The 482522-nt window shown below is 43.0% G+C and overlaps 1 protein-coding gene across 1 annotated transcript; it reads left to right on the top strand.

Annotated features, from left to right (window-relative positions):
• The first annotated feature begins 65413 nt into the window (after positions 1-65413).
• pdgfc (platelet derived growth factor c) lies at positions 65414-385409 on the top strand. The gene is made up of 6 exons (XM_063045025.1): positions 65414-66053; positions 214932-215127; positions 250665-250845; positions 348159-348360; positions 381905-382119; positions 383764-385409. The coding sequence occupies exons 1-6, from the start codon at positions 65945-65947 to the stop codon at positions 383878-383880; spliced, it is 1020 nt and encodes a 339-aa protein (XP_062901095.1). The 5' UTR covers positions 65414-65944; the 3' UTR covers positions 383881-385409.
• Positions 385410-482522: the final 97113 nt, after the last annotated feature.

Genomic DNA, 482522 nt, shown 5'->3' with positions numbered 1-482522 from the left:
TGGGTTTCTCTTTTCCTCACCATGGTTGCATTTTATATGAAAACTTGGCAAAGATGCAGCTGCAACCCATTTTTGTGCAGCTACTGAAGGGAACAGCACAAATCCTGCTCTAGCACAATGCTCAGCGTACCATTTTAATCACTGGTGAACTTTGTGATTTTTTTCTCTGAAGGAACCCAATTACAGTACAAGTTATTGTTACGTGCTAAATTTTCAAAGTTCAAAGTGAATTTTATTATCAAAGTACACATATGGCACTATATACAGCCCTGAGATTCATTTTCCTGCGGGCATACTCAGCAAATCGATAGAATAGTAACTATAACAATGAAAGATCAACCAGAGCGCAGAAGACAACAAACTGTGCAAATGCAAGTATAAATAAATAGCGATAAATAGTGTGGACATGAAATAATGAGTTAAGGAGTCCTTAAGCATGAGATCACTGATTGTAGGAACAGCTCAATGATGGGGCAAGTGATTGTACTTATCCCCCTTTATTCAAGAGCCTAATGGTTGAGGGATAGTAACTGTTCCTGAACCTAGTGGTGTGAATCCTGAGGCTCTTGTACCTTCTGTTTAGTGAGCACTTGTCGTGGCTGTAATGGAAGAGCTTACTGAGAGAGCAGGAGCAGGTCTTCACTGCTACAGCATGTATATTGACTGTAGCTGTGGCCTCTGTCACATGCAGTCACTTCCGGCAGACGGTATCATATCAACATTAGTATATAAAAAGTAGAAAGGTGAGTAGGCCATTCAGTCTTTTAGGCCTGCAGTGCCTTTCAATAAGATTATGGCTGATCCTTTACCCATACCATCTGTAAATTTATTAACGATCTATTGTTCTGAGTAAAGATACTCAGTGACAAAGTCTTCACAGCCCCGAGAGCTACTGAATTTCAAAGATTCACCACTCTTCACAGAAGTTTATTCTTATCTCTATTCATAAGTTCACCTTCTGGTTTTCTGAATTCAAGATCTATGTAATTGTAACAAGATATTTCCACATTCATATACAAATAAAGGCCAAGATACTATTTGTATTTCTAATTGCCTGTTTAAACTGCATATTAACTTTCCTGATTTATAAGGTCCAAATCTTTCAATTACTCACTATTTAAACAATCTGTTGCTTTTCTATTTTATTTCTTCTAAAAGGGGCTACATCAGCCTTTTATTCTGTTCATTATTTTCCATTTGCTCTATTTGCTCCTATTCATTGAAGACTGGCATCAGTGATAATGGAGGTCCCTGGGGGAGGCTGATCCACGCGGTACATTTAGCTGGAAGTGATTAGCAATGCTTTGGCCTTGTCTCTTCTACTTCTCGTGACTTCACATGGCCAAGTGGTTAAGGCATTCGTCTAGTGATCTGCAGCTCGCTAGTTCGAGCCTCAGCTGTAGTATCGTGTTTGTGTCCTTGAGCAAGGCACTTAACCACATATTGCTCTAGTGTCTGTGTGAGGAGTGGCGCCCCACACAGACTTCCAACCTGCGCCTTGTAAGGCAGGAAAATGCCGAACGCAGGCCTCTCATGGTCTGAGTCGACATTCCCTCCCCCTCCCCTCCCCTCCCTCCCACCTTCAATTGTTAATCGTTCATCAATATTTGTTACAGGATGTAGCAGAACTGCAGACATTTGAAAGGGCTCACTTACCGTATTAACATGGTACTCTACATTGACACACTGTTTTTATCGTTTCTCATAAAAATAGTTCTTTGTTATGGGGATGGTTTTCAAATGGAACAGAAAGCACAGAATTTGGGACATCACAAGAAACTGATCGTTTAGAGTCTGTCACTTCTATAAAGCCACACATTTCTATATGACCTAGTTAAATGGAAAGGAAAACCAATAAAGATGTATAATAAATACCAAATCCAATGAGACAATTGATGTCCTTATAAAAGCTAAAAGTTACCCACTCTTTCTGTGGTCTTGATTTATAAAATGAAAATTCTTCATACAAATTTCCTGAAGTCAACCAAAACGGATAAATTGGTATTCATTAGATACTTATTGGTGGATTCAATGAAAAAGAATATTATCTGAGCTGTAAAATAGAACGATTAGAAACCTTAGAAACAGAATATTAACAACTTATGGCAAAGAAGGAGAACATTCTGTGATGGGTTGAATGTCCCATCTGTGCTAAAAGTTTATATAAATCTGTTTCTGTCTTCGTCATCCTTTTATGTAATAAGTTCAAGCTCCCTCTCTCTCGTTAACAAATGTGCATATATACTACACACACACACACACACACACACACACACACCCATGTTGATATTTTGAAAATAACTTTACCGTTTGTCTCTTAGGAAAAAATTGCTTATGATAAGCACCTATAGCAACAAACTGGGTGTGTGTTGGAAGCATCAACCCCAACAGAGAAAATAGCTTTCCTCGGTAGTGTCACGGTTAGCACAACACCATTACAGTTCTGGGCATTGGAGTTCAGAGTTCAATTCCAACATCATCTGTAAGGAGTTTGTACGTCCACCGGTGAGGACATGGGATTCCCCTGGTTGCTCTGCTTTCCTCCCAGTCTAAAGACATAACGGTTAGTAAGTTAATTGGTCATTGTAAATTGTCCCGTGATGAGGCTAGAATTAAATCAGTGGGTTGCTGGCAGTCATGGCTCATTCGGTCTGAAGGTCCTATTCTCCATGGTATGTATCTCTAATTAAAATAAAGTAAAAGTAAATAGAGATCAGCATTTAGCCAAAATTGAAAATCTGACAAGTATCCAAATAGGTAAGCAACTTCTGAAATTTTACCACGCATTAATGTGCTATCTTAATCTGGCAATATGGTTGACAAAATGCCTTCTGAAAAGAATTGATATGTCAATTAATAACCATATCTTAAAAAAGAATAAAAATAAGGCTGGAAAGATAACAGAGGAATAGCGAGGTAGTGAACAGTCCATGAACTCATGAATACTATTACACTATCCCTCTTTTATACAGCTTATTAATTTTTTATTTTATTTTGTTAGAGTAATTTGTTATGGCTGAACTGTACTGTTGGAATGGTAGTTTAGTGGTTAACACAAAGCTTTACAGTATAGGTCACCTGGGTTCAATTCCTACTGCTGCCTGTAAGGAGTTTGTATGTTCTTCCCATGACTGCATGGGTTTCCTCCAGATGCTCCAGTTTCCTCCCACAGTCCAAACACATACATTTGGTATGTTAATTGGTCATTGAAAATTGTCCCAGGATAAGGCTTGGGTTAAATCAATGGTTGCTGGGAGGCATGGCTCGAAGGGCCAGAAACACTGTACCTACACTGTAAGTCAATAAATAAATAAATAAACAACAAATTTCCAGCCTTATGTCAGTGACAATAAATCTAGTTCTGATTCTGATTCCAAAAGGTTATCATAAGTTCTGGCATGGTACAAATAAATCCAGTCCATTTTCCTTTGAAAAACCCTCCTCAAAAGCAACTTGGGATGTTGTCTAAATTGGGAAACCATTCCACTGCTTAGTCAAGCAATAGCATTGCCTAGTTGTACACATAGTATCATATCTCCCTACAGACATCGTTCGAGACTTCCCCAATGACATAGAATGGATATGCTCCATTCCACCTGCAGGGCAGACCCAAAGGAGATGATACCATAGAAGTAAAAGTCAGGATGAATTTGTCCTAGGCATCTTCAGCATTGATTCTGAATCCCATGTAGTTTCATGACATTAGGAAGGCATGGATAAAAATACCTCTTCCTAACTATCACCTACTGTCCTCTCTCAGATGATAAATCAATGCTGCTAATATTCAGCAGATCTTGGAGGAAGCAGTTAAAAGTGTTAAAAAATACAAGAATGTATTCTTTGAGGGACTTCAATGTCCATCATCAAAAGTGACTTGCATAGCACCACTGCTAACTGAGCTTGCAAGTCCTGGTGGATATTGCTGCTAGGCTGCACTGGCAGAAAGTAAGTAGTGATTGCTGCAATATGAGTAGTAAAAACCTCTTGGATCTCACCCTCACCAACTTACATGTTACAAATGCATTTTTTCAATTTTGGTAAGTGACCATGCACAATTCCATGAAGGCAAAGCCACTTTCACAGTGAGAATATCATGCTTTCCGTAAGTAACATAACACTCAGAACAGATCCAACAGCTCAAAATCCAAACTAAAGCTTTCCTCCTGTTGGTGCTTGCTACTTAGTCTGAAGGGCAGAGTTTGGGTCAGGGTGGTTTTAAACATAGTTATAAGTCCTCAGATATTATAGTAAAGTACTTAGGAAACAAATAAACTTAATATAGCTTTGTAGAAGGGATTTCTTGAAGAATCAGCATGGGCTGTGCATGGATGGTAACCGGTGAGTTTACTATAATTACCTGTACTGTGGCAGCATTTAAGGTGCCACATCAAATGATATTGCTGAAAATAACAGCTCATGGTATGGATCACATTCTAGTCTGGGTGAAAGATGGACTGACTAACAGGACACAGAACAGAGATATAAATGGATCTTTTTATAGTAGGATGATTAGTCTGTCTGGGACCTCAAATGCAAAGGATTAGGAACTAGTCATAGTCATAGTCATAGTCATACTTTATTGATCCCGGGGGAAATTGGATTTCGTTACAGTTGCACCATAAATAATACATAGTAATAGAACCATAAATAGTTAAATAGTAATATGTAAGTTATACCAGTAAATTATGAGTAAGTCCAGGACCAGCCTATTGGCTCAGGGTGTCTGACCCTCCAAGGGAGGAGTTGTAAAGTCTGATGGCCACAGGCAGGAATGACTTCCTATGACGCTCTGTGCTGCATCTCAGTGGAATGAGTCTCTGGCTGAATGTACTCTTGTGCCCACCCAGTACATTATGTAGTGGATGGGAGACATTGACCAAGATGGCATGCAACTTAGACAGCATCTTCTTTTCAGACACCACCGTCAGAGAGTCCAGTTCCATCCCCACAACATCACTGGCCTTACCAATGAGTTTGTTGATTCTGTTGGTGTCTGCTACCCTCAGCCTACTGCCCCAGCACACAACAGCAAACATGATAGCACCGGCCACCACAGACTCGTAGAACATCCTCAGCATCGTCCGGCTGATGTTAAAGGACCTCGGTCTCCTCAGGAAATAGAAACAGCTCTGACCCTTCTTGTAGACAGCCTCAGTGTTCTTTGACCAGTCCAGTTTATTGTCAATTCATATCCCCAGGTATTTGTAATCCTCCACCATGTCCACACTGACCCCCTGGATGGAAACAGGGGTCACCGGTACCTTAGCTCTCCTCAGGTCTACCACCAGCTCCTTAGCCTTTTTCACATTAAGTTGCAGATAATTCTGCTCACACCATGTGACAAAATTTCCTACCGTAGCCCTGTACTCAGCCTCATCTCCCTTGCTGATGCATCCAACTATGGCAGAGTCATCCGAATACTTCTGAAGATGACAAGACTCTGTGCAATAGTTGAAGTCTGAGGTGTAAATGGTGAAGAGAAAGGGAGCCAATCGAGTCCCCTGTGGAGCCCCAGTGCTGCTGATCACTCTGTCGGACACACAGTGTTGCAAACACACGTACTGTGGTCTGCCAGTCAGGTAATCAAGAATCCATGTTATCAGGGAAGCATCCACCTGCATCGCTGTCAGCTTCTCCCCCAGCAGAGCAGGGCGGATGGTGTTGAACACACTGGAGAAGTCAAAAACATGACCCTCACAGTGCTCACTGGCTTGTCCAGGTGGGCGTAGACACAGTTCAGCAGGTAGATGATGGTATCCTCAACTCCTAGTCGGGGCTGGTAGGCGAACTGGAGGGGATCTAAGTGTGGCCTGACCATAGGCCGGAGCAGCTCCAGAACAAGTCTCTCCAGGGTCTTCATGATGTGGGAGGTCAATGCCACCGGTCTGTAGTCATTGAGGCCGCTGGGGCACGGCGTCTTCGGCACAGGGACGAGGCAGGACATCTTCCACAGTACAGGAACCCTCCGGAGCCTCAGGCTCAGGTTGAATACATGGTGAAGTACTCCACATAGCTGACGGGCACAGGCTTTGAGCACCCAGGTACTGACACCATCCGGTCCTGCAGCCTTGCTTGGTTTGGGTTGGGTTGAACCTAAACCCCATGGAATTCCACTGGCAACAACTTAACATTCGCTAGGAACCCATTGTCATTGAGTTTTGGCATTGCACTAGTTTTGGACACAATTTGCCACTTTCCATTGGATTCTATTTTATTTTTTTGACCAGTTTGTCATATAAGAACTTGTCAAAAGCCCAGTTAAAACTTATGTAGACTGCATTAATCTCACTGATTTCATTGATCGTCCATGTGGCCCCTTCAAAAAGTTTAACAAAATTGGCTATACACCAGCTTCCTTTAATGTCTGTCTTGACTGTCCTGGTTAATCTGTGTCTTCTCAAACGAAGTTTTCTGCTATCTCTCGCAAATGATTTCAGAAATGTCATAGTTTCCAAAGTTAAATGGATCGACTTGAAGTTACTAAATGTATCCCTTCCTTCCTTCATAAACAGTGATTCAAGATTAGCAGATATCCAGTCATCTGACATCACCCCATGTGCCCAAGAAAGTGAAAAATGATGTTGAGGCTCTGCAATTTCCTTGTTTACCTTATTTTAACAGTATTGTCAATAGGCTTACTTACAAAGATGCTTAACCTCTTAATTCTTTCTTTTCTGCTCTCCTTATCCTACACAAAATTTCACATTTTTCTTCCTTAAAAACAATTCCAGCGTTATCTTATTTTGTGAAAGCAGCCTAAAAGTATTCCTCCTTCTCTAAATCCTCTGCTTTCTCAAATGGGTTATGTTTTCAGTCCAGAGTATCTCCTACACTTTCTTTATTGTCCTGTTCTTTGTGTATTTATGAACATCTTGGAATATTCTATGTTGGTACGTATTGTTGGATCTAAATGGTTAAGTGTTACTTTCTTTGCAGTTTAGCAACTAATTGTCTGCTTGTATTTTATGCAAATTTAATATGTCTCTAGTGGCTATACAAAATATAATTAGGAAAGCTCTGGATGCTTCTTTGTTCTGAATTAAGTCAATGAGCATTTTCTTATTGGTTAACTTGCTACTGCAGTAATGAATAAGTATTTTCTAATTGGTTAATTTTTTCCAGACATTTGAATGGAATTTTATATATCTTGGAGTATGAAAATAGCTGTTTTGTGCTAGGCGCCATTATCTGATTTAATCATAGCTTTCCCTGTCACTGTCTGGTCAGTACTAATGGACTAGTCAGAAAAAATTTCAAATCCAGAACTTGTGGCAATTGTCCTGACAAAGTAGTATATTCAGTGCCTGAACAAAGGAAGTAAGAACTTCCTCTTAATGCTCCAATTTGTCTGAGAGAAAACTTCTGGCTTCTACATCATCGGATGGGAGTCAGGAGTGAGAAACTGCTATGTTGCTATTTTAAAAATAAGATCTGTAAAAAAGAAACACAAACCAGTAGAGCCACGTGCAAAACCGGGAGAGCACAGACTAAGTCCACAAGCCAATAAGAATTAAATTCATACAAGCAGTGAGCAAGGATAAAATGTTACATTCGTATGAGCTAGTGCAGTGCTTGAGAAAACTTAGAGTAAATATGTATAAGCTAGTGTAGCCCCCCTGGCCAGCCTTAGGGTCGCTCAGCTCGTTGTCGTCTAGGGAAACAGCCCTTGGCCCTGCCAAACTGGGTAATAGTTTGTGTGGATGCTGTGTGATGTACCCCACCCGGCCCAAATAACAGACAATACACCAGATACGATTAAATGACTTACAGTTTATAGATATTACCGGAACCATATAATTAATAGAGAATAAAATATAAAAGGAAAATAAAAGGCGCCACTCTTATCTAAGCTCAATCTCTTCGTGCACAAATAGTTGGAGCTAAGGATCCTCCTCCTTCACCCTGCGATCCCCTCGGAACACCTCGACCTGCCGCCTGTGACCAACAAAAGTGGTCGACCAGATGCTCCACACAAGTCTGTCTCCATCTCCTCGCTGAACACCCTGGACCTCGGACTCCTGCTCGGGGTCCAACCCCGTTGGCGGACTCACAGCACCTGGTTCGTCTTCTGTCTCTCTCTCCCGCCTTCTCCCTAAAATCCCGCGCATCACACTAACTTACAGACACACAGAAGGAATAACATCTATCCTAATTGGTTTATTCACCCTTTTATCAGTAACATGATCCAAACAAACTGCTAGCGGGAGGACTTTCTCAGCAGTTAACATAACAAAGAAGCCATTTTAATTAGACTACACAGTAACATAAAAGAAGAAACCTCTTACACTCTCCCCCCACCAAATAAAGTCATGTCCTCATGACTTCTAAATAACTTGCCAACCAGTCCTACAGACACAAAAGCCCATCCAGATACACACAGTGACATTGCTCCCCAAACAGTGGACCTTCCGCCCATCCATGGGTGCTACATAGGCCAACCTATCTGGGAGCTTCCGAATCCTCCGAGATCTCCATACCCCTCACCTAAACCCTAAAGGTTCGGACACTACTAGGGATACCTTGGGTCTGCTTGCCAACTCCTCTATCACTCGTGCCTCCACCAGAACTCGGAGCCCCCTGTCCCGTGTCCGGGGCCCCGCTTCTTTTCCTTCCCGGTCCTGCTGTAACCCAGGCTGCCCACAGCTAGCCCTCCCCACTACACCCGACTCAATGGAAGAAGAGCCAAAGGTCTCTTCCTCAATCACGGGGTAGTTAGCGAAAGGCAGCATGTACCACATGTCCAGCACATCATCCTTCAAACCAGTGTCCTTCCTCATTCCCTCGTTCGGTAGTCGACTGTACCTCTTCCTAGAGATGCTGCCTGGCCTACTGCATTCACCAGCAACTTTGATGTGAGCTGCTGTTTGAGTTCCTTCAAACTGAAGCATTTAGCTGGAGCTACCCCTTCAGCCTCCTGCAGTCGATACGTCAGCTTCTTTGGGGACTCCTTCAACTCTTGCCACAGCCTCAGCAGTTCTGACTCCCGCTTCTTGGCCATCTCAATCTGGGACGCAATTACCCCACCATCTTCTTCCAGGTCAACTTTCAGTTTTTCCACTTCACTTAAACTGTCGATAGTCACCTTCAGATTCCTTTCAAGCGTCCGCCTCCCTTCTCCGAGATCTGTCCTCCATTGCTTCACCTCCTCGGGAGTGTAGTCAAACTCCCCTCCCCGGGCTCTTGGTTTTCTGTTGGCCTTAGTCAGAACACTTCCTTGTTCTTCCCCAACCTGTAAGTCTTCCAATCTTTTCTGGATTACTTCATCAGTACATGACCGCAGAGTCGGCTCAGAATTCTGTTCCTCCTTCTCCACGTTGACGAGCGTGAATTCCAAGTCTGCAATGGTCGTCCCACAAGTGCGACACTCTGTCTCCGGCCTGCATTTCTGAGCACTCAGTTCAGTGGGGCAAATCCCCTCTCTCCCCTATGTCTCATTCTAATTGACGACCTGGGTTTCCATCCCCAGGTCCACCACCGTCTGTTCCAACACCAGGAAGTTCAACTGGTATGTCGGGCCATTTTTCTCACATTGCACCAAACTCCTCCGACCAAAAACTCCTCCACATTTGACACTTCGCTTCTGTTTGGCATCTTTTCGGAAATCCTCAGATCCAGCACATTAAACCACGTTGCATAATCCACACACACGCTGCCTACGTCTTCCACGGCACCAGTGTCCAGTCGCCGCGACCTCTCTCTCACTGAGGTGTCTTCAACGGTCAACTCCCCTCCCTCGCGGTAGTTCGGAGCGTCTACTAAGAGGGTCTCACCCTCAGCTACTTCCCCCAGGCCGTACCACAGCTGGGTCTCGTTTAAATTCGGTACCGGCTCAAGGCTGCTACACACGTCCTTAGAAGCAACTCGACACGCTGGTTGCCCAGTCAATTTCCCCATGAACTCCAGGGTCATTAACCAATCATCATCTTCTGGCTAATTACTGGCACTGGTACCCAAAGTCTCCGGTGCCCTTGCAGTTGTCAAGGATAAAAGCTTCAGACAGCGGTTGTAAAACAAACTGTATAACAACTTGACCTGTGCACCAGGGTCGAGGATAGTTTTAGCATTGCTTCCCTCTATCCATAACGACACCCTGGGGCATGGTCCCTCTAAGCCTTCAGGAATAGGGTCTTCTTCTTTCGGAAGTCCATTGGTACATTGCTGGGAACGTACTCCCCCAAAGACCCCAAGCCGTTCCCCCACTGGGCCTCCACTAAGTTTCCCAACACCTCTCTGATCAGCTGAACAACTGAAGGAGGGGCTGATCCCCTGAAATGATCCCCCTGGCACTGCAAGCAATTTAGCTGCCCTCCTAGCCAGAGAAGACACACTGAAAACTTTCCCCCCTCTTTCAAATAACTGACAGCTGTCACTACGATGTAAGTGAACCTGACAGCTCTCACTCCATCACCAGCCTGCCTACTTAAACTTTCAACCAATTCCTGTCACTTTCCCTCAACAGAGCACTGCCACTCATCTAACAACTGAGAGATCCGCTCCACCCACGTCTCGCACGCCTCCGCCTCTCTTGGGGTGGACACTATCACAAACGCCAGGTGGAGCCTGCCAGAGCTAGAACATTAATTCGCAGACACTTCTTCCGAATCAGACCACTCTTTCCTTTCTCTCCCAACAACATGGACAGCCCCGAGTCCCACCCCCAACTCATCAATGCTAGTCTGAACTTGAACAAAGACCTCACCCACCATGCATGCAGAAATAACCAGCAAATAACCCACTGAGACACCGATTACTGATTTAAACAGGGCAACCACACAGCATACCACTAGATCCAATCCCAGACAAGCCCCCAAATGTAGCACCCCAGCCAGCCTCAGCATCGCTCAGCTCGCTGTCATCTAGGGAAACAGCCCTTGGCCCTGTCAAACTGGGTAACAGTTTGTGTGGATGCTGTGTGATGTACCCCACCCTGCCCAAATAACAGACAATACACCAGATACGATTAAATGATTTACAGTTTATAGATATTACTGGAACCATATAATTAATAGACAATAAAATATAAAAGGAAAATAAAAGGCGCCACACTTATCAAAGTTCAATCTCTTGCTGCACAAACAGTTGGAGCTCAGGACCCTACTTCTTCACCCTGTGATCCCCTCAGACCACCTTGACCTGCCGCCTGGGACCAACAAAGGTGGTCGACCAGATGCTCCACACGAGTCCATCTCCATCTCCTCTCCTTGCCGACCACCCTGGATCTCAGACTCCTGCTTGTGGTCTGACCCCACTAGCTGACTCACAGCACCTGGTCCATCCTCTGTCTCTCTCCCTCTGCTTCTCCCTAAAAACCCGTGCATCACTCTAATTTACAGACACACAGAAGGAATAACATCTATCCTAATTGGTTTATTCATCCTCTTATCAGTAACATGGTCCAAACAAACTGCTAGCGGGAGGACGTTCTCAGCAGTTAACATAACAAAGAAGCCATTTCAATTAGACTACGCAGTAACATAAAAGAAGAAACATCTTACACTAGCAGAGCATGGGGAAAAAAGACTAAGTTAGGATTGCAGTACAGCCTAATAAAATTTCAGTTGCAAATCATTAAATTTAGAGATCACGGTCAAAGTAATAGAAGGTAAGTATGAATTAATATCGAATCAAAACAATGCTCAAAGTCATGAAACCTCCATCCTCCAAGGGTCACAAAGCGAATCTAGACAAGGCACAATTACAACAAGAGGAAGCAAGAGGAAGAAAAACTAAAAGAAGATATGAGGTCGCCTTGGCAAGTAAGGTGAAAATAAATCCCAAGGGTTTCTACCATTATATTAATAGAAAAAGGATAGTGAGGGATAAAATTGGTCCCTTAGAGAATCAGAGTGGATAGCTATGTGTGGAGCCAAAAGAGATGGGGGAGATTCTGAACAATTTCTTTTCTTCGGTATTCACTAAGGAGAAGGATATTGAATTGTGTAAGATAAGGGAACAGGTAGGGAAGTTATGGAAACTATGATGATTAAAGAAGAGGAAGTACTGGAGCTTTTAAGGAATATAAGAGTGGATAAGTCTCTGGGTCCTGACAGGATATTCCCTAGGACCTTGAGGGAAGTTAGTGTGGAAATAGCAGAGGCTCTGACAGAAATATTTCAAATGTCATTAGAAACGGGGATGGTGCCGGAGGATTGGCGTATTGCTCATGTTGTTCCATTGTTTAAAAAGGGTTCTAAGAGTAAACCTAGCAATTATCGGCCTGTGGGTTTGATGTCAGTTGTGGATAAATTGATGGAAAGTATTCTTAGAAATGGTATATATAATTATCTGGATAGACAGGGTCTGATCAGGAACAGTCAACATGGATTTGTGCATGGAAGGTCATGTTTGTCAAATCTTATTGCATTTTTTGAAGAGGTTACTAGGAAAGTTGACGAGGGTAAGGCGGTGGATGTTCTCTATATGGACTTCAGTAAGGCTTTTGACAAGGTCCCACACAGAAGGTTGGTTAGGAAGGTTCAATCATTAGGTATTAATATTGAAGTAGTAAAATGGATTCAGCAGTGGCTGGATGGGAGACGCCAGAGAGTGGTGGTGGATAACTGTTTGTCAAGATTGGAGGCCGGTGACTAGTGGTGTGCCTCAGGGATCTGTACTGGGTCCAATGTTATTTGTCATATACATTAATGATCTGGATGATGGGGTGGTAAATTGGATGAGTAAGTATGCAGATGATACTCAGATAGGTGGAGTTGTGGGTAATGAAATAGGTTTTAAAAGCTTGCAGAGAGATTTAGGCCAGTTAGAAGAGTGGGCTGAAAGATGGCAGATGGAGTTTAATGCTGATAAATGTGAGGTGTTACATTTTGGAAGGACTAATCAAAATAGGACATACATGGTAAATGGTAGGGCATGGAAGAATGCAGTAGAACAGAGGAATCTAGGAATAATGGTGCATAGTTCCCTGAAGGTGGAATCTCATGTGGATAGGGTGGTGAAGAAAGCTTTTGGTATGCTGGCTTTTATAAATCAGAGCATTGAGTATAGGAGTTGGGATGTAATGTTGAAATTGTACAAGGCATTGGCGAGGCCAAATTTGGAGTATTGTGTACAGTTTTGGTCACCGAATTATAGGAAAGATGTCAACAAAATAGAGAGAGTACAGAGAAGATTTACTAGAATGTTACCTGGGTTCATCACCTAAGTTACAGAGAAAGGCTGAACAAGTTGGGTCTTTATTCTTTGGAATATAGAAGGTTGAGGGGGGACTTGATAGAGGTATTTAAAATTATGAGGGGGATAGATAGAGTTGACGTGGATAGGCTTTTTCCATTGAGAGTGGGGGAGATTCAAACAAGAGGACATGAGCTGAGAGTTAAAGGGCAAAAGTTTAGGGGTAACATGAGAGGGAACTTCTTTACTCAGAGAGTGGTAGATGTGTGGAACGAGCTTCCAGCAGAAGTGGTTGAGGCAGGTTCAATGTTGTTGTTTAAAGTTAAATTGGACAGCTATATGGACAGGAAAGGAATGGAGGGTTATGGGCTGAGTGCAGGTCCATGAAACTAGGTGAGAGTAAGAGTTCGGCACGGACTAGAAGGGCCGAGATGGCCTGTTTCCATGCTGTAATTGTTATACGGTTATATGGTTAATTTACTTGGGACGAAACAAAATCCCCAAAATAAATGGGAAATCACTGAGGATTGTGTAAAAGCCATTAAGTCAGCAAAGCTTTATACAACAGTTCAGTAACTCCAGTTATTATGGGGATTGTACAATTGCCCAACCACTCAACAGTCTGCTGAAAGGCAGTAAGTGCTCAGATGGTCCTGTGACTCTTAATGAAGAACAGCTGGAAGTATTTCAATCTTTTAAGGTGGCATTGTGTATTGCACCTGTATTAGAAATTCGATACAGGTAAACCATTTACCCTGTAATTTGATGAGAAACATTGCTACATGATGGCAGTCTTAACTCAAGAAGATGGAGACTTACAACGTCCTGCTGGTTATTACTCTACCAAATTGGATAATGTAGCATTAGGATGGGATCCCTGTTTATATGCAGTGCTGGCAACCTATCTGGCAGGCATGGCTGTTTCTATCATCGTGCTTGATCAGACTTTAAACTTTGGATGGCTACACTCAGTACACAATTTACTGACTATGAATAAGGCCTCTCAAGTAACAACTGCTTAGTGGTCCAAGTGTATACTGTTCTGGAGGCACCTAATATCATTCAACAAGCGAGCTCGGTGAATGCAGCTACACATTTCCGTTGGACATGGAAGACTCTGATGACCATGACTGTGCAAGGACAATAGTATGCCATGAAGATGCAAATTATTACGGAGAACTGCCTTTATCAAATACAGATCTGACTCTCTATAGCAATGGCTCCTCAACGACAGAGAGAGGAATTTGAACAGCTTGATGGGCTGTTGTTTCTGAAACTGAAGTGCTGCCATCAGGAAACAGGGCTCCTGGTATCTCTTTGCAACAAGCAGAACTGAAAGCTTTGACTGAAGCCTGTAAGTTGGCAGGAGGAAGATCAGCTAATTTCTACACAGAATCTCAATATGCTTTTGGAGTTGTTTGTGATTTTGGAAACTTATGGAGACAAAGAGGATTTCTTACAGCTGTAGGAACCCCAATCATAGACTGGTAGCTCTAATTATGTTGCTTCCTTATTGGCACAGCAGATACACTCCCTGGGACAAATTGGAGTGGAAAAAATGATCAACAGATTCTCCCAGTGGTAGTGGAATCGAAAGTTCAGTACAGAAGTTCAACAAATATTTGAAAGATGCATGACATGCCAGAAAATAAATCCTGGAACAATGGAAACTTTTCTACAATCAAGTGCTTCTGCCCCACCTGGTCCATTTTTATACTTATGAGTGGACTCCATTTCTTTACAAAAGTGTCAGGGATACTCAGATGTACTGGTAATAGTGGATAAGTTTTCAGAATGGGTGGAAGCAATTCCAGCAAGGAAAGCCACTGCCACACACGCAGGCAAAACTCTGATCAAGGACTATATTCCCAGATGTGGATTGCCACATCACATTGACTCTGACCAAGGAACACAATCAACTGGGAATGTTTGCCAGGAATTATGTCGACTGATGAACATTGAATGGTCTTTTCATTGTTCACATCACCCAGAGTCATCAGGACAAGTCAAACGAATGAATGGGACCATCAAGCAATGACTAACTAAGTATTGCGGTAAAGACATACTGTACTATGGCCTACAGCTCTTCCTATGTCTTATGTTGCATCAGTGAAACCCCAAACAAGTAAACTAAGCTAAGTCCATTCAAGTTAATAACAAAGTGATCTATGTCACTGCCAGGATTCCTGGACCTCTGAGATGCTGATATACACGTTATGGCAGACAGTTTCGTTAACTATTGTGTGAAATTAACCCAGGCTGTCCAGTCTGCTTCTCAACAGGTTTCTGCCACTTGGAGTGATACAACAGAAGGAGGACACGCCCTGATTCCCAGTGAGTGGGTCCTGAATAAGAAACCGCATCAGGAAGCACTGGGAGCTGGATAGGAAGGTCCTTATCAAGTGTTGTTAATTACCAACTCGGCTGTGAAAGTAGAAGGTTAAAGTAAGTGGATGCTTGCCAGCCACTGCAAGCAAACTAAAGTGGCACCAATAAGCTCAACAAGCACTGTGTTAACGTCTTAGTAACCCCTGACCCAGTGCCTGCATTGCTGGGTTACAGTGAGCAAATCACCAACCAGCCAGAAGACTTCAAGCAAGTCGGACAATTACTGGACTTTATGAAGTTTATTTTAATATTATTTGTTGTTGTTATATTTTTGCCAATTTTCCCTAGTCATAATGTATACTTGCCAGTATCACACGAATTTGCTGATGCTGTTAATTACGCTAGCTGTTCGGTATGCCATTACACAGCCCTGTGCGAAAGTCTTAGGCACATATATTTATGATAGATAGCTAGAATACCTAAGACTTTTGCACAGTGCTGTTTTTGTCAACGTGGAGTGGAGAGTAAGCTCGTAAATCTGGCAGGAACAAAAGATACTGGGAATGGTGAGAGTAGAGCTCCATGGGAATGGTGTGGGACAGGTGGCAAAGAAGAAATGCTGGGGCAAAGGGTGGTGTGGATGCAGACACAACCTGCCCTGAGGCACCGAGTAAGGTAATTGACAATTTATAGATCATTACAGAATGTCTCTCTGGTCACCACTCATATGTGTCATGAAATTTTGTTTTTTTTGTGGCAGCAGTACAGTGCATTATATAAAAATACTACAGTACTGTGTGAAGGTCTTAGGCACCCTAGTTATACTGTATATATGTTCATAAGACTTTTGCAGTACTGTATACCACAAAGTTCAAAATATTCACCAATGCTAGGCATTCCTGCAGATCCAGAACAAACATGTGCCCTCTTTATTCAACATTCCATTGACATTATATCTATGATTCCTTACTCTCAATGGAGTCATAAATATTCGATGGTCATGCCCCCCAACGTATCATCTTAAAATAGATCATTTATGTAAATACAATCAGCATGATTTAGGTACTGACCATATTCATCTCAATATCTACATCTAATGTTCATGACAAAGCTACTAAATCTTCACACATGTTCATTGTAAAAGCTACCTTTTGCTTAAGTTCAGAAGGTACCATTCCAGTAGATCATAGTTTATGCAATTACACTTCACATTGTCCAAAATGGGGTAATGACTCTGGAATTTTCAATGACAATCTGAAAATTATTACAACTCAATGAATCTCCTGTCAAGTAATAAGAAGTGGTCTAAGTTCGTGGAACATTATGTATTTTAAGTGTGGAAAAGGAGTCTACACCTCCCTTCCATGCAATTAGTTAGATCTTGTTATTTAGAGTATGTTTTCCTGCCATGGGACATACACACACCTTACCTTTACCTCCTGAGTCCAGAAATAAACGAGACATTTCAGAAGGAGATTGCTTTGCATCAATTTTGTTCCCATTTTATAATGTTGAAAGGAATATAAGGGAGATTAAAAATGTTGCTGTGGCCTCAGAAAGAGTAAGCGATGGCACTTGGTCGATGTTGCACCACACCCTTCCTGAAGTCAATGTCCTGCTCTTTTGTTTTGCTGACATTGTGGAAAAAGGTATTGTCATGACCCCATGTTACTAAGCTCTCTAACCCCTGCCTGATACATTGTTATTTGAGGTATAACCCACTATGGTGATATCATCTGCAATCTAGTAGATAGAGTTAAAGCAGAATTTAGCCACACAGCTGTGAGTGTACAGGAAGTAGAGCAGGATGCAATATTGTGGATAACCAGTGTTTAGGGTAATCAGAGCAGAGATGTTGCTGACTGTCCTTACAGATCGTGGTCTGCTGGGCAGGAAGTCAAGGATCCAATTGCAGAGGGATGTGTTGACTCCTAGGGTCTGAAGTTTGGAGATCTTTGCTGGGAATTATAGTATTGAAGGCAGAGCTGTGGTCAATGTTGTAGTGTGGATGAAATCACTGGAGAGACAGAGTCACTGGTAGATACAAAGCAGCTTCTTTATTCCACACAACAAAGTACAGCAGGCATCATATGGACGGAGACACTTTCCGTAGAAAGGTCTGCTAGCTCAATGTGGGCTCGATATTTATATGCTAAACACAAAGGCGATCGCTAGTTTAAAAGTTATAGACAATGCATAGACAATGCTTCTTATTGGAGCTACATACAAAATATCACACCATCCTTTCATTCCAACACCAACATGTCTGGGTTGGTATCCACAGCCTTTAGGAATGTAAGTTAAGTCTACGATACATTTATATGGCATTTTACATGCTAACATAGAAGACAATTAATATTTATAAAGTATAGATAATACTGTCTTCGAAACTACAGCATCAGGTCAAACTACGGCACCAGAAGCATCTGGTATTCACACCATTTTAGGAAGTGCATTGTTGTGGACTCAATCCACAGTACTTTGTCAAACAGAAATCTGGTGGCCAAAGTCATTTAAGTGTAAACAAATCATCTACCCAAAAAAATTCACTCTAACAGTCAATAAACAGACAGCTGACTTAGTGCCTTTACTATCTAGATTCTCCATCGATGAGTGTAAGTACAAGAAGATGGCATTCACTGTTGACCTGTTTCAGTGGTGTCAAGCTGCAGTGGGCCGAGGTTATCTGGAAAGCTGGAGTTCATGCGTGCCATGACCAGTCTCTCAAAGTACTTCATGAAGGTTAATGTCAGAGCCACTGGGTGGTAGATGTTAAGGCACGTTATATTGCCTTTTTTAGGTACCAGAATGACAGTGGTCTTCTTAACATAGGTGGGAACCACAGGTTGATCCAGGGAAGGGTTAAGAGTGTCTACAAATATCCCTGCTAGTTGATCTGTGCAGGATTTAAGGACACATGGGACACCATCCAAGCCAGGTATTTTCTGTGGGTTCACTATGTGGGGGACTGATCTTACTTCTGCAAAGATGACACTGGATTCAGGTGCACTACAGGCTGTTGAGTTGGGTGTTGACATCTCAATTCCCCTCTGCTCAAAATGTGCATAGAATGCATTAAGCTCTTCGGGAAGGGATGTGCTGTTGTTGGCAATGTTGCCCAACTTTGCTTTGTAGACCTTTATAGCCCTGTGATAGCTGATGTCTCAGGGGACTTGGCATTGGACTAGTACAATCTCTTAGGATCTCTGAGACCTTTGTGAAGGTCATACCTTGATTCCCTGTGAAAGTCAAGCTCCTGATTTGAATGCAATGTGGTAACCACAGACTTTTCTACAGTGGAAATTACATCCTCAATGCTCCTTTGAGAGATCATGAATGAAAGATTCCTGTTAGTCACTGGAAATGTTACAAGCTGTCAAGGAGGCTTTCAGTAAATTCTTGAATCTTTTCCTCTGTCGACTAGTAATCTCTTCCTGTAACAGAACTTAGAGTAAAGTGTCAGTTTTGGGAATCTAACAAAAAGCATTCACGTAACATGGTCCACCTAACAGAGCCAAACAAGTATAGTTAGGGCTTAATTCTGATGATATTGGCCAATAAAAGACAGGTGTTGGTAACTTTCCAATGACTTGACATACCTTTAGGTCTTCAAAGGATATAGGAGGATGGGGATCACTGCTGCATGATTGGTCATGAGCTTTATGTCATGTCTAAGGTCTTAATCATAATATATCCTTTTTCTTAATTGACCAAAAACATTAATGACAGATTTAGAATCAGATTCAGTTATTTATCACAAGGATATTGAAGCATACAGTAAAATATGTTGTTTGTGTTAATAACCATCACAGCCATCACCACACATTCCAGCAGCAACATAGCATGGACGCAATGTTCAGCAGATTAACACAATCAAGAACAGCAAAGCAATCCCCTTTCCTCCCCTCCATTCCCCTACCCACTCACACACACTAGTAGTCCCCCAACCCCAGAACAGGCTGCCTCTGGACTGCCAGAATCGAGTGGACATGCAGACTTATAGGCATTAGGAGTCCAACATCCCTGGTGGATTTGCAGACTCTTAGTGCCAGGCTTTCTCCATCAAGCCTCAATTTCTGAATTTACAATTGACTTCAATCTTTGAGTGTCCACCCAAGGACTTATGGATGACAGAATGTTGAACTCCAGATTTGTTGGCTTGCTTACCCAGGGGATCACTGGCCCTTATGCCCCCTGCCCGCATGGTCCTCACTCCCAGGATCCAGCAGCCTGGAGGGAACTCGCTAACCTGGGCGGGGGGTGATGGTGCCACCAGCCTTCATTTCATTGGTCTTCACCCACAGTACTTGTTACTCACCATTCATCCACAGAAATCCTTTGTCACACATCCATGTCGCCAGCCTTCAACTGTGGAGCATGGACTGGAGGCATGGGGTGCGGCCTGACCTCTAACTCCCCTTCATTCCTGTCTCTAAACCCTAACCTAACTCAGATCGACCTTTCCCGTGCTTAAAACCACCCCAATAAACCTAAAAAAAATCAAGTACGAGCCATGACCCCAACAGAGACCACTGCTCAGCGCCATCTTGAATTGGAATGTTATTGCATTTTCCCTCAATCTTTCTTGCACTTCACATTCAACAAGTTTCCCCCAAGAGTTGACTGAAACATGCGTTCACTGAGAGATAGCTTCCAAGATATGAGAAATGGTCCTAATTTCTAAAGTCTCACCATGAACTATGACTGCCAGAGACTAGAGTTGTGCACTGCAATGTGGTTGCAGGGAGCAGCACCAATAGCCTCTCTCAGCTTACTGAAACCTTTGGTTCAAAACCTTTAAGAGGGACTGTGAAATAATTGCCTTTAATTACCTGACCATGGGATCTTTTCACCATTTTAACATTTGCTTCATGACAGCATTGAAACCATGACCAAACCAATAGCTCTACAATAACTTTAATGGAGACCAGGCTGTGCTACTGCCCTGACATTTTCTTTATCATTCTTGTGGAAATATTCCACCCTCACATTCCCAGTGGAAAAATAGCTAAGAATGTCTACACTACAGAACCCCAGTAGTTGAGCTACAATATGAAGACAATGCTTTTGTTGGCAGCTAAGCTCCAAACCACTACTGACTCATTTATTGACTCATTCACCGACTATATGAAAGTAATGGCCTCATAATCCAAATAGGAATGTTGCTCATACAAGTTCATTGAATAAAGCAATCTCGTGCTTCATTGGTCTCTCAAATAACCACATTCTTTTAGATTCAAGGCTACGCCCTGTCTAGCCAAAATGCAAAAACACTCCCCACTTTCTTTGGTGAATCCCCCTCACCTTCTAGCTTATACTCCTACCTCTTCTCCTACCTCCTAATTCAGCCTTCCTCCTCCTTCCTTTTCAGTCCTGATGAAGGTCTTGGCTTGAAATGTCAACTCTTTATTCATTTCCATTGATGCTGCCTGACCTGCTGATTTCCTCCAGCATTTTGTCTGCCAAATGACTTTGCTTTCCTCCTTTTGGCCCTTGTTTCCCTACTAATCCTATCACGTTCAAACGCTTTTTCATCTGAAATTACTATCTGATTCACATTTCCTACCAAGCTTGTTTAAACCTTCATGATTATAAACCTCCCTATAAGGATATCAGTCCTATTTCATTTGGACGCAACTCACACTTGTAAAAGGGAACCACAATTGATCCCAAAGGCCCATGAATCTGAATCTTTCTTTCCTATACTTCATCTTCAAAAATACATTCATTTTTATTTCCTACGTCTCCAAATATTGGCTTTAGCACCATTAGTAACCCTTAGATTGCATCTGTTAAGATGCAACTTTTAATCTCTAACTCTCAATATTCTGCCTGGAGTACTTCATTATCCTTTCTGCCTTTGTCATTGATAGTACTGTGACCAATATCATCAGGCTGTTCATCCTCCCTTGCTAAAATGGTTTGGCATTCTCTTATATCCTAGGATCAATGATCGGAGATCAAGGTCAATTTAATAAATTTTATTTGTGATATACATTCATTTGTATTAGGACTTCGATGTGATGTGTTGCCACGACATGCAACAAAAACAACAACATTCAACAACAGGTGGAGGAACAACAGCGTATATTCTGTCTGGGTAGCCTCAAACCTGATGGCATGAGTATTTCTCCTTCCAGTAAAAGAAAATTCCATCCCTCTCCCTTCTTCTTTAATTCCACCCTCTGGCCTTTTACCTTTTCTCACCTGCCTATCACGTATCTTATCACTTATCACTCACCTGCCTCTTCCCTTTCTCCAGTGGTCCATTCTCCTGTGCTATCCAATGACTTCTTCTCCAGCACTTTGCCTTTCCCACCCACCTGGCTTCCACTATCACCTACTAGCTATCCTCCTTCCCCTTCCTCCACATTTTTATTCTGGCATCTTCCCTCTTTTTTTTCAGTCCTGAAGAAGGGTCTCGGTCCAAAACATTAATTGTTTATTCTTTTCCATAGACGCTGCCTGACTTGCTGAGTTCCTCCAAAATGTTGAGTGGGTGTTGCTTTGGATTTCCAGCATCTGCAGACCTTTTTCCTGGTTAACATTCAACAATGATAAGAATAAAGAATTACACGAATAACTGGAGGACCACAATCTCTGTGGATTGGTGATAATATCTCCTCCTCACTGGCTATCAACACTGGTGCACCTCAGGGGTGTGTGCTTAGCCCACTGCTCTGCTCTCTCTATACTGTGTGGTTAGGTATCTGTAAATCTGCTGATGATACAACCATTGTTAGTAGAATTTCAGATGGAGATGAGAGGGCGTACAGGAGTGAGATATGTGAACTAGTGGAGTGGTGTCGCAGCAACAACCTGGCACTCAACGTCAGTAAGACGAAAGAGCTGATTGTGGACTTCAGGAAGGGTAAGACGAAGGAACACATACCAATCTTCATAGAGGGATCAGAAATGGAGAGAGGGAGCAATTTCTAGTCCCTGGATATCAAGATCTCTGAGGACCTAACCTGGTCCCAACATATTGATGCAGATTTAAAGAAGGCAAGACAGCTACTACACTTCATTAGGAGTTTGAAGAGATTTGGTATGTCAACAAATACACTTAAGAACTTCTGCAGTCGTACCGTGGAGAGCATTCTGACAGGCTACATCACTGTCTGGTATAGAGGGGCTACTGCACAGGAATGAAAGAAGCTGCAGAGGGTTGTAAATTTAGTCGTCTCCATCTTGGGTACTAGCCTACAAAGTACCCAGATGATCTTCAAGGAGCGGGTCTCAGAAAGGCAGTGTTCATTATTAAGGACCTCCAGAAACGATCAAATTTTAGGCCACATGCCAGTGATAAAAACCTAATTCTGATTGTGTATTTACAATGTACAGACCATTATAAAAATGGTTTAAATTGTTTATAGTGCAACGTAGTGACTGAGGTAATAGTTAGAGGGGTGGGGTGGCTAGTTAGAATGGTTGATTGAATTACTTAACTGCGGGAAGAAACTCTTAAGAGGGCTTGAATTTTTTTTTGTTTTAAATAGCCCTAAGCTTTTTCCAGAAAGGAACTTCTGGGAAAAGCAATTTGCTGGGTGGATAATTTTTTTTTCCCAATTTCTTTGTCCTGGACACATATGAATCCTACAGTGATGGAAGCCTCCAGCCAATAACCTTTTCAGCTGAACTGACAGTTTGTTGTAGTTTTTGTATATTGTGAGAAGATACTGCACCAAACCAGAGAGTAATGGCTGATGCGAGGTGGCTCTCTATGCTGTCAGTGTCGAATTGCAACAGTACGTTCTGCGGAAGGTGTAATTTTACCAACATCTGCAGGAAGTACATTTTCTGCTGAGCCTTTTTGTTAATGAAGGAGATATGGTTCTCCCATCTGAGATCCCAGAAAATAGTGATGCCAGGAACCTGAATATTGAAACGGTAGTTTTTGTTGATGAGTGGGTGGAGAGGAGGTACATGTCTCCAGAAGTTGATATGCATCTCCACAGTTTTGAGTGTATTCAGATTCAAGGTACTGTGAGTACACCAGGATACCAACTTGTTTACTTCCTTGTGGTACTTGGAGTCGTCACTTTTGTTGCATCCTGGAATCTCTTTGGGGGCTGCAGAAATATCTGTTTACTGAATCCTTCTTTGCAGCAGCTTTCCTCTCTTTCCTACCCCTACCTGACACTAACAGTGCTGTAGATTTGGCCCTGGCCGTTCTTCACTGTGTAATCCATTATTCAGAGGTGAACACTGGGTAGACAGCATGACATTGGGTAGAGTTCAGGAGACTTAACACTATCAGCCTGACACTCTAGTCTGTCTAGTGGTCACCCACTCCTCCTCTCTGCTTAAGACTTGGGATGATCACCACATCACCCTTTGGCTGTGAATGCTGTGTAGCAATACCAAATTCTTCTCACATTAAACAATCCAGAAATCTTGAGCATTTCTTGTCAACTTTTGAAGAATGTGTGTTTGTTTATGATGCATGAAGCAACTAGATTTTCCTCCCCACTCCAATGTATACATATGCCATATCTCTCATCATCATCATCATCATCAGGTGCCATGCCCAGTTTGAGCTTTGACTGCCATGGCCCACACACTCCTGTTTCGGGTCAAGTGGATCAATTCATTGGTATTCATTTCCAGTCCTCTGGCTGCTGTCTCCATCATCATTTGTTTTTGCCTTCCTTTTGATTTCTTCCCTTCAATCTTTCCCGTAATTACCGTGCATTCTAACTCCTCTTTCCTAATCACATGTCCAATGAAGTTACTTTGCCTTTTCATGATCTCGTACGTCATTTCTCTTTTTGTGCTTGCTCTGTTCATGACATCCTCGTTAGATATTCGTTTCGTCCATGATATTCTTTTCATCCTCCTCAAAAACCACATCTTTCATAAAATAAAAATTAAAAACAACATTTGCCAAGGCCATCCATTTTTAATACTATCTGGTAATCCAATGTATTAAATTAAGTAATTTACTCATATTTATATATATATTAGTTATTAATGTAAAACGAAGAGTATAACTACTCACACATGATATTTAATACCATAGCTCAGTTTACCACCATCAGCATATTGAAGGTTACTAATGGTCAGAATTAGTCAGAACCAGAACTGGATCAGCAATGTAAATACTGTGGCTAAAAATGCAGCTCAGAGACAAGGAGCCCTGCAGTGAGTGGCTCAGCTCCTAAAACCCTAAAGCTTTACCATTGCTCACAAGCTATAGTCAGGGTTTGATGGGATGCTGATCGCTTTCCCTGATGGAGTGTAATTCCTTTAACACTTAAACAACTCAACACCGTCCACGTGATGTAACCCTTTTGATTGACATCTCATCACTATCTTCCCATCTTTTCTAACACTAGTGTACAGAAAGTTCATCTAACATTGATTAGTCACATCAAGAGCAGCTCACAAACAAGCAACCACTATCACCAAGTATCACAAGAAACCCACCATCTTCTAATCCCCCTCAAAGCCTAAGTTCAAGTTCAAAGTAATCACCATATACGACCCTGAGGTTCATTTTCCTGTTGGCATACTCAGCAAATCTGAATAGTAATTGTAACAGGATCAATGAAAGATCAACCAGTGTGCAAAAGACAACAAACTGTGCAAATACAAATATAAATAAATAGCAATAAATAATGAGAACATGAGATAATGAGATAAAGAATCCCTAACGTGAGACCATTGTTTGTGGGAACATTTCAATGATGGGGCAAATGAGCGTAGTTATCCCCTTTTGTTCAAGAACCTGATGGTTGTGGGGTAGTAACTGTTCTTGAACCTGGTGGTGTGAGTCCTAAAGATCTTATACCTTCTTCCTATTGTCCACGTCGAGAAGAGAGTATGATCTGGGCTGTGATGATGGATGCTGCCTTCCTACAACAGCATCTCATGTGATGTGCTCAGTGGTTGGAAGGGCTTTGCTCATGATGTATGGGGCCAAATCCACTACCTTTTGTAAGATATTCCTACAAACATCCTGATGAGCAACATCGTAATGTGGAAATTTGTTGCTACTCATTTTTGTTGCTGGATCGCTTTTGTTGGAAGTTCCCTATCCAATAATATTGTGGGCAGACCTTTGCAAGAAAATCTGCAGCAATGGAAGTAGCCAGGCTGCCACCATCAATGGATGAACAATGAGTAATGGCTTTGCCATTGATGGCCATCTCCTATAGACAAACTTTACAAAAGTAATAGCTGTCATCCTTTCTGTGTTTACTTACTTTAATCCACAGCCCCAACTCAGAAAACCAAAGAAGAATCTATGATACCCATTCAAAAATCAAGTTCCTGCTGATCTTTCACGCTAGCCCTTGATGTTTTTTAATAGTCTAAAAGCATAATGCAGATGCACTCAGGAAGGTCAGTGAGGTGTTCAGGCTGCGGGCTTTATCTCTGTATTCTACCACCTCTAATTTACCCCTGCCTTTTGCTGTTATATTCAGATAAATCAATATAAGCCTTGGTTTCTCTAGCTTTAGTGCTTCCAGATACTCCGCAGATGCATTTCCACTGTTACACTCAGTTTCCTAAATTATTTAGAAAAACAAAAAGCCATGGGAATCAATTGAAAGTTGGTTTTGGTTTAAAACTGGTTCATTGGGAAAGCGTAAGTTATTGCAAGTTATAATGATTGTCATGGTATGTATGTGTAGTGTGATTCCACGGGGCTGGTACTTCTTTCCTTGCTTTATGATAGATGATTTGTGCTGTACTAATAACTTAGAAGCCATGTTTAAGAAGTTTGCTGATGAAGTGATACTTGGCAATGTAGTTGATAGGAAGATATCAGTGGAAAGGCTGGATGAGCAGAAAAGAGAGAAGTTTAATTTATCCTGAAGTAGTGTAAGGTGATGTTTTTGAGGGATACTTTATATTTTATACTTCATTGTCGCCAAACAATTGATACTAGAACATACAATCATCACAGCGATATTTGATTCTGCGCTTCCTGCTCTCTGGATTACAAATATTAAATATTAAAAATAGTAAAAATTAGTAAATATTAAAATTTTAAATTATAAATCATAAATAGAAACTAGAAAAATGGAAAGTAAGGTAGTGCAAAAAAAACGAGAGTCAGGTCCAGATATTTGGAAGGCACGGCCCAGATCTGGGTCAGGATCCGTTCAGTAGTCTTATCACAGTTGGAAAGAAGCTGTTTCCAAATCTGGCTGTACGAGTCTTCAAGCTCCTGAGCCTTCTCCCGGAGGGAAGAGGGACGAAAAGTGTGTTGGCTGGGTGGGTCGGGTCCTTAATTATCCTGGCAGCACTACTCCGACAACGTGCGGTGTAAAGTGACTCCAAGGACGGAAGATTGGTTTGTGTGATGTGCTGCGCTGTGTTCACGATCTTCTGCAGCTTCTTTTGGTCTCGGACAGAACAACTTCCATACCAGGTTGTGATGCACCCTAGAAGAATGCTTTCTACGATGCATCTATAAAAATTAGTGAGGGTTTTAGGGGACAGGCCAAATTTCTTTAGTTTCCTCAGGAGGTAAGGGTGCTGGTGGGCCTTCTTGGCAGTGAACTCTGCTTGGTTGGACCAAGTCAGGTCATTTGTGATATTGACTCCGAGGAACTTAAAGCTTTTGACCTGTTCCACTTGTGCACCACCGATGTAAATTGGGTCGTGCGGTCCGCTACTCCTTCTGAAGTCAACAACCAATTCCTTTGTCTTGCTGACATTGAAGGATAGGTTATTGTCTTCGCACTATGCCACCAGGTTCTTAATTTCCTCTCTGTACTCAAACTCATCATTACCTGAGATACGGCTTACAATGTTGTGCCATCAGCAAACTTATATATTGAGTTCGATGGAAACTTGGCTGCACAATCATGGGTGTACAGTGAGTACAGCAGGGGGCTGAGTACACAGCCTTGTGGGGCACCGGTGCTCAGAGTGATTGTAGAGGAGAGCTTGCTCCCTATTTTTACAGCCTGGGTCATGTCTGTGAGGAAGTTGAAGATCCAGCTGCAGATCTGAGTGCTAAGGCCCAGGTTCCGGAGCTTAGGAATCAGTTTATTTGGAATGATGGTATTAAAGGCAGAGCTGTAGTGAATAAAAAGGAGCCTTATGTATGTGTCTTTATTCTCCAGGTGTTCTAAGTTGGAATGTAGGGCCAGAGAGATGGCATCTGCCATTGACCTGTTGCTCTGGTAGGCGAATTGCAAAGCATCGAGGTTGACCGGTAGGCTGTGGTTGATGTGTGCCATAACCAATCTCTCGAAGCACTTCATAGCAATTGATGTCAGAGCCACAGGTCGATAGTCATTCAGGCATGCCACCTTGCTCTTCTTCGGCACTGGGATTATCGTTGCCTTCTTAAAACACGAGGGGATCTTAGACTGAAGCAAGGAGCAGGTGAAGATGTCAGCAAACACTCCAGCTAGCTCGCTTGCGCAGGCCCGGAGAACCCGTCCTGGAACGCCATCTGGGCCTGTCGCCTTCCTAGGATTTATCTTCAGGAAGGCCCTTCTAACGTCCTCCTCGGTGACGATGAATCTCGATGCCACCAGGTCCAGTTCATCCGGAGGGTGTGGGACGCTCCTCCTCTGTTCGAATCTTGCATGGAATATGTTAAGTTCGTCAGGACGAGAAGCGCCACAGTTATTGATATTCCCAGCCTTTTCTTTGCGCCCAGTGATCTCATTTTGACCCTGCCATAGACTACTGGCATCCCTTTGGTTAGCCTGGGCTTCCAACCTGGCTCGATATTGACTCTTGGCACCCTTAATGGCTTTCCAGAGTTCACGCCTGGATTCCGTGTAGCGACTGGTATCCCCGGACTTAAAAGCCACAGCTCTACCCTTTAAAAGGGACTTGACCTCATAATTCATCCAAGGTTTCCGGTTAGGGAATACCTGGATCATCTTGTGAGACACTCAGTCCTCCGTGCATTTCCAAATAAAGTCTGTGACAGCTGAGGCATACTCATCAGGGTTAGCTGCCGTGTCCTTGAATACTAACCAGTCAACCGATTCAATGTAGTCACGGAGGACCTCATCCGTTTCCTCCATCCAACGCGACACTACTTTTAACACCGTGACCTCCCACTTCAGTTTCAGTTTGTAAGCCGGGAGGAGGAGTACGGCCTGATGGTCCGATTTTCCGAAGTGAGGTCGTGGGATGGAACGGTAGGCATCCTTGACTGCTGTGTAGCAGTGGTCAAGTATATTCGGGCCTCTAGTGGGGCAGGAGACATGTTGGTATAATTTTGGCAGCACCTTTCTGAGGTTGGCCTGGTTAAAGTCCCCGGCTGTAATGAGCAAAGCCTCCGGATACCTGGTCTCAAGTTCACTGATGTTGGCATACAGTATGTTCAGAGCACACTCCACGTCCGCCTGGGGGGAAATGTAGACTGCTGTCAGTATGACCAAGGTGAATTCCTGTGGCAGATAGTAGGGACGACACTTCATCGTCAGGTGTTCCAGGTCCGGGCTGCAGGAGCTTGTCAGTGCCACTGTGTCCGAGCACCACGCTGTGTTGATCAGTAGGCAGACACCACCTCCCCTCGTCTTGCCCGAAGATGCCGTGCAGTCCATCCGATGGATCGAAAATCCCTCCGGTCGGATGGCACAGTCAGGGGTGGCAAGGGAGAGCCAGGTTTCGGTGAAACAGAATACACAGCAGTTCTGCATCTCCCTGCAGTAGGTGAGTCTCCCTTTAAGATCATCCAGCTTGTTCTCTATGGCTTGCACATTGTGGGCATAGGGACCCTGAAGCCCCTCAGCTTCAATCTGAGCAGCAGCCAAGCTCTTTTCCCACGCTTCCTCGGTAAATAGTGCATCTTTCCAGATTTCCATCGATGCAGTGTGTTGTTGTCAGCTCTTTGAGGTTGGTGGACTCATCCCGTGGGGATCGATCGGCGAGTCGCGTCGTCGGGTGCTCCGGGTCGGGCCAAGTGATGGGTGAAGCTCCGTTGCCACTTCCAGCTGCCGGGGGCCGGGGCTGTCGATTGGGTCAGGCCCCGAAGCCAACACTTAATCCCAGATGGCCAGGCTCCTGGCTGAAACAAGTCCGTGAGCTGAGTCATGGTTGCGGAGGCCTCCGCTCCAGCTGAGCCTCGGGCTCAATTTCTGAGGTCGGTGGCGGAGGCCTCACTTCTGGCAGCTGTGAATGGCCACCAACAGGGCTTTATGGTGGTCGCTCCAGAGAAGCGTCTGGGGCACCTTGAGTTCTTCGCCGTCACTTCTGTGTGGTCGTCTGCTCCGGCGAGGTGCTGGTTGGAATGGGCCATTTCTCCAAGCGCTCCGGCATGGTAGAGACCGCGGGTCTCCGGGAACAAGGTGGGCCTCACGGGTCGGGTCCAGGTGCGGTCCGGAGTTTAAGAAGCAATTCTGGTGCAGTGGTCTCCAGCTGGGTCAGTAGCTTCGCCAGGATGTTGTTGATCTTGCTAAATGTAGCAGATTGGAGGGTTAGAAGGGTTTCTCGGGTATAGGATAGTGGAGAGGGCAGTTTACATGTAGACTACGCAGGTCCAATTGGATGGTCACATTCTGTTGGTAGTCATAGGTGTGCATTCTAAATGGATTGAGTTAAAAGCGGTGAAGACTTCATCAAGCCGGACGATGATAAACATTTTCTGCACATTATTTTGTACGCATGGAATTCCTGATTCTGTGGGTTGTGATAATGGTCCCGTATTTACAAGTGAGGAATTCAAACTATTTTAAAAAAGCAACGGAGTTCAATTGCAACATACACTCCCTTATCACCCATCATCAAACGGTATTACTGAAAGCTGTTCAGACTGTCAAGTAAATTTGAATGGGGACATACACAGGAGGATCAAATGTTTTTTGTTCGGATACCGAATAACCCCACAAACTATCACAGGTTTCCCTCCATCTGAGTTCTTAATGGGCTGCAGATTGCATTTCCAATTAGATTTATTGTGCCCAAAGCTGGAAGACCAAGTAAGAAACAGACAACAGATAATGAAAGTGCAATATGATTCAAATACGGAACATGGAAACGTTGAGGCGGGAGATCTAGTTTATGTTTGCCCTGAACCCTGAGAACTGAAGGTGGATGAAAGGAGAAGTTCTGGTGAAAGAGAGCCAACAAGTTACTTCAGCACTTGAGGATGGTAGTGTACGCTGTCAACATCTAGACCACATCAGGACATGGCCAAGTGAATCCCTCATTCCAGAATGAGCTGGTGGACAAGAGAGGCAACTCTTCGAAGCAGAATACCCAGTTGGAAGCACAGGATCTGTACCAATTCTCACTCAACTCTGGTGTTTCTGGATTGCACCTATTAGAACAGACCGAAAAACCAGTGGAATATTATCAAGCTGGTTTCACCTAAAAACTTACAGGTGGAGAGATGTCCTATCCACCGTGTGACTGTTTATCGGTCTGTCATGTGATATCACATGATTGGTCGATTTTGCAGGCTTGTCCATCTATGAATTAACATTTGACCTACGAATCCAGTGTGAACGTGTACACTGTGTTCAGGTGACTACCAATCAAGCAGACCTATTCGGCTGCACTGTACACAATAAACATTCTGCTCCAGCCTCTGAGTTTTTCCTTCATCGTAACAGGCATGACAATAGAATTTTGAATGATATGCACTGCAGTTGCAGATGATCTGTATGGTGGAGACGTAAGCAGAGGAGCTGAATGAAGGAGAAAGAGAAAAATAACTGCTTGAACAATAAAATACGGAAACTGTAGTTACTAGAAAACTGAAATAAAGTAGGTTGCTGGAAAAACCTAGCTGGTCTGTGGATAAAGTAAAACACGTTTAACATTTTGGCTTAATGATCATTCATCAGAACTAACCAGTTCCGATACAACTGGAAACATTGGTTATCTGAAATGTGTCTAGCTGGAAGATGGGATGATGTTCCTCAAACTCACATGGGGCTTTGTCAGGACATTTTAAGACACCAAAGCACAGAGGTCTGAGCATGAATGAAGAATTAAAGTAACAGGCAACTGCAAACTTCACATCACCTTTATGGACTGAACAAGGTGCAAGGTGGTCATCAAATCTGCATTTGGTTTCTCCGGTGCAGAGGAAACCATCATATGGGTACATAATGCAGAGCTGAAAGCTATGATTTCACTCAATCATTTATTTCAGAAACCAGAAATGTCTTTTTTTGTAAGTTAAACATAACCCCAAGAACGCCAGTTCAGAAAATAAGAAATATTTGAATAGACTTTAAAAAAATCAAATAATTTCAAAAGTCTGATATTGTAACTTTCATCTCCAGAACATTAGAAAGCACTTTACTGCCAAAGAAATATCCTTTTTTATGCAATAAGTTCAAAGTTCAAACTTCAAAGTAATTTTATCACCAAAGTACATACATGTCACCATATACTGTTTCACTCTGAGATTCTTTTTCCTGCGGGTTTTCACAGTGAATACAAAGAAACACTGTAGAATCAATGAAAAAAAACTGCACATAAACAGAATTGAGAAACAACCAATGTGCAAAAGACAACAAATTGTGTTATTACAAAAAGAAAAAAATGAATAGCAATAACAAATAAATAATAAATGTTGAGAACGTGAGCTGTAGAGTCCTTGAAAGTGAGTCTATAGGTTGTGGAACCTATTCTATGTTGGGGTGAGTGAAGTTATCCCCTTTGGTTTAAGAATCTGATGATTGAGGGGTAACAATTGTTCCTAAACCTGATGGCATTGGACCTAAGGCTCCTGTACCGCCTTCCTGATGGCAGCAGCGAGAAGAGAGCATGGCCTGGATGATGGGGGTCTTTGATGATGGATTTTGCTTTCCTGCAACAGTGCTCATTACAGACATGCTCACTGGTGGGAAGGGCTTTGCCAGTGATGGATTTGGCTGTATCCATTACTTCTTGTAGGCTTTTCTGTTCAAGGACATTGGTGTTTCCATATCAGGCTGTGATGCAACCAGTCAGTATACTCACCACCATGCATCTGTAGAAGTTTGTCAAAGTTTTGGGTGACATGTCGAAAATGTGTAAGATTCTGAGAAAGTAGAGACACTTCCATACCTTCTTTGTAAGTCACTTCTGTATATTCTTTGTCATGGCACTTACATTGCTGGTCCCAGGACAGATCCTTTGAAATGATAATGCCGAGGAATTTAAAGTAACTGATCCTCTCCACCTCCAATCCCCTAATGAGGATGGCTTATGGACCTCCAGTTTCCTCCTCCTGTAGCCAATAATCAGCTTTTTGGATTTGCTTGACACTGTCTCTGGACTTTCAGAAATCCTTTGATAAGGTCCCACATAGGAGGTTAGTGGGCAAAATTAGAGCACATGGTATTGGGGGTAGGGTACTGACATGGATAGGAAAAGAGCAGGGATTAACGGGTCCTTTTCAGAATGGCAGCCGGTGTCTAGTGGGGTACCGCAAGGCCCGGTGCTGGGACCACAGCTATTTACAATATACATTAATGATTTAGATGAAGGGATTAAAAGTAACATTAGCAAATTTGCAGATGACACAAAGCTGGGTGGCAGTGTGAAATGTGAGGAGGATATTATGAGAATGCAGGGTGACTTGGATAAGTTGGGTGAGTGGGCAGATGCATGGCAGATGCAGTTTAATGTGGATAAATGTGAGGTTATCCACTTTGGTGGCAAGAACAGGAAGGTAGATTACTATCTGAATCGTGCCAAGTTAGGAAAAGGGGAAGTACAACGAGATCTGGGTGTCCTTGTTCATCAGTCACTGAAAGTAAGCATACAAGTACAGCAGGCAGTGAAGAAAGCTAATGGCATGTTGGCCTTCATAACAAGGGGAGTTGAGTATAGGAGCAAAGAGGTCCTTCTACAGTTGTACAAGGCCTTGATGAGACCCCACCTGGAGTATTGTGTACAGTTTTGGTCTCCAAATTTGAGGAAGGACATTCTTGTTATGGAGTGAGTGCAGCATAGGTTCACTGGGTTAATTCTAGGGATGGCGGGAATGTCATATGTTGAAAGATTGGAGCAACTGGGCTTGTATGCACTGGAATTTAGAAGGCTGAGAGGGGATCTGATTGAAACATATAAGATTATTAAGGGCGCAAACAACTGGAATTCTGCAGATGCTGGAAATTCAAGCAACACACGTCAAAGTTGCTGGTGAACGCAGCAGGCCAGGCAGCATCTCTAGGAAGAGGTGCAGTCGACGTTTCAGGCCGAGACCCTTCGTCAGGACTAACTGAAGGAAGAGTGAGTAAGGGATTTGAAAGTTGGAGGGGAAGGGGGAGATCCAAAATGATAGGAGAAGACAGGAGGGAGAGGGATAGAGCCAAGAGCTGGACAGGTGATTGGCAAAAGGGATACGAGAGGATCATGGGACAGGAGGTCCGGGAAGAAAGACAAGCGGGGGGACCCAGAGGATGGGCAAGGGGTATATTCAGAGGGACAGAGGTAGAAAAAGGAGAGTGAGAGAAAGAATGTGTGTATAAAAATAAGTAACAAATGGGATACGGGGGGAGGTGGGGCATTAGCGGAAGTTAGAGAAGTCGATGTTCATGCCATCAGGTTGGAGGCTACCCAGACGGAATATAAGGTGTTGTTCTTCCAACCTGAGTGTGGCTTCACCTTTACAGTAGAGGAGGCCGTGGATAGACATGTCAGAATGAGAATGGGATGTGGAATTAAAATGTGTGGCCACTGGGAGATCCTGATTTCTCTGGCAGACAGAGCGTAGGTGTTCAGCAATACGGTCTCCCAGTCTGCGTTGGGTCTCGCCAATATATAAAAGGCCACATCAGGAGCACCGAACGCAGTATATCACCCCAGCCAACTCACAGGTGAAGTGTCGCCTCACCCGGAAGGACTGTCTGGGGTCCTGAATGGTGGTGAGGGAGGAGGTGTAAGGGCATGTGTAGCACTTGTTCCGCTTACACGGATAAGTGCCAGGAGGGAGATCAGTGGGGAGGGATGGGGGGGACGAATGGACAAGGGAGTCGCGTAGGGAGCGATCCCTGCGGTATGCAGAGAGAGGGGGAGAGGGAAAGATGTGCTTAGTGGTGGGATCCCGTTGGAGGTGGCGGAAGTTACGGAGAATAATATGTTGGACCTGGAGGCTGGTGGGGTGGTAGGTGAGGACCAGGGGAACCCTATTCCTAGTGGGGTGGCGGGAGGATGGAGTGAGAGCAGATGTGCGTGAAATGAGGGAGATGCGTTTAAGAGCAGAGTTGATAGTGGAGGAAGGGAAGCCCCTTTCTTTAAAAAAGGAAGACATCTTCCTCATCCTAGAATGAAAAGCCTCATCCTGAGAGCAGATGCAGCGGAGACGGAGGAATTGCGAGAAGGGGATGGCGTTTTTGCAAGAGACAGGATAAGAAGAGGAATAGTTCAGATAGCTGTGAGAGTCAGTCGGCTTATAGTAGACATCAGTGGATAAGCTGTCTCCCGAGACAGAGACAGAAAGATCTAGAAAGGGGAGAGAGGTGTCGGAAATGAACCAGGTAAACTTGAGGGCAGGGTGAAAGTTGGAGGCAAAGTTAATAAAGTCAACGAGCTCTGCATGCGTGCAGGAAGCAGCGCCAATGCGGTCGTCGATGTAGCGAAGGAAAAGTGGAGGACAGATACCAGAATAGGCACGGAACATAGATTGTTCCACAAAGGAAACAAAAAGGCAGGCATAGCTATGGGTCCTAGGAGGTTGGAGGTAACATCAGATGCACGACATTTCTGGCAGGGTTTGCAAGACATTACTTCCTACAAAGCAAAACTCAATAGCATGAATGGCAGCTATGCTTCACTACCAGAGGAACACAACGCCTTCTATGCCTGCTTTGAAAGGGAGAACACAACTACAGCTGTGAAGATCCCTGCTGCACCTGATGACCCTGTGATCTCCGTCTCAGAGACTAATGTTACACACACTCAGGTTGAAGTCACACTCAGGTTGGAGGAACAACACCTTATATTCCGTCTGGGTAGCCTCCAACCTGATGGCATGAACATCGACTTCTCTAACTTCCGCTAATGCCCCACCTCCCCCCGTACCCCATCTGTTACTTATTTTTATACACACATTCTTTCTCTCACTCTCCTTTTTCTACCTCTGTCCCTCTGAATATACCCCTTGCCCATCCTCTGGGTCCCCCCACCCTCCTTGTCTTTCTTCCCGGACCTCCTGTCCCATGATCCTCTCGTATCCCTTTTGCCAATCACCTGTCCAGCTCTTGGTTCCATCCCTCCCCCTCCTGTCTTCTCCTATCTTTTTGGATCTCCCCCTCCCCCTCCAACTTTCAAATCCCTTACTCACTCTTCCTTCAGTTAGTCCTGACGAAGGGTCTCGGCCTGAAACGTCGACTGCACCTCTTCCTAGAGATGCTGCCTGGCCTGCTGCGTTCACCAGCAACTTTGATGTGTGTTGCTAAGATTATTAAGGGATTGGACACGCTAGAGGCAGGATACGTGTTCCCGATGTTGGGGGAGTCCAGAACCAGAGGCCACAGTTTAAGAATAAGGGGTAGACCATTTGGAACGGAGTTGAGGAAAAACTTGTACACACAGAGGGTTGTGGATCTGTGGAATGCTCTGCCTCAGAAGGCAGTGGAGGCCAATTCTCTGGATTCTTTCAAGCAAGAGTTAGATAGAGCTCTCAAAGATAGTGGAGTCAAGGGATATGGGGAGAAGGCAGGAAAAGGGTACTGATTGTAGATGATCAGCCATGATCACAGTGAATGGTGGTGTTGGTTCAAAGGGCCAAATGGCCTACTCCTGCACCTATTGTCTATTGTCTCAGGGCCTCTGGATTCCTCCTCGTGTCGACAATAAATAGCTCCTTGGCATTGTAATATAGGGAAGCAAAGCAGCCAATTTGTAAAGAGCAAGATTGCACAAATAACAGGACCCTTGGCTATAGCACCATATTAGTTAAATTTGATGCTGGATTTTCACCTCAACCAATGTTGCCCACTTATATGTTGAAATGTGATCTGAGAATCTAATCAAACTTAACAGGATAAACATTTGGGATGTGATTAAAATATTCTGAAACACATGAAGCTAAATTTTACAACTTCTGAAAGTGGATGTGCCAATTGCGTGGCACAAATAACCTGTACCTGTTGTTTCAGAAGCAGTCTCAACCTACTTTCTGTTATCTGTAATTACTTGAGTGCTGCAAGGGGCCAGAGCTAATCATGCTGTTCATTGATTTAATGCTTTAGCAGGGGGCCTGGTTTCAAGTGCTTTACACGGTACCTGAAGCCAGTCTGTGCTTCATTCAGGAGAGTACGTTGCAGTTGCAGCACTAGTTGAGCCACTCAACAAATAAGCCTGTCTGGAATAACAGGATGTGGGAGAGATCTGGATCCATGGTTTTCCAAAGCTGCAGGTGAGAGAGATGTAGAAGGGTAGAGATATCCTGTTTCATTAGAGTCCAGAATATTCTCTAGATACAGTCAAAAGGAAAATGTTAGAGATGGCAGTGAATGCCAAAGTCAGGACTCAATACCCAACTTGAAAGCAATGAAATTAAAAGTAAAGGGATCTGATTTCTATGGTGAAGGTCACTGAATGCATCTTATGATGACACATTCTACAATGGCACCATCTGCCTCTGGGGCTGCTCACTGCACTTGCCACCATTTATCACTCACATCTAACTTCAGTGCTCCGTTGAACCTTCACACATACACAGCACTGATGCAAGATCACACTTTCTCCTCACAGCTTCTTCACAGAAACAATGCCGGCATGGGTGCTCTTTCACATAGCAGGAGATCCACTAATGTGGCAATGTCAACCAATCTCCCACTAACTAACCTCTGAACTCTTCTTCTTCTTAGAGAGTCACTTGCATAAGAGCATGCTGAGCTCGTTGACTTTATTAACTTTGCCTTCAACTTTCACCCTGCCCTCAAGTTTACCTGGTCCATTTCCGACCTCCCTCCCCTTTCTAGATCTTTCTGTCTTTGTCTCTGGACACAGCTTATCCACTGATGTCTACTATAAGCCGACTGACTCTCACAGCTATCTGGACTATTCCCCTTCTCACCATGTCTCTTGCAAAAATGCCATCCCCTTCTCGCAATTCCTCCGTCTCCGCCGCATCTACTCTCAGGATGAGGCTTTTCATTCTAGGATGAGGGAGATGTCCTCCTTTCTTAAAGAAAGGGGCTTCCCTTCCTCCACTATCAACTCTGCTCTTAAACGCATCTCCCCCATTTCACGTACATCTGCTCTCACTCCATCCTCCCACCACCCCACTAGGAATAGGGTTCCTCTGGTCCTCACTTTCCACCCCACCAGCCTCCGGGTCCAACATATTATTCTCCGTAACTTCCGCCACCTCCAACGGGATCCCACCAGTAAGCACATCTTTCCCTCCCCCCCCCCGCATTCCGCAGGGATTGCTCCCTACGCAACTCCCTTGTCCATTCGTACCCCCCATCCCTCCCCACTGATCTCCCTCCTGGCACTTATCCGTGTAAGCGGAACAAGTGCTACACATGCCCTTACACTTCCTCCCTTACCACAATTCAGGGCCCCAAGCAGTCCTTCCAGGTAAGGCAACACTTCACCTGTGAGTCGGCTGGGGTGATATACTGCATCCGGTGCTCCCGATGTGGCCTTTTATATATTGGCGAGACCCGACGCAGACAGGGAGACCGCTTTGCTGAACACCTACGCTCTGTCCGCCAGAGAAAGCAGGATCTCCCAGTGGCCACACATTTTAATTGCACATCCCATTCCCATTCTGACATGTCTATCCACGGCCTCCTCTACTGTAAAGATGAAGCCACACTCAGGTTGGAGGAACAACACCTTATATTCCGTCTGGGTAGCCTCCAACCTGATGGCATGAACATCGACTTCTCTAACTTCCGCTAATGCCCCACCTCCCCCTCGTACCCCATCTGTTACTTATTTTTATACACACATTCTTTCTCTCACTCTCCTTTTTCTCCCTCTGTCCCTCTGAATATACCCCTTGCCCATCCTCTGGGTCCCCCCCCCCTCGTCTTTCTTCCCGGACCTCCTGTCCCATGATCTTCTCGTATCTCTTTTGCCTATCACCTGTCCAGCTCTTGGCTCCATCCCTCCCCCTCCTGTCTTCTCCTATCATTTTAGATCTCCCCCCTCCCCCTCCAGCTTTCAAATCTCTTACTATCATTTCTTTCACCTAGTCCTGACGAAGGGTCTCAGCCTGAAACGTCGACTGCACCTCTTCCTAGAGATGCTGCCTGGCCTGCTGCGTTCACCAGCAACTTTTATGTGTGTTGCTTGAATTTCCAGCATCTGCAGAATTCCTGTCGTTTGCATAAGAGATTGATTTACTTTAACGAAGGTTCTATGGGTTCTGAAATGGTTGATGAGACCAAATTCAAAGTCAACGTAATTTAATTGTCAAACTACATTTATGTTACCATATACTTCTCTGAGATTCAATTTCTTGCAGGCAGCAAGAAAATAAAGAAATATAATAGAATTTATGAGAAACTATGCATAATCCAAGACTGGCTACCAAAATGCAAAATAAGGCAAATTGTACAATTAAAATTTAAATAATACTGAGAACATGAGTTGTCCTTGAATGTGAGTCTGTAGGCTGCAGAATCAGTTTAGAGTGTGGTTGGTGAAATTCTCCTCACTGGTTCAGGAGCCTGATAGTAGTGGGTTAATATCTGTGGTGAGGACTGGTGAAATTAGGAGTCAATTAATGTGCAATTACATAGAAGGCACATCAGCGGCTATATTTCATACGGAGTTTGAGGAGATTTGGTACATATGTCACCAAAGACTAGCAAATTTCTACATATATACTGCAGACAGCATTCTAACTGGTTACATCACTGTGTGATATGGACGGTCACTGCACAAGATCGCAAAATACTGCAGAGGGTTGCAGATGCAACCAGCTCCATATGGGTGCTAGCCTCCCCAGCATCAAGGACATCAGAGTCAAAACCAGAATTAGAAACAGGTTTAATATCAATAGCATACTGTATGTCATGAAATATGTTCTTTTGCAGCAGCAGTACATTGAAATACATAATATAAAAAAACCTATAAATGACAGTAAGAAATACATATATAAATTAAATAAGTTGTGCATATAGAGTACAAAAAAAGGAAAAAAGTAGGTAGTATACATGGGCTCATTGTCCATTCAGAAATCTGATGGTGAAGGGGAAGAAACTGTTCTTAAAATGTTGAATATGTGTCTTCCATCTCCTGTACCTCTTCAGAGAAGTGACAGTTCTCTGAGTTCCACTGAAGCTTCAGACTGGGGACAGTATAACCCTAAGGTCTGCAAGAGCTGTGCTTTGTTTGCCATTAAGAAGGCAAAGCATGAGTACACGTAGAAAATTCACAGACACCTTTGTGACACCAGAACACACGGCGCACGTGGCAAGGTATACAAATCATAACTGATTTCAAGTCCTTCCTGCACATCAACAACTGCAGTGCCTCCTTTCCTGATAGGCTGAATGCCTTCTAGGCACAATTTGATGCATTGAATGATGTGATGCGAGGCATTGACTTCAACAATCATGAAGTGCTTCAAGCAGTTCGTAACAGATCACATAAAATCCCACCTTCCAGCTACATTGGACCCTCTTGCAGTTTGCCTCTGCTCAAATTGGTGCAGTGATGATGTCATAGGCTCAGCCCTTCACTCCATCCTGACCTACCTAGAAAAAGGTAGTTATTCAGGATGTTATTCATTGACTTCAGTTCAGTGTTTAACACAATTATCCCTCAAAGGGAGGTGGGTAAACCGTCCTCGTTCGGACTCAACACTCTTCTCTGTAACTAGTACCTGGGCTTCTTGATGGAAAGAGCCCAATCAGTCCCGGTCGGCAGCCACATCTCAAGCTCCATCACACTGAACACTGTGCCCCCCAGGGTTGTGTGCTCAGCCCATGGCTGCTGACGCCACTGATTCATGACAGCGCTGCCAGATTCAGCTCAAATTGCATCATTAGGTTCACTGATGTTACAACATTGTTTGGCCTCATAAACAACAATGATGAGTCGGCATACAGAGAGGAGGTAGAGAGGTTTGTCAAATGGTGCGAGAACAACAACAAGGGTCTCGATGTGGACAAGACAAAAAAGATTATCATGGACTTCAGGAAGGCACAGGTCAAACACTCGCCATTGCACATCAAGGGTTCTGCTGTAGAGAGAGTGAAGAGCTCGAAGTTTCTTAGTGTGTATATAACAGACAATCTAACCTGGACCTACAACACCTCCTTATGAGTCAAGAAAGCACAACAGCACCTGCACCTTTTGAGGAGATTGAGGTGTGCAGGGCTCCCTGCCCCCATTCTAACAACTTTCTACAGGAGCACCATTGAGAGTGTCCTGTCTGGCTGCATCATTGTGTGATACAGAAGCTGTAAGGTATCAGACCATAAGACCCTACAGAGGACAATAAACCCACCAAGAGGATCACTGGGGTCTTTCCCCCCCACCCGCTTGCTGCGTCCAGCGGGAGAATTGCAGACGAAGGGCCCAAAGCATTATTGTGGATCCCTGCCACCCATTCCACAATTTCTTTGAGCCACTGCTGTCAGGAAGGAGGTACAGAAGCATCAGGACTAGGACTTCCAGACTGAGCAACAACCTCTTCCCTTAGGCTGTGAAACTAATGAATACCCTGTCATCACCGAGGTCATGTTAATTGAACAGCAAGCTGTTTGCTGTTTACTGTTTACCTAGGCTGTGCGCTACCTGCATCTTGAATTATGTTTTCTTAACTTATTTGTGGTAATATTTTGGGTTATGTGCTGTGTGTGATTTGTGGGTGCACCGTGGTCCAAAGGAACGTTGTTTCCTTTGGTTGTATATATATACAAACAGGTGACAATAAACCTGAACTTGAACTTGCTATGACATTGATCTTCTTGCAGCAGCTCTCCCATTGAAGCTGAAGTTTTGGAGACATGTTGATGAAGGTAATAGAGCCAATTAGATGGCAGTCATCAGAGGTGTAGTTGATATACTCATCTTCGCTGACCTTCACTCAAAGCTTGGTGCTCATGCATTCCAATATAGATTAGTAGACAGCAACTCACACTGCAGCACAAACAGAGGCCACCTAATAGTTGGATAATGTAATGGAAGATCAGACATCTGTTGTGCTTCCTCAGCCAGGTTCCATGCAAGCTCAATATGCTGTCAATATCACTTTGTATGTTTCTTCTCAAAGAGACTTAAATGGTGTTTGGTCCCTCAAGCCGTCTTCGAAGTCTGCTGAACTGCTACCCGAGCAGAAGCATTAACTTTGCTGAGAATGATTCTCCTGCCTTCTTTCAGATTGCTGGAGGTCAATGTAAGTGAAAATAAGTCCTTTGGTTTCTTCACTTCATTTTCATTACTATTAATATTTGTATTCAATTTATAAGTTGTATGTGCTTTTAAATGATTTTACTATTTTTCATTTTAAAAAATTGTGAGCTTTAACTTTCATTAATCATGGAGCTGTCAGCATAAGCTAGACAACATCCTTCCAATGCCACTGGCTGTTATTCACAACTTAGTGGGGCAGGTGCAGTAGTGAGGCAGTGGGGATATTTTCATCTGCTCAGTATCAAAAGGTAAGTGCACGGTAGGCACCTAAGAAAAGGTAAAAGTGAGGCCCAAGTCAGTTCACATGCATTTTGGTCACTTCTATATCTGCCGAGCCACTATTGGTGACTACAGTGTCTGCCACAGACTGCAGTGGAGTCCAGGTCCGGGGGCATATTTCAGGCAGAAGTTGTCTGTTTCCTGATCGGTCGGGGCATCAAAGGATATGGCGAGAAGGCAGGTGTATGGGGTTGAATGGCATCTGGGATCAGCCATGATGGAATGGTGGGATAGACTTGATGGGCTGAATGGCCTAATTCTGCTCCAATATCTTATGGTCTTATGGTCTTATGGAGCTATAGACATGCACTCATCTGACAATTCATCTACATCTGTCAGTATCTGCACTGTTGTGCCTTGCTTGGCAGTCCCCTCATGTATAACCATACCTCCTGGTCTGAATTCCTCTTCCAGTTTTCTAATCATCTACTGATATCTCTGTGATTGCATCCACATTAAATGTAATTTTTGTATCATCAACAAATGTCTTAGACATGCTGCTTGCAATAAGTTTAGATTATGAGGACACTCAGTCCTCGTTTACTGTCATTTAGAAATGCATGCATTAAAAAATGATACAACATTCCTCCAGAATGATGTCACAAGAAAACACAGAACAAACCAAGACTGACAAAACCACATAATTATAACATATAGTTATGACAGTGCAAAGCAATACCATAACCCGATAAAGAGCAGACCATGGGCGCAGTAAAAAAAGTCTCAAAGTCCCAATGGACTCATCATCTCACGCAGGCGGCAGAAGGGAACTCTCCCTGCCACGAACCCCAAACGCCGCAAACCCACCGATGCAGCACCATTGGAAGCACCCGACTGCAGCGGACTCTGAGTCTGTCCGAAAACTTCGAGCCTCCGACTAACCCCTCCAACACAGCCTCTCCAAGCACCATCCTCTGCCGAGCGCTTCGACCCCACCCTGGCCACCGAGTAACAAGCAAAGCCGAGGACTCAGGGCCTTCTCCTCTGGAGATTCTTGATCACACAGTAGCAGCAGCAGCGAAGCAGGCATTTCAGAAGTTTCACCAGATGTTCCTCTGTGCTCTGACATCCGTCTCCATCAAATCAGGATTGTGCACGGCACCCTACTTGACAAATAACAGACACCACCACCGGAGTGGCCGCTGCGAGCTGTGTCACATCACCATCTTCTCCATCAAAATTCTTATCAAAATTCTTTAAAGCAAAATTCTTAATCATGTATATTCAGACCTGCCCTGCTGAGCACCACTGGGTTGCTCCAAGACAGACAATAGAATCACTCCCCATTCCTTTACCCTCCAACACCCCACTCCTCCTCCTACAGGCATTCACAACACCATAACCCAAGTAAGCTGTTTTTCACATTCCATGTGACAATGACCCAGACGGAATAGATTGCACTCTAATGCCAAGAGTCCTGTCAAAAGCAGCTAACCCTGTGAATTAGCAGTGATTAGTGCCCCAGTTGGTGGATTGGAGCACAGTGACTGCATCTTAACTGCTTCCAGAATAAAGCAGCTTGTGTATGATCACATTTTCAAACAAATTTTTTAAGCAGCTGCTCAAATGAAGTCGTCAGTACCTGGCACAACGTTGCCTGTAGACTTTACCATAAAAAAATGCATAGAAAACATCGCAGCAATACCCTTTGGAATACAATTATTTTAAAATTGTGCTTGACAATCTCGTTAACAGCAATGTGTATGTGCATGTGTTTATGTGTCTGTGTCTGGTGTTTGCTGGGACAAATCAGGTAGTGGAGGGGGGTTATTCTTATCTTCTGCAGAACATATACTCAGTGGTACAGGATTAAGATATGGTGTGTTACTTGGAGCATAAACGGTGTGAAGTATCAATTTAACAAGATCACAAGCAGATTAACCAGCCTGCACTATATCCTGACAGCAAGTGCAGGAAGCAAGTTGCCAGCACCCTTCCCAATATGGTGGCTGGCTCAGTTGATGTGAAATATAAACAATCACTTTTAGCATATTTTTTGCAACTCAAAACAAGTGTAATTGCCAAACTGTAGAAGAGTTAAGATGGTAAGATAAGTTCAACATTCGATCAGTTAGGTGAAGAAAACATATACACTCAGAGGCCTAGATGCCCCTATACAGCTGCTTGTTAATGCTAATATCTAATCAGCCAATCACGTGGCAGCAATTCAACACATAAAAGCACACAGAAGTGGTCAAGCAGTTCAGTTGTTGTTCAGACCAAACATTGAAATGGGGAAGAAATTAGATATAAGTGGCAAACAACAGGAATTCTGCAGGTGCTGGAAATTCAAGCAACACACGTCAAAGTTGCTGGTGAACGCAGCAGGCCAGGCAGCATCTATAGGAAGAGGCGCAGTCAACGTTTCAGGCCGAGACCCTTCGTCAGGACTAACTGAAGGAAGAGTGAGTAAGGGATTTGAAAGCTGGAGGGGGAGGGGGAGATGCAAAATGATAGGAGAAGACAGGAGGGGAAGGGATAGAGCCGAGAGCTGGACAGGTGATAGGTAAAAGGGGATACGAGAGGATCATGGGACAGGAGGTCCGGGAAGAAAGACGGGGGGGGTGGGGGTGACCCAGAGGATGGGCAAGAGGTATATTCAGAGGGACAGAGGTAGAAAAAGGAGAGTGAGAGAAAGAATGTGTGCATAAAAATGAGTAACAGCTGGGATACGAGGGGGAGGTGGGGCCTAGCGGAAGTTAGAGAAGTCAATGTTCATGCCATCAGGTTGGAGGCTACCCAGACGGAATATAAGGTGTTGTTCCTCCAACCTGAGTGTGGCTTCATCTTTACAGTAGAGGAGGCCGTGGATAGACATGTCAGAATGGGAATGGGATGTAGAATTAAAATGTGTGGCCACTGGGAGATCCTGCTTTCTCTGGCGGACAGAGCGTAGATGTTCAGCAAAGCGGTCTCCCAGTCTGCGTCGGGTCTCACCAATATATAAAAGGCCACATCGGGAGCACCGGACGCAGTATATCACCCCAGTCGACTCACAGGTGAAGTGATGCCTCACCTGGAAGGACTGTTTGGGGCCCTGAATGATGGTAAGGGAGGAAGTGTAAGGGCATGTGTAACACTTGTTCAGCTTACACGGATAAGTGCCAGGAGGGAGATCAGTGGGGAGGGATGGGGGGGACGAATGGACAAGGGAGTTGTGTAGGGAGCGATCCCTGCGGAATGCAGAGAGAGGGGGGGAGGGAAAGATGTGCTTAGTGGTGGGATCCCGTTGGAGGTGGCGGAAGTTACGGAGAATAATATGTTGGACCCGGAGGCTGGTGGGGTGGTAGGTGAGGACCAGGGGAGCCCTATTCCTAGTGGGGTGGTGGGAGGATGGAGTGAGAGCAGATGTACGTGAAATGGGGGCGATGTGTTTAAGAGCAGAGTTGATAGTGGAGGAAGGGAAGCCCCTTTCTTTAAAAAATGAAGACATCTCCCTCGTCCTAGAATGAAAAGCCTCATCCTGAGAGCAGATGCGGCGGAGACGGAGGAATTGCGAGAAGGGGATGGCGTTTTTGCAAGAGACAGGGTGAGAAGAGGAATAGCCCAGATAGCTGTGAGAGTCAGTAGGCTTATAGTAGACATCAGTGGATAAGCTGTCTCCAGAGACAGAGACAGAAAGATCTAGAAAGGGGAGGGAGGTGTCGGAAATGGACCAGGTAAACTTGAGGGCAGGGTGAAAGTTGGAGGCAAAGTTAATAAAGTCAACGAGTTCTGCATGCGTGCAGGCGCATCTGCTCTCAGGATGAGGCTTTTTATTCTAGGACGAGGGAGATGTCTTCATTTTTTAAAGAAAGGGGCTTCCCTTCCTCCACCATCAACTCTGCTCTTAAACGCATCTCCCCCATTTCACGTACATCTGCTCTCACTCCATCCTCCCACCACCCCACTAGGAATAGGGTTCCCCTGGTCCTCACCTACCACCCCACCAGCCTCCGGGTCCAACATATTATTCTCCGTAACTTCCGCCACCTCCAACGGGATCCCACCACTAAGCACATCTTTCCCTCCCCCCCTCTCTCTGCATTCCGCAGGGATCGCTCTCTACACAACTCCCTTGTCCATTCGTCCCCCCCATCCCTCCCCACTGATCTCCCTCCTGGCACTTATCCGTGTAAGCGGAACAAGTGCTACACATGCCCTTACACTTCCTCCCTTACCACCATTCAGGGCCCCAAACAGTCCTTCCAGGTGAGGCATCACTTCACCTGTGAGTCGACTGGGGTGATATACTGCGTCCGGTGCTCCCGATGTGGCCTTTTATATATTGGTGAGACCCGACGCAGACTGGGAGACCGCTTTGCTGAACATCTACGCTCTGTCCGCCAGAGAAAGCCGGATCTCCCAGTGGCCACACATTTTAATTCCACATCCCATTCCCATTCTGACATGTCTATCCACGGCCTCCTCTACTGTAAAGATGAAGCCACACTCAGGTTGGAGGAACAACACCTTATATTCCGTCTGGGTAGCCTCCAACCTGATGGCATGAACATTGACTTCTCTAACTTCCGCTAGGCCCCACCTCCCCCTCGTACCCCAGCTGTTACTCATTTTTATGCACACATTCTTTCTCTCACTCTCCTTTTTCTCCCTCTGTCCCTCTGAATATACCTCTTGCCCATCCTCTGGGTCACCCCCACCCCCCCCGTCTTTCTTCCCGGACCTCCTGTCCCATGATCCTCTCGTATCCCCTTTTGCCTATCACCTGTCCAGCTCTCGGCTCTATCCCTCCCCCTCCTGTCTTCTCCTATCATTTTGGATCTCCCCCTCCCCCTCCAGCTTTCAAATCCCTTACTCACTCTTCCTTCAGTTAGTCCTGACGAAGGGTCTCGGCCTGAAACGTTGACTGCGCCTCTTCCTATAGATGCTGCCTGGCCTGCTGCGTTCACCAGCAACTTTGATGTGTGTTGCAGATATAAGTGGCTTTGATCGTGGAATGATTGTTGATGCTAAATGTACTGGTTTAAGTATCGCGAACACTGTTGATCTCCTGGGATTTTCATGGACAAAAATCTATGGAGTTTACAGTGAATGGTGCAAGAAACAAAAAACATTCAGTGCAATTGGGTGGCTGAAAATGCCTTGTTAGTGACAGAGGTCAGAGGAGAATAGCCGAAATGGTACAAGCTGATAGGAAGGGGACAGTAACTCAAATAATCACATGTTACAACAGTGGTATGCAGAAGAGCATCTCAGAATGCACAACGCATCGAACCTTGAAGTGGATGGGCTACAGCTGCAAAAGACCATGAACATATACCCAGTGGCCATGTTATTACCCACAAGAGGTACCTAATGAAGTGGACACAGTGTCGAAACAAAAAGAAAGATTAGATTGTAAGGGAAGGGGAGAGAGAACTGATATAAATGGAAGCATTATTTGATTCAAATCTCAGTTTTTAATTTTTCTTTTTCTTTTCTTCATACATAATTTTCATTCCCTCCTTTTTCTTCTAGTCTATATCTGGTGTTTTGTTGAATTCATCTAATTTAAATCCACCCCAATTTGTGCAGCAAAACTTGGTGCTGTAGTGAATTTTTTTGGCTTCTATGAGTGTTGGAGGAATGAGATTCCAGTCATAATTTGGATTAATAAGTGTGCATTATTGCCATGCTGTTAGTCTTCTGGTATTTATTCCGCAATTTATTTTTTTTATTAAATATATTTTTATTGAAGGAATGACACAATACAGAATACATAATGGATTACATTTTCCTCCATTTTGCTTTTATATCTTGCCCCTAAACAAAGCTCCCTCACCCGCCCTCCCCGAACATACCATGGCAGCTAATGTATTTACAATACAACACTTCACAAATACAAGTACGGACATCTCACAGCCATACCCCCACACTACTTCAAGACGAAGGCCCACACACATCCACGACATGTCAGATGATCCAAAATACACTCATATTACAATTCATCAACCACCCCGTGAGGTAAACCATAAGCATGTTAAATGGGAGGCAACTTCCCAAATACAATCAAATGCCCTCATCTAGTAGGTAATTCCTTAAGACTCCCAAAATATGGACAAGAAAGGTCCCCATTTTGAATAGAACTTTTTCACAGACCCCCTCAAAAGTGAATTTAATCTTTTCTAATTTCAGAAAAAGCATTACGTCCTCTAACCAAGCAGCAGCAGATGGGGGAGTGGCAGATTTCCAGACCAGCAAGATTCTCCTACGGGCCAAAAGCAATGTAAATGCAATGATATCCGACTGGTTTGCATTGAAACCCAAAGCATCATCTGCCACACCAAATACAGCTATAAGCGGGCAAGGTCTCCAAAATCTCACTGATAATTTTAAAAACCAGTGCCCAATAGCCATCACGCCAAGGGCAAGACCAAAATGCATGTACTAAACCAGCCGGAGAGAAGGAACACCTGTCACAGCCAGCGTCTGTCCCAGGGTATATGTCAGCAAGCCTGGCTTTACTTAAATGTACCCTGTGTAAAACTTTAAATTGTATGAGCCCCAGTCTAGCACATGATGACGAAAAATGAACCCTATTCAATGCTTTTGCCCAATATTCCTCAGCCAGATCCATACCAAGGTCATCCTTCAACCTAGTCTTAGTTTTGTCTAGATCTTGAACTTTCTGCAATTTATTCTGTCCCGTTTTCCCACTAACTCCGCTTGCTCATACTTCGGGTAGTCTATAGTTGCCAAATAATTAGCAACATTTCTTTGGGAGGTAGGAGTACCTGAGGCAACGAGTAGACTCCACATAGACAGTACTCGAGGTCAAGATCAAACCTGGGTTGCTGGTGCTGTGAGATGCCACCATCATGTTGCCCAATGCATGTCAATAGCAAAGCAAACATTGAATCCACCAGAAGATCCTGCACTTTTGCACCTAAATACAAAATATCATTAGTGCAACTGAGATATTACAACCAAATATGTCTCAGAAATAAGGACCAGAAAATATGATGTTTAGTAATGTCTGTTAAAGGCAGCAATTGGCCTTAAAACTTTTCCTATTGGATGTTGAATTATGTCATGTGATCTTTTAGGACGTAAAATCAACTAAAAATTATAATACAGCCTTCTTTTGTCCTGCATTAAAAGACTAGTCTTTTTTTTTACACAGTCATATGTCGAGTATAAGACTTGAAACTACAACTCTGGCTTAAAGTTATAGATGTTGACACTGAGTTCAAGCTGACACCCAGTAAACTTGAGAAGCAAAATTCGGGACGGCTGTCTTGTGGTTTTCGTGGGAAATGGGTAGAGATGCATTAATGCCTTATGACCCCCCAGAGGCTAGTATGAAGTCTAGCTTGCAATACATGTTAATAAAAATTGATTTGATTTATTTGAACAGCATAAAGATCTGACTATAAAATCATCTATGAAAGAAGTGAAAGTGCTATACTGGAACATTTTTGGCTAGGATTGGAACACACTGGTGAAAAAGCCAAGGAGCACGAATTTAACCTAACCTTGAAATGCATATGCTTATTACAGAAACATAGAAACATAGAAAATAGGTGCAGGAGTAGGCCCTTCGGCCCTTCGAGCCTGCACTGCCATTTATTATGATCATGGCTGATCATCCAACTCAGAACCCCGCCCCAGCCTTCCCTCCATACCCCCTGATCCCCGTAGCCACAAGGGCCATATCTAACTCCCTCTTAAATATAGCCAATGAACTGGCCTCAACTGTTTCTTGTGGCAGAGAATTCCACAGATTCACCACTCTCTGTGTGAAGAAGTTTTTCCTAATCTCGGTCCTATAAGGCTTCACCTTTATCCTCAAACTATGGCCCCTCGTTCTGGACTTCCCCAACATCGGGAACAATCTTCCTGCATCTAGCCTGTCCAATCCCTTTAGGATCTTATACGTTTCAATCAGATCCCCCCTCAATCTTCTAAATTCCAACGAGTACAAGCCCAGATCATCCAGTCTTTCTTCATATGAAAGTCCTGCCATCCCAGGAATCAATCTGGTGAACCTTCTTTGTACTCCCTCTATGGCAAGGATGTCTTTCCTCAGATTAGGGGACCAAAACTGCACACAATACTCCGGGTGTGGTCTCACCAAGGCCTTGTACAACTGCAGTAGTACCTCCCTGCTCCTGTACTCGAATCCTCTCGCTATAAATGCCAGCATACCATTCGCCTTTTTCACCGCCTGCTGTACCTGCATGCCCACTTTCAATGACTGGTGTATAATGACACCCAGGTTTCGTTGCACCTCCCCTTTTCCTAATCGGCCACCATTCAGATAATAATCTGTTTTCCTATTTTTGCCACCAAAGTGGATAACTTCACATTTATCCACATTAAATTGCGCTGCCATGAATTTGCCCACTCACCCAACCTATCCAAGTCACCCTGCATCCTCTTAGCATCCTCCTCACTGCTAACACTGCCACCCAGCTTCGTGTCATCCATAAACTTGGAGATGCTGCATTTAATTCCCTCATCCAAGTCATTAATATATATTGTAAACAACTGGGGTCCCAGCACTGAGCCTTGCGGTACCCCACTAGTCACCGCCTGCCATTCTGAAAAGGTCCCGTTTATTCCCACTCTTTGCTTCCTGTCTGCTAACCAATTCTCCACCCACACCAATACCTTACTCCCAATACCGTGTGCTTTGTTTGCACACTAATCTCCTGTGTGGGACCTTGTCAAAAGCCTTTTGAAAATCCAAATATACCACATCCACTGGTTCTCCCCTATCCACTCTACTAGTTACATCCTCAAAAAATTCTATCAGATTCGTCAGACATGATTTTCCTTTCACAAATCCATGCTGACTTTGTCCGATCATTTCACCGCTTTCCAATTAAGAACTTAAGACATAGAAACTGAATTAGGCCATTCAGCCCATTGAATGCTCCACCATTCGATCATGGCATATTTATTTGTCATCTCAACCCCATTCTTCTGTGTCCTCCCCATATCCTTTGATGCCTTTATAAATCAAGAGCCTATTGATTTCCACTTTAAATATACCCAGTGACTTGGTCTCCACAGCTGTCGGTGGCAATGAATTACACAGATGCACCACCCTCTGGCTAAAAAATTTCCTCCTCATCTCGGTTCTAAATGGGCATCCTTGAATTATGGGGCTGCACCCTCCGGTACTAGACTCCCCACTACTGGAAACATCTCCATATCCATTCTATCCAGACCTTTCAGTGGTCAAATTTCAATGAGATTCCCCTCATTCTTTAAAATTTCAGCTAGAATAGGCCCAGAACCATCAAAGGTACTCGTACAGTAAACTCACAAACACGAGGAAATCTGCAGATGCTGGAATTTCAAGCAACAGACATAAAAGTTGCTGGTGAACGCAGCAGGCCAGGCAGCATCTCTAGGAAGAGGTACAGTCGATGTTTCGGGCCGAGACCCTTCGTCAGGACTAACTGAAAGAAGAGTTAGTAAGAGATTTGAAAGTGGGAGGGGGAGGAGGAGAACCAAAATGATAGGAGCAGACAGGAGGGGGCGGGATGGAGCCAGGAGCTGGATAGTTGATTGGCAAAAGGAACATGAGAGGGTCATGGGACTGGAGACCTAGGGAGAAAGAAAGGGGGAGGGGGGAATCCCAGAGGATGGGCAATAACAGGTGGGGTATGAGGGAGAGGTGGGGCATTAACGGAAGTTAGAGAAGTCAATGTTCATGTCATCAGGTTGGAGGCTACCCAGATGGAATATAAGGTGTTGTTCCTCCAACCTGAGTGTGGCTTCATCTTTACAGTAGGGAAGATCAAGGATAGACATATCAGGATGGGAATGGGATGTGGAATTAAAATGTGTGGCCACTGGGAGATCCTGCTTTCTCTGGCGGACAGAGCGTAGGTGTTCGGTGAAGGGGTCTCTCAGTCTGCGTCAGGTCTCGCCAATATATAGAAGGCCGCATCGGGAGCACCAGACGCAGTATATCACCCCAGTCGACTCACAGGTAAAGTGTCGCCTCACCTGGAAGGACTGTTTGGGGCCCTGAATGGTAGTGAGGGAGGAATTGTAAGGGCATGTGTAGCACTTGTTCTTCTTACAAGGATAAGTGCTGGGAGGGAGATCGGTGGGGAGGGTTGGGGGGGAGGGAACGAATGGACAAGGGAGTCATGTAGGGAGAGATATTTCTTAGATATGAGGCCCAAAACTGCTCACGATACTCCAGATGTGATCTGACCATTGCTTTATAAACTCAGCACTGAATCCTTGCTTTTATATTCTAGTCCTCCAAATTACTCTGAGAAACTTTTGCTATTACTGCTGTACTGCCAGCCTGCTAGCATCCCCTTCCAAACAACCTTGGCCAACTCCTCTCTAATGCCTCTGTAATTTCCTTTCCTCAATTGTAATACTGATATCTCCAATTTTAGCTTCCCCCTCTCAAACTGTGGAGTGATTTGTATCATATTATGATCACTGTCTCTTCAGGGTTCCTTTACCTTAAGCTCCCTAACCAAATCTGATTCAATACACAGCACTCAATCCAAAATTGCCTTTTACCCAATGGGCTCAACCACAAGTTGCACTAAAAACCCACTTCATAGGCATTCCTTCTCTTAGATTCCAGCATCAACCTGATTTTATGATCTTAACTGCACACTGAAATCCCCCATCACCATTGTAACATTGCCATGTTTAAATCCCTTTTTTACCTCCCATTATAATTTGTACTCCACCTCCTGGCTACTGTATGAAGGCCTGTAAGTAACTCCCATCATGGTCTTTTTATCCTTGCAGTTTTGTAACTGTACTCACAAGGATTCTCCATCTCGTGATCCAATGACAGATCTTTTTCAAAGGTTCAAAGTTTCAAAGGTCCAATTTAATGTCAGAGAAATGTATACAATATACATCCTGAAATGCTTTTTCTTCACAAACGTCCACAGAAACAGAGAAGTGCACCAAAGAATGAATGACAGCTAAACGTGAGATCCCCAAATTCCTCCCCAACTCAGTGAGCAACAATCCCCCCTCCCCCCACTGTCAAGCTTGAGCAAGGCAATAGCAAAGACACAGACTTGCAGTTACCCCAAAGACTTGTCGTTTCATCCAGCATTCGACATACCACAGGTTCTCTCTCTCCCTAATAAGTGAGAGGGGGGTGACTCCATTTTCACAGCAAGCGGGAAGGCATAACAAACAGCTTGCTGTTTACAATGTTAAAAGTCCATTATATTGCTTTTTTCAAGTTCTGTGCCCAAAGATCACAAAGATTTCGGGTCTTTGGGCCCACAGCAGTAGATTTTCCAAATCCCATGACGACACACGGGTCTCCTACCTTGACACCGACCCTCGATCCACCCATCTTTAGAGCCCTGAGATCTTAGGCTTCAAAATCCGAGCTGGAGTCTCAGACTGAACCCTTGGCGTGAAGTCTTGAAACCCTGAGAACGGGTCCCAGTCCAGCTGTGGTCTTCTTTCAAGCACAACTCTGTGATGCCCACAACATTAAACCAGCCAAATTCTAACTGTGCTACAAGATCACCTGCCATATTTTGTACACTGTACACATTCAAATATAACACCTTCAGTCCTGTATTCACTATCCTTCTTTTCAATTTTGTCTCCATGCTGTCTGAAGTTAAATCTTATTCCTTTCTAAACTTTTAGTCTTTGTCTTTCTGCTGGGTTCTGCAATAACCTCTCCTGTACTTCCCTTCCCTTTTACTTTATTCAAACTTTTCCAAGCTGTTGAACACCACCCCCCACCCCCACAACACATACTAGTTAGTTGAAAGCTGTATCCATAGCCCTTGCTATGCAATTCACCAGTGTCCAGGTCCTGGCTTGGTTCAGGCATATTGGAACAGCTCCCTCCTTTCCCAGTACTGATGCCAGTGTCCCACAAATTCAAACCCACACCAATCTTTGAGGCATGCATTTAGTTGTCCAAATTTATCAACCCTAGACTAATTTGTAAGTAGCACAGGAAACAATCCAGAGATTACTACCTTTTGGTTCTGCATTTTAATTTAGTTCGTATCTGCTCAAATTCCCACAGCAGAGCCTCTTTCCATGTTCTTTCTATGTTGTTGATGCACACATGGATCATGACAACTGAATCACTCCCCTTCCCACTCCAAATTTCTCTGCAAGTCAGATGAGATGTCCCATATCTGGGCACCAGGCAGACAACACAGCTTTCAGGACTCCTGATCCTTGCAACAGAGAATTGTGTCTATTCCCCTGACTATACTATCCCCAAATGCAACTACATTCCTTTGTCCCCCTCTTGAATGCTCCCTGAAATCACAGTGCCACAATTCAGTTGCTCATCTTTCTTATAGACCCCACTCTCATCCTCGCAGGGAGCAGCAACCTCAGATCTGTTGGGAAAGCTCAAGGACGGAGGCTTCTCCAGCACAACCCCTATCTGCCTCACTCGCAGTCACACCTTTTCGTCCCTCACCACAGATAAAACTTGATGTAGTTAATCTAATTAACTAATCTGTAGTGGAGCATGTATCAAGCTTCAATTTCCTTGGTGCCCATATTTCCAAGGATCTCACCTGGTCCCTGAACTCCTCCATCCTGATCAAAAAGGCACAACAGCGCCTTTATTTCTTGCAGAGCATACCTGTGTCCCAGGATACTGACAGACTTTTACCGCTGTACCATTGAGAGCATACTCACCAATTGCATCTCAGTGTGGTATGGCAATTGTCCCGTATCGGACTGCAAAGCACTCCAGCGTGTGGTGAAAACTGCCCAGCGGATTATCGGCACCCAATTGCCCACCATTGAGAACATCTACCATAAACGCTGCCTGGGAAGGGCAAAAAGCATTATCAGGGATGCATCTCACCCTAACCATGGACTTTTTACTCTCCTCCCATCCGGTAGGCGCTACAGGAGCCTTCCCGCTCCAGCAGGCACAGGAAGAGCTTCTTCCCTGAGGCTGTGACACTGCTGAACCTCTCATCACAGCGCTAAGCAGTATTGCATCTGTATTGTACTGTCTCAGTACTTTTATATTTGTGTGCTGTAGCACTTTTTTTATTCACAGTTATTTTGTAAATAACACCATCCTTTGCATTTCTGGTCAGATACTAAATGCATTTTATTAGCTTTGTATCTGTACTCAGCACAATGAGAAAAAAGTTGAATCCAATCTAATCTAATTGGTGATACTGCCTCCTGATTCAAAGTATCTAAGTACTGTAACTCTCCCCGTCTGGTGCTTGAAGCTGAGATTCCAGGTCATCAGCTTTGAGCCTGAGTTCCTCAAGCAGCAAACACTTGCTTCAGATGTGGTCACCAGGAACACAATGGGGTGCATCAGCTCCCACATCTTGCAGCTACAACACATCACCCAGTCCTGCATTCCTACTTTATTTAATTAGATGTCATTTGGTCTATTTTTAGTTAACGACTACAAAAAAATCCTTATCTGATTTTACCTGCTCCTTACCTGTGCCTCCTTGCCGAAGCCTTAAAGCCAAAATCTCAGACTCCTACTCTACATTAGCTGTAGATTGTAAAGAAAAGCGATAGCTGTTGTGCAGGGTTATTCTTTATCAGGGAAGATATATTCAGGGCAATCAACCTTTACCGTCCTCATTGTGGTTAAAATATTTTTTTCTCTTTAACATCCCTTTCATTTTCTCTATTTTGATGTAATGAAGACATGTCTTTTCTCTTAAAATGTGTTTTCCCAACATTTGTATTTTAAAGATTTTCTTTATTCTATTTTGTGTTCATTTATAATCAGATTGAAGATGAATTTGAATGGTCGAAGATATGGCTAGTGCTTTGCTGAATAACGGCTCTGCAATCTTGAGAGTCCCATGACCGAATAGGTTAAGCAGTAAACTAGTGTGGGTGTGTAAATTGCCAAAATGTTTTTGTATTCTACATTGTGCAACCCAATCAATTGCACAAATTGTACTTCTAAAAGTAAGTATTCCCATGTACATTTCTGTAATCTCAAACGCTCATAGTTCAAATGTTGAGTTAAAAACAGTATGGTCAGTAATAATTCCATGCATTTTTTAATTGTTTATAGATTCTAAACCTAATCAAGACTGCTTGATTCTGACATTGTATTACTTCTGATCACAAAATATTCATCAAATTGCAATGAAACTGATTTCCATGTTTTATTTTGTACTTGCACCCTGATACATATGTAGTCATTCATAGCTTGTCACATTAGACAGCCAGCCACTCTAGTGTTGTTTGGTTGATGTTGAGCAGGTCAGTGTCAGCTAAATCAGGTGAGAGTGGGCAGTTGCGCAGAACGTGTTCAATGTTCTGCACCCTTTCGCCACACTCACAGGATTCGCTGATCTTTAAACCCCACTTCACCATATTGTCTCCCATCCTACAAACTCCCGCTCACGCTCTGTTGAGAGTTCACCACTTCCATCTGTCAAGCAGTTCCCCGTCTGGTAACATTTCTGTGGGGTCCTGCACTGTATTGTTTTGTAGGGTTCTGGGTTTGTTGCCAGAGGTCAATCCTGTATGTTTGGGGGGATGTTCCGTGCAATAGTTCCTCCACTGTAGCAAAGCTTTTCCTCGATTTTAGGCGGTTGGAAACTGGCACATGATGATGTAGCAGGTGCCGTGGATCCGAGTTCTATTCTGTGTAAAAGGATAAAAGAATATATGTAGTGTACTAGGTTTAATGGTCATGAAACTTCATACGTTATTGAATATCAGGCCTGCTTGACCAGCTGAGTATCCCTGGCATCTTCTGTTTGTGTTTCAATTTCCAGCACCCACAGATTGTGAGTATGTTTCAAATGAGCTTCAACTGCTGCAGTAGAAATATTTCTTGTGATAAGAGAATCAGAAAAGAGGGCTTGATCTTAAAATTTGAACTTGGCTGCTTGGTGCTGGTGGACCAAATGAACTTCTCCCCTGCCCAGGCTGCTGAAAATGAGAGAACTAAGACTAATGCTTTTTCTTTCTTTCTTTTTAAATCTTTTTATTGAATTAGTACACAAAAGGTAAACCATATAGGCACTAATACACTGTTACAATATAACTTAACAGGAAATATTAATACAGGAAAATTAGTACAAACAATGTAGTTTAAATATAAAATAACAAGGTAGTATAATAGTATACTAATTTTTATATATATCAATAAGGAAAGGAAAAAAAAACCCAAAAAACCACCGTGCAACTAATCTAAAAACCAAAGCAAAGCAATGGGCTAAATAGGAATCAAGTAGAGTTAAACAACTTAAAACAATCACGTCCTCAAACCCAACCTCCATTAAAAACAGTTAAAAAGCAAGAAGGGAATGTAAATATGGACCGAGAGAGAAAAAAAATTACATTAAATGAAAATGTTGAATAAAAGATCTCCAGGTCTGTTCAAATTTAGCTGAAGAATCATAAAGATTACTTCTAATTAGACTAATGTTTTTCAAAAAAAAAATTTTATAATGCTGCTATATCAAAAGTTAGAGAGTAAAGGTATCCAAATGGATTAAAATACTAAACATGCATTAATTCATGAATGTTATAAGTTTGAAGGGTTGACACTTAAACTGCTGCTTGCATTGTTTTCTTAGTTTTTAATTACAACTTATAGAGTACATTTTAAAAAAACATAGTCCTCACTGAAAACTGTAATTCATTTTCTGTTTTTCTTATCCATTCTCAAAATCACTCTTAAAATTGCAGGTTCTTAATCGTAAAGTTACTGAGGTGGAAGAGCGAACAATAAGTTAAAATTTAAATTAGAATGTTATTAAAACAAAAGTACAGGTGTGTGTTCATAATTTTCTGAGGTTTCAATTTTTTATGCTGAATTATGCCTATAATTACATCAGGAACATCAGGAAAATTCAAGTAATATTTTTGGTTCCAACTTGCTTAACACTAAAAAAAGGAAAAAAAATTGCCTCTGTAGTTTTTAGTGTCTTGGATATCACAATACAATTTGCAACAAATGAGGCCAGGTCTCCCAATGATGTACTTTTATTGCGGAATGTAAAAAGGACTCAGAAAATCTAACAAACTCAGGTTGGACACATCATATTCTGTCTGGGTAGATTCTAACCTGATGGCATGAACATCAATTTCTTTGACTTCTAGAAATTTCTCTCTCTTCCCACTTCTCTCTTTTTCAATTCCCCATTCTGGCTCCCCTCTTGCTCCTTCTCTTGAACTGCCTATCAGCTCCCCCCAGTGCCCCTACTTCTTTCTTTCTCCCATGGTCCTCTCTCCTCTCCTACCAGGTTCCTTCTTCTTCAGCCCTTTACCTTTTCCACCTATTACCTCCCAACTTCTCATTTCATCCCCTTCCCCCACCCACCTACCTTCCCTCTCACCTGGCTTTGCTTATCACTTTCTGGTTTGTACTCCTTTCGCTTCCTCACCTTATTCTCGCTTCTTATCCATTCCTTTCCAATCCTGATGAAGGGTCTCGGCCTGAGACATTGACTGTTCATTCCTTTCCATAGATGCTGCCTGACCTGCTTAGTTCCTCCAACATTGTGTGTGTGTGTGTGTTACTCAAGAAACTACCTGGTCATTATATAGTTTGACTTTTACCAACTTGTGTGAGACCAACCCTGTGAGGAATTCACAAAATCACAAAGTAATCACAGATTAGTTCAGTTACCCAAATTTTGTTCATCCATTAAGAAAGACACAAATATAATGGCAGAATATAGTATTCATGGTAAGACACTTAGCAGTGTGGAGGATCAGAGGGATCTTGGGGTCCGAGTCCATAGGACACTCAAAGCAGCTTGACTCTGTGGTTAAGAAGGCATACAGTGTATTGGACTTCATCAATCGTGTAGTTGAATTTAGGAGCCGAGAGGTAATGTTGCAGCTATATAGGACCCTGGTCAAACCCCACTTGGAGAACTGTGCTCAGTTCTAGTCGCCTCACTACAGAAGGATTTGGAAACCATAGAAAGGGTGCAGAGGAGATTTACAAGGATGTTGCCTGGATTGGGGAGCATGCCTTATGAGAATAGGTTGAGTGAACTCAGCCTTTTCTCCTTGGAGCGATGGAGGATGAGAGGTGACCTGATAGATGTGTATAAGATGATGAGAGGTATTGATCATGTGGATAGTCAGAGGCTTTTTCCCAGGGCTGAAATGGCTGCCACAAGAGGACACAGGTTTAAGGTGCTGGGGCGTAGGTACAGAGGAGATGTCAGGGTTAAGTTTTTTATGCAGAAAGTGGTGAGTGCGTAGAATGGGCTGCTGGCAACGGTGGTGGAGGTGGATACAACAGGGTTTTTTAAGAGACTTTTAGATAGGTACATGGAGCTGAGTAAAATAGAGGGCTATAGGTAAGCCTAGTAATTTCTAAGGTAGGGACATATTCGGCACAACTCTGTAGACTGAAGGGCCTGTATTGTGCTGTAGGTTTTCTATGTTTCTAGGTTTCTATGTTTCAAAGTCTACCCAATCCTATGGCATCTTCTCATTATTTCATAAATAATTACATTGTTTTTACTCTCTTTCTAAAGGTTAATCCTTTGTGTTATTGCTTCTTTGCTTGCAAATAACTAATACTGGAAACACAAAGCAGGTCAGGTAGCATCTGCAGAAGGAGAAACAGAGTTAATGCTTCAGGTCTGAGACCGTTTGTCAGGGTTCTTCTTTGCAAAGAAGTCAGAGAGTTGCTATCCAGATTTGAGGGCGGCCTGTGATCACTGAAGTGTCACAGGGATCAGTGCTGGGCCAACTGTTGCTTGTCTTCTACAAGAACAATATGAATGACAGTGCTGTTGAATTGGGTAGTAAGTTTGCAGGTGACATCAAAATTGATGATGTAGTGGACAATGGAGAATGTAATGTAAGATTATAACAGGATCTAGATAAACTGGGGAAGTGGACCAAGGAATGGCAGATTGGAGTTAACTCAGACAAGTGTGAACTGTTGCATTTTGGTAAGTTAACTGAGAGCGGGATGTCCACAGTAATTTGTAGTGTCCTGGAGAGTGTTGTAGAATGGAGAGATCTTAGGGGTACAGGAACATAGTTTCCTGAAAGCAACAACACTCAGTTCTAGAAACACAGCTACAAGAAGGATGTTACTACACTGGAAAAGGTGCAGAAAAGAATCATAATAATTTTACTGGGACTGGAGAGCTTCAGTTATAAAAAGAGGTTGAAAAGCCTGGGACTTTTTTCCCTGGGGTATTGGGGGTTAAGAGTATATAGAATCATTAGAGATATAGATTTAAGGTGAGAAGGGAAAGATTTAAAAGGGATCTGAGGGGCAACTTTTTCACATTGAGGGTTGTGGATGTGTGAAACAAGCTCCCAAAGGAAGCAGTAGAGGTGGGTCCAATTTCAATGTTTAAAAGACATTTGGACAGCTACATCGATAGAAAATGTTTAAAGGAAATGACCAAATGCTGGCAAAAGAGACCATCTTAGACATTTTGTTGGGTGTGAACAAATTGGGTAGAAGGGCCAGTTTCTATGCTGTGTAGCTCTAGATCTCTATCACCTGAAACACTCCCTGTCTCTCTCTCCATGACTTGCTGAGTATTTCCTGTACTTTCTGTATTCTTTTCAGATTTCCAGCATCAGCAGTTCTATTACAGTTTTCATTTACTCTTGCCCTACACTTGTATATCGATTTCTGTGTTTCCCTCTGCCAGGCTATTCTTTCTGGGTGAAAAGTCCAAATATGATTCATCATAATTCATAGTTTTGACCATAAAAATTAGCCCTTGAACATTTCTCTGCACTATTGGTGATTGCCTTTGGGTTTGCAGTGCAACACAAGTTTCTCAGGATGAAGTCTGACCAATTGATTATTCCTTTATTTTATTTTTCAAGTAATTCAGTTTAGTGGGTATTTGCTTTAGTCGGTTCTGCACTGTATTACAAGCAGAAAATCTGCAGATGCTGGAAATCCAAAGCAACACACACACAAAATGCTGGAGGAACTCAGCAGGCCGGGCAACACCCATGGAAAAGAGTAAACAATCGATTTTTCGAACTGAGACCCTTCATCAGGACGAATTCAACATTTATACTTCAGCCCGATGAAGGGTCCCAGCCCAAAACGTCAAACTAGACTCAATGTAGATTGGGAGACCGCTTGGCCGAGCATCTACACTCCGTCCGCTAGAACAAGCGGGATCTCCCAGTGGCCACCCATTCCTCTTCCCATTCCGATATGTCTATCCATGGCCTCTTCCACTGTCGGGATAAGGCCACACTTAGGTTGGGTAGCCTCCAACCTGATGGCATGAACATCGATTTCTCAAACTTCCAGTAATGCCTCCCTCCCCTCACCATTTCCCATCCACTTGTCCTCTCTCATGTTATCTCTTTGCCCACCCATTGCCTCCCTCCGGTGCTCCTCCTCACCCCCATCTTTTTTTCTTTCTCCCATAGCCTTTTGTCTCTTTCAATAATCAACTGCTCAGCTCTTTGCTTCATCCCTCCCCCCTCCAAGTTTCACCTCTTGCCTGGTGCTTCTCTCTCCCCTCCCCCCACCTTTCAAATCTACTCCTGGTCTTTCTTTCTCCGGTCCTGTTTAAAGGTTTTGTCCTGAAACGTTGACTGTACCTGTTTCTATAGATGCTGCCTGGCCTGCTGAGCTCCCCCAGCGTTTTGGGTGTCTTGCTCGGATTTCCAGCATCTGCAGATTTTCTCTTGTTTGTGTTTTGTGTGTGTTGTCCTGCACTGTGTTAGATGGGCATAGTGGGTAGTAAGTCAGCAAAGATCTCAGGAACGTAATTCTTCACTACAATATAATTCAATTAAATTCACAGAGTCAAAAAGATATTCAGAAATATACCCGTCCTGCCCTTGCTGACCATCAACTATCTAGCCATATTAATCTCATTTACCAGTACCTGGTCCACAACATCTGTGCATTTGTGATTTTAGTACTCATTCAGATACTCCCATAAATATTGTGAGAGTACCTGCCTATACCACCCACTCAGGCACCATCGTCCAGATTCCAACGAGCCTCAGTGAGTCATCATGTAGTCATCAGTGAAGCATCAGGTGGAAGGTACAAGAGCCGCAGGATTTGCACCACCAGGTTTAAGAAGAGTTACTACCCCTCAACCATCAGGCTATTGAATAAAATGGGATAACTACACTCACCTTCATTTACCCCATCATTGAAATGTTATGACAGCCAATAATCTCACTTTCAAGGGCTCTTTATCTAATTTTCTCATGTTCTCGTTATTTATTACTACTTATTTATATTTGCATTTGCAGAATTTCTTGTCTTCTGCGCTCTGGTTGACCTTTCATTGATCCTGTCATAGTTACTATTCTATAGATTTACTGAGTAAGCCCACAAGAAAATGAATCTCAGGGTTGTATATGGTGACAGGAATGCACTTTGATAATAAAATTTATTTTGAACCTTGAACCTTGAAAAAGCCTTCTTCAGATTTTCTCTAAACCTTTCACCCGTTTCTCTAGACTTTTGACCCCTTACCCTAAATGTAAGTGCTACACCTGTCCCTACACCTCCTCTCTTGCCACCATTCAGGGCCCCAAACAGTCCTTCCAGGTGAGGCAACACTTCACTTGTGAGTCTGTTGGGGTCATCTATTGCATCTGGTGCTCCCGGTGTGGCCTCCTCTACATCGGTGAAACCCGACGCAGATTGGGGGACCGCTTCGTCGAGCACCTCCACTCCGTCCGCCACAACAGACAGGATCTCCCACTAGCCACCCACTTCAACTCTGCTTCCCATTCCCATTCAGATATGTCCACACATGGCCTCCTCTACTGCCATGATGAGGCTAAACTCAGGTTGGAGGAACAACACCTCATATACCGTCTAGGTAGTCTCCAGCCCCTTGGTATGAACATAGAATTCTCCAGCTTCTGGTAATTCACTCCCCCTCCCTTCCTCTATCTCTATTTCACTTTGCCCCCTCCCCCAGCTGCCTATCACCTCCCTCATGTTTCCGCCTCCTTCTACTACCCATCGTTTTCCTGCCTATCACCTCCCTGCTTCCCCTCCCCCACCGCTTTATCTTTCCCCTTACTGATTTTTCACCTGGAACCTACCAGCCTTCTCCTTCCCACCCTCCCCCCACCTTCTTTATAGGGCCTCTGCCCCTTCCCCCTTCAGTCCTGACGAAGAGTTCCAGCCCGAAACGTCGACTCATCATTTGCACGGATGTTGCCCGACCTGCTGAGTTCCTCCAGTGTGTTGTGAGTGTTGCTTTGATCCCAGCATCTGCAGATTATTTTGTGTTTACCCTAAATCTATGTCTCCTCTTACATATTTACCATCAACTTCACTTCCTTTATTTACATTAGATTTTATTTGCTGATAATTTGCTGATTCAGACTTTGTCCAGCACATTCTGTAATTTGCCTGCTACTTGCTAGCAATTTTGACATTGCTAACATTTGTTGGAGGAGCAACACCTCATATTCTGTTTGTGTAGCTTCCAACATGACGGCATGGACATCGATTTCTCTGACGTCTGGTCATTTCTGTGCCTCCCCCTTCTCTATGTTCCAAACCCCATTCTGGCTTCCCTCTTTCTCTTTCACCTCGCTTTGGTGCCCACCTCCTTCCCCTTTTCCCGTGCTCCACTTCCCTGCTCCATCTGATTCCTTCTGCTTCTGCACTGTACATCTTCCACCGATCACCTCCTACATCTTAATTCATTCCAACCCACCCACCTTCTCACTCGCTTGGTTTCACCAATCACCTCAGTTGCACTCCTTCCCCTACCCTTACCTTCTTATTCCGGTTTCTTCCCCCTTCCTTTCCAATCCTGTTGAAGGGTCTCGGCATGAAATGTCGACTCTTTATTCCCCTCCAGAGACGCTGCCTGACCTGCTGAGCTCCTCCGGCTTTTTGTATGTGTTCCTCAAGATTTCCAGCATCTGCAGAACCTCTTGGGTTTACAATTTTGACATCGTTGCATCTTTTTTTCTCTTGGTGTAACCTACTGATAGAATTTAATCAGATAACAGTATAGCAATCTCTGAGAGCTTTATTCAGTACTGATTTACCTTTTTTATCCACATAACTTATCTAATCAGTATTATTCGTGTTTAAACCTTTGCCCAATTTCTTATCTTCAATCAGGAATTATCCTGATGTATTTTGATTTAAATTTGGTCACCATCAAATCTAATCGTATGAGAGTTGTAATTCAGAGAGTCCGTATTTTTATTTGCTTGAAGTACAGTACAATTACGTACACTATCGCTTTGCATTTGAAACGTATTTCGAAAAACGCTGGCCTTGCATGGTCCATCAGAACAAACCAGTTAGCAGCGAACCATTTAGCAGAAGGAAAGACATTCATCAATTGATTCTGTGGTGCTACTATGCCCTCAAGTGCCTCTTATTCATAGCACGCTGGAGGAACTCAGCAGGTCGGGCAGCATCCGTGGAAACGTTGACTGATGGTTTCCACGGACGCTGCCCGACCTGCTGAGTTCCTCCAGCGTGTTGTGAGTGTTGCTTTGACCCCAGCATCTGCAGATTATTTTGTGCCTCTTATTCATTATAGGTTGGTTTTATTCACATATATCTTTTATTTCAGAATAGAACTAATGAACACCATCCAGCAAATTGATCATCAGCTTCTAAATATCTTCGGACAAAAAGAAGCTATTAGCCATTAAGATAAATCTTCCCTCCCTCTCTCTTTCCCTCTCACCAGAAAGATTAAATCTCCCTCCCTCTCCCTCCCTCCCGTGCTTTCAACTCCATCTATTGTAAATTCACATGAGCTTCACTAACGCATGGGTTGTTTTATATCACAACTTTTCAAACCTGACTTTTTTTTAAATGGACAGTTTGAATTAACAATGGGAGTCCCTGACGATCAGTTAAAACAAGTTCTGACACATGAATTAGGCATAATGTACAGACAATGGCCACATCTTTGATTGTGAAGCCGGCACGAGGTACCGGCGCAGTTTCCCGTTCACTTTTGCGGCGAACACTTGTATGAATTGCGAATGAAACAGTTGAATTCCAGCGGATGGGAACTGAATACTGTCGTTATCCACGATGGTCCCCGAAATGGGTGCGGACGAAACCCTAAAAAGTAGTAGAAGTTTTTATTCGGCGTTTCCATTTTTATATGGATATAGGGTTTCCCCAGATATCTCAAAATAGTTTATAAACAATCCGAAGTTTCGATTTGTAAACTGCACTGGGGGATTAAGGCTGCTATGTAAAATCTGATGTGCGAAGTTTTTTTTTGTCTCTGGAGAGGTTTGCAGCCAGCAATGCTACACCACCTGTCGTGTCGCCAGTTGGCAGTCTTGCTCACCCGAGAGGCGAGTCCACCCAGCGTGTCTGAAGGGAGCAGCCCGTGGGTTTTGTGTATGCGTGTTTGGTGTGTGTGTGTGGGGGGGGGGGGGTGGACGTAAAATGTGCAAAGGCGTAATCTTTCCTTTCGTACGGTAACAGGCAGCACTTTGCAGGATTTGTTTTTGTCTTTAGCTGACGTCAAGTGAGCAAAAAAAACTTAAATCAGCCCTTAAAAAAACTCCACTTGAAAGTACCCTGGAATAATGGAATCCAGCTGTTCGCTGGTAAACTACCTTTTAAAGTAATTTTTTACTAAAAGTTTGTCCAGACAGAAAAGTTTGGCTCTGGCAGCTGATGATAGGGAAAAAAAAGCAAAGAGAAGAAAAAAATCACAAAGATCGTGGACTTTATATAGAAGACAGTCTTAAAATCCAGAAGTTTATAAAAGTTGACAGGTGTGCGTAAGGACTTGGCTGCGTCTTTAAAAAAAAACTTGGTTTCTGGCATAAGCGTCTGTCATTTTTTTTCCGCCTTACATTAGCCATTGAGTTGATAAGTGAGATCGTTGGGTCGGGGCACGGAGGAGAGAGAAGAGAGCGCTTTGGATCGGAATGTGGAAGCCACTGTGTGATTATCTGGTGAAAATGCTGGCACATCAGGGTCCCCGCACTGCGTGGTAGACGGCAGCTGCGACCGAGTCAGCGCAGAGAAGCCCAGTGCGTGTCTTGTCTGCTCGCCCCGACAGCGCTCACACACGGTGCCCCTCAAATGTCCCTGTCATTAGCACTCCTGCTAATATCGGCTCTCAACTTCCGCCATCATGGATCGGAAGCCCAAATCAACAAGTTCCAGCCCTCAAGTAACAAGGAACCGAACGGTAAGTCTATCTCTATCCCCACCCCCCTCCGGTTGCCCTTTGATGTGGTGAAATTGGCTTTGCCCCTATATTGTTTGCCGCACTCACTTGCCGGTGTGGCGAGTGGCTGATCCTTACAGGTATGAGTTTCAGCAGGCTGCCAAACTACTTCGCAGTTGAGGGAATCTTGCCCCTCGCCCTCGCCAGTCGTGTGTGTGCAAGATTTTGCCCGTAGGGAATGTCGATTTATTTCCCCAGCGCCAGAATGCAAACGTCTCTTATGGATACCATTTCTGCAAAACACTGCTCCAGAACTTTCGGATTATGCATGCAATCTCATCGCGACTACTTTCCAGCGCTGTGAAATAATAATGCATAAAAATATCTTGAGAGAGAATTTAAAGTTTTCTACTTTCTGCTTCTGAAGTAAAGTTGGCGTGTTTTATATATATATTTAAACAGAGCCACGCCGCTTGTAAATGCGATGACATCTGGCACCTGCAGGCAGCTAGGGCGGTGATCAAAGAGCAAGCACTAACAAAGCTGGCCTCACAGTAAGAGAACTTGGAAGAGCCAGTGAAAGCGATCAAAAGAGTCAGTCAGCAAATGAGCTGCACACTGACAGACAGCCGCCAGGTCTTCCAAAACCTCCACATCACATCTTGAGAGCTGTGTATACATAAGCGCGCTTATTGGTAGCTTAGTTTAGCACAGAAGCGGGCCATTCAGCCCGTCGTGTCCATAGCATTGATTTCTGCACTGCTGACATTATGTATCCTTATCTGTTATAATATTTAAAGCAACCTTTATTTACTTGTGGAATCAAGTATCACTCACACATTTCAGAATTACGTAGTGTTTATTTCATAAAGATAGATAAAAGCCAGTTTCAAGAACATGTAATGCAGCCGATTTTGATTTTTACCTTTTTTAAAATCGCAATGGACAATGGAAAGGTGCTGTCTAGCTGTGGTATGTCCTGCTGGCGAAACTAAGATTGGTAGGTTAAAATGCACTCTCCCCATTCATTACCACCTAATTATATAGCTTTGGGACATGACAGTTTTAGATTACAACCTAGTCTAGGTAATAATAAGGGATGGAAAACATAAGATTCCTGTGTTTTTCTTTAAAGATACCCACCCCGAATAAGAAATGGATGGAATAAACCAGCATGGGCTCGGACTAAAGTAAAAATTTGAGATTAGTTGTACGGCAGCGCTTTTATACACTTATTAAACTGGATTTATGGACATCACATTCTGTTTAACAATTTGCAGCTGAGATCATAGGAGCCATCAAAGGATTTCTTGCTTTAAAAAGACAGAAGTAAAGCTGTGAAAAAAATGCTTAGTTATTCTATTCTCTGTCTTGATCACTAATGAAGGAGATTTTCCTTATATGTGTGATATAGTGCCATGTTAACTGTGGTCCAGCTATGTGATGGTTGGTCAGTGATGTGATGGTCCAGCTATGTGATGATTGGTCAGTGCACAGCAACGCCTCAAAATAGTCTTAGTTGAAGATGCTTTGTACCTAGATTCCATGCTGGGTCTTTGTGACTCAGACTGAGCAAGTTGTTAAAGTTGTTACTTACTTGAATAAGTGCTTTGAACATTACAAAGTAGATTCAAACATTCCCTCTAAATACTTCTGTTGTACTTCTTTAGAGTAATACTTCTGTTTACAGGGTGTGGAGCCATATTCATTCAATAAGGGGCCAAATTGAGCTTTCCTGCTTTCAGCCTTTTGATATTTACAACATTTTGGATTCCAGGTGTATATATTAAAGATGAAAGTCAGATAATGGTGGAACAAGCCCTCCTCTCTGCTGCTGGGATCATCACTGTGTTGGAGCACTGATTAGAGTCAAGAGAGGCATTTGATGCATTTCACATTTGGTCTTTCAGTTCAACTAATCTAATAGAAAATAAAGGAAGTGCTGGAGCCATTTTACCTTGGGTGTCTTTTTAATTCTCATATAACTAAAATACCTCTTGAACAGCTTTCAAACATTTCTTTCATCAAAGAATTAAAAACTATTCAGAAGCAGCGAGCAGCTGATTGAAAGCCAAAGGCATCATGGTGTTCCTAAATCACCACAAGTCCTTTTACATTTCACTATTTGCCTTTGGGATGAAGAGGTAGAGGACCATTGCATTCATAATAGGCATGTGGAGAGTGTGGGGCCAAACACTGGCAGCTCGAGGTGGAGTATGATTCCACCTGCTATATTTAAAATACTAAAATACTGTAAATATACACAAAAATATTAAAATTACCAAGCTGGTCTGTCAGCATTGCTAAAGAAAAAGAGAAAAGTTAACAGCTTGGAATGGTGATACATTCTAGCAAATAAACTATGAACAAAGTCAAAATATTGACAGATGATAGATTCTTTTCCAAGAGATAGAATCTTTTTTTCTAAATGTTTTCCAAATGTATATGCCTACAATTCACAAATGACATGTATTTACATGTTGCCTTTAACAGAGTAACATTGTACCAAGTGCTTTACAAAACCATTTATCAGAAAAAGATTGACGTTAAGTCAAATAAAATATCACAAGAAAGGTAATCAAAACATTGCCAGAAGAACAAAGTTATAATAAGCAATTTGGAGAGGGAGAGGGAGAAGGCTGGAGCATTTTTGAGAAACAGGGATTAAACACAAGATGATTTGGGAGTTCTTATGCATGAAACACAGAAAGTCAGCACACATACAGTGGGTACAGTATTAAGAAAGGTTATAATGGAGTGTTGGCCTTATTTCAAGATGCTTGGGAAATAAAAGTAGGGGTCTTACTTCACAAAAAGAATTCACAAGACTGAAGTAGAAAGAGGTTAACATGGTCAAAATAGGGGGGAGGCAAAATTATCAAAGTACTCCAGGATTGCATAAGTTCACACACATAGGAAGTGGTGAACCTATGAAAGTAACACGTACAAAATGCTGGAGGAACTCAGCAGGTCAGTTAGTATCTATGGAAATGAACAAGCAGTCAGCGTTTCGGGCCGAGATCCTTCTTCAGGACTGAAATGAAAAAGAGGAAGGCAGCTGAATAAAAAGGTGGGGGGGGGGGGAAAGGAGGCTAACTGGAAGGTGATAGGTGAAACCAGGTAAGTGGGAAAGGTAAAGGGCTGGAGAAGAAGGAATCTGGTAGGAGTGGAGGGTGAACCGTGGGAGAAAGGGAAGGAGGAGGGGGCCCTGGGGGAAGTGATAGGCACGTGAGAAGAGGAAAAAGATCAGATTTGTGAATGGAGGAAGGGGGGTTTTTTTTTACCAGAAGGAGAAATCGATACTCATGCCATCAGGTGTTGTTCCTCCACCCTGAGTGTGGCCTCATCTTGGTATGAGAAGTGGCCATGGACTGACATGTCAGAATGGGAACAGGAAACACAAATATATATTTTTGGCTACCGGGAAGTTCCGATTATTCGGATGCAGTGGAGGTGGTTGACGAAGCTATCCCCCAATTTATGACGGGTCTCATCAATATAGAGGAGACCACCAAGATTTGGATTAATATATGCATCAGAAGCATAATCAAGCACAGGCTGTTGACCACTGGGATGCAAAGTTCCACCTCAGCTCAAATCTGCTGTAGTTGAAACTTTCCTTTTTTTTAACCACCATCTGGACTTAACAATTCTAATCTTTCCTGGCTGACCCACTGTCTTCCACCTGCTTAAATTCAAGCTGATGAGAAACTCTGCCACCTACATTTTAATATCCCCTGCCATTCTTTTGTGGGAACATTCATTAGTTTCTTTTTTTGTGTGTATTTCTCATCTTGATTCTCCAGTAAGATCAGAGGATATTTCTGCAAGTACATTGGATACCATTTCTTTGAGCAATGGTCAACAAATAGGCCTGAGGTGATCAAGCTATCCAGTTTTAGCATTTTATATAACCTGGCCAGAAGTTAAATAATGCTGCTTGATAAAAAGAAATCCGATTCTGAATGTGTTTTTAAAAATGTAGTGAGTTCAGGTGCCCATTTCCAATACTGTTTCTCTTACAGGTTTTCTAATACAGTTTTCATCTCAGTTCCACGCTTTTATCTTTACATCACTTTCAGACCTTCAATAGTCTATTGTATACCTCAGATCCCTTTATTTCACCTCCCCATCTCTATTGATGACAGAGTCCTTAGTAGTCTTAGGTTTAGTCTCTGAGTTTTCTGTTTACCAAATTCTTACTATATTTACACAGTTTTGCTGCCATATTTCATGCCTATTCCTTTACTTTTCTTCATAATTTGTTTTTATTTTCTCTGTGAACACCATTTTAAATAAAACACCTTCATGCCATCTGACCTGAGTATCTCTGGCAAATTTTATTTTATTTTAAATTCAGATTTTCAGTATCTGCTGTTTTTGCTTTTGATTATTGTATTAAAAAGCTGTTGTTATTGTAGTCAACAGTAGAAAGGCTGCTTTAGTATAAGAAAGACTGCTTCCTTGCAGTTGAAAGGGTTGTTTGAAATGATTGTGAGGTAATTTTACAATTCTGAAAAGGTGCCATATATAATTCCTTCATCCTTTAGTCAATGGAAAACCTTTAAGGAAAATCACAAAGTACTTTGGTTAACTGTACAGCTTCTTAACTACCGGGTGTAAAATTAAGCAATCTTCAGTCTGAATCTAAGAAAGTTTTTTGGAATATATTACAACTCATGCAAATTGGTTCGAGTGCTTTCCTGACTTTGTTAAGAAAGGCATTCGCAGTTGCTATCCTTTTTATTTTGTTGGAAATAAAGTGACTAAATAAGTGAACACACAAAGGGAAAGTCACTAATGCATAGGCAGCTGTAACAGTGACATTTAACATTCTTACAGAAAAATTAGTCTCTATGAAGTAATCACACATGTCGTATTCTCTGTGCAGCCATTCTGGCAGGATTAGACATCTCGCTGAATCTGCACTGCAATAACAGAAAGAAAATCTTTCTTACTGTAACTTCTATTTTTCTGTACATTTTCTATAATGAGATTATATTACAATATTAACGTCCAAACAATTACATTTACCATTTCTTCATGACACTCCATTAATCAGTACTTTTATCAATGAGAAAGCCGTGTAGCTTATTAACAGTTCAGGAATCCTCTTTGCAATAATATGGTCCTTTGTGAATTTAAATGTCAGCTTATTGGTTTTCTACAGTTGAGCTGGTTCTTCCATTGAAAAGAACTGCAAATGCATTGGCTTAAAAGAAGAAAGAAGGTGGATTTATTAGTTGCCTATCACATCCTTGAGGGTGTAACACTTTACAGCTAACAAAGTATGTTTAAAGTGTAAAATCTTCTGAACCTAACATTTAATTGATTGAATCTGGATATATCAAAGCAATCACATTGCTTCTATTGACTGTGTGCTTGGGTAACTGTGCTGATAATGAATTGTGCAAACATACATAGGGAAATACTGTTGTATTAGCACTAATTGCAAGGAAGGGATTGTAAGCTGAATGTGTTAGTATGTCACAGTGGGAGAAAAAGCTAAATAGGTGTAGAATCCATTCCAAACAATTGAATACAACAGCAACATGTCAATACTAAATGATACAAAGACTTTCTATGTTTACTCTGAGGGAACAATATGGTTTTAAAATTTTATTCTTAACACATCTAAAATTTCATTGTTTTTCTCCTTTGACACTTTATACATCCTGAATATTTCTTTCGGTTAAGAATAAAGACTGGCATCATGATTATAGACGCCATCCTACAGCTGCTGTGTGTGAACATTCCCAAGTGACTTTACCTCTGATTTTTCGCTTGCTTCCCTGTGGAAAAATTCAAGGTTTCCACTCCTTGATTATTCATCACAGCGTGACGAAAGGCAGCACCACGTTACCTGTGGGAAAATTCAGCTCAGATGTTGTGTCTATCATTGTGAGGCATGTTGAATTTCCAGTGTAAAAACCTATACTACTTGAATTCTGCTTTGAAACCCAATATTTCAAATTACATTTTTAACATCGCTCACAAAAAAATCAACTTAAAAAAACAGTCACAGGATGTGGACTTTGCAGGCAAAGCCTGTTTTACTACCCAATACTAATTGCCCTTGAGAAGGCAACAGTGATCACCTCTCTGAATCTGTTGCTTTTCATGTGCTGTGGTACACTTTGTTGGGTAGTAAGTTCCAGGATTTGGACCTAGCAGTGATGAAGGAATAGGAAATCATTTCCATGTCTGTCTGCTGTGTGGATCCTAGCAAAATTAGAGGATGTGGTTTTGTGATGTTCCTGCTGTACTTGCCCTTCACAGGGTGGTTGGCTGGGGCTTTTATTGAAGAAACCTGGCCAGTTGCTGCAGTGCACACTGTCGTTGGTACCATACTACACTGTGTAGGTGGTAGTGAATGTGTAAGGTGATTGATGGTGTGCTATTCACTTTGGCTTCTTTGTTCAAAGTAAATTTATTATCAAAGTATATATACGTCAACATATACATCTCTGAGATTCATTTTCTTGTGGGCATACTCAGTAAATCCAATAAATATAATAGAATCAATGAAAGACAAACAACCAATTTGCAAAAGACAACAAACTGAGCAAGAAAATAAATAAATAAGCAATAAATATCAAGAACATAAGATAAAGAGTCCTTGAAAGTTAGCCTATAGGTAGTGGAGTGAAGTTCAGCTGGTGAAGTTATCCCTCAATGGTTCAAGAGCCTGTTGCTTGAAGGGTAAGATTTGTTCCTAAACCTGGTGGTGTGGGTGCTGATGTTCCTAAACTTTCATTCTGATGGCAGCAGTGAGAAAAGAGCCTGGCCTAGGTGATGGGTGTCCTTGATGTTGGATGCTGCCTTCCTACGACAGTGCTCTGTGTAGATGTGCTCAGTGGTGGGGATTGCTTTACCTGTGATGGACTGGGCCATATCCACTACTTATAGGATTTTCCATTCAAGGGCATCAGTGTTTCCATGATGTAACCAGTCAATATACTCCTCACCACACATCTATAGAAGTTTGTAAAAGTCTTAGATGTCATGCTGAATCTACACAGACACCTAAGGAGCTGCGATACTTTCTTTGTAGTGGCACTCACGTGCTGACACAGAGCTTCTGAAATGATAACACTGAACAATTTAAAGTTGTTGACACTTTCTACCTCTGATTTCCCCCTCTCCCCCCCCCAAAGGGGACTAGCTCGTGAACCACTGGATTCCTCCTCCTAGAGACAACAAAGAGCTCTTTGGAGTTGCTGACATTGGGTGAGAGGTTGTTGTTGTGGTGCCTTTCAATTTCTCTCCTATTTGCTGATTCATCTCCACCTTTGATTCAGCCAATCACAGTGGTGTCATCAGCAAATTTAAATCTGGCATTAGAGCCTCACAGTCATAACTATAAAGTGAGTAGAGCTAGGGGCTAAATACACAGCCTTGTGCTGATGGAGATTGTGGAGGAGATGTAATTCACATCCAGACTGAATATGGTCTGCAAGTGAGGAAATTGAAGATCCAATTGCACAAGAAGATATTGAGGCCAAGGTCTTGATGTTTATTGCTTAGTTCTGAGGGGATGATGGTATTGAATGCCGAGCTGTAGTCAATGAAGAACATCCTGATGTTTGCATTCTTGCTATCCAGATGTTCCAGGGTTGAGTGGAGAGCCAATGAAATGGCACCTGCTGTGGACCTTTTGTGCCGGTAGACAGGATTGGGACAAATCCAGTCACTTCTCAGGGAGGAGTTGATATGCATCATTACCAACCTCTCAAAGTACTTCATCACTTTGGATGTAAGTGCTACTGGACAATAGTCGTTGAGGCAGGTCACCACACTCTCTTTAGGTACAGGTATAATTGTAGTCTGCTTGAAGTTGCTGGGTACCTCAGACTGCTGAAGTGAGAGGTTAAAGATATTGGTAAACACACCCACCAGTTGATCAGCACTGGTCTTTCATACTCGACACATACCCCACCTGGGCTGGATGCTTTCTGTAGCTTCACCCACCTGAATGATGCTCTCACATCGGCCTCAGAGACTGAACGCACAGGGTCGTTGGGGGCTGTGGGAGTTCGTGAAGGTTTCTCAGTCAAAGTGTACATAAAAGGCATTGAGCTCATCTGGGAGAGAAGCCTCGTTGTCATCGATGTTGCTTTGTTTCACTTTGCTTGAGGTAATAGCATTCAGGTCCCGCCACAGCTGTTGAGCATCCTTCAGTGACTCAAGTTTGGACCAGAATTACCAATTTGTACTTGTTCTAAATGGTGCCAAGGATCTTTAAATGTTGTTTGATCTCCACTCATCGAGGCAAGTGGAGAGTATTGCATCTTGCCCTTGACCTGTGCTTTTCAGGTGGTGGAAAGGCTTTGGGGAATCAGGAGATGTGCACCTTGTTGCAGAGAGCCCAGCTTCTGATGTGTTCTTTCGACCACAATACTTACATAACAGGCTGTGTCAAGTTACTTACCAGTGGTGACATAATATTTATTTTGATAGTAATTGAGAATCTATTTTGATAGTAACACTATTGATGTTAGAGATTAGATATTTTTTGTCATTATAAATGGATATTGCTTGACCAATTTATATAATATAAATCACAACACGTTAGAGGAACTCAGCAGGTCAGGCAGCATCCATGGGAAAGATCGGTCGATGTTCCGGCCCGAATTGTCGACCGATCTTTTCCACGGATGCTGCCTGACCTGCTGAAGTCCTCCGGCATGTTGTGAGTGTTGCTTTGACCCCAGCATCTGCCGATTATTTTGTATATAGTATAAATGTTATTTGTCAGATGAGCTTCAATAATATCCAAGTCATGCTGCCTAGAAAGTTATTTTTCATAACCTAAAGAGTTGCAAATTGTTTTTAATATTCGCAAATCATCATTGAACTCTACACTTCTGACATTATGATCAAGTGGAAGTCATTGATATAACAGCTAAAGGTGGTTGTGCTGAGAACGCTATCCCAGAAGACATCACAAACAATTACTATGGTCAAATTTGCCTCCAATAACCACAGACATTTCACATTCTGCAAGTTATGAATCTAGTCAGTGAAGAGTTTGCTTCCTGATTCTCATTGACATACATTTTGGCAGTTCTACTCAGATTCTGTCACTTAATCTTTGGAACTTAATTCCTTTGTGAAAGCTTGGACAAATACTTCATTGAGTTCTGGAGGTGTGTGGTCGTGGTGGCACCATACACCTATGATACCATATACTACAGGAAATACGCATTTTGAATCTACATATTTATGAATCTATGCCTTACCACATATTTTTTTAATCACATCCCCATTTTACCAAAATTAGTTCTTTGTTGATTTTTGTGTTGCATAAATTGGGGGTCTATAATTTTAAAAATATCTTAAATCGCCTGAGAAGATATGCATAACCATAATGTAAGGCAAGTGAAGTTCCCATGAAAAAATTCATGATGCAATTTTTAATGAGATAGTAACAAAAAAGTTAACTATCTTGTTGCATTTCTTAAATTTAACATTTTAAATTTTATGATCAAATACTTCTGCTCAGTTAAGTTTGATTTAGTATCATTTCCTAGACATTAGAGAAGCAGCATTAGAAGAAAACTTTTGAAAAATGTATTATCTAAATTGTATCAAGAAGAAGATCCAGGAAGCAAAATGATTAATTGTTCTGCTAATTTGCTTTCTTTTCATGATGGCTTGAGTATTTAAATTTCTCTAAGGACCCCCACCACTCTGGATATTCCCTCTTCTCATTGTTACCATCAGGTAGAAGGTGCAGAAACCTAAAGGCACACAGTCAGCAATTCAGGGACAGCTTTTTCTCTTCTGCCATCTGATTTCTGAATGGGGATTGAACCCATGAACACTACCTCACTGTTTTTTTTATATTTCTGTTTTTGCATTACCTATATTAATTGAACTATTTAACAAGCATATACATACTTTCTATAATTCTGTTGTTTTCTATATTTCAAGACATATGGCGATGATATTAAACCCAATTCTGATTCTGATTCTGTCTATGAAATAGGGAGTATCATCCCAAGTCAGTATGGGTGTCTATTTTAAATTATCCATTTTAAACTTTCATTATATGGTAGTTTAACGAAGGGTTGTGATGAATTTGTGTATTTTTTTCCACTTATAACATTTTTTAGTTGTTTCTCATGTTATATATGGGGTCAATGCATTCTCTGCATTGCCATGTGGAATTGTTAACAGCATGTCAGAAAGGCATAGTGTGGTAGATTTTAAATTACACGTGGTCCAGAAAAATCAGAGGTTCAATGGAAACTTCAGTGAGGTGTTCACAGAGTGTTTTCATGACACTTTCATGTTATGGAGCCAACCAAAAATGAGGCCGTGGAAGACATGTTCAAAGAGAGAGGATTAGTTACTGATTTATGTTGAAGGCATCTCTCGGTAGCAGTGATCATATTACTGAATTTACATTCAATTTGTGGGAGAAAAGAATGGGTCCAGGACAAGTATTCTGTATTTAAATATGGGCAATTATTAGGGCATAGAAACAAAGTGAGTAAAAGTAAACTTTTAAGTTAGGTTAGGGGATCAATCAAGCGAGTTACAGTGGTGGATATTTAACGGGATCTTTCTAATTCATGAGCATGAAAACAGAGAAAAATGTGAAAGCATATCATGGTGGAAAGAAGTTTTGGAGGTCAGAAGATTGAACAGAGTATATAAAAAATTACAACCAAAAACATCAATGTCAGCATAAATGCAATATGCCAAAGGGCCTCTTTCTCTGCTTTACATGTTAAGACTCGAATGATAAACAATAATTATGTAAAATTTTGAGTGTACGGTAAACCTAACTTAAAAGCAAATAGCAAGAATGTTTTAATTTAAATATAAAATATTAACTATTTTAACTGAGTGTAATCCTAAAGAAAGTGCATTAGGGAGTTAATAATAGTAAGCAAGTGGGTGGCAAATGGTTTGAAGGGTATTTTACGTTAGACTTCACTATATGTATGCAATTACATCAAGGAAATATCTGTAAATCTGAAACTGGAAGGGAACATAAGAATTCAGGTAAATTACAATGACCAAAGAAGTGGTACTGAGCAAATTGTTGGAGCTATGGGTTGACAAGATCTCAATTCGTATTGGATTTTATTCTGTGACTTGAAGAACAGGGGTCAGTGCATTGGTATTAACTTTTCAAAATCCTCCATATTCCAGAAGGTTCCATTAGATTAGAATGAGAAGATTAAAACAGACAATTATGGACCAATTAACTCAATATATGACATTGGGAAAATCAAAGAATCCACTATTAAAGATATTACTGCTGGTCAATTAGAAATATTTGAGATAATCAGTTGAAGTCAACATTGTATTATGAAAGGGGAATTGTGTGACCAATTTTTCTGGAGTCTTTTGAAAACATAACATGGGTTAATATGAAACTAGTAGTTGTACTTGGATTTCTAGAAAACATTCGGTAAGGTGACATAGCAGAGGTTATAGTTAAAAATGAAAGCTAATGATGTAGGAAGTAACCTATTCATATGGATAGAAGATTGGCTGGCTAACATGAAACAGAGATGCACCTTTTTCTATAGGATGGTGGTAAATATTGATAGCTTCAGTTGAGATGTTTGATGTTGTGGTGTTCGCCGAGCTTGGCAGTTAGTTTGCAGACGTTTCATCACCAGTCGAGGAGACATCCTCATTCCACAGCTGTCGGTGTTTTTCTCTGACAGTGTTCATGTCTATATGGACCCCTGTTCACTTGCATTGGTCCTGATTGTCTACCCCTTCAGTTGACCTTTGAATTCTATCGGCTTGTGTTTCTTTGACTCTTAGCGGTTCGTAGATGGTGTCGATTTCGATATGTTTGTTTACAGACAAGTTTACAATGGAAAGAGAAAGTAGCAACTGACTTACATTCCTGGATGTAGTTGTTGTGAGAAGGACAGATGGTACATTAGAAACGTCTATCTACAAGAAGGGTACACATACAGACCAAGTGTTGAACTAGCAAAGCAACCACCTAGCCTGCCACAAGAAAGGCCCCATTTGCACCTTATTTAAGAGAGCACAGACACACTGCACCACCACTGAACTTCAGGCCGGGGAAGAGAAGCACTTATTCAAAGTGCCCCAGAACAACGGCGATGCTGACTAATGAGATAAAGTCACGTAGACTTTACTCAGTATGCATTGAAAGGCATGACCTTGCCCTATTTCAAGAATATCTTAGAAATGACAGCTCAACTGCTCGAACCTCATAGCATCACAATTGCTCACAAACCAACGGAGACTTTTGGGAAGCTTGTCTCAAGAACCAAAGTACCAGTAAAGAACAACAGACAAAAGCAATGTGGTGTATAGGGATCACCTGTGGAGACTGCAACAAGAACTCTCAATTCACTTACAAACTGACGTCTAGATACATGATACACTGTCTCTGATCTTGGTTAATGAAGACTGAGGAGGGCACCACTTTAACTGGGCCACTGTGGAGGCTCCAGAGCAGGCTAACACGAAGCAGGCATGAGAAAATTTAGAAGCATGGCTGTCTTCTGATAACTCCATAAACAAACATATCAAAATAGACCCTATGAACCCCTAAAAGCAAAGAAATGTAAGCCAATAGAATTCAAAGGTCAACTGAAGGGGTAGCCAACCAGGACCAAAGCAAGCAAACGGGGGCCTATATAAACGTGAGCACTCCCAGAGAGAAACACCGACAACTATGCATTGTGGATCTCACACCTTGACTGGTGATGAAAAGTCTGCAAGATCTTTCTCTGTGACAGGATATGCAATACAAAGACATGATTTGATTGAAGGCATGATATTTGGTGATGACACAAAAACAAGAGCAAAGGTAAGTTGTGAAGAGGACATAAGGTGAGCATAAAGGGAAATGGATAGGTTAAGTGAGTGAGTTTTAAACAAATGAGAAAATGTAAAATTGTCCTAAATAAAAAATCCTAAATGATGAGATTATAATGCTCTGATAGATCTGAGGGTTCTAGGTGTTCTAGTGCAAGTTCATTTGTCATAAGCTTACATACGTTGGCTTTAAATTACATGAAAATTAGCTTTTTACAGCTACAGCACAGTACATAACAAAACAAGGGCAAACATAAGGTAACACAAACTTAAATGAACATATTATACATAATTTCCGCTTGTGCAAGGTATAGAGGAAAGGAAGTGGTAAGACTATACAGATACAACAAGTAGTTGGGAAAGCTAACAGAATATTACCACTTGTTATGAGGGGAACTTTACAATTAGGGAGGTTTTACTTATGTCGAGTTACAGCATGTTGACAGCCCTTTCTGGCCCAACAGGTCTGTGCCACCCAGTTATACCCATGTGACAAACTGACCTACTAACCTGTACATCTTCAGAATGTGGGGGACGCTTCCTACAACGGGGTGCCCTGAACTGAATGGATCGAGATTATTGCATTCAGTTCTGATTGCCCCTCTATAGGAAGCATTTGAAAGCTTTGTACAGGGTGCAGATGAGATTAACTAGGTTGCTGCCTGGATTAGAGGGCAGGAACTATAAGGAGAGGTTAGACATACTTGGGTACGCCCCAATTGCAGCATTGTGGCCTGTGACTGGTAACAGTGTCTCCCATTGGGAGACTGGTTCTCTTATATTTCAGTTATTTAGGTCTTTGGTGAGAAAACAGGTGGAGTACTATGAAGAAGTTAAAGTCAGCATGGTTTCCTTAGGGGGAAATCTTGCCTGACAAATCCATTGGAATTCCTTGAGGATATAACAGGCAGGATCGACGAAGGAGAGTGAGTGGATATTATTTACTTGGATTTTCAGAAGGCGCTTGACAAGGTGCCGTGCGTGATTCTGCTGAACAAGAGCTCATTTTATTATGAGAAAGATAATAACAAGACTAAAAGATTGGCTGACTGGCAGGAGGCAAAGAGGGAGAATAAAGGGAGCCTTTCTTCGCTGACAGTCAGGGACCAGTGGTGTTCTACAGGGGTAGGTGTGATCAACCTTTCTTTTCACGTTATATGTCAATGAAATGGATGGCAGAATTGATGTCTTTGTGGTCTATTTTGCAGACAATATAAAGGTTGATGGAGGGGCAGGTAGTGGTGAGGAAGTAGGGGTTTACAGAAGGACATAGACAGATTAGGAGAATGGGCAAAGAAGTGACAGACGGAATATTGTGTAGGGAAGTGCATGGTTATGCTCTTCAGCAGAAGGAATAAAGCTATAGATACATTTTCTAAACTATGTGGAGAAAATTCAGAAATCAGAGGTGCGGAGGTTCTTGGGAGTCCTCGTACAAATTTCCCTAAAGATTAACTTGCAGGTTGAGTCAATGGTAGGGAAGGCAAATGCAATGCTCACGTTCATTTTGAGAGGATTAGAATATAAAAACAAAGATGTAATGCTGAAGCTTTATAAAGCATTGTTCAGACCACACAGAGTACAGTGAGCAGTTTTGGGCCCTTTATTTAAGAAAGGATGTGCTGTCATTGGAGAGGGTCCAGAGGAGTACACAATAATGATTCTGGGAACGAAAGGAGGAGTGTTTGACGGCTCTGGGCCTGTGCCTGCTAGAGTTTAGAAAAATAAGGGGAGGATCTCATTGAAACCTATTGAATATTGAAAGGCCTAGACAGAATGGACATGAAGAAGATGTCTCTTATAGTGGGGGAGTCTAGGATCAGGGGGCATAGCCTCAGAATATAGGGATGTCCTTTTAGAACAGAGGTCAGTGATGAGGAGGAATTTCTTTAGCCAGATGATGGTGGTGACTCTGTGGAATTCATTGCCACAGATGGCTGAGGAGAGCAAGTCATTGGGTATATTTAAAATGGAGGTTGATAGGTTCTTGGTTAGTGAGGGTATTGAAGCTTACAGGAAGAAGGCAGGAGAATGGGGTTGAAAGGAATAATAGAACAGCCATGATTGAATGACAAAGCAGACTTAAGGGCCAAATGGCTTAATTCTGCTCCTATGTCTTATGGTCTTATGCAATTATGGTATTCATAACTTTTTCCTCAAAAATTTAATATCAATGTTATTTAATGCTGGCAGGATGGGAGCAAGGGATCAGGATGGAATTGGAATTGGTTCATTATTGTCACATTTGTCAAGATACAGTGAAAACCTTGGTATGCCATCCATATGGATCATTTTAGAGAGTAAATGCATCATGTAGTGCAAGGGAAAACGATAACAGAATGTAGTGTTACTGTTACAGTTTAGAGATAGTACAGGTGGACAATAAGGTCCAAGGACCATGACAAAATCAATTCTGAGGTCAAGACTATGTTAACATACAAAAGGTCTAGTCATGAGCCTTATAACAGCAGGATAGAAAATGTCTTTGAGCCTCACGGTATTTTCAGGTTTTTCTATCTTCTGCCTGATGGAATGGAGAGGAAGAGAGAATGTCTGGGGTAGAGGGTACTTGATTATATTGCCTGCTTTTCTGGGGCAGTGGCAAATGCAGACAGAGCCCATGGTGGGGATGCTAGTTATTATGATGGGCTGAGCTGTGTCCACAACTTTCTGCAATTTCTTGCGGCCTTGGGCAGAGCATTTACAATACTATGCTATAATGTATCCAAATATGATGCTTTCTATGGTGCAACTGTGTTGGCGCGTGGCCAAGTGGTTAAGGCGTTCGCCTAGTGATCTGAAGGTCGCAAGTTCTAGCCTTGGCTGAGGCAGTGTGTTGTGTCCTTGAGCAAGGCACTTAACCACACATTGCTCTGTGACAACACTGGTGCCAAGTTGTATGGGTCCTAATGCCCTTCCCTTGGACAACATCGGTGGTGTGAAGAGGGGAGACTTGCAGCATGGGCAACAGCCAGTCTTCCATACAACTTTGCCCAGGCCTGCGCCCTGGAAACCTTCCAAGGCACAAATCTATGGTCTCACAAGACTAACAGATGCCTGTATGGTGCAACTATAAAAATTGATAGGGGTCAAAAGGGACTTGGTGAATTTCCTTAGCCTTCTGATGAAGCAGAGACATTGGTGTGCTTGACTGTTGAAGTTGGTTAACTGGTCTTGGCTGCTATTATTGTCATACAGGACTTTCACAATTTTGTTTTTCTACTAGACAACTAGAACTTATTCCCTGACTCTACCTCACGGTTCAATGCAATCATTGATAAACTTGAGGTGGAAGAAGTTGTTTGAATTCACATTGAATGCATAAAATAAAGCAGGACATACAGTTAGCTTCTTGGGATTTGGAATTCAGAAGGAGCTAGGTTCTATGTTCTGCAGCTGATGTTGGCCTCACAGTCATGATAAGATGGGTCAGGTGTTACTGCAAGGAAGTGTCTTCCTTCAGCTGCTAGCCAAATGTTGTATATGGTGAGATTCTCATCCTCCAACCACAAATCCCTTCAATGTTAGCAGTAGATCCCCAAACCAAGTACCTCAATGACATGAGCAACACACACAAAATGTTGGAGGAACTCAGAAAGTCAGGCAGCATCTACAGAGGTGAACAAACAGTTGACACTTTGGGCCAAGACACTTCATCAGGACTCAAAAGGAGCAGAAGCCAGAATAAGAAGGTGGGGATGGGGAAGGAATGCCAGCTAGAAGGTGATTGGTAAGTCCAGATAAGGGGGAAGTTGGTTGGTGGGAGAGGGGGGGTAAAGCAATAAGCTGGGAGGAAATAGGTGGAAAAAGTAAAGGGCTGAAGGAGGGATCAAATAGGAGAGAACAGTGGATCATGGAAGAAAGGGAAGGAGGAATCAGAGGACGATAAGTAGGTGAGGAGAAGAGAAGCGGTCAGAGGGTAACCAGAATGAGGAATGAAGAAAGAGAAGGAAGGAGGGGGAGAAATTACCAGAAGTTAGAGAAATTCATGTTCATGCCATCAGTTTGGAGGCTACCCAAATGGAATATGTGGTGTTGCTCCTCCCATCTGAGTTTAACTTCCTCACGGCGGTAAGGAGGCCATAAATGGAAATTTCAGAATGGGAATTTGTTACAACATGCAGCCGACCACACCAGCCTCCGGGGTTTAGACGCTCTAACTCTCCGGAGTACAGATAGCTAGCACAGCCCCTTTAAGGGATCAGGACTGTCCCACTAACTGGCGGACGTGTTTTGGGCACCAAGAATTGAATATTTAAAGAGCACCTGAAGAGAGGTTTGGTTCAATTGTAAGCCCTATAGTGATTATACCTAGCGTTGTTTTGTGCTCAGCTCTCGATCCAGTTTGATAATAAGTCTCGATCCTTGCTTTACATACTCCAGCATTTTGCTCTAAACCATCCTTGTCAAGGTCTCTCATCACAGTATGATTGAGCCAGTATGGACGCAGCAGGGTATCAGAGTCTTTCGTTGGCTGTGGCCAACCACAGTGAGAGAACTTCCAGACACGACCTCCAGGTAGCCGTGCGTCAGCTTTCACGAGAGGGGAGTCAGGGTAGCTTGGGAGAGCCATTTGGTCGCTCTGCGGAGCCAGTACATCTTCCAATCCCAGAGAGGTTCGACGGTGAGGTGACCCGGGTAGTTCCACTGCCCTGATCTCAGACCATGACTAGCCTGTCTCCTGCTCAGGATGCTGTTGAATCCAGGCAAATCAGCCACATAAGAATCTCCACTGATGAGAGGTTCTGGCATCGGAGTCGAGGTTGCTGCTATTATGCAGGAAAGTGGGTCACCTGTGGGCCGAATGTCTAAAGCTGCTGTTGTCAGGAGGACTGTTAAGACTGTCCAGTGCCAGGAGGACTGTGATGGTAGCAGCCACCACCCCAAACCTCACAGATGTGGTGTCACACTGAGGGCAGAGATTTCCTGGGGTATGAACCGACAAGGGGTGAATGCTTTTTCGGACTCTGGGGCAGCGGGGAATTTCCTGAACTTGGGGACCGCCCGTCGGCTCAACACTCCAGTGCAGGAGCTAAGCCAGCCCATGCCCACAACTGTCTTGGACAGCCGTCCACTTGGTCCTGGGCAGACCTGGCAGCAGACTTTGGTCTTGCGGAACAGGATAGAGGATCATGTGGAGGACTTTATTTTCGATATCACTGAGTCTCCTCACATACTCCTGATCCTCAGGCACCCTTGCTGTCCCAGCATAACCCTTCCGTGAACTAGAAGGAAGGGAGGATCATTGCACAGTCCAGTCATTGTAAGAAGGTATGTTTTCGGCTTGGTGTTCCAACCCCCAGGCTCCCCTGAAACCAGCAGCTGATGAGGAGGAAGACTTCTGTTCAGGTAATCTGGAGCATTCAGGAAACCCAAGCTGGCTCCAGCCAATAGGCGCGTGGAAGTCCCGACCCAGTCCAGTCAGGGATGTGCTGCACCTAGATCTCTGGTTTCAGGAGCAAACCAAGGGAGTGTCCAAGCAGTCTGAAACTCTAGCAGCTCAGCCGAAGGACTCCGGTTGGCAGATCTTGTTGAAGGGAAAGGCTCCAAAACAGAAACCCTTGGAGCCTAGTCTCAGGGGCTCAGGGACCATTTGTTGCTCCTCGCTGCCAATGTCTGAGGATTTGGCCTCTGTTTGCACTGAAGGTTCTTGTGATCCTATGGAGGAGACTCTGGAGACTGTCGTATCACCCCACTACCTCAGGAGTCATCTTCAGAGGAAGGTTCAGTGGTAATTGCAGCACCCAAGCCTCTTGAAATCCCTTCTGTCTACAAGGATTTGGAAGAGGTCTTCAGCAAGGGAAGGGTCCCAGTTCTTCCACCGTACCAACCCTACAGCTGTGCAATAGATCTACTGCCTGGTACTTGTCCTCCGCAGGGTCAATTATACACACTCTCAGGTTCGGAGAGAAGTGCTATGGAGGAGTATATAAAAGAGGCTCTTTGGGAATTCATTCGGCCCTCCACTCTCCAGCCAGTGCTGGCTTCTTCTTCGTACAGAAAAAGGAAGGGAGCCTGTGGCCATGCATTGATTATTGAGGGCTGAATTTCATAACGGTCAAGCATCATTACCTCCTTCCACTCATGAACACTGCCTTCAAGATTCTCCAAAGTGCAAGAGTATTCTTGAAGCTAGACTTGTGGAGTGCGTACAATCTGGTTCACCTAAAGGAGGGTGACAAGTGGAAGACTGCATTCAACACACCGATAGGGCACTATGACTACCTGGTCATACATTTCAGCCTTGTGAACGCACCAGCTATTTTCCAGGCCTTTATAAATAATATGCTCTGGGATGCTTTCCATAAGTAAGCCTTCATCTACTTGGACAACATCCTAATTTCACTTTTTTTTAGACAGATTATATTCATGCACTTCACATCCAGGCTCCAACCTGTTCCTGTCCCTGGTGTTCCCCATCTTTTACCCACAGTCCTAACAATGCTGAATGACTGAGATCTTACTGAAGAAACAATTGTCAAAATATATCACACACAAAATGGTACCTAGAGAAGGGTGTGAATCGGGTGGCTGACTTGTATATCTTAATTTGTGAGTTTTCAAAATAGCCATCGTTGATGGGCAACTCCAGAAATGTACGTCTCACGGTGAAACTAGAATTCAGATGACATTACTCTGAAAAGAGTGCATCCCTGAAATTATGGTGATAGTGATGCTGGAGTTTTAGTAGCAGTGTGAATATTTCTTATGAGGAAGGTAGATGGGGCACACTATAGCCACCTGTTCCATTAAAATTGTGTTGATGTTTGGTAAAGAGAATGACAACTGTTTTGTGAAGATCTTCATCTGATGTTCTCAATATTTATTACTATTGTTATTATTATTATTTTTTCTTTTTCTATTTGCAGTTTGTTGTCTTCTGCACTCTGGTTGAACACCTTAGCTGGGCAGTCTTTCATTGATTCTGTTATGGTTATAATTCTATAGATTTATTGAGCATGCCCACAAGAAAATGTATATAGTGACATATGTTGTATATAGTGACATATACCGTATGTAGTTTGAAAATAAAATTTACTTTGACCTTTGAACTAAAGCAAGCTCATCTGGACCATTTACAGTTTTATTGCCTACTGAGCTAATGATGCTATAATCCCCTCAGAAATTAGATTATTAGATTATTAGTTTAGATTATGAGGACACTCAGTCCTCGTTTATTGTCATTTAGAAATGCATTCATGCATTAAGAAATGATACAGTGTTCCTCCGGAGTGATATTTAGATTGGATTAGATTAGATTATAATGACAAGCAGTCCTCTTTTATTGTCATTTAGTAATGCATGCATTAAGAAATGATACAATGTTTTTCCAGTATGATATCACAGAAACAAGACTATAAAAACTGACAAAAACCACATAATTATAACATATAGTTACAACAGTGCAAAGCAATAACATAATTTGATAAAGAACAGACCATGGGCACGGTAAAAAAAAAGTCTCCAAGATTCTCTAGGATGAGGACCATCATTGGGTTCCGGCAAACTAGCAACAGAGGAGCTGAAGGCAGTGTGGACAGGGCCAATGAACTTAACCCGTTCTTTAACAGATTTGACATTGTGGCCCCTGCCCATCCCCCACATGAGTCATCTGTTGTTGGCCCCCAACCAACACATATTCCACTCTCCCCTCCTACGCCTCCTCACAGTCCCCCACCTTGCTCTCATGACTATACCCCTTCCCCACACGAAACCACCATGGTGGGCTTCGCAGCTGAACAGGTGAGAAGACAGCTGAAACATCTCAACCCAAGCAAGGCTGCAGGACCAGATGGTGTCAGTACCAGGGTGTTCAAAGCCTGTGCCCCTCAGCTATGTGGAGTACTTCACCATGTCTTCAACCTGAGCCTGAGGCTCCAGAGGGTTCCTGTGCTGTGGAAGACGTCCTGCCTCGTCCCTGTGCCGAAGACGCTGCGCCCCAGCGGCCTCAATGACTACAGACCGGTGGCATTGACCTCCCACATCATGAAGACCCTGGAGAGACTTGTTCTGGAGCTGCTCCGGCCTATGGTCAGGCCACACTTAGATCCCCTCCAGTTCGCCGACCAGCCCCGACTACGAGTTGAGGATGCCATCGTCTACCTGCTGAACTGTGTCTACGCCCACCTGGACAAGCCAGCGAGCACTGTGAGGGTCATGTTTTTTGACTTCTCCAGTGCGTTCAACACCATCCGCCTTCCTGTGCTGGGAGAGAAGCTGACAGCGATGCGGGTGGATGCTTCCCTGGTGTCATGGATTCTTGATTACCTGACTGGCAGACCACAGTACATGTGCTTGCAACACTGTGTGTCCAACAGAGTGATCAGCAGCACTGGGGCTCCACAGGGGACTGTCTTGTCTCCCTTTCTCTTCACCATTTACACCTCAGACTTCAACTACTGCACAGAGTCTTGTCATCTTCAGAAGTTTTCTGATGACTCTGCCATAGTTGGATCCATCAGCAAGGGAGATGAGGCTGAGTACAGGGCTACGGTAGGAAACTTTGTCACATGGTCTGAGCAGAATTATCTGCAGCTTAATGTGAAAAAGACTAAGGAGCTGGTGGTAGACCTGAGGAGAGCTAAGGTACCGGTGACCCCTGCTTCCATCCAGGGGGTCAGTGTGGGCATGGTGGAGGATTACAAATACCTGGGGATACGAATTGACAATAAACTGGACTGGTCAAAGAACACTGAGGCTGTCTACAAGAAGGGTCAGAGCCGTCTCTATTTTCTGAGGAGACTGAGGTCCTTTAACATCTGCTGGATGATGCTGAGGATGTTCTATGAGTCTGTGGTGGCCAGTGCTATCGTGTTTGCTCTTGTGTGCTGGGGCAGCAGGCTGAGGGTAGCAGACACCAACAGAATCAACAAACTCATTCGTAAGGTCAGTGACATTGTGGGGATGGAACTGAACTCTCTGACGGTGGTACCTGAAAAGAGGATGCTGTCCAAGTTGCATGCCATCTTGGACAACGTCTCCCATCCACTACATAATGTACTGGTTGGGCACAGGAGTACATTCAGCCAGAGACTCATTCCACCGAGATGCAACACAGAGTGTCATAGGAAGTCATTCCTGCCTGTGGCCATCAAACTTTACAACTCCTCCCTTGGAGGGTCAGACATCCTGAGCCAATAGGCTGGTCCTGGACTTATTTCCTGGCATAATTTACATATTACTATTTAACTATCTATGGTTTTATTACTATTTATTATTTATGGTGCAACTGTAACGAAAACCAATTTCCCCCGGGATCAATAAAGTATGACTATGACTATGTCTAAAGTCCCATCATCTCACGCAGATGGTAGAAGGAAGAAAAAAACTCTCCCTGCCATGTACCTCCAGCGCCTCAAACTTGCCGATGCAGCACCCTGGAAGCACCTGACCACAGCTGACTCTTGAGTCCGTCCGAAAACATCGAGCCTCTGACCAGCCCTCCGACACCGAGCATCGAGCATCATCTCTGCCGAACGCTTCGACCCCGGCCCTGGCAACAGGCAATAGGCAAAGCCAAGGATTTGGAGCCTTCCCCTTCGGAGATTCTCGATCGCACATTAGCAGCGGCAGCAAAGTGGGCATTTCAGAAGTTTCTCCAGATGTTCCTCCGTGCTTCTCACCTCTGTCTCCATCAGATCAGGATAGTGCATGGTACCTACTTAACAAATACAATATCATTTCAGAGCGGCTGCGTGCACTGCGTCGCACCGTCATCTTCTCCTCCCCTCCTATATCACAAAAAAACATGACAAACCAAAGACTAACACTGACAAGACTGCATAATTATAACATATAGTTACAGCAGTGCAAAGCAATACCATAATTTGATAAAAAGCAGACCATGGGAATGGTAAAAAAAGTCTCAAAGTTCTGATCGACTCCCAATAGTCCCGATAGCAGGCGGCAGAAGGGAGAAACTCTCCCTGCCATAAACCTTCAGGCACCGACAACTGTCGATGAATTGGAAGCACCCGACCACAGCCGACTCTGAGTCTGTCCAAAAACTACGAGAGATTATGAGAGAAAGGAAAATTCCTCTCATGTCAATCTATCTTTGTAAATTAATGATGTCATTATGTCTTTTCATTTGAGTTTACTAAGCTTGTCAGACCTGGATGTCAAAATTGTCACCAACTAAAATGTGTTAATTAATTAAAATAATGGTCCTTTGTAGATCATGTTAATTTGGAGAAAAAGCACGTTTTGGTGCAGCAGAATAGACATGATTCTAAAGTATTTTTAATCAGTTAGATTGAGGCAAAATGCAATATATAGTTTGTGCCAGGCTGTGGAATCTCTCTCCTATGTTCCAAATTGGTATTTTTTTTTAAGCTGCTCATTGGTGATAATTACCATTTCCACAAATGGTGTAATATTTCATGTTCATGAAGCATGGTACTGGACCTAAATACAAGGAATTCCTTGGTGGGATGATGTTGTCATCTAAATGTCATTGGGGGCAAAAATATCTTGCTTTGGAAAGCTTTTTTGGTAGTTCTTGATCTGGCATTTAAATCTTGTGTAAAATCTTAAATTCCATAGTGTTTGTGTGAAGCTTGCCCATTTTCCCTATGACTGTGTAAGTTTCCGCCTTCATACCAAAAAAATGTGGGCTTGTAAGTTAATTGACATCTGTAAATTACCCTGAGAGGAAATGAATTTGGGAGTGGTGACAGGAATTTGTCAAAAATGGGTGCTTGATAGCATAGATCCAGGGGGTTGAAGGGCCTCTGTCCATGCTATTTTTTATGTAACTGTAATATTATGACTCCTTTAGTCCACATTTTAAAAAATAATTCTATAATATTACGACTCCTTCCAGTGTTAGTTGCACAGTCCTGTTTCCATACACCTCACAGTAGAGAAATACTATTTTTTTAAACCCCTCGTAGTTGGCAAACGGAAGAGGATGAACTCATTCCAAGTGGCTGGGAGATTTCATGCTGTCATGCAGATGTCTGAAGTTCTAGTTTGCCATCACTTTGTTTATGTTCATCTTTGAGTGTATCAGTATGAAAGGTGAAATCTATTAGAAAAGTAACATAGCATTGAAATTTAGTTAGCTGGGTCATGCTACCAAAACAGCAAAAATAACCAGATGAGGGAAAAAAGATTTAGCTATTCCTGATACAGAACCTTATCACTGTCTCTACTAGGAAGGCTGGAAAACTGAAGGCTGTTTCGCAGCTACCACTGTATCAAACATCACAGTGCTACTACTGGCAGTTCCTGCATGAAAATACGCCAGGAGAAGGTTAAGCCTACAATCTTAGTGGAAATTGAGACGTGAAAAGAATGCCGCTGAGAATAGAACCATCAGCGATTTGAATGACCCAAAAGATCCAGACACATTTTACCAATTTCCATGAAAAATCCCAGCAATTTTTCCCAAATTCTACAGCAGGACCAAAATATCTGTAACAGAAAATCTTGAATTTTGCAATCAAAAATAATCATGACTTAAAATGTGGTTTTAATCACATTGTTCAACAATTAAGGGGTCACAATACGTTTCTTAAGTAGACATAGTTTAACAGTTTTCATGGAAAATCTCAGCAAACTTTCACAAATTCTACAGCAGGACCAGAATTTTTGTTACAGAGAACCATGAATTTTGCCATCGAGACTGGACTGTGGTTTTAAAGTGGCAAGAAGAATCAGAGGGTAATTGGACAAGTCGGAGTCACAGCAATATGCTGGAGGAGCAATGGGAGACATGACAGTTGAGGATTGGTTGTTGGAGATGGGTTTGGCAGTAAATTGGAGGGTAGCAGTGAGAAACAGCAAGCATCAGCGGGAACTGGATGAATGGTTGCTGAAGTTGGATGTGACGGTGGGAGTCGGGGAACAGCAGTGGGAGTCAGAAGGTGAATGGTGGGAGATGGGTGGCTGCATATTGAAGCTGATGGCACTGAGTGTTGAGCAGTTTTGGTGGTGAGTGTTGGCTGGTTTGCAGTGGGAATTGAGTGGTCATGCTGGGAGTTGATTGGGTATATTGGTGGGTGTTAGGTAGGTGCTGTGGAGTTGGGTGGGTGGGTATGAGTTGGGAACCAATGTGGGTGCAGCAGTGGGAATGAGGAGACTGTGGTAGGGGTTGGGGACATTGGTAAGAGCTGGGGCAGGAGTTGAAGGTGTGTGGAGATGGGAAAGAGTTGGGCGAGTGCCAGAGGAGATCGGCTTGCAACAGTATAACTGGTAGGTTATTTCTACTGAGAGTTGAGGCCCAGAGAAGATAATGTGTGAGTCACGGGAGATGTGCAGTTTTGGAGGGGTGAAGGCAAAGAAGCAAGGGTGCGGATGACCACAAGAGTTGAAAGAAGTGATGATGAGAATTGTTGCAATGCTGGGAGTCTAGTCAAGTAGCAGTTGGAATCACTGGTTAATCATGGGAGAAATTGTTAGGAGTTGGAGCTAGGGTCAAAGTAGGTTAAAAGTACAATCTGCAGGGTGCAGTGGGAGTTAAGGGAGTGGACAGTGGGAGTCGGTGGTAGCTGGCATAAGAGAGGGGTGACGCTGATGCTAATCGAGGGCAGCACAAGTGAAGGTAAGAGGTAAGGGCTACAGCAATGGTCAATGACAGCAGGGGTAACTGGGTGGCTCTGGTGAGTTGCTTGGGATAATAGTGGAACATGGAGGTGGCTGCAATAAGAGTCAGGAGAAGAGTTGAGATCAGCAGAATATAGGGTGGTGTCAGGAGAAATTGGTAGACGATTTTTGGAGCTGGGGAATATCGGCAACCATTGTACTGAGCTACATTTAGCTTGTGGAATTTCAATAATTCTGTGATCCAGGGTGAATTCTGCAACATTATATGTTTTTTTTTTCATTGGGATCAATGTTAATTTATTTGTGAAAGTAAGCTTGTCGTTATCTGTTGAAGTTTCTTCCCTGACAACGGCCTCAAAACGCATGATCTAGTTGAACTGTATAGTGCAATACTGGGTAAGCCTTCTATTGTTGGAAGTGCCATTGTTTGGAATGGATGCTGGACTGAGATCGCTGCCTTGTAGACTGATGTAAAATAAATAATGTCAGTATCTGATCAAAACGGAAGTTCTGCTGGAATCCTAGACATATTCCTTTTCTAAAGAACACCATTAAAATGGAAAATGTGGCCAGCAATCTCTTGTGTTGGATATGAGATTGATAGTTTGCAAGTTAGTTAGTCATAGAAAAGTACAGCACTAAACAGGTTCTTTGGCCCATCTAGTTCTTGCCAAGCCATTTAAACTGCCTACTCCTATTGACCTGCACTGGGGGTTATCTCCATACCCCTAACATCCATGTACCTATCCAAACTTCTCTTAAACAATGAAATTGAGCTCGCATCCCCCACTTGTACCAGCAGCTCCTTCCACACTCTCACGGCCCTCTGAGTGAAAAAGTTTCCCCTCAGGTTCCTATTAAACTTTTCACCATTCACTCTTAACCAACCTCTGTGGAAAAAGCCTGCTTGCCTTTACCCTATCTATACCCCTCATAATTTTGTAGACCTCTATCAATTCTTCTCTCAATCTTCTATGTTCCAATCTTCCCTTATAATCCTTCAATCTTTCCTTATAACTCAGGTCCTCCAGACCTGGCAACATCCTTGTAACATTCTTCTATACCCTTTCAACCTTCTTTACATCTTTCCTGCACACAATACTCCGAAGTAGGCCTCACCAATGTCTTACACTTGCACCATAACATCCTATCTCCTGTACTCAGTACTTTGATTTATGAAGCCCAATGTATCAAAAGCTTTCTTTATGACCCTACCTACCTGTGCCACCACTTTCAGCAAATTATGGACCTGTATTCCCAGATCCCTTTGTTCTACCACACTCTTCAGTGCCCTACCGTTCACTGTTAAGACCTAGCCTGGTTGGTCCTACTGAAGTGCAACAGCTCTCACTTGTCTGCATTATATTCCATGTCAGCACATGCCAGTTGTCATACTAGAACACAAATTAGCAAGAATTTTACTTCAAATGTAATCAGTTGAGAAGTGGTGAAAAGATGCCATAGAAATACTTATTTTTCTTTACTACCCTTATTGTGTTCTGGCCAGTACTGGTACATGTGTGCATTGCAAAGTATCATTCATCACTGATTAAAAGCATCCAAGGGTTAGTGAAGAGCACAGTCACTGGAACTCAAGGGAGAGGAGAGTTACTGCATTTTGCAGAACTAACAATCGGTAAATGCAATCAGATGTTCCCCTGTTTTGTAGTGGTCAGATTTTTGGAGACAAAGCGCATGGAAATTATGGATGCAGAAGATGTTTGATTGCTATGTCTCTGGAAAAATTTAAGTTCAACAAAATTGCCCTCAGATTCCATCTGTGCATGCCTGCCTTTTATGTCTTATTGCCTGCAAGTCTATAAAAAACATTATGCTCAAACCACTGATCTTATGAGGTAAGATGCACAATAGTGTTGATGTAGAGTGGAACCTCACCACAACAGAGAAAATTTCACCACAGTAGGTTGCAGGAGACTGATTAAATTTGAACTCATAATGATGTAGATATTACAGATTTTGTTCAAGAGCATTTTGCTGCAGATGAACTTGTATTAGCATTTGTAGAGAAGGAAAATACACATCTGATGTGCTGTTTCTGTATCACTCAAAATTTACTATAATGTATTATTTTGCTGTAACATCAAACTCTCCTTGCCTCACTATTATCAAATACTTTAGGCATCTACCATTTTTGGTCAAAAATAATTAGCTATCTGTAAAATTTACTAATAGAATAGAGCCAAGTAATGGAGGTTCAGAATGAAAACACCATCTTCAGTCCCACTTGAGATTTTAGTCTGAGGGCTCAAATCTAGCCTTTGGAATTCCAAGATATAAACAAAAAATGTGTAAATTGACTAATTATGAATGCACTAAGAGGTACAGCATTGAATGGAATAATGTACTTGTTAAAGTACAATGAATTGAATAGTTACATTTTGTAATAAAAGGTAGAAAATCTAAGCAGTATACAAAGAGCAAGCAGGAGCCTAAGGAGAGAGATGGGCTGGATTTCTACTGCTTTATAGACCATGTGTGAAGGCAACATTTGTGGGTAAGTTTTTAGTGAATATTTTGTGGTTAAAATGGATAACTCATCAGGATGGGATGATATATATTCCAGGCTGTACAAAGAGACAAAGGAGCCAAGTAGCCGATAGGTGGTGTCATACCCCACTCCCTCTGTTCATGGATGGGTTTTCCAGTTTGACAAAGATTGCTTCTTTTAACGCTTCTTTCAAACCACCTGCCCCCATCATCCTGTCTAAAATGTGCACATTGTTATCATCAAAGGGGTGTCCCTTGCCCTTTAGGTTTAGATATACACCCTAGTCTTGACCTGAGGTGTTATCCCTCCTGTGTTGGGCCATCCATTTGTGAAGTGGTTGTTTTGTCTTGCCGATACACAGATCTGTGTACTCATTGCATTGAATAGCATAAACAATATTGCTCTGTTTATGTTTGGGTGTAGGATCCTTGACCTCCCATTGAGTTTCTGTCTGAGTGTGTTTATAGGTTTGAAAAACACAGGGGTTTGTTGTTTGTTGAAAATCCTTCTGAGTTTCTCTGAAACTCCAGCTACATATGGGATGACTGTGTTTTTGCCTCTGCTTTGCTCCTTACCTCTGGCTGTTGGGCTGATGTCCCTGCTGGTTTTTGTTGCTTTCTTGATGAAGGTCCAGTCAGGGTAGTAAACACAAAATACCCTGCAGATGCTGGGGTCAAAGCAACACTCACAACACGCTGGAGGAACTCAGCAGGTCGGGCAGCATCCGTGGAAACCATCAGTCAACGTTCCGGCCGGAAAAGTTAACTGATCGTTTCCACGGATGCTGCCTGACCTGCTGATTTCCTCCAGCCTGTTGTGAGTGCTCCCATTCAGGGTAGAACTGAAGAAGCCTTTCGGATGAGTGGTGAAACGTCTTCTAGACAACACAGCAAGTCCAGTTGCCTTGACTTGCTACTGCTTGATATCCAGTGACCTGGATGACTAAGTACCTTCATAGACATACTGAATACAATATTGTTTAAAAAGGGAAGAAAAGAAAATGACAAATTTGATCCAAATTTAGTTCCGTGCCAAAATACCAAAATAATGATTAAAGAGTGTTTTTGAGAATTATAGCCTGTTAACATTGAGTTTCCACAGGCACAGTGCTTGATGCCTTGCTTTTGTAATATCTATTAGTGATGTAAACTAAAAATAGTGGACGCAATAATGATTGCAGGTGATGCAGCGAGGAGAAGATTGTTAACTGAAGGATATGGATAGTCTGGTCATGTGCCATCCAGAATGTTGCACCTCTGCTTGGTGTGGTCATGGGCCAGAGACTGTTGAGAGTCAACAGGGATGTTGCACTTTCTTGAGCAGGCTTAAGGATGCCATTGGATCCTTTACTTATTCTGCCTGGATTTTTCTTCCTATGATGGAGCTCAGAATGGCCTGTCTCTTTTCAGTGTCTGGTATTGGCCATGTGAATGAGATAAACTGTCTAACGGAGATGGCTATGTGTAATTAGAGCCTCAGTGCTTGTGCTGCAGGCTGGAAGAGGACGCTCATGTTAGTCCCTTGTTCTTCAAGTGGACTTTGAGTTTGCGGAAACAGCAGTGTTGGTATATCTTCAATGCCTTGAGATGCCTGTCGTAGGCTATTCAAGTCTCAGAAGCATTCAGGATAGTGGGGGTTCACTTCACCTGCGAATCTACTGGGGTCATCTACTGTGTTCAGTGTACCTGATGTGGCCTCCTCTACATTGGTGAAAGCCATCGTTACCTGGGAGACTGCTTTGGCGAGCACCTCTGCTCCATCTGCCATACATAAAACTTCCCAGTAGCCAAATATTTTAATTTCAATTCCCATTCCCATTTCGGCATGTCGGTCCATGGCATCCTCTTGTGCCACAATGAGGCTGCCCTCAGAGAGGAGGAGCAGCACCTTCTCTTCCATTTGGGTAGCCTCCAACCTGATGGCATGAATATCAATTTCTCCTTCCGGTAAAATAAAATTCTCTTCCCCTTCCCTATTCTTCTATTCCTCATTCTAGCCTCTTACCTCTTCTTACGTGCCTGTTGCCTTCCATTGGGTCCCCTCCTCCACAATCCTCTCCCATCAGATTCCTTCTTCTCTAGCCCTTTACCTTTCCCACCCACCTGGCTTCACCTATCACTTTCTAGCTATCCTTCTTCCCCACCCCCTACTTTTTTATTCTGGGATCTTCCCCTTTCCTTTCCAGTCCTGAAGAAGACTCTTGGCCCGAAATGTCAACTATTCATTCACAAGACACCAGAATGAAAAAAGGTTTGGGGGGGCGGGGTGGGAGGAAGGAGGCTATCTGGAAGGTGATAGGTGAAGCCAGGTGAATGGGAAAGTGCTGGGGAGGAAGAGGTTCAGAGTAGGACCCTTGGAAATGTGGCACATTTCCCATCGTTCGGGACCCACCTTTCAGAGAAGGTAGACATCAATGGAGAAAATCCTGATGCCCTCAGCGGGCTCTGTTCACCACACTTCAGGCGAGCTGTGATTGCACTGGAGAGAACGCTGAGGACTGTGAAATTGTAGCTTGGAGGATAGTTTAGATAAGCTAAAGTTATTTTCATTGAAACAATGAAGGCTGAGTGGAAGGTTAATTGAGCTGTATAAAATTATGGGGGATCTGGATAGAGAAAATACCGATTTCCCTTAGTGGAGTGATCAGTGGGATTAAAGGGAGATGTGGAAAATCCTTCACCTGGAAGTTGTTAAGGCCTGGAACTCAATTCTGCAGTAGGTGGGGGAGACAGAAGCCCTTGTCTCATGTAAACTGTGTACTTGAAGAGCTATCACCAACTGGGTTAAAATTTAGTGCTGAAAGTTAGAATTAGGCAGAGATGCATTAGGCAGAATGGTCTCTCCTTTCTTTGTAAGTTTGTTGTAACTTTTTAAAGATTTTATTGTTTGTTTACAGGAAGTGATGTGATTCATGACTTTGCAACATTGAAGCATTTTTTCCCCCAGTTCTAAAGTTTTCTGGTTAATCCACCAAGAAATAGAAGTCTCAGGCAGAGAAAGTAATGACTGCGAAAGTATTTAGCTAAATGCCAAAGTATTTAGATCTTCCATTGTGCTGTACACCTGTTGAAATCAATCTTGCTGAGACCATAAAAACCAATGATGGGATTTCTTCACAAAAAAACCTTGAAAGCATTTTTTAGGATGGAGGGTTACTGTGCAGGCTTCTATGTTCTATGGGCCTCCTCTGAAACAGCCAGTGCAACAATTCAAAATACTGTACCTGAAATCATGACTTTGTTCTCTTTCAAAGAGGGTATTAGAGGCCTATGAACCATTTCAGCAGTTTCAAACATTAGTCAAATATGACATAGAAAATGCTGTCACGACAGCAGCCCACCCACTGAAGGATTGTGGCTGATCAGTTTTTCAAAAGCAAAATAGCTGGAGCTTAATATTAATGGACATTTTGTGCAGTTGAAGCATACTTCACATAAAATGTAATGCTAACTATAAAGCAAATTAGGTAGAAGAAGGGGTTTGACTTGTTAATCGACATTTGAAGCAGTTCATCAGACGTCTGGTCTAAGATTCACATTAAATCAGGACTATCACCTATGAAATACTAAAGTAAAACAGAATTTTCCAGCAGTAACAAGATTATCCCACAATTGTGCTTTTGGGTTCTTAAAGGCAATCTTTTAACTGTGAGAGGTGGCATTATTCTTCCCTTAAATTAGATTATTTTGGGTGAGTTAAAAAAAAAGTGCAGTACACTGTGAAAAAGTTTGAATTGCGCTGTGTCCATTCAGCTAAACATTAACTGGTGTAAAACAGTTAGAGGTTTTCATACCTTATCAGTAAAAGGAAAAATGGATTGACAATGCTTTATTGTTTTTTTTTCCCATCGTAATAATTTATACAGTACCTATTCACACCCTGGTTAAGATTTTCCAAGTAATAGGAAAGTATTAGGATGATGAAGATACAAGCAAAGTATTCCCTGTCAGTCTGTCCGAACTTACAGAACAGGAACAAAGGATTTCTCTAACCATGCCTTTCTCACAGCACATGAGGGCAACATTTTTGATTGTGTAATAGAATTGTGGCTTTGTGTTACTGACCATACTGACAATATTTAAAACTGAATCAGAGAAACTGTATCAGTACAAGCTCAGAAATCAAATTAGTCAACAAGTTCCGGAAGACTGAGCTCACATCACATCCAATTTTTTATCAATAGCTATCGGTAATCCATGGTACTAATCATAAAATGAAACTTGTTAATGTACATGGAAAGAAGAAAATGTTACGGTTCATGTGCCTTGTTATTGAAGTCACTTATCTCTGTAAATCAGTTTTAAGTGGCCAATGCATTTTTTAATTGTAGAGAAATACGGGTACACAATCTGTAACAAGAATCTTAGCTATGATCATTGCCTTTTGATTTCTGCCCTTTGGATATGGCTTAGTGTTTTCATGTAACCCAGCAGCCAAGACTCAGCTGACCCACCCTCACTCACCAGGTCATCTGCTCCCTGATTGCCTCTAACTTCAATCTTGTACATGAAGCACTTTCTGTCATTGATTAAAATTTCCCCCACACCCTTATTTCATTTACTCAAAGTAAGTATGTTTTCCACAGTAACAAAAATATCTCTCAAAATAAGCAGGGCTCACAATTTAGTCTTGGAAATTTGTTTGCTGTTTCATCATTGGTAGTGCATCTTCATTTGCTAAAGCCACGAACTCATATATTTAAAAAACACAACCACGAGGAAATCTGCAGATGCTGGAAATTCACTCACAAAATGCTGGTGAACACAGCAGGCCAGGCAGCATCTCTAGGAAGCGGTACAGTTGACGTTTCAGGCTGAGACCCTTCGTCAGGACTAACTGAAAGAAGAGGTAATAAGAGATTTGAAAGTGGGGGGGGGAAGGGGGAGATCCGAAATGATAGGAGAAGACAGGAGGGGGAGGGATGGAGCTAAGATCTGGAAAGTTGATTGGCAAAAGGGATACAAGGCTGGAAAAGGGAGAGGATCATGGGATGGGAGGCCTAGGGGGAAAGAAAGGGGGAGGGGAACACCAGAGGAAGAAATAGTGAGAGGGACAGAGGGAGAAAAAAGAGAGAAAGAAAGGGGGGAAATAAATAAATAAATAAGGGATGGGGTACGAAGGGGAGGAGGGGCATTAATGGAAGTTAGAGAAGTCAATGTTCATGTCATCAGGTTAGAGGCTACCCAGACGGAATATAAGGTGTTGTTCCTCCAACCTGAGAGTGGCTTCATCTTGACAGTAGAGGAGGCCGTGGATAGACATATCAGAATGGGAATGGGACTGGGACGTGGAATTAAAATGTGTGGCCACTGGGAGATCCTGCTTTCTCTGGCGGACAGAGCGTAGGTGTTCAGCAAAATGGTCTCCCAGTCTGCGTCGGGTCTCGCCAATATATAGAAGGCCACATCGGGAGCACCGGATGCAGTATATCACCCCAGCTGACTCACAGGTGAAGTGTCCCCTCACCTGGAAGGACTGCCTGGGGCCCTGAATGGTGGTGAGAGAGGAAGTGTAAGGACATGTGTAGTACTTGTTCTGCTTACAAGGATAAGTGCCGGAAGGGAGATCTTTGGGAAGGGATGGGGGGGATGAATGGACAAGGGAGTTGCGTAGGGAGCGATCCCTGCAGAAACCAGAAAGAGGGGAGGGAAAGATGTGCTTAGTGGTGGGATCCCGTTAGAGGTGGTGGAAGTTACGGAGAATTATATGTTGGACCCGGAGGCTGGTGGGTTGGTAGGTGAGGACAAGGGGAACCCTATCCGTAGTAGGGTGGCGGGAGGATGGGGTGAGAGCAGATGTGCGTGAAATGGGAGAGGTGCATTTGAGAGCAGAGTTGATGGTGGAGGAAGGGAAGCCCCTTTCTTTAAAAAAGGAAGACATCTCCTTCGTCCTGAAATGAAAAGCCTCATCTTGAGAACAGATGTGGTGGAGACGGAGGAATTGCGAGAAGGGGATGGCATTTTTGCAAGAGATAGGATGGGAAGAGGTATAGTCCAAGGTAGCTGTGAGAGTCCGTAGGCTTAAAGTAGACATCAGTAGATAAGCTGTCTACAGAGATAGAGACAGAAAGATCAAGAAAGGGAAAGGATGTGTCGGAAATGGACCAGGTAAATTTGAGGGGAGGGTGAAAGTTGGAAGCAAAGTTAATGAAGTCAACGAGCTCAGCATGCGTGCAGGAAGCAGTGACAATGCAGTCATCGATGTAGCGAAGGAAAAATGGGGGACAGATACCAGTATAGGCTTGGAACATGAATTGTTCCACAAAGTCAACAAAAAGACAGGCATAGCTGGGACCCATACAGGTGCCCATGGCTACACCTTTAGTTTGGAGGAAGTGGGAGGAGCCAAAGGAAAAATTATTAAGGGTAAGGACTAATTCCACTATTATATATTCTGCTAACTCATATATTCCCTCTCTAAATCCCTTCAGCTTTCCATTTGGCTTTTGCCTTTTTAGTTTTTAAAAACTCACTTCCTCAAGCCAGTGTTTAGTTATCTGATATTTCAATGTGGGTCCAGGTGTAAAATGTAGTTTGGTAATGTTCTAGTGAAGTGCCTTGGAAAGATTTTCTATGTAAAAGAAATTACATAAATGAAAATTTGTATGATGCGCAAATTTCATTCTGTTGCCACCAACTCAAAAACAAATCAGAGGCTATCTGAAATTTGAAACAGAATGCCTTTCAATACCATCATCCCCTCAAAACTAATTAATAAGCTTAATGACCTTGGCCTCAATACCTCCTTTTGCAATTGAAAATTAATCTCACAGTAGCATATGATGACTTTGAACTTTGCACTTTTGAACTTACAACTTCTTCACTCACTGAGCTCCAGACTTTGACATTTGACTTTGCCCTCTGGATTTTGATAACCTCTGGGTATTGAACCCTGGACTCTCTGATCAAGGGTCTGAGCTTTTGGCTTTGTATTCAGGACACAGGAGAATTCACTGAGATCTTTAACTTCTCACTTAGGCAGTCTGAGGTACTCACTTACTTCAAGCAGACTTCAATTATATCGATGCCCAAGAAGAACGTGGCAATGACTATCATCCAGTTTGAGAGGTTGTGGTGAGGAAACATATCAACTCCCACCTGAGAAGCAACTTAGATCCACTACAATTTGCCTGCCGGAGCAACAGGTCCACAGCAGATGCCATCTCACTGGCTCATCACTCAACTGTGGAACATCTGGACAGCAAAGGTGCATACATCGGGATTGCCTTTACTGACTACAGCTTGGCACTCAGTACTATCGTCCCCACAAAGCTAATCAATAAGCTTCAAGACCTTGGCCTTAATTCCTCCTTGTGCAATTGGATCCAAGTGGGGTCCTCACTTGCAGAGCCCAGTCAGTTCAGGTTGGCAACAACATCTCCTCCACAATCTCCATCAGCACAGGTGCACCACAAGGCTGTGAGCTTAGCCCCCTGCTCTAGTCACTTTATACTTATGACTGTGAGCTAAGCAGAGCTCCAATGCCACATTTAAATTTGCTGATAACACCTCTGTCATTGGCTGAATCAATATATCACCTAATGTCAGCAAGTCCAAGGAGTTGGTTATTGATGGAGATCCATGAGCCAGCACTCATCAGAGGATCAGAAGTGGAGATGGTCAGCAGCTTTAAATTCCTCAGTGTTATCATTTCTGAGGATCTGTTCTGGACCCAGCAATTATGAGGAAAGCAAGGCAATGCCTCTGCTTCCTCAGACATTTGTGAGGATTAGACAGGACACATAAAATTCAACAGACTATAGAATATGTTGACTGGTAGCATCATGATCTGGTATGGAAACATCAATGCCCTTGAATGGAAAAGCCTACAAAAAGTAATGGATACAGCCCAGTCTCTCATGGGTAGAGCCCTCCCCACCACTATGCACATCTACACAGAGCCTTGTCACAGGAAACCAGCATCCATCATCAAGGACCCCCACCACCCAGGCCATGCTCTCTTCTCACTGCTGCCATCAGGAAGAAGGTACAGGAGTATCAGGACTCACACCATCAGGTTAATGAACAATTCTTAACCCTCAACTATCAGGTTCTTGAATCAGAGGGGATATCTTCTCTCACCTGTTCCCATAACCTATGGACTCACTTTCAAAGACTCTGCATCTTATGTTCTTGATACTTATTGCTTACTTATTTATTCTTCTTATTCCTTTTTTTTATTTGTACTGTTTATTTGGCAGCATTTGTAGAAACAGAAACAGGTAATGTTTCTTTCTGATGAAGGGCTTTGTAACCTGAAAAGATAACACAATTTCTCCTTCCACAGATACTGTTTGATTTTTTCCAAGATTTTGTTTTTATTTGAGATTTTTGATTTTCATGAAGTTTTGTCTTAATAATTTATTCTTCTTCCTCATGGTGGTTACATGGAGCTACAATACTAACAGACTCTCAATTCCTAACAGTCTAAGCTAATATCTTTGACTGATTCCACCCTATTAGCCTTTTTCAGTTCAGATCTCTCTATCTGATCATCTGATTCTCCTTTCTTGTATCAATGAAATTACCTCAAGATGAAGTGCAAGCTTTTGAACGGAACTAAACATTTCTTTAAGCAGAGGTGTATTTTTTTCAAATTTTCTTCATCATAGTGGATGTGTAGTCATTGATAGATTTTTTGGGTACTGAGGAGAATCAGAGGATAGGGGAATTAGGCAGTTAACTGGAACTAAAGCCACAAGGGGTTTGTGTATAAGATAGTTTTTATATAACTCTTGGCAATCTACATTTCATTCATTAGGAACCAGTGATTAAGGTTCAATGCTGGTACTGCAACTCTACAAGATCTATATTAATAACTCAGATGAAGGGGCCATCTTTACCGCAACCAGATTTTTAAAAGTTCAGTTTTAGAAGCTGGGTATTCCCTGCAAGGCTAACATTGCTCATTGTTAGCTGTTCTTCTGCAGGGAGGGTGAATCACCTTCTTGACCCTCTCACAGGCCGTCTGATGAAGGTACTCTCACAGTGTTGCTAAGCAAGGTGTTCCAGAAGTTATACTCAGCTCTGTATGTCTACTAGTTGAGAAGGTGCATGTCATAGAGTGAATCCAATGGTGGTGGTGTCACCATGACCTTGCTGCCTTTTTCCTTCGCAGTGATAGATGCTGCAAATATTGTACCTCTATTTAAGAAGGGAACAAGGGAAAACCCAGGGAACTGTAGATCAGTGAGTCTCACATCAGTGATAGGGAAATTGCTGGAGAAAATTCTTAGGGATAGGATATATGAGCATTTGGAAAGCCATTGCCTAATTAGCCATGCATGGCTTTGTGCGTGGCAGATAGTGTCTTACCAATTTGACAAGGTGATGAGAGAGATTGATGGAGGCAGGGCAGTGGATGTTATCTGCATGGATTTTAGGAAGGTGTTTGACAAAGTCCCTTTGGGGAATTAATCCAGAAGATTAAGATGTGTGGGGTTCACGGTGAATTGGCTGCTTGGATTCAGAGCTGGCTTGCACACGGAAGACAGAGGGTAGAGGCTGAAGGGAGTTTGAGCTAGAGGTCTGTAATTAGTGGAGTTCCACATGGATTTGTGCTGGGACCTCTGCTGTTTATCATGTATATAAGTGACCTGAATGAAAATGTAGATGGGTGGGTTAGTAAATTTGTCGATGCTACAAGATAGGTTTAGTTGTGGATAAAGTAGATGACTGGCAAAGAAGACTTCATGATATAGATGAGTTGCAGATGTGGACTGAGAAATGTCAGAGGGACTTTAACCCAGATAAATGAGGTGTTGCACCTCAGAAGGGCAAATGCAAGGAGACTGTAAACTGTTAGGGCAAGGTCCTTAACAATGTTGCTGACCAGAGAGATCTTGGGATCTAAGTTCATAGGTCCTTGAAAGTGGCTACACAGGTTGACAAGATGGTTAAGAAGGAGAGGATGCAGAAGAGGTTTACCAGGATGAGAAGCATGTGCTGTCACAAGAGGCTGGATAAACGGGTTGTTTCCTCTGGAGCGTCGAAGGCTGAGGAGAGATCTGATTGAGGGTTACAAGATTGAGAAGCATAGACAAGAGTGGACAGAGTATCTGTTTCCCAGGGTTGAAATGTCTAATACAAGAGGGCCTGCATTGAAGGTAAGAGGGTGTAGGTTCAAGGGGGATGTGAGGGGTAAGTTTTTACTCAGAGTGGTGGACGTCTGGAATGCACTGCCTGGTATGGTGGTGGAGGCAAATACATTAGAGGCTTGTTAGAGACAATTGGATAGGCACATGGAGGTAAGGAGGATGGAGGGATATAGACATTGTGCTGGTAGGAGAGATTAGTGTTTGGGCTGGTTTGATTTGCTTTTTAGCTTGTTCAGCACAACATTTATGTTTGTGAGTTATAGAGCAGCCTGGCTAAATAACTGCAGTGCAGTCTGTAGGTGGTGCACACTGTAGCCACCGTGCTCCAGTGCTGGACAGAATCAATGTTTAGAGAGATTGATGGGATGCAGGTGAAAATGAGCTACATTGGCCTGGATTGTGTTGAGCTTGAGATTTCTTTGATGCAATAACTCATCCGGGCAAGTGAAGAGTGGCCCATCATTGGTTACTTGTACCTTGTAAATAGTGGAAGAGCTTTGGGTATCAGGAGGTGAGCCATTTGCTGTAGGATACCAAGCCTTTGACCTGTTCTTAAAGCCACAATATTAATGTGGCTGGTCTATGTGAGTTTATGGTCAATAGTGGCCTCTAGGATATCAACAGTAGGGAACCAGGCAATGATAATGCTATTGAATGTAAAGGGGAGGTGGTCAGCATCTCTCTAATTTGGCAATGTCTGATGCTTCTGTGGCCTGACTGTTACATTCAGCCCACGTCGGAATTTTGTTCAGGTCTTGCTGCATGTGAACGTGGTCAGCTTCGTTTGCTGAGGCGTTGCAGATGAGATTGAGCATTGAACATCCCCACCCTTGATATTATGATGGAAGGAGAACATTCATCAAATAGCTGAAGATGGTTGGCCCAGGACACTGCCATGAGGAACTCAGAGGGGATATCCTGGAGCTGGAATGATTGACCTTCTACAACCATAACCACGTCCTTGGTGTTACCAATGACTCAAACCATTAGAGTACTTTCTTTTAATTTGCATTGTCTTCAGTTTTACCAAGTGCTTTGATACCACACTTGAACAAATGCTGTTTTAATGTCAAAGGCAGTAGCTCACCTTACCGCTGGAATTTAGTGTTTTGGTTCAGATTGAGACCAAGGAGGTGATGAGGTCTGTTGCTGAGGGGTCTGCACAAAACCAAATCTGATTACACAGGACAACATTTTTTTCTGAATGTGTTGCTTCCTCAGAATTTTTTTTTGTTTCTGATAAACTGTTTGAAGCTGAACACAAATATAATATCAGACTACTTAAATCATGTAGTAGTTTGGAGAAACAAGAAAATAACTTTTGTTGAATATAATGTGTTTAATTGCATAACAGTGCTGGCACTTTGCAATAGTTTAACAAAGCTAAAAATGTTTTAGAAACATAGAAAACCTACAGCACAATTTCAGACCTTTTGGCCCACAAAGCTGTGCGGAACATGTCCTTACCTTAGAAATTACCTAGGGTTACCCATAGCTCCCTATTTTTCTAAGCTCCATGTACCTATCCAGGAGTCTCTTAAAAGACCCTATCGTATCCGCCTCCACCACCGTTGCTGGCAGCCCATTATACGCACTCACCACTCTCTGCGTAAAATCTTACCCCTGACATCTCCTCTGTACTTACTTCCAAGCACCTTAAAACTGTGCCCTCTCGTGCTAGCCATTTCAGCCCTGGGAAAAAGCCTCTGACTATCCACATGATCAATGCCTCTCATCATCTTATACACCTCTATCAGGTCACATCTCACCCTTTGTCGCACCAAGGAGAAAAGGCCAAGTTCACTCAATCTATTCTTATAAGGCATGCTCCTCAATCCAGGCAACGTCCTTGTAAATCTCTCTGCACCCTTTCTATGGTTTCCACATCCTTCCTGCAGTGAGGTGACCAGAAATGAGCACAGTACTCCAAGTGGGGTCTGAGCAGTGTCCTATATAGATGCAACATTACCTCTCAGCTCCTAATCTCAATCCCACGATTGATGAAGGCCAATGCACCATATGCTTTCTGAACCACAGAGTCAACCTGCGCAGCAGCTTTGAGTGTCCTATGGACTCAGACCCCAAGATCCCTCTGATCCTCCACACTACCAAGGGTCTTACCATTAATACTATGTTCTGCCATCATATTTGACCTACCAAAATAAACCACCTCACATTTATCTGGGTTGAACGCCATCTGCCACTTCTCAGGCCAGTTTTGCATCCTATCAATGTCCCTCTGTAACCTCTGACAGAACCTCCACACTATCCACAACACCCCCAACCTTTGTGTCATCAGCGAATTTACTAACCCATCCCTCCACTTCCTCATCCAGGTCATTTATAAAAATCACAAAGAGTAGGGGTCCCAAAACAGATCTCTGAGGCACACCATTGGTCACCGACTCCCATGTAGAATATGACCCGTCTACAACCACTCTTTGCTTTCTGTGGACAAGCCAGTTCTGGATCCACAAAGCAATGTCCCCTTGGATCCCATTCCTCCTTACTTTCTCAATAAGCCTTGCATGGGGTACCTTGTCAAATGCCTTGCTGAAATCCATATACACTACATCTACTGCTCTACCTTCATCAATGTGTTTAGTCACATCCTCAAAAAATTCAATCAGGCTCGTAAGGTACAATCTGCCTTTGACAAAGCCATGCTGACTATTCCTAATCATATTATGCCTCTCCAAATGTTCATAAATCCTGCCTGTCTGGATCTTCACCATCAACTTACCAACCACTGAAGTAAGACTCACTGGTCTATAATTTCCTAGGCTATCTCTATTTCGTTTCTTGAATAAGGGAACAACATCTGCAACCCTCCAATCCTCCGGAACCTCTCCCGTCCCCATTGATGATGCAAAGATCATCGCCAGAGGCTCAGCAATCTCCTCCCTCGCCTCCCACAGTAGCCTGGGGTACATCTTTTCCAGTCCTGGTGACTTATCCAACTTGATGCTTTCCAAAAGCTCCGGCACATCCTGTTTCTTAATATCTACATGGTCAAGCTTTTCCATATGCTGTAAGTCATCCCTACAATTGCCAAGATCCTTTTCTGTAGTGAATACTGAAGCAAAGTACTCATTAAGTACCTCTGCTATCTCCTCCGGTTCCATACACACTTTTCCACTGTGACACTTGATTGGTCCTATTCTCTCACGTCTTATCCTCTTGCTCTTCACATACTTGTAGAAGGCCTTGGAGTTTTCCTTAATCCTGTCTGCCAAGGCCTTCTCATGGCCCCTTCTGGCTCTTCTAATTTCATTCTTAATCTCCTTCCTGCTAGCCTTAAAATTTTCTAGATCTCTATCCTTACCTAGTTTTTTGAAGCTTTCGTAAGTTCTTCTTTTCTTCTTGACTAGATTTACGATAGTCTTTGTACAACACAGTTCCTGTCCCCTACCATCCTTCCCCTGTCTCATTGGAATGTGCCTATGCAGAACTCCACACAAATATCCCCTGAACATTCTTCTTGATGATTTTCATTTGCACTCAGTGTCTGAGGCTTCTCGCTTAAGTGTCCAACAATATTCAGGCAGCATTGATGGTTTCCAGTTGCCGTGATACCAATTCTCCATGACTGCAATGTCCTGGAGAAACCTTTCACCATGCTCGTCACTAACAGTGCCAAGATTTGTAAGGAAGAGGTCTACATGGAATGCAGAAAAAAAAATCTTTAGTGACTGTTGCACTTAATGGTTTTGTATGCTTGAAGCATGTTGTCAACCAGCTGCACATAGTCAGATGATTTGTAGTTACTAAAAAAATTTTCAACAACATCCTTGAATGGCTTCCATGCAGTTTTCTCCGGTCCCACTAGAAGTTCTTTGAATTGCCTGTCATTGATGACCTGTTTGATTTGTGGACCAACAAAAATGCCTTCCTTAATCTTGGCATTAATTATTTTGACTTGAGTTATGAATTGAAATGACAAACCTAGGGGACTTCAAAATGGTGCATGACAGGGAAATGTCAGTGTGATATTCAGAATCAGCAGCCCAAAATCCATAAGGTACACCGAAAAGAATTCAGGAAGCAAAATCCGGTGCAATAGTGAATAGGCGTTGCTTGAAAGTTCTGTTGATAATGGCTTTTGTCACTTTGTTGATATTTGACAGTAGAATTATTGGGTGCTAATTAGCCAGCTTGGATTTGTCCTGCAAATTTGTGAAACTCAAATGGAAATTACAATTGATATATAATTATCACATCTAATGTGATACAGTGAAGAATTTAGTTGTGCGTGCAATTTCAAAATATAAAGTAGTACAAAGGAAAAACAATAACAGAATACAGTTATACAGTTACAGAGAAAGTGCAGGGGGGCAGGTAGAAAATAAGGCACAAGGCCACTTTGACATAGATTACAAGTCAAGAATTCACCTTTAACAGATAAGAGGTCTTTTCCAGAGTCTTATAACAGAGCAGGATTGAAACTGTTCTTGTGTCTGGTGGTGCATGTTTTAAAGCTTGTGTATCTTCTGCCAGGTGGAAGTCAGAGAACAGCAATTGTCTAGAGTGTGAAGAGTCTTTGATTATGTTGTCTGATTTTCCAAGATGAGAGGTATAGACAGAGTCCATGGTTTTTGTGATGGACTAATCTATGTCCACAACTCTCTGCAATATTGTGCTATGTTGTGGGATCAGTTGCCATACCAAATTGTGATACGTCCAGATGGGATGCTTTGATTAAAAGTTGAGGGGTGGAGGGACGTGACAAATTTCTTTAGCCTCCTGAGGGAGTAGAGGTGCTGTAGTACTTTCTCAGTTGTGACATATAGGTAGTTGGCCCAGGACAGGCTATCGTCGATGCTCACTTCTGAAAACTTGAAGCTTTCATCCCTCTCAACCTCAGAACCACATGTACAGCCTGCAGTCGATGGTCAGCTCTTTTGTTTTGCTGACATTGAGGGAAAGGTTGCTGTTATGACGCCATGTCACTAGACTCTCTGTCTCCTTCCTGTACTCCAAATCATCACTATTTGAGATACAGGCCACTATGATGGTATCATCTGCAAACATCTAGATGGAGGCCGATCAGAATCTGGCCACACAGTTGTGAGTGTATAGGGAGTAGAAGAGGGGCTGAGGACACAGCCCTATGGGGCACCGGTGTTAAAGATAATCGTGGTGTAAGTAATGCTGCCTATCCTTACTCACTGGGGGCTATTGGTCTGCATTCAAACCCAGTATCCCCATTTTCCTTGAAGATGGAGAATGTTGTGGAGACTGTCCTCTTGAAAACATTAATTTTCCACCAACATTCATGACTCAGTGTAATCTTTGCTTGATATCCCTTGGTTATGACATTGCTTAGCTCTGCACAGTGCCCACTGTTTTCTGTTGCTGAGCATGCAAGTTGCCCTGTACGAGGCAGGTCCTGATCATTTTTAGCATTCACTGATAAACCAAGTTAGGTGGAGTCATAGGTTGCAAGAGGGATGTGAGGGCCGTTAATAGGGTGAGAGTGGGCAGTAAACTGGAAATGGTGAGCAATTTGTGTACGCCGAGTGAGACTACAAAATATTCATGAAATCAAAGTTTAGCATGCTGGTACCACAGGGAATCAAGTAAGGTTAATTTGATGTGGTTCTGTAATGCAAATGGTTTGAAATTTAAAAATAGGGAACTTTATTTTTAAATTTCAAACCATTTGCAATTTTACAGGGCACCAGCGAGCTCACAGCTGTAGAACTGTTAAGTTTTGCTTTCCATTTTTAAAGAATGATATAGTAGCATTGGAAGCTCTGTGGGGGTGGTTTACAGAACTGATTCCTGGAATAACAGGGTCAATATCTGAAGAAAAGTTGAGGAGATTATGCCTCAAGTCATTAATACTCAGGAGAATGACAAGTGATCTTACTTGTGAGCACTACAAGTGGGCACTAGCCTACAAAGTACCCAGGACATCTTCAGGCAGCGGTGTCTCAGAAAGGCAGCGTCCATTAGTAAAGACCTCCAGCACCCAGGGCATGTCCTTTTCTCACTGTTACCATCAGGTAGGAGGTACAAAAGCCTGAAGGCACACACTCAGTGATTCAGGAACAGCTTCTTCCCCTCTGCCATCCAATTCCTAAATGGACTTTGAAGCTTTGGACATTACCTCACTTTTTTAAATATACAGTATTTCTGTTTTTGCACATTTTTTAAATAATCTATTCAATACACGTAATTGATTTGTTTATTTATTATGATGTTTTTATTTATTTATTCTTTCTCTCTGTGCTAGATTATGTATTGCATTGAACTGCTGCAAAGTTAACAAATTTCACCTCACATGCCAATGATAATAAACCTGACTCTGATTCTGAAACATTTAAGTTAGTAAGGTGGATTGACAGAGTGGAAGCTAAAATGTTTCCACCAGAGAGGTAATGTAGAACTAATGTGTTAGAGGAAGAGTCAACCAGTTAAGGTGAGAATGAGGAAGAATTAATTCTCTCAGGGGGTGTAAATAACTGGAATTCTGTGCCCCAGTGACAGTCTTTCAATATTTTCAGCATAGAGATAGACTGGAGTTTGAGATGCAAAGGAGTCAAGAAGAGAGGGTGTCAGCCAGAAGATAGAAGCCCAGAGATCGAAGTCCCCAGGTTGGCTTGTCTGGGGTTGGAGGCCCGATGACTGAGTCTGGGCAAGGGACTGGAGTTTGGAGGCCCGACGTCTGAGAGTTTGGGGCCAAGAACTGGAGGCCCTGAGGTGGCCTGTTCTGAGGCTGGAGCACTGCCTCTATGTGTAGGTGGGAAAAGGGCCTGTTTTGCTGTTTTTGTTTTATTTTGTTGTTGTTGTTGTTGTGTGTGTGTGTGTGCGTGTGTGCGTGTGTGTGAGAGAGAGAGAGAGAGAGAGAGCAGGTGAGTGTGTGTGAGTTCATTCTTTTTGAATGGTTGAGAAGTTGATGACTTCTGCTCCTGATCAAGTTCAGATTTATTGTCATCTGACTGTGTATCCCCCAAATATATATCACACATGGAACATAAAACAAAATATTACCACAAAAAAGTTAATAGCATATAAAATATAATTCAACATGCATGTAGTGTATAGCACAGGTAAACAGCTCGCTTTTCTAGTGGTGGTGGCAAGGTATTCATTAGTCTCACAGCCTGAGGAAAGAAGCTGTACCCAGACTGGCAGTCCTGGTCTTGAAGCTCCTGTACCTCCTCCCTGATGGTAGTGGGTCAAAGCGATTGTGAGGTGGGTGGTAGAGATCCTCAGCAATGTTTCATGTACTCTTTGTATACACTGCTCCCAGAAAATGCCATAACTGGGGGAGGGAGTGAATCTCAGTGACCCTGTCAGTGGCTTTTACTATCTTCTGCCTTGTGATATGACGCCTTGCAGCTTCCTACCACACAATGATGCAGCCAGACAGAACACTCTCGATGGTGCTTTTTGCATAAAATTGTTAGAATGGGGGCAGAGCGCCTTACGTGGCTCAATACTCTCAGAAAGTGTAAATGCTCTTGTGCCATCTTGACTAATGAGGAAGTGCCATGGGTCCAGGTTAGGTCCCTTATATGCACACCAAGGAACTTCATGCTCTTCACTCTCTCCTCAGCAGAGCCATTGATGTGTGATGGAAAGTGGTCAACCTGTACATTCCTGAAGACCAAAATAATCCATTTTGTCTTGTTCACGTTGAGACTCGGGTTGTTGTTCTCACACCATTTGACAAGCCTCTCTCCCTCCCCTCTGAGGGATGATTCATCTTTGTTGCTGATGAGGCTAACTACTATTGTATTCTCGGCTATTCCTTATGAAAGGGGCTTCAGCTGAATTTCTCATTGGATTTATTGCTGATCATCTTGATTTGTAGTTTCTATCCACCACGGCCAAAAACTTTTCAATGTCACTCTTCTTGGGAAAAGCTCCTCAGGCTTCCAAGCAAGATGGTGCCGAGCTGCGATGTCCATTGATGACGTGGCCCAGACTTGGTCGTTTCTAGTTTCATAGCGATAAATCTGGGGACAGCGCAGTGAGTTAGGTGTCAGGTTAGGGTTTAGTAACAGGGATGAGGGAGAGTTGGAGGTCAGATGAGGTAAATGAAGAGTCAGTATATCCAGGAGTCGTGTATGCAGGTGCTGAGGAAACCAGTGATCCCCAGGTCGATCACCTCTAAGACCCCAGGTATCCAGGTCCCAGATCAGAGGTTAACATGCACGTCAGCATATACAACCCTGAGATTCATTTTCTTGTGGGCATACTCAATAAATCCATAACAGAATAATAGCCGTAACAGAATCAGTGAAAGACTGCACCAACAAGGGCATTTAACCAGTATGCAAAAGACAACAAACTGTGTAAATACAATAAGAAAGAAAGAATAATAATAATACATAGACAATAAAATATCAAGAACATGAGATGAAGAGTCCGTGACAGTGAGTCCATAGGTTGTGGGAGCTTTTCAATGATGGGATAAGTGAAGTTGAGTGAAGTTATCCCCTTTAGTTCAAGAATCTGATGGGTGAGGGATAATAACTGTTCCTGAACCTGGTGGTGCGAGTTCTGAGGCTCCTGTACCTTCTTCCTGATGACAGCAGTGAAAAGAGATCATATCCTGGGTGGTGGGGGACCCTGATGATAATGCTGCTTTTCTATGGCAATGTTTCATGTAGATATGCTCAATGGTGGGGAAGGCTTCAATATTCATTACTTTTTGTAGATTTTCCTTTCGAAGACATTGGTGCTTCCATACCAGGTTGTGATGCAGCCAGTCAATATACTCTCCATCACACATATATAGAAATTTGTCAAAGTTTTAGATATCAAGCCAAATCTTTGCAAATTTCTGAGGAAATAAAGGTGCTGTGTGTTTTTCTCACAATTGTACTAACATGCTGGGTCCAGTACAGGTCCTCCAAAATGATGACACTGAGGAATTTAAAGTTGCTGACCGTCTCCACTTCTGATCCTCCAGTGAAGACCAGTTCATGGATCTCCGGTTTTCTCCTCCTGAAGTCAACGATCAGCTCCTTTGTCTTGCTGACATTGAGTGAGATGTTGTATGGCACTGCTGAACCAGATTTTCAGTCTCTCTCTTGTATGCTGATTCATCACCACCTTTGATTCGGCCAATGACAGTGGTGTCATCAGCAAACTTAAAAATGGCATCGGAGCTGTGCTTAGCCACACAGTCAAAAGTGTAAAGTAAATAGAGCAGGGGGCTAAGCACACTTCGTTGTGGTGCACGTGTGCTGATGGAGATTGTGGAGGAGATGTGAGGAATGTAAAGCTGCTGACCATCTCCACTTCTGATCCTCTGATGAGTGCTGGCTCATGGATCTCCATCAACAGCCAACTCCTTGGACTTGCTGACATTGAGTGATACATTGATTCAACCAATGACAGAAGTGACATCAGCAAATTTAAATATGGCATTGGAGCTCTGCTTAGCTCGCAGTCATAAGTATAAAGCGAATAGAGCAGGGGGCTAAGCTCACAGCCTTGTGGTGCACCTATGCTGATGGAGATTGCGGAGGAGATGTTGTTGCCAATCTGAACTGACTAGGGTCTGCAAGTGAGGAGATCGAGGATCCAATTGCATGAGGAGGTATTGAAGCCAAGGTCTTGAAGCTTATTGATGAGTTTTGTGGGGATGATGGTATTGAGTGCCGAGCTGCAGTCAATAAAGGTCATCCTGATGCATGCACCTTTGCTGTCCAGATGTTCCACAGCTGAGTGATGAGCCAGTGAGATGGCATCTGTTGTGGACCTGTTGCGCCGGCAGGCAAACTGTAGTGGATCCAAGTTGCTTCTCAGGCAGAAGTTGATATGTTTCATCATCAGAACCTCTCAGAACACTTCATCATAGCGGATATAAGTGGATGATAGTCATTGAGGCAGGTTACCATGTTCTTTTTGGGAACCAGTATAATTGAAGTCTGCTTGAAGTAGGTGGGTACCTCAGACTGCCAAAGTGAGAAGTTAGAGATCTCAGTGAATTCTTCTGTGTGTCCTGAATTCAAGGCCCAAAAGTCAAACCCTTGACCAGAGAGTCCAGGGTTCAATACCCAGAAATTAGCAAAGTCCGAAAAGTAAAGTCAAATGTCAAGATTCAGAGCTCAGTGAGTGAAGAATTTATAAGTTCAAAAGTACAAAATTCAAAGTAATCATATACAAACGTGAGATTCATTTTCTTATGGGCATTCACAATAAAACAAAGAAATACAATAGAATCAATGAAACACTACACACAAACATAGAATGACAAATAAACAATGTGCAAAAGTAGACAAGCTGTGCAAATACAAAGAAAAGTAAATAAATAATATTGAAACATAAATTGTAGAGTCTTTGAAAGTGAGTCAGCTCAGTATAGAGACGGGTGAAGTTAAGAGATGAGTGAAGTTATCCATACTGGTGCAGGAGCTTGATGGTTGAAGAACAGAAGCTGTTCCCGAATCTTCTTTTATGGGTCCTACTGCTCCTGTTCCTCCTTCCTGATGGTAGCAGCAAGAAGAGACTGGATGGCAGGGAGTCCTTGAGGATGAATGCTGCTTTCTTGTGCCAGTGCTTCTTGTAGATGTGCTCAATGGTGGGGAGGCTTTTCCTATGATGGACGGGCTGTATCCACTACTTTTTGTAGGCTTTTCTGTGCACTGGCGTTTCCATGCCAAGCCATGATACAACTAGTCAGGGTACTCCCCACTGAATCTATAGACACCTTTCAAAGTTTTCGATGACATGCTGAATCTGCACAAATTACGAATAAAGTAGAGGCGCTGCCATGTGGAATGGCACTTATTGCTCACTGATTCATCACCAGTCAGTGTGGTGTTGTCAGCAAACTTAAATATATCATTGGATCTGTATTTAGTCTCACCTTCATAAGTATAGAGCAGGGGCTAAGCATACAGCCTTGTGGTACACTTGTGCTGTTGGTAATTGTTGAGATGTTGTTGCTAATCCAAACTGACTGGGGTCTGTTAGTAAGAAAATTGAGGATCCATTGCACAAAGAAGTATTGAGGCCTGGGTCTTGGAGCTTATTGATTAGTTTTGAGGGGATGATAACATTGAATATTGAGCTGTAATCAATGAAGAACATCTTGATGTATGTATCTTCACTGTCCAGGTGCTCCAGGACTGAGTGAAGAGTCAATAAATTGGTATCTGGTATTTTCCTTTGTGACGTAGGCAAATGGGAGTAGATCCAAGTCATTCCTCAGGCAGGAATTGATATGTTGCATGACCAACCTCTCAACGCACTTCATCTCTGTGGATGTAAATGCTACTGGATGAGGCAGGTTACCATGTTCTTCTTGGTCACTGGTATGATTGAACTCCACTTGAAGCAATTGGTATCTCAGACTGCCAAAGCGAGAAGTTAAAAATGTCAGCAAACACGCCAGCCAGTTGATTAGAGAGGTCTTCAATACCCAGCCAGGTGCTTTCTGTGGGAAGATGCTTTCACATCAGTCTCAAGGACTAAGACCACAGGATCATTGGGGGCTATGGGAGTCCGTGAAGGTGCCTCCATGTTCTGTTGGTCAAAGCAATTGTAAAAGGCATCAGGCTTACCTGGGAGCGAAACCTTGTTGTCACATATTAGAACTAGAATTAGCATTAGAATTTTATTTCTTACATCCATCTCACATCATGAGAGTGTAAGAATCTTTATGTTGCGTCTCCATCGCTATGTACCAGCAAAAAGGAAGGGAAGTGTGGGAGGATATTGCCCAAACACTAAGATTGTATACATAATTGATTTGTATCCATGTATGGACAGTCAGATATGCAATCAGATCACTGTGTATTGATAAATCTGATGGCCTGGTGAAAGCCTGTTAGTCCTGGCCTTAATGCTGTGGTACCGTTTGCCAGAAGGAAGCAGCTGAAACATTTTGTGATTGGGGTGACTGGAGTCCCTGATGATCCTCTGGGCCCTTTTTATGCACCTGCTGCTGTAAATGTCCTGAACAGAGGAAAGTTCATGTTCACAGATGCGCTGGGCTGTCCGCACCACTCTCTGCAGTGCCCTGTGATTGAGCGTAGTACAGCTTCTGTGCCAAGCTGTGGCACAGCCAGTTAATGATGTCCTTGTCGAAAGTCCTGAGGATCTGCGGACTCATGCCAAACTTCTTCAGCCATCTGAGATGGAATAGGCACTGTTGTGCTTTTCTCACCACACAGTCAGTACGTACAGTCCAGGTGAGATCCTTGGTGATGTGTATACTGAGGAAATTGAAACTACTCACTTTCTCAGCTACAGTCTCATTGATGTCAATAGGGGGTAGCATGTCTCCGTTCCTCCTGTAATCCACAATCAACTCTTTCATGTTTTTTCAACATTGTGGGAGAGGTTCTTTCCTTGGTACCACTGTGTCAGGTTGTTGACCTCCTCTGTAGGTCGTCTCATTATTGTTGGATGTTGTGTCATCTGCAAATTTCATCAGCAGATAGGAGCTGAGTGTGCTCACACAGTCATGGGTGTATAGGGAGTAGAGGAGGGGACTCAGGACACAGTCCTGGGGGCTCCTGTGTTGAGGGTCAGAGGGGCAGAGGTGGGGGTGCCCATCCTCACTACCAACAAGAAGTCCAGGATCCAGCTGCACAAGGGGGGCGTACAGGCTGGGGTCTTTCAACGTCTTGTCAAGCCTAGAGGTAATTGTGGTGTTGAATGCTGAACTGTAGTCCAAGAACAGCATCCTAACATAAGCATCCTTCTTCTCCAGGTGAGTGAGGATGGTGTGTAGTGCTGTGGCCATGGTATCATCTGTTAATCAGTTGTGTCTGTAGACGAATTGTAGGGGGCCCAATGGGGGTGGTAGCATGCTGCAGGTGTAGTCTTTAACCAGGCTCTCAAAACACTTGCTTATGATTGAGTTGGGTGCGACAGGACGATGATTGTTCAGACGGATGTCACTTGATTTTGCTTTGTAGGAGGAGATGGCTTTCAAACCCTGCCATATTTATCGAGCATCCTTCTGTTATTCCAGTTTGGTGCAGAATTCCCACCTCATAGGTGAGATGGCTTTCTGGAGGTCACACCCAGACCTGAACATCACAATCAGCCCTTAGCTGATTGTGGTTCTCTTGGTTCATACAGGTCTTCTGGTTGGGGAAGACTCCAAATGTGTTTGTGGGGACACACTTATACACAAGTGTCTTCATAAAGTCAGTGACAACCGTGACGTGTTCATTCAGGTCCCCTGATGGATCCTTGAAGATAGCCCCGTCCACCTACTTAAGGCAATCCTGTAGCCGCTCAGAAGCACATTTCTTAAAGGAAAATTAAAGATGGAAGGCCAAAGGTCGAAGTCGGAAGTTGTCTAGAGGTACAGGCCCAAAGGTTGAAGCCTGTAGGACAGCTTGTTTGGAGGTCAGAGGTGCGATGACTGAGAGTCCTGACCAGGGACTGGAGGTTGGACACCTGATCTCTGAAAGTCCGGGGCCATGGGCTGGAGACCCAAAGGCATTCTGTCCTGGGTTAGAAGCTTGACTGTTTGAGAGTGTGTGAGTGGAAAAGGGACTTGTTTTACTGTTGTTATCTTGTTGTTGTTGATGCTGCTTGCATTGTTCTGCTGACCATTGTGGGCATAGTATATTGGTGCTGGAATATGTAGCGAAATTTGTGACCTGCCCAAAGCACACCCTTGCATGTGTTGGTGGTTGATGCAAATGATGCATTTCACTGTATGCAGTGGATTCCATTTAATTGGGACACATCGGGGCCGGTTTATTTTGGCTCAATTAAGCAGCTGCACTAAGTAGCCAAAATTTCATCACGATAGTTAAAAATGTATAAAAAAGACAAACTACTGGTTAACTGAATACATATTATGTATTTAAATGAATTATAAAACAAATTAGAACACTAACAATACGGCTGCAGTACTAAAAAACTGTAGTTCTTTATAGGGTTTAATGGCCACACAAGTACATATGACTGACACTAGTTAGAAGCTTTGGCAACAGTCTTCTGTCCCAATTAAGCTGCATAGTGTTCCAAATAAACAAAGGGAATCCCAGCTATTTTCTCAATGAAGTTTTGTTCTTTAAGAGTTGTCCCAAATAAACAGCTGTACCGATTGACCAATGGTCTAATTAACCTGAATCCACTGTATTTTGATGTACAGTGGGGTGGCACGTTAGCATAGTCCAAAGACATGCTGGTTGGTAGGTTAATTGGTCATTGTAACTGGTCCCATGATTAGGCTCGGGTTAAATTCAGGTATTGCTGGGTGATGTGGCCAGAAGGGCCTATTCCCCATGGCAAGGCTTTGCTAATCAGTGTAACCTTTCAGTTTTAGTTTCATCCATGCAAATCTTTTCTCCCTTCTGTGATATTTTTGTATGATATGGAGACTATTTCAATTCCACCTTTGTGAAAATATATCCTAGTATTTTATTGGTTTTTAACCAATGTTCCGATTTCAAGTGAAAGGTCTTTGAACCGAATCATTACTTCTGTTCTATCTTTCCACAGATGCTTCATGACCTGTTAACTACTTCCAGCATTTTCAACATGCTGATATTCTTGATTTGTGTGTCCTTTTCCTCCACATCCTTTTGCTTCCCTTACAACCAACATGTGGTTTTGTTATTCTTGCTGCCAAAGTACACCATCTCACTCTCAGCTAGATTGAAATTCATTTGCCTGTTACTTTTGAAAGGAAATCAACCGACAAAGATAAAAAGAAACATTAATGTATTTCTTTGTTGAATTTTTCATTTGTAGGATAACTTTTGGAACAGCACTATAGGCACCCTGCCTGCCTCAGTGCCCAGCTAATAACATGTCGAACAGAGTATGAGGCATAAGTGACTGTTTATGACTTCCAGACTTAATATAACAAGTATGGCTCTCACTTCTGATTAATAGCAGCAGATTTGTAAACATTTATCTCTGAGCCATAAATAATTTACAAACACAAGATGTGCTAATGAAAACATTTCTGATGTTGGGATGCAATTAATAGTTTTGTTGTATCGGACAAAGTGAGACACTTGTTACAGAAGTTCTTCAGTGTGTAACATTCTGCTGGGAACTTACTGGCCCTTTGGTACAACAGATGTTGTAATAGAACCATAGAACCATAGAAACTACAGCACAGAAACAGGCCTTTTGGCCCTTCTTGGCTGTGCCGAACCATTTTCTGCCTAGTCCCACTGACCTGCACATGGACCATATCCCTTCATACACCTCCCATCCATGTATCTGTCCAATTTATTCTTAAATGTTAAAAAAGAACCCGCATTTACCACCTCGTCTGGCAGCTCATTCCATACTCCCACCACTCTCTGTGTGAAGAAGCCCCGCCTAATGTTCCCTTTAAACTTTTCCCCCCTCACCCTTAACCCATGTCCTCTGGTTTTTTTTCTCCCCTTGCCTCAGTGGAAAAAGCCTGATTGCATTCACTCTATCTATACCCATCATAATTTTATATACCTCTATCAAATCTCCCCTCATTCTTCTACGCTCCAGGGAATAAAGTCCTAATCTATTCAACCTTCCTCTGTAACTGAGTTTCTCAAGTCCCGGCAACATCCTTGTAAACCTTCTCTGCACTCTTTCAACCTTATTTATATCCTTCCTGTAATTTGGTGACCAAAACTGAACACAATACTCCAGATTCAGCCTCACCAATGCCTTATACAACCTCATCATAACATTCCAGCTCTTATACTCAATACTTTGATTAATAAAGGCCAATGTACCAAAAGCTCTCTTTATGACCCTATCTACCTGTGACGACACTTTTAGGGAATTTTGTATCTGTGTTCCCAGATCCCTCTGTTCCACTGCACTCCTCAGTGCCTTACCATTAACCCTGTATGTTCTACGTTGGTTTGTCCTTCTAACGTGCAATACTTCACACTTGTCAGTATTAAACACCATCTGCCATTTTTTAGCCCATTTTTCCAGCTGGTCCAAGTCCCTCTGCAGGCTCTGAAAACCTTCCTCACTGTCTACTACACCTCCAATCTTTGTATCATCAGCAAACTTGCTGATCCAATTTACCACATTATCATCCAGATCATTGATATAGATGACAAATAACAATGGACCCAGCACTGATCCCTGTGGCACACTGCTAGTCACAGGCCTCCACTCAGAGAAGCAATTCTCTACCACCACTCTCTCTCTGGCTTCTTCCATCGAGCCAATGTCTAATCCAATTTACCACCTCTCCATGTATACCTAGCGACTGAATTTTCCTAGCTAACCTCCCATGCGGGACCTTGTCAAAGGCCTTACTGAAGTCCATGTAGACAATATCCACTGCCTTCCCTTCATCCACTTTCCTGGTAACCTCCTCGAAAAACTCCAACAGATTGGTCAAACATGACCTACCACGCACAAAGCCATGTTGACTCTCCCTAATAAGCCCCTGTCTATCCAAATGCTTGTAGATTCTTTTTTTGGGCAATCCCTCTGGACTGAGGATCTCTGGTTTTGTGGACTATAAGGTAACTGATGAGGCTGATGTTGGCTATTCTGCTGATGGAGCAGGAGGTGGCTAATGGTGCAGGCAGCTGGATACTTTGTGAGGTGGTGCGCAGCTTCTCTCTGTTACATATGTCTTCTGTGTGTTCCAGATACATGGATTTGCGATCCTCAATACCATCCCAAATGCTCCTTCTCCATTTTGAGTCCATATTGGCCAGCAATTCCACCAAAATTATTGGGGACATTACAACTTTTTTCAGGGAAGTTTTAAACACAGTCTTCCTGTTCCCATCTTCCTGCGAAGAGCGTCTGTTTCAGGAGTCCTTGTGTGTTCAGTGTGTAACTGGGACCTAAAAAGCTTAGGCCGGTGGAGGACACGGACTTTGGTATCATGTTCTTCCAGTAGATTTGGAGAGATTTTCAGAAACATCATTGATGGTAATTCTTCAGCATCCAGAGGCACCTTCTGTAGATTGTCTAGGTTGCAGAAGCACCTAAGAGACAAGGGATCATAGCTGCGCAGTAGACCATCAGCTTTGTGACAGATCTGAGGTCCTAGTCATTTGTCCTTTAATGACAAATGGCTGAATTGGGGTACTGAAGATAGTGGTGAACTTACCAATAAATGCCCTGTACCTGCACTGTTATCATTGTGATCACAGGGCAATATCTATCATCACATTCACCCAATTTGTTGTACTGACAGCAAGGCCCCTCTTTTTGATATTGTACACGTGTAGTTTGGATAACACTATCGATAGAATCATATTTTTACAAAGTCTGGGCCACATGAGTCTCCAGGACACCTATAATACTGTGTCTTTTAAAGGGTCTCGGAAATGTCCAAGCAAGCTATTCAGTTGTACTGGAAAAGTAAGGAAAAAATAAAACAGGGCATACCATCAGTCATCGGCCTAGGAATTGAATTTTGTCAAGGGTTGAGCTTGCGAAGTCCTCTTCACAGGCTTCTGGGAACTGGTGTCTACTTTGTGGAAAGTGTCCCACAGACTAGTCATGGAACAACCTGGCATGGCTGAGCTCACAAAATCGTACTTCTAGACAATCTGATAGACTCCTCCCTGGCAGTTCCTAGGTGAATAATGGCCACTAGCAGGACAGTTCCAGCAAGTGTTGTAGCAGAATAGGAGACCTTAATGCCCTCAACACTGGCTCTAGAGACTATGGCGTGGCTCAGTAGTGCACCAATTAGTCCTGCTGTCCCACGATTTGACCCTTTTGAGCAGAGTTTTCGTGTACTCTGCGTGACCATGTGAGATACCTTTTGGTTTCTTCCCATGTCCTCCCAGTGTAAGTGACCCCACAGTGTAAATTGGTGGCAAAAGGATTGAGAAGGAAGTTGATGAACACGTGTGAGAGAGAACAAGCAGCAGGAACACATGTCAATAAGGAGGGTGGGAATGGGACCAATGGGATTGCTCCCCATGGGCCTGATCAGTTAAAGGCATTCTTGCATGTATAAGGTAAACAGACCAGCAGGTCAAACATGAGCGAGAATTACCACTTAGCATCCTTCCTAAACCGATAACAAGTGCACCTTAATACTGAGCTTGGAAGAAGACTTAAAATAGCAGTTTCAGAGAATGTATTCCTATGTTTGGGGGAGAATCCGTGGGAACCATGTCCATCACTAGACTGGCGTGGTATCTCCTGTCCAGCCTGGGCTGGTGGGCTGAGCTCTGCAGGGCTGGGCTGCCAGACAGGGTGTGTGGTACTGAACCAACAGGGCCTCAGGCAGTCCTCACCAATCTACTTGTGGCAGCTGCATCTTTGTATGACAGGCCGGTGGAAGTGAATCTCTTCTGCACTCTCTCTAATGCTCTTATATCCTCCTTGTACAGTCCCTGTGGATATTAAATCTCATTTTCATAGTAAGGATACCCTGCCTTCTGTTGAGTGGCACAAAAAAACTATGCTGATTGGGATAGACAGACAAAATCAGGCAGCTCGGAAAGGATCTCCATGAGGTGCTAATCTATAACATGATAGTGCAGTTTATGCCTCATTCTGTTGTTACCACCATACCAGTGATTGAATCTTGATTCAGGGAGGAGTGCAGAGTAACACCAATCGCACATCAAAGTGATGAGGTGGTAGCCTAGTGAACCTGCAGCTTGGGATGATGTATAGTCTAAAGAGGCTGCAGTGGGTAGAGCAAAGTAATCTGAAAAAACGGTCAGACTGAAGCTTTGCTCTCTGTCAGGATTAGATTAGATCACACTGACCCATCGATGAAATGTACATGGAAACGCACAGCAAAATGCGTCATTTATGACAACCAGAACAATCTGAGAATGCACTGGGGGTAGCCTGCAAGTGCATCCCGGCACCCATGTAGCATGCCCAGAGAGCACCGCTCTCTGCTCAATTATCAATGAGCAACAGCAGCAAAACAAGTCCCTTTCCCACCTCCTCCCCCCACCCTCATAGACAGACGGACCTCCAACCCAAGGGCAGGTCACCAACCTCCTGACTCACAGATATGAGGTCAGATGGTACAAAGGAAGATGGGTAACATCACTGCAGGAGTTCAGGACAGCTTCCCTGGTCCAGCCATCTTTAGCTCCTTCATCAATGGCCTTCCTTCCATCCAAAGTAGGGATGCTGTCTGATAACAGTTCAATTCCTAATCCATTTGCAGTACTACAGCAACTGAAGTGCTCTGTGCTTGTACGCAGCTAGACATAGACTTGGACTATTGTGTATCATTTTGGTTGCCCTGTTACAGGAAAGACATCATTAAGCTGTAAGGAATGCGGAGATGCTGACTGAACTCAGGGGACTGAGCTGTTGGGGTACAATAACAACATTTAAAAGACATTCAGATAAGTCCATGGATAGAGGGGTTTGGAGGGATATGGACCAAATGCCAGAACGTAGGATTAGCTTGGTTGGCACACTGGTTGGCATGGATGAGTTGGGTCAAAGGCCTGTTTCCATGCTATATTACTCTGTGACTCTAGACAACATTCAACCATGGACTGGTAAGAGAAGTTTCAGTTAATATTCATCCCCGAGAAGACAGAAATGAAACACTCACCCTCGATAATCAATGGCATTACCAATGCTGAATTCCTTTCTATCAGCATCCTGGAGGTCACTGTTGATTAGAAAGAAAATGAGACCAACAACTTAAATAGCACAGCAACAAGAGCAGGTCAGGGTTTGGTTATATCTGGTGAATGACTTGCCTTCTGTCACACAAACCCTTCCCACTATCTACAAGTCAGTAGCGTTATGAAAAACTCTCCACTAACTTGAATGAGTGCAGTTCCAACAACCCTCAAGAAACTCTGCACCATCCAGGACAAAGCAGCCTGTTTGTTCGATGCTCTACACTCAAGAGATGAGTCACTCGCCCCATGTACCTGGCCTCTGACGTACTTTTCCACATTCACTTCCTCTACCATTGCCACGTAGTTGCTGCAGCTACTCCCAAACTGTGGCATCTGCTGACATGGCAGGTGATGTATGGAAAGACCTTCACCTGCAGATTCCCAACTATGGGCAGAGCATCCCAATTTGTTTTGTTTTGCTAGACCATCATCAACGCTAGATCTAAATCATGGACCTCACTGTTCCAAAAGCACTCTGAATGTGCCTTTATCGGAGGACTACAATCATTCTAAAATTTAGAACAATTGCTGCAACACCCTTTGAAATGAACAATAGAGTTGAACCTTTCAACAAAGCCCAGATCCTGAAAAATGAGTGAATGAAAATAGACAATCATTGTCCATCCTATATTAGAAATCTGATTGTGTTCTGCGCATTGAACCATTGCAGTCTTTCTGGTGATGTGATTCCCAACTATGGTGCAGAGCATCATAGTGCTTTTTGGGTTTGAAGATCCAGGGCTTTAAACAAGGAACAATGACAGTACATTTACAGTATGTGCCAAGGCAGAATGGCATGTGACTTGCAAAGGAATCTACAAGTACTGGTTCCAGTGCTGGAGGCAATAGGACTGTGAATGTGCCTTCATCAGAGGATTACAGTCAATCTAGAAGGCAGAACTGCATTGATGGCAGATGTCACAGTTTTGTGAGGTTCAGTTGAACTAATTAGTGAAAAACTGCAGTGCATTTTGTTGCTGACTCACACTGAGGAACCAGTGCACTAGTGCTGGACGACATGAAAGTTTAATTGGTTATAGGTCTATTATCGTTACATGTATTGAAGTACAGTAAAAAAAAACATTGTTTTCCATGACACAATATGCCAGATATCCTTGGCCTCTTCAGAAGTGCTGATGCACTTTCCTGGCCATAATGTCTATACAGTATCATTAGACCAGGATAAGTTATTGGTGATGTTTACACCTACGATCTTGAAGTTCTCAATAATCTCCAGCTCAGCACCATTGATGTAAACAAGCGCATGTGCTGCACTTCATTTTCTGAAGTCAACAACCAGCTCTTTTGTTTTGCTGTCATTGAGGGGAAATTTAGGGTGATGGATTTGGGGTAAAACAAGACTGGCTACTTTGCCCCAGATGGTGTTGTCTGAATTGCATAAATCCAGAGAAATGAAGCATCTCCAAACATCGCTTCTTCATTGTACATAAGAATGTGAGAAAGTAAGAGCAAGGTCAGGCCACTCAGCCCCTCAAGCTTGTTAGGGTTGTGGGACATCTTTGGGAAGTCAGAAGATGAATGAATCACTGTAGTATACTCAACCTCTGACCTTCTTTTCTGGACATGGTATTTAAATGGCTGGTCCAGTTAATTTTCTGACCACTGGTGATGGGGGGTGTGGTGGGGGTTGTTCCTCAGGTGATAATGCTGTTGAGTGCCAAGGGTAAATATTAAGTTGTCTGGTACTTGATTGGTCTGAATGCGACAACTTATAAGCCCTTATCTGAATGCTATCTTGTCTGTTTAAATGTCAGTTCCTTGATTTTCTGAGGAACTTTGAATGGAACTGAACATCCTCACTTTCTGATGGAGGTCACAGATGAAACAGTTGAATGTGGTTTTTAAGGAGCACTGTGTTGAGGTACTTCCACAGTGATGTCGTAGGGCTAATGAGTAATCTGCAATGACCACAATTATTTCTTTTGGTGAGGCATGAATCAAGTTACTGAAATGTTGTTTTCCTTTGATACTTGTTGACTTTCATTCTACCACAATTAGCTAATAGCAAACTCAAATGATCTCTTGTTGTTAATGGCCACATCTTGGACCTCAGCTCTTTTTGTCCATATTTGGATGAAGGGTGTACTGAGATCTGGAGTCCAGTGGTGCTACAGAAATTCAAGCAGAATTCATTGAGCAGTTTATTGATGAGTAATTGTTGCTTGGTAGTAATGTTAATGGCTCCTTCCATGACTTTGACTAACAGTAGTCAGATGGCCTGATGGAATGTATTCTGTTCAGCACGTTCATACTTTCCAGCACCCCAAAAATGTAAAAACATATCTACCATATCCTAACATGAGAAAAATGATTCTAATTTAATTTTTTATTTGTCTTTAAACCTAGTTTACAGAGTTCCTGTGCACTCTGATATCAATGTGATCCTTGAGCTTGATAGTTTTTAGCAAGAGTTGAAATATCTGGTTCAAGTTGTGAGAGAAACCCCGTAAGTCCCACGCTCAACAGTGTCTATGTGGTTTCTGTTTTTTGTGAATATGTAGTTCACTGCACTGAAACCTCTTTCAATAAGCTAGGAGGATGGAAATGCAATGAAGAGCAGTTGGCTCTTCTCCAAAGACCAGGAAACTTCATTTGAAAGTGTAGCCACATACCACAAAAGCTGTCATTTTTGAGTCTTCATCATTCTGAATTTCGATAATTTCTTCTTGCAAACTCTGTTCCTGTTCTTCCACCTTGCAAAGAAATGGTTACTTACCCTGTCCGTTATTTCCAGTTCATTCAAATCCTTAACTGATTCTGAAAATCCTTCTTCCGTGACTTCAGGTGTAAACAGTACTCTTACAAATTACTGTCCGTGCATGAGTGCCATACTTCCCATTCAAGGGAAACTGAGGACATTCTTCTCCCAGTGTTTTGTTTATATATTTCCAATTTTCCAGTAAAAGTGACTACTGTACTTTTTGCCTGGATTAAATTGAAATTTTCACCCTGCAATTTCATATTTAGAATGTTCATTCCGTCATACAGATCAGCAAGGTATGCCACATCTCCACGTAGAAGTTCAATCTTGTTTTCCAAGCTCTTGTCGACTTTGAGCCAAAAATTTAACCACTGTGTCAAAAAGATTAAAGAAATGTTTTAAGCAGCAACCTTTTGACAACCAACACACTTCAGTGTGAAGAAGGAGGCAGTCAAACTCTTCATCATTATATTGGCATAACTGGCAAAATATACTGCTATTTAATGGATGAGTTTTGATTTTGTTGATAGCAAATAATACAAGAGTCATGCTTGAAAAAAGTCACTAGCTAAGGCTTTTGGCTGTGAGATGCTGATGATGAATTACACAATCAATTGTAAACAGACTTGGAATTTCTTTTTTCATAAATGCCATTAAACTAGCACGGTGACCAGCCATATATGGTGCTCCATCTGTTGCACAAGAAATCATGCTCCTAATGGAAATAATTTTATCATCAATATACATTTTGAGCTTGTTGTATATTGATTCTCCATTAATTCTTTTTAACTTCATAAACAATTTTCCATTTTTGATAAACCGTACATATGCAATTAGCAATGCCTCATTGCCTTGCACAGCTGAATCATCCAGTTGTATCCCATAGAAACATAAAAACCTATAGCACAATACAGCCCCTTTGGCCCACAAAGGTGTGCTAAACATGTTCTTACCTTAGAAATTACCTAAGGTTACACATAGCCCTCTGTTTTTCTAAGCTCTATGTACCTGACCAGGAGTCTCTTAAAAGACCCTATCGTATCTGCCTCCAACTCCATCACCGGCAGCCCATTCCACGCACTTAGCACTCTTTGCATAAAAAACTTATCCCTGACAACTCCTCTGTACATTCTTCCAAGCACCTTAAAACTGTGCCCTCTCATGCTAGCCATTTCAGCCCTGGGAAAAAGCCTCTGACTATCTACACGATCAATGCCTCTCATCACCTTATACACCTCTATCAGGTCACCTCTCATCCTCCATCTCTCCAAGAAAAAAAGGCCGAGTTCACTCAACCTATTCTCATAAGGCATGCTCCTCAATCCAGACAACATCCTTGTAAATCTCCTCTTCACCCTTTCTATGGTTTCCACATTCTTCCTGTAGTGAGGTGACCAGACTTGAGCACAGTACTCAAAGTGGGGTCTGACCAGGGCCCTATATAGCTGCAACATTACCCCTCAGCTCCTAAACTCAATCCCACGATTGATGAAGGCCAACGCATCATTTGCCTTCTTAACCACACAGTCAACCTGCGCAGCAGCTTTGAGTGTCCTATGGACTCGAACCCCAAGATCCCTCTGTTAAATTGCATGAACTTGTTCCATGCCATGATTCAAGGAGAACTGTTGGGCACCCTGGTTGCTAATTTATGCATCCTCAGTAATGTCTGTTTGGTTGGTGAGGTCGGATGAAGTTGTCGATTTTCAGACGCGTTGTGACGACGAGTTCTCACTGCCTGCAGAGCGATGGCTCTTCCTGTGTTTCAGTGCCTCATCCTTTTTGAGAGTGCCTGCTCTACTAATGGTCAGTCAGGTCTCGTCCCTCAAGTTAGGGTGCCGCTAACCGCAACACCCCCCCCCGCAAGGATCTTGAACACCCCCGATGACTTCTATTTCCCCTAATGCCCCCTTAGGACATGTAACTGCCCCCTTGGGGAGGCGGTACTGCCTCCAATGGGAATCACTGTGCTAAGGGGTGCAAAACAATGGAATAAAAATGGCTCTTCTGAAAAACCTATCACTTTTATAGAGAAGATGAAGAAATTCCTTAGTTAGAGATAAATTAGATAATAGGCTACATAATGAAAACAATAACATTAAAGGTTTAAAGGCTCAAAGGCCCAACTTAATGTCAGAGAAATGTAGACAATATACATCCTGAAATGCTTTTTCTTCACAAACATTCATGAAAGCAGAGAAGTGCCCCAAAGAATGAATGACAAATAAACGTAAGAACCCCCAAAGTCCCCCGTCCCAGCTGCCCTCCCTCTGCTGACGTAAGTGACAGCGAGCAACGAGCCCCCCTCCCCTCACTGGCAAAAAAGAGCATCAGCACCAACCATCAAGCACTCAAGCGTGTGCAAAGCAATAGCAAAGACACAGACTTGCAGTTACCCCAAGGACTTCGCATTTCACCCAGCATTCGACATACCGCAGATTCGCTCTCTCCCTAATAGGGGAGAAAAAAGGTGTCGCCATTTTCCCAGCAAACGGGGAGACATAACAAACAACTTACTGGTTTATGATGTTAAAAAGTCTGTTATGTCGCTTTTTTGAGTTCGGTGCCCGAAGATTGCAAAGATCCCGGGTCTTCAGGCCTACAGCATATGTCCTGACTCCCCCGATGACACACAGGCCTCCTGTCGTGACACCGATCCTCAATCTGCCCGTCTCCAGAGCCCCGAGATTTTAGGCTTCTGTATTCAAGCCAGACTCTCAGGCCGAACTGTTGGCGTGCCAAGCAACTGCCAGTCCTGAAACCCTGAGAACGGGTCCCATTCCCGCAAAGAACCAAAAGTGTACCAGCATGTAACTCCAGGTCAGGGTCTTCAAAAGAACCCTGAAAGGGAAAAATAGAGATATTAAAGATGGAAATAGAGTTGTTTCCGAAGATGCAAGCAGAGGAGTTGCCGTTTAGTGCCATCTTAACTTCACTCCACCTCCTCTATGTGGGTAATGTACTGATACTTAGCGAATGAAAAATGAGAAAGTGATAAACCGTTTGTTTAGCTGCTTACCACTTTCTGCCAGTGAGTGTGAAAAATACACGAGTTGTTTAAAAGGTACAAATCTTATAAGAAGTATTAGTCAACAACTGTAATAGGTTATCCAGGATGTTGTCTGTTCCATCAACTTGCTGCTACCAGTCTTCACAGCTGTTTCTTGATATCTCACGGATCAAAACAAATTGGCTGAACTGTACCTTTTGCCATAATGGAAACCTCAAGAGGAAACTGAAAAAGATCATCAATTCAGCAATTCAAATGAAAAATATCTTGCGATTCAGCCTGTCATTAGCACTTGCATGCTGTACCTACTGTTCTTAAGGATGGGAACATTTTCTTGGTGTCTCCTCCATTTCGTTATCAATCTCTTTTCCTGACTAGATGTAACGGGACTGCAAAACTTTCATCTGACCTGTTGTGAGTTTGCTGCCTATTGCATTCCACTTTTGTGGTTTATGCACGCATAATCCTATGTTGTATTATTGGTAGAATGGTTTCTTCTGTTTTGGTGAGTCTGGTGTTGCTGTCAACAGACACATTTGCATTCATTATTGCCTTGGGTTAGACCCCTGATTTGATAGTAATGGTAGACTACAGGATATGCTCAGCCAAGAAGTAATAGGGTATAAAGAAGCTCTTGGCTGCCTAGAGCCCACCACTCATCACAGGTTTCTGATTCTGAGTCACCTGGTCTGTTCCAAATCCAAATTTATTTTATTATCAAAGTTTACAACTCTGAAATTCTTCACTTCTCCAGGCAGTCATGAAACCAAGAAAGAAAAGAAAGGCAGCACGAACATCAACTCCCCCAAATCCCACCTCCCTGCAAAAAATACTAACAAAAATGGATCAGTCACATTGACCTCCAAATCCCCCTCCCGCACAAAAACCAAGCAAAATGTTCAGGCACATCAACCTCCAAATCCCCCTCCCTGCATAAACAAATTGAGAAGATCAGGTGAAAAAAACATAAAAATTATAAGACTGAAAAAAAGATTTTATAGTCCAAGGCCACATCCAAAATGCAGAAAAAACCTGAGCAACACTCTCTGCAGTGGCGGGCTCTCCCTCTCTGGTAGTGTAGCAGAGCGATCAAAAGACAGGCAGCTGGCCCTCACCCACCTCACATGCTTCGATGCTTCAATTGCCCTTGTCATTTCAGTTAGCGAACAATGGAAGCTTTAATCAGAGTAATGGAGCCAAACACTGACTTGTGTGTCATCCTGCAGGCCTCTCGCCACAAAGTTCGGTCACACTGTCTCTGCATCACAGGTTCTCGAAGCCAGCAGAGTGCTGAAGTACCCAGTTGAACTCTAAACAGTAACACACAGTCTCCAACAATTCCAAAACTACTTCCAAGCATAAAAGAAGTGAAAAAGATGAGTTCCATGATCTATTCAGGAGATGTCGACAAATGAAGCGCTGTACGCCATCTTGACCAGAAGTTTAGTATAAGAAATTATCGTAAAACATGATGAAGATTGATCTCAATGTTCTGCTTTTGAAGGATTGGTTCCAAAACGATGTCAATTAATATTGTTTTATTGTTAAAAAAAACTGGAAATGGTAAGGAAAAAGATTGAATTAGCAAAAGGCTTCTATTGTTTTGTAGAGAAGAAGGATATTTTTAATGTATCATTTGCCTAAAAGATTAATAACAGAGGAAGGTAAACTGCCAATGGGAATTCATGTTAGTTATTACTGTCATTGTTCACTGGTCGCAAGACACTCAGTAAAATAGAAAACCGCATATGGGATAGTCATGCAAGATTGAACCTGGATGCAAAGCTCTCTTTACAGAAAAGAGAGCAATATCTGAAATGTACAAAAATGAATGAACAGCCACATTAAATACAAAAGGGGAACAGTGTGAATAAGTATTCTGATCACTGCTAATTGAGGGAGAGGATTCTTTAAGGGGTAATGGCAGCTGCTTTAAAGAATTTTTTTCTAAGAGTTTTCATGACATTAGTTAAAATTAGCTGAATTGGTATCGCCACTGACTCCAACTAAGTTTTTATAATCTGGCTATTAAATCCTTAAAGTGCCAGAGGATACTGTGCATAACAACAGGTTGCTTATTTTTATGTAGAGCCAGAAAGCATACTTCCACTCGAATTACCTACACTTTTAGAGTGCAGAAGTTGGCAGCACACACTCATCACATGTTTTAAATTCATCCTTGTATCAAGATTGCTCAATTTCAATGCTGACCAGATTTGGGATGCCCTGTTAGCAGCTGCATCTTACTGGAGTTAGTGGTGAGCCAAGATGAGTATAGACTTATCCTTGGCCTCCCTGAATGAATGCTTCATAAATCTCCCCATTGAGGACCTTATAAAATTATCTGCAATATTGCATTTGAAAAGTATGTCCAATGAACGGAGAGAATAATTTAGCACATCATCTTTGAACATTGTGCCACCATTTATTTATAATATTACATATGATTAGAGATGATGAAATCTGTTTGGTATTTTGCACTAAACTCTTACATTTGCCTCCTCCTTCTTCCTGGAATTCTAGTTACCTCATTCTTCTCAGTTTTTCTGAACAAAAAGAAAGTTTATATGTCTAAAGTACTTCACTCCTGATTGGCTGTGGTATTCACTATCAAAAAGATGACATTTTAAAAAAATGAACTGGGAATGGGATTTTTTTATATGTATAGAGAACATTACTTAAGCACCTGAGGTAGCACAGATGTACTCGGGAATAACACTGGCAGAAGCTTTGAATTTTTTTGGGCAATTGAAAGTATTAAAAGTCTTTCAGCAAGTATTGAGTTCATTATATTGAGATCAATTTATCAGTGTAAGCTTTTGGTCAATGTATGCCAAGAATACTCGGTAAGACTTACCTTGGGATGGTGTAGACTGGTGACTCAGCTCGTCACTCATTGTATTTGGTGCATGGCTCCCTAAAGGCTGAAAAAGTCATGATGATTCCTCTGGGCACAAGAACACCAAATTTCTTTGAGTATAGGGACACCAGTAAACATGATGTAAAAGCATTTTAATTTACATAGAATTAAATACTGTACCCAAGTTTAAAGCTATTTTCAAAAATTTTATGAGCAGAAAATGTTAGCCATTCAGTAAGTCATGCAGAAATATGGAAAGGGAAACAAAGCTAATGTTTCTAGCAGAATATTCTTTATCAGAACTAGTAGAGTGAGAATACAATTTAATTCTGAATTATGGATAGCATGGGGAGGAGAAATAGATAGATAAATGAAATAGCCATAACAGGGTTGGCCTGAGCTGCTCTGGTAATTACAGTGTTAATGGAGCTAACTTATTAGCAGATTAATAAAGTGTGTGTGTGTGAGTGTGTGTGTGTGTGTGTGTGTGTGTGTGTGTGTGTGTGTTGGGAAATGCAAGTCTGAACTGTTACTGAAACCAGAGACCAAAAGGAAAACCCTGCAAGCACCAAACAGCTCAGACAGTGACAATGGAGAGAGAAAATGGAGCGCTAATATAACTGCTTTGTGGAACACGTTCATTCAGACTAAAGATGTGATTTTAAAATTCCAGTTGCTTGTCATCTTAATTCTTCATCCTGCCCCCATCTTGAACAGTCTGTGGCTTCCTGACCTGATCCAATTAGGGGCATTAGAAGTTTAAGGAACAACATTTCACCCTCAGACTAGGCACAGTGCGTCCTTCTAAACAATTTCAAATAAATCACTTATTCTTTTTGCAGTGGAACCGGCCAATTCTCTTACCAGGTTATGTAGCCATAGTATTGGCTTCCCAAATTATAGAAATGCTGGAAATCCAAGCAACACACACAAAATGCTGGAGGAACTCAGCTGGCCAGGCAGCACTATGGAAAAGAATAAACAATCATCATTTCAGGCTGAGACCCTTGGTCCTGATGAAAGGCCTCAGCTTTAAACATCAACTGCTTATTCTGCTGCCTGGCTGCCTGAGTTCCTCCAGCATTATGTACTGTATGTGTTACCTGTAATATTGGATTGTTGAGTCTCTCCATATGGATACTTTCCCATTTACTGGCATTGTTAGTAATCTTAATTTGATTCAGGTTTTAAAAGCAGAGCTGATTTGTATTTTGTTGCTTTTAATTCTTCTTTTTTCTCTAATTTGCTTATTGAACAAAAATCCTTATTAGTTTGATTTTCTTATTAATCGGAGGATTCTGCAATATTAGGCATACCTGGGCAGAATGATCTCTTCCTATTGGATCTATTCCTGTTGTCATATCCATCCCTCTTCACCCTCTCTGCAACTTCAAACTAGCTTGTTTTCTTACATTCTCAGTTCCACTGAAGGGTCTCTGACCAAAAATGTAACTTGGTTTCTCTTCTGACGGATATTACAGTTTTCTGCAGTATTAATTAAACTCCATCAAGACACCACTCCTGATTATTACATGATAAGCTTTGTAAAGCAAAGTCTTACTAAAAATTCTGTTTGTAGAAGCTATCCAATCCAATTTTGCCAGTTTATTGTAGATTTTGTGTTCAACGACATGCGAAGGAATCTGAGCAGAAAATTAAGGTTAGAGAAAGTAGTTCTAGGGTGTAATTTGTACCCCGAGTGGAAACCCTATCCCTCAAGTGCATGGGTAAATTAACACAACAGCTTTCTTGTTCACCTTGAATGTTCCAGAATTTTGATGGGGGGTGGGAGAGAACAGAATGGTGCAAACTGTGATTAAGCAAAAACTTGTCTTCTTTTGTGACTCTGTCTGGCAGTGTGTGTCAGCTATATCTTAAAAGACCATAGTGCTCTTTATTATTGAAGTCTGCAGCTGTGAGGAAAATTACTTTGTAATTTCTGAAAACCTGTAGCTTGTCTGTCAATAGCTGGCTGGCAGCCAGGCCGTGTGTGTGCAAATTATGTTTCAGTTTTCTGGTGAGAAAACTCGATATAGTGCAAACCAGGGCAGACTACAATGCATACATGCGAAGATGTTAACAATGCAACGTACTACTAAAGAAAATATTTAAGCTTAATGTTTTTTAAACAATTAATTAGATGAACAGATTAAGGAAAAGGGATAAAAGAAGATGGAAAGCACAGTGTGCATATGCGGTTAGAAATATTTATCGTAGGGATGGTACACACCGATTTGAATTACAGTGGATTCTGTTTAACTGGGCCATCGGTTAATTGGGGCAGACGCTTATTTGGGACAACTCCTAAAGAACAAAAATTCATTGAGAAAAGAGCTGGGATTCTTTTCATTTACTTGGAATACTATGCTGCTTTATTGGGGCAGGAGACTGTTGTGAAGTCGTGTGCACTTGTGTGGCTGTTAAACACTACGCCATAGTTAGAGTGAACAGTTTTTAAACACCACCAGCTGTGTGTTTTTGTGTTCAAAACACAGTGACTTTTGTCACTGATTATTGGTGAGAAATAAGCAGAGTCAATTTGGAACTGTTTTGCTGACAGCGGTTTCAAGCATTCTGTCCAGAAATTGCCATGAGTAAAAAAGAAACTATTTCGCTACTTCAACAAATTAGGTACTATGAAGAATTTGAAGGTATCAACAATCATCTTGAATGTTTCAACGTAAATGAAGATTTAGAGCATACAATCATCGAAAGCATTGTATGAAGGCAGTACATTATCTGCATGAGGTTTCTGTGCTGAATTTGTCCATTTACAGTTAACAAAAAGTACATGGCAGCATATACTGCATGAATTCCTCCTTTGATAACTAATAGGAACTACAGTTTTATATTACTGTAGTAGTATTGTTAGTGTTATGATTTGTTTTGTATTTCATTTAAATACATAGTTTGTTACTCAGTTAAACATTAGTTTGTCTTTTTTATACATTTTAACCTATTTCCATGAAACTTTGGCTAATTGAGGCGTCCTGGTCCTGGTCCTGATATGTCCTAATTAACCAGAATCCGCTGTAAGCTACTGTTGTATTTTCAAAGTAATTATATGAGAAAGGTAAATCTATCATACTGCCGTTTGATGGTTTTGTTTATAGCCAAATACTTCCATTCTGTATCCTGGAGGCACGTTATAACTACTCTTCCTGGATGGAAATAACTTCAGTCAAATTGAAACCCATTCACTTGATTCTCCATGATGAATAACAGCATTGAAATTTCTTTAGCATTTTGTTCACGAGTGAAGAACTTCACAAATACATGTTTTAAAACCAGAATAAAACTGAAAATGTTGATAACATTTAGATGAAGATTGGTTGCTATCCTTTAACATCCTTGGACATAGGAATTTTCTTTCAGTTCATAAGACTTCATGTGCTCTGCAGGTGAACAAGTCTTTTTCTTATTGAACAAAAATTATAAAATGGTTGTTTATTTATTTTTAACCAGTAGATTCATGGAGGACTAATAAACAATTTGTTTGAAAGGTCGCTGCTGGGAAATCCGGTAGCACGGAAAGCCTTAGCGAGCCTTGCGTACTTTGTGCTATTTCATTGTGCAAAGCAAATCCGCTGAGTTTGAAGCTGGGGCAAGCGTGGTAGTCTGTAAACCAAGTATCAGAAGTTGAGACAGTGACTCAGGGCCAGCCATCTGGTAGGCAAGTCATACCATCTAATCTGGTAAATGACCAGGCTAGAGAGTGAATAAGCAGTCATGGTGTGATTAATAAATGTTCAGAGTGGGTGTCAATCTTGGTGATGGGGAGACATAGGACTTGGAGACAAGGGAGGGCAGTGGATGGTTGGTGTTCAGGAGGGGGATTCATGATAGGGATGGTCAAGCTTATAACTGGGGGTTCAGTTGTCACAGGACTGGCAGCACCAGTGGTTGTGGTGGTCAGGTTGGCAGTTAGAGTAAAGAACTGCAAACCTGACGCAAAGATGGAGAATACTGGAAGTGCTGAGCATGTCAGGTAGCATCAGTGGGGAGAAAACAGAGTTGTTCTTTTAGGCCAAGGACCCTCAACCAGAATTAGAAAGCACTTGTGTATGGATGATGTCAAACACACTGTTGTTATTGACCCTTGTTACATCCTCAAGAAATTCAATTAAATTATTCAGACACATTATTCTCTTGATAAATCATGGTAAATTTCTTTAACTTCAAAATGAAGGTGCATGTTATCCCTCAGAATGAATTTCAGTAATTTCCCACTGCAGAAGATATGCTAGTTCACCTCTAACTAAGAAGCAAAAAAAAAATTGAAGGTGCCAAAAATCTGAAATAGAACAAAAAATTAATGGTTCAGAGTGGTTCAGAGGTTAGGCAACATTTGTGGAAAGAGAAACTTGGCTGATATTCCATCAGAAAAATGAAGACCTCTTGGAAGCATGGCTGCAGAAAGTGTTATCATTGGATCTGTTATAATGGAGCCAGAGAAACTGAGACAATTGCTTAAGCATGCCGCACAAAATGCTGGAGGATCTAAGCAAGTCAACAGGTTAATTGCTTGAAACTGCTGAGCAACAGCTTGGGGACACTCTAAATTTGTAATAAAAAATAACATGGCTCAGAGGGAAACAGTCAACATTTAAGACCTATGACCTCTCTTCAAATCTGGAAATAAAAAGGAGTGAAGACTAACATGCAGAACACAACAGTTACTGGAAATCTAAAATGAAAGAGAATCCTAGAAAAAACCCAGGACATCAAAATGAACAGGAAAAGAAATCTGAGCTAATGTTACAGGCCAATGATCCTGACCTGGGGCAGGAAGGCCAAAAAAACTGACCATGCTGGAATACTGAAATAAAAATTATTCTTCCTATGAGTGGTTGTCAGTCTACACACCACTGGTTTTGCCTTTTTCTCTGTGGATGTTGCTCATCTTGCTGAGTACCTCCAGCATGTTCAGATTTCCAGCTCAGTGTTTTCGGCATTGATATAGTGCTGGAACTTAGAGTAGAAGCTGAAAGTTGCATCAGTGTTGAAGAATACCTGTGTAAGCTGGTTTCAGAGGTTCATTCTAGGTTGGATCTGTTACAAAGTTAGATGCAGAAGATCCAGAACCTGCAACCTGGAGTTCAGGAGAATGAGGAGAGATCTTATTGAGGTATACAAACTTTTGAGGGGCATAAATTGGTTGAGTATAGAAGTTTTTCATGAATTTAGTGAGTGGAAATGTTCCTCATCATCACAAATACAGTGGAATTCACTGACGGCCTAAAAAAGCCATAGGCTGGCCTTGTTACTCTGTTCCACCTATTAGCTCATGGAATGTCTTCAAATAATTGGTTTCTTCATCACTTCAAAGGATTGGTCACATTATCAATGTTTCTTTTTGCGACGAGTGATAAACCTGAAGATCAAGTGTTTAGGTTGATGATGAACAATGCCATGGACTCAAAGCAGTTACGGTATTCATACCCTGTCATCTACTATGTACTCTGGAAGTGAAGGTTGATGCTCCAGTTTTCCGGGCTAGTGCTATGTGCCCATGTGCTTTGCTTAGTGGACATGTTGAAGCAAAGAAAACAAAAAACATCAGGGTCCATCTATGGGAATAGGAACCAAACTTAAGACTCAGTACCGATGGGCAAGATAGTACTGGATTGTGATAAAAATCCATCTGCTTTGCTCATGTCCTAAGGAAGAAGAATTTGCCTTCCATATCTGACCCAGAGTAGAGTGTTCATTTTGAACTGCCCTCTGAAATGCTTAACAAGGCACTCTGTTGCATAATGATCTCTGCAGTAAAGCAGCAATAGATAAAACCAGGTGGAACACCCAACACTGAATTAAGCGTCAAATGTGAACAGAGCAAAATTTGTCATTCTCGTCACAATCATCAGGGACCTGGTGTCTAAACTGGAAAAGCAACCGCTTGACATTGAGTCATGGATTCTTACGGGCAATTCAGCTCTTGTCCCCATCCAGATCATCGTAACTAATCCTACTTGACAGCACTCAGTTTGTAGCCTTCTGTGCTTGTCTGTTTCAAATGCTGATCTAAACATTGAGGGGTATCTGTCCCAGCAGCATTCAAGCAGTGCAGTCTAGGTTTCAATCATCCACTGGGTGATAATATTCTCCCTTAAATCCTCTTCTACTTTTACTTTAAAATCTATACCCTCGACAAAGAGAAAAGGTTTCTCAATGTCTACTCTATTTATGTTCCCCGTAATGTGGTACAGATCAGTCAGGAAATCCCTCAGACTTCTCTGCTCTAAAGAAAACAAGCTTGGCAGAGCATGATACACAACAGACCATGTGCCATATTCCTGCAACACAATACCTGGCTACAATTTGTCCCATCACTAGAAAGAACTCATGTGAGGGGGCAGCAAGTAGTCTGAAGGTGGAGGAGACCACCCTGGGATCGTCAGGGTTGACTGTAGACATTCATGGCATTAAATCAAAGACAAAAAGGGGGCCTTCTCCTGATTATCATTTACTGTTCTCGTTAATAACAGTTAAAAGAAGCACAGACAATAACAAGTGCACAAAATGTGGAGGACGGCTAGAACATAGAGCAGTACAGCAGAGGATGGACACTTCGGCCCATGACATTGTGCCAAGCTAATTAAACACAGGACTCTCAATAAATGTAATCCCTCTTCCCTGCACATTAACCATATCCCTCCCTTCTCTGGATATTCTCTAGTACCTTACTCTTCTCTGGAGAGTCAGGTACTAGAGAATACCCCTGTGGCTGTACCCTTGACAGTACTCCTGACTGTACTCCTGTTTGAGTACTGTTGGTGGCGGTGGGGGGGGGGGGGAACAGCCTACATGGGGGAAGCAACAGTGGCTCAGAAGGGTAGGGAAAGGAAGAGGAAGGCAGTAGTGATTGGGGACTCTATAGTTAGAGGGTCAGACAGGCGATTCTGTGGATGCAGGAAAAAAACTCGGATGGTAGTTTGCCTCCCAGGTGGCAGGGTCCAGGATGTTTCAGATTGCACCAAGATATCCTGTAGTGGGAGGGAGAACAGCCAGAGGTCGTGGTACATATTGGTACCAATGATATAAGTAGGAAAAGGGAAGAGGTCCTGAAAAAAGACTACAGGGAGTTAGGAAGGAAGTTGAGAAGCAGGACCGCAAAGGTAGTAATCTCGGGATTACTGCCTGTGCCACGTGACAGTCAGTATAGGAATAGACTGAGGTGGAGGATAGATGCGTGGCTGAGAGATTGGAGCAGGAGGCAGGGGTTCAGATTTCTGGATCATTGGGACCTCTTTTGGGGCAGGTGTGACCTGTACTAAAAGGACGGGTTGCACTTGAATCCCAGGGGGACCAATATCCTGGCGGGGAGGTTTGCTAAGGCTACTGGGGAAAGTTTAAACTAAAATTGTTGCGGGGTGGGAACCAAACTGAAGAGACTGGGGAAGAGGTGGTTGGCTCATAAATAGAGAAGGCTTGGAGTCAGTGTGTGAGGGAGGATAGGCTGGTGATAGAGAAGGGACGTGCTCAGACCGACGGTTTGAGATATGTCTATTTTAACGCAAGGAGCATTGTGAACAAAGCGGATGAGCTTAGAGCATGGATTAGTACTTGGAGTTATGATGTGGTGGCCATTACAGAGACTTGGATGGCTCAGGGACAGGAATGGTTACTTCAAGTGCCGGGTTTTAGATTTTTCAGAAAGGACAGGAAGGGAGGCAAAAGAGGTGGGGCATGGCACTGTTGATCAGAGATGATGTCACGACTGTAGAGAAGGTGGACGTCATGAAGGGATTGTCTACGGAGTCTCTGTGGGTGGAGGTTAGGAACAGGAAGGGGTCACTAACTCTACTGGGTGTTTTTTATAGGCTGCCCAATAGTAACAGGGATATCAAGGAGCAGATAGGGAAACAGATCCTGGAAAGGTGTAATAATAAAAGAGTTGTCATGATGGGAGATTTTAATTTCCCAAATATCGATTGGCATCTCCCTAGAACAAGGGGTTTAGATGGGGTGGAGTTTGTTAGGTATGTTAAGAAGGTTTCTTGACACAATCTGTAGATAAGCCTACAAGAGGAGAGACTGTACTTGATTCAGATCTCTCAGTGGGAGAGCATTTTGGAGATAGTGATCATAATTCTATCTCCTTTACAATAGCATTGGAGAGAGATAGGAACAGATAAGTTAGAAAAGTGTTTAACTGGAGTAAGGGGAATTATGAGGCTATCAGGCAGGTAATTGGAAGCTTAAATTGGGAACAGATGTTTTCAAGGAAAAGTCGGGAAGAAATGTGGCAAATTTTCACGGGATATTTGTGTGGAGTTCTGCATAGGTACGTTCCAATGAGAAAGGGAAGTTATGGTAGGGTACAGGAACCGTGATGTACAAAGACTGTAATAAATCTAGTCAAGAAGAAAAGAAAAACTTATAGAAGGTTTCAGAGAGCTAGATAATGTTAGAGATCTAGAAGATTATAAGGCTAATGGGAACGAGCTTAAAAAAGAAATTAGGAGAGCCAGAAGGGGTCATGGGAAGGCCTTGGCACGCAAGATTATGGAAACCCAAGGCATTCTACAGGTACGTGAAGAGCAAGAGGATAGGACATGAAAGAATAGGACCTATACAATGTGATAGTGGAAAAGTGTGTATGGAACCGGAGGAAATAGCAGAGATATTTAATGAATACTTTACTTCAGTATTCACTATGGAAAAGGATCTTGGTGATTGTAGTGCTGGCATGCAGCAGACTGAAAAGCTTGAGCATGTAGTTATTAAGAAAAAGGATATGCTGCAACTTTTGGAAAGCATCAAATTGGATATGTCACCGGGACCGGATGAGATGTACCCCAGGCTACTGTGGGAGGTGAGGGAGGAGATTGCTGAGCCACTGGCAATGACTTTTGAATCATTAATGGGGACGGGAGAGGTTCCGTAGGATTGGAGGGTTGCAGATGTTGTTCCTGTATTCAAGAAAGGGAGTAGCGATAGCAAAGGAAATTATAGACCAGTGAGTCTTACTTCAGTGGTTGGTAAATTGATGGAGAAGATCCTGAGAGGCAGGATTTATGAACATTTGGAGAGGTATAATATGATTAGAAATAGTCAGAATGGCTTTGTCAAGGGCAGGTCGTGCCCTACGAGCTTGATTGAACTTTTTGAGGATGTGACTAAACACATTGATGAAGATAGAGCTGTAGATGTAGTATATATGGATTTCAGCAAGGCATTTGATAAGGTACACCATGCAAGGCTTATTGAGGAAGTAAGGAGGCATGGGATCCAAGGGGACATTGCTTTGTAGATCCAGAACTGACTTGCCCACAGAAGGCAAAGAGTGGTTGTAGACGGGTCATATTCTGCATGGAGGTCGGTGACCAGTGGTGTGCCTCAGGGATCTGTTCTGGGACCCCTACTCTTTGTGATTTTTATAAATGACCTGGATGAGGAAGTGGAGGAATGGGTGAGTAAGTTTGCTGATGAGACAAAGGTTGGAGGTGTTGTGGATAGTGTGGAGGTTTGTCAGAGGTTACAGCGGGACATTAACAGGATGCAAAACTGGGCTGAGAAGTGGCAGATGGAGTTCAACCCAGGTGAGTGTGAAGTGGTTCACTTTGGTAGGTCAAATATGATGGCAGAATATAGCATTAATGGTAAGATTCTTGGCAGTGTGGAGGATCAGAGAGATCTTTGGGTCCGAGTCCATAGGACGCTCAAAGCAGCTGCGCAGGTTGACTCTGTGGTTAAGAAGGCATACGGTGTATTGGTCTTCATTAATCGTGGAATCGAATTTAGGAGCAAAGAGGTAATGTTGCAGCTATATAGGACCCTGGTCAGACCCCACTTGGGGTACTGTGCTCATTTCTGGTCGCCTCACTACAGGAAAGATGTGGAAGCCATAGAAAGGGTGCAGAGGAGATTTACAAGGATGTTTCCTGGATTAGGGAGCATGCCTTATGAAAACAGGTTGAGTGAACTCAGACTTTTCTTCTTGGAACGACGGAGGATGAGAGGTGACCTCATAGAGGTGTATAAGATGATGAGAGGCCTTGATCGTGTGGATAGTCAGAGGCTTTTTCCCAGGGCTGAAATGGCTGCCACAAGAGGACACAGGTTTAAGGTGCTGGGGAGTAGGTACAGAGAAGATGTCAGGGGTAAGTTTTTTAATGCAGAGAGTGGTGAGTGCATGGAATGGGCTGCCAGCAACAGTGGTGGATGCGGATACGATAGAATCTTTTAAGAGACTTTTGGATAGGTACATTGAGCTTAGAAAAATAGAGGGCTATGGGTAAGCTAGTAATTTCTAAGGTAGAGACGTGTTCAGCACAACTTTGAGGGCCAAAGGGCCTGTGTTGTGCTGTAGGTTTCTATGTTTCTATATTCATGTGCAAATCTAACAGTCTCTTAAATGCTGCCTCTACCACCAACCTTGACAGTGAATTCTAGACCCCATCACTTTCTGTCAGAAAGAAAACTTATCTCCCACAACTCTTGTATATTTTCCCCTTCTCACCTTAAAAACAGTACAACACATTTTAATCATGGAAAAAGGGTACTAGCTGTTAAGCTATGCCTTGAATATTTTATAATTTCTGCTCTGCTCTGCTTCTCCAGAGAAAACAGCCCCAGACTGCCCAACCTCTCCTCATGTCCTGCAAACCAGACAGCATCCTGGTCTTCTGCACCCTCTCTAAAGCTTCCACATCCTTCTTATAACGAGGCATCCAGAATTGAACACAATACTCTAAATATGGCCTAATCAGAGTTTTGTGAAGCTTGGATTTGTTCACCGGAAGGAGAAATCGATATTCATGTCATCAGGTTGGTGTGTACCTAGATGGAATATAAGGTGTTGTTCCTCCACCCTGAAAGTTGCTACAACTTGACACAAGAGGAACCATGGATTGACAGGCCGGAACAGAAGTGGAAAGTGGGAATTGGAATTAAAATGTTTGTCCACTGGGAAACCCTGTTTGCAGTGGACGGCGCAGAAGTGCTTGATGAAGTGGTCCCCCAGTTTACAAAGGGTCTCACTAATGTTGAGGAGGCCGCATCAGGAGCACCGGAAACAATAGACGGCCCCAGCAGGTTCTCACGTAAAGCGTTTAATCACCTGAAAGGACTATTTGAGGCCCTGAATGGAGGCGAGGGAGGAGATGTATGGGCAGGTGTAGCACTTAGGCTGTTTGCAGGGATAAGTGCCTGGAGGGAGGTTAGTGGGGAAAGATTGGAGATTGCAGAAGTTTCAGAGGGTAATGTTTTGGGTGCGGAGGCTGAGGGGATGGTAGATAGAGACAATAGGGACTTTATCACTGTAATGGTGGTGGGATGATGGGGTGAATGCAGATGTATGGGAAATGGAGGAGATGTGGGTGAGGAACAACACCTTATATTCCATCTGGGCACCCTCCAATCCGGTGGCATGAATATAGATTTCACCTTTTGGTGAACTCAGATGTCCTACGATGGAAAGCCACATCTTGGGAAAATACATGGTGCAAGTGAAGAAACTGAGAAAAGGGAATAGCATTTTAATAGGAGATCGGGTGAGAAGAGCAATAGTCGAGATAACCATGGGAATCAGTAGGTTTATAAAAGATGTTGGTTGACAGTTTGTCTCCAGAGATGGAGATAGAGAAATCAAAAAGGGGGACGAAGATGTCAGAGATGGACCATGTGAATTTAAGGGCAGGGTAGAAGTTAGAGACAAAATTGATAAAATTGACGAGCTCAGCGTGGGTCCATAAAGCAGCACCAATGCAGTCGTCAATGTAGCACAGGAAGAGTTGCGGGGTATAACCGGGGACGGCTTAGAACATAGATTGTTCGACATTGCTGACAAAGAGGCAGGCATAGTTAGGATCCATGTGAGTGCCCATGCTACCCCGCAGGTGTGGAGAAAGTGTGATGAGCTGAAAGAAATGTTGTTCTGCCAGACAGGAGGGTGGTGGTGGAGGGGCATTGGTTGGTTCTTTTGTCAAGGAAGAAGCAGCGGGCTTTGAGGCCTTCCTGATGTGGGATAGAAGTGTACAGGGACTGAACATCCAAGGTGAAGATGAGTGGCCAAGGCCAGTGAATTGAAAGTTACTGAGAAGATCGAGGGCATGAAGAATGCCGCGGATGTAGAGGTGATGGGACTGAACCAAGGGGGATGGAATGGAATCGAGATATAAGTTCAGTAGGGCAGGAGTAGGCAGAGACAATTGGCCTATCAGGACCATCCGATTTGTGGATCTTGGGTAGGAGGTAGGTGGAACTCTGAGTTTGGTGGCGATGGATGGGAGTTCTCCAGAGCAGATATGGTCAGTGATGGTGTTGGAGACAGTTTTCTGATGGTGTGGAGTAGGGTTCTCCTTGAGGGGTAGGTATGAGGAGTTGTCTGAGACTTGCTGCCTGGCCTCAGCAAGTTAGAGGTCAGTGCACCACACTACAACAGCACCCCCTTTGTAAGCAAGTTTGAAGGTAAGGTTGAGATGGTTGCAGAGAGAGTGGAGGGCAGTGTGTTCAGAAGGGGTCATGTTGGAGGAGGAGAGAGGAGTGTGAAATCAAGACAGATGATGTCTTGTCAGTAATTAGAGATGAAAAGATCCAAAGGGGGAAGAGAACCATAGTGGGGTGTCCAAGAAGAAGAGGAGGATTGGAGTTGGGAGAAAGGATCATTAGAGTCAGGTGTTGAATCCTTGTTAAAGAAGTTGGCTAAGAAAGAGTTTGACTTCGTGGCAGGTGTGTAACTCATTAAGGTACGAACAAAAGGGGACAAAGGTGAAGCCCGTACTGAGGACGGAATGCTCTGCCTGAGAGAGGAGAAGATCAGAGGGAACCGTGAAGAACCAATATGGATGAGAGCTGAGATCAGGGGGGGAAGAGGGCTGGTGGTATCAGAGGAGAGAGGAGGGCTGGAGTGTTTAGGGAAGGTTGGGTAGGTAGGGTGAGGGAGGCTCCAAAGACCCAAGAGCTGATGGTGGGGCCTGAGAAACATGGGATTGAGGAATGGTGCTGGGGGAAAGGGAGATTGGAGGTCCACTGGCAGTGCATAAAGCCCTAGCCTGGAGATGCCAGCAGGTGCATATCATACACCTTCTTTCCCACCCTACGCAAGGGAGCATGCACCCGGACTCCAAGATCCCTCTGCTTATCAATGTTGTTAAATTTCCTGCCATTAAATTTGGCTTTGTCAAAGGCAGGTCATGCCTTACAAGCCTGACTGAATTTTTTGAGGATGTGACTAAACACATTGATGCAGGAAGAGCAGCAGATGGAGTGTATATGGATTTCAGCAAGGCATTTGATAAGGTACCCCATGCAAGGCTATTGAGAAAGTAAGGAGGCATGGGATCCAATGGGACCTTGCTTTGTGGATCCAGAACTGGCTTACCCACGGAAGGCAAAGAGTGTTAGAGACGGGTCATATTCTGCATGGAGGTTGGTGACCAGTGGTGTGCCTCAGGGATCTGTTCTGGGACCCCTGCTCTTCATGAATTTTATAAGTGACCTGGATGAGGAAGTGGAGGGATGGGTTAGTAAATTTGCTGATGACACAAAGGTTGGGCGTGTTGTGGATAGTGTGGGGGGCCGTCAGACGTTACAGCGGGACATTGAAAGAATGCAAAACTGGGCTGAGATGTGGTACATGGAGTTCAATCCAGGTAAGTGTGAAGTGGTTTATTTTGATAGGTCAAATATGATGGCAGAATATAGTATTAATGGTAAGACTCTTGGCAGTGTGGAGGATCAGAGGGATCTTGGGGTCTGAGTCCATAGGACACTCAAAGCTGCTGCGCAGGTTGACTCTGTGGTTAAGAAGGCATATGGCGCATTGGCCTTCATCAATCATGGGATTGAGTTTAGGAGCTGAGAGGTAATGTTGCAGCTGTATAGGACCCTGGTCAGACCCCACTTGGGGTACTATGCTTAGTTCTGGTCACCTCAGCACAGGAAAGATGTGGAAACCATAGAAAGAGTTTAGAGGAGATTTACAAGGATGTTGCCTGGATTGGGAAACATCCCTTATGAGAACAGGTTGAGTGAACTCAGCCTTTTCTCCTTGGAGTGAAGGAGGATGACAGGTTACCTGATAGAGGTGTACAAGATGATGACAGGCATTGATTCTGTGGATAGTCAGAGGCTTTTTCCCAGGGCTGAAATGGCTAGCACAGGAGAGCACAGTTTTAAGGTGCTTGAAAATAGGTACAGGGGAGATGTCAGGGGTAAGTATTTTACGCAGAGAGTGGTGAATGCGTAGAATGGGCTGCCAGTGACAATGGTGGAGGCGGAAACGATAGGGCCTTTTAAAAGACTCCTGGATAGGTACATGGAGCTTAGAAAAATAGAGGGTTATGGGTAACCCTAGGTAATTTCTAAGGTAGGGGCATGTTTGGCACAGCTTTGTGGGCCGAAAGGCCTGTATTGTGCTGTAGGTTTTCTATGTCTCTAAATGTGTACTCCCCCTTTATGTTGGAACTCCCAAAGTGTAGCATTTCACATTTGACTGGATTAACATCCATCTGCCACTCTCTGCCCATGTCTGCAGCTGATCTATATCCTGCTGTATCCTTTGGCAATCTTTGAAGTAATTCACAATGCCATCAATTTGTGTTGTTCTGCAGACTTATATACCCAACCTAGTATATTTTCATCCAAATTGTTGAAATGTACTTGTATATATATTAGCCAGAAATTATGTGCACTGCGCAATACCATCCTGAGTGTTCTTATTTAGGCCACACTCCAGACCTCCCTAATTAGACCCTCCAATTGCTCATAAATTCTATTTCTAAGAATTCAATTAGTTTCCCTACCACTAATATGAGACTTGCCAATCTGTAATACCTTCTCGAAAACAGCTACACATCAGTCCTCCGGCACCACACCTGTGTCTGACGAAGATACAAAGATCTTGGTCAAGGACCCTCAATCTCATCTCTTGCCCAAATCAATAACCTGGTGTATATCTCATCAGGCCTTGGGGACTTATCCGCCTTGATGAATTTCAAGAGACCTAATACTACCACTATCCCAATCTCAACGTGCCTTAGATTTTACTATGCTCTGTTATGTTTAGTAACCCCAGAAGCTGATCTAAAGAAAAAGACAGGAGCTGGGAGATGCGTGTCTATCAATTTTACTTTCCCTTTCTTTAGTGAGGTGCTCACAGTTGATGTGGTGGCCTAATGACTTATGCCATTCATGTACTTTTACATATAACCTGTAATGAATTAATTTAAATGACAAAGAATGCTTAATCAAACAATCTGTTTACAATATTACTGAAATATTAAATACAGAACACTCATCCCTGCATGATTATAAACTCCATTTCAATATAGATGCATCTTAACTCAAATATGCAATGTATGGCTCTCTAGCCATATTATATATTATTGTGTGTATAATCACAGTACACTATATAATACTGCTACTATAGAGCCATCCACAACATAGTAAATTTTAAATTGTCCCATTCAAATTTATAATCACAGTGAAGGAATTCTTACTCTTGCGGGATAACGTATTTCTTGACAGTGGGGGGGTGGGGTCACTCTGCTTGGCAGGTGAAACTTGTGGCTGTGAAACAATCTCAGATTCTGGCGCCTCCTCTGGTGGTTGTAGGAGTTGATTCTGGGACTGCGGGACGTGATTCTGTCAGCTCTGGACACCTTTTTGGTAAGTGGAACAGTGCATGGTGAGCTGCTTGATCTACTGGTCTATCCCAGTGACCAGACAAAACTTCAAGCTAATGCTTTCATTTTGATCACACCTAGATGGTCATCATATAGCTCCACCAACACTTTAGCTTGCAACTTGGATGGTACAACAATTCTCAATCACCACGTAAGTTACCATTGCTTCTCCAAAATAAGCCTATTATAGTGATAAAGGTTTTTGTGAGTGTTTATGGTGAGAAAAGCTTTGGAATCTTTTTCCATCTCCATCTGTCGGTAAGCCTCAGCTAAATCCACTTTACTGAAATGTTTCCCTGCAGAAAGATTTGCAAGGTATGCTGTACCGTAGGCAGAGGGTATTGATATAATTTCTGTACTGGGTTGGTGACCTTAAAGTCACCACAGATCCTGAAAGACTCATTCTTCTTGGCAACAGAGGGACCACTGGCTCCAATCAAGCTTGGAAAGAATTATTTTGGTCTCCATGCAAAAGAGCTCACTGGCTACTTTATCAATGATGGTATAAGGACCAGGACGGGCTTTGTAAAACTTGGGTGTGGAATTTTCATCTAACACTATTTTACCCCTGATATGTTTGAGTTTTCCAATAACATGCTTGAACACTGCTATGGCATCATCCAGTATCTTTCTTAATTTGCTTTCAGTTGACTCCATTGCAGGGGATGTGACATGGATGGCTAGATCTCCAATCTAGTTGTAGTTGGCTCTGCCACTCATGGGCCCACAACACTGGCACTCCTGTTTTTATGATATGCAAACCCAATGTGGCTTTTTGGTTGTTGTATTTCACTGTTTTGAATGTCATTCTCACAGGAATGATGTTTTTTCCAGTATAAGTTCTTAATTGGATATCTAAGGGCTTCAATTCAGTATTTTTGCAATGTCATTCAAACTCATTTTGTGTAATGACTGAAACAGCAGAGCTGGTATGCAATTCTATTTTAATTATTTTGCCATTCACTTCTGGTGTAAGCCGTATTGCTCGTCTCCTGTTAGTTTTCATATAGTAAATATCAAGGCTACCCGGTCCTGTGTCTCTCTCATCATGATCAGATTTTTCATCAGCAGCACGTAGATTAGTGCTCTTTTTGAAACTGCAACATGATTTATTTTTATCTTTTTCTCCAACCTCTGCAGTCCATTTATTTTTGTCTGCTGGACATGCTCTTTGTATGTGTTCTACTTTGTTGCATTTTCTGCAAGTCTCACCTTTAAACCTGCATTGGTCTGGTATATGTAAACTCCTGCTGCAATGCTAACACAATTTGTTTGGCCGTGCGGGTTTCTGTTTAGACAATGCAATTTTGTTCACGCTCACTTTCATTCCTGACTCCAACTCAATTGAATCTTTGGCTGCTGTTTCCACTGACACAGCGATTTCAGTTGGCTCCTTTAAATGTAGGTTGTGCTTCAGTCAGGAGCTGTTTTTGAATACTTACTTGTAAGATTCCACAAACTAGTGATATCTCAGTACATCATTAAGCCCATCACTGAACTGACAATATTTGGACGTTTTCTTCAATTCAGTCCATAAGCTGAAATGGACTCCCCTTCCTTTAGATTCCACTTATGAAGCCTAATATGTTCTGCAATCAACAATGGTTTTGGTTCTACGTGTTCCTGCATTACATTGATAATATCAGCAAAGCTCATTTCAACTGGTTTAGTTGTAGCAGTTAAACTTCTAAGCATATTATGTGCTTTTCAAGCTATTGCACTCAATAACACTGGCATTTGCTTTTCATTGGCTATTTCATTTGCTTCAAAATACAGGTCAATTTGTTCAGTATATATAATCCAGTTATCCATTGTGCAAACGAACATCTTTCTCTCCAACGTAGCCAGCCATTTCCACTTGCTTATTTAAAAATACATTGTTATCAGCTGATACTCGCTGTTTATGAACCCATGAACTTCGTCCATTTTCTACCTTTTTTTAACTCAACCAACTCTCTCCCCTTCCAAAGAAACACATGCTGAGCTTTTTCTTTAACTCAACTGTCTCTCTCTTCCTTTGTGAAGAAAAAGACATGCCATGCTTCAACAGTTAGGTAGTCATCTTGGGTTCATTTTAAAATTTCCTCGTCACCACTCAAGAAGTAATTGAAAGAAAAACACAGGAGATGGGAGAAAGTTTTACTTTCCTTTTCTTTAGTGAGGCGCTCACATATGATGTAGTGACATAATAACGTATGCCATTTGTGTGCTTTTACATAAAAACTGTAACGAATTATGTCAACAACAAACAATGCTTAATCAAACAATCTATTTATAAAATCACTCAAATATTACTGAAATGTAAAATCCACAACATACTCCACTCTGATTTCACTATCCTTACATCCCTTCCTTTGGCAAATACCAACAGAAAATACTCAATTGGGATCTCTCCCCCAAAATCTGCCTCCAAGCTCATTTCCTCCTTCATCTTTGAGCAGTCCTACCCTCTTGCTCTTGTTGTATGTGTAGAATGCTATGGAATTCTCTCCAATCCTGATCACTAAGGACCTTTCATGAACCCTTGTAGCTCACCTATGTTCCTTTTCAAGTTCCCTTCTAGCTCCTTTATAGTCTTCAAGAGCCTGTTTAATTCAGTTTTCTTAAACCTTATATATACTTCCTTCTTTTTCGTGACTAAATCAACTACCCCTGTCATCATCCAAGGTTCCCATACCTTGCTTTTCCTGCTTACAGAAACAAACTGGTTCTGGACATGTCCAGCTGGTCTTTCAACAACCTCCAAATATCAGATGTGGATTAACTCTAGATCAACACTCGTTACCTAGTTCCTGTCTAACGACTTCACAATTAACTCCCAATTTAATACTTCCTTCCAAAGTCCACGCTCATCCTTATTCATAACTTTCCTAAAGCTAAAGGAACTGTGATCACCATTTCCCAAGTTTTCATTCAATATCCAACAGATAATTTTAAAATTCTGTCGCTATAGAAGTTGACCTGAAGTGCAGATATGACATACAATTAAATATGCAACAGTATAATGCTACTGATACTGTCATAAATAATGTGTACTGGGTGGTAGCAGGTTGTTCAGAAGCTTCATCATCTAGGGGAAGAAGTTGTTATCCAGTCTTTGTTCTTCTACCATGGTAACTTCTGCTGATGGTAGGAGATAAAAGAGCTTGTAGAATGGATGGAAGCGGTCCTTGGCAATGCTGAGGGCTCTGCAGTTCCCATACCAGACAGTGATACAGCTGGTCAGGACACGCTTGATGGTGCTTTGGTAGAATGGGGTGGAGAGCTGTGCTCACCTCAATCTCCTCAGGAAGTGAAGACACTGCTATGCTTGCTTGACTAAAAAGGTAGTGCTGAGAGACCAGGTGTGATCATCTCTGATGTGCACTCCAAGAAACTTGGTACTCCTGACTCTCTCCACAAAGGAGCTGTTGATATGCAGTAGGAAGTGATGATCTGCACCTTCCTGAAGTCCACAATCATCTCTTTAGTCTGGTCCACATTGAGTCTCAAGTTGTATTTGCACCAGTTCACAAGCCACTCTACCACCTCTCTGAATGGCGATTCATCATAATGGCTGATGAGGACAACCACTGTTATGTCATCAGCCAACTTGATGATGCGGATCAAGCAGAAGAGTCATGGGTCAGCAGTGTGAACAGCAGTGGGCTGAGCACGCAACCCTGAGGGTCTCTCTGTCAATAAATTCAAGGTCCAATTACAGAGGGGAGCATTGAGACCCAACAAGGACAGTTTCACCACAGCTTCTGAGGAATGATCGTAGGAAACACCATTCTCCAAGTGGGATGGGACTGAGTAGATGGCGGAGACTATTGTATCATCAGTGAGCTGATTTGGGCGATATGCAAACTGGTGGGGGTTCAATGTGTGAGAAGGCAGGATTTAATGCACTTTGTGACCAGCTACTCAAAGCACGTCATTACAGTTGAGATCAGTGCCACTAGACAATAGTCATTAAGGTAGGTTTCTGTCGGCCTCCTGGGCACTGGGATGATGGTGATGATCTTGAAGCCAAGCTATCTCTGTTTACACTAGGGATGTATTCTGTTGTAAAATGTTATGGACTGAACTGAACATGTAGGGGCAAAGATAAAGCATAGCCATCTGTATTTCAGTCTTAAATAATCTTCTGTAATTTCACTGTGTGTGCTGGCAGTGCTCAATCAAAACGTCTCGTGGGCAGTCAGATTACTTGGCAGTCATCCACCCCCTGTGCCGTATAGCATCTGACTTAATTTTCACTCAATGAAACACTTTTGATAGCATACCTTGCCATAGAACTGCCTTTCTGTTTTATGGTAAGTTGTGTGGTCCTCCCATAGAGCGGCCTATTGGGACAAAGCACTGTGCAATAAGATTTAAATTTACGCCATATCGCTGGACTGTGAGGCAAAGTTAATGAGACCCATAATGAAATCAGCTTGAAAGAAATCCCAGGACAGATGGTATTAGCTTAGTGCAGGAATTTGTTCCTGATTGAGATATCATCAGTGACTACATTGCCCAGAGAAAGTGGTTATTGTCTTCAGCATCCAGATTTAACATGCAACCTCAATACAGTGGTTAGCATAGATGATACAAGTCACAGGAGACACAAAAGTCTGCAGGTTACGGATCAGCACAGAAGGCACTGGAGGAACTCAATGGGCCAGACAGCATCTGTGGAGGGAAATAGACAGTTGATGTTTCAAAGGTACAACTTAATGTCAGAGAAATGTATACAATATACATCCTGAAATGCTTTTTCTTCACAACCATCCAGGAAAACAGAGGAGTGCCCCAAAGAATGAATGATAGTTAAACGTTAGAACCTCAAAGTCCCCCCCCAGCTCCCTCCTCCCGCGAGTAAGCGGCAGCAAGCAATAATCCCCCCTCCCCCCACCGGCAAATAAAAGCATTGGCACTGCCACCGAGCACTCAAGCATGAGCAAAGCAATAGCAAAGACACAGACTTGCAGTTACCCCAAAGACTTCGTGTTTCACCCGGTTATCATCGTCGTGGCTATCCCTCAAGTTCGAGGATGATGGTCTTCATTCTGAAGTGGCCCACAGAGTGAAGATGCCTGTGTGTGTATTCGTTTAACGTGTACTTGATGTTGCACTCCAAGAAGCACACAACACTTCACAAATCAACCGATTCCAATGGCATGGAAACCACAATGATTGGAGCTGATGGATTTGTTGCAGCCTTCATCCGCCTTCACAGCCGTTGAGTTCAAAGTATCTTCATCCGCCTGTTCCACTGTTGTGGTCTTGGTTGGATTGTTCTTTGCCAAGGACCTCACCCTCGACCTTACCGTCATGGTTGACCCTACCAGGAGCATAGCTCTAGATGGCATTGCTCTCGGGATCACAGGACCACACAAGCTTCTCCACCACGACAAGGTGACAATTCACCCGGTATTCAACATACCGCAGGTTCTCTCTCTCCCTAATAAGGGAGAAAGAGATGTCTCCATTTTCCCAGCGAGCGGGGAGACATAATAAACAACTCGCTGGTTTACGATGTTAAAAGTCCATTACTTCACTTTTTTCGAGCTCTGTTCCTGAAGATTGCAAAGATCCCGGGTCTCCAGGCACACAGCTGTGGATATTTCGACTCCTCCAACGACGTGATACCGACCCTCAATCCACCCGTCTCCAGAGCCCCGAGATCCTAGGCTTCTGAATTCGAGCCGAACTGTTAGGCCTAGCCTTTGGAGTGCCAGTTATGGAACACTGAGAGTGGGTCCCATTCCCGCAAGGAATTGTAGTCAGTGTGTTACTCCAGGTCAGGGTCTTCAAAAGAAAAATAGACAAGTTAAAACAGAAATATTAAAGATGGAAATAGAGCTGTTTCTGAAGAAAGCTCCTAAACTCAGGATCTTTCACCTGCTCTGGAAAATAGAGAGAGATAGCCAGCATAGGAAGGTGTAGGGCAAGGTGGAGCAAAAGCTGAGAGAGTATTCCTGGATCCAGGTGGGGTATGATTGGCAGAATGGAAAGGGGAGAAAGGGAATGCTATCAGAGACTGGCTGATGACAGCTGGAAGTGATGAAGGGGCCAAGAAGATGGAAGCTGATCGGAGAGGAAAGTGGCAATGGAAGTCAGAGGAGTGCACAGGAACTTAAATCTAAGTATTTACAAAGGGACAACTTAATTTTACAAAATGCGTTGGTTGCTCAAAATATGTTATTAACATATTATATGTAATATTTATATGCTTAACGTTAACGAGGGAGTGTAAGCAGTTAGGGGCGGAGCCTGTGATTCAGTTGCCTAGGTCTCTGCCCCTGCACATGCACTAAAACTAGTTCACATTGATACAACTTTTCAAATAAATATTTCTTTGTTACAGTATGATTTGTGTGTCATGATTGTCAGCCAGCAACTGTTATGCAATGCACAACATCTGCATTGCAAACTCAAATAGAGCTATGCATGTGGCAGCTGGTCTGATCTCACATGATTGTTTGGGTGGGATAAATGCCAGGGAACTTAACGAGATGGTTTGCAGTGATTAAAGAAACAAAACTTTGAGTTGCTATGTGGAATTGTGAAGATGCAAAGGCTTCAGTGATATCATGGGTGTTGCATCATCTGCAGCAAACGAGGAATGAAGGTGGGGTGAGATGGCCTCCACTTTTATTCATTTTACAGGTAATGGTTTGCTGAAAGGAAGTTGCACTGTGGGAAAAACTGGAAAACCTGTATAGAGATTCTGTAATATGATTAACCCCTGCTGGCTTGTCCTGGTTCAGGTCACACATAAAATATGTTCTTTCTCCTTATTGTTGTGTTTGCTGATTCAGCCTGCAATAACTATTACTTATTTCAGTATTAAATATATAAATACATACACAAATTGAGCCAATGAGAAAGTGGTGGTGGAGGTTATTTTCAAGATCCAGAAAGATTGGCAGAACAGAACTGAGAACACATAGCTTGATTTTCAGATAGGGCGCTGCATATGTTGGTGGGTAATGTCTTCCAAGTCATGTTAGAATTATTCTCTTGCAATAATGAATTGGGGAGAGTTTGTTCTCTAACCTTTTATTCAGGCATCTTCCCACCTCCTTATCAGACCTGAAGAAGGGCTTAACCACAGATATTGACTATCTATCCATTTCCATAGATGTTGCCTGGCCTGCTGAGTTCCTCCAACATTTTGTGTGTGTTGCTTTGGATTTCCAGCATCTGCAGACTTACTGGTGTTTAGAGGTTGTTCTTGTTATGTTTGCGGCACTGGGAAGCCGGGTGGCCATGAATAACACACACGAGAGACAGAGAGGTGAGGAACAAATATGCCGCTGTTTATTTTGCTGGAAGTCTAGCCAGAATGTCCTCTCACATTACGTTCAGTACATAACACACAGGGAAGCTCGGCAGCAACCCGTAAGGGTCAAAATATATATGAATACATAATATATCCCTCCCCCATTATTTTAAAGGCTATTCCCCTTCCTATTCACAGACCAGCTGCTGAAGTATTAATATTCAATGGAGTAATCATCAAATTTAACCAACAACAAAAAATATATATTTTTTCTAAACTAGGGGAAAAGGGTAGACTGCCTCCATTCCCAGACATAATCTTGGTGGATTAGCTTGCCCCATGTGCTGAGGGTTAGTCACTAAACTACACATTCAATCTGTCTGAGGGCCGCCTGTTCCTGTGAGGGTACCGACAACCTGCGGATGATGCCAAAGTCATTTTCTCTTTTCGTGGTGTATGTATAGATCTTGGCTTGGGCACTGCATTGTCAGCTGGGGGCACCTCAGAAAGCACAGGTGATAGGGAGCACTGGCTGTGTCATTTGATCTTAACGGAGGTCCTGCAGTCAATGTTTCAGAATCCTGTTCCATTTCTTTAACTGGATCTGGATTGGTCAGTTCGTGTTGGTTTTCAGTAGCCTCAGAAGTGACCAACATGCCTTCTCCAGATGTTGTTATGAGTTTCCACTGAGTACAATACAGAACCACTTTGGTGTGGTGGCTGGAGCCATTTTGGTGATGAAGAGAGGAGTGCTGCGATACATCAGCAAGAAAGTGCTAAGGTACTGCTTGAGGGATCCACTCGCAATGAAGTCTTGAGGGCTTGTTTCATTCTTTGTAAGAATAATTTAGCAAGAGCACTAGTGGCTGGATGGTATGGTGCTTACTTGATGTTCAGAAGACCGTTTGCTTCCATAAATGCCTTGAAATCTTCAGTTAGGAGTTGTGGGCTATTGTCACTTACAAGCTGTTGAGGAAACCCAAAATGGCTAAAGATGGAACCTTGCTCCTCAATGCACTTTCCAGATGTAATGCTCTTCATGATGGCAACCTCGGGCCATTTGCTTGTACGTCTGTTACGGCCAAGAACATGCGGCCTTCTACAGATCCTGCAAAATCTACATGAGTCCTTTGGCATGGTTCTTCAGGCCATTCCCATGGATGCAAAATTCAAGTGTTCAAAGCTCAAAGTCCATCATCAAAGTTTGTATACCTTATACAATCTTGAGGCTCATCTATGCACAGGCAGCCACAAAACAAAGAAACTAAAAAAAACACATTAAAAAATAGTCCATCAAACACCCAATGTGCAGAGAGAGCAAGAAAAAAATAAATTGTGCAAACAAAAAATAGCATTCAAAACGAAAGTGGGTCCTCAAACATAGAGTCTGGAGCAGACAGAGCAGGCTACAGCACAGCCTCAGTTCAGTACAGAGCTGAATGAATGTTGTGAGCAGCAAGCAGAACTGGCCTGGCCCTCACCTCTGGTCCCAACACCCTGCCCTTTCAATCCATCTGGCCTAATCGTCCAAACACGGGGTCATTCCTTGCACTAGGACCAGGGCACTGTTGCTGTAGGCCTGGACCCCATTGCCACGTTTTGACCCATAGCTGATCTTTCCAAATCAACCTGGCACTTAGATCGCTCTCAGTTTAGCTGGGCAGGCGTCTGCCTCTGCCTCTCGTCCGCTCTGACTTTGCCCGGCTCACTCACCATGACTTTGCCTGGAACGTGCCTTGACCTTGCCTTGCACTCACACGCTTCAACCCTCGGCTCAGCCCCACCTTTGCTTGCTTCTCCATTGTTTTCAGAGATTGTTGACCATAAATTTAACAAGAAAAAGTGTTATTAGTAAAGTATTTAGTTGTATTCTTCGTTTCGTTTAATGCCAGTAAGTAGTTGCGGGGGTTCACCGGCAGACGAGGAAGCAAAGGAGCGAGTTGATGAACCTTTCCCACCCACTGACAATGTGGATATGCTTTGGCCTTCTCTTCAGTGATTACCTTCAGCCCTCGTCATCAGAAGTAGCTGCATGCAGTTACTTTCATGCGCACTATGCCACAGTGTCCTGCATATATCTCGTCAAGCACTAGCTTTCTGAATGGTGAAGGAATGACAACATGGTAGCCCCATTGTAAACATCCTGCTTGGACTGAGGTCCTTCCATCGAGCCTGGTAAGGTTTCACTTCTATGGTGGGCTCTCCTTTCCATTCGTGAGTGACCATGCCCACCACTTTAGGTAGAACAGGGTCAAAAAAGTTTGTGCTCTGGACATGTGCCGCAGTTATCAGAGCTGTAGGTACTTCCTTGGAGTAAAAGATCCCTTTCAAGAATGGCTCTGGAACTGAAACAGCTAAGGGAAGTCTGGATAGTTCAGCAGCATTCATGTAGTGCTCTGACCTCCTGTACTTTATATCGTACTGGTGTGTAGATAGTAACAGAGCTCAGTGTTGCATTCGACTAGCAGCCAGGGAAGGACTACCCATACTTGGACCAAAAATTGATGTCAAGGGGTGATGATCTGTCTGTAGTGTAAATTGTTGACCAAAGAGGAATCGATGGAATTTCTTAACTCAAAAGACAGTTGTGAGTTCTTTCCTCTCAATCTGGGCATATAGCTTTCTGCCTTGCTTAATGTTCCTGATCTGAAAGTGATTGGATGCTCTTCACCTAACGGTATATTGTGCGAGATAACTGCCCCACACCATGGGGTGATGCATCGCAGGCCAAGTGTATGGACAAAGGTGGGTTGAGGTGTGTGAGTGCTTCAGATTGTGACAAAACTGCTCTGATCTTTTTAAAAGCCTCTTCACAGTGATCCATCCATTGCCAGGGTGTTGATTTATTTAGAAGCTCCATGAAGTGGTTTCAGCATGCTAGCTACGTTAGTAACAAACTTTGTCTAGATGTTAGCAGTCATAAGAAAGACCTTAATTGACATACATTCTGTAGTGATGGAGCCTCCATGATTGCCCTCATCTTTGATGGTGCCTTGTAAAGCCCTGAGCTGTCAATCAGAAGGCCCAAGTCTTCATTCGAAGGTTGAAAGTACTCACACATGTCCTTTTGGACTCTTAGCCCATGTTCATTGAGTCTTTGTCGTGCAGCATCCAAGTTTTGTAGGTGCTTGTGCTCATTTTTCCCAGTAGTAAGTAAGTCATCCAAACTGCATTGTGCCCCTATAAGCCCACTCAGGAGCTGGTTCATTGATCGCTGAAAAGGTGAGTGAGCCGAGGCGATGCCAAACGGCAGTCTTCAGTACCTGAACATTCCTTTGTGAGTCACTATGGTCAACAGTTCCTGTGACTCTGGCTCTGCATGCATCTGCATCTTCTGCTGTGAAAGTGACTCTGGCTCTGCATGCACCTGCATCTTCTGCTGTGAAAGTGACTCTGGCTCTGCATGCACCTGCATCTTCACTGGGGCCCCATTCAAAGCTTCTTCAATCACAGAGTGAAAATCACTTAGTCCTCAGTATGCTCCATCTTGCTCACACATTTCTTTTTGTTTTTCCAAAAGTCATTTTTCTTTATTATAGTGTTTTTGGTTGACAGTGTCTTCTTTTACTTTTACAGGTGTGTTCAATATGTCTCTTTTTGCCAAGCTTTGACAATCTAAATCCTTATACCAGCCTTCTTTTGCTGAATTTCTAGGTTTGTCACAACGGTAACAATGATTGCTAATAGGTGACTTATTTTTAAAGTCAGTAGAAACTTTATGACCTTGGGAAGATGTGCTTAACGGCCGTGCGTCTTTAGCTGCCATCTCCATAGATGTACTAATCTCAATTGCCTCTGTAATATTAATCTGTCTTCTGTAAGCAAACATTTCTGAATTACCTCACTACACAGACCACATCTGAGTCTATCACGTAACGTGTCATTCAGCGACTGCCCAAAATCAGTGTTCAGGTAATTGCTTCAGTACTGTCACAAACTGTGAAATAGACTCACCTTCTTCTTGATTCATTTTGTGAAAGCTTGAACTCTCAGCAATAATCAAAGGATTAGGTGAATAGTGAACCTCTAAGATTTTAACTATGTCTACATAAGGCTTATCGCCAGGCTTAGCAAGTTGCACTATTCTGCGTAATAAATTAAACTTTTTTGCGCCCATCAGAGTCAGAAAAATTGGAACACAAATATCATCTGAAATTTGATTTCCCAGTACAAAATATTCAAATATTTCAGTATGTGAACTCCAATGCTCTGTCATTTCATCATATGGCCCCATGCTTCCAAACATTGGCACCATTTTCAAACAATCCTATTCTAGAAAAGTTAACTAGTCTTATTTGTGTGTGTGTGTGTGTGTGTGTGTGTGTCTCTCTCTCTCTCTCTCCCTCTCTTATTTGTTTTATTTAACCATCCCATTCTCATTCTGTCCCCTTGGATTCTTCACTCACCTCACTTCCAGTGCAAGATATTCAAATCTTTCAGGACATGCTCAGTCGTTTTGTCATACTTCGTTAATTAGTCTTATCTGTCCCTCTCTCTTTCTCACTTTGTCTCTCTCTCCCTCCTTTTTTGTTTTATTTAAGTCCCATTCTCCTTCTTTCCCCTTGGATTCTTTATTCCCCACGCTTCCTGAGGCCATTTTCTCATGGCATGTGGCGTCTTGTTTTTGCTCACCCACATTACAAGTGGTACATTGCACACGGACCTTTCTTGCCGAAGGGAACAGAACAATAAATTTCATGTGAGGACTTGTCACCTTGTCGCCAGTTATTATGTGTGCGGCACTGGGAAGCCGGGTGGCCGTGAGTAACACACACGAGAGACAGAGAGATGAGGATCAGACATGCCACTGTTTATTTTGCTTGTAAATCTTTACCCAAGATGCCCTGTGACATTACGTTCAGTGTGTAGCACATAGGGAGGCTTGGCAGCAACCTGTAACAGTTAAAATATGCACAAATACATAAAGGTTCTTAAAATTAATGATAAGAGAGAAGCATTTCAAAGTTTAATGATGTCCCAAATGTTTAATGATATCATAGACCTGATGAAGATCAGCAAATACAGAAATAAATTCCATCAGTCAGAAGCTGTAGATCTAAACTCACACATTGTTCCATCCTTCAACTAAACTCAATCTTTTTAAATCATAGCACCTTCTGGACACTTAAAAACTATACATTTACCACAAACATACCTCACAGTTTCCATGCTGACCCAGTGTCTCAGTGTCTTGTCAATGGCAGACAAACCACTCAGGCACACTAAAACACAAGTCCTTCGTATTTGCAGGCGGTACCATTAGCAGCATTTTGTTTGGGCCCGAGTCAGTATTTATTGGCTAAGCAGCCTTGGGAAGGAAGTGCAATGTAATCTCTTCAAAGTTACTCGAGTGGAGCAATAATACCACTCATAATACTCTTAATAGCCTTCCCATCCCATGAATTGACCCTTTCCTTTCCAATAGGTAAGATCTCCTGTCTGGCCAGGCAGTGCCATTTTGAGTCACAAAAGCATCAAGAGCAGGATACAACTAGACTCAATTTACATTTGCGGGTGCCAGATCAGATGCAGACTGTAATGGTGCAGTGGAAAGTAGTTTACATGATGTACATGTCATAACTCCCTGCACCTAGGGTAATTGTGACCTTGGTATTAGCTTCACAGAATGCACTGCGCATGTGTTCTGCTCCAATAAATTCAGGTGGAAAACTTATCTAACCGCAGATGAAGTCTGACGGGCACAGACAGCAGGATCAGCAAGCCTGCCTGAAATCTTGTGTCAAATATCTTTGATATAGAAGCTGTATGACATGTAAATTGGCCGTTCGAAGGATGGAGCAGCTCTTTCCTATTGGTTGTCTTGTGTGCCATGGCACCAGTGTCCAGCTTTGGGAAGGTCAGGGATATAGGAATAGCATGTGTGAGAGACTGGCTGGCTTTCCTTTGTCTCCAGGGGCTCACTGAGGTCGTGACCAGTGGGAAAGAGCTGCAGATAAAGGAGAGCCCAAGTGCACTCTTATTTGAGTATTTGTTGAATGCCTAGTTTTGTAGCTGTGTAACTTGGGGAGACTTAATGAGATACCTGTTGAGTTTGAAGTGTTACTGAATGTTTAATGTCATAGTTTTTGATGTTTGGTCAAGTGTTTTCTGTTTGTAAGTAAATGGTTTATGTGCTTATTCATAATCAGTGCCTTCTGTCTCACTGACCAAACCTGTGAACTTGCTTCTGTGTAACAAGGTGGTATACTGATGCATTATGTCAGTGCTGGAGGTGGTGAATAGTCTGGATGATTGAAATCCAGTGGAAGCCTTGAAGCACTAGAGACCAGCATTTAATCCTGACATCGGATACTGCCTGTGTGGACTATCTGGAGTGATCCAGTTACCTCTCCCACCCCAAAGGCATGCAGCTTGGTAGATTAATTGGCCACAGTGAATTGCTGTTGATGTGTAGGTGAGTGGTAAAGTCATGGGGAAGTGGATGAGAATGTGTGGAGAATGAAAAACATGGATAATTTAGGAATACTGAAAATGGGTGTTTGACGGTCAGCACAGACTTGGTAGGATAAAGGGCCTGTTTCTATGCTGTATTTCTCAATAGCTCGATGAGTCTTTGATACAAGAGGATGCCAATCATAGCAATAGTTCTGGCTTGAATAACATGAGGTTACTTGAATGCTGTTGGATAAACAGTCATACAGACAAGTGGAGAATATTCCATCGCAGTGCAACACATGACTTGTAACTATTGAGAGGCTTTGCAGTCAGGAGTTGAATTCCTTGGATTAGAATGCACAGCCTTTCAGTGTGCTTTTCCTCCTAATATAATATGTCTAACTTTGCTGATTATCCATTTTAATGGTATACCAGATGTTGATGATGGTTTCAGGTATCATCACATTGGAAAGGAAAAGCAAATGACTGAACTCTTGAGATAACTAGATTCTAGTACTTGAATGGCAAGAATATTCAAAAAAACAGATAATCACAAATGCAGAAAATCTGAAATAGAAGCAGAAGATGATGGAAATATTTAGCAGGTTTGGCAAATTCTGGGGTGTTGATGACTCTATCATTTTTATAGTTTACAGTGGGTGGCAGTACAGGCAGGAGTATGTGGAGCAGGTTAAGTCCATATTGTCAGGGACGAACCAAGAGTGTGGTTTCCCAGCATTGCTAAGAGCTGTGGCTCTGTGCATGTACAAGTTGTACGAATATAGTGACAGGGAGAGAAAGCACTTCTGTCTTCAATTAGAGGAAATGGCGATACTGAAACCATGTACTTGAACAGAAACCAGGACAGAAGCATTTTTATTTTATTTTAACTTCATACCAGAATGCCTCGCTGTATGAATATTCCATTGTCATTTATCACCACTAAGAGAACGGTTAGATTTACAAAAGTTCCTGGTCTAGATGGTGTACCTGGCCGAACACTGAAGCCCTATGCTAATCAATTGATTGGAGTGTTTACTGACATCTTTAAACTCTCACTTCGGCAGTCTGAGGTACCCACCTGCTTTAAGCAGGCTACAATCATACCAATGCCCAAGAAGTACCCGGTATTCTGACTCAATGGCTATTGTCCAGTAGCATTTATATCCACTGTGATGAAGTGCTTTAAGAAGTTGATCATAACCATGTCAACTCCTGCCTGAGAAACAACTTGGATCCACTCCAGTTTGCCTACTGACACAACAGGTTACAGCAGCTGCTATTTCATTGGCTCTCCACTCAGCTCTGAAACATCTGGCTAGTGAAGGTCCGTACATGAAGATGCTTTTCATTGACTACAACGCTGCATTCAACACTCCCATCTCCTTGAAACTAAGCTCCAAGACCTAGGCCTCAGTATGTCTTTGTGCTGGTCCCACACTCTATGAATTCACTTCCATGAACAAAAGGGACCGTTATCCTAAGTACCATAGGCAGAGCAGTCACAGTAGACACATCTCTGATATGATCAAAAGTGACTGATAGTCGCTCAACAAGAACCTTAATTTCTCTTCTCCCACCATCTGCCTGCTTCTTTGGAGCCAGCTCCACTCTTTCTTGTCACAAGATGGCCATCAAAATTCAGGTTTTTCTTGACCACAGTAACTATGCTCTTCAACGCCAGGGGTGTACTGTATGACTTCAGAATAGGCACATAAAAGAGAATAGTTTATGGGGAAATGAATGAGATTGATGCATTTGCTCCAAGAGCTAGTGCAGACTCTGTGGAGTGAATGGCCTCCTTAAATGTAAATAAAAGTGCTGAAATGACCTCGACATTTGTCCATCCATCAGGATTACTCCTAATCAATGCAGATCTGACTGTCATTGTGGGTCTCTTTAAATAGCATAGGAGTGGATACCGCTAGGCCTCTCATGCATAATTATCAGGAGGTGCCCGATAATTGTAGCTCAATTTCACAGTATAGGCATCAATTCAATATTGCATGCAGATTGACAGCAACAAATAGCCGCTTTGCAATATTCTGGAACCAGAAGAACAAGGGACTTTGCAGTTGCTGGAAATTTGGATCAACGCACACACAAAATGCTGGAGGCACTCAGCAAGTCAGCAGCAACTGTGGAGGGGAGTAGACAGTCAGCGTTTCGGGCTGAGACACTCCATCGGGACTGGAAAGGAAGGAGAAAGAAGCCAGAGTAAGAAGGTGGAGGGAGGGGAAGGGGTACGTACAATCTTGCAGGTGATAGGTGAGGGGGAAGGTAGGTGTGTAGTCTCATTGCCCTTCTTACAGATGTTGATGTTCTGTTTTCCAGAGGCAAGATTCTTGATCAGGAGATGCAAGAGAGTGGAAAGTATGGAAATAAAACTAGTTCATATAATGAACTGCATTTTTTTTAGCAGTCTCAGTGGGTCAGGGGGAGCAAGAAATACTGAGTTCTCACTCCATAACCCCAAATCACTCACTACCTCCAAGAGCTGCAATCTCTTTACCTCCCACTGTTATTGAGATTCGCTGCACTCCAATGTTATTTGTACCTATCGCACCCAAGCTTTTGCAGCCAACCTCTTTAGCTCTCCAAGCTCAAGCCTCCTCATTTCCTTTTTATCCCTGTCTGATCGACGGCCTTCTTTTCATTTGTGGGGTATCCAGTAACCTCAGTGTCTTTAGTCCTGCCCATGTTCCACTGTGACACCCCCCCCCTCCATCCACAGCCTACAATGTCCATGCTGTCTGATAAACCTCTGTGCCTATAATCAGGAGAAAGAATCAAAGGAAACTTGCAGCCCAAAGCAGCGTGGATTTAAAATTAGCTGGAAGAGAGCGCATCAGTGGATGCTTGTTTGGCAATTGATGGGATGTGTTTTAGATTCAGTGTAATTTTCAATAAATTAATAACATAGATTTGGAGACCAAGTGTAGATAGTCAAGTTCACAAAACTCAAACCTGCGTAGATGCATGGAGAAGTACATGAGTGAATTGGATTTGAAGCATGTGTTGACAGATTGAAATCTGGGAAAAGATGCAGGTGGAGTATAAATAACTGGCCCAGATCTTGGGCCAAGTGACCTACTTCTGTGAGGCTTATACATCTATGTAACCCCGTGTATCAGGAGTAAATAGCCTGGATATGTGGAAAGATACATGACTAATTACATTTACACAGCGAAAGTGTGCACTGAAATGATTTGGATGAGGTGCATTGACACAGACAGCACACTTCTGCTAAACTGCTGGAATTCTCTATACTGAGGGCTGCAGAGGCTCAGTTGTTGAGTTAATTCAAAACAGGGATTGATGGATTTCTGAATATGAAGAGAATCAAATGATACGGGGGGAGTGCAGAAACATGGAACAGAGGTAAAGATCAGCTGTGATCTTGAATGGTGAAGCAGGCACGAAGAACCAGATGGCCAACACCTGCTCCAAATTCTTTATGGTCTGATGTTTCAAATGTATTTCATCAACTTTCTTCCCAGACGGATTAACAAGGTTACTGATTGAATGGGAAATCTGCAAGGGCTGCTGTTTAGGGACAGAGTACAGATTAAATGGAAAAGACAGGCTACAGGGCTGACATGTGCTTACTCTCTTGTAGAAGGTCCTTCCTTTCTTCGCCTGCTGGTTTGGGTAAATCTGGGCTTTGATATTTATGAAATATGGCTCAGCACAAGATGTCAAGGAAACCCTTATGGGATTGACTGTGCCTTCATCCCACCAGTTTAGACTGTGAAATCCACTGGAAAGAATACAGAGTCAGGGAATATTCAAGGAGAGAGAGATTGAAGTGACTGAGATTGTATTCTTTAGAGTTGGGAAGATAGTATTGAAGCTAATGAAATCCTCAAACGGCTTGACATACTAAATGCAGGGAGGATGTTTTCCTTGATCAAAGACCATAGGATCAGAGAACACATCAGAGAAAGCCATTAAAGACTGAAATGAGGAGAAATGGCTTCTTGCAAGGGGTGCTGAATCTTTGGAGTTACTTACCCTGGCTGTGGATGATTCTTGACAGTGAGGAAATCCGGTGATATGGTGATAGTGCTGGTTAATGGTGCTCAGGTAAATGAACTTATGAACAACAGCGCAGAACTTATGACCTTCCCTTGATCCTATTGGTCAATGTCTCATGTTCTTATGGCCATTTCCACCCACCTCCCCCAACAGACAACTCATCAAGTACCACCAAGCTCACACTGGTCATGGAGAATATAGACAGCTATGAGATTGTGGAAACTAAATGGCAGACTACTCATAGAAGAAGCAACATAGAAGAAATTGCACATGGTAATGTATGTGCACTTTGATAATAAAATTAACTTTGACTACTGAACTTTGAACAACCCCTATATGAAGAGCATACAGGGCAATTTAATGGCATGATGCTGGTAATTAGGGGCTTCAGTTTTGTGCTTAGGATAGAGAAACTGTGATAGCTCATAATACGAGAGTGAGATAATAGAAATGTATAAAGTTCTTTGGAAGATTTTTTTAAAAGGAGACTGTTTTCAGTGGCAGATGGGACTAGAATCAAAGGTAGTGAGAAAAAAACCAAGAGAATATAAAGAATTTTCCTTGCATGGATGACTGATGAAATGATAAACTAGAGACTTGACAAAAAGACCCAAAGGCATGAGTACAAAACCCATAAAGGCACCTGGTTCATTTCAATTCAATCGGATGAATTAATTAAAACTCAGAATCTGATTGTTCAGAAACCTTGATGTTTTGGCATCTGACTCACTCACTTGGTGTCATGGTGGCGTAGTGGTTAATGCAATCGCTTCGCAGTGCCAGAGATCACTGGTCAGGGTTCGCTGTCTAAAAGGAACTTGTACTTTCTCGCAGCGACTGTTTGGGTTTCCCCAGCTGCTCCGGTCTCTTCCCGCACTCCAACCGCGTACACTTTGGGCGAGGGGGTTGTGGGCCTGTTGTCTTGGCACCGAAAGCATGATGACACTTGCAGGCTTCTCCCAGTACATCGCAAGCGGTGACCTAACAGATGACGCGGTTTGCTGTATGTTTTGATGTTTTGATGTCCATTATGTATGAAGCTAATCTCTGCTTTGGTCTGGAATGTGAGCCGGAGATCTAGAGTGTAACCGGGATGTGTGAAACTAGCTGGGAATCCAGATTACAGCTGGTCAAGCAGCATCCATGGAAAAGAATAAAAGGGAAGGGAGCGCCAGAGGGACGCAATGAGTTGGAGAAACAACGCCTTATATTCTGCCTGGTGGCCTCCAACCTGATGGCACGAACATCGATTTCTCGAAGTTCTGGTAATGCCATCCCTTCACCATTCACTATTTCTAATCCCTCTTATCCCCATCTCCTCCCTGGGGTGCTCCTCCCCTCTTTTCTTTCTTCCATGGTCCTCTGTCCTCTCCTATCAGACAACTCCTTCTCCAGCCCTTTCCAATCAACTTCCCAGATCTTTCTTTCATCCCTCCCCCTCCCCCTCCCCGTTTCACCTACCACCTTGTGTTTCTCTCTCCCCTCCCCCACCTTGAAATCTACTCCTCAGCTTTGTCCCCCCAGTCCTGCAGAAGGGTCTTTACCTGAAGTGCAACTGTACTTTTCTCCATAGATGCTGCCTGGCCTGCTGAGTTCCTCCAGCCTTTTGTGTGTGTTGCTCGGGTTTCCAGCATCTGCAGATTTTCTCTTGTTTGTTCTAAGATGCAGATAAAGAGTAAGAGCAGGAGAGAAAAAGAAGAAACACACAAGAAAGGAAGGAAGGTCAGAAATATTAAATCCAAAAAAGTGAGTAGTGGAAGGTGAAAGAGTGGATTTTGGATAAACATGGAAACAAAGTTTGAAATTTGAAAAAAATGGCAGAACATTTTGAAACTGTTGATTGTCAGAAAGTTTCAAACTTGCTTGCTCCTGTGGGCTATTACATTCTAAATGGAAATTTGAGGTGTTGCTCTTCAAAGTTACATTAGCCGCATTGGAACATTGCAGAAGACTAAGAAAAGAGAGGCGAGGCTGTGAGTAGAAGGGATTGTACAGTATGGCCACGTGAAATAGGAATTGTTATGGGAGGTGAGGGGACTAATGAATTAAAAGTATTGTATATGAATGCACGGAGTATAAGAAATAAAGTGGATGAGCTTGAGGCACAGTTGGAAATTGGTAAGTATGATGTTGTGGGAATAACAGAGACATGGCTTCAAGTGGACAGGGCCTGGGAAATGAATATTCAAGGTATATGTCCTATCGAAAGGACAGACTGATGGGCAGAGGGGGTGGGGTGGCTCTGTTGGTGAGGAATGATATTCAATCCCTTTCGAGGGGGGACATAGGATCAGGAGACGTAGAGTCAGTATGGATAGAACTGAGAAATTCTAAGGGTAGAAAGACCCTAATGGGAGTTATCTACAGGCCCCCAAACAGTAGTCTGGATGTAGGGTGTAAATTGAATCAAGAGTTAAAGTTGGCATGTCGCAAAGGTAATGCTACAGTTGTTATGGGGGACTTCAACATGCAGGTAGACTGGAGGAATCAGGTTAGTACTGGACCCCAAGAAAGGGAGTTTGTGGGGTCCCTCCGAGATGGATCCTTAGAACAGCTTGTACTGGAACCTACCAGAGAGAACGCAATTCTAGATTTTGTGTTGTGCAACGAACCGGATTTGATCAGGGACCTCAAGGTAAAGGAGCCATTAGGAGGTAGTGACCATAATATGATGTTTTAATCTACAATTTGAGAGGAAGAAGGGAAATTCGGAAGTGTCAGTATTACAGTTGAACAAAGGGAACTATGGTGCTATGAGGGAGGAGCTGGCCAAAGTTCAATGGAACAATACCCTAGCAGAGATGACAGTGGAACAGCAATGGCAAGTGTTTCTGGGAATAATGCGGAAGGTGCAGGATCAGTTCATTCCAAAGAGGAAGAAAGATCCGCAGGGGAGTAAGGGGAGGCCGTGGCTGACAAGGGAAGTTATGGACAGTATAAAAGTAAGAGAAGAAGTATAACACAGCAAAGACAAGTGGGAAGCCGGAGGACTGGGAAACTTTTAAAGAGCAACAGAAGGTAACTAAAAAGGAAATACGCGGAGAAAAAATGAGGTACGAAGGTAAACTAGCCAAGAATATAATGGAGGATAGTAAAAGCTTCTTTAGGTATGTGAAAAGGAAAAAAAATAGTTAAGACCAAAATTGGGCCCTTGAAGACAGAAGTGGGTGAATTTATTATGGGGAACAAGGAAATGGCAGACGAGTTGAACAGGTACTTTGGATCTGTCTTCACTAGGGAAGACACAAACAATCTCCCAGATGTAATAGTGGCCAAAGGACCTAGGGTAATGGATGAATTGAAGGAAATTTATAATAGGCAAGAAATGGTGTTGGATAGGCTGTTGGGTCTGAAGGCTGATAAGTCCCTGGGACCTGATGGTCTGCATCCCAGGGTATTTAAGGAGGTGGCTTTAGAAATCGTGGATGCATTGGTAATCATTTTCCAATGTTCTATAGATTCAGGATCAGTTCCTGTGGATTGGAGGGTGGCTAATGTTGTCCCTCTCTTCAAGAGGGAGGAAGAGAGAAAACAGGGAATTATAGACCGGTTAGCTTGACGTCCGTGTTGGGAAAGATGCTGGAGTCAATTATAAAAGATGAAGTTACGACACATCTGGATAATAGTAACAGGATTGGTCCGAGTCAGCATGGATTTACGAAGGGGAAATCGTGCTTGACTAATCTTCTGGAATTTTTTGAGGATGTAACTATGAAAATGGACAAGGGAGAGCCAGTGGATGTAGTGTACCTGGACTTTCAGAAAGCCTTTGATAAAATACCACATAGGAGATTAGTGGGCAAAATTAGGGCACATGGTATTGGGGGCAGAGTACTGACATGGATTGAAAATTGGCTGACTGACAGAAAACAAAGAGTAGCGATTAACGGATCCCTTTCGGAATGGCAGGTGGTGACCAGTGGGGACCGCAGCTGTTTACATATATATTAATGATTTAGATGAGGGAATTAAAAGTAACATTAGCAAATTTGCCAATGACACAAAGCTGGGTGGCAGCGTGAAATGTGAGGAGGATGTTATAAGAATGCAGGGTGGCTTGGACAGGCTGGGTGAGTGGGCAGATGCATGGCAGATGCAGTTTAATGTGGATAAATGTGAGGTTATCCACTTTGGTGGTAAGAACAGGAAGGCAGATTATTATCTAAATGGAGTCAAGTTAGGAAAAGGGGAAGTACAACGAGATCTAGGTGTTCTTGTACATCAGTCACTGAAAGCAAGCATGCAAGTACAGCAAACAACAGGAATTCTGCAGATGCTGGAAATTCAAGCAACACACATCAAAGTTGCTGGTGAACGTAGCAGGCCAGGCAGCATCTCTAGGAAGAGGTACAGTCGACGTTTCAGGCCGAGACCCTTCGTCAGGACTAACTGAAGGAAGAGTTAGTAAGAGATTTGAAAGTGGGAGATCCAAAATGATAGGAGAAGACAGGAGGGGGAGGGATGGAGCCAAGAGCTGGACAGGTGATTGGCAAAGGGGATACGAGAGGATCATGGGACAGGAGGCCTAGGGAGAAAGACAAGGGGGGGGGAACCCAGAGGATGGGCAAGGGGTATAGTCAGAGGGACAGACCTCTGTCCCTCTGACTATACCCCTTGCCCATCCTCTGGGTTCCCCCCTTCCCCTTGTCTTTCTTCCCGGACCTCCTGTCCCATGATCCTCTCGTATCCCCTTTGCCAATCACCTGTCCAGCTCTTGGCTCCATCCCTCCCCCTCCTGTCTTCTCCTATCATTTTGGATCTCCCACTTTCAAATCTCTTACTAACTCTTCCTTCAGTTAGTCCTGACGAAGGGTCTCGGCCTGAAACGTCGACTGTACCTCTTCCTAGAGATGCTGCCTGGCCTGCTACGTTCACCAGCAACTTTGATGTGTGTTGCATGCAAGTACAGCAGGCAGTGAAGAAAGCTAATGGCATGCTGGCCTTCATAACAAGGGGAATTGAGTATAAGAGCAAAGAGGTCCTTCTGCAGCTGTACAAGGCCCTGGTGAGACCACACCTGGAGTACTGTGTGCAGTTTTGGTCTCCAAATTTGAGGAAGGACATTCTTGCTATTGAGGGAGTGCAGCGTAGGTTCACAAGGTTAATTACCGGGATGGCAGGACTGTCATATGTCGAAAGATTGGAGCAACTGGGCTTGTATGCTCTAGAATTTAGAAGGCTGAGAGGGGATCTTATTGAAACATATAAGATTATTAAGGGATTGGACACGCTGCAGGCAGGAAGCATGTTCCCGCTGATGGGTGAGTCCAGAACCAGAGGCCACAGTTTAAGAATTAGGGGTAGGCCATTTAGAATGGAGTTGAGGAAAAACTTTTTCACCCAGAGTGGTGGATACATGGAATGCTGTGCCCCAGAAGGCTGTGGAGGTCAAGTCTCTGGATGCTTTCAAAAAAGAGATGGATAGAGCTCTTAAAGATAGCGGAATCAAAGGTTATGGGGATAAGGCAGGAAATGGATACTGATTGTGGATGATCAGCCATGATCACAGTGAATGGCGGTGCTGGCTCAAAGGGCCAAATGGCCTACTCCTGCACCTATTGTCTATTGTCTATATAGAATAGAGATTTGAAGTGAGAAGCTTAAAGGCATATATGATTTTCAGTGGACCCAAATCAGTAAGTGAATCTTTGTTTGGTCTCTGCAATATAGAGAATGCTACATTGGAGAACTGAATTCAATACATTGAATTGGAAAAATATATCAAGTGAATCACTGCTTCACCTGTAAAGAGTATTTAGATCTACAGATAGTGTTAAGGAAGGAGCAGATGTGGGAGGTCCTATGGCTGCACAGGGAGGTGACATGGAAGGATGAAGATGGAATCCGTAAAAATCTGGCTTAACAGAGAAACTTTTTAGTACATGTTCAAACACGGAAGAATTTCTAATCTTTTTCTCAGTCTAGAAACTTTTAAAAGATGTTTCTTTTGCATTAATGTATCTTTTTTACCGAAGCTATTTCTTTATTTTGTTGTTTTTGGACAAATGCAACAACATTCTGAGGCCAGATCTTGGGTGCCGAGATTTTGATTGCTGCCTCTTGCTTGAACGTGAGGAAGGCCAGTAAATGTAAAACAAACAAAGGGAGAAGTCAAGCAATGATAAAAGGGTGTGAGTGAATGAGAGAAGTGTTTGTGTGATTCCTCCTTTGTACATCTTTATACATCTAGGTGGAAAATATCAAATATCTGGGGTAAAAGGAAAATACTGGTAAATGCAGGCAGAGTTGAATACCAGATAGTACCAGAAGCAACCAACAGACTATTAAGCATAAATACTCACTCATGTATGTACACAAACTTAGTTGAATGTGGTATTTGTCTTACTACTCTTCTCTCCCTTCTCAGAAGTGAATGAGAGATCTTTTCATAATTAAGCTCTCTGCTTTCAGGACTGTGAAATCAATAGACTTTTTTAATATTGAAAAATCTTCCATTGCTTGTTAAGGACAATTAATTCCTCATAAATAATGTTTTCAGGAAAGGATTTGGTAGTTTTTGCTGGGGGCGGAAAATAAGCCTGAAGAGGAATTAACTCACCTGCCGGGCTGAAGTAAATTCAGCAATGAAGCAGCAAAATGCACAGCAGAGTGTGGGTTTTGTTGTGACTATTATAGAAACTTGCCTCTGGCGATGAGCCCCCATGAATCACACAGTCAACTGCTACTGAAGTTTGCAATGTATTTGACTTTGAGTAGTTAAACCGTGTGACCAAGGTGGCACCTCATCACATGTTAAGAATAATACCTCTCTATAATATTTCTCTATTTTAACTGGATAATTTCATTAGCAAAATCTTTGGATTTTAAAGAAATATTCAGGCTTTTATTTTCAGCTGTAGCCAGTCGGCATGTTGTAGGGCTCATAACCCAGCCCATTGGTTTGAACACAAAGGACAAACATACCATTGAATGAGAGACGTGATGGGTTCTACAGAATTCACCTTTTAGACGTGAGATTAAAGGAAGATCCTGTTTATCCCTTCTAATGTAATAGAATCATAAAACCTGGCAATACACCCTTCGGCAATCTACAAAAATACCACTTCTCGGCATTTAGCTCCTAACATTCTATTCTTTAAGTGTTATGATAATACCTGCCTCCACCAGCACCTTAAACTGTGCATTCCAGATTTCAACCACCCTCTGGGTGAAGAAAATTCTCCCTCAAATCCCCTTTAAATCTCCTGCCCCTTATCTTAAGCATATGTCGTCTAGTCCTAAGCACAACTGTTAAAGGAAAGCGGCGACACACACACACACACACACACACACACAAAATGCTGGAGGAACTCGGCAGGTTCGGCAGCATCTACAGAAATGAATAAAGCATTGATCTTTCAGGCCTCAGCACAAAATGTCGACTGTTTATTTATCTTCATAGATGCTGCCTGATCTGCCAAGTTGCACCAGCATTTTGTGTGTATTACTTTGGATTTCCAGCATCTGCAGACTCTCCGGTGTTTCTATTAAAGGAACACGTTTCTTACTATTTACCCTTTTTATGCCCTTCTTCATTTTGCAGAAATCAATCATCACCCCCAACCACTACCCATACCCACACTCCCACTCCCCCTTACCCCCCCCCCACACACCTTCTCAGCTTTCCATAAGTTAAAAGAAACAAACCCTATCACTCTGTGACTCTTAGATAGGCATAGGCATCTTGGTCAGCCTAGGTGAGTTGAGCTAAAGGGTTGTTTCTGTGCTATGCGGTTCCAAGCACAATCTATTCAGACTTTGCTCATGGAGAAGCAGTTTCCTAAAATGGTAGTGATATTATCCCTACTGAACTGACTAATATTTATCCCTCCATTAACTGCACAGAAACAAATTTCCAGATTACTGTCACATCACCGCAGTAGGTGGTATCACAGTAAGCTGTGTACATATTGGATCTGTATTTTCTTCATCACGCTGGCCTAGCATTATATAATTACACATCTGCCCAATTTTTTTTCAAGTTACAGAGAAGTTGTTTTGGGAACCAACTCAAGGATGTGGAGAATCTCCATCATAGACTTGGACATCAATATTAGTCCTGAAAAAGAGTCTTAACCCAAAACATCAACTGTGTACTCATTTCCGTAGATGCTGCCTGACCTGCTGAGTTCCTCCAGCATTTTGTGTGTATTACTTTGGATTTCCAGTATCTGCAGACTTTCTCCTGTTCTTCAATATTAATACTCCTCTAGGTTATTATAGCTGGGGTTGGTAATGGGGGCAAGCTCCCACTACCTATTAAATGCTCCCAGTGCAGTGTGCCTCAAATAGCCTCTGACAACAAAGTCCAGCTCCTGGCCTTTACAAGTGACTTAGCTACTAAGCCCAGCGGAAACATTTCTACTGACAAAAGGGGCAAAAGCGGGCTACTGGCACCTTAAAACCAGTTGTTTCGGCAGACTGGGCTCATCAGCCATGGTTGGCAGCTCATCTAGGAGAAGGAAAACTCTGATCTCAAACCTCCACTGCCTTGCGGCTATACCCAATCATGGGGAAGGCTTTAAGAGTAATACCCAGGGGAAAAATCCAGAGTTCAATGTTGACTGGCAACTCCTGCAATGCTGCTGGTACCAAACTGTATCAGTCTCTGCCGTTCCTTTGGGTTCATCAGATGTGTGGAGAGGGGGAGCTTGCTCTCCATATTGTACTGCCCAGGCTCGCATATCTAGACAGCTAGGATGCAATATCCATGATCAACTCTGACCAGCGGAGGCCTCAGACTCCTTGATGGATGGGGAAGACTCGATGGGAAGAGTATTTGTGGAATAATCATAGGGAAACAATAATAATCCTTCTATTTATGACAGGAGGCTCTGTGGAGTCAGTGTGTCACATTGTACAGAGACAAGAAAGTTAATTAACACAGTAAAGTGAGGTTTGCTCTGGAATGCAGAGTGTGGAAGCCCACTGCAAATTGTACGAAGGAAGGGTACTGACCAAATCAAGACAAGCCCACAGAATTCTGCAACTGGTAGCTGATGAGCACGGTAATTATGGTTATCAGGAGGTAGATGAAGACAAACATGCTTTGTTTCTTAACAAAATTCTGACGCAATCTAAAAAAAACAATGCACAAATCCAGGTGGTTAACATTTGTACTTAGTAATGAGTACCCATATCCCATTATCATTACAGTTTTAGCAAAGATGCATGTTTCTGCTGGATGGAAGTGGCATCCAAAAGAACAAAGCAAAGGATTCTAAGTTACTGTCGTACTTAATCCTCAGGGATCTCATTAGTGGTGCCAGCCTGGATAGTTTTGCCTAATTAATTTGAACCTATGCCTAAGAGTTCTCCAACCACCCCTTTGACCAAAAAGCCATTTTCCATTCCATGTTACTTTTGCTGCAAATTAATAGCATGATTGCTAACCAGGGATATTACATCGCTTGTGGGAGTGTTGCCTAAGCTGGAGTGTGAATGGGGAATTGAATGAGAATTAATTCAAACTGTGAATTGGTAATAGTTTGCTGCTCAGAAATCAGGCTATCTGACAGGCTTGGTTCTCTCTTGGTGGAAATTATTCCAGAGCAGCCCACAGTTGCAAGTAGCTCTGACCCCCACTCTGGGTGGCCTGCTCCAGTAACAAGTTTGTTCGGGAGTTCTGGTGAGGGTTGTTGTGTATTTAATATGTTGCTTGATTAGGCATTCCTTGTTGTTTACATAATGCAAGGTGGGTTATACTGCATGTAAAAGTACATGAATTTCATACGTCATCACGTCACCATGTCATATGTACATGCCTCGCTTAAAGTAAAAATGAAGTACAGTACATGAATTATATTTAGTTTCATGTTTTGGAGTTACAAAAAAATAACGGGTTGCTTATGCACACACAAGATGCTGGGGGAACTCAGCAGGTCAGGCAGTTGACATTTCCAGCCAAGACCCTTCTTCAGAACTGGAAACGAAGTGCAAAGATGCCAGAATAAAAAGATGGGAGCGGGGGGTGGGGGGGAGGAAGGGAAGGAAGATAGCTGGAAGGTGATAGGTGAAGCCAAATGGGTGGGAAAGGTAAGATTGGAGAGGAGGGAAATTGACAGGAGAGGAGAGTGGACTATAGGAGAAAGGGAAGGAGGAAGGGACCCCGGGGGAAGTGATAGGCAAGTGAGAAGAGGTAAGATGCCAGAGTGGAGAATAGAAGAAGAAGGAGAGGGACGGAATTTTTTTACTGAAAGGAGAAATTGAAATTTATGCCATCGGGCAACTTAGGCGGAATATAAGGTGTTGCTTCTCCACCTTGAGAGTGGCCTCAATTTGGCACAGGAGGAGGCCATGGACTGACATGTCAGAATGGGAATGGAAATTGGAATTAAAATGTTTGGCCACCTGGAAGTTCCATTTTTTGGTGGATGGAACGGAGGTGCTCGACGAAGCAGTCCCCCAATTTACGATGGGTCTCACCAGTGTAGAGGAGGCCGCATCAGGAACACTGAACACAAAAGAAGACCCTGGCAGATTCATGGATGAAATGTTGCCTCCCTTGGAAGGACTGTTTGGGGCTCTGAATGGAGGTGAGGGAGGAGATGAATGGGCAGGTGTAGCACTTTGGCCACTTGCAGCAATGAGTACCAGGAGGGAGATTAGTGAAGGGGGACAAGCGGACAAATGAATCACAGAGGGAGTGATCCCTGTGGAAAATAGAGGGGGGGGGAAGAGGTAAAGTATGTTTGGTAATAGGGTCCCTTTGGAGATGGCAGAAGTTGTGGAGGATAATGTGTTGGATGCAGAGGCTGATGGAGTGTAGGTAAGGACAAGAAGAACTCTATCCCTGTTAAAATGGCAGGAAGATCAGGCATGCACAGGTGTTTGCGAAATGGAAGAGATGCTTGTAAGGACAGCATCAATGGTGGTACTGTTGTATGGGGGTAGAAAGGAAATACTTATACTGCAGGCTGTGCATTGATAACATCTTCTGAAGAAACCTGTCTCTGTCTCCCTTTAGCTGCTGAGTTTCCCAAGAAATCTTGGCTAGAAACTTCCCTGTAAAACCTACAGAGCAAATGCAATCTAGGTTGTAGAAGAAAAAAAAATGTAGATGTTGGAATTTCAAAATAAAAACAGAAAATGGTTGTACTCAGAAGGTCAGGGAAAATCTTTACAGAGTCAAAGAAAGTTAATGTTTCAGATAAATTACCTTTCATCAACGGTATGATATTTAAATCGTGACTGCATCTCCAGGTTGCCTGACTCTTTTTCTGCCTCTGTTAATTGTGTATGTGCAAAGGCTTGGTGGTTTTGAAGTTTTAAGGTTTGTAAGATCTGATTCAACCTCAACTCCCCTTATTTTGGTGTCAAATATGTAAAGGTTTTTTTGCAAATTTGTATTATTTATAATATTTCTAATGCCTTTAAGAAAGAGATGGTTTAGGCAGTGTTTAAGCACAGTTCCCACAAGGAGCAAAAGGACAAAGAAATCTAGGATGAAATGTGAGATACAGAGGAAGACACATCAGCAAAAAGGTTCTGATTTTGTTAAATTGTGCAGTTGTAGATAACACCGAGAACCTCAGGCTAATGACAAAATATCACGCAAGTAAAAAGTTAAAATGGAAGTGTGCACAAAAGAGAAATGCTCAGCTGTCAACATAAATGGGAATCCAAAGGTGTTCTTTAGTTTAAAGGGTAAAAGTTCAAAGTGCAAAGTGAGTTTTATTATCAAAGTACATGTATGTCACCATGTAGAACCCCAAGAATCATTTTCCTGTGGGCAGATTCAGCAAATCTACAGAATAGTAACTATAACAGGATCAATGAAAGATCAACCAGAGTGCAAATGTCAACCAACTGCAAATGCAAATATGAATAAATATCAATAAATAATGAAAACATGAGATAACTAGATAAAGAGTCCTTAAAATGAGATCAGTGACTGTGGAAGCATTGCAGTGGATAGGCAAGTGAGTGTAGTTATCCCCTTTGTTCAAAAGCCTGATGGTTAAAGGGTAATAGCTGTTCTTGAACCTGGTAGTGCAAGTCCTGAGGCTCTTGTGCCTTCTACCTGATGGCAGTAGTGAGAAAAGAGCAGGGCCTGGGTGGTGGGGGTCCTTGATGATCGATACTGCTTGAAGTACATGGAGGAATGGAGCTTTCTGAGGAAAAATAAAGAGGAACTTGTACAAAGATAATGAGAGCAGTATTCAGGGGTACTAACTAGGCCTTGACCAGGGAAGAAAGTGCTTCCAAAATAATAATGAATAAGGAGAAAGTTGAAACATTTGCTATGTCAAAAATTGATAGCATGGAGGTACTGGAAAAGATAGCTGAATATAAAGTAGGTAAGTTGCCAGGATTCAATCAGATGTATTCCATTAAGTGAAGTATGGGAGGAAATGGCAGGAGAATTAACCATAATCTTTAAATAGTTAATCATAAGTTGAAACAATTTTATTCATACTGGAAAAAAAATTGTTTAACTACATAACACCTCATAGGCCTGATTTTGTTCTAAGTCAATGAATATGTTGTTTAAAAAAAAGATCACTCCCTACTCTGTACATAGTTTTCTTCTTTCGATTGTTCTTTCTTTCCTCTCCTTTCTATAAATGTATACCTCAGATAAATGTTATGTGGAGATTTGTGACAAATATGATTATATGATATATATGTACAGTATCTGAAATACATCTTGTGGAAATGTTTGTTTGATGATGAAATTCAATTAAATAACTAGTTAGATAGATAGATAGATAGTCAGTCCTTCGATATGGGAGTGATGCTAGAAGACCATAAAAATAAGATCTATTTTCTGTGAGATTAGAAAATGTTACTTCCATGTCCAAAAATAGGAAACAATGATAGGCCAGTTAGTTTCTGTGGAAGGAAAACTTGGAGGAGCATTGATCCAGGACAAGATTAATAATCACCTGGAAGAAAATGGATTAATAAAAGCAATCCAGGACAAAATATTTTTAGAAGGAATCATGTTTAACTAAATTGATAGTGCATTTTGATGAGGTCATAAGACAATGAGACATAGGAGCAGAATTTGGCCATTCAGCCCATCGAATCTGTGTAATGGATATGGAGTGTAATATAGAAAATTATGATGTACATGGGGTGCCAGAAGGTTTTTAATAAGATGTAACTAAAAGTCTTAACAGCACATGGTATGAACGAGATATTAATAGTTAGATTATGAAGTTGGCTGAGTAACAATCAACAGAGGATCAAAATCAAAGTGAATTTATTATCGAAGTACATATATGTCACCATATACGACCCTGAAATTCATTTTATGTGGGCATTCTCAATAAATCTATAATGGAATAATAACCATAATAGAATCAATGAAAGACCCCACACCAACTTGGGTGTTCAACCAATGTGCAATAGACAACAAACTGTGCAAATACAAAACAAAAGAAATAATAGTAATACATAAATAAGTAACAAATATTGAGAACGTGAGATGAAGAGTGCTTGAAAATGAATCCATTGGTTGTGGGAACATTTCAATGATGGGGGAAGTGAAGCTGAGTGAAGTTGGTTCAAAAGCCTGATAGTTGAGCGGTTATAATTGTTCTTGAACCTGGTGGTGTGAGTCCAGAGGCTCCTGTACCTTCTTCCTGATGGCAGCAGTGAGAAGAGAGCATGGCCAGGGTGGTGAGAGTCCCTGATGATCTGGTCAATGTTTAGAGATCTCTTGCAGGATGTTAGGGATAAATTTGTCCCGGTGAGGAAGATAAAGAATGTTAGGGTGAAGGAACCTTGGGTGACAATTGAGGTGGAAAATCTAGTCTGGTGGAAGAAGGCAGCATACATGAGGTTTAGGAAGCAACGATCAGATGGGTCTATTAAGGAATATAGGGAAGCAAGAAAGGAGCTTAAGAAGGAGCCGAGAAGAGCAAGAAGGGGGCATGAGAAGACCTTGGTGAGTAGGATAAAGGAAAACCCCAAGGCATTCTTCAATTATGTGAAGAACAAAAGGATGACAGGAGTGAAGGTAGGACCGATTAGAGATAAAGGTGGGCAGATGTGCCTGGAGGCTGTGGAAGTGAGCGAGGTTCTCAATGAATACTTCTCTTCGGTATTCACCAATGAGAGGGAACTTGATCATGGTGCGGACAATATGAGTGAGGTTGATGTTCTGGAGCATGCTGATATTAAGGGAGAGGAGGTGTTGGAGTTGTTAAAATACATTAGGACAGATAAGTCCTTGGGGCCTGACGGAATATTCCTCAGGCTGTTCCACGAGGTGAGGGAAGAGATTGCTGAGCCTCTGGCTAGGATCTTTATGTCCTCGTTGTCCACGGGAATGGTACCGGAGGATTGGAGGGGGCGAATGTTGTCCCCTTGTTTAAAAAGGTAGTAGGGATAGTCCGGGTAATTGTAGACCAGTGAGCCTTACATCTGTGGTGGAAAGCTGTTGGAAAAGATTCTTAGAGATAGGATCTATGGGCATTTAGAGAAACATGGTCTGATCAGGGACAGTCAGCATGGCTTTGTGAAGGGCAGATGGTGTCTAACAAGCCTGATAGAGTTCTTTGAGGAGGTGACCAGGCATAGAGATGAGGGTAGTGCAGTGGATGTGATCTATATGGATTTTAGTAAGGCATTTGACAAGGTTCCACATGGTGGGCTTATTCAGAAAATCAGAAGGCATGGGATCCAGGGAAGTTTGGCCAGGTAGATTCAGAATTGGCTTGTCTGCAGAAGGCAGAGGGTTGTGGTGGAGGGAGTACATTCAGATTGGAGGATTGTGACTAGTGGTGACCCACAGGGATCTGTTCTGGGACCTCTACTTTTCGTGATTTTTATTCACAACCTGGATGTGGGGGTAGAAGGGTGGGTTGGCAACTTTGCAGATGACACAAAGGTTGGTGGTGTTGTAGACAGTGTAGAGGATTGTTGAAGATTGCAGAGAGACATTGATAGGATGCAGAAGTGGGCTGAAAAGTGGCAGATGGAGTTCAACCCGGAGAAGTGTGAGGTGGTACACTTTGGAAGGACAAACTCCAAGGCAGAGTACAAAGTAAATGGCAGGATACTTGGTAGTGTGGAGGAACAGGGGAATCTGGGGGTACATGTCCACAGATCCCTGAAAGTTGCCTCACAGGTAGATAGGGTAGCTAAGAAAGCTTATGGGGTGTTAGCTTTCATAAGTTGAGGGATAGAATTTAAGAGTCGCGATGTAATGATGCAGCTCTATAAAACTCTGGTTAGGCCACACTCGGAGTACTGTGTCCAGTTCTGGTCGCCTCACTACAGGAAGGATGTGGAAGCATTGGAAAGGGTACAGAGGAGATTTACCAGGATGCTGCCTGGTTTAGAAAGTATGCATTATGATCAGAGATTGAGGGAGCTAGGGCTTTACTCTTTGGAGAGAAGGAGGATGAGAGGAGACATGATAGAGGTGTACAAGATAATAAGAGGAATAGATAGAGTGGATAGCCAGCGCCTCTCCCCCAGGGCACCACTGCTCAATGCAAGAGGACATGGCTTTAAGATAAGGGGTGGGAAGTTCAAGAGGGATATTAGAGGAAGGTTTTTTACTCAGAGAGTGGTTGGTGCATGGAATGCACTGCCTGAGTCAGTGGTGGAGGCAGGTACACTCGTGAAGTTTAAGAGACTACTAGACAGGTATATGGAGGAATTTAAGGTGGGGCGTTATATGGGAGGCAGGGTTTGAGGGTCAGCACAACATTGTGGGCCGAAGGGCCTGTAATGTGCTGTACTATTCTATGTTCTATGTTTTATACTGCTTTCATATGACAATTCATTAGATGTGTTCAGTGTTGGGGAGGGCTTTACCGGTGATGGACTAGGCTATGTCCACTACTTTTTATACGGTTTTTTGTTTAAGGTCATTGGTATTTCCATGCCGGGCTGTGTTGCAGCCAGTCAATATACTCTCCACTATACATCTATCGATGTTTGTCAAAGTTTTAGTTGTCATGCCAGATCTTCACAAACTCCTGAGGAATTTCTTTGTAATTGCATGGTGAATAGTTGCTTTACCAATCGATAACTGGTAATCCCCAATGATTGGAATTGGGGCCAATACTATTTGAAAGCTATACTGATGACATTGACTTGTAATTTCTACATTTGTGGATGACAATGAACTTGACAGTACTGTAAACTGTGAAGAGGATGGTAACAGATTGCAGCCGAAGACAAAAGGTCAGTGAAATGAGTAGATATGTAGCAAATGAAATTAAAATATGGAACAATCTGAAGTGCTGTATTTTGGTAGGAAGAATAAGGAGAGGTAATATAAAGAATACTATTCCGAAAGGAATTCTGCAATAGAGGGATTTGGTTGTGTGTGTGCATCTATCATTGAAAATGCAAGGGAACTTGAGAAGCAATGAATAAGTCAAGTATAACTTTTGGTTTTATCAGTAGAGGCTAGAGTTTAAAAGCAGGGAATTCATCATGAACCTTTCTATGACCTCGGTCCCACTTCATTTCTGGTTGACAAATTATAGGAAGGATGTGAAGGTTTCAGGGAAGCCCTGAAAAAGATTGGTTGGTGAGGTGAAGTACTGCAGTTACAAAGGTTGATTAGAAACTGTCAGACGTTAATATTTAGAAAAAAAAGGTTGAGGGACTTTCATAGAAGTATATGAAATGGCGAAGGAATAGAAGAGTGATAGACACTGGTTGTCCCCTTTGGTGGAGGCACCAAGGACTCAAGGACATCGGTCCCAACTAAAGGGGAAGAGAATTAACAATGACATAAGGATAAATTTTTTTCTACAGTGCATGGCTCTATTCTTGAATGCACTGCCACAGTTGTGATGGAATCAGGTGCCGCTGTAGCCTTCAAGAGGAAATTAGGTAAATATACAGTAAAGACAATTTTTTCAAAATTATTCGTGAAAGGCCAGGAGATAGGAATGGAACTAGTGAGCTGCAGTTATCGAGGGCCGGCATAGACACAATGGGATATGTGTCCTCTTTTGCCTAAACCATTTTGTGATTCTGTAACTTTTCCCGGGGATTATTCAGAAAGGATTTATCTTAATTATGACAGTTGGCCCTATAATGGGGTTTTACAATACAGCAATATACAACGTAGGTGAATGCAAATGCTTGGTATATAATTTTGATATACCATTCCGATCAGATTTGCATAGGTCGGGTAAGAATTGATCGATTAACCTGAAGCTAGTTTTGAAAAGTTGTGGAAAGAGCAAGAACAACGTGAAGTGTGGCCTTTTCTTGGTAACCCTACCAATGCCTTAAAGGGTGTTGCCGGGCCTTAGTAGCAATACTTCAAGTACTATAGGCCTCCTCTCTCTACTGCAGCTGGGTTATTTAATTAGGCACATGTCAGGCAACAGAAGGAAAGATGGCCTGTTTTATATTTCTGTTGCTCCATGAGGAACCCAACGCTGGTGTTGTTGACTCAGGGTATTTCTGGCCCCAAATGAGATCATTTCACTCAGCAGAGCGCTTTCTACCCATCAGTCCACTTTGAAGAGCTCACCTTCCCTTTAACAAAATTCAGACTTCCTTAAGTGGCAGCGAATCTGTGGGATGTGTTGCCTTGCCAAGTGCTGGCTGGCCGCCAAGAAGCAGCACGATTCCCACTGGCAGCTTGCCCTTTTAGCAGAGGCCTGGCTACCAATGTGGATCAACAAACTTCATCAAGCTGGCATCTGCAAAACAGAGCAGCAGATGGAGCCTTTGAACAGAGATGGTTCATTCTGACATGTTTTGGCACTTATGAAATTCACTGGATTGGCCAGAAAATGTCAAATTTATTGATTGTGATTCTTTACAAACATATGAATTAGGAGCAAGAGGCTGCTGGTCAGCTCCTCAAGCCTGTTTTACCTTTTTAATCCAATCAAGTCTCATCTAATCGCAACTTCAATCCTGCATTACCATTTACCTGCACTTACCTTTCACCTGTTTGCTTGCTAACCCCTCCCACTTTGCATTAATATATCACCAAATTGGAATTAGAATTCTTCAGCTAGAATCCTTCAGTCTCATCATCGATTTTAGAAACTATAAACTTCAGTGCTTCCCTTTGTTTTCACCATTTATATTATACTTGGTCCATTCTATTTTGAGATTGATTAACTATCAGCCCCTGACATCGACATTGAGTTCCCAGTCTTGACTGATGACTCCTGCTGCAGTTCAAAAAAAAAGTTCTTGAATGTTTCCACTTCCGAAAATGTTCATAATGGGAGTAAATTGTGCAGGGTGGTGGTGGGAGGGAAAGGGTGTAGCTGCCTGAATTGGGGAGAAGATGGATGCCAGTACAAGCAGGTTGATTTCCATTATGACAGAGGAAAAGATCAGATGTTCATACTGATAGTGGAGAGGAGCAATCTGCCCAGTGGGGACAGGATACATTCCCATCCTGTTAGCAGAAGCTGCTTCAACACTTCAAACTCACGTTCTTGACCCACATCTGAAGTCAATTAAAGGCTTCACTTTTACTAGGGCGAAAGTAACTTCCTTTCGCTTTCTCTCGATATCTCTCAGGCCAAGGTCAAGGAAGGCCTCAGTATTGGATTTCCTTCTGTTGACCAATTTGGATGACCTAGTTTAGGATTGGTGAAGGTTACTTGTGGTGCGCACCCCACAGGTACTACAAGAGAGTCACTTGCAACCATAGAAATATTAGTGTGCGACCATCTGACAGCATAAGAAAATAGCAATGCGGGAAACTTCTGGGAATGCCTCTGAGGAACGCTGACTAATGCTTCAAGCAACAGAGCACTGTGAGGTGTAGGAATCTAATGGCTATAACTTCAGAGGATTCAGTCATTAGTGGTCAGGAGGGGGCAACTGATGCTGATGCGTGCATTGAATTAAGTTACTGTACATACGTCACTTTAATACCCTTATGTTGGCGTAAAAGACAGCAATCAGCGGATGCAGTACAGTTTAATGAAAATAAGTAATCAAGATTTTGTCTATGAAAGAAACAACAAGAAACGAGTAATGTCCTGTATTCCAAGCCTCAGAAGCAGGGCAGAAGTTAGAAACAAAATCTCAAAGCATTCGCTCATTAGGTTGCTTCATGTCTCTTGAGCAAGGACAGGTATAGGAATGGATTAAACATGTTAACACATGACTGAAGCAATGGTATAATATGTTTCTTTAAGACAAGATAGGTGGTACTTAAACCATGCTGGAACAATGAGCTTCAGCCGTGTTGTGGGGTAGAGTAAGTTAGTTAGGAGAAAGGTCTTAGAGAAGAAGTTATACTTAAGAAGAGGTGGATCAGATGAGAAAATGAAAAATAACACAATAACATAATAAGGCAACACACACAAAATGCTGGAGGAACTCAGCAGGTCAGGCAGCAGCTATGGAAATAAATAGATGGTTGATGTTTTGGGCCGAGATCTTCCTGAGGCCTGAGAAGGAAGGATGATGATAATCTAAGATGTGCTGGAAGCAGGATAACTCAGGTTATTGATCTGCAGTTATGAGGTGCCACGAGGCTCGAATGGCCATTACTTACACTTGTTTCTGAAATAGGAGGATGGGGAATTTCATGTTCAAGAAATTTAGAGATTGAAAAATAGGCACTGGCAGTGTTCAAGTAACATAAAAGAGAATTTAAAATATTTTGCAAACATACTCAAAGTAATACTTCCCTTTTTTTGTCTTTGTGAGATGTTAGCAACACTGGCATTTTTTGCCCATTTGTAATTAGCTTTTCTAAGCACAGCAGCAACATAGTGGAAGAGATCTGAATGGCTTACCAGATCATTTTCAATTCGACCGTATTGTGTAAGTCCAAAGTCACATACAGAGCAAATGGTGTCAGGGCAGAAGATCTCCTTCATGGTAGCTGGAGTGGCATTTATGCTCATATCTCAGGATTAGTAACTCTGTAATTCAACCATTGTGCAACCTCCCTACTCTTCTAATCATTCCATTTACTTTATTTACTTATGATAGTGACATGTTAATTTTTCTGTGTTTTTAGTGCAAGGGCATCCAAATCCCTCTGAAAACCAGCAGTTAAGTCTCAGTTCATTTAAATTTCACATTCCTGTTCTGTTCTTTCTACCAAAGTGAATCACCTCACATTTGGCCGATGCCACAAAGTGGTAGGGTACAAAAGTACCAATGGAGCTTTGGTCTCCTTAGTTAAAAGAAAGATATTCTTGCTTTGGAGGTAGTCCAGAGGAAATTCACCAGATTGATTCCAGATGTATCGTGATTCTCTTATGAAGAAATGGTAAGCGGAGTGGGCCTGTAGTCGTCAAGATTCTGGGAGGCTGAGTCATGATCTTATTGAAATATAAGATTTTGAGGAACTTGACAGAGTAGATGCTATAAGCATGTTGGAAATTTATTTTTTTTATTGAGATACAGCGTGGAACAGGCCCTTCCAGCCCTTTGAGCCACACCACCCAGCAACTCCCGACTTAACCCTAGCCTAATCACGGGATAATTTACAATGACCAATTAACCCATCAACTGGTACATCTTTGGACCGTAGTTGGAAACCAGTGGAGCACCCGGAGGAAACCCACGCAGTCACGGGGAGAACTCCTTACATGCAGTGGTGGGAATTGAACCCAGGTCACCTGTACTGTAAAGTGTTGTGCTAACCAATATGCTATCTTGCTGCCCCTTTTGAACTAGGGGCATTGGTTGCAGCACAGTAGATTACAAATATTATTTAACATATATTATACATAAACTACATGACAACATAAGCATTAAGTAAATGTAACAACATTAGTGCATGTAAAGGGAAAGAGGAAAGAAATATTGTCTGAGGTAATATTGAGTTTCATGCTGGTTCAAGAACTTAGTTGCAAGGGGGAACAAGTTGTTGTTGAGCCTTGATGTGTGGTCTTTCAGGCTCCTATATCTCCTGATTGATGGCAACATTGAAAGGAGGGCACAAAGGTATGGATCTTGGGTTCCTTCATGATGGGTGTTGCCTTCCTGAGGCATCACCTGTTGTAGATGTCCTTGGTGCTGGGAGAGCTCTACCCATGATAGAACTGGCTGAAACCTTGTAGCCTCTTGCGCTCCTGTGTATATGATTGAGAGGGCATAGTTAGAATTGAAGGCTGGGATGAGAGTTCTAAAATCGGTCCTTGTTGTACTGAGTCAGTTTAGGTTAGTGAGAATGAGATAATGGGTGAAGGGGATAATGGTGTATGTTAGGTTAATGGATCAATTTTGGACGAGCTTGAGTCACTGAAATGTATAATGCAGGATGATTATAGGGCAATACATTGTGGAAATAGGACCTTTGGCAACCCATCAAGCTCCCATTTACACATCCTACTTCATAACCCCATATTCCACTCACATCTTCTATAGATTCTACCATGCACCTATACACTAGGGGCAAGTTACAGTGGCCAAATATCACCCAAAGTTCAAAGTACATTTATTATCAAAGTATATGTACCTTATACAACTTTGAGATTCGTCTCCTTACAGGCAGCCACGAAACAAAGAACCCCAATATGACCCATTAAAATAAAAGACCATCAAACACCCAATGTGCAGAAAGAGAGAATAAAACAAGTCCTGCAAACAATAAAGCAAGCAAACAGCATTCAGAGCTGAAGTTCAGAACACCGGGCATCACGGCAGCCAATCTAGATGTCCATTATTTGCAGGCCACGGCCTCAGTCCAGCACAGAGTCGAGCAAACCCCGCAAAACATTGAGCCAAAATGGCCGGTCTCTCGCCTCTAACCCTGACACTCTGACCATTTCAATCCGGCCTGGCACTTAAATCATCCAAACCTCAGGTCATTCCTCACCCACGGGCTTGGGCTCCATCGCCTCGACATGGCCCGTACCCAACCTTTCCAATTCGGCTCAGCTCTTAAATCAATCCTCGTCTCGATATCTTTTGTGACTGTCACAAATATTGTTTCCAAGACAGGGGCTACATCCTCCTTCTTGGCCACTGTCTGGAGTCGACCAAGACAGTTCTTAATCTTGTATCCCTATTTAATGGCAGAAACCAGAGAACTCAGATGCCAGCCATGCGGGCATAGGCACAGCATTCAAATGCCACACAGAAAGCACCAAAGGTCAGAATTGTACTCAGACCACTGGTAGAGTGAGGCAGCCGTTCTGCTTGTTGTTCCACTGTGTTGTCACTGCTGTGCAGTGAATTTAAACAGCTGGATTTAAATTTATCAAAGATGTCCATGAGGTTTTCAGAAGGTGAGCTGGGCCATGGGCAGAGGCAGATGAAGTTAAGTGGGATGATTGGAGAAGCCTTGAAGCTGTAAAAGACACATCAGAAGCAGAGCTCCAGATTAAGTAAGGATTATGAAATACCACTGATCAACCTCCTTGGCCAAGGAGAATGACACAGGCCAAAGATGAAGTCGTTGATTTTATTTAACAAGAGCAAGTTTCGACTAATCGATTCATAATAATCAAAGTTTGACTATCACATCTTATTTCAAATTAATTGAAATCTTAACTTCCTGTTGGATTATACAGGGTTCATTCAATGAAGTTCAAATTTAAAAGAATATTTATAATGGTCTGTAGTGGTTTCTGTAACAAGTCAGAAGACTGTAATCCTTTAAAGTACACTTTCAGTAGTCAAATCAATCCACTGAACTTTGCTTCAGTCCAAATATTCATTCTATGTATGGTCTGGCTCAGTCTTAAAATATTTTAATCTGCAAATTGTTTAACAATACAGATGTAATCCAACAAGCCTTAAATGGAAAGGTTTTTTAACATTTTGATTTTTCAGATTCAGTTGTTTAGCATGAGTACTGTGCATAAGTCATATAAAGGGCCAGGGCCTATATTTAATTGTGGTTGTGGTATTTATTTTTCTCCCATGCCTTTTCTGGCACGGGACAAATTTAATTGTAATGGCAGGAAAAATTTCATCTGCTAAGCAGTCGGCAGCACATCTTCCTTACTAATCTTTTCAAATCAGATTTCTTAGAATCTGCTGCTATTTTGGGCTCTGTAAGATCTTCAGTTTTCTGTTCAGCAGAAATGTGAAGTCTGTGTTCTGGTGTTTATAAAAGTATTCCCACTGCACTAATTTTTTTGATTGACATTTTTCACCATTAAGTTGTATGGCAGGTGATTTAGAGTTGCATAATCAGGTATCACATGGTCAGATTTCACACGGTTGGATTATCGTATGATCACGCATCAAGCAATGCCTCCAACAGAGTTGGCAAGACTATTACTAATCCATATCTGTCTAAGACTGTATTGTTTCATCAGTTTTTTAATCCCCAGTTTATTTCTCACATATCTCAAAATCAGAATCAGTTTTCTTAACAGTGCATAAAATTACTATAAATTACAACAATAAATTGCAGTGCAAAAAAAAAATAACGTGCTAGTGTTCATGACTTCATGGACCATTCAGAAATCTGATGGAAGAGGGGAAAAGGCTGTGTTTGAATTGCTGAGTGTGAGTCATTAGATTTCAGGACTTTTCCCTGACTGTAGTAACGAGAAGAGGACGTGTGGATCTTCTTTGTGATGGGTGTCACTTTCTTGAAGCAGCTCTTGATGCAGATGTCCTTGAGGGTGAGGAGGACTGTGCCTGTGGTGGAGCTAGGTACGGCTACAACCATCAGCGGAGTCTTGTGATCTTATGCATTAGAGGGTCCACACCAGCCTTTGATGCAACCAGTCAGAATCATCTCCAACATGCATCCACAAGTATTTGTAAGAGTCTTTCATGAGATTCCAGATCTTTTCAAACTCCTTGCAACGTAGAGATGTTGGCTGTTTGCATTGATGCCATTATTTTTGGTGATCACTATTGTTTGATGTGACCGTGTTGTTCACAGAGATCAGCATTGTTTGCAGAATTTGGAATTGGAATTGGATTATTGTCACATGTACAGTGAAAAGTTTGCCTTGCGTACTGTTCACACGGATCAAATAATTACACAGTGCACTGTGTAGTACAAGGGAAAAGCAATAACAACGCAGAATAACGTGCTACACTTACAAAGAAAGTGCAGTTTAGGCGAAAAATAAGGCCATTACAGGATGAATTTTATGGTCAAGAGCCTATATCATCATACTAGGAAACATTGAATATAACAGCAGGATTAAAAACTGTTCTTGAGCCAGGTGGTACGTGCTTCCAGGCTTTTGTATCTTCTGCCCAATGGGAGAGGGGTGAAGGGAGAATGGGGTGGGTGGGGTGTATGATTATGATGGCTACTTAACTGAAGCAACAAGAAGTATAGGTGCAGGGTCCCTGGAGGGGAGGGAGGCTAGTTTCTGTGATGCACTATTTGTCATGATTACAGTTGATTGTAATGCTGAATGTTTGAAATGATTACAAATGGTTGCAATGGTTACTGTTCTTAGCAAAGATCTCCATCATCTACATACGGTTTGGAAGAATCATACTCGTTCGTAGTGATCATCATAGTTTGATCAGCATAGATTCAAAGTGCATTTATTAACAAAGCATGTATGCAGTATACAACTCTGAGATACGTCTTTCCACAGACAGCCACAAAGCAAAGAAAACCATGGAACCTATCAAGAAAACTACCAAATCCCTCCCAGCACGCGCAAAAAGCATTGCACAAACATCAACCAAAAGAACATAGGATATAAAACACAAAGTTGAAAGAGTAAATATTCAGTTCAGCTCAGTGTGTGTCTTCTTCAGGCTGCACTGATTCAAAATCACCCAAAAATAACAACAAAAAAAGGAGTGACCAGAAATAGAAACCCATCATAACGTAAACTGCAGCACCCAATCCACAAACCGTGTTGATTAAACCAGAGTTTGATCTCAATGATTTACTGTGATAATGCCATTTGAAATTATCTCCATCATTTGCGGTGATCACTGTTGTTTGCATTAATCACATTTATAGTAAATACATTTGTCTCCAGTAGGAAAGAATTGGCATCAATTTCACTCAGTTCAACAATATCTTCTATGATTTGCAATGGTGACTATTTCTTTGCCGAAGTATATATATTTACATGATAATATTTATTTCAAATATTGAAATATTATCTGGGGATCATTCTTTCCTTTATTTGCACTATTTTGTAATTTATAGTAATTTTATGTTTGTTGTCACGTGTCCAGCAACAATGGATATGAAATTGAGTCAGGTTTTAAAAACAAACAACAATATTTATTAACCTCTACTCAAAACATCGAAAAGTAAACGAACGACTAACTTAACCGGAAGTTAACAGTTAGGCGATTATATCGAACAAACGGTCAAACTTATAAACTGTTCTTAAAGAGTTCTCATCCAAGCACAGACTTAAAGTGATAAATTCAAAAGTCCATGCGATTTATGCGGTCATTAAGGAGAGGCTTCCCCGAAACAAAGATTTCTTCAAAGCAATGATGAGTCTGCTAATCTCAGCTGAGAGATGCCTTGTCCAAATGAATCATAAAGAAATAAAGGAACTGACCTTTTGACTGGAGGGTGGTCACTGCACAAACCTTCCCGCCCTGGCAGGGGTTTTACTCAAACGTGCATGCCACAATTTCAGAACGAAGGTTAAAAAAGGTCGATCATTCCCAAGAAGCTGAACGACATTAACTCTATCCAGTCCTTTGCTCGGATAATTCTGATAATGCCTTCACTCTCTGATACTGGACTGTAGAGGAAAACAAAAGTGCAACAAACAAAAACTGGCAGCGATTTTCGAAACTGCTGTCACAACGTTACACTAAAATTAAAATGAGAACTGCAGAACTGCGTCACTGTGGTGGACTTTTTCTTAATACCATGCCATCACGTGACATCACATCATCCCACGGTCATGAGACAATTACATCATGCTCACGGGATATGTAACATTGTACTATTCTGCCACAAAACAACAAATTTCATGCTGTATAAGACAGTGATAATAAATCTGATTCTGATTCTGCCTTGCGAAATAATTGTAAGTTTCATAACCTCTGCCTCAGACTAACACAGATCCGGCATGCTCTGATCATTAGTGCTTTTCCCATTCTGGCAGCTCATGGGCAAGACTAAGGAGGATTTTGATAGGCTGTGACCCAGTTAAAATATGCCAAGCTTCCTGAGACAATTCAGTGCCTGGCCCTGTGTAGATGATTAGTAGAATCTGGACACTTGTTGAGACTCTGAGCGGAATAAAGTGAAATTAGTCTAGAATTAGGGTAAAAATAGGTGCCTCAAGGTTTCAAAGTATATTTGTTATCGAAATCTGTACGCAGTATACAAACCTGAGCTTCATCTTCCCCACAGACAGCCACAAAACAAACACAACCACGGAACCCGTTCAAAGAAAAACATCAACCCCCACCCCGCACGCGCGCACACACACACACACACACACACACACACACACACACACACACACACACAAAAATGACTCAAACAGCAACATAGAAGTGAAAAACAGAGAATGTAAAACACAAAATTGAAGGAGGCCAGGCATATTCATTTGAGCTCAGTGTTCGTTACCTGCAGGCTGCCCTGATTCAAAACCACACAAAATGGCAACAAAAGAAGGAGCAACCAGAAACCAGATACACATCATAATATGAACCTCAGAGTCCAAGCCACAGACTGCATTGATTAAATCTCGCCAAAGACCCAGAACTCCGGCACCATACTCAGACAGAACTGAGAGCATTGGAAAACAGGGGCCTTCCTTTGGGAGCAGTGAGCAAGAGGGAGAGAGAGACCGTCACACACAGACACCGTCCCCTGGCAGCAGCGTGCAAGAGGCTGGTAGATGGCGCTGAATACCTGCCCGCCTTCCGCACTCGCCTCGATGGTGAGAAATGGAATCAGTGTAGATTGGGTGGGCTAAAGAATCTGTTCATGTGCTTTATTTCTCAATGACTCCCTGCCAAATAGTAAAGTTCTTCCATACAAGTTAGTTTGCTTGCAGTAATAACCCTGCTTTAATGTAATTCAGACATTTTCAACTGCTCATAAAGAAATGTGCATACACACACACACACACACACACACACACACACACACACTCATTTCTGACCCAGAATTGAGAATTGAGCAGGTCTCTAACCCGATAGTTAAATATGCTTTGCGCATTTGGTTTCAATTCAGAAAATTTTTTGATCTTAATCAATTCGGGTTAGCGATTCCTATTTTAGGCAACATATTTTTTCCTCCCTCTTTTACGGATCGCGCTTTTCAAACTTGGAAGACTAAGGGTATTTTACGGTTTTTGGATTTATTTTTAGATGGTTCCCTTATGTCTTTTGAACAATTATCTAATAAATATAACTTATCAAGAATACATTTTTTTAGATATTTACAAGTTAGAAATTTCCTAAGTACTATACTTTCTTCCTTTCCAATGCTTCCTCCTATATATATTTTAGATTCGATAATTAACCTTAATCCATGTCAGAAAGGTGCATCGGCTATGATTTATAATATTATTATGAAACTTAGGAAAGCTCCATTTGATAAGATTAGGGTAGATTGGGAACAGGAATTGGGGCTTACCATTTCTGTGGATGATTGGGGGCAGATTTTACAATTAGTTAATACTTCCTCTATTTGTGCTAAACATTCCCTAATTCAATTTAAAGTGGTTCATAGAGCACATATGTCCAAAGATAAGTTAGCGCGTTTTTACTCGCATATTAATCCTTTCTGTGATAGATGTTCGGGGCAGATAGCCTCTTTAACTCATATGTTTTGGTCTTGCCCTACTTTGGAAACTTTTTGGAGAGATATTTTCAATATTATTTCTAAGGTATTAAATATAGATATCTCTCCTCACCCTATTACTGCTATCTTTGGACTACCTAAAATTTCTAGTAATCTTTCCCCTTCAGCCCGTAGAATGATTGCATTTCTTACTTTAATGGCGAAAAGATGTATTTTACAACATTGGAAAGAGCTTAATGCTCCAACTACCTTTTTTTGGTTTTCTCAGACGATTTTATGTTTGAATCTGGAGAAAATTAGAAGTAACCTTTATGATTCTTCATTTAAATTTGAACAGATTTGGGGACCTTTTATTCGATATTTTCATTTAATGTAATATTTACCCTTCTTGTTTTTTTTTCACTGTTTTAATGGAGGTCGGGATTGAGGACGTGATTTTAAGTTTAACTCTGTTTGGTTTCAAGTTAGCCCATTGCTTTGCTTTGCTTTTAGGTAGTTGCACGGTGGGTTTTTTTTTGGGGGGTTTTTTTTTCTTTTTTTTTTCCATTGATATATATAAAATCTAGTATACTATTATGTTATCTTGGTTTCTTATGCTTAAATTACATTGTTTGTAGTATTTTCTTTTTGGTATTGTTATCTTTTGGAATTTTATTGTACTTTAACATTGTATTAATGTTTATATGGCTTACCTTTTTTGTATACTTACTCAATAAAAAGATTTAAAAAGAAAAGAAAGAGAATTGAATTGTGTAAACTCAGGCCCTATCACCCTTAACCAAAACAGCCTCTCCTTTTTTGAAAAGAAAGCTAAGCTGTCTTTCTTTCATCTGTGATCTGATGTGATATAGTACATACAGACGACGGACTTTCACCTCCAGTCACCCAATAAAGAAGCAGTGCAAAGTCTTAGAAATATGAAAGTGCTCTTGCTTAAAATGGGAATCTTTCATCTTAGCAGAGAGGAAAAAAAACACAGCTGGGACTACTGTAAACAAGATAGTAATATTATACTTTGTCTTCAAGAGAGAAGGTGAATGTTTATTCCGGTGCCAAGTGGTGCAGTAGATGAAGGGTGCAGGTTATGGGTCCATTCATTGTTCTAAGACTTCAGATTTCATTGACATGATTACTTACACACAATCATTCTCTGGAGCTATGCGAATTATTTGATGTTGTGGTCCTCGCTGAGCTTGGCAATTAGCTTGCAGGAGTTTCATTCGAGGTAATATCCTTAGTGTGCAGTTGTTAATGTTTCTCTCTGGGAGTGGTCGCATTTATGTAGGCCCCTGTTTGCTTGCCTCAATGCTGATTGGCTACCCCTTCAGTTGACCCTTGTATTTTATTGGCTTATGTTTCTTTGGCTCTTAGGGATTCGTAGATGGCATCTATTTTGATACGTTTGTCTACAGAGCTATCAGAAGAGAACCACGCTTCTAAAAATTCCCTGTTCAAGTTACCTCCCCATTGCCATCAAATTCCTCCAGTTCCTTCTTTCTACAGAGAATCTACTAATTCTGATCCATAATGTTGAGTGCGTCAAAAATATTCTTTTCTTTTGAGGAATAAAATACAAGATGTTGTTTTGGAAAACCTTAGTTAATAATTCTGATATAGGCATCTTCACAGTATAAATAGCCAGTACATGGGCTAGCACTGTCATAAATTTTATGGGTTTGTAGGTATAACCTTGCCTCCCTTAGAATGGAAGAATAAATCTCTTCCATTCATCTCTTCCACACCCTTGTGCCTCACTCTGCCAACCATTGTGAGACTGAAGAATCACTCTATCATGAATTGCTGACATATCTTCTCCACTAGAGCATATTAAATGACCCAAGTCCTATCCAGTGTGTGTTCTCCGTAGGTGAACCAGGACTTCTGCTCCCTACTGAAATGCAGGACTGCAGTGTTTAAATCAGGTGACCCTGACCAGTACAAGAAATTGAGATATGACTTCTGTAAAGCTTTCACGAACGCCAAGAGACAAATACCAGTCCAAATTCAGTCCCTGACTAGCCATCAGTTGTAGCGAGACTTACGTACTGTAATAGGCTACAAAGTGAAATTGGGCAGCATTGCCGACAACACTGCATCCCTTCTTGATGAGCTTATGAATGTCACGACCTGATCCAATGGCCTCCATTGCACCTGGATCCACACCTACCGTTGTAGACATAAGAGCAGATTTCCGGAGCCTGAACCCATGGAAAGCATCTGGCCTGAATGGTATCCCTAGTGGTGTCCTTAGTTCTTGCACAGATCAACTGATGGGGGTATTTACAGACAGATTTAACTTCTCCTTGATTCAATCTGAGGTTCCCACTTGCTTTAAGAAGATCACTATCATCCCAGTAAAGTAAGGCAACAGGCCTAATGACTGTGGATCTGACATCCACCATCATGAAGTGCTTCAAGAGGCTGGTCATGACGTACATTTACTCTAGCCTGCCAGATGATCTCACCCCACTGCACTTTGCCTACCACCGACACAGGTCTATGTAAGAAGTCATCTTCCTGGTCCTATATTTATCTTTGGAGCATTTGGACAGTAAAGACGCCTAACTAGTTTATTGACTATGCGTTTACCTTCAATGTTATAATTCAATTAAATTCATCATCAGACTCCGAGACCTAGGAGTCCACATCTCCTTCTGCTCTGGATTCTCAATTGTCTGACCAACTGACCGCAATCAGTAGATAGAGAGCCTAACGTCGTACTCTCGTGACCACAACCTTTTCCTCATTGTCAACAAAATCAAGATCTGGACATCAACTTCAGGAGGGTTAGTGGTGCACGTTCTCCTGTTTATGTCAATAGAGCAGAGGCTGAGAGAGTTAGGAGCTTCAAGTTCCTAGGAAATAACCTGTGTCGGTCAAACCACATAGATGCCATAGTCAGAAAAGCTCACCAGCCTCTTTGCTTCCTAAGGAGCTAATGAAATTTGGCATGTCCCCTTTGACTGTCACCAATTTTTATCGGTGCACCACATTGATAATTCTATCTGGAAGCATCACAGCATCATTATGGCAACTGCTCTGCCTGACGCTAAGTTGTGTGGACATAACTTAGCACATCATGGAAACTAGCCTCCCCTACATGGACTCTGTCCACACTTCGGACTTCCTTGGTATAGCACCCAAAATAATCAAAGACCCCACTCATCCCTCACATTTTCTGTTTTCCCCACTACCGTCTGGCAGAAGATACAAAGGCCTGAAAGCATATACTGCCAGGCTGAAGAACAGTTTCTACACCACTAAGACTATTGAGTGGTTCCTTGTAAGGTGGACTCTCGATCTCACAATCTACCACATTTTAGACTTGCACTTATTGTCTGCATGCATTGTGCTTTCTTTGTAAGTCTTTATTCTGCATTCTGTTACTACTACCCAATGCACTGTAGTAATGAAATAATCTGAGTATGACGTGCACGCCAAAGTTATTCATTGTGCTTCAGTGTATGTGACAATAAAAAAAAATTATCTCATCCATAGAGCCTTTTAATAATTATCCATAGTAGGTTACTACCAAGACATCCACTATCTCCAGAACCTCCTCTTTTAAACTGTGAAATGTAAATCACTAGGTCCTTGGCATCTATCAGTATTCAAGCTTACCAATTTTTCTGGTGATATATTTTACTGATGCATGACTCCTTTAGCTCCCTAGTCCTACTAAACCCCGATTCTCTCAAAAATTTGGCTGTTTTACGTTTACACCCTTGAAAACTAACACAAAAAATTGCTCAATTCCTCTGCCATCTAATTATTCCCCCTTATAAATTTTCATCTCTGGGTCTCGAAGGGGCTCATATTTGCTGTGGTTAATCCTTTGCTATATGCCTACAAATAAAAACATGTGCAGTCTGCTTCTCACTAGTGTACTCTAGACTGCTTTTCATTAACATTTTATATGCTCTCCTCTGCTGAGTTCTAAAAAACTTCCCAATATTTAGTCCTGCTATTTTGAGCAATGTTATTTGCTCCTTCTTTAGAGCTTTAATTACTTGTCAGACATGGATGACTCACTTTCCCTGTTGGGTTTCATGGCTTAAAGTACTTATATATAAATATATATATATATATATATATATATGGCAGTAATAGAAGAGGGCATGTCCTAGGTTTTAGGGGTCCTTAACGATGGAGCCACCTTTTTGAGTCATTGCTCCCTGAAGATGTCCTGGAAACTATGCAGCCTGACTTTGCATAGTTATATGAATTTAGCTGTGAACAACACTATAGTTTAAGTGCAAAGTGGGATCAAACAAGTTTGTGCCATCACCCCAACTGTGCTCTCAATCTTACTTGCTATAACATTGCACTTTATTACCCAAAAGATATCTGTTGAAATGAGCTAATCTGCCAGATGAGTAGGAATCTGTTCAAACCCCATCCTCTCCACTCCAAAACCAAGGTCACCTTCGGTTCTGCCATTATATGCAAATGACTCAGAGGTCATTGCATCGTCATTATTAATTCATCTACTCAAGTGTGCACGTAAATGGGTCTATGTTAAATATCAGCAAATCACAGTTTGTCATCAATCCATCCCTGCTGGACAATGCCCCCCCCCCCCACTCCTCTGACAATAACCATCCTCAATGTGACCTTGGGAAATATGGACCACTTCCCATCCCTCAGGAACCATATTTCAGTTGAGACATCACCTGAAGCAAGTCAGCGTGGTCTTGACCCACCTGTGGAAAAGTGTTCAATAACAAAACCACAAACCCAGTACAAAGTCATGGTCTGCCAGGCAGCAATGAACTGAGAGACATGAACTAGCTCAAGCAGGTGCCTTTAGGTACTGTTTTTACGTAATAATTTCAGTCCACTGGAAGGACTATCGTCCCTATCCAGGCCAACGTCCTCAGACTTCCATTAGATCAAGCCAGCTCCAAGTGTCAGGCAACAGTGCCTGCCTGCCTGACAGCAGATTCCTCAAACAGACAGTCCAATCTCAGCCTCATCGTAGTAAGAGGTTTCCTGGTAGGTAAACACTCTGAGCCTTCTTAAAAAAAAAATGAAGTATCCTCACTTATGGGAATTTCAGGCTAATAACCCATCATGATGAAGGAGGAGCATCCGGAACAGCACCAAGTACCTTGACCCTCTTTGTAGGATCATGTGTAAGATGCTGGCTAAAGACCCACCTTCCTGCCCCATAAAGCATAACCCGCTTACCAATGGCAGGATCCATGAGTCTCACAATGATTTCATCAACCAGTTCAGAATCTTCAGAAATGGAGTGGAAGCGATTCGTCCTGGATCCTGAATAGATGAAGACTCACCTTAGCAATACGTGCTCTCAGATTCTTAATACACAGTTCCAGAGAGCAGTATGACCTATTTAATTACCCCTTGTACTCTAATGGTCAATATATTTTTGTTGGCTCAAAAAATAAGTTTACATCATGGCAAACGACCTGAATTTATCTTGAGGGTGTAATTGTGATTCAACTTTTCACATGAATCTTCTTGTGCTCATTTATTGAACCTGCCTTTTGCCAGACTAAACAAATCATTGCCAGAGAAGAACTGCCAAAGTCTGTTTAAACTGTTAACATATACATTCTCTGGAAAAGAAGTGGGAGAGGGAGTTTTTATATTCCTGAGAAAATGAGTAGCCTATGTCAAGTGAAAGGTCACATGATCTGAGAAGGTGGGATGCCAGAGATTTGCTAAGAGGTTCGGAGAAGTGTAAATTTGCTTCACACATTCTTAATTGATTGAACAGTGCCAACTTACGGGCAAACAAACAGTGATTGCCTTCAAGAAAGACTGGTTGGACACTCTGACATTTGTCCTAGGTGAGTGAAATTTCATTAGGGCTTGTCACATGATGCCTCAACAATGAGGAATTACAACAGTCTGAGCTTTAAACAGAAACTAATCAGGCTTATTTGCATTTATACTTCTTAGTTGCAGTTTGTCCTGTTTAAACGTGGATATAAGGAATGAAAATCGGCCAATTTTTGTACATTGCCTCATTGGTAGATAGATCCTAACTTGAAATACCAAGATCAGTTGGGAGCAGCATTTTGAGATTAATTCAGATTAATGATTGATTTAACATTTAGAGCACAATTTTATAACTTTGCACGTCAGGCAGAAAGCTCTGTTCAGCGAGCATTGCTGATCTGGCTGGTGCGGTATATGACACTTCCTCTATTAAGTGTCCAATGGTAGTGACATAATGATATATCCATACAAGGCTTCGAGACATCTGCTTTCATGAGTATAAAATTCAAAGGATTTTGATTAAGTCGTTTGAGGAAGAAAATGAATGATCTGTTATTTCAGCACCATTTTCCATTATCGTTGATTCCTTTAAACTTCAGAACTCTATTGATCCATGTCTCAAATGAGTGTAATAAATGAGAACCTCTACTGCCCGTTGTTCCCAAACTCCTCAGCTAGAACAAATACCTTACCCACATCTAACCTAGCAAGCCCTTTGAATTTTGGATTTCAATTAGATCTCCTCTCATTCTTCTAAGCTTCAGGGAATACAGTCCCATCTACTTAATCTTTTCCTTAGTCAGGTGTATTTGTTTACATATTCTATTGATTAAATCTTGAGCAATACATTTCAAAAATGCCTTTGGAAGCCCATTCTTTCTTCATAATAACTTTAATTCAAAGCACTTACAATTTCTTAGGCGCTATTTAACTAGTTAGAGATTGTTGACAATTCCTGGAACAAATTGCTTGTTCTCGCAATTTGAATTAATTTGGTAAATCCTGAGGAAATTTTGTTAGTTGTATTTCTGTGTCTACCAGACCTACCTTTGTCTATATAAAGAAGCCGATTTTGATAAACTGCAACTAGACCTTTCAGTTAATCACCTTCTTTCATTGATTGGATCTTTGGAGGTTCTCTTATCAAAGAGGTGACTGACAAAAATTTTAACCTTGTGTTTACAAGGGGAATTAAATTCTTGAAAGCAGGAACCTTATCCCGAACCGGGTGAGATTACTTTATAGCTGAACCCATTTAGGAATCGTTTAAGTAAACCAATTTCCAAATATGGTTCATTAATTTGCAATTCAAATTTCCCAAGGCTCAGGAAACCTGGTAGCTGAAAGAAGTTGAGGTCCGCCAATTGCCATAGCAGTTATCTTGGACTAGGAAGACCAGGACTGCTGCCCTCCAGTGCTCTACGTTGAACTGCTTACCTTCATATGGTTGACCCACTGCTTCACTCCACTGATCTCCCTGCTATCAGTTCTAAACGGTGCCCTGATTTTGCTCCTTGGTTCCTGGTTTGAGTAATCTACGGTTCAAGATGTTTAAGTTCAAGTTCAGTTTATTGTCATTCAACTGTACACATCCATACTGCCAAACAAAGCAACATTCCTCCAGACCAACGTGCACAACATAGTATATATAACTCACACACATAACCCATAAAGTAACATTATCATGAGTAAATTAACAAATAATAAGGTGCACACACAGCACAAGTTAAAAAGTGAACAGCATAATGCTACTGGTGTTTCATGCGTGATGAGACCTGGGTGGTGGCAGGGAGGTCGGTCGTCTCACAGCCTGTGGGGCTGAAGCTGTTTCTCATCCTAACGGTTCTTGTCCTAATGCTACGGTACCTCCTGCCTGATGGTAGGGGGTTCAAAGAGATTGTTGGATGAATAAGAGGGATTATTGACAATGCTAAAGGCCCTGTGTACACAGCACTCCTCAAGTCAAATCAAGTCAAGTCACTTTTTATTGTCATTTCGACTATAACTGCTGGTACAGTACACAATAAAAATGAGACAACGAGATAAATATAGCTGAAGAGAGACCGTGATAATCCTCTCAGCAGTCTTTGCAATTCTTTTGTGGGGATTTGCTGTCACATGCTTTGGAATTCCCATAACAGACCATGATGCAGATGGTTAGGATGCTCTCGATGGAGCTCCTGTAAAAATTGGTTCGAATGTTTCTCTCACCTCCTTCTCCTCTGGAAGGGGAGTTGCAGCTGTACTTTCATGACCAAAGAGATGGTGCTGAGGGGCCAGGTGAGATTGTCTGTTATGGGCACTCCGAACTAGCTCCTTGCAGCCATGTATGTGCAGTGAGGAGTGGTCAGCCTACACCTTCTGAAAGCCCACTGCCATCTCTTTGGTCTTGTCCACAATGAGACTCAATTTATTGTGTTCGCACCATTAAAGAGCTGCTCTACTTACTCTTTGTACACCGACTCTTCGTTGTTGTTGATGAGGCCAATCACTGTTGTGCCACCAGCGAACCTGATGATTTGGTCTGAACTGGATCTAGCAGTGCTGTCATGTGTCAACAGTGTGAAAAGCAGTGGGCTGGGCATGCAGGCCTGCGGGGCACCGATGCTCTGCGTGATGAAGCTAGCGATGTTCCTGCCAACATGTGGCCTTTTTATCAAGAAGTCCAGCTTCCAGTTACAGAGAGAGGTGTTGAGACCCAACGAGGACAGTTTACCCATCAACTTCTGAGGGATGATTGTATTAAATGCCAAGATGAAATTAATAAACAACATCCTGGTGTATGAGGCATCGTTCTCCAGGTGGAACAGGATGTATTGCTGTTCGGAGACTATGGCTTCATCAGAGGACCATTTTGAGCAATATGCAAACTGGAAAGGGTCCAATGTAGCAGGAAAATGGAATTTAATGCAATCCATAATCAGACACTCAAAGCAATAGTGGAGATTCCCATATAAATGCCAACTATAAGCTGAATCCAGACAGCTGCCAGATAGAAAAAAATAAAACAAGTTCTTCCATCAGTACAGCTGCATTGTCATGTTAACTTTCATTTCAAAGTTTCCTGGGTGCTAAAATATTTCTGCGCTCTTTGCTTTTGCTTGTAGATATTTGCATGTGCCGAAACTTATTCCCTTTTTTAATCTGCTGTTTCAGAAATATGGAAAATCTCATATTCCACAAAAATTATAACTGATACCACAATAACTGATCCACCCCTGATTGAGGGGACACTGAGGGCAGAGAGAGGGATGTTTATGTTGTGGGGGGACAGGGGTGTTCTTTGATATTGAATAGTAGGCCACATATTTTCACCTCATCTGATCTTATATTCTTGATATTATTTCTTATTTATATATCATTATTATTTCTTTCTTTTTGTATTTGCACAGTTTGTTATCTTTTGCACATTGATTGAATGCTCAAGTTGGTGTGGTCTTTCATTGATTATATTATGGTTATTATTCTATTATGGATTGATTATGTCTGCAAGAAAATGAATCTCAGGGTGACATGTATGTACTGTGATAATAAGTTTACTTGGAACTTTGAACTTTGATATCACAAGCCAGCAATCGATGGAGGACAGAAGAGGCTCCCTTTGCTGAAAACTGGAGGAAAAGGCCAATTGCTGGAGGAACTCAGTGAGTCAGGCAGTCTGTGGAGGGAAAGGAATAGTCGATATTTCAGGTTATGACTCTGCATTAGGACTGGGTCAGGGTGCTGAGACACGTTAGCTGTCCCAGGTAGTTTGTTAGCAAAATCAAAAGCAAAAGTGGAATCACTATAATAAGATTCTGCCTGTAGCATCGCACCATAGCAAAAGTGAGAATAGCTGGAAGGGTAGGATATGAAATTGAGATTAGGTGAGGAGTCGTCATGATGGAGGGGAGATTGGTCAGGAGGGATGTAACTGGGTCAGGTAGATCAGGGTAATGATGAATGCTAATGAACATTGGTGACAAAGGCACAGGGAAATGTCTAGTTACAAACCAATGAGTCTACTGTTAGTGGTGGTGAAATTATCGAAAACATGCTTAGAAACAGGATTAATCTGCAGTTTGAATAGCAGGGACTAATTAATGATTGTCAGCATGGTTTTGCTAGGGGGAGATTCTGACTGATTTGACTTAATCTTTTGAAGAAATGACTAAATGTATTGATAAGAACAGTGAGGTTGCTGGATTTCATTAATGCCTTTAACAAGGTGCCATGTCGAAAACATGTTCAAAAGATTTGAGCTCGTGGTATCCAGGGCAAGTTGGCAAATAGATCCGAAATTAGTTTGTTAATAAGGGGCAGATGGTGATGATGGAAGTTTGCCTTTAAAATTGAAAGGTTGTGACCAATGTGCTGGAATTTTTAATGTTACTTATATGGATTGAAAATTTGGGCCTGAATACAGAAGGTCTGACACAATAAAAAATAGTATTTTTGATAGTGACAACAAAGATTTTGCTTCCTGAATACTTGTCAAGGTGTCAAGATCTCTGAGGATCTAACCTGGTCCCAACATATTGATGTAGTCATAAAGAAGGCAAGACAGCAGCTATACTTTATTAGGAGGTTGAAGCGATTTGACATGTCAACAAATACACTCAAAAACTTCTATAGTTGTATCGTGGAGCATATTCTGACAGGCTGCATCACTGTCTGGTATGGAGGGGAGGCAGCTACTGCACTGGACTGAAAGAAGCTGCAGAAGGTTGTAAATCTAGTCAGCTCCATCTTGGGCACTAGCCTACAAAGTACCCAGGACATCTTTAGGGAGCAGTGTCTCAGAAAGGCAGTGTCCATTATTAAGGACATCCAGCACCCAAGGCATGCCCTTTTCTCACTGTTATCATCAGGTAGGAGAGACAGACGCCTGAAGGCACACACTCAGCAATTCAGGAACAGCTTCTTCCCCTCTGCCATCCAATTCCTAAATGGACACTGAAGCTTTGGACACTACCTCACTTTTTTTAATATACAGTATTTCTGTTTTTGCACATTTTTAATAATCTATTCAATACATGTAATTGATTTACTTGTTTATTTATTATTATGTTTTATTTTATCTTTTTTCCTCTCTCTGCTAGATTATGTATTGCATTGAACTGCTGCTGGTAAGTTAACAAATTTTCACATCACATGCCGGTGATAATAAACCTGATTTTGGGCTGCTGATCATGAAAATCGACCATGGAATTTCCCTATCACACGATTTTTTGAAATTGCCTATACTTGTTATTTCAGTTCACCAATTTGTTATTTCAGTAACTGATGCCAAGATTAAGGCAGGCATCTTTGTTGGTCCACAAATCAAACAAGCCATTAATGACAGGCAATTTGAAAAACTTCTGGTGGGACCAAAGAAAAATTGCATGGAAGGTATTCAAGGATGTTGTTGAAAATTTTCTTGGCAACTACAGTACTTGCAGCTGGTTGACAACATGCTTCAAGCACACAAAACCATGAAGTGCAATGTGTCGCTAAAGATTTATTTTCTGCATTCCCACTGAGACTTTGTCCCTGAAAATCTTGGTGCTGTCAATGACAAATATGGAAATGGTGGGCTGACAGGTCTTCCTCTGTGTTCTATGATTCGATGATTAAATTCATTAGGGTCCTAATTACACTCCCTGTCAGACTGCTGGATTGTTGAAAGGACCTATCTAATTTTGTCATCTCCTTCAGGGAAGGAAATTTGTCTGAACCATAATGGGTGTTGAGTCACATAATGTGATTAATTCTTAACTGTGTCTCCTCAGTTCAGGACAGTAAAACAAAGAATAATTTCTGTTGTTGCCAGACACATCCAGATCCTTTGAAGAAATAAATAAAAATGTAACACATTGTGAGTGTTTTCCCAACAGGCTTACAAGGCCAATTACTTTGATATATTGTTCTCCGGTGGCTGCCACCTTGGTAGAGGAAGGTTGTTTTCTTTGAATTGTACTCTGATAGCTGTGATGTCAAACACTATAAGCTTCTGTCCTGGAAGGGCCTGGACAGACACAGGTGAAAGACAGCAGTGGGAGAAAGGGGTTGAGAATCTGAGTCTACAACACCAGTGCAAATCTCCCAGGGCTAGGTAGACAGCCGCCTTTTTATCTGCTGAGACCTATACTCTCCAGGATCTCTAGACTCCAGCCCTCCAGCACTCTCTAAACTATTGCCAACACAAATATTTAATTTTTGCCAGGAGAAGTTTCCTTCCCAATGGGAACAATGCACTCCCAAGTATAGGCTCCGCTCTTGAATGACAGCATTCTAATCGTAAAGGTCAGCAATCTGATCCTGGGTTGATAACAGTGGCCTGAGACTTTCCTGAGGTATTGAGGTTTTGAATAGCCTCTGCGTGCACCAATAACTGCTGAAGAAGGATCCTCTCGTCTCTTTTGACGTGCACTCTGTCATTAAGAATGTGGAGCTCTCTGTGTATCAGCCTCTTCACATGCCAGTATGCTTCCTTTACTTGGCCTCTGCTACTGTAGCCTGCAAATGCTGAGTACCTCTACGAGGGGGTTGGTGTTCTTGTTGCTGTTTGCACAATTTGTTTTTTTTTGTGCATGGGGGGTGGGGGTTGATGTCTTTCTTTGAATGGGTTCCATGGTTTTCTTTGTTTCGTGGCTGTCTGTGGAGAAGATGAATCTCAGGGCTGTATAAAGCATACATACTTTGATAATAAATGTACTTTGAATCCTTTGAAATAAAAAATAATTCTGTGATGTACTCTCTCCATACCTTGCTTTATCAGTATCTGAACTGGTCCTCTGAAGGCTGTTTCTGCTCATTCTCCTGATCTTAAGCAGATTCGTAGCCCTAGAAGGGTAGGTGCTGGGCAAATAGTATTTTTCTGACTCAGCATGGCACTATAACATGGGCTGTCAAGTACATATGCAGATACCGTTAGGAGAAGCATTTATTTCTGTGAAGAAAGGATGCTCAGTAAAAATCCAAAAAAATACTGTGCACCATGGACTTCTGCAGCATCTTCCCTGGGTTCTCTGGTGTGAGTGGTGCCAATGTCTGTCAGGAGATGTACCCTCCTCTCCTGGCTGGTGATCAACTGTGTATAGAAGTTTATAGTGTGTATGTGTATATACTTGTCCATGAAATGACTTCATCCGTCACTCTATGCATCATCTAAGCACTCAACCATGACTGACAGAGCATAAACACAAGAACTGGAAATCCAGAGCAACGCACACAAACTGCTGGAGGAACTCAATAGGTCAGAAATAAACAGTCAACATTTCAGGCCTTCATCTGGATTTACATGGACTTTCCAGAAAAAAGATTCCTCCCCCTCCACTTCTGTTTACCACTGCTCGCCTGCCTAGTACTTTCCCCTGGGTCCCCTCCTCCTTCTCTTTCTCCTATGGCCCGCTCTCCTCTCCTATCAGATTCCTTCTTCTCCAGCTCTTTACCTTTTCCACCCACTTGACTTCACCTATTAGTTTCTACCCCACCCCACCCGCGGCCACCTTTTTATTCTGGCATCTTCTCCCTTCCATCTCAGTCCTGAAGAAGGGTCTTGGCCCGAAACGTTGGCTGTTGATTAATTTCCATAGATACTGACTGACCTATGAGTTCCTGCAGCATTTTGTGTGTGTTACCGGGAGGGCGCAGACCACTTGCCAGTGCTTTTCTGTGTTTCAGCTGAAAACAAGCAAAACTGAACTTCCAGTGCTGTGGTTTCACTGAGAGCACCACTTCAGAGCTGGAGCAGTGGCATTACCTGGTGCAGGGATGGGCCTGCAGGGACGTGAAAAAGAAGTGGTTAATGCTCAGATCTCTGCAACTTTCCTGTCCAGGTAGCTTTAAACCTAGCTAGTGAGTTCACACACTTTCATGAGAATTGCTATCTAATACCACATTAGAGCTGCTCCCACAACAATACAAGCAGATTAAGCTCTTATTCTTGTGTAGATTTCATACTCCGATTTAAAAGTAAACCAATTTCTGGACTCGAACAGCACTGAAAAGGGAACATGCTTCTGTATTGTAAGGGTCCTACGGGGGACCAATTTTCTTTATTTGCCTGGCATTCAAAGTGCTTACATATCACAAAAGCTGAATCTTCTGCACAATTACACACAATAATCGTACATTACTTTCAAGCAGGAATGAAGTGAATACTTAATAGTACAATCGCTTGCCATGGTGAGAGCTATTATTAACAATTTAAAATGATGGATTTCAAGGCTTCAAGCTGTGGGGCTGATTTGGGGGCTACTTTGGTTTTGAGTGCTGGATCACATAAGGCATGAAGGCTGTGTGTGCCTCTGCCAGACATCAAATATAGAACAACAGTACAGGCCCTTTGGTTCATGATTAACCTACTCCAAGATCAATCTAACCCTTCCCTCCCACATAGCCCTCCATTTTTCTTTCATCCGTATTCCTGATGTATCTGCCTGTACCACCACCCCTGGCAGAGTGTTCCATACCCCTAGATTAGATTAGATTAGATTAGATTCAACTTTATTGTCATTGTGCCAAGTACAGATACAAAGCCAATGAAATGCAGTTAGCATCTGACCAGAAATGCAAAGAATAGTGTTATTTACAAAATAACTGCGAATAAAAAGTAAGTGCTACAGCACACAAATATAAAAGTACTGAGGCAGTACAATATGGGTGCAATACTGCTTAGCGCTGTGATGTGAGGTTTAGCAGGGTCACAGCCTCAGGGAGGAAGCTCTTCCTGTGCCTGCTGGTGCGGGAGCAGAGGCTCCTGTAGCACCTATCGGATGGGAGGAGAGTAAAAAGTCCATGGTTAGGGTGAGATGTATCCCTGATTATGCTTTTCGCCCTGCCCAGGCAGCGTTTATGGTAGATGTTGTCAATGGTGGGCAATTGGGTGCCAATAATCTGCTGGGCAGTTTTCACCACACGCTGGAGTGCTTTGTGGTCCGATGTGGGACAATTGCCATACCACACTGAGATGCAGTTGGTGAGTATGCTCTCAATGGTACAGCGGTAAAAGTCCGTCAGTATCCTGGGACAGAGGTGAGCTTTCTTCATGCTCCGCAGGAAATAAAGGTGCTGTTGTGCATTTATTCACTGATCCCTGTGGAACATCACCAGTCACAGACCTTAATCAATATTAACGATGTTGAAGTCACCCATGGCAACAGTCCTGTTCTTTTTGTACCTTTCCAAAATCTGTTCCTCGGTAAATCTGTTGCCATTGAGAGTCTATAAAATACTCCTTATAAAGTGATCGATCCCTGTCTTCTACCCACACTGACTCAGTAGACAACCCCATCATGACGTCCTCCTTTTCTGCAGCTGTGATACTATCCCTAATTAATAATGCCATTCACCCACTTCTTTTTTCTGTCCCCTTTGAAGCATCTAAACACCAAAACATCTAGTAGCTATTCCTGCCCTTGCATCAGCCAGGTTTCTGTAATAGCATAGCTCCAAGTACTGACCCATGCTCTAAGTTCTTCACCCTTGTTACTGATGTTTGTCACATTATAGTAAACACATTATAACCCATCCAACTGATTACAATTATGCCCTGTGCACTTCCTTCCCCTCCTCACAGTCTCTCTACATGCTGCATCTACCTTCACAATGCAATAAATTCTGCAGATGCTGGAAATCCAAAGCAACACACACAAAGTGCTGGTTGAACTCAGCAATCCAGGCAGTATCTATGGAAATGAATAAACAGTCAATGTTTCAGGCTGAGACCCTTCTTCAGGACTGGAAAGGAAGGGGTGGAAAGAAGGTGGGAGGGGAAGAAGTCCAGCTGCAAGGTGATAGGTGAAGCCAGGTGGGTGGGAAAGGTAAAGGACTGAAGGAGAAGGAATCTGATCTTTACAACATCTACTCCATCCTCTGACCTATCACTCTGGTTCCCATTCCCCTGCCATCCAAGTATGAACCCTCCGCAACAGCTCTTGCCGCAAGGACATTGGCCCTCTCAAGTTCAGGTGTAACCTGTCTCTCTTGTGCAGATCATACCTTTCCCAGAAGAGATCCCAGTGATGCTCAGATATGAAACCTTGCCTCCTGCACCATTTCTTTAGCCACACATTCATCGGCCATGTCATCCTATTCTTGCCCTCACTTGTGTGTGGCACAGGCGGCAATTCAGATATTGGGACAAAGCCGCATTTGAGGTGCTCACTGAGGCAAGTATCCATTAAGCCAATCATAGCTGCTCCTTTCTTACCATCCTCCTACAAGAAAAAACAACCTCTAAGTTACAACAAGCTGCATCATAGGAGACACTGAACCCATCGTAAAATATTGTGGAGCATTTCTGATAGCAGTTCAGGCAGGAACACGTCCATTCCTGCACGTTATCTTCCTTTTGAGGCACATACAGTTTATGTGACATGCATACATTCTCACAGAATCATGGTACAGTTTACCCAGTGTCAAAACAGAAGGCCTGAGTAGTTTCAGCAATTGATCTCCAACTTCAAATCTATCATATTGCATGTAAGAACCATGTGCTAAGTGATAGAGTTTCTAGCACAAGATCTCTTGTGGCTAACTTGTTGCTTGCAGCAATGAAGCAACTGTTTTCTATCATGCACTTTTACTCTTGGAGAGCTTTCAACAATCTTTGGCAAACTACAATTTCTATCTCCCTGGCAACATTAAACAGAAGGAGCTTTTGATTTGTGTGAGGCAAGAAGTACTGGCCAATTAGGGCAACAGAAGTCTGCGTTGGTATTTTTCTGATTCCATTTATATTATATGTTTTAAAAAAATATTCCACGGATCACTTTGGTCTCAACATTAAAGGAATTTGTGATATTCTTTGGTTTATTTCTCTCCTTTTTTGGTCCAAAGTGTGTATTTTTACAGGAAGAAAGATTTTCTGTTTATCTGGGATGCAGTTTTCCATTGGTGTTGACAGCAATAAGGTCACAGTTTAACAGAAGCTTTGCATCTGACCAGCAATGCTTTATCTGTAATTCTAACATTTATTGGGAAGGAGAGGGAACACAGTTGAATTTTCCTTTCTGCCAAATTCTCAAAGTGGAATTGTGTGTCCCATCAGCTGACACCAGTAATGTTCAGAGTCATGTGGCCATTGTCTAAACCACTGTCACCTTTGATTGTTTTGTCGTCAGAGGAAGTGTCTTTAACTTGAAGTGGTACCTGTTTCTCTTTCTGCAAATGCTAGCTGCTGAGCTATTGAGGATTTCCAGTACTTTTCCTTTTTGATTTCATTTCAAATAAAATATTGAAATACTCAAAGTATAGTTTTAAAAATTTACGTTAAATTTACAAGTCTGTTATTTAGCATCTAAGAATAAATTGCTCATCGTACCATTTTAATACTGACCCATGTGAAAACTTTGTATTTACTTTATATGGCTAAATGTTTCTGGAACTGTTCAGACAACTTAGAATTGCTTTCAGTTTAGGCTAGTTTTCAGCTCCACTGAACCAGCATTGACTTCTCAGAGCCACATTCAGAATTATATTTCTTTGTAAGATTATTGCCAAGTTACTGTTGTACTATACAGTAGCTTCCTTATCAATGTCAAAGTCGAGTTTATTGTCACATGGATATGTGAGCAAAAGTGCAATAAAAAACTTGCTGCAGTATCTCAGGTGCATAGCATCATATAAGCAACATTCACAAGAAAAAATTAATAAAACTAAAATTAAACATAAATTATGCACAATAGAACATAAAGGAAGTTCATTTTAGTGCAAAGTGATCAAAGTGCTTTGCTAAATTGCAGTATCGAGGTTGTGCTGGTTGGCTCAGAAACCAGCTGGTTGTAGGGAAGGAGCTGTTCAATAACCTGGTGGGGTGGGACATCTGCATTTCCTTCTAATGGAGGCTACGAGAAGATGTCAGAACCCACATGGTGGGGATCTTTAAAAGATGATGCCTGCTTGAGGCTGCATCTGTGGTAGATATTACTGATGGTGAGAAGGGATGTACCTGTGATGCGTGTAGGAATTACATGCATGATGTAATCATGGAAAATTGATCTGTTAACTTGTGCACATCAAAATCTCATGAAACTCAGTGAGATGAATGTGGAGATAATTTGTTGATCGTAATGTTTCCCAAACAGCCTCCAGTGATCTACTTAAGGCTGTTGTCAATCTGCTATCAAAAAGTGAAATGCATATGACCACCTTAAAAGAAAATTTAGCAGCTGGAATATACTTTATACAACTTCTGTCTACCAGCTCCCCCCCCCCAATAAAACAGTGATTGACAAATTTATCACCATCCCTTTTGCCACCTGATATCACAAGTACAATTAATGTGGCTTTTATTTCAAGAGTGGAGAGTGTTATTGCACTCGAAAGGGCGGTACCATAGCGTAGTGGTCAGCACAATGCTTTACAGTTAATTTCCCACCACTGTTTGTAAGAAGTTTGTATATCCTCCCCCTGAGAGTGTGGGTTTCCTCCCAGTGCTCCAGTTTCCTCCCACAGTCCAAAATCCAAAGTCCAAACAGTTCGTAGGTTAGGGGATCATTGCAAGTTGTCCTGTAATTAAGTTAGGGTGAAATTAGGGTTGCTGGGTGGCACAGCTCAAAGGGACAGAAGGGCCTATTCTGAGCAGTATTTCTGTCAGTATCAATAAATAAATAATATGTAATAATATATATACATAATCACATAATTTTATATATATATACATAATCACATGATATATATATATATATAAAAATAAAATCAAGCATGAGCCCACGAATAGTAGTCTGGAAATTAACATCCAATTAATAAATTCTGTCAAAACACTGGAGATGCGCCATGTAGATCAATATTCTGCAATTTTTAGGTATGTTCTGCCCAGAATTTCAATGGCATAATGTTGCTTTTTCTTTCTTGTTATGCAACTGGCCACGAAGTCTTACTTGACTGAAGCACAGAAAGAAGCATCTCCAAGTTGTTTTGAACCATTTGAACCTTCCTGTTGTGAGCCATCCTTGTAACCCTGACATAATTTCTGTGTCAGAGCTGCATGAGACACCTATCCCTCAGCATTAAAACCGCATTCAGCTCCCCTGATTCCAGCAAGTTCTTCTGGCCTTCTAATTTTCAGCACTCCTTGACCCAGTGCTGGCCTTCCAGCTAATCTACCATTCCTTCCTCCACCAGATAACCTATCATCTTCCAGTTAGCTTCCTTCTCCTCCCCCTGCCTTTTTATTCTGGCATCGTGCCCCCCCCCCCATTTCAGTCCTGAAGAAGGGTCTCTGCCCGAAATGCCAACTGTTTGTTCGTTTCCATAGATGCTGCCTGATCTGTTAAGTTCCTCCAGCATTTGGTGTGTGTTGTTTTGGAGTTCCAGTATCTGCAGATTTTCTCTTGTTTACAATATGACAACAACGCTGGTATAAGGATCCCAACCCATGCCTCCCCTTGCCGTCACCCACTCCCAACCCCTGATGCATCTGATATCCCCATCTCTTTTGGCTTTGGGAGCAGATCATATGGCAGATTTTGAAGTGTTTGTTGTGATTGAGGCCTGACTGAAACTTGATGCATGGGTCAACGATCAAAACCCTGTCTGGATTTCAGTTATTTTCATGAACAGTGTGCTGTGGTTGATTACCCGAATATAACGGCATTAAAATGAAATCTGACCTCGCTATCTCTTTACAGCTGCATCATTTCCAGCAATAACCCTCTCACACTAACAGGTAAATTGGGGAAAGTTTTATCCTTTTCACATCTAAGCTGGAGTATTTTGTACCTATCTTCAGCTGTGATGAATTAATTCAGACACATCGAGGTCTAGACATATACTCTTCTGGATATCTATTTCCAAGTTACTCTGTTGTTATGTGAGAGGATGGGTGAAACGTTTCCCATTGAAAAAAAAAACATTCATAAATCATGTGTCATAAGGGTAGTGTAGATTATGTATGTTACTAGATAGTTAATCCAAGCCCATCTCTTCCTTCCCTCTCACCACAGTGCAAAATCATTCATAGTACAGTTGAAGAGTATCAGTGTCCATTATACTGTTGCAGAAATGTAATTCCATATAATCCAAAAAAAATCAAGGCAAAGTGCTCCGACTGAACCCAGAATTCCAAGATATATATATGTATGAAGCATTTTCCTGATAAAAATTTCAAAAGGCTCAGCCTCATACTCAATTGATCCGCAAAAGTACAGAACTAAAGACCAGTCCAAAGGCATTGCCTGGAGATTTTATGCTTTGAATGAAAAAGGGTTAAACCTTAGGCTAAGGGAATCGTAGATGAGCTGAAGAAGGTAGCATTCTGCGGTGTCAGAGAGTCAGATTTATGTAATGCCGTTTATTTGAACGGAGTTACCAATAATGAATCCACATTGGAATCAGAATCAGGTTTACGATCACTGACATATGCCATGCAATTTATTGTTTTGCAACAGCAGTCTTGCGCAATACTTAAAATGCTATAAATGACAATAAGGAACAGATGTAAGGAAATTCAATAATTAGTGCAAAAAGAGAGCACTAATAATGATATACTGTTCACGGTTAGTTTATTGTTCCTGCAGAAATCTGATAGGGGAGGGGCAGGAACTGTTCCAGCACATTAAGTGTGTGTCTTCAGGCTGTTGTACCTCTTCTCTGATGGTAGTAATAGGAAGAGAGAATGTCCTGGGAGATGTCCTGGATGCATACGTTTACTTCTTTTTCCACATTTTACTCTCCCTGTATTAGTTCAATTAATTTCAAGGACATATACTACATATGTATATATATTTATGCTGGTTTTAATTACATGAAATTATTAGAGCCTTTTTAGAATATTAGCAGGGTGTCAAAAGGCATTAGGGTGCTGACGCAGTGAGCACTCAGGATAAGTGGCCAGACTCCCAATCTCCAGTGGCCAATAATGCTTCTCAGAAGGATATTTAACTATGAGGAATCAAAAGTCCCTTTGTATCCAGATCAGGTAAAGTTGTGCAGCAAGTGGGCAGGGTTCATGGACTACTTTACATTTTGATCTCAGATTGCATACAAGTGCCTTGGTGGCAGCAATGTTGAAGCTAATGACACTTAGATAACTCACTGATGATTAAATAATTGAAATACTTCTTTCTCACTTTAATAATCATGAAAATTGAGTATTGCAGATGTATGTGTCAAAATTTCAGTTGCATATTCACCGTTTCATGCATGCTGCGCCCTGTAGAAAGCTTGGAACAAATCGGGCATGTATCGAGTAAGTGTTGGTGTGGAATGAATCCTTCATGGTTCTGAATACAGAGGGTCCAAAAGCCAGAACTGATACTACACTGTACCACAATCAACCAAAACACATCACACTGCTGCCCTGCTGCTCTAGTGATCTAAAATGAATTTTAAATCAAAATACACATCTGTTAATCTCGTGAGACCATGGATTTGTGCCTTGGAAGGTTGTATGAAAGACCAGCAGTTGCCCGCAAGTCTCCCCTTTCCATGCCACCGATGTTGTCCAAGGGAAGGGCACTAGGGTCGATACAGCTTGGCACCGGTGTCGTCGCAGAGCAATGTATGGTTAAGTGCCTTGCTCAAGGACACAACACGCTGCCTCAGCTGAGGCTCGAACTAGCGACCTTCAGATCACTAGACTGACACCTTTACCACTTGGCCACACATCAATTGCTTCAAATCTTGCAGTCATATTAGCACTCCCTTTGAGTTAACAGAACAGAGTGTACAAACAGATACATTGACTTAAAACCACATACAATTAGTTTTTCATTGTCAACCAACTTCTGAAACTACCTTAACGAAAACAAATAGCTTTCACTATTTAAATCCTCCATAATGTCTGGTTCTCAGTGAAGGGAAAGTCTGAAAATCCTAACAGCATGTGTTATTTATTTCTCAAAATTTTGTAACCTGTAGCCAAGTATGTGATGAAAGAACAGGCCTCGTGCCAATCATCTTGAAGGAACTTTTAGCAGATACCTGTTAAAAATGATATGGTATATTGAATGGTTAAATATATTCCAGATTACCAACATTTCATTAGAAAGCCGGTTCTTGTGTTTCACTATTCTTTATAGGATTTTGTTGTGGGATTTATGCTCATAGCAGTTAACTTTTGTAAAGTTTAACGAAATGAAGTGCTTAAAATTAATCAAAGTTGAGAATGAAATCTTCTTATTTTACATGAATAGTTACATTGATTTTCTTCATCATTTAGGAGTGCACGATCATCAGCATGAAAAAATTATTACAATTTCGGAGGATGGATTTGTGCAGAGTCCCCGATTTCCTCAGAGCTACCCTCGGGATGTGGTGCTGGTGTGGAGACTAATAGCAGCTGATGAGAATATGCAAATACAGCTCACCTTCGATGAAAGGTTTGGACTTGAGGAGCCCGAGAACGGATTGTGCAAGTGAGTGCCTCATTCTCGGAACACTAATTCAGCTCTTAACAAAGAAATAGATTGCTATTAGGAGCTGAACGCAGGACTCCTTGACAGAGTCTAAAAGTTTGGGTAGATCTTCCAATAGAACCCCAGAAACATGGACCCTCAGTGCTGCTTTCCTGGCCCACTCACCTATTCCCCACCAACACCTCCTCCAACCTGCAGAGCCTTGAATTAAAGTGCCTTTAGATACCGAAGTTTTCAATGCTGAAGGCATTATAGCATTTGTATATTCCCTGTATTTTATTTATGATGTTTCTATAAACATGTAGTATCTCTCAAGTTTAATGCATAATCTCCAAAATTTGTTCAGCTTCCCAGTATTTCCCTAATACCTTTCCCTCTGCATTCCCAATACTTCATATTAAAGTTTAAACATTTCTATCTCATATTATTAATCCAGGGATCTTTGAAATAAGTTCATTCATCCAATTTAAGGAATCAAAGTAAAATGATCTTTTTTTTGCAACATACATCAAAGTTGCTGGTGAACGCAGCAGGCCAAGCAGCATCTATAGGAAGAGGCGCAGTCGACGTTTCAGGCCGAGACCCTTCGTCAGGACTCTTTTTTTTTTATTGCCAATACTACAAGTTCACATCTTACCCATGATTCCTTGGCACAAATTATTTATAAGATTCTTTTTTGAAGTTGAATACAATTTAAAGTGATGCAATGAACATATGCTATTGTTCTCATGTTTAACACATGAAACTGAGGAAAAATATCAACCTTACTTTTTCTTAATTTCAGTGTTGACACGTACTATGGCTTATCAAACCCTGAATACAGATCTTTGTGAGACACAATTATTCAAATCTTCCCAGTCCAACTTTTTCATTTTAGTCTCTTGTCAAACACTGTATTTCCTAGTGGATTAATAATTTGATTGACATATACACTATGGTTTTAAACTCTGTACATACTTCTTGCTGCCACATTAAAGCTGTCAGTATAATCAAAGACCCCAACTCACCCAGACATTCTCTGTTCTCTACTCTCTCATTGGGTAGAAGATATAAAAGCTTGAAAGCATGTACCATCAAGCTGCAGGACAGCTTCTGTCTTACTGTTATAAGGCTATTGTGTCAGCACCTCCAGTTGAACTCTGTCTTTTTGTGTGTTTCCCCCTAGCTGTCAGTCTGTGGTCTTGTATTGCCATGTGCTCCTGTCCCCGCTCCTGCTCTACTCCAGCCCCTGTATTACTGAGTACTCTGTCTCTCATCTGTTTCTCATTATTACCTGTATTACCGCCACCTGTGTCTCATTGTGCTCCACCTATCGTCTGCCTCTCTGTTTATTGCTCAGTGTAGTTCAGTCCTGTGTTTTCACCTGTTTGTTGCCAGATTGTGCCAATGAATTTTCCTGAGCCTTTCCAGTATTTGTATCTGTACTCTCTCCCCTCCAAGCTGATTGCCAAACTTTGCCAGCTTGGTATCAGCTGATCCCTCTGCAATTGGACCTTGGACTTTCTGACTAACAGACCCCAATCAGCTTAGACAACCTCTTTTCCTCCACTCTCACCCTGAACACCGGCGTGCCTCAAGGCTGTGTGCTGAGCCCTCTTCTGTACTCCCTTTTCACCTATGACTGTGTTCCTGTACATGGTTCTAACTCCATAATCAAGTTCGCAGACAACACCACGGTGGTTGGCCTGATCAGAGGGGATGACGAGACGGCCTACAGGGATGAGGTACAGCACCTGACCGCGTGGTGTGCTGACAACAACCTGGCCCTTAACACCCAGAAGACCAAGGAGATCGTTGTGGACTTCAGGCATGCTAGGAGTCACACTCACGTCCCCATCTACATCAACGGAGCTGTAGTGGAGCGTGTATCAAGCTTCAAATTCCTTGGTGTCCACATTTCCGATGATCTCACCTGGTCCCTGAACTCCTCCATCCTGATCAAAAAGGCACAACAGCACCTTTATTTCCTGCGCAGCATGAAGAAAGCTCACCTCTGTCCCAGGATACTGATGGACTTTTACCACTGTACCATTGAGAGCATACTCACCAACTGCATTTCAGTGTGGTATGGCAATTGTCCCATATCAGACCGCAAAGCACTCCAGCATGTGGTGAAAACTGCCCAGTGGATTATCGGCACCCAATTGCCCACCATTGAGGACATCTACCATGAACACTGCCTGGGCAGGGCGAAAAGCATTATCAAGGATGCATCTCACCCTAACCATGGACTTTTTACTCTCCTCCCATCTGCTAGGTACTACAGGAGCCTCTGCTCCCGCACCAGCAGGCACAGGAAGAGCTTCTTCCCTGAGGCTGTGACCCTGCTGAACCTCACATCACAGCGCTAAGCAGTATTATACCCATATTGGACTGTAGCACTTACCGTTTATTCGCAGTTATTTTGTAAACACTATTCTTTTGCACTTCTGGTCAGATACTAATTGCATTTCATTAGCTTTGTATCTGCACTCAACACAATGACAGTAAAGTTGAATCTAATCTAATCTAATCTGAATATCAACTCTGCCTGTTTCCCGATTCTAGTTTTTGCATTTCTCTAGATGTTTTGATCTTTGCTTGAACTTTTATGCCAACTTTGTTGCACCCCCCCACCCCCCACCGAGCACAGTACTTGGTCTGCAATTGGGTCCCTGCTTCAGTGTCCTGACATATTGAATGGTTCTAGATGGACACTTAAGCTCACTATATATGTTGTTATGATTTTACACCTTGTAGTCTACCTGCACAGCACTTTCTCTGTGCGTTTTGCACTTTTTACCTGATACTATCTCAATGCACTGTATAATGTATTGATTTATGTGAACAGTATGCAAGAGAAGCTTTTCACTGTGCATGTGACAATAATAGACCAATTCCAACTCCAGTTAAGTTCCAATTTTGTGAGCCTATCAGAAACCGCCTGGAGGTCTATATGAAGAGTATCCATAGATACAGTATTTTCTCCTTCACTGTTTTAGTTCCTAGTCAGCTTCACTCAATGATTCAGGAGCATCTTCCTCCCCTCTGCCATCCAGTTCCTGAATGGAGTTTGAACACTACCTCACTACTTCCTTTTTATTTTTGTACTACTATTTAACTATTATGTATGTGTGTATATATATATAGTAGTTCAATTTTTTTCTCTATTATGTGTTGCATTGTACTGCTGCTGAAAAGACAACAAATTTCACAACATATGCCGAGGATATTAAAACTGATTGTTAGGGAATGATCTATGTTTTACAAATCCATGCTGCATCTCAGTGAGCAGCAGAAACTTTCTAAGATATTCAGCAGTCTGTGATTCAAAAGGGAAAGAAGGAATCCACTTGGTTCACACTGGCTCTGAGCACCTGAAACCAATTTAGATCTGCCAAGGACCAAACGGAGAGGGGGAAAATGGGTCATTTTGCAGAGGTCCTGGCCCCTGGAGTATCACTTCCAAAGTACCTGGAGTCTGTCTTCCAAACCAGTGGTTTCAGAGACCTGCCATCTTCTGTAGAGTTCCAACTGCACAGCCCTAGCTGGGTGACTTTGCCTGCAGCAGAGAAGTCCAATGTCACCCAGAACTTTATTTCCAAATTATTTCAAGTGATAGCAGATAATTTATGTAATGTAGTTCTGTTACAGTTTGTAGCTCTTTGTTTCATTGGAAAGCTCAGAGGTGCTTTCTCCTTCCTCTTGAGTTTCCCCTTGAGATCAGCAGGTGTCAGAGGCCACAGGAAATGGTAGACTGCACTTAAGTGCTCACCTTGGCTCTTCATGTGAACTCAAAGTATATTTGGGTTGCAAGGGCGGCTACACACGCTGAATGCGTAGCTTTTCTGCAACCAAAGCATAAGAATCCTCATGGTTAAAAACATATTTCTGTGGAATTTGTTCAGCTCCCTCCTTTTTCAGATTGCTTATGGTGCCTCTCAAATCTTATTAGGTGGGCTGTTTGCAAGAGAAGGGTGTCACCTCACTTCTTCACGATTGAGCTTTACCTGGGGTCCTGAGCACGTTGCTTAATGCTTAATAATCAAGGTCAAAAGAACCCCAGTGAAGAGTGCCATCAGGGTCAGCAAAGTGAGATTTTGGTCCCTTGGATGATCAGAGGAACCTGAAGAATTTTCCACAGTGTCACATTGCATGCTGCCACAAACCATGAGACCATTGTCCTTACCTGATGACCTGTAGGAGCTAGAGGGGAAGGATGAAGAGGGAGATGATGGAGAGGAGGAGGTCAGCACCAGCATGGAAATGACATCCTCTTTGGATGTGTTGTCAGTGCACATCGCCTAATCCTGAAATTCTCCTAACTTACCCCAGGAGATTGAGGCATAATTTAGGCAATACCATTGACATAACAAGGTTTTAGAATTTCCATGGGGAACGTGTGAGGAAGATGGTCCAATGTTTGACATCAGTTCTATTTCATCATCACAGTGTGACAATGCCTCCAATTCTGTTTGCAAATGTTTGACATCAGTTCTATTTCATTATCACAGTGTGACAATGCCTCCAATTCTATTTGCAAATGCCTTAGAGGCACATTTCCATCAGAAATTCTGCCAGCTAGACTTTACTTTCCACTGCCATATTGTGTTTTATTGACAAGTTGACAACGAAAGCTTCACCAATCCATCCCTCCACTGGAGATGTCCAAATTTGGGGTGCATCACAAATCTTCTCCCCTGTCCCAGAATGCAGTTGATGTCTTCAGAGAAGAGATTGGCCACCTTGACTGCAAAAGATTGGCACTATCTTTTTATAACACCAACAAGAAAGGATTATTTCTTTTACGTGGATATCAGCAAACTGAGTAGCTACACTATGAGGCATTATGCAATCACTGGCGTCCATTGTGGTCTAGATTTTCAGGGTCTTCTGGAATATGTATGAGTGGCCTGACCTGGGTTTGGAGGCATGTGTGTGTGAGGGGAGAGGGAGGGTGGGAAAGGGGATTTTGTTTTGCTGGTGTGATCTTGTTTTGTTGCTGTTGCTGCTACCCGTGTTGTTGTGTTGAACATTGTAGGCATGCAATGTTGGCACTGGAATGTGTGACAATACTTGCAAACTGCCCCCAGCACATCCTTAGGTTTGTTGGTTGTAAACGCAAGGTATTTGACTCTATGTTTTGATGTACATGTGATAAATAAATCTGAATCGAACTATGGCGTGGGCACCCCACTAGTATCAGCTTTACAGTGAGTTAATTTGTCAGTGAAGGTGACTTTCACTGTATATCTTCCATGCTGTAATGATCTCCTGTCTGTATGACATTTGCTTTTATATATCCTGATCTTAGAGCCGGGGTTCCCACCCTTTTTTATGCCATGGACCGCTACCATTAATCGAGGGGTCCATGGATCCCAGATTGGGAGCCCCTGCCTTAAAGGCTCATATGGCATTTCCTTCTGCAGAAGTGCCCCTAGTGATGTAGAAAAGCATTGATCAGCAACTGTATGTAAATAACTGTCTGGTACTGCTAAGATCAAATGTATCTACTGAAAATAATCCACACTGTGGTATAGTTTCTAATTAATCTTCTTCCTCCACGGAACAATCAAAAACAAATAGAAACCTAAGTACTTAAAGCCAATTAAGTTAATTGATCACATGACCTCTTTAAGTAACTGTTTCCAAGTTACTTACTTGGCCTACCTCTTCTCCTATGGCTAACAGAAAATTCTGTTTGAGACATTGAAGCAGAACGTGGTCGTGAATGTTGCCCACTGCATCACTGCAGCAGTTTTATTTTAATTTATTGATTTTTTTTTAAAAGGATATGGATGTTAATGGCAAGTGCTCATCCCTGTTTTCCCTTAAGAAAATGGTATTGACCCACCTTCTTGAGCTGCTGCAGATATCCTGATGAAGGTTCTCATACAATGCTGTTGGCAGAGGGCTTTCCAGGATTTAGACCTTGCTGTGGCGAGCAAATAACAATATCTTGTTAAGTCAAGATGGCATACGAGTTAGAGGGGAACATCAGCATATGCTTGCAGCCCTTGTGATGTAAGATAAGGAAGTACTGTGCATTTTATGGGTGGCATTCAGTGCAGCCAGGGTGTGACAAGAGGGCAAAGAATCAAGTGCTTATGTTGGTACAGTTATGGTATGCCAATCAAATAGGCTACTTTCTCGTCAATGTTGACCTTCCTGAGAATTGTTAGAGCTACAGTCATCTAGATAACTAGAAGATCAGGAAGACTGTAGATACATAAACACGATGAAGTCTACAGATGCTGGAAATACAGAGCAACACAAACAATGCCGGAGGAACTCTGTAGGTAAGGCAGCATCTATGGAAATGAATAGATAGCAACACACATCAAAGTTGCTGGTGAACGCGGCAGGCCAGGCAGCATCTCTAGGAAGAGGTACAGTCGACATTTCAGGCTGAGACCCTTCGTCAGGACAGTCTGCAGTATTCCTGTTGTTTGCTTTTCTAAAATGAATAGATAGTCAATGTTTTGGGCCGATACCCTTTTTCAGGACTCAAGAAGAAGGGTCTCGGCCTGAAACGCCATCTATCTATTCATTTCCATTGATGGAGACTATATATACAGTTTTTCTTTTCATAGAAACATAGAAAACCTGCAACACAATACAGGTCCTTTGGCCCTCGATGCTGTACTAAACATGTCCTTACTTTAGAAATTACCTAGGGTTACCCATAGCTCTCTATTTTTCTAAGCTCCATGTACCTATCCAGGAGTCTCTTAAAAGACCCTATCGTATCCACCACTGCCACTGTCACCGGCAGGCCATTCCACACATTCACCACTCTCTGCGTAAAAAAACTTACCCCTGTCATCTCCTCTGTACCTACTTCCAAGCATCCTAAAACTGTGCCCTCTTGTGCTAGCCATTTCAGTCCTGGGAATAAGTTTCTGACTATCCACACGATCAATGCCTCTTGTCATCTTATACACTAACCATCAGGCTCTTTACACGTACACATCTTTTTCATTGGCCTACTGAATGTTTCAAACATTTACTCTTTTACTTCAGTATTCTATAGTACTGTGTGCCTTGCAGACAGTTGAAAGGCTAAGCAATGTCAGGAGATGATTTGCCAGCCATGGAATACCCAGCTTCTGATTTACTCTTGTGGCCACGGTATTTATTTGGCACATCCAGCTGAGTTTCCAATCAGTGATGATGCCTGGTACATTGAGGGTAGAGTCAAGGCAAAGGCAATGCCATTGAGTGTGAAGAGTAGTTAATTGTAAATAGATTCCCTCATGTCAACAGTGCTCATTCTCCAGCACTTCATCAAAACACAAAAATGTTACTACACAGCAGGTGGGTGTTTGACTGTCAAGTCAGTATTCAAAATTCAAAGTTCAAAGTAAATTTATTATCAAAGTACATATATACAATGCTGAGATTCATTTTCTGTATGAAAGTGAATACAAGAAAGTAAACACAAGAAACACAATAGTTATCAATAAAAGACTGCACCCAATGGATGGGCTAAGAACCAATCTGCAAAAGACAACAAACTGTGCAAATATACAAAGGAAACAAATAATAAATAAGTAGGCAATAAATACCGAGAACATGAGATGAAGAGTCTTTGAAAGTGAGTCCATAAATTTGGGAACAGATCATTGATGGGATGAGTGAAGTTGAGTGAAATTATCCCCCCTGGTCGAAGAGCCTGATGGTTGAGGGGTAAAAGCTGTCCCTGAACCTGGTGGTGTGGGTCTAGAGACTTGTTATCTTCTTCTTGATGGCAGCAATGAGAAGAGAGCATGGCCTGGATAGTGGGGTCCTTGATGATGGATGCTGCTATCCTGCCGGAACGCTTCATGTAGATGTGTTCAACGGTGAGGAGGGCTTTACCTGTGATGGACTGATGTGTGTCCACTAAGTTTTGTAGGCTTTTCTGTTCAAGGGCGTTGGTCTTTCTGTACCAGGCCCTGATGCACCCAGAAAATATCCTCTCCACCACATATCTATAGATGTTTAGTGGAGAGGATCTTTAGATGACATACCAAATCTTCACATACTTCTAAGGAAGTAGAGGTGCTTGCCATGCTTTCTTCATAATGGCACTTCCATGCTGGTCCCAGGATAGATCCTCTGAAATGATAACACTGAGGAATTTAAAGTTGATGACTCTCTCCACCTCTGATCCTCTGATGGGGTTGGCACATGGATTTCTGTTTTCCTCCTTCTGAAGTCAACAATTGCTGACATTGAGTGAGATGCTGTTGTGGCACCACCCAACCAGATTTTCAGTTTCCATCCCATATGCTGATTTGTTACCACCTTTGACTTTGCCAATGACAGTGGTGTCATTAGCAAACAGATATGGCATCGGAGCTAGTCTTAGCCTCATAGTCATAAGTTTAAAGCCAACAGAGCAGGGGCTAAGCACGCAGCCTTGTGGTATACTTGTGCTGATGATGTTACCAATCCAGACTGACTGGGGTCTGCAAGTCAGGAAATCAAGGATCCAATTGCACAAGGAGGTATTGAGGGCAAGGTCCTGAAGCTTACTGATTGGTTTCAAGGACATGATAGCATCAAATGTTGAACTGTAGTCAACTAAGAGCATCCTGATGTATGTATTTTTGCTGTTCAGGTGTTCCAGGGTTGAGTGAAGAGCCAGTGAAATGGCATCTGCTGTGGACCTGTTGTTAATGATAGGCAAATTGGAGCTCTATTGCTGTATTGGCTCTATGCAAAAGCAATTCAGCTAACAGTTCTCTCCCTCCTTCTGCCAGAGCCCTGTAAATTCTTTTCTTTCAAGTACTTAACCAGATCAGTTTCAAACAATTGAGTCTGTCTGCATGGCTCCATCTGGCAGTGCATTCCAGATACTAACTACTTGCTGTGTAAAATAAATTCCTTCATGTCACTTTTGGTTCTTTTAGTAATAATCTTGATTCTGACTCCTCCAGGTTTTGATTTTTCTTAAATAGGAACAGTTCCTCTCAACATTGTCTGTCTAGACTCTGCATGAGTTTACCCTTGCAACCTCCACTGTACCAAGGAGAAGAACCTGAGCTCCTTCAGGCACTCAATCCTGGAATCATTCAAATAAATCCAATCTGGACCCTCTCTAAAGCCATTATATCTTCCCTAAGGTATGGTGTCCAGAAACGGGCACTGTGGTTCCAAAAACAACAAACTACTGAAGGAATTCTGTAGATTGAGGAGCATCTGTGAAGGCGAACAAACTGCTGATAATCCAGGTTGAGATCATGAAATTAATGAAGTAGGGAGGCTGAAAGTCGAAAGGACCTGGGCTAGATCAGAAGGAGAAGAGAGAAACCGTTCTTTCTGTGCTTCTCTCTCCCCTTCTCTTTCCCTCTCTCTCCCTCTGTCTCTTTCTCCCTCACTTTCCATCTCATTCTCTCTCTCTCCTTTCCTCTCCCTCTCCCTCCCTTTCTTCCCCCTCCTCTTTTCCCCTCTCCGTCTCCTTCTGACCCACCCCTGCCATCCCCCAATTTTAGTGTCTTTTCAATACACATCCCTCCTCCCTTGCACTGCGCCATCACTCATCTTTGCCTTCTTCCCCTCCCTGGTTCCCTCCATGTAGCGCCCACACACCACACATCATATCCCACCGTCTTCTCATACCATCTGCCCTTCATTTCTCCTTCAAATGGTTCTGATTATCACCGTCTTTCCATCAGATTCCAGCACTATATTGATTGTGTCCCTGTTCATCACCCTCCAGTCACTGTCACTACTTTCACTCTCCCCTCCTCCACCCCCACTTCATTTGTCTGACTTTATTTTCCCTTCTTTGCTTTCCATATCTACCCACCTCCACTCACCTACCTTCGTCTTCCACCTCCACCACCTACCTCCTTTACCCACCTCCACTTCCGTCTCCCAACACTCACCTACCTCCATTTCCTACATCCACCCTCCACTTCTGTCTCCCACCTACCTCTGTCTCCTACCTCCATCTCCATCTCACTTTCATCTCCACCCTCCTCCTCCTCCAGCCCCCACCTACCTCCACCCTCCTTCTCCATCTCCTACCCCACCTTCCATCTCCATCTCCCAACTCCACCCTCCACCTCCATCTCCACCCTCCACCTCCATCTCCCTCCAGCCACCCCCTTCCATCTCCTACCTCCACCTCCAACCTCCAGCCACCTCCCTCCATCTCCCAACTCCAGCTCTGCCTCCCACCTCCACACTCCACTTCCAACTCCCATCTCCACCCTCCACTTCCAACTCCCACCTCCACCTACCTACCTCTGTCCCCTCCCTCCCTCTGCCTCCCACCTCCACACTCCACTTCCAACTCCCACCTCCACCTACCTACCTCTGTCCCCTCCCCACCTCTGTCTCCCACCTCCACCTACTTCTGTCTCCCACCTCAGTTTCCCACCTCCACCTTCCACCTCTGTCACTCACCTCCATCCTCCCCCCATCTCACACCTCCACCCACCTACCTGGATCTCTCCTCTTCACCCTCCGCATCCACCAACTGGCTCCATCTACTCACAATTTCTCACTGCTCCTCAGTTCGCCAATCATCTCTGGACTCCTGTTTTAAGTTCCAAGGTAGTAAGGAGATGAATATGTTGGCTAAAGTGAATATCTCCAATAGGATGAGGCCAGGGTTGCCTTGGCTGTTGATGAAATCATGAGGTTGTTAAATCAGTGAGGTAGTTAGAGAGAGAGCAAAGAATGGAGCAGATAAGGAATGTGGGAGATGACTCACACCGGGCAGAGAGAGGAACATGTGTGAATGTCAGGAATGGATACAAAATGAACACTGTGTCTCATTTCTGCTCAGCCCAGCCGATTCCGTGCAGAGCCTTACTTAGTCCTTCTCATAGAATTGGGTATATTCTACTGCCTTTCTCTAATTCACTGCTAAGAAGTCTCTTCATCATTTGGTGTTGTCCACATATATGACACAATTGATCCAACTTATTAAACTCCATGCTAGTTGGAAGTTCACACTAGGCATGGCGGATATTTGCAGTACTTGGTTGTTGGTATTTGTGCTACATCACTTAATTTCCAATCTATTGCCCATCTAGCATTATTGGAGACGCTTTCATTTTTATGGAACTATTAAATGGAATGTTAAGGAGGTTAGGAGTACCATGGCTCTATAAACTTGACATTTTATAAAAACATTGAATCAGCTGACTTGTCCAGAATATATTTTTGTCCATGACTGAAAACTGAAGCAGCAGAATCTAAGCATGTTGAAAGGACCTTGTCAATGCTGATGTCAGCATTCACCGAGATTTCTAGGACTTAATGTTTTTTAATGAGCAGCCATTCAACTTTATTTCTGGTGATAATGGAAGTGCTGGGTTTTCGCCAGGAGATGTTTGATATAGGGTTTGATCTTCATCACTGAGTCAGATATATACAGCAATGAAACCAGCTCTTTAGCCTAAGGCGCCCATGCCAATCATCCCAAAAAAAACATTCTACCTGGATGCATAATGACTTGATATGGCAACTGCTCTGCACACACTTGCACAAAGTTGCAGGGGGTTGTGGACACAGCTTGGTACATCATGAAGATCAACCTGTCCTCCGTAGACTCTGTATTTCTTGCAGAATGATCAAAGACCCCACCCACCCCGGACATTTGCTCTTCTGCCCTCTCACATCAGGCAGAAGATACAAAAGCCTGAAAGCATGTACCACCAAGCCAGCTTCTATCCTGCTGTTATCAGAGTTGAATGGACCTTTTGTATGATAAGGTGGGGTCTCGACCTCACAATCTACCTCATTATGACCTTGCATGTTGTTGTTTACCTGAGCAGCACTTTATTCTGCATTGTTATTGTTTTACTACCATCTACATCAATGCACTGTGTAATGACACGACCTGTATGAAGGTAAGCTTTTCACTGTTTCCTGGGGCATGTGACAATAATGAATAAGCCAATAAACCAATCATCAGCACCAATTCCATGTACAGCCACTTGGCCTGTACTTTCTGTGCCTCGTGTATAAAGGGTTCAAATGTTTTTGAGAGTACATATCGCGCCATTCCTTCAGGTGTTGCGTTCCAGCTTCCAACCATCTTCTGAGTAAAAACCTCTTTCTCAGCCCCCCCAAAATGTTTATTCCTTTCTTATGTCCTCTAGTTTTAGATATCTCTCCTATAGGGATGTCTCCAACTACTTCCCTTATCTATGTCCCTCTTAACTTTATATATCTCCGTCATGTCCCTCGTGAACATTTCTGCTCCAAAATAAACTATTCTAGTCTATCCAGTCTCGGTCCAGAACTGAAGCACCTCATCTCAGCCAACGTCCCAGTGAATCTCCTCCACTCCCTCTCTATGAAATCGTAGTGCAGAATTGTACTATTCACTTCAGCTGTGGCCTAGCCAAACCTTTATAAAGCTGTGCATAAATTTGTTGCTCCCATATTCCATATTGCTGCTAATGATGCTAAGTATCCGAGATGCCTTATTCCTCACTTGTGCTCCTACCTTCAGGAATCCTCAAATTGTACATCAAGGGCTCTCTGTTCTTCAATACCCCCTCGGTGCCACCATGCATTGTGAATGTCATCCCAGTATTAGCCCTCCTTACATTTAATCAGATTAAATTAATTTTACCAGCAGATCAATATCACATTCATATCCAAATCATTAATCTACAAAGGAATGCTGTACAGTCAAAGGAAGTCAGTAAATGTATCTTGCCATTGTCAGAGAGGTCATCAGGGGCTGCATTATTGATCATTTGCATCGTAGTGTTGAGATTTGCTCTTGGCTTTGATGTTATTGAATTATTTTATTTATTCATCTTGAAATACAGCGAGGAATAGGCCCTTCCGGCCCTTCGAGGCACGACGCGCCAACAACCCCTGATAATCTCGATTTAACCCTAACCTAATCACAGGACAATTTACAACGTCCTGTTAGCCTACCCGGAATGTCTTTGGACTGTGGGAGGAAACTGGAGCACCTGGAGAAAACCAACACATTCCAGAGGGACGAGACTCCTTACAGAGGATGCTAGAATTGAGCACTGAACTCTGAATCCCAAACTGTAATAATGATGCGCTAACCGCTACAGTACCGTGGAGCTAAATTATGTCTTTAGGATGATGCTGAAAGTGGCAGGGATAACTTTTAACTTACGTTATTTGTTGAAGCTGCACCCTTTCTAACATGCTGGTGGAGAGAGTTTTATTTGGGTTTTTAGCGCTGGAAATAGTTACATTCCGACATGTCTCATTAGCGGGGCAGCAGTATGGTCGCATTGTTTATTCCAGGGACCAGCTGATTGCGCTAATGCCGGCCGGTTTAGCGAGCAGAGCGGCGGACACCCCGGCTGAAATCTGGAGGAAAACGCACAGAGGATGCAGAGGGGGATCACAATGGCGAGGAAAGAGGACCGGGTCGAGACAACAGAGACTTATGAAGACGAGGACTTCAGTGGGTGGGCGAGTTGACGGCGCTAGCCAGGAGTCAGAGAACATTCCGGGAGAGCGGTGTTATGTGTTTTACTGAAACGTGGCTGCACATGGACATACCCGACAAAACTTTTCCATGGAGGGCTTCCAGACCATTCGGGCTGACCAGAAGTGCACTGTGAGTGGTAAGCGTAAAGGAGTTGGGGGCTTGCTGTTCTGGTTAACAACGGATGATTCAATCCTGATCATATTACGATCGAGGAAAGTGTTTGTAGCCCGGATATTGAACTTTTTGCTGTTGGACTCCGGCCATATTCCACCAAGATACAACACTGGGCATCACGGGAGGTTGTTCCTGCCTGTGGCCATCGAATTTTGCAGCTCCTCCCGTGGAGGGTCAGGCACCCTGAGCCAATAGGCTGGTCCTGGACTTATTTCCATCTGGCAGAGTTTGCATATTGCTGTTTGATTGTTTGTGGTTTTTGTATTTCTATATTTATGCTCTATTCTTGGTTGGTGCAGCTGTAACGAAACTCAATTTCCATCGGGATCAACAAAGTATGTCTATGTCTATGTTTATGTCTATAAGCACCAACCTCACTTAACTTCCAGATCTACGGGAGATGTACGAGGTGAGTCACCAGACACTGATATCTGGCCTGTTATGATAGTGGCATAGGAGGCTGATTATTTTCTCTCAGCACAAGAGCTTTTCAGAGAGCCACCAGAGAACAAGGTATCCACCAGTCAAGTGTGTTACCGAAACTCAATAAGGACGCCATGGTAGCGGACTGGTTAGCACGATGCTACTGCAGCTTGGGCCATTCCCAAGCTCAGAGTTCAATTGTGGCACTGTTCTGTAAGAGGTCTCTGTGAAGGATGTAAGTAATAAAATCATTCAATTCAATGCATCCTCCCTGTGGAATACGTGGGTTTTCCTCAGGAGCTGCGGTTTCCTCCCACAGTCCATGGACGTTCCATGTGGGTGAATTGGTGATAGTAAGGTGTCCGGTGATTAGGGTAGGGTTAATCGGCATTGTGGGGTTGCTGAAGTGGTGTGGCTCGAAGGACCAGAAGGGTGCTGCATCGCTAAATACATTTAAAGATGTACAGTGTATGGGGGCATACAGATCCTGCCCAGGTTACGAATGCCTGACTAATAAACAATCTGTACGTATAGCCAAGTGTTTGGGAGACCAGCAGGATGGACATGGATGGATTGGCTGGCTGAAGCAGACCATAAGCAATTTCCGCAGGTGGGAAAGGGACATTTCTGTGCTGCATCTCCCAACGACCTTCCACTCGTGCCCCATAACCCGCCCACTTGCCCCCCTCCCCAGCTTCACCGTGCTGCAATAATCAGGAGTGGAATGAGCTGAACAGGGCTTGGAATATTAAGCAGACTCACTGAGTCAGAGAGCCCGGCTTTTGATGCCTGTTGACTCTCCCATCACCATTATTTCTGAAATCCTCTTCCCTTACACTGTTGTTGTTAATTTCTGACATTAGAATAGTTTGTGTTCGGACCAGTTCTCCACCACAGAGCCCTGTTATAACCCAAGGACTGCCAGTTTGTTACGCTACGACTTTCTCTTGTTGGGCCACCATTAGCTAAGCTGTGCTGTGTGGTGAAGGAAGGTTATACTAGGAATCAGGGAACATATCTGCAATAACATGGAGCCTTTTTAGCCATGACATACCAAGGGTCTTAACAGCAGTGGGAGAAGGAAATTGACAAGGTACTTCTTGCAGGGATTTCTGGTTCCTTCTATTCCCAAATTGTTATGATTTTACCATCTTTGTAATTCTCAAATCCTGTGATAAAGCCTCAGCAAAAAAGTAAACCAATCTAAGAAAATGTTCTGATGTGTTAAACCACTGCTTAAACAGTGGTGTTTTTGCCTATTTCAATTTTTCTTTTCCCCACTTGTCACTTGCCCAAGTATTTTTTAAGTCTTCCCTCTAGTTGGTAGTTCTTCTGGCTCATATGTACTGGTCTTTGTTGACTGAGTCTACCACGTAATCATCCGTGCTTGACTCATGAATGAGGACAACTGGAGGATCATCTTCAGATTTTGTTCTGGAAGGGTGTACTAGCTCAGAGATTAATGGGCCACAAGAAACACTTGAGTAGTCTTGGTTGCATCAATTGGAAAGAAGCAATATCGTCAATCATGAGCTTGTGGCATCTCTCCTGGCCACCAGCCCTCCAGGCCGTTCACTCCGCTCCAAACCCCACCAAACTCCCTCAGAGACAGCAAAGTGCCAGGTTGCTCAGTCGGTCCATCCACGTGTAAATTACAGATTCTAATCGCACGTAGCCGAGTAATAGAATCATATCTGAATGAAGAAGAAGTAGTTTCAGGAACTATCTGCCAGACATTGCCCTTGGTCACATTGTTTGCTGGCACCATCTTGAAGTCACACACCTGAGTTTTCATCACTACCCTCTCAAAGCGCTTTATCACTGTGGAGAGAGTTCTATTAGATGGTAATCATTTGGGCAAGTAACCAGGTTCTTCGTAGGCTTCGGTATAATTGAAGCCTGCTTGAAGCATTTGGATATATCAGGCTGCCGGTGTGAGAGGTTAAAGATATCAGCACTGATCTTCAGTACTCAGCCAAGGTACCCCATCTGGGCTGGATTCTTTCTGTATGTTCACCCTCCTGAAAGATGCTCTCGCGCCGTCCTCAGAGGCTGAAATCACAGGGTCACTGAGGGCTGTCGGAGTTTGTAAACGACAAATACAAAATGCTGGAGAAACTCAACAGGCCAGGCAGGTTCTATGGAAAGGAATACAATCGACATTTTGGGCCAAGACCCTTCAGCAGGAGTTTGTGAAGGCAACTCCATGTTTTGACAGTCTAAGCATGCATAAAAGGCATTGAGCTCATCTGGAAGCGAAGCCTTGTTGTCACCTATGTGACTTTCACTTTGTAGGAGGTGATAGTGTTCAAGCCCTGCCACAACTATCGAGCATCCCTCAGTGATTCAAGTTTGCTCCAGAATTGCCACTTTGCACATGAGATGGCTTTCTGAAGATTGTACCTGGACCTGTTGTATTTTAAACACAAAATAATCTGCAGATGCTGTGATCAAAGCAACACTTTCAGTACACTGGATGAACTCAGCAGGTCAGGCAGCATCAGTTAGAAATGATGAGTCGATGTTTCAGACCGGAACCCTTTGTCAGGACTGAAGAATGAAAGGTGGGGACTGATTTGAAGAATGCTTGTTGCTTCAGTTGAAAGACCAGTAATTTGAAAGATAAAGGGGTGGGGGAGGGGAAGCATTGACGCCATAGCCCTGAAAACAATGGGTAGTAGAAGAAGGAGGTGGAACTATGAGGGAGGTGATAGGCAGCTGGGGGAGGGGGCAGAGTGAAATAGGGATAGAGGAAGGGAAGGGGAGGGAATTACTGGAAATTGGATAATTCTATGTTCATACCAAGGGGCTGGAGACTACCTAGATGGTATATGAGGTGTTGCTCCTCCAACCTGAGTTTAGCCTCATCATGGCAGTAGAGGAGGCCATGTGTGGACATATCTGAATGGGAATGGGAAGCAGAATTGAAGTGGGTGGCTACTGGGAGATCCTGTCTGTTGTGGCGGACAGAGTGGAGGGCTCGACGAAGCGGTCCCCCACTCTACGTCGGGTTTCACCGATGTAGAGGAGGCCGCACCGGGAGCACCGGATGCAATAGATGACCCCAACAGACTCACAACTGAAGTGTTGTCTCACCTGGAAGGACTGTTTGGGGCCCTGAATGGTGGCAAGAGATAAGGTGTAGGGACAGGTGTAGCACTTACGCTTACAGGGATAAGTGCCGGGTGAGAGATCAGTGGGGATGGACGTGCGGATAAGGGAGTCGCGGAGGGACCGATCCCTGCGGAAAGCGGAGAGGGGTGGAGAGGGAAAGGTGTGCTTAGCGGTGGGGTCCTGTTGAAGGTGGCGGAAGTTGTGGAGGATAATGTGCTGGATCCGGAGGCTGGTGGGGTGGTAGGTAAGGACAAGGGGAACTCTGTCCCTGTTGTGGTGGCGGGAGGATGGGGTGAGGGCCGGTGCGGGAAATGGAGGAGATGCGAGTGAGGGCATTATTGATGACGGTAGAAGGGAAACCACAATCCTTAAAGAAAGAGGACATTTGAGATGTCCTGGAACGGAAAGCCTCATCCTCGGAGCAGATATGGCAGAGACGGAGGAACTGGGAATAGGGAATGGCATTTTTGCATGTGGTGGGTTGGGAAGAGGTATAGTCGAGGTGGTTATGAGAGTCAGTGGGCTTGTAGAAGATGTCAGTGGACAGTTTGTCTCCAGAGATGGAGACCAAGACATCGAGAAAGGGGAGAGAAGTGTCCAAGATAGAGGAAGTGAATTTGAGGGCTGGGTGGAAGTTTGAAGTAAAGTCAGTGAAATTGACGAGCTAAGCATGGATGCAGGAAGCAGCACCAATGTAGTCGTCAATGTACCGAAGGAAAAGTTGGGGAGCAGTACCAGAATAGGTTTGGAGCACAGACTGTTCCACATAACCAACGAAGAGGCAGGCATAGCTGGGTCCCATGCGAGTTTACATTGGTGCTGCTTCCTGCACCCATCTTCTCCTCCCCTCCTTCCGCTGGTCTCTCCAGCCATCCTCTTTTCCATCTCCGTTGTATAGGCGGGAAGTGTTAGATTGCGAGCCATTCCACACCAGGCTCCACCCCTGTGTAAGCACGAGGCCTGCTCCTCAGCCAACGCTCGCTGTGTCCTGAAAAGACACTGGGGATCGCTGCGTTCCGAAAAGGATGCTTGATCTCAGCCAAAAGGCCGGGAGGGGACCTTTTGAACCACCTGTGTAGATATGTAAGAATCCATAACATCTGCCATGCAGATATTTGTTTCTGGTCGCCAGGTAACCAGAGTTTAAACCCTGTGGTGATGCAGCATCTCATTGTGATGTGTCCCACTCGTGTCACAGTGGCCTTGTGATGTCAGGGTTTGACCTCTCCCTGAGTGGTCACATCTCAACACCTCTGTGTTTAGCAAAAACCTTGGTCATTGACTGGGTTACAATGATGCCACGAGGATGAAAAGAGCAGCTGGTTTTCATGGTGACACTGTGTCCGTGACTTTGGGAATGATAGATGTGGGATTGTTCACTCCAGGATTGGCCTTCAGCAGATTCCCAATCTCATTGTACATCTGGTATTTCTAGTTGGGGAACACCATGAATGATTTTGTGGGTTCACACTGATAAAAACCATGGTGCATTGGTTCAGATCCTATGATGAGTCCTTGATCATAGCCCAGTCCACCAACTCAAGCAATCCCATAGCCGCTCCTCTACCTTCTGCAATGTCCTCTTTATTGTCTTTATCTCTGGAGCCTTGCTCTTTAGCCTCTGCCTGTATGCAGGTAGGAGGAGGACAACCACATGATCAGATTTTCTGAAATGCGTCCTAAGCATAGAATGGTAGGTATACCTAATCGTAATATAGCAGTGGTCGAATGTTTTGGGACCCCTATTTCGTCGGATAAACCTGATTGAAGTCTCAGTCTATGATTTTAAAGGTTTAGACTGTTCCTAAACTGGCACCATTCAATATCTTGAGTGCCTGATTAACTTTGGTTTTTGGCGTTTTGTAGACTGCAGTCAGGGTCACGGTAGTGGTAGTGGTGATCCACTTCATTTTTTCACCATCATCACCCACAAAATCTTCACCAAAAGAGCCATGAACCTGCCCAATGGCTCTCATTTGGTGATTGGAGTGTCAGATCTTACTTGAGGGAGTTCTCCATTGCTTCAGACTGTGTGTCCCAGTAAATGCTGGCTTTAGAAAGGTTTACCTCACATCAACTCTGGCTGATTTCTGACAGTCACCAGGATCACCACATTTAATTATGAAAAAGAACAGAACATGGATGGAAGCTGAGTGTCAGATACTGGTTAATTCAGGCACTATTTGACTTCACGAAGAATCAAACTAGGTAGTTCTAAGGTGAGGAGATGTTCAGCACAGCTTTGTGGGCCAAAGGGCCTGTATTGTGCTGTAGGTTTTCTATGGTTCTAAAAATGGAACTGCTTGTTTTCAGACTGCCATTATACATAATTCCCCACCCCCCACTCCATTGAAATCAGAGTGTTGTGGACACTCTGCTCATCCTTTCTGCCAGAACTCTATCCCAGCCCTTGGTTTGGGTGAAACCCATCCTAATTGTACAGTTTTGGTAAACAAGTCACCCACCTGAAACATTAACTCGTAGACTTAACCCACAAGTCTACTGGAGGCCTGGAAGCTGGAGACAGCCTGCCGAGGGGTCAGAGAACTGTGATGTGCGTGGGTGGGTAGGTGGCTGGAATGAAGGAATGGGTCTCATTTTGCTGTTGTTGCTTTGTCATTTATAGTGTTTTGTGTTGTTCTGTCAAGCATCATGGGCATGCTATGGTCACGCAGGAATTTGTGGGTCTGCCCCCAGCACATCCTTGGGTGTGTAGGTCATTAACACAAGTGACACATTTCAATCTGTGTTTTGATATACATATGACAAATAAATCTGAACCTAACTCTGTTGCCTGACGCCGGAGTCGATGTACTCTGCTCTAACTCTGTTCTTTTCAAAGTTGTTGCCTATCCCATCGAGTAATTGCAATATTTTCTGTAACTATTCCTACAGTTCTAGCCCTTTCTGTTCCATAAATGATGCCTGTCATTTACAAAATGGGATCCTATTTTCTTTGCCATTCCTGGACCTTAACTCTCTGTGACACATCACATGTGACTTGGGAGTTGTCCTAATAGTATAACCTGTGAGGCTTCTGTCAATGTCCGAACAAAATCTCTTGCTTGCTGCTTCCTAGGTTAACCAACATTAATCATTATGTCTGGAACCTACCCACCTTTCTTCAATGTCCTTGCAAGCTAAATCAAACTATTCCACACATCAAATACAAGTAGCCGTCAGACTATGGGAGTTTATGAAGGCCTGTAGTAGCCTGTGTGGCCCTTTGATTTTGAATCCCTTACGATTCATAATATTTTTGTGTGTGTGTGTGTGTGTGTGTGTGTGTATATGATTAAAAAGAGTAGTGCAGAAACAGAAATAACAAAATACAAACTAGAAATAGGTTCAATATCCATTTAGAAATCAAATGGCAGAGGGAAGAAGCTCATTCCTGAATAATTGAGTGAAGACTTCAGGCTTCTGCACCTCCTTCCTGACGAGAAGAGGGCATGCCCTGGGTGTTGGGGGTCCTTAATGATGGACCCTGCTTTCCTGAGGCAATGCTCCTTGAAGACATCTTTGAGGCTAGTACCCATGATGGAGCTGACTAATTTTACAGCTTTCTGTAGCTTCTTTCAATCCTGTGCAGTACCCCCCCCCCCCACACACACCATACCAGACAGTAATACAGCTTGTCAGAATGCTCTCCGTGGTATATCTATGGAAATTTTTGAGTGTTTAGGTGATAAACCAAATCTCCTCAAACTCCTAATGAAATATAGCACTGTCTTGCCTTCTTGATATCTGCATCAATGTATTGGGACCAGGTTAGATCCTCAGACATCTTGACACCCAGGAACTTGAAATTGCTCACTCTCTCCACTCTATTGTTTCCTCTCCTCTTTCCCAGTTAGGGCAGCCTCATTTCTTGGCTGCCTTTTTAATAGGCTTCTTTCTCACAGTCCTTATCCTAGCAACTGCATTGCATCTTTCGGATAATTTTCTGCAGATGCTCTGTGTTCCTCTAAGATTATTGATCATAATCGCTGAGTTCTGATATCTCATCTGCCTACAAGGTGTAGTTAATGTTTGCAACAGAACTAGAAGGTGTAGATAATGTTTGCAACAGATGGTCTTGCGTCTTTTTTTTCTTCGTCAGAGAGTTTCCACAGTAATACACAGTAAATGCTTCTCCTTTCCCATTTCCAAGAACTAAGCTGCCACTGTAATATCAAAAATATCTGGTGCTGACATTCTCTCAAATTAAGCCAACTTGGAAATCTCTATCAAAAGCAAAATACTGCCTGACACCACATCTGCTTTGAGTTATTGTGTAGATAACAGTATACTGAGGCTGGAGTCACACTCAGCTGGCTCATTGTTTATGTGCTTGACACTGGCCTTCCAAACCAGACTTTCTAGTTCAAACTCTGTCACAAGAAGACAGGCATAGGCAAATATTCAAAGTGATTCTCAAAACCTCTTGAATAAATGCACTATCCCCACTGACCCGCAGGAATCTCTCCAGCTGTACTTACTATGGAAAAGCTGAGGTTTTTCTTAGAGTAGAGCAGATAGAGAGGAGATTTGACAAAGTGATCAAGATCATATGTACAATTGATAGAAAATAAAAGGATTTAGTTCTCAGTAGTAGGTGACCTAAAGATCAGATGACACAGGTTTAAGATATAGGACAATGATGCAAAAGGGACTTGAGGAAAAGACGTCTCAATGAGAATGTAGTCAATTCAAGTTGTGTTTGTTGTTCTATGCAGATGTATGCCCAGATGCACTGAAAAACATACTAATGGCAGTATCACAGGCACAGAGCATCATATAAACAACATTCACAGGAAAAAACATAAATTAAGAATAAATTATACAGAATTTTACAAGAAAGAATGCAACTAGAACAAAAACACAACAAAGTCCATTATTGTGCAAAGTGATCAAAGTGATCCCAGTTTTACTAAACTAGTGATTGGAGATTTGCCAGTTGGTGCTAGAACTGAATGACTGAATGTTAGTAGCTGATGGTGTTCAAAATTCAAAGTAAATTTATTACCAAAGTACATATATGTCACCATGTACAACCCTGACATTTGTTTTCTTGCAGACATTCAGAGTAAATACAAAGAAACGCAAGAAATCAATGAAGAACTACACACAGTCAGAATAACAACCAATGTACAAAAGACAACACATTATGCAAATATAAAAATAAAATAATAATAACAAATAAAGCAAGCATTATCATGAACATGAGCTGTAGAATCCTTGAAAGTGAGTCCATTGTTTGTGGAATCAGTTTGGTGTTGAGATGAGTGAAGTAATTCATTCTGGTTCAGGAGCCTCATGGTTGGAGGGATGTTTTTGCCAATCTAAGCTGACTGGGGTCTGTAAGTTGGACAAGCCTGCGAATTATTTTTGGGGACACGCAGATCCATGAGTGTCTTTATAAAGTCTGTGATAACTGTGATGTATTCATTCAGATCCTCTGATGAGTTCTTGAACACACCCCAATCCACTGACTCAAAACAATTCCGTAGCCACTCCCCTGCCTCCTGTGACCAACTCTTCATTGTCCTTACCTCTGATGCTTTGCTCTTTAGTCCTCAGATGGAGGAAGAGAGCCCAATGATCAGTTTTCCTGCAATGAGGTCTAAGGATGCAACGGTAGGCATTCCTGATCATAGTATAATAGGATTCGAGTATGTGGACCCCTGGTGCTGCAGGTGATATGTTAATGATAATGGGGCAAAGATTTCTTTAAACAATCCTGATTGAAGACACCAACAATGATGTGAAAGGCAAGAGGGTAGTCTGTTTCTTGTTTGCTAATCACGACACTTAATGCCTCGAGTGCTTGCTTAACATCTGCCTTTGGTGGGATGTAAACTGCAGCCAAGATCACGAAGGAGAAGTCTCTCAATTAGTAGAAGGGATAGAGCGTAAGCAATCGATGTTTCAGGTCAGGAGAACAAGAGTGCTATAAAGCCGCTACCTCTGAGCACCATGATGAGCCTATCATGAAATACTATTCCCACCTTTTGCTTTCCCCAAATGTTCTGCAGATTAATTCTTTCACTAGATCAAGAACTCCTCAGGCGTGATTACCATATCTGGCATGTCTTGAGTGAGCCATGTCTCAGTGAAACAGAGAATGCATCAATTCTCTGACAAAGCCATCTTGCCCTTAGGCATTCTGAATACCTGAAGAAAGATCTTGGCCTGAAATGTCAACTGTTTACTCTTTTCCATGGATGCTGCCTGGCCTGTTGACTTCCACCAACATGTTGTATGTGTTACTTAGATGTTTTATCTTGTTCTCCAGCATGTACATTAACAAAAAAAATACTGGGTAGAGGATATTTCATACCCCGACACTTTAGTCTAGCTTGAAGTCCTCTCTTCTGGTGGTGTCAACGGACCTCCATCAAGTTTGCCAAGTCCTTCAGGAGATTGTGGAATTGCTAATTTGTTTAGATGATTTAAAGGTATGTTTTCTTAAAGGGAAATTACAGGCTGCAGATTGCAATAACAGAAGTTCAGTAAAAGTATATCTATAATAAATATAGGCAGCTTGGAGTTAATGAGGTACTCGAGGAATATAAAGAATGTGAAAAGAATCTTAAGAAAGAAATTAGAAAAGCTAAAAGAAGATACGAAGCTGCTTTGGCAAGAAAGGTGAAAATAAATCCGAAGGGATTCTACAGTTATGTTAGTGGCAAAAGGATAGTGAGGGATAAATTTGGTCCCTTAGAGAATAGAGTGGACGGCTATGTGCGGAGCCAAAAGAGATGGCGGAGATTTTGAACAATTTCTTTTCTTCGGTATTCACTAAGGAGAAGGATATTGAATTGTGTAAGGTAAAGGAAACAAGTAGGGTAGTTATGGAAAGTATGACAATTAAAGAAGAGGAAGTACTGGCACTTTTAAGGAATATAAAAGTGGATAAGTCTCCGAGTCCAGACAAGATATTCCCTAGGATTTTGAGGGAAGTTAGTGTAGAAAGAGCAGGGGTTCTGACAGAAATATTTCAAATGTCATTAGAAACGGGAATGGTGCCGGAGGATTGGTGTATTGCTCATGAGGTTCCATTGTTTAAGAAGGGTTCCAAGAGTAAACCTGGCAATTATCAGCCTGTGAGTTTGACGTCAGTGGTGGGTAAATTGATGGGAAGTATTCTTAGAGATGGTATATATAATTTTCTTTTTTAGACAGTCTGATTAGGAACAGTCAACATGGATTTATGCGTGGAAGGTCATGTTTGACAAATCTTACTGAATTTTTTAATGAGGTTACTAAGAAAGTTGACGAGGGTAAAACAGTGGATGTTGTCTATATGGACTTCAGTAAGGCCTTTGACAAGGTTCCACATGGAAGGTTAGTTAGGGAGGTTCAATAAGGCATTAATATGGAAGTAGTAAAATGGATTCAGCAGTGGCTGGATGGGAGACGCCAAAGAGTAGTGGTGGATAACTGTGTGTCAGATTGGAGGATGGTGTGTAGCAGTGTGCCTCAGGGATCTGTACTGGGTCCAGTGTTGTTTGTAATATATATTAATGATCTGGATGATGGGGTGGTAAATTGGATTAGTAAGTATGCAGATGATACTAAGATAGGTGGTTTTGTGGATGATGAGGTAGGTTTTCAAAACTTGCAGAGAGATTTAGGCCAGTTAGAAGAGTGGGCTGAAAGATGGCAGATGGAGTTTAATGCTGATAAATGTGAGGTGCTACATTTTGGTAGAACTACTCAAGATAGAACATACATGGTAAATGGTAGGGCATTAAAGAATGCTTTAGAACAGAGGGATCTAGGAATAATGGTGCATACTTCCCTGAAGATGGAAACTCATGTGGATAGGGTGGTGAAGAAAGCTTTCGGTTTGCTGGCCCTTATTAATCAGAGCATTGAGTATAGGAGTTGGGATGTAATGTTGAATTTGTGTAAGGCATTGTTAAGGCCAAATCTGGAGTATTGTGTACAGATCTGGTCACCAAATTATAGGAAAGATGTTAATAAAATAGTCATGGTCATAGTCATACTATATTGATCCCGGGGGAAATTGGTTTTCGTTACAGTTGCACCATAAATAATAAATAGTAATAAAACCATAAATAGTTAAATAGTAATATGTAAATTGTGCCAGGAAATAAGTCCAGGACCAGCCTATTGGCTCAGGGTGTCTGACCCTCCAAGGGAGGAGTTGTAAAGTTTGATGGCCACAGGCAGGAATGACTTCCTATGATGCTCTGTGTTGCATCTTGGAGGAATGAGTCTCTGGCTGAATGTACTCCTGTGCCCACACAGTACATTATGTAAAGGATGGGAGACGTTGTCCAAGATGTCATGCAACTTGGACAGCATCCTCTTTTCAGACACCACCATTAGAGAGTCCAGTTCCATCCCCACAACATCACTGGCCTTACGAATGAGTTTGTTGATTCTGTTGGTGTCTGCTACCCTCAGCCTGCTGCCCCAGCACACAAGAGCAAACATGATAACACTGGCCATCACAGACTCGTAGAACATCCTCAGCATCGTCCGGCAGATGTTAAAGGACCTCAGTCTCCTCAGGAAATAGAGATGGCTCTGACCCTTCTTGTAGACAGCCTCAGTGTTCTTTGACCAGTCCAGTTTATTGTCAATTCGTATCCCCAGGTATTTGTAATCCTCCACCATATCCACACTGACCCTCTGGATGGAAACAGGGATCACCGGTACCTTAGCTCTCCTCAGGTCTACCACCAGCTCCTTAGTCTTTTTCACATTAAGCTGCAGATAATTCTGCTCACACCATGTGACAAAGTTTCCTACCGTAGCCCTGTACTCAGCCTCACCTCTCTTGCTGATGCATCCAACTATGGCAGAGTCATCAGAAAACTTCTGAAGATGACAAGACTCTGTGCAGTAGTTGAAGTCCGAGGTGTAAATGGTGAAGAGAAAGGGAGACAAGACAGTCCCCTGTGGAGCCCCAGTGCTGCTGATCACTCTGTCGGCCACACAGTGTTGTAAGCACATGTACTGTGGTCTGCCAGTCAGGTAATCAAGAATCCATGACACCAGGGAAGCATCCACCCACATCGCTGTCAGCTTCTCCCCCAGCAGAGCAGGGCAGATGGTGTTGAACGCACTGGAGAAGTCAAAAAACATGACCCTCACAGTGCTGGCTGGCTTGTCCAGGTGGGCGTATGCACAGTTCAGCAGGTAGACGATGGTATCCTGAACTCCTAGTCGGGGCTGGTAGGCGAACTGGAGGGGATCTAAGTGTGGCCTGACCATAGGCCGGAGCAGCTCCAGAACAAGTCTCTCCAGGGTCTTCATGATGTGGGAGGTCAATGCCACCAGCCTGTAGTCATTGAGGCCCCTGGGGCGCGGCGTCTTTGGCACAGTGACGAGGCAGGACGTCTTCCACAGTACAAGAACCCTCCAGAGCCTCAGGCTCAGGTTGAATACATGGTGAAGTACTCCACATCGCTGAGGGGCACAGGCTTTGAGCACCCTGGTACTGACACCATCCGGTCCTGCAGCCTTGCTTGGGTTGAGATGTTTCAGCTGTCTTCTCACCTGTTCAGCTGTGAAGCCCACCGTGGTGGTTTCGTGTGGGGAAGGGGTATAGTCATGAGAGCAGGGTGGTGGACTGTGAGGAGGAGTAGGAGGGGAGAGTGGAATATGTGTTGGTTGGGGGCCGACAACAGATGGCTCATGTGGGGGATGGGCAGGGGTCACAATGTCAAATCTGTTAAAGAACAGGTTAAGTTCATTGGCCCTGTGCACACTGCCTTCAGCTCCTCTGTTGCTAGTTTGCCAGAACCCAGTGATGGTCCTCATCCCCCTCCAGACCTCCCTCATGTTGTTCTGCTGGTTTCCACTCAAGCTTCCTCCTGTACCTGTCTTTAGCCTCCCTGATCCTGGCTTGAGAGAGTACAGAGGAGGTTTACTAAAATGTTGCCTGGGTTTCATCTCCTAAGTTACAGAGAGAGGTTTGGAGCGTAGAAGGTTGAGGGGGGACTTGACAGAGGTGTTTAAAATTATGTGGGGAATTGATAGATTTGACATGGTTAGACTTTTTCCATTGAGAGTGGGGAAGAATCAAACAAGAGGACATGGGTTGAAAATTAGAGGACAAAAGTTTAGGAGTAACATGAGGGGGAACTTCTTTACTCAGAGAGTGGTAGCTGTGTGGAAGTAGCTTCCAGCAGAAGTTGTTGAGGCAGGTTCTATGTTGTCATTTAAAGTTAAATTGGATAGATATATGGACAGGAAAGGAATAGAGGGTTATGGGCTGAGTGCAGGTCGGTGGGACTAGGATAGAGTAAGAGTTCGGCACGGACTAGAATGGCCAAGGTGGCCTGTTTCTGTGCTGTAATTGTTATATGGTTATATAAGTTTTGTGAGCTGCCCACAAAATGTCACCGTATATCACCAGCACCATCTTCTATATTGAACTTCAGATTTCTCTATCTCCTACCCAACGGTAGCTGCAAAAAGATGACATTGCTCGAATGGTGGGGAACTTTGATGATGGATGTCGTCTTCTTGAGCATTACCTACTTTAGATACTGCCAATGGAAAGAAGGGATGCACCCATAAGGCCCAATGCTCTTTGCAGCTTCTTTCGTTCCTGTGCATTCAAGTTACCGTACTGAACTATGAAACAACTAGTCAGTAAACTTCTAACAGTACAGCTGTAGAAATTTGTGGAGTGTTTGATGACAAAATGAATCACTTTAACCTCCTAAGAAAGTAAAGACACTGGTGCACTGTCCTTATGATTGCATTTATATGCTGGGCCCAGGACATGCAACCCAGTATGTTAACACTCAGGAATTTAAAGCTGTTGGTGATCTCCACTGCTGATCTCCCAATGTAGACTGGAGCATGTTCACCGTCTTTCCCCTTCCTGACATTAACAATCACTCTTTAGTTTTGCTGACATTAAACAAGTGATTGATTTTGCAGCACCACTCAAACAGGTTTCCTATCTCGCTCGGGACTGCTGACTCATCACCACCTGTGATTCGTCCAACAACAGGAGTGTTGTCAGCAAATTTGAAGATGGCATAGGAGCTTAGCCACACGATCGTGAATGTATAGAAAGGAGAGCAGGGGGTTAAATAATTAGCTTAGAGGTTCACCTGTTTTAATAGTCAGCGAGAAGGAATTAAGGCTGATTTATACTTGTGCGTCAACTTGACACCGTAACCTACGCAAGTTGCCTACGTGTGTTACGAGCATGTATACTTGTGCGCTGGTGTGTCTGCATCGCTCTGCAATTCAGGCACGTTATGCATGCGCATACACCTGCCTGCACAAGGCTTCATGGTCATGGTAGTCTTTCTCGGGGTAAACAAGTTTAAAGCAAGTGTCTTTTTTCGTAAAAGCGAGATGTGTCCTCCATAATTTTGGAGGTCTGTAAAGCTTTATGGAAAGCATTGCAGCCGGAGTCCCTTAAGTCGGCCAATGGGAAGCTATTGCAGCGTAGGAGGAAATGCGATGCTACCAGGCAGACCAATCACAGTTGTTGCGGTCTGCGTTGCTGCGACGCAAAGTTACATTTTGGAGAGGTGCGAATCAGGCTATGGCATAGAGATCTGTGTAGGCACTGCGTCGGGTTCGCGGCGACGCCGCACCTATGGCGTCGAGTTGATGCATAAGTATAAAGCAGCCTTTACCAATGCTCTCTGATTGAAGTTACCTGATGGGGAAATTGAATATCTATTTGCAGAGCAAGGTACAGAGGACCAAGTTATGAAGCTTGATGATGAGTTTGGATGGGATAATTTTGTTGAATGTCAAGCTATAGTCAATGAGCAGCAGTCTTGTGTACAATCTCCTGTTGTCCAGATGGTCCAGAGCAGAACGAGGAGTTGGAGAGATCATTTCTGCTGTTGGGCCAGTAGACAGACTGGAGTGAATCTAGGTCATCTCAGAGGCAGAAGTTGATTTGCACCATATCCAACCTCTGAAAGTACTTAATTATGGCTGATGTAAGCGATAATGGACGGTAGTTATTGAAGCGGGTCACCAGCTTGTCTTGGGCACTGGTACAATAGATTCCTTTTTGAAGCAGCTTGGAACCTCAGGCCACTGAAGTGAAAGATTGAATTTGTCCGTAAATAGACCAGTCAGTTGATCGGCACAGGTCATTAGCACTCGTTCAGGTATGCAGTCTGGACAAGACGCCTTTTGTGGATTCGACCTTTGGAGGACATACGGACTTTAGTCTCATTGTCTGAAATTACAGAGTCATCCGATTCTTGTTAGTATGTTATAGCTCTCCCTATCAAAGCGTGCATAAAAAGCATTCAGCTCATCTGGGTGGTAATCTTATGTTACCTGATCTCACCTTGCAGGAAGTTATATCGTACGAGCCCTGCCACAGCTGTCAAGCGCCTATCTGTGATTCCAGTGTAGTTTGAAATTGCCTCTTTGTACTCACAGTAGCCCTGTGCAGGTTGTACCTAATTTTTTTTTCTATCGCTCTGTTTGCCTGTCCTAAATGGCACTGATCTAGCCCTCAGTAGATTAGAAATGTCCTGACTCACTTAGGGTATTGGTTGGGGAAGACTTAGAATGATTTTGTGGATACATACTTGTCCACGTATATCCTTATGAAGTAGGTGATGACTGCGGCATATTTACTTAGGTTCACTGACGAATCCATTGACTCAAAGCAATCCCAGGTTCACTCATCCACCTCTTCCACCTCTTCCATTCATCTCTTCGTGGTCCCCTTCACTGGTGTCATGCCCATCAGACTTTGGCTGTATGCAGGCAGGGGAAGCACAGCCAGGTGGTCAGATTTACCAAAGAATGAGTGAGGGATGGAGCAGTAAGCTTACTTGATGATGGTAAGGCAGTGGTCGAGTGTGCTAACTTTTCTAGTATTTCATTGATAGTAGTTAGGCAGAGAATTTAATTCACTGCTTATGGGAAGTTATATTGAAGTTGTGTAAGATGTTAATGAGGCCTAATTTGGAGAATTATGTGCAGATTTGGTTGTCTACCTGCAGGAAAGATGTAAATAAGGTTGAAAGAGTACGGAGAAAATTTACAAGGATGTTGCTGATGACTGGAGGATGTGAGTTATAAGGAAAGATTGAATAGGTTAGGATTTTATTCCTTAGAACATAGAAAACTGAGGGGAGATTTGACAGAGAAAATTATGAGGGTATAAATGGGGTAAGTGCAAGCAGGATTTTCCACTGAGGTTGGATGGGACTACAACTAGAGGTCATGGGTTAAGGGTGAAGGGTGAAAAGTTTAAGGGGAACATGAGGGGAAACTTCTTCATTCAGAGAATTGTGAGAACGTGGAACCAAGTGGTGCATGCAAGCTCGGTTTCATTGTTTAAGAACAGTTTGGAAAGGTACATGGCTGGCAGGGGTATGGAGGGCTCTGGTCCGGGTGCAGGTTGATGGGAGTAGGCAGTTTAAATGGTTCAGCATGGACTAGATGGGCTGAAGGGCCTGTTTCTATGCTGTATTTTTCTATGACTCTATAAGAGAGGTGCATAAAGGATCAGTCAGTGCCTTACAACAGCAGAATTGTAAAAGCAGAAAAATGCAGATAGTGAAAATTTGAAGTGAACATAAAAAATGCTGGGGAAACTCAATAGGACAGGCAGCAAATTGTAGAAAAAATAGTTAATGTATCACATCAAAGATGTTTCAAGAACATGGAAAATGAGAAAGCCTTTTGGTTTCAAATTGCGGAGAAAGTGGGGGAAGGAGGAATAAGACTGTAATGATCTGAGGTGACCCGAAGCATCCCTGCCTCAGCTACCCATGTGTGCAGCCGATCATGTTTCAAATGAGAATTAAGTATCAAATCCATAAGGAAAACTTCAATTTGCCTTTAATTTAAATTTATGAGTGGAATATTGGATGTTTTTTTAAGGGCATGCACGCCTCTGTTCCAGCAACAGGAACATTTTGCCCATTATGAACTCACAATTAGAACAATTAATATAAAGGTAAATGCTCAGAAACTGTACTGCAGAGACAGAGCGTTGCTCCAGGAGATAGATAGATAGATAGATATCAGGAGATATCATGTGATATATTGCACTCTGAATTTTATGATCATCAGTGAGTGAAATTCATTTCAGAAATCCAGAGATCTACCCATAACAGCAGCCAATTATTCACTGAATTGTCTTTGTAGCCTTGGTAGCATTTGGCTTTCTTTCATCTCAGGATACCTAAGAGAAAAGTTATCACTGAGTGTTGAGAATTACACTGTCCTTGTTACTTGCAAAGAATCAATAAATCAACACCTGAGCATGCAAATAAAACACTGATACCAATAATAACCTCCAAGGATATAGTGACCTGAATGTACGTTCTAGCTTCTCCAAACAAACTGAACGATGCAGGTATTTTGGATCCTGGCTGCAGTTTCATTCTCATCCTGCACTGCAGACCAACATGACAAATGCCCTCTCTTTTGCAGCTTTTGGGGCCAACTGTGTGAAAATGTAAATTTGTAGACAGTAGGTAGGTGGAGACAAAGTTCATTTTGGTATTATGCTTTGGACATTTGACCTCACCATAACTCCTTAATAAAAACTAGGTATTATAAACAGAATATTCATAAAGGGCTATGTTGACATATCAACTATGTATATATGAATGTATTATCAGGTACACCAATCTCATATGCGGAAAGTAAAATTTGTTGAAGACATGCAGATTTATATGTTGTACCCCTTGTTTTTCAATCCCAACACCCATTATCTTAATGAGCCAAAACTCAAGGTACTGCAGTATCCTGATCAATGGGCTGAAGAAATGAGCGACAAACTCAGTTTATTTGCAACCAGTGCCTTTGGCAACTGAAACCAGAGACCTTTGGTGACCAATAGCTGGGGCCCAGAGCACAGGTGCCCGGAACCTCAGAGGCTGGGGTGTCCAGTACCATCAGGGGGTTAGCAGACAGAGCAGTTCAGAGCCTGGGGATTCTGGTGCCACGTCGTCCAGAAGTGAGGTCTGAAAAGTAAGGGGTCAATACTGAACCAGCATTACAAATGTCACAATCTAGCAACGCATCATGAAATCTTACTTGTTGTGGTGTGCCCAGGTAAGTTGGTCTAGGTTCCTCTGAATTGCCACAAAAGGCATAAGAACATGAGAATGCATATGAAATGGCATCATCCTGTGCACACCGACACAGAAGGCACACCAGACATGCAAGGCTAAATCAGTGTGAGACATCTCCAGTTGAAATTCCTGAGTTGTCCAAAATGAACTGATTAAGTTTCATTTTGTTCTTAAATAATCAATTTTTGTGTAAGTTCTTAGTATGACTAAATGATGAAATGTGAAAAAGGACACTTATTTTTAATAAAGCAAGTCAAGCAAAGCACTTCTGAGATTCAGTATCCAATCTGAATCGCCCCACTTTTAAAGTTAATTATCTATTCATAGCAGAAGGATTATATGGTTCCTTTAACAAAGCAAAAAAAATTCCCAGACGCTTCATAGGAATAACATCAAATGCAAATCTTTGGTGCTGCTCCACAATGAGATGCTGAGCCAGAACTTGAAGGGAAGTGGAGTCCAGAAGCAGAACTTGAACTTGCCCCAAATCCAAGTACTTTTCTAGAGTTATCTGTCTTATCAGTCTGTTCATGGGAACCATAGTATATTGTTTAGTAACCTAGAGGCAGAACCAACAAATATCATTGACTTGTAGAGGAGAAGTTTAAATCCCGCCCTGTCATTTGGGGATTTCAATTTGGTTAGTTAATTAATCTATAATAGGAGGATAATAGTTCCATTGATAGCAACAATCACCTTACTACATTTTCAAAGTATCTGGTTCACAAATATCCTTCAGGGAAGGACACTGCCAAGCTTAGTGGCCTAGCCTGTATGTGATTCCAGGAACTCAACAATATGGTTCATCCTAAACTGCCCTTTGAACTGACCAACAAGACACTTTTTTGTATCATGCTGCTATTGTTAAGCACAGCACAGTAAAACCAGAAGGACCACCTGACCCCAAATCAAGGCATGTCACCTCCAGTCCAATTGACATTCAAAGTCCTTTTCACATGCAGCAAAAGATTGGTGTCCAAAACAAAAGAGCTGTTCCACGGACTAGTCGAGCAATAGTCAGACATTGCCATATTCCCAGAGTCATAGCTTATTGTTGACTTGCTGAAATCCTCCTTCACAATGTACAAGTAGATCCTGTCCTACTGAGAGGATAAATATGTAGCAGCACAGTGGTGTGCATTTGGGATGGAGTGGTCCAGAGAATTATCAGCATTAACTTCAAACCCCATACAGTCTCCTGGCATCATGGTGAACACCTGGAAAGAAACTTCCTCACAATTATCAACCTATAGTCCCTTGACAGATGAGGAATCTGTTTGAGAATAGCAGGAACACAAAAGGACTTCGACATCCATCACATGGTACCACCATCACTGAAGGACAACAAAGTTTACAGTAGGTGGTGGGATAAATCAATGTAATCTCATTCCCACCAAATAATCTGTAGCAGGTGCGTCTGTCCCTGGAAGTATTGATAGCAGTAATCATGCACAGTCTTTTTTGAGACAAAGTCCCAGATTCTCTCTGAGGTCATTCCCCAATCAAATTTCTGGAGGGATGCAAAATGACACAATTAAAATTAATACTGATATTGCATTTCATTGTGACATGGTCTTTCATTTCTCTGGATCAATAACAAATGGAATGGTATTCTACATTATCTGTAACATAGAGAAAGGGTTACTGACACTGTTGTAACCAGGTTGCAGAAAGGCACACCAGAATAACCGCTGTGTGTATTTAATAAAGAGTTGCCATGAAAAAGTCAGACTTGAAAAAGCAATACAAAATTGACAGAGCAAAGCAATACTACAGCCAGCAGATCAGATATTTTTGCTGGCATGTTCATTCGTGTATGGTGGGGACAACCAGTCAGATAGTTTGAAGGAGAGACCTCGAGATCATTCTAGCAGCACCAACAGCAAAGCCCAACGTATGTGCTAAACAGAAGGTTGAAACATTTGTAACAGTGTCAATGGGTGATCCATCGCAATGTCTGCTTGAGTAAGTTTAGCTTCAACATCTCCACCTCACCCCGTACATACTTTATCAAATTGAGGAGTTATATTGATAATTTTCATTCAGTATTGAAACCTATTGAATGTTGAAAGGCCTCAGTAGATTAGATGTGGATGTTTCCTATGCTGGGGGAGTCTAAGACCAGAGAGCGCAGCCTCAGAATAGAGGGATGTCCTTTTTTCTTTAGCCAGAGAGTGGTAAATCTGTGGAATTTGTTGCCATAAAGGGCTGTGGGGACCAATTCATTGGGTGTATTTAAGGCAGAGGTTGATAGATCTTTGATTAGGGCATGAAGTGTTACAGGGAGAAGGCAGGAAATTGGGGCTGAGAGGGAAAATGGATCAGCCATGATGAAATGGCAGAGCAGACTTGATGGGCCAAAGGACCTGATTCTGCTCCTATATCTTATGGTGTTATGGATTTTTAAAGAATGAATCTCACAAGACTCAGAATTACGAATGAGGAACAGCTCCATTTTAGTTCAGCAAGATAAGTTTGGCCAAATAGTCAATTGTTTTCCTTACACCTATATGATCTGCAGCCTTACTAGACTTTTTTTTTCTTCTCTACTCAGCCAAAGTATACACAACATTGATAATGAACAAATCTGTATTACAAAATTGTGAAAGTTAGGAACTGAGATGAATGTTTTATACTTTCTGGAGCTGAGATTTTTTTGTATAATGCTGTTTTGAAGGAGGACATCAGTGATGTTCTGGAAAGGAAAGCCTCATCCTGGAACAGATGCGGCTGAGGGAGAGGAACTGAGAGAACAAAATGGCTCCCCCACTCTCCTACCTTTCACCTCACCTGGTTTCACCTATCACCTTCTAGTTTGTAAAACTTCCCTCCCCCCTCCCCCCACCTTCTTATTCTGGCTTCTTCTCCCTTTCTTTCCATTCCTAATGAAGTGTCTTGGCCCGATATGCCGACTCTTCATTCCTTTCCATAGATGCTGCCTGACTTGTTGAGCTCTTCCAGCATTTTGTGTGTGTCACACATTTGTACATCATCTTGTGGACTTGTGGTTGACAATCAGCTGTTGTTTACTTTGCTGAATTCTTTATTATTTCCTGTATAGACTTTATGTCCTTTATGTACAGACACTCCTCTGCCGAGCGTCACTTTATGGACATATGACCAACCTATGTATATAAGATAACTTATGTACTTATATTTATTGTGCTTTTTATTATTATTATTGTGTTCTTTATATTCTGTTTTTATTTTGCTGCATCAGATCCGAACTAACAATTATTTCATTCTCCTTTACACCTATGCACAGGAAATTACATTAAACAATCTTGAATCTTGAATTTTGAAAGTGTAATTTATTTCCATTTAAATGACTATTATTAAAAGCTATTTCTGTTCTTTAGGTTTGATTTTGTGGAAATTGAAGATTTAAGTGACGGCACCATTATTGGACGGTGGTGTGGTGCCAATGAAGTTCCAGGAATACAAACATCAAAGGCAAACCAAGTCAGGATACGATTTCAATCCGATGAGTATCTGGCATCAAAACCAGGCTTCTGCATTTACTATACACTTTTAGAATCTGTAAGTAACTTAATTCTTTTTTAGAGAATAATCATGTGGACTTAATAGTGCAACTTAAGGAAATAATTGAATGAACTTTCCATATATCTCATAATCACCAAGGCATACTCAAGAATTTGAATCATTAATTCGTTGCAGGAGAAATCTATCATCACCTCACTCATTGAAAATTACCCATTGAAAATTACCCTTAGCCTCTCCATATTTGAAGGATGTAACTGAAGAGGAAGAACCTCACTATATCTGTTGGCCTAGAAGCTAGGAAAAAGGTTGGGTAGTCACTTGCTCATCATTGAGAATGGAATTGTAAAGGAACTTTACGACAGACTTTGAAAAGGGCAGGAAGGAAGGGAGTAGATAGACCAGAGAGCTGTGTGTCTGCTGTTGGGGTTGAAATGTGCTTGGCTTGGGAGAAAAGGAGGACAGCATCTGAGCAACTGACAAGATGGTCTGTTGTAATGACAAAGTAATTTATGATCTTCTCCCATATACTAAATAAGAAGGTCGAGAAGGGAAGTGAGAAATACTTTGTAGGAAGAAATTAAACAGTTTTGCATTCCTAGGGTAACAAACAGTTTTGGTAAGTGAGAAAATGGCATAGTCATGACTTACACAGACTCCAGCCTTATCTACCAGTAAATGTCTGAATTACTTTCCCACAGTATAATTTCCAGCCTTTGTTCCAGTCTATGCCCTTGGGAGATCAAAAAACAGAGCAGACAAGATAAGGCAGTGCGATGGTTTCGATGGGAATTAGAACTTAGGTGTGGAGGTGGGGATGTGTTTAAGCCAATTGGTCACTCCAAAAATCTCATGAGGGTGAAGGGCTGATTGAAGTTTTGAAAATACTTAGTAAATGAATTGAGAACAAATGTTTTGAATGACAGGCACAGAAGCAGATTTAGAAAGGGAAAAAATAAAGAGATCAGCCCTTGTGGAAGCATCAAGAGATGAGAAGAATGCGAGAAAAGCAAAACATTATGGGGGATAGAAAGAATTGAGCACTCTAATGCCTAGGAATTTCATACATGTCGTTATCTCCCTTTCACAAAATGTTCCAAGGACTGGACGCATAGAATTAGATCACTTTTGATGCAACAAGTTATGTCTTTAATGGAATCTCTGACACATTAGGCCACCAGAGATACAAAATTGGTTTATTATTGCCACATGTACCAAGGCAGAGTGAAAAGCTTGTCTTGCATCCTGTTCATACAAATAAATTCATTACAACAGTGCATTGAGGTAGTACAAGGGAAGACAATAACAGAACACAGAATAAGATTCAAGATTCAAAATTGTTTAGTGTCATTTCTGGGACACAAGTGTAAAGAGAACAAAATATTTGTTACTCTGGATCCAATGCAGCCTGAAAAAAACACAGAAAAGTAAAGAACACAATAATAATAAAAGAGCACACTATGAATATAAACACATGAGATAGCTTATATACATAGATTAATTGTATGTCCATAAAGTAGTGCTGGTTTGTACATAAAGTGACTGACAGGAAATAAGAAGGTAATGGTGGAGTTAGTGGGTGGAGGTGTTGATCATCTTCACTGCTTGGGGAAGGTAATCTGATGGTCCTGATGTGGATGCCACATCACCTCCATCCTGACGGGAGTGGGACAAACAGTCCATGAGCACGGTGTTTGGGATCCTTCATGATGTTACCGGCCCTTTCCCAGCATCTTTCTATATATATATGTCCTTGCTTGCAGATAGACTGGTTCCAGTGATGTATTGGGCAGTTTTGACAAGGTGTCGTACAGCCTTCCCTGTCCTCTGCAGTGCAGTTTTCCTACCAAACAGTGATGCAGCTTGTTAGGATGCTCTCTACTGCACATCTGTAAAATTGCTTAAGTATGAATGTGCAAAGTTTAGCTGTCTTTGGCCTCCTCAAAAAGAAGAGGCATTCTGGACTGTGTGGGATGTGTAATGGGACCGTGAGGGGTTGTGTGTGACGTGCACTCCCAGGAGTTTGAAAATGCTTGCAGTTTCCGCTGCTGTGCCACCGATGTAAAGTGGTGTGAGTTCTCCTGAAGTCGATAACTATTTCCTTTGTCCTGTTGGCATTAAGGAAGAAGTTATTTGTCTGGCACCAGGCCTCGGGCTCTTCTACCTCCTCTCTGTAGGCCGTCTCATCATTGTTGGTGATGATCCCCGCCACTGTCGTGTCATCGGCAATCTTGACGATGCAATTGCTTAGGTGTTTGGCCATGCGGTCATGTGTGAGCTTTCTGACTCTCTGAGGCCTGTTCATCAGGAAGTCCAACACCCAGTTGCACAGTGGTGCATTTAGGCCGAGGAGTAGGAGTTTGTTTACCAAAGTCTGTGGGACAATAATGCTGAATGCTGAACTGAAATCCAAGAACAGCATTCTGACATAACTGTCTTTGTTTTCTAGATATGACAGGGCCAGGTGCTTGACAGATGCTATGGTATCTGTTGTATAACGGTTCTGTCTGTGAGCATAACGATGGGTGTCCAGTGTGGCAGGAATGAAGTTTTTGATGTGACCCGTTACCAGCGATTCAAAGCATTTCATCATGATTGGCATCAGTGCCAGCAGGCTGTAGCCAGTTAGTTCTGAAGGTGTGGACAGGGATGATGGAGGCTGATTTGAAGCATGTGGGGACAGCAGCCTGGATGAGTGAAGTGTTGAAGATGTCAGTGAGCTGGTCTGCACACAGCCTGGGATGTTGTCTGGTCCGGCTGCCGTGGGGGGTGGGGGGGGGTGGTGACTCTCTACAGAATCCTTCTCATGTTTGCTGCTGTTACAGACACTGGCTGCTCACCTGGAAGTGGGATAGCTTTCATGGGTGGCATTAAGTTGCATGCCTCAAAGTATGCATAACAGTTGTTACAGTGTCACAGTTACAGAGAAAGTGCAGTGCCTGCAGAAAGTAAATCGCAAGGCCACGCGAAATAGATTGTGAGGTCAGGAGAGTATCTGATTGTATTTAAACGCAAACAACAGGAATTCTGCAGATGCTGGAAATTCAAGCAACATACATCAAAGTTGCTGGTGAACGCAGCAGGCCAGGCAGCATCTATAGGAAGAGGCGCAGTCGACGTTTCAGGCTGAGACCCTTCGTCAGGACTAACTGAAGGAAGAGTGAGTAAGGGATTTGAAAGCTGGAGGGGGAGGGGGAGATGCAAAATGATAGGAGAAGACAGGAGGGGGAGGGATGGAGCCGAGAGCTGGACAGGTGATAGGCAGAAGGGGATACGAGAGGATCATGGGACAGGAGGTCCGGGAAGAAAGACGGGGGGGGGGGTGACCCAGAGGATGGGCAAGAGGTATATTCAGAGGGACAGAGGGAGAAAAAGGAGAGTGAGAGAAAGAATGTGTGCATTAAAAAGAGTAACAGATGGGGTACGAGGGGGAGGTGGGGCCTAGCGGAAGTTAGAGAAGTCAATGTTCATGCCATCAGGTTGGAGGCTACCCAGACGGAATATAAGGTGTTGTTCCTCCAACCTGAGTGTGGCTTCATCTTTACAGTAGAGGAGGCCGTGGATAGACATGTCAGAATGGGAATGGGATGTGGAATTAAAATGTGTGGCCACTGGGAGATCCTGCTTTCTCTGGCGGACAGAGCGTAGATGTTCAGCAAAGCGGTCTCCCAGTCTGCGTCGGGTCTCACCAATATATAAAAGGCCACATCGGGAGCACCGGACGCAGTATATCACCCCAGTCGACTCACAGGTGAAGTGATGCCTCACCTGGAAGGACTGTTTGGGGCCCTGAATGGTGGTAAGGGAGGAAGTGTAAGGGCATGTGTAGCACTTGTTCCGCTTACACGGATAAGTGCCAGGAGGGAGATCAGTGGGGAGGGATGGGAGGGACGAATGGACAAGGGAGTTGTGTAGGGAGCGATCTCTGCGGAATGCAGAGAGAGGCGGGGAGGGAAAGATATGCTTAGTGGTGGGATCCCGTTGGAGGTGGCGGAAGTTACGGAGAATAATATGTTGGACCCGGAGGCTGGTGGGGTGGTAGGTGAGGACCAGGGGAACCCTATTCCTAGTGGGGTGGTGGGAGGATGGAGTGAGAGCAGATGTACGTGAAATGGGGGAGATGCGTTAAAGAGCAGAGTTGATAGTGGAGGAAGGGAAGCCCCTTTCTTTAAAAAATGAAGACATCTCCCTCGTCCTAGAATGAAAAGCCTCATCCTGAGAGCAGATGCGGCGGAGACGGAGGAATTGCGAGAAGGGGATGGTGTTTTTGCAAGAGACAGGGTGAGAAGAGGAATAGTCCAGATAGTTGTGAGAGTCAGTAGGCTTATAGTAGACATCAGTGGATAAGCTGTCTCCAGAGACAGAGACAGAAAGATCTAGAAAGGGGAGGGAGGTGTCAGAAATGGACCAGGTAAACTTGAGGGCAGGGTGAAAGTTGGAGGCAAAGTTAATAAAGTTAACGAGTTCTGCATGCGTGCAGGAAGCAGCGCCAATGCAGTCGTCGATGTAGCGAAGGAAAAGTGGGGGACAGATACCAGAATAGGCACGGAACATAGATTGTTCCACAAACCCAACAAAAAGGCAGGCATAGCTAGGACCCATACGGGTGCCCATAGCTACACCTTTAGTTTGGAGGAAATGGGAGGAGCAAAAGGAGAAATTATTAAGAGTAAGGACTAATTCTGCTAGACGGAGCAGAGTGGTGGTAGAGGGGAACTGATTAGGTCTGGAATCCAAAAAGAAGCGTAGAGCTTTGAGACCTTCCTGATGGGGGATGGAAGTATATAGGGACTGGACATCCAAGGTGAAAATAAAGCGGTGGGGGCCAGGGAACTTAAAATCATCGAAAAGTTTAAGAGCGTGAGAAGTGTCACGAACATAGGTCGGAAGGGATTGAACAAGGGGTGATAAAACAGTGTCGAGGTATGCAGAAACGAGTTCGGTGGGGCAGGAGCAAGCTGAGACAATAGGTCGGCCAGGACAGGCGGGTTTGTGGATCTTGGGTAGGAGGTAGAAACGGGAAGTGCGGGGTGTGGGAACTATAAGGTTGGTAGCAGTGGATGGGAGATCCCCTGAGCGGATAAAGTCGTTGATAGTGTGGGAGACAATGGCCTGGTGCTCCTTAGTGGGGTCACGATCGAGGGGTAAATAAGAGGAGGTATCCGCGAGTTGTCGCTGTGCCTCGGCAAGGTAGAGGTCAGTACGCCAGACTACAACAGCACCCCCCTTATCAGCGGGTTTAATAATAATGTTAGGATTAGTGCGGAGGGAGTGGAGAGCAGAGCGTTCCGAAGGAGTGAGGTTGGAATGGGGACAAGGTGCGGTGAAGTCGAGACGGTTGATGTCCCGTCGGCAGTTGGCAATAAAGAGATCCAGAGCAGGCAGAAGACCAGAGCGGGGTGTCCATGAAGAAGAGGAGGGATGAAGACGGGAGAAGGGGTCATCGGTGGGGGTGGAAGAGTCCTTGCCGAAGAAGTAGGCTCGGAGACGGAGACGGCGGAAGAAAAGTTCCGCATCATGGCGAACACGGAACTCGCTGAGGTGTGGGCGAAGGGGGACAAACGTGAGGCCCTTACTGAGAACAGAGCGTTCTGCCTCCGACAGTTGAAGGTCGGAGGGGATGGTAAAGACCTGGCATGGATGAGAGCTGGGATCAGAGGGGGGAGGGGGGAGGCTGGGGGTGTCAGTGGAGGGGGGAGGGTTGGGGTGAGAGGAAGATGGAGCCTCTGAGGGCCCAGGAGCTGACGGTGGGATCTGAGGAAGACAGGGCTGCGGAGTGGTGGTGGGGGAAGGGGAGACGGGAGTCACAACAGCAGCACATAAAGACCCGGCCTGGAGTTCAAGGCTGGAGTCGCAGTTGGTGGTTGCGCGATCGCTTTGAATGTCTCCATGGTCGTTGCTGGAGTCCGGGTTTTGAATATGTCCTGAGGTGTTGGAGCCGCCGAGACCAACGGCAGGGGCCGCAACCGAAAGTTCATGCCTGCTAGCGTCGGGGCCGGCAGGCTCTGCAGTCCGTAGATGTAAGATCTTTTTAATGCACACATTCTTTCTCTCACTCTCCTTTTTCTCCCTGCGTCCCTCTGAATATACCTCTTGCCCATCCTCTGGGTCACCCCCCCCCGTCTTTCTTCTCGGACCTCCTGTCCCATGATCCTCTCGTATCCCCTTCTGCCTATCACCTGTCCAGCTCTCAGCTCCATCCCTCCCCCTCCTGTCTTCTCCTATCATTTTGCATCTCCCCCTCCCCCTCCAGCTTTCAAATCCCTTACTCACTCTTCCTTCAGTTAGTCCTGACGAAGGGTCTCGGCCTGAAACGTCGACTGCGCCTCTTCCTATAGATGCTGCCTGGCCTGCTGCGTTCACCAGCAACTTTGATGTATGTTATCTGATTGTATTAGTGGACCATTCACTAGTCATATAACATTGAGATAGAGGCAATCCTTGAGCTTGGTGGTGCATGCTTTCTGGTTTTTGTATCCTATGTCCGATGGGAAGGGAGAGAGGAGAGAATGACCAAAGAGGATGGGGCCTTTGATTTTGCTGGCCAATTTTCCAAAGCAGTGAGAAGTATAGAGAGACTACTTTCTGCGATGTGCTAAGCAGTATCCACGATTATGCAGTTTCTTGCAGCCCGGGGCAGAGCAGTTGTGATGCATCCAGATAGGATTCTTTCTATGGTGTATCAATAAAAAAATGGTGAGGGTCAAAGGGGGAATGGCAAATCCTGAGGAAATGGAGGCTTTGGTGAGCTTTCTTGGCTGTGTCATCAACATGGTTAGATAGGCTATTACTGATTTCCACTGCAGTTTTCAATCTCAACCTCAGCACCATTGATGGAAACAGGAACATTACAGGGGATGCACATTGAGCCCAAATAATATACTAAATATACTAATAGAGCACTGAAGGGATTTCTAATAATAAATGCAAACAAAATATAATCAGACAGGGAAAACAAAAGGAGGCGATTAGAAGAGATATGCAATTTAAGTGTAAGAATTATATTTGAATTAAAAAGTCAGTGATTGCTACAGAAACTTTTTAGCCTATTCAATATTATTATTTGTTGCAGTAAACATCAGACTATCAATCAACTAATGTTCAAAACTACATAACCCATTAGCATGTTTTCTGGTGATAAATATCTTCCTTCCAGAAACTGATGCATGGAAATATTGGTTGTTAATCTCTTATTTTGCTGATCTGTAATCATACTATTCTTCATTTATACATGAGATCTCACTGCCCTGCCATTAAGGTGGGAGAGTTCTATTAAATTTGGAGTGTGAAATACCTTCAAATTCCGCACTTCTGTTTTATACCAATTAGAATCAGTGTCAGGTTCATTACCACTGACGTGTGCTGTGAAACCTGTTGCGTTGTGTCAGCCGTATAGTGCAAGACATAAAAATGGGCATGTTACAAACAGAAATAATGCAAAAGAGGAATAGTGAGGTAGTGTTCATGGGCCATTCAGAAATCTGATGGCAGAGGGGAAGAAGCTGGTCATTAAACAATGAGCATAGGCTTCTGTACTCCATCTGAAGTGGGCCTGTACCAGATGGTGAGGCTCCTGAACGATGGATGCCACCTTCTTGAAGCAGCGCCTTCTGAAGATGCCCTCAGTGGAAGGGAGGCTTGCACTCACGATGGAGCTGGCTGAGTCAACAGTCCTCTGAAGCCTTTTTTGCTCCTGCATATTGAAGCCTCGGTACCAGGCAGTGTTGGAACAGTCAGAACTCTCTCCGCGGTACATTTGTAGAAATTTGCAAGTCTTTGGTGACATACCAAATCTCCTCAAACTGCTAATAAAGTCTAGCCATCATAATAATGCATTAAGAAATTTATTACATCATCAGCAGTGATGAGCTTGCCTGGCTATTCTGGCCTTAGCTAGTTTTAACAGATCTTCAGACCTGTTATAATGTTACAGTATCACGGAGCCATGTCTATTCATGGTAGCAAGTCCTTCAGATGTCTGCATCTGCACTAACCATCAAGCAGTTAAAGTGATTCCATTTTTCCATCTGCATCCACATTGCCCACTCCCTGCTCCCCCAACTCTCCAATCGCCCACATGCACTTGGGGCACTTTAATTAATCTACCCATCAATATGTCTTGAGGAAATCAAAGCATCAGAGGGAAACCATTTGGTCACGTGGAGAACATCATTTCACAATAGTGAATGTGTTCTGTTCAAATTTATTGTTGTCATTGGTATAAATGCTTTGAAAATTAGCTTTGTTCAGCAGCAACACGGTACATTACAAAGATGATAAACATAAGTTAGTATAAACTACATCAATGTAAATTATCCATAATAACAGAACAGAATTATCATAACAACATTAGTGCAAATTGAGGGAAAAAGTGTTATCATCCGGGGTAGTATTGATGTACAAACGTAATTCTGATGACAGTGGGGAAGAAGCTGTCATTGAGCCTTGAGGTGTGGCTCTTCAGGCCTGGAGATGTGCAAATGCAAAAGTATCATATCAAGATCTACCCAACTGCAATTTCTAAGGGAACAAAAACAGTGCACCTGAATGGTTCATATAGTATATGTTTAGTAAAAAGAACCAACCAGCAAAGTCATTAATATTGACAGATGTCCTTTCGCTTCCTCAGAATGCTTAAGCAATTATCACTGGCAATTATTTTTCAAGTGATGTAAAAGCTGAAGTATGCCAAACATGCTTTCTTAGACTAAGTAAAGGCAATGGTTAGTCTTGTAAGACCATGGATCTGCGCCTGGAAAGTCTTCACTCAGGCCTGGGCCTGGGCAAGGTTGTATGGAAGACCAGCAGTTGCCCATGTTGCAAGTCTCCCCTCTCCACAACACCAAGGAAAGGGCATTAGGACGCATACAACTTGGTACCAGTGTCGTTGCAGAGCAATGTGTGATTAAGTGCCTTGCTCAAGGACAGAACACGTTGCCTCAGCTGGGGCTCGAACTCACGACCTCAGGTCACTAGTCCAATGCCTTAACCACTTGGCCACATGCCCACACAGACTAGGAGGATTTTAATTAACTCCACAGTTTTAACAACAGTGTAGGAAGGCAGAAGAAATTAAACAAATACAGGAATTCTGGCTTGAGGCTCAGAAGGGAATAATACTCTTCAGTGAAAGGAATAAGAAAGATGCTGACACTTGTAAAGCACAACTATCTTCAAATTAGGGAAGAAGAAAAACCCAGTGTAACAGTTAGTTATATAATTTTATAATAATGAATGTGTGCAGCATTTCAAGTCAATTCTGCCCAACGACTGACAACTTAGATGATATGAGTTAGCTTTTATAAGAAAAACATTAAATATTTTAGAAATAGTGAAGGACTGGCAGTTGAAGTTATTTAGAGACCTGAATGCCGTTTTCTACAAATCACAGTAAGTTAATATGCAGCTACTGCAGGTAATTAGGAAAGCAAATGGTATGTAAGTCTTTATTACAAAATGATTGGAATATAAAAGCAAAGGGCCGTGAAATTGGGCTTTGCAGCTTCAGTTTCTTCAGTGATGTGTAAACTGTTTAGTTTCCAAATTTAATCTCAGATAGAGTGTATATTTTTAACTTGTGTTGCTTCTCAAAATAAAAAAAACTTTGTAGTTCATGTGACACTCCTTCTGCTAATTATTCATAAAGTATTAGGTTGGCTTGTTTGTCCTTGTGCGACGTTGATTTGATACCGTGTTTTACCAAAATGAATTCTCCTAATCCAGCTAATTCAATGTGTTGATGACTCACAAGGAACTCTGCAATTAGCAAAAAAAAAGTTTATTTTAAATGGTGAGCAGTGGGTAATGTTGATATTCAGAGGAACCTAGATGTACTTGTATCCAACGTGTTGTAGCAGGCAATCAGTAAGATGTATGATACGTTTGCCTTTATTGAAAAATGAATACAAGAGTAAGGAAGTCTTACTGCAATTATGCAGTCAGTAGCTACTTTATTAGGTACACCTGCTTATTAATGCAAATATCTAATCAGTCAATCACGTGGCAGAGACTCAATGCATAAAAACGTGCAGACATGGTCAAGAGGTTCATTTGTTGTTCAGACCTATCGTCAGAATGGGGAAGAAATCTAAGTGACTTTGACTGTGGGATGAATGCTGGTGCCAGATGAGGTGGTTTGAGTACCTCAAGAAATGCTGATTTCCTGGGATTTTTATGCACAGCGGTCTATAGAGTTTATAGAGAATGGTGCAAAAAAAACAAAAAAAAAAATCCAGTAAGTGGCAGTTCTGTGGGCAAAAATGCTTTGTTGATGAGAGATATCAGAGGAAAATGGTCAGTCCGGTTCAACCTGACAGGAAGGCAACGGTAACTGAAATAATCCAGCATTACAACAGTCAGGTGCAGAAGAGCATCTCTGAATGCACAACACATCGAACCTAGAAGTGGATGGGCTATAGCAGAAGAAAACCACAAATATACACTTAATGACCACATTATTAGGTATAGAAAGTGCCTAATAAAATGGGCACTGATCGTGTATGGCCTTGATGATACCACATCTGGGGTGGTGCATACAACTTCAGCTCCCAGCCCTAAGAAAGAATGGATATGGGGTTGGCTTTATGATGAGAATTCAGTAGCTTGGGATTGTATTCATTAGAGTTCTGAAAAATGAGAGATATTTTTGAAATTTGCCTTAGGGTGCAGTGAACATTATACCTTTTAATGAACAGAATCCACATTGCGACTCTGAGAAGAGGTTGCTGGAGGTGGGCTCTTGACACAGACAGCAGGGAGATCCTCGCTGTAATCAGCTCAGGGCCAACAACCCTGACTGGTAAAACAAAATTGTTACGGCAGCAGCGATGAAGAATCCTTCTACATCTGACTGTGACGGTCTTCCGAGTCTTTACCAGGATTTGCATGACTGACAGTAGTGGACACCAAGAGGAAGCTATTGACAAGATGAGGGAAGCCCGAACACTGCCAGAAATGGAAGACCTTCGTTGCTACCCTAAATGCCAGTGGCATAATGGGCAGCAAGTCAGTAAGTAAGGGTGTCTTTGGAGTGAGCTTTCTTGTCCACTTACTTGCTAATCTCACCTTTCCAGAAATTTCCAAAGGCTCTTCTTGTAATCACTAATTGGCCATCAATTTCCTGATTTTTTCATTGTCTGTTTTTAATTATGCCATTTGACAGATCAGTTAAGGTCTGTTAAATCTGTATTGATAGGAACATCTCTAAAAGGTCTCCATAATGTAACAATGTCATAACTCTAATCTGCAGGGCATGTATAGGGTGAGCTAAAGCTCTGATTATCTTTTAGGATAGCACTTCAATTTAATGTTGAAAGTAGTTTTGAACTCCAGAAGATTAAACAGTATAATAATTAAACACTAAACCAAATAACAGATCAAAAGCTTGTTTGAATGGGTCCAGTTACTGAGAATGTGTATTTAGAGGCCCTTTAGAAGAGAAAAATGTGGACAATTAGGAGCTGGATTCCTTTTCCATTCCAGAATGTAGATAAGGAACCAACCTCTGTAAATGAACAACCTCGAACATTAGAACTAGGTTTAGAAAGAGTGCAGAGGATCTTAAGTTCAGTAATGTTTTACTTAAATTTTCTGTTTAGTATTTCAGATAATTTTATTCCTTTTTCCATCCTTTACTTCAATGTCAGGGGTGGCAGAAGTTTCTGCTTGAAGGGTTGTGGTCAGTTTGGAGCAGATTTCAGCAAGCTGAAGTTACTGCTGGCTGTTCTGTGTGGATGATGAGCTTGTACATGGAGGTCATCGTGCAAGCACTTTGATCAAACATTGTAAAACACTTGCTGAACAAAGTTTTACTGTGCACACAAGTGTTCAGGCTGGTTTACTGTAAACGCATCTGCTCTTTACAATAGAGGTACTCCTCCTGTCCCTGTTTGCTGCCTTCACCTTTCTCCCTTCCCATATTATGAATCGCAAATTTTCTTGCTTTTTGCTTCAGTCTCCTTCCTGCCCCTCCTGTTTTTCATTTGCCCTACCACCATGATCCTCTCTCCCAACCACACCACCCAGAAGTCTCGATTGTCTCTCCAATGTTCCTCAATGTCTGGCAGCACAGTGAAATTGCAGATAGTGCAACCATCTCAGAGTTTGAGTGGTGAAGTCTCCCATTGCTCTGTGGATTTACTCCACTCATGCAGGAGGCCTGCTGAAGATAAAGAGCAACACTACAGTGAGAAAGATTAACAGGGTATCAGGGCGATAACACAGCCTTTTTGCACAGGGATTGGGTTTGTTGCAGTCTCATGATTAAGCTCAGTTCTGTTATCTGGCAGCAAGGTTAAGCTGGACACAAATTTCCATGAGCAGCCATGTTTGAGAAGGTGACTGATGGAGTCAGTAGAGCTTTTGTGAGGTCAGCAAAGGTCCCCTGCAATTGATACCACTTCCCTTGAAATTAATGTATGGTGAAGGTCATGTCCATTGTGCGTAGAGATGCACAGGATCCATACTGCATCTTGGGACAGTTCTTTTCCCATTGTAAGGAGGCATCTAAGGATGACACGGGCAATGGCTTTCCCTTTTTCCAGACAGCGGGATGATGTCATCATCACATTTCAAAATGTTTTAACTCTGACTCTTTGGCAAGTTCACAGACCCTTAATCTATTCATCCATGTTACATCACTGTTAAGCCCCAGATGAACGTGCTAAAATCCAGTGAGTGTAGAAAGTGAGAATAACAGGAATTTCATATCTTTAGCTTAAAAATTTGAAATCAAAATTGAAAATCCAAGGAATATTCAGAAAGTTGGCAGCTTCTGCAGAAGAATAAACAGTAGTAACATTTTGGGACAATGACTTCTTCTGGAACCTCACAACTCTTGGCTGCAGTTTACAAAACCTTAATGTTACAAACTTTGGGTTGATAGATTGAGTGAAGATGAAAGGACATTGGCCAGGGTGGTGGAATGGGCAGACCACAGTGGATGAAAATTAATGCTGAAAAGAGAACAGAGATCGGGGGGAGGAGGGTGTAATTTGTTCAAAGTGACAGGGCAAATTTAAAAATTTTTAGGAAAAGTATTTGTGATCCTTGACTTTATAAACAAAGGAAATATGGTACTGTTCAACATAAGAAATGTTAACTTCCCTTCTTCTAACACAGGTGTACCCTTTAGTGAGGGAGGCCAGACCTGTACACAATATTCAGGTGCTGCCATGGCAACCAAAGTCCCCTGGACTGTTCAGTATTATACCAAGTTCAAAACCACTTTCCAGCCTGCTCTCCATTCCCTTTGTTTTACCTCTAATTAAAGGTGTACGTTGATTGGGCCTGAAATTTCCTGACAGCCGTGAACCATCTATGCTCACCACCAGTTTCCCACTTTTTTTGGGTTGGATCTTCTTGTGGTAACTTCCTGAATGAAATCAGTTCTAACCTCATTGGCAAGGCCCTTAACGTTGCAGGACCTTTAGTTATATATGACATCATGTGGCAGGCTTCTTCAATCCCCACTCATAGAAATGCTCCAACCACTGGATAGCCCTAGACAAATTAGTAGAAGCATTCATATTTATTAAACTTTAATAACCATTAAAAAATCATTACCCTGCCAAACCCAGTGAGAAAGTTATATGCTTCAATAGGATTATCAACTTTTCTAAAGTTAACTGAGTATAGACCAGTCTGCAAGATCTCTTCTTACCTGAAGAAACTGCCATTTCAGAAATCAGTCTGGTGAATATTAACTTCACTTCTTCTAACATAAGTGAATCCTCCTTTAGTGAGGGAGACTGGACCTGTACACAACATTCAGGGTGAGGGCTAACAAGCTATCTATATAATTGGAGTAACATATCTCTAAACTTGTACTAAAATCATCTTGCAATAAAGATCAATATGCTATTTCCTAACTGCTTGTGTACCTGAGAATCGTGTGTAAGGACATCCACCTCCATCGAATACCAATACTTTTCAATCTCTTACTCAGCAGTAGGATGTTAGATAACCTATGGTAAGGTACTTGCCTGCTGGTGCTCCAAAGCCTTTCCACTATCTGCAAGGCACCAGGCACAAGTTAGGAGCATGACGGATAAGTCTCCAGTTGTCAGGGTGGATGCAACTCCACAAGAAAGCAGACCACCAGTCTGGCACCTCATCCACCAGCCTAAATAGTTTCTCCATCTACCATTGATGCACAGTGTGTACCACCTACAAAATTTATAGAAGTTACTCAACCAACTCCAAATCCAAATGAATGATCTCTACCATCAAGAAGGCCAAGGCCATTAGGCGTATGAGAACAACGTTATCATCATTTCTTTCCTCAAGCTGCACAGCATCCTGAACAGGAAATATGTCACAGGTTTTTCATCATGACCGAGCCTGAATCCCTACCAATGAGCACTCTGGGAGTATCTTCATCAGAAATAGTGAAGGGGTTCAAAAAAATCCGCTGTATCTCAATAGATAAATTAATAATTTACCTCAGGTGGGTAGTTAAATGGTTAAAAACAGTGGGGAATTAAAAGACATGTGAGAGAAAATGGGGTGCAGGAAAGAAGTAGATCATGGCATTGTTCTGATGGCCAGCATAGTACCAGTGGGCATAATAACCGCCTTCAATGTCACAAAATTGTCAATGACGTCCTAGAAAGTGAACCAATCAACAAAACTTTACACATTCGAAGAATGTTTTAAAAATTGCAGATGCTGGAAATCTAAAACCGAAACAGAAAATGTCAGTGTTACACCTCAGTATCGGGTGCAGGTAAGCGTGTTCGAGGAGGAGCACCAGTTCAAAAAAATACAGATGGTAAGCCACAACAGCACGTTTGTGCAAAGGAGTTTTATTTAGTGCCAGGTGAAAAAAATGTAAAAGCTGCCCAAAAGTCATGAAGAAAAAAAGTAATTACAATTAGACAACTGAAAACAAACATGTACAAAAATGTACAAATATACAGAGGCTTTCTGCATGACACACTTTGTCTTTAACTTTCCAATATAACTATTCACCAACCTCCACACCTCTTTAGCAAAGCTAGACTGTGGGTTTAAATCTGCCTTGCCCTGGCCTAGAAGGACCAGGAAATTCTATTGTTGGTCTGGGGTGTGGGGGTGGCTGGGTGGGGGGGGGCGGGGGCGGGAAATCACAATAATTATTTCAGATGCAGAAATGAAACATTTTAAACAGGGACTCTAACATCCTACAGTTTTATTCCACAACAGCTGCCTAGTTAAACCCATAGATCAGTGTCTACATGCTCAGATGAATATAAAAGTATAATGCCAGCCCACCGGTGGTGTTGCCTGTGTGGGGTGTGGTGTACCTGCTCCCACTGTCCCTCGGGTCTTTTGGGACCGTCCTGCTGTCTACTAACCAATATAACAATGTAAGTGAAAATAAGTGAAACTGTTTGGAATGCCTGTGTCTAGAATCCTTATTCTTATGAGTTATAAACCAGTAGAGCACGTTAACTGGAGGGATTGTTTTGATTATCCAAGCTAACAATTGTTTTACTGTTGGGGTGTGTAAATGGTGAACTCCCAAGAGCTGCAGAACAGGAGGGCAAAGTGTATGAACTACTGGGGAAACTAGACCAGGGACAGAACGAGGAGAAGTGACTAACCGGGCAAGGGGGCAAGGATAACGGAGAATTAGCATTGCCAGCCTGGTCTGTCACAGCTGGAAACACTCAGCAAAAGAAGCTGCATCTATGGGAAGAGATACAGAGTTAATGTTAATGTTTCAGGTCAAGGATATTTTTACATTGTGTTACGTACCCCGTAACTGGGTTGTCAAACCAGCAGAAATGGAATGCTCGTTGGAGTCTGGATTACTAGGAACTAATAAAGTTTCATTAAAGAAATAAGTAATACAGCACACTAATCACAAGGATATAAATGTAACAGGTTAGCAATGATAATACAGACATGTACACAGAAATAAGGTAATAGGAATCAACCAAGCTCTATCACAGTCTAGGGGTAAAATGATCAGTCTTAAGCGAAGCAGAGTTCAGTTCAATTTAGTGCAGTTCGCAGTAATCGCTGTTGTCGTACCGTTGGAGAGAGAGAGAGATGCAATTTGGTTCAGGCAGACCTTTGATGTCTTCGCGGCTGATTTCGGGCAGACCCTTTTATGTCTTCTAATCCCCGCTGTGGTCACCGAATGTGACCCCTCCATTCTGGATACGATCGTTCTTCCGCTGTGAACCCGGCACCCAGGCAAGGGCGAACACACACCCCAGGTTCCCACCGATCGTACCTTTACACCCTGTGAGCCTCTGGTCGGTTGCCGCGAACCGGACCTCCAAACTCCCACCACTTGTGGGGGTACACTGCTCTTTCCAGGGTGTCGTGGTCTCGTGGTGTGTCGCTTGCCTTAGCAAACCTGCTCTTTTTATCCCCCTGCTGGGGTATCCCCTGTCCATCAAACTTCAAACAGTTCAGGTTCAAAGCAACCGGTCTGTCAATATTCTGAATTGTGTTTCTTTTCTGTTAATCCCTCTCTTCTCTCTTATTAGCATTTTAAATGTTTCTCCATTGTCTTTCTTATCTCTCTCATTAGCATCAATCATCCGATAGCTTTGCTTGGCGTCACACCCCCACCCTTAAAAGGATTTTTACCGGGATAAAAATTATGGGCATAAATGCACATTATTAGATACACACTAATATACAGGTAGTCATCAGCTATTCGGCTAATACAGAGAATTTTAAGTTTTAACACCTTGACAGACAGTCAGCAATCACATTGTCCATTCCTTTTATATGTTTTATTTTAATATCAAATTCCTGTAAGACCAGGCTCCAACTTAGTAACCGTTTGTTTTTATCCTTCATAGTGGCCAAAAACACTAATGGATTGTGATCAGTGTAAATTATTAGTGGTTTCCGTGCTGGACAAATATAAACCTCCAAATGTTGTAATGCTAGTATGATTGCCAGTAATTCCTTCTCCACAGTGGAATAATTTCTCTGATGGACATTAAACTTCTTAGAAAAATAAGCCACTGGGTGGTCAATCTCCTCTTTGTCTGTCTGCAACAGCACCGCCCCTGCTGCTTCGTCACTAGCATCTGTTGCTAGGGAGAAGGGTTTTGAAAAGTCAGGCACATTCAATACAGGGTGGTGACACAGAATCGCCTTCAGACTCTCGAAGGCTTGTTGACAAAGGTCGTCCCACACAAACTTCGCATTCTTTGGCAAGAGCTTAGTAAGAGGGAGGGTAATATCGGCAAAGTTTTTGCAAAACTTCCGATAGTACCCCACCATCCCCAAAAACCTTCTCAGGGCTTTTTTGTCCGTCCAGATGGGAACTTCAGAGATAGCCTGCAACTTAGCCTGCATCGGTGCCAGCTGCCCCTGTCCTACCACAAATCCCAGATAAGCGACCTTCGCGTCGCCGAATTCACTTTTTGCGAGGTTCACTGTCAGGTTGGCTTCAGTCAGCCGTTTAAGCATTTCCTCTACTGCCACAATGTGCTGCTCCCACGTGTCACTCCAGACCACTAAATCGTCAATATACGCTTCTGCATTCTTTAACCCTTTTATCACTGAATTAATCATCCTTTGGAAGGCCTCTGGGGCGTTTTCCATGCCAAAAGGTAAAACATTATACTTGTATAACCCGGCTGGAGTGACAAATGCTGAGATTTCTCTAGCCCGGTCAGTTAAAGGAATGCACCAGTACCCTTTTAGCAAATTGATCTTTGTGATGTACTGAGCTCTCCCCACTTTATCGATGCAATCGTCTACCCTTGGGATGGGGTAAGCATCAGTTTTTGTGATGGCGTTCACTTTTCTGTAATCTGTACAGAATCGTATGCTCCCATCGACTTTCGGGACAACCACACAGGAAGACGCCCATTCCGATTTGGATGGCCTAATAATACCTGTGGTTAGCATGTGTTCAATTTCTTTCTCCACTAGCTTGCCCCTTTCCAAGTTCATTTTATAGGAGTGTTGCTTAATAGGCTGATCTGAGGTGACAACAACAACATGTACCGTCCCTTTGCATCGCCTCAGGACATCCGGACACACATCGGCATGCCGGTTAATTAGCTTTATCAGCGGCTCGCTCTGTTTGGGGGTTAAGCGAGAGACTTTATCAGCAAAGTTGGCCAAAACAATAGAGTTCTCCAATCTGGTTGGCACCATATTTATCTTTTCAAGATGGGTCTTCCCCTTATCATTTGGCACTCCAGCCTCATTAATTTTCGTGATAACACCAACTAGATCTGCTTTCTGTTCATGGTAAGCTTTTAACATATTAATGTGTACTAATTGTGTTGGCTTACGCCTGTCTGGCATTTCGATAACATAATTCAAAGAGTCTATCTTTTTAATCACCTTGTACAGACCATGGAATCTCGCCTGGAGGGGGTTGGTTACCACTGGAAACAGAACTAAGACCCGATCGCCCACTTGAAACACTTGTTCGCGGGCACGTCTATCATACCACTGTTTCATTTTAGTTTGGGAGTGTCGTAGATTTTCTTTGGCAAGGTCACAGATCCTTTTAAGCCCCTCACAAAATTTTAAAACATAGTCAATTACATTGACTTGTACTGCTGGACTGGACCATTGCTCTTTCAGTAAGATCAGGGGTCCTCTGGGCCGATGACTGAAGACGAGCTCGAATGGGCTGAACCCCTATGACTCCTGAACCGTGTCCCTTACGGCAAATAGCAGAAGAGGCAAGGCATCATCCCAGTCCCTAGCATTCTCTTGACAATAAATTTTAATCATGGTCTTTAATGTTGCGTAGAATCTTTCCAACGCCCCTTGGGACTCTGGGTGGTAGCAGAGGCCAAAATATGCTTTTCTCTCATCTCATCCAACATCCGTCAGAATGTGTGAGATGTGAAGACTCCCCTGATCTGACTGGACTTCCCTTGGCAACCCCACCATAGTGAAAAATTTCACAAGCGCCTTTACCACTGTGGGAGCCTTGACGCTTACCAGAGGCACAGCCTCCGGAAACCTGCTGGCGGCGCACATCATAGTCATCACATATTCTCGCCCACTCGCAGTTCTGGGCAGGGGACCGACAAAATCTTATTCGGGAGAAAGGTTCCCTGAAAGCGGGTATCGGTCGAAGGGGCGCTTTAGGCAGGACCTGGTTCAGCTTACCTACCACCTGACATAAATGACATCGCCTGCAATATTCAATAATATCCTTCCTCATGTTCGGCCAGTAAAACTCTGTCTTAATTCTATCGACTGTTTTCCTCACTCCAAAATGTCCACCGAGGGGTATCTTGTGGGCCAGGTTAAAAATCTCGTCCCTGTAAATTTTCAGCACTACCACCTGGTGTACCACCCCCCATTCCTCATCTGCGGGCACGGTACTTGGTCTCCACTTCCTCATCAGTACTCCCTCCTTCACATAATAGCCCACTGGTTCCCTTTTTATTTCTGCTTCGGAGAGAGCTGTCTCCGTCAAAACCATCAGCTCCTCGTCTCGTTCCTGTGCCTGTACAAATTCCTTCCTTGCTAATGATAAATCTACCTCAACTCCCTCACTTCCTTCTGCTCCACTATGCTCCTTCTTCTCACTTTCTAACCCCTCCTGGTACAAGGCTGGTAAAAACGTCTCAGCTAAATCTACATTCACTTCGACAGCCTTTCTCGACATGCGCCGAGTCACTGCGCAAACGGGGTAAACCTGTGAGTCCATGGGCGGGTCCTCAGTCCTGGCAGGCTTGCTCGTCAGCTTTACTGCTGGGTACACATCTCCACCTGCAAGGTCGTTACTGAGTAAGACCTCCACGTCTTCCATCGGTAATTCGGGCCTCACCCTTATCGTGACCTGTCCAGAGACCAAGTCACTTTTTAGGTGTATCTGGTGCAAAGGTACTGCTTCAGTCCCTTTCCCAATCCCTTTTATCACACTGACCTCCCCAATCTCGGTCTCTGCACTAAAACCTAACACCCTCCATAAGATCAATGACTGACAAGTCCCAGTGTCTCTCCAGATCCGTACTGGAACTGGGTTTGACCCCCCCTTCACCGACACCAATCCAGCCAAAATAAACTTCTCGTGCCGTTCCTGAACTCTATCAGACCTTTTCTCCCCTAGAGGTTTGTTTGCCGGCTCAATACAGCCAGTCGGAGTCGTCGTTTTACCTTTCCCCGTCTCCTTCTTTGGGGCAAAACACCTGGATGCAATGTGACCGGCTTTCCCACAATTATAGCATACAACCCCAGGAGACTTCCTACCAAACTGCTTCCTGTCTTCCTTATCCTTCTCACTAGTCCCCGGCTTACTTTCTGGCTTTTCTGGCAGACTTTCTCCGCCCTCTCGACTACCCTTCTGGTAGCTTTTACTCGGGGTAAACTTTGCTTTGTGTGTTAATGCGTGCTTATCCGCTAACTTAGCAGTTGCAGCTAAGGTTTCTGCCTCTTTCTCATCTAGATAGGGCCTCATACCTTCAGGGACACAACCTTTAAATTGCTCAATCAGTATTAGCTGTAGCAGTCTGTCATAATTCCCAGTGACCCATTTCAGGGCGCACCAACGCTCACAATACATCTGCATCTCACAGGCAAACTCTAAATACGTGAGGCCCCACTGCTTCCTTACATTCCGGAACCTTTGCCGGTATGCCTCCGGGACCAACTCATAAATCCTGAGTATTGCCTCTTTCACCACATCATACCTCTGGGCATCTTCTGCGGACAATGCTGAGTAAGCTTGCTGAGCTTTCCCTTTAAGTACGCTCTGAAGCAAAACAGCCCACTTATCCCACGGCCAGTCCTGACTTGCAGCAACTTTTTCAAAATGTAGAAAGTACCGATCAACATCGGCCTCCTCAAATGGGGGAACCAACCTAACCTCCTGGGTCGCCCTGAACCCTCCACCTTGGTTCAGCATTTGGCCCCTCCCGAGCGTCATCCTTAACTTCTCCAGCTCAAACTCCCTTTCCTTCTGCTTCTCTCTCTCTTCCCGTTCTAACTGCTTGTCTCTCTCTTCTCGTTCCAACTGCTGTACTCTCTCTTCCCATTCCAACTGCTGTACTTTCTCTTCCTGTTCTAACTGCTTTGTTTGGAACTCGTGCTCGAGTCTCAATTTTTCCATCTGCAGCTGCACTGCTTCTCCACCAGGTTTGCTCATAGACACCACCTCCAGCTCCCCATGGGAAAACACACCTTTAGATACATAATGCTCAATGATAGCTCTGTGCATCTCCGCTCTCCTCATTGTCGGCTTCCCCTTAAGAAGATTCAACCATTTGGCAACAGTCGGCAATTCTGATTTCCTGGCATCCTCTAATGCCTCCAAGGTTGGCGCCTTTAGAAATTCCTCAATCTCCATATCTGCTGTTTGCCTTTTCTTTCTTTCGGGAATTTTAACCCAATCAATTTACCCAGTCCCAAATTTGGCGTTCAAAATCCTGGACGAGATCCCCACTTATGTTACGTACCCCGTAACTGGGTTGCCAAACCAGCAGAAATGGAACACTCGTTGGAGTCTGGATTACTGGGAACTAATAAAGTTTTATTAAAGACATAAGTAATACAGTACTCTAAATCGTAAGGATATCAATGTAACAGGTTAGCAATGATAATACACACATATACACAGAAATAGGGTAATAGGAATCAACCAAGCTCTATCGCAGTCTAGGGGTAAAATGATCAGTCTTAAGCGAAGCAGAGTTCAGTTCAGTTTAGTGCAGTTCGTGGTAATCGCTGTTGTTGTACCTTTGGAGAGAGAGAGTGAGAGATGCAATTTGGTTCAGGCAGACCTTTGATGTCTTCACAATTGGTTTTCGGGCGGACTCTTTTATGTCTTCTAATCCCCGCTGTGGTCACCGACTGTGACCCCTCCGTTCCGGATACTATTGTTCTTCCGTGATGAACCCGGCACCCAGGCAAGGGCGGACACACACCCCAGGTTCCCACCAATCGTACCTTTACACCCTGTGAGCCTCTGGTCAGTTCCCGTGAACCAGACCTCCAAACTCCCACCACTTGTGGGGGTACACTGCTCTTTCCAGGGTCTCGTGCTCTTGTGGTGTGTCACGTGTCTTAGCAAACCTGCTCTTTTTATCCCCCTGCTGGGGTATCACCTGTCCATCAAACTTCAAACAGTTCAGGTTCAAAGCAACCGGTCTGTCAATATTCTGAATTGTGTTTCTTTTCCATTAATCCCTTTCTTCTCTCTTATTAGCATTTTGAATGTTTCTCCATTGTCTTTCTTATCTCTCTCATTAGCATCAATCGTCCGATAGCTTTGCTTGGCGTCACAATTGAAAGAACATTCTAACTTTCTAGTTATTCTACCAAAGTGAACCTCCTTACAGAATCAGAATCAGGTTTAATATCACTGGCATATGCGTGAAATTTGTTGTCTTTGAGGCAACAGTACAGTGCAATACATGATAAAAGAGATTTAAAAATGGTGAAGTACTGATCCATTTAGGAATCTGATGGCAGAGGGGAGGAAACCGTTCCTGAATTGCTGAGTGTGTGCTTTTCAACGTTACTGACACACCGGACATATTTCTGTCCCTTCACTCTACAGAAAACCCTCTACAAAGCCCTCATAGTCCACACTGTCACCTAGTTTTGTATTTTGAGCTGGATACATTGTATTGATCCTCTCACGCATAACATTGATATAAATTGTTAGCAGATTAAGCCCCAGCACCAATCCCTGCAGAAGCCCCATCATCACAAGAAGAGAATTGCAGTAAGCTCAGGGTTTAGCAGTAGGCCCTGGGATGCTCCGGGATTGGAAGTGTTGTAAAATTTAGCAAACATTGTTCAAGTTATTGAAAAAGAAAGGGAGCATAGAATATGAGAGTAGTCCAGCAAGAAACAAACATATATTGTAAGAGCTTTCATTGATATTTTAAAAGGAAAATTAAAATAAAGGGCGTAGATAGGGTGAATGCACACAACTGCTTTCCCGGAAAAGGGAATCAAAAACCAGAAAGCATTGATTTAAGGTGAGAGGGGAAAGCATTATAACAGGTCTGAGCTGCAACTTCACACAGGGAGTGGTGTGTACGTGGAATGTGCTGCCAGTGGAAGTGATTGAAGCAAATAGAATAGTACAAGTGGACAAGTACATGGATGGGAAAGATTTAGAGGGATATGATCCAAGTCTGGGCAATTGGAACAAATTTAGATGGCATGTTTGTCAGCCAAGGGTAAGTTGGCCAAAAGGTTTGTTTCTGTGATTCTAACTGGCAAGTGTAAATGTGTGTCCCTTACAAAGAAACAAGAATAATGGGAAATAAAATGACAGAAGAATTAAATAGGTGTTTGTATTGATTGTTACAGAAGAGACGCAGAATATATTGGATATATTTATGATTCAAGTGTCTAAAAAGAATGAACTGTTGGAACTACTGTAAGTACGAGTCAAAAATTGTACTAGAGTATTGTAAACATGAGAAACTGTGCAGATGCCGGAAATCCAGAACAATACACACAAAATGCTGGGGGAGCAGAGTAGGTCAGACAGCATCTATAAAAATTAATAGATAGTCGACATTTCATACCAAGACCCTTCTTCAGGATTGTGAAGGAAAGGGGAAAATGCCAGAATAAAAAGGTGAGGAGAGGGGAAGAAGGCTAGTGGAAGGTGAAAGGTGAGCCAGGTGGGTGGGAAAGGTCAAGGGCTGGAGAGGAAGGAATTTGATAGAGAAGAGAGTGGACCATAGGAGAAAACAAAGGAGGAGGGGACCCAAGAGGAAGTAATCAGTAGATGGGCAGAGGTAAAAGATCAGAGTGGGGAATGGGGTGGGGGTGGAATTTGTTTATCAGAAAGCAAAATCGATATTCATGCTATCAGTTTGGAGGCTACTGAGAGGGAATATAAGGTGTTGCTCCTTCACCCTGAGGGTGGCTTCAGCTTTGCACAAGAGGAGGCCGCGACTAGAGAAGTTGGTGAGCACAAAAGCTGATACATCACAAAGATCTAGTGAACTGCATCCTGAATTTTGAAGGACGTAATCTGATAGATGGTGGATGCTCTGGTTATCATCTTCCATGTATTCTGAATCTTTTCCTGTGGATTGGACAATAACAACTGTGAGCCAATTATTTAAGAAAAGGAGAGATGAAACATTTGCCTGTTGTCCAGTAGTACAGATAGGGAAGACACAAAAACCGATAATAAAGGATGTAATAATAGAACACAGTAAAAGAATAATAGGATTAAGCAGAGCCAACATGAATTCATGAAAGTAAAATCATGTTTAACTAGTCTACTGGACTTCCTTGAGGTGTGACGCAGAATAGATAAAGAGAAACCAGTTTATGTAGTGTATTTGGACTTCCAGAAAACTTTCAATTTAGTCCTACAGAGGTCAGGGCACATGGAATTGGCTGTAATAATATACTGATGTGAACAGAGAATTGGTTATTGGACAGAAATCAAAGTGTGGGAATAAACAGACCCTTCTAGGGTTGACAGCTTTGACCATGCTTTTCATAATGTATATCAACAATTTACCTGAGGAGACCAAATGTCATATTTACAAGTTTATTAATGATACCAAACTAGGCAGATTCCTGATAGGAAGGAGGATGTAAAATGACTCGCTTCAAGGTGATATTTAAAGTGAATGGTTGAATAAGAACGTGGCAGTGGAATAGAATGTGTAAAAATGTGATGTCACCTACTTCAGCAAACACAACAGATTATTATTTGAATAGTGAGGGACGAAGATCAGTGGGACCTGGATTTGCTTGGTTAGTAATCACTGGAGTAAGTGCAGCAAGTGATTTGGAGAGCATATGATACATTGGCCTTTTTAACATTATGGTTTGATTGCAAGAGTAAAGAGGTCTCATTGCAATTGTCTAGGCCCTTGGTGAGTATTGTGTAAAGGTTTAGTCTCCTTATCTTGAAAATATGTGCAGTAAAGATTCACTGGAGCCATTCCAGGGATGGAGATAGATTTGATGCAGGGAAGCTGCTTGTCTTAACTGAGGAGAACAATGTCAAGGAGCACAATTCGGGAATATGTAGGATTTTAAGACTGAGAGGGAAAAAAATCTTTTCACTCTAAAGGTGGTGAGCCTTTGGAATTCCCCCTCCTGCAGGACCTGGAGACACAGTTGTTGAGTTCACTGAAGACAGAGATGGTCCTATTTCTGGATATGAATTGAATCAAGGGAATTGTGATAATGCTGCAAAATTCCACTGAGGCAGAAAATCAGCCATGATCCTGATAAATAGTGGAGCAGGTTCATTGGACCAGATGTTCTACTCAAACTCCTATTACTTATGTTCTTACAGTCCCAACCTAAAAATAGTCCTTATATCTCTTCTCGTTTTTTTTCTGTCAATTAACCGATCCTCAATTCACACTGGTACAAATTACCGTCAGAACCAAGCCTTCCCATTTTGTTGAGTAATCTCGTGTGTGATGTCATCAAAGACTTTCTTCAAGTCTGACTCCACCACACGGGGTGTTTAGCCTTTATCTATTCTACCAGTTACAATCTCAAAAAACACAACGTAATTTTCACAAACATGATTTCCTTTCCATAAATCTGTCTCTCTTCCCTATTACCAGTTTCTAATATCTACCACCTTCTTACTAATACATTCCAACATTCTCTCCACTCTTTTCCTATTCCTTCCACAAAACCCTTCATCACAGTGTTGGAAAGGGTGTCCGGATTTCTCATGATGTCTCAAAATCATTGCATAGTCTCGCAGCCTTATACATGTAGGCTGCACTTTCTTGGATAACTTGATTGACAGAGCAATTGGATACTTCTGAGTGTACTCGGTGTGCTAACTCTCCTAAAATTGCACATTTCAAATGTTTCAGTTCTATTTTATTCTCTAATTTTTTTGTTAATTTTCTGTAAACTTAAGCTCAGCTGACAGAGCTGCTTCCTCCCAATTCCGGTGACCTGGGTTTGATCCAGACCTCCAGACCTGTCTGCATGGAGTTTCTACGTTTTTTCCCTGTGACCCTGTAGGTTTCTCCCAGGTGCTTTGAATTCCTCCCATGTCCCAAAGACGCATGGGTGGCTAACTTAATTAAGCATTGTAAGTTGTCCCAGTGTATGTGGGTGGGTGATGCAGTCTGGGCAGAGTTGATTGAAGCATGGGAAGAATAAAATGGGATTAGTGTGGAATTAGTGTAAATGGCTTCATGATGATTAGTGTGGACCCTGTTTTCATGCTGTTCAACTAAGATCTCATTACAATCAAGTTACTTGCAGACGACCATAACGTGCCACAGCTGTAACTTTGTCTTCACTGGGTAAAACCTGTTCTCATCTTAATTTGTCTTCAGGTGTTAACCTTCTGTGATGTTGGCTCTCAAGACGTTAATACTCATTAGCAATTGAGTTTTTCAGTGCCAATTTTTATATTAGCTTTGCTTTTGGAGTTCTCAGAGGCTGTTGTTAATTTGTTTCAGCATGAACTTCCTTTTCATGGTTCTTTGCTTTACAATTCATAAGTTCTTGAAGTGTCCTGTTGTGATTGCTATCACACCGGTGTTATCAGTAAACAGGATTGTTGTGATTCTTGTGGAATCTTTTAAGGCATCAGATGATTTATTTAAAGTGCTTGAAAAGAGACCAGTTGACCTTGATGCATTGCTACTGAAATTACAATTTGTTTGACAATGTTGTTGCTGATCAGCATTCTATTACTTGCATTCAAGGATTATTTTTATTATTTGTTGCTTTGAGTCGAAGTGTCTTGTACTATCCCATATAACTTCCTGATGGCCAAACATTTTAATATCAATTTGCAATCCCATTCTGACATGTCGGACCATGGATCCTCAGGGTGGAGGAGCAACACCTTATATTCCATCTGGGTAGCCTCCAATCTAATAGAATGAATATCAAGTTGTCCTTCCGGTAAAAACAAAACCCCCACCCCATTCCCCACTCTGAACTTTTACCTCTTCTCACCTGCCTTTCATTTCTCCCTGGGTCCTCTCCTCCTTCCCTTTGTCCAATGGTCCGCTCTCCGATCCTGTCAGATTTCTTCTTTACCTTTCCCACCCACTTGGCTTGACATATCACATACCATCTAGCTTCCTCCCTCTCTCCACACCTTTTCATTCTGGTGTCTTCCCCTTCTTTCTCAGTCCTGAAGAAGGGTCTCGGCCTGAAACCTTGATTGTTTATTCATTTCCATGGATGCTACCTGATCTGCTGAGTTCCTCCAGCACTTTGTGTGTGTTGCTTTGGATTTCCAGCATCGGCAGTTTTGCTCGTGTTTTTCACATGTCAAAAGTTTTCTTGAAATATGGTATGATGATACTTTTAATTGTAAATCAGTTAGCATGAGGATTAGGCAAATTTACCTCCAATTTTTATGTTGAAAGCTGCATGTATTGTGGGATCTTTGAGCCTTATATAGTTTTCCTTGTAGCATAGCTTTGCTTGCACTCTTTTCTATTTCAACTTCAATTTCAGGACACTGCCAAGAATGGTCTGAACTAATTATAGTTGGTAATTAATTGGAATTGATTGGAAATGAGAATGCTACCTTCTTGGTTCTTGTAGATGTAACCAGGAGACATTGGTGGCCCCCAGTCTGTACTTCTGAGCTAAACAACATTCTTCATTGTCAGTTTTAACATTCCTTTCACCCTGCAATCCAAAAGGATCTTATTTGGTGTTTGAGCTTTTGCTTCTTGGAGTTTGCTATGAAATACTTTGTGTTGTTTCATCACAACTAGGCACATGACAGTGGTGTTTTTAGTATGACAGATATTCAATTATAATTAATTCAGCTTCTAAATTTCTGAACACACTTGAGTGAATATTTATGAATTGAAAATCCAGCACCTTACTCCACTGTACTATACCAAAATGTCTGGACCAGTTGCAATTTTCCTACGCCACAATAGGTCCACAGCAGATGCAATCTGACTGGCTCTCCACTTGGTTTCGGATCACCTGGACAATAGCAATAACTACATCAGGCTGTGCTTCATTGATTACAGCTCAGCATTCAACACATTCATACCCTCAGTTCGAATCAACAAGCTCCAAAATATAGGACTTTGTACCTCCCTCTACAACTGGACCCTTAACGTCCTCACTGGGAGACTACAGCCTACAGATCAGAAATAATATTTCCTGCTCCCTGACAATCAACACTGGCTCACCTCAAGGATGTGTGCTTAGCCCACTGCTCTGCTCCCTCTCCATCCATGATTGTGTGATAGGCACAGCTCAACTGCAATCTATAAATTTGCCAATGACACAACTATTGTTGGCAGAATTTCAGACGGTGACCAGGAAACATGCAGGAGTGAGAAAGGTCAGCTATTTGAGTGGTTGTTGCAACAACAACCTTCCACTCAGCATCAAGAAGACCAAAATTAATTAAGTGCGGACTTCAGGAAGGGGAAGTCGAAGGAACACACACCAGTCCTCATCAAGGGATCAGAAGTGGAAAGGGTGAGCAGTTTCAAGTTGGCACCATTGAAAGGCACAGTCATATTGGCCCGAACTTCTGTAGATTGAAAAACAAGTTAGCTGAGTTGCTTTGCATTACTTACTTACTGACCATTACGCCGCTGGCGACTGGGGCAACAATGAAGGTCCTCCATCTCTGGAGGTATTCAGGGCTTCCTCACAGTTTTCACTACTGTCAGTCATGCGGGTGGAGACTCTGCAATACCATTGCACTCAGATGTAGAGGAATTCTTCACTGCTGTTTCCATAACAAATTCGTTTTACCACTCAGAGTTGTTAGTCCTGAGCTGATTCCACCTCCCTCCCCAATCTGGAGGACTGATGGAACACACTTTGTCTGGCCTCTACCCTTTGAACTGTTTGGCACAGGTGACCCTACCAAGAGCCAAAGCATAAAGCCTTGACTCTAGCCAGCATAGCTCTCCGGGTCAATGAGGCATGCAAGCCTCTGAACGACAACAATGTTGAATTATTCCTGATGATTTAAAATAACAGCTAGGTGACACCCCTCTCCTCCCAGGTGTGGATGGCCATTTGCTTGCAGGAATCACATCACAGTCTTATTGACAGGGATCTTCTTGGCCCTAGTGGATGCATACACCCTTCCCACCCAGGTGGTCTCAGTAGAAGTGCTGATTTTGTCATCTGTAGAAATGGCTATACATTCTTTATGTGGTACTTATAGCAGTCTGGGCTTAGAAATTTCTTCTTGGCTCAGACATAAATGGCCAACCCTTATCCTGTGACTATAGTCCTCCAGCCTGAGCAAAGGGCCTCTTTCAGAATCTTGGATGAGTCAGAGATCATCGAATATTGTCCTGAACTCCTGTGTGGGCAGGATCCTAGAGTACCTGCGTTAGTACTCCAGTGATCCGGCTTAAATCCCAAAATCTGATGTTTCCTTTGTGGAGTTTGCATGTTCTCTTGGTTACTAAATGTGGCTCTATTGAGACCCCTGGTTTTCTCCCACGTCTCATAGAGATGGAAATTGGCAGGTTAATCGTCCACTCTAAACTGCCCAGAATGTGTAGGGGAAGAGTGGAATCTTGGTGGAGTAAATGGGAATTGGAGAGAACAGAGAAATGGGAATAATAGATAGCACGTTTATTATAAATGGGTACTTGATGATCAGTATGAACTCAGTGGACTGACGCATGCCCTGAAGTATGAAAGCAAGCATGTCTAATGCCTTCAAGCAACACACATCAAAGTTGCTGGTGAACGCAGCAGGCCAGGCAGCACCTCTAGGAAGAGGTATAGTCGACGTTTCAGGCCGAGACCCTTCCTTAGGACTGAGAAGGAAGGGGGAAGATGCTAGAATAAAAAGGTGAGGGAGGGGAAAGAGGCTAGGTAGAAGGTGATAGGTGTCAGTAAAGGTGGAGAGGAAGAAATTTGATAGGAGAGACCATAGGGGAAAGGGGAGGAGGAGGACCCAAGGGAAAGTGACAGGCAGGTGAGAAGAGATAAGATGCCAGAGTGGAGAATAGAAGAGGGGAGGAGGTGAGAAATTTTTTTTACCAGAAAGAGAAATTGATATTCATGTCATCAGGTTGGAGGCTACCCAGACAAAATATAAGGTGTTGCTGCTCCACCCTGAGGGTGGCCTCATCTTGGCACAAGAGGAGGCCATAGATCAACATGTCGGAATGGAAATGGGAAGTAGAATTAAAATGTTTGGCCACCAATAAACTCCACTTTTGAAGGCTGTTCATATAGAGGTGCATAGCTCTGTTCGTGTGGATAGCATTAGGGATGGAATCTTATTCACCCAAACTTGAATAGCCACCTAATTTCCTGCTATTATCCCTGTCGTGCCCCCTCTTGTCAGACTCCTAGCCTGGCACCCGCACTAGTTGTGCAGTCTGATCCTTTTAGAACACTCCTGCTTCCAATGCTCCAGTCCTGGTATTTGCAAATGGTGAATGAGTAATCATGAGCCCTGGAATAACGATCTACCGGCAAGAATTATAACCTACATAGGTATCTGAGGAATTGATATTGGGTTCCTTGATAATAATCTGCATACATCAACTAGTCTCAATAATTCTGCATGGAACTGGATTGTTGTAAAATCCAATCTAACCCTTCAGGTCAGGAAATTTGCCAGTTCTCCCTGACCAGAATGGGACTTTAGGCCCACAGTTATGTGGTTGGCTTGTGAATCAACTTATGAACAAAAAATTGCTGCAGGATAAGACTCAAGTGGGACAGACCACCCAGTATTTGTTGTGTACTTATACACAACAAAACCGAATCTGTAAATTCTTCCTCACCAACATTTTGTCCAACCTGCCTCCCTGCCCCATCCCTCTATCAAAGTTCTGCTCCAACTCATCCAAGAATCTCCCTGTCCAAACCACTCCACCAATCTCTCTGTCCCAACGTTTTTAAAGCATTTCCCTGCCCTGAGCCTCTATCTTCCTCTTTGCCCCATCCTCTTTCTCCTCTTGGCCCAAACTCTTCATTAACCTTTGCCCCATCCCCTTCAGTTAGCCAGCCCCAAATGATTTCTTTAGTGCACTGTGTGTGTGCAAAGACAGGCTCTTTCACCATGCAAATCCTGTTCAGTAGCACTTGTCACCTTGGACCTATTGCAATAACGAATCTTCCAGAAACAAATTAAACAGGCATCATGTGGTTTCCAGGCAAGACTGCTCTTTGACAAGGTGCAGGATACACCAGAGGAATGTAAGTATTGGCTTTGGATACAGAGTTCTTAACCTATCACAAAACTGCAATTCCCTTTCCTCCCATCAGTAAACCTAACCTATGAAGATTAGTCTCCTTTAATAAAGCTTCAATAAAGAGTAACCTTGTTATCTTAACCTTGTACCTTAGTAGGCAAATACTAAAAAATATTTGTACTCAAAGGATCACAAATTCTCTAGTCAGCAACATAAGCATTTATACTCGCAAACAACAGGAATTCTGCAGATGCTGGAAATTCAAGCAACACACATCAAAGTTGCTGGTGAACACAGCAGGCCAGGCAGCAACTCTAGGAAGAGGTACAATCGACGTTTCAGGCCGAGACCCTTCGTCAGGACTAACTGAAGGAAGAGTTAGTAAGAGATTTGAAAGTTGGAGGGGGAAGGGAAGATCCAAAATGATAGGAGAAGACAGGAGGGGGAGGGATGGAGCCAAGAGCTGGACAGGTGATAGGCAAAAGGGATATGAGAGGATCATGGGACAGGAGGTCCGGGGAGAAAGACAAGGTGGGGGGGCGGAACCCAGAGGATGGGCAAGGGGTATAGTCAGAGGGACAGAGGGAGAAAAAGGAGAGTGAGAGAAAGAATGTGTGTATAAAAATAAATAACAGATGGGGTACGAGGGGGAGGTGGGACATTAGCGGAAGTTAGAGAAGTCGATGTTCATGCCATCAGGTTGGAGGCTACCCAGACAGAATATAAGGTGTTGTTCCTCCAACCTGATTGTGGCTTCATCCTTACAGTAGAGGAGGCCGTAGATAGACATGTCAGAATGGGAATGGGATGTGGAATTAAAATGTGTGGCCACTGGGAGATCCTGCTTTCTCTGGCAGACAGAATGTAGGTGTTCAGCAAAGCGGTCTCCCAGTCTGCGTCAGGTCTCGCCAATATATAGAAGGCCACATCGGGAGCACTGGACGCAGTATATCACCCCAGCCGACTCACAGGTGAAGTGTCGCCTCACCTGGAAGGACTGTTTGGGGCCCTGAATGGTGGTAAGGGAGGAAGTGTAACGGCGTGTGTAGCACTTGTTCCGCTTACAAGGATAAATGCCAGGAGGGAGATCAGTGCGGAGGGATGGAGGGTGGGGATGAAAAAAAGTTCCATTGTTGTGTAGATTTTCACCACAGGAACAAATATAAAACAATAAACTTTGCTTTTGTCACTTTAGCAATAATATTTTGAGAAGCTTTTCAAGCAACTAGACACAGCAACTAATGGCAGGCTAAGAGTCCAGCTTCTGGTATTCTTGAGGTATTCTGCGCTGGAAGAATAAATACAGTCACGGCCTTTTAATGATATTAAAACACATACACAGAAATGCCCTGTAAATTTGCAAACTGTGTCCCCATTATACAGAACTGACTGTTTATGCCATCGTATGGCTCTGTTCTCCATATAGGTAAAGGAAAGACAACATCTAGAGTCCTATCTGAATATTCCATTAGATCCTTTGTGTAATAAGGAACTTAATTGCAGTATAAAGCATCTGTAGTAAAATTTGCTAGCCCATGGTTTTATAGAAGAAATAAATATGGTCTGAATTTATTTAGGTAAATGACCGGCCAAGCCCTGCTCGCAATCTTTCCCCAAAGCTGACCTCCAACCACCCTGCCCACCCATTTGCCTGGTCTCCAAACCTCTGAATCACACCCTCAAGTTTCCCTGTTCTCAATCCTCCTGCCAGCATTCCCATCCTTAATGCTTTTTCATCCCACAGCATCTGTTCTTATCTGACTTCTGCCACTTTCCAGCTGCAGCTCCATGGAGATGAGGCCCACGATCTAGAATCGGTGACGCCACAAGCTTCAGCATTTAGCTGCAGGGGGAGTGCCCTGCTACTGCTTGCTCCAACAGTCGGCTTTTCTCAATTCCTACCCAATCATCATTTAAGTACTTTTCCTCAACATTTTCAGAGTAGATTGACAAGGATGTTGCTGGGACTTAAAAAAAATTATTCATTGCAGTACAGGAGATTGAGGGGAGGAGTAGTTTTTTAGAGCTGTGATAAATTCATTGGAAGCATAAATAGTGTGAATGCACATATGCTCTTTCCCAGGGAAAAAGGACATGAGTTCGAGGTGAGAGGGGTAAGATTTACAGGGGACCTTTTATGCAGAGACTGGTGGATGTATGTAATGAACTGCCAGACAAAAAGTTAAAGCAGGAACATGACCAATATTCAAAAGGTACTTGGACAGGTACATGAGTAGAAAATATTTAGAGTGATATGGATCAGATGTAGGCAATTGTGAATCATGTTTGGTATTGGGTCAAAGGGCCTTTTTCATGTTGTGTATAGACAATAGACAATAGGTGCAGGAGTAGGCCGTTCGGCCCTCCGAGCCAGCACCGCCATTTACAGTGATCATGGCTGATCATTCACAATCAGTACCCTGTTCCTGCCTTCTCCCCATATCCCTTCACTAACTTTAAGAGCTCTATCTAACTCTTTCCTGAAAGCATCCAGAGAATTGGCCTCTACTACCTTCCGAGGCAGAGCATTCCACAGATCGACAACTCTGTGTGAAAAAGTTTTTCCTCAACTCCATTCTAAATGGCCTACCCCTTATTCTTAAACTGTGGCCTCTGGTTCTGGACTCCCCCAACATCGGGAACATGTTTCCTGCCTCTAGCATGTCCAATCCCTGAATAACCTTATATGTTTCAATCAGATCCCCTCTCATCCTTCTAAATTCCAGTGTATACAAGCCCAGTCACTCCAATCTTTCAACATATGACAGTCCCACCATCCTGGGAGTTAACCTTGTGAACCTACACTGCACTCCCTCAATAGTAAGAATGTCCCTCCTCAAATTTGGAGACCAAAGCTGTACACAATACTCCAGGTGTGGTCTTACCAGGGCCCTGTACAACTGCAGAAGGACCTCTTTGCTCCTATACTCAACTCCCTTTGTTATGAAGGCCAACATGCCATTAGCTTTCTTCACTGCCTGCTGTACCTGCATGCTTACTTTCAGTGACTGATGAACAAGGATACCTAGATCTCGTTGTACTTCCCTTTTTCCTAACTTGATAGCATTCAGATAGTAATCTGCCTTCCTGTTCTTGCCACCAAAGTGGATAACCTCACATTTATCCACATTAAACTGCATTTGCCCACTCACCCAGCCTGTCCAAGTCACCCTGCATTCTCAAAACATCCTCCTCACATTTCACACTGCCACCCAGCTTTGTGTCATCTGCAAATTTGCTAATGTTACTTTTAATCCCTTCATCTAAATCATTAATGTATATTGTAAACAGCTGCAGTCCCAGCACCGAGCCTTGCAGTACCCCACTAGTCACCGCCTGCCATTCTGAAAAGGACCCGTTAATCCCTACTCTTTGTTTCCTGTCTGCCAACCAATTTTCTATCCATGTCAGTACCCTACCCCCAATACCATGTACTCCAATTTTGCCCACTAATCTCCTATGTGGGACCTTATCAAAGGCTTTCTGAAAGTCCAGGTACACTACATCCACTGGCTCTCCCTTGCCCATTTTCATATTTACATCCTCAAAAACTTCCAGAAGATTAGTCAAGCATGTAGGTACCTTCGTAAATCCATGCTGACTCAGACCTATCCTGCCACTGCTATCCAAATATGCCACTACTTCTTCTTTTATAATTGACTCCAGCATCTTCCCCACCACTCCTCGTGACTTTCAGCCGTTATGAAACCATCCTGATGAGAGCACTGAAGTGTCGCCTCCACTGTTGTTACAGTGCACCAGGGGCACATTTGGGCAAATTAGGCTTTTGTAGTGTTGTTTATTTAAGATTACAAGAACCCTATGGCTTCCAAAATTTCATCTTGGTGAGCTTTGATATGAAGCATTAAGGTAGACACTTTGATAAGCAAGTAGTGCACGTTTAACATGGAACATAGCAGTACAGTACAGTACAGACCACTCGACTCACAATGGTGTGCCAGCCTAAACCTTCTCCACAATCAGTCTGACCCTTCCCTGTTATGTAGATCATAAGCATCCATTTTTCTTACATCCATGTGCCTTCCTTAGAGTCTCTTAAGTGACCCTATTGCATCAGCTTCATTACATTACAGTGAGGAGATGCAACTTCACCTCACATCTCTTGAGCTCAGTCCTCAGACTAATGAAGGCCAGCATGCATGCCTTCATTTCTACCCTATCAGCTTGCGTGGCAACTTTGATGGATCTCTGAACTGGGACCCCAGTATCACTCTGTTCCCCCACACTGCAGCAAACCCTGCCATTAACCTTGTACTCCACCTTCAAGCTCAATCTTCCGAAGTGTATCACTTCACACTTTTGTGGATTGACTTCTATCTGCCTCTTCTCCACCCAGCTCAGCCTCCTGTCTATATCCCGTTGTAACCCACAGCAGCCTTCTGCACTGTCTGCAATAACGCTAACTTCAATGTCATCTGCATTCAATTAGCTCTTGCCACAGAGGTGACAGAACATGATACTCTCCAACGTGAAAAATGACTTGATAGCACCCCTGACATTCAGAAAATCCATGCTTACTTAACACTGCACAGCTTACGCAAATGATTTCTACCCTCACATCAGCTAATTTGTTTGTTTTTATTGTAGTACCATTTGACTTTAATTACAATTTTATGCATTGCCATGGAGCCATAGAGTCACAGAGCATGGAGCCATTTACTTCAACCCACTGAAGCTGCTCTGATCATCAAGCATCCAGTTAATGCTAATCTTACCTGTCATGTATTTAATTTTTCAATAATATTTAAGCAATCTTGCAGATATATAACCATATAACAATTACAGCACGGAAACAGGCCATCTCGGTCCTTCTAGTCCGTGCCGAACTCTTACTCTCACCCAGTCCCACCGACCTGCACTCAGCCCATAACCCTCCATTCCTTTCCTGTCCATATATCTATCCAATTTAACTTTAAATGACAACATCGAACCTGCCTCAACCACTTCTGCTGGAAGCTCGTTCCACACAGCTACCACTCTCTGAGTAAAAAAGTTCCCCTTTGTGTTACCCCTAAACTTTTGCCCTTTAGCTCTCAACTCATGTCCTCTTGTTTGAATATCCCCCACTCTGAATGGAAAAAGCCTATCCACGTCAACTCTATCTATCCCCCTCATAATTTTAAATACAGGTTTCCCCTGCCATCCGAAGGTAGAACGTTCCTATGAAATGGTTTATAAGTTGAAATGTCGTAAAGCGAAGAAGCAATTACCATTTATTTATATGGGAAAATTTTGTGAGCGTTCGCAGACCCAAAAATAACCTACTAAATCATGCCAAATAACACATAAAACCTAAAATAACGGTAACATATAGTAAAAGCAGGAATGATATGATAAATACACAGCCTATATAAAGTAGAAATACTTTTCCACAATCATTTCTGCACTGTTCTCCGTAGCGAAAATCTCATGCAAGCACTGTTGGCAAAAACACGGTGCAAGCACTCTCCAGTAACCTTTAAGCTATGAAGCTGCCAAATCATACCAAATAACACGTAAAATTACACAGCCGATATAAAGTAGAAATAATGTATGTACAGTGTAGTATCACTTACTGGAATCGGGACAGCACTGAACACACTGATGATGGTGTGTTAGGCTGAGTCGTCGCAGGTTGGGTGGTGCAGTTGCCCCCACCCTCCAGGCCGCCGACTGATACTGAACCGTGAAGCATGCAGGGGTGCAGCGGTAGCCAGGAGGCACACAGCACATCTTTAAGAAAAAAGCCGAAACAAACATGCTAATTAATTAGGTGCACATAATTGTTGGCCCAGATCAGTGCCGATTTCCGATTGCGTCGTCTCTGATCTGGGCCAACAATTACGTGTCGGGCGGCACCTAATTAATTAGCATGTTTATTTCGGCTTTTTTCTTAAAGATGTGCTGTGTGCCTCCTGGCTACCGCTGCATTCTCCGCGAATCGGTATCTGTCCGTGGCCTGGGTGTTGGGGTGGTGGGACACTGGGGTGTCATCTCGTCATCTGTTTCCATTAGAGCAGGCGGCTCATCTTCTCCTATGACTGCCTGCCTCGATGTCGAAGGTCGAGGTTCGTCGTCTGCTGTAGCTGATGTGGAAGGCTTGCTTGACTGCTGAGCCTTGCGCATTTTTCTATCACACAGTTCTTTTTAAGGACTCAAACCATCTTGCAAATATCCCCTAAACCTGCATACCCTTTCAAAATTAAAGTCGTACTTTATCATTGCAGCGAAAATCTCATGCAGTTGCTTCACGTTCATTTCGCCACTGCATTCGGTTTCGATTGTTATCCTTTTTTCTTCCGATTGCATCAGCTCTTCATCTATCATTTCTTGGTCATGTGATGCCAAAACCTCTTCAACATCATCTTCGTCAGCTTCCACAAGCCAAACTCACTTTGTCCTTACTTGGTTCACCACGATCGAAACGCTTAATTATGTCTAGTTTTACGCTAAGTGTAACACCCTTACGAGCTCTTTTAGGCTTTTCCGATACCTTAGAACTCATCTTGCAAACGGCTGCTCACAGGCACGTGTTTAAGCAATGCCGGCGAGAATGTCGTTCCAAATCTGGGGGAGAGCAGCTGCTCGGGGCGCACGCTGCCTTTTATCGCGCGCTGATTTTTTTTTGTAACAGTGAAAAAACCTTCTGAAAGTGAAAACAGGGTACTAATGTAAGTCTTTCGTAACAGTGAAGTTTCGTAAAGTGAACGTTCGAAAAGCAGGGGATACCTGTACCTCTATCAAGTCCCCCCTCAACCTTCTACGCTCCAAAGAATAAAGACTTAACTTGTTCAACCTTTCTCTGTAACTTAGGAGATGAAACCCAGGCAACATTCTAGTAAATCTCCTCTGTACTCTCTCAATTTTATTGACATCTTTCCTATAATTCAGTGACCAGAACTGTACACAATACTGTACTCCAAATTTGGCCTCACCAATGCCTTATACAATTTCAACATTATACCCCAACTCCTATACTCAATGCTCTGATTAATAAAGGCCAGCGTACCAAAAGCTTTCTTCACAACCCTATCTATATCTATATATATATATAGCTTGATCAAGCATTTTTGTTCACTTAAATAATTAATTTTGGGTTATATGTAAAATATGTTAAATGTATACGTCATCATGTGACACCTTGCTTAAAGTAAAGATGAAGTTACACCTGTATTTTGGACTTCCCGCATCTTCCTTCAATTAGTTTAATGTTTTGAAGTTACAAAACATAACTTTGTGTTCATGATGGCATCTGGATCCTCCGAAACTCCTTTTACAGGCTGCAGTTGCACCAATGCATGGAGCCCTCTGTGCAAAGGAATGCAACATGATTCCTTAATTTCCTGCCAGCAAGATAAAATAGGCAGAACAAGCCGGTGGGTCGGAATGGGTTTTGAGCCTCTGCCTAGTTTTGAGTGGTGTCAGCTGCATGCCAGTGGCTTTGCATGAGCCATATGTCAACTCCGTCGTTTACTCCAGTCTAAAGGAATTTCACTCCCTCGATGTACATCTGGTGTGTGACTGCAAGAAGCTTCACAGACCCGTGACAGGTAGCCATGACAACAATTGTACAGTAATGCCAGCTGCATTTCAACAACTGCAGTAAGCAAAGATTGGCCACAAAAGGAGAAATGTCCTCAGCCAACAGCATTGCTCACGACTTCAATTTACAACACACGCTGTGCAGAGTGGGCATAATGGGAGTTACACTACTATAGGAACAATTTTCTTGCTCGGACCATGCTAGAGGATCTAATAGACACTGCACATTGCATTATCTAACCGTCTTGGAAATAGCCTTGGCCACTAATAAAGGGCAAGGTGTTAAAGAACAGGGGTCTCAGGAGGAGGAGGCAAAATGAGTGGCCAGCCAAAAGTTCCCTTGCTCCCTCAGGTGTACGTGGAAAAACTAATTCAAATACAAATCACAGATACCTCAGCCCCAATGCATCATTAATCATCACCATCTGGCATGGAGGGGCCGCTGGACAGGATTGGAAAAAGTCACCTGATTCTGATTCTGATTCAGTCCCATCTCTTCCCTTCCATCTGATTATCATTGTATTCTCTCAGCCCCAATACAAAGGTAAAAGCCAACACATATTAAATATACTGAGGCAATTTTATGAATTAAGTCTATTTGCATTCCATAGAAACTATTCAGCTATATATATTACCTTGGTATCTGTCTTCTTTCCATCTCTGTATGCCCTAATGCTCTTCAAGCAGCATTCAAGCTGGGTTGGTAAAAAATAGAAGAGACTGCACATAACCTCTAGACTCATATATAAGAAACATGATCTTTGGCCCCATACATCCATGCCAACCATTTTGCCAATCTACATGATCAAGCAGTGTGATCTCTTCATCCAGGGATCAACCTATTGTCTCCAGTGCAAATGTATCCACCCATAAGCAGAAACCAAAAACCATATGCAGTAGTCCAGATGTGGTTCCTCCAAGTTCCTGTACTAACATAGCAGGGCATTCCTATCTGTTCCACCTTCCATCTCTTCAGCCATACCTACAAATATTTCAGCTGACTTTAATTATGCACTTCTTCTGTTCCTATATATGAGGGCATCCTCATCCCTTTGTTGCATCTCTCCATTTAAGCTAGTGATCTCAATGACCAGCGAAAGGGGTTTGAGAGGCATACACTTGCTCCCGTTCATCGTGCTGGAGGTGTGAAACTCATTGTAGGCGACACAGAGATGGCATTGGAAATAATGGGCCATTAATCAATACAATGGAATGGGTGTGCACCAGGAGAGAAGTTAAAGCTGATCTACCTGAACATGTATTTGTCCGAGCTTTTACCTTCTCAGGTGGTGACATTACCAGTAAAACCACATTTTGATAACAGAATGGGGCTGCAGGAAGACTTAACTGAGTAACAAACTAGGTCCTGACTACAGAATTTTATGATTATCCACAGGTCCAACAGCAGCTCCATTTTTTTATTACAATGCTATAAAATAATTAGTGAAGTTCCTGAAACTTGTCTGTGGTCCCCTGTCACCACATTTAGCGCAATCCACATCCCTAGTTACTAGTTATTAGCCCTCACTATACTTTCCCCTACAACCCTCACACTATGAAAGGTGGAGGAAGAAAACCTGAAACCAATTTCAGAAGTACAAGTGCTTGGAATTGATGTGCTGTAGCCTGCTGTTCTGTGGACCAAGAGCTGTGAAGCGAATGAGCCTAGCTGCACATGTATCGGAATTGAAAGGCTTGTCATTTGAGGAGCGTTTGATGGCTCTGGGCCTCTACTCACTGGAATTCAGAAGAATGAGGGGTGACCTCATTGAAACCTATTGAATGGTGAAAGGTCTCGACAGAGTGGATTTGGAGTGCATGATTCCTATCACGGGGGAATCTAGGTCTAGAGGGCACAGCCTCGGAATAGATGGACAGCCCTTTAGAGTAGAGATGAGGAGAAGCTTCTTTAACCAGAGAGTGATGAATCTGTGGAATTCGTTGCCACATGCAGCTGTGGAGGCCAAGTCTTTGGGTATACGTAAGGCAGAGGTTGATAGATTCTTGATTAGTCAGGCACGAAGGGATACGGGGAGAAGGCAGGAGATTGGGGCCGAGAGGGAAAATGGATCAGCCAAGATGAAACGGCAGAGCAGACCTGATGGGCCAAGTGGCCTAATTTTGCTTCTATATGTTATGGTCTTATAGTCTTATATACAATGTGGGTTAAACAGCTTCCTGTGCAGTGTTGGCCTGTGACTCCCATTAATGACCACTTCATGAATACCCATACCCCTCCTCCACTCAACTTTGAACTTTATTTGTACGGTGAGAAATTAGTGACCTGTTCTTGCCTTAGTTATTATCTCTGTTACCAGTATTAACAATTCTGTTAATAATTAACTCCATGCAATGTTATTGATTTATTAACTACACACTGAGTGATTCATGGAGATGAAAGGCAAAATAGACAAAGTCCCTGGCCTCAACGCTCATGGGAGGAAGGAGCAGAGAGTGGAGGAGGTGGCAAGGTGGTTATCTATTAATAACAAAGAACAGTGCAATTGAACATTAACAGCAGGTTTGCATTAGACATGTTTGACACAGTTTCCTATGCTACAAGCTCTCAGTCAGGTCAGCTGCAGGATGGGGAAGATTGAAGCTCAAGACAACATTTGGAGAGCACAGGGGATGGTCCCCAGCTTCTGAGAACTGTGACTGGGGGAAAAGTCTTGGAGCATGTCAGCCAGAAAAGACAGCTCAAAAAACAAAAAGTGATGGATGGGAGGAGGGAAAGGATATGCAGTAGAGATATGGAATTAATTAATAGGCAAATCGTAAGGAGGTAGAGTTCAAAGCAGATGTTTTCCCTCAAAGGATGGATAAAATATTCCTTTCCTTTCTAATCCTAAAGCGCCGTTGCTAAGGCGCTCACCTGCTGAATCTGAATGTTTCATTTTCTTTCAGTCCCATGTCCCATGAAGCTAAGTAGATAGGTATTAAACTTGGATGGCTCCAAATATTTGACAAATTGCTGAGATGACCTCAAGATTGGCTTGGGTTTAAGAAAATAAAACAGGAAAAACTGGAAACCTGAAATGGAAACAGTAAATGCCTAACATACTCAATCAGGCAGCACCTATAGAAAGAGTGTTAACATTTCAACCCAATGACCTCTCATAATAACTGAAACTTTAATGCTCTCTCCCTTTTCACAGGTGCTGTGTGACCTATATTCTTTGATTATGTTTTGTAATTGTGTTTATAATGTTAACCATTAAACATCCCCTTCACTACAACAGTTGTGTTATAGATTTTGTACACTAAAATCAAACTGAAAAGAGAGGCAGAAGATCAATTTGGGGAAACAAGAATACAGAAACAGACATTATGATCTTACACAAGTATTTAAGGGACATCACAGGGCACAACCAGTAGAGCTTCTGTCTCATATCTTCAGCCACCTGAGTCAAGTTCTGATCTTTGATGCTGTCTCTGTGGAGTTTGCACGTCTCCTTCCTGTGCCTGTGACCTTATGAGTTTCCTCCCAAGGTTCTCCAGCTTCCTCTCACACCTGGAGGCTGTGTCGGTGGGTAAGCTAATCAGCCTTAGTAACTTCTTTCAGTGTTTAGGTGAGCAGAAAACTTGATAGAAATGTGGGGAAAATAAGTTATAAGGAACATCAGTTGGGGATTGGATTGTCAGGATTGCTTTGTGAGCTAGTATAGAGACTCAGTGGGGTGAATCGTTTTTTTTCTATCTTGTAAGGAATCACAGAAATATACAGGAAGAGAGTGCTAAGGGAAGCATGAATGCTTTTGATGATGAGACAGGGGAATTAATAATGAGAAAAAAAGAAAATTGTGTGGTGACTTTGTATCTGAGTTCACAGTGAAAGGCTCTAAAAGCATTCTTTTAATAGTAGAAATTCAGAGAACGGAAAGAACTGGGGGACCTTAAGACAATAACTTAGTCAGCTCCATCATGGGCACTAGCCTCCATGGTATCCAGGACACCTTCAAGGATCGATGCCTCAAAAAGGCGGCATTGATCTTTAAGGACCCTCGTCACCCAGGTCATGCCTTGTTCTCATTGTTACCATCAGGGAGGAGGTACAGGAGCCTGAAGGCACACACTCAGTGCTTCAGGAACAGCTTCCTCCCCCTTTGTCATCCAATTTCTGAATGGATATTGAACCCATGAAGACTATCTCACTACTTTTTTATTTCTATTTTTGCACTTCTTCATTAAAATAACTATTCAATATGTATTTAATATATATGAGGCCCTGGATCTTCTGGCATTACCAAAGGCGTTAAAAGAAGTAGATGTAAAGGTAGTGAATGCACAAATTCACATCTTCTATGGCTGTCTAGATTCTGGGAAGCCCCGAGCAGATGAGAGCACTGCAAGTGTAAAGCACCTATTCAAGAAAGGAGAAGGGCAGAAAGCAGGGAGCCATCCAGCACTTAACTGGGAAAATACTGGAATATATAATACAGGACATTCAAAACATTAGTGAGCCATTGAATTCCATCACATAGAAACAGGCCTTTCTGCTCACCTGTTAGGGATTATTCTGGAGTTCTGAAGTTATAGATAGCATAATAATAAATAAATTAAAATGAAAATAGACCAGTCTTCAGGAAGTAAAACCTGCTCACAATTTAACTGCCAGTTAATAGTCTGTGGCTACCCGAATATTTGTTGCTGGGTATTCTGATTCTGTACCATTGAAAGTACACAGGAGAAGAAAACAGATGAATGGTGAATGGTCATGTGAATTGAAAACTTCAGACGATCAGGGAACACATGGGGTGGCCATCCCCTATATTAACACATTGTTATAGGCATATTCCTGCCACTTCATGCACAGTTCAGGACAAATCTGTTTTGTCACTTAATATCCTGACTAGTTGTATAATCAGGGAACCATCCCTAACACAGTAACAAAAGAATATATTTTGCATGTCTAGAGTTTGTGCTCAGATTTCAGAACAGAAACCATCATTGAATATTCAAATAAGTTCTGCTAGTTGGGATGTGCAACTATTGTAAATACATGATTTGCAAAGTTACCTGAATATATTCAAGATATTAAAGTAGGTGATTATAGCCATTGAAGTTATATTATTTGTTTTTATTTATTGTTGTCTTTGAATGTAAAACATGGTATACAATTAGTGTTTAAAAGCATTATTTAGATTGTATATAAACCATTGTGTCAAAGTTCAAAGTTCAAAGTAAATTTATTATCAAAGTACATACCTGTCACCATATACAACCCTGAAAATTATCTTCCTTTAGACATACTCTGCAAATCTATAGAACTATAACAGGGTCAATGAAAGATGAACCAGAGTGCAGAACACAACAAACTGCAAATGCAAATGTAAATGAGCAGCAATAAATAACGAGAGCATGAGATAAGGAGATAAAGAGTCCTTAAATTGAGATCATTGGCTGCAGGAACATTTCAATGATGGGGCAAGTGCGAATAGTTTTCAAGCCTGATGGTTGAGGGGTAGTAACTGTTCTTGAGAGTGAGACTCTCAGACTCCTTCCCGAAGGTTTGCTGTGTGAATAAAGATGCTTATGTTTCCCAGTTACAGCTTCCATGTGGCTCAGTTTTAATTACAACATCACTGCGCTGATTAGATTAGATTAGATTATGAGGACATTCAGTCCTCCTTTATTGTCATTCAGAAATGCATGCATTAAAAAATGATACAATGTTCCTCCAGTATGATATCACAGAAACACAAGACAGACCAAGACTAAAACTGACAAAAAACACATAATTATAACATATAGTCACAACAATGCAAAGCAATACCATAATTTGATAAGAGCAGACCATGAGCATGGTAAAAAAAGTCTCAAAGTCCCAATAGCTCCAACATCTCACACAGACGGTAGAAAGGAGAAACTCTCCCTGCCATGAACCTCCAAGTGCCGCAAACTTGCCGATGCATTGGAAGCACCCGACCGCAGCCGACTCTGAGTCCGTCCGAAAACTTCGAGCCTCCAACCATCCCTCCGACACCGAGTACCATCTCTGCCGAGCGCTTCGACCCCGCCCCGGCCACCGAGCAACAAGCAAAGCAGAGGACTCGGGGCCTTCCCCTCCGGAGATTCTGGATCACACAGTAGCAGCCGCAGCGGCATGCTGACATCTTAATACAATAATACAGAATTTATGTAACTTTATGGAAGGGAAATCATGGTTGAAAATTTTATCAGAGATCTTTGAAGATTAACCTATTAAGCTGAATAACGAGGACCGATTGATGTAGTGCATTTGATTTCCTGAAGACAGTTTGAGAAGGCATACGAAGTAAGAGATCATAGTATTCGAGTAATATACAGTGCCTATAAAAAGTGCTCACCTCCCTTGGAAGTTTTCATGTTTTATTGTTTTACAACATTGAATTACAGTGAATTTAATTTGGCTTTTTTGACACTGATCAACGAAAAAGACTCTTTTGTGTCAAAGTGAAAACAGATCTCTACAAAGTGATCTAAATTAATTCTAAATATAAAACACAAAATAATTGATTGCCTAAGTATTCACCCGCCCCCTTAATATGACACACCAAATCATCACTGGTGCAGCCAATTGGTTTTAGAAGTTACATAATTAATTAGATGGAGATCTGTTTTTTGCGGTCAAGGTGTTTCAATTGATGTGGTAAAAATACACCTGTATCTGAAAGGTCCAACAGCTTGTGAGTCAGTACCCTGCCAAGAACCACACCATGAAGACAAAAGAACACAAGAAACTCCACAAAAAAGGTTATTGAAAAGCACAATTCAGAAGATAGATACAAGAAAATCTCCAAGTAACTGAATATCCCTTGGAGTACAGTTAAGTCAATCATCAAGAAATGGAAAGAATATGGCACAGCTTTAAATCTGCGTAGAGTAGGCCATTCTCAAAAACTGAGTGACCATGCAGGAAAAGGACTGGTGAGGGAGGCTAGCAAGAGACTTATGACAACTCTGAAGGAGTTACAAGCTTCAGAGGCTGAGATGGGAGAGATTGCATATATGCCCGGGTGCTTCACCAGTCGCAGCTTTATGGAAGAGTGGCAAAGAGAAAGCAAAGCTACTGTTGAAAAAACTCGCATGAAATCTTGGCTAGACTTTGCCAGAAAGCATATGGGACGCTCTGAACTCAGCTGGAAGAAAGTTTGATGGTCTGATGAAACCAAAATTGAGCTTTTTGGCCATCAGACCAAACATTATGTTTAGCGCAAGCCAAACACTGCACATCATCAAAAGCACACCATCACTACTGTGAAGCATGATGGTGGCTGCATCATGCTGTGGGGATGCTTCACTGCAGCAGGCCCTGGAAGGCTTGGGAAGGTAGAGGGTAAAAGGAATGCAGCAAAATACAGGGAAATCCTGGAGGAAAACCTGATGCAGTCTGCAAGAGATCTTCAGCTTGGGAGAAGATTTGTTTTTCAGCAAGCAACAACCCCAAGCAAAATGCCAAAGCTATACAGGAATGGCTTAAAAACAACAAAGTTAAAATCCTGGAGTGGCCAAGACAGAGTCCAGACCTCAATCCATTTGAGAATTTGTGGTTGGACTTGAAAGGGGCTGTTCACTCATGATTCCCATGCAATCTGACAGAGCTTGAGCAGTTTTGTAAAGAAAGATGGTGAAAAATTGCAGTGTCCAGATGTGCAAAGCTGATGGAGACCTATCCACATAGACTCAAGGTTGTAATTGCTGCCAAAGGTGCATCTACTAAATACTGACTGAAGGGGTAAATACTTATGCAATCAGCTATTCTGTGTTTTGTATTTGTAAATAATTTAGATCACTTTATAGAGATCTGTTTTCACTTTGACACAAAATTTTTTTTCTATTGATCAGTGACAAAAATGCCAAATTAAATCCACTGTGATTCAATGTCATAAAACAATAAAACATGAAACTTCCAAGGGGGGGGGGAGGAGGGGTGAATACTTTTTATAGGCACTGTATTTGTACAAAAGCAGATTAGCCAGCCATCTTAAAAAAAAGGCTTTGAGGAATAGAGTTTTTCAGGTTTTACAACAGGGATAGGTGCTGTCAGTTTCGCTGATCATAAAAAGATAGTTGGGAAAATGTTATAGTTATGTAAGAAAAGTTGGGCACTGAGGAATCCAATTTCAAGATTTATACGCATTAGATGTATCTGTGGATCGTCCTTTGAGAAAAAAAACATAACGTCTCAATACTTTAACAATGTTGTTATTTTAAATGTAATTAAATACAATTTTTTAAATTTTCTGAAGAATTGCCCTCTGGTACCTTGAGGAAAGTAGCTACATTGATTGCCTCAGAAAGCTTGGCTATTGAGATTCAGAATGTATTATTAAACTTCGCCCTTCTGGCGGCATTTTGGGAATTAAGTATGATTAGACCTACCTAGACCTCCCTCAGGCATAGCCATATTTGATGTGCGCGCAAGGCTGACATTCTTTACACAATGGTCTATTATTTATTTCTCTCTGCTGGAGAGTTTCAGAAGTAAATATAGTTTTGGAACGGCATTAGTTGTCAGCAATTAAACTTGGGAATATTTATTGATCAGGAAGAACTTGGCAGCAATTTTACCTTTGTAATATAGGTATTAATTAAATGCTGGTGTGAACTTGAGGTTGTTCACGCTTCAGTTGCCTTAATTTTTAAAGGAGCCTGTGACTGGACAGTAGCCTAATTTAATACGTAAATCAGTTCCAATGACACACTTGAGAACGTAGCAGGCATTTTGAGAAATAATCGAGAGGGATATGCACTGTGAACATTCTCCACTTTACTGATAATCCAGCCAAGTTACTTTGTGGCAACAGAAGTGCTTCTTTGATCCCACAAAATAAATAAAACTTTAGATTGCTTTCAACCTATGCTTTGAGGTTGTACAGGTGTTTCTGTTCCAATGTTTCAGGTGACCGTTAAGGAAAGATTATCAGACAAATTAATCAGTATTCACATCTGATGTAATTGCTATCCTTTTGGCCTTGGAGTGGGGTGAAGAAGTACGCGCTGATTAAGTACTTTTGTGTTCTAACTTGTTTTCAGTCTTTACATGTATTAAAACAGGTATTTCAAATTGTAGGTTCTTGAGATAGGACAACATCTGTAGCGGCTGCAAGGTCTAGACCTGTGTATACATTTCATATGGGTTCCTGCCCATGTTGAGGTTGAAGTGAACATTCTTACCAAGTAATCACTTAAAATTAATGATTTAAATATGGTGGTGCCTTGGATGAGGGGGAGATGAAAGCCAAAATTAAAAAGTCTATTCAATCACTATGGCAACAAAGTTGGGAAAAGGAAAAGGAAGGACACCACTTGTATAAAATTCAGAGGATGGTGAGAACTTAACTGGTGGATGGGTATACCATAAAACAGGGGTCCCCAACCTTTCTTGCACCGTGGACCGGTTTAATATTGACAATATTCTTGCAGACCGGCTGACCGGGGGAGGGTGTTCAAGTAGGGTTAAACACACCTCAACATGTCTCTTACAGTTAGGGTTGCCAACTTTCTCACTCCCAGATAAGGGACAAAAGTAGCAGTCAAATCACGGGACACTTTACCCCAAGAAGACTACCATGACCATGAAGCCTTGCGTGGGCCCCTGTGTGTGCATGCGTGACGTGCGCATGCGCCTACGTGCTGATTTTTTCCCCACATATCGGCTTTGCCATCATCTTCCTGACTATACCGTACGTACATTATTTCTACTTTATATAGGCTGTGTATTTATCATATCATTCCTGCTTTTACTATATGTTAATGTTGTTTATTTTCGGTTTTATGTGTTATTTGGTATGATTTGTTAGGTTATTTTTTGGGTCTGGGAAAGCTCAAAAATTTTTTCCCATATAAATTAATGGTAATTGCTTCTTCACTTCATGTCATTTCGGCACGAAAGGTTTCATAGGAACGCTCTACCTTAGCAGGGGAAATACGGGACAAGGGAGGTCCCATATGGGACAAACCAATTTAGCTCAATGTACGGGATGTCCCGGAAAATATGGGACAGTTGGCAACCCTATGTTCAAGTTCAACAATGAGTGACAGGGAATGAGGAAAGGTGCAGCTGACTCATATCGTTTCCTTGCAGCCCGGTACCAGTCCATGACCCGGTGGTTGGGGACTGCTGCCATAAAAGGAAAGAAGAAGTTGTACTTAAATGTTTGTGTTTGGAACATACTAGGTCTAGTGTTTGTGAATAATTCGCTGCTCAGAATTAATATGCACAATATTGGCATCTGTAATGAGTGCTCTTGTCAAGAAACAGTGCAGCATATATTGTTTGAATGCAGTTCCTACAAGGTGCAAAGGAAACATCTAATTGCTAAATTGAGATCTTTGGGGCAGACACAGTTTAACATGGAAAGTTTATTAGGATATCACTGCCATCATAATGTATATACTGTAAGTGCCTATTTGACTTACCGAAAAGCAAGAGACTTCTTGATATTAATTGAGATTTTTTGGGGGGGGGGGGTGGATTTGTTGGTTATACTTCATGTCTCCTTGCTTCACACTCCAATTCTGTAGGTGATGGTAATGCACCTTATGTTAACCTGCCAACTGCCATTAAATGTTACAAGAAGAAGAGGAAGAACCTGTGCTTTGACTTCCCTTGGATTACAACACTTTCTCCAAAGTACTTTGGCAGCACCTATTTACAACACTTATACTGTCCATTTAAAAAGTCGAAGTATTATTTCAGGATGTCTGTTTGAGGCAATTTGTACTTCAATAAGTAGTGATGTCAAATTGTTGCATTCTCCATAGTAGTTGTGATCTATCAATCAAGAATATCCAAATTTACATTAAAATTTTTCAGAACCAGAATCTACTGAAATATAATTTTTCCTTAAGAGATTGTTTTGTTTTGGTAATGTAGTTTGGTAGTGGGTGGCGGGGGAGCGGTGGTTGCTGGAGGTACGTCTCTACCAAAGCAGGTGTAAGGTTCTCTTTCCCTCTGCTAGCCTGCAGGTCACCACAAGTCCTAGTTATGCAACCACTGATGCCGGGCAGACAATCGCTAAAGAGTATTGATGATGGCTGGGGCCACCCGTCTTGTAAAGACACTGCCCAGAAGAAGGCAATGACAAAATATTTCTGAAGATAAAAAAACTGCCAACGACAATCATGGTCACAGAAGGACCATGATGGCCTATGTCATACGACACAGTGCATAACGAACAAATGAACAGCTGCTCTCCTATCAGATTCCTGTTTCTCCAGTACCTCTTTCACCAATCAACTTCCTAGCTTTTTACTTCACTACTTCGTGCACCCCCCCACCCCCTGCTTCCCGGTTTCACCATCACCTTGTGTTTCTTCGTCCCTCCCCCCACCTAACTCTGACTCATCTTTTTTCTCCAGTCCTGACGAAGGCTCTCAGCTTGAAACATCGACAATTCTCTTTTCCATAGATGCTGCCTGGCCTGCTGAGTTCCTCCACCATTTTGTGTGTGTTGAATGAACAAATGTAGTTTATTTAGCTCCCCATCATGTAGTTGTTCTGTACAAATGAGTCATTCTGAAATGCTGTTTTCTTTGCTTTATGAGTTTACAATTTGTTCAGCCCTGAGGCGATGTTTGTGGATCACATGTCGCACAAATTCATTATTGTGAAATAATATGAAGGATTGTCACATTGGGATTTTCTTCCACCTCGAATCCCTAACCCAATTTTGTTCATAGCTTGTCTTTTATAAGTGTTGCTATTTTCTTATCCTTCTCCTGTAGAATGTTATATACCTGGAACCACAAGTTTTTGTTTAATTCCAATACACCTGTGGACTAAAATGTACACAGGTGCACCTTCCATGTGAGTTTGGACTGGTAGGTCTCATAAACAAACAACAGGAGAAAATCAGGCTGATAACACACCCTTGAAAGTTGGTTGCCACATTGAAAACAAAGTGTTGGAATAAATAGATCCTTTTTTGGGCTTAGAGGGGTATAACTTAATGGAGTTCCCTGGCGATCAGTTCTTGGCCCTTGTTTGCTTACTAATTCCATTAATGACCTGGAGGAAGGAATGAAACATAAGGTTTCAAAGTTTGCTAATGATATAATATTAGGTGATAAAGATATTTTGATTTTGCTTTGGTATTTAGATAGATTGAATGGATGAATACATAGTCGGTGGAATTTAATTGTGGAGAATCACGCACTTCTATAAAAGGAATTAAAAGTCATAATCAGAATCAGGTTTATTATCACCATCATGTGACATGAAATTTGTTAACTTAGCAGCAGCAGTTCAGTGCAATACATAATCTGGCAGAGAGAGAGAAAAAATAAATAAATTAAGTAAAAATAATAAATTAACAAGTAAATCAATTATGTGTATTGAATAGATTCTTTAAAAATGTGCAAAAAGAAATACTGCATATTAAAAACAGTGAGGTAATGTCTAAAGATTCAATGTCCATTTAGGAATCGGATGGCAGAGGGGAAGAAGCTGTTCCTGAATTGCTGAGTGTGTGCCTTCAGGCTTCTGTACCTTCTGCCTGATGATAACAGTGAGAAAGGGGCATGCCCTGGGCACTGGAGATCCTTAATAATAGACGCTGCCTTTCTGAGACTTTTATTGAAATGGAGGGAGATTGTCAAAATGTGAAGTTCAGAGGGATCCAAGTTCCCAAGTCCAACTGGTAGTTAAGAATGACATGTCGGTCTTTCTTGTGAAAGGAAACTATAGACCTGTTAGCCTGACATCAGTAATTGGGAAGTTGCTGGAATCAATTGTTAGGGATGACATTACAGAATACCTGGAGGCACATGTCAAGATAGGCCAAAGCCAGCATGGTTTCCTGAAAGGAAAATCCTACCTGACTAACCTACTGCAATTTTTGAGGAAATTACAAGCAGGGTAGACAAAGGAAATGCAGTAGATGTGGTGTACTTGGATTTTCAGAAGGCCTTTGACAAGGTGCTGCACATGAGGCTGCTTAGCAAGATAAAGGTCCATGGAATTACAGGGAAATTACTAGCATGGGTGGAGCATTGGCTGATCAGCAGAAAACATAGAGTGGGAACAAAGGAATCCTATTCTGGCTGACTGCCGGTTACCAGTGGAGTTCCATAGGGATTGGTGTTGGGACCGCTGCTTTTTATGATGTATGTCAATGATTTGGACTATGGGATTCATGGATTTGTGGCAAAATTTGCCGACGATACAAAGATAGGTGGAGGAGCAAGTAGTGTTGAGGAAACAGAGAGTCTGCAGAGAGACTTAGATAGTTTAGGGGAATGGTCAAAGAAGTGACAAATGAAGTACAATGGAAAGTGTATGGTCATGCACTTTGGTGGAAAAAATAAACAGAAAGACTATTATTTAGATGGGGAGACCTTTTCAATCTTATTGGCTAGGAAACCCATTTTACTTAAATAGAGGGACTCTAACCCTCCTACCACCTTTTATTGGCTTTCCTCTATCATGTCCTGTTTAAGTCTAGAGAAAATAAGAAGTCGGACACTGGATGCATCCTTCAAATTTGAAGAAATCTGGAGACTTTTTATTCAATATTTTCATATCTGATTTTTGTACTGATCCTCTTCCAGCTATCTTTTCAGAACCTTGAATTTGATCAGAGAGTCTCTCTTTTCTTGGTTTTTCTCTCAGGATGGACTGCCCAGTCCTTTCTTTTCTCTTCTGTTTAGAATAGTGTCTTTTTACTCTTTTTTATATAAAAATTTCTAATAGTCCTTCCTTTCTTCATAAATTGATAAGAGAAGAATGAACTATATTTTTTTCTGTATTATACATTCTATATCAAATTTATACTTTGTAGACTAACATTATGTGTGATTCTGATATTGTTTATTTTACCTTCTGTATGTACTGTTATTGACATATATACCAGAGATATTCTCCTCCTGTTTGTATACGCACTTTTTTAAAATCAATAAAAAGATTGGAAAAAGAAAGAAAGAAAGATGGGGAGAGAATCGAAAATGCAGAGATGCAAAGGGACTTGGGAGTCCATGTGCAGAATACCCTAAAGATTAACCTCCAGGTTGAGTCGGTGGCAAAGAAGGCGAATGCAATGTTGGCATTCATTTCTAGAGGTATAGAATATAAGAGCAGGGATGTGATGTTGAGGCTCTCTAAGACACTTGGAGTATTGTCTGCAGTTTTGGGACCCTTGTTTTAGAAAGGATATACAGTCGGCTCTCCTTATCCGCGAGTTCCACATACGCGAATTCAACCAACTGCAAATTGAGAAAACCTGGAAGTGCTCTTCCAGCATTTGCTGTTCGAGCATGTACAGACTTTTTTTTCTTGTCATTATTCCCTAAACAATGCAGTGTAACAACTATTTTACATAGCATTTACATTGTATTAGGTATTATAAGTAATCTAGAGATGATTTAAAGTATACGGGAGGATGTGTGCAGGTTATCGTGGATCGGGATCGAAAAGGAACCGAAAGTTCTCTTACTAAGTAAGTCGGAACAGGTACATCCAGTATTATTTAGCGTCAGTTAGTCAAACGTTTGTCTTAGTATATAGTATATATTTTACCTTTCTATGCATATAAAACACTTAAGAAACGTATGTTTCAGCGCCGGGCTCGGGAACAGAAGTTCCCGAGTTCGATCCACTGACAGACCACTCCCGAGCACGCTCTCCATCCCTACCGGGTTGATGTGGAAGATCAAAAACTCAAAACCCCAAAACCCAATACAAACCACTGCGTTGCTTAGTAATAATTGTAGCTTTAATCGGGGCAGGGCTTTTCTCACTTTATCCTTTAAAATTGTTCCGATCATTGACCAACTGTAGCCTAACACCTTTTCACTGATCGATGGTCTTTCAACTCTTTCCAATCGCTTTATTATTTCCACTTTATTTTAAATCGCGATTGTGATTATTTTCGTGAACAGAAACACTGCAGATTCAGAGTTCCGCTGCTGGGTCCTAATGTCTACTTCACTGAGACCGGTTAAATAAAGTCCGGGGTTCCACTGGGTCCTAAGGTCCACAGCATTGAGACAGGTTGAATAAGGGACTTGAGCATCTGCGTTTTTTGGTATCTGCGACGGGTCCTGGAACCAATCCCTTGCGGATAAGGAGGGCCGACTGTACTGATATTGGAGAGGGTTCAGAGAAGGTTCACAAGAATGATTGCAAGAATGAAAAGGTTATCATATATGGAACGTCTGGCAGCTCTTGGGCTGTATTCCCTGGAGTTCAGGAGAATGAGGGGAATCTCATAGAAAGATTCTAAATGTTAAAAGGCCTGAACAGATTAGATATGGCGAAGTTATTTCCCATGGTAGGGGAGTCTAAGACAAGAGGGCACGACTTCAGGATTGAAGGATGTCCATTTAGAACAGAGATGCAGAGAAATTACATTAGTCAGAGGGTGGTAAATCTGTGGAATTTGTTGCCACAAGCAGCTGTGGAGGCCAAGTCATTGGGTGCACTTAAGGCAGAGATAGATAGGTTCTTGATTAGCCAGGGCATCAAAGGGTATGGGGTGAAAGCAGGAGAGTGGGTATGACCGGAAGAATTGGATCAGCCCATAATTGAATGGCAGAGCAGGCTTGATGGGCTAAATGGCCTACTTCTGCTCCTGTATCTTATGGCCTTATTGTCTTATGGGAGGTGGAGTTAAAGGTTAGGGAGATTTTGTTGCAGCGTATTGGACAGCCACACCTGGAATGCTACGCACCACTTTTGTCCTCTTACCTAAAAAAAGGATACGGCAGGATTGAAGACAGTCAAAAAGCAATTTACCAGGCTGATTCCCAGATTGAAAGGGTTCTCCTTTCAAGAGAGGTAGCAGTTTAGATTTATATTCCTTGAAGTTTGGAAGAATGGGGGATGAAGAATAAGATGAGATTAAAGGTTATCATGAGACAAATGACCTGTTTTGTTCAATGGTTCAATTTCATATCAAGGAATGTATACAGTATACAACCTAAACGCCATGCCCTTTGCAGACGTAGAGAAAAAAACCCCAAAGAATGAATGACAAAAAATGTTAGAACCCCAAAGGCCCCTGTCCCACACATAAACAGCAACTAAAGCATCAACCCTCCCCACTCTCCCCCCTCCACTTACTTCAGCAAAAGCAACAGCCCTCTCACCATCCACCATGCAATAGGAAGGCCCCAGAGACCATGACCTAAAGTCCATCAGGAACTACTGTCCTTCCTGACACTTTGACATCTCAACAGGCCCTCTCTCTCACTAACAAGGGAGAGAGGTACCACTCCTGCCGCAGTGAGAAGGGAGGCCAACAGCTCACTGTTTCTATGTTACAATCAGCAGTGTTGCTTGTCCAAACCCCCTGACCCGAAAATCAGCAAACTCTCCCTTACCACAGAGAGACATCACTCAAATATGGAGACCTCTGACAGCCACACCTGCTGTTTCAGTGTCCCGCAATGCTTCGGAGACATCGGGAAGGAACCTTGTCACCCTCAGGGCTGCTCCCCGAAGGGGCACGTCTTCCAACCCGCTCCAGGGCGGCAGGCTGCCCGGCGAGTTCCAAAGAGTGAGAACCAACCATCCGTGAGGAACGTGGTTTGAGCTTAGCTGTAGATCGTGGACCCCGACAGGACCCCGGCCTCCTGGAGAGGGAATAAAGAGACATGAGAACAGGAAATTTAAACTGTTTCACAGAGGAACTGGATGGAGTCGCCCAAGTCTGCAAAAACCTTTGGCACCATCTTTAACTCCTTCCACTTTTGTGCTGTATGACTTTATGACTCTATGTCTCACTGTTTGCTCTTCCACCCCAATAACCATTTCCCTTTTAAGAGTACTTGCCATGAAACCTTAAAAGGTGTTGTATTTTAACTTGTACCTAACCCCTTCCCACCAAACTGGAGCATAAACAGTCTTTCACAGTGAAACAGCAATCCACTCAAACTTTTACAAACTGCCTATTATATTGAGTGATTACAGTTTGATCCCTTTAGATAACCAGTCTTTCCGGCTTGTGTGAGAACTGGCCACCGGTTTCGATTCAGATCTTCCACCTGTAATAATAGCTCACTTTTACTCTGTCCTCAGTTGCTTCCAATCCACTGGATATTTCAACCACTCTCTTCTGTTTGTATCACATTTCCTGCAATTATTGCGACCACACCTCACAGTTATTTCCATCCTGCCCTTTTGTGCTTTTCCTCTTTCTAACAAAACTCATCCATACCTGGTACAAACAGTATTGTGTTGTCTGCCCTGCCTTGGCCTTCACCCTTTCAAAGAGACTCTCTTTATTCTTCCCACCAGTCCCATTCTCAACAATTTAAAACAGATGAATTTTCTCATGTTTCCAGTTCTGATGCAGGGTCATTGGCCAAAATGCTAACCTTGTTTCTCTCGTCGACTTGTTGAGTATTTCAGTGCACTTTCATTTAATTGCATAAGTTCCTGGATACCACTTCTATGTTGTAAACTGTAAAGACCAGGACAATTAGTTACTGGGCTCAAATAAATTTGTAACAGAAAATAAGGAAGTAATGGTAGGCCTTTGGAGGCTGGACTGAGTAGCTTCAACTCTGTCAAATATCTTCTTGCAGTGAAGATTATCAGAAGCATTGAAGAACAACAAGTTAGGAAGCCATCAGGGCAGAGTATGGACAGGGCATAAATCTCAGCTATTCTCTGATCACTCTATTTTATATGTTCCTGGATACCAGTCAATCAACAACTCAAACAGAAATGCTTTCAGAAGCTTAGAAACTGTGTGGTAACACAAAATCAATGTGCTCATGAGGTTAGAATTGGAAAAGACAAAGGTGTCGGTATTGATGTGTGTCCAGCCAATATGAATTGAGAAATTGTTCAATTTTTTCTTAAGCTGGCAAGAATTCCTCAAATAGGGATGCAACTTAGGTGATGACTCCAATCAAGTGCATATAATTAATTATATTTCCCATGCAAAGAGCTCATAAAGAAAATTACATCATATGGAATGATTGGCAAATTAGCTAAATAAATTGAAAACTGCTGGGAAATTCCATGGCTGCAGTCACTGGTTTATGAAGTTACAAAGGGATCTGTTCAGAGTCACATAATCTTTGCCAATTATTAGACCATATGGAGAACAAGCCATGTTACATATTTATCTATTGTCCTTTAATCATTTCTGTCTATCTTTTGGTACCTTCCTCTCTTTGGAACATTTCCCACTCTGTGCTGCTTAACATCTGCTTTTGGACCTTATTAAGCAAAATAAGAAAGCACTGGAAATGTTTAGCAGATTAGGAACATTTATGGAGAAAGAAAGGGCATTAATATTTTGGGTGGATACCCTTGCATCTTCAACCTGAAGTGTTAGCTGAAGTTAAGAGGTTGGCTAAGGGCTCAGTGCTGAGAGGCATCAACTTCCAGGCTCGTGGGATTGAGATCGGGGGAGACTGTTTACTGGAGAAGATTCAAATCAGTACTAGGAGGGTGGAAGTAGAAAAGTAGAAGTTCTGGTGGGAGGGGGGGTGTTGGGGAGAGGGATCAGTAATCATAGGAGACTACAGGCCAGGTAAGCAAATTAGTGGGAGCATTGTGCCAGGTTTGCAAGTGAAAGGATAATGCTTGCTGAGATAAGCAAAGAAGTATTCCACATCACTAGGTTTTAGCTGGGCATGATGATATTGTTGCAACTTTTTATGAAGTGATCAATTACAGCTGTTGGATAAAAGAATCAAAACTTCCCTGCATATAGACAATAACTTACATGTGACCTAATATTAAAATTAAAAGTTATTACTTCATGAAAAATTATTAACCCTGATTTGATACAGTCTGTTTATATTTGGGGTTGAGCTTATTATGATAGCAGTTCTGCTGAAAATATGGGCTTTCTGCACCGAATTAAAGACCCCCATCACCCAGGATATGCCCTCATCTCATTTGCACCATCAAAAATAAGGGACAAGAACCTGAAGACATGAACTCTGTGTTTTAGGAATAGCCTCTTCCCCTCTACAGTGAGGTTTCTGAACAGATGATAAACCAACCTACCTCACTGTTTTTTACTTTTTTTTTGTACAATTTATTTTACCTTGTGTATATATTTTTGTATGTTTTATTGTAATTTATTGTACTTTATTATCTATTGTCTGTACTGCTGCAGCAAAACAGCAAATTTCATGACATACACCAGTGATATCAAATGCCTGAGATTATTAGCTGCTTTTTTATAATGAGATATGGCATAGATTAGAGATCAAGCCATATGAAGCCTCCATCGCAATGGTACAGATAGGCCTTCCCACTGACCCCACGTTTTGAAAGGCCATCAGTACTATTGCATCTGTGGTCTCTGATCTCTCTGTCACCCCAGCCACTACCACCACATTTCTTTCAATAAATCTTGTGAACCAAAGCAATCACTTTCAACAAAAAGGGAACAATAAGCCACAATGTGGGGGTTGCATTGAAACACTTGGTAGTTACTAATTGTTTGGAACACTCCGCAGATGCACTTGTATGAGTTAATTACACACTTCACAGTTTCACATCCACTTTGAGACTTGCAGTGTATTACTGCTCAACTAATCACAGTATTTATATACACTGCAGTAACAGCATGTAAAATACTCTTAAATCTGCCAGTGCTTTAGATTATGTAAAGATTTGATTGTAGTGATCTCACAGCTTGAGTCTTGCAGTCACCTCTCGATCCGGCCCTATAACTGTACTAAAGTTTCAGGCCATTTGGATCCAAGACTGCTCCTGGTACTACTGCCACAGTTCTTCAGTGAGGCTAAACTGGCTGTTAGCACCTGTTGCACTGCAGACATCATAAAGTAAGACCCTGCCATGGGCTGTCAGGAAGAATTTTCATTTTCTCCAAATATTCACCAGAAACGTTTGAAGACAGATAAAAATAAATTATATTTTATATGATGAAATAGGAGCACATGAAATTGCTATCAATTAACTAAAATCATGAATTTCATTTAAACAAAGCAAAATAAAGAAATAACTTACCTAGACCTGGAATTTTGATGACAGTTAAATGAATGGGGTTGCACTGGATGTAGTAGTATTGCTGGTATAATGCAGTGGCCAGATAACTGGGCCCTCAGTATGGACAAGGCTCATCTGACCATGTCCTGTTCCTGGCTATCACGCTGTCGAGCAGAAGTCCAGGACGCGAACTCCTCTGCAGCTTGTTGCCGATGCTCTATGGACCTGCTGGTTAGATCGGTCTGGGCCAGTAGCCCAAGGAAACAAAAGTAGGTGAAGGAAGTTTTTTTTTACCTAAAATGTGAGAGAAAACAATAATAGATGTCAATGTTTATTTAATATGAGATTACAATCAAAATATAGGTCAAAATGCTGAATCCAACACGGCATTAAAAACACAACATCAAATAGCTGTTTTATTTCTGATTCATTACAACACTGAATTTTGATACTCATAGTGTGTCACATTTCCACTTCCTCAGAAGGCTAGTGAATTTTGGCATGTTCACATCGGCCTCTGCCAATTTTAATCGATGCTCCATAGAAAGTGTCCTCTTGAACACAAGATTCTGCAGATGCTGGAAGTCTTGAAAATCAAACATAAAATGCAGGAGAAACTCAGCAAGCAGCATCTATGGAGGGGAATAAACAGTCAATTTTCCAGGCCGGGACCCTTCATGAGGCCTTAAATGGAAGGGGGCAGAAGCTAGAACATGTGGGGATGGGAAGGATCTGGCAGCTAGCAGATAGGTGAGACCAGGTGGGGAAAATGGTGGATGGGTAGGGGAGGAGTGATGAAGTGAGAAGCTGGGTGGTGATAGGTGGAAGAGGGAAAAGGCTAAAGAAGAAGGAATCTAATTGGAGAGGATAGTGGACCATGGAAAAAGGGAAGAAGGAGGGGATCCAGGGGAATAGGATGGGCAGGTGAGGAGAAGGTGAGAACAGGTAATCAGGATAAGGAATGCTTAGAAGGAGAAAATGGGAGGAAAGGGTGATTACCAGAAGTTTGAGAAACTATTCCAACAGGTTATAGGTTACCCAGACAAAAATGAAGTATTATCCTGCATCCTGACTGTGGCCTCATCGTGGCAGTAGAGAAAGTCATGGAGAGACAGGTCAGATTGATAATGGGAAGTCAATCTGAAATGGTTAGCCACTGGAGATCTTGCCTTTTGCAGTGGGAGCAAAAGTGCTTGACAAAGCGGTCCCCCAATCTGCATCGAGCTTAGCCAATGTACAGGAGGCCACACTGGGGGCACCAGATACAATAGCTGACCCCAACAGACGCGCAAGTGAAGTGTTACTCTGTCTGGATGCATAATGGCTTGGTATGGCAAATGCTCTGCACGTAACCATAAGGAACTACAGAGTTATTGACACAGCTCAGCACATCACTCGAATCAGCCTCCAATCCATGGATTCTGTCTACACTTCTCACTGCATCAGTAAATAGTCAACATAATCAAAAACCCCACCCTCCCCGGCTGTTCTCTCTTCTTCCCCCCTCATCCGTTAGAAAATACAAACACCTGAAAGCACATCCCACCAGGCTGAAGGACAGCTTCTATCCCACTGTTACCAGACTCTTGTACGGTATGATGGGCCCTTGGTTTCACAATCAAGCTGACTATGATCTTGCACTTTATCATGTACCTTCACTACACTTTTTCTGTAGCTTTTACTCTCTATTCTGCATGGTTCTTGTTTTACCTCATGCAGCGTGTAATGATTTAATCTGTAGAAACAGTACGCGTGATAAGCTTTTCACTGTATCTTAGTACATGTGACAATAATAAAACAATACCAATACATTTCAAATTTGTCATGGTATCCTTATGCAAAGGTATTGCTGGCGAAACTGGACAACACAGGGAGTTCATTGAGAGACAGATTCCTAACACAAGGCTATTCTGTCCACTAATAAACTCCATCAGTAAAGGCTAATGGAGTGCTGGCTTTTTATCAGGGAAGTAGAATATAAGCAAATCGAAATTATTTTACAGCCAAAGGTGTTAATTATACTATATCTAGAGCTGTTCTAGAAGTGGGAACAGCAAAGATTTATTGAAATGAAACATGTAAGTTCTAGGATTAATTTACTTCCAGGAAATTTACTTAATGAAATCTGGAAGATCAAAGGATAATTTGATCAAAGCTTGCCCCGTGGCTTCCAAGAGGACTACAACCTTGTCATGATTTGGAGGCTTGCATGCCTCAACGATCTAGAGAGCTTTATGTCAGGGCTTTATGCTTTGGCTCTTGGTCAGGTCACAGAGTGGTTCACTACTGCTCCAGGTTCAGGGGTTCAGCTCAGGGCCAACAACCCTGACTGGTAAAAGAAAATTCTTATGGAAACAGCAATGAACAATCCTTCTACATCTGAGTGTGACGATATTCCTGAGTCTTCACCTGGGACTTGTATGACTGACAGTCGTGAAAACCGAGAAGAGGCTACTGACATGATGAAGGAAGCCCTGAACACCGCCAAAGATGGAGGACCATCACTGCTGCCCTAAATGCCAGTGGTGAAATGGGTAGTAAGTAAATTGCTACTATCAATGAAAACTAAAAGAATGGTTAGAGAAAGTTAATTAAGACGTATATATATTAAAAAAAGACCTGACTAAAAAGTAGAGGCAGGCTTTTCAGGAGTGAATTCCGAAAAGGCTCCACCACAGAGTTGTGGTGGAAATATTGAACTCTCCACTGCAAACAGTAATCAATACTAGGTCAACTATTATATTTTTAGACAATCAAAGCATGCTTAGGAAAAAGGTAAGAATATGGGGAAAAAAGATAAGAATATCAAGTGTATTAAAGGATGCCTTGTGCTTTCATTTCAAGGCTACTAACTTCCAATATGTATTCCATTGTCCTGGTGCTTGTAAATATTGTTATTCTGAATGCTGACATGTTTTCCTTCATTGGCAACGCTGCGAGGCAGCTCTTCCTGGTCTATAATAAAAGAAACAAAAGAAACACATCTCCAAGGTACACCTCACAAAAAACATGCACTGGGATGATAGTCAATAAGCTATAGATGCTGGAAATCTGTAACAAAAAGCATAAAATGCTCAGTAAGCCAGGCAGCAACTGTGAGAAGAGGAGCAATGTTCATACTTCAGGTCAAAGACACGTTGTTAAAACTGGGAAAGGAAGAAAACAAGTGAAAATAACTCAAACTAATATTTTTGTTCTCACTTTCCCAGTTCTGGCAAAGGAACTTTGACCTGAAACATTAACTTTTGTTCTCTCCACAGATAAGTATTTCCAACAGTTTTAATAAGGTATGTGGTTACATACATCATTACACAGTACATGATTAGAAACTCAGTCTCCCTTTTGTGTATCTGAAAGTTTTGTCACAGTGATGTGTAAACTGGAGACATGAGAAAATACACGGGTGAGGAGGAGAAGAGCAATATGATTATTTGGCTATGATCTGTTGCCAGTTGTGATCTATCAATGTATCAATATGGTAAAACTGGTATTCAGAATCAGAATCGGGTTTATTATCACCGCCGTGTGACGTGAAATTTGTTAACATAGCAGCAGCAGTTCAATGCAATACATAACCTAGAAGGGGGGACTTCTGGTGAGGCACGAGGCAAGAAGGCAGCACGGCACTGAGCGCTGACATACAACCCTCCTTTTTCAAGTTCCTCAGGGCTCATAGACGGTCTTAATACAAGGTTGAGTGGCTCCAAAAAATGTGATTTGTATTACGGTCCAATTTTAACCCATACACTACAAGTGTTTAGAGCAGCAGAAAAATTCCTAAAATTTAAAAGCGTATGGTGTAATTCATCTCCATTATGGAACAATAATCGTTTTCTGTCTGGGGGGAAACCATTCATTAACAGAACTTGGGAGGATAAAGGTATTACTACTCTTCAAGATATTAATGGGGCAAGTACTGTCCTTAGCTTTCAAGAACTGATATCTCGATATAATATTGATAGACATTCTCTTTTCTTCTACTTTCGAATAAGATCAGCTTGTAAAGTCTACGGCGTTCCCTGGGGGTCAGATTTAAAGGACCATCACATTTTAAGTTGGATACAGAGTGCTCCAGGACAGATAGTGTCATATATCTATGATAAATTAAATTCCCAGAATTATATGCCCACATCGGGAATGAAAGCTTGGGATAGGGACATATCTGAACTGGGACAAGACTTAGACTGGGATGCGATTTGGGATAACGCTGCCGGTGCTTCGAAAAACCCAAATCATCGGTATATACACTTGAAATTTTGTCATAGAGCATATTTAACTCCGAGAATTAGACATCAAATGTGACTGGTTCCTGACCCTTATTGCTCATTTTGCCCCCATGGAGCCATTGGCTCTTTTATACATGTTGTATGAGAATGTCCAGGGGTTTTTGATTTGTGGGGGAAGGTTATCAGTACTCTTACAGAACTAACAGGGGTACAATTACCAATGGTCCCCGCTGTACACCTTCTAAATGATGACTCCCACCTTTCCCTTATGGGAAAAAACACGCAAAATCTGGCTGGCAGGCCTGACTGCAGCTAAGAAGATTGTAGTTCAGCGTCGGCAACCTCCCCATGATATTTCAAATACTCACTGGCTTCAGAGCTTTTTGGACATTTCTTACCTGGAACTTTCACCAGCGAGAGTAAATGATGCACGAACAAACACAATCTTAATGTGGACAAATTTGATATCTAACTTAAAAGATCTTTTGTTAAAATAGGAATGCTTTGTCTGTGTATGTACTACTATTCAGTTGATTGGTGGAGGGGAGAGGGATGGGGGGAGAGAGGGGTGGAAGGGATGGTGATGAAGGTGGGGGGTTCACTGGGTTAAACTGTTAAATGTAATTGGCAACTGGTTGTATTGAATGTAATCTGTTGGTGTTGCAAAAAATAATTAATAATATAGAAGGGAAAAAATAAAAATAAATTTAAAAAAAACTATGTATGTATATCCAATAGATTAAAAATCTTGCAAAAACAGAAATAATATATATTTATAAAGTGTGGTAGTGTTCATGGGTTCAATGTCCATTTAGGAAATGGATAGCAGAGGGGAAGAAGCTGTTCCTGAATCACTGAGTGTGTGCCTTCAGACTCCTGTACCTCCTACCTGATGGTAACAGTGAGAAAAGGGCATGCCCTGGGTGCTGGGGGTCCTTAATAATGGACATTACCTTTCTGAGACACCGCTCTTTAAAGATGTCCTGGGAACTTTGTAGGCTTGTACCCAAGACGGAGCCAACTAAATTTACAACTCTCTGCAACTTCTTTTGGTTATTTACATTCCAACTGGAAAATACAATTCCATATTGGGAGTGACCATGGAAAGTGGCATGTTATCCTGACTTCTGAGGATATTATTCACATTTTCTATTGTTAAGTCTCTGTTTTTACCTAGAGAGAGTAATATCCACCTCCAGTTCATTTGCTGCTGAAACTTTCTTCCACCACCTCTGAGCTCTTCTATTTTCCTCACTGTTCTTTACACTTTATAAACTCCAAATCCTTGATAATTCTTTCCTTGTGTTTTTTATCTGAAATTCCCCCAGAATTTTAATTTGCCTTTTCAGCTGTTTCCTCATGACTTCTAAAGAGAAATCTTAAATTTCCCTGTTCTGAAGCACGTACAGGGTAAGTATCTGTGACCGGTTTCAATGTTCTTCTGCCCCATGCATTCGTAATGCTAAGTATGCTCTTTGCTATTAGCTTTGGTCTGCTTCATGTAGAATACAGTTTGGCTTTTCCACTTGGTGTTTGATACCACCTTGAATGTTTATTTGGAACGGGACCTAATGAAATGCTGAGAAAGAGAAACACAGGCAACCCTAATCACAGCGTAGTTATGTTCCTAGAAAAGCATCCATATTGCTTAATGGAAAACACAATTTCCCATGGATTCTCATGTTGTAAGTGGAGGTGTGCTCCTATTGGATGCTTTTTCTTTCAACAGTAATGATAGTACCACAACTGCTGGTTTACTGCAGGGGATCACTTAGGAGATTGCCTTGTCAGTCCCAAGTGCAAATCTTAGCAGCTGCATTTAGAGTCGCAAGTGATTACCAATGCAGTGATCTGAAGCCTGCAGCCTCTTACTACCTTATTACATCTACTTAACACCTTTCAGCCTTCAGTTTGAATGGAGACAAATACTCTTGAAAGCATATAAAAACACAGGTAAGATAGGTTACTGATATAACTCACCACAGATAACAGTAGTCATATAGGTTTACAACCTGCAGTGAAACATGCTGACTCTGTTTCAGACACCATGAGGGTAAATAATATTTAAAACTCTTGAAAAAAACTGCTATGCTGCAAAATGAACCTCCCATGCTAAAAGGTTCAAAAAACAGACAAAATTTGTTGTTTCTTTTGCATTTTTTGTTTATTAATTTTTCATCATATAAATTCCATCAGCTGGAATTGTATCTCTTATCTCAGATTTTTGGATAGTGATTTATCAGTACTATAAGACAAATTTCACTAACTCGATTAGCCATTTTATGGGGGGTCACCTGTAGTCAAAAATCTGGAATAATTCACTTCAGCTCCTCACGAATCTATGAGCTTTCCAAATCAACTGTTCTTATACGTCAGAGCAGAAATTTGCTTTCCATAATCTTACGTCTGCTATCTAGAATTCAATGAAGACTCTCACAGTCAATCCAGTCAACTTCTTAAATGATAAACAATTACGCAGGAAGCAATCCTCGAAGGAAAAGATTATTTATTTGTTTCGCGATACAGTGAGGAATAAGCCCTTCCAGCCCTTTGAGCCACGCCACCTAGCAACCTCTGACAACCTCCGATTTAATGTTACTGAATGACAAAACAGACTTAACATATAGAAAATGTTTATCCATATCTTATTCCGTTTCCCATTGCAAAGACCAAGGGACTGGTAATCTGACTTCTTCAATGTGGGTGAACACCTTCTACAGATGCACTATCAATGCATTTCACATTATTCGCTTCCTTATGGACACGTCTACATTTTTAGCCGTCAGCACCAATAAGAAAAAGGGTTTTAATATGGTTACCTTTGATTATACAGTCAATTGAAGAGCTTGGAATGTGACCAAGAATCCATCAGCTTCATTTTGGGGAAAAAAATACTGTTCAAGTCATGAACAGAGGGAAAAAAACTAATTCCATTGGAGCATAAAATACCAACCAATCACTCCAGGGTAAAGAAATCAATCCCTTTTCAAAACCTGTTCTTCCTTACTCCAGATTTCAAACTCAACATTCCATGTTATAATTTATGCAAATTTCTCTCCTGCTTTAAAGAAAGTGCTTCAGGCCATGACTCACACAGACTTCATAAGATTGATTTTCCAGGTCCCTTTCAGGTCCTCTGATTGTCCTTCATGAGCTCCAATCAAATATAAACTTATTCCCAAGTGGAATTGTGTTTCCCAAATTATTTTTTCCTTGGGAAGAATCCAGGTCCTAGTGGTCCCCACTGATTCGATTCGGCCATTATATCATTCTTTCCCAGGACCTCCACGCTAAACTTGAAGCAAAATCATTTTAACACTCTCACATTTTGCATTAAAATGGCTTTTAGCAAAATGTAAAAATATAGAGTCAACTCTATACTATTCAGAAAACCACTGATGATTAATAAATGAGAGGTTTACAAAAGGGACTTCTATTAACAGAATTTTACAACAGTGCAGAAGAAAACAAAAGAATCAAATTCCATTTCATAAACCACGTGATTATGCTAGTTGGATTTTTAAAGCAATAGTTTTAAATTTCTACCATGCTCAAACGATATTCTTTCAGTTCCTTTAAGTCAGCCTACGTGTTTGCAGATGTGCGTACATCTGTCAGCCCTCATTCACAATTCAACAGGTAAATAGCAGTAGTTTTCAGATGGTACAGTACTTTCATCCCATTCTGCTTTTCCTTCAGTAACGGCTCTATTTAGCCACCTACATTTTATGTTTCTACTACATTACACTAATTTATCGCCAATTCACATTTAGGCCATGCATTGCCTTTGTGTCTTTTCCTTTCTCTGTCCCATCTTCTATATACAGAGACATATATGTTCACAGTCATAAATTTGTGTATGAGGAGACAATGTTCAACCTGATGGAGAGAAAGGTTAAAGGAAGAACACCGAACATTGTTGTTAACATTGAGTAAAGCAGGGTGTATTTGAAAAAGCTGACTAAGCAGCAAAGTTACAGGTTGTCAGCTTGGTGATACTTCTCAATAATATTTTATAATTTAAAGTGTATCTAGTTGTAACTTCAACCAATACAGTCACAGGCATTGTGGTCAGACATTTCTTGTGCAAACACTCAGCCACTTTTTGTCATTTTTACTCATTTCCTTCGCTTCATCTGGGATACTCTTGGACCCTGGTTCAGGAGTTTCTCAGGATGGTACCCAGACCTAATTATCAACATAATAAAAACCACAGCATAGTTTCAACACCGTAGAAGGCCACTAAGTCCATGTTGGCTCTCTAATGGAAAAATTCACTAGTTCCACATCTTGTTATCTTCTCTGTAGCTTTGAAAATGTTTTTCTCTCCATTGCTTCTTAACGGCTCAGGAGATTGACTTGCCAAAAGACAATATATTCTTGCAACCCTCATGATGTGCACATGTATAAACCTTTGCACATGAAACAAAAGACATTATATGAAGCATTAGAAGACTTATCAATGACTTTCAATACTATTTTGCAGTCTCAAGGAGCATTGCAGCCAAACCTTCACAGATAACTAACTTTTAAGCTTTCATGGAATTTATTTAGGATAATTCAGACAAGGTGTTAGTTTCTCCAGTCCGCATTTTTGTAAATCTGTGGAAATGAAGAATGACAGCCATTTGATAATGAGGGTGATGCCACAGGAGATGCTCTTGTTGACTTTTCAATATGTCAACCTGTATTCATTACGAAGACAACATCTATCTGGACAAGACTGCCTTTGGAGTTGTTGTGGAGCTAGAGTCTGCACCCAGGCATTAATGGCCCTGTGCTCGGAGGCTGGTTCTGAAGTGCTGGCAATATAAGCCTTAAAGTTTACCTTTTCACAGTGGGCTGAGGCAAAGGAAGTCTGCAGAGTTTCTTCAGTCAATAAACTAAAGTTAAAGGCAAAAAAATTGTTTTGTCACAGAAATTCAAATAATTGCATACAGAATTGAAAGTTATTTGAATGGCTGTAGTCTTTTTAAGTTCTACTGTCTGTTCAGTCTTCTCAGAATCCCATAGGGTTTCAACCAGAACATGATCTATATATAAACTGTCTGGCCAAATGTTTTCTCTACAATGATGCACTCTTCAGGGAACAGTAGAATTATGCAATTAATTTTAAGTTTCTTATTGACCATAAAAAGTAATGTTTGACTAAATCCCAATTATAATTTGGAATGTCTTTTTGGAAAGAGTACACAGCAAAGTTGTAGAAATTTATCCTGCATTATGTAAATGTGAATAAAATTGAAAGTACAGTCCTTTAAGTGGCCTGACAGCAGGCACACCAAGTGTTAGTCATAGTCATACTTTATTGATCCCGAGGGAAATTGGTTTTCGTTACAGTTGCACCATAAATAATTAAATAGTAATAAAACATAAATAATTAAATAGTAATATGTAAATTATGCCAGGAAATAAGTCCAGGACCAGCCTATTGGCTCAGGGTGTCCGACCCTCGAAGGGAGGATTTGTTGGCCACAGGCAGGAATGATTTCCTATGACGCTCTGTGCTGCATCTCGGTGGAATGAGTCTCTGGCTGAATGTACTCCTGTGCCCAACCAGTACATTATGTAAAGGATGGGAGACATTGTCCAAGATGGCATGCAACTTAGATAGCATCCTCTTTTCAGACACCACCGTCAGAGAGTCCAGTTCCATCCCCACAACATCACTGGCCTTACGAATGAGTTTGTTGATTCTGTTGGTGTCTGCTACCCTCAGCCTGCTGCCCCAGCACACAACAGCAAACATGATAACACTGGCCACCACAGACTCGTAGAACATCCTCAGCATCGTCCGGCAGATGTTAAAAGACCTCAGTCTCCTCAGGAAATAGAGATGGCTCTGACCCTTCTTGTAGATAGCCTCAGTGTTCTTTGACCGGTCCAGTTTATTGTCAATTCGTATCCCCAGGTATTTGTAATCTTCCACCATGTCTACACTGACCCCCCGGATGGAAACAGGGGTCACCGGTACCTTAGCTCTCCTCAGGTCTACCAACAGCTCCTTAGTCTTTTTCACATTAAGCTGCTGATAATTCTGCTCAGACCATGTGACAAAGTTTCCTACTGTAGACCTGTACTCAGCCTCATCTCCCTTGCTGATGCATCCAACTATGGCAGAGTCATCCAAAAACTTCTGAAGATGACAAGACGCTGTGCAGTAGTTGAAGTCCGAGGTGTAAATAGTGAAGAGAAAGGGAGACAAGACAGTCCCCTGTGGAGCCCCAGTGCTGCTGATCACTCTGTCTGACACACAGTGTTTCAGGAGATGATCCCACCATCCCACCCCTGGTTATTTAGTTCAGGATACGACATTCCTGCTATTTTTTTACTGTTGCGTGGATCAGCTGTTGCTCTGTGCAGGAAATTTTCACACAGCCTGAAAACTGAGTAGTACTTTAATTTTTTTTTGTAATCTACATCCTCTTAATATTTTGAATAAAAATTGGAAGGACGCATACTTTTGATTTTATTTATTAATTGAAGGGTATAATGAAACACAGGACAACAAAGAAAATCTTTAACGCTTCGTAAATATTTCCTTGTCTGTCTTTATTCCATTCCTGGCTGTGTGCACGGGAGCAGTTCAGTTTCTGCGCAGTTCCGCACCAGCACAGCTTAGGGGGAATGGTGTCAGGATATCTCCAACTGTCTTTTGAAGGCTCCAAACAGGGGAAGAAAGGGCTGTGATTAATTTGACATAGCAGCCCGTCAGCAGATTTTGCAATGAGGTGATCGTGACAGGATCATTATCATTACCAGTACCATGCATATATTGATTAAGATGTGCATATTTAAACTCTCCTTTAAATTCTACCTCCAACATCACTGTAATTGTTTATCTTGTTGTGCATTATAGTGAAAATTGAAGGGTGCCTGTGCATGATTTCTCATTAATACGAGGAACACCAGCTACCACAGAGACTTGCCTTGATAGAGTGGCAGGGGAAACCAAGTGAGATTGATATGAATATTAATGCCTACACATTGAGGGGGGTATGCCTTTAGTACATACTCACTGTATCTCACACACACACACAGGCACACTGACATGCACACACAAGCACATACAGTGGGCTTAGATACAGATACCCTTGTTAACCCTACCCATCCTTGACTTGTCACACTATTAGTTCTCACTCGCCATGAACCTCTTCATTTTATAGTTTACATTGGTGCAATCTTCAACCCTCCCGCAGACACCCTTCCTGCAGCACTGTAACCCCCTCCATCTCTGATTATACCTGCAAACTTCCTCGTCGTGCTGTACTTTCTACCTCCGAGTCCCAGCCACATACAGGCTGCTGGTTCTTGGCCCCCAGCTCCACATCTGGCCCCTTCATCATCTCTGTGTGACTACACTTCTGGCCCAATCCCATAGCTACATAATTGATCCCAGACCTGGCTGGATATGGCTGCACATCTGTCCGCACAGCTGGCTGCATGTAGCTGCACATCTGGCCCCAATCCTAGCTGTGTGCGGCTGCACATCTGGCCGTTTCCTGCCATGCTTCTGTCAGCTGTCCCCATTCCCTGCTGCAGTCGAGTCACACACTTGGCCCAGTTTCCTGCTCATGTTTTCCTCTGGCAGACATCTTGTTGTGCCTGGCAATTTTCTGAGGATGAATACCGAAGATAAGCACAGCCAGCTGCTGGTGGCCATCTTTAAAACTCCATGCTTTACACATGGCGCTTGGCTGCTGACCATGTTGATCAATGTCTTGTGCTTCCTAACTGTGAGTGCATCCATTGCAAAATGCATAGACAGCCAGATCTAATACTCTATATCTTAAGAATCTGCCTGGCATTTGAATAGAAAATTGCCTTTTTGATCATGAGAGACATGCTTGAAACCAGGGGTTTCCAACCTGGGGTCCATAGACTCCTTGGTTATTGGTAAGGCTCCAAGGTACGAAAAATGTTGTGAACCCCTGCTTTAAGCTAATGTAATCCTGATTCCAGAGTAGAGGGTTAGGAAACATAGAAAAATTGCCTGGTGTCACCTTCTGAATTACATGCAAAGATAATAAAAATACGACACTGAAAAGGCATTGCCTTTTTTTGTAATTATTCATTTGAAATATTTCATAAAATGATATGTAGAGGAAAATGGGAAATAAATCAAAGTCGGATAAATAATCACTGACATATGACATAAAATTTGTTTTGCATCAGAAGTATGGTGTAAAGTCATAAAAATCCATAAGCTACCAAAATATATAAATAGTGCAAATAAAGGAGTAATGTTACTGCTCAAGGGTTCATGGACCACTCGGAAATTTGAGGTTGTACCCTTGATGCAGCTGAGTAAGTCTATAACCTTCTGCCATCTCTTGAAATCCTGTGCATTGGAAGCTCCGTTCCAGGCTGTGATGCAACCAGTCAGAATGCACTCCATCATACATCTATTCCTCGATGATATAATTTCAGAGTGCCTTTCTTGGCCCAAGCACGTAAGTGCAACTATGAAGAAAGCACAGCAGTGCCACTTCTTCCTTTGGAGTTTGTGAAGACTTAGCATGACATCTGAAACTTTGACAAACTTCTATAGGTGTGTAGTGGAGAGTAAATTGACTGGCTGCATCACAGCCTGGTATGGAAGCACTAATGTCCTTGATCAGAAAATCCTACAAAAAGTAGCCGATACAGCTCTATTCATCATGAGTAAAGCTCTCCCAACTATTGAGCACATCTACACGAAGCATTGTCACAGGAAAGCGACATCCATCATCTGGGACCCCCACATGCTCTCTTCTCACTGCTGCCATCAGGCAGAAGAAGGTACAGGAGCCTCAGGACTCACACCACCAGGTTCAGGAACAGTTATTACTCCTCAACAATCAGGCTCTTGAACCAGAGGGGATAACTTCACTTGCCCCATCATTGAAATGTTCACACAGCCTCTGGAATCACTTCCTTGTTCTCAATATTTATTGCATATTTATTCATTACTATAATTTCTTTCTTTTTGATATTTTCACAGGTTGTTGTCTTTTGCACACTGGTACATCTAATTGATTTAATTGCACTTTAACATCCTTCATATATGCCAATTTATATGTATGTTTGGTATATATCTATATTTATAGATAACATAAAATATGAAAATAGATAGGCATCCGTTAGTCTTGTGAGACCATGGATCTGCGCCTTGGAAGGTTTCCAGTGCGCAGGCCTGGGCAAGGTTGTATGGAAGACTGGCAGTTTGTCCATTCTGCAAGTCTCCCCTCTCCACGCCACCAACGTTGTCTAAGGGAAGGGCACTAGGGCCAATACAGCTTGGCATCAGTGTCGTCACAGAGCAATGTGTAATATACACATATATATAAATGCTGGAAATTTGAATTAGGGAAACAAAGTGCCAGAAATTAAGATAGTATTTTTCTTTCCAGAGAATAACCTATAAATATCTGAAGTGTTTGTTTTTCCCCCTAGGATATACACATGATATTATTTTTGCCCATACATCACTCTGCAGTTTTAGCATTATTTCTGTCGTGGTTCCAACACACTGGTATTTGGCGCTTCCTGAAGCAACAAAAGACTTGAGTATATCTGCATTTCCCTTTCTGGTTCTTCTTTGTTATAAAATACCTGTGCCTCCTTTTGGATTGATGCAATGCCCAGAAATCACATGCCATTTCTAAAATGGCTGTAACACAAAGTTTTGTTTTTCTCATGGGGGATACTATTAATTTCTTTTTTTCTCAATATTTTTATTAATTACTTGCATAGACGAATACAAAATGCATTATGATATTATGGAAACAGAAACCCAAGATTGAATTGCCCCATAACTACGTATAGTAAATTAACCATAATATTGAAAATGTATATTTTATTCTAATCTAAAGCAAAATCAAAACCCCATAACAAAACAGGAAAAAAGAGAGAAAAAAACAGCTATTTAGTTAAAAGAAAAAAAATCTCTGACATATAGTCGTAAATTCAAACATATATCATTGCTGACCAAATCGAAAATTGTGAAAGTAGTTCCAAAAAGGTCCCCATAATGTGAAAAAATCTTGTCTAGGTATAGAAATAGAACACCTAATCTTCTCTAGATTTAAACATAACATCAGTCAACCAATGGGCATCATCTCTTTTTTTAAACTGTCATATTGTTTCCAATTTTTTCGATAATGCTCCATGCAACAATTGATGAAAGTACAAAATATACAAGAGAGTGCATTTTATTTTAAAGTATCTTCAAAGAGAATAACATATTTCAATTTTCTCCTTTACTTTCAGTAGTTTACCTGTTTGACTTATATTATTGAGAAGTAATGCTCCATTTGACATGATTTTGGAGTAGGATTACTCAAATTTAAAGGGGGACAATCTGAAATGAAAGTGTATTTAAATGCCTGCGACAAGGGTGGATATACCAGATGATTCTCACAACAATTACGTTGACTGGATCTGTTGAATTACTGTCATGGCATAAGAATTTATGCCTATATTAATCCAAATGGGAAGCATTTAAGTCGTAGTGAACTAGAAATATAGAAAACCTACAGCACAATACAGGCCCTTCGGCCCATAAAGCTGTGCTGAACATGTCCCTACCTTAGAACTACCTAGGCTTTACCATAGCCTTCTATTTTTCTAAGTTCCATGTAGCCATCCAGGAATCTCTTAAAAGACCCTATCGTTTCCGCCTCCACCACCGCCGCCGGCAGCCCATTCCACGCACTCACCACTCCCTGAGTAAAAAACTTACCCCTGACATCTCCTCTGTACCTGCTTCCAAGCACCTTAAAACAATGCCCTCTCGTGCTAGCCATTTCAGTCCTGGTGAAAAGCCTCTGACTATCCCCATGATCAATGCCTCTCATTATCTTTTACACCTCTATCAGTTCACCTCTCATCCTCCATTGCTCCAAGGCGAAAAAGGCCGAGTTCACTAGACCTATTCTCATAAGGCATGCTCTCCAATCCAGTAAACATCCTTGTAAATCTTTTCTGCCCCCTTTCTATGGTTTCCACATCCTTCCTGTAGTGAGGCAACCAGTATTGAACACAGTACTCCAAGTGGGTTCTGACCAGGGTCCTATATAGCTGCAACATTACCTCTCGGCTCTTAAACTTAATCCTACAATTGATGAAGGCCAATGCACCGTATGCCTTCTTAACCACAGAGTCAACCTGCGCAGCTGCTTTGAGTGTCCTATGGACTCAGACCCCAAGATCCCTCTGATCCTCCACACTGCCAAGAGTCTTACCATTAATGCTATATTCTGCCATCATATTTGACCTACCAAAATGAACCACCTCACACTTATCTGGGTTAAAATCCATCTGCCACTTCTCAGCCTAGTTTTACATCCTATCAATGTCCCGCTGTAACCTCTGACAGCCCTCCACACTATCCACAACACCCCCAACTTTTGTGTCATCAGCAAATTTACTAACCCATCCCTCCACTTCCTCATCCAAGTCCTTCATAAAAAACACAAAGAGTAGGTGTCCCAGAACAGATCCCTGAGGCACACCACTGCTCACCATTCTCCATGCAGAATATGACCTGTCTACAACCACTCTTTGCCCTCCGTGGGCAAGCCATTTCTGGATCCACAAAGCAATGTCCCCGTGGATCCCATGCCTTCTTACTTTCTCAATAAGCCTTACATGGGGTACCTTATCAAATGCCTTGCTGAAATCCATACACTACATCTACTGCTCTACCTTCATCAATGTGTTTAGTCACATCCTCAAAAAATTCAATCAGGCTTGTTAAAGCACAACCTGCCTTTGACAAAGCCATGCTGACTATTCCTAACCATATTATGCCTCTCCAAATGTTCATAAATCCTGCCTCTCAGGATCTGCTCCATCAACTTACCAACCACTGAAGTAAGACTCATTGGCCTATAATTTCTTGGGCTATCCCTAATCCCTTTCTTGAATAAGGGAACAACATCCGCAACCCTCCAATCCTCCGGAATCTCTCCTGTCCTCATTGATGATGCAAAGATCATTGCCAGAGGCTCAGCAATCTCCTCCCTTGCTACCCATAATAGCCTGGGGTACACCCCATCCAGTCCTGTTGACTTATCCAACTTGATGCTTTCCAAAAGCTCCAGCATATCCTCTTTCTTAATATCTACATCCTCAAGCTTTTCAGTCCACTGCAAGTCATTCCTACAATCGCCAAGATCCTTTTCTGTAGTGAATACTGAAGCAAAATATTCATTAAGTACCTCCACTATTTCTTCCGATTCCATACACACTTTTCCACTGTCACACTTGATTGGTCCTATTCTCTCACTTCTTATCCTCTTGCTCTTCACATACTTGTAGGATAACTTGGGGTTTTCCTTAATCCTGTCTGCCAATGCCTTCTCATGGCCCCTTCTGGCTCTCCTAATTTCATTCGTAAGCTCCTTCCTGCTAGTCTTATAATCTTCTAGATTCCTGTCATTACCTCATTTTTTCGTAAGCTCTTCTTTTCTTCTTGACTAGATTCACAACAGCCTCTGTGCACCATGGATCTTGTACCCTACCATCTTTTCCATGTCTCATTGGAACGTACCTACTCAGAACCCCACGCAAATATCCCAGGAACATCTGCCACATTTCTTCCATACGTTTCCCTGAGAACATCTGTTCCCAATTTATGCTTCCAAGTTCCTGCCTGATAGCCTCATATTTCCCCTTACTCCAGTTAAATGTTTCCCTAACTTGTCTGTTCCTATCCTTCTCCAATGCTATGGTAAAGGAGATGGAAGACCAAAAGGAAACAAGGAGACAAGGCAGACCAGAGAAGGGAATTAGAAGATGATACGTTTACAGAGAAAAATAGGTGGAAATTTGAGAAAGAATGGCAAAAAGAGACAAAAATGAACATTTAATTTATAACAATAGCTTCTTTAAAGAAACACTATGGAATAAATCAGCCACTGGTTGTTGATAATATTAGTCTGATGGCCTCTCTAGAAAGATATTCAAAAGACATTTATTTTTGCTGATATTTTTGTAGTTGAAAATTACATTTTAGACACTTGGAAATCTTACCAGTTTTCAACATTATAACTTGAGTAGTAATACAAAAAATTGTCCTAATACTCAAATCCCTGAAGAATGGTCTCAGCCTGAAATGTCGACTGTTCATAGGTGCTGCCTGACCTGTTGCGTTCCTCCAACATTTTGTGTGTGTTGCTCCCAATCTAGTTGATTGTCTTATCTGTAATTGGGTTACATGGTTGTAGGTTATCATAGTTGCTTCATCTGTAACTGATTGCTCCTCAGATTACAGGTTTTACAAGTAGTATTTCTGCAGTTGCTTGATTATTTAAAGTAAGATAATACAGTTATCCATAAAAATGCAGCTTCAATAGGGAAAAGCTATCTCTGCCTAAGGTTATGAGATGTTGACAGCCTTCAGAGGCTGTTTAGAGTTAATGCAAATATTGTTTTGCAGGAAAATGGCTGGATGATCAAGACAAAAATAGAAGATCTGGTAGCGATAGATTGGATCATGTTTTGAAATGGGACACACATATAATTTTCCAGTTTATTTTTATTTTTGCAACCTAAACTGAATAGGAAAAAGCTTCTGAGGCAACTACAGTCAAAATGGTAATACTATGGCACTGTTATATTTAGGTCTCCAGAATGAGAGCTGTCAGTTATTCCTGGCAAGTTCAGACTGTGAAATTCAAATCATTTTCCATATAAGAAAATTGAAACAAACTGTAACAAATATTGGTAGGGTTTTAGCTAGTATGCAATAAATCAATAGCAATATTATCCCTTGGCAACCTCCCCTTCTCTTTATTAATACTAAGGACAAATCTGTGATGCATTCCTACCTCTTTTCCCTTGTTAGATCAAGTATTTCTGAGGTGAAAAGTCCAAATGAGCTTTTGAAACACACCGTCCAAGTTTGGGGGTTTGCACAGATTGGCATAAATCTTAGAGTGTCGTTGAAGTATAATGCAGCTGTTTATAAGTTATCAGAGATTTTTTTAGAGATTTTTTTTATCAGAGATGTTGTATCAGTCTATTTATATATCTGTCTCTGCACACGTGATTGTAAATGATTAGGTATATTTATATAAAATATTCTAAACCCAAAGCAAAACATGCAAAAATAGATGAAACCAAGTGAAATCTACTGTGTCTGTTTGTTATCTTTTATTATGTGGAGTACTGATTAGAATAGCAAAAAAAAATTGGACAGTGATCTTGCCAAAAGACAGTCTTGTGAAATAAGATGACATAATTATAATCCATTACTTACATATACTACTTCAAATGTACTTAAAAGGAAGGCAGTACATTAATATTTCAAGATGCCCCGTCTCCAAAATATCCTTCAATCCTGCTGTTAACAAGCACATAAAATTACTCAAGCTGTATGGAATTTCAGAATAATAGATGTTCTCAAAAAATGTGTAAAACCCGAAACTTCTGTAACTGCTTTTATCTCTGAGAAACCACAAGCCTGTCATAATTACAGCTGTGTTTTCTGGGGTCAAGTTTTACCAAGATTATAAAAACATATGTGTAATCCTCTGAAGGCTACCATAACATTTTGTTTGAATTCTTTTATAAGAGTGCTCAGAATATAAAGAAAAACATTCAGGTGGACCAATTGAAACCATTTATGTGTGGCTATACTGTATATTTCTTTGCAAATGGATAAAAATAGATGATTCAACATAGCGCACATGCGTTTCAGATTTCTATGTTCTTTCCTGCATAAACCGTTGAAAATCATGCAAGTATGACAAAATGGGGAGCCTTGGCGTAGCCAAATGATGAGCTTTAGGCCATCTAACATATTATGCATCAGCCATGGGCTTTTGTTATGGCTTTCCTACCAAGTTGTCTATTGCAAATACCTAACGTAGGTGCAATTAGCTCAGTGCAGGAGAATGAGAGCTGGTGAAAGCAATCTCGTCAACAGTAGAAAGAGTTGAGCATTCCTGCACACTTTTGCTGGCAACTGCAGAGGGTGCTGAAGGATTATATACAGAGCAGGCCTGACTCTTGTTTGGCCAATTCTAAACACATTATGGAGAAGAATCCTTCAACAACTTCTGTACTGATCTATTGTAAGTAGCCAACATCTTTTTCAGGTGACTGTCTCGACTGGCTACAAATAGGCTCACTAATCATACCAGCAGCCCGAATACTTGCGTAAACAGAATGGAAACCTTCCCATTGTTTCGTCCAGCCTGGATAAAAAGAAAAGTAGTGTTTTCCAATGTTTACTGCAATGTAAGCACTGATGTGAATTCCAGTTTTCTCATGTTGCAATATTTGGAACTGGAATAGGAAAAATTTGTGGGAAGTTAGACGACTGGGAAGCTTTTAAAAACCAACAGAAGGCAACTAAAATAGCCATAAGGAGAGAAAACATGAAGATAAGCTTGCCAGTAATATAAAAGAGGATACCATACATATTTTTCATATATATTAAGAGTCAAAGAGAGGCAAGAATAGTGATTGGACCGCAGGTAAATGATGTTGAATAGGTAGTAATGGGGGACAAAGAAATGTCATACAAACTTAATAGGTATTTTGCATCAGTCTTCACTGTGGAAGACACTAGCAGTCTGTCAGAAATTCAAGAAGTGAGTGTAGTTGCTACTACTAAGGGGAAGGTGCTTGGGAACCTGAAAGGTCTGAAGCTTGTTGAGTGTTGTTACATAAGCAAATGGGAAGTATTCTCAGATGCCCCTATGGTCCAGGTGTGGATACATGTGACTAGGCACTATGCTGTTCAGCACAGACCAGACAGGTCAACGAGCCTCTTTCAGTACTGTAGTGCTGTATGACTCTATTTTTGCCACTTATCACTTGAATTTTGTCTTAGCTCTTGTAAGCAAAACACAGCCAGTTTCTTATTTTCAATATTGTCTCCACACCCGGGACAGCATTCTACAATGCAGATTGATTCCAGTTTAGAAGGGCTCCTTGTGCTACATACACTTCAGTACTGCCTTGATGTCATCTCACCAGAAGAATTCTGATCTTTGTATTTAAACTAACACAGTGACAAACAACAAAGGATCCAGCAGTGATCCCTGTGGCACACCACTAGTCACAGATCGCCAGTCAGAGAGTCAACCATCTGACAGTACATTGACTCCAAAATCATCACCTTCAACCTGAGCAGGTGTAGCCGCACACCTTTCTTGCCAAGTGACTCAGCATCAATATTCCGAGGGTCAACACTGAGTAGGAGCTCAAGCAGCCCAATCAAACAAATAACGTGTCCCAAAAAGGCAGTCAGACACTCTATTTCATGTGGCAGGAGATTCAACTTGCACACGACAACCATTTTACATCATCTCTAAGGTAAAAGACAGGCCTCTATACCCCTTCCATTCACCTACTTAACCAAACTTCTCCCAAATATGGCAATCAAGCCTGCACCCACACTTCCACTGGCAGCTCATTCTGAGCTCATGGTACGTTTGCGCGATCAGTAAGTTGTAGATATAATAATCCAAAAATAGTTGTCAATGTTGTCAATGTTCTTTTGAGTAGAAAATGAATTTTTAACTAACCTTTCTTGAAAAAAACGATAGTTAAGCTTAGCTTACCTTTTTTGAAATTACTCTTTCTTTCTCTTTCATAAATTTTAAAAACTCTTAAGGCAAATATAATAAATTTCTCAATTCTGGATCAGACTTGAGATAAGCACATACGGATTTCACCTTCAACTGAATTGAGACAATTTCTGTCCTTGCTCTTGATGCCTGTTAAACAAGAAAAAGCTTGCTTACACATGTAAGAAGTTGAAAACCGCAGCAAAATGTTCATTGCTTCCCTATGAATGGCAGGATCTTCTCCTTTCACTGAAATCCAGAACTTGTCCAGGGGCAGGTTCATAAATCTCATCTTGAGTACATGATCAGACTGCAGCTCACAAAGTTCTTCTCTTCTCTCAAAGTCAAGTTCTCAGGCTGAGCAGAAGATTCAGAGAAAAGGTCCTTCACCCTGTCATACACTTGTGTTGAAAGGGGGGAAAATACTGTTAAATTTTGTTCTGCAGTTCTTACAGGTGGTTTTCAATAAGACTCAAGACTTTCTGATATCCTTCCTCACTCTCAAGCCCAAGCAGTGGTGGAAACATTTCAAGGTTTCCTTTTGCAACATGATGGTTTCCTTTTAAATCCAAGAATCTTGTCACTTGAAGTCAAAACGTTTTCTCCAGGCCCTTGCAGGGACTTATTCAACTGGTTCATATGATGAAAAAATATCTGTTTAGTAGGTGAGTTTCTGCAGCCATTCTTCATCTTCGAAGCACTCAGCAAAATCTGGTCTATGATTTTCTTGAAAGTACTCCTGCAATTCACCTTTCAGCTCAAACACCCTGTTGAGGACTCTTCCTTTACTAAGCCACCGGATTTCTGTATGTAGTAGGAGATTGGAGTGCTCTATGTCCACATTTTCAGTTTTTTTAAACATTCTTGAGTGAACTGGTCTTAAAGCTACTAAGTAACTTGCTTCCTGAGTCGTTTTACTGACTGTGACTTTATTTTCAAAAGCTTCAATCTGTTTTGAGATTCCAGTGATCATTTGAAATAATCAGGACTTTTACATGTCATATGGCTGTGATTTGTAGTTAAGTGTCTTTTCAATTTTCCGGGAGCCATTGCTACATTTGTAAGTTGTTTGCCACAGACTGGGCAAAAAGGAATAGGACAACTTAGATCACAAGTCCATGTAAAAACCATTGATAAATAGCTTTGATTGTAAAGATATGATACTGGCTGATTACTTTAGTCCCGTCTATTGCTTTTGTCTCCAGGACCCAGAAGAGGCTGGTGGACTTCTTCTAGGGCAACAGGAGGCATTAGGTCTCGGTTACAGTCCTGAGTCTTCCGGTCACGGAGGGCGGTCAGTCATTAGTGTGTGTGTGTGTGTGTGTGTGTGTGTGTGTGTGTGTGTGCGTGTGTGTGTATGCCAACCTGGCAGCTCTCCGCCCCAAGACCCTGCAGAGATATCTGTACAGTGACCACCATCCAAGACGGCATGCGCTGGCGACGCACATTCTCTGCCGGGGACACTGCCTGCAGGAGGGCACACGGTTTCCAGCAGACAGCATCAGCCTCGCCACTCTGAGGGAACTGCCTCCCTTTACCAGGAAATGTTGAGAGTATGGGGTCTAGACGGGGTGTCCTGTGCCGGTGGGGCGCACCGTTGCTCTTGCTACGAGGGGGTTCGGGGAAGCGGAGGGGTTCCGGCTGCACCACCACCTGATGGGCCGGAGGTGCTCGTCGGACCCAGGCCTCGGAATACCACACGGGCGGGGTCCCACACCGTGTGAGTTGTCTTACTGGGATGCCCACCATACCCGTCCGTGATGCTCCAAAGCGTTTCTTGTACGGGCTGCTCCTGCACACTTTACACTTCCTTGCCTTCGTCTGGACCAGACTCGCTTTGTTACCATCCGGCAGCAGAGAAGTCCCCAGTGGAAATCTCTTTATGCAGGGGATCCTTCCCCTGTACATTAGGGACTGGGGTGGAAGGGGGCAGTACTGTACAACAGGTGCTGACATCCCCTCCACCTGTCCATTCTATGTCCAGGAGCAGTCGGTGGACCACGCTTACACTTAGGGAGAGGCTGCAACCCCTGTTTGAGTACCTGTAGGGGCTGTTGCTCAGGTTCTGATTGCATGTCAGCCCCACGCTACTTATATACGGGCACCCAGTACGGAAGGGGGTGGGTTGTGAAGAGGATTGGGCTTGGCCAAGATGGCTATTCACGGGACTAAGTGGTGGATAGTTGAGGGCTCTGCCAGGGCCGACTGCTTCCCCCTCTACTGGGGATACCTTCATGTCCGGCTGTCCTTGGAGAGGGAGCCTGCAGTCACAAATGGTATGGTGGGGGATTTCTGAGAGTGCTGCCCCCCCCAGGGAATTGACTGTTTTATAGACAGTAGTAATCATATTTTAATTTGAATTTAATCACTGTCTTGTAAATATGCAATGTTTGTACTTTGTGTATTTGTTGCGTAAATAAATGTTTACAGTTTAGTTTAAAAAGACTTTTTGTGTCATTATTACACTAGCGTAGTGAAATGACTCAGAAAGTTGTAATTCTTCATTAACCTGATAAGAATTGTCCGTGGGCCTGGACCTCAAATCCTCCTCTTCACAAATCACCACACTGGACCGTCTTTAGAATGAGAATTTCCCTTCAATTTTCTCCTACACTGGTAGTTTGTTTGCACCTGTGAGTCAGTTGGCGACGCGTCGGGGAAGTTGGAGGATGGAGAGGTTGATGTCACTAACCAAGTTCACAGAGTCCATTCAATGCACGGAAAATGCTCTTCACGCTCCTCATTAGCCTACCGTCCTCCCCTCTATGCAATACAACGCTCACCGTCAGCCTACCTCACGTTAAAAACTGAAAATGGACTGAAGCGAATAAACACGGTCCTACTGTGCACTGCTGAACGGGACTGAGATTGCTAATGGGCTGCTCGGTCACTGTCCATCACTGCGAGCGCTAAGCATCGCGCGTTGCGCCAAATTCAAAAGAACGATGTTTTTTTAAAAATTACGATCTCGCAGAACCCCCGATAGATCTCTCATTGAACCCTAGGGTTCCACAGAACCCTAGTTGAGAAACCCTGGTCTATTTCAAGGCAAGGAGTATTGTAGGTAAAGCAGATGAGCTTAGATCATGGGTCAGTATGTAGGAAGATGATACTGTAGCCATGAGTGGGACTTGTTTACATGAGGGGCAGGACTGACTGTTCAGCATTCTGAAGTTCCATTGTTTTAGACATGAAAGAGAGGGAGGTTTGGGGATGGCATTATTTGTCTAGAAAAGTGTCACATAGTGCTCGGAGAGTATAGACTGCAGGGTTCATCTGCTGAGGCAAAATAAGAAAGGGACAACCACGTTAATGGGATTATATTATAGACTCCCCAATTGTCAACAGGATTTAGAGGAGCAAATTTGTAGAGAGATGGCAGACAGTTGCAAGAAACATAAGGCTGTGATAGTAGGTGATTTTAACTTTCCACATATTGACTGGGACTTCCACACTGTAAAAGGACTGTATGGGACAGAGTTTGTCAAATGTGTTCAGGGAGGTTTCCTTAATCAATATATTGTCACAGGAAAGCAGCATTCATTATCCATGGCCCCCACCATCCAGGCCATGCTCTCTTCTCGCTGCTGCAATCAGGAATAAAGTCCTCAGGACCCACAACACCAGGTTCAGCAACAGTTATTACCCCTCAACTATCAGGCTCCTGAACTTGAGGGGATAACTTCAATTGCCGCTTCAAAGAACTGTTCCCACAACCCATGGACACACGTTCAAGAACTCTTCATCTCCTGTTTTTGATATTTATTGCTTTTTTTTCTTCTTGAAATTTGCACATTTTGTTGTCGCTTGCAAATTGGTTGGTTGTCCATTTTGTTGTGAGCAGTCTTTCACTGATTGTATTGTGTTTCTTTATATTTACTGTGAATGCCCACAAGAAAATACATCTCAGGGTTTTATATGGTGATATATATGTAATTTGATAATAAATTCACTTTGAACTTTGAGAAAGTGAACATGGCTTAGTGTATGACAGAGATTTTCGAAGAGGTTATCCAGAAAGTCACTGAAGGATATTGTCTGCATGGATTTTAACAAGTCCTGTATGGGAGGCTGATCCAGAAAGTTCAGTTGCTTAGCATTCAGGCTGAGGTAGTAAATTAGATTCAACAGTGACTTAGTGGGAGAAGGCAGAGAGTAGTAGTAAACGGTTACCTCTCTGACTGGAGGCCTGTGACTAATAATGTGCTGCAGGGTTTGTTGCTGGGTCCATTGTTGTTTGTCATCTATATTAATGATTTGGATGATAATGTGGTAAACTGGATTAGCAAATCTGTGGATGAACCAAAACTGGGGCCTAGTGGACAGTGAGGAAAGCTCTCAAAGCTTGCAGTAGGATCTAGACAAGCTGGGAAAATGGGCTGAAAAATGTCAGATAAAATTTAATGCAGAAAAATATGAGGAGGTGCACTTTGGAAGTACAAAGCAGAGTAAGATTTACTTAGAACATGGATTGGAAGGGTGTGGTCCAGGTGCAAATTGATGGGACTGGACAGAATAACAGTTTGGCACTGACTAGATGGGCTGAAGGGCCTGTTTGTGTGCTATAGTGCACTTTGTAGGGGCCTGGGAGGGTATTTAAGACCATAAGACATAGGAGCAGAATTAGACCATTTGGCCCATCGAGTCTGCTCCGTCATTCAATCATGGCTATTTTATTATTTCCTCTCAACCTTATTCTCCTGCCTTCTCCCTGTAACATTCACACCCTTACTAATCAGGAACCTATCATTCTCTATTTTGAGTATGCTCAAAAACGTGGTCTCTGCAGTTGTCTGTGGCAATGAATTCCACAGATATTCACTGCCCTCTGGCTAAAGAAATTCCCCCTCATCTCTGTTCTGAAGGGACATCTGTCATGAGGTGGTGGCTGCGAATGGACCCAAGTGCAAGACACAGACACTGAAGGACTAGGGACAGGACTAGGATACAGGGTGAGGGCTAGAACATGGACACAAAAACTGGGAACCCGGCACAGGACTGAACAAGAGAGCTAGGAGTCCGGGCTTGGACTCCGAGCCAGAGACTGGACAAAGACCCAGTACCTGGGTCTTGCCTCTGGCTTGGACCCCAGAACTAGACAAGGACGTGACTTGGCTGGCAGGCAGGACGAGGCTGGAATCTTCAGAGGTGCGAGACCGGAGACTGGAGACTTGAGACTAGAGGCTTGAGGCTTGGGATCTTGAAGCTTGGCTTGGGGCGAGGCTCAGCTAGAGACTTGGGGTCTTGAAGCTCCTCCTGGGCAGGACTGGACAAGAGAGCTAGAAGCCAGGGCTCGGACTCCGAGCCAGAGTCTGGACAAGGACCCAGAATCTGGGTCTTTCCTCTGGCTCGGACCCCAGAACTAGGCAAGGACGTGACTTGGCGGGGAGGCAGGACGAGGCTGGAGTCTTCAGGCTTGAGGCGAGGCCTGAGACCAGAGGCTTGAGATTTGGGTCTTGAAGCTTGGTTTGAGGCGGGGCTCGGCTAGAGACTTGGGGGCTTGAAGCTCCTCCTGGGCAGGACTGGACAAGAGAGCTAGAAGCCAGGGCTTGGACTCCGAGCCAGAGACTGGACAAAGACCCAGAATCTGGGTCTTGCCTCTGGCTCGGACCCCAGAACTAGGCAGGGACATGACGGCGGGCAGGCAGGACAAGGCTGGAGTCTTCAGGCTTGAGGCGAGGCTGGAGACCAGAGGCTTGAGACTTGAGGTCTTGAAGCTTGGCTTGGGGCAAGGCTCGGCAAGAGACTTGGGGGCTTGAAACTCCTCCTGGGCAGGGCGCGGTACTCCACCCGACAGAGGCAAGGGACAGGAAGGGACAGAACCCACCGCAGGGTAAACGCAATCTGGCCTGACTTACCCGACGGAGGGCAAGGGACAGGAAGGGACAGGACCCACCACAGGGTAACGGCAATCTGGCCTGGCTTACCCAACGGAGGCAAGGGACAGGAAGGGACAGGACCCACCGCAAGGTAATGGCAATCTGGCCTGGCTTACCCGACTGAGGCAAGGGACGGGAAGGGACAGAACCCACCGCAGGGTAACGGCAATCTGGCCTGGCTTGCCTGATGGAGGCGAGGGACAGGAAGGGAGCTAAGTACAGGGTGGCTCCAAGACAAGACTTCAGGCAAGACGAGGTGGGAGTTACCGGCAAGACAAGGCAAGGCTTCAGGTGAGGAAACAGAAGGCAGGGGAAGGGATACAAGGACTAAGGACAAGAACAATCCAGCACCCTGCCCTGGTCTCTTTTGATATTTATGCAGCCAGCCCCAACGAGCATCAGCTGCCTCAATTAGTGCTCAAACAGGAACAGAAACAGGGTAGACAGGAAAACCTGGAGCAAGGGTCATGGACCGGACCGTGATCTGGAATGCGGACTTCACAGACCAGACCATGACAACATCCTTCTATTCTGAGGCTATGCCCTCTGGTCCTAGACTTCCACACTATAAGAAACACTCTCTGCATGTCCACTCTTTCTAGCTTTTCACTATTCAGTAGATTTCAGTGAGATCGCCACACCGCTCCCCCCCCCCACCCATCACACCATTCTTCTAAACTCCAGCGAGTACAGGCCCAGAGCCATCAAATGCTACCGGTACGTTAACCCTTCCATTCCAGTGTTTTAGGGTTCCAGCCTAGTGCTTCATAGCAAGTAATCCTGAGGGAATGCCCATCTGGCTCCACACACAGGGAATCTGGTTCTATGGCTCTGGGATCCAGTCCCTCTGAGGCGTTACATTCCATCAGATGCCAGATCTCTCCACAACCCTCTCTGGAACCCTCCGCATGGGAGCCTCTCGTCACTGATGAGTGAGGAAGATCTGCTTGTAGTACCTTGAATTGTCGGATGGGATAGCACTGAGGATGAGGTAGCTGGTTTACAAAGAGAGGCAGTGTGTCGTGAGATTGCTAGCAAGGAGAAGCTGATGATAGGGCAGAACTACAGTCAACAGGATGAGTTGGAATGTAAAAGATGGACAAAACTGAAAAGGGTGAATACAGGACTGAAGGTTATATTTGAATACGCGCTGTATATGGAATAAGGTAGATGAACTTGTGGCACAGTTACAGATTGGCATGTATATGTATGAGGCTTCACTGAATCATGATGAAAGAAGATTAATTCCTTCTGGGAGCTTAATGTCCAAGGATACACATTGTATCAAAAGAACAGGCAGCTAGGCAGAGGGGGTGGTATGGTTCTGTTGGTAAAAAAGGAAATCAAATCATTAGAAAGAGGTGACATAGGGTTGAAAGGTGATGAATTATTGTGGATAGAGCTGAGAAACTGCAAGAGTAAAAAGTCCCTGATGGGAGATGTATACAGACCCCTACACAGCAGGAAAAATGTGGTCTACAAATTGCAATGGGAGATAGAAAATGCGTGGCAAAAGGGCAATGTTACAATAGTCATGGGGGACTTCAATGTGCAGGTAAATTGAAAATCAGGTTAGTGCTGAATTACAGGAGTGGACATTTCTAGAGTGCCTATGATATGGCTTTTTAGAGCAGTTCATGGCTGACCCACTGGAGGATCAACTATTCTAGATTGGTGTTATGCAATGAACCAGATTTGATTAGAGAGCTTAAGGTAAAAGGTAAGGGCTGGCTGGTGGCGCAGCAAAATCAGCACCGGACTCCGGAGCGAAGGTTCACGAGTTCGAATCCAGTTGGGCCGCTCCCGGGCACGCTTTCCATCCGTACCGGGTTGAGTGTCCAGCTCGCCACTCGGCCTCGTTAAAAAAATCTGCGCTGTGAGAAGGACGTGGGGGCACACTCACAGAATCTTTCCTCCAAGACAACCACTTGAAAAAGTGGTCGCCGAGGCTCTGGCAGAGTATGGAACAGACAAAAACGGTAAAAGAACCCTTAAGGGCAAGTAATCATAATATGATAGAATTCACCCTGCAATTTGAAAAGAACAAGCTAAAGTCAGATGTATCAGTATTACAGTGGAGTAAAGGGAATTACAGAGGCACGAGAGAGCAGCTGGCCAGAATTGATTGGAAAAGAACACTGGCAGGGATGACGGCAGAGCAGCAATGACTGGAATTTCTGGAAGCAATTTGGAAGGCACAGGATATATACATCCCAAAGAGAAAGAAGTATTCTAAAGGCAAGATGACACAAACGTAGCTAACAAGAGAAGTCAAAGCCAGCATAAAAGCCAGAAAGTGACAGCAAATAAAAGATCAAAAATGAGTGGGAAGTTAGACGATTAGGAACCTTTTAAAAACCAACAGAAGGCAACTAAAGAAGTATTAAAGAGAGAAAAGATGGAATATGAAGGTAAGCTCCTGTGACGAGAATACACACAGATAAGATGTTAGCTGTCCTGTGTGATCAGCAGTTGGTCTGCCACCTGTCTTCAAGAGAGAGATAAGGAACACAATGAAACAGCATCTGGAGATGTGTAATGAAGAGAGAGCTGTCTGGAGCGGCTTCTCCTTTGAACCCTGAACTGTTTAAAGTGATGGACAGGCGATACCCCAGCAGGGGGATAAAAAGGGACAGGTTCGCTAAGGCAGGACACACACGACACCCGAGGTAACGAGACCCTGGAAGCGGTGCGCCTCTCACGAGTCGGTGGGAAGTACCGGACCTTAAACGCACAGGGTGGAAAGGTACGATCAGCGGGAACCCAGTGTGTGTCCACCCTCGCTTGGGTGCCGGGTTCACTGCAGAGGATCGACCGCATCTGGAGGAGGGGTCACAGTCGGTGACCTCAGGTGACATCACCAAGGACCTGCCTGAAAGCTGCTTGTGAGCAATAGCGCCAGTCTGTGAGTGGAAGCCGTTTCTGAATGATCAGTCGTTCCCGTTCTCTCTCTCCCTCCCCCCACGTTGTCCATCGCCATGGCAACGATTACTGCGAACTGAACTATTAAATCGAACTGGACTTTTGTGTCACTTTGAAATTGGTCATTTTCCCCTAGACAATGATAGAGCTTGATTGATGCTGTTATCTTAATTCTGTGCACATGTGTGTTTATCATTGCTGAACTGTTGCATTTATTATCCTTTCGATTACTGTGTTACCTGTTTCTTTAATAAAACTTTCTTAGTTCTAGAAATCCAGACTCCAACTGAGTGATCCATTTCTGCTGGTTTGGCAACCCAGTTACGGGGTACGTAACACTCCCAATAATATTGAAGAGGATAAGACCAATTTCTTCAGGTTCTGTATATAGAGTGTAAAAGAGAAGCAAGAGTGGATATTGGACCACTGAAAAATGGTGTTGGAGAGGTAGTAATGGGGGATAAGGAAATGGCGGATGAACTGAATAAGTATTTTGCATCAGTCTTTACTGTAGAAAACACTAGCAGTATTCCAGAAGTTCTAGTGTATCAGGGGACAAAAGTGTGTGAGGTTGCCATTACTAGGAAGAAGGTTATTGGGAAACTGAAAGATCTGAAGATAGAAAGGTCTCCTAGATCCAATTGTATACACCCCAGGGTTCTGAAGGAGGTGACTGAAGAGATTATGGAGGCAGTAGTATAATCTTTCATGCATATGTTGATTCTGACATGGTTCCAAAGGAATGGAAAATTACCAATGTCACTCCACTCTTCAAGAAGGGGGAGAGGCAGAAGAAAGAAAATTATAGGCCAGTTAGTCTGGCCTCAGTGGTTAGGAAGATATTGGAGTCAATTGTTAAGGATGTTGTTTTGCGGGGTACTTGGAGACACATGATAAAACAGGCCATTGTCAGTATAGTTTCCTCAAGGAAAAATTTTGACTAACAAATCTGTTGGAATCCTTTAAGCAAATAGCAAGCAGGATAGACAAAGGCGAATCAGTGGATGTTGTGTACTTATACTTTATACTTTATACTTAATTGTCGCCAAACAATTGGTACTGGAACATACAATCATCACAGCAATATTTGATTCTGTGCTTCACACTCCCTGGATTACAAATATTAAATATTAAAGATATTAAAAATAGTTAAAATGAGTAAATATTAAAAATTTAAATTATAAATTATAAATAGAAAATAGAAAAATTGGAAGTAAGAGTGCTAAAAAAGCCGAGAGGCAGGTCCGGATATTTGGAGGGTACGGCCCAGATCTGGGTCAGGATCCGTTCAGCAGTCTTATCACAGTTGGAAAGAAGCTGTTCCAAAATCTGGCCATATGAGTCTTCAAGCTCCTGAGCCTTCTCTCGGAGGGAAGAGGGATGAAAAGTGTGTTGGCTGGGTGGGTCGTGTCCTTGATTATCCTGGCAGCACTGCTCTGACAGTGTGCGGTGTAAAGTGAGTCCAGGGATGGAAGATTGGTTTGTGTGATGTGCTGCGCTGTGTTCACGATCTTCTGCAGCTTCTTTCGGTCTTGGTCAGGACAACTTCCATACCAGGTTGTGATGCACCCCAGAAAATGCTTTCTACGGTGTATTTATAAAAATTATTGAGGGTTTTAGGGAACAGACCAAATTTCCTTAGCTTCCTCAGGAAGTAAAGGCGCTGGTGGGCCTTCTTGGGAGTGAACTTTGCTTGGTTGGACCAAGTCAGGTCATTTGTGATATTGACCCCGAGGAACTTAAAGCTTTTGACCTGTTCCACTTGCGCACCACCGATGTAAATTGGGTCGTGCGGTCCGCTACTCCTTCTGAAGTCAACAACCAACTCGGGGCATTGTGTACTGGTGTTGGTATACAGTCCTTCCTTTTTCACTCAGGGCATAGAGAACTTGGGTTGGGACGCAGACCTTCTTAATTCATCTCATTGTGTACTGGAGTTCGGATACAGGCCTTCACTCAGGGTTTTGGGTACTGGGGTTGGGACACAAAACTTCTTCTCTCTGGGCATTGATTACTGTAGTTGGGATAGAGGCCTTCACTCAGGGCATTGAGTACTGGATTTGGGACACAGGCATTCTTCACTCAGGGCATTGGAACTGAAGTTGGGGCACAGGCCTTGGATTGTAAGAAAGCCTTTGACAAGGTGCTACGCATGAGGCTGCTTAATAGGAAAGATATTAGCATGAATAGAGCATTGGCTGATTGACAGGAGTCAAAGTGTGGGAATAAAGGGAGCCTTTTTTGGTTGGCTGCCAGTAACTAGTAGTCCGCTTCTTTTTACGTTATATATCAATGATTGGATGATGGAATTTATAGCTTTCTGGCGAAGTTTGCTGATGATCCGAAGATAGGTGGGTAGTTTTAAAGAAGTAGAGAGGCTACAGAATGACTTAGACAGATTAGGAGAATGGGCAAAGAAATGGCAGATAGAATACAGTGTCAAGAAGTGTATGGTCATGCACTTTGGTAGAAGAAATAAAAGAGTAGACTGTTTTCTAAATGGAGGGAAAATTCAAAAATCTGAGGTGCAGAGGGACTTGGGAGTCCTTTTGCAGGATTCCCTAAAGGTTAATTTGTGGGTTGAGGCATTGTGAAGAAGGCAAATGCAGTGTTGGCATTAATTTCAAGAGGACTAGAATATAAAAACAAGGATGTAATATTGATGGCTTATAGGCACTGGTGAGGCCTCACGTGGAGTGAGCATTTTGAGCCTCTTACCTATGTGCTGCCATTGGAGGGGTTGAAAGGCTTGTCATATGAAGAGCATTTGATGGCTCTGTCATGATGAAATGATGGATCAGACTTGATGAGCCAATTGGCATAATTCTGTTCCTACATCCTTTGGTCTTATGGTAACCATCTGTGGGAATGTTAACTAGAGAGAGATAATGTGCAGTGAGATTAGTACCCGGCAGAGAGATGAAAATAATACCTTAGAATTTGGGACAGCTTTGCAAGTTATGGGCCTTTCACACATAACATAGTCATAGTCATAGTCATACTTTATTGATCCTGGGGGAAATTGGTTTTTGTTACAGTTGCACCATAAATAATAAATAGTAATAGAACCATAAATAGTTAAATAGTAATATGTAAATTATGCCAGTAAATTATGAAATAAGTCCAGGACCAGCCTATTGGCTCAGGGTGTCTGACCCTCCAAGGGAGGAGTTGTAAAGTTTGATGGCCACAGGCAGGAATGACTTCCTATGACGCTCTGTGCTGCATCTCAGTGGAATGAGTCTCTGGCTGAATGCACTCCTGTGCCCACCCAGTACATTATGTAGTGGATGGGAGACATTGTCCAAGATGGCATGCAACTTAGACAGCATCCTCTTTTCAGACACCACCGTGAGAGAGTCCAGTTCCATCCCCACAACATCACATTGGCCTTACGAATGAGTTTGTTGATTCTGTTGGTGTCTGCTACCCTCAGCCTGCTGCCCCAGCACACAACAGCAAACATGATAACACTGGCCACCACAGCCTCATAGAACATCCTCAGCATCGTCTGGCAGATGTTAAAGGACCTCAGTTTCCTCAGGAAATAGAGACGCCTCTGACCCTTCTTGTAGACAGCCTCAGTGTTCTTTGACCAGTCCAGTTTATTGTCAATTCGCATCCCCAGGTATTTGTAATCCTCCACCATGTCCACACTGACCCCTTGGATGGAAACAGGTGTCACCGGTACCTTAGCTCTCCTCAGGTCTACCACCAGCTCCTTAGTCTTTTTCACATTAAGCTGCAGATAATTCTGCTCACACCATGTGACAAAGTTTCCTACCGTAGCCCTGTACTCAGCCTCATCTCCCTTGCTGATGCATCCAACTATGGCAGAGTCATCCGAAAACTTCTGAAGATGATAAGACTCTGTGCAGTAGTTGAAGTCCAAGGTGTAAATGGTGAAGAGAAAAGGAGACAAGACAGTCCCCTGTGCTGCTGATCACTCTGTCGGACACACAGTGTTGCAAGCACACGTACTGTGGTCTGCCAGTCAGGTAATCAAGAATCCATGATACCAGGGAAGCATCCACCTGCATCACTGTCAGCTTCTCCCCCAGCAGAGCAGGGCAAATGGTGTTGAACGCACTGGAGAAGTCAAAAAACATGACCCTCACAGTGCTCGCTGGCTTGTCCAGGTGGGCGTAGACACGGTTCAGCAGGTAGATGATGGTATCCTCAACTCCTAGTTGGGGCTGGTAGGTGAACTGGAGGGGATCTAAGTGTGGCCTGACCAGAGGCCGGAGCAGCTCCAGAACAAGTCTCTCCAGGGTCTTCATGATGTGGGAGGTCAATGCCACCAGTCTGTAGTCATTGAGGCCACTGGGGCGCGGTGTCTTCGGCACAGGGACGAGGCAGGACGTCTTCCACAGCACAGGAACCCTCTGGAGACTTAGGCTCAGGTTGAATACATGGCAAAGTACTCCACATAGCTGAGGGGCACAGGCTTTGAGCACCCTGGTACTGACACCTTCCAGTCCTGCAGCCTTGCTTGGGTTGAGACGTTTCAACTGTCTTCTCACCTGTTCAGCTGTGAAGCCCACCGTGGTGGTTTCATGTGGGGAAGGGGTATAGTCATACGAGCAGGGTGGGGGACTGTGAGGAGGGGTAGGAGGGGAGAGTGGAATATGTGTTGGTTGGGGGCCGACAGCAGATGGCTTATATGGGGGATGGGCAGGGGCCACAATGTCAAATCTATTAAAGAACAGGTTAAATTCATTGGCCCTGTCCACACTGACTTCAGCTCCTCTGTTGCTAGTTTGCCAGAACCCAGTGGTGGTCCTCATCCCCCTCCAGACCTCTCTCATGTTGTTCTGCTGGAGTTTCCACTCAAGCTTCCTCCTGTACCCGTCTTTAGCCTCCCTGATCCTGGCTTTCAGGTCCCTCTGTATTGCCCTCAGCTCCTCCCTATTTCCATCTCTAAACGCCCTCTTTTTAGCATTCAGGATGTCCTTAATGTCCTTTGTCACCCATGGCTTGTTATTTGAATAACAAAGGACAGTTCTTGTTGGAACATTGCAGTCCACACAGAAGTTGATGTAATCAGTGATGCACTCTATAAGCCCATCAATATCCTCTCCATGTGGCTCACAGAGTGCCTGCCAGTCTGTCACCTCAAAACAACCCCAGAGCGCCTCATAAGCCTCCTCCGACCATTTCCTCACTGTCCTTGAGGTTGCAGGTTTACTCTTCACCAGAGGCACGTAGCAGGGTTTTAGATGCACCAGGCTGTGATCTGTCCTTCCCAGTGGGGGGAAAGGAGAGGAGCTGTATGCATCCTTAACGTTAGCGTACATCAAATCCAGAGTCCTCTCCTCTCTGGTTGTACAGCTCACATACTGCATGAAGTTGGGCAGTGTTCTAGCCATGGTAACATGGTTGAAGTCACCCGAGATGTTAATGAGGGCACTCGGGTGCTGGGTTTGTAATCTGGCTATGATGGTGTAAATGATGTTACACGCCGACGTCGGGTTGGCAGAGGGAGGGATGTACACAATAACCACAAACTGCATGCGAGATTTCCCTTGGCAAGTAATATGGCCGGAGTCCAACAGCAAAAAGTTCAGTATCCAGGCTATAGACACGTTCCTTGATCATAATATGCCCAGGATTGCACCATCTGTTATTTACCAGAACCGCAAGCCCCCCTCCTTTACGCTTACCGCTGTCAGTGCAATTCCGGTCAGCTCGAACGGTCTGGAAGCTCTCTATGGAAACGCTTTGATCGGGTATGTCCTCGTGCAGCCACGTCTCAGTGAAGCACAAGACACTGCTCTCCCGAAATGTTCTCTGACTCCTGACAAGCGCCGTCAGTTCATCCATTTTATTCCCCAGCGATCTCACATTTCCCATGATGAGAGAGGGGAGACACGGCTTATAACTTCTCTTCTCTATAAGTTAGGGCATGGAGGAGAGCTGCTTAACAGGTGGGAATAACCTGTTGTTGTGACACCATTCAACCAGTTGATCTTTCTCAATCCCGTACACCTCCTCCTCAGCATAGAATTCTACCAACAATAGTTGTGTCATCAGCAAATTTATAGATGTCATTTAAGCTGTCCTTAGCTACACAGTCATGGATGTAAAGAGAATAGAGCAGTGGGCTAAGCACACATCCCTGAAGTGAACCAATGTTGATTGTCAGTGAGGAAGAGAAGTTATTTCTAATCCGCACTGACTGTGGTCTCCCATTGAGGATGTCAAGGATTCAGTTGCAGAGGGAGGTACTGAGGCCCAGGTTTGGGAGCTTGTTGATTAATTTTGAGGGGAAGATGGTGTTGAATGTTGAGCTGTAATCAATAAACAGCAGCCTGATGTAGGTATTGCTATTGTCCTGGTGATCTACGGCTGAGAGGAGAGCCAGTGAGATTGCTTCTGCTGTAGACCTATTGTGGCAATCGGCATATTGCAGTGGGTCCAGGACCAGCCTCTGAAGGCACTTCGTCACAGTAGTTGTGAGTGCAAATGGAGATAAATGTTGAGGCAGATCACCTTACTCTTCTTGGGTACTGGCATGATTGTCACCCAGTAGGCAATATTTATTTTCAAGTAGCGATAAAGCCCCAACAATCCCTGGCTGCCTAGATTATCCCTAACCTAATCACAGAACAATTTACAATGACCAATTAACCTACCCAATGCATCTCTGAACCGTGGGAGGAACCCATCCAAAGGAAATCCATGCATTCCAAGGGGAGGATGTAGCAAGATTCCTTACAGATGGCAGCAGAACTCCAATGCCCCAAGATGTAGTTGCGTCATGCTAACACCTACACTACCGTGGCACCCAAGGTGGAGTCAGGTGAGAAGGACAATAGTGGGCAGATAGTGTCAGGTGGGAATGGGCGATGTTAGAGCTGTAGAGAATGCTGAAGGATTATGAATGCAACAGGCCTTTGAATAAGTAAGGAAAATGACTATACGATGTGGGAATTAAGGACAAAGTCAGGATCCTGTTCTGCTGGGACATAACTTTACACAGGAGGACTTTAACGATAATAAGAACCTGTGTGAGGACCTTAACTGAAGGGAGATAAGGACTTAGGGAGAACAAATTGATGCATAGGAGATAAAAGCTCTAACGGAAATGACCTTCAATTACCTGATATCAATGTCTGAGAGGAATTTGACTGTTAGGAGTTCAGAATCTAACCTTGAAATGTGAGAGATAGGGAAATGTCAGAGAACATGAGCTTGTCACAAGAAAGGAGTTAGGAGAAATAAGAAAACACATAAGAATTCTATGTGCTTTAATGAAATTATCACTCATTGTGCTATATCTGAATATGGCATATATGACTGGAGTAACCAAGTGATATAAATAAGTGGTGTAAGAAAGCAGTTGGTAAAGAACTGGTAGAACTTAAGGATCTGAGGAGTGATAGGTGTTAAGAGACTGCATAATGATCTTGAACAGTGGGAGTTAAAGACCTGGGAAAGAACATTTATTATGTTTAAATAATAGTTAAAGGGCATCTACTGTGCTGTAATGTTCGATGTACTATTGGAAATAAGCACATGGGGGGGGTCATCTTGACACAAGGTATGGGAGTGGACATTAATTAGTGGAAGATAAAGTCCAATGAGAGCATCTTAAAAGAGATGGAAGTGATCCTGGAAGAAAGCAGTTTCTGATCCGATGCGTTACCAATCTATAACGCATGATAGAAGTATCATTAAATTCAAATAACTTTGCCCCCAAACCAACAAATACACAACTGAGCTTCCATGCTGTACAGTAGCGTCTGACATTTATAGTTTCAGATTGTATTTATTTTGAGCTCATGGTGCTGCTGTAGCTATTGTCAATGTGGCTCTGCAAGTACAGGGATTTAATAAGTGTTTTCCATCTTGCTGATAGGGTGTTTATTGTACAACCAATCCCATATTTTGGGGTGTGTTTGGCAGTGGGTTTGATTTTTCTGTGTTCTGACTGTGAATATTGTTTCCCTTCCTGATTTTCCCCCCAAAAGTTTTAAACTTAAACTTCTAATTGTTTTTTTCTTGCAAATTGTGGCACATTAAGGGAGCTGGTAAGTTTTAGGATACAGATACATTATTTGACACCAAGTGAATGTTTTCAAATATTAAAGATATAATTTACTAAGAACCTGACTACATCAATGAAACTAGTGAATAGTAAATGTTTTTGTATATTCTTTAAAAATTATTACGTCAAAATTGGATTATTCATGAGTGGTCGTCTAGACACTACTTGTAAATGCTTATTTTTGTTATAAACGGTTTTATTCAGACTTGTTTTGTGGCTGCCTGTAAGGAGATGAATCTCAAGGTTGTGTGATGTATACATACTTGATAATAAATGTACTTCGAACTTTTGTGCACAGACTCCTTTATAGATGTATCAAAGAATATTTTAAATGAAAAATAAATAATAAATAATATGGTGTAAAATATTGCCAGTTATGCTGGTCATGGTCTGGTGATGTAAGCTAGTTTGAACTTCCATTGAAAAACTGCTGCACTTTTGGATATAATTTGTACCTGGATTGATTATTGCGGCCAAACCTAAAATGGAGTTTGGAAACAGTTGGAAGAATTGTAAAGTTGGCTGATTGTAAGAGAAAGAGTTCAAAGCAGTGGTCCCCATCCTCTGGGCCGCGGACCAATACCGGGCCGCGAAGAATGCAGCGGTGCAGCGGTGGCCGGGACGCACCCAGCACATCTTTAAGAAAAAAGCCAAAATAAACAAGCTAATTAATTAGGTCCTGACGAAGGGTCTCAGCCCGAAACGCCAGCTCTAACTCTTCCTATAGATGCTGCCTGGCCTGCTGCGTTCACCAGCATTTTTAAAGTGTGTTAATTAATTAGGTGCCGCCCGGCACGTAAATGTCAGCCCAGATCAGAGGCGATTGCCGATTGTGTCGCCTCTGATCTGGGCTGACATTTACGTGCCGGGCGGCACCTAATTAATTAGCTTGTTTATTTCAGCTTTTTTCTTAAAGATGTGCTGGGTGCGTCCCGGCTACCGCTGTACCCCCGCATGCTTCGCAGCCCGGTATTGGTCCGCGGCCCGGAGGTTGGGGACCACTGGTTTAAAGTAATCTTTTGTTTAGTAGATTGTATAACGGAAAGTTGAATCTAACAATATATATTAATTCCTCTATTTCCTTTATTGTAAAAGTACAAATAAACTTGCAAAACCTTATTTTAAAAGTGTCAGATTAAAGCAAGACAGTAGATGTTTTCACTTCTAATCTTCATATTCCATTTGCTTTTAATAGCAGGCCCACTTTGAAAATCCAACAATAGCACCACCGTCACTATCGTTGGATAACTTAAATGAGGCTGTCTCAGGCTTTGATACAGTTGAAGAGCTGATCAAGTACCTGGAACCAGAGCGATGGCAACTTGACTTGGAAGACTTATACAAACCGACCTGGCAGATGCTCGGAAAGGCTTTTGTGCATGGTAGAAAATCCAGAGGCACGTATTCTGTTTCGTTTTACTTTGCCAACCAATAGCATTTATATCTGTATGCCAACACTTTGCTGAGCCAAGAACCGTTTCAGAAGAATGCATTCATGATTTTGTTATCCTTCTAAAGTTTGTGAGTTCCTTAAATCAGTTTGCTGATTCTATAATTCTGTGTATACAACTAAATTGCAATAAGATTTCTAATATATTATGTAATGATTTATTCTGCCTGTAGCTTCCAGCAAGATAGATTTGACTAGTTGTTAAATGTGACTGATGACGGCAAATAATTCCGATTGGAGTTGTCATACACTGGAGTCTGCACATCAAATGTGAGCTCCATAAACAATGGATAAACAGACGTTCATCACAAGTACTTAAATAATTACATTTCTGGGAAGTGTTTCTATTGAATTCCTGTTACAAGTTTGATCCAAGTAGTGATGTCAATTTGTCAGGTGATCAGCAAAACACAATGCAAAGTAATACAGTATAGTGTTCAGTTAAAGTTTCTCAGTGAAATTTGGAATATGTAGTAAAGTTAATAGCAAGGAAGTAGTCCATTTGCCTTTCATACCAGGCAAAAAAAAAGTCATACACAAGGAACTAGGTAAGAATTGAGTACTGTATTTGCAATAAAAGTCTCAAGGTCCTCCTTATAAATATCCATGTTCCTTTGGATAGCACAGCACATTGGTGATATTACTCCACTGGTAATCCCTTAGGCAAGAATAATAAGCAAAATAAATCTCCTTGCAATTTCTATACTGCCACATTAAACTCAGCTCAGGAAAACTAGAAATAAAAAGGCTGCAAAAAAATGACCACAAAGGAGCTGGGCTGTCTCAATAACTCAGTTGTTTCACTAATGACCTTCAAGTCAGGAAATTACATAATCACCCAATTAAGGCCTAAATACAATCAATAAAAACAGTTAGCATATTTACATTGCACTTGGGATGATGTTACAACATGCAAAAGCTGATAGAGTTTCCTCTAGGGCCCAGTACACCACAGGACCCATTTGTATTCATTAACAAAGTTCTAACCAGATTTTCACAGTTTTCCAGCTGCTAGAAGGACAGACTGGCAACAACAGGGTGAACATTAAGAATTTTTGAACTACTTTGGCCATATATCAGATTGAGATAAAATCTCTTTATAGTATAATATGAAGTGAGATTAAATCCAACTTTATAATGTGCATAAATTTAGTTTAAGGTTGCATTTTCCAACTTTTTTGTGGTGTTGTCCCTTGCTCCTTGTAAAATTTAGAGCAACACACACCAAATGCTGGCAGAACTCAGCAGATCAGGCAACATCTATGGAAACGAATAAACAGTCAACAGTTTGGGCCAAAACCCTTCATCAGGACTGGAAAGGAAGGGGGAAGATGCTGGAATAAGAAGTTAGGGGTGGGGGAAGGAGACCAAGCTAGAAGGTAGTAGGTGAAGTCAGGTTGGTGGGGAGGGGGGGGGGATGAAGTAAGAAAGTGGGAGGTGATAAGTGGAGAAGCTTAAGGGCTGGAGAAGGAGGAATCTGATATGTTGGTAAGAAATAAGGAAATCCCACCTTCATGAAAGCTAAAGGAGGAGAAAGTACAATCAGATATGGTATTGTCTGAGCATTCACTGTTGATGTTATAGTGTACACAAACATCAGTTTGTTTATATAATCTCAAATATTCACTATGTTCAACTACATTTACCTCCGTTTAGTCAACTTGGTCTGTATCTTCAAAGTAGAGTCTAATATGTAAAGACTGCTACATTGCATGTTTAGGATGAATTTCACTCAGTAGATTTCTGCTGCTGCATATGTTCAACTTTCACTTCAATAGTCCATTAATAATTTACTATGTAATTAGGGATTCTTGTTCCACATAATCATTCAATACTGATAACTGTAACATGTAAATAGAAAAACTGAACTGTATTTTAGGTTGGATTTTGATACCTCCTGTCTAGTGGAAACTGTATGGTGGTGCTTCAGAAATGTTAGGTAATGAATTAGTGCTTTCTGGCTATGGAAAGTAGCATCTGGGCCTGACATTGTGTGTGACAGGTAATCAGAGACACCACCAGATTAAGGAATTATATTAATATTTGTGGTGCTATGATGCAACACTGAATGGGATGCATATTAAGTAACTTGTACAGTTGTGCAAATTGCCCAGTTGAAACAGCAGTAAATCTATGTTTAACTTTTGGGGTGGATAAGAGCAGGAACGACACTCTGCCCTGTTCGTAGGCATGATATATCGACTCTTTTCTGCTGATGACCAGAGGTAGCATGGTGTCCCAGATATACTTCATTTCAGTATTATTGAGCAATTATCAGAAAGGTCATTGATAGTTAATATCAGTCAAATAAAGTGTTGATTGTGTGCTTTAATGAAAATAGCCCTACATTTTCAAAATAGAGTTCATGTTTTCTATCATGCTTAATAAAATGATTTAGAATTTTTATTTCATAGAGCAGCATTTCTATGTGCTGTGTGTTGTGACTGAACATAGTCACTGGAGAGACACAAAGGCTGGTCGATATTAGAGATCTTTATTCAGCAAAGCAAGCAGGCGCCATAATGGAGACACTCTTGGAAGTAGAGGCCTGTCTGACTCAATATTATATGAGATTTTATATGCTAAAGATTAAAGGACAATTCAATAGTTACAATGTATCTACAATGCTTCCTTTGAATTATATATAATTTTCAAACACATAGATCTTCACATCCACACTCCAGGCACCCAAAATGAAGGTGAATCCCATTGACTCTGGGCTGCATTCATGCATGTGCAGACACCTGAGGTCAAATAGAGTGTTTATTTGTTTGCAATCAACACCACTCTGCAGCTCTCAGAATGCACCATTGTTCTAGGTGCATTGTAAACTCTTTCTACAATCCATGTTCAAGTCTGAAGATTGGTTGCAGTTTGCTATATGCCATAACTCCAGAATACGCCCTAACACTGTACAATGGAACTTTGTGCACTATCCTGCTGTCCCAAGTTTTTATTCCAATTCTTTTCCAGGACGTGACTTTCACTGCTGTTTGCCCTGTGATTGCTGCAGATAATGAATGTGCATCTCCAAATATTAAAACTTTAAGATAAGATTTCATTTAAAAAACGATTGAATGAAGTGCAGTGGAGCAAGGCAAAAATGTGCACTCATAATCCCGAAGGATTGAAGTCCAGAGGATGGCATCACACACAAGGCTGCTCAGCAAGGTATTTACTAAAAACAGTATTAATAGGTGATTTGATAATTCAGAGGACAGATAGGTATCCCTGCAGTTATTGAAATGAGTCTCACATGGGAGAAAGGACATGGTTGGTTCTTCGTACTGGAATCAAATTTAAATGACTGAGATTCTGCAACTGCAGTGTTCCAGAAGCCAGAGCAAATATTGAAGATCACAGGCTCAATCTCTGTTTTATTCCTGATCCTTTTTTGTTAGTCCACATGGAAGCAAGAAGATAAGGCATGTTAGTTTGTGGTTACGGAATAAGGCTGATGGGAAGATTTCAGATTCCTGCAATATTGGCTTATCTCTCCTGGCCTTCTTGGGTAAAAGTATAATATTTGCTGATTTCCAATCATCCTCGAGCACTTTGCCCACACCAGCAAACGGAGAAATCATCTTGAAAATGATTCTTATGGGACCATGAAGAATCCAGTGGAGAGATTCTCATGTCTGGAGAAGTTGGATATCTTGTCCACATAGTATCCTCCACAGCCCTGCCATCAGATTCACTCTTCACCTGGAGTCCTCCAACTGGAGAAGATTAAGATGGAAGAGGATGGGAAGGATGAGGCAAATGAGCCAGAAGAAAAGGCAGAGGTAAAGGGAATCAGCAGATGGCTTGAAGGGTTACCATTTTTGTACATGTTGTCAGGGAAAAACTAAATACCTGGGAGATTTTTTCGGAATCTACTCCATGGGGGCCTATGCCACAACCTGCCATCACTCAGTGGGTTTTGCTATTAATTTTCCATTATCCTAAGCACATAGTTATTGTACAACTCATACATAATAGTACAATCTCAACATGTTACTTCTAAAAGCCATAAACATTGACTACAGTCAAAGCTGCAACAAAGTTAACTTAGGACAGGTGACCGTCTTTCACCTAGAGACTGGTGTATACATAGCTACAACAAGGTCATGTGAAGGAATCCCCTCCTCATGTTGAAAACTGGCCTCTATGTTAGTTAGCCACTTATTCCTGATGTTCTGAGTTAGTGTGACCTTCATCAGAAGCAGACATGCTCATAAGGAACTTTACACAACCAGATGAGTGATTCAATCCTAGCAAGTATTTTAATGAGGGAAATTTATGAGAAAGTGCTTTGATTTATTCCCAACCTGATAGTGGACTTCTAATTAAGGTTAGTACTGTCAAAGCAAAAATATCTTTAGGTCTATGACTCAGTCATAGTTGCATCACAACTGAAGTGTTTCGGAAAGTGTATGGTCATGCACTTGGTAGAAGAAATAAAAGGGTAGACTATTTTCTAAATGGAGAGAAAATTCAAAACTGTGAGGCACAAAGGGACTTGGGAGTCCTTGTGTATAATTCCCTAATGGTTAATTTTCAGGTTAATTCAGTGGTGAGGAAGGCAAATGCGATGATAGCATTCATTTCAAGAAGACTAGAATATAAAAGCAAATGGCTGAATCTGCTGCTATATCTTAAGGTCTTATGCTCTTGTAGTTACTGTACTGACAATTGTTAGTCTGATTTTCGAGATGTAGCGTCTGGCAAAACAAAGCTGCTGCTTTGAACATATTGCATTAGAGAGTGGCTACGGGTTGTAACCTCCATAAATGCAAAGAACAGCAAGAATGAAAACAGCGGCTCTATGTACAACCTCTGCCATCAAGTGCAGGGCAGAGTATCAAGCTTAACACTGTAACTTCACATGAAAGTGTTGAAGATAAAACAGCAGGAAAGGTCTTTAAACTTTGCAAACTGCATTTGGAAGTTTCTCCTACATGGATAGAAAAGGTAAACTGAACTAGTTTACTTGGGCACTTTGTCCAGTATGGGCTGAAACGCCAATTTCCATACTGACCGTAATAAAAACTTAACCTTTAATGGTAAGAAAATTGCCATATGTGTGTTCAGCATAACTTGCAAAACAATTCGTCTCTGCAGAACTGACCAACACATCTTCTTCACTGGTACTCTGTTCCATTACATATTACACCTACCAATAGCAAAGACACAAAGGTAGAACTGAGGGCCAATTTCCTAGGGTGGCTGGCTGTGAAATTTTTATGAGGAATAAGTAGTGGGAGGAGAAAAATGATATCAAAAGAAGGGATTTCGTAAGAATTAGAGGCCAGAGTAGGCCACCTGCCCACTCGAGCCTGCTCTGCCATTCAATAATCTGGCAGTGGACACACGGCTATGCAAATATCTAGCTAATTGTGTCTTAAGTATATTTAATGAAGTAGCCCCGACTGCTTCATAGGGCAGAGAGTTCCACAGGTTTACCACTCTCTGGTAAAAGCAGTTTCTCCCAATCTCCATGCTAAATGTGTTCCCCTGAATCCTGGGGCTAAACCTCTGGATTGCTAGTGGAGCTCTCAGGTTTGGGGTAGACAAAGCTTACCAACCTGCACTGATATGGCAGTAGGCTGCACTCTGACGTACAACCATTGGTTGCTCATGCTCTGTTGAAGAACAGTAATGCAAAAATCCATTTGTGTCTGCTCCTGGGTGAACATTGACATGGCACTGAATGGAGTTGCCTAACCCTCCGTTAAAGCATGAGGAGTTTGGGTGTTATTCACCTCACCTTAATAGAAGGAGAAATCAGTTCTATTGACATTACAGAGAGGCTGAAACACCTTCAAGTATGTAATCAATCATATACGAACTTGAGAACTAAGATCAGAAGCATTTAATAGGGAATAAGATCATGGAGGACCCTCAGATTCGAACAATTTATGAGCATGTTTATACATGTAATGCACACACACGTACTCCATCCTACTTTCCCAGTCCTTGATCCTAGCTCGCAGGTTTTGGGGAGAAGAGAATTATGAAAGGGATGGATTTCATAAAGAAGACCTTTCACTTTGTTTCTATGTGAAAGAGAAAGCTGTCAGTGGTACATGTTATTTGAGAGCATGTCAGTCTGTATTTATATATTTTTCTGCCTAGAAATTCATCCCAGTCAGTTGCACTGAAGTCATCATAAAGTATCAGCAATGCATTCTATTCTGCTAACAAAATTTAGTTCCACTGAAATCTGTTGAACATGATGCCAACTTGATAGTGTGTTTAATGAGGGTCCATAAGGTCCTTGTTATAGCTGGAGGGTGGTAATGGCAACAAGCTCCCACTAACTATTAAGTGCTCCCAAAGGTGTGCACCTCAAATAGCCTTTAACAAGCAAGCCCAGCTTCTGGTCATGTGTGGCTTAGCTACTAAGCCCAGGGGAACTATTTCTACTGACAGGAGAAGGGGAAAAGGCAGGTTCCTGGTGCCTTAAACCAGTCGCTTCGGGCGCTGTTGGTATCAAACTGTCTCTGCCATTCCTTAAAGTTTGTCAGATGTGTGGAGCCTGCTACATGGGCAATCGATTGCTCTCCATTTCGTACTGCCCAGGCTTGTGTATCTAGACAGCTGGGATGCAACGAAAATCCATGGGTGACCCAAACCAATGGAAGCCTCATTCAGTGAAATTCCAGACAAACATTTTTCAGTCACTTGAATCACATGCCCAGTATATATGAATATTTGCATCAGAGTCTACCACTGCTTTCATCCAATATTTCTGAACCATTTTTATTAGCGGTATTATGCTTTCTGCCCCTTTGAAATATTCTCTTCATTTCACTTACTCTTAATCTATATTGCCCCATTCATAATAAGGTACCCACCACCCCAGGGCTTTATTATCTCATCCAAAAGGAAGTGGCCAGAAAAATGTGAAAATTTAGCTGATTATCTGTAGATTTGATTTATTAATTGATTTATAGAGTATTCGCTTGTCTATAACATTATTTAATACTTGCAAGGTAGTTTGTAATTTGTTAGAGACACAAGGGGACTTTTCATTGATTTCTAATTGTGTCCAGACTTTGGTTCTTCAAAAGACATTTCCTTCAAATGTAGCACATGGGGAGATAAAAAACAACAACAAAGGGTAGACTTAGCACTGAAGCTGCAAGAGGAGGAGATGAAGAACGATTATCACATCTGGACAGAGAGGAGTAGGGTGTTCCAGGAGCAGTTCTCCTACATCTACTTTTGTGGAGAGAATGCCTGAAGTCCTTGTCATGAAATAAGCCAGGCCCACCACAATGAGCTCAGTGATATGAGAAGCTCACTTTGAGAGTGGGTGTAAAAGTAATAGTTGCCAATAACTGTACCTTCTAGGTTGAAGTTAGAGTTAGCTTCATCGTATCCCAGCTCCCTGCCAGGGTACTCTCCATTCCATGTGAATCAAAAGGATCCCTTTTTCCATTTCAAGCAGCAGCATTGGTTGCTTTGGCAGGGTACTAAGCTTCTTATTGTTGGAAGGTGTTTACTGATCACACATTGCTTTGAGAGTACTTCATGTGTGCCACCAAAAGCTAATCCTCTTTTTTAATGCTTAGCTGAGATATGATCATACTTGGTACGTTCTGTGACAAAAGAGGGTTACAAAAAGTACACATAGACTAAGATGTTAACTGTCCTGGGCTGGCACCAGTGGGATCAACAGTTGATCTGCCACCTGTCTTCAGGAGAAAGAGAGATAAGGAAGACAATGGAGCAGCACTTGGAAATGTTAATGAAGAGACGGGAGAGTTTAACGGAAGGAGACACGGTCTGAGAGCTGTCAAGATTGGCTCCTTTTTGAACCCTGAACTGTTTGAAGTGATGGACAGGTGATACCCCAGCAGGGGGATAAAAAGAGACAGGTTCGCTAAGGCAACACACACACGACACCCCAAGGTAACGAGACCCTGGAAGCGGTGCGTCTCCCACAAGTCGGTGGGAGTTTTTGGAGGGCTGGTCGTGGGACCAAGCCGTAGACGCACAGGGTGGAAAGGTACGATCGGCGGGAACCTGGTGTGTGTCCACCCTTGCCTGGGTGCCAGGTTCACTGCAGAGGAACGATCGTATCTGAAACGGAGGGGTCACAGTCAGTGACCTCAGAAGACACTACAAAGGGCTCGCTCGAAAGCTGACTGCGAAGAATATCGAAGGTCTGTGTGGAAGCCGTTTGAATATTCATTCGTTTTGCTCTCTCTCTCCTTCCCCCCACTGTCGATCTCCCACAGCAGTGATTACTGCGAACTGAACTGAACTCAATTGAACTGAACTTTGCGTCACTTTGAAACTGGTCATTTACCCCTAGACGACGATAGAGCTTGATTGATCCTGTTATCCTAGTTCTGTGTATATGTGTGTTTATCATTGCTGAACTGTTGCATTTATTATCCTTTTGATTAGAGTACTGTGTTGCTTATTTCTTTAATATAACTTTCGTAGTTCCAATAATCCATACTCCAACTGAGTGATCCATTTCTGCTGGTTTGGCAACCCAGTTACGGGGTACGTAACAGTTCATTTAGTTGATGCACTACAATAGGGCAGGAATCATGGTGTGTCATCAAAACGGGAAACCCAGCCTCCTCTTGCAGTTAAGTTAACAATAGCCACTGGGTGAAAGAACCTTCTTCTTGAATGCAAAACTCAGGCTCCAGTGTGTGAAACATGTACGTGCAGACCTTATTGAAAGCCAAGGTGTTTTCTCGTTCCATTGGACTATTCTGAAGGAGTGCTTGTTGTGCAACTTTCACTGTGGTCTTTTCCACCATGCTCCCAAATCGTAGTTCCAAAGTACAGAGGAAAATGTGAAGTATTTAATTAAATAATCCACAGTGTGCTGTGAGTTGTTCAAATGTGAAACAATGGAGATATGAAAATAATGGGAATGTGATTAAGATTGAAGGAGGCCAAGGAAATGCACATAAAGAGAGTTGGAAAGGAAATTAGGAAGTCAAAGTAAGTTTTGGGGCTTTCACTGAGATCATGTCTCAGGGTGTTGTTGCCATGTTCAGAGAATCAAGGTGCTGTGGAGGCCATTTGGAGAGGATACAAGGGATGTGGGAGGTCACCAAGGAATGAGGTTTTAAGGAAGAAAAGCTTATTTGTAAAGAATTTTCAGTGTTTAATTTCCAATGGAGCCCCAAGTAGGGATGAGCCAATTAGGCAATGCAGAAGCACACTGTGGGTCATATGTTATGTCCTTTTCCAGCATTTGAATTATGAACCATTTGTAAACAACATATGCAAAGTGAAAGAATCATGTGATACCACACCACTATTTAGACCAAATGTTACCAGTTGATTCAGCAGACTGTATATGCCTTAAATGCCCAAAGGATCATATTGCAACTTACAATCATTGCTCATTGGTAATGAATGCACCAATAATATGATTGTTCTGTTTGATTGTGTAGTACATCACTAGTTGATGGAACTTTTGGCCTAATACAGATCAGCAGGATAGAAACATAAAAACGTAGAAAACATACAGCACAATACCGGCCCTTCAGCCCACAAAGCTGTGCTGAACATGTCCCAACCTTAGAACTACCTAGGCTTTACCCATAGCCCTCTATTTTTCTAAGATTCATGTAGCCATCCAGTAGTCTCTGAAAAGACCCTATTGTTTCCACCTCCACCACCACTGCCGGCAGCTCATTCCACACACTCACCACTCTCTACATAAAAAACTTACCCCTAACATCTCCTCTGTACCTGCTTCCAAGCACCTTAAAACTGTGCCCTCTCATGCTAACCATTTCAGCCCTGAAGAAAAGCCTCTGACAATTCACACAATCAATGCCTCTCATTATCTTGTTCACCTCCATCAAGTCATCTCCCATCCTCCGTCGCTCCAAGGAGAAAAGGCCGAGTTCACTCAACCTATTCTCATAAGGCATGCTCCCCAATCCAGGCAACATCCTTGTAAAGCTCCTCTGCACCCTTTCTATGGTTTCCACGTCCTTCCTATAGTGAGGCGACCAGAATTGAGCACAGTACTACAAGTGGGGTCTGACTAGGGTCCTATATAGCTGCAACATTACCTCTCGGCTCTCAAACTCAATCCCACAATTGATGAAGGCCAGTGAACCGTAAGCCTTCTTAACCAGAGAGTCAGCCTGCGTAGCAGCTTTGAGTGTCCTATGGACTCAGTCCCCAAGATTCCTCTGATCCTCCATACTGCCAAGAGTTTTGCCATTAATGCTATATTTTGCCATCATATTTGACCTACCAAAATGAACCACCTCACACTTATCGGGTTGAACTCCATCTGCCACTTCTCAGCCCAGTTTTTCAACCTATCGATGTCCCGCTGTAACCTCTGACAGCCCTCCACACTATCCACAACACCCCCAACCTTTGTGTCATCAGCAAACTTGCTAACCCATCCCTCCACTTCCTTATCTAGGATCCCATGAAGGGATTGTGACCATTCCATTTGTTCAGTCATATGATGTGGATATCACTGGTATTCACCAATCTACGGTTTATTCTCCATCTCTACTTGCCCTTTCACTGAAGAGGCAGTCTGGTATCAACTGGATCTGGAGTTACAAATAGACCAAATATCAAAGCCATTAATGGAGACTTGGACACCAAAGGTGGAAGGTGGCAAATGCTGGAGGAACTCAACAAATCAGACAACACCTGTGGAGGGAAACGAACTGTCAACATTTCAGGCCAAGACCCTTCATCAATTTGACAGGTCATCTCCCTGCATGGATGCTGCCTGACTTACTGAGTTCCTCCAGTATTTTGTGTGTGTGTGTTATTCAATGTTAACAGAATCTGCAGAATCCTTGTGCCTCAGGGAACAAATAGATCAGCCGTTGGTGAAACGTGGTGAATGAGGAGCCAAAGATTAGAAAACTAGGATTTTCAGTTCGACAATGAATCATTTTCCAGGATAACTCCCTGCAGAAGCCCTTTGCTCCACTGATATCACTGGACACAATTTTGCATTAATATTGTAAGAGTAATGCTGATTACTGAGAGATTGCATTGCAGAGTGGAACATGTCGGTAGGTTTGTGTTTTAATTTCAATAAAATACAGTGAAACCCCGTTATAATGCGATCGTTTGGGTCCTTAAAATGTCATCACGAAAAAAGCAGGGTCACGCTAAATCAGGGTGGTTGTTACTGTAGAAACTAAAAAACAAATTAATTTTTAATAAAGCTTTTTAATACACAAAAGAACAAATAAAAACATTCAAGAATATTAGCAGTCATCATTTACGGTTTATTTCTTAAAAAAGTGATCGGGTGTTCCTTGCTTGAACGTAGCATGTCGCTGGCTGTGAGCGAAATCTAGAATGCTTCTGAGTTGGAGGTTTTTTATGTGGTCCACCTCCTTGGTCTCCAGGTCAGGCCACTCATCTGAGTGCTACTGGTACCATGTAACCCAGTACTACCTGTCACATGGTCAGGTGGTTGGCGACTAAACCGGCTCCCCCACCAGGCTTACCTGGTGAGGAGGGTGGCTAGACACCCTGCAGGATGAAAAACAAGACCCGTCAAAGGGCGGATGAACCCTCTCGAAGGGTCAACGGCCATCTAGCAAACACATGCCGTGAAGCGCGGAAAGGGCATCCCTTGCATCAAAGCTTGGTCTGGTCATTCACTGCAACAGAACATCCCCCAGCCATCTTGGACCCCACCATGCCACTGGATCCGGGGGGGGAGGATGTCAAGAGGGTGGGTCTGGACCTGTGCAACCCCCTACTCACCTACTATCTATTCACGCACATGCTGTTCCTTTCTGAGGAGTGGGGTACCATCCCACTAACTGCCTGAAAGGAACCAACATCCTATGGGATGGATAGCCAGAAAAAAAGAAGAGAGGTCTCCAGCCAACAGAGGCTAGCCTCGAGGTGTTCAATGGCTTCAGGCACTTTTGGGGGTGGGGGTGGGGGTGGAGGTTCTTCATTATCATCTTCTTGTGGCTCAAGAACCAGTACACTTGCCTCCGCCAGTACTATAGTTACGTTACGGACGATCTTGGCGTCCGTCAGGTGCTCATATGTTGGGCGTTCGTCGTCGGCATAGTACCACTGGTGTAGCTCTTCCTTGTTCCATTCAGACAGCTTCTCTGCCTCACGCACATCTTCTGACACTAACACTTGAGAAATCCCCTGACGGCGTTTAAACCAGTCTAGCCATCCATTGCTAGCTTTGAACTTTTAGTCTTAATCACGTCAAGTGTGTGAAGCTTATCTTTCACAGAAAAAGATTTTCTGGTGAAACGCAGCAGGCCAGGCAGCACCTGGTCGAGACCCTTCGTCAGGACTAACTGAAAGAAGAGGTAGTAAGAGATTTGAAAGTAGGAGGGGGAGGGAGAGACCCGAAATGATAGGAGAAGACAGGAGGGGGAGGGATGGAGCCAAAAGCTGGGAAGTTGATTGGCAAAAGGGATACAAGGCTGGAGAAGAGGGAGTATAGATTGACATGGACATGGATGGACATTGACTCATCGCGTTATATCCGAATTCGTGTTAAATCAGCGCGCGTAAAGTCGGGGCTTCACTGTATGTCTGGAAGATCAAGGATATATTTAGTTTCCACCTTGTCTGAAAGCTTCCATCTGGGTATTCTATGTACCATATCTTCCCTATCTGTGCTGAATGGTATAAGGGCTTTCACTGTACCACAGTACCTTCAGTGGTGCAAGTCCATTCATGCAGGGCCTACCGATGCATCTGACCAATTATCCCAGGATGCAGACCGCTCATCGGGCACTCCAGACCAGCTCAGAAACAGGTGAAAACCTGGCCAGCAGGAGCCATCTCTGCTCTTCAAGACTGCTTTGAGCACCCTGACTGCCACGTGTTCAGGGAGGCTGCAACCAATGGCAACTCTACCAGCTTAGAGGAGTACACGGCATCAGTGACTAGTTACATCAGCAAGTACATTAATGACATCACTGTGGCCAAGACCATCACTACACGCGCTAACCAGGAGCCATGGATGACCACGGAGGTGCGTGCGCTGCTGAGGACCCGTGACTCCGCCTTCAGAGCAGGTGACCAGGCAGCCCTAACAGCAGTGAGGGCCAAACTGTCCCGGGCCATCAGACAGGCAAAGCGTGCACACGCCCAGCAAATCCACAGCCACTTCCAGGACAGCGGCGACACGCGGCGCATGTGGGAGGGCATTCAGGACATCACCAACTACAAGACAACACCACCTTCCTGTGCTGGTGATGCCTCCCTCCCAGATGCATTGAATAACTTCTATGTTTGTTTTGAGGCAGAAAGTGATGTGGTGGCGAGGAAGGCCACCCCTCCTCCAAACAACCAGGTGCTGTGTCTTACCATAACCAATGTGAGGAGAACTCTGGGCAGGGTCAACCCACGGTAGACTGCTGGACCAGACAATATTCCTGGCAGAGTGCGTAGAGGATGTGCAGACCAGCTAACAGTGATTCTCACTGACATCTTCAATATCTCCCTGAGCAGCACCATCGTTCCTATGTGCTTCAAGGCTGCCACGATCATCCCCGTGCCGAAGAAGTCTTCAGTGTCCTGCCTCAACGACTACTGTCCCGTCGCACTCACATCCATCATCATGAAGTGTTTCGAGAGGCTCGTCATGAGGCACATCAAGACCCTGCTGCCCCCCCTCACTGGACCCCCCCGCAGTTTGCGTACCATCCCAACCATTCAACAGACGACGCCATTGCCATCACCCTCCACCTGACCCTAACCCACCTGGACAAAAAAGACACATACGTTCGAATGCTGTTCATTCCTCAGAAACTGATTGGAAAGCTGAGCCTACTGGGCCTGAACACCTCCCTCTGCAACTGGATCCTAGACTTCCTGACTGGGAGACCACAGTCAGTCCAGATCGGAAACAGCATCTCCAACACCATCACACTGAGCACGGGAGCTCCCCAGAGCTGTGTGCTCAGTCCACTGCTGTTCACTCTGCTGACCCACGACTGTACTGCAACACACAGCTCGAACCACATCATCAAGTTCGCCGATGACACGACTGTGGTGGGTCTCATCAGCAAGAACGATGAGTCAGCATACAGAGAGGAGGTGCAGCGGCTAACAGACTGGTGCAGAGCCAACAACCTGTCTCTGAATGTAAACAAAACAAAAGAGATGGTTGTTGACTTCAGGAGGACACAGAACGACCACTCTCTGCTGAACATCGACGACTCCTCCATAGAGATCGTTAAGAGCACCAAATTTCTTGGTGTTCACCTGGCGGAGAATCTCACCTGGTCCCTCAACACCAGCTCCACAGCAAAGAAAGCCCAGCAGCGTCTCTACTTTCTGCGAAGGCTGAGAAAAGTCCATCTCCCACCCCCCCCATCCTCACCACATTCTACAGATGTTGTATTGAGAGCATCCTGAGCAGCTGCATCACTGCCTGGTTCGGAAATTGCATCATCTCAGATCACAAGATCCTGCAGCGGATAGTGAAGTCAGCTGAGAAGATCATCGGGGTCTCTCTTCCCACCATTACAGACGTTTACACCACACGCTGCATCCGTAAAGCAAACAGCATTATGAAGGACCCCACGCACCCCTCATTCAAACTCTTCTCCCTCCTGCCATCCAGCAAAAAGCACCGAAGTATTCGGGCTCTCACGACCAGACTATGTAACAGTTTCTTCCCCCAAGCCATCATATATAACCATATCAAAACACATCAAAGTTGCTGGTGAACGCAGCAGGCCAGGCAGCATCTCTAGGAAGAGGTACAGTCGATGTTTCGGGCTGAGACCCTTCGTCAGGACTAACTGAAGGGGAAGAGATAGTAAGAGATTTGAAAATGGGAGGGGGAGGGGAGATCCAAAATGATCGGAGAAGACAGGAGGGGGAGGGATGGAGCCAAGAGCTGGACAGGTGACTGGCAAAAGGGATATGAGATGATCATGGGACAGGAGGCCCAGGGAGAAGGAAAAGAGGGAGGGGGGGAAACCCAGAGGATGGGCAAGGGGTATAGTCAGAGGGACAGAGGGAGAAAAAGGAGAGTGACAGAAAGAATGTGTGTATATAAATAAATAACGGATGGGGTACAAGAGGGAGGGGGGCATTAGCGGAAGTTAGAGAAGTCAGCAGTTGTCGGTGCCTGGAGGTTTATGGCAGGGAGTTTCTACCTTTTGCCGCCTGCTGTCGGGGACTCGGGAGTCGATCGGGACTTGAGACTTTTTTTACCGTGCCCATGGTCTGCTCTTCATCAAATTATGGTATTGCTTTGCACTGCTGGAACTGTATGTTATAATTATGTGGTTCTGTCAGTGTTAGTCTTTAGTTTGTCCTGTTTTTCTGTGATATCACTCTGGAGGAACATTGTATCATTTCTTAATGCATGTATGCATTTCTAAATGACAATAAACGAGGACTGAGTGTTCTCATAATCTAATGTCTGCACTGCTTTGTGCACTTTATGCAGTACTGGGTAGGTCTGTAGTCTTGTGTAGTTTTTGTGTTGTTTTACGTAGTTCAGTGTAGTTTTTGTATTGTTTCATGTAGCACCATGGTCCTGAGAAACGTTGTCTCGTTTTTACTGTGTACTGTACCAGCAGTTAGGGTCGAAATGACGTGACTTGACATTGACATTGACTTGACTTATCCTGCAGCAGGTCTTCACAAAACTTGTGAGGCCTACTTATTTGTAACTTATTTGTGATTTATAGCAGGAGTTCCCATGATATCAAGTCCAGCTCAGATAGATTGCTTTTAAGTAACATTGCAAAGGCATCCTGAATACACCCTATCCTCGCTGCAATGCTTACCACTGCATGAACCAAAACAGACACTGAATCAATGCTGGCTCTAAGTGCTTCTCATGAAACAAAACCTTTCTGGTGTTATCTGTCTGTCTACTTTAATAATGTCAAATTAGAAGCTTTTTCAGATATTCTTTATGAGGTCAGTTACATGTATGGCTCAGCACTGACATTTTTCCATTGGGATGTACTATACAGATCCCACTGCTACTACTTCTTGACTGATAAGTGTGAAAGCGTGCCAGAGCCTGGAATTTTCCTGTCAAACAATCTGAAACTCGACTATTTAAACAATTTTATATCATCCAGATTCATCATTACTTTACCTAACCCAACATTAACTCCTGGCTCAGATCTCAATTGGAACAAATGTGAATGGTACCAGAGGAATACACAATGTGCTCCTTCAAATTTTTCATTTTCAAAGATAATTAATAGTTATTTTGTAGAAAAGACAGCCACCCAGCAGTATGTTTTAGTTTCCACATAGCTTTCCTGAATTATGACATCATGCATCTGTCATTTAGCTTACTGCAAAATTTGCACAAGCAGCAACCCACATACACTAATCATTTACAGCATAGTTTCCCAAACTGAAAACAAATCAGCTGTTTTTGTTTCATCTTTTGATTTAATTGTCATGCAATCAAATGTTCACAAGTTTGTTGGACCCATGTCTAGACTTGCTTCTGAAGAATATCCACTTTGGTATGATTCCAAGGCTACTCAGTCTTCGTGGAACTGCATCTAAGCACATGGCTCTTAACTGCTCTGTTTCATTTAGAGTATCCAATTTTAAAGCAGCATTGCTGATCAAGACAGCTGTGACCAGTAAAAACAGCAGCTGATTCACTAATTCCAGGAACCATTATTCTTTCATCTCAAACACTGGTCTGAATTCTACACTTTGTAAAGCCCTACTGGGAGAAGCATGCGATTTGCTTGAGTGATAGGAACTGACCTATATTCTGATTGTCGCTAGAAAACAGGGAAGATTTTGCCCCTGAAAAATGTCCTAATAACACAATGCTGTCAGTCACAGGCCATGGGATGTTACTGAGGTTCAGTATCCATTGAAGATTTTATTGTATGAATATTTAATAGCGAAATAAATTAAAATGTATTAACACTGTTAGGGTTCCTTATGTTTCATATCATTGTGACAAAATGTAAAGTTTATTGTGAACTTTGGAATGTAGAACAGAGGTTAATTGGTACTTCTGATTAATAAAGACAGCAAGGTATCAGAATGTTTTTTTTCTATGTAGATAATTTAACAAAATCAAGAGACTCTGGGATGGTGTGGAATTAAGTGTATGTTCTTTTAAAATCACAATTTTATCATTGTATTGTAATTCCATTACTTGGGTAACCTGTGATTTTATGTGTTTTCCAATTGTTTATGTGTTGACTCATGGGTTAAAACTCCTCCCGACTGTGACTCTGTGCCATTGCCACATCTTCTTCTTTGATCCAAGGAAAACTTGTAAAGTTTATTTTTCTTATTGCTAAATTAATTTTCAGAATGTCAACCACAAAGCTGCTGGGAAGTGGTTTTGAATGCAATCCAAGTCAGGCTCTTGTTTCACTGAGGCTTCTTTCATGTCATTGATTAGCATTTAATTGGTGGTTCTCCTGCAGTGCTCTGCCTGCAAGGAGAGGCTCATTAACTCTTTTCCTATGCTCCCCCATCAACAAAGTTTCTCTCCATCAGAGATAATAGAATCAACTCATTAGAAGATCATGACAGTCTTATCCACCACAACCTGAATAGCTGTAAATGATGACTGGTCAGAGTCTCCATTCCTTTAAAACCTTAGGATGTGCTTCTGGATCCTAATGTATATTCCTGATGGCAGTTCACTGGAATTCTGGTGAATATTCCCAAAGCAAGCATGGAAAGTACTAAACAAAAAATTCATCTGAAACTCAGAAATCAAGTTGCCAATGACCTCTCTCAAATCAATGAATAAATTGAAAATTAATATACCTTCCTTTACATTTCAGATTTACCGACCTCGCAGGTGGTCTCAAAGTGCTTCCCTGATTACTGCTGACAATCTCAGAGGTCAATCACAAAAAAAATTTAAGGGACTGTTAAGGATTTTTACTAATTGTAAAATCAACAATGTTCTTGTTAAATTTTAAAGTTGCTGAACTGCTCAGCCTGCTGATACACTTTTGTGTCCCTTTGGTAGAGTTGCAAGGAGAGTACAGTAGGCATAGGGGCAAGCAGTAAACTACAAACAACAGGAATTCTGCAGATGCTGGAAATTCAAGCAACACACATCAAAGTTGCTGGTGAACGCAGCAGGCCAGGCAGCATCTATAGGAAGAGGCGCAGTCGACGTTTCAGGCCGAGACCCTTTGTCAGGAGTCCTGACGAAGGGTCTCGGCCTGAAACGTCGACTGCGCCTCTTCCTATAGATGCTGCCTGGCCTGCTGCGTTCGCCAGCAACTTTGATGTGTGAAGCAGTAAACTACGATGGATTTCTGTGCAACACGTGCATTTAGAAAAGAAACCATTTAAAACCAGCAACCGGGGTGAAAAGGTCAAACTAACATTCATGTTCTGATTGAGGGGATGGTCAGAAGCTGGAATGTTTCTATGCATTCAGGAGGAGAAATTACATCAAAACCTCTGACCCTTTCTTGAATTACAATCAGATTTAATATCACTAGCATATGTCATGAAATTTGTTGACTTTGCAGCAGTAATACAATGCAATACATAATAATAGAGAAAAAACTGTAAATTAAATTACATATATTAGATTAGATTATGAGGACACTCAATCCTCGTTTATTGTCATTTAGAAATGCATGAATTAAAAAATGATACAGTGTCCCTCCAGAGTGATATCACAAGAAACACAAGACAAACCAAGATTAAAACTGACAAAACCACATAAATATAACATATAGTTACAACAGTGCAAAGCAATACCATAATTTGATAAAGAGCAGACCATGGGCACAGTAAAAAAAAGTCTCAAAGTCCCAATAGCCTCATCATCTCACGCAGGCGGCAGAAGGGAACTCTCCCTGCCATGAACCTCCAAGTGCCGCAAACTTGCCGATGCTGCACCATTGGAAGCACCGGACTGCAGTGGACTCTGAGTCTGTCCGAAAACTTCGAGTATCCAACCAGCCCTCCAACACCGAGCACCATCCTCTGCCGAGCGCCATCCTCTGCCGAGTGCTTTGTCACCACCCCGGCTGCCGAGCAACAAGCAAAGCAGAGGACTCGGGGCCTTCTCCTCCGGAGATTCTGGACCACACAGTAGCAGCAGCAGCAAAGCAGGCATTTCAGAAGTTTCACCAAATGTTCCTCCATGGTCTCACGTCTGTCTCCATCAAATCAGGGTTGTGCACGGCACCCTACTTGACAGATAGCGGACATCACCACCGGAGTGGCCGCTGCGAGCTGTGACGCACCATCATCTTCTCTTCCTCCTCTTTGGGGGTTGCTGCGCTTTGACGGGGAGATCAATATTAAAAAGTTAAATTAAATAAGTAGTGCAAAAATAGAAATTAAAAAGTAGTGATGTAGTGTTCATGGGTTTAGTGTTCATTTAGGAAGCATATGGCAGAGGGGAAGAAGCTGTTCCGGAATCTTTGAGTGTGTGCCTTCAGGCTCCTGTACCTCCTTTCTGATGGTAGCCATGAGAAGAGGGCATGTCCTGGGTGATGGAGGTTCTTAAAGACAGATGCCACCTTTTTGAGGCATCGATCCTTGAAGATGTCCTGGATGCTATGGAGACTAGTGCCCGTGATGGAACTGACTAAGTTTACAACTCTCTGCAGCTCATTTCGATCCTGTGCAGTAGCAAACCACTGCCCCCCGCCATACCAGAGAGTCATGCAGCCAGTTAGAATGCTCGCCATGGTACAACTGTAGAAGTTTGAGTGTTTTTGGAGATATATCAAATCTTCTCAAACTCCCAATGAAATTTAGCAGCCAGCTTGCCTCCTTTGTAGCTGCATTAATAGGTTGACCATCAAGAATCAATCCCTTGATATTCTGATATAAGATCATTGACCCTAAAGTGTTAGTTTTGCTGTTTCTTCATGAATACCATCTGAATTGCAGAGTATTTTGTTGCACTTCACTGCATGATTAATCTCATTATATAACTTTGAAATGTACTTGCCTGATGGTCAGGGCTGAGAATGGATCCCACAAAGCTATGAAGTTTACAGGACAGGACAGAGAGGGAGGGACAACCTTACTGGTCAAGAAAGAGATGTAAACAGGTGGTTGAATGTTTTATTGCCCAGAGGTCCAGTTGCATAATGCCTTTACTCTATTATGCGATTAAAATTGATTGTTTTTAAAGTGAAAGGCAATAATCAAGATCCAAGATCAAAGTATAGTGAAGAGCAGAGTGAAGACTTAAGGGCTTCGGCTCACCGGGCTTAGGTGGAAGCGGGCGAGGCGAGGAAGGTTTGACATTCATTTTCTGTTGTTATTTGAGGAGAGGAGCAGTATGAGTGTGAGGGCAGTTTGCTGTTCTCGGTGTCGGATGTGGGAGGCCCTGGAGTCTCCAAGCCTCCCGAACGTCTACATCTGCGCCAAGTGCATCGAGATGCAGCTCCTAAGGGACCGCGTTACGGAACTGGAGCTGCAGCTTGATGAGCTTCGTCTGGTCAGGGAGAGTGAGGAGGTGATAGAGAGGAGTGGAAGGCAGGTGGTCACGCCGGGGCCACGGGAGGCAGACAAGTGGGTCACGGTTAGGAGGGGGAAGGGGAAAAGTCAGGTGATGGGGAGTACCCCGGTGGCTGTGCCCCTTAACAACAGGTACTCCTGTTTGAGTACTGCTGGGGGGGACAGCTTACCCGGGGGAAGCGACAGTGGCCGTGCCTCCGGCACAGAGTCTGGCCCTGTAGCTCAGAAGGGTAGGGCAAGGAAGAGGAGGGCAGTTGTGATAGGGGACTCGATAGTAAGGGGGTCAGATAGGCGATTCTGTGGACGCAGTCCAGAGACCCAGATGGTAGTTTGCCTCCCTGGTGCCAGGGTCCGGGATATTTCTGATCGTGTCCAAGATATCCTGAAGTGGGAGGGTGAGGAGCCAGAGGTCGTGGTACATATAGGTACCAATGACATAGGTAGGAAAAGGAATGAGGTCCTGAAAGGAGAATATAGGGAGCTAGGAAGGGAGTTGAGAAAAAGGACCGCAAAGGTAGTAATCTCGGGATTACTGCCTGTGCCACGCGACAGAGAGAGTAGGAATGCGATGAGGTGGAGGATAAATGCGTGGCTGAGGGATTGGAGAGGGGGCAGGGATTCAAGTTTTTGGATCATTGGGACCTCTTTTGGCGCAGGCGTGACCTGTACAAAAAGGACGGGTTACACTTGAATCCTAGGGGGACCAATATCCTGGCAGGGAGATTAGCGGGTGCTACTGAGGTGACTTTAAACTAGAATGGTTGGGGGGTGGGAATCAAATTAAAGAGGCTAGGCGTGAGGAGGTTAGTTCACAACAGAGGGATGGGAACCAGTGCAGAGAGACAGAGGGGTGTAAAGTGAGGGTACAAAGGAGAAAAGTAAAAGTGGCAGGCCGACAAATCCAGGGCAAGCATTAAAAAGGGCCACTTTTCAACATAATTGTATAAGGGCTAAGAGAGTTGTAAAAGAGCGCCTGAAGGCTTTATGTGTCAATGCAAGGAGCATTCGTAATAAGGTGGATGAGTTGAAAGTGCAGATTGTTATTAATGATTATGATATAGTTGGGATCACAGAGACATGGCTCCAGGGTGACCAGGGATGGGAGCTCAACGTTCAGGGATATTCAATATTCAGGAGGGATAGACATGAAGGAAGGGGAGGTGGGGTGGCATTGCTGGTTAAAGAAGAGATTAACGCAATAGAAAGGAAGGACATAAGCCGGGAAGATGTGGAATCAATATGGGTAGAGCTGCGTAACACTAAGGGGCAGAAGACACTGGTGGGAGTTGTGTACAGGCCACCTAACAGTAGTAGTGAGGTCGGAGATGGTATTAAACAGGAAATTAGAAATGTGTGCAATAAAGGAACAGCAGTTATAATGGGTGACTTCAATCTACATGTAGACTGGGTGAACCAAATTGGTAAAGGTGCTGAGGAAGAGGATTTCTTGGAATGTATGCGGGATGGTTTTTTGAACCAACATGTCGAGGAACCAACTAGAGAGCAGGCTATTCTGGACTGGGTTTTGAGCAATGAGGAAGGGTTAATTAGCAATCTTGTCGTGAGAGGCCCCTTGGGTAAGAGTGACCATAATATGGTGCAATTCTTCATTAAGATGGAGAGTGACATAGTTAATTCAGAAACAAAGGTTCTGAACTTAAAGAGGGGTAACTTTGAAGGTATGAGACGTGAATTAGCTAAGATAGACTGGCAAATGACACTTAAAGGATTGACGGTGGATATGCAATGGCAAGCATTTAAAGGTTGCATGGATGAACTACAACAATTGTTCATCCCAGTTTGGCAAAAGAATAAATCAAGGAAGGTAGTGCACCCGTGGCTGACAAGAGAAATTAGGGATAGTATCAATTCCAAAGAAGAAGCATACAAATTAGCCAGAGAAAGTGGCTCACCTGAGGACTGGGAGAAATTCAGAGTTCAGCAGAGGAGGACAAAGGGCTTAAATAGGAAGGGGAAAAAAGATTATGAGAGAACACTGGCAGGGAACATAAAAACGGACTGTAAAAGCGTTTATAGATATGTAAAAAGGAAAAGACTGGTAAAGACAAATGTAGGTCCCCTGCAGACAGAAACAGGTGAATTGATTATGGGGAGCAAGGACATGGCAGACCAATTGAACAATTACTTTGGTTCTGTCTTCACTAAGGAGGACATAAATAATCTTCCAGAAATAGTAAGGGACAGAGGGTCCAGTGAGATGGAGGAACTGAGCGAAATACATGTTAGTAGGGAAGTGGTGTTAGGTAAGTTGAAGGGATTGAAGGCAGATAAGTCCCCAGGGCCAGATGGTCTGCATCCTAGAGTGCTTAAGGAAGTAGCCCAAGAAATAGTGGATGCATTAGTGATAATTTTTCAAAACTCGTTAGATTCTGGGCTAGTTCCTGAGGATTGGAGGGTGGCTAATGTAACCCCACTTTTTAAAAAAAGGAGGGAGAGAGAAACCAGGGAATTATAGACCGGTTAGCCTAACGTCGGTGGTGGGGAAACTGCTGGAGTCAGTTATCAAGGATGTGATAACAGCACATTTGGAAAGCGGTGAAATGATCGGACAAAGTCAGCATGGATTTGTGAAAGGAAAATCATGTCTGACGAATCTCATAGAATTTTTTGAGGATGTAACTAGTAGAGTGGATAGGGGAGAACCAGTGGATGTGGTATATTTGGATTTTCAAAAGGCTTTTGACAAGGTCCCACACAGGAGATTAGTGTGCAAACTTAAAGCACACGGTATTGGGGGTAAGGTATTGGTGTGTGGAGAATTGGTTAGCAGACAGGAAGCAAAGAGTGGGAATAAACGGGACCTTTTCAGAATGGCAGGCGGTGACTAGTGGGGTACCGCAAGGCTCAGTGCTGGGACCCCAGTTGTTTACAATATATATTAATGACTTGGATGAGGGAATTAAATGCAGCATCTCCAAGTTTGCGGATGACACGAAGCTGGGTGGCAGTGTTAGCAGTGAGGAGGATGCTAAGCGGATGCAGGGTGACTTGGATAGGTTGGGTGAGTGGGCAAATTCATGGCAGATGCAATTTAATGTGGATAAATGTGAAGTTATCCACTTTGGTGGCAAAAATAGGAAAACAGATTATTATCTGAATGGTGGCCAATTAGGAAAAGGGGAGGTGCAACGAGACCTGGGTGTCATTATACACCAGTCATTGAAAGTGGGCATGCAGGTACAGCAGGCGGTGAAAAAGGCGAATGGTATGCTGGCATTTATAGCGAGAGGATTCGAGTACAGGAGCAGGGAGGTACTACTGCAGTTGTACAAGGCCTTGGTGAGACCACACCTGGAGTATTGTGTGCAGTTTTGGTCCCCTAATCTGAGGAAAGACATCTTTGCCATAGAGGGAGTACAAAGAAGGTTCACCAGATTGATTCCTGGGATGGCAGGACTTTCATATGAAGAAAGACTGGATGAACTGTGCTTGTACTTGTTGGAATTTAGAAGATTGAGGGGGGATCTGATTGAAACGTATAAGATCCTAAAGGGATTGGACAGGCTAGATGCAGGAAGATTGTTCCCGATGTTAGGGAAGTCCAGAACGAGGGGCCACCGTTTGAGGGTAGAGGGGAAGCCTTTTAGGACCGAGATTAGGAAAAACTTCTTCACACAGAGAGTGGTGAATCTGTGGAATTCTCTGCCACAGGAAACTGTTGAGGCCAGTTCATTGGCTATATTTAAGAGGGAGTTAGATATGGCCCTTGTGGCTACGGGGGTCAGGGGGTATGGAGGGAAGGCTGGGGCGGGGTTCTGAGTTGGATGATCAGCCATGATCATAATAAATGGCGGTGCAGGCTCGAAGGGCCGAATGGCCTACTCCTGCACCTATTTTCTATGTTTCTATGTTTCTATATTTATTATCAAAGAATATATAAGTTATACACCTTGAGATTTGTTTGCTTACAGGCAGCCATAATCAGCATTTGTGGGTCATTTCTCACCCTTTGGAAATGAAACCAGATACTGAGGGAATATGAGTCACCCTTGTGACCCCCAGTGTGAATTCCTCTGCACATAGATGGCATCATCCCCAATGCATTGCTTCATTGGGAAAATTGTAAGGGAGCTTGGGATAGTCGTCCTTTTGGGGGACCCTTCAAGATGACTTGGTCCCATGCTATTTCTTGAGTTCCAAGGTAGATGATGTGATCAATGCAGGAACTCTGACTCTACCACTAGGAGGAGGTGTGCTCTAGGAGGTGTGGATCTTGTGAAGTGCTACCTCCTTCTGCTACTTTCTACCACACAGGACTTCTTGCTGCTTTCTTGAATAGATTTAGGATGGCGATGAAGAGAAACTGCTTTTTCCAGAGAGCAGTGAATCTGTGGAACTGTCTGCCCAGGGAAGCTGTAGAGGTAATCTCATTCAAAATATTTAAGAAACAGTCGGATAGATTTTTGCTTAGTAGTGAGATTAAGGGTTCTGGGAAAAAGGCAGGTAGGCAGAACTGAGTCCACAGCCAGATCTGCCATGATCTACATGGTTCTATCTCCATAATCAAGTTCGCAGACAACACCACGGTGGTTGGCCTGATCAGAGGGGATGACGAGACGGCCTACAGGGATGAGGTACAGCACCTGACCACGTGGTATGCCGATAACAACCTGGCCCTTAACACCCAGAAGACCAAGGAGATCATTGTGGACTTCAGGCATGCTAGGAGCCACACTCATGTATCCATCTACACCACCGGAGCTGTAGTGGAGCGTGTATCAAGCTTCAAGTTCCTTGGTGTCCACATTTCCGAGGATCTCACCTGGTTCCTGAGCTCCTCCATCGTGGTCAAAAAGGCGCAACAGTGCCTTTATTTCCTGCGGAACATCAAGAAAACTCAGCCCTGTCCCAGGATACTGACGGACTTTGACCTCTGTACCATTGAGAGCCTACTCACCAACTGCATCTCAGTGTGGTATGGCAATCGTCCCATATCAGACCACAAAGCACTCCAGTGTGTGGTGAAAACTGCCCAATGGATTATCGGCACCCAATTGCCCACCATTGAGAACACCTACCCTAAATGCTGCCTGGGCAGGGTGAAAAGCATTATCAAAGATGCATCTCACCCTAACCATGGACTTTTTACCCTCCTCCCATCCGGTAGGAGCTACAGGAGCCTCCGCTCCCGCACCAGCAGGCACAGGAAGAGCTTCTTCCCTGAGGCTGTGACCCTGCTGAACCTCACATCACAGCGCTAAGCAGTATTGCATCCGTATTGTACTGTCTCAGTACTTTATATTTCAGTGCTGTAGCACTTACTTTTTATTCGCAGTTAATTTGTAAATAACACTGTTCTTTGCATTTCTGGTTAGATGCTAACTGCATTTCATTGGCTTCGTATCTGTACTCAGCACAATGACAATAAAGTTGAATCTAATCTAATCTAATCTTATTGAATGATGAAGCAAGCTCGATGGGCCAGATGGTCGACTCCTGCTCCAATTTCTTATGCTCACATGTAAACAGATTATCTGCTGACTTTGGGAGATTTAATAAAGGTAATTTTACAGGATGCTTAAATATCTTCTAAATGCCATACAATGTGCATAAATTAACAGGGAGTGCTTTCCCCAGTGCTTACCTGCTGAAGTGTACAGTCCATGGGTAACACTACTGGCAGTATTCTAACACCAGATGTGTCTCTATGGCCATGCATGGCATTCAGTGGTATGAGCAGTGTATGGCAAAGACATGCCCAACTGCAAAGAAACTACTACCAAAAAATTCCTACATGGACCTCTTCGATAAATAATGCAGTCACAGACACCTGTTTCCAAAAGGGGTAAGGAAATGCCACAGGGAGGTACTTGGTCACAATCTTGTGTGGACTGCGCTCTCTGAATATCATGGTCTCCTTGACAATTACCAGAGGGTCTTTTTAAGCAGCTGTAGAAAGTTTCTGTCATTCTCCACAAATTCCTGCTAATTGTTGCATCGGAGAGGTTACCCTTTGCTTCTTTTCTACCTAACTGACCAGATTATTAATATTTTACTGTAATCCAAAACTTTCTTCCTCAGTCAACCAAACAGCCAATTTTGCCTCACCTGCAAACTTCAATATGGACCATACGTCCAAAAATCTAAATCCTTAATGTATTTTATGAGAGGAGCAACACCTCATTCCTCCAACCTGATGGCATGAACACTGATTTCTCCAACTTCCGGTAACTTGTTCCCCACCCTCTTCTCTTCACCTGCCTATCACATCTCCCTGGTGCCCCTGCTCCTTCCTTCTCTCCCATGATCCTCTTCTGCTATCAGATTCCTTCTTCTCCAGCTCTTTGTTTTCTCCATTTATCACCTCCCAGCTTCTTACTTCGTTCCCCTCCCCCACCCACTGGGCTTCACCAATCACCTTCTGGCTTGTCCTCCTCCCCACCCCACACCTTCTCATCCTGGCTTCTTCCCCCTTTCCTTTCCAGTATTGCTGAAGGATCTTGGGCTGAAGCATCTACTGTTTATTTCCTTGAATGTTACCTGACCTGCTGAGTTCTGCCAGCATTTTGTATGTGTTGCTCTGGATTATACAAGAAGCAAGGGACAGAGTACTGTATCCCTTAGAGCTCCAGCGGTAACAACCTTTTCATTGTAAAGACACCCATCAATCATGATCTCGTGCTTCTTACCAGTGCTCAATTTTACATAAAATTTACCACTACCTCTGGGATTCTATGAGATTTTACTTCTTTGGTAAACATTCTATAATTTGCTAAAACTTGACAAAATTCATATAGACCACATAAACTGCATTGACCTCATTAACCCTCTGTGTTACTTCCAGTGCATTGTGTGATGCTAAAGAAAACTGAACTGCCTATTCTCAAAAGCTCTAGCAAGGTTTTTGACATTTTAGTGAACTAATTTTAATTATTCCATTTATTTATAACAGGCTTTCCATTGAATTTATTGACAGTGATAAGGAAGTTCCTGACACAAATTCTTTAAAGATTTGTATGTTTCAGTTCCACACACAAAGTTGAGATTACAAAGCAGCAAATTTCAGAGTTCATTGTAGTATGTTTAACTTGGTCAAAAATGGGTGATCAGGGAACTTTGAAGAGTCATTTGGGAATTAAAATACCTCTACTTACCGATATCATCTGTTAAGAGCCAGGTACAAGGAGGAATATGTGTAAGGATATGTGTAATATTTCTAGCCTGACAATGAGTATTAAAAACAACTGATGAATTTGGTAGATTGTTTCCCACGTCACTAATGACCTGCAGCCCTTATTGAAAGTTTGCTAATCAGGGTTTAGCAATATCAAGGATGTTAAATCAGTTTTCCTTTTGGTTATATGTGCATCCTTTGAGATCATCAGACTGTTTCTAAACTACTCCACACCAGCAAGGAGAGTGACTACCTGACAGAAATATTGGTAAAAATTCACTTGTAAAATAGGGCAGGTTAAAATTTTAACAACCAATATGCTATTCAACTTTATTTTAATATCTATGTAGAGACAAATATCCTTCAAAACACATGGATGAAAGAAAAATGGAGGGCTCTATGGGAGGGAAGCATTAGATTGATTGGAGTAGGTTAAAAGGCTAGCACAACATCATGGGCCAAAGGGCCTGTACTGTTCTATGTTCAGCTTAAGCAAACCATCATGTAAACAAGTAATGGTAGCTATCAGATCATAATGGTTTGAGGAAACATGTTGCAATATATGATAAAGTACATTTAATTCTTCATCATGACTTATTTCACAAGGAAGGATTAATTCTTTCACTAAATTCTGTACACAAAACTGTCACTGATGGTCTTTGTGTGTATATAGCACACACTAGTGAATCTGACACAAGTTATCCATGCTATGATACATGGTGGCTAACAAGCCTGAACGGTGAGATCAAACAGTATGTGGAGTTCAGACATGAGAGACTTCAGATGCTGGAATCAGGAGGAGGAAAAGAGAAAATGATTGAGAGGCAGGGCAGGCCAGGCAGCACCTGTGGACAGTAAAGAAGAGTCAGTATGTCAAGTCTATCATATGGAACATCTTTTGCACAAATTTGTTTCATGCAGAACATTCAAGACAGACCACTAGCAATTAATTGGCTTTTCACTAGACAGTTCAAGTCTATTTCTTTTTAAGTAAGAGGGACATAGACCTTATCTGCTTCCTCAGAACCTGAGGCATCTGTACATTTTCAGGAGGTCTTCCTGGTGTTCACAACCACCACTTCACTATTTATGTTGTTCGGTTTGCCACATGTACAGTGCCTATAAAAAGAATTCACCCCCTCCCCCGAAAGTTTTCATGTTTTATTGTTTTACAGCATTGAATCACAGTGGATTTAATTTGTTGTTTTTTGACACTGATCAACAGAAAAGACTCTTTTGTGTCAGAATGAAAACACATTTTTACAAATTGGTCTAAATTTATTACAATTATTAAACAAAATAATTGTTTGCTTAATTACTCACTGCCTTCAAATTAGTATTTATTAGATGCATCTTTGGCAGCTATTACAGTCTTGAGTCTCTGTGAGTAGGTATCTATCAGCTTTGCACATCTGGACATTGCAATTTTTCCCCATTCTTCTTTACAAAATTGCTCAGATTGCATGGGATCATGAGTGAACAGCCCTTTTCAAGTCCACCCACAAATTCTCAATTAGATTGAGGTCTGGACTCTGACTTGGCTACTCCAGGACATTAACTTTGTGGCTTTTAAGCCATTCATGTTTAGCTTTGGCTTTTTGCTTGGGGTCATTGTCTTGCTGGAAAACAAATATTCTCCCAAGCCACAGTTCTCTTGCTGACTTCATGAGGTTTTCCTCCAGCATTTCCCTGTACTTTGCTACATTTATTTTACACTTCACAAGCTCCCACAGCATGATGCAGCCACCCCCATGCTCTATGGTAGGAATGGTGTGTCTTTGATGATATGCAGTGTTTGCCTTATGCCAAACATAGCGTTTAGTCTGACAGCCAAAAAGCTTGATTTTGGTTTCATCAGACCGTAGAACCTTCTTCCAGCTGACTTCAGTGTCTCCCACATACCTTCTGCCAAACTCTAAGCAAGATTTTATGTGAGTTTTTTTTCCTACAGTAGCTTTCGCTTTGCTACTCTCCTATATAGCTACAACTGCTGAACCACCCAGGCAACAGTTGTTGTAAGCGCAGTCTTTCCCATCTCAGCCACTGAGGCTTGTAACCCCTCCAGAGTTGTCATAGGTCTCTTGGTGTCCTCCTGTCTAGTCCCTTTCTTGCATGGTCACTCAGTTTTTGAGGACAGCCTATTCTAAGCAGATTTACAGCTGTGCCATATTCTTTCCATTTCTTGATGATAGCTATTGTTCTCCAAGGGATATTCAGTGACAAGGAAATTTTCTTGTTTCCATCTCCTGACTTTTGCTTTACAACAACCTTTTCACAGAGTTGCTTGAGATGTTCTTTTGTCTTCATGGTGTAGTTTTTGCCAGGATACTGACTCATCGGCAGTTGGACCTGTCTGTATCTTGTTTTACGGCGGTTGGCATCCAGCTTAATGGTGCATTACCGCCACCCTCTGCTCCAGAATGTGCACTAGACATACATTCTAAATCCCTTCACCCAATCACACACACACACAAACAAACCTACACTTCACCCTCCCATCTTTGACCATCCTAGTATCCTATTCCTGTTTATTCGTCATATTCTATAAAAAAAACCCTGTACCCCTTAAAAATGCTAAAAATACCCGGACTTGTGCTCTCTCACCCATGCCCAGCAACCCTTTTAATGTGAATTCCTGCATCCCCAACTCCCTTAGTTTAATTCTCATCATCTCTCTCTGTATCCCATACTTCCTGCAACTCAGAACTACATGTTCTACTGACTCCTCTTCCTGACATTCCTCACACAATCCTGTCTGGTGTTTCCCTATCATTTTCAATGTTTTGTTTAATGCACAATGCCCCAGCCTTAACCTAGTCCACACAATTTCCTCTCTTCTGTTTCCATTACCTACCCTAGTAACTGCAACACTCTTTTGTATTTGATATAGATGCCTCCCTTTCCCCTCCCTGTCCCATCTTTCTTGCCACATTCGGTTGACTTTTTCCCAGATTACACACTTAACCTCTGCTTTACTGATACTAATGTGCATTTCCACATTTTCTTTCTTTAACGCCCTCTTTGCCAACTCATCTACCCTCTCATTCCCCTTCACCCCTACATGTGCTGGAACCCATAGAAATTTTACCTGACCTCCCTAATTTGCAATTCTTGTAACTAACTGAAGGACTTCATAAAGTACATCTTGCCAACTGTTTGTGTGAAAAGACCTTAAACTTGCTAGAACTGAGGATGAATCTGAACATATCAATGCTTTGGATGGTCTGGCTTTCTGCATCCATTGCAACGCAACCAACACTGCCAGCATCTCCACTGTAAACACCCCTAACTTATTAGATGTTCTTCTGCTGATTCCAATTTCTTTTGCTGGTATTACCACCCCAAACCCTGTCACTCCTGTTTCAGGTTCCTTCGCACCATCTGTATAAATGTGAGTATAATCACTATACTTTTCCATTACATGACAGTTAAATGCATTTACCAAATCTGTTTTATATCTTTCTTTCCTTTTTACCTCTAACAAATGCCAGCCTATGTCAGGCCATACAAGTTTCCGTGGAGCTACAACCGGATAAACTACTGAAGGACTTATCCTCAGATCAAACACTCCACATTCTTTCGCGATATCATTCCCTACCCGACTAAAGGTATCCCTCTGAAACCTCCCATTTTCCCAGCACTCCTGCAACACTCCTTTAGTAGGGTGAGAATCATTGTGCCCCTGCAAGTTAGCCCAGTAGTTTGCCATCAGTTGCATCCTTCTTAGTTCCAAAGGCATTATTCCCATTTCTACCTGTAGGGCTGACACTGGTGACGTTTTAAAAGCCCCACTGCACACTCTCAAGGCCTGAGCCTGAATCACATCCAGTTTCCTTATAAGAGACCTAGCTGCTGATCCATATACTATATTTCCATAATCCAATACAGATCTTACTAAAGCCACATACATTCTCTTCAAAGCTGAACAACTTGCTCCCCATTCCCTACCAGTCAAACATCTCATCACATTTATTACTTTTTTACATTTCTCCTCAACTTTCCTGATATGGTCTGCCCATGTTAATCATGAATCAAATATAACTCCCAGAAATTTAAATGATGCAATCCTTTCTAATTCAACCCCATACATCCTTAACTTCTTCCCTACCTCAACCCTTTTCCTGGTAAAAAATACAGTTTGAGTTTTATCCACTGAAAATCTACATCCCCAATCATAACCCCACTCCACCACTTCATCAATTGCTTCTTGTAGTTTCCTGATTATATAGTCCATGTTCCTGCCTCTTTTCCACAAGGCCCCATCATCCGCAAACAGTGACCTACCTATATCCACTGGTACCTTTGTGAAGACATCATTGATCATAATCATGAAAAGTAATGGGCTAATCACACTACCTTGAGGTGTGCCATTTTCCACTATGTACTGTTTTGATAATTCTGATCCAATCCGAACTTGAATTTTTCTACCAAACAAAAAATCTTTAATCCAATTAAAAACTCTCCCACCAACCCCCATCTTGTGCAGCTTAATTAATAATCCTTCCTTCCACATCATATCATAGGCTTTTTCAATGTCAAAGAATACTGACTCTCTATTTGCCTGCAGTTGGACCTTCTAGATACAGGTGTATTTTTACTACAATCAATTGAAATACCTTGACTGCACACAGGTGATCTCCATTTTACTAACTATGTGACTTCTAAAACCAATTGGCTGCACCAGTGATGATTTGGCCTGTCATATTAAAGGGAGTGAATACTTTTTCAATCAATTATTTTGTATTTTATATTTGTAAGTAATTTAGATCACTTTGTAGAGATCTGTTTTCACTTTGACACAAAAGAGTCTTTCTGTTGATCAGTGTACAAAAAAAAAAGCCAAATTAAATCCACTGTGATTCAATGATGTAAAACAATAAAACATGAAATCTGCAGGCCAGGCAGCATCTCTAGGAAGAGGTACAGTCGACATTTCAGGCCGAGACCCTTCGTCAGGACTAACAAAGGGTCTCGGCCTGAAACAGCGACTGTACCTCTTCCTAGAGATGCCGCTGGGCCTGCTGCATTCACCAGCAACTTTTATGTGTGTTGCTTGAAATTCCAGCGTCTGCAGATTTTCCCGTGTTTGCGTTTTTAAACATGAGATCTTCTGGGGGGGTGGGGTGAATACTTTTTATAGGCACTGTATCTCCTGACATCTTGGGCCTCAAGCCTGATAAAGTTTCACTCTGCCCATCACTGATGTAAATGCAAAAGCAAAAGAAAAAGATTCTTATTACAAATATTCACATTTTTTCAGCAGATGGCTCAATCAAAAGTAAGTCCTTTTCATAATAAGTAAATAAAGAAATAAAATTGGTTTAGATTTCAAATGACCATATTTAAAAGAAAAGGCTGGTTACTGATGTGTTTTGTCAGTAACTATACAGCTTAGTGCACTTAATTATTAATTAGAAATAGATAAATTTGGTTAATTGAACAGAACATTATTGGAAAATATGGTTCAAAACTTTCTTAGAACAGTAGCTTCTGCAAAATATTTTAGACTTTATTTTAATGCCTTTCTTTTGCATAGAATTTACTGAACACCCAGATAAAATAATAGCACCACTTGTGCTCCAGCAAGCTTTCTTTGCATTCAGTCAACATATCCACCTATCCCTTTCTCCTTCATAAACTGGGAATACTAGGTACAAAGAGATGAGGTAATAAACAGAACATATTGTCTGTGCTCACCAGACCAGGCAATGTCCAGCTGATCTACAGAACACTTCAAAGGAATTCTGTTTTAATTCAGGTTTCCCATATCTTCTGTATTTAACTTTTATATGGTTTGAGCTGAAGTAAAATATAAAGGAAATGCACCTAGCTGGTACCTGGACATTTCCATGGACAGAAGAGGTACTAATTACACCAAAGCATAATAATCTGAAATATCCCACATGATATTAATAAAAATGTCATTATCTTATGATTGCAGTGGATCTGAACTTGCTCAAAGAAGAGGTGAAGCTCTACAGTTGCACGCCACGTAACACATCAGTGTCTCTGCGAGAGGAACTCAAACGGACCGATGCTATCTACTGGCCTGGCTGTCTACTGGTAAAGCGCTGTGGGGGCAACTGTGCCTGCTGCTCACTTGGTTGCCAAGATTGTCAGTGTATCCCCACCAAAGTCTCTAAAAAATACCACGAGGTATAACTAACTGAATAATTATTTTCAAATAGTTGTTTCAGAGTAATAACATTGCAATAATGCAGTTTAGTAAAGTTATTTTGGACTTTATTCAAAACAATGACGTAGATGCATAAAACATAAAACAGTACAAAGTAACTTTATTGAACTGCCCTTTGGAACAGACCCCCTGTCCCACAATGGTGCTAGAAAGTAAATTACAAAAACCAATACCTTCTACCTCTTAAAAGTCTCTAATATTTGCCTCTACCACCATACCAGGCAATACATTCCAGGCATCCATCACTCTGAGTAAAAAAACTTACCCCTCACATCCCCCTTGAACCTATCCCCTTTCACCTTCTATGCATGCCCTCTGTTATTAGACATTTCTACCCTGGGAAAAATATATTCCCTGTTTACTCTATCTGTGCCTCTCATAATCTTATAGATCTCATAAACTGTATTTCAGATCCATTCCAGTACATGAACATTATCCTTTAAAACTCAGCAAGTTTATTATAGTCAGATCAATTAACGTTGCAGCAGTTTCATAAATCCTGTAGAACAAGTAGAATGAAGATTTATTTTCCTGTTTACCTATGTACCTGACATTTTGGTATATCCAAATGACCCACCGGTTTTGTGTTCTAAATATAAATAAACAATTAAAAGTTACAAAGTGTATAGAATGTTGCAGCTGAAACAGTTGTCTAAATAGTGCAATACATGCATTGATTGTTATAGGTAGGAATTTAAGACCAAAGGCTTTTTTTTATTTTGGATCAAAGATAGTTGCATGTAGCAGAGAAGTTGGGGGTGTGCAGGTTGAGGATGGAAGTTGCAGTGAGGGTGGTTCACTGTACAGGTATTCAGACTAAAACAACAGAGAGGGGAAATGGGCACAAGGTGATGGGAAGAGATTGGCAAAAGACAAGCAGAAGAAAGGAATGACACATTGCTAAAGGAAAGTAGAAAAGAGTTTACTGAAGTATCCTAGTTCAAGAGCTACTGGGTATTGATTTGTTAACTTCATGGTATCCCTAGCAAGAACCTGAAGTTGACAGAAATCAATAAAGTTACAGTACAAATAGCTAGTAGACATCTTTCTAATGAAATGTATTTTTGAACGTCTTGGCTTACTAATTAAAATACAATGGCTGAAGTGACAAACGTATGACATCCAAATGAAAACATCATCTGTAAAAGCAAAGGTGAATCACACGTATTATCTATTTTAACCAATTAAAATCTACTTACTTATGTAGTAAGAACATTGAAAGATATTGCTTTTCCATTATACTCACCACATTCTTATTTCTTATTACTTTCTTTAAATGCTAACAATAGTCTACCAGGTGAAGCAATCTGACAGTGCAATGCGTTGCAATGCCATGCCAGGTTAACTGAGTTTCCAGAAGACGAGAAGAGAATGTGGCTTATGTTGTATTGATTCCAAAATCACTTTTATTTGAAAAGACCTCTTTAATGAATAACTTTGTTGGAGCTGAAGACTCCTTAATGACCAGATGTAGAATCTAGGTTTAGATTTCTCTTCTTGCATACCAGTGCTGGAAGATGTATCAGATAAAATCTAATAATGAGTGAAGTAAAATCCTTTCATCCTGTACAATGATTTCATTTAATTGCCTACAACTCTTTCAGGTTCTCCAGCTACGATACAGGAGCCCTGGGAAACCACTGCAAAAATCTCTTGCAGACGTGGGACTGGAGCACCATGATGGATGCAGCTGTGTGTGCAAAGGAAAAGCAGGAGGTTAAATCAGTTTGCTCTTTCAAAGCATTTACCTTACAGAGAATTAAACCTTAGAGCAATGGAGCCCTTTGTGCATATCTTTCGCAGAAATTACAGTCATCTCAGTTTTTGATTTTCCACTTCCTGACTTTTTAATGCATCTTAAAAGATCGGCTCTCTTTGTCTACGAATGGAACTGCAAAATATTTATACAGCGGAAGAGTTCAGCAGCCAAATGAAGTTTGAATTGCTGGGCAACAGCAAAGAAAATGGCTCTTACATTGTTCATCTGGTTCTCTTCCTCTCTTTCATCTTTGAAGGAATAAAAATGTAATTTAGTTCTCTGTTCCAGTTCTGAATCTAGTAAAAGTTCAGAAAATGTTTTTTTTTTCAGGAAAAGCACTTCATCTGGAGTCACTTACTGTTTACATCATTAACTTTGTGAGTTAATAATATTTCTAGCAATGTTGCTGAAAACTTCCAAGGAACTCACTTTGTTTTGCGCCGCTTCACCTTTGAGTGACATTTTGTCCTTCGAGCAATAAACTCTTCTCCGTGCACAGTTTTTAAAAAATATTTGTCCTTCTGTGACTTCAGCTGCAATGGCCCATCACAAGTATCCCAGTGAGGAAAATGTTGGGTAAATGCAGAATATGATGAAATTGAGGACCTACTTTGATAGACTTTTACTCTGAGGGCATTGCCTGAAAGTGTGTACATTTTTCAAATCTTCTCATCTAGGCTATTGTGGCTTAAGCTTTTTATATCACGTTGAATGTATCTATTTTGTACCAAACCTATTTAAGAATTTAGCTTTTCAGATTTTCATAATTTGCAATACTTTGCAAAAAAAGGGAAATGGGTTGATGTGATTAAAAGCACTACCATATCATTGCACTGCTCGGATTGGTGCTTTGTATGGAAGCTACTGTTCCAAAGATCGTACTAACTAGAATTTTGTCTCAGTTATTGACTTTATTCATAAAATGGTTGCATCTGTATTTTAGTTCCATCTCATTTTTTTTTGTCTTCATTGCAAAGGCATTAAAATGAGAAAATATATTGACTTACAATTGACGTGTATTCACTCAGTGTCAACAGTCAATTACTAAGCAAGCTGGTAAATAATGATTGTTCAAGCAGAGCAACTGGATTATCAAAATGTTCATAACAAAAAAAAAGACCGGTTCCCTTGAATATTGGAAATAATTTTCAGCTAAAAATCCATGCTCAGAAAGTCTGTGGCATTCAATTTCAACACAAAACTGCATCACCCTAATCTGTCACACATTGATATTTATTTAATTTTAAATTAAATGTTTAAAAACTCATGTATATCAGCTAATGTAGCAGAAACTACAACTGTAAAAGTTACCAATATTTCTATATGTTATTCTTGATTTTTGGCCACAAAATAATCAATTAACTGCATATTTATTCTGTATATAGTGCTGTAATGACCTTGATATTCATTCAAAACACGAAACCCAATCTCCCGTAGGAAAAATGTGTGAAAGAATAATCAGTGCTTACTTCAGACAAAGGAAGAGATAGATATTAGACTTCATTTGGAATATCAAATCCTTGTAAAAATCTATTCAAGGAGTTTATTAAAATAACTCAAATTGAGAAACTTGGTTTGCAGTGTATCTTTAAAATGCATACCTAAGAATGTTTGTGGAGCAGCAATTTGTTGAACTACAGTTCCTAGATATAAAACACAAACACAGAAACTCTACAGATGCTGGAAATTTAAAGCAACGCTCAAAAATTGCTGGAGGGACTCAGCAGATCAGGCAGTATCTATGGAAAAAAGTAAACAGTCGACATTTCAGGCTGAGACCCTTCCTTCTGTCCTAGATATAAAAGTTCTGATACCAAAATCAGTCCAAAGGTTCAAAAATCTTTGAATAGCCCTAGAAATCTATTATGGTCATTTGATTTGTTAAGCAATGTATGAATGAAAACTATGGTTTAAATTAATGTGGTTAAATAGCATGCATTATGCTTAATGAAATATTCTTGTCAGTATTTATGAGGATAAGACGTCTGCACAAAGCGAACACCTGGGTGATGTAAGTCACTGTGAAGTGTTCATGTAAGCCAAGTCTGAAATGTTGTCACTCATTAGCCATCATTTATAGCATGGTCCCCCCATAGAGAAGCAGGTTTTAGCAGTGGGAACATGCCCTACAGTATATAAAGGGGCAACAGCATGTAGCTCTATTGAGAGTCTGGTGCATGTCAACTCAATTACTTCGGCAAGGCAACAGAATGCTGGTATAACTGGCATCACGCATCAGGACTGGGATTATTAGCATGGTCTTAAGCAACATGAAATTTGTTATCTTGGGGCAACAGTACAAAGGCATAAAGTTATTATAAATTGCAAAGTAATGGATAGAGATTCAAGGAATAACGAGGTAGTATGATGGGTTCATGGACCGTCTGGAAATCTGATATTAAAGGGGAAGAAGCGGTTCCTAAATCATTGAGTGTGAGTCTTCAGGCTCCTGTACCTCCTCCCTGATGCTGGTAACGAAAAGAAGGCATAGCCCGGATGGTGAGCGTCTTGGTGATTGAGGCTCCACCTCTTGAAGATGCCCTCCATGGGGTAAGGGCAGTGTCTGTGATAGCAGTGGCCAAGTCTACAACCCAGTGCAGCCTCATCTGAGGTTATGCATCGGAGGGGCAATACCAGATTGGGAACAATTATTATTTTCCTCGAGAACACAAATAGAGGAATCAGAAATGCCACTTCGTCCATCTGAGGCCATTGATCTTTTACCACACTCTTCCAATCTGGTGAAGTGTGGAATGGACACCAGATAATGATTTTAATGGCAAAAATATGCAAAATCCCCAGTACAGACTTTTCAATAAGTATTGCTTTATAATGGAAACATTACCATGGGTAAAATCAGTTCAAGTTATCTGACATAAGGGACAACTAAACTTTGATTCAGTCATGCTGATGGGAAAGTTTCAACAGTTTATTTCCAGTTTTTGTGAAAGCAAAGAAGTTTTTTAGCAAGAAGCTATTATTGCAAGCCTTAATGTGTGACTATTGGAAATAGTGGCTCACATCACTGGCTATGCCATAAAAACAACCCAATGTGTCAAGTTCAAAGTTCAAAGTACATTTATTATCAAAGTATGTATACATTATAGAACCTTGAGATTTGACTCCTTACAGGCAGCCACTAAACAAGAATCCTAATAGAGCCTATTTTAAATAAGACTGACAAACACGCAATGTACAGAAAAAAAATTAGATTGTGCAAACAATAAAAGTAAGCAAATAGTACTTTAAACAAAAGTGAGCCTTCAGACATGAAGCCTGGAGCAGCTGGAACAGGCCAACAGCCTTAGCCTCAGCCTCAGTTCAGCGCAGAGCAGAGTAAACATCGCAGAGCAAACATAGCAGAGCCCGCATGCATGGAGCCCAGTGCAGCTGGAACAGGCCAACAGCCTCAGCCTCAGTTCAGCGCAGAGCAGAGTAAACATCACAGAGTAAACAAGCAGAGTAAACATCGCAGAGTAAACATCATGGAGCCCAGAGCAGCTGGAACAGACCACTGCCTCAGCCTCAGTTCAGCACAGAGCAGAGTAAACATAGTGAAGTAAACATCGCAGAGTAAACATCGCAGAGCCATTGCAGGGCCAGCAGGCATGGAGCCCAGAGCAGCCGGAACAGACCACTGCCTCAGCCTCAACGAAGAGCGGAATAAATGTTGTGAGCGGCAAGCAGAACTGGCCTAACCCTTAGCACTTGTCCCAACACCCTGCCTTTTCAATCCATCTGGCCCCGCATTTAACTTGTACAAACATCGGGTCGTTCTTCGCCTCTGGGCCTGGACCCCACAGCCCGCGGTTTGGCCTGGACTTGATCTTTCCAAATCAGCCTTTCACTTAGATCAATCAAACCTCGCTCTCGGATTAGGTGGATGGACATCAAATCTGCCTTTCCTCCTTTTCTCAAAAATTTCTCCACTCCACAGTCCTGACTTCGTCCCGGATATACATTGACCTCACCCCGACCTCATCTCACACCCTCAGCTCAGCCTTGCCTTCCCTCACCTCATTTACCATAATTCTTTATGGAAAAAGTGTTATTAATAAAATACATAGTTGTATTGCTTGTTTTGGGAACTGCCAGTAAATTGTCACTCATCCTCAACAGCCCCATCTTAAACCAGAAGAGGAATAAAGTTTTAAAATTTAAACAAACTTTGATAGGTTTATTTATGTGATGCAAAATCTTATGGTGGAGATGTTAGATTAGATTAGATTAGATTCAACTTTATTTTCATTGTGCTAAGTACAGGTACAAAGCCAAGGAAATGAGCCCTAATGCAAATAATAGTGTTATTTACAAAATAACTGTGAATTGTAAAAAAACTGTTGAACATGACTTCAGCAATCTTCAGCTTCTATTTGATAGTGGAACTAGCCCATGTGTTTACTCCATTACTGTCCTTGAGTTGCACACGGGCAGTCCTGCTCAACTTTCCAAACATGTGAGTAACTTTTCATGTTCATCCTCCAATGCTTTGGTGTGAAGATAGGACATAGGTGACAGGAAGGTAAAAAACTTATAATGACACATGAAAACTGAGTTTTCACCAAAAACCTTGGGAAGAGAGAAATGGCTGCGTCAGGATATTTCCCATCCCCAACCCCCTCCTGCAACTCCTCACATAGGGCCTAGGGTTCTCAAGGTTTAAGATGGCAGCAGGATCTTGCATTTACATATAGCCATTAGTACAGCAGGAAGTCACTAGATGGTTCACAGAACTGCTGTTCAGCTGGGTATGACAGCAAACCAGATCAGCAAATATTAAGGCAGAGGTAGTTTTTCTGCTTTTGTTGCTAATGAAATGTTTAAACCTGTGGAATGGACACCAGAGGTGGGATCACTGGGTATTGTGTCAAACTACACGGCATGTACAGAAAGGGCAAGAAGTAGGCCAAATGCATATTCAATGCACATAAGAAAGACAATGGAAGCCTCGAATTTATATCTTGTCTTTCAGGAAATGTTTCGACTTTTGGATTGTAGTCAGTGAAGTGTCTTGGGTCTGATGTGGGCTAGGGGTGTGTTGGGTCTGATGAGGATTTGTGGGGCTTGTTTATCTAAATTACAAATGGAAAATCCTGGAAACACTGGACAAGCTAGATGACTTGTGCAACAAAAAAAGAAATATTTTTAGTGTTTCAAGTCAAAACTGAAAAACAAATTAATTTTAAGTTGCATTAAAAGTCAGTGTTGAGATAGGTGGAATAAAGGGAATATCTGGGAAAGAATGAGACCACTCCTGTGTGTTACTGGGGGCAATTCGATGGTTTTTATGTTTCTTTGTCTTTTATGGACTGCTAATGGTGTCACTGTGGGACATTCAAGCAGGTTATTCTGTGTTAATGGAGAAAGGCAAATTGAGTCAAAATCACATCAGATGACCTACAACAGAAATGTCTAGCTCAGAATGAGATGAAAAATTAAAGTGACTGGTAACGGAAAGCTCGGGGTTGTTCTTGTGGGCAGAACTCAAGTGCTCAGCAAGGCTTGATGACCCAACAAGTAATTGGTTTGCCTATTGCAGAGGACAACACATTCTGAGCATGGAAGAAGTCCAAGAGTATAGCTGTTTCACCTGGAAAATTTGGCATTTCTGGATGGTGAGAAGGGAAGAAGTGAAAGAATGGGGCTGTGTCTTCTGCAGTTGCTTCCTCTAGTGGAAGAATGTAGAACAGTAATTAGAGTTTAAAAATAAGGGTTGTCCATGTGTGATAAAGATGAGATGAAATACTTTCTCACATGAGTGTTACACATCTTTGGAACTCTGCTCCTTAAAGACAGAGTGGAATCAGTCTTTGAATAATTGGAATTGAAATCTGAATTGGAATTGGATTATTATTTTCACATGTACTGAATAAAGTGAAAAGTTTGTCCTACATACAGATCAAATCAGCACATAGGGCATTGAAGTAGAACAAGGTAAAACAATAACACTGCAAAATAAAGTTTAACAGCTACTGCAAAAGTGTAGGGTGGGTAATCAATTAGGTGTAAGATCATAATGATGTAGATTGAGATCAATACTCCAACTTGAACCAGAGAACCATTCAAAAGTCTTATATCAGCAGAGTAGAAGCTGTCTTTAAGCTTGGTGGTATGCATTTTCAGGGTTTTAAATCTTCTGACTGAAGAAAGAAGGGAGAAAGAACGTCTGGGGTGGGTGGATTGGGTGTTTGATCATGCTGGCTGTTTTACTGAGGCAGTGAGAAGTATAGACAGAGTCCACGGGGGGGGGTGCTGGTTTCTGTGACGTGCTGAGCTGTGTTCACAACTCTCTGCAGTTTCTGCAGTCACGTTCAGAGTAGTTGCCATATCAAGCCATTATGCATCCAGATAGGATGCCTTCTATGGTAAAGGAAAGGCACGTTGCATCCGGAGTTTCTCCGGTTAGCGGACGATTTCCCTCCACACCTTTCTGACGTAGTGGGGAACCGCGTACGAGGCAAGTTACAGCTGTGGTTTGCCACTGCCTTCTGCCGGGTGAGTTTCCGAAGACAGTACCAGCTCAGAACCCAGCACGGATGGAAAGTGTGCAGGGGAGCCGGCTGGATTTGAACTCAGGACCTTTCGTCCCAAAGTCCTGCACTGAAGCCACTATGCCACCAGTCGGGTGGCCTTCTATAGTACATCAATAAAATTTGGAAAGTAGCCACAGGGGCATGTTATATTTCTTTAGCCTCCTGAGGAAGTCGAGGGATTGTTGGGCTATGTAGCTGGACCAGAAAAGACTATAGGTGATGTTCACTCTTAAGAACTTGGAGCTCTCAACCCTGACACCATTGATGTACAGTAGACAAGAACAAGTGCACTACCTCTCTTTTCTGAAGTCAACGGCCACCTCTTTTGTTTTACTGATATTGAGACATTGACATTTATTGACCTTTTCATAATACCATGTACTAAAATCTTTATGTCCTTCCTGTACTCTGACTCACTGTTATTTGCAATATGGCCCATTACAGTGGTATCATTGGCAAACTTGTAAATGGAGTCAGAGAAGAATCTGGCCATGAAGTCATAAGTATACAGGGAGTAGAGTAAAGGGATTAGGATGCAACCTTGTGGAGCACCAGTGTTTAGAATAATCATGATGGGGGTGTTGCTGCCTATCTTTACTAATTGTGGTCTGTTAGTCAAGAAGTCAAGAATCCAGTGGCAGAAGAATGTGTTGATTCCCAGGTTGTAGATGGAGCTGTAGTCAATGGACAATAGCCAGATGTAGGTATCTTTGCTGTTCAGATGGTCCAAAGATAAGTATTTGCCATTGACCAGTTATGGCAGTAGTCAAGTTACAGTGGGCTGAGGTTGTCTGGGGGCTGGAGTTAGTGCATGCCATGACCAATTTCTCAGACACTTTGTGATGGTAGATGTCAGAGCCACACCTTGGTAACTGTGAAGGCAAAGTATCTTGTTTATATTAGCTGATTGTGGTCTTCTTTAATAAGGTGGGAACCATAGATTGAGGCAGAGAGGGGTTGAAATATCTACAAATACCACCAATAGTTAATTTAAGGATGTGACCATGGACACCATCTGTGCCAGATACTTTCTGCAGGTTCACTCTCTGGAAAACTGATGTTAGAAAAGTCATTAACTTTATCTTATATACTACATGGGCATCACCCCAGAATTCTTAATGAAGCAGCTGAACATACTGGGGAGGATTTAGAAGTGACCTTTCAAGAATTGGTAAATTCTGGAATAGTTCTGAAGGACAGAGTATCATCACTCTACTCTTAAGAAGGGAGGGAAATAAGACAGGAAATTATAGGTCAGTTAGCCTTCTTCAGTGGATGGCAAAAAGATAGAGTCCATTATTAAGGATGAGCTGTGGGGTACTTGGGGGCACACAATAAAATAGGCTGGTCAGCATCGTTTACTTAATCTTGCCTGACAAATCTGTTAAGATTCTTTGTGGAGCTAACAGGCAGGATAGACAAAAGGGGTATTGTTCACTTGGATTTTCATGAGGCTCCTAAACAAGATAAGAGCCTGAATTATTACAGGAAATATCCGAGCTTGGATAGAGATTGACTGACTGGCAGGGGGCAAACACTGGGAATAAAGGGGCATTTTCTGTGTGGCTGCTGGTGACATGGTGTTTTAGCAAGGGTTGATGTTGCGTCTGCTGCTCTTCATGCTATATGCTAGTAATCTGGAAGATGGAATTGATGGTTGTGTGGCCAAGTTTGCAGACGATACAGAAATTAGTGGAGCGGCAGGTAGTGTTAAGGAAGCATGGAGTCTGCAGAAGGAGAATGGGCAAAGACGTGGCAGATAGAATACAAAGTAGGGAAGTCATGCAGTTCGGTGGACGGAATAAAAGAGTTAGGTTATCTTCTAATGAGGAGCCTTAGAATAGAGGGACATCCATTCAGAAAAGAGCTGAGGGTGAATTTCTTTAGCCAGAGGGTGGTGAATCTGTGGAATTCATTGTTGCTTACAGCTCAGGGCTAGACTTTGGTATAGCAGAAGTGGAGGTTGATCGGTTTGTGATTAATAATGGCACCAAAGGTTACAGGTAGAAGGGAGGGAAAGATCCATTAACCATGATTAAATGCTGGAGCAGACTCAATGGACTGAATGGTCTAATTCCGCTCCTGTGTCTTATGGCTTTATGGTATGGTGGTGAGAAGGCAAAGCAATGGGAATGTAGGTGCGTGTGCAGGTAAGAGCAGGTGATCAGGGAGGAGGTGATGTCTTAACACCTTTCCACTAAGTTGTATAATAAACAACAATTAACTCAGGGTGGATCACAAGCACATTTATTTCACTTGCAGTAAGGGAAAACTAGCACCGCACAGGAAGTGGTGATAGTTTTGAAAACAGACAGCATAGTCCCAACTTTAAACACAAGTTCGAGGACAGGGTACATCCAGGTGGCCTGTGTATTTGGCATGCTTCCAGTAACACATCTGCTGGTCTGCGGTTTGTCAAGGACTCAGGTTCCATCGGCATAATGTTGCACAAACACCATTAGCAAAGCACTCTGGTATAATACAATATCAAGCAATGATACAGTTTTGAAGACTTACCCAAAAATCCCTGTTCATCCGTTCACTTCAATGAGTACCCATTCGTTTCCTTAATATCCTCCCTTTTGTCCTGTTACTTCACACAAAAAATCATGGAAGAATAACAGCCATTATTATAATATCAAAGGTTACATCATAATACAGAATAGTTGTCCACCATCCTCCCAGAGCCATACTGGCCACCATCCACCTCCTGGACTGTAATAGTTGTGATACTGATCCCCTATCTTCTTATTCTCTTTGGTAGCTTCTCAGATGGTTTTCAAGTGAGTCATAGTTCCTGATTTGTCAGATATGTAAATATTGTACAGCAACACAAGTGCCCCCTTTATTCTGAAAGATTGAAATCAAAATCCATTATGTTTTGTAATGCTACTGTGTTCTGCAGACATCTTGGTTAATGCTTGTTGGGTTTGATCAAAGGCATATGCAGTTTCATTTGCTATTTTCTCCGAAACCTATGCTATATTAATCAGTTCCCGAGACAATCTCGCAGTCCCATATCTCTGAATCTCTTGTTCTCTGTTATGGACCTTCGGTGCTGCCGAACCAGAGGAGGGTGATGCAGTGATACCAAGTATTGCATTCAAGGCAGGGGCACTATGTAGGCAACACAACAACATCACTTCCAGGGCCACAGTTCTCTAGACTTCCCCTATTACTCAGGGTACAGGTCCTGCAGCCAGTGGCAGACCCAATTACCACATACCCAATAAGCAGATGGGGAGGACTGAGATTTGTCAGTTCCATACATACTGTACCTTTACTGCTCTGCAGTCAGGGGCCCTTGACCTTCTAGTTATAGAACATAACAAAGAACATAGAATTCTGCAGCACATTACAGGCCCTTCGGCCCATGATGTTGTGCCGACCATGTAACCTACTCTAGAAACTGCCTAGAATTTCCCTAGTGCATAGCCTTCTATTTTTCTAAGCTCCATGTACTTATCTAAGAGGCTCTTAAAAGAGCCTGTTGTATCCACTTCCACCACTGCCGCCGGCAGTGCATGTTTTTTCTAACATTCAGTAATTTGTCTCCCTCCTCCTTCCCTTTCATTCATTGTCCACTGTCCTCTATCAAATTCTTCCCTGATCAACAACCTCGGCCACTGTGCAGGACAGTTTCCAGAACCTCAGGATGATTTCCTTCAATAAACATTTAGCTACTGTAACTGCATCATTCTTTTGACAAGGAAATGCTTCAACACATTATGTAAAAACATCAATATGAACAATACCTATTCATATTCTTCACATGGACATAATTCCATAAAATTCATCTGTAAGTTCATGAACTCTTCATCAGGGGGTGATGTATGAAATCTTCCCACCTTCACTAATTTTCCTGGATTTTGTAAAATACATATCATACATTGTTCACCAACTTGATATACACCTTGCGATAAAACCAGGTCATAGCATGTTTGATATATAGAATCTATCAATTCCCGTCTTCAGTCTCCAGGGAAAGAGGCTACTGTACCCTGAGCGATGATGGAGCATTAGGGATGATCTTACCTGTTTCATTTGGCTGGAGGGCCCAAAGGTGCAGTGGGACTTTGGAGAGTAAAGATTCCACATCAGCACTGAACAACAGCCCTGTGGGACACCTTCCTGTTCAAAGGTTGCCTTCCTCCCCTTACTTCCTTCCAGTCACCACAGACACCACCCAGTCATTTCCATGAACTTCTGTCATGGCAGTCCTCGCAGACACTTGACCATTGGTCCAAGGTTCTTTGCCACTTTACCACTGGAAATTGCTAGATCTAGTCGAGGTTTCCTGATCTTGTATCATCCACTGAACCTTATGGGGAAGTCTCGCTGCCATCGCAATACCAGAATCACCCACTATATTTCTTAAGTGCATAGAACAACTTCTTTATTGATATACGGTTCCAATTTCTGATGCATTATCATAATCATCATTTTGTGCCATGTTGTATGACATAGGTGATCATGACCTTTGACCATGATTGTTCCTGTCAAATTGTTCTACATACGTAGTTTGCCATTGCCTTCTTCTGGGCAGTGTCTTTACAACATGGGTGACCCCAGCCATTATCAAAACTTTAAAGAGGTTGACTATCTGGCATTAGTGCTCGCATAACCAGGGCTTGTGATATGCATACAATCATCCACCACCAGTTCCCATGGCTTCACAAGACCCTGATTGGGATGGGGAGCTAAGCAGGTGCTATACCTTGCCCAAGGGTGTTCTGCAGGCTAGCGGAGGGAAGTAGCTCCTTACACAGCATTTAGGAGAGACATATCTCCACCCCACCACCCATCTAATACATAAAATTGTCATTTCTAGCTGGGTCATAATAAGCCATATAGTGAGGTAACAGCCATGCTGTAGGCATTTTAGAAATTTCCCCTCTTGGGATCCAGCACCAACCTGATTATCTGATTTTCACAATCTGCCTGCATATTGAAATTTCCTATGACTTTTGTAACATTACCCCTTTGACATGCATTTTCTATTTCCAGTTGTAACTTGTCGACCATATCTTTGCTACTGTTTAGAGGTCCGTGTGTAACACCCATCAAGATCTGTGCAACGTTCTGCCAATGGAAGCTGAGTGCTTGACAAACTGCAGAACAGCAGATGCATTACTGGAAGAATGTCAAATACACTGATTAAGCACGAGTACTAAATGCACCCTGCTGCTTGTTGTAAGATGTAGTGAAGAGGTGCTTAGAAGAACTTGAAGATCCTACCGAGATCACGCCTCTGGGTGTGGAAACTGAGCAATGGGGATTCTTGTCACCACCTGCTCCCAGGGAAACACAGGCGGAGGAGTGATCACCAAAAAGTAAGTTTGCTCTTTGCTCTATGTGGCCTTTCTAGGTGAGTAGCAAGTACTAGATTCTTCCCCGATCCTGTTCTATACACTGCAATCTGTGCTATGGTCTACTGAGTGGATCAGTTTGTCTCTGTGATCCTGACACTTACAGCATGGCGACCAGACACATATGGGCATCTATGATTAAAGCTGAATGGTAAAGGACGCACCGGTGAAAAAAAGCGAGTAAGAGTGGGATTTGTGGAAACTCAATTCAAAATTTAATCCCTATAGGAAATAGAAACATAGAAACATAGAAACATAGAAAATAGGTGCAGGAGTAGGCCATTCGGCCCTTCGAGCCTGCACCGCCATTTATTATGATCATGGCTGATCCTCCAACTCAGAACCCCGCCCCAGCCTTCCCTCCATATCCCCTGACCCCCGTAGCCACAAGGGCCATATCTAACTCCCTCTTAAATATAGCCAATGAACTGGCCTCAACTGTTTCCTGTGGCAGAGAATTCCACAGATTCACCACTCTCTGTGTGAAGAAGTTTTTCCTAATCTCAGTCCTAAAAGGCTTCCCCTCTATCCTCAAACTGTGGCCCCTCGTTCTGGACTTCCCTAACATCAGGAACAATCTTCCTGCATCTAGCCTGTCCAATCCCTTTAGGATCTTATACGTTTCAATCAGATCCCCCCTCAATCTTCTAAATTCCAACGAGTACAAGCCCAGTTCATCCAGTCTTTCTTCATATGAAAGTCCTGCCATCCCAGGAATCAATCTGGTGAACCTTCTTTGTACTCCCTCTATGGCAAGGATGTCTTTCATCAGATTAGGGGACCAAAACTGCACACAATACTCCAGGTGTGGTCTCACCAAGGCCTTGTACAACTGCAGTAGTACCTCCCTGCTCCTGTACTCGAATCCTCTCGCTATAAATGCCAGCATACCGTTCGCCTTTTCCACCGCCTGCTGTACCTGCATGCCCACTTTCAATGACTGGTGTATAATGACACCCAGGTCTCGTTGCACCTCCCCTTTTCCTAATCGGCCACCATTCAGATAATAATCTGTTTTCCTATTTTTGCCACCAAAGTGGATAACTTCACATTTATCCACATTAAATAATAGCGATCAAAAGAAAAAGAAAATATGATTAGTAGGTTGAGGAAGAGAGTCTAACAGTTGATCATAATGGGACAAGGGGAGTCCTTCCCTATTGCAAATAAGAGATACCAGCATGGTATATGTTTAATAATTATCGGAAGGGATCAGTGGAAGAGTTATAAATGGGGAATCAGGGTGTATATCGACCTTGGACAGAAGGAGAATTACAGGGCCATGGTAGAAGAGCTGCCCAGCTGAGAGACAGTCTTGGAAACAGCTATCCAGAAACTTCAAACTATGGTTTTGTGTGTCATGAATCTAGTATTATGAATTTGGAAACCTTAATGAGGGCATGATTTGGCCCCAGATTTGAATTTTATGAGGCTAAATTTCAGGGCTTTCACCCTGGGAGCAGGTAGTCACAAGAATCCCCATTGCTCAGTTCCCACACCCAGACGTGCAATCTCAGTGGGATCTTCAAGTTCTTTCAAGCACCTCTTCACTACATCTTACAACAAGCAGCAAGATGCATTCTGTGCTTGTGTTTAATCAGTGTATTTGGCATTCTTCCAGTAATGCCTCTGCTGTTCTGCAGTTTGTCAAGCACTCAGCTTCCATTGGCAGAATGTTGCACAGATACTGACGGGTGTTACATACAGACCTCCAAACAATAGCAAAGATATGGTCGACAAATTACAACTGGAAATAGAAAATGCATGTCAAAGGGGCAATGTTACGATTGTCATGGGAGATTTCAATATGCAGATTGTGAAAATCAGATAATCAGGTTGGTGCTGGATCCCAAGAGGGGAAATTTCTAAAATGCCTGCAAGATGGCTTTTTAGAGCAGTTAATGGTTGAGCCCATTACGGGATCAGTCTTCTGGATTGGGTGTTGTGCAATGAACCAGAATTGATCAGAGAGCTTAAGGTAAAGATACCCTGAAGGGCCAGTGATCATAATATGGTAGAATTCACCCTGCAATCCAAGAAGGACATGCTAAAATGAGATGTATCAGTATTACAGTGGAGTAAAAGAAAATCACAGAGGCATGAAAGAGAGCTGGCCAAAATTGATTGGAAGGGAACACTATCAAGGATGATGGCAAACAGCAATGGCTGGAGTTTCTGGGAGCAAATTGGAAGGTGCAGGATAGATATATCCCAAAGAAGAAGAAGAAGAAGTTTTCTAAAAGCAAAATGACCCAACCATGGCTGACAAGAAAAGTCAAAGCCAACATAAAAACCAAAGAGAGAATGTATAATAGAACAAAATTAGTGAGAAGTTAGAGGATTGGGGAACATTTAAAAACCAGCAGAATGCTACTAAGGAAGTCATAAAGAAGGATATGATGGAACATGAAGGTAAGCTACCAATAATATCAAAGAAGGTAGCAAAACTTTCTTCAGACGTATAAAGTGTAGAAGAGAGGCGAGAGTAGATATTGGACTGCTGCAAAATGATGCTGGAGAGGATACAATGAGGGATGAGGAAATGGCCAATGAACTGAATAAGTATTTTGCATCAGTCTTAACTGTGAAAGACACTAGCTGAATGCTGGAAGTTCAAGAATGTTGGGAGCAGAAGAAAGTGCAGTTGTCATTACAAGGAAGAATGTGGTCAGAAAATTGAAATGTCACCTAACCAAATGTTCTACACTGTAGGGCTCTGAAACAGGTGGCTGAAGACATTTGTGAAGACATTAGTAACAATCCTTCAAGAATCAATGCATTCTGGCATGGTTCCAAAGGACTGGAAAATTCCAAAAATTCCACTCCACTGTTCAAGAAGGAGAGAGGCAGGAGAAAGGACATTATGGACCAGTTAGACTGACCTCAGTAATTGGGAAGACATTGAAATTGATTGTTAAGTATGTAGTTTTTGTGTACTTGGAGGCACATGATAAAGTAGGCTAAAGTCAGCATGGTTTCCTTAAGGGAAAATCTTCCCTGAAAAATCTGTGGGAATTCTTTGGAACGTAGAAGGTTGAGGGGGGACTTGATAGAGGTATTTAAAATTAAGAGGGGGATAGATAGGGTTGACGTGGATAGGCTTATCCATTGAGAGTGGGGGAGATTCAAACAAGAGGACATGAGTTGAGAGTTAAAGGGCAAAAGTTTAGGGGTAACATGAGGGGGAACTTCTTTACTCAGAGAGTGGGAGCTGTGTGGAACGAGCTTCCAGCAGAAGTGGTTGAGGCAGGTTTGATGTTGTCGTTTAAAGTTAAACTGGATAGCTATATGGACAGGAAAAGAATGGAGGGTTATGGGCTGAGTGCAGGTCAGTGGGACTAGGTGAGAGTAAGAGTTCAGCACGGACTGGAAGGGCCGAGATGGGCTGTTTCCGTGCTGTAATTGTTATATGGTTATATGATTATAAATAACAAGCAGTTTAGACAAAAGATAATTGGTGGATATTGTGTAAGGGGGTTTCGTCTTTTATGTTACTGCGGAGGCTAATTAAAATGGCGTCTTGTTATGTTATACTTGGCAATGCTTCTTTGTTATGTTAAACGCTGAGAAAGTTCTTGCACTAGCAGCTTGTTTTGGGTTAGACTGTGATAAGAAGATGTTATGAACCAATTGGGATAGTTGTTACGTTTTTGGTGTATCTGAAGATATTGTATGTGTGGGGTTTTGGGGCAGAAGGCGGGAGAGAGAGACAGAGGATGGACCAGGTTCTGTGAGTCCACTAATGGGGTTGGACCCCAAGCGGGGCGTTCGGCGAGGAGAGGAGACGGAGACGGACTCATGTGGAGCGTCTGGTCGACCACTGTTGTTGGTCCCAGGCGGCCGGTCGAGGTAGTCTGAGGGGTCGCAGGGTGAAGAAGAAGGGTCCTGAGCTCCAACTGTGTGTGCACGAAGAGATTGAACTTTGATAAGTGTGGCGCCTTTTATTTTCCTTTTATATTTTATTCTCTATTAATTATATAGTTCCAGTAATATCTATAACCTGTAAATCATTTAATCGTATCTGGTGTATTGTCTGTTATTTGGGTGGGGTGGGGTACATCACACAGCATCCACACAAACTATTACCCAGTTTGGCGGGGCCGAGGGCTGTTTCCCTAGACGACAGCGAGCCGAGCGACCCTGAGGCTGGCCGGGGGGCTACAATTGTGTACTTGGATTTTCAGAAGGCCTTTGACAAGCCTCATGCATGAGGCTGCTTAACAGGTTAAGAGCCTGTGGAATTGCAGGAAAGATACTAACATGGATAGAGAATTGGCCGATTGGCAGTAGTCAAAGACTGGGAAAAAAGGGAGCCTTTTCTGGTTGGCGGTTGGTGACTAGAGATATTCCACAGGGCTTTGTGTTGGGACCACTTATTTTTACATTATATGCCAATGAGTTGGGTGATGGAATTGATGGCATGGTGGCCAAGATTGCGGACGACATGAAGATATGTGGAGGGTCAGGTAGTTTTGAGGAAGCAGAGAGGCTACAGAAGGACTTAGACAGATTAGGAGAATGGGCAAAGAAGTGGCAGGTGGAATTCAGTGTCTGGAAGTGTATAGTTATGCACTTTGGTAGAAGAAATAAAAGCACAGACTATTTTCTAAATGGAGAGAAAATCCAAAAATCTAAGGTGCAAAGAGATTTGGGAGCCCTCATGCAGGATTCCCCAAAGGTTAATTTGCAGGTTGAGTCAGTGGTGAGGGTGGCAAATATGGTGCTAGCACTCATTTCAAGAGGATTAGAATATAAAAGCAGGGATGTAATGCTGAAGTTTTATAAGGCACTGGTGAGGCCTCACTTGGAGTATTGTGAGCAATTTTGGGCCCTTTGCTAAGAAAGGATGTTTTGGCATTGGAGAAGGTTCAAAGGAGGTTCAAAAAAGTGATTCTGGGATCGAAAGGCTTATAAAATGAAGAGCATTTGATGGTTCTGATTCTGTGCTCACTGGAATTCAGAAGAATGAAGGGGGATCTCATCTAGACTGATTGAATCTTAAAACACCTTGATGGAGTGGATGTGGAGAAGATGTTTCCTATGGCGGGGAAGTCTAAAACCAGAGAACACAGCCTCAAAATAGAGCCACATTCATTTAGAATGAAGATGAGGAGAAATTTCTTATGCCAGAGAGCGGTGAACCTGAGGTATTCCTTGCCACAGTCAGTTATGGCAGAGGTTGATAAATTCTAGATGAGTCAGGGCATGAAGGGATACAGGAAGAAGGCAGGAGGTTAGGGCTGAGAGGTAAATGGATCAGCCGTGATGAAATAGCGGAGAAAACTCAATGGGCTAAATGGCCTAATTTTGGAACTATATCTTATGGTTTTAATCAGTGTATTTGGCATTCTACCAGTAATGCAGCTGTTGGTCTGCAGTTTGTCAAGGGCTCAGGTTCGGTCGGTATAATGTTACACAAACATTGTTAGCAAATCACTGGTACAATACAAGCTGCGTTTTGTTACTACATTTTCTCAGTGGTGGAGACGTGGCCGGGCCTGGACCAATCTCGGAGCAATGCTGCGGGCCCGCGCCTCACCGCACGGGCAAAGCTGCATTCAGCATTGCAGGGCCTCGGTTCGCAAGCTCCGCTGATGACCTGTATCACACCGCAGGGCCTTTTGAAAGCGCCTCTCACTCTTGCTAGTTCCCATCCTGAGCCAGCTGCACAGTTCAATATGAAGGCCATAAGCTGTGACGTTCCTGGACGGATGAGGGCAGCATGACGGAAGCGATTAAATCAACAGGAGACCCCAGCTGCTGGGATCTACCAGTGGATCTCAGCGGGTCGGGCAGCGCCTGTGCTGTCTCAGCACAGCCAACTCCCTTCACGGAATGGCAGCTTTGGAGAAGATTTCCTGCTCTCTGCAGTGGGAGTTCTGCTGGACCCTCACTAACTCTTTCCCGCCCCCCCCCCCGTCATTTATTTATCACATGCACATCGAAATGTAACTGAAATGCATCGTTTGCGTTAATGTGCTGGAGCAGTACGCGAGTGTCACCCAACATTCAAGATTGGGGTCTCGCCCATGGACTGAATCCCGGCATTCACCCAATCTGCATTCGGTTTCTCCAGCGTAGAGGAGATCACGGCCTGATCACTGAATGCAGTGCATTAGATTTGAAAAATATACGACTGAATCACTGCCTCAGCTGGAAAAGTTCAGGTCTCTGGACTGGGGACAGGAAGAGGTAAGAGTCATAGAATACAGCACAGAATCAGGCCCTTCAGCTCCTCCAGTCCATGCTGACTGGAGTCTCTGTCTAGCCCCATTTACCAGCTCCTGGATCATTGCCCTCCAGATCCCTCTCATGAATCTACCTATTCAAACCTCTCTTAAATGTTGAAATTAAAACCATATCCACCCCTACTGGCAGCCCTACAACCCCTCTATACAGTGGCTGCTCCCACACTCACACAACCCTCTGAGAGAAGAAGTTCACACTCAGGTTCCCCTTAAATATTTCACCTTGCAACCTCAGCCTATGACCTCTAGTTCTATTATCCAACTTTCAGGGAAAGAACCTGCATATATTTACCCTATCTGCATCCCTTATTATTTTGTTTAACTGTAAGATTTCTCCACATTCTTCTAATGCCTAGGGAATAAAGACCTAACCTATTCAATCTTACCCTATTATTCAGGTCCTAGAAACATCTTTGTAAATGCTTTCTGTACTCTCGCAAGCTTATTGTTATCTTTCCTGTAGTTGGGTGACCAGAAATGCACACAGTACTCCAAGTTCCACAACTTCTGTAACATCCCAACTCCTGTACTCAGTACTCTGATTTATGAAGGCTAATGTGCCAAAACCTCTCCTTCAACCATAAGACATAGAAACAGAATTAGGTCATTTGGCCCATCGAGTCTGCTCCACCATTTAATCATGGCTGATCCCGTTTTTCCCCTCCTCAGCCCCACTCCCTGGCCTTCTCCCCGTAACCTTTGATACCGTGTTCAATCAAAACCTATCAATCTCCACCTTAAATACACCCTCTGGACCTATGATAACAAATTCCTCAAATTCACCACCCTTTGGCTATAGAAATTTCTCCTCATCTCTGTTTAAAATGGATGCTCCTCTATCCTAAGGCTGTGTCCTTTTGTCCTAGACTCCCTTATCATGGGAAACATCCTTTCCACGTCTATTCTGTCTGGGCCTTCAAACTTTTGAAAGGTTTCAATGAGATCCTCCCCTCATCTTTCTAAATTCCAGCGAGTACAGGCCCAGAGCTATCAAACGTTCCTAATATGATAACCCTTTCATTCCCAGAATCATTCTTGTGAACCTTCTCTGAACCCTGTCCAATGCCAGCAGATCCTTTCTTAGAGGAGGAGCCCAAAACTATTCACAATACTCAAGATGAGGCCTCACCAGTGCCTTATAAAGCATCAGCATCACATTCCTGCTCTTGTATTCTAGATCTCTTGAAATGATTGCTAACATTGCATTTTCCTTCTTCACTACTACTTAACCTGTAAGTTAACCTTTAGGGTGTTCTGCACAAGAACTCCCAAGTCACTTTGCATCTCAGATTTTTGGATTTTCATCCCATTTAGAAAATAGTCTGCACATTTAGTTTTCTACCTAAATGCATGATGATGCAGTTTCCAATATTGTATTTCATTTGCCACTTTCTTGCCCATTCTCCTAATCTGTCTAAGTCCTTCTGTAGTCTTCCTGTTTCCTTATCACTACCTGCCCCTTCACCAATCTTCATATCATCTGCAAACTTGGCAACAAAGTCATCTATTCCATCATCTAAATCATTGATATACAGCATAAAAACAAGCGGCCCCAACATCGACCCCTGCGGAACACCACTAGTCACTGGCAGCCAATCAGAAAAGGATCCTTTTATTCCCTCTCGCTGTCTCCTACCAATCAGCCAATGCTCTAACCATGCCAGTAACTTTCCTGTAATGCCATGAGAGCTTAACTTGGTAAGCAACCTCACGCGTGGCACCTTGTCAAAGGCCTCCTGAAAATCTAAATGTACAAAATCCATTGCATCCCCTTTATCTATCCTACTTGTAATCTTGTCAAGTAATTCCAATAGGTTCTTCAGGCAAGATTTTTCCTTAAGGAAACCATGTTGACTTACCTTGTCCTGTGTCACCAAGTACTCCATAACCTCATCCTTAACAACTGACTCCAACATCTTCACAACCACTGAGGTCAGGCTAACTGGTCTATAATTTCCTTTCTGCTGCCTTTCTCCTTTCTTAAAGAATGGAGTGACATTTGCAATTTTCCAATCCTCTAGAACTATGCCAGAGTCCAATAATTCTTGAAAGATCAATTCTAATGCCTCCACAATTTCTACTGCTATCTCTTTCAGAACTCTAGGGTGTGGTTCATCTGGTCCAGGTGACTTGTGTACCTTTAGGTCTTTCAGCTTTTTGAGCACCTTGTAATAGTAACTGCACTCACATCTCTTCCCTCACTCCCTTCAACACCTGACATACTGCTAGTGTCTTCCACAGTGAAGGCAGATGCAAAATACTCATTTAGTTCATCTGCCATCTCCTTGTTCCCTGTTATTATATCTCCAGCCTCATTTTCTAGCGAACCATTAGCACCCGTTCTCCCTGTAACTCCACTTTCAAGTAATTATGGCTTTGTGTTCCCAGATCCTTTTGTTTTACTACACTGTGCGAGTCCTACCCTGGTTGATCCTCCCAGACTGTAAGACCTAATGTTTGCAGTAAATTCCATGGTCCATTTTTCAGCCCACTGCTAGCTTTGATAGCCTTCCTCGCTGTCCGCTACATCCCCCGTCTTGGTGTCATCTGCAAACTTGCTGATTCAGTTTATCACATTATCATCTAAGTCATTAATAAAGGTAATAAACAACAGATCAAGCACTGATCCCTGTGACACAGCTCCAGTGACAGGCCTCTAGTCAGAGAGATGACCTTCCACTATCGCTCTCTGGCTTCTCTCACTAACCCTATGCTGAATTTAATTTAATAATTCATCCTCAATGTCAATTGACCAGCCTCCTCTCATATGGAACTTTGACAAAATGTCCGTATAGACAACATCCACCACCCTTCCTTCATCAGCTTTCCTCGTAACTTCCTCAAATGAACTTTATAAGGTTATTAGATTGAACCTCCTATGTCAAACCTATGTTGAATTATATATCCATTTCCTTAGAATTGCTTCAAGTAATTTACCCATGACTGATGTTAGGCTCTCCGTCCTGTAATTGCCTGGTTTATTCTTTGAAACATTCTTAAACAATGAAACAACATTTGCTATCCTGCAGCCCTGTGGCTACGGACATCATATTATCTCTGCCAAGGCCCCTGCTATTTTTGCACTAGTTCCCACAAGATGGAAGGTTTGTCATCCCTGGGGATTTATCAACCCGAATTTGCCTCAAGACAGTAAGCACCTCCTTTTGTAGTCGGGATACGGTCCAACACCTCACTACTCCTATGCCTCAGTTCTATAGACCTAGTGTCTGTCTCACAAGTAAATACAGATACCAAAAATTAATTTAAGGTCTCATTCATTTCATTTCCATGCAGAGACTTCCACACTGATCTTCAAAATGAACAATTCTATCCCCTTTACTATATCTATACAACCCTTGGAATTCTCTTTCACTTTGTCTGTTAGAACAACCTCATGTCCTGTTTGAACCCTCCTGATTTTTCTCTAAAGTGTTCTCTTGTATTTTTTATACTCCTTAAACATCTCATTTGACTTAAATTGCCTATACCTGATGTGCAACTCCTCCTCCTTCTTAACCAGGGCCTCAATATCCCTCAAAAACCAAGGTTCCCAAAATGTGTCAGTATTGTGTTTTATTCTAACAGGTACACACAACTACTGTTTTGTCGATATTTCACTTAGGAGGACATTGAGGTTGCAGGAAAAGTGGTGTATTAGGGAGGGGTGTGGTTGGTGGTGGTTGGGAGTGGATCAAGGATTCCAAAGTAAATGGTCTCTGCAAAAACTTTGTGATGTCCTTCTGCTGGACAGAGGGCAAAGGAGATTTCCAGGGATGTTTCTGGGATTGAGTTGTGGAGGGAGGTTGACTCTTCCTTGTGTTGTTGGGAACAAGAGGTGACTCGTAGAGATGTATGAAATCATTGGTAATCTCGTTTACTATTGTCACATGTACCGAGGTGCAATGAAAGCCTTGTCTTGCCCGCAGTTCATAAAGATCAAATCATTCCATGGTGCATTGAGGTAGAACAAGGTAAAACAATACACAAAAAATACAGTGTGTATAGATAAGAAGATGCAACATCATAGCAAGATAGATTGTGAGCTTTGGTTAAACTGGAAAAAGTATGAAAGAGATTGGCAAGAGATTTACAACTCAGTTCCAGAAACATAAAGGAGTGTCTATCCTGTCTGGTATACCATAGTACCATAAGACATTGGAACAGAATTAGGCCATTTGATCTACTGAATCTGTTCTGTCATTCCATCATGGCTAATGAATTTCTCTCTCAACCCCATTCTCCTGTCTTCTATTTGGAACTTTTGATGTGCTTATTAATCAATAACCTATCAATCTTCACTTTAACTATACCTAAAGTCTTGCCCTCAGTTATGTCTGTCAATGAATTCCACAAATTCACTACCATCTGGCTAAAGAAATTTCCCGTCTCTGTTCTAAATGGATATCTGTCTATTCTAAGGCTTTGCCCTCTGGTCCTTGACTATTCCACTATAGGAAACATGCTCTCCACATCCATGTTATTGAGGCTTTTCAATATTCCATAGACTCATTCTTCGAAACTCAGTCAGTACTGGCCTAGAGTTGTCAAACCCTCCAATGCCAGCACATCCTTTCTTAGATAAGGAGCCCAAAACAGCTCACAATTCTCCAAATGTGCTCTGACCAGTGCTGTATAAGGCCTCAGCATAGTATCCTTTCATATTCTAGTCCTCTCAAAATGATTTCCTTTCCTTACTACCAATTTATCTGGCAAGGCAACCTTTGGGAATGCTGCACCTGGGGTTCCACGTTCCTTTGTTCCTCTGATTTTTGAATTTTCTCCTAAGCCTTTTATTCTGTCCACCAAAGTGCATGATTTCCTACACTGTATTCTGCTGCCATTTCTCCTTCTCCTTCTGCAGACTCCATGCTTCCCTAACACTACCTGCCCCTCCACCTATCTTTGTATCTTGGCCACAAAGCTATCAGTTCCGTCATCCAGATTATTAATATATAGTGCGAAAAGCAGCAGACCCAACACCAACTCCTGCTGAACATCACAGGTCACTGGCAGCTACCTAGAAAAGACCCCCTTTTTTCCCAGGCTTCGCCTTCTCCCAGTCAATCTCTATCCATGTTCGTATATTTCCCGTAATACCATAGATGTTTATCTTGTTCAATAGCCTCATGTATGGCATCTTGTCAAAGGCCTCATGAAAATCCAAGTGAACAACACTTTTTTTTGTCCATCCTGCCTGTTAGTTCCACAAATAATTCCAACAGATTTCTTAGGCAAGATTTTCCTTTAAGTAAACCATGCTGACTTTGGCCTATTTTATTGTGCACCCCCAAGTACCCGACAGCTCACCGTATCATCTGCCTGTCCTTCCTCACAGTCTCACTTCACACTCCATTGACTTGCATACCTACTACTTCATCCTCTGCCATCACTACAGTTCCCATCCCCCTGTCAAGTTAGTTTAAACCTTTCCCAACAACTCTTGCAAACTTGTCCAGAGAGATACTGATCCCCTTTGCGTTCATGTCTAATGGGGGCTAAGGACACAGGACCTGGTGGATTGGAGAAAGACCTTGCTCCTTCATCAAGGCTCTCACAGTGGGCAATCTAGGAAGTTGGTATTCACTTCAGCAGCAGTTGCTGTCTCAACTTACCTGCAAGACCCAAGCTGGCAGATGAGAATCAGATCTACTATCACCAATGTAAATTGACAGCAAGGTGGAGATGTTATTTCCAATCTGCACAGATTGTGATCTTCTGATTGGAAAATCAAGGATCCAGTTGCAGAGGGACGTACAGAGGCCTAGGTTCTGTAGCAGGTGGTGTGGATTGGGAAAGGGTGTAGAGAGGATGACTGGAGGAACTTCTGAATCATCAGTTCCAGACTCAGATCACCATAGTGTTCAGTACATGAGCTGAAACAAGAGGAGGTGATGACTGACTCAGGCTCCCACTGGGTTTCAAAGGGTGCAAGTCCCTAGGAAGCTTCCTTGGGAAGGAAGATTGAAAGGGAACTCCTAGGAATAGGGATGAGGGTGTAGGGTATTGTAATGCATGACAGATGACACATAGTGTTCCAAATAGAAGCTGTTCTACATAATCCAACAACACCGTAATTGAGTTGTTGCATTCTCTTTAAGGGACAGTGTCTGACGTAACGACATCAGTATAAGGCGACTGCTTTTGGTTTGTTTGTAATGGAAGTAAAGGGTTGCAGTTTTTGTCAAGCATATAAAACAACCCTCACATTTTTACTCACAAAATCCTATACTGGTGACCCTGACACTTTCAGACAACTCCAGTTACTCAATGACATGTTGAACAACGCAGGCACTTTGAAGCAGCCAGAGTTTTGGGAGTATCATGGTTTTCACAAGCAGAAACCCAGTTCATGCTGCAAGTAAATTTTACTACGTCATAGCATCACTAAGTTGTTCCACTGCAGGCAGGGTGGGGAGTCTACTAGAAGACCCGCCCGCATGTGATATATATCACTTAAAAACTCACCAGTAACAGAGGTCTGGACTTTCTGAGTCTGAGTGCGCCAAACAGTTTCTCTCTTTGCCCAGCCTGGAAGTGCTAGGCCTAAAGAAATAATGGACCATCTGCTGTCTCTCCTGGGCAATCACCATCTGTGTTTTATTTTTAAAGACAATTTTATGCAAAAAATGCCTGATCAAGTTACCAGAGCCTCGCTGATACATCTGTGAATGAGGTGCATTGTTCCTCCTCCTTCTCCTGTCTCAATAAGCCCTGACAGCAGAGCCTCCGGCAGAATCACACCTGTGGCTCCGAACCAGACAATGCCAGATCTTTGTATTTTAACACACATGCTTTGGCACGAACGCCAAAAAATGCCAATGGCCATGCAGCTTTGACAGTGCCAGAGCATGGGGACAATGGAGGTCTGTGAACACCATGGATTCCAGCTGCTAGGGTTGTCTATTCTTCATTAAGGACACATTCAGGGCGACACTTCTTGTGTCAAAGTTGCTCAAGTGAGTGTGCTGCCAGCATCACCCATTGACTATCAGCAGAGAGCGATGGACCTTCACAAGAGGCTACCAATAGCAGCAGGACCTGGACTTAAGGGACACGACGCATGACACTGCTTCAGTGGGCAACACTGCCCATGGGACATCGTCTTGGCTAAAGTTGTTACACCTCTGCTCAGCCCCGATTTCTTGTGTGTCAAAGGACTATTGGTAGACCTATCAAAGCACAGCAAGAGTTTTTAGGTGTTCTCTCACCATTTCATTCTGTGAGCTGGTGACCTTGTGCTCCCCTTGTATGGTGCCCTTAAAGGCAATGCTCCTAATCATATGCTTGAGTGGTCAGCAGACATAACCATCACGCGCACATAACTGGACAAGCCAGTGACGCCTGCTGTTACTCCAACCAAGGTACATAGGATCCGATCCGGGCGGCTCTTACGAGCTCCAGACAGATTCACACTGCCTGTATTGGTGTGTTCTAGGGGGTAGGGGGTGCCTGTTTACGGTAATGTAATGGGTGACAGATGACCCATATTGTTTGTAGCAGAAACTGTTCTACATAATTCACAAAAACAGTCATTGAGTTGTTGTGTTCACTTTAAGAGACGGTGCCTGATGTAATGACATGAGAGTAAGGTGACTGTTTTTGATTAGTTCGTAATGGAAGTAAAGGGCTGCAGCTTTTGTTAAGCACATAAAACAACTCTCGCATATTTATTCACAAAATCCTACAAGGGAGGCAATCCAGCTCTGAGCTCATGACTACAAGAGCCAAAGAGTCCAACCCTTGCTGCGAGCCCCTGCCACTCGAGAAGTGCCACGGGGGTACCCCTGAGTTGCGTAGAGACAAAGAGGGCGGTTCCCACAAATGAATTGATACCAACTGGAAGCCAGGGTCACAGGGCAGGGTTGGTGCCACCAGAGAGTATGATGTGTTGCCTTCGTGAAGGGCACACCAACAGTAGCTGTCAGTGATTGGGGGAACCAGTCTGATTCTGGTACAGGTGGACAGAGTCATCTCAGAGCCAGCTGGTGCCAGACAAGGATCCATCCTCTATGCTGGGAGGTCAGAGTACCGGTGTGTACTGGTGTTCACCTGACAGTGTGGCCAGGGAGGGCAGCAACTAGGTGGTGAGTGGCCATAACCTGTTCCTCCCTCTCTTCATCATTGGGAGGAACAACTGGGGGATTTTCTGAGACTCTGTTTCCCTCAGTGCCAGGGTGGAGCCCCCAGCTGCCATTGGCTGTAATTGACCACATGGACTGGGTCTTCTGCAGTGTCAGTACGGTAACTCCGAGCAATGCCAACCTGAGCTCGGAGCTGGAGCAGGGTTGGTTCCGATTACCGATGCAGGGTCATGAAGGTCCAACAGCAATAGGACCCATTGTCAAATTTCACCAAGAAACAATCAGACCAGACAAGTTCAGGCAGAACTGGTCGTGATGACAAACACTCATCAGTACACAGAAACGGCAACTTTTAAAATTAGAAATAAATCAATATAAAAACATGTTTAGAGTTGGAAGGGTGAACTGTCCACTCGCCACTTTCAAGGAAATCTGTATTTGTACCCCTTGGTCTCCCCGTTCCACAAACTCTTTCTGAGCACTGATATAACTCCGTATGTTAGACAATAAGACATAGGAGCAGAATTAGGCCATTTGACCCATCGAGTCCGCTCAGCCATTTCATCATGACTGATCCATTCCCCTGTCAGCCCCAATCCCCTGCCTTCTCCCTGTAACCCTCAACGCCCAGATTAATTAAGAATCTATCATCCTCTGCTTTAAATATACCCAGTGACCTAGCCTCCACAGCTGCCTGTGGGCAAAGAATTCCACAAATTCACCACTCTCTGGTTAAAGAAATTCCTCCTCATTTCTATTTATTCTTTTATTCTAAGGCTGTGCCCTCTGGTCCTAGACTCTCCTACTATAGGAAACATCCTCTCCACATCTACTCCATCGAGGCCTTTTAACATTTGATAGGTTTCAATAAAATCCCCCGCCAGCATTCTTCTGAGTTCCAGTGAGTACAGACCCAGAGCCAGCACACGGTCTCACATGGTTAAACCTCTGGTAGAAACATAGAAACATAGAAAATAGGTGCAGGAGTAGGCCATTCGGCCCTTCGAGCCTGCACTGCCATTCACTATGATCATCTCTGATCATTCAACTCAGAACCCTGTACCTGCCTTCTCTCCATACCCCCGATCCCTTTAGCTACAAGGGCCATATCTAACTCCTTCTTAAATATAGCCAATGAACTGGCCTCAACTGTTTCCTGTGGCAGAGAATTCCACAGATTCACCACTCTCTGTGTGAAGAAGTTTTTCCTCATCTTGGTCCTAAAAGGCTTCCCCGTTATCCTTAAACTGTGACCCCTCGTTCTGCACTTCCCCAACATCAGGAACAACCTTCCTGCATCTAGCCTGTCCAATCCCTTTAGAATTTTATACATTTCAATAAGATCTCCCCCTCAATCTTCTAAATTCCAGCGAGTATAAGCCTAGTTGATCCAGTCTTTCATCATATGAAAGTCCTGCCATCCCAGGAATCAATCTGGTGAACCTTCTTTGTACTCCCTCTATGGCAAGGATGTCTTTCCTCAGATTAGGGGACCAAAACTGCACACAATACTCCAGGTGTGGTCTTACCAAGGCCTTGTACAACTGCAGTAGTACCTCCCTGCTCCTATACTCGAATCCTCTTGTTATGAATGCCAGCATACCATTCGCCTTTTTCACCACCTGCTGTACCTGCGTGCCCACTTTCAATGACTGGTGTATAATGACACCCAGGTCTCATTGCACCTCCCCTTTTCCTAATCGGCCACCATTCAGATAATAATCTGTTCTCCTGTTTTTGCCACCAAAGTGGATAACTTCACACTTATCCACATTAAAATGATTCATTCCTGGAATCATTCTCTTGAACCTCCACTGAACCCTCTCCAATGTCTTTCGTTAGTTCAGGAGACCAAAACTGCTCATAATATTCCAAGTGAGGCTTAAAAAGCCTTTACATTACATACTTGCTTTTACGAGGGGTGATTGATAAATTTGTGGCCTAAGGTAGAAGGAGTCAATTTTAGAAAACCTAGCACATTTATTTTTCCTACGTTTACACACTTAGTCCAGCGGACATGGAGCATACGGATCCCTTCTTTGTAGAAGTCGGCGTCTTGGACGTCCACAAAGTGGTCCACAGCAGGGGTGATTGATAGGTTCGTGGCCTAAGGTAGAAGGCGATGAGTTATTAACTTCAAACTTTCTGCATTTTCACTCAAAGAGTTGAACTGCACGTGCATGTAACGAGAGCTGTATAACTCATCGCCTTCTACCATAGGCCACAAATTTATCAATCACCCCTGCTGTGGACCACTTCTACAAAGAAAGGATCCGTATGCTTCACAACTGCTGGACTAAGTGTGTACATGTAGGAGGGGACTATGTTGAAAAATAAATGTGCTAGGTTTTCTAAAATTGACTCCTTCTACCTTAGGCCACGAACTTATCAATCACACCTCATATACAGTATTTTAGTCCTCTTGAAATGAATTCTAACATCACATTTGCCTTCCTCATCACAGACTCAACCTGCAGATTAACCTTCAGGGAATCTTGTACAAGGACCTCCAAGTCCACTTGCACCTTGGATTTTTGAATTTTCTCTCCAATTAGAAACTAGTTGATGCTTTTGTTTCTTCTCCTGAAATGCATAACCATACCTGCCCAACACTGTATTCCATATGCCACTTTATTTCCAATGTCCCCTAATCTTTCTATATCCCTCTGCAGCCTCCCTGCTTCCTCCATTGCTTACCCGTCTATCTAACTTTGTAATATCTGCAATCTTAGCCATAAAGCTATCAATGTCATCATCTGAAGCATTGCAATATAATGTAAAGAGAAGTAGTCCCAAGACATTTCCCTGTGGATCACCACTTGTCACCAGCAGCCAACAAGAAAAGGCTACCTTTATTCCCACTCTTTGCCTCCTGCCAATCAGCCAATGCTCTATCCATGCTAGTATCTTTCCTGTGATACCATGTTCAGCAGTCTCATGTGTGGCAGCTTGTCACATGTATTCTGAAAATCTATGTATACAACATCCACTGATTCTCCTTTGTAATTTCCTCAAAGAATTCTAATAGATTTGTCAGGCAAGATTTACGCTGAAGGAAACCATCCTGACTTTTGCCTATTTTATCGTGTGTCTCCATGTACCCTGAAACCATGTCCTTAACAATTGACTACAACATCTTCCCAATCACTGAGGTCGGGCTAACTGGCCTATAATTTCCTTTCTTCTGCCTCTCTCCCTTCTTGAAGAGTGGAGTGAAACTTGCAATTTTCCAGTCCTCTAGAACCATGCCAGAATCTATTGATTATTAAAATATCATTACTCTTGCCTCCGCAATCTCTTCAACCATTGCTTTGGAACCCTGGGGTATATACCATGTGATCCAGATGATTTAACTACACGCAGTCCTTTCAGTTTCCCAAGCACCTGCTCCTTAGTAATGGCAGCTACACTCTCTTCAGTCCCTGTCACACTTGAACTTCAGGCATACTGCTAGTGTCTTTCACAGGAAGACTGATTCAAAATACTTATTCAGTTCATCCACCAATTCCTTGTCCCCCATTACTACCTCTCCAGCATTATTTTCCACTGTCCGATATCTACTCTTGCCTCTTTTTATATATCTAAAGAAACCTTTGGTATCATCTTTAATATTATTGGCTAGCTTACCTTTGTATTCCATCTTTGTGTCTTTTTTTAGTTGCTTTCTGTTGGTTTTGTAAAGCTTCCTAATCCTTAATCTTGTTGCTCTGGGAGAAGAAAGAGAAAGTAAATTTAAAGGCTTACAACTCGACAATGACAGAACCATTTACCCTGAGTGTCACAGTCTTACACATGAGAACCCATCCACACCTTCTTCACTACCCTGTCTACCAGTGTTGTCTCTTTCAGGGATCTCTGTACTTCTGCTCTTTGGTCTATCTGTTCTACATCTCTCCCTGGGCCCTGGCATTCACTCTGTATGTTTTACTCTGGTTTCACTTCCCCAAATCGTACTCGTCCAGTTCCTTGGCCCACTTTCCCAGGTGATCTGCATCCCATTGGAACCTCAAATAACTCTCATTTTCACCCCACACTCATTTTGGTGTCATCCTCAACCTCACTAATTGTGGAGTGTAATTTTGGAGTGTAAACAAAACACCTGAAGGACCTTTTAAACCACCTGTGTAGATTTATTTTTTTCCCAAAAATATACTTTATTCAAAAATATTACAAAATAAAGTTATTTACAAAAAAAACATTCGTTGACTCAGTCCTTATTCAATAAATAAAGTTATTTACAATAAATCATGCATTGACTCTTAGTCCTTATTCAAAATAAAGATGTTTACAATAAATCATTCGTTGATTCTCAAACCTTAGTCAAGAATAAAACCTATTTACAATAAAAACCAGGCGTTGACTCTCATTCCTTTACCAAAGTTCCTTTACGGTCTATACCTTTCCGTGTTTCCAGCCATTCCTGTAGCACCGTGTTGATTCATCTATCCACACTGCTGATGAGGGGTATACTCCTCCCCACCTGACCCCTCCCACTCCCATGGGTGACGAACCCTAAACTGTGCTCCTTCCCCAATGGGCCTTCGCAGTGGCTGCACCAAGTTTGAGTGCATCCTCAGCACGTATTCCTGCAGGCGAGAATGTGCCACCCGGTAGCATTCAGCCACGGATATCTCCATGTGCTGGTAGACCATCAAGTTTCGGGCTGACCAAAGTGCGTCCTTCACCGAGTCGATGACCTGCCAGCAGCACCAGATGTTGGTCCCTGTGTGTGTCCCCGGGAACAGCCCGTAGATCAGAGAGTCCTCTGTTACGCAGCTGCTGGACATGAATCTTGACACCGTCCCTTCCATCCTCCTCTACACCTTCTTCACAAACCCACAGTGTGCAAAGAGGTGGGTCACTGACTCCACCTCATTGCAGTCCTCCCGTGGGCAGCAGGGTGTGGAGATGAAATCCCGAGCGTACAGGAGGGATCTGACTGGGAGGGCCCCTCTCACTGCCAACCAGGCGAGGTCCTGGTGCCTGTTGGTGAGATCTGGCGATGAGGCAATTTGCCAGATGTACTGGACGGTCTGCTCAGGGAACCACCCCACTGTGTCCATCTTGTCCTTCTCCTGAAGTGCCTACAGGACATTACATACAGACCACTGCCTGATGGCCCTTTGGTCAAAGGCATTGACCTGGAAGAACTTGCCTACAAAGGACAGGTATGGCGGCAACAACCAGCTGACTGGGGCGTTGCGCGGGAAAGGGCCCAGACCCATCCTTCGAAGCCAGGGTGACAGGTAGAACCTGGGCACACAGCAGTCCGTAGTGCCCACGTATCTGGGATCCACGCACAACCTGATGCAGCCACACACAAAGCTGGCCATCAGGGTAAGGGCGACATTGGGGATGTTCTTGCCTCCATTGTCCGGGGATGTGTGCATGGTGGCCTGTCTGACCCACTCCATCTTTGATCCCCAGATGAATCCGAAGATGGCTAGGGTGATTTCTGAGCCGCAGGAGCGGAGGACGGGCCACACTTGTGCTAAGTACAGCAGCCCTGAGAGCACCTCACACCTGATGACCAGGTTCTTGCCCGTTATCCAGAGAGAGCGCCCTCCCCACAGTCCCAGTTTCTGTTTCACTTTGGCTGTCCGCTCCTGCCAGTTCTTCCTGCACGCCTCGGTCCCTCCGAACCAGATCCCCAACACCTTCACGTGATCGGACCTGATGGTGAAGGGGACGCTGGATCGGTTGGGCCAGTTGCCGAGAGCATGGCTTCACTCTTTGTGCGGTTGACCCTGGCCCCCGACGCTAGCTGGAACTGTACACAGATGTCCTTAAGTTTGTGAACTGACCTCGGATCAGAGCAGAAGACGGTGACGTCGTCCATGTACAGGGAGGTTTTGTCTTGCGTCCCTCCACTGCCTGGCAGTGTCACCCCTCTTATGCCCTCATCCCTCCTGATGGCTTCAGCAAAAGGCTCTATGCAGCACGCGAACAAGACAGGGGAGAGGGGGCAGCCCTGCCTGACTCCAGACCTGATGGGGAAGCTGTCTGTTTCCCACCTATTGACCTGGACTGCACTACAGGTGTCTGTGTAGGGCAGTCTGATCCAATTCCAGATTCCCTCCCCAAATCCCATTTTGGAGAGCATGTCCGCCATGTACATGTGTTCTATCCTGTCGAAGGCTTTCTCCTGGTCCAAGCTGACCAGAAAGACGTACACCCCCTCTGTCCTGCACGTAGGCAGATGTCCCTCATGATGGTGTCCCTCAGCAGCGTGAGACTGTCTGAGATTTTCCTGCCCGATACTACATAGGTTTGGTCCGGGTGGATCACCTGTCCCAGAGCAGACTTGATCCTGTTGGCAATAGCCTTGGACAGGATCTTGTTCCACATTCAGGAGCGAGATGGGCCTCCAGTTCCTAATGTCCTCCTTTTCCCCCTTCTACCCTTCATGAGGGTGATGATGCCCTTCCTCATAGACTCTGACATGCAGCCGGCCAGAAGCATAGCGTTGTACACTTCCAGCAGGTCAGGGCCCATCCAGTTCCACAGAGCCGAATACAACTCGACCGTTAGGCCGTCGCCTCCGGGAGTCCTATCTGACCCAAAGGAACAGACGGAGCCTGTCAGCTCGTCCATGGTCAGTGGCTGATCCAGACTCTCCTGCACGCTGTCGTCTAAGACCTGCGTGACAGACGACAGGAAGTTGCGGGAGGCTGTGGATTCCGTAGCCTTTTCGTCGTACAGACCGGCATAGAAGGACTTGCAGATCCTCAGTATGTCTGTCTGTGAGGACACGACTGAGCTGTCCTCTTCCTTAAGGTAGAAGATCACAGAGCTCCCCCGTGCACCTTTTGGAAGAAGAAGCGTGAGCACGTCTCGTCCTGCTCCACGGTTTGGACCTTTGATCGGAAGATGATCTTGGAGGATTCGGCGGCGAGATGCTGGGCTTGCCGGCCCTTCACCTCTCGCAATTCCTCCCTGACATCCACCCCCTTTGACTGCAGAAGGAGAAGTTGCTGCAAATCTGTCTGGAGTTTTCACAGTTCCCTCTGCTCCTGCCTTGCCTTCTGGATATGCTTGCCAATGAAGAACCTCTTGATGTTCTCCTTGGTGGCTTCCCACCAAAGAACCGAGAAGGCTTTCAAGGTTCTCCAACCTGTGTACTCCCTCTCTAGTTCATCGATGTTCTCTGGGGTCAGCAGCTTTACATTCAGCTTCCAAGTTCCCCTGCCTGCCTTCCGGTCCTCCCGTAAGTGACAGGTGGCTCTCAGAAGGCAGTGGTCAGAGAAGAACACCGGCGTGACGTCGGTGGACCTGACCGTGAGAGACTCAGACAGGAAGAGGAAGTCGATCCGGGAGCGGGCTGAGCCGTCTGACCATGTCCAGGTGGCTTGCGGCTGTGCTCCACCTGTGGGGGTGCCAAAGGCGTCGCGCAGCTTGGCTGTCTTCACCGTTTCCCTCAGGAGTCTGGAGGTAATGTCCAGCCTGCCGTCGGCACTGCCGGATCCTGCAGCCGCATCAATGGTGCAGTTGAAGTCTCCGGCCAGAACGACCGGCTGGGACAGTCACCAGCAGCGGTGGGAGCTGCTCGAAGACGGCCAGCCGCTCGCTCCGCACGGGCGAGGCGTACACGTTGATCAGCTGGAGCGGAGTGCCCCGGTGTTTGACGTCTGCTGCCAGGAGGCGCCCCGCAACCACCTCTTTAACTTGGGTGATTGAGAAGTTGCCTCCCCGTAGCAGAATCCCCAGGCCGGAAACGCGACAATCGTTGCCCCCCGACCACACCGACAAACCGTTTTTCCACCACCGTGACCATCTCCGGTAGTTATGGAGGCATGGTAGTCCGCACTCCTGGAGGAAGGTCACGTCAGCGTTCAGTGTTCAAGTACTGGAGCACGCTGACGCAAGGCCCAGTACTCTTCACACTGCGGGCGTTTAAGGACACAAGTTTAAGGTCCATCACCCTTTACAGATCTTTGTCCTCACCTTCGCCGTCCTGAGCCCTCATGCCCACAGTCCTGGTGAAGTCTTCCACCTGCTGAGGGCTCAAGTACCGTGGGTAGTCCTCGCTAGGGAGAGGCAGTACCAGTTCAGCCCCCAAAGGAACCTCTGGGACTGCCTCTCCATCTGGCTGCAGGCCACCAGAAGTGTTAGTGCTCCCAGATTCCCGGAGCTGAGGGGTGCTGCTGATCTCCACTTCCTGCACCTGGGGGGTGGCCAGCAGACCTTCACTGTTCCCTTGATTCTCCTCCACCTGATTAACCCGCCTCTTCCTCTGCCGGGGCTGCTGGCCACCCCCACCGCCTTCCGAGGAGGAGGAGGACAGGAGCCCAGAGGATGTGTTATACTCTACCGCCCTTTTTTCTCGAGCTCTCCAATTGCTCCGCCCGCTGTCTTTTGGGCAGAGCCTTCTGAGGCTTTTTCCATTTGGTAACTACGTTCCAGGCTCCTTCATCCCCCTCGGCCCTCCCCTCCTCCACGGACTCCTCCTCATCAAGCAGTGGGTCCTGGGTGTTTGGCAAGGGGGAGGGAGACCTCGGGGTGGACGCGTCTTCCTCCACTGTTACTGGCGCTGCCCCAGAGGAGGTGTCGGGTGCCTCCAATCCAGCCGGGGCCTTTTCGATGTGATCATCTCCCCTGGCCGCCTGTGCATAGGAGCCCGCCCGTCTCAGTCAGGCCCTGTACAGGTGGCCCGCCTGCCCACAGACATTGCAGGACTTGGCCTCCGTGCAGCCCTTGGTGAGGTGTCCCTCCACCTTGCAGTTTTCGCACACCACAGCCTTACACTGGGCTGCGATGTGCCCCGCCTTACCGCAGTTGCAGCACACCGTGGGTTGCCTGGCGTAAACCAGGAAGCCCCAGTTCCCTCCGATGGTGAAGACTGAGGCTGGGTGGATGACACAGCTGCTGGTGTCCACCCTCAGCTTCACCCTGACCTGCCTTTTACTTCTCCATACGCCCAGACTGTTGTTGACGTTCTCACACTTGCCCACGCTCTCCACTTATCGAGCTAGGAATGTGAGGACGTCAACGACCGGTACGTAGGGGTTGAACATTTGCACCGTGACCGTTCTCTCTTGCTGCATTGCGTCAGCGAAGAGGGGCTGCGCTTTTAGTAGTGACAGCGGGACCTTGCTCCTCTTCTCATGAACACAGTCATGTAATTTCTGCCACCCTGCGGCATGCCAGAAGGTGACGTTGTAGTAACCGGTAAAATCCTGGACACAGAAAAGATCATCTGCCTTGAAGCCACAGCAATCCAGCAGCACCTTGCGAATGAAGGTCTCCCTACTGAAACCATTGCCTTCCTTCAGATCCCGAACACTCAACCGGACAGTGTTCTTGATCCCAGCCCCATGAGTTGAAGCGCTGGTCTCTCCAGCCATCCTCTTTTCCATCTCCATTGTATAGGCGGGAAGTGTTAGATTGTGAGCCAATCCACACCAGGCTCCACCCCTGTGTCAGCGCGAGCCCTACTACCCAGTCAATGCTTGCCGTGTCCTGAAAAGAACACTGGGGATCGCTGCATTCAGAAAAGGATGCTTGATCTCAGCCAAAAGGCTGAGAGGCGACCTTTTGAACCTTCTGTGTAGATATGTAAGAATCCATAATATCTGCCATGCAGATATTTGTTTCTGGTCGCCAGGTAACCAGAGCTTAAACCCTGTGGTGATGCAGCATCTCATTGTGATGTGTCCCACTCATGTCACAGTAGCCTTGTGATGTCAGGGTTTGACCTCTCCCTGAGTGGTCACATCTCAACTCCTCTGTGTTTAGCAAAAGCCTTGGTCATTGACTGGGTTACAATGATGCCACGAGGATGAAAAGAGCAGCTGGATTTCATGGTGACACTGTGTCCGTGACTTTGGGAATGATAGATGTGGGATTGTTCACTCCCCCTGCCCCTTATCCGGGTTAAGGGATAACCATTAAAGCAATTAAAGCATGGAATAATCTTCATCCTACCACAGTCATACAACCAAACCCAATTAAATTTAAGGCAGCTTTTCTTCTTCAAAAATCTCCTTAAGCCCACCCTCCACCACCTCCAGTTTAAATCCCATGCGGAATATTTTGGAGGATCAAGAACCAAGAGCCAAGGGAGATTCAGTGTTGAAATTGTGCTTGGAATCAAGAAATGGCTGACATTAGAAAACCTGTACCTTCCAGGCGCGCTGCCTGTAAATAGCGTTCCATTTGTGATTGTCACAGTCCTGGGACTCTGGGGTACACTGTCACTCTTGGGTGAATATAACTTGCGAATCTGCCTCCACTATTCCAACAGACATTTACCTCCAGACCTTAAATAATTGAAGTGTAAAAATATATTTCCTTTCATCACTCCTAGTTTACTTACCAAGCATCTTCATTCTAAATGAACACAGGCAAAATGCTGGAGGCATTCAGCAGATTAAGCAGCATCTTTGGATAGGAATAAACTGTTACTCTTTCATGTTGAGACCCTTGATTCTACATTCCCCTGTTCTTGATCCCACTGCTGATGTGAAGAGCTTCCCTGATAGCAAATTGTCAGGAGAATAAGTGAAAGGATACAGGTTACAGGGAAAAAGATTTGGGAATGGGATCGCCTTAGAGCCTGCATGGATGAAGACCATGACACCATGAGACATAGGAGCAATGAGCACATCATGTCCGTAAGACTGAGGAGCTGACTATTGACTACAAGAAACGAGCGATGAGCCAATACTCATTGGTGGATCAGAGTTGGAAAGTGTCAGAAACTTCAAATTCCTGGGCTTTTCAGAGGATCTGTCCTGGACCTGACAAAAACTGGCATTACAAAGAAAGCACTGCAGTGCCACTACTTTTTTGGACGATTGCAAAGATTCGGCATGTCATCTAAAATTTTGACAAACTTCTATACATATGTGGTGTATTGATGGGTGCTTCATGGCCTGGTATGGAAACACCGAAGTCCTTGAACAGAAAAACCTACAAATAGTAGTGGATACAGCCCAGTCTGTCACAGATTCGGAGAAGAAAGTCTGAGAATCGGAGCGAGAGTGCGGTGGAAGCCATTTTGAATTTTTTGTTTTTTCATCAGAGTTAAGAGAGGCAGGACTGCGCAGGCATGTGACATCAGGCAGAGAAGCGCGGAAGATTTAAAAGGTCAGAAATCCTGATTCGGGTTTAATTCGCAGAAGGAAGTCTGAGAATTGGAGCGGGAGTGGGGCAGAAGCCATTTTGAATTTTTTGTTTTTTTGTCAGAGTTAAGAGAGGCAGGACTGCGCAGGCGTGTGATGTGCGCAGTGTAGAGCGGAAGATTTAAAAGGAACACAGCCTTATACAGCGGGCAGCGGAGTGAGTTGGGAGCAGAATTAAGGCCTAAGGGCTTTGGCTCAACAGGCTTAGGCGGAAATGGGCGAGGCGAAGAAGGTTTGGTTTTCAAATTTTCCTGTTATTTGAGGAAAGGGGGGGAAATATGAGTGTGAGGGTAGCTGGTTGTTCTTGGTGTCAGATGTGGGAGGCCCTGGAGTCTCCAAGCCTCCCAGATGTCCACATCTGCGCCAGGTGCGCTGAGCTGCAACTCCTAAAGGACCGCATTAGGGAACTGGAGCTGCAGCTCGATGACCTTCGTCTAGTCAGGGAGAGTGAGGAGTTGATAGAGAGGAGTTACAAGCAGGTGGTCACACCGGGACCACGGGAGGCAGACAAGTGGGTCACGGCTAGGAGGGAGAAAAGGAAGAGTCAGGTAATAGACAGTACCCCAGTGGCTGTGCCCCTTGACAATAAGTACTCCTGTTTGAGTACTGTTGGAGGGGCAGCTTACCCGGGGGAAGCGACAGTGGCCATGCCTCCGGCACAGAGTCCGGCCCTGTAGCTCAGAAGGGTAGGGAAAGGATTCTGTGGATGCAGTCAGGAGACCCGGATGGTAGTTTACCTCCCTGGTGCCAGGGTCCGGGATGTTTCTGATCGCGTCCAAGATATCCTGAAGTGGGCGGGTGAGGAGCCAGAGGTCGTGGTACATATAGGTACCAATGACATAGGTAGGAGAAGGGAAGAGGCCCCGAAAGGAGAATATGAGGAGTTAGGAAGGGTGCTGAGAAGAAGGACCGCAAAGGTAGTGATCTCGGGATTACTGCCTGTGCCACGCGACAGTGAGAGTAGGAATGAAATGAAGTGGAGGATAAATGCGTGGCTGAGGGATTGGAGCAGGGAGCAGGGACTCAAGTTTTTGGATCATTGGGACCTCTTTTGGCGCAGGTGTGACCTGCACAAAAAGGACGGGTTGCATTTGAATCCTAGGGGGACCTGGCGGGGAGATTTGTAAAGGCTACTGAGGAGACTTTAAACTAGAATGGCTAGGGGGTGGAAATCAAATTGAAGAGACTAGGAGAGAGGAGGTTAATTCACAAGTAGAGAAAGATAGTAGACAGTGTGGGAGGGAGGATAGGCAGGGGACGGAGAATGGGAGCACACAGACCGAAGATGTAGGGGAGAAGGAAGAAAAAGATAACATAGTTGTTTGCTCCATTAGGGATAAACAGAGAGTAAGAGGTGGAGAGTTTTTTAAGTGCATCTATTTTAATACTAGGAGCATTGTAAGAAAGGTGGATAAGCTTAGAGCATGGATTGATACCTGGAAATATTATGTTGTAGCTATTAGTGGAACATGGTTGCAGAAGGGGTGTGATTGGCAACTAAATATTCCTGGATTTCATCGCTTCAGGTGTGATAGAATCGGAGGGGTAAGAGGGGGAGGTGTTGCATTGCTTGTCAGAGAAAATATAACAGCGGTGCTTTGGCAGGATAGATTAGAGGACTTGTCTAGGGAGGCTATTTGGGTGGAATTGAGGAATGGGAAAGGTGTAGTGATGCTTATAGGGGTGTATTATAGACCACCTAATGGGGAGCGAGAATTGGAGGAGCAAATTTGTAGGAGATAGCAGATATTTGTAGTAAGCACAAGGTTGTGATTATGGGAGATTTTAATTTTCCGCACATTGACTGAGAAGCCCATTCTGTAAAAGGGCTGGATGGTTTGCAGTTTGTAAAATGTGTGCAAGATAGCTTTTTTGCAGTGATACATAGAGGTACCAACTAGAGAAGGGGCAGTGTTGGATCTCCTGTTTGGGAATGAGACAGGTCATGTGACGGAGGTATGTGTTGGGGAGCACTTCGGGTCCAGTGATCACAATACCATTAGTTTCAATATAATTATGGAGAAGGTAGGACTGGACCTAGGATTGAGATTTTTGATTGGAGAAAGGCTAACATTGAGGAGATGCGAAAGGATTTAGAAGGAGTGGATTGGGACAATTTGTTTTATGGGAAGGATGTAATAGAGAAATGGAGGTCATTTAAAGCTGAAATTTTGAGGGTACAGGATCTTTATATTCCTGTTAGGTTGAAAGGAAAGGTTAAAAGTTTGAGAGAGCCAGGGTTTTCAAGGGATATTGGAAACTTGGTTCAGAAAAAGAGAGGGTTCTACAATAAATATAGGCAGCTTGGAGTAAATGAGGTGCTCGAGGAATATAAAGAATGTAAAAAGAATCTTAAGAAAGAAATTAGAAAAGCTAAAAGAAGATACGAGGCTGCTTTGGCAAGTAAGGTGAAAATAAATCCAAAGGATTTCTACAGTTATATTAACAGCAAAGGGATAGCGAGGGATAAAATTGGTCCCTTAGAATATCAGAATGGATGGCTATGTGTGGAGCCAAAACTGATGGGGGAGATTTTGAACAATTTCTTTTCTTCAGTATTCACTAAGGAGAAGGATATTGAATTGTGTAAGGTAAGGGAAACAAGAAGGGTAGTTATGAAAAGTATGATGATTAAAGAAGAGGAAGTACTGGCATTTTTAAGGAATATAAAAGTGGATAAGTCTCCCGGTCCAGACAGGATATTCCCTAGGACTTTGAGGAAAGTTAGTGTGGAAACAACAGGGGCTCTGGCAGAAATATTTCAAATGTCATTAGAAATGGGGATGGTGCCGGAGATTGGCGTATTGCTCATATTGTTCCATTATTTAAAAAGGGTTCTTAGAGTAAACCTAGCAATTATCGGCCTGTGAGTTTGACGTAAGTGGTGGGTAAATTGATGGAAAGTATTCTTAGAGATGGCATATATAATTATCTGGATAGATGGAGTCTGATTAGGAACAGTCAACATGGATTTGTGTGTGGAAGGTCATGTTTGACAAATCTTATTGAATTTTTTGATGAGGTTACTAGAAAAGTTGACGAGGGTAAAGTGGTGGATGTTGTCTGTATGGACTTCAGCAAAGCCTTTGACAAGGTTCCACATGGAAGGTTAGTTAGGAAGGTTCAATTGTTAGATATTAATATCGAAGTAGTGAAATGGATACAGCAGTGGCTGGATGGGAGACACCAGAGAGTAGTGGTGGATAATTGTGTGTCAGATTGGAGGACGGTGTCTAGTGACGTGCCTCAGGGATCTGTACTGGGTCCAATGTTGTTTGTCATATATATTAATGATCTGGATGATGGGGTGGTAAACTGGATTTGTAAGTATGCAGATGATACTAAGATAGGCGGAATTGTGGATAATGAAGTAGGTCTTCAAAGCTTGCAGAGAGATTTAGACCAGTTAGAAGAGTGGGCTGAAAGATGGCAGATGGAGTTTAATGCTGATAAATGTTAGGTGCTACATTTTGGTAGGACTAATCAAAATAGGACATACGTGGTAAATGGTAGGGCATTGAAGAATGCAGTAGAACAGAGGGATCTAGGAATAAGGGTGCATAGTTCCCTGAAGGTGGAATCTCATGTGGATAGGGTGGTGAAGAAAGTTTTTGGTATGCTGGCCTTTATTAATCAGAGCATAGAGTATAGGAGTTGGGATGTAATGTTGAAATTGTATAAGGCATTGGTGAGGCCAAATTTGGAGTATTGTGTACAGTTCTGGTCACTGAATTATAGGAAAGATGTCAATAAAATTGAGAGAGTACAGAGGAGACTTACTAGAATGTTGCCTGGGTTTCATCTCCTAAGTTACAGAGAAAGGTTGAACAAGTTGGGTCTTTATTCTTTGGAGCGTAGAAGGTTGAGGGGGGATTTGATAGAGGTATTTAAAATTATGGGGGGAATAGATAGAGTTGACATGGATAGGCTTTTTCCATTGAGAGTGGGGGAGATTCAAACAAAAGGACATGAGTTGAGAGTTAAAGGACAAAAGTTTAGGGGTAACATGAGGAGGAACTTCTTTACTCAGAGAGTGGTAGCTGTGTGGAAGTAGCTTCCAGCAGAAGTGGTTGAGGTAGGTTCAATGTTGTCATTTAAAGTTAAATTGGATAGATATATGGACTGGAAATGAATGGTTATGGGCTGAGTGCAGGTCAGTGGGACTAGGTGAGGGTAAGAGTTTGGCACGGACTAGAAGAGCCAAGATGGCCTGTTTCCGTGCTATAATTGTTATCTGGTTATATAGATAAATGTTTTCCCACCATTGAGCAATCTACACAGAGCACTGCTGCAGGAAAAAAAGCATCCATCATCACGGCCCCCCCCCCCCATCCAGGGCATATTCTCAGATTCTCCTTAAATATTTCACCTTTCACCCTAAACCTATGATCACGAGTTCTTGTCCCATCCAACCTGAGGGGAAAAATAATCTACTTCATTAATAGCTGCCCGCTTGCATTTACCCTATCTATGCCCCTCATAGATAGGAGGGAGGAGAAGATGGCGGCGCGACGCAACGCAGCTCGCAGTGGCCACTCCGGTAGTGATGTCTGTTATTTGTCAAGTAGGGCGTCGTGCACAATCCTGATTTGATGGAGACGGACGTGAGAGCACGGAGGAACATCTGGTGAAACTTCTGAAATGCCTGCTTCGCTGCTGCTGCTACTGTGTGATTCAAAATCTCCGGAGGGGAAGGCCCCGAGTCCTTGGCTTTGCTTGTTGCTCGGTGGCCGGGGCGGGGTCGAAGCGCTCCGCAGAGGATGGTGCTCGGTGCTTGGTGTCAAAGGGCTGATTGGAGGCTCGAAGTTTTCGGACGGACTCAGAGTCCGCTGCGGTCGGGTGCTTCCAATGGTGCTGCATTGGCAAGTTTGCGGCGCATGGAGGTTCATGGCAGGGAGAATTTCTCCCTTCTAACGTCCGCGTGAGACGATGAGGCTATCGGGACTTCGAGACTTTTTTTTACCATGCCCATGGTCTGCTCTTTATCAAATTACGGTATTGCTTTGCACTGTTGTAACTGTATGTTATAATAATATGGTTTTGTCAATTTTGGTCTTGGTTTGTCCTGTGTTTCTCGTAATACCATTCTGGAGGAACATTGTATCATTTTTAATGCATGCATTCCTAAATGACAGTAAATGAGGACAATATGGCCGTTGTGGCTACGGGGATCAGGGGGTATGGAGGGAGGGCTGGTGCAGGGTTCTGAGTTGGATGATCAGCCATGATCATAATAAATGGCGGTGCAGGCTCGAAGGGCTGAATGGCTACTCCTGCACCTATTTTCTATGTTTCTATGTTTCTATGACTGAGTGTCCTCATAATCTATAATCTATAATTTTGTATACCTCTTTAAGAAATGCCCTCATCATTCTTCTGTGCTCCAGGGAATAAAGTACCAACCATGTGGTGAGGCTGCATTTGGAGTATTGTGTACCATTTTCATTACCCTGTTGCAGGAAAAACATTATCAAGCTGGAGAGGGCGCAGAAGAGGGTGTTTACAGGGATGTTGCTTGGCCCAGAGGGTCTGAGTGCCAGAGAAGTTGGCTGCGCTGGACCTTTATTACCTGGAGTGCTGAATAATGGCCTCACAGAAGTTTATAAAATCATGTGGGATATGGGTAAGGTGGATGGTCATAGTCTGATCTACAAACGTATGTTCATCTGTGGACTACTGGGAACTGCACCATCAATTTGTGCAACATGTCACTGAGGGAACTGGGATATATGTTACTCTATATTTGCCTGCTATCTTGAATATGTCTGGTGCTGTGTTGTGTTGTGTCTGTCTTGTGCTGTGTTGTGTTGTGTATGTTTCACACCTTAGCCCCAGAGGAACACTGCTTCATTTGGCTGTATTGATGTGTTGTGGAATGATAATTAAACCTGAACTTGAACTCTTTTTCCCAGGACTGGGGTGTCTAAAACTAGAGGGCACAGATATAACAGAAGAGGGCAAAGATTTAAAAGAAACCTGAGAGGTAACTTTTTTACACAGTGGCCACGGAGTACTTGGAATGAGCTGCCGGAGAAGGTTGTCAGGATGGTACAATTGCAACATTTAAGAGACATTTGGATTGAGACAGGAAGGGAGGGTCTTGGAGGGCTATTGTTCAAACATGGGCAACTGCGACAATCCTGTGGTCCCCATGGTCCAGTTGGACCAACGTGCCTGTCTGCATGCTGTGTTGCTCTATGACTCTATTCAACCTTTCCCTATAACTCAGGATCTCAAGATCTGACAACATCCATTAAATTTTCTCTGCATTCCTTCAAGCTTCTAGGTAGCTTTCCCACAGGCAGTTGACTAGAAATGCACCCAATACTCTAGATTTGGCCTCACCAATATCCCAACTCTTGTGATGCAACCTTTGAAATCCTTCCTCGCCGTCCACTCTGCCCCCAAGTCTTGGTTATCCACACATTTGTTGATGCAGTTTCCCATTTTATCACCCAGATTGTTAATATAAATGACAAACAACAACAGACCCAGCACTGATTCTTGCGGTGCACCACTTGTTACAAGCCTCTAGTCAAAGACAAATTTCTTGGTAACTTGAAAAAGCTTTAAGATTGGCTACCCCTGACCTAGTATGCGCAAAGCCATTTTAACTATCCCTAATCTGGCCCCTTTTATCCATATACAATAGATTCTCATTAGTTACAACACATCGGGACCAGTACATTTTGGCATGATTAAGTGGCTGCCTCAATTAGCCGAAATTTCATGGAAATAGTTTAAAAAAGACAAACTGAGTAACAAATTATGTATTTAAATGAAATACAGAACAAATCAGAACATTACCAACACTACTAGAGTAATATAAAACTGTGTATTAGTTCATAATATACATCGACAGAGGAATTTATACAGTGTATGCTGCCATTGTCAAGGTTACACACCCGGGGTTTAGATGCTCTAACTCAGCAGAATACAGATAGCTGGTGCAGCCCCTTTAAGGATTCAAGACCGTCCTGCTAATTGGCAGCCATGTTTTGGCATCAGGATTTCAATATTTAAGGAGCTCCTGAACTGAGGTTCGATGCTCAATCATCAGTGTCTAATTTAGTATTCTGTTTTCACTTCAGTCTCACATTGTGTCTCGACTCCAGCCTTAGATACTCCAGCATTTGGTTCCAATTTTCCTTGCCTAGATCTCCCATCACAGTACGAATGAGCCAAACATGCACCCAGCAGGGTATCAGAGTCTCTCGTTCACTGCGGCCAGCCACAGCAAGAGGATTTTTACACAGAGCCTGGAGATACGCAACCTCCAGGTCGTCGTGTGCCAACCTGGAGAGTTTTGACAGTGACCTGGGTTCTTGCCACAGCTTCTTCACTCAATGCTCATTGGTGTTTGAACTCCAGCCATCCTGGTTCCTTTGGAGCACGGAAAGGTGGCTTTTATTATCCCTCTCCTGACTGGGAGAGCCCTGGCTTGAGCCACCGTGCATTGGGAATGAAGGTCAGAGATTTGCTCGCATTTGGAGGAATTCAAAGAAGGTGTTCCATCATCCCTCTGGAACAAGCCGAGTCGCGGACCGTCTGATGAAGATGCATCAGAGCAGACGGTCAGCAGCTGACTACACTCTCGAGTTTCGGACTTTGGCACAAGGAAGCCTTGGCCACTTTGTACTGCCAGAGACTCTGAGACAAACTATAGGATACCCTCGCCTTGGGAGAGCCAACAGAGGACTTCAAGGTTCAGATCCACCTCGATAATCGTCTGGCGGAGCAAAAGTGGGACTAAAGTGGGTGGAAGAGGGCTAGCCCAAGCCCAGCCCCAACACCTCACAGTGTCACTCTCCAATCTCGGACAATGCCCAGCCCGCCTCCTGCACAGGATTATGCCAAGCCCCTGCAGATCAGCTGCAAAAGACTCTCTGCTGATGAGAGGTCCCGGCGTTGGTGTTGAGGTGGCTGGATTACTGGGGAGAAGCAAGTCACCTGCAGGCTGAATGTCTGATGCTTTTGTGAACTCTGGGGCAGCTGGTAGTTTCCTGGGCTTGGGGACCGCCTGTCGGTTTGACGTACCGCTACAGGAGTTGAGCCAGTCCTGAATGGCCATTGGCTAGGCTCTGGGCAGATCCAGCAGCAGACATTGGTTTTTAAGAATGAGGATTGAGGATCATGTGGATTCTACATCATTGACTCACCACTCATACCCCTGTTCCTCGGGCACCCTTGACTGCTTCAGCATAACCCTTCCATGTACTAGAAGGAAAGGAAGATCATTGCTTGGTCTAGTCATTCAAAGAGGGTACTTTGTTTTCAGACTCTCCCGAGACCAAGGACCGACGAGGGGGCAGACTTCAGTTCGAGGTAACCTGAAGCCTTCTGGACAGCTAGTCCAGCCCTCAAGGACAGACAAGCTGGCTCCGGCCAACAGGGCCGTGCGAGTCCTGACCCTGTCAATCTGGGGGCATTCTGGAACGAGAGAGAGTTCCCCCCCTTCCTCCCTCCCCCTCTCCATTTATTACCCTGCTTCTGCGAGGTTATTTAAACCAGCTAAAACAATTCTCTCAAGGATGATGATGCTGTTCACTAACTACAGCTCAGCATTTAATACCATCATCCCCACAATCCTGATTGAGAAGTTGCAGAACCTGGGTCTCAGTACTTCCCTCTGCATTTGGAACCTTGACTTCCTAACTTCCTGTCAAGCTCTATCAGGTCTCTCCTCATCCTCTGCCACTCCAGAGAAAACAACCCAAGTTTGCCTGACCTCTCCTTGTACAGTAGCTCATGCCTCTACTCCAGGCAGCATCCTGGTGAAATTCTTCTGCATCCTCTTCAATGTATCAGTATTACAGTGCAGTGAAGGGAATGACAAGCATCAGAGAGGAGCTGGCCAAAGTTGATTGGAATGGAACACTAGCAGGGATTACAGCAGACTAGCAGTAGCTGGAGTTTCTGGGGGCAATTTGGAAGGTGCAGGATAGATACATCCCAAAGATGAAGAAGTTTTCTAAAGGAAGGAAGAGGCAACTGTGGCTGACCAGGGAAGTCAAAGACAGCATAAAACAAAAAGGAAGGCATACAATATCGGAAAAATTAGTGGGAACCTGAAGGATTAGGAAGCATAACAAACTAACAGAAGCCAACTAAAAAAAACGATGAAAAGAGAAAAATGAAAGCTGAAGGTAAGTTAGCCAATAACATTAAGGAGAATGTCAAAAGTTTTTCCAGAGATATAATGGGTAAAATAAAGCTTAAACTGGACATTGGAGTGGTGGAAAATAACACTGGGGAGGTAGTAATGGGAAAAAAGGAATGGTGAACAAACTGGTTAAGAGCTTAGAGGATTTTTACAAGGATGTTGCCTGGATTGGGGAGCATGCCTAATGAGAATAGTTTGAGTGAACTCAGCCTGTTCTCCTTGGAGTGACAGAGGATGAGAGGTGACCTGATAGAGGTGTATAAGATGATGAGAGGCATTGATCGTGTGGATAGTCAGAGGCTTTTTCCCAGGGCTGAAATGGTTGCCACAAGAGGACACAGGCTTAAGATGCTGGGGAGTAGGTACAGAGAAGATGTCAGGGGTAAGTTTTTTACTCAGAGAGTGGTGAGTGCGTGGAATGGGCTGCCAGCAACGGTGGTGGAGGCGAATACGATAAGGTCTTTTAAGAGACTTATAGATAGGTACATGGAGCTTAGTAAAATAGAGGGCTATAGGTAAGCCTAGTGATTTCTAAGGTAGGGACATGTTCGGCACCACTCTGTGGGCCGACAGGCCTGTATTGTGCTGTAGGTTTTCTATGTTTCTATATAACTTTGCCAGCAAGGGGTAGAGGTGAGCATAGTCACAGCTACTAAGGAAATGGTACTTGTGAGGCTGAAATGTCGAAGGTAGGTAAGTTACCTGGACCAGATGTGCAACACCCCAGTGTTCTGAATGAGGCATCTGAACAGATTGAGGAGGCTTTGGTATCAGTAGATTCTGGAATGGTTCTGAAGGACTGGAATATCATCACTCTATTCTTAAGGGAGGAAGGTAATAGACAGGAAATTATAAGTCAGTTGGTCCTCTTCAGTGGTTGGAAAGAAGTTAGAGTCCATTATTAAGGATGAGCTGTGGGGTATTTGGGGGCACACAATAAAATAGGCCGAAGTCAGCATAGTTTACTTGAGGGCAAATCTTGCCTGTCTAATCTTTTGGAATTCTTTGTGGCGCTAACAGGCAGGACAGACAAAAAGAATGTTGTTCACTTGGATTTTAATGAGCCTTTGACAAAATGCTGCACGTGAGGCCATTATATTACAGGAAATATTATTGCATGGATAGAAGATTGACAGACTAGCAAGAGGGAAAGGGTGGGGTTAAACGGGACCTTTTCTTGGTGGCTGCCGGTGGTTTGTGTTTCAGCAAGGATTGGTGTTAAATCTGCTGCTTTTCACGCAATGTGTCAATAAGCTGGATAATGGAACTGATGGCTTTGTAGGAAAGTTTGCAGACAATACAAAGATAGGTGGAGGGGCAGGTAGTGTTAAGGAACCATGGAGTCTGCAGAAGGAGAATGGGCAAAGATGTGGCAGATGGCATACAGAGTAGGGAAATCATGCTCTTCAAGGTGCAAATGAATGTGAGAGACCTGCTACAGGATTCCCAAAGGTTAACTTGCAAGATGAGTAAGAAAAGCAAATGCAATGTTTGCATTCATTTTGAGAGGACTAGAATATGAAAGGATGTAATGCCAAGGTTTATAAGGCATTGATCAGAACACATCTGGAGTATTGTGAGCAGTTTTGGGCCCCTTATCTAAGAAAGCATGCCCTGGCATTGGAGGGTTTGATGGCTCTAGTCCTGTACTTACTGATTTTATAAAGAATGAAACCTATTGAATATTGAAAGGCCTCAATAGAGTGGACAGTATATTTCCTATAGTGGGGGAGTCTAGGACCAGAAGGCATGGTCTTAAAATAGAGGGGTGTCCATTTAGAACAGAGATGAAGAGGAATTTCTCCAGTCAGAATGTGGTGAATCTATGGAATTCATTGCCACAGACAGTTGAGGTCAAGACTTTGGGTATAGTTAAAGCAGAGGTTGCTAGCTTATTAATTCTGAGGATAAAATTCAAAAATTGCCTAATTCTGTTCCTATATCTTGTCACAACCACGGATTCAGCAGCGCAGTAGATAGGACAATTGCGCTTGTGAATTTGCACGTGTCAGGTAATTATTATTTCATCGTGATAGTATTTAACTACATTCTTGTTGTTGTAGTGCTTGTTGAGACTTGGACAGAGCATAGCAATGCTTCGCTGTCTGTTTGCACTCAGCCTTCCCTGAGCCATTGGACTTTCAAGATCAACTGTATGGAACGAGCTTCCAGCAGAAGTGGTTGAGGCAGGTTTGATGTTGTCATTTAAAGTTAAATTGGATAGCTATATGGACAGGAAAGGAATGGAGGGTTATGGGCTGAGTGCAGGTTGGTGAGACTAGGTGAGAGTAAGAGTTCAGCACAGACTAGAAGGGCCGAGATGGTCTGTTTTCGTGCTGTAGTTGTTATATGGTTATAGGATATAACTGACTGAAGACTAGCGGTATTCGTGTAATGTTTAGATGTTCTTTTTGGCCGCGGTGTAGGATTCGTTTCCCTTTTGAGAGTTTTAGTTAATGGCCCCGTTTGGCCAAGCGTTTATTGTTTTATTTTCCCTTTTTCAAATTAAAGTCTGAACTATCAACTTGCTTCAGTGTCTTTCACTCCGCACTTGGGCCATATCCGAACCGGGGTGACATATCTTATGGTTTTAATCAGTGTATTTGGTAATCTTCCAGTAATGTAGCTGCTGGTCTGTAGTTTGTCAAGGACTTTGGTTCCATTGCCATAATGTTGTACGAACACTATTAGCAAATCACTCTGGTATAATACAGGTTCCATTTTGTTACAAGTACATTTCCTCATTGGTGGAGAAGTGGTCAAGCTGCTGTCACCATGACATGTCCCTTAGCCGCAAGCGTCTTCCTTGGCCCCATCTCGGAGCTCCACTGACAGGCACACACCCTCGTCACTACAAGTCCCTGAGCCGCCAGTGCCTTCTCCCTTAGCCACAGCCTGGAGCTCCGCTGTGCGGCCCACGCCTTGCTGCACAGATAGAGTTCCCTCACCACTGCAGGTCCCCAGGCCACAAGCACCTCCTGCCTTGGTCACATCTTGGAGCTCTGCACATCCATCTGAAAGCGCCTCATGCTCCCAGTATTTTTCCCACCCCGAGCCAACTGTGCACGTGCTGTGCTGTTGTACGGTTCAATATGGAGGCCGGAAACTGCAATGTTCCTGACGGATCAGATTCTCTTTCTCAACCTCGTGTTAGTCCTCAGTGCTGCAGTGCAGGGGGCCACAGACCGATAGGGCAGAGTGACAGGAAGCTACAGAGACAGCAGCTGCTGGAAGAGCTCAGCGGGTCGGTCAGCGCCTGTGCTGTCCCTGCGCTGCCAACTCCCTTCGTGGAATGGCGGCTTTGGAGGAAATTTCCTCCTCTCTCCAGTGGGAGTTCTGTGAGGCCCTCATTGACTTTTCCCCTCTGTCATTTATGTATCACATGTACATCGAAAGGTGCAGTGAACTGCATCACTTGCCTTAACACACCAAAGAACGTAGTAGAGCAGCCCAAAATGTTGCCCAGCAGTCCAGCCCCAACATAGCAAGCCCACCGTGTCCAGCTTCAGAGGATTGATGGCTGCTCCAGGGACAGTAACGGGGATGATCGGCGTCTCTACCGTGGAATGAATCCCGGTGTTCACCCAATCTGCTTTCGGTTTCTCCAGCGTAGAGGAGATCACAGCCTGATCACTGAATGCAGTAGGCTAAATTGGAAAATGTACGATTGAATCACTGCTTCACATGGAAGGAAAGTTCAAGTCCTTGGATAGGGAGAGGAAGAGGTGAGAAGCATAGAATTCAGGACAGAGTCGGGCCCTTCAGCACATCCATTCCATGTCAGCCAGTTTATCTGTCTAGTGCCATTTACCTGCACCTGGATCATTGCTCTCCAAACTCCTCTCATAACTTACTGATCTGAATTTCTCTTAACTATTGAAATTTAAATTGTATTCACCCCTACTGATAGCTGCCTCCACACTCCCACCACCTTCTGAATGAAGAAGTTTCCCCTCAGGTTCCCCTTAGATATTTCATCTTGCACCCTCAAGCTATGAACTCTAGTTCTAGTCTCATCCAGCTTCGGGGCACATCTTTATTTTTTATTACTAATTTTTTATTGCAACGCCAACAAATTACATTCAATACAACCAGTTGCCAATCTTTATAAATTTTCTCGGCACTCTTAAGCATATTGATATCTTCCCTGTAGTTGGGTGACCAAAAATGCACACAGTATTCTAAATTCACCAAGGTCTTTTACAATTTCCATACCATCCCAGCTCCTGTACTCAGTACTCTGATTTATGAAGGCTAATGTGCCAAAAGCTCTCCTTAAGACCTATTCTACCTGTGATTCCACTTTCAAGGAATTATGGCTCTGTATTTTCAGATCCTTTTATTCTAATGCACACCTACAATTCACTGTGTAAGTCTTACCCTGGTTGGTCCTCCACAGTACAACACCTAACATTTGTCTGTATTAAGTTCCATCTTCCATTTTCAGACCACTTTCCCAGTTGTTCCACATTATCCTGAAAGCTTCGATAGCTTTCATCGCGTCCACTACATCGCCAATCTTGGGGTCATCCACAAACTTGCTGATTCAGTTTATCGCATTATCATCTAAATCATTAATATGGATAATAAACAACAGACCAAGCACAGATCCCTGTGATACACCTCTAGTGACAGGACTCAAGTCAGAGAGTCGATCTTCTAATATCACTTTGGTTTCTCTCACTAAGCCCATGCTGAATTAATTTAATACTTCATCTTGATTGCCAATTGGCCAGCCTCCCATACAGTACTTTTTCAAACCATTGCTAACATTTGTATAGACAACATCCACCACCTTTCCTTTCCTTCATCAGCCTTCCTCGTAACCTCAAATGAACTCTATATGGTTGGTTAGATACGACCTTCCACGCACAAACCTATCTTAACTGTGGGATATGTCCATTTATATATCCAGTTCCTTAGAATACTTTCAAATAATTTAGTCATGACTGACGTCAGGCATAAACAGTGAAACAACATTTGCTGTCCTGCAGTCATGGACGTCATAAATATCACTACCAAGGGCCTTGTAATTTCTTCACTAGTTCCCACAGGGTCTGAGGGGAGGCTTGTCATCTCTGGGGATTTATCCACCCTAATTTACCTCAAGATAACAAGCACCTCCTCTTCTGTAATTGAGATATAGTCCAACATCTCACTTACTTATATGCCTCAGTTCTATAATCCTGGTATTTGTCTCTCGAGTAAATACAGATGCCAAAAATTCATTTAAGGTCTCACCCATCTCATTTACATTCATAAATTTCCACACTGATCTTCAAAACAACCAATTCTATCACTTGTTATGTTTTTGTACTTCAGTATATCTATTGAAGCCCTTGGGATTCTCTTTCACCTTGTCTGTTAGAGCCTACTCATGTCCTCTGAGCCCTCCTAATTTCTCTCTAAAGCGTTCTCTTGCATTCTTTATACTAATGCACATTTGACTCAAACTGCCTATACCTGATGTGTACCTCCTCCTCCTTCTTAACCAGGGCCTCAATATCCCTCAAAACCCAAGGTTCCCAAAATGTGTTAGCATTCTGTTTTATTCTAACAGGAACATAGAGATTCTATAATGTCACTATTTCACTTACGAGGATATTGAGGTTGCAGGGGAAATGCCATAATTGGGGGAGCAAGTGGTTGGAGGTGGTTGGGAGTGGATCAGGGAGTCCAAAGTCCAAAGCCCCTGCAAAAACCCTGTGTTGTCCTTATGCTGGAAAGAGGACGAAGGAAATTTCCAGAGATGTTGCTGGGACTGAGTTGTGGAGGGAGAATGCTCAGGTTGACTCTTCCTTGGGTTGTAGGAGAACCAGGGATGACTTGTAGAGATGCATAACATCATTGGTAAGTTGGTTTACTATTGTCACATGTACTGAGGTGCAATGAAAACTTCGTCTTGCATACAGTTCATACAGATCAAATCATTCCATGGTGCATTGAGGTAGAACAAGTTAAAACAATACGCAAAAAATATAGCGTATGTAGATAAGAAGAAGCAAGATCATAAAGAGATAGATTGTGAGGTAATAATCTTATCATATTGGATAGGGAACCATTTAAAATACCTTTAACAGTGGGATGGAAGTCGTCCTTCAGCTTGGTAGGACATATTTTAAAGCTTTTGTATCTTCTGCCCAATGGGAAGGAAGAGAAGATATAATGTTTGAGGTGGGTGTCAAAGCAACACAGGACATGTTATGAATGTAGGGCACTATTTACCTAGGAGTACAAAGGTATAATCCATTAAAGTAGCTTCTCAGGTTGACCGTGGTGAATAAAGCATTTAGAATGCTGACGTTCATTAGTCAGGCATTAGGCATAGGAGTAGGGACACACATAAAAGTTGCTGGTGAACACAGCAGGCCAGATAGCATCTCTAGGAAGAAGTACAGTTGACGTTTCGGGCCAAGACCCTTCGTCAGGACTAACTGAAAGAAGAGCTAGTAAGAGATTTGAAAGTGGGAGGGGGAGGGGGAGATCCAAAATGATAGGAGAAGACCGGAGGGGGAGGGATGGAGCCAAGAGCTGGACAGGTGATTGGCAAAAGGGATACGAGAGGATCATGGGACAGGAGCCCTAGGGAGAAAGATAAGGGGGAGGGGGGAAAAGACCCAGAGGATAGGCAAGGGGTATAGTGAGAGGGACAGAGGGAGAAAAAGGAGAGAGAGAGAGAGAAAGAAAGTGTGTATATACATAAATAAATAACGGATGGGGTACGAGGGGGAGGTGGGGCATTAGCGGAAGTTTGAGAAGTCAATGCTCATACCATCAGGTTGGAGGCTAACCAGGTGGAAAATATAGATTTTTAGATCATTGGGATCTCTTCTGGGAAAGGTGGGACCTGTACAGATTGGATGGGTTGTACCTGAACCCGAGGGGGGGCAATATCCTTGCAGGTAGGTTTGCTAGCATGGTTCAGGAGGGTTTAAACTAATTTGCAAGGGGGATGTGACCCAGAGTGATAGAGCAGTGAATGAAGTTCATGGAGTAAAGCCAGATCTAACATACAGAGAGGCTTTGAGGAAAGAGAAGCAGAATAAACGGTGTAAAGACAGTAAGGTAGAAGGGCTGAAGTGTGTGTACCTCAATGCAAGAAGCATCAGGAGCAAATGTGATGAACTGAGAGCTTGGGTACATACATGGAATTATGATGTATTGGCCATTACAGAGACTTGGCTGGCACCAGGGCAGGAATGGATTCTCAATATTCCTGGATTTCAGTGCTTTAAAAGGGATAGAGAGGGCGGAAAAAGGGGAGGAGGGGTGGCATTATTGGTCAAGGATACTATTACAGCTACAGAAAGGGTGGGTAATGTAGCAGGATCCTCTTTTGAGTCAATATGGGTGGAAGTCAGGAACAGGAAGGGAGCAGTTACTCTGTTGGGGGTATTCTATAGGCCCCCTGGTAGCAGCAGAGATACAGAGGAGCAGATTGGGAGGCAGATTTTGGAAAGGTGCAAAAATAACAGGATTGTTATCATGGGTGACTTAAACTTCCCTAATATTGATTGGTACCTGATTAGTTCCTGGGGTTTAGATGGGACAGAGTTTGTTAAGTGTGTCCGGGACGGATTCCTATCACAGTATGTGGACAGGCCGACTGGGGGAATGCCATACTAGATCTAGTACTAGGTAATGAACCGGGTCAGGTCACAGATCTCTCAGTGGGTGAGCATCTGGGGGACAGTGATCATCGCTCCCTGGCCTTTAGCATTATCATGGAAAAGGATAGAATCAGGGAGGACAGGAAAATTTTTAATTGGGGAAGGGCAAATTATGAGGCTGTAAGGCTAGAACTTGCGGGTGTGAATTGGGATGATGTTTTCGCAGGGAAATGTACTATGAACATGTGGTCGATATTTAGGGATCTTTTGCGGGATGTAAGGGATAAATCTGTTCCGGTGAGGAAGATAAAGAATGGTAGGGTGAAGAAACCATGGGTGACAAGTGAGGTGGAAAATCTAGTCAGGTGGAAGAAGGCAGCATACATGAGGTTTAGGAAGCAAGGGTCAGATGGGTCTATTGAGGAATATAGGGAAGCAGTAAAGGAGCTTAAGAAGGGGCTGAGAAGAGCAAGAAGGGGCCATGAGAAGGCCTTGGTGAGTAGGGTAAAGGAAAACCCCAAGGCATTCTTCAATTATGTGAAGAACAAAAGGATGACAGGAGTGAAGGTAGGACCGATTAGAGATAAAGGTGGGAAGATGTGCCTGGAGGCTGTGGAAGTGAGCGAGGTCCTCAATGAATACTTCTCTTCGGTATTCACCAATGAGAGGGAACTTGATGATGGTGAGGACAATATGAGTGAGGTTGATGTTCTGGAGCATGTTGATATTAAGGGAGAGGAGGTATGGAGTTGTTAAAATACATTAGGATGGATAAGTCCCCGGGGCCTGACGGAATATTCCCCAGGCTGCTCTATGACGTGAGGGAAGAGATTGCTGAGCCTCTGGCTAGGATCTTTATGTCCTCGTTGTCCATGGGAATGGTACAGGAGGATTGGAGGGAGGCGAATGTTGTCCCCTTGTTCAAAAAAGGTAGTAGGGATAGTCCGGGTAATTATAGACAAGTGATCCTTACGTCTGTGGTGGGAAAGCTGTTGGAAAAGATTCTTAGAGATAGGATATATGGGCATTTAGAGAATCATGGTCTGATCAGGGACAGTCAGCATGGCTTTGTGAAGGGCAGATCGTGTCTAACAAGCCCGATAGAGTTCTTTCAGGAGGTGACTAGGCATATAGATGAGGGTAGTGTAATGGATGTGATCTATATGGATTTTAGTAAGGCATTGGACAAGGTTCCACACTGTAGGCTTATTCAGAAAGTTAGAAGGCATGGGATCCAGGGAAGTTTGGCCACGTGGATTCAGAATTGGCTTGCCTGCAGAAGGCAGAGGTTCGTGGTGGAGGGAGTACATTCAGATTGGAGGATTGTGACTAGTGGTGTCCCACAAGGATCTGTTCTGGGACCTTTACTTTTTGTGATATTTATTAACGACCTGGATGAGGGAGTAGAAGGGTGGGTTGGCAAATTTGCAGACGACACAAAGGTTGGCGGTGTTGTAGATAGTGTAGAGGATTGTCGAAGATTGCAGAGAGACATTGATAGGATGCAGAAGTGGCAGATGGAGTTCAACCCAGAGAAGTGTGAGGTGGTAAACTTTGGAAGGACAAACTCCAAGGCAGAGTACAAAGTAAATGGCAGGATACTTGGTAGTGTGGAGGAGCAGAGGGATCTCGGGGTACATGTCCACAGATCCCTGAAAGTTGCCTCACAGGTGGATAGGGTAGTTAAGAAAGCTTATGGGGTGTTAGATTTCATAAGTCGAGGGATAGAGTTTAAGAGTCGGGATGTAATGATGCAGCTCTATAAAACTCTGGTTAGGCTACACTTGGAGTACTGTGTCCAGTTCTGGTTGCCTCCCTATAGGAAGGATGTGGAAGCATTGGAAAGGGTACAAAGGAGATTTTCCAGGATTCTGCCTGGTTTAGAGAGTATGGATTATGATCAGAGATTAAGGGAGCTAGGGCTTTACTCTTTGGAGAGAAGGAGCATGAGAGGAGACATGATAGAGGTGTACAAGATAATAAGAGGAATAGATAGAGTGGATAGCCAGCGCCTCTTCTCCAGGGCACCACTGCTCAATACAAGAGGACATGGCTTTAAGGTAAGGGGTGGGAAGTTCAAGGGGGATATTAGAGGAAGGTTTTTTGCTCAGAGAGTGGTTGGTGTATGGAATGCACTTTCTGAGTCAGTGGTGGAGGCAGATACACTCGTGAAGTTTAAGAGACTACTAGATAGGTATATGGAGGAATTTAAGGTGGGGGGTCATATAGGAGTTTGAGGTCGGCACAACATTGTGGGCCGAAGGGCCTGTAATGTGCTGTACTATTCTATGTTCTATGTTCTATAAGGTGTTGTTCCTCCAACCTGAGTGTGGCTTCATCTTTACGGTAGAGGAGGCCATGGGTAGACATATCAGAATGGGAATGGGACGTGGAATTAAAATGTATGGCCACTGGGAGATCCTGCTTTCTCTGGCGGACAGAGCGTAGATGTTCAGTGAAACAATCTCCCAGCCTGCATTGGGTCTCGCCAATATATAAAAGGCCATATTAGGAGCACTGGACGCAGTATATCACCCCAGCCGACTCACAGGTGAAGTGTCGCCCTGGGCGGAACAAGTGCTACACATGCCCTTACACCTCCTCCCTCACCACCATTCAGGGCCCCAGACAGTCCTTCCTGAGGTCCATAACAGAGGTCAAGAGATTCTGGCTGACTGCCTTTCCTGGATATGCGGCTGTGAGATTGTCCCAGGAACTGATTCATATGGCATTGGCTTTGCAGAAAATAGCGAATGAAACCGCACATGCCTTTTGATCAAACCTAACAAGCATTAACCAAGTTGTCTATGGAACTTGGCGGAGCTAAGTAGTTATGGCACCCAACAGCAACTCCTTTGCTTGCATCTTCGAAAACAGTTCTATTTCCATCTTCAATATCTTTATATTTTCTCATTCAGGGTTCTTTTGAAGACCCTGACCTGGAGTTGCATGCTGGAGTTCTTTGCAGGAATGGGACCTGCTCTCGGCGTTCCACAATCAGCCAATATTCGGCATGCCAAAGTCTCAGCCTAAGATTTTGGCATGGATTCAGAAGCCTGGGATCTCAAAGAACTGAAGATGGACGGATCAAGGGTCGGTGTCGTCACAGGAGACCAGTGTATTGATGGGGGAGTTGGAACATCTGCTGTGTGCCTGAGGACCCGGGATCTTCGCGATCTTAAGGCACAGAGCTCAGAAAAAGCAATATAATGGACTTTTAACATTGTAAACCAGCAAGTTGTTTGTTATGTCTCCCTGCTCATTGGAAAATGGAGTCACCTCTTCCTCTCTTATTTGGGAGAGGGAGAGAGAATGTGCAGTGTGTCAGATTATCGGGTGAACAATGTAGTCTTTGGGGTAACTGCAAGTCTGTGTCTTTGCTATTGTTTTGCTCATGCTTGAGTGCTGGTAGCGGGTGTGCTTTGTTTTTACCGGTGGGAGGAGGGGGAATTGTTGCTCGCTGCCACTTACACGCAGGAGGGAGGGGAGCTGGGGGAACTTTGGGGTTCTAACATTTAACTGTCATTCATTCTTGGGGTACTCCTCTGTTTTCGTGGATGGTTGCGAAAAAAAAGCATTTCAGGGTGTATACTGAGTACATTTCTCTGATATCAAATTGTACCTTTGAAACTTTGAACTCATGGTGTTTGTACAGTAGCATAACGGAACATAATGGCTTTGGATTTTATTCTGTCAGAGGAAAAGGGGCTACTTACATACCTGATGAATCAGAAAATATAACTCACTTGGAAAATCACATCCAAGAAGCTACCAAGAAAGTAGGAGATCAGTATTATAACTATTTCACTCTGGATGGTGGGTAACTATTCTCTATTATGATATAACTTCTGAATTATAATAATAGCTGTTATTCTTTCATGATTTCTGTGTGAAAAAACAGGACAAAGGGGAAGATATTAAGGAATGAATGGCTACTCATTGAAGTGAACGGATGAACAGGGAATTTTGGGGAAGGCTTTGAAACTGTATCATTGCTTTATATAGACTTCATATTTTAATTACTATATTTGGTGAAATGTAATGCCATGAAATGCTAAAAGGAAGAAATGTGGAAATGTATTTTAATTGTAATAACAAATTGGCATTTTTGTCTGTAACAAAACGGAACCTGTATTGTTCCAGAGTGTTTTACTAATAGTGTTTGTGCAACATTATGCCGATGTAACGCAAGTCCTTGATAAACTGCAGACTAGCAGATGCATTACTGGAAGAATGCCAAATGTACTGATTACACAGACAAACAGAATGCACCCTGTCCTTGATCTTGTGTTTGAAGGAGTGACTGTGCTGTCTGTTTTATCAAAGCTATTAGCAGCCTCTGTGAGATGTTAAGTCTTCCCTTGTTGCAAGTAAAATAAATGTGCTTATGATTGATCCACTCCTAAGTTAATTGTTGTTTGTTGTAAGATGTAGCAAAACGGTGCTCAACACCACCTCCTCCCTGGACACTCACTCTTAGCTGCACCTGCAACAACCTCCCCCCTGTTTTGCCATCCCACCACTATAGCGTAATACCATCAGGCATGGGAGCAGAATTAGGCCATTCGATTTGTTGAGTTTGCTGTGCTATTCGATCATGGCTAATGGATTTTCCTTCTCAACCTCCTCCTCCTGACTTCTGCCTGTAACCTTTGACACCCTTATTAATCAATAAGCTATCAACATCCGCTTTAACGATACCCAAAGTCTTGCCCTCAGCTGTCTGCGGCAATGAATTTCATACATTCACCACCCTCTGGATAAAGAAATTCCTCCTCATCTCTGTTCTAAATGGTCGTCCCTCTATTCTATGGCCGTGCCATCTGGTCCTAGACTCCACCACTATAGGAAACATACTGTCCACATCTATTCTATCAAGGCCTTTCAATATTCGACAGGTTTCAGCGAGCTGCCTGCTCATCCTTCTAAAATCAGGGAATACAGGCCCAGAGCCATCAAACCCTCCAATGCTAGCTCATGCTTTCTTAGATAAGGGGGCAAAAAACTGCTCACAAAACTCCTCCAAATGTGTTCTGACCAATGTCTTATAAAGCCTCAACATCACATCCTTTCATATTCTAGTGCTCTCAAAATGAGTGCAAACATCAAATTTGCTTTCTTTGCTACCAACTCATCTTGCAATTTAACCTTTGGGAATTCTGCAACAGGACTTCCACGTTCCTTTGCACCTCCGATTTTTGAATTTTCTCCTTGTTTAGAAAATAATCTGTCCTTTATTACATCCACCAAATTGCATGACTTCCCTACTTTGTATTTTATCTGTTACTTCTTTGCCCGTTCTCCTTCTGCAGACTCTATGCTTCCTTAACACTACCTGACCCAGCACCTATGTTTCTATTATCTGCAAACTTGGCCACAAAGCCATCAACTCCATCATCCTCCAAACCCCAACCCCTCCCTCACACACTCCCTTCCATCCCCTGGCCCTCTTCCCTCCCCCTCCCCTCCCAGACACACTTTTCTCCATCCACTACCCTTGCCCGGGTGGTGGGGTTGAGGTACATGTGGGGGTTGCATTGCACATGGGGTAGGGAATGGAAGGAGTTTGTGTGGGTGGGGACGGGGAAGGGGAGGGGGTGGGGTTTAGAGGATGATGGAATTGATGGCTTTATGGCCAAGTTTTCAGACAATACGAACAGAGGTGCGGGGGATTGCAGTGTGCCGGGATTGTGGTGCACATGAGGATTGTGCTAACACGTGGATTATGGTGAGTGCAAAGGCCGTGGTGTGTGCGGGGTTGCAGTACGTGCAGGAGAGCGAGTGCACGGGGGGAGAGTGGATATCGGTGATGGTGGAAGCTGGGTAGAGGGGGAGGGGTGGGGAGGATGGAGGAGCAGAGTAGGGGGAGGTGTGGGGGATGGGGAGAGGGAATTGGTAGGGGAGGGATTGAGGGAAGGGGAGTCAGGAAGAGTGGAAGGTAGAGAATGGAGGTTGAGCCTCAGAAGATCTGGGGGGCATGTGGTGGGGGAGAGAGGTGTTTGTAAGAGGGAGGAGAAGAGGTATAGTGGGTAGAGTGGGATGGTAAGGGAGGTGGGGGAGGGGGATGGATGCGGAGTGGAGGGTGAGGGATGAGGAGGGGTAGGGGATGGAGGGAAGAAGCAAGGAAGAGGGGGTGGGAGGAGAGGGGAGGAAAGGGTAGAAATGGAGGAGGAGGAGGGAAGTGCTCCCTCACTGGAGGACACAGGCATTGGCAGTGAGGACACCCAGTATAGGGACAAAGGGGAATGTGAGAGAGGGAAGGGTGAGGCTAGGGGCCAAAGTGATGATGTCACTGGTAGAGCCGTTGGAAGTTGCTCGGGGATTGGTCTACACTGATCATTTGACAAACCAATCAGTGCGGTCTATTCCTCGGGACTGGGCCAGCTCATTCGCTGACACAGGGCTGAGCCACTGGAGGAGCCAATCAGTGACCCTGTGCTTGAGCCATTGGAAGAGTCAATCAGTGCTGCCTTAGTTGAATTGTTCAGTGAGCCAATTGGTGTTGTTATTGTTGAGTCATTGGACAATCCAATAGCAATGGCCACACTGAAATTCTCAACAAACCAATCAGAACTGACATCCTGGTATCAGTCAATGGGCCATTCAGTGCTGTTGCATTGGAATCATAATGGGCCCAATGGTGTTCCAGTATGAAACTGTTGGGCTAGAATTCAATGATGTGACAACCAACGAGGTCATTCCATGAGGATCCTTATGTGGACCCGTCAGCGGGGTTATTGGGTAGGAGCCACTCAGTGATGAGGATGGAGGTGAACAAATGGATGATGGCAGTCCACTGGAGCCAATAGCTGATGCTGTCATGCAAGGACCGCCCATGGCTGAGAGATGAGGGTTGGACAGGAGCGCGTTGCTGGGTTACAGGGCATGAGCCAATCATCAGTGAGACAGGCCAGGAATTAATGGAGGTACTGGTGGAGCCCATCATGGGTGAAATTGGTTGGGCTGCATGATGACATCAAATATCTGGAGCCAATCAGCATCACTGTGGGAACAACCACAGGGCCAAATGAAAGATCATTGCTGCAGAACCTGTTGTAGATGAGAGTCATCTTGGTCAACTAAGTCAGTGATATCATAATACTGGAGCCAATCACAAAGATTGGCCTGGAAGCATTGGTCAACAACAATCTCCCGTTGCCATTCAGGGAACTTGATTTGGACGGCCCTATTGATGACATCATCAGCCTTGAGTGGATTGTGTTAGTTGGTTTCAATAACCTGAAGGTTGCTGGGTAATGGATCTGCCTAACCTCTCTCCATAACTCAGTCCATTGAGTGCCAGCTACAGTCTCGTAAATCTCCTCTGCACTCTTTCCAGCTTAACTGTAGCAGAGCGACCAAAACTGAACAGAATACTCCAGGTGCGGCCTCACTAACATCTTCAATTAGACCATAAGGCCATAAGGGATAGGAGCAGAGTTAAGTTACTCAGTCCATTGAGTCTGCTCTGTCATTCCATCATGGCTGATTGATTATCCCTCTCAACCCCATGCTCCTGCCTTCTCCCAGTAACCTTTGGTGCTCTGACTAACCAAGAACTATCAACCTCTGCTTTAAATATATTCAATTACTTCGCCTCCACAGCCATCTGTAACAATGAATTCCACAGATTCACCACTCTCTGGCTGAGGAAATTCTCCTCATCTCTGTACTAAATGGACGTACTCTATAGTGAGGTCGTGCCCTCTGGTGCTAGATTCAGACTATACAAAAAATCCTCTTCAGATCCATTCTGTTCAGGCCTTTCAATACTCAGTAGGTTCAATGAGATCCCCCTCTTATGCATCTAAACTTCAGCAAGTACAGGCCAAGAGCCAAAGAAACACTGCTCATATGTTAACCCTTTCATTCCCGGAATCATTCCCACGAGCCCTCTTTGGAACTTCTGCAATGTCAGCACATTTTTTCTTAGATAAGGGGCCCAAAACTGTTCGCAATGCAGTCAGACCAATACTTTATAAGGCAACATTACATCCTTGCTCTTTAATTGAATGCCAACATTGCATTTGCCTTTCTTACAATCAACTGAACATTCAAGTTAACCTTCAGGGAATCCTGCAGAAAGGCTCCCAATGTCCTTTGCATCTCTGATTTTTGAAATTTCTAGCTATTCAGAAAATAGTCTATGCCTTTATGCCTTCTACCAAAGTGCATGAAATGCACTTTTAAAGATTAAAGTCTGTCATGAGCCTTGTGGCCCATCATGCCAGTCAGTGAAGCGACTGAGAGTACGAGACTCCCCCCCCCCAATGGATAGGACACCAATCTATTGCGAGGTTAACCCCCAGCATTTTTGTTGGTACCCATTCTCAGCTGGATAGACTGGAGCATTGTGTGGTTAAGCACTTCGCTCATGGACACACACATTGCCTCGGCCAAGGCTCGAACCCACAACCTTCAGATCGCTAGTCCAATGCCCTAACCACTTGGCCACACACCATACGTCACACATGAACATGCACTTCCTTACAGTATATTCTATCTGTTACTTATTTGCCTATTCTCTTAATCTGCCTATATCCTTCTGCAGATTCCCTGCTTGCTCTAAATTACTTGCCACTCCACCTATCTTTGTATCATCTGCAAACTTGGCCACAAAGCCATCAGTTCTGTCATCCAGACATATAATATGAAGAGAAGCAGTCTCAATGTCAGCCCCTGCTGAACACCACTAGTTACCGGCAACCAATAAAAACAGGCCCACAATATTCTGACTCTTTGCCTTTTGTCAATCAGCCAATCTTCTATCCATGTTGGTATCTTTCCTGTAATCCATGAGCTCTTATCTTGTTTGACAGCCTCATGTGCAGCACTTTGTCAAACACCATCTGAAAATACAAGTGAACAACATCCACTGACTCTCCCTTTTCTATCATGCCTGTTACTTCCTATCCAAACTGTTCACAAATGTTCAAATCCAGCTTGCATGCACAACTTGCGCTGGCAGCTTGTTCCACACTCTCATGAACCTTTGAATGAAGATCCCCTCATGTTCCCCTTAAACTTTTCACCTTTCACTCTTAACCTGTAACCTCTAGTTGTAGTCCAACCCAGCCTCAGCAGAAAAAGCCTGCTTGCATTTACCCTGTTTACATTCCTGATAATCTTGTGCTCCTCCAGCAAATCTCTACTCATTCTACATTCCAAGGAATAAAGTCAGAAACTATTCAATCTTTCTTTATAATTCAGGTCCACCAGTCTTGAGCAACATCCTTGTAAATTCTTTCTGTATTCTTTCAACATGATTTACATCTTTTCTGTAGGTAGGTGACCAAAGCTGCATACAATGCTCCAAATTAGACCCCCCCCCCAATGTCTTAAACAACTTCAATATAACATCCCATCTCTTGTACACAATAATTTGATTTATGAAGGCCAATGTACCAAAAGCTTTCTTTACAAACTTATCTAACTGTACCATCACTTTCAATGAATTATGGACCTGTTCTACCACACTTCTCAGTGCCCTACCATTCACTCTGTAAGATCGACCCTGGTCAGTCCCTTTGGAGTGCAACACCTCGTATATGCCCACATTAAATTCCATCTGCCATTTTTCAGCCCATTTTTCCAGCTGGTTCAGACCTTGCTACAAGCTCAGTTAGTCTTTCTCGCTGTTCACTATATCCCCAAACTTGGTGTTGTCCGGAAATTTTTCTGATCCAGTTACCCACGTTATCATACAGATCATTGACATAGATGAGAAACAGCAATTGACCCAGTACCAATCCCTACGTCACTCCACTAGTCACAGGCCTTCAGTCAGAGAGGCAACAATCTACTACTGTTCTCTGACTTCTCCCTCAAAGCCAAGGTCTAATCCAATTTATTCCCTCATCTTGAATACCAAGAGACTTAATCCTCTTGACCAACCTCCCTTGTCAAATGCCTTGCTATAAGTCCCAAGCAGGCAACATCCACTGCCTTGCCTTTAACTTTCCTGGTAACTTCCTCGAAAAACTCTATAAGATTGGTTAGGCATGACCTATCATACAAGAAGCCATGCTGGCTATCCCTAATCAGTCCCTGTCTATCCAAATACTCATGTATTGGGTCCCTTAGAATACCTTCCAATATCTTTCCCACAATTGATGTCAGGTTTAACAGCCTATAATTCCTGGTTTATTTTTAGAGCCTTTCTTAAACAGCGGAACAACATTAGCTATCCTCCAATTCTCTGGTACCTGACCAGTCATTAAGGATGATTTAAATATCTCTGCTAGGGCACCAACAATTTCTGTACTTCCTTCCCACAGGGTCCAAGGGAACACCTTGTCAAGCCCTGGGGATTTATCCACTCTAATTTGCCTCAAGACGGCAAACACCTCCTCGCCTGTAATCTGTATAGGATCCATGAGCTCACTGCTGGTTTTACTCACTTCTATAGATTATGTGTCCATCTCCTGAATAAATTCAAGTGGAAAAAGTCTTTTTAAGATCTCCCACATCTCCATGGCTCCATACATAGATTATCTTCTTCCAGAGAATCAATTTTGTCCCTTGCAATCCTTTTGCTCTTAACATATCTGTAAGAATCCCTGAGCATTCTCCTTCACCTTGTCTGGTAGGGTAAGCTCATTCTGTCTTTTAGCCCCCCAAATTCTTTTTTAGTGTTCTGTTGCATTTTGTATACTGCATAAGTACCTTATTTGTTCGTATCTGCATATACCTGCTATGCATCTCCTTTTCTTTTTCTTAACCAGGGCCTGAATATCTCTTGAAAAGCAAGGTTCTCTCACAGTGGTTGTTTAATCCCTTTCCCCTTCTTGACTGTCACCCAGTCTCTTCAGTCCTGCACCTTGGGTGTAACTACCTCTCTATATGTCCTATCTATCACCCCTTCAGCCACCCAAATGATCCGGAGTTCATCCAGTTCCAGCTCCAGCTCCTTAACATGGTGTGTTAGAAGCTGCAGCTAGATGTACTTCTTGCAAGTGAAGTCATCAGGGACACTGGAGATCTCCCTGCCTTCCCACATCCCGCAAGAGGAACATTCAACCACCCCGCCAGGCTTCCCACTGTTCTAAATGTACAAATAGAAAGAAGGGAAACAATAAATAAACTTGGGAAAAAGAAGGAAAAATCTACCTGCAGCTTTTTGCCTTCTCTCACTCAAGCCTCTCTGTGCTGAAGCCTCGAAGAGCTAACGTCCCAAATAACCACTCTAACACTGTCCACTGCAACAAAGGCCACTCCGCTTGCCCACCTTATTTTAATTTGTCCTTGCCAATCAATCTCTATTGCTGATTGGCTGTTCCTCAAAACACCAACTGCCGGAAATCGATGCCTTACATAGTCAACTGGCAAACCTCAGTGTGCTACATCTTTTCATGTTTACTCATTACTGTAGGGCAAACATGAGCGAGAAATTCTTCATTCAGATGGTGGTGCGACTGTAGAACGAGCTGCCAGTGAAAATAGTGGATGCGGGGTTGTTTTCAACATTTATGAGAAATTTGGATCAGTACAAGGATGAGAGTGGTACGGAAGTCTACAGTCCAGGTGCAGGTTAATGTGACTAGGCATATTAATGGTTTGGCATCAACTAGATGGGCTGAAAGGCCTGTTTGTAAGCTGTACTATTCTATAACTCTGGTGTCTCCACAATCTCTTCATCTACCTATTGCAAAACCCTGGGGTGTATTCCATCTGGTCCAGGTGATTTATCTACCTTTAGACCTTCCAGCTTCTAGCCTCCTTCTCCGTAGTAATAGCACCTGTACCCCTGCCCCCTGCCCCCTGACACTCTTGAATTTCAGGCATTTTGGTCCAATATTCACTCTTGCCTCTCATTTACTCTTTATATATCTGAGAAGGCTTTTGATGTCCTCTTTGATATTATTGACTAGCTTACCTTTATATTTCATTTTGTCTCTCCTTATGGTTTTATTAGTTGAGTTCTGTTAGTTTTCCAAAAGCTTCCCAATCCTCCATCTTCCCAGTAATTTTTGCTGTATTATATGCCCTCTCTTTTGCTTGTTTGCTGTAATTGTCTTTTTTTGTCAGTAACAGTTGCCTCACCCTCCCTTTCGAGTAGTTCTTCATCTTTGAGATGTATCCATCCTGTATCTCCTGAATTACACCCCCAGAAATTACAGCCATTGCTGTTTGTCTTAATCTCTGCTAGTGTCCCCTTCCAATCAACTTCAGCCAGCTCCTCTCTCATGCCTCTGTAATTCCCTTTACTCCACTGTCATACTGTCACACCTAACTGTTTCTCCTTCTTCTTAAACTGCAGGATAAATTCTACCATATTATGATTACTGTCTCCAATGGGTTCCTTTACATTAAGCTCCTGAATCAAAACTGGTTTATTACACAGAACCTCATCCAGAATTGTCTTTCCCCTTGTGGGCACAACCACAAGCTGCACTAAAAAGCTATCTCGTAAACATTCTACAAATTCCCTCTCTTGGGATCCAGTACCAACCTGATTTTCCTGAACTACCAGCATATTGAAATCCCCCATGACTATTGTAATATTTCCCCTATTACATGCCTTTTCTATTTCCCATTGAAATCTATATCCTACATCCTGGCTACTGTTTGGGCCCAGTACATAACTTCCATCAGGTACTTTTTGCAGTTTCTTAACTCTACCCACAAGGTTCTACATCTTCTGTTACTATTTTACCTCTTTGTAAGGATTTGATTTCATTTTTTACCAACAGAGCCACTTTCCCTCCTTTCCTACCTGCATGTCCTTTCGATACAATGTGTACCCTTGGATGTTAATCTCCCAACTATGATCTTCTCTCAGCAGTGACTCAGTGATGCCCAACACGACATACCTGGCAATCTCTATCAGCACTACAGGATCATATTCCTTATTCCATGTCCTCCGTGCATTCAAATCTAACACCTTCAGTCCTGTATTCGCCACTTTTTTCTATTTTGCCCCTATCTGTATGTTACACTTCAATTCATTGCATTGACTGCAGGTTTGCCATATTATCTGCCTGTCCTTTCTCACAGTCTCTCTGCACGATCCATTGACTAGCATATCAACTACCCCATCCTCAGCCCAAGTACTTCAATTCCTGCCCCCTGCCAAATTAATTTAAACCTTCCCCAACAACTCTTACGCACTTGCCCGCAAAGATATTGGTCCCCCTCATGTTGGGCTGTAGCATGGTGGCTGAGGGTATGAACGCAAAGAGTCATCACTGCCTGAGATATCGTGGACTCAGTCACAGGACTGACACCCCTAGTGCTTTCCCTCACGACCTGTGGCAGTGGCCCACTCACCCTGCTTAGTGCTGGGCAAGAAAGGCACGTTCAGTGCTTGCACAGGTCGAGCTGGTTAAGGTCTCAGATGTGACTGGTTGCAAAATCTGGCCCTTTATTCCTAATCTGGAACGATGAGCCAGCATGGCACAAAGGAGACTGAGGTCCGGGCACAGCCCGGGGAGGCTGACGGAGGTGTCAAGGGTAGGAGTCAAATCTACTAGTGAGCTGTATCCCTGTTCCTTGAGTACCATCTCCTGAAGGTTGTGCTGCCGCAGCACAGGACCTGGAGGTGACCCGAGGTGAAAGAGCAGCTGACGTGGTGACAAGAGATTGATAGGACGAGAGACCTTGCTTCTTCATTGAGGCTCCCACAGTGTGCAGTCTTATAAGTTGGTCCTCACTCTGGCAGCACTGGTTGTCACAACTTACCTGCGAGACCTAAATGGATTGGGAAGGGAAATTGAGAGAATGAATGGAGGGACTTCTGAACCCTCAGTTCCAGACTCAGATCCCCAGATCACCATAGTTTTCAGTACATCAGCTGAAACAAGAGGAGGTGATGACCGACTCAGGCTCCCACTGGGTTTCAAAAGGCAGAGGCACCGGGGAGCTTCGTTGGGGTGAATTGGCAGGGAGAGTATGTTGAAAGGGAATCTAAGAATACATCTGATGGTGTAGGGTAATGTAATGCATGACAGATGACAGATATTACTCATAATAGAAACTGTTCTACATAATTCACAAACACCGTCATTGAGTTGTTGTGTTCACGTTCACATCAATGTAAGGCAACTGCTTTTGGTTTGCTCCTAATGGAAGTAAAGGGCTGCGGCTTTTGTTGTCAGTGGAGTCTTTGAACATGGGCCAGGCTGCCAACTCAAATCAGTCACATAGAAGCTCATCTGTTTCCTCAGATCAGCACTGTACAACTTTCTGTACTGATTCCTCCTATTTCAGCTTCTGTTTGTATGCAGAGAGTAGGAACACAGCCTGGTGGAATAATTATTAGACAGACTTTTCGATTCTTGATAAACAAAGAAATCAGTATCAGTTTTATTATCACCGGCATGTCTCATGAAATTTGTTAACTTAGCAGCATCAGTACAATGCAATACATGATAACATAGAAACAAATAAATAAATAACAGTAAATATATATATATATAAAATAGATTTAAAATAGTGCAAAAACAGAAATAATATACATTTTAAAAAGTGAGGTCATGTTCATGGGTTCAATGTTCATTTAAGAATTGTATGGCAGAGGGGAAGAAGCAGTACCTGAATCACTGAGTGTGTGCCTTCAGGCTTCTGTACCTCCTACTTATGGTAACAATGAGAAGAGTGGATGGCCTAGGTGATGGGGGTCCTTAATAATGGATATCGCCTTTCTGAGGCACCGCTCTTAAAGGTGTCTTCAATACTATGGAGGCTAGTACCCAAGATGGAGCTGAGTAATTTTACAAATTTCTGCAGCTTCTTTCAGTCCTGTGCAGTAGCCACAACCCCCACCTCCATACCAGACAGTGATGCAGCCCGTCAGAATGCTCTCCATGGTACGTCTATAGAAGTTTTTGAGTGTTTTAGTTGACAAACCAAATCTCTTCAAACTCCTAATAAAGTATAGTTACTGTCTTGCCTTCTTTATAGCTGCACCAATATGTTGGGACCAGGTTAGATCCCCAGGGATCTTGACACACAGGAACTTGAAATTGTTCACTCTCTCTATTTCTGATCCTTCTATGGGGATTGGTTCCTGTTCCCTTGACGTTCTCTTCCTGAAGCACACAATCAGCTCTTTCGTTTTACCGACATTGAGTGCAAGGTTGTTGCTATGACACCATTCAAATAGCTGGTATATCTCGCTTCTGTATGCCCTCTCGCCTTCATTTGGAGTGGATGCAGTGATGGGTGGGGGGCACAAAATTTATTGAAAGTAAGCAGAAATGAAGGGTTGATGCTACCTATCAGATCTGCAATGATCATATTAATTCTGAACTGAACAGAGGTGTTCCGCAAAATATTTTCTAAAACACATTCGGCTTTCATAACGTAGAAGAGACCACATCTGAAGGAGCAACAAAACAATGTAATAAACTTAAAGTCAAGGCAATAAATTGTTGCTTCACATAGGGTTTTGGTCCTGATTGATGGGAATGGAGAAAGTAAAGGTACAGGGGAGAAATTTCCTTCTGATGCACAGGAACGTGCATTAGGAAGGACAGTAGATAGAAAATGCAGAGGCTGATCCATTAAGCAGACAGATTCACAAAGGGAAATGTTGTCAGTTTTAACAATAAATGCAGAAAATACTGAGAATCCTCAGCAGGTTAAGTAGATCCATTGGAAAGAAAAATGTCAATTGTTTTTCATCAGTGCTTTTCTTGGAAATAACGTAACTAGCTCGTAAATAATGAATAATGCTCCTGGGAAACTATTGGCAAATGAGTACAAAATATGAAAGAAATTACTGGACCAAGACACAGAAAGAAAATCTATTTATGGCAGCTGACAGACCTGCAAATTGCAGAAGATACTTGGTATCCAGAATAGTTCTATGTTTATGAGAGAAATCTACTTACAGAGAAGACGATATCCATTATTATTATCCATTATTCCACTTTCATATGAAACTGCTGTATAAAGTCAGATGATTTTCCATCCAGTTAATTTTGTTTATCAGTTATCACAACAACTCTATACAATCCTCCCTGCCTATTTTCTTTCCATACATTGTGCGTACTTAATCTTTTGCTCAGAAATTTGTCAACTTGAAAACAGGTGAAGCAGTAGTACCTCTTTTTCCCCTAGATGACAAAATATATTTTCTTAACAGCACACTGGAGATGCTGCAAAATCATTTTACTAGCTTTAGATGTGAGCACCTGCTGCCTGAGAATTCAGGCATCAAGATGTATGTGCATTTAATTTGAAAAAAAAATCTTCAAACATTGCTACTATGGTGTTAATGGGCTCACTGGGATAAGGGCTTTGACCAAATGGAGTTATTCAGAAGTTAGACCACCAGGGGCTCAGCCAATCAAAAGCAACGCTTTCACTACCAAAAGTCAAAGGGCTACTCCAGTATGATCTCTTGCACCTCTTTCAAGTTGTTGATAGCATATTCAAAATGAGGCCTGGTACGACAGAAAGATCTGCTTCAAAAGTGGACTAAGTAATTTCAGGGCCTGCACAATAAATGCCAGTATTTTTAAGGGATGTTAGAAGGATTTGCAGTATTTTAAAAAAGAGCATGTAGTCTTATTACTAGGCAACAGCAATGGTTTATAACGTGTTTTTCATTGGGGAGAGGACGGGGTGGAGAGGTGACAGTATTCCAGCTTGTGATATAAATCAAGATTTTCTTGCAGCATGTTTCTCCCTCTGTTGCAATAATTTAAGCTATTTATTTATTTTACTGACATACAGCATGGAATAGATTTTTTTGGCTCTTCGAGCCATGCCACCCAGCATTCCTGCCTTAACCCTAGCCTAATCACGGGACAATTTACAGTGACCAAGTCACCTACCAACCGGTACGTCTTTGCACTGTGGGAAGAAACCGGAGCACCCGAAGGAAACCCATGTGGCCAAGGGGAGAACGTACAAACTCCTTGCAGGCAGCAGTGGGAATTGAGCCCCAGTCACCTGAACTGTAAAGTATGGTGCAAACCACTTCACTACCGTACCAGCACGGAAGAAAAATTGAAATGAGTGTCAACTCAAATGCAATTATATCACAAGCCTTTTTCTGTGGCTTTAAGCCACATTCCTCATGTTGCAACATAACAGAGACCAACTGATTTAGTTTCATAAAAGTAATGAAGGTGTCCTTAATTTTACCTAAATACATCAAATAATATTGTGTGAAAAGATGTAAGTGTAATAGAAACCAAATTTTAACTTCAGTATTTAGAGGTCTCCAGCTTTGCACCTTTAGGGATACAGTTTGGAAACACAAACAGACAATTCCTGTTTCTTACATTATTTGATTAAGACATTGCATACCAGCACTTTGTCTAGGGCTCTAATACTTAATACCTTTGCTAATAAAAGCCTACAAATCTCAATCTGTATAAAAGTATCTGGATGACATCGACCCAGGAACCACATCATGTCTGGTTAGATCTTTTTTGATCTAAGTCCAACTTCAGGTCCAGATCCAGTTCCACTACCTATTGTCATGATAATAATGAATGCAAAGCTAGTACATGGCACAGGTCAGTGATCGTACAATGCCTGTGAACAATATTGGTTAATGCAAATTTGCCAGAGTATAATACTGAGTACATTAGTCACATATCTGTTACTGTATAACCTGGGTATTTTGGGGATACTGATTTATCACTTGTCTTCAGGTACAGTAGTAATCAACATTTCTCATGCTGAAAATAACAGCAATTCCAAAATGTTCTTTTAAAGCTCAGTGACTTCACTGTTTTATCAACACAGCAGCCCTGGCTTCAACCTATTAACAATAATCCCTTAGTCCTACCCACTTATTGCCCATCCGTTCTTGAAATTAAAGCTAAGTTATTTTCTCACTTTTCTGCATGTGAGAAGTGATTTTTTACCTAAAATATTAAATTGTCTCTCTTTTTGCCTATGCTGTCTGACCTGCTAAGTATTTTCAGCTTATTTTTCAAGATTCAATCTATGATGATATTTTGGCCATCATTTAGTTACCACAACATATCTGAAGCTACCAATGTACTATGTGTTACGTGCCCCATAACTGGGTTGCCAAACCAGCAGAAATGGATCACTCAGTTGGAGTCTGGATTACTAGAACTAAGAAAGTTTTATTAAAGAAACAAGCAACACAGTAATCGAAAGGATAATAAATGCAACAGTTCAGTGATAAACACACATGTGCACAGAATTAAGATAACAGGATCAATCAAGCTGTATCGTTGTCTAGGGGTAAATGACCAATTTCAAAGTAACACAAAGTCCAGTTCAATTTAGTTCAGTTCGCAGTAATCGTTGCCATGGCAATGGACAATGTGGGGGGAAGGAGAGAGAGAACGAGAACGACTGATCATTCAGACACGGCTTCCACTCACAGACCTGCAATATTGCTCACAAGCAGCTTTCGGGCGGGTCCTTTGTGATGTCACCTGAGGTTACCGACTGTGACCCCTCCTCCAGATGCGGTCGATCCTCTGCAGTGAACCCGGCACCCAAGCAAGGGCGGACACACACCGGGTTCCCGCTGATCGTACCTTTCCACCCTGTGCGTTTAAGGCTGATCCCCCAATCAGCCGTCCAAGAGCTTCTCACCGACTTGCGAGAGGCGCACCGCCTCCAGGGTCTCATTACCTCGGGGTGTCGTGTGTGTCCTGCCTTAGCGAATCTGTCCCTTTTTATCCCCCTGCTGGGGTATCGCCTGTCCATCACTTCAAACAGTTCAGGGTTCAAAGGGGGAGCCGCTCTAGACAGCTCTCTCTCCCGTCCCTTCATTACACATCTCCAGATCGCCTGTCCATCACTTCAAACAATTCAGGGTTCAAAGGGGGGAGCCGATCTTGACAATACCCAGACTGATGGCTCCTTCATTAACATCTCCAAATGCTGCTTCATTGTGTTCCTTATCTCTCCCTCCCCTGAGGACAGGTGGCAGACCAACTGCTGATGCCACTGGTGCTAGCCCAGGCCAGCAAACATCTTAATTTATGTGTATTCTCGTCACATATGTCAAACACTTGGCCTTATATCTGATCCTTAGATTCCATCAAAACCATTACTTTGTACTTGCCTCTTCCCCTGTGTAGCCCTCACCTCAGCTGACTCCAATCCGATAGAGGCAGGTTTGAACATATGTGGAAGAGATTTAATTTAATCACCACCATCAGGTCTGGCTAGACCTCAAAAACAAAATCATCAGGCCCTACTGTCAACTGCCAAGCCTACACATTCATTCTAGGATCATTCCAGCATGGAAAGAAATTGCTTAATTTCTTTACGGCAAACTATCTAAAATTTATGTTCGCTGTCGCCAAGCTAAATTTGTGGCAAGGATTTGTGGGTGGGGCCACAACAAATCATAGTATGTAGCAGATTAACCCAGCAATATAAAAGGCACAATAGACCAAAGTGCCTCCTGTAACTCTGGATCTTACATGGAATCATCTTAAACAAGTGAAAGAGGAAAATAAAATACAATACAGGATTTCCCAGTCCACAAACCATGTTGATTAAACATTTCCCAATTATTTTTAATTATTGTTAATAGTGTGAGGCCAGGACTGCTGTGGTGAAGCCATTGAGCTTTAAAAGAACACTTTGGAATTGCTGTTATTTTCAGCATGAGAAATGTTGATTACCACTGTACCTGAGTAAAGTGACAAATCCCCAAAATACCCAGGTTATACAGTACAGATATGTGATTAATGTAGTCAATATTATACTGTGACAGATTTGCATTAACCAATATTTTTCACAGGCAGTGTACAATCACTGATCACTGACCTGTGCCATGTACCAGCATTGCATGTGTCCTGTTATCATGACGATAGGTAGTATAACTGGAGCTAGACATGAAGATGGACTTAGATTAAGAAGATCTAACCAGACATGATGTGATTCCTGGGTCTATGTCATCCAGATATTTTTACAGACTATTAGCTTATTGAGTCTATATTATCTCATCATTTTCCCATTTCTTTCCTTGTAACCTAATCTCCCACACGCTCATCAAAAAAAATGTGTTCTGTTCTGGTCGCCACATTTTAGGAAGGATTTGGAAACTTTAGAGAGAGTGCGGAGGAGATTTACTAGGATGCTGCCTGGATTAGAGAGGGTGCAGAGGAGATTTACTAGGATGCTACCTGGATTAGAGAGGGTGCAGAGGAGATTTACTAGGATGCTGCCTGGATTAGAGAGCATATTTTATGAGGAAAGGTTGAGTGAGCGAGGGCCTTTCCCTTTTTGTGAAGGAGGATGAGAGGTGATTCGATAGAAGTGTATGAAATGATAAGAGGCATCTTTTTCTCAGGGTGGCAATGGTAATTTTAATGTGATTAGAGGAATATATAGGGGGCAGAATCTCAGGGGTAGGTTTTTTGCAGTGTGTGGAGTTGCCAGTGGTGTTGTTAGAGGCAGATACAATTGTGATATTTAAAGTTCAAATTCAAACTAAATTTTATTATCAAAGTACATATATATCGCCATATACGACCCTGAGGTTCATTTCCTGTGGGCATACTCAAATCTATACTCCTGCACCTATTTTCTGTGGGCATACTCAAATCTATACTCCTGCACCTATTTTCTATGTTTCTATGTTTCTATAGAATAGTAAGTGTAAAAGGATCAAAGAAAGATCAACCAGAGTGCAGAATGCAACAAACGGTGCAAATAAAGAACAATGCATAACGAGGACATTAGATAATGAGAGAAAGAGTCCTTAAAGTGAGATTCAAGCAACACACCCAAAATGCTGGTGGAACACAGCAGGCCAGGAAGCATCTATTGGAAGAGGTACAGTCGACGTTTTGGGCCGAGACCCTTCATCAGGACTAACTGAAAGAAGAGGTAGTATGAGATTTAAAGTAAGATCACTGGTTGTGGGAACATTTCAATGATGGGGCAAGTTGAGTGTAGTTATCCTCTTTATTCAAGACCCTGATGGTTGAGGGGTAGAAACTGTTCTTGAACCTGGTGGCTCTTGTACCTTCTATCCGGTGGCAGCTGTGAGAAGAGAGCATGACCTGGGTGCGGAATCTCTTTGATAGGCACGTAGATGAAAGAAAAATGGAGGGCTCTGTGGAAGGGAAGGATTAGATTGACCTTGGAGTAGGTTAAAAAGTCAGCACAGCATTGTGGGCCGAAGGGTCTGTACTGTGTTCTAACTCTCTCTGATTCTCTTGCTATTCAGTTAACTACAACTGGGATAATTTACAACAGCCATTTAACTGGCTAACCATTACACCTTTGGAGTATGGGGGGAATTGGAGATTTAGGAAACCCATGTGATCACAGGGCAACCATGCACAACTTGACACAGACAGCATTTGAGATTGGCATTGAACCTGGGTCGGGGAATTCTAAGGCATTAGCTCTACCTCTTGTGCCATCGTGCTATCCTGGAGCCTCTGTCCCAGGTCCTAACTAGTCCAATGTCCCAGGCTTATTCTGTTAACTGGCTCCAAGACCAGTCAGTCCTTGGGTGGTCCATGAATCCCTGGCTTGTGTGGGCCTCATGGGCTTGGGTACCACTGAGTGGGCCTTGGTGACAGGATTGGAATTTTATGCTCCTCAGGTTACAAGCAAACATCAGAGAAGTGATCCCAGCTGAAGTCTGTACCTGAGGCTTCACACTTCATTGTGTCCTTATGTCACCAAACATTCCTTTTAAGATATTGTTGTTGACTAGGGAATCTCAGCCATGTCCTATGGCCTCTCTTTGGGCTGTATGGACAAAGTGTCCTTTTAATGTAGTTTATAGAAATATACTTAATGTAATCTTCGTAGTTTATCTTTTTATAGGCCCTGTATAATTCAAGTTGTGGGCACATGGCCAAGTGGTTAAGGCATTGGACTAACGACCTGAAGGTCATGAGTTCGAGCCCCAGACGAGGCAGCGTGTTGTGGTCCTTGAGCAAGACATTTAACCACACAGTGCTCTGCGACGACACTGGTGCCAAGCTGTATCGGCCTTTGCCCTTCCCTTGCACAATATCGGTGTGGTGGAAAGGGGAGACTTGCAGCATGGGCAACTGCCTGCCTTCCATACAACCTTGCCCAGGCCTGTGCCCTGGAGAGTGAAGACTTTCCAGTCTCAGATCCATGGTCTCGCAAGACTAACGGATGCCTTATAATTCAAGTTCATTATTCCTGACTACTTCCCACGTTCAAGGTACCCATAAGCTTGCCAATAGTACTGCTGATGTGTTCTGAAGCTAGATTTATTTATTTTTAAAATTTTATTGAGAAATATTTCTGATACATTATTAACTGAATCATAAATCCATTAGAACTGTATATTCAAAGATTAAAGGTACATTTATTATCGAAGTATGTATGCAGTATACAACCCTGAAATCTGTCTTCCCCACAGACAATCACAAAACAAAGAAGAACTGTGGAGCCAACCCGTCAAAAAAAAACATCAAACATCAAACCACCCTCCTACCCCACGCGCAAAAAAAATTGTGCAACTGGCAGCCAAAAAAAAGGAGTGAAAATACAGAATACATGCACAAAATCAAAAGGGATATTTCAGTTCAGTTCAGCTCAGTGTTCGTTATCTGCAAGCTGCCCAGATTCAAAAATCACCCAAAAGCAGTAAGAAAAATGAGCGACTGGAACTAGCTCTAGAAAATAGGGCACGCCATAAACCTGATTTAGAGTCCAAATTTACAATCCACATCAATTAAACCTGCTCCAGGCCCATCTTCCGACAGCATCGAGGGAGAGAGAGATCACTCAAATGAATGGACTTTCCCTCAGAAGCAGCGAGCAAGAGAGAGTGAGAACGCTACATGCAGACACCTCTTCCGGCAGCATTAAGGGAGAGGCTGGTAGACAGTGCTGATATATCTATATGTGTATCTCACTAATCAAGCTCTGGCTGAGACACTAATGGAGTAACAAATGGTCTTTTCCAAAGTGATAGATTGAAATCAGCAACTGACTAGTCCAGATATAGTTTTCATGTCAGCTTAAATATCTCATCCTGCAAGTGGAACTCTGAATCTGCTGCAGCATATTGATGCCGTCCTGAGTTTTTAATAAATGATGTAACAGTTATGTTGCTGTAGTCCAGATGTTACACAAGCCATATCCAAGGCATGGAGAAGCAATTTGGCTTATACTGTGTATTTGTCGTGTGCCAAAGAATGTGATAACAATCACCATTTGGGGACCAGTAACTCTGGTTATATTTCATTTTCTTGGCAGTCAGCTGATCAAAATCATATGAAGTTTGCTTCTACTGCTTTCTTGGTTTTGCAGAAAAGCAGCTAAAATTTTTAAAAAGTGAATTCCGTCCTTTTTCGAATAGGGAATTGGGTAATGCCGTAGACTACCGTTTGTCATTGTAATAGGCTTTTCAAATGATATTATTAAAAATATTTAAAGCTGAAAAGAAAATAGAAAATGAAATGATTTCTACTTCATAGCACTTGTTATTGTGTCTGAATTTAATTGTACAATTATCCCTCTGCAGATCCAGTGAACTCTAGGATTTGCATCAATCATTGCAAATAACAACTTATGATTTTAGAAATCGTTAAAAGGATTCATTTTACTGACAGGAATTAAAAACTCATTATAATAGGGAAAACCAGGTATTTTATAGAAATTTTAACAAGGTGATCAGTTTCGATGAGCAACACACACAAAATGCTGGAGGAACACAGCAGGTCAGGCAGCATCTATGGAAAAGAATGAACAGTCTACGTTTCGGGCCAAGACCCTTCTTCAGGCCAATTAAGATTTAAACTTTTCAGATATGTCAAACCTTCGCTCCAATTTTTAAGGCTCAGTTTCATCTACTAATAAAACAAATGGTAAAATACCTGCAACAATTATACAACTATACAATTGTATAAAAAACGCTGGTGAACGCCCCAGGTCAGGCAGCATCTATGGGAAGAGGTGCAATCAATGTTTCAGACCAAGACCCTTCATCAGGACCAACTGAAGGAAGAGTGAGTAAGAGATTTGAAATGATAGGAGAAGACAGGAGGGGGAGGGATGGAGCCAAGAGCTGGACAGGTGATTGGCAAAAGGGATACCAGGCTGGAGAAGGGAGAGGATCATGGGACAGGAGGCCTGGAGAGAAAGAAAGGGGGAGGGGCGGGAAGCCCAGAGGATGGGCAAGGAGTTATAGTGAGAGGGACAGAGGGAGAAAAAAGAGAGGAAAAAAGGAAAAGAAAATAAATAAATAAACAAACAAACAAATAAGTAAGAGATGGGGTATGAAGGGGAGATGGGGCATTAACGGAAGTTAGAGAAGTCAATGTTCATGGTATCAGGTTGGCGGCTACCCAGACGGAAAATAAGGTGTTGTTCCTCCAACCTGAGTGTGACCTCATCTTGACAGTAGAGGAGGCCGTGGATAAACATATCAGAATGGGAATGGGACATGGAATTAAAATGTGTGGCCACTGAGAGATCCTGCTTTCTCTGGCGGACAGAACGTAGGTGTTCAGCTAAACAGTCTCCCAGTCTGCGTTGGGTCTCGCCAATATATAGAAGGCCACATCGGGAGCACTGGACGCAGTACATCACCCCAGCCGACTCACAGGTGAAATGTCGCCTCACCTGGAAGGACTGTCTGGGGCCCTGAATGGTGGTGAGGGAGGAAGTGTAAGGGCATGTGTAGCACTTGTTCCGCTTACAAGGATAAGTGCCGAAAGGGAGATTGATGGGAAGGGATGTGGGGGAGGAATGGACAAGGGAGTCGCGTAGGGAGTGATCCCTGCGGAAAGCAGAAAGAGGCGGGGAGGGAAAGTTGTGCCTAGTGGTGGGATCCCGTTGGAGGTGGTGGAAGTTACGGAGAATTATATGTTGGACCCAGAGGCTGGTGGGGTGGTAGGTGAGGACAAGGGGAACCCTATTCCTAGTGGGGTGGTGGGAGGATGGTGTGAGAGCAGATGTGCATGAAATGGGAGAGATGCGTTTGAGAACAGAGTTGATGGTGGAGGAAGGGAAGCCCCTTTCTTTAAAAAAGGAAGACATCTTTTTAGCAACTTCTTAAGTTGGTGCTAAGCAAACATATTTTATGCACAAAAAAATGGTTGCATTACACTTTCTAGTCACTTTTGATTAAAGGATAGTAAGCGATCATTATCTGAGGGCAAAAGGTCTCAAGAATTATTATAAAGAAAATGCATTTTTAGTAGGCTAACCTTTCAGTATATTACAATATACAGCAATGAAGCAGTAGAGGCAACTATGTTCTCTTGATTCGCTGATGTATTAGAGTCATAGATTCATAGAGAAGTACAGCACAGAAACAGGCGCTCTGGGCCACTTAGTCCATACCAAACCATTTAAACTGCCTACTCCCATCGACCTGTACCTCCATACCTCCTACTATCCATGTACCTATCCAAAATGCTCTTAAAATGTTGGATTCACATGATCGCATGCACAACTTGCACAGGCAGCTTGTTTCGCACCCTTGCAACCCTCTGAGTGAAGATGCTTCTCCTCATGTTCCCCTTAAAATTTTTACCTTTCACCCTTAACCCATGACCTCTGGTTGTAGTCCCTCCCAAACTCAGTGGAAAAAGTCTGCCAGCATTTACTCTACCTATACCCCTCATAATTTTGTATACCCCTATCAAATCTCCCCTCAATCTTCTGCATTCTAAGGAATAAAGTCATAACCTATTCAATCTTAACCTTGTAACTCAGGTCCTCCAGTTCTGGCAATATCCTTGTAAATTTTCTCTGTACTCTTTCAACCTTATTTACATCTTTCCTGAAGGTACGTGACCAAACCTACACAGAATACTCCAAATTAGGCCTCACCAATGTCTTATACAACTTCAATGTAACATCCATCTCCAGGACTCAATAATTTGAATTATAAATGTGCCAAAAGCTTCCTTTATGACACTATCTACCTGTGATGCCACTTTCAATGAACTATGGACCTATATACCCAGATCTCTTTGTGCTACCACACTCCTCAGTGCCCTACTGTTCAATGTGTAAGACCCACCTTGGTTGGTCCTACTGAAGCGTAACATCTTGCACTTGTCCGCATTAAGTTCCATCTGCCATTTTTCAGTTCATTTCTCCAGCCAGTCCAGATCCCAATGCAAGTTCTGATAGTTTTCCTTGCTGTCAACTATACCTCCAACCTAGGTGTCATCCACAAATCTGCTGACCCAGTTAACCACCTTATCAAGTGACACATACAAAAAATGTTGGTGAACGCAGCAAGCCGGGCAGCATCTGCAGGAAGAGGTACAGTCGACGTTTCGGACCGGGACCTCTTCTTATAGATGCTGCCTGGCCTGCCGCGTTCACCAGCATTTTTTGTGTGTGTTGCTTGAATTTCCAGCATCTGCAGATTTCTTCATGTCTACGTTTTTAAAACCACCTTATCATCTGGTTTGACTGAGGTCTGCCAGAAAAAGCTGCTACAGTGCTTTGTTCACTTTGTTACTCTACAGCACCATACCATCTGGTAAAAGAACTTCCAAGATGCAGGTATGGTTTTAGTTGAGAGGATATGATAATTGTGAAATTTTTAAGACTCTATTCTCAAGTTGGGGTGTTTTGTATGCAAAATCATTAATATGCTGAAGGTTAAGTAATTGATTAGTTGGTAAAGGTATTGTTAGAAATATTGAGATATTCATTGCACAAAATTATTAATTACTTAGTGGAAAAGTTACAGTCAATCAGCGGGGACCTGAGATGCAGGTTTTTAACATAATGATTGATGAAGATATAAATGAGTTACCAGGGGAAGTGGTAAAGGGAGATCCAGTTACAATGTTCAAAAAAACATTTGGATGGGTACATCAATAGGAAAAGCTTGGATATGTACCAAAAGCAGACAGATAGAAGTGGCTCATGTAGGCAACATTGTCAGCATTGGCGATTTGGGTCAAAGGGCTGTCTCTATGAACTTACACTGCTAATTGATAAGACTGAAAAGTCTCCATGTTGGGGTGTTTTGTATGCAAAATCATTAATATGTTGAGGTTAAGTAATGGATTAGTTAGTAAGAGTATTGTTAGAAATATTGAGATATCCATTACACAAAAATATTAATTATATAGTGGAAAAGCTACAATCAATCAGGGAGGAGATTATAATGTTCATATAATGAAAGAAAGGCCCCATCCTTTCACTTAAGAGCTTTTATTAATGGCTTTACAGCTCACTGTACCTCCAAAGAAAAGTGGCCCAGGAGCCTTTTGAATTTGTATTAGATGTTATTCTTGGGGCAAAAGTGAGCAAGGACTTGAAGTGGCACTGAATTTGGGAGATCAGACGCAATCATATTGAATGGTGGAGTAAGTCTGAGGGACCAAATGTTCTTTTCCTTCTCCTGTTTTCTATGCTTCTATGAAACATTAAAGATCCCTGCTAGGCACAATCTGTCACTGTGGAGAGGACAATGGGAGTGTTGAACTAAAAAAAGAAAATAGATAAAATATTTAGCGGGTCAGGCAGCACCCAAGGAAAGTGTTAGCCTTTCAGTTTGATTACCTTTCATCAGAATTAGAAGGTTCATTTTTAGCATCTACGGTTTTTTTCCCCCAACTCTGAATCAAGGAGAGGTGAGAGTGGAATCAGAAAAGGAGTCAGGGCAAAGTCAGCCTGGACGTGAGTAGGGATAGTAAGGACAAGGAGTAACTGCTGGATATCATTTGATCTGGATCTGAACTTAATCAGACAGAAGCTCAGCAGATATGACAATATGCTAGCTGGTGGATTGGTGTGGAGGGGGAACTAGATGACTGATCAGTGAGAAGGATGTTAGACAGCAAATCAGTATTGCAGGGGTAAAAATCAGTTGGCATGTCAGTGGAGAGTGAGTTGGGTTGAAGTAGCTGGTCAGCGATGGAAAGGTGGATAGATCAGGTGGCAAGGCTGATGGTCAGCAGAGTGAGTCGGGATATTGTTTTATATGGCTGTTAGGCTGGATGGTTGTGTTACAACCATGGATGAAAGTTTGTGATAACAGGTGAGCATGTTGCTTAAAAAGATCTATCAGAAAATGGTGGGGGAACCTCGGACCAAAGGGCAAAGCCTCACGATGCAAGGATGTCCCTTTAGAACAGAGAGAAGCAGGATTTTTTTTTAGCCAGAGGGTATGTGGATCTGTGGAATCCATTGGAGTAGATGTTGATGGAGGCTAAGTCATTGGGTGTATTTGAAGAAAGGGTTGCTAGATTCTTGATAAGTAAGGTCAACAAAGGTTATGGAGAAAAGGCAGAAGAATGGAGTTGGGAAGAATTTTAAATCTACCGTGATGAAATAGATTTGATCGGTTGAATGGCTTAATTCTGCTCCTATGCCTTATAATATCATGGTCTAAAATCAGAAAGGGGCACCTAGTATCCAAGCATACATTCTGTGCTATTGGATGTCACCTCAGCTGAATAATTATCACAGAAGAGTGAGCAAAAGTAACTTGCAGACTCGGGGAAAACTCGCTGTAAATCTCTGAGTTCCCTTTGAGAATGAGTTTTCAGAGGATTTTATTGGAGGTAGAAGCACACTTGTTTTAAGTTCACTAATTCCCCTCAAGAGAGGAAATGTACCACGCTTATTTTTCTGATGTACAAGTGCAAAATCTGCAAGAACGTTCGCGGCTTGAAGATCCACCAAGCGAGGATGAAGTGTCTGGCGGGAGCAGGAGCAGCACAACGCGCAGGTATCCAGCCTGGTGAGACGAAGGAGGGGCCAGACCCGGAGTCACCCCGTAGTGCCCGGAACCTCCAAGTGTTGCAAACTAATCCCTCGAACATGAAGTCTAACAGGAGGCGGATCAAATGGCCTGCAGCTAACATGACTTCACTGTGGAAGCAGTTTGATGAAAATGTTAACCAGATTCTGGAGGCAACGGTGAAGAGAGGGGTTGATAGGAAGCTGCAAGCCATGACAATAATTATTGTCAGTATCGCAGCTGAATGGTTCGGAGAAGAGGAGAAGGAAGGCTCCAAAACCTCTTACTCAAAGAACCAAAGAGCATCGACGATCCACAACATCAGGCAGGAGATGAAAGCGCTGAAGTCCCAATACAAGGAGGCAGGAGAAGAGGAGCGCATTGGCTTGGCCCAGCTGATGTGCATACTACGAAAGAAGATCAGGGTCCTCCGCCGGGCAGAGTGGCATCGGAGGCGGCGTCGTGAAAGGGCTCGAAAACGTGCTGCCTTTATCGCCAACCCCTTCAAGTTCACCAAGGAGTTGCTGGGGGAGAAGCGCAGTGGGAAACTGGCCTGTTCGCAGGAAGACATAGACCAACATCTGAAGAAGATATATAATGATCCTGAAAGAGAGGAGTTGGGAGAGTGCAACATCCTAATAGACCCACCTGAACCGGATGTGCAGTTCGACATGTCAGAGATGCAACTAAAGGAAGTCAGAGAGGTCGTCGGTAAAGCAAGGGCAAGCTCGGCTCCAGGACCAAGCAACACCTCGTACAAAGTGTACAAGAAATGCCCCAAACCCCTGCTGCGTCTGTGGAAGATCCTGAGAATCTTCTGGAGAAGGGGGAAGATCCCAGAACAGTGGAGAGTGGCTGAAGAGGTGTGGATCCCGAAGGAGGAAAATGCCACCCAGATAGATCATTTTCGCATCGTCTCCCTGCTGTGACGAGGCGAAGATCTTCTTCAGTGCAGTTTCTAACCGGCTCTTCAGGAACAATTACATCAACCTGGCACAAGGTGGAGGTCGGCATCATCACAGGGTGCACTATCTCAGTGACACTGTTCTCCATAGCCATGAACATGCTCACTAAGTCTGCTGAACCAGAGTGCAGAGGGCCCAGAATGAAATCCGCTCAACGGCAACCACCTATCAGGGCATTCATGGATGACCTCACAGTCACCACAGAATCAGTCCCAGGCTGCCGGAGGATTCTGCAGGGGCTCGAAAAGCTGGTGGAGTGGGACCGGATGCATTTCAAACCTGCCAAATCAAGATCGATGGTGCTGAGGAAAGGGAAGGTGGAGAACAAGTTCCGGTTCAGCATCGCAGTCACAACCATCCCAACCATCACAGAAAAACCAGTCAAGAGCTTAGGCAAGTTTTTGACAGCTCTTTAAGGGACACAACATCCATTCAGGCAACCTGCACCGAGTTGGATGGCTGGCTGAAATCTGTGGACAAGTCTGGCCTACCTGGGAAGTTTAAAGCCTGGGTGTATCAGCATGGCATTCTTCCCAGAATCCTGCGGCCCCACCTCGTCTATGCAGTTCCGATCTCGACAGTCGAAACCTTAGAGAGGAGGGTTAGCAACCACCTCAGGAGATGGCTGGGGCTGCCAAAGAGCCTGAGCAGCATCGCACTCTATGGACACCACAACAAACTGCAACTGCCCTTCAAATCCCTGGAGGAAGAATTCAAGGTAACAAGAGCCAGAGAAGTGCTACAGTATAGGGACTCAAATGACCCGAAGGTGGCTAGAGCAGGGACCCAAGTAAGTACTGGCAGGAAGTGGAGGGCAGAGGAAGCTGTTCAGGAGGTAGAGGCGAGGCTGTGTCACAGGAGGCTGGTGGGAGCGGTCATACGAGGCCGAGCTGGGCTAGGATCCTTTCCAACTCCCCAAATGGACAACAGAGGGAAGGAAAGGCGTCGTCTAGTTCAGGAGGAGGTGAGAGCAGTAGTGAAGGAGATGAGAGCCTGCAAGGCGGTGGGAATGAAGCAACAGGGTGCTTGGACAAGATGGGAGAATGTGGTTGAGAGGAAAGTGACCTGGGCTGATCTTTGGAAAGCCGAACCACACCGCATCCAGTTTCTCATCCAGGCAGTGTACAATGTGCTTCCAAGCCCATCAAACCTGCACACATGGGGCAAGGCAGAGTCATCTGCCTCCCCACTGTGCTCCAAGCGAGGAACCCTGGAGCACATCCTCAGAGGCTGTGCAAGGGCACTTGGTGAGGGACGGTACAGGTGGAGACATGATCAGGTCCTGAAGACCATCGCTGAAGCCGTCTGCGCAGGAGTTGAGTGGGCGAAGCGGTCCCAACCCTCCAAGCAGACCATTGCCTTTGTCAGAGCTGGGGAGCAGCCAATACCTGCCAAAAGAACATCTGCAGGCATTCTGACCTCTGCAAGGGACTGGCAGCTGTTGGTGGACCTCGAAGGGCAGCTGAAGTTCCCCAACCATATCGCAGCCACCACCCTGCGACCAGACATTGTCCTAGTGTCTGAGTCTACTAAGCAAGTGGTGCTGTTGGAGCTGACAGTCCCATGGGAAGATAGCTTGGAGGAAGCCTTTGAAAGGAAGCTCTCCAAGTATGCAGGACTGGTCAGCAACTGTCAGCAGGCTGGATGGAGAGCGAGGTGTCTCCCAGTGGAGGTTGGTTGTAGGGGATTCATAGCCTGTTCTTTAGTTAGAGCCTTCAGCATTTTGGGCATCGAGGGAGAGAAGAAGAGGAGAGCCATCCGCAGTACCACCGATGCAGCAGAGAGGGCCTCAAGATGTCTGTGGCTCAGAAGAGGGCAGCCATGGAGTCATAAGTAGCTAGCCATCTGGACACAAGCTGGAGTCTGATCAGCCCCGGCTGGGTCACCTGGAGGAGGTTGAATGATGTTGAAAGACCCGAAACACCCGATGATTCCAGGAACATCACTGAAAATGTGTCCAGAAGCATCAATAGATATATGTACACAGTGTGACTCCAGATCCCCTGTATGGTTGACTTTTAAATGGCCAAAGAATCCACTGCAATGTCTCAAGAAAATGACTCACTACCAGTTTTGGTCCACTTATCTAAGAAAGGATGTGTTGACATTGGAGAGCGTTCAAAGGAGTTTCACAAAAATTATTCTGGAATTGTAAGGCTTGTCATTTCAAGAGAATTTGGTGGCTCAGAGCCTGTACTCACTGGAATTCAGAACAATGAGGGGTGACCTAATCAAATGTTGAAAGGCCTCAACAGAGTGGATGTGGATAGGATGTTTCCTATGGTGGGAGAATCTAAGACCAGAGGACACAGTCTCACATGAGATTAGTGTCCATTTAGAACAGAGAGGAGGAGGAATTTCTTTTGCCAGAGAGTGGTGAATCTGTGAAATTCATTACCAAAGACAGCTGTGGAGGCCAAGATTTTAGGTAGATTCTTGATTAGTCAGGGCAAGAAAGGATACAGGGAGAAGGCAGGAAATTGGGACTGAGAGGGAAAATGGATCAGCCATGATGAAATGGTGGAGCAGACTTGATAGGTCAAATGGCCTAATTCTGCTCCTATATCTTATGGTCTTATGGTTAATTTCCTAGTATAATTGCCATCCCTGATTGCCAACAATGCCCAGCACCCATAAAATGAATGAAATAAAATCGTAGCATGGCGTTATTCTATTTTTAAGTGAACAAATGTAGGGGATGTTACAAAGGGGAGGAAGGATGGCAGTAAGAATATGTGATAAGGTTGAAGGAAGGATTTAATAAGAAAAGAAATGAGAACACATTGCAAAAAAAACTTATCTGTATTAAGGAAGCAAAAGCTGGATCTGATGGAAATCTAAGCTGAAACAACCAAGGTAATATCTGAACTGTTGAACTGTGAATCATACACTAAATTAAAAGTAAATTATCACTTCATCTGAAAAGAATATTTGGGCCCTGGTAGTAGGAAGGGAAAAGACTCTACCAAAACAGTGGGGAGAAATGATGAAAATGAGGGTATTCAGTAAGACTTTGAGAAATTTTAGCAAATATTTTTGGTCATGGTACACACATATTTTAAGTATTCTCAATAGGGAGCAGTTTTTTTTCCAGATAGGACCATGTTTTTCCAGTGCCCAGTTCCTTGGGTGGCATGGTCGCATAGTGGTTAGCATAACACTTTGCAGTGAAGACAATCTGGGTTCAATACCCGTGGCTGCCTGTAAGAGGTTTGTAAGAACCCCCGTGACCAAGTTGGTTTCCACAGTAGAAAGTCCTAATGGTTGGTCATTGTAAGTTGTCCTGTGATTAGGCTCGGATTAAATTGGAGGATTGCTGGGCTGTGTGGTTCGAAGGCTCAGTAGGGTCTATATTGCCCTGTATGTCAAAAAATGAATGATATCTATTTATTATTTAAGTAAAAAATGATGTAAAGATGCACACAGTATGTTAAAAAGCAGTATGTACTGATATAAAAATCTGCTGTTGTTTAACCAAGAGACTTTGCCTTTCACTTGTACTTCAAAAGCTATATGGAGATGTAACTTAAGAAGGTAAAAAAAGACAATAGAAACAGGAGTTGACCATTGTTACTCTGACGTTCAATATAATCATGTTTGGTCTCTTCCCTAAGCACCAACTTTCTGCACATTTTGTATGTGATCACATTTTTGAAGTGCTTTTTCTCTTACGATGGTGAACTAGTTTCTGCAGTCTTCCCAACCTAATACCCCTTTTAATTTTACATATCTAGAGAAAATTACCTGGGGAAAAAACCAAACTGGTAAGGGCAAATTGTGCTCATCTAAGATAGATAGAATATTTTGACAAGATAACAGAGAGGGTCAATGAAGAAAATAAAGTTGATATGATATACAGTATATGGGCTGCCAAAGGTGCCATATAAATATGCCTGTGATGAAGATTGTAATCAAGAGTTATGTCCATGGAGTAAAAGTACAGCAGCAGCATGGATTTTTTAAAAATCGGCTCAGTAAGTGGAAAGGAAAAAGTAGAGTTCTACAGGGGTCCACTTACAGCCTACTGTTTCTCTTCATGCTGATTAATGACTTGGATTTCGATATACAGTATAGAGCACAATTTTCTAATTTGCAAGTTACATAACATTTGGAGGCATGGAGAACTTGGAAGAGGATATTACAGACAACAAGAGGTGTCTGTCACCTGCAGTCTCCGTTCTTTCATCACCAAATTGATAGATAACAAGCACATCTCCTAGGAAGTGCAATATGGACTAAAAAGCACAGATCTAAATGAGGCACAGGAACATTATGATCTGAGGATAATTATGCACAAACCATTGCAAGTGGCAGGCAGGTTGAGAAATTGTTTTGAAACAAATGAGGTCATGGGCTTTGTTTGATGGAAATATTAATGAACCTTCTGAACACACTTATTTAACAGCAATATTTAATATCACGTACAGTGCCAGGCTCAGCACTTTAGAGAAGTAGGCCTAAGATGGCAGAAAAAAGATTATTTCAGGGATGAGGGTCTTCAGTTACAAGGATAGATCTGCAGCTGTTCTTGTAACAGGGGAAGTTCAGGGCAGATCTGAGAGAAGTGTTTACAAATCACCTTGGTTCTGGACAATGTAGATCAGGGGTTCCCAACCTGGGGTTCATGGACTCCTCAGTTCATGGTAGGAGTCACGGCATAAGAAACGTTGGGAACCCCTGGTGTAGGTGAAGAGAAACTGTTCCTGTTGCTGCAAAAATCATGACTGAGAAAACATAGAGCTAGTAAGAGAACTGCATGTAACATGTGGCAATATTTCCTTATGTAGTGCTTGGTTAGAATCTGGAACACACTTCAGGGGAATACTGAAGTGGGTATCAATCATGGCATTCAAAACGTAAGTACTTGAAAGAAAATTATGGGTCTGTGGGGAGAGGGGGAGGGAAGTGGGACCAGCTGTACAGCTTGCATAGAACTGATGCAATTTGACGAACTTCCATGCTGGGCCTGCACAGGCAGGTTCCTCCCACTCTACACCCAGCTAACAGGAATCACCTACCAACCCTTCATCTGTATTTAAACCCAGCTCTCATCCACAATCCTTGTTCACTCTTACAAGTCAGGCAGCCTCAACCATTTGTTCCTAGCCTTCAGTACCTTTGTTGTCTTATTGTGCTAAGTATCTGTCCTCTCATTTTGTGGCCTACTATTTTGCAGTTTATTAGTAAACTGATCTGCTTTTGGGTCAAACCTCCTCTACATTTCCTAACAGGAACTGGACTTTAATTCTGTACACCTTTCAGACAAAACAAACACAATTTACAACAATTTTAAACCATGGAGGAGTATCTAGGGCTGCATTTAATGAAATTATGAGGGGTGCTGATAAAGTAGGAAGAACCTTTTTATCAGAGGAGTATAAAACCATGATGTGATTCAAGACAAAATTGGGAGATTTCCACCAGAGAACGGGAGAGGTCTAGAATGCTGCTTAAAGCAGATGCCTTCACCACATATGCACAGTGCCTAGATCTATGCAGTGACCTGCAGGTCTGTGGACCTGGTTCTGGAGGTGAGATTAGTTTCTCATTTGACTAACACGGCCACCATTAGTCTTCCTCCTATGTTATAAATTTTCTATAACTTCACAATACAATCAGGAGCATGACCGAGTCTGCTGAGAGAGCCTCCAGATGGCTATGGATCAAGAAGTGTGACCCGTGGACCAGTGCTGCTGGGACACAAGCCAGGCCCTGATTAGTCCTGGCTGGGCCACCTGGACAAGTGTGCCTGAAAGACCCAAAACATCCGATGACCCCAGTTTCCATCACCGATGGTGTGTCCCAGCACATCCTAATGTATCTCAGCATCAAAAACTCCTCCAAATCTGCACTCAGAGTCATCTTTTTAGAATGGGGTTTATTAACATCGATATATAATATGAAATTTGTTGCTTTGCAGCAGCAGTACGGTACAGTGCATCAAAAAAACCTTAACAAGAAGAAATCTAAAATTAAACAAACTAACAATAGTGCAAAAAGAGCAAAATAGCGAGGTAATGTTTATGGACCATTCAGAAGGGAAAAAGTGGTTCCTGAAACATTGACCGTGTGTCTTCAGGCTGCTGTATCTCCTCCCTGATGGCAGTAATGAGAAGAGGGTATGTCCTGGATGATCAGGATCCTTAACAGCACACATAAGATGCTGGCGGAAGTCAGGCAGCATCTTTGGGAATGAATAAACAGTCAACATTTTGGTTCAAAACCCTTCATCAGGACTGGAAAGGAAGGGGGAAGAAGCTGGAATAAGAAGGTGGGGGGTGGAGGAGGGGAGGAGAACAAGCTAGAGGGTGATAGATAAAGCCAGGTAAGTGAAGGAGGGGGATGAAGTACAAGTCTGGGAGGTGATAGGTGGAGAAGGCTGGAAAAGTAGGAACCTAATAGATAAAAGTGCATCATGGGAGAAAGTGAAGGAGGAGGGGTAGTAGGGGGAGGTGATAGGTAGCAGAGGAGAAGAGGTAAGAGGCCAGAGTAGGGAATTAAAGAAGAGGGGAGGGGGAAAAATTACCAGAAGTTGGAGAAATCGGTGTTCATGCCACCAGGTTAGAGGCTACCCTGACAGAATATGAGGTGTTGCTCCTCCAACCTGAGAGTGGCCTCATCGTGGCAGAAGAGGAGGCCTTGACTGACTCGTTCGAATGGAAATAGGGATAGGAATTGAAGGGCTGGTCACCAGGAAATTCTGCTTCTTTTTTGGATGGAGTTGCAGTCTCCTGTCTAAGTCAGGTCTCACAAATGTAGAGGAAGGAGCACTGATACAGTCGATGACCCCAACAGATTTGCAAGTCAAATTTGACACACCTGGAAGGACTGCTTGGGGCTCTGAATGGAGGTGAGTGAGGAAGTGAATGGGCAGGTATAACACTTCTGCCACTTGCAGGGTTAAGTACCGGGAGGGAGATTAGTGGGGAGGGGATGAATGAACAAGGCAATCATGAAGGGAGTGGTTCCTGCAGAGGATGGAGAGTTGGGGGAGGGGAAGGTAAAGATGTGTTTGGTGGTAGGATCCTATTGAAGAATGTGGAAGTTGTGGAGCGTGATGTGTTGGTTGCGTAGACCCGTGGGGTGGTAGGTGAGGCCAAGAGAATCTCTTTCCCTGTTAAGGTAGCAAGAAGATGGGTTGATTGCAGATGTCAGGAAATGTAGGAGATGTGGGTGAGGACAGCATCAATGGTGAAGGTATGTAAACCATGTTCTTTGAAGAAGGAGGACACCTGTGATGTCCTAGAAAGAAAAGCCTCATTGTGGGAACAGATGCAGTGGAGACGAGGGATCTGAAAAAAGGTAATGGCATTTTTATAGGAGGAAGGGCGGGAAGAGGTAGTTGTGGGAATCAGTGGATTTATGAAAGATATCAGCAGACAGGTTGTCTCCAGTGATGGAGAAAGCAATTAAGAAAGGGGAGAGAGGCATCAGAAATGGACCAGGTGAACTTAAGGGCAGGGTGGAAGTTGGGGACAAAGTTGGTGAAAATGATGAGCTCAGCATGGGTGCATGAAGCAATGTAGCACAGGAGGGGTTGGGGACCATTACCAGGGAAGGCTTGGAACATGAACTGTCCACATTGCCAATGAAAAGGCAGGCAGAGCTGGGGCCCATATAGGTGCCCATGCTACACCGTGAGTTTGGAGAAAGTGGAGGAGCCAAAAGAGAAATTATTGAGGGTGATGTCAAGTTGTGTCAGACGGAGAACAGCTGTGGTGGAGGGGAACCCATTGGGCCAGTGGTCAAGAAAGAAGCAGAGAGCTTTAGGGCCTTCCTGATCTGGGGATAGGACTGTATAGGGACTGGGCATCCATTGTGAAAATGAGGTGATCAGAAATTTGAAGGAAGTTGAGGAGATTGAGAGCATGAGAAGTGGTGCAGATTAAGGTGGGAAGGGACTGAACCAAAGGAGATAAAGTGGAGTCAAAGTACGCACACACGAGTTCAGTGGGGCAGGAACAGAGAGAAGCAGCGGGCCTATCCGGTGTTTAAATTTGTGGAATTTGGGAAGGAGGGAGAAATGAGCAATGCAGGGTAAGTGAACTATGGGTCGGTAGTAGTGGAAGGAAGATCTCCATAGTTGATGAGGATGGTGATGTTGTCAGAGACAATTTTCTTATGGTCCTGAATGGGGTCCATTTCGAGGGATGAGTAAGAAGAGGTGTCTGTTGTCACCTGGCCTCAGCAAGGTAGAAGTCAGTTTGCTGCAATACAACAGCATCTCTTTTGTCTGTAGGTTTGATGGTGAGGTTGGGATTGATGTGGAGAGAGTGGAGAGCAGTGTGTTCAGAGGAGGTAAGGTTTGAGGAGGATAGGAGTGCTGAAATCGATCCGTTTGATGATCATCAGCAATCAGAGATGAAATGATCCAGAGCAGGCAGAGAACCAGAGTGGGTGTCCAAGTAGAGGAAGTGTGTTGGAGATGGGAGAAACGGTCATTGTGTGGGCGTGAGGAATTCTTGCCAAAGAGGCATGCACGGAGATAGGGGCGACAGTACAATTGCTCAGCCACTTGGCAGGTACGGAATTCATTGGGACGCAAGTAAAGGTGAACAAAGGTAAGGCCCTTGCTGAGGAATGTATGTCCTGCCTCAGAGAAAGGCTCAGAAGGAATGGTGAAGACGTGGCAGGGATTAGAGCTGGGGTCAGAGCAGTGAACAGAGTTTGTGGCATCAGAGTAGAGAGGAGGGCTGGGGTGTTCAGGGAAGGTAGAGTGTGAGGAGGAAGTTGGCTCCAAGGATCCAAGAGGTGATGGGGGAGCTTGAGAGACCTAGGGTTGGGGAGTAGCTCTGGGGGAAAGGGATCCCAGGAGAGGCATCCAGCACCACCAGAACTGGAGTTGGAGATGGCGTGATCCATGGACCGGAGTCATTCAATCAAGTCGATGTACAAGCAGGAAGCGGCAGATGCCACAGTCTGGAGACGAGTGATCTTCTGATCCTTCCTGGACATGAGAAGGAGAAGAACCGGCAGTTGAAGATGTGGATCTGGTGGAGGATAAATTTTCGGAGAGGTCCATGGCAGGCATTGGAGAGAGGTCTGGAGCTGCGACAAAGACTGAGACAGGGCCCACTAGTATCTCTGCATGGTGGTGAAGGTGGTACGTAGAAGAGGAGGGAGAAACAGTGGGAGAAGTAGTCAATCAAACACAGGTACCTGGGATTCTCAGTGGGCTCAGGTCAGGAGGCCTGAGAGCTGGAAGCCTTGTGGAACAAGATGGCAGTGAAGACAAGCTTCCGGGAGGGATATGTGGCTGCGGTAGCGAGTCTAGGTGAGTACATGGTTGAAGAGTCAGAGGACAGCAGGGATCACAGAGGGGAGGGAGCAGTTAGAAAGGGTCTCACTAAACTCCGGTCAAAGAGAAGACTTAAACTTCTCCAAGGTAGACATACTTCAAGGAGATTTTGCACTGGAGTAGCAAGTCATTAACACAAGAGATTCTACAGATACTGAAAATACAGTACAACACACACAAAATGTTGGAGGAACTTAGAGGTCAGGCAGCATCTGTGGAAATGAATAAACCATCGACCTTTCAGGCTGAGACCCTTCATCAGGACTGGAAAGGAAGGGGGAAGAAGCCAGAATAAGAAGGTGGTGGGGAGGGGGGGTGGAGTGGACCAGCTAGAAGGTGACAGATGAATCCGGATGGGTGGGGAAGGGTGATGAAGTAAGAAGCTGGGAAGTGATAAGTGGAAAAGGCAAAGGGCTGGAGAAGAAGGAATCTGATAGGAGAGGAGAGCCGATCAATGGAAGGAGGAGGGGTACCAAGTGGGGGTGATAAGCAGGTGAGGAGAAGAGCTGAGAGGCCAGAGTGGGGAAATGAAGAAGAGGAAAGGAGGAAGGGGAAAAATTACTGGAAGTTTGAGAAATTGATGTTCATGCCATCAGTTTGGCGGTTAACTAGATGGATTATAAGGTGATGCTCCTCCAACCTGAGAGTGGCCTCATTGTGGTAGAAGAAGAGGACATGGACTGACGTGTTGGAACGGGAATGGACATAGGAGTTGAAATGGTTGGCCACTGAGGAATTCTGCTCTTTGTGGATAAAGCTGAGGTGCTTGACAAAGCGGTCTTCTCAAGAGTATAGAGGAAGCCACTCGGCAAGCACCAGATACAGTAGACGAGCTCAACAGATTTGCAAGTCATAGAATCATACAGTCATAGAAGAACACAGCACAGAAACAGGCCTTTTAGATTAGATTATGAGAATACTCAGTCCTCTTTTATTGTCATTTAGAAATGCATACATGCATTAAGAAATGATACAATATTTCTCCAGAGTGATATCACAGAAAACAGGACAGACCAAAGCCTAACACCGACAGAACCACATAATTATAACATATAGTTACAGCAGTGCAAAGCAGTACCATAATTTGATGAAAAACAAACCATGGGCATGGTAAAAAAAAGTCTCAAAGTCCCCGAGTCGATCGACTCCCGAGTCCCCGATAGCAGGCGGCAAAAGGGAGAAACTCCCTGCCATAAACCTCCAGCACCGTCAACTTGCCGATGCCTTGGAAGCAGCCGACCACAGCCGACACTGAGTCCGTCCGTCCATCCGAAAACTTCAAGCCTCCGACCAGCCCCTCCAATACAGCCTCCCGAGCGCCATCCTCTGCCAAGCGCCTTTGACCTAGCGCCGGCCGCTGAAACAAGTAAAGCCAAGGATTCGGGGCTTTCTGATTCAGAGATACCGGTTACCACACAGTAGAAATGGCAGCGAAGCGGGCATTTCAGAAGTTTCCCCAGATGTTCCTCCATATTCTCACGTCCGTCTCCATCAAATCAGAGTTGTGCACGGTCCCCTACTTGACAGATTACAGATATCATTCATTGGAGAGGCCGCGCGCGCTGCCGTCGCGCCGCCATCTTCTCCTCCTCCTTTTGGTCCATGTAGTCCATGATGAACCATTTAAACTGCCTACTCCTATCAACTAGCACCAGGACCATAGCCCTCCACACTCCTACCATCTATGTAGCTATTGAAAATTCTCTTAAATGGTGAAGTTGAGCTTGCATGCACTACTTGTACTGGCAACTCATTCCATATTCTCATGACCCTCTGAGTGAAGGAATTTCCCCTTATTTTCCCCTTAAACTTCTCACCTTTCACCCTTAACCCATGACCTCTGGTTGTAGTCCCACCCAACCTCAGTGGAAAAAGCCTGCTTGTATTTACCCTATTTATACCCCTCATAATTTTGTCAACCTCTATCACATCTCCCCTCAATCTTCCACGTTCCAAGGAATAAAATCATAACCTATTCAATCTTTTCTTATAATTCAGTCCCCCGGTCCAGCAACATCCTTGTAAATTTTCTCCATACTCTTTCAACTGCATTTATATCTTTCCTTTAGGTAGGTGACCAAAATTGCACACAATACTCCAAATTAGGCCTCAGCAAAGTCTTTTATAACTTCAACATAATATCCCATCTCCTGTACTCAGTACTTTGATATACGAAAGCCAAGGTGCCAAAAGCTTTCTTTATGACCCTATCTACACATGAACAGCAACTTGAATAAATTATGGACCTGTATTCCCAGATCCCTTTGTCCTACCACACTCCTCCATGCCCTATCATTCACTCTGTAAGATCTACACTGGTTGGTCTTACCAAAGTGAGACATCTCAAACTTGTCTGCATTAAATTCCATTTGCCATTTTTCAGACGATTTTTCCAGCTGGTCCAAGTCCCGCTACAAACCATGATAACCTTCTTCGCTGTCCACTACACCCCAAATCTTGGTGTCATTCGCAAATTTCCTGATCCAGTTACCTACATCATCATTCAGATAATTGATATAGACGACAAACAACAACAGCCCAGGACCAATCCCTGTTGACTCCACAGGCCTCCAGTCAGAGAGACAACCATCAACTACCACTCTCTGGCTTCTCCCACGAAGCCAATGTCTTAATCAAATTTACTACCTTACCTTGAATGCTAAGTGACTGATCCTTCTTGACCAACTTCCCATGTGAGACTTCAGCAAATGCCTTACTAAAGTCCATGTAGGTAACATCCACTGCCTTGCTGATAAGTTCCTTGAAAAACTATAAGATTGGTTAGACACATCCTACCACACGCGAAGCCATGCTGACTATCCCTAATCAGTCCATATCATTCCAAATATTCATATATCCAGTCCCTTAGAGTACCTTCCAATAACTTCCCCACTACTGATGGTCTCACTGGCCTCAAATTTTTTGGTTTATTTTTAGAGCCTTTTTTTGGAATTGGAACAACATTGGCTAACCTCCAATCCTCCATGACCTCACCTGTCTCTAAGGATAATCTAAGTATCTCTGCTAGGGCCCTGGCAGTTTCTGCACTTGCCTCCAATAGGGTCTGAAGGAACACCTTGTCAAGCCCTGGAGATTTATCCACTCTAATTTGCCTCAAGATAGCAAACACCTCCTGCTCTGTAATCTGTATAGGGTCCATAAAGTTGATGCCACTTTGCCTCACTTCTATAGACTCTGCATCTGTCTCCCGAGTAAATACAGGTACAAAAAAAATAATTTAAGACCTTCCCCTCCTCTTTTGGTTCCATGCATGGATTACCATTCTGATCTTCCAGAGGACCAATTTTGTCCCTTGCGATCCATTTTCTCTTAGTTATTAAATCTTTTTACTGGATCCTTAATGAGGATCCTTAATGCTGGACAATGCCTTCTTGAGGCATTGTCTTTTCAGATGTCCTCAATGGTGGGGAGGCTATTACCCATGATACAGCTGGCTGAGTTTATAATCCTCTGCAGCTTTTTGATCCTGCACATTAGAGCTTCCATACTAGGCTATGATGCAACTGGTCTGAATGTTCTTGCAAATTTCAACGGTACATCTGTAGAACTTTACTAGAGTCTTTGGTGCCATATCGAATCTCCTCAAACTGAAAATCTCCACCAAATGTGTCCTCTCTCAGTCCCACATCCCTGCAATCAAGAATCTCCTTTTGCAGTATTTACAGTATTTTTGTAATATTTCCTATTTGTAACTTATAGTAATGTTATCTTTGTGTATTGCACTGTGCTGCTGCCGGCAAAACAACACATTTTGTCATAGAATCTTAACCTCAAGGGGTGGCCCAAGAAGAACTATATGAAAGTGGTCATCCAATTTGCATTCAATCTTGGACAACATCTGAAGAAAAAAACAGTCCAAGTTAATGGATTTTCTGCTTGGACAGAATGTTTGTGGCTCTCAATATGGGAAAGAAAGAAGTAAAAGATTTTAATTTTTCTTTTGCATAATAATTTATAGTTGACACTGTAGCACTGATGTATAATTACAGCAACAATCCTAAAACCTTTAGGATAATTGTGACTTTAAGAAATTCACATTTTTACATTTTCTTCAACATTTCAAACAATAAAAGCTGAAAATGATCCAACTTATTGAATTAATGGAAAGAGTCTCAAGAATTTCATATATCTGTTTCACCCCTTAGGAATTTATCTTTTCAATTTAGTAATAGGAAGGCAATGTTTTCAGTTTCTTGGAAAATTTGCAGTATGTTAATCATATTAATGCTGGAAAAAGTACAGTCAAATTATTTGCTTCTGCAAATTGCTTTAAATTATGGCAGACTCTTGATGGTAACTGCATTTCTGGCAATGGAATTTCAGGCTCCTAATTCGGTGTTGGGAACTGTTCACATGAATTTTACTTATGAGAGTGACCTTATCTCCTCAGGGATAAATATGGACCTCTCCCAAGAAAACAGAATGCCTTAGTGTTGCTGTGTATTCAGCCAACCCACCAGGCACTGATGGTTGCAGACCACACCAAAATGCCCAGAAATATATAAGCTCATCATCTGAAACCATTTGAAATGCAAACTATGAGGGCTATGCTTGCTGCAGGAGAGGAAGTTTCCAAAGAATGATTTACACTGCACTGGATCCCTGCTGGAGGAGGTGGGGAGGGGGAAAGATATGATCCATCCTCAGTGGAGAGGTGGGGAGGAGGAAAGATATGATCCATCCTCAGTGGAGTGGGAAGTCCTCTGATGAAACTCATTGAAAGCAATGGAAGCAGATGTCCAAGAAGGTCAAAGTAAAACATGCCTGAGGACCTGGATGCAGTGCTTCCAATGTTAGGGGCTTCATGATTGATATTGAATGCATTTTATTTTTTTTCTCTTCTATATTATGTATTTCATTGAACTGCTGCTGCTAAGTTAACAAATTTCACATCAAATGCCGGTGATAATATTCATATGGTAGCAATGAGAACAGGGCATGTCCAGGGTGATGGGTTCCTTAATGATAGATGCAGCCTTTTTGAGGTATTGCTCCTTGAAGATGTCCTGGATACTATGGACGCTAATGCCCATGATGGAGCTGACTAAGTTTACAACTCTCTGCAGCTTATTTTGATCCTGTGCAGTAGCCCCCTCCCCCATACCAGACAGTGTAGTTTAAATGCTCTCCATCATCCATCTGTAGAAATTTGTGAGTGTCTCTGGTGACATTCCAAATGTCCTGAAACTCCTAATGAAATATAACCACTGCTGTGCCTTCTTTGTAACTATACCGATATGTTGGGCCCAGGATAGATTCTCCAAGATGTTGACACCCAGGAACTTGAAATTGCTCACCCTTCCCACTTCTGATCCCTCTATGCGGACTGGTGTGTGTTCCCTCATCTTAATCTTTCTAAAGTCTACAATCAATTCTTTGGTCTTACTGACATTGAGTACAAGGTTGTTACTGTGACACCACTCAACTGGCTGATATATCTCACTCTGTATAGACTTTCCTCACCATCTGAAATTCTGCCAACAATAGTTGAGTCATCGGCAATTTTATAGATACCATTTCAGCTGTGCTAAGCCACACAGTCATGGGTGTAGAGAGAGTAGAGCAGTGGGCTAAG

Source organism: Mobula hypostoma, chromosome 4 (genome assembly GCF_963921235.1).
Source record: "Mobula hypostoma chromosome 4, sMobHyp1.1, whole genome shotgun sequence".
Classification (NCBI taxonomy): Eukaryota; Metazoa; Chordata; class Chondrichthyes; order Myliobatiformes; family Myliobatidae; genus Mobula; species Mobula hypostoma.
Note: the sequence above shows the minus strand (reverse complement) of the source record. Positions and strands in the feature narration are given on the sequence as shown.

Bases quoted from the DNA above. Each gene is read 5' to 3' on its own strand.
- pdgfc (XM_063045025.1), top strand. From the start codon at position 65,945: ATGTCCCTGTCATTAGCACTCCTGCTAATATCGGCTCTCAACTTCCGC. The intron at 250,846-348,158 runs GTAAGTAACTTA...TGCTTTTAATAG, and splicing joins ACTATACACTTTTAGAATCT to CAGGCCCACTTTGAAAATCC. The intron at 382,120-383,763 runs GTATAACTAACT...CAACTCTTTCAG, and splicing joins TCTCTAAAAAATACCACGAG to GTTCTCCAGCTACGATACAG.